This window comes from Rousettus aegyptiacus, unplaced genomic scaffold (genome assembly GCF_014176215.1).
Source record: "Rousettus aegyptiacus isolate mRouAeg1 unplaced genomic scaffold, mRouAeg1.p scaffold_m13_p_10, whole genome shotgun sequence".
In the NCBI taxonomy this organism is placed as follows: domain Eukaryota; kingdom Metazoa; phylum Chordata; class Mammalia; order Chiroptera; family Pteropodidae; genus Rousettus; species Rousettus aegyptiacus.
The window spans coordinates 75774545-76295891 of NW_023416285.1; the positions used below are offsets into that span (position 1 = coordinate 75774545).

The 521347-nt window shown below is 38.7% G+C and overlaps 5 protein-coding genes, 1 long non-coding RNA gene and 2 pseudogenes across 32 annotated transcripts; 3 read left to right on the forward strand and 5 right to left on the reverse strand.

The window, feature by feature from the left end:
- Positions 1 to 23745: 23745 nt before the first annotated feature.
- On the reverse strand, positions 23746 to 24342 carry LOC107518179 (crk-like protein). The gene is given in 1 exon segment (XM_036226584.1): positions 23746 to 24342. A coding segment is annotated over 1 exon segment (597 nt).
- Positions 24343 to 41791: 17449 nt separating this feature from the next.
- ANKRD30A (ankyrin repeat domain 30A) lies at positions 41792 to 97526 on the reverse strand. Its single transcript, XM_036226589.1, is given in 21 exon segments — positions 41792 to 41912; positions 43046 to 43089; positions 49504 to 49729; positions 50943 to 51157; positions 51729 to 51784; positions 51787 to 51933; positions 51936 to 52014; positions 56449 to 56480; positions 56483 to 56521; positions 56524 to 56601; positions 56604 to 57035; positions 57038 to 57259; positions 57262 to 57391; positions 58844 to 58993; positions 59522 to 59588; positions 59590 to 59703; positions 61937 to 62047; positions 63603 to 63814; positions 73370 to 73541; positions 94484 to 94679; positions 97514 to 97526. Coding segments are annotated over 21 exon segments (2856 nt in total).
- Positions 97527 to 98141: 615 nt separating this feature from the next.
- On the forward strand, positions 98142 to 101696 carry LOC107518186. Its single transcript, XR_001598768.2, has 3 exons — positions 98142 to 98294; positions 99924 to 99980; positions 101542 to 101696. It is a non-coding gene; the product is annotated as an uncharacterized LOC107518186 (long non-coding RNA).
- A 13438-nt stretch (positions 101697 to 115134) lies between these two features.
- On the forward strand, positions 115135 to 150438 carry LOC107518177. The gene is made up of 5 exons (XM_036226600.1): positions 115135 to 115344; positions 115475 to 116048; positions 136312 to 136343; positions 144156 to 144291; positions 144973 to 150438. Exons 1-4 carry the CDS (start codon positions 115135 to 115137, stop codon positions 144288 to 144290), a joined length of 951 nt encoding a protein of 316 aa, XP_036082493.1. The 3' UTR covers position 144291; positions 144973 to 150438.
- Positions 148299 to 344159, reverse strand: CCNY (cyclin Y). 5 transcript variants are annotated; one of them, XM_036228040.1, is made up of 11 exons: positions 343591 to 344159; positions 286921 to 287007; positions 213666 to 213740; positions 198602 to 198636; positions 188382 to 188482; positions 182392 to 182427; positions 179908 to 179965; positions 179695 to 179814; positions 164560 to 164726; positions 154775 to 154937; positions 148299 to 150651 (listed from the first exon to the last, which is right to left on the reverse strand). In XM_036228040.1, the coding sequence occupies exons 1-11, from the start codon at positions 343742 to 343744 to the stop codon at positions 150535 to 150537; spliced, it is 1113 nt and encodes a 370-aa protein (XP_036083933.1). In that variant the 5' UTR covers positions 343745 to 344159; the 3' UTR covers positions 148299 to 150534. The 5 variants fall into 5 exon arrangements, with proteins under 5 accessions (XP_036083933.1, XP_036083934.1, XP_016015112.1 ...); XM_036228041.1 differs by lacking the exon at positions 286921 to 287007 and adding an exon at positions 334222 to 334274 and having other exon boundaries at positions 148301 to 150651; positions 343591 to 343713; XM_016159626.2 differs by lacking the exon at positions 286921 to 287007 and having other exon boundaries at positions 148301 to 150651.
- LOC118609007 lies at positions 308847 to 308965 on the forward strand (annotated as a pseudogene).
- Positions 344160 to 402837: 58678 nt separating the features above from the next.
- Positions 402838 to 412396, reverse strand: LOC118608687 (annotated as a pseudogene).
- Positions 412397 to 431913: 19517 nt separating this feature from the next.
- Positions 431914 to 495766, reverse strand: CREM (cAMP responsive element modulator). 23 transcript variants are annotated; one of them, XM_016164863.2, is made up of 10 exons: positions 495640 to 495760; positions 484362 to 484462; positions 476439 to 476562; positions 462198 to 462344; positions 460182 to 460279; positions 459898 to 460040; positions 451421 to 451609; positions 440682 to 440717; positions 436890 to 437046; positions 431914 to 432639 (listed from the first exon to the last, which is right to left on the reverse strand). In XM_016164863.2, the coding sequence occupies exons 2-10, from the start codon at positions 484403 to 484405 to the stop codon at positions 432495 to 432497; spliced, it is 1083 nt and encodes a 360-aa protein (XP_016020349.1). In that variant the 5' UTR covers positions 484406 to 484462; positions 495640 to 495760; the 3' UTR covers positions 431914 to 432494. The 23 variants fall into 23 exon arrangements, with proteins under 23 accessions (XP_016020349.1, XP_016020345.1, XP_016020348.1 ...); XM_016164859.2 differs by having other exon boundaries at positions 431914 to 433045; XM_016164862.2 differs by lacking the exon at positions 495640 to 495760 and adding an exon at positions 488768 to 492148 and having other exon boundaries at positions 431914 to 433045.
- Between the last annotated feature and the right edge of the window lie 25581 nt (positions 495767 to 521347).

Consider the following 521347-nt stretch of genomic DNA (forward strand, 5'->3'; position numbering starts at 1 on the left):
AACAAACAAAAGCCAATTCAGAGCCTCAGATATGAGACCAATATGAATTAGAGACTAAGGGCAGTAGAGGGAGAAGGACATGCATGTAAAGGGGCTCAGCATTTGTGAGAAAGGGACATACAAGGCAGCAGGTGCCAAACAGGCCCATTCAGGTGACAGATGTTAGAGTAGAAGGCAGCACCCATGATATGTTGGTAAGGTGTTAAACCACGTAGTCCCGCCAGGTTTCATTGAGTCCAACAGACAGACTGTGGCCATTTTGTAAGCACCTATCCCTAGTCTGGCATTCTCCTGATGACATTTATCTCACCATGCTGGGAAATTGTTTGCATTAGCTAGGATGGTTTTCCATCCTGTAACAGGGTTACATAGCAGAGGACTATTGAGGTCACCTGAGTGCCGTTGAAAAAGGAGCAACAGTCCTGGTGCCTTAGTGCTTTCTGCGACCATGTCTATTATGTTCCTCCTGTGTTTCAAAAAAGACAATGACTCCAAAAGTATGTGTTTGACACGTGCTGAAAAGTTGGCTTCTCCAAGAGCCAGAAGAGGGACTGGGTATTCCATTCTGGAATAAACAGGGGAGTGAGAAATAGGGAAATGAAAAGAAGGCTGGGACCGTGCAGACACTCAAGATGATTTCTCAATACATTTAGAAAAGTTCAAACTTGGAGAACAATGAACAACCTTGTGAAAAAAAAAGGCTACTTGGGAGCCATTTGTCCTGTTGGCCTCGGGCAAAATAAGTTCTCTTGGAGACCCCTGCCCTGCTGAGGTGATACCCTCATTCTGAAACTCTGTTGTGATTGCTCCCCAGAAAAGATCCGAATCATTAATGGACAGTACAGGATGTGATGCCTTCCTAGAGGCAAATAATGCTCAATGGATCATTGGATCAATTCTTTTTCAGAGAATAAATGAGAATAGGGGTGGGGAGGTGGGGTGAAAGGTGCCTGAGAATCAATTGGTTGGCTGATGGGTGTGGCCAAGACTCACCACAGCTGAGTTTTCTGGAATTCGCACATGATATATCCACCCACTGGAAATGGGGTCATCTCACACACCCATTACAAGGTGACTACTTTCCATATGTAAAGTAGAAAGGGAAGCGAAGGTCCGATTTCACCTTAGAGCTAAGCAGAGGTCCCCTACTCACTGCAAAGGTAAACATCTTAGAGACACCACACAGTCTGCTCCTCAGCAGTCTGGACCTTCGGCCAAGCTGTGGCCTGAGGAGGACTAGGCTTCCCTTGATCCCTTATGGTGAGAATGTCAGCCACCTACTGAGGACAGATCTAGTTCTGACCTGGTTGCTGTCCTGAGCAGTGTGGGCAACCTGATGCTTGTGGGGGATAGCTAATGAAGATCTATCTAATGTATCTGGGCTCAGGTGTGTGGACGGTTGGGGATCTTATCTCATGCATTTCTTTATTTTACTCACACAAAGTGGATGCACAATGCGCCCATGACATTAAACAAACATAAATTTCAAAGAACTCTCATAGACATGTTCAAGCAGGCACAATACGAGGCCACTCACATACTTCCACCTACTTGGATATCACACAACCACATCTCTATCTCACACACATTTAGACACAGACAAACACAGGGACACTGTAAACTCCCAGCCAGAAACCTATTTGAGCTCAGTACTTTACAGAGTTAGGGAGATAGAACAGGTCCACCACACCCAAGCAAGCTGTGACAGGGAGGCAATACATGAAGAACCCTGATGTCAAGGAAGGCCTCTCAGCCGGGCTCTTAAGGCCTCCAGAGGCCTTTCCCTTTGACACCCTTCACAACTGGGCCTAACTTGGCCTCCTTGGCCTTGTGACTTCCTGTCCTTAGGAGGAAAGGGAGTGTGCCTGAAAGAATGTCTGGTGACAGAGACATGGGGTATTACATTCCGAGGTGCTGGCCAGCATAATAACATGCGACCCAAACCTGTGCCCCCAGGACCTGTTCAATGGCTGGCCCAGGAGCAGGATGCTTGCTGGTGGACCAAAGGCCTGTTCTTGACAAGTAGACTCTCCAGAATTAGGGTGGGAAGTGGAGTACGGGCTGCCTGTGTTGGAATAGGGAGGTGAGGATCACTGGTGTGTAGAGGCTGTAAGGAAGGTGGCCATATGGGAGGAGGAAGGGCAGTAGAACTGACAGCAAGAAAGTATGGTTACGTGGAATAGGAAGGGAATGGACTTCTAAAGGCCGAAGAAGGTGGAAGGATCCAGGGAACAGACTTGGATCCTGAGGTTAGAAGTAATATGCAATGAAGCGTCTGGAAAAAAAAAGAGAGGTGGTGCTGAGTCATGGTAAGACAAAGCGGAGGAAAGAAGGAGAACACCAGGCCTGGCCTTAATCAATTTGATGGAAAACAGTCATGGTTAATTGACAGCTAGTCCTGCCTCCAAGGTGCCCTAATTGGGCAACTCACCTCTTCCAATCATGGGGCCTGGAGAATCTGAAGCCCTATTTAGTGGCCCATTCCCACCCATAGCTCACCCTCTGAGGTTTCCAATTGCCTTATGCCCGGCAGTGACTAGTTTCCTGATGAATTTGGTGGAGCGGAGGGAAGACAGAAGCAGACTCAGAGAAGAAGCTCCAGGAAGGAGGAGAGAGAAACAAGTGGCTGGTGTTCACTTCCAAATCGGTCAAGAGGCCTGGTGCAAAAGCATGAATATCAGTGACCCAGAAATTCAGGGAAGGGGTGAGACTGGAAACATGCCTGCCCCTACCCCTCAGACCTTTAGAGATTTACATAGGTGCCATTTCCCAGGTTGAAGGCAGGGCAGTTACTCTCATACCCCATAATTCCATGCCATTTCCAGGTCTGAGGCCTAGGGCATTCAATATAAGATGGCCAAATCTTGTCTTGGGCCTTCCCTGAGATGTGGTTACTTTATACCTACCGCCGTGCTGGCTGTTGAGTGGTGATAACTGCTCTGGCTGAGCCATAGCAGTGGCCTCACTTCGCTGTGAGTGTTCCATTGGTATGTCCTGAACTGAAAATATCGGGGCAGTACTGCTATGTCCATATGAGTTTCTATCAATTGCCAATATCTCCTGAAGCAGCCACGAGTGTGTCTCATCACCTCATCCCCAGCCTCAGTTCAGGGAGGACCACAGGTACTGGGTTCCTACTCTCCGTAGGCCTCAGTGTTCCTGCGGTCCCCTGGAATATCAAGGCTCAGGATGTCTACCCCATCCACTTCCAGGGGGTCAGCTATTAGCTGCCAGCATTAACCTCTTGGCCTCCCTAATTATGTTTTCATCTGTATTCCATTTGCACAAATGTCATAAGTTGTTCCCTTCAGGCCAGTATTTGAGTGTGCCACCAGTGTTTAGGCCAGAGACGGAAGGTTTTCGGAGATCCCTGGGAATTTCGAAGCTGCATTCTGCCTGTGCCAATTAGGAGTTCCTCAGTCACCTGTACATTTTGGGACTGGCCCTTTGGAGCAGTGACCTACCCCATCAAGGGAAGGAAATTATGTAAGACCACAATGGACAGGGCCATTATGATTTTATCCCATGTGGACTTGAAAAGCAGAGCAAAACACCGACAAGAAAACAAACCAACAAAAGCTAATTCAGAGCCTCAGACATGAGACCAGTGTCGATCAGAGACTAAGGGCAGTACAGGTAGAATGACATGTGTGTAGAGGGGCTCAGCATTTGAGAGAAAGGGACACATTAGGCAATGGATGCTGAGCAGTCCATGCAGGCAACAGATGTTGGAGTACAAAGTAGCACCCTTGACATGTTGGTAAAGGTATTAAGCCTAGCAGCTTTATTTGGTTTCACTGAGTCCAGTAGACAGACTGTGGCAGGTTTGCAGGCACAAAACCTTAGTCTTGTATTCTCCTGACAAATGATTACTGGAGACACTAAGACATTGTTTGGATGTGCTGGAATCTTTATCTCTTCTGTCACAGAGCCACCTAACAGAGACTATTGGATTCACCTGAGTGCAATTTGAAACATAGTGTCAGTCCCAGGACACCTGCCCTGTTTGATGCCAGGCACAACACGAGAACACCACATACTTCTACAAGCCTGGATATTGTTACAGATTTTGGTTCATGTACCTGGCAGAACCAAGTGGCACTCAGCAAACTAAGAATCAAAGGAGGTTTATTTATGCCGGCAGGATCAGAGGAGCCACTCTCCAGAGTCTGAGCCCTGAACAAAGGCAGGCAGGTAGACTTATACATTGATTACATTTGCATACTTGGCAGTCTTTTGTTTCCCACAGGTTGGAAAGGTAAGATTCTAGGGAGAAGACATTGGAAAAATTCCTCTGGGACAGGAAAGCTATCTTAGATTTCTTTACATTTCCCATATTAATATGACACAACCACATCTCTATCTCACATACATTTAGATACAGACAAACATATCCACACACACACACACACACACACACACAGACACTGTAAACTCCCAACAAGTAACCTATTTGAGCTCAGTATTTTAGAGAGTGGGGGAGATAGAACAGGTCCACCACACCCAAAGCCGACTGGGAAAGTGAGGCAAGTCGTGGCTGTTTCCCTTTGATACAGACACATGAAGACCCTTGAAGTCAAGGAGGTCTCTCATCCAAGCTCTTAATTTCCAGAAGCCTTTCCCTTTGGTGCCATTCACAACTGGACCTTGCTCGGTCTTCTCAGCCTTGTGATTTCCTGGCCTGAGGAGGAAAGGTAGTGCAACTGAAAGCATGACTGGTGGCCGGGAAGTGGGTATCACATTCTGAGGTGCTGGCCAGATATAATAACATATGACCCAAATTTCTTCTCCCTGGATCCTTTCTGTGGCTGCCCTAGCCTGTATTGCAATGTGCTGGACAGTAGCCAAAGTCCCAGGAGCAAAGTGCTTGCTGGTGGACCAAAGACCTGCTATTGTCAAACAGACTGCCCAGGGTGAGTTTTGGCAGGTTAGAATGGGCTTCCTGTCTTGGAATAGGTAAGTGAGGGTCACAGGTGTGTAGAGGGGGTAGGGAAAGTAGTCAAATGGGAGGAAGGAGGGCAGTAGAACTGGCAGCAAGGGAGTACAGATATGTGGAATAGGAAAGGAATCGGCTGCCACGAGGCTGAAGAAGGCAAAAGGACCCTGGGAGCAGACTTGGATCCTGAGATTAGAAGAAACATGGAATGAGGCATCTGGAAAAGAGAGGTGCTGCTGAGTCATGGGAAGACAAAGCAGAGGAAAAGAGAGAAACCCAGGCCTGACCCTAATCAATTTGATGGATGACAGCCATGATTAATTGGCAGCTAGTCCTGCCTCCAAAGATCACTGTTTGGGCAATTGCCTACACCAATCATGGGTCCTGGAGAATATGAAGCCCTAAAGAGTGAGCCTTTCCTGTCCAGAGCTCCACTCAGGACTTTCAAAGTGCCCTAGGCCTGGCAGTGATTAGTTTACAGAAGAGTCTAGGAAGGACAGAGCCAGAGTCAGAGAAGAAGCTTTGGCAGGGAGTGGAAGGAAGGAACAAATGGCTCATGGTTGCTTCCAAATCACTCAAGAGGCCTGGGGCAAGAGCATGAATATCAGTGACCTAGAAACTCAGGGAAGGTGTGAGACTGGAAGCACCCCTGCCCGCTGCCCCACAGAACTTTAGGGGTTTACGCAGGTGCCATTTCCCAGGGTGGGGGCAGGGCAGTGACTCCCAGACCTCACAGTTCCTAGCCCTACCCAGATCTTGGGACCAGGGCATTCAACATTACAAGGCTGGTTCTTGTCCTGGGCATTCTCTGAAATTTGGGTACTTCATATGTACTGACAAGCTGGCTGGTGGGTGATGATAACTTTCTTGACTGGGCCATGGGCTGTGGCCTTATTTCACTGTGAATGTGCCATTGATGTATCCTGAACTGAAAATGCAGGCAAAGACTGCCATATACATTTGAGGCTCTATCAAAACCTCAAGGAGCAGCCTTGAGTGTGTCTCACCAACTTGCCCCCAGCCTCAGCCCACGGCATACCAGAGGGAATAGCTTTCTACTCTCCACAGGTCTCAGTGGTCCTGGAGTCCACAGGACAAGCAAGGCTCAGGATGCCTGCCGTATCCTCTACAAGGAGGACAGCCATTAGCTGCTGGCATGTTGGGAGGCCTACCTCCACTGCCACACCTTAACCTCTTTGGCCTCCCTAAACACGGTCGCATCTGCATTTTTTTTTTTTTTTTTTGCACAAATGCCATGAACTGTCCCCTTTGGGCTGATTGCCAGGTAAGCCAGAGACAGGAGGTCTCCTAAGAGGCCTGAGAATTTCAGAGCCGTGTTTTTCCTGGATCTCAGGCCTGTGCCACTTAGGAGTCCCTAAACTCACCCGATATTTTTTGACTGGCATATTGGAGTAGTCCACCTCCCCGTCCAGGGTAGGGAAATATGTCAGAATGCAAGGGACAAAGCCCTTATGATTTCACTCCCATGTGGACTTGAAAAGGAAAGTAAGACACTGACAAGCAAACAAACAAAGAAATGAAAGCCAAGTCAGATCCTCAGACATGAAGCAGGTGAGAATCAGAGACAAAGGCCAGTAGAGGGAGCATGACATGTGTGTAAAGGGGATCAGCATTTGGGAGAAAGGGACAACCAGGCAGTGGGTGCTGAGCAGCACACACAGGTGACAGATGTTGGATTAGAAAGCCATGCCCCTGACCTGTTGGAAATAGTGTTAAGCCATGTCGCCTCACTAGGTTTCATTGAGTTTAATGGACAGACCACACCAGGTCTGGATGCACCAAACCCTAGTCTGGTATTCTCCGGACAACTACTTCTGGACACACTGGGACGCTGTTTGTATAAGCAGGTTTCTTTTCCAATCTGTCGCAGAGCCACCTAGCAGAGACGATTGGAGTCACCTGAGTGCTATTTGAAAGGGTAGCAGCAGTCCCGGTGCCTCAGTGTTTCCTGAGACCATGTCCATCACGTTGTTCCTGTGTTTTGAAACCAAGGACAACAAAACGTTGTGTCTGACTCCTCCTGAGAAGTCAGATCCTCCAGAGTAGAAGAGTGGCAGGATAATCCATTCTAGAATAGGGGAGGGAGAAAAAAGGAAATGAAAATAAAGGTGGGATGCTGCTGACCGAGTGACACTCTCGGTGCTTTCCAAATATGTTTAGAAAAGCTCAGCCTTGGAGAACAATGAACAACCTTGTTGAGAACAAAGGGAGCCATTTATTCTATTGGCCTCTGGCTAAATAAGGACTCCCAGAGACCCCAGCAGATGCCAATATTCTCATATTTCTAACCTGTCGAGGTGATTCCCTCTGTCTGAAACGCTATCATGATTCCTCTCCAGAAACAATCTGGATTCCTTATGGGACTGTACAGGAGGTGAGGCCTTCCCCTAGGCAAACAATGCTTAACAGATCATTGAGTCAATTCTTTTTAGGCATCAAATGAGAATGCATTTAAGGAAGGGAGAGAAGTGCCTCAGAATCAATTGCTAGCTGCTAGGTGTAACAAAGAATCTAGCACCACTGCTGAGTTCTCTGGAATTCACACATATATCCACCAATTAGAAAAGGGGATCGCCTCACACATCTTTTTATAAGGTGATAAAAAATTCTATACGTGAAGTAGAAAGGGAAGGTGAAGTCTGAAGTCACCTCAGACCTAATGAGAGATCCCCCACTCACTACAGAAGAAAACATCTGAGAGACACCAGAGCCAGTCCCCTCTTCAGCAGTCTGGACTCTGGCCCGAGCTGTGACCTGAGGAGGACTGGGCTTCCCTTGGTACTCGATGATGAGAGTGTCCGCCACCTCCTGAGAATAGGAGATTCTGGTTTTGACCTGGATGCTGGCCTGAGTAGGCTGTGGGCAACCAGACGGTTGTAGGGAGAGAGATCATAAAGCTCCATCTAATGAATCTGGGCTCAGATGTGTGGGACGTTGCAATCTTATCTGGTGCATTTCTTTATTTTACTCCCACAAAGTGGATACACAATGTGCACATGACATTAATCAATTGTGAATTTTATAGAATTTTCATAGAAATGTTCAATCAAGCACAACACAAGATCTCTTATATAATTCTACCTTCCTGGATATCACACAACCACATCTCTATCTCACACACATTTAGACACAGACAAACACATCCACACATACACTCATTCGCACACACAGGGACCCTGTAAACTCCCAGCCAGTAACCTATTTTATCTCAGTACTTGAGAGAGTGAGGGAGAAAGAACAGGTCCACCACACTCAAAGTCAGCTGGAATAGTGAGGGAAGCCGTGGATGTATCCCTTTGATACAGACACATGAAGATCCCAGAAGTCAAGGAGGCCTTTCAGCCAGGATCTTAAGGCCTCCAGAGGCCTTTACCTTTGACACCCATCGCAACTGGACCTACCACGATCTCATCTGCCTTGTGACTTTCTGGACTGAGAAGGAAAGAGACTGGGCCTAAAAACATTATTGGCAGCACAGATTTGTAGTATCGCATTCTAAAGTGCTCTCCAGACCTAATAAAATATGACCCAAATCTCTGCTCCCAGGACCCAGTCCTTGGCAGCTCCAGCCTGGATGAGCAGTGGGCTTGACAACAGAAAGTCCTAGGAGCAGAGTACTTGCTGGTGGACCAAAGGCCTGCTGTTGCCAAACAGACTGTCCAGGGTGAGGGTACTGGAGGGGAGAATGGGCCACCTGTGTTGGAATAGGTAGTTGAGCATCACTAGTGTGTAGAAGGGTAAGGAATGTGGGCAATGGGAGGAGGGATGGCAGTAGAACTGATAGCAAGGGAGTACAGATATGTTAAGTAGGAAAGGAATGGGATGCCTGGATGCTGAAAAAGTTGGAAGGGCCCTGGGAGTGGACTTGGATCCTGAAATTTGAAGGAATATGGAATGAGGCATCTGGAAAAAGAGTGGTACTACTCAGACAAGGGAAGACCCAGCGAAAAAAGAAGGATGAGTGAACCCCGGAACTGACGCTAATCTATATGATGGACAACATCCATGATTAATTGACGGCTAGTCCTGCCTCCAAGGAGCACTGATTGGGCAACTCGCCTCTGTCAATCATGGAGCCTGGAGAAGCTAAAGCCCTATTCAGTGACCCTTCCTACCCGGAGTTCCCCTCTGGAGTTCTCAAGTGCCCTAGGCCTGGCAGTGACTAGTTTATAGAAGAGTCTAGAGATAACAAAGCCAGACTCATAGTAGAAGCTCCAGGGGGGGAACAAGAGGGAGGAACAATTGGCTATGTTCACTTCTAAATTATTCAAGAGGATTGGGCAAGTGCATGAATTTCGGTGACCCAGATGCTCAGGGCTGGTAAGACTAGAAGCACCCTGCCCACTGCCTCACAGACATTTATGTGTTCACGCAGGTGCCATTTTCCATGGTGGGTATAGTGCAGTTACTCCTAGACCTCCAAATCACAGGCCTTTTCTCAGCCTGGTGTTCAGGGTATTTGACATATCAAGGCCAACTCTTTTACTGGACCATATCTGAGATGTGGTTACTGCATATCTACTACCATGCCGGCTGCTGGGTGGTTATAACAGCCTTGACTAGGCCATGGGAAGTGGCCTCATTTCACTGTGAGTGTGCCATTGGTGTGTCCTGAACTGAAAATGTCAGGCCAAGACTCCTGTGTACATATGAGGCTCTATCAATAGCCGACCCCTCCCACAGTGGCCACGAGTGTGTCTCATGACCTCGTCCCCAGGCTTAGCCCAGAGTTGGCCTGAGGGACTTATTTCTACTCTCCACAGGCCTCAGTCATCCTGGAATCCCAGGAGAAGGAAGGCTCAGGACTCCTGCCTTACCTGCTGCCAGAGAGTCAGCCATTAGCTGCCAGTACGTTGGGAGGCCATCCTCCACTGCCATGCATTAACCTCTTTGGCTTCCCTAATCATGGTTGCAATTGCATTCTATTTGAGCAAATGCCTTAAGCTGACCCCTCTGTGCCTGTGGCCAGGTCTGCCACCAGAGTTTAAGTCAGAGACAGGATTTCCCCGGATTGCCCTGGGAATTTCGGAGCTGTGTTCTTCCTGGATCTCAAGCCTGTGCCACTTGAGCGTTCCTCACCTGGCTTGTACATTTTGTGACTGGCCCTTTTGAGCAGTGTGCCTCCTCATCAAGGGAAAGGAACTATGTCAGACTGCAAGGGATAGGGCTCTTATGATTTTCCTCCCATGTGGACTTGAAAAGGAGAGCAAGACAACAACAAGCAAACAATCAAACAAATGAAACCCAATTCAGAGCCTCAGACATGAGATCGATGTGGATCAGAGAACAAGGGCTATAGAAGGGGAATGACATGTATGTAAAGGGGCTCAGCATTTGGGCTAAAAGGTCACACCAGGCAGTGGGTGCTGGGCAGCCCACACAGGTGACGGATGTTGGAGTAGAGAGCAGCGGCCTTGACGTGTTAGTATTGTATTAAGCCATGTAACCCCACTAGGTTTCATTCAATCCAAAGGACAGACTGCAGCAGGTTTGGAGGCAACAAACCCTAGACTCATGTTATCCTAATGACAGACTTCTGGATACACTGAGATATTGTTTGAATTAGCTGGGATTGTTTTCTGTCATGTCACAGAGCTGCCAAGCATAGACTATTGGAGTCATCTGAGTGCCCTTTGAAACAAAGTGGCAGTCCCAGTGCCTCAGTGTTTCCTGAGATTGTGTCCATCATGTTGCTACTGTATTTTGAATATGAGAAAGACTCCAAAAAATACATTCATCTCTTCCTGAGAAGTGGATCCTTCAGAGCCTGAGGAGAGACAGAGTCATCAGTTCTGGAATAGGGGAGTGAGAAAAAGGAAAATGAAAAGAAGGTCGGAACACTTGGGACACTTTCTCAGGCAAACAATGCTCAATGAATCATTGGGTCAATTATTTTCAGACATCAAATGAGAATGGGGGTGGGGGAGGGTAAAAGGTGCCAGAGAATCAATTGCAGGCTGCTGTGTGTTGCAATGACTCTGGGCCTACCGCTGAGTTTTCTGGAAGTCACACCTGACATGTTGGCCACTGAATTGCTGGTCACTTTGCACACCCTTTTACAAGGTGACAAGAAATTTTAAACGTGAGGTAGAATGGGATGGTGAAGTCTGAGGTTACCTTGGAGCTAATGAAAGGTCCCCTACTCAGTACTGAGAAATATACCCAAGAGACGCCATAGACACAGTCACATCCTCAGTTGTCTGGGCCCTGGGCTGAGCTGTGGCCTGAGGAGGACTGGGCCCTTGGTCCATGATGGTAGTGTGTCAGTCATCGCCTGAGGACAGGAGATTTAAGTTCCGACGTGAATGTTAGCCTGAGCAGGCTACCAGCAACCCGATGATTTTAGGGAGACAGTTCCTGAAGCTCCATCTAATGAATCTGGGCACAGGAGTTTGGGGGTTGGGATCTTATCTGGTGTAGTTTTTTATTTTGCTTCCACAAAGTTGATGTGCAATGTGCCCTTGACATTAAACAAAAGTGTATTTCATAGAACTATCATAGAAATGTTCAAGCAGGCACAACACGAGGCCACTAATATACTTCCACATGCCTGGATATCAGACATTCACATCTGTATCTCATACACATTTAGATGGCGACAAACACACACACACACACACACACACACACACACACACACACACACGTGGACACTGTAAAATGCCAGCCAGAAACCAATTTGAGCTCAGTAGTTTACAGAATGAGGGAGATAGAGCAGGTTCACCACACTTAAATCTGGCTGAAACAGCGTGGGAAGCCATGGCTGTATCCTTCCAGTTTAAGGAGGCCTCTCAGGTAGGCTTTTAAGGACTCCAGAGGCCTTTCTCTTTGACGCCCTTCACAACTGGGCAACTGTGTTTGTGTTCATGTGTGTATGTGTGTATGCACGCATGCGCACGTGGATGTGTTTGTCTGTGACTAAATGTGTGTGAGATAGAGATGTGGTGGCTGATATCCAGGCAGGTGGAAATATGTGAGTGCCTTCGTGTGTGTGCCCACCCAATCATTTCTATGAGAGTTCTATGAAATTCACCTTTGTTTAGTGATGTCAAACATAGTGCATCCACTTTGCGTGAGCCAAGATAAAAAACGCATCCGATAAGATCTCAACACTCAACACACCCAAGCCCAGATTCATTAGAAAAAGCTTCATGCACAGTATCCATACAATCATTGGGGTCCCCGCAGCCTACACAGGCCAGCATCCAGGTTAGGACCAGAATCTCCTATGCTCAGGTGGTGGCTGGCACGCTCACCATGGGGAACCAAGAGATGCCAAGTCCTTCTCAGGCCACAACTCAGTCCAGGGCCTAAGTAACTGAGGAGGGTATTGGCTGTGGTGTCTCTCAGATGCTTTCCTCAGTACTGAGTAGGGAACAACATTTTCTTAGCTCTAAGATGACCTCGGCCTTCACCCTTCCTATTTTTACTTCACGTATGAAATTTCTAGTGACCTTGTAAAAAAAGTGTGCAAAATGACCCAGATTTCCAGTGGTTGGCCATATCGTGTGTAAATTTCAGAGAACTCATAAGCGGGACAAGGGTCTTTGCCACACAAAGCAGCCATCCATTGATTCCCTGGTGCCTTTCTTCGTCCTCCACCCCTATTTTCATTTGATGTCTGAAAAGAAATGACTCAATTATTCATTGTGCAGTGTTCGCTTCGTGGAAGACTTCACATCATGTACCATCTCTTAAGGAATCCTGATTGTTTCTGGGGGAGGAATCCCCATAAAGTTTCAGACAGAGGGAATGACCTCTGCAGGGCTGGAATATGAGAAAGTTGACCTCCAACTGGGTCCCCTGGAGACCTTCTTTTGTCTGAGGCCAACAGAACGAATGGCTCCCATTTGTTCTCAACAGTTTTCTTTGTTCTCCAAGGTTAAACTTTTCTAAACATATTGAGAAAGGGTCCCATGTGTCCCTCTGTGAGCAATGTCCCAGCCATCTTTTCTTTTCCCTATTTCTCACACCCTTATTCCAGAGTGGATTAACCTGTCACTCGTTTGGCTCTAGAGGAGCTGTCTTCTCAGGAAGAGTCAAACACATGCTTTTGGAGTCCTTCTCATTTTCAAAACTCAAAAGAATTGTGGTCTCAGGCAACACCGAGGCACCAGGACTGCCTCTCTGTTTCAAAGGGCACTCAGATGTCCCCAACTGTCTCTGCTAGAACGCTCTGTGACAGGATGGAAAACGCTCCTAGCTAATGCAAACAATGCCCTATTTTGTCCTGAAAACTGTTGTCAGGAGAATGCCAGACTAGGGTTTGGCACCTCAAAACCTACCATGGTCTGTCCATTGAACTCAATGAAATAAAGCAGGGCTACGTGACTTAACAGCCTTCACCAACATGTCAAGGATGCCGCTTTGTACTCCAACATCCATCACCAGCATTGGCGGCTCAGCACCCGCTGCCTGTTGTGTCCCTTTCTTCCAAATGATGAGCCCTTTTACACACATGTTGTTCTCCCCATACTTCCCTTAGTCTCTGATCCACACTGGTCTCTGAACTAGCTTTGGTTTATTTGCTTGTTGGTGTCTTGCTCTGTCTTCAAGTCCACATGGGATTAAAAACCTAACAGCCATATCACTTGCAATCTGATAGGGTTCCCTTCCCTTGATGGGAAGGGGAATTGCTTGAATGGGCCAGTCTCAAATTGAATGGGTGAGTTCAGGAGCTCTTCAGTGGTAGAGGCCTGAATTCCAAACAGATCACAGATTTGATGTTCCCAGGGCTGTATGGGGACTGCTGGTCCCCAGAATAAACACCGGTGCCTAGACTGGCAACTGGTCCAAATTGGACAGCTTTTGGCATCTGGTCGTGGAAGTCCTCACCTGTCTTTTCAGTTCAGGGCACACAAATACCACACTGACAGTGAAATGAGGCCTCTGCCCATGGCTTGGTCAAGGCTGTTATTTGCAGCCACACGCCAGCAGGGCAGCAGGGATGCAGTAACCAAGTTTTGTAGAAGGCCCAGGCTAAGAGCTGGCCTTGTTATTTCAAATGCCCTGCCCACCATGCCTGGAAAGGGCCCAGAATTGGAAGGTCTGTGAGTCACTGCCATGCCCCTACCCTGGGAAATGGCTCCTGCGTAAACCCATAAAAGTCTGCAGGGCAGTGGGCTGGGGTGCCTCTAGTCTCACCCCTGCCATGAATATCCAGGTCACCGATATTCATGCTCTTGCCCCAGGCCTCTTGAATGATTTGGAAGCGAACATGAGCTACTTTTTCCTGCCTCCCTCCACCTCTTGAGCTTTTTTCTGAGCCTGGCTCTGTCGTCCCGAGACTCTTCTGTAAACTAGTCACTGCCAGGGTTAGGGCATTTGGAAATCCCATAGAGGAGCTTGGGAATGTAAGGGGCCAATGGATAGGGCTTCAGCTTCTTCGGCAACATGATTGGCAGGGCTGTGTTACCCAACTAGCATTGCTTGGAGACAGGACTACTTGCAATTAATCACAGCTGGTGTCCATTGAATTGATTAGGGTCAGGCCTGGGGCTCTCTCATCCTTCTTTTTCATATGCTGTGTCTTCCCATGATTCAGCAGCACCACTCTTTTTCAGAGGCCTCATTTTATTTTTTTTTTATCTCAGCTTCCAAGTCCACTTCCAGGGCCCTTCCACCTTCTTTGGCCTCTGGACAGCCTTTTTCCTTCCTACTCCACGTTTCTCTACTCCCTTGCTGCCAATTCTACCGCCCTCCCTCCTCCCATTTGACCATCTACCTTACCCCTTATACACACCCGTGATCCTCACCTACCTATTCCCAAGCATGCTGCCCATTCTCCCCTCCCCAACCCTCACCCTGGACAATCTGTTTGGCCACAGCAGGGCTTTAGAAAACTATCAAGCACCCTGCTCCTGGGTTCTCAGCTGCTATCAAGCCCACTCCCCAGCCAGAACGGGGTGCCAGGGACTGGGTCCTGGTTGCAGTTTTATTAGGCCTGGCCTGCACCTCAGAAGGCGATACCCCACTTACCCTCTGCCTGCCGTGCTGGCAGGCACACTCCCTTTCCTCATGAGGCCAGTAAGTCACAGGCCTGAGGAGACTGAGCTAGGCCCTGTTGTGAAAGGCACCAAAGAGAAAGTCTCTCGGGGCCTTAAGAGCCAGGCTGGGAGGCCTCTTTGATGTCAGGGGTCTTCATGTGTCTGTATTAAAGAAGCACAGCTTTGGCTTGCCTCACTTTCCCAGCTGGCTATGGGTGTGGCGGACCTATTCCATGATTCTGTCTCTCTAAAGAACTGACCTCAAATAGGTTTCTGGCTGGAAGTTTACAGTATCTCTGTGTTTGTTTGTGTTTGTGTGTGTGTTTGTGTGTGTGCGTCTGTGTGTGTGCGCGCATGTGCGTGCATGCATGCGTCTGGATGTGTTTGTCTGTGTCCATTTGTTTGTGAGATAGAGATGTGGTGGGTGATATCCAGGCAGGTGGAAATATGTGAGTGCCCTTGTGTGTGTGTGACTGCCTGAACATTTCTATGAGAGTTCTACGAAATTCACATTTGTTTAATAATGTGGTGCATGGTGCATCCACCTTGTATGAGCCAAGATAAGAAATGCATCTAAAAGATCCCAAACCTCAACACATCCAAGCCCAGATTCATTAGATGGAGCTTCATGTGCTATATCCACATGTCCATTGGGGTGCCCACAGCCTGCTCAGGCCATCATCCAGGTCAGGACCAGAATCTCCTGTGCTCAGGTGGTGGCTGACACACTTGCCATTGGGAGTCAAGGGATACCCAGTCCTTCTCCGGCCACAGTTTAGTCCAGGGCCAAGATAACTTAGGAGGGTATTGGCTGTGGCGTCTCTCAGATGTCTTCTTCAGTACTGAGCAGAGAATATTTCCTTAGCTCCAGGGTTACCTCGGGCTTCACTCTTCCTTTTTTAGGTCATGTATGGATAGTCCAGTGACCTTGGAAAAGGGTCTGCAAAGTGCCCCAGATTTCCAGTGCTGGACATATCATGTGTGAATTTCAGAGAACTCATCAGTGGGCTAAGGGTCTTTGCTACACATAGCAGACATCCATTGATTCTCTGGCACCTTTATGCCTTCTACACCCCAATTTTCATTTTATGTCTGAAATCAATTGACTTAATTATCCATTGTGCAGTGTTTGCCCCATAGAAGGCCTCACATCCTGTACCATCTCTTAAGGAATCCAGATTGTTTCTGGGGAGGAATCCCCATAGAGTTTCAGACAGAATGAATCACCTTGACAACAGGGCTGGAATATGAGAAAGTTGGCATCTGCCTGGGTTCCCTGGAGACCATCTTAACCCCGAGGCTAACAGAACAAATGGCTCCCAAGTACCTTTTGTTTTCGACAAAGTTGGTCTTTGTTCTCCAAGGCTGAACTTTTCTAATCATATTGAGAAAGTGTCCCTTGTGTCCCTCTATCAGCAGCGTCCCAGCCATCATCTCTTCTTTTCCCTGTTTCTTGCTCCCCTGTTTCAGAATGGATTACCCTGTCTTTTTTTTTTTTTTTTTGGCTCCAGAGGAGCTGTCTTCTCTTTTGGAGTCTCATTTTCAAACCTTAAAAGGATCGTGATAGACATGGTCTCAGGCAACACTGAGGCACTGGGACTGCCGCTCTGTTTCAAACGGTACACAGGTGTTTCCAATTGTCTTGACTAGGCCGCTCTGTGACAGGATGGAAAACGATGTCAGCTAATCCAAAGAACGTCCCATTCTGTCCAGGAGAATGCCAGACTAAGGATTGGCACCTCAAAACCTGCCATGGTCTGTCCATTGGACTCAATGACACCTAGCGCAGCTATGTAGCTTAATACCCTTACCAACATATCAAGGGAGCTGCTTGTACTCCAACATCCATCACCATCTTGGGTTGCTAGGCATCCACTGCCTGGTGTGTTACTTTCCCCCAAATGCCGAGCCCCTTTACACACAGGTTGTTCTCACCATATTGCCTTTATTCTCTCATCCATACAGGTCTCAGGTCTGATGCTATAAATTGGCGTTGGTTTGCTTGCTTGTCGGTGTTTTGCTCTCCTTTTCAAGACCACTCTGGGGATAAATCATAAAGCCCTGTCTTTTGCAGTCTGACAGAGTTCCCTTCCCGTGATGAGGACAGCAATAGCTTGAAAGGACTATTCTCAAATTGAATTGGTGTGCTTAGGAGTTCTTCAGTGGCAGAAGCCTGAATTCCAGCTGGATCTTAGATCCAATACTTTCAGGGCTGTCTGGCAACCGCTGGTCTTTGGAATAAACACTGGAGGCCCAAATTGGACAGCGTATGGCATGTGGGCAAATAGAATGCAGATGCAACCATGTTTATCCAGGCCAAGGAGGTCAGTGTGTGGCAGTGGATCCTGGCTTCCCAGCTGGATGTCAGCTAATGTCTGAACCTTGACACAGGACAGTGAAGGAGTCTTGAGCCTTGGTTCTCCTGGTGTGCCAATGAGCACTGCGGCCTGTGGAGAGAGACAGCTAGCTTTTCAGGTCCACCCCTTGCTGAGGCTTGGTAGGAGGTAGTGCAATACACTAGTGGCAACTCCAGGAGGGTTCTGCTATTGATAGAGACCCTGCTATACGTGGCAGTCCTGACCTGCCGTTTTCAGTTCAGGACGCACAAAGGCCACACTGGCAGTGAAATGAAGGCTGTTGTCTTCAGTTACCCACCAGCAAGGTGGTAGGTATGAAGTAACCAAGTTTCATAGAAAGCCCAGGACTAGAGTTGGCCTTGTTGTTTCAAATGTCATGGGCACCAGGCCTGGAAATGGCCAGGAATTGAGTCATCTTGGAGCCACCCCCTTGCTCCCACTCTGGGAAATGGCACCAGCATAAACCCCTATAGGTTGCAGGGCAACAGGCAAGGGTGCTTCCAGTCTCACTTCTACCCTGAGCCTCAGCATCATTGATATTCATGATCTTGCCCTAGGCTTCTTGACCTATTTGGAAGTGAATATGAGCCACATTTTTCGGCATCCTGCTCCCTTCTGGAGCTTCTTCACTAAGTCTGGCACTGTCCTCCCTAGACTCTTCTGTAAACTAGTCACTGCCAGGCCTAGAGAACTTGGATTCATTAAAGGGGAGCTCTGGGTGGGAAGAGGCTACTGGGTAGGGGTTCAGCTTCTATGGACACCATGATTGCAGAAGTGATTTGCCCAATCAGTGCTCCTTGGAGGCAGGACTAGCTGTCAATTAATCACAGCTGTTGTCCATCAAATTGATTAGGGTCAGGCCTAGGGCTCTCTCCTCCTTCTTTTCTCTGCCGCATCTTCCCATGACACAGTAGCCTCACTCTTTTTCAATGCCTCATTCCATTTTCCTTCTAATCTCAGCTTCCAAGTCCGCTCCCAGTGTTGTGGAAAAATCCCAAACCCAATACAGCGAAAACCGAAGCAGTAACTCAGAGTGAAGGAGAACTCAGGTTTATTACTCACTGTCCTAGATGAGCTAGCCTTCGGAAGATCTGGGCAGTGTGCTCAGTGACAACATTTTTATATACGGGTTTTTTACACAAACTTATTGCTTTATTCAAACTTAGACCATCACAAAGCAGAGGCAGTTGCTATGGTTGCAAGTTAGTAACATTGGCTGAAGGGTGGTAGTTCTCATGGGTTACCGGCGGCAACAAGGTGTTACAAATTGTTACAGGTAGTGAGAGCTCCCAGGATACAAAGTGCTACAAGAGGTAGGTCCTGCTAGGGGCAGAAACAGGTACAGTTACATTTGCAGATGGAACAGATTACAAGTGTGCTCTTGTATGCAGTAAGCACTTTAGCAGAAATAAGCATATTTACAGAAGCAGAACAGAATGCTGATTAGTTTTTAATGAAATTCCCCAAATTTCCTCTTCATTCCCCTTTTTTGGTGCCCATTTAAATTCTTTTTAGGGTATCACCTTTTTGATATCCTTCTTGATTTCCCTGGACTAGAGACTACGAATTCTAGTACATAAAGGTCTTTTCTGTAGTTTTTCTTTCTTCTATGGCCATTTGTACATAAAGGATCCTCTCTTTGGCCTTTGCTGTCTTATATTTTACTCCTGATGATGACAGCCTATTCCTTAAATTTATTTATCACACGTGTTTTCTCAAATTCAGGCTGTAATCCGTATTTTCTCCCTCCTCTTCTTTTGTGTACGCTTTTTTTCTGAGGAAGTTTTTTCACCTTACCTCTTTTTTTATTTTTTTACATGTTTTCCTATTCAGGTGACACCTGTCGCGTCCAGCAAGTGGTAAATACTGCCATGTCCAGCGATGCTTTGTAAAATATACCTTTTCGTTGCCTCCAAAAGTAGAGAACTAACCTTCAAAGTGGTTATCAGGGTCCTATCCGTGCCATACTTGCGTGGGCACGTATGCCAGTTTTGTCATTCACTCGAGAAGGTCCTCAACTGCCTGAGTCTAGTCATCTATTTGTATACAACAGTTGATGAGGTTGAATTTTCTACACATGCCTTTCTGCTGCTAAATATAATCTAGTGCCAATCTGTTCTGGTAGATGGCATTTCTTATATGAGTCCGTTGATGTGCAAGGAGAGTTAGGGGTCTCCTAGTCTTATTAGTAATGATTTCTAAAACTGCCTGCAGTCAGATAATTCAGTTTAACATGTAAATGGGGGTACGGTATCCCCAAGATTCATCTTTTGTCAAAGTGGCAGGCCCGTAGTATTGGATTTTTCATTCTGGGGGCCACTCATCATCCTCCCAGTTCCCTATTCGGAGTTCTCTTTTTACCCTTTGCAGGGATTTTGGGACTGGATGATCAAGCTGTTCCCCTGTTTTCAGAGGTAAGAGGAAAAAGGATGGTTTTATCATGCCAATTATACGGCTTCCTTCCCAATTTGTGGGGAGGTAGATATAGGCCATAATTTCATAAGTTCAGTAAATCCTATGTGGGGCTGTCCAGTCTTGGGCCCTGCCTGAGCTACGACAGGTTTTAGTTAGCCCTGGGAATCTGTCCAATGGATGTCTCTCTTTCTGTTTCCCAGCCACGTGCTTTGTCTGGAGGGGGCATTATAATATCGTTGGCCTGAGCAACTGCGTGTTTGAGATTTCCTCCACCTCTGGCCAGGCACTATTGTCCAATAATAATATGGTCTAAAATCCATTGACCATACAATCGTTTGAGGTATATGGGGCCATTATATCTGGCATTGCCTGGTTGGGAACCAATGCAGTAGCTTCCCATGGCCATCTATCTCCCACTAGAGCTCCCCCACATACATAGCAGGAAGTGGCATTCAGGGAGTGAGCTATTCCTTCAGCCATTCTAAGAATTAAGTTTTTGATTGATTGTGGCGATGAGGGTAGGGGTTCAGTAATTTCCTTGTAGAAGGACTTATGAACTTGATAGATTTGGGCTGAATGGGCCTTGACCTTTAATACGAATATGGATTTGAACATAGAGATTTAGCACTGTTCCATCAATGTCAAGTGATAATACTTCTCCAGAACTCCAACAGCGGTTAAAGGGGTTGATTATGATTTACTCTAATGGATTTCACATATGTGTGGCACAACTTGATAAGGCTACCACTTTCCTTCTTGGTGGTGTTTTTCTCCTAAGTAGCCCATAGAACACATGACCAATAGGCACAGCTTGCTCCACATGAGGAACTGTGGGGGCATATATACTTTTCTTCTGTCCTGTAACTCTCTTCCCAGCTGAGAGATCTGCAGGATCTCCCTTCCTCCCTTTGGCCCTGACTCATAGCTGCACAAGCATCATACTTTAGGAATATCTGATTAGTATCTTCTTTCATTCTAGTCTGAGCCAACATGGATCCATCTGTCCATTCTCCCCTGTAATCCCTCAGAGCTACCTTTATTTAGTAAACTATTTCAGCAGAAGGGTTATTTGGGTTATAGCATACATAAGGTTGATTACTTCTTGGGTCACATATTGAATATCGAGTGTGGTTATAGTACCGATCCCTGTCTGAGTTCCCTGACATTCATAATAGATATAGAAAATTAAGGTAGTCTTACCTCCTTCAGTGACATTAATGCATAACTGACAGTCCTCTGCCCTAATTTCCTTCCCTCTTCAATGTCCAATATAAAAGTCCCATGATGAAATTCCTCAGGCTTAGGCCATCCGTGGACCAGCCAGCTTCCAGTTGTGGCTGGAGCAGGGCATGTCATCTTTCTTCTTACAAGAGTTGGTGGAATCCACCTTCCCTGTTCATGATGGAGTTTCTGCGAAGCCAGCAGTTGATCCTCAAGCTTCTGCCTTGTGTAGACTGGCCAGAGCAAGGCCAACGATCTCTGGTGGACTTCTGCTGCCTCTGGAGTGCAACTCGGAGTGGTTGATCAGAAAGAGGTTCTGCAGTCCAAGTCTGCTGACTTTTCAGAGGTGCCGCCCTCTTTACCCGGGTATGGTGGATCCACAGGGTAATACCTGCAACTTTAAGAGCATTACGAGTTGCTAATATAACAGTTTAAGGGCTTGTTCAGCTTGGCTGGAACAGCTTCTTTTTCCAATCTTGAACCCATACTTCATCTCCTGGCTGAAAGGGGTGGACTCAATTCCCTAAAGTGATAGGGGCCCTTTCTAAAGTTTCCTGAGTTATGTGGCAGAGAATCTTCCCTAAGGCCTGAAGGTGTTGGGACATTACTATGTTAGTCATTGATCTAAGGTTTCCTTTTAACTTCCCTATTACCGGGGAGGTTTCTCATAAAGGATTTTGCAGACCCCTTCTAAGATGGGATGACCCCAGAATCCCCTTAGTTAATTATTCTGCCTAATTCTTTTCTATGACCTATGAACCCCCTTGCTATTATATGAATGTTTAGGGACTGGGGGGGTCTCTTCTTTCATATCTGCTTCCTGCTAAGAATGGTCGTAGTCCCTGCCTACTGGGGGTTTCGTGGAGCTCTTTTTTCTTTCTGCCTTAACCCGAGTGGGGTCTTGGGTTTCCTGACAAAACCTAGCTAGAGTAGTTTTGTGGGTCTGGTTCATGCGTTCAACTTTTCCTGAACTCTACAGTCTGTAGGTCATGTGGAGTTTTCATTTGATTCCTAGACCTTTTGAAGAAGTTCTCATTTCCTTTCCTCTTGCCAACAACCCATCTTTTATAACTGGTCCCATGTACATGCAGGATAGCAAAGGCATACCTTGAGTCAGTGTAGACACTGGCCCACCTCCCTTCAGCCTGCCGCAGTGCCCAGACGTGTGCTCATAGTTCAGCCTGCTGTGATGACCAGCCCTGTGGCAGAACCCCAGCTCTGATCACCTCATTGGCAGTCATTGTTTTTTAGCTGCCTGTAAACAATACTAGTTCTGGGTCTTAAAGAGAACATCTGTCTGATCTGGCCTGCTAGAGTAAATTTTGTCCGTGACCTCCTCACAGTTGTAGTTGGGAAGCCTTCTGTAGTGAGGTTTGATTTACTTACAGTTTTGATGCAGACTCATGTACCCTCATAAAGTAGCCCCCAATGATGAGTCATTCCGGTGTCCCAGCATAAGCTTGTCTGCTTCCCCAACCAGGACTACCATGGCAGCAAAGGTCTTGAGACATGGCGGTCATCCCAAAGCTTCTGGATCTAGACGTTTGGACAGATATGCAATTGGGCATCTCCATTGCCTGACTGCTTGTGTGAGGACCCTCCAAAAAGATTAAAGTCCTGTGTCACGTCCAGTATTCTTAATGCTGGAATACTGGTTCAGAATCTCTTTATTTCTTTGAACACTTTGTCTTGTTTAGAGCCCTATTTCCAGAGAGTCTTTTCCAGACCCAGCTGTAGCCCCATATAGTGGCTTGGCATTCTCAGAGAAATCTGGTTTCCAGATTCTACAGAATCCAGCTGCCCCTAAGAACTCATGGACCCCTTTCTTGGTGTTTGGCCGAGGTATTGAGCAAATGGCCAATTTCCTTTTGTGCCCAGTGTCCTTTTGAAATGATGAATCCAAGGTTCCTAAACTGTTGTTTGCATAGCTGAGCCTTTTTCCACAACACCTTGTACCCCATGTTAGAGAGTAGGGCCAGTAAGGCTTCAGTGCCTTTCCAGTAGTCCCTTTGAAGCTAGCCAGCAGCTTTTTTTCCCCAGTGTGTGGGTCCTCCCACTCAAAGGCAAACAAAGGCTGGCTAGCCAGTGAAAAACCAGAGACTTAAGAAGGCATCTTCAAGGTCGAGGCACATAAACCAGCTCGCCTGAGCAGGTAGAAGAAGACTCCGGAAGGTGCACGGGTTCGGGACCACCGGATAGATGGTGATCACTGTATTGTGGATGGCATGGAGGTCCTAGATGGGGTGGTAGTAGTTCCCTCTAGGCCTCCAAACCAGCATGAGTGGAGCACTCCAAAGTCACTGACACTCAACCAGAATTCCGGCATTGTACAAACTCTGGATGTAGTCCCGAATTCCCAGGCATGCATCCTGTGACACTGGATACTGTCTTTGTGTGACAGTAGGCCTGTGGTTTCAGATTTACCACAATGGGTGCATGATTTTTGGCTAGCCCTGGAACCCCCTTTTCTGCTGAGACGGTAGTTCTAGCAAACTGGTTAGATTCATTTGTTTTTCCCTGAAGGATAAAGATACCATTTGTCTTCTCTAGGCAGAGTCACAGCCATCATTAAACCAAGCTGGCACCTCAGTGTGAGACGGGTAGGCTCCCTTAAGGTAAAGGTAATTTGTGCCCCATTGTCCGCCATAAAAGTCATTGATTGGCCCCCTACTTCTATTGAGATCATAGGCACCTGGGGGCCTAGGATGAAGGAGCCCAGTCGCTCCTAGTCTGACTGTTCTTTGACCAGACCTATAAGCTCTTGGACATTCAGGCTTGTATTTTCCTTTATGAGGTTGATTGAACTTCTCTAGCCCTTTAGGCATTCTCCCACAGTGGGGCACTTGTTCTCCCAATGGCCAATTTCTTTGCAGAAGGTGCATTGCTTGTGGCGAAGTGGGGGTCTCACTAGCTTTTTAACAAAGGGGACATGAATCATCCTAACCCGACCATTCCAGTTCCGGGTGCTCTACCACTGTTCATCAGACTTCTCTATTATTACCAGGATCTCACCCTTCTCAAAGAGCAGGTCCTCAGCATGAATCCCAGGAAAGTCATAGAGAGTCTGTACATGTTCTAATGCGCTTAGATATCTGGGTGCAGGCTCCGTCAGGGTGGTGGTGTTAAGGCAGTGAGTTTTGTAAAACTCCAGCAGGGCTGGCAAGCATTCAAATTCTAGGTCCCTGATCTTAAAATGGTGGTTGGAAAGCGAGTTTATAATGTAGTGGAAGACTCTTGCATTATCGGACATGGACAGTACATAGTCCTCAGGACAGGTGGAGTTGCAGACTAGGAACATGCCGTGAAGTCGACCTTGGAGTCCGATTTGTGCCTCCTCACAAGACATTGGCTCCACATACCAAGCAGAGTGATCTGAGGAGTTGAACTTAAACCTGGCAGAGGACATGGCACAAGCCTGGGGCTTAGGGGCAATGGGTGGGGGGCAGTGTAGGCACTGATGGTAGAAGCCTGTCTGAAAACTGTGTAAAGTAGTTTTGCACAGGAACTAACAGACCTGCTGAGATGTATGGTAGTAGGAAGAAAATAGGTTCTTCCTTGGGATCCCCTTAGTGGATTATTTTCACTGGCATCCCCTTGTTCTTTTCTTGAGGTGGTTGGGCCACAACTACCTCATTCTGTCCCTGCCTATTTGCACTAAACCAAACCCAAGGGAGCACCATTATAGCAATCTGCAGCCATGTGTCTATGTACGGCCATTGGTCTGGATATCCAGGGGTCCCTGTCACTACCCTGTCACTACCCTGTGACTGCTCTTACTATGGGGAGAGCTAAGATTTCTTTTGAGAGCCATCTTTCCCTGAATATGGGCCATTCAAGCTCACAAAGAGTTCGAAGCTTTTCTGGGTTCAGCCTGATCCCCTAATTCTCTGAGAAACTTTTCTTAAAAATTTCCAACATACAATCTAAGACAGATGGTTTAGCAGTACCTCCCTCCATATTTGCAGGGGATTTCCTTTGAAAATTGGGCACAGAGGTCAGTGTTAATAAAGTTCCAGAAACCTGGTTAAGACGGCATAAAACACTTAAATTATTTTTACAGAATTCTTGGGTTTTTTTCTTTTTCTCAGAAACCTCTTCATAACTTTAGTGGCAGACCAATAGTCTCAGAAACATTAAACACAGTTCTAATTTTACAATAACTTACTTTTGGCATTCGCATTTCCAACCTTGTTTCGCTTACTTACACAAAATTTCTCCTCAAGATCCCCTCCCGAAATATTTTACACTTTCCTCTCAGGATTTTACACTTTGTTTATTCCTTCAGTTTAATTTCCCCTTGGGATTTCTCTTCACGTACATGAACCTTCTCCTACTTTCTCTTCCCTTCAGTTTGCCACTTTCACTTGTTCAGAAATAATCAACTCTGAGTCAAACACCTTTCCTTCAATTTCCTTCAAAATATGTCTCCAGACCTTACACCTTCTGTTACCAACAACATTTTTCTTTCTACTTACTCGAACCTTATTTGACATGCCTTATTCCTTCATGTAGATCTGAGATACCTCCCACGCCTCCCATAACAGACAACAATCATGTTGCACAACAGAAAAGGGAATATGGTCAGGGAAATTGGAGGAGACACCACTCACTTAACTCATCTCCAGCTGCTTCCGTCGTGGGATGTCAGGTGCCTTTTGGCATTGGTGGGTCAGTATAAACCCACAACCTGGACCACTGGAGTAGACTCCTCATGGAGATCCAGTGAGGCCACCGTAAGCCATATGAGGGGTGCCACGGAACCACAAATAGGGGTTCAACTTTTTCTTCGTAGCAAGACTATGTCTCAGTCATTCAGCATGCACTCTTTTACACACCTCCCACTATTCCTTAACAATCTGATCTAGAGAGAGCAAATAGCTGCTTCCCCTTGACTTGTGGAGAGTGGTTGGTTGCCCTCTGGAGGATGATGGAATTTCCCCCTTTACTTGGTGTTGACCAAACTCTTCCCACCCTGCAACAGTGATGCAAAGACAAACAAGGGTGGTTGCCCCCTCCAAAGAGGAGACCATTCAGATGCTCATCTGGCCACGTCCCCTCGAGGGGAGCTTAGGTGATGCTTAGCCATAGCAGACTCGGCTTTGTGACTTGAGATTGGACACTAGTCCAATGCCACTCCGGACCATATACCATTCACCACTGACCTGCAGAATGAGCCCACATGATCTCTGTGACCTTTAGGGGACCTTAAGGGTGCCCAGCCATGGAGCTACAAACTCATACCTGATCAATCAAACTGACCAAGCCACTCATTCACTCTCACACCCACATATCAGGTTAAAACATTGCCCCTCTCCACCAGTACAAACAACAAGTTTTACCCTCGGCTAGTGAGTGCCTGTCTCAACCTGATGCCTCCCCTACTGGGGAGACTCCTGGGTCTCTGCCGCGCCACCCCCCTTTGGAGATCCTTGATGAACTTGGAAATCATACAACAGGTTCCCTGACCAATATCTTCTTACTGAAGACCAGGAGGCTGCGTTCAGTTCCTCTTCCTTCAGACAGAGGGGACCTGAATGGGGGCTGTCCCAATCCCTTACTCGCTAGCTTACTCTTTTGATCTTACTTTGTGCACTTTCTTGCGGCCGAAGAGGCCAGCGTGGTTGGAATCTCGCTGAGACTTCCAAAAATGTGAAAAAATCCCAAACCTAGTCCAGCATAAAACCAAATAGTAACTTGGAGAGGAGGAGTCAGGTTTATTATGCGTGGTCCCAGAGGAGCTAGTGCTCTGAAGATCTGGGCAGTGTGCTCAGTGGCAACATTTCTTATATATAGGGTTTTTACACTGGCTGATTGGCTGATTCAAACTTAGACTGTTACAAGTGGAGGGAGTTGCTTTGGTTGCAAGGTAACATTGGCAGAAGAGTGGGAGTTGTCATGGGTTACCAGCTGGTACAATGTGTTACAAATTGTTATAGGAAGTGGGAGCTGCCAGGGTACAAAGTGCTACAGGATGTGGGTGCCGCTAGGGGTACAAACAGTTACATTTGTAGAGCAAAAATATAAAGTTGCATTTGCAGATTGAGCAGAATACAAGTGAACCCTTGCAGGCAGCAAGCACTTTTGCAGAAAGCAAGCATATTTACAGAAGCAGAACAGAAAGCAGATTAGTTTTTAATGATATTCCCCAAATTTCCTCTTCACCAGGGCCCTTCTACCTTCTTCAGCCTCCAGGCATCACATTTCCTTCCTACTCCATGTTTCCCTACCCCCTTGACAATTCTCCTACCATCCCTCCTCCCAATTGACCATTTTCCTCACCCCCTCTACACTCCCATAATCCTCAACTACCTATTCCAACACAGGAAGCCCATTCTCTCCTCCTGTGCTGTCATCCTGATCAATCTGTTTGTCCAGCAAGCACCCTGCTCCTGGGACATTGGCTGCTATGAAGCCCATGGCCCAGCCAGGCTGAGGCAGCCTGGGACTGTGTCCTAGGAGCAGAGGTTTAGGTCATATCTTTCAGGCCTGGCGAGCACCTCAGAAGGCAATAGTTCACATCCCCTGCGCATGCCATGCTGGCAGGCACACTCCTTTTCCTCCTGAGGCCAGGAAGTAACAGGGATGAGGAGGCCGAGCTAGGCCTAGTTGTGAAGGGAACCAAAAGGAAAGGCCTCTGGAGGCCTTAAAAGCCCAGCTGGAAGGCCTACTTGACTTCGGGGGTCTTCATGTGTCTTTATCAAAGAGGTACAGCCACAGCTTGCCTCAATTTCCCAGCCAGCTGTGGGTGTGGTGGAACTGTTCTATGCCCCTCACTCTCTAAAGAACTGAGCACAAATAAGTTTCTGGCTGGGAATTTACAGTGTCCGTGTGTGTGTGTGTGTGTGTGTGTGTGTGTGTGTGTGTGTGTGTTGTGTCTCAAAGTGTGTGAGATAGAGATGTGGTTGTGTGATATCCAGGCAGATGCAAATATGTGAGTGCCTTTGTGTATACACCTGCCTGAATATTTCTATGAGACTTCTATGAAATTCACATTTGTTTAATGATGTGGGTGCATTGTGCATTCACTTTGCGTTAATAAGAAAAGAAATGCACCCAATAAGATCCCAAACACCCACACACCTGAGCCCAGATTCATTAGATAGAGCTTCCTGAGCTGTCTCCCCACAACCATTGGGTTGCCCGCAGCCTGCTCAGGCCAGCATCCAGGTCAGGACCAGAAACTCCTGTCCTCAGGTGGTGGCTGACATGCTCGCCGTCGGGAACTAAAGGAGGCCCAATCCTCCTGAGGCCACAGCTTGGTCTGGTGACCAGATGGCTGAGGAGGGGACTGGTTGTGGTGTCTCTCAGATGTTTTCTTCTGTAGTGAGTAGGAAACATTTCATTAGCTCCAAGGTTACCTCGGCCTTTACTCTTCCTTTTCTACTTTAACTATAGAATTTCAACTGACTTTGTAAAAGGGTGTGTGAAGTGACTCACATTTCCAGTGGCCAGCCATATCATGTGTGAATTCCAGAGAACTCAGCAGTGGGCCCAGGTTCTGTAACACACACAGTAGCCACCCATTGAGTCCCTCGCATCGTTCGCCTTTCCCCACCCCCATTCTCATTTGATGTCTGAAAAAGAATTGATTCAATGATCCATTTTGCAGTACTTGCCTCAGAGAAGGCCTCACATCCTGTACAGTAGCTTAAGGAATCCAGAGCAATCCCCATAGAGTTTCAGACATAGGGAATGACCTTGACGTGGTTGGAATATGAGAAAGTTGGCATCGGCCTGGGTTCCCTGGAGACCTTCTTTCGCCTGAGGCCAACAGAACAAATGGCTCCCAAGTATCCTTCTTTCTCAACAAGGTTGTTCATTATTCTCCAACACTGAACTTTTTAAAACATACTGAGAAAGGGTCCCAAGTGTCCCCCTCTGTCAGCAGCACCCCAGCCATCTTTTCTTTATCCTATTTCTCACTTTCCTATTCCAGAATGGATTACCCTGTCCCTCTTCCAGCTCTCAAGGAGACGACTTCTCAGGAAGAGTCGAATGCATCCTTTTGGAGTCCTTCTCATTTTCAAAAATCGGGAGGAACTTGATGGACATGGTCTCAGGAAATGCTGAGGCACCGGGACTGCCACTCCGTTGCAAACGACACTCAGGCGACTCCAATAGTCTCTGCTAGGCAGTTCTGTGACGGGATGGAAAATGATCCCAGCTAATCCAAACAACGTTCCAGTGTGTCCAGAAATCTGTCATCAGGAGAATGATAGTCTAAGATCTGGCACCTCAAAACCTACTGCGGTCTGTCCATTGAACTCAACGAAACCTAGTGAGGCTACGGGACTTAACACCCTTACCAACACGTCAGGGGAGCTGCCTTTTACTTTAACATCCATCACCTGCATGGGCTGATTGGCACCTGCTGCCTGGTGTGTCACTTTCCCCCAAATACTGAATCCCTTTACACACATGTTTTCTCCCCATAATGCCCTTAGTCTCTGATCCACCCCAGTCTCATATCTGACGGTCTGAAGTGGCTTTTGTTTGTTTGCTTGTCAGTGTCTTGATCTCCTTTTTAAGTCCACACTGGAGAAAAATCATAAGGGCCCTGTCCCTTGCGTTGGGACAGAATTTTCTTCCCTTAATGGGAAGGCAAATTGTTTGAAAGGACCAGTCTCAAAATGAATGGGTGAGTTGAAGAGCTCTTCAGTGGCAGAGGCCTGAATTCCAAGAGGAACCTAGCTTCAAAATTCCCAGGGTAGTCTGGCGACCGCTCATCTCTGGATTAAACACCTATGGCTGGACCAGCCACTGGCCCAAAGGAGAAAGCTTATGGCATCTGGGCAAAAAAGAATGTAGATGCAACTATGCTTATGGAGGCCAAAGGGGTCAATATGTAACAGTGGAAACTGGCCTCCCAGCAGGCTGGCAGCTAATGGGTGATCCCCAGCACAGTACAGTGCAGGCATCTTGAGCCTTGTTTTTCCTGGGGTCTCCAGGAGCACTGGAGCCTGTAGAGAGTGGAAAGCCAGTTCCTCTGGTCCACCCTTTGCAGAGGCTAGGCAGGAAGTAGTGCGATACACTGGTGTCGGCTCCGAGAGGGTTCTGCTATTGGTAGAGACCCATGCTGTATGGAGCAGTCCTGATGTGTGTTTTAAGATCAGAACACACAAATGTCACCTTGGCCATGAAATGAGGCTACTGCCCAGGGCCTGGTCAAATCTGTTATTGAAGAGGAATTTTCTACTTAAATGGCTAACATTGTAATCTGTAAACATGCTTGCAGCATAGGGCGAAAGGGTGGGTGACCTCGAGATCATTTGAAGACTCACCCTCCCATTTTCTTGTTCTGTCTAGATAACAGATGTATTGTCTTTGCTTGTTAAGCCCTATAAAAGTAAGTTTACCCCTGAGCTCAGGGCCCAGACCTTCAGAGCACTTGCTCTTTTGGGACTGCAAGCATAATAAACCTGAGTTCTCCAACTTTCCAAGTGGTACTTGGTTTCTCGTCAGTCTCGTTTTACACTTTTCTGCAACATTTCTGGAGACCCCAGGGAGGTTCTGACCATGCCAGCTCTTTGAGCCACTGGACTGGTGACTTGGCTAGGTTGGGGCAGAGGGCCTCTGAGACAAATGAGGAAGCGCACCACCTAATGATATTCCGGGTTCTGTTTTGGACCAGTGCCCTGACCGGACTCATAGGCGGAATGGATCAGCTCACCAGGAATGGTCACAGGATAAGGTAAAGCCCTGGGGCTCAGCCCCTTAGTCAGGTCTCATCTCCGGACAAAAGAGAATCTTGATCACCTCCTGGTCTTCAGTTAGAAGACACAGGTCAGGGTCTTCCAAGGGGGGAAGACATCAGGGTCTTCCTAGGAAAAGACATAGGTCACGCCTTCCAAAAGAGGAGAGGCACTGTTTTAACCTGGTGTGTGAATGAATGAGTGAATGGGAGGCCTGTTAGGCTTGACTTGGTCAGCTACGAATTTGTGGCTCCATGGCTGGGTACCCTTAAGGTCCCCTAAAGGCTATGGAGTCCAGTTGGGCTCATCTGCATCTCTGTAGTATAACAATCATTGAAAAAGACCTCATTCTAACAGCAGCTTGTCAGGAGGTAAATGAAGTCTTTTGCTAGGAACCCCCAGGACCATGCCCCTGGAACAGAGGTAGTACCGTTAGCTGATCCTGATTGAAGTTATAATACCCAAGAGGTATTGGCTAGATGCACCAAATTTCTAGAGACCCTCATAGGGTGGGTTGGGGGAGGGGGAAGAAAGAAAATATAAAAGGAATACAAAAGCCATGAACTATGAGAAGCTTAGAACCATTACTCAAGAAAAATATGAGAACCTGGCCAGCTTTTTAGCCAGCTGAAAGAATCCTTTAGGAGGTATACTAATGTATACCTCTTTCCCTGCAGGGTTAGCTTTGTTAGGCCAGCATTTTATTAGCCAGTCATCCCCTGATATCAGACACAAGCTTCAAAAGCTGCAAATGGGGCAACAGACTAACCAAATGCTATATATGGCCTTCATGGTCTACAACACTTGAGACCTTGAAGAGGGAAAAAGAGAACAGAATAAAGAAAAATGACAAGCCAGGATAATGGCTGTCACAATTGGCTAGGCCCTTGATATCTGACAAGCGTCCCTTAAGAAACCGGGAAATAAGGAGACACTGAGTTCTTGCTTCAGATGCAAGAAAGTAGGATATTGGGCAAAGTACTATACCTAAAAGCCCCTGAGCCCCTCCCACACATACAAATAAACTGGTACTAATCCCTGGTATTGGAGAGTTGACTGTCCATGCTCCCAGAGAGGAGGGCAGCCAGCCAACACCATAGTAGCCCAGGACCGGGAACTGTATGACTGAAGAGGCCCAGGGCCATCCTTGCCGCCCCTGTCCGGGAATGTGGTCATCACTACCAAGGACCCCAGGTAAGTCTGGACTTAATGGGTAAACAAATTCAATTTCTTTTAGATACAAGGGCAACCTATTCTGTTCTCCCTGCATTTGCAAGAAAACCCTCCTCACGAACTACAATGATCATAGGAGTAGAAGTTCCAGGAAGGCAAGGTCAATCATTTTTACTCCACTACTGACCCGCCAGTTTGAAGATCAAAATTTTCAGCAGGAAGTTTTTTAATAGTTCCAAGATGCTCCACTCCCTTGTTAGGACAGGCAGGGTATGTTAGCTAAGTTAGGAGCAATATTACAACTCGGGTGTAGACCCCCAGACTTTTAATGTGTCCAGAATCAGTTAATATACCAGAAAAAGTTGATCAAGTTAATCGAGTGGTTTGGTATAATGGCAAGCCTGGGCAAGCCAGGACTACTGTACCAGTAAAAGTTCACTTCTATACTTCTTCACCAAGATCCAGACTTATTAGCTGGCCTAATGATAGGAGTGCCTTCCAAGAAACCTTAGTAATCAGGAATTTTCTCTCCCTTCACCCTCAGACTCTGAGGGGGAAACGAGTTCTCTTGGGACTCCATCTATTTCATCGTTCCCTGAGGAAACTAGATATGTACCCTCAGGGAAGTTACTGATGATAGGGAAATATGAGTATATGCATGACCTCTGATCTATATTTGTCTGTGGCAGATATAATATGATGGTTCAGTTAAGACTTCTAATTATGATGAAAAGGAAAATATTTTTGGTAACAGAAGGTATTAAGTATGGATATCTATTTTGAAGGGAATTGAAGGAAAGGTGTTTGTCTTAAAGTTGGTTATTTCTGAATTAGTGTGAAGAGGCAAACTGAATGGTAAAGATAAAAATGACGACAATGAAAAACTATAGACCAATACCTCTGATGAATACAGATGCAAAAACCCTGAACAAAATACCAGCAAATCATATATGCAATATAATCAAAATATCACAATCAAGTGCACTCTATTCCAGGAGCACAAGGATGATTTAACACACAAATTGATTAATATAACATACCACAGAAAGAAAATGAAGGGTAAGAATTATATGATCCTATAAGTAGATGCATAAAAATTATTTGATAAGATATTACATCCATTTATGATTAAAACACTTAATAAAATGAGCATACAAGGAAACTATCTCAACATAATAAAGGCCATATATGACAAAACCTCAGCTATCATCATACCTGATGGTGATAAAATGAAAGCCTTCCCTGTAGTTTCAGGAACAAGGCAAGCCTGTCTGCTATCACCAATATTATTCAATATAATGTTGGAAGTCTTAGCTAGAGCAATCAGGCTAGAGAAAGAAATAAAGGGCATTCAAATTGGGAATGAAGAAGTCACATTGTCACTTTTTGTAGATTACATGATTCTCTATAAAGAAAACCCTAAAAACTCCACTGAAAAAAACTATTAGAAACAAAAAACAAAGACAGTAAAGTTTCAGGGTACAAAAATCAATGTACACAAAATTCATAGGATTCCTATGCATTGACAATAAATTTTCAGAAATAGATTCCATTTGTAATTGCAACAAAAAGAGTAAAATACCTAGGAGTAAACCTAATGAAGCATGTGAGGGACCTATATACACTGAAAAGTATAAGACATTATTAAAATAAACTGAAGAAAGCACAAAAAAATGGAAAGATATTTTGTGTTCATGAATTGGAGAAATCATAGTTAAAATGACCTTATTACCCAAAGCAATATGCAGACTTTATGCAGTCTCCATTAAAATCCCATTAACATTTTTTAAAGAAAAATAACAAACAAACATCAGATCTCTAAGGAATTTAAAAAAATACTCCAAATAGCCAAAGCAATCTTGAGAAAAAAGAATGAGGCAGAAGGTACCACTCTGCCTGACTTCTAATTATACCAAATATTGACAAAAGTAAAAATATCATGATATTGGCAGAAAAATAGGCACACAAACCACTGGAACAGAAATGAGAGTCCACAAATAAACCATACACATATATATGTGTATGTATATGTATGTATGTGTGTGTATACATATATGCAAGTAATTTTTTTAATTTATTTTTACTTTTTATTTATTATTTTTGTATTTTTTTTAAAAATTAAATTTATTGGGATAAGATTGGTAAATATAATTATATAATTTTCAGGTGTACATTATCATTTGACATCTATATATTCTATTGTGTGCCTACCACCCAAAGTCTAGTTTACTTCAGCTACCATCTATTTGATCCCCTTTATCCACTTCGCCCTCCTCCTAACCTCCTATATTTGACCCCCTTACCCCGTCTACCGCCCCACTGCTGCCCCACCCCCTACTCTTTGTGGGTAGTCCATTTTTCATGTCCATGAGCCTCTGTTTGTTTGTGCTGTTCATTTGTTGCTTTTAGGTTTATATCACACATATAAGTGATATTATGTGATTTTCAACTTTTTCTGTCTGGCTTATTTCACTTAGCATGATTATTTCGAGGTCCATCCATGTTGTTGCAAATGGAAATATTTCATCTCTTCTTATGGCTGAGTAATATTCCATTATATATATGTACCACTGCTTCTTTAGCCAATCATCTATCATAGGACATTTCAGTTGCTTCCATGTCCTGGTCACTGTGAATAATGCTGCTATGAACATCGATGTGCAAATATCTTTTTGGATATGGGTTTTCAAGTCTTTGGGGTAAATACCCAGTAGAGGGATTGCTGGATCATATAGTAGATCAATTCGTAGTTTTTTGAGGAATCTCCATGCTGTTTTCCATAGTGGCTGTACCAATTTGTAGTCTCACCAGCAGTGTATACGAGTTCTTTTTTCTCCACATCTTCTCCAGCATGTTATTACTTGTCCTGTTGATTATAGCCATTCTAACAGTTATGAGACAGTATCTCACTGTGGTTTTGATTGGCATTTTCCTAATAGCTAGCAATGTCGAACATCGTTTCAAATATTTGTCGCCCATTTGTATATCTTGTAGGGAGAAGTGTCTGTTTAGTTCCTCTGCCCATTTTCTGATTGGATCATTTGATTTTTTGTTGTTATTGAATCGCATGAGTTCTTCGTATATTTTAGATATTAGGGCCTCATTGGAGGCATTGCTTGCAAATATATTTTCCCGTTCAGATGGTTGTCACTTTACCTTGCTAAGGATTTCTTTTGCTTAGCAGAAGCTTTTTAGTTTGATGTAGTCCCATTCGTTTATTTTTGCTTTTCCTTCCCTTTCTTTTGAGGTCAAATTCATGAAATCCTCTTTAAGTCCAAGGTCCTTGAGTTTAGTTTATATGTTTTCTTTTATGCACTTTTCAGGTCTTCTTTTCAGGTCCTTAATCCATTTTGAGTTAATCTTGGTGTGTAGTGATAGACAACAATTTAGTTTCATTCTCTTGCAGGTGGCCTTCCAATTTTCCCAGCACCATTTATTGAAGAGGCTTTCTTTTCTTCATGGTATGTTTTTGGATTTTTAAAAATTTTTGTCAAATATTCTTTGCCCATGTAAGTATGGGTGTTTTTAGACTTTCGATTCTGGTCCCTGTGTCTGTTTTGCTGCCAATACCATGCCATTTTGATTACTGTCACTTTGTAGTATAATTTGAAGTTGGGCAGAGTGACGCCTCCAGTCTTACTCTTTTTTCTCAGGATGGCTTTAGCAATTCAGGGTCTTTTGTGCTTCCATACAAATCTGATGACTTTTTGTTCTATTTCTTTAAAAAATGCCAGTGAGATTTTGATGGAGATTGCATTAAATCTGTATAATGCTTTAGGTAATAAGGTTGTTTTAACTATGTTGATTCTTCCAATCCAAGGACACGGAATATCTTTCCATTTCTTTGTATCTTCTTCAATTTCTTTTAATAGGGTCTTGTAGTATTCATCATATAGGTACTTCACATGTTTTGTTAAATTTATTCCTAGGTGCTTTATCCTTTTTGTTGCACTTGCAAAAGAAATTATTTTTTCTACTTCTTTTTCTGACACTTCGTTGTTAGAATATAGGAACACTATGGATTTTTGAATGTTGATTTTGTATCCAGAAACTTTACTGTATTTGCTTATTGTTTCTAGTGTTCTTGTGGAGTCTTTAGGGTTTTCTATATAGAGAATCATGTCATTCACAAATAGTGACAGTCTGACTTCTTTGTTTCCTATTCGATTAACTTTATATCTTTCTCTTGTCTGATTGCACTTGCTAGGACCTCCAATGTTATATTGAATAACAGTAGTGATAGTAGACATTCTTGCCTTGTTCCTGACCATTTGAAGGAAGGTTTTTAGTTTTTCACCATTAAGTATAATGTCAGCGAAGGGTTTGTCATCTATAGCCTTTATTACATTAGGGTACTTTCCTTCTATATTGATTTTGTTATGTGTTTTGATCATAAATGAATGCTGTATCTTATCTAAAGCTTCTTCTGCATCTATTGATATGATCACATGATTCTTATTTTTTTAATGTGTTTACATGGTGTATCATTAATTGATTTGCGTATGTCGAACCACCCCTGTGCCCATGGGATGAAGACCACTTGAGAGTGGGGTATAATCTTTATAATATAACGCTGTGTTCAGTTCACTAGTATCTTATTTAGGATTTTTGCATCTGTGTTCATGAGAGAGATTGGTGTGCAGTTTTCTTTTTTGCGTTATCTTTACCAGGTTTTGTCATCAGAGTAATATTGGCCTCATAAAATGAGTTGGGAAGTATTGTCTCCTCTTCGACTTTTTGGAAGAGTTTGAGGAGAATGGTATTACATCTTCTTTGAATGTTTGTTAGAATTCACTGGTGAAGCCATCTATCTGGTCCTGGAATTTTACTTTTTGGTAGGGTTTTGATGATTATTTCAATGTCCATACTGCTGATCAGTCTACTTAGATTTTCCAGATCTTCTCGATTCAGTCTAGGAAGGTTGTATTTTTCTAAGTACAGATCCATTTCTTCTAGATTATTAAATTTGGTGTTATATACTTTTTCATAGAATTCTTGCATGATCCTTTGTATTCCTGCGATGTCAGTCATAATTTCCCATCTTTCATCTCTTATTTTGTTTGCGTCTTTTCTCTCTTTTCTTTCATGAGTCTAGGGTTTGTCAATTTTATTAACCTATTCAAAGAACCAGCTCTTTGTTGTGTTTATTTTTTCTATTGTTTTTTTTCTTTGTTTTCAATTTCATTTATTTCTGCCCTAATTTTGATTATATCTTTCCTTCTATTAATTTTAGGCCTCATTTGTTCTTCCTTTTTTTTTTTTAAGATGAAGCATTAGATTGCTTATTTTGGCTCATCCTTGTTTTTGGAAATAGGCTTGTAATGATATGCACTCTCCTCTATGACTGCTTGTGCCATGTCCCAAAAGTTTTGATATATTGTACTATCATTATCATTCATTTCTATGTATCTCTTGATTTCTCTTTTTATTTTTCCCTGACCCAGTTATTCTTCATTAGCATGTTGTTTATCTCCATGTGTTTGTGATTCTTCTTGATTTCTTTTTGCAGTTGATCACTAGTTCCCAAGCATTATGATTAGAGAATATGGTTGGTAAGATTTCAAACCTCTTATATTTGTTGAGGCTGTCTCTTTTTCCCAGTATGTAGTCGATTCTTGAGAATGTTCCATGTGCAGTAGAGAAGAATGTATAAGCAGCTGTTTTGGGATGGAAGGCTCCATATATGTCAATTAAGTCCAGTAGGTGTAATGTTATTTCCTTATTATTTTCTGTTTGGATGATCTGTGCATATCCGACAGTGGGGTATTTAGGTGCCCTACTATGATTGTGTTTTGGTCTGTCTCTCTCTTTAGTTCTGTTAGGAATTGCTTTACGTATTTCGGGGCTCTCTGATTGGGAGCATTGATATTAATAAGTGTCATGTTCTTGGTGCATGATTCCCTTTAACATTATGAAGTGTCCCTCAGTATCTTTCTTTACCTTTTTGATTTTGAAGTCCTTTTTTTTAAAAAAATCTGATATTAGTACCACTATTTCTGCTTTCCTCTGAATGCCATTTGCTTGAAATATTATTTTCCACCCTTTCATTTTGAGCCTATATTTGTCTTTGGAGCTGAGATATGTCTCCTGGAGGTAGAATATGGTTGGGTTTTGTTTTTTGATCCATTCTGGAACTCTGTGTTCTTTTATTGATCCATTTTCATTAGAAGGATTATTGAAATATGGGGTCTTCTTATAGGCATTTTATCTTTTGCTTTCTGGTAGCTTGGTGTTTCCATTGCTTCTTTGTCCGTGTGTTTCTGTTTTCTTTATTTTGGTTGTATTTTGTGGATTTTGCCTCTAATTCTTCTTGTTTTATGTTATATACTTCAATTCTGAATCTTTGGTTATCATTACAAATATAAAAAGGTTAGTTTTTTATATATATAGTTGTCCATTTTCTTCTGTGTGTGCCTTATCTCTATTCACCTTGGTAAATTTGGATCTTTGAATCCTCCCTTTTTCAGTCATTGTTATCTCAATTTGTTCTTATGTATGCTGAATCTTCATTACTATCTTGCTATAGCAATTCCGTTCTTATTTTTTAAGATTATAATGCCCTGTCCTTAGTAAAATTTGCGCTCCTCAGCTTCTATTTGCCTGATAGTCACTTTACTCCTAATTATTATTATTATTTTTTGTCATTTTGTTTTAGGTGAGCTGACTCCTTTCAGTATTTCCTGTAGTGCAGGCCTCGTAGTGGAGAATTCCTTCAATTTTTGTATGCCTGGAAAGGCCTTAATTTCTCCTTCATATCTAAAGGAGAGCTTAGCTGGATATGTTATTCTAGGCTTGTAGTTCCTTTTACTTAATAGCTTAAATATTTGATTCCATTCCTTTCTGGTTTGTAAGGTATGTGCTGAGAAGTCTGATGATAATCTAATGGGTTTTCCTTTATTAGTTACTGTTTTCTTCTCCTGGGCTGCCCTGAGAATTCTTTGTTGTTGATTTTTGATAACTTTAATACAATGTGTCTTGGTGAAAGCTTTTTTGGATTGAGATAATTGGGTGTTCTGTTGACTTCTTGAATTCCAAACTCCAGTTCATTCCTTAGATTTGGGAAATTCTCATCCACTGTCTCTCTGAAAATGCTTTCTAGTCTCTGTTCCTTTTCCTTGCCTTCAATAATGCCCATTATTCTTATGTTTCCTCTCCTGATGGTATCAGCTAGTTCTTGAATTTCTCTTTCATTCTTTGATTTCTCTCTTTTCCTTCTGATTTATGTCTAGATTTATGTCTTTGATATCGCTGACACTTTCCTCTATTTGGTTGACTCTATTTCTCAAGCCTGCTATTTCATTTTTCAACTCTTGCAGTGTGTTCTTCATCTCCAGAAGTTCTATTTGTTCCTTTTGTGGGTTTCAATCTCCTTGCTCTGCTCCTCTAGTTATTTTTTTAATTCCTGAAATTGTTGATTTGAGTTGTTTTTGACCTCATTGTTTTTTCAGAAGTACCATCCTGAATTCTCTGTCATTTACATTGCATATTTCTATGTCTGTAAGCTTATTTTCTGGAGATTTTTCTCTTTCTTTCTGAGATTCCTTGTCACCTTGTTTTTTCATGGTTTAATGGACTATTTTTCCTCCTGGGCATTAATGGAAATGTATTCTGCTGTTTTTACAGAAAGAATTATTTTTATATAAAGTCTCTCTTCAGTCTGCTGCAAAGAAGGCACTTTTCTTTTGGTTTCCAGTAGGTGGTGGAGAAGCCTCTCGGATCCCCGCTTTATATAAAGCCTTAATAATGCCTTTTTAAATTTTCTTATAGATATTTAATCATGCTCACTACTCTCAGTATTATTCCCTGTCAGTGTTAGCAACAGTCTCGGCAGCATTTGCTGAGATTCTCCTGGAGGTTCCACGGTGATCTGTCTTGGAGGGTAAAGGTGCAGAGTCCCTCTAAGTTGGGGTATGATACCTATGGCTCAGCCTCAGTTTTGCAACCAGGGCTGGTAAAAATCAACTGTTGTTTCTCTGTGGTCCCATCCTACTTCTCTGCTTTCTGTCCTGATGACTGGGCCGTGCTGCCTACCACAGCTTTTCCATGCAGGGCTGTTCAGGAACATTGCCACACCTTCACCTCTCTCCCTTCTCCTACAGGTAGCTTTGGTAGCTGTTCAGGGCAGCTTCTTTATTTCTCCCAGTCCATTGCCTGACATCCTAGGTTCTGACCTGTGGTAGCCCTTATATGCAGATCCCATGCTCAGACGTGCTGGTGTGCATTTGGATGTCTTTTGTTCAGTTTTAGATGTTCAGCTTATTGTTGTTTCAAGGGGAGAGATCTGAGGACATCTCTCACAATGCCTTGTTTCCCAGAATCCTCACAAGTAATTATTGACAAAGGAGCCAAAAACGTACAATCGAGAAAGGAAAGCCTCTTCAATAAATGGTGCTAATAAATTGGGAGGTTACATGCAAAAGAATGAAACTAGACTCTCTGCCATCATGCACCAAAATTAACTCAAAATTGACCAAAGTCCTGAATATAATACCTGAAACAATAAATCACATAGAAGCAAACATAGGTACTAAACTAATGGACTTTGGATTTAGGAAAGATTTTATGAATTTGACTTCAAAGGCAAGGGAAGTAAAGCCAAAATAACTGAGTGGGACTATATCAATCTAAAAAAGCATTTGCACAGAAAAAAAATATCAACAAGAAAAAGAAGAAACCTACTAAATGGGAGAATATATTTGCAATTAACATCTCTGGTAAGGGTCTAATGGCCAAAATAGACACAGAACTCATACAAGTCAACAACAACAATAAAAGCAAAGCATCTAATAAAAAAATGGGCAGAGAATCTGAAGAAACACTTCTTTCAAAAAGTCATACAAATGGCCACAGACATATAAAAAGATGCTCAATTTCACTAGCTATTAGAGAAATGCAAATCAAAACAACAATGAGCTATCACCTCACACCTGTTAGAGTGTCAATCATCAACAGGATGAACAATAACAATTTTGGAGAAGTTATGGGAAATTGGAACCCTCATGTACTACTTCTGGGAATGTAAATTGGGACAGCCACTATTGGAAAGAGTATGGAGGTTTCACAGAAATCTAAGAATAGAACTACCCTATGACCCAGCAATCTCTCTTATGGGTATTTATCCCAAAATTTTGAAAACATTCATTCATAAAAATATATGCACCCAAATTTTCCTAGCAGCATTATTCACAGTGGCCAAGACATGGAAACAATTGAGGTGTCCTCCAATAGATGAGTGGATAAGGAAGATGTGGGACATATATAAAATGGAATATCACTCAGCCATGAGAAAAGATGAAATAGTGCCATTTGCAATAACATGGTTGGGTCTTGAGATGATCATGCTAAGCAAGATAAGTCAGACAGAAAACACTGAGAACCACAGTATGTCACTCATAAGTGTGATATAAAACTGAAATCATTAAACAAGAGAAACAAGTAGGGACTCATGGACACAGATGACAGTTTAGTAGTTATCAGAATAGAAAGAGAGAGGGGAGAGGTAGATAAGGGTAACATGGGTCAAATATATGGAGATGGAATAAAACTTTACTTTGGGCAATGAACACACAATGCAATATACGTACGATGTATTATTAAACAGTACTTTTGAAACCTATATACTTTTATTAACCAATGTCACATCAATAATTTTAATAAAAAATTAAAATGTTGAAAAATACAAAAAGAGCTATCATTGAACACCACTAAAGTACTAATGAAAACATGGTCATTTGTGTCTTGCTTAAACAGCTGGTATTTGGGCAGTTTAAGTATATAAAACTCAACAGTGCTCATTTTCATTTACAAAATCTGCTGAAAATTTAGGTAGATGCTAAGAAACAGTTTAAAATACTGCATAAATTTACATCATCAACATATGATACATAAATATTTTCCATTAATAAAGATGTTCACGTGTCATATGGTTAATGGGAAACAATTAAAGTGTTATATAAATAAATCAGTAATTATATTTTTATTATTTATGTTTTAGATCATATAATTTTTCTTCAAAATCTGTATATGTTCTCGTGAGGCTTTCAAAAGTAGATCATCAGTAGAATGTAGAGGAGAAGGTTTATGGGACTCAGATTCAAATTCAGCAGTAGCTGGAAAGAAAATGAAAGAATTGTATTTATTATCTAAAATATGACTAAAAATAAGTGTTAAGAATAATGAAAAATATACAATATGGGGTTACTATTAAATATAATTTGCTCATGGTTGCACACTGAATTAATTGCTTTCTGGCTAAGTGTCAGAGCTTCTGGTTTCTTCATCTTCATTCATTTTTTCAACAACCATGTGCTAAGGTAGTACGACAAGCACTGGAGTTACAAGATGATGATGACACGGTTCACCCCTAAACAATCATATACTATCAACTGAAAAAACAGACGACCAGACAATTTTCATTCAGAGTTATATATGCCATGACAAATATAAATAAGACACTATTGGAACAAACAAGAAACATTCCAGTTTTGTGCCAGCTTTTTGGTAGAGATGATATATAAGTTGATACCTGAAGGATAAGAAATAAGTATGTAAGATAGAGGGAAGAGGTAGATGCAAAGATGAGTGATGAGGAAAAACACTCGTGGGATTAGAAGTAGTCCAGTTTGGCTAGGCACTAGAGCAAAGGGCCAGAATAAGGTAAGGAGCAAGAGATAATAAGGCTGAATTATTAGGGAAGAACTAAATTGATCTTAGTGTTTTTATTCCATGTAAAGGAATTTGGAGTTTCTCTCTTCAGGGAAAAATGTAAACCAAGGACAAAGTCAATGACTGGAGATGGAAATGTCACCCAGCAGGTGATTGCTATAGGACCTGTAATGGCTTGGCTAAGTATTACTTGATGAGTCTGGTTATTGGGCCTTAGCTATCACTAGGAAAAAAAAAAAGAGAGATTGATGAAGCCCAGATCCTGACAGTAGTTTCAGTGTGCAGGTTGACAGTTCCATAGGGATTGTGGAGGAAAGGAAAGGGGGGAGCCAGAAATAAAAAATGATATGTGGACTTTGAGATTTTTAACAAGCTATGGGACATGATAAATAAAAGAGGAATAAGTGTGTTTTTCATTATGAATGTTTATGTTTTCACATTTTCCATTTGCTGCATGGAAGTAAATACTTAATGTAGTATCTATTATTCAAACATGTATGGGATTCCATTTACTATTTATAGCTCATATTAGAAATGAATGATATCGAAACTGAATTGATAACTTTTGGCAACATATCTTCTTTGAATTCTTTAGTTATCATTTTATCCATCTCCTGCCACATCTGAAATAAAGCAAATATTATTAAGTATTTAATTTAAACAGACATTATTGTAGGAATAATATATAAATTATGTATTATGCTCTTTAAATAATACTTTGAGAGTCTAGACCTAACTTGGGGATTACATACATAGAATTATCATGTAAATAAAATAAATTTCTACTTCTTAAATTTTAGATGATAGAGAACATATGTATGTAATGCTATTTAGATTCATCTGAAGAAAGTAAAATTGATATGGTCTATTGAGTAAACATAAGTTTAGAAGGGTGATGTTTCATCTGATTTGTACAAAGAAGCTTAAATAGATGAAGTCTTACTTTACACTGAATGCATTGTTTTGCAATTCTTAGAAATATTGCCCTTTATATGTTTAATTAGTTTTTTCATTTTAATGCAGTTTTCCATAATATAATCTTTGCATCCTTACACTTTTAGAAAATTAAAATCATAAAGCATGTTCTATGCTATTAAATTTTGAAAGTAAAATTATGAAAGTGGTAATGTTATGTTATGTGAAAATTCTACTCACAAAAAAATATGTAAAACTATTTTGCCGTGTGTACTAGAACTGAAACATTTCTTTATTTATATGGAACCAAAGATTCAGAAAATCTGCTTGAGTAAGGGAGACGTAACAGTTAAAGCCAGTTTTCAAACTTACCTTCTGATTGATGACTTTCCAGAGTTAGAAACAACAAAAACAATATATAATCCTTTAATTGCAACTTTGTTTCCTCTCTACAAATTAGGGCCAATTTTTGAAACATTCAGTTAATTGTAGTCATCATTTACTTAATTATGAGATGTGTCAGAATATTTCAAACTATGTTAGAAGTGTCCGCATCTAGAGTATTCTCCTTCGGACCTTTCTTATAAAAGGCATCTTCTCACTAAATGCCCAAAATAGGGTTTAAAATAATATACTGAAGATAATAAATACTGTAGCAACAATGACAATGCCTCTCCCAAGTTTAGATGGGAAGACAAATTTGTTGGCTAATGTGTTTCCCATTATTTTCAGACTGCTTTCCATAACACCATTTTTGACAACGGCACGAAAGGCAGGCTTACAAAATGAATAAGGTGACATCATTACTAGAAAGGCCTTACAAAATCAGGAACTCGATACCAGAAAAATTAGAGGCCTTTATTGAAGCAATTTTGTGTTACCATTTAAAAACAATATATAAAATGGAAATCACATTTTTCATGAATTACATTAAGAAACCACTGATGTAACTTTATTACCTTTTCCCCAAAAAGTGCTCTTCCTCAATATTTATTCTTGTGACCTTTATTTTTACTTCTAGGTAAGGATTTGTGTTCAGATGGTAGAAGGAGCTAGAAGTCCAACATTAATATGGAGGACACATCCACAATTTGATTTATACTTCTCCATTTATCAAAAATATAGAAAGGTGAGAAAATCATATAAAGGAAAACAATTTGTCAGCAATTTTACTTTAAGAAGTTTTACTGAGAGGATTTTCTTACAACTGGTTGTTCTCTATTATGTCCCATAGAAATCTAAGTTTCTGCTGGGGACACGTGCAAGATTACACAGTGTCAGAGTCTCTCCTTTCTTTAGCTAGGCAGCTCCATTTGTCTTTGTTTTATATAATAAAATTTCATGCAAAATTTTTTTTAAAGTTTGAGTATTTGAAAATAATTTTTATTTAAGAATGATATTCCATGATTTAGTCAAAGTCTCTAATTTTACATTAAAGGCAACAAGGTTCAGAGAGATTATAGATTGCTTAAGGTCACAAAGCCTATTAGTGGCAGTCCAGGAAGGGACTTTGGGCCTTCTTAATGAACCTAGAGTTCTATGCCATCTACTTCCCTATATTCAGGAAAATTACATAACAACTATAATTCAGAGAAAATGAATATGTAAAATTTGGTCATGTAGCTCAAAAATGTTTAGGCAGAAGACACAATTAATAGCTTTCTAACTAAATTATAAGTTTTAAAATCATGAATAAAAATAATGGACCAGAAATGAATACTATAACTCCTAGTATATACACCCAATTTATAGAATACACATTTTTTAAACCACAGGAGTGGGAACTTGAAAGGAAATATCTTTTGGTAAATCAAGCAGGCTTAAATTGAGGAATTTGACTCTTTAAAGAACACTTATTTCCCTCCTAAGAGACCTTGCTTTACCAAAATTAATTAACAATTATCTATCTTGTGGGGTATCAATAGCAAACTGCTAAACACAAAGAGACTTCTCTTTACCATCTAGCATACTTCTGTCCAACCTCTCATCATTAATTGGTATGTACAAAGGACATGAGCTTAATTTCAAATGCAGTTCCAGCTCAGTCAGAAATCACAGAAGTACCTCATATCTCAGGCCTCAGTTTTCCACATGAGGACTTATACTCTCTATACCCTCCTCATGAGAGGAGGGAAAATTTTCCAAATGGGTGAATCTGAGAGAAGGAACCTTTAAGAAATGCTTGCTTGGTCTCATATCTCGTCTTTGAAAGGATCTGTTTTCCCACAGTAATGTGTCGTCGAATCTGCAGTAAGCAGACTGCCCCTGAGACAGGTGTCAAGCATTGTTTCTTTGCTGACAACTGTGTGGGGAAGTTCTTGATTTGGGAGTCAGTGTTTGGAAGCCCACTGCGGCCACACATCTAAACCACACCCTCCACATCCCTAGTATGTGCGGGTAACAAATCAAGTAAAGTGATCTCCACCTTCCCAACTCCAACAAAAAAGATAACTACGCAACACATCTAGAAATGTTTTCTTCTTCCTTGACTTTATAATTCATGTACCTTGTTCAAAGCAACTCCTACCTCAAAGAGGGAAAAGTTGAAAGCAACACTAAAAAAAGGAAACAGAGTGAGCCACTAACAATAGCAAAGCACAATAAAATACAAATATATGTTCATTCATTCAACGATAATTTACTGAGTAGCTATCTTTCTATTAGATTTAGACTACAGGTTGAAAAATAATGTTCAATTCTTCTTTTGAAACCTATTCAATAAACACATACATACCACTACACACATACACATTTCCTAAATTAATATATTTTCAGTAACTATTGATACTTTTCAGTTAAAATTTGATTCATTCTTATGGTTAATATTATAAAAATAAATATAATGACATAAAATAAAACAACTTTACCCATATAAATCATTGCAATTCATTATCCATTTGTAAATAGGTTAATGTATGAAGGAAATGCACTTGTCAGTTTGTGTATATTAAAAACATGTATTTTGAGGAAAAATTAGTCGATCAAGGAGCTGAAAAATTGAGTCTAGAGATAATGGATGAATGAAGAATAGGAAGAAGTAGATCAATTATTTGTATCTTTCCAAAGATGAAATGACTGTTGAGCATTTGCTGAAGTGGCAAAATGAAGTATTGACCTATGGAATTGATGGCCCAATTTGTCTACTTCAGATTCTCTAATGTGCATATCTCTCAGAAGTGTTCATGTGTTAGGCTGGAAATCTTCCCTTGGACTATAGTTATTCACCTTGTTGTCATCTCAAAGGGAGAGATCAAGGGAACCCCTCATACCTCCATGCTTCTGATGCCCTAGAGTCTTAATTATTAACTGTTTTAGCCTTGATGTATTTATATAACCGTATTTAGAAAAAGTGTCACTATACTGAATAGACATTTGAAACATAAAAAACCTCACTAGAAAATTTCTCAAAGTGTCAGTGATAGATGAAAAGTCCAAAATCAATCAATGTAAAATTGAATTTTCCTATTTAAAACCTATTTATTGAGTAAATATTGTGGCCATGCATGGCATTAGGCACACAAATACTAAAAAGTCTTGAACATAAAAACTTTTGAAACCAGAGAAATTTTATCTGGAATAAAGGTTCAGTTCTTAGAAAAACATTCTATGTGTAAGAAAAATCTAAATAACCAGTAATATATCACTAGTGATAAAATAACCAGTGATGTATCTGTTCAGGCTAATTTTAACTTTTTTATATATATATATATAACAGTACAATTAAATTACACAATTGAATTAAAATATAAAATTACTTCTGAAATATATGACTAACATTTCTGGATTTAACTAGAATGTGAAAAATGAAGGTTAAAGTTAACAAAACAGATAAGTAGTGACCTGCGCCACCACAATGGCATTGCTTGGGCAAGACTGAACTTCATGCACTGGTGACAGAGGCCATTCACCTAAGTGTTATGAATGTGGAGAAAACTTGCTTTGACTACCAGTACAACTGAAATCACAGACTTAGAGCAATACTTTATTATAATTACTGTCATTAAATTTAGAAATACAATGCTGAATAAGTTAAAACTTCATAGTAGAAAGAGTCCAAAATGTTAAAACCTTGCAAATAAAGGTGACTAATAAACATATTCAATATTAATGCTATTTTTAATATTTTTAATATTCGACTCTCAAGAATCTTAGCTAAAAATTTTCAGGTGTTCGTTTTGTAGTGCTCTATTAAAAAAATCCCACCCTTTTCTATCATATTAGATGGGATGTTACCCCCTCTCTCAGAGTATTATGTTTTCCTAGTAGCATTCATTAAAATACAGGCAACTCTAGAAGACACCTTCTTTCTGTACGTCTAAGAATTCTGTAAAGACCAGCTGTATAAAAGTCCTTCCAGGTGTTCTGTAGTGATGTTGGAGACCTATGTCTGGATATTGACAGAGTGCTGCTTTTTAATCTCTCTGACTAAACCTGACATGATTGGGCAACCAATATTCCTCAAGGGAACTATGTATCTCTTGGAACTACAACATTAAGTTTAAAATAAACTATGTCTTAATTGATCTAGAAATTTAAAAAAAAATTATAAACACATCTTTTTGACCAAAAAATTAAATAAGGAAATATTTCCACAAAAAATCTTCTCTTAAATTGCTTTTACATTTACCTACTCTTTCATCTTCACCTAGTAAAATAATGCTATATCTAATTTTTCTGGTGAGAACTAATGAGAATCTTTTAAGTGTGCATCATGCCTAGCAATTTAGAGAAATATCTGACATTTGTTTTCTTTGGTACCCAGTAGTCCAGTTTCACCACGTAGAACCTATTTGGCCAAAGGTTGTCAAAAAATCCTTAGCTTTGCTCTCCTGTAATTTATTATGATGCAGCCCAATCCAAAAACAGGGCTGAAGTCTCATTTAGCACAGGTCTATGCTACTTTTCTTTGAATTGAGAAGACCCTCAAAACACCATCCAAATCATAAACCAATGGCACTGATTGAAATGGATATTTTAGAAAGTGATATCAGCACCATGGCAATTGAGGCAACCACTTGTACTTCCCTTAAATCTGCAACTAGTCAGACATCTATAACCCAACAAAGGCTCCTCTGCTCAGCACACTATGATGCCTAAAAAATCCACACATCAGGATGTGGGAAGGTGGGTGTATTGGAATGCGTAGGGAGGCAGGATGGGGGAAGGACAGGGACAGGCCCATAACTGCAGTTCCAGGCAGACAAGCCTGAGTTTACCGCCTTATGAAAGGCAATATTGGCAGAGGAGTTGGGGTGCTTCTCCCGCAACACAGCCCACCAGAGGGTCAAAGGGGTGGCCAAGAACCCAGATCCCTCCCCAGTTCCAGTGGTGTTTGCACCACTAGAGAGACTAGTAGCAGTAGCAGAGACAAGTTCCCAGGCTCCAAGCCAGAGCACAGATCTCCCAGAGGCCATAAAGAACCAGGTAGCAGATTATAGGGGCTTATTAACCATCTTCTGTCACCCAGCCCCATCTTCTGTCACCACACCTAGTACTGGTGCCCAGAGACCCTGGGGACCTGGATATAGCAGTGATACCCACCACCCTGGTTACTCAGACCAGGGCTCTCAAGCCTACCGCTAAGCCCCCACACCTGGACCCAGGAGGCTCAGGTAGCACAGGTGAGAGAAAACAAAAACTGGCCTAACCCACCATCCTTTGGAAAACAAAAGAAAGACTATGTATGGTTAAGTGTGTGCTGGTCAATTATTCATTGATGCTTAAGGGTGGAGTACCTGGAGTGCACCATAATTTTAAAATTGTTATAAACCATCACCAAACTAAAATCACTTAGAAAGCAACCCAAAGCATTACCAAGTATTTCTTTTTACTCTATTGTAATTTCTAAAACCAAATATAAAGGTAGCTTTTCATGAAACTGAAAGTGTGTCTGATTAGTTATGTTTGCTGAATAGTTAACGGTAAGTACCTCTTGAACATGAGAGATTCAGAGACTTCAGAAATATTACGAAGTTTCTGTCTCCTTTCTTTATTAGAACACATAATTATGACTTTTACTTAGTGTGTATTCATCAATGAAACAACTCAGAATTTCGCCAAATTAGCAACAAAACATATATCAGAAATCTGAAACCCAAGGGAAAGAAGGTAATATAACCAACCTTGGTAAAGTAAGCATCCATGCTATTATTTGAAGTCCGTGGAGTTGAGGCAGAAGTCACCAAGTTTGCTCTTGGAGCAAGATTTCTATGGCTTTTGAGACTATGATTGAGACTTCCAACACCAGATGGCTCCAGGACTGGCCTTGTAATATCAGTGCAGAGTAAAGATCTGCTCTGCTGTTTCTCTAGGAGTTCAGAACTGATCTCTGCTAGCCTTTCATTTTTCCTGTGAAGATTATAAAAAACGCAGGCTTAGTATTTCATTCTTCCCTAATGACCTGCATTTTTTTTAAGTTGCCATAATAGTAAGTGAAATTTCTTACCTAACAGAATTTTAATACTGAAAATACGTCAGAGCAGACCTACTATATACCAGTATAGGTTCACAATTGTTCTGAAGAAGTACACAGGTTTCTAGGGGGATTACTAACTAATAATCAATTCAAAGTAGGGAGGGAATAATGGCAATCAGTGATGCAGACAGCTTCTCAGGTGATAGTTGGTGCCTTCAGGAATGGCTGTACTTATGAGATTCTTGAGGTTGCCATCAGGCATATGTAATAAACCAGTTTAGAGATTTTTTAAAAATCCCTCTAAGACATTTCCAAATATGCGCTTTCCCCACCCTTGTGCCATATACTCATTATCTTGGAGAAATTAACCATTTGGATTGGACATAATTTAGAGCAACAGCCTCTGGGGGAGACCAGATAGCCTAGTTGATGATCAAATGAACCAAAACAACTCCAGAGGCAATTAGCTTATAACATCTTTACCAAAGAATTGGCGGTGGGATTTGCCCTTTCTGTCTTCTACACGCCCCCTCTCCCCACCTAGGCGGGCCACTTTGTTATTTTTAGTCATTTTGTCAATTATAGGACGCTTTATTCCTGTGTTCATATTTCCCTATTTCATGTGTATGCCTTGAGGTCTGCCAGAAAAACTAGAAAGGATCAGTTGTCTCAAGGCACCCTCTAGTGATAATAACAAAGATCACAATCTTTGTACATTTACCAAGAGCCAGAATGTTCAGAGCACTTAAACCCTTTGGGTTTAAGCTGTTATCTTCCAAAAAATAGTTAAATTTGTTAAGATTGCTACTTAGCAAAATTCAAAAAGAAAATTTTATAATGATATTGCCATCTAAATTATAAAGCTTCAAAAGCACTTAGCCTAAAGATTGATAGATCACATTTACTATATGAAAATCTAAAAGGGGGAGGAAATAATCATGTCAAAACAAAAATGGGGAAGAAATGCAAACTGTATTGAACTAATATTTAAAGGCAAGTTGGTTTTCCGACATCATTTTCCAAAACTATTATATTTAGTTAGCTTTTGCTTTCTACTAACCTTGTGAACTTGGCTTGTTAAAAATTATGCTTTAGAGGCAAATTATGAGCTAAATTTATTTTCTCTGATTCTATGCTTTGACTTACACATTTAGTTTATTTTCCAATGACATTCTAACTTTCAATTCCTCTAGGTAGAGTTGCTTATATGTTTCCAGTTGCATTTTATTAGAATCTTCTTGAGAAGTTTTTACTTTGGAGAGTTTAGATTCCAGATCTTTAATTCTGAGTTCCATTTGACTTCTTATTGTACAATGATTCTCTCTTAACTGCTCTAAGTTTTCTTGAGATACTGCTTGTGCCTAAAGGAAATAAAAAGGACATATTTTTATAATAATTTAACTTGAATAATTATAGTATATTTGTTTCCTTTGATTTTGAGTTGATTCAGAGAAACTAGAAATGGTAAAGAGCCTAAGTTTAAAACATGTACCAACAATGTCAACTGAATTAAATCTGAATTATGAAAATAAAGTCAAATATTCTCCTTTTAGTATCCAGCTCCCTAATAATTCAAAGGATAGCACAGCATCAAATTAAAATGTTAAAAATTGAACAACAATATTTAATAAACAAAGAGAATGGTACAATTTTTAAATCACAAATGTTCTTTTATTTCTAATACTCTTGTTTTATATCAACAGGTCTGAAAAATAAAATAATTCTCCAGGAAGAAACATTCTCAGAGATTAATTTTTTTGGTGAAATGAAGAAAATGAAATATTTAAAGGGTGAAATAAATGTCATCGTTCTTCCAAAAATCTACTAAACAAATTGCTATTGAAGGAAGTAGAGGAAATACATATAGTGTGTGTACCCAAAATGTAATGTGCAGTGAAATGAATTAAACCACATTAAAGGGCAAAAATTAACCTGTAAAAAGAGATTGACTTTTTAAATTTTTTTGACTTTTTCCTGTCTTGCTCTCCAATCTCCTGTTTATACTGTTCGACTTCACTGTATTTTATCATATTCATTTTTATGTGATTCTTGAAGTTGACTAATTCTTGTTTCAACTTCTTGTTTTCATTCTTTAGTTTTTCACATTTCTTTTGTATTTCTTTCATGAATAAAACCGTTGTTGGAGAAACTGATTTTCTTCATCTAGACGTAAACATTTTGAAGATGCAATTTCCAGTTTTGCTAGAAGATCACCAATCTGCATGAATAAGATAATAGAATTTGGTTATGAGACTAACCTAACTCAAAACAAGTATTAACTTATGAAATAAATTCAGTTGCAATAAAATGTGATCTGCATTGTGGTGGAGTCTTAGAACGTGGAACCTTGAATTACGCAGAATCAGAAACAAAGTTAAAACCACCAGGAGTCACAAAAATGCATCCTTTCCTGTCGTTGTCTTTGCCATAAAACATCCACACTTGATTTTCCACAATTTCTTGTCTGACCTTATATTATCTTTCCTCCATAAAATGACTATAAATTACATTTTAGTAGAAAGTCTCTCACCTCTTCCCCCATCCAACTGCCCATAATTTAAAAAGAAGTTTAGGGTTATCATATGGAGTAATTTAGGCCTCAGTCAATAAAAGCCTCTCATGATAAGATTTTTAAAATAAAACTCTAATTAATGAATCTTATAAATACAGATTCTCTGCTACAAGCCATTTACTGAACTACAAATGTTTTGTGCTAATTTGAAATTTGATTCCATAAAGAAATGACTTCCAATATTATGGAATAATCATATTTCCCAGAGTAAAAATTTAGTGGGATGACTCCCACATATTGTTGACCAGAAAAAAATGCCTAAATTCAATAACATTATCTTGTAATCCTTTATTACATTCCACAAAATAAGTGAACATACTAAAGAAAAGTGACAACAACAATCTTGCTATAAATCAGTGATACTGAGTTGAAAAGAACTACTTGTCTTTAGATACAATGCTTATTTTGTAAAAAAAAAAAAAAAAAAAGTGAATGGATGTGGTATTTTTAAAACAAGTCTGCAAATCCTTTGATAACTTACAAAATTCCTTCTATTAAATGTGTGATGGCCTTAGTAAGTAACTGATTTCTAGTGAATAGAATATGGCAGATCTCTGTGTGACTTCTATAGCCGGATTAGAAAATGTGATACAACTTCCATCTGACTTTCTATCTCTAGAGAAGCTCGCCCTGAGAACGTAGCTACCATGTTGTGAAGAATGAAGAAATCCAGGGCACACAGTCAGTCCTCCTGTAGATATTCTGACTGAGATGGCCTCAGCTAACATCCCAGCCAAGAGCCAGCTTCAGGTGCCAAACATGTTCATGACCAGCCTTTAGAGGATTCTAGCCTAGAGGTTAACCTGAGGCTAAGACTAAGTCCTCATCAAAGTACTATAGACGCACCTCAGGCTTTATTTCAGAATTGCTATGGACAATTATGCCTCCCATTTTCCATTTCCAAATGCGAGTCTTTAGCCATTTAGCAGAATATTTGTGTGGGTGGCAGATAACTTGTTTCGTTGGTTCTCAAGCCTTCAGATTGAAAGGAATTGTCCTCAAGGGGCTTTACTTTAGTGACCACACCCCAGGCATCTCATCTCTGTCTGTACCTGATTAAGATGGTAAAATCTGGGACTTGGACCTGAGCCTGACATACGATTTGAACTTTAATAGTTGAGACTTATAGGGGAATTAGGTAGGGATTGGTGTATTTTTTCACATGGGAGGCATAGAAACAATGATGGCCAGTGTTTAGATTAAGCTGGTTGTTAAATGTGTCCATACAGTTTTTGAAATATTCATTCCATACACAGGTAGAATGTGGGTCAACCTTCATGACTTGCTCCTGAAGAACAGAATGTGGTGAAAGTGATACTGTGTGAATTCCTAAGCCAGTTCAGAAAAAGCAACACAGCTTCTGCTTGGCTCTGTATCTCAGGCTGCTTAACCTTGGCATCGAGCCCCCATGTAGTGAGGAACCTTGGGCCAAATGAGAGCCCAGGCGTTCCAGCGTGGGTGTTCGGGCTGTCTTCCCCAGACAAAGTTCCAACCAACCGTCAGCATCAACCACCAGAAAAGTTGGTGAACAAACCTTCAAATAATTTCAGGCACCAGCTGGCTGCCTCAGTTGAAGCTGAGGGGCACAGAGACTGGCCGCACTTACACCTAAGTGTCAATTTGTGAACAAAGTAAATGTTGTTTATTTAAGGCACTAACCTTCGGGCAGTTAGGAAAAAAGCAGATAAACCTTTTCAGGATTAAAAAAGACATACTAAGAAATATAAGTAGAAATTACTGACATATTTTTTTTAAATTGTACTTTCCTTATTGTGCATCACTGAAATTGCATTTCTCTGCCTATTGAATGTGTGTGGCAACCCTGCATCTGGCAAGTCTATTGGAGCCATTTTTCCAACAGGTTAGGGTGATGGTTGGCATTTTTGAGAAGTTGTGTTTTTTAATTAAAGTATGTACATTGTTTTTTAAGACATGATGCTATTGCACACTCAGTAGACTACAGTATAGTGTAAACATAACTTTTATATGCACTGGGCAACAAAAGTTCTTGTGACTGTGCTTTATTGCTTGGGTCTGGAACCACACCTGCAACCTCTCTGAGGTATGTCTGTAGTCCCCTTTAAAGAAGAATCTAATAGATGTTAAGATCAATTTAATAATGATTAACAATGCTAATGAGAAGCAGATAACTAGGACAAAAACATAAAATTTGTTCTTGGGTTCCCTTCAATTACAACAAGGCAAGTGTCATATTTTAAATGATTCCTCTACTTGGGGGATAAGAAAGATTGGCAAGGAGACATACGATTTGAACTTTAATAGTTGAAAAACTATAAGTAGTCAGTTTAATAATGCAAATCTATTTTCATCCCATAATGATGATGATACGATTTTTAGATGACATAAAAACTGCCATTCTCTGGAAGTATTCATTTATGTTTTAATTTCCTCCATTTTATTTAATAGTTTTCTCTTCAAATAAAGTTTAAGTCTTCACTATATTATATAAATACATAACTTTTTCTTGATTCTTATAGCTTTTCTATCATCCTGTTTCTCCCCTTCCATTGGACTCTAATATTCTTAAATGGTCTCATTTACATATTAATATTTATATCACTTACTCTCTTTTACCTGAGTCTGATTTTCAATCCTATAATTGCACTACAAATTCTTTGAGGTCAAATTTTTCTTCATCCTTATCTTGTTTAAGTTCTCAGCAGTAATTGACAGTAATGACCATGCACTCAGCCCCTGCTCTTCTAATCCCGAGTCATTTCTAAACAACAGTCACCTTGATGTTCAGTCCCGGATCCTCTCTATTCCTCCTTCACATTCTCTCAGAGTTCTTTACATCTCAATGCTTCAAATCAGATTCCCTAAACAACATGACCAGCCTTGACCCTGTCATTGAAGTCTTCTATACTTTCTTTCTTCCTTGTAATTCCTCATAAACAATATCCTCAACCATACACTCTTAAATCCTTGCTTGGCGTGGATTAGCTAATCTTATACTTCATGTTGAATTTTATTGGTATTGCTTTGAGTGTAGTGTTATTTTCTGATCATGGGGCCACCTTGCCCCTGAGGAAGTTGACCAGCATACTTTGCCCTGTTTTTCTCTTAGAATGCAAAAGCTTTTCACAGGAGTCAGATTATCAATTACTATCATTACTTTTTATTGAATTATTTTCTATTATTACATAGAGACCTGACCTGACCTATTGAAGTCTTCTTCTCAAGTTCCTTTCAAATGCATATTCAACTACACTGTTTGAAGGCTTGAGTCAACTAGAGATCTCTCTTCTATCTCATCCAGATTCCTCGCCTCAACATTGTGTGGATAAAATACCTTAACTCAGGTAGGATCTGGCCTACAGAGCCATAGATGAGAACATCTAGACCTGTTAGGGCTATTGATTGAACTGGATAAAATCTGTCTCTAAATTTTTTGATTCACAGTGTAGACTTTACAGTGGTTAATAAATCTATGTCATAATCATAACTCCTTTCTATAGGGCTCTACAGAAAATACCTCATTGTTTTTTATGTAAGCTTAATCAGTTTTGGGCATTCTTACTAATTTAAAATTTTTGATATCTTAATAGATTTCTTTATGAAACTCTAAGGTGACAACTCCTGGCTCTCGCAGTCAAGAAAGACTCCTTAGCGACATATTGTCCTAATGGCTGTATGAAAAGTATGCTAACACAATGTGACTAATTTATACGAAGTTTAGAAAAACAATAATCTTTGAAGTTTCTTCAGCAACAAGAAGGGCCATCAACACAATCTTTCATTTTCCTCTTATAGGTATATCTGTAAAATGAAATTGCATGGACCTAGCTACTGTGACTGAAAAGAACTAGTTGGTAGGTGCATCTACCTCAGTGTTCCAACTGTAGGGTTCACAATGCACTCTTCTGACCTTAAATCATTGGTAGTGTCTCCCACAGAGGAGAGTAAGAATGACAGAGGAATCCTGTCCTGCTTAGAAAATACATTTATTGTCTGTATATGTTGAAAATTCAACTAGATTCACCATTTAGACATTATCAAATATTACTTCGAATTTTCTTTCAGAAAATTTGAAAAATATTTGTCTTTCTGGGTAATTACCTCTCTTTGATCATCATTTTCACGCTGATACATTCTTTCAAATGATGCAATTCATTGATTAACTCCTGATTTTTTCTTCTAGCATATGATTTTGTTTTTCGCTTTCGATCTGAAGTCTTTTTATCATATCCTGAAACTGTTTTTGGAAATTTCTGTCTTTTCTTTATTGTTCACTTTGTTGCAAGTATCATCCAGTTGCTGTGGAAGCATCACATTTTTGCTGTGTAGCTGATATAATTTCTTCTCTAAGGATTCCTGCTTTCCAGTGCATTTATTCACTTTATCTTGTTCATGTTGATACGTGTATTCAATTTCCTTCTTCTGACACTGTGTTTGGGTTAGGTCTGTTTGTACACATTCTAAAATTACAGTCCTTTCTCTGAGAGCATCTCTTGTGTGATGGAGCTCAGTTTCTAGCTTATTCAATTTACTTTCAGCTTTAGAAAGTTGTTGAGTAAGAATCTCATTTTTATCTTTCAGGTGAGACATATCAAAATTAATTTTGTCCCAAAAATGAAACCATTCATGTCTTGCTCTCTGGAAAATAAGTTCTAGGTCACTTTTTGACATCTGACTTTGTTCATAATATGTACAGCACTAGCCAGTTTAGAGTGGTAGGATTCAACTTTAGTTTCTAGTCTTTCTTTGTTTTGTTTCTCATTCTTAAGTTGAGAATTTAGCGTAGTATTCTCAGCTGTTTGAACATTAAGTTGTCTATTATATTGAAATATTGTTTTTGTTAGTGTTTTCTCATAAAGTTTTATGGCCTTTCAAAGATGGTCATTCTTTTTTTGCACAATTGCAATGTCCCCCAAATATTTTTTTCCACCTTCTGCTTCTGATTTTTTATTGTGTCTATTTCCAGTCTTAGCATGGCAATTTCATCCTGCAACACATGGTTTTTATGCAACATATCTTTTTCTTTTTCATGAGTATCAGAAACCTAAGAAAAACAAAGAAGACTTGTTACCATCACTCAATGAAATGATATATCATGGTATTCCCTGAAATTAAAAAAGAACCTGTGTATTTATATCATGAAAAGGCTTTAGTATATGGATATATCATTGGGGGGGGGGGGGACTAAATTGGTTCAAAACCTCTAACTTAATATAAGCATAAAATCCTCAAAGTTTAAAAATTTAATATAAGACACTGAATCTATGAATGTAAAAAAGAAAATAGGAGAATTTTTATGTCTCATAATTGAAAAGACAAAAAATCCAGGCCTAAAATAAAAGGTTAATAAATTTGACTACACTTAAAAATGGAGTTTATAGTCTCGATATACAGCTATCCTACAGTAAACATATTATCTCTGCATATATTTGGACAGATCCTATTTCCTAAAAATTTTTTTTCCCTAGGACTATTCTATACACACCCTACTTTTCTAATGCTTTTAGTCAATTATAAAAATCACACCTATTAACAACGGATCAATCTAGGCATTGCACTAAGCACTTCTATATATATTAAAGAACTCAGTTAGTTAGCATAATCTGGAATGGAGAGGTTAAAAAGATAAGACAGTTCAAGATTTTTCCCATGTCTTTTGACTCTACAATTAGTGTTCTTGCATCAACCACAGCTGTTCCTCTAGTGTAAATATTAAGTACAAAGAAGTATATATTTCAAAAAGTTCATGGTGAGTAAGGTAAAATTTATGGAGCTCCTCTCAAAAAATGATGAAATTATCTGCAGCTACAATAAATTTAATTTCCTCTTAATAATATTAAAGTGGTAATAAATGTGAAATAGAGGAAAATACACTGACTTATTTTTTACTACAAATAAAATAGCTATCAATATGTTATCACTAAGAATACATTATGTCATATTATTGTTTTCATAAGCTTCTTGGACTGAAATAGGAATATTACTTCTTAAACTGAAATAGGAATATTGAGCAAATTGTTATTTTCTCAGAAGTAGGAGAATGATATCTAAAATATGGTATCTGAACTGGGTAAACTTTTTTTCCTTATTATCGGTAGAAGTGAAAGCTTGCCTCCCTATTAATATAGCAAGGGAATAAAATCACTGCCCAAACCTAGGACATCTGTTGTTATTATAAATAGTTTGAGATTCTGGAAAGCTCATCAATTTCTATGGAAAATATTAAATACCTCTGCTTTGGATGAGGCCATTGGGAATGTTAACACTTGACTGCTGGAAATAAATGGATTTGAATTATTATATTATTTTATCTAATAGACAAAAAATATCACCCCTTAAAAAAATATGTACACATATATGTTGTATGTGTATATATGATACACACACATATATAGATACATATATATATACATGTGTATGCATTTAAAATCCACTATATTTCCCATATGTACAGTGCTGAGTTTTAAATATATAAACACAAGTATTTGAAAATGACTAAACAAAATATCTTAGAATTCATTTTCTTAAGAGCTATTTCTATTTCCTTTTGTTTGCAAAGGTGATTGGTCAGGATTACGTCTTGTGGTATTCTGGCATTCTGTTCTCGAGAAAGTTGCCTCTGAGTGGTATTTTGCATTTCTACAACCTAGAGATACATGTCATTAGGTTTTTAGTTTCACGCAATTAGAAAAAAGTCAAAAGCTCAAAAGCAGAACATTAAAAAATATTTAAAGAATAAAGCCATTTTAAGCACAAGGACCTTTATCATCCATGAAAAACTCAAATTTGAATTTAAATGACAGCTAGATTTGTCATACAGCAAAAATACAGGCAGCTATAGTATTATGAAATAAAGACTCTTTATGGAAGATTTGACTAGTTCCATCGCAGTCTCAAGGTAAGTTAGTTTGTATGTTATCATTTAAAAAAGCCCAAATTAACATATATGTTAATGATTAAGCTAAATTTATCTTCCATTTTGTTATTTAGAGAACATATACAGAGCCCTTTTGGATGCCAAGAATTACGACAAATTAATCATTTTTTGTTGCAAATGTCACCACTCACATTTTGAATGAGATAACATTTTGGTTTGTTTTAAACAATAGACCTTAAATCAAAAGATATTTAAAATATTGATAAAATATAAAATTTTTACCAAAGATGAATTTACCTGATTGAAATTGTTCCTTACAGTCTTCAATTCAAAGTCTAATGTTCTAAGAGAGATTTCAAGTTGTTTTCATTTCAACTTCTTTATGATATTGCTCTTCTTTTGTTCTTAACTGTTTCCTAATTCTTTTATAGAGCATCTCAGTATTTTTTCCTTTTTCCTTTTCTTGTTGTAAGGTAAATCTGCAGTTAAATACATTTATCTTAAAATTCATTTTGTTAGAAAATAAAAAGTTCATTTCATGATCTGGTTCTATATATATTGGATCATTACCCTAATAAAATTTCTAAGTTCTCAAAGTTTTTTCTGATCTAGAGATCATGTTTTTATTTCTGAATTCAGTCTTTTCCAAGGATATATAATCTGAAAGGTAGCATTGAAAAACATTACTTATTTTTAGTCAATAGTAACTCTGGTAAATATTGTAGAAAAGGAGTTTGAAATTATTCAGGAAAGGTAGTGTGGAAAATTATCTTTGCTTCCACAGTCCTAATTACTTCTATATTAGGACAGATAATTAATTCAGTTACTCATTAAAAAGAGAAGTCATGTTTATAAACAAGTTTATAAATTCACTAGAAATAAAACTTCTATTTTATAAAATATAACAGTTGCCCCTAAAAAATATTTATAGTGTGAGACAACATCTGCAGATGACTTTTACACAACACATCTGTAGATTACTATAATCCAAGACTAGGCTAAGGAGTCTAATAACTGTCATTCTACATTTTTCATGTTTCTTCTTTTGTAACACTTTCAACTTATCTTGTTGATTATCATCTATTTTATAAATGACTTTAAAATCTTTTTTGGAAAAAGACAGAATTCATATTAATTAAGTCAACAGGAAAGTGTAATATGTGCTTTTAACATGGACCTTTGAATTAATTTTATCTATGTGCAAGACAATGCTGAAAAAACTTATCAGTCATTAATTTCCATTTCACTTTCATTCCATTCATATACTAAGATTAGAACTGAATAATTTCTTTAAGGAATTTGTCCTGTCTTGAGAAAAATAGCCATTTCAGACTCTGTTGGTGGGAATGTAAGTGAACTTCAACTTTCTTGAGAACATTTGGAAATATGGATTAAAGACCTTTTTTTTTTAAAGTACATATACTTCAACCAAAAAATACTCTATTAAAGAATTTATTCAAAGTACATAATTAGGAATGTTAAAACAGATTTATTTAAGAGATAGTCCTTGCAACATTAATTATACTATAGAAAAATAACAACCCAAATTCAATTTGTTAAAGAATGAGGTATTTATACAATGGACTTCTATAAGGCCATTTAAATGATGATTTGAGAGAAGACACACAAACTTATTATTAGAAGTATACACTGTTAAAAACTTTATATATTATTTTCAGGAATTTTATATTCCACTATTGTAAAGTTTTCTTCCCTATAAAATCCCAGAAAGCATATTAGCAATTAAAAATCTTCTCTTGTATATCTGTAGTATAGAAGTTAATCTTCAACTTCCAATCAAAATAGGAGAGTAGGTCAATGTTGTACCTGTCTCTTCTCACGATTACATCAAAATTACAACTAAACTACAGAACAAATGTCATTGAGAATCGCTTGAGGTCTAGTTGAACAAAACTCCTACAACTAAGGATATATAAAAGATGCCATGGCAAGACTAGTGGGAGAGTCAGAAATGGCAGACTGGTCCAACGACCATGTGTGGCAGTTCAAATTCAAGAGAGATATCTTGACTGAGGAGGTCTCTGCCGAAGAGCCCTACACTGGGCTCCCTAGCTCAAGGTTCCAGTGTCAGGAAGAGAAGTCCCCACTAATTCTGGCTGTGAAAACCAATGAAGATTGTGCCTGAGTGAAATGGAGGGTTGCTGGAGTTCCAGGTGTTCCTCTTAAAGTGCCAAAGCATGGACTTATGCGCTGACAGACTCACTTGCTTTGAGCTCTAGCACAGAGGTGGCACCCTGAATTATGTCTAGATATTTGGAGAGGAAATAAATGATCTGGATTTAGGCCAAAGACTGGAGGGGAAGATTTCCACAGACAGAAGTGTTGGCAGAAGCCGTTTTTCTTTGTTGAGGCTTCCCCTATCCCAGTCTGGAGACACAGTGGTCACCATATCTGAGTCTCCATTGACCTGGCAAACACTGTTTGCACTGCCCTGGTGATTCCCTGAGACCCTCCCCCACCCAAATTCTGGGCCCACCCAAGTTGCTTCCAGATTTTCCAAAAATCTCTTAAAGGTTTTCAAACCCAAACAAGCAACATTCGCCCTCAACATACCCTGTACCTCTTGTTAAGCAGCCCCAAGCCCAGCACTTGTGTCAGCTGGCCTCTCAACAATGCTTAGCCTATCCCAGGCACCTCCAACCCAAGAATGCATAACAACCATCTGCAGATGACTTTGTAGCTCATACCAACGGGTCCCAAGCAGGGCACAGGAAGTGGCTGATTTTAGCTTGAAACAGTCCCTCACCAAGGGCCTCAGAACCAATCTGTCCGGTGGCCAGCTTCAGACCACACCAGGGCATCCTGCAAAAAGACACACCAAATTAGAAGACTTGGCTGCCACCTGAACCCTGCTAAAATGAATCCTTTTCTGAAGGGTCAGCTCCTGCATAACAGAACCTCTACTGTAGTAGCAGTTAGTTCTCACATACTATCAGACTGAAGATCAATTCTTCTCATTTACATGCAAATAGCAACCAAGGCTTAACAACAATAGGAGGGTGCATTCAGCCCATACAAAGGACACACCTGGAGTACTGGGCTTAGGTCACCACAGAGACTATGCCACTGGTCCCTATAGGAAACCTACTATATTAGATCACATATTGGGAAACACAGAAGCTCTACCTAATACATAGAAACAAAAAAAGGGAGGCAGACAAAAGGAGAGACAAAGAAATATTTCCCTAATGAATGAACAGAACAAACTCCAGAAAAAGAACTCAACAAAAGGGAGAAAGCCATGTACCAGATGCAGGCTCTGAAACACTGATTGTAAGAATGCTCAATGAACGAACCACCGACACAGATTGCGTGAGACAGTATTAATACAGCGGCAGCCTACTTTTCATTGGTATGGCGGCCCTTGAACAGTCACCCTTTGCCAAGAAAACGGAATGGCATAGCTTCTCCCATGTAGTGTCGTTGACAAAGGTGATGAGAAATGTCTCTGGCGAGAAATTGCTTTCAATCAGTACTTCGATACCCGATTTCATACGTGAGCGGATAAGGTGATGAAGAAAGCCTATAGACGTCGAAGGTATCTGGCAAAGACGTTTTCATAAGGAACTGAAATGCCGTTGGCACCTTCAAGCTGGGATCCAGTCGTGCTTAACCAGCATGTGAGTTCACTCTGCGGAATGATGATGGAGGCTATGGCTGTGAAAGGAGCGACTTCCATTCTGGACACTTCTGTTTCACATGGGTTCCAAACGCATCCAAAAGGGCAAGTAGTAGACAGATGATCGGAATGGCTGGCAGTAATGTTCTTCCAGTCAAGTTGACATCTGTAGTTTGTGATGCAAGTGTGAAAACTTTGAACATTTACAAGGTGTGAAAGCAATGTGGGAAAACCCTCCGGTGTCCTGTTGGAAATCCTTTGAAGTGGGTTTGGTCTGCCACACTTTGCATGGTAGCGTATGAGCTAAATAAAAGCCCTCAAACTGTGTCGATCAACAATGTGGTTAGTTGCTTTAATACGGAGCTTTAGTTGTCATGCGAAAGGGTTAGGGAACCAATACCCTTTAGAGACAGTTCGAAGGATATTGCCAGGAAATCAAGTTTTTGAATAAGTCCATTCTGTAATCCAGAAGGGCAGTGAAGTATCTGGAACCAATAGTGGACTATGCTGGCACGTCTTAACTGGCACTCCAGCAATATGCAAGAACGGATTACAGTTCTTAGCTGCAATTTGTGTAATTCATTCACATTGGAGCAATTGCATTCCCCCAATATTCTTGACAGGAGTGGGATTCGACCTGGTCTGACATGACTCTACCTGTGTTTACCATGCCAATTCTTTTCTGTAGCAAAGAGCCAGTTGCAATCTCTTTTTCGGGATCTATGGTCTTGAACTTACCAAGGCACACACTGCCCGAACAGGTAGTAATGTGGTGGGACCTCGCTTGTCCTTTCAGAAAGCGGCTCTTTGACAGCTCTCCTATTACGTGTGCCTTTGTGGAGGAGAATGGAAAGCTGCAGTTTCCGGTGTGTAGAGTCACTGATGAAGGTGATATAAAAGCTCTCTGGTAAGAAGTTGTTTTTTCTGGTTCCTCCACAACGTGGTTGAATCTGTGAGCAGAAATTGTGATGAGGGGAGAATTAGATGTTGTCGGCCAACTTTCCAAGAGGTTCCTAGGGAACTGACATGCAGGAAACACCTTAAAGCAGCAAGTGAGTTCACACTGCAGAATAATGATTGAGGCCATGGCTGTGAGTTTAGCTGCTTCTGTTCCACGAGTTTTGACGCATCCCATATGGCAACGTAGGGACAGATAATTGGAATTACCAGCAGGATTCTTTCAACAGTCGAGTTGACATTTGTACTGTGTGACGCAGTCCTGGAACCTTTGAACATCTACAAAGTGTGAGAGACATTAGGGAAAACTGTCAGTCTTCCTGTTGGAAATTCGTCCAAGGCGGGTTCAGTCTGCCATGCTTCAGGTGGGAGAGTTTACGCTCATAGACCTCCAACTGTTGCGATCAACAATGTGGTTATACTCAATACAAAGAAGTAGGAAGTTATCGCCTGCCTTGTGGCCAAAGAAGGTTTAAAGACCTTGGGAGCAGACTTGGATCCTGAGTTCAGAAGTAATATGCAATGAGGCTTCCGGGAATAGGGTGGTAATGCCTTGTCGTAGGAAGACACATCGGAGGAAAGAATGAGGATAGAACCCCATGCCTGATCCTTATCAATTCGATTGACAATAGCTGTGATTAATTGACAGCTAGTCCTTTCTCCAAGGATCGCCAATTGGGCCCCTCGTCTCTTTCAATCATGGGCCCTCGAAATCCTTAAGCTCTTTTTAGTGGACCCTTCCTGCCCAGGTCCTTCTGTGATTTCCTTGTTCTCCACACCTGGAATTAACTTAATAACAGAGGAATCTAGGGAGGATACAGCCCAACTCAGAGAAGAAGCTCCAAGGGAGAGCAGGAGGGAGGAACAAGCAGCTGCTGTATACTTCCAAATCACTCAAGAGGCCTGGGGCAAGAGCATGAATATCAGTGACCCGGAAGCTCAGGGCATGGATGAAACTGGAAGCACCCCTTCCCGCAGCACCACAGACCAGGGTGGGGGCAGGTCAGTGATATCCAGTGCTCCAATTCCACAGCCTGTTCAAGCCTTGTGCCCAGGGCTTTTAACATTAAAGGCCAGTTCTTGTCCTGGGAATTCTCTGAAATGTGGTTACTGCATACCTACTGCCGTGCTGTCTGCTAGATGGTGATAATAGCCTTGATCGGGCTGTTGGGAGTGGCTTCATTTCACTATGAGTCTGTCATTGGTGTGTTATGAACTGAAAGTGTCATGCAAGGACTGCCTGGTGCATATGAGGCTCCCTCAATGACCAACCCAATTGGAGCTACCTCGAATGTGTCTCACTACCTTGTGCCAACCTTGGCCCAGGGTGAACAAGAAGGACTGGCTTTCTGCTCTCCAAAGGTCTCAGTGTTCTTGGAGTCCCCAGGAAAATCAAGTTGCATGATGCATGCCGTGTATGCTGCCAGGGGGTCAGAAATTAGCTGCCGGCATGTTTGGAGAACAGCCTCCAAAGCCACATTTTAAACATTTTACAGTGCCTAATCATGGTCACATCTGCATTCTATTTGCACAAATGTCATGAGCTGTTCCCCAGAGGCCGGTGGTTGTGTCAGCAACTGGAGTTTAAGCCTGAGATGGGAGGTTTCCAGACAGCTCTGGGAATTTCAGGTCTGCATTCCACCTCGATCTCAGGCCTGTGCCACTTAGAGTTCCTCAATATCTGGTACATCCTGTGACTGGTCATTTCGAGCATTCCCTTCCCTATAAGGGGAAGGGAACTGTGTCAGACCACAAAAGACAGGGCCCTATGACTTTGCTCCTGTGCGGACTTGAAAAGGAGAGCAAGACACCAACAAGCAAATAAACAAGCAACCCAAAGCAAATCCAGGTCCTCAGACATGAGACCGGTGTCATCAGACACTAAGAGCAGTAGATGGAGAACTACATTTGTTTAAAGGAGCTTAGTATTTGGAAGAATGGGACACAACAGGCAACAAGTGCTGAGCAGCCCATGCAGGTGACAGACGTTGGATTAGAAAGCAGCGCCCCTAACATGTTATAAGGGTGTTAAGATACGTATCCCCGCCAAGTTTCATTGTTTCCAAAGTACAGACCAAGGCAGGTTAGGAAGCGCCAACCGTATTATGGTATTCTCCCTACGACAGTCTTCTAGACACACTGGGACACTGTTGGGATTAGCTGGGATCGTTTTTCATCCTGTCACAGAGCTTCCTAGCAGAGACTACTGGAGTCAGCTGAGTGCCACTTGAACCAAGCGACAGTCTGAGTACCTTAGTGTTTCCTGAGACCATGTTGTTCGATCATGTTGTTCCTGTGGTTTGAAAACAAGAAAGACTCCAAAAGGATGCATTCAACTCCTCCTGAGAAGACTGCTCCTCCAGAGCTGGAAGAAGGATGGGGTAATCCATTCTGAAAAAGAAGAGCAAGAAATATGGAAATGAAAAGAAGGCCGGAATGCTGCTGACAGAAGGACACTCGAGATGCTTTGTCCTTATGTTTAGAAAAGTTCGACCTTGGGAAAAAAAGAACAACCTTGTAGAGAACAAAGGGTACTTGGGAGCCATTTGTTCTGATGGTCTCAGAACAAATAAGATCTCCTGGGGACCCACCCCAGCTGATGCCAACTTTCTCATACTCCTGCTTTGTCGGGATGACTCCCTCTGCAACACTGTCGTGATTGCTCCCCAGAAACAATCCAGATTTTGTAAGGGACAGTACAGGATGTGAGGCCTTCCCCAAGCAAATAATTCTCAGTGGATCCTTGGGTCAATTTTTTCAGACATCAAATGAGAATGGGGGTGGGGGAAGGGATAAAGGTGCCAAAGAATCAATTGTAGACTACTGGATGTGGCAAAAACTCTGGGCCCACTGCTGAGTTTTCTTTATTTTACACATATTATATTAGGCCACTGGAAATGTGGGTCATCTCGAACACCCTTTTGCAAGATAACGAGAAATTCCATATGTGAAGGAGAAAGGAAAGGTGAAGTCCGAGGAGGTCACTGTGATAGGTCCCCAACTCACTCCGAGGAAAACATCTCAGGGACACCCACAGCTGGTACCTTCCTCAGCAGTCTGGGCCCTGGGGCATGTTTGGCCTGAGGAGGTCAAGGCCTCCCTTGATCCCCAATGGTGAGAGTGTCAGCCACCTACTGAGGACATGAGGTTCTGGTTCTGACATGAATGATGGCCTAAGCAGGCTGTGGGCAACCTGATGGATGTGGGGAGGCAGCTCATAAAGCTTCATCTAATGTATCTGGGTTCAGGTGTGTAGGGAGTTGGGATGTTATCTGATGAGTTTCCTTATTTAACTCGCACAAAGTAGATGCATAATGTGCCTATGACATTAAAAAATGAAATATCATAGAACCCTTATAGAAATGTTCAAGCATGTACAACAGGAGGCTGCTCACATACTTCCACAAGCCTGGACATCACGCAACCACATTTCTATCTCATACACATTTAGACACACACACACACACACACACACACACACACACAGACATGTTGAACTCTCAGCCAGAAACCTATTTGATCTCAGTACTTTAGAGAGAGAGGGAGACAGAACAGGTCCACCACAAGCAAGACTGACTGCAACAGTGATGGAAGCCATGGCTTTATCCCTTGGATACAGACACATGAAGACACCTGATGTCAAGGAGTCCTCTCAGCTTTGCTCTCAAAGCCTCTGGAGGCCTTTTCCTTTAATGCCCTTCAGAAATGGGTCTAGCTTGGTCTCCACAGCCTTGTGACTTTTTGGCCTCAGGAGGAAAGGGAATGTGCCTGAAAGCATGGCCGGCAGCATGGACGTGGGGTATCATATTTTGAGATTCTGGCTAGGCCTAATAACATATGACCAAACATGTGTCCCCAGGAACAAGGCCCTGGCTCTCCCAGCCTGGCTGGGCAGTGGGCTGACAGCAGCCAAGGTCCCAGCGCAGGGTGCTTGCTGGTGGACCAAAGGCCTGTTGTTGCCAAACAGATTGTACAAGATGATTTTAGGTGAGGAGAGAATGGGCTACTTGTTTTGGAATAGGTAGATTAGGATCACTAGAGTGTAGAGGAGGAAAGAAAGGTGGTGAAATTGGAGGAGGGAGGGCGGTATAACTGTCAGTAAGGTAGTACGGATACCTGGAGTAGGAAGGGAATGCACTGTTTGGAGACCGAAGAAGGTGGAAGGACTCTGGGAGCACACTTGGTCCCTGAGGTTAGAAGGAATATACAATGAGGCGTATGGGAAAAGAGTGGTGCTGCTGAGTCATGGAAAGACACAGCGGAGGAAAGGAGGAGGAGAGAACCCCAGGCCTGACCCTAATGAATTCAAATGATAACAGTGATTAATTGATTAATCGATAGCTAGTACTGCCTCTAAGGAGCACTGATTGGGCAATTCACCTCTACCAATCACGGGGCCTGGAGAAGCTGTAGTGCTATCTATTGCCCACTTCCAGCCCAGAGCCCCCTCTGGAGTTGCCAAGCGCCCCAGGCCTGGCAGTGACTAGTTTACAGAAGAGTCTAGGGAAGAGAGAGTCAGATTCAGAGAAGAATCTTCAAGGGGAGTGGGAAAGAGAAACAAAGGGCTTGTCTTTACTTCTGAATCACTCTAGGGGCCTGGGGCAAGAAGATAAATATTGGTGACCCGGAATCTCAGAGCAGGAATGAGACTGGAAGCATCCCTGTCCTCTGTCCTGCAGACCTTTAGGAGTTTATGCAGGTGCCAAGTGCCATGATAGAGGGAGGGCAGTGACTCTCAGACTTCCCAATTCCAGGCCCTGTCCAGACCTGTTGCACAGGGCACTTGACAACAAGGACAGATCTTTTCCTGGGCCTTCTCTGAGACATGGTTACTTTATATCTACTGACAGGCTGGCTGGTGAGTGGTGATAAGGCAGTGGTGGGCAGTGGTCTCATTTGACTGGGAGTGTGTGATTGGTGTGTCCTGAACTGAAAATGTCAAGCCGGGACTGCAGCATACTTATGAGGCTCTCTCCACAGCCACCTCCTGCTGAAATGGCCATGAGTGTGTCTAAACACCTTGTCCATAGCCTCAGCCCAGAGCGAAACATAAGGACTGGTTTTCTACTCTGCACAGGCCTCAGTGGTCCTGGAGTCCCCCAGTAGCAGCAAGGCTCAGGACTCTTTCCCTGTTCACTGCCAAGGGTCAGACATTAGCTGCTGGCATGTAGGAGGCCAACCTCCACTGCTACACATTAACCTCTTTGGCCTCCCTAATCATTTTTGCAGCTGCATTCAATTTGCACAAATGCCATAAGCTGCCTTTTTGGTCCAATAGATGGGTCAGCCACTTGTTTTTAAGCCGGAGATGGGAGGTCTCCGGACAGCCCTGGAAATTTCAGAGCTGTGTTCCGCCTGGTTCTTAGGCCTGTGCAACTTACGAGTTCCTAAAAACGCCTGTGCATTTTATGACTGGCCCTTTTGAGCAGTACAAGGGAAGTGAACTATGTAAGACCGTAAGGGACAGGGCCCTTGTGATTTCACTCCCATGTGCATTTGAAAAGGAGAGCAAGAAACTGACTTGCAAACAAACAAACCAAAGCCAATTCAGAGCCTTAGACATGAGACCCGTGAGGATCAGAGAATAAGGGCAGTAGAGGGAGAACGACATGTGTGTAAAGGGGCTCAGCATGTGGGAGAAAGGGACACACAAGGCAGAGGGTATCAAGAAGCACAAACAAGTGACAGATGTTGGAATAGAAGGCAGCACCCCTGACATGTTGGTAAGGGTGTTAAGCCTAGCAGCCCCACTGGATTTCACAGAGTCCAGTAGACAGACTGTGGCAGGTTTGCAGGCGCCAAACCTTAGTCTTGTATTCTCCTGACAACTGATTCCTGGAGACGCTAAGACATTGTTTGGATTTGCTGGGATCATTTTCCACCCTGTCACAGAGCCACCTAACAGAGACTATTGGATTCACTTGAATGCAATTTGAAACTGTGTGGCAGTCCCACTGCATTTTTTCCTGAGACCATGTCCATCATATTGCTCCTGTGTTTTGAAAATGAGAAGGACTCCAAAAGGATGCATTCCACTATTTCTGAGGAGTCAGCTCCTCCAGAGCCAGAAGAGGGACAAGGTATTCCATTCTGGAATAGGGTTGAGAAATTAGGGAAATGAAAATAACACCAGGGCACTGCTAGAAGAGGGACACTTGGGAGGCTTTCTCCATATATTTAGAAAAGTTTAACCTTAAGATCAATAAACAATCTTGTTGAGAGCAAAGGGTACTTGGGAGCCATTTCTTCTGTTGGCCTCAGGCTAAAGGTCTCCCAGGGAACCCTGCAGATGCCAAGTTTCTCATATTCCTGCACTGTCTAGGTGATTCCCTCTGTCTGAAACTCTGTTGTGATTGCCCCTCGAAAAAATCTGGATTCCTTGAGGGATACTACAAAATGTGAGTCCTACTGTGATGCCAACAATGCTCAATGGATGTTTGGGTCAATTCTTTTCAGATTCAAATGAGAATGGGGGTTTGGAAGGTGCCAGAAAATCAATTACTGGCTGCTTTGTTTGGCAAGAACTCTGGGCCCGCTGCTGAGTTCAGTGGACTTCACAGATGATATGCCTGGCCACAGGAAGTGTGGGTCACCTCCTATACCCTTTTATAAGCTGATGAGAAATTTTATATGTGAAGTAGATAGGGAAGGTGAAGTCTGAGTTCACCTTGGAGCTAGCAAAAGTTCCCCTACTCATTACCGAGAAAAACGTCTGAGAGACACCACAGCCAGGCCCCTACACAGCTTTCTGGGTCCTGGGCCGAGCTGTGGTCTGAGGAGAACTGGGCCTCCCTTGGTCCACGATGCTGACAGTGTCAGCCACCTCATGAGAACAGGAGATTCTGATTTTGACATGGATGCTGGCTGAACAGGCTGCGAAGAACATGATGGTTGTGGGAAGAAAACTAAGGAAGCTCCATCTAATGAATCTGGGCTAAAAATTTGGGGGGATAGGGATCTTACGTGGTGCATTTCTTTATTTTACTCACACAAGTGGATGCACAATGTGCCCATGACATTAAACAAATGTGCATTTCATAGAACTCTCATAGAAATGTTCAAACACTCACAAAATGAGGCCACAAACATATTTCCACAAGCCTGGAAATCCACAAGCACATGTCTATCTCACACAAATTTAGACAGACACAAACACATCCACACACAAACACACACACACATACACACACATATAGGGACACTGTAAATTCCCAGTAAGAAGCCTATTTCAGCTGAGTACTTTAGGGAGGGAGGGAGACAGATCATGTCTACCACCCACAAAGGCATCTGGGACAGTGAGGGAAGCCGTGGCTGTATCCCTTTGATACAGACACATGAAGATCCCTAAACTTAAGGAGGCCTCTCAGCCAGGCTCTTCAGGCCTCCAGAGGCCTTTCCCTTTGATGCACTTCACAACTGGGCTTAGCTAGGTCTCTTCAGCCTTGTGACTTCCTGGCCTCAGGAGGAAAGGGAGTGGGCCTGAAAGCATGGCTGGCAGCAGGGACGTGGGGTATGGCATTCTGAGGTGCTGGCCAGGCCTAATAACATATGACCCAAAACTCTACCCCTGACTGCCCCAGGCTGGCAGGGCAGTGGACTTGACAGTAGCCAAGGTACCAGGAGCAGGATGCTTGCTGGTGGACCAAAGATCTGCTGTTGAAAAACAGACTTTCCAGGGTGAGGGTGGGGGAAGGAAGAGTGGGCTGCCTGTGATAGAATAGTTAGGTGAGGATCACTGGTGTGTAGAGAGGGTAAGGTAAATAGTCAAATTGGTGGAGGGAAGATAGTAGAACTGACAGCAATGGAGTACAGATTTGTGGAGTAGGAAAGGAATGGGCTGCCTCTAGAACAGAAAATGGAAGGAAAAGTAGATTTGGATCCTGAGGTTAGAAGGAATATGAATGAGGCATCTGGAACAAGATTGATGATTCTGAGTCATGGGTAGACACATTGGAGAAAAGAAGGAGAAGAGAACCCCAGGCCAGACCCTAAACGCTTTGATGGACAACAGCTCTGATTAATTGACAGCTAGTACTGCCACCAAGGAGTGCTGATTGGCAACTCACCTCTGCCAATCATGGGGCCCAGAGAAGCTGAATCCTTTTGTCTTGGCCTCTTCCCACCCCGAACTCCCCTCTGTTGTGTCCAAGTACCCTAGTACTGGCAGTGACTAGTTTACAGAAGAGTCGAGGAAGGACCAAGCCAGACTCAGAGAAGCTCCAAGGAGAGCAAGAGAGAGGAACAAGTGGCTCGTGTTCAATTCTGAATCACTCAAGAGGCCTGGGGCAAGAGTCTGAATATCAGTGACCCAAAAGCTCAGAACTGGGGTGAGACTAGAAGCACCTCTGACCACTGCCCCGCAAACCTTTAAGGGTTTACGCAAGTGCCATTTCCTAGGGTGGCACAGTGTAGTGATTACCAGATTTCTCAATACCAGAGCCTTTCCAGGTCTGGTACCGAGGGCATTCAACAAACAATACCAGCTCTCATCCTGGGCCTTCTCTGAGACATGATTACTTCAGATCTACAGACTTACTGGCTGGTAGGAGGTGATAACGGCTTGACCCTGAGAGGGGCAGTGACCTCATTTCAGTGAGAATGTGCCATTGGTGTGTCCTGAACTAAAAATATCAGGGCAGGACTGCAGCGTATATATGAGTCTCTATTAATACCTGACCCCTCCCGGAGTGGGCACAAGGGTGTTTCTACTTTGTCTCTTCTTCAGCCCAGGGTGGACCAGAGAGACTGGCTTTCTACTCTTCACAGGACTCAGTGGTCCTGGAGTCCCCCGGAGAAGCAAGGATCAGGACGCTGTCCATGTCTGCTGCCAGGAGTTCAGCCATTAACTTCAGGCATGATGGCAGGCCAGACTTCACTGCTACAGAATAACCTCTTTGGCCTCCCTAATCATGGTGGCATCTGCATTCTATTTGTACCCGTGGTCAGTTGATACAATGATGTTTAGGCTGGAGACGTGAGGTCTTTGAACAGCCCTGGGAATTTCAGAGCAGCAATTCAGGTGACTGGCCATTTCCAGCAGTCCCCCACCCCATCAATGGAGGGGAACTATGTCCGACTGCAAGGGACAGGGCCCTTATGACTTCGTCCCATGTGGGCTAGAAAAGGAGAGCAAGACACCGACAAGCAAAGAAACAAACAAACAAACCAATGCCAACTCAGAACCTCAGACATGAGACTGGTGTGAAAAAGAGACTAAGGACAGCAGAGGGAGAACAATGTGTGTGTAAAGAGGCTCAGCATTTGGGAGAAAGGAACACACCAGGCAGCGGATGCTGAGAAGCACACGCAGGTGACGGATGTTGGAGTAGAAGGCAGTGTCCCTGAGATGTTATATGAGTGTTACCCACATAACCCCTCTAGGTTTCATCGAGTCCAATGGACAAACCACGGTAGGTTTAGAGGCACCAAACCCTAGTCTGGTATTCTCCTGACGACAGACTTCTGGACACACTGGGACATTGTTTGGATTAGCTAGGATCGTTTTCCATCCTATCACAGAGCCGCCTAGTGTAGACTATTGGAATCACCTGAGTGCCATTTGAATTGGTGCGGCAATCCATGTGCCTCAGTGTTTCTGAGGCCATGTCCACTTCATTGATCCAGTGTTTCAAAAAACGAGAAGGACTCCAAAAGGATGCATTCGACTCTTCCTGTTTATTCTGAACCTCCAGAGCCAGTAGAATTACAGGGTAATCCATTCTGAGAAAAGGGAGCAAGAAACAGGAAAATGAAAAGGAGGCTTGGGCACCGCTTCCCCAATATGTTTAGAAAAGTTCAACCTTGGAGAACAATGAACAACCTTGTCAAGCACAAAAGGTACTTGGGAACCATTTTTTCTGATGGTCTAGGGCTAAATAAAGTCTCCCAAAAACTCCAGCAGATGCCAACACTCTCATACTCCTGCCGTGTGAAGGTAATTTCCTCTGAAACTCTATCGTGATTGCTACCCAGACACAATCTGCACTCCTTAAGAGACAGTACAAGATACGAGGCCTTCCCCAAGGCAAACAATGCTCAATGGATCCTTGGGTCAATTCTTTTCAGAAATCAAATGAGAATTGAAGTGGGGGAGGAAGGATGGTACCTGAGAATCAATTGCTGGCTGCTGCATGTGGCAAAGACTCTGGGCCCACTGCTGAGTTCTGTGGAATTTACTCATGATATTTCTGCACACCCTTTTACAAGGTGACAAGAAGTTCCATATGTGAAGTAGTAAGGGAAGGTGAAGTCCATGATCATTTTGGCACTAATGAAAGGTCCCCTACTCACTACCAAGGAAAATGTCTGAGAAGCCACAGCCAGTCTCATCCTCAGACCTCTGGGCATTTGTCCGACTTGTGGCCTGAGCAGAACTAGGCCTCCCTTGGTCCCTGATGGTAAAAGCCACTTGCAGAAACAGGAGATTCCAGTTGTGACCTGGATGCTTGTCTGAATGTGGGCACCCCAATGGTTGTGGGGTGACAGCTAATGAAGTTCTATCTAATGAATCTGGGTTTGGGTAGTGGCGGCATGGGATCTTATCTGGTGTATTCTTCACTTTACTCACAAACATGGATACACAATGCATCCATGACATTAACAAAACGTGAATTTCTTAGAACTGTCATAGAAATGTTCACGCAGGCACAACACAACGGCCACCACATTCTTCCATATGCCTGGACATGACACAAACACATCTCTTTCTCACATAGATTTAGACAGAGACAAACACATCCACACGTACACACACACACACACGTACACACACACACACACACACACACACACGCAGAGAAGCTGAAGTTCTGAATGGTGGCCCTTTCCTGCCCAGATTTCTACTCTGCAGTTTCAAAGTGCCCAAGGCCTGACAGTGATTAGTTTACAGAAGAGTCTAGGGAGGACAGAGCTCAGTTCTTTAGAGAGAGAGGGAGACAGAACAGGTCTAACACACCCAAATTTGTCTGGAATAGAGAGTCAAACCATGGCTACACCCCTTTGATACAGACACATGGAGACCCACAAGGTCAATGAGGCCCTTCAGCCAGGATCCTTTCTCTTTGACACTCTTCACAGCTGGGCCCTGCTCAGTCTCCTCAGCCTGAGGAGTAAAAATAGTGGGCCCGAAAGCATGGCTGGCAACAGGGAGGTGGAGTATTGCCTTCTGAGGTGCTGGCCATATCTAATAACATATGACCCAAACCTCTGCTCCCAGGACCCAGTCTCTGGCTGCCCCAGCCCAGTGTGGAAGTGGACTTGACAGCAGCCACGGTCCCAGTAGCTAGGTGCTTGATGGTGAACCAAAGGCCTGCTGTTGCCAAACAGACTGTCCAGGGAGAAGGTGGGGGAGGGGAAGATCAGCTGCCTGTGTTGGAATAGGAGGTGAGGATCACTGGTGTGTAGAGGGGACATGGAAGGTGGTCAAATGGGATGAGGGAAGGTGATAGAACTGGCAGCAAGAGAACATGTATACATTGAGTAGGAAGGGAATGGGCTGCCGGGAGGCTGAAGAAGGCAAAAAGACCTTGGGAGCAGACTTGGATCCTGAAGTTATAAGGAATATGGAATGAGACGTCTAGAAAAAGAGTGGTGATGCTGAATCATGGGAGGACACAGCAGAGGAAAAATGGCATAGAGAACCCCAGGCCTTACCCTCATCAATTCGATGGACAACAGCCATGATAAATTGACAGCTAGTCCTGCCTCCAATGACGGCTGATTTGACAACTCACCTATGCTAATCATGGGGCCTGGAGAAGCTGAAGTTCTGAATGGTGGCCTTTTCCTGCCCAGATTTCTACTCTGCAGTTTCAAAGTGCCCTAGGCCTGACAGTGATTAGTTTACAGAAGAGTCTAGGGAGGACAGAGCCAGATTCAGAGAAGAAGCTTCATCAGGGAGTGGGAGGGAGGACCAAACAGCTTGTGTTCACTTCTGAATCCCTCCAGAGGCCTTGGGCAAGAGCATGAATATCATTGAAAAGCTCAGGGAAGGTGTGATACTGGAAGAACCCATGCCCGCTGCCCCGCAGACCTGTAGGGGTTTATGCAGGTGCCATTTCCCAGGGTGAGGGAGGGCAATGACTCCCAGAACTCCCAATTCCAGGCCCTTTCCAAGCCTGGCACCCAGGGCATTTGACATAACAAGGCTTGTTCTTGTCCTGGGCATTCTCTGAAATGTGGTTATTTTGTATATACTGACAAACTGGCTGGCAGGTAGTGATAACTTCCCTGACCAGGCCATTGGCAGTGGCCTCATTTCATTGTGAATGTGTCATTGGTGTGCTCTGAACTGAAAATGTCAGGCCAGGACTGTCATACATATGTGAGGCTCTATATTACCAACACGTCATGGAGCAGCCTCGAGTGTGTCTCACCACCTTGTCGCCAGCCTCAGCCCAAGTGTACCAGAAGGAATAGCTTTTTACTGTCCACAGGACTAGATGGTTCTGGAGTCCCCAGGAGAAGTAAGACTCAAGACACTTGCCAAATCCTCTACAAGGGGGACAGCCATTAGCTGCTGGCGTGTTGGGAGGCCTGCCTCCACTGCTACGCAATAACCTCTTTGGTCTCCCTATTCATGGTCACATCTGCATTCTATTTGCACAAATGCCATGAACCGTCCCCTTTGGGCCAATTGCCAGGTCAGCAACTGGTGTTTAGGCCGGAGACAGAGGTCTCCTGAGAGTCCTGGGAATTTCAGAACTGTGTTTTTCCTGGATCTCAGGCCTGTGCCACTTAAGAGTACCTAAACTCACCCGTATCTTTTTTGACTAGCATATTGGAGTAGTCTACCTCCTAGTCAAGGGTAGGGAAATATGTCAGAATGCAAGGGACGGGGCCCTTATGATTTCGCTCCCATGTGGCCTTGAAAAGGAGAGCAAGACAATGACAAGCAAACAAACAAACAAACGAAAGCCAATTCAGAGCCTCAGACATGAGACAGGTGAGAATCAGAGCCTAAGGCCAGTAGAGGGAGCATAACATGTGTATAAGGAGCTCAGCATTTGGGAGAAAGGGACAACCAGGCAGTTGGTCACGAGCAGCCCATGCAGGTGATGGATGTTGGAGTAGAAGGCTGTGCCCCTGACCTGTTGGAAAGAATGTTCAGCCATGTATACCTGCTAAGTTTCATTGAGTCAAATGGACAGACACAGCAGATTTGGATGTGCCAAGCCCTACTCTGATATTCTTCTGATGACAGACTTCTGGGCATACTGGGACATTGTTTGTATAAGCAGGTTTGTTTTCCATCCTGTCACAGAGCCGCCTAGCAGAGATGATTGGAGTCATGGTTTGAAAGGGTAGCAGCAGTCCCAGTTCCTCAGTGTTGCCTGAGACCATGTCCATCACGTTGTTCCTGTGTTTTGAAAACAAGAAGGACAAGGAAAGATTGTGTTTTACTCCTCCTGAGAAGTTGGATCCTCCAGAGTGGAAGAGTAACAGGATAATCCATTCTAGAATAGAGGAGGGAGAAGAAGGATAAGAAAATAAGGTTGGGATGCTGCTGACAGAAGGACACTCTGGAGGCTTTCTCATTATGTTTAGAAAAGTTCAACCTTGGAGGACAATAAATAACCTTGTTGAGAGCAAAGAGTACTTGGGAGCTATTTGTTCTGTTGGCCTCTGGCCAAATAATGACTCCCAGAGACCCCAGCAGATGCCAACATTTTCATATGTCTAACCTGTCAAGGTGATTCCCTCTGTCTGAAACGCTATCATGAATCCTCCCCAGAAACAATCCAGATTCCTTATGGGACTGTATAGGATGTGAGGCCTTCCCCTAAGCAAACAATGCTTAATGAATCATTGGGTCAATTCTTTTCAGACATCAAATGAGAATGCATTTAAGGAAGAAAGAAAAGTGCCTCAAAATCAATTGCTGGCTGCTAGGTGTAGCAAAGAATCTAGGACCACTGCTGAGTTCTTTGGAATTCACACATGATATGCCTACCCACTAGAAAAGCAGATCACCTCACACACCTTTTTATAAGGTGACAAGAAATTCTATATGTGAAGTAGAAAGGGAAGGTGAAGTCTGAGGTCACCTCAGACCTATTGAGAGATCCCCACTCAGTTCCCTCCTCAGCAGTCTGGACCCTGGGCCAAGCTGTGGCCTGAGGAGGTTATAACAGCCTGCTGGGTGGTTATAACAGCCTTGACTTGACCTTGGGCAGTGGCCTCATTTCACTGTGTGTGTCATTGGTGTGTCCTGAACAGAAAATGTCAGGTCAAGATTACATATAAGGCTCGATCAATAGCCAACCACCCTTGCAGTGGCCACGAGTGTGTCCCATGACCTCATCCCCAAGCTTAGGCCAGGGTCAACCTGAGGGACTGATTTCTACTCTCCACAGGCCTAAGTCATCCTGGAATCCCCAGGAGAAGCAAGGCTCAGGACTCCTGCCCTATCTGCTGCCAGAGAGTCAGCCATTAGCTGCCAGCATGTTGGGAGGCTGGCCTCCACTGCCAGGAATTAACCTCTTTGGCTTCCCTAATCATGGTCGCAATTGCATTTCATTTGCACAAATGCCTTAAGCTGTCCCTTCTGTGCCTGTGGCCAGGTCTGCCACTGGAGTTTAAGCCAGAGATAGGATTTCTCTGGATTGCCCTGGGAATTTCGGAGCTGTGTTCTACCTGGATCTCACGCCTGTGCCACTTAAGCGTTCCTTACCTGGCTTGTACATTTTGTGACTGGCCCTTTCAAGCAATCTCCCTCCCCATTGAGGGGAGGGAACTATGTCAGACCACAACGGACAGGGCTCTTATGATTTTCTTCCCATGTGGACTTGAAAAGGAGAGCAAGACAATGACAAGCAAACAAACAAATAAACGATAGCCAATTCAGAGCCTCAGACATGAGACCGATGTGGATCAGAGAATAAGGGCCGTAGAGGGAGAATGACATGTATGGAAAGGGACTCAGCATTTGGGCAAAAGGGACACACCAGGCAGCGGGTCCCAGGCAGCCTACACAGGGGACGGATGCTGGAGTAGAAGCCAGCATCCTTGACATGTTAGTAAATGTGTTGAGCCACATAGCCTGGCTAGGTTTCACTGAGTCCATAGGACAGACCACAGCAGGCTTGGAGGCACCAAACCCTAGTCTCATGTTATCTTGATGACAGATTTCTGGACACACTGAAATATTGTTTGGATTAGCTGGGATTGATTTTCATCATGTCACAGAGCCGCTGAACATAGACTATTAGAGTCATCTGAATGCCCTTTGAAATGAAGTGGCAGTCCGGTGCCTCAGTGTTTCCTGAGACCATGTCCATCACGTTCTTTTGAATATGGGAAGGACTCCAAAAAAATGCATTCAACTCTTCCTGAGAAGTCGATCCTTCAGAGCCTGAGGAGAGACAGAGTCACCCGTTCTGGAATAGAGGAGCGAGAAAAAGGGAAATGAAAAGAAGGTCGGGACACTGCTGACAGAGGAACACTCGGGACACTTTCTCAATATGTTTAGAAAAGTTTAACCTTGGAGAACAATGAACCGCCTTGTCAAGAACAAAGGGTATTTGGGAGCCATTTGTTCTGTTGGCATCAGGCTAAATAAAGTCTCCAGGAGACCTGGCGGATGCCAACTTTCTCATATTACTGATTTTCTCTGTCTGAGGTGATTCCCTCTGTCTGAAACTCTATCGTGATTGCACCCTAGAAACAACCTGGATTCCTTATGGGACGATACAGGATGTGAGACTACCACAGTGTTCACACAATGCTCAATTTTTTTTTAGACATCAAATGAGAATGGGAGTGTTGGAGGGAGAAAGGTGCCTGAGAATCAGTTGCTGGCTCCTAGGTGTGGCAAAGACTCTTGGGCCACTGCTGAATTATCTGGCATTCATACATGATAAGTATATCCACTGAAAAGGTGCGTCACCTCACACACTCTTTTACAAGGTGAGAAATTCCATATGTGAGTAGAAAGGGATAGTGAAGTCCATGGTCAACTTGGAGCTAATGAGAGCTCCTCTACTCGCTCTGAGGAAAACATCTGAAAGTCGCCACAACCAGTCCCCTCCTCAGCAGTCTGGGCCCTGGGCGAAGCTCTGGCCTGAGGAGAACTGGTACTCCCTTGGTCCCCGATAGCGAGTGTATCAGCTACATCCCGAGGAAAGGAGACTCTGGTTCTTAATTGGAAGCTGGCATGTTGCGGGCAACCGGATTTTTGCGGGGAGACAGTTAATGAAGCTTCATCTAATAAACCTGGGCTCTGGTGTGTTGGGGGTTGGGTTCTTATCTGGTGCATTTCTTTATTTTATTCCCACAAAGTAGATGCACAATGTGCCCATGACGGTAAACAAACATGAATTTTGTAGAACTCTCCTAGAAATGTTCAAGCAGCCACAACATGAAGCGACTCACATACTTCCACAAACCTGGATATAACAGAACCACATCTCTATCTCACACACATTTAGACACAGACAAACACACACACACACGCGCGCGCACACACACACACACACGCACACACACACACAAGCACAAACACCAGAACAATGTAAACTTCCAGCCAGAAACCTATTTGAGCTCAGTAGTTCACAGTGTGAGGGAGATAGAACAGGTCCACCACACCCAATGCCAGCTGGACAGCAAGGGAAGCCATGGCTCTATCACTTTGATACAGACACATGAGGACCCCCAAAATCAAGGAGGCCTCTCAGCCTAGTTCTTAAGGCCTCCAGAAGCCTTTTCTTTAACCGCATTCACAACTGGACGTAGCTCAGCCTCCTCAGCCTTGTGACTTCCTGGCCTCATGTGAAAAGGGAGTGTGCCTGAAAGCATGCTTGATGGCAGGGACATGAGGTTTCACATTCAGATGTGCTGGTAAGGCCTAATAAATAACATAGGATCCAAACTTCTGCCCCCAGGACACAGTCCCTGGCAGACCCAGCCTTGTTGGGCAGTGGGCTTGACAGCAGGCAAGGTCTTAGGAGTAGGGTGCTTGCTGGTGGACCAAAGGCCTGTTGTTGCCAAACAGATGGTCCAGGGTGAGGACAGGTGAGGGGGGAATTGGCTGCCTGTGTTAGAATTGGTAGGTGAGGATCACTGGTGTGTAGAGGTGATAAAGAAGGTGGTCAAATGGGAAGAGGGAGGGTGATAGAACTGGCTGCAAGGGAGTACGGATACGTGAATTAGGATAGGAATGGGCTGCCCGGAGGCCAAAGAAGGTGGAAGAACCCAGGGAGCTGACTTGGATCCTGAGGTTTGAAGGAATATGGAATGATGCGTTTGGGAATAGATTGCTGCTGCTGAGTCATGGGAAGACACAGAAGAGGATACTAGGAGGATAGAACCCCAGACCTAACCCTAATCAATTCAATGGACAACAGCCATGATTAATTGACAACTAGTCCTGCTTCCAAGGAGCAATGATTGAGCAACTCGCCTCTGTCAATCATGGAGCCTGGAGAAGCTGAAACTCTATCCAGTGGACCCTTCCAGCTCAGAGCTATCCTCTAGGGTTTCCAAGTGCCCTAGTACTAGCAGTGACTAGTTTACAGAAGAGTCTAGGGAAGACAGAGCCAGACTCTGAGAAGGAGCTCCAAGGGGGTGAGGGAGAGAGGAATAATTGACTCATGTTCACTTCTGAATCACCCAAGAGGCCTGAGGCAAGAGCATGAATATCAGTTACCCAGAAGCTCAGGGCTGGAATGATACTGGAAGCACCCCTGCCCACTGCCCCATAGCCATTTAGGGGTTTATGCAGGTGCCATTTCCCAGAGTAGGGGCAGAACAGTGACTCCCAGACCTCTTAATTCCAGGCCCTTTCCAGGCCTGGGCCAAGGAGTTCAACATATCAAGGCCAGTGCTTGTCCTGGGCCTTCTCTAAGATGTGGTTACTTCATACTTACTTCCATGCTGTCTGGTGGGTGGTGATAACAGCCCTAACAGGTCTATGGACAGCATTCTCATTTCACTGTGAGTTTGTCATTGGTATTTCCCAAACTGAAAACAGCAGGCCATGTCTGCTGTTTACATATGGGGCTCTATCAATAGGTGATCCTTTCGAAGCAGCCATGAGTGTGTTTCACCACTTTGTCCCCAGTCTTAGCCCAGGGTGGACCAGATGTTCTGGCTTTCCGCACTCCACAGGTCTCAGTGCTCCTGGAGTTCCCCGGGGAAGCAAGACTCAGGATGTCTGCCCTGTCTGCTGCCAGGAAATCAGTCAGTCATTAGCTGTGGGCATGCTGGGAGGCCAGCCTCCACTGCCACACCTTAACTTCTTTGGCCTCCATAATCATGGTCTCATGTTCGTTCTTTCTTTTTTACTATTTTAAATGCCAGTTTTTTTTTTCATACTATATATACATAATTTTTTTGACATTTTATTTTTTTATATTAGCCTCCCCCTTTCCCCCTACCTTCTGGTAACCACTAGTCCATTGTCTATATCCATGAGTCTCCGTTTGTTTGTCCTGTTCATTCATTGCTTTTAGGTTTATATCCTACATATGCGATATCACGTAACTTTTATCCTTTTCTGTTTGGCTTATTTCACTTAGTATGATTATTTCAAGGTCCATCCATGTTGTTGCAAATGGCAGTACTTCATCTCTTCTTATGGCTGAATTATATTCCATTGTATATGTGCCTCAGCTTCGTTAGCCAATCATCTATCATAGGACACTTTTGTTGCTTCCATGTCATGAACATCGGTGTGCAAATATCTTTTTGAATATGAATTTTTAAGTCTTTGTGGTAAGTACCCAGTATAGGGATTGCTGGATGACATGGTAGGTCAATTCTTAATATTCTGAAGAGCCTCCATTCCACTTTCTATAGTGACTGTACCAATTTGCATTCCCACCAGTATGAAGGCTCCTATTTCTCCACATCCTCTCCAACATTTGTCATTACTCGTCCTGTCGATTGTAGCTATTCAGACAGGCGTGAGATGGTATCTCATTGTGGTTTTGATTTGCATTTCCCTAATAGCTAGAGATGTTGAGCATCTTTTCATATATTTGTTTCTCATTGTATGTCCTCTAGGGAGAAGTATCTGTTCAGGTCCTCTGCCCATTTTTTTATTGCATCATTTGTGGTGGGGGGGGGGGGTTGTTGTTATTGAGTTGCGAGAGTTCTTTGTATATTTTGGATGTTAAACCCTTATCGGAGATGTTGCTTGCAAATGTGTTTTCCCATTTGGTTGATTGTCTCTTTACCTTGTTGACCATTTCTTTTGCTGAGCAAAAGCTTTTTATTGGTTTTACTCCCATTTATTTATTTTTGCTCTTACTTTCCTTGCCTTTGAGGTCAAATTCATAAAATCCTCTTTAAGCCCAAGGTCCTTGAGTTTAGTTCCTATGTTTCCTGCTATGCATTTTTTTGGTTTGTTTCAGTTCCTAAATTGAAGTCCTTAATCCATTTTGAGTCATTTTTGATGTGTGGTGATACACAATAGTCTAGTTTCATTCTTTCGCAGGTGGCCTTCCAGTTTTCCCAGCACCATTTATCAAAGTGGCTTTCCTTTCTCCATTGTATATTTTCGGTATTTTTGTCAAAAATATTTGTCCATAAAAATATAGGTTTATTTCTGGACTTTCAATTCTGTTCCACTTGTCTGTGTGTCTATTTTTCTGCCAACACTATGCCGTTTTGATTACTGTTGCTTTGTAGTATAATTTGAAGTCAGGCAGAATGATGCTTCCAGCCTCATTCTTATTTCTCAGGATGGCTTTAGCAATTGGGGGTCTTTTGTGCTTCTATACAAATCTAATCATGTCTTGTATTTCTTTACAAAATGCCTATGGGATTTTGATGGCGATTGCATTAAATCTGTATAATGCTTTAGGTAACATGGTCATTTTAACTATGTTGATTCTTCCAATCAGGAACACGGAATATCTTTCCATTTTTTTTGTATCTTCTTCAGTTTCTCTTAATAGAGTCTTATTCTTTTTGTTTTATAGGTCAGTCACATATTTCATTAGATTGATTCATAGGTATTTTATTTTATATTTTTGTTGCAATAGCAAAAGGAATTATTTCTTCCACTTTTTTTTCTGACACTTTGTTATTAGAGTATGGGGACGCTATGGATTTTTGAATGTTGATATTGTATCTAGAGACATTACTGTATTTGCTTACTGTTTTTAGTAGTGTTCTTGTGGAGTCTTTAGGGTTTCCTATATAGACAATCATGTCATCTGCAAATAGTGACGTTTGACTTCTTCATTTTCTATTTTGATGCCTTTTAAATCTTTCTCTTGCTTGATTGCAGTAGCTAGGACCTTCAATGTTATATTGAATAAAGTGGTGATAGTAAACAGTCTTGCCTTATTCCTGATCTTAGAGGGAAGGTTTTTAGTTTTTCACCATTAAGTATAATGTTGGCTGAGAGCTCGTAATATATGGCCTTTATAATGTTAAGGTACTTTCCTTCTATACCAATTTAGTTAAGTGTTTTTGATCACAAATGGGTGCTGTATCTTGTCGAAGGCTTTTTCTGCATCTACTAATATGATCATATGATGCTTATTTTTTACTTTACGTGGTGTATCACATTAATTGATTTGCATATGTTGCACCATCTGTGTGCCCCTGGGATGAAGCCAATTTGATTGTGGTGTACAATCTTTTTAATATGTTGATGTATTTGGTTCGCTAGTATCTTATTTAGGATTTTTGCGTCTGTGTTCATGGGCGATATTGGTGTGTAGTTTTCTTCTTTTGTGTTATCTTTACCAGGTTTTGGCATCAAGGTAATATTGGCCTCATAAAATGAGTTGGGATCTATTGCCTCCTCTTTGATGTTTTGGAAGAGTTTGAGGAGAATAAATATTAAGACTTCTCTGGATATTTGTTAGAATTCATTGGTGAAGCCATCTGGTCCAGGACTTTTACTTTTTGGTAGGTTTTTGATGATTGTTTCAATTTCCATATTGCTGATAGCTCTATTTATTTTCCATTTCTTCTTGATTCAGTCTAGGAAGGTTGTATTTTTCTAAGTATTGGTCCATTTCTTCTAGGTTATTCAATTTGGTGTTATATACATTTTCATAGTATTCTTGTATGATGCTTTGTATTTCTGCAGTATCTATTGTAATTCGCCCTCTTGCATCCCTGATTTTGTTTATTTGTGTCCTTTCTCTTTTTTCTTTAGTGAGTCTAGCCAGGGGATTCTCAATTTTATTAAGCTTCTCAAAGAACCAGCTCTTTCTTGCATTTATTTTTTCTATTGTTTGTTGTTGTTGTTGTTGTTAATTTCATTTAATTCTACTCTAATTTTGATGATTTTTTTCTTTGTGTTGACTTTCGGCTTCATTTGTTCTTCCTTTTCTAGTTATTTAAGATGAAGCATTAGGTTGTTTATTGGGACTTGTTCTTGTTTTTGGAGGTAGGCCTTAATGATATGAACTTTCCCATTATGGCCACTTCCAAAAGCTTTGACATGTTGTATTGTCATTATCATTCCTTTCTATGTATCTCTTGATCTCCCTTTGTATTTCTTCTCTGACCCAGTTATTCTTCAGTAGTATGTTGTATAATCTTCATTTATTTGTGATTCTTTGTGCTATCTTTTTACAGTTGATCTCTAGTTTCAAAGCATTATGATCAGAGAATATGGTTGGTATGATTTCAACCCTCTTATGTTTGTTAAGGCTATCTCCATGGCCCAGTATGTGGTCAGTGTTTTGTGTGCACTAGAGAAGAATGTATAAGCAGCTGTTTTGGGATGGAAGGCTCTGTAAATGTCAATGATGTCCAGTTGGTGTAATGTATCATTTAAAAATGTTATTTCCTTATTTATTTCCTGATTGGATGATCTGTCCATATCTGGGGTATTTAGGTCCTCTGCTATGATAGTGTTTTGGTCTGTTTCTCTTTTTAGTTCTGTTAGTAATTGCTTTATATATTTTGAGGCTCCCTGATTGGGAACATAGATATTAATAAGTGTTATGTCTTCTTGGTGCTTGATTCCCTTTATAATTATGAAGTGTCCATTTTTTATTTTAAAGTCTATTTCGTCCGATATTAGTACCACTATTTCCAGTTTTCTCTGAATGCCATTTGCTCGAAACATCATTTTCCACCCTTTTACTTTTAGTCTATATTTGTCTTTGGAACTGAGATGTGTCTCCTGGAGACACATATGGTTGGGTTTTGTTTTTTGGTCCAATCCGCAACTCTGTGCTTTTTTTATTGGTGAGTTCAGTCCATTTACATTTAGGGTGATTATTGAAATATGATGTCTTTTTATATCCATTTTATCTTTTGCTTTCTGGTGGCTCAGTGTTTCCATTGCTTTTTTGTCCTTGTGTTTCTGTTTTCTCTATTTTGGCTGGCTTTTTTTGGGTTTTCCCTCCGGTCCTTGTTGTTTTATGTTATAAAGTTCTGCCTAAATCTTTGGCCTCTGGTTATCATTATGAATAGGAAAAGAAGAGTTATATATATATATATATGTGTGTGTGTGTGTGTGTTTGTGTGTGTGTGCGTGCGCACTTGTGTATACACACACACGCACACACACACACACACACACAGTTGTCTCTTCTTCTGTGTGTGCCTTATCTCCATTCTCTTTTGCAAATTTGAATCTTCAAGTATTCCCTTTTTTTGTCATTGTCTCATTTTGTTCCTATGTATGCTGAACGTTCATTATTATCTTGCTATAGCAAATCTCATTTGAAGCTTATAATGTACTGTTCCTAGTAAGGTTTGCAGTTCTCTACTTTTATCAGCCTGCTAGTCACCTTACTCCTAATTATGCATTTTTAAAATCATTTTCTTTTAGGTGAGCTGAACTTTTTCACTATTTCTTGTAGTGCAGGCCTCATATTGGAGAATTCCCTCAATTTTTGTATGTCTGGAAAGGTCTTTATTTCTCCTTCATATCATACTTTATTCTTGGCTGGTAGTTCCTTTCCGAATAGTTTGAATATTTGATTCCACTCCTTTCTAGCTTGTAATGTTTGTGCTAAGAAGTCCAATGATAATCTAAGGGTTTTCCTTTATAGGTGACCATATTCTTTTCCCTGGCTGCCCTAATATTTCTTTCTTTGATGTTGATTTTTGATAATTTTAATATGATGTGTCTTGTTGAAGGCCTTTTTGGGTTGAGATAATTGCATGTTCTATTGACTTCTTGAATTCCAAGCTCCAGCTCATTCCTTAGATTTGGGAAATTCTCATCAACTATTTGACTGAAAATGCTTTCTAATCTCTGCTCCTTTTTCTCCCATTTGAGAATTCCCATTATTCTTATGTTTTCACCCCTGATGGTATCAGCTACTTCTTATATTTTTCATTCATTATTTTTCATTCTTCAGGTTTTCTCTTCTTCCTTCTGATTTATGTCTAGATTTCTGTCTTTGATATCACTGATCTTGTCCTCTATTTGGTCGACTCTATGTCCCAAGCTTGTTATTTCATTTTTCAACTCTTTGTAGTGTGTTCTCTATCTCCAGAAGGTCAATTTGGTTCTTTTTGAGGGTTTCAATCTACTTGCTAAAGAAGTCATTCTGCTGATCTAGTTGTTTTTTCAGGTCCTGAAATTGTTGATATGATTCCTTTCAGATCCCATTGAGGTTTTTCAGAAGTACCATCCTGAATTCTCTGTCATTTAAGTCACATATTTCTATGCGTGTAAGGTTATTTTCTGGAGATTTTTCTCTTTCTTTCTGAAATGCTTTGTCACCTTGATAGTTCATGGTATTTAATGGACTGTTTCTCAGGCTGGGCATTAATGGAAGTGTGTTCTGCTTTTTGTTTTTCCAGAAAGAAGATTTCTTATGTAATTGTCCCTTGTCTGTTGCAAAAAAAAGCATGTTTTCTTTGGGTTTCCAGTAGGTGGCGTCTAAGCCTCTTGAATCTCTGCTTTATATAAAGTGTTGTTAATGTCTTTTTTTCCCTTGTAGATGTTTAATCATGCTCGCTACCCTCAGTGTCAGTTCCTGTCAGTGTTATTGACAGTTTCGGTAGCATTTGCTCAGATTTCCCTGGGGCTCTGCAGTGTTCCATCTTGGAGGGTATGGGAGGAGTGGTCCTCTGGGTAGGGGTTCGAGGCTGTGGGTCAGCCTCATTTTTACAACTGTGGCTGATAAAAATCAACTCTTGTTTCTGCAGTCCCTGCTTTTCTCTCTCCCTTTTTCTCTGCCTTCTACCCTGATGATTAGGCACTGCCACTGACCACATGGAGCTCACAGCACCTTCAGTCAGGGCAGTTCAGGGAACTCGCTGCTCCATCTCCCCTCTCCCTTCTCCTACAGGGAGCTCCGGATTCAAGAGGCAGCTTCTTTGTTCCTGTCAGTCCATCACCTGACACCCGGAGTTCTGACCTGTGTTAGTTTCATGTGCAGATCCCACGCTCAGATGTCATGGTGTGCAGATTGAGTGTCTTTTATTGAGTTTTGAGTGTTCAGCTTATATCTTGTTCAAGGGGAGAAACTAACGCCGCCATGTTTAATCCAATCTCCCATATCTGCATTCTATTTTCCCAAGTGCCATAAGCTATTCCTTCTGGGCCGGTTGCTGTTTCAGTTTCTGATGTTTATGGGGGACATGGGAGGTCTTTGTAGCGCTCTGAAAATTTCAGGGCTGAGTTTTGCCTGGATCTCAGGCCTATGCGATTAGGAGCTCTTAAAATCTCCCTTTAATTGTGTGACTGGTGCTTTCAAACAGTCTCCCTACCCATCAAGAGAAGGGAACTATGTCAGAATGCAAGATACATGACCCTTATTTTTTCGCTACCCTGTGGACTTGAAAAGGAGAACAAGACACTGACAAACAAATGAAAGCCAATTCAGAGCCTCCTATGTGAGACCAGTGTGGATCAGAGACTAAGGGAAGGAGAGGAAGAATGACATGCATGTAAAGTGGCTCAGCATTTGGGAGAAAAGGATACACCAGGCAATGGGTGCTGAGTGGCCCACGCAGGTGACAAATGTTGAAGCAGAAGGCCACGCCACTGACATATTGGCCTCTGTTATCCAGTTTGATGACGTCACAGCTATGGCAGTGCTGTGTCCACACACTGGAAGGGGGGAGGACTCAACAGGGAACAATGGATACCATCTACACTTTTGTACCAGTCGAGTCTCGCCTCGACCCTCTCTTCAAAAATATATCCCTGTAACTCTCTTGTGCCCCCTGAGTGCAGCCAAATTGGCACTGGTACTCAGAGCAAGCAGGTTCGTCACTGCCAAAATCTTCTTGCTGATACAACTCCTTTAAGAGGCCTCTGCTGCTGCCTCTGCCTCAGCCTCCATCTCCGCTCAGCCACTCGGGACCGGGTCGACCTGTATCCTCACCCTGTCCTACCTTCTGCCATTGCAGAATGCTTTCTTGGATTTCTCTCTAGTTGTATGGCTTGTTCATCTGGATCCCAGGTGATTTTTCTTTGCCGCTGCTCATTGTTTCCATCACAACTTTGATTTGGTTGCCAGAGAAATGAACAGAGCTTCTATCATCTACGCCATTTTGAAGCACTGCCGTACCCTTTTAAAAAGAGGTAAATTGCAATCCTTAACTCACAGCACCAACTCTTTCCCCTAGTAAGAGAGACTAGCATGGAGACCTAGACCCTGGCTCCAAGCCTCAACTTTTCTTTAAGGAACAAGAGAAGAGAGCTCGGCCCACAAAATCAGGCCTTTCCTCTTTTTCCAGGAGGTAGAGTGGAGATCTTGGCCTTGAAGATCTAGCCTGTCTTTTCCTAACCAAACCTTAAGTAGGGGACTTGGTACCTTTGAAAAGGAATTAGTAGAATTCCATGACACAGGGATCAGACCTGTGTCCTGATAAAAATAAGTGGAGTCAAAGCTTGAAAACATGACACCATGCCTGGCCCATTTTAAAGGTGAGTATCACGGCTGTGGAGAAGGGGTAAAAATGCTAGTCAGATGGACAAGGGAGGGTGGTAGAATTGGCAACAAGGGAGTATGAAAATGTGGAGTAGGATGGTAATGGGCTGCCTGAGTGCTGAAGAAGGTAGCAGGGTCCTGAGAATGGAACTGACATCTAATAGTAGAAGGAAAATGGAATGGCACATCTAGAAAAAGAGTAGGGCTGTTGAGTTTTGGGAGACATTGTGGAGTAAAGAAGGAGAGAGCTCTCTGCCTGGCATTAATCGATTTGATGGGCAACAGCTATGATTAATTGACAGCTAGTCCTGCCTCCAAGGATCGTTGATTTGGAAGCTCACCTGTGCCAATCACCGGGCCCAGAGAAGCTAAACCCCTGTCCAGTCACCTGCTTGTGTCAGGAGCTCCTCTCCAGGGTTTTTAAGTGCCCTGGGTTTGGTGTGGACCCATTTACTGATAATCCAAGCGAGGACAGAAAAAGAGACAGAGAAGAAGCTCCAGGGGGGAGTGGGAGGCAGTAAAAAGTGGCTCGTATTCACTTCTGAATCAGTCAAGAGGCCTCAGGCAAGAGCATGAATATCAGTGACCTGAACACTAGAGGCAGCACTCATGTCCTCTGCCCCGCAGACCTTTAGGGGTTTACGCAGGTGTTGCACCCCGGGTTGGGGCAGGGAGATGACTCTCAGACCTCCCAATTCCAGGCCCTTTCTGGGCCTGGCACACAGGACTTGAAGACAACAAGGCCAGCCTTTGTACTGGGCCTTCTCTGAGATGTGGTTACTTCACCCTAATACCATGCTGGTGGTTGGTTGGTGATAACAGCCTCTACCAGGTTTGTGAACTGCAGCCTCATTTCACTGTGAGTGTGTCATTTGTGCATCTTGAACTGAAAATGGCAGGTCAGGACTGCCGTGTACCGCAGGGTCTCTATCAATATCAGAATCATCCCAAAGCTGCCACTCGTGTATCACACCACCTCCTTCTCAGCCTCAGCAAAGGGCTGTTATCCAATCTCCACAGGCCCCAGTGCTCCTGGAGACCCCAGGAGAACCAAGGCTCAGGAAGCCTGCACTGTCTTGTGCCAGGGTTCAGCCATTAGCTGCTGGCCTGCTGGGAGGCCAGCCTCCACTGCCACGCATTGACATCATTTGCCTTTCTAATCATGGTTGCATCTGCATTCTATTGGCCCAAATGACACAGCTGTCCCCTTAGGGCCAGTGGGTGGTCTAGCCACTGGTGTTTAGGCTGGAGATGGGAGGTTGCCAGAGAGCCCTGGGAATTTCAGAGCTGCATTCCACCTGGAATTCAGGTCTCTGCCACAAAGGAGCTCCTAAACTCACCCGTTCATCCTCGTGACTGGGCATTTTGATCTGTCTCCCTCAATATCAAGGGAAGGGAACTCTGTCAGAATGCAAGGGACAGGCCCCTTACGATTTTGTTCCCAGGTAGACTTGAAAAGGAGAGCAAAAAACTGACAAGCAAGCAAACAAACAAACAAAAGCCAACTCAGAGCCTCAGACATGAGACTGGTGTGGGTCAGAGCCTAAGAGTAATAGGGGGAGAACGACATGTTTGTAATGGGGCTCAAAATTTGGGAGATGGTGACACACCAGGCAGTGAGTGCTGAGCACCCCACACAGGTGACTGGTGATCGAGTAAAAGGCAGTGCCCCTGACATGTGGGTAAAGAAGTTAAGCCACATAGCCCCGCTAGGTTTCATTGTGTCAAATGGATAGACTGCAGCAGATTTGGAAATGCTAAACACTAGTCTGGCATTCTTGCGACGACGAATTTCTGTACACACTGGATTGTTGTTTGCATTTGATGGGATCAATTTTCCATCCTGTCACAGAGCCACCTAATAAAGACTTGGAGTCACCTGAGTGCTGTTTGAAATGCAGCAGCAGTCCTGGTGCCTCAGACTGTGTTTCCTGAGACAGTGATTGTCACCTTCCTCCTATGTTTTGAAAATGAGGACTCCAAAAGCATGTGTTTGACTCTTCTTGAGAAGTTGGCTCCTCGAGAACCAGAAGAGGGACAGGATAATCCATTCTGGAACAGGGTAGCGAGAAATAGGTAAATAAAAAAAGGCACTGACGCTGCTGACAGAAGGACACACTGGTCCCTTTCTCAACAGCTTTCACAAGGTTCAACCTTGGAGAACAATGAACAACCCTGTTTAGAACAAAGGGTACTTGAGAGCCATTTGTTTTGTTGGTCTCAGGCTAAAGAAGGTGTCCTGGGGACACAGGCAGATGACAAATTTTTCATATTCCTGCCCTGTCCAGGTGATTCCCTCAGTCTGAAACTGTCATCTTTGCTCTCCAGAAACAATCTGGATTCCTTGAGGCACAGTACATGATGCGAAGCATTCCCGGAAGCAAACCCTGCTCAGTGGATCATTGGGTCAATTTTTTTCAGACATCAAATGAGATGGGGGGTGGGGGAGGGTAAAAGGTGCCAGAATAACAATTAGCGACTGCTGTGTGTGGCAAGGACCCTCTCGGCCCACTGCTGAGTTCTCTGGAATTTACCCATGGGGCAGGGCACTAGAAATGCGGTTCTCCTTGCATACCCTTTTGCACGGTCAGAAGAAATTCCATACGTAAAGCAACAAGGACACGATGAAGTCTGAGGTAACCTTAGAGCAAATGAAAGATTTTCTACTCACTCCCGAGGAAAATATCTGAGAGATGCCACAGCCAGACTTCCTCCTCAGCCATCGGAGCCCTGAACCAAGCTGTGGCCTCAGGTGGACTGGGCCTTTCTTGGCCCCCGATACTGGGTGTGTCAGCCACCTCCTTAGCACAGGAGGCTCTTGTCCTGACCTGGATGCTGGATTGAGCAGGCTGCTGGCCACTCGATGGTTGTAGGGAGGCAGCTCATGAAGCTCCATCCCAGTGGCTCTGGGTTTAGGCGTGTGTGTGAGGGAGATCATATAAGGTGATTTTCATTCCCTTATTTTGTCTCTTTTAAAATTCAGATTCTCTATTGAAGCACAGATGGATTCAAAAGCGATATTGGCTTCAGGGGCATGCCACCTGGCTGCCATAGTTCCATACAAAGTGTTCGCTGCCAGAGTCTAGTAATCATCTGTCACCCAGTAAACAATCCTAATGTGACTGAGAGGGTTCTCCTCCTTTTGGAAACCCGGCCTACATACCCAAGCCCGACCAAATATTGACAGATATCTTTAGGGAACATAATTGACATCCTTACACACTCTACCAGACATTGATATTCCCAAAAGTCTCTTGAGGAACACATGCTGCTTTGCACTCCCACAAAAGTGCACGCACAATGGGCCCACATTACTCAACACAAGTGAAACCATACGCCGACACTCAGAAATGTTCACCCATGCACACACACAAGGGCACTCACATATTTCCTTCACCTGGATATCATACAACCACATCTTTGTCTCTCACACACACATACCAGACACAGATACACACATACAGACATATAGTAACACACACACACACACACACACACACACACACACACTCACATATAGAGGAATACTGTAAACTCCTAGTCAGAAACCTATTTGAATTCAGTTCTTTAAAGATTGAGTGACATAAAACATGTCCACCACACCCATCGCTGCCAGTAAAATGAGACAAGCCATGGATGTGCCTCTTTGATACAGACATATCAAGGCTCCTGACATCAAGGAGACTTCCCAGCTGAGCTCTGAAGGCCTCCAGAGGCCTTTGTCTTCTGCGCACCTCAAGCCGGTGCCTACCTCTGTCTCCTCAGCCCTCTGACTTCCTGGCCACATGAGGAAAGAGACTGTGCCTGGCACCATGGCTGGCAGAGGGGACGTGGAGTCTTGCCCTATGAGGTGCTGGCCAGGCCTAATAAAATATTACTCAACCCTGTGCCCCCTGGACCCAGTCCCTGGCTGCCTGAGCCCGGCTACGCAGTGGCTTGACACAGTCAAGGTCCCAGGAGCAGGGTGCTTGCTGGTGGACCAAAGGCCTGCTGTTGCCAAACAGATTGTCCAGGGTGATGATTGAGAAGGGGAGAATGGGCTGCCTGTGTTAGAATAGGTGAGTGAGGGTCACTGGTGTGTAGAGGGGATAAGGAAGGTGGTAAAATGGGAGGTGGGAGGGCAGTAGATATGGGAGCAAGGGAGTACAGAAATGTGGAGTAGTAAAGGAATGGGCTTCCTAAAGGTGGAAGAATGAAGAAGGACTGTGGGAGCAGACTTGGAATGTGAGATTAGAAGGCAAATGGAATGAGGCATCTGGAAAAAAAGTGCGGCTGCTGTGTCATGGGAAGACACAGCAGAGGAAAGGGGGAGAGAGCCCCAGGCCTGACCCTAATCAATTCGATTGACAATGGCTGTGATTAATTGAAGCTAGTCCTGCCTCCAAGGAGCACTGATTGAACAACTCAGGCCTGGAGAAGCTGAAGCCCTGTCCAGTGGCTCCTTCCCACCAAGAGCTCCCCTCTGTTGTTCCCAACCTAGCCCTGGCATTGACTAGTTTACGGAAGAGCCTAGGGAGGACAGAGCCAGACTCAGAGAAGAAGCTCCAGGGAGTAGCGAGAGGGAGGAAAAACCGGCTCCTGTTCATTCCGGATCCATCAAAGGGCTGGGCAAGAGCATGAATATCGGTGACCTGGAAATTCAGTGTAAGGTTGACACTGGAAGCACCCCTGCCTGCTGCCCTTCAGTCCTGTAGGGGTTTATGCTGGTTTCATTTCCCAAGGTGGGGGAAGGGCCATGACTCCCAGAGCTCCCAATTTCAAGTTCTTTCCAATCTGGCACCCAGGGTATCCAAAATAATGACCCAGTACTTATCCTTGGCCTTCTATGAATCTTGGTTAATTCATACCTACCTCCCCGATGGTGGGTAGCAGGTGATAACAGGCTTGTCCAGACCCTGAACAGTGGCCTCATTTGACTGCCAGTGTTGCATTTGTGTGTCCTGAACTGAAAACGATAGGTCAGGACTGCTGCATACAACATGAGTCTCTATCAATAGCAGAACAATCCCGGAGCTGCCACCAGTGTATTGTACCACCTCCTGCTGAGCTTCAGCAAAGGGTGAAACAGAGGAATTGGCCGCCCACTCTCCACAGGCTCCAGTGTTCCTGGAGACACCAAGGCTCTGGGCGCCTACACTGTCCTGTACCAGGGTTCAGCCATTAGCTGCCGGCCTGCTGGGAAGCCAGTCTCCACTGCCACACATTGACCTCCTTGGCTTGTATAAGCTGGTCGGATCTGCATTCTATTTGCCAAGATGCCATAAGCTGTCCCCTTTGGGCCAGTGGCTTGTCCAGCCACCGGTGTTTAATTCGTAGATGAGCAGTCGCCAGACAGCCTTGGAAATTTTGGAGCTGCTTTCTAACTGGAATTCAGGTTTCTGCCATTGAAGAGCTCCTCAACTCAACCATTCATTTTGAGATAGGCCTTTTCAAGCAATTCCTTTCACCATCAAGGGAAGGGAACTCTGCCACACTGCAAGTGACAGGGCCCTTATGATTTTTCTCCCATGGGGACTTGAAAAGGAGAGTAAAACACTGATAAGAAAACAAACCAAACCCAATTCAGAGTCTCCAACCTGAGAGTGATATAAATGAGAGTGGTATAAATAGCAGTACAGGGAGAACAACATGTGTGTAAAGGAGCTCGGCATTTGGGGAAAAATGACACACCAGGCACTGGGTGCCAAGCAGCCCATGCAGGTGATGGACATTGGAGCAGAAGCAGCTCCCCTAACATATTGGTAAGGATGTTAAGCCACGTAGCCCAACTAGGTTTCATTGAGTCCAACAAACAGAGCAGGGCATGTTTTGAGGCACCAAACCCTGGTCTGGCATTCTCCTGATAACAGTTTTCTGGACAGAATAGGAAGTTGTTTTGATTAGCTGGGATCATTTTCCATCCTGTTACAGAGCCACTGAGCAGAGACTATTGGAGTCACCTGAGTGCTGTTTAAAATGAAGTGGCAGTCCCGCTGCCTCAGTGTTTTCTCAGACTATGTCCATCAAGTTCCTCCTGAGGGTTGAAAATGAAAACAACTTCAAAAGGATGTGTTTGGTTCTTATTAAGAAGTCAGCTCCTCCAGATCTGGAAGAGGGACAGGGTAATACATTCTGGAACAGGGGAGTAAAAATAGGGCATTGAAAAGGTAGCTGGGACATTGCTGACAGAGGGACACTCAGGACCCTTTCTCAGTATGTTGAGAAAGGTCAGCCTTGGAGAACAATGAACAACTTTGTCGAAAACAATGGCTTCTTGGAGGGCACTTGTTCTGTTAGCTTCAGGCTAAAGAAGGTCTCCACGGGAACTGAGCAGATGCCAACTTTCTCATATTCCAGCCCTGTCAAGGTGATTCCCTCTGTCTGTAATTCTATGGGGATTGTTCCCCAGAAACAAGCCAGATTCCTTAAGGGATGGTACTGGATGTGAGGCCTTCTTAGAGGAAAAGGTTACTCAATGGGTCATTGAGTCAATTCGTTTCAGACATCAAATATTAATGAGGGTGGCAGAGGGAGAAAGGTCCCAGGGAATCAGTGGTAGGTGCTGTGTGTGGCTAGGACCCTGGGCCCCGTGCTGAGTTCTCAGGAATTCACACATGAAATGTGGGTCACCACACACACCTTTTACAAAATCACTAGAAAATCCATAGGTGAAGTAAAATAGGAAGGGCGAAGGCCGAGGTAACCTTGGAGGTAATGAGAGGTTCCCTACTCACTACCGAAGAAAACATCTGAGAGATGCCACAGCCAGCACCTTTCCTGGCCATCTGGGCACTGGACCGAGCTGTGGCTTCAGGAAGACTGGGCATCTTTTGGTTCCAGATGGTGAGCGTGTCACCTACCACCTGAGGACAGGAGATTCTGTTCCAGTCCTGGAAGCTGGTCTGAGCAGGCTGTGGGCAACCCAATGATTGTGGGGAGATAGCACATGAAGCTCCATCTAATGAATCTGGGTTTTGGGTGTGTTGAGCAGTTGGGAACTTATCGGGTGCATTTTTTTCTTACTCACACAAAGTAGATGCACAATGCACTCACATCATTAAACAAACGTGAACTTCATAGAACTTTCATAGAAATGTTCAGGCAGGTACATACACAAGGACATTCACATAGTTCCACCACCTGATTATCACACAACCACATCTTTTTTTCACACACATTTAGACATAAACTTACACATCCACACACACACACATACAGACACAGGGACACCAGAAAATCCCAGCCAGAAACCTATTAGAACTCGGTTCTTTAGAGAGTGAGGGACATTAAACAGGTCCACCACACTCAGTCGGCTTGGAAAGTAAGGGAACTCATGGCTGTGCCACTTTGATACAAACTCATGAAGACCCCCGAAGTCATGAAGGAGTTCCAGCCAGATTCTTAAGGTCTCCAGATGCCTTTCCCTTTTGGCCCTTCACAACTAGGCCTAGCTCAGGCTCTTCATCCCTGTAACTTCCTGGCCTCAGGAGGAAAGGGAGTATACCTGGCAGCATGGTCGGCACAGCAGATGTGGCATATTGCCTATTAAGGTGCTAGCCAAGCCTAATAAGATACAACCCAAAACTCTGCCCCTAGGACCCAGTCCCTGTGTGCCTCAGAATTGGCAGCATGAAAGTACAGAAACATAGAGTAGGAAAGGAATTGGATGCCTGAAGGCCTAAAAATGTGTATGGGCCCTGGGAGTGGACTTGAAAGCTGAGATTAGAAGGAAAATGGAATGAGGCATTTAAAAAGAGTGAAGCTGCTGTGTCATGGGAAGATATAGCAGAGGAAAGAAGGAAGAGAGAGCCCCAGGCCTGACCCTAATCAATTCAATGGACAACAGCTGTGATTAACTGACAGCTAGTCCTGCCTCCACGGAGCGCTGATTGGGCAACTCACCTCTGCCAATCATGGTCCCCGGAGAAGCTGAAGCCCTATCCAGTGGCCCCTTCCCACCCAGAGCTACCCTCTGGGATTTACTAGGGCCCAAGGTCTGGCGGTGACTAGTTTACAGAAGAGTCTTGTGAGGACAGAGCCAGACTTAGAGAATAAGCTCCAGAAGATAGCAGGAGGGAATAAAAGTGGTTCGTGTTCATTCCCAAATCAGTCAAGGGGTCTGGGGCAAGAGCATGAATATCGGTGACCCTGAATTGCAGAGAAGGGATGAGACTGGAAGCACCCTTGCCCTCTGTCCTGCAGACCTTTAGGGATTTATGCAGGTGCCATTTTGAGTTTTCTCAAAATACAGTCTCGAAATCTGTCATAGTTGCATATTTTTGTAGTTAAATGTTTATTTTCTGGAAACTTTTCATTTTCTTTCCGAGCTGCTTTGACACCATGGTGTTTGTTGGATTATTGCTTCACCTACGCATTTATGGGAAAGTACCCTGCCTTTAAAATAATATATATATTATTATTTAGAGTGATCTCTCTTTAGCAAGTTGATAAGAAGAGATTTTTTATTTGTTTTCCAACAGGTGGCTCCCTAGCCTCCTGCACTGTGGAGGCCTCCAGGATTTCTTCTTCGTGGTAGAAAAAAAAAAAAAAAAAGAGCCCCTTATTCCCTGAGGAGGCATGTGTCTCTTTTATGTCCCGGTAGCTTCATCCCAGGACTTTATCCCGATGGGAGAATGTGGAAGGAGATGGCGATCCGAGCCTCTGAAGAGCTCCTGAAGTCTTGGTAAGCTGCCCTAACAGCTTGATGCAGTTCTGGGGCCCGCTATCTGTTCTGGGATGGGACAGCGAGATGGTAGGAGGCAGCCAGGCTTTGTGACTCAGCTATTTTTGGCATGGCGGTTGCTAAAACACAGCTGTCGCCTTTCTGTACTTGGTCTCTATCCTGTTCTCTGCCCTGTTCACTGGGCTCCGCTGCGTAGAATATGTTGATCACTCAGGCAGCACTCCTCAGAAGGCTTCAAAGAGTGTAACCCACCTCCTAAGTCCTTCTGCCCCTGCGTCCTGCAGGGAATTCAGGGCTGCGTTCGCAGTACCAGTCTCCAGCGCTGATCTCTTCTCCTGTCCCTTTCCTCTTCCCTTACCCAATTGGTTCTCCTTCAGATGCTCTGATGAGCAGATCTCTCAGGCCTATTTGTTTTCTTTGTATTGTAGCTGTTCGATGTGTTGTAATTTCAAGGGGAGAAATCAAGGGGGATTCTTCCCTCTGTCATGGTTCTGACGTCACTCCCTGGTAATTCTACTCTTAATTTTTTAAAGAAACTTTATACTATTTTTATGACTATATATGAACCTACAGGTTTAGACAGACATCATTTTTATGTCTGCTGCTATGGCTACCATCAGCATTTGGATATATTACAATTGTCATCTTACCATAAAATATATTTTATATGATCCAAAACACTGATTCCTTGATTTTTCCTTAAGGAGAAATAAGATTTGCCTAAGGTTTTTCACCTTTTCTATTGATTGATCGATTGATTGATTTTTTGGAGAATACATTAAAGGAAAACACAAAAAGAGACAGGCAGACGAAGGGAGCTTTTGCTTCCTTGGACTAGCATCGGTGCATTATGAAGTTGTTATCCATCTATGCTGAATAAAAAAGTCAGGAAGCTCAATGTATGCCATTTAAAATGCTGGTCTTTTTCTAGCCTTATGCCTTTTTTATTTTATTGCTGAAAATAATCCTATTCATTTAAGAAATAGCCATAGTAGTTGGTGATGTTTTGCTTTGTTTTTTCCTGTGAAAGCCATCTGTTATGGGCTCGTGTTTGACTAGGGCAGTAGCTATGGCAAAATGAAGCAGAGACAGAAAAGAGGTACAGTTAATAAGATTTAGAGATGATGGAATGTAAGAAGTTAGCAGGGAGAGAGAATCTAAGGTGATTCATAGGTACAGAGGCGATTGAGTAGCATTTCACTTGGACATGAAGAATGAGAAGGACTTGTGAGATGAACAAGGAGAGCAGCAGGCCAACAGGGAAGACAAGGACATTTTTCAGTATACATGTTAAGTTTGATGAGATATCCATGGATTACTCATCTCACAATTTGTATATAATTTTTTTTGTCTTGTTGCCTTGTTTAGTCAACTTCTGTCTTTTAATAGGTGAGTTTTATAAGAAATTGATAAAATATTAGAAACAAAAAGAATAATACCATCATAGCATATTATTATACTACATATGATACTTACACGTTTTCCTCTAGTTATCCCAGAAACTTGTAGAAACTTGTAGAATATATTACCATTAAATTTTTTAAAATGCTGATTAATATTGTAGCTTGTTTCACATTATTCTCTGACATCTTTGTTTTATTTTTCTTGTTTATGTCTTTATTTAAACAGAAACAGAATTACAGGAATCTCCAAAACAAATATCAAGAAAAACAGATTCAAGGACAGGTAATCTGTGAAATCACCTTCTGACTCTAATCATGTATAATATGTCAACATGGATGATAAAAACTTGATCTAATTGAATTTTGTTGAAGATTTATAAAACCGTACCTACTTTTCATTATTCACTAGAAAACTCGACAAGAGTCAGCATATAGTAGTACTCATGTCTGTGATTTATTACAGCGAGAGGGTCAGATTAAAATCAGAAGGAGAAGAGGTGTATGGGATAAAGTCTGGAGGAAACCAGGCTCAAACGTTTAGGAATTCTCTCTTTATGGAGTTCCCAGAATGTGCTTGATTCCTCCCATGTCCAGGTATGATACCACATGTGAGAGGTTGTCTACTAGGACTAGAGTCTCACTGGGCTCAGTGACAGGCATGCTAGTCACATAGGCATCCTCTCCCTAGCATGGACCAAAATTCCAGACTCCCAGAAGGAGAGCAGGTGCTCGGCAGGAACCACCTTGTTTCTACAGACACTTGAGGCCCAGTGAGCCACTCTTGTCAGTTGGGGAATGGTGGATCCCTCCCCCATCCAGGTTCCCAGACACCAACCAAGAGCAAGCCATTTAAGTGGGACTTGCTGAGGATAGCAGTCTTAGGCCAAAAAACGTCTGTTTCCTGTGTTCAGGGAAGTTGATTCATCAACCCGAGACTCCACAATGAACAAATGGCTTACCCCCAATTTGACTTTCAGCCTCCTTCACTCCCAAATCCATCATCCTGTCCATCAGTCTATACTGATAAGTTTCTGAGCAAAATACTGGCATCAATATAGAGATTCAAGTTGGATGAACTCAGAAATCTTCAATATAATTATGTGTTCAGAGAGTCTGATTTACCAAATGTGTTGATGCTAACTGAGGGTTTTCTTATGAAGCCCAGTTAGTCTAAATTAGTCCTGGTATACTTGCCAATTGCAGTGGTAACTAGTACCATCAAAGAGTTTTTAGGGCAGATCTCAGTCAGCTACAGCCACAGAACTGTAGGTTTTACATAAACAAGAACTAATCAGGCAAGTCCTTTTTAGCTATAATGGTGTTTATTCTTCTTGAGGTGAATTAGTACTCTGTAAGTGAAGAATATCTCTGCATAGACCATACTATGTTAATTAAATTCTGCATGTATTTAGAAGCTACTGTCTTCTCAGTCTGTTTTTTGTTTTGTTTTGTTTTTCATTTTGTTTTTGTGTCAGGCTAGTACCTCTGCTTACTTCTGTGAAGTTTTTTTCTCTACAATCTTATTTTCTTATTCTACGAGATTTCTTTTTAATTGTGAGTAATTATTTATTAGTCATGAGTTAATGAAAATGAGTACACATCAACTTTTTTTTATTTATTTGAAAACAAACACCCAACTTCCTGCAAAAGATAACCAAGAAAAGTTATTTTGGCTAAGTAACTTGTCTTTAAGGGAGGAAGTATTTTTATTATCTCTTTGATATTTAGAATAATGCAATTGTGCAGGATCATTTCCCAAATTATTCTTTTCTCAGAAATGATAGCTAGAAAGAAACACTTTGTTTTGTTTTGCCATTGGTCATTTTAGATGTTTTTTCCTTCAGTAGAGTGAATCCTCAATGAAGGGAATTTGCCACGTTGATCTCACTCTTCACCCGCTGTCTTTACCAGTGTGGTTTCGGCTACATCTTTTGGACGAATTCACTGAGCTTCCTGATCCAAAGCCCTTTGATTTAGAGCATGAGTTTCCATCTTTATCTAACAGGTACAGTAAGTAGCTCTCCATTTTTTTTCCAGGAGGACCTAGATGTCCAGGAGCTGCTTGTAGCCCAGTTTCTTGTCCTCGGTCTCGGTTCTGACCTGGTGTGGCTGCTCCTTAAGGGCCCGGATCTGAGCCTGGATCTGGGCTGGCTGTGCACAGTCATTGCCTCGGTCTCTGCCAGGGAGCGTGCCAGGAGGGACTGCAGCGTCATCTCCAGGAGCTGCAGGGTTCGCTTCATTTCTGTCAGCTGCGTCCTGGCTGAGGTGGCTCCATCAGTGTCCTTGGAGATCTGCCGCTGCATCGTAGGACTCTCTCTTTGGATCGGGCCTCGAGTCTTGTTGATTCTGCTTTTGGTTTTTTACCCTCTCTGTTTATCTTGTTTCTTTTTCATTCCGTTATTTTCTCCATTTCTGCCAGCTAAATATTCTTCATTTTTTCTATAGGTAAACTCGAAGGCACATAAATTTTCAGAAATTTAAGGAATCTTAGCAATTAATTAATCAAAACACCCCGTAATACATCAACCTGTGTGTGATGTCCTGGCCAAGTGGTTTTTCACATGGAGAATTCGAAACTCAAAGAGATAAAGTGATTTATTCGGATATAGTAAGTGACGGAAATTAGATTTTAAAACCTCAGGTTTCTAAGCCCAGGATTCTTCTTTCTTTATCATCCTGCAGGTAAGAGTTTTAATATTAGCAAAGTGAGGACAGTAGGTCTAGTGAACACAGTGGAAGAGGGTAGCAACGAATTAGCAGGGAAATCCAAGTTTCCAGAGCAACAGCACTGGGTTAGGATAAGAATAAGGACTTTAGAAAAGAGATCAGAGATCAGATTAGGTAAAAGAGGTCAGAATATTGGGATTTATGACAAGTTAAAGATAAATTACAAGAAGGAAGGACACAGGATGTAGGGAGTGGCCTCTCAAGGCAGACTAAAATAAGGGGTTCAAGGGAGTCCTGAACAGGTTGCTGCTTTTTGGTTTGTGTTTTGAATTGGAGGAAACAGAAAAATTCCAGTTTTTGTTAAAAAAATATTAAAATAATTTGAGATGCTGGCAAAGCTCCTCTTTATAGCACATAGGATTGTGGTATCATCTGCCTGTGTTCCCACTTACAGAGCGGGGCTTAGGTATCCTCAAGCCCTAGGGGATTGGAGGTTGCTGAACTACTTAGATCCATGGACCAAGGCAGGTATCTCCTCACCTCCACCTCTTTCCCAATTCGCTGATGTCCTTCCCATGCACATGAAGGGTTGTGCAGGCCTGGGACTGGCTATCAAATCAGTAATGGAGTTGGGTAGCTGGAAATGTGCTTGTGCAGGGGGTGGATGACTAAGACTCCATTTAGCTTATTTTCCAGGAGGAAGGAAATAGAGAGCTCCTGCTCTTGGTCATTAGAGCCCATCATTTTTTCAGGCGTCTGTGCTTTCAGAGGCTGCAAATTTACAGGTTGGAGACTGCCATGGAGCCCTGAGGAAAAGGGACCTGGGAGCGGGAAGGGTAACTGCATATACAGTTTTTCTTTGACTTTTGTACATTTAACTTTCCACCATTTCAAACATTTCAGAGAACTTCCTCTACTGGTTGAGGGTAAAAGGAAGGAATGGGGTCACCGAAGGTAGTGGTTTCCGTGCTAAAGAACCAAGACTGCCATTTTTGACTAACACAAATTAATCTCTGAATCAGGGAGAAGCAATGGAGAAGGGACCTTGGTGTAGGTCATCCAATTGTTCTAGTTCAGGTTATAAAACTTATGTCAGCCATTGCTTAAATTTTCAATTAAGCCTTCAGGACTTTTGGTGAAAACAATGTAATCTTGGGCTTTGATAATATATTGGATGCCATTTTGTTATGGGAATGAAGAGTGTGTCTTTACCAAATATTTTGTAGGTTGGGAGAGGTGTAGACAGAAATAGATAACTACCCAGAGTCTTTGTATCACATTCTCAAATTTTATATGTTTTAATAGTATAGTTATTTAGATACTTTATTTAAAGCCCCTGTATCACCAGAAGCTACTGGAGGTTAGGAGACATAATCACACATATCCTGGGACCCCTGGAATAAGGTCTTCCACGTGAGAATCATTTTAATATTGTTAAAAGTGAATAAGGAGCAAAAACAAATATCACCCTATGTAATGAAATGCTACAAGTAATATAGTAGGCATAATATATCAAAATTGAATCTATTTGATATGGCTCAAATTTATCTTCTTTTTTAATATTTCCATGAATAAATAATTCATGGATGTATAAGATTGAGTGATGTTGAAGAAATATGTCGTAAATAAGGAAATAAATAAGTGATAAAGTAAGAAAGTAGGTTATAGTATATTTTTTAGTATCCCTTAATCGTGAGCTCAGGATTTTAGGTTAAAAAATTGCAACCTTTTTTTTAGACCTATCACATGACCCATTAAATAGATCTTTTCAAGCCATACAGACTCTTTAGAATTCTGATTACCCATTCTGTCTCCAAGTGGAATGGAGATGTGTTAGGAACATTTCTTCTTCAATTTTTTTCCTCTAGTAATAATGTACAGCTTCCATGTCATCATATAATTACATTCAAGTAATTGAATGACATATTTTACAATGACAAAATTAAATCTTTATTGCAGTAATATTTACAAACAATTATAGAGTAATGCAAATCAGTATTATTAGGGATATACTATGAACAAAAGCTTCTGGTTTATATCATTTCATAAATTTGATATATTCTTACATGTAATATGTACTTATATGTTTTATAAAATTATATATTTATATATGATATATTAAGATATATAATTTATATTTATACATTTTATTAAACTTTTATAGTTTTAATATATAATAAAATATGTAAAAGAGGCTTTTTATAGTACTATTATTTTTAATAATACTGATGTATTACTGATATAAATACGTTTATATGCATACTGAAATTATTTCTCCACATATCTTTTTGTAATTATACTTTTCTCTTTTTGTCTTAAGCTTGTACTTGATTAACTGTCTCTTTTTTCTTTTTCTTCTCCCTCCCCAAGTTTTTATTTTTGATTTATTTCTAGTCTAATTTTTTCTTACAGAAAACATTTCAATGTCTGTATTTTCAGTCCTTCTCTCTCTGTCAACATTGTCAATATATGTGGTCAGGTTTTCTATTTAGTATGTGCATGGCTTTTATTCATGAATCATTGCCCCACAAGTCACTACTCTTTTTTGTTTCTCTCTTTCTTGGAAGGAACTGAATATAAACAATCATTTCTTTTTAGCTGTTTGACAAACAGAATGTTTGCAGTTCCAGCCCGTTGACATAAGGTTCTACTAAACTCTGATATTTTCCCCCCACAACAAATAATTCATGGAAATATAAATCATGCAAACATTTCAAAATATAATAACTAATTTAATTTTTTTAATGTTTGTTTTTTTAGTAGTACTCTAAACAACCTGGGGTAAATTTTATAATCTAATGGTTATCACAGCATTTTAAAAAAATAATCATTTAGGGGTCAGAGAAGTAATATTTTGGGGCTTACTATGTCCTCTCTCATAAGGCTCACCTTATGAGAAGATATCGATTACAAAGTGGCAAAACAGGGATATAAATCAACAACTAAATGATTCCAAAGCCTGTGTTCTTTGTGTGAGACCATATACTAATGATGAATATTATCTTTATTGTTATCAAATTCGACACTTAATGCTGCGAATCTTTTCTAGAATGTCACACAACTGTGCTTAGCAAAGTGAATGGCTGCTTTTCCGCAATCCTAGAAAAACAGTAAGCTATTTGATGACTGTCTGCTCTTGTATGATTCCCTGATTTGAAGTTACAGATATCTTTATGCATTCTTTACGTTGTTTGTACAGTACCGTAGCAGAAGCAAAATATGCCAGAAACTGGCACTTTCTATCAGGACAATAAAGTTCATAATGCAAATGAAGCCATGGCTGAAACCCTTCCCAAGCTATCAACTGCAGTCCAGGGCTGGTCTCACCCTGATGTGCCAGCACCCAAACCTCTTCCCAAATCTTCACTCGTGTCTTTAGCAGTCATTGGTCTTACAAAGGTAAGTCTTTTGTTTTGTTTTAAATGTTTTTCCCCATACTGTTTTACATACCATCCCCCTGATCTTGCTAGTAATGAGAAAGGATCCTAGAAAAAAATAGAAGGCTTCAAGATAATAGAAAACAAGTGTAGTAACAAGAGAGATATATGTTCAGGATTGGGATTTTCATAAAGTTTCATGGGAGTAAACAATTCTTAAGTCTGCCATTATGGAAGGAGAGAATTAGAAAGCAACTGGAAAGAACAGCTAAATGACTCTGAAGATGAGGAGGGGATGAAGGAAAAATTCATTTAATAAGTGTCAGATAAACATCAAGATTTAATGAGAGTGTCAAGATGAGGAGATTATTATAAGGACACAACAGAAATGGGGCAGGAGGCTGGGCAGTTAACTAAGAGCAGGAACTCGCTATATTATAAAATATGATAGGATTTATTTTAAATACAAAATAGCAAAATAAAGCCAGGTAAAGAAAAAAAAATCCAGACTTTTCTCAATTACTGAATTTTATGAAGAACTGAAGGAAAATTCAATTCTCACTTTTTTTCGCTTATTGAATATTTCATTTGAACTCTCTCTTTAATGTTCACTTTTAAGCTTAATTCAGTGACATCTTACATTCATTTTAGCATCAACTTTGTTCATGGATAATGCAAAGTGAAATCTCTTTTAGGCCTTATCAGATTTATTATAAATTATGAATTTTTGTCCCTACTTTTTCATGTGCTTTCTAACTTACTTTACTGTATCACATATATCTAACTTGCTCAATTAACTTATTTTACCATTTGGTGTATTCTTTGTAGGTGTTTTAGATTGGGGTGGTTAAATAAAGATAGAGGAACTAGATAAGAATGTTATTTAGTTTTTTCACTAATTAAAATTCAAGTATATGATTATGTAATGAGGTTCTTAATCTCTATTTATTAAATGAGAAAATCAATTGTAAGCTACAACCCTCTCAAAGAAGAAAACCAGACATTACTTTTTTTTCTGCAGAGATTCTCTTTTTTAAAATTTTTTATTGTATGATTCTTTTTACATGAAACATCAAACTAAGTTAAATTATAGAGACAGAAAGCAGATAAGTGATTGCCTGAGGAGGTGGTTGGGGGAATGGGACGTGACTATTTAATGGGAATGGGATATTTGCGGGGAGGGGCGATGAAAATATTTTGGACCTAGAGGTGATGGTTGCACAACATTGTGACTGTCCTAAATGCTACTGAATTGTTCACTTTGAAATAGTTATTTTATGTTTTGTGAACTTTTTCTCGCTAAAAAAAAAAAGAGAATACTGTCATAACAATAATCAATGAAATTAAGATATTACACATATGAAAACAATCAAATGAACTCTTTTAATACAGGTCTTCACGTCTTGCTTTCTTTACTTAACAATATCTTGTAATATTGTTCTCTAAGGGGCTAATTTGTTCTTTGCAATGGCTGCAGAAATTACCACTGTGTAGAAGTTACATGAGTTATCAAATCGGTCCCCTATGTGTGGACAGACAGCAGTTTTACCATTATACTGATGCAGGGAACATCTCCGAGACTATGGGCAGCTCACATAGCCCCTTGGAGCTAGAGATAACGATTGACCTTTTCCTACTAATACCGCAATTAATAGACAAACACACCCACATCAAGTGAATGAAATTCCAATTTATGATTTTTTCTAATATAAAATACTTGTTACCTTAAAAACATAAGGAAGGAAAGATTACTTACATAGTTTACGAAATTATCTCTGCAAGATGATGTTTTACTTTTTAAAATATCACCACCATTGGCTACATTTCATACTATTTTTTAAAAATTTAATTTTGGTAATCATGATTGTTAACCCCGAGAAGAAAATTCTTTCATACCTAAAAGTCAGACACCTGGGACATCTGAGTTTTTAGCCCTTTTCTTCATTTGCTCCAGCTTGGTAATCATGGAGATGTATTTGAAGAATTTTAAATTTTCAACTGAGATAATCATAGTCTTATAACTTTTTAACTCTAGATTTTTTTCCCTGCCATCTTTATCTACCATGATAAATCAAATAGATGGGAAATTAGAGCTATTATCATGCTGTTCACAGAAGAATAATAACACCACGTGAATTTAAAAATAGAGATTTATATTTCTCTTACACATCACAGTAGTACTCAAAAATGACTCGTAATTCTGTAGTCACATTAGCATCTCCCTTCTAGAATGTAAAACTTGTTTTTTAAAATTAATTTTTAATAAAGTGTCTTTTTATAACATCGTGAATTGGTATTTGACAATTAATGTTTTTCATTAAACTTAAAATGCTTATTACTGTAATATCCCAGAATAAATATTTGCCTAGAGCCTTAAAAGTGTTTTTTAATTGTTGAAACAGAATTTGAAATATATAATGGAACAATCGAATTCCATGTTTTTATTCCCATGTTCTTGTTTTTATTTTTAAAATTTCACATGTTCTGTGTATATTTGCATTATTTAATTACATCGATTTAGTATCCTTTTGCAAACATCTATTTTCTTAACATCATATGCTTTCCCCGAGTAAGGTCACCTAGTCCTACTCCAAATGTATTTTTCTAGATCTTCCTTCTACGTCCCCTGGCTGCCTTCAACGTGACATGTCCCAAACTGAAGACATTGCCTTTCCTTTTGACTGACTCCTGTAAACTGCTCTGTCATCTAGTAAGTCCACCACTGAAACACGGAAGCGTAAAAAATCCTGGTCTCTAAACCTCCCTGAAATCACCATATCCAGTCACTCACTAAGTTTAATGTTTTCTACCCACTTAGGATTTTTTTTATATCTCATCACTGTAGTTCATTTTCTCACCTTTAATTTTTAAATACTCCTTTCTAGTTTCGCTTCTTTTATGTTCATGCTTACGCCGCTGCCTGAGTGATATTTCTAAAGTATATTTGTGGTGATATAACTCCTCTTCTTATTTAGTGGCTCCCTCACACGTGACAGTAAAACTCATATGCCAGCATGACACTTGCCTTGTTTGCTGTGGCTCTGATTCTCCAATTTTCTCTCTCCATTCCATTCCCAGTGTTTCAGTCTTACCACATTACTTTGCTGCCCTCACTTACTGTGCTGTTACACACTTCATGCTTTTGCTCATACTGCTCTTTCTAGCATGCCCTTCACACGCTCTGCACCTATCTCTCAAGATACAGCCCTATCTTTGCAGCATTTTCTGAGCTCCCCAAATAAAACTGGCTTGTTCTTTTTCATGCCTTTACTGTATGTTTTTCACTTCAGTTGTACATGTAACAAATGATACTTTCCTGTTCTTACTGTTTTTTAAAAATTTAAGAGCGGTATCGTTACCGCTCTTAGAATATAAGATAAAATTTTTACTTACTTCCACTTTTCCCAGGTTAGTGCCTATGATTTGACAGATTCAGTAATTGCTTGTTTTTTTCCTGATCGATCAAGTGAGCAAGTCAATGATAATGGTATTTTCTCAAGTTTGGTTTTTGTTTTCTTTTGTTTTCATAGGAAGACGCAACAAACTAGCAATAAGAAACAAAGAAAATGTTATGGATATTAATGAAAGGACTCCACAAGAACAAAGAAATAAAGACAATTTGACTTATGGGATGGAGCACATAAAAATAATCTGAGTGGTAATGTAGTGCCTGTCTATATATTTTTTCTCTTCTTACATGGTGGTGTAAACCAATCTAAAGTGTGATGATTCATTTCCTTTAAGTATATCAAAGGGATCACAACTACAACTGACTTTTTTTCTTGCCAAAGTTTTAACGTCCTGAATTTTTTTCTGCATTTCTTTTATGTTATCAAATATTTATAGAGATAGACTTGTATATGTACCTTAAATTCATAGTAATAAATCACATTATTGTATCTATATCTACGTTTTATTGTTAAAATGTCACCATTAGGAATAGAAGCAGCAGAAGATGTAGAATCACCTTGGGATTCCGAGGTACTGTCTATTATTATTATTTTTTAAATACAATAATACTTCATCAGACAATTCTGCTAATTTGCAAGATTCGTTTAATGAATTCGAGGTAACATAGTATAAGAAACAAAGGATTAAAAGTCTTAAAGAATCAGTTTGAGTTCTGAAGTTAAGTTTATCTAAAAACAAAAGAATTATTCCAGGTCAACCTGTGGCCAAATGTATTATTCTATGATATAATGGTTGTGTAAAAGTCTTAATGAGATTCAGAGAAAAAGAGTTTGGATTATATGTTTTTTTAAATACCTTGGAACATGAAAAGATAATGCATATGATTTTGAAGTTGTATTATATTTGAACTGCCGAGTAGATTCTGCAAAGAACAGCTGTTTTGGAGAGTTAAAAAATCATTCATTGACTACCTTTACGGCAACCATACCTGTAGTCATGTAAATATAAAATAATGAGCTAATCTAAGGTGACAACTATAAAAAGAGATAAGAAGGGTATGATCTCTTAATCATAGACATCTGACACCTAATGGTTCAAACACTGAATCTGAAGTTTATTAATCTGTTGGAAGGTCAGTGACCTCATTCATAAGAAGGATACTAATACTACCTTTCAGGTATATGCAATGAACGAATGTGGTAGAAAATGTGAAATCACTTGGTAAACTGTAAAATGTGCTAGGAAATGTAAAGCACAATGATCACAGTGGTATTTATTGAGAACGCTTTTTGTGAATCTGAAAAAGAATGAAATGGAAGTGATGTCAAGAAAAGAATGGGAAAGTTAGAATGGGCATGTGGATTTCGAATTCTGGGGATGTTAAATTTTAGTAGACAGTTACTCACGATCTCCCGTTAGGAACAGGGCAGCACAACAAGAGATGAGCGGCGGGTTAATGAGCAAAGCTTCATTTGTATTTGCAAGGGCTCTCCAGCACTAGTATCACCACCTCACCTCCACCTCAGATCACCAGGTGTTAGACTCTCATAGGAGCACCGGTCCCTTGGAGCCAAAAATGTTGAGGAGCTCTGTCCTATGGATATGTAGTGCTTTAGTACTTGAAGCCCTTTTAATGAGATCTTAAATGTTTTAATCAGAAGGAAATTTCTGTTATGGAATATCAACTATGCACTGGACAGATAGACACTAAGTCTAGAAGTTGAGGAGTTAGGCTGTAGTGGTAGGAGCAGAAAAACAAGCCGAAAACAATTCATTATAAGTCACTATATAAAGAAAATAAACAATATTAGAGAATATTGGGGCAGTTTATACTTGGAATATGGAACTGGGAGTATAATTTACTTAGTCAGTAAAGATCTTTCTGAATGTGACAAAAACTGCCGAGTGATGTACAAGGAGGAGCCAGTCACGTGAAAGTATAGGAGAAGGACATGCTGGACAGAGAGAACAATGGATCATATCTGTCCCTCTTTTTACCTTAGTATCTTGCAATGACTAGGAAACAGAAAGTGGGGTAGCTACCATCTTACAATTTGGATTATTGTTGTTGTGTGTAAAAAATAAATAAACTTGCATAAATAGTGCCTGGCACAGTTTCATGGTTAATAAATAAATATTGTTATTCTTCCTTTATTAAAGCTTTCTAAATTTTTTGGAAGAGTTGCATAACTATGTAATTTTTTGCTACTATTTAAACATAATTTCAAGAAAAGTTTTACATATTGCTCTGCCATTTTGTTCAATAATTTTTCCTATCAAAAATTAATCAAATAACAGCTTTTACAAGCCCTTCTTTACTAAGCGAAATAGTTCCTACAATGATCTATTATACTCAACATAGCATGCTCCAAGGTTTCTATCATGCCAGTATCTGATTTTAACACTAACAAAATTTTGATATTAGAAATATTTTAAATTTAGACCAAGTACACTTATTAAAGAATTTATTTAAATACACATATTTCAAAATGTTCTTTTATCTTGTCAGGAATGCAAAGTAGAACAGATATTTTGAAGTTAGTTCACTGTTGACGTGTACATATAAAGCAGTATTTTGTCTATGAAAGTATTTACTCCGGCCTTCCACACTTAATTTCCCTGGAGTATCCAAATGAAGACCAAAGATGGACTTGATCTAGAGAGCATAATAATAGTTTTCTATTTAATATTTTGGTTTTCGATACATACTTCTCTTATTTTTAAGTCTAATGGCTTTTAAAGTAGGGAATTTAGATATTGTCTTAGAAAGAACTTAGGAAATGTTAATTCAACTTTTATTGATTAAATTTTAACAATTTCTTTACTAGTCTACCAAAGGAGTACGTTGATCACTTATCTGGAGCTGCAGATCAAAGAGGAAAAAACATATTTAACAGGCAAGTAGGAGATAAGAACTCAATTTTGTAAAAAAAGTAATTGACAGAACGTTGGCTTAAAACATGAATTTTCATATAGTCTAATAGCCAAAGAAAATCACCTATTAAATGCAGAGTAAGGAAGAGAGAAGTGAAAAGCTCAGTTGTATACGTTATCTGGTATCAGCAACAGGTTAAACTGATAGTGCCACTAAAGGATCTACATTATTTGTTCCCCTTCATAATACTTTAAGACCTAGGGAAACTCAGGAAATAAAAAACAGGAAAAGAATAAAAAAAGCAAATGAAGAATAAGAAAGGCAAAAAATATAGAGGGTCAATGAAGGAAAAATTAGATATATGTATTGGAAGTTAGTAAAATAATTCTTGAGAAAATGTCAGAGTAGAGTATTGGAAATGTGGAAAAAATAAAAAGTGAGCTTCCAGCACCAAAACTTGTCAGAAAAGTACAGCAAAATGTCCTCCCTCTTCCTCTTTCTCTCACTATTGGGAAGGCATTACTGATTGAAGCACCTGATTATGTAGAGCTCTATTTTCTTATCTCTGTTTCAGGAAGATGTTACGGATATGAATAAGAAACTGAAAATTTAAAAACATAACCTTTAACTCTAATGTTTCTCTTTTTTTTTTCCTAATACCCTAAATTTCTCAGTTTGGAATCCTTGTACTTATGGATTTCCAGAAGTTAATTATTTGACCCTAATGTTTTTCTGATATTGCTGGTCTTCAGATGGTGCTCTGAATTGACAGGGTATCAACTTCTCTTCAGAGAAAGCGGGAAGAAAAGGCATTGGATAGGTCAAGACATGCAAGGGACAATAAACAGCATCATCTTGTTTTTATTTCTGAGCATGTTTATAGCAAAAGGGAAGCAAGGAGATGAAGCAATAGAAATAATAGATGTCAGATACTGCTGCTAAAAAGAGAGAGAAAAGTGTGCTGGGAACAATCCACAAAAGGAATGGAAAAGGGGAAATATAAAAACCTCAGGTCTAGAAATTATTTTGAAGAGGAAGGTGTATAATGAAAGGAAGAAAGGAGGAAAGGATGGCATTAGCTAGGTAATTTTGGAGTTGACGAGAAAATTTGAGAGACTTCACTTTGGATGGTTTTAGAATACTTGCACTGAAACAGAAGATTAGATCATGGATGCTCCAGACAACACTAGGAGCAAAAGTGCAAGAATTGGAGTATATTGTAGCCACTCACTTATCCTCCTCCTGCTTATCAGGCACCAAAGATATATAATACATTAGCATTTGTTATTCGAAGGAGATTCATTTGAATATAGAAGTGTTGACTTTTATATTAAAGTAGCTAATAATTGAATAAAATAGCTTATTCATACAAATTCTTCAAAGGCCAGCATGATATGCCATCCCGACCAATTCTGGAAACAAAAGAAATTACAGAGTTCATTACCTAAGTGCTAAAACTGTTATTTTCAGAAAATATTATACTGATGTTGAAACATACAAGATTTTAACATCTAAAATGTCTGTGGCCATTTAATTTTTCTTTTAACCCTATTTCAATATTGAAAGCTCATTATGCATTATTTCTTGGATGCGTTTTATGTACCTTTACACATGAGTGAATAAAGTTTAAGAAGGCTAAACTAGAGTATACAAGAAATGTAGACATACCAGTAACCCACATGGGCATGGAAAAAATTCATAACCGTTTCTCAGGTGATACATGACTTATGCATTCGCCTGAACTCTCATGATAACTGTGTACTTGCTAAATTACGGGACCAATTGAAGATCATGATGAATACTTGTAGCATAATGGTATAAATGATTCTGATGTATTGCATGAAATATAGGTTGCTGCATTCTATCATCAGGTTTCACATGGATTCTGATTTGTTCCTCTGATGAAAGATCACTTTTCACCCATCAATTAGCGTGTTAATGTTGGTATATGCGAGGAATGTCTCCTATAAATCTGTTTCTACATTTCCAAATAAGTACTTTTAATAAATTCTTTAATATTGTTTGGTTAAAGTACAAGAACTTTAAACAAATGTCTTTGCTCTGTATTTCTAAATTATTGTCAAGAAAGCTCATATTCCCACTAACAGTCTATAATGGCCATTTTTCTCAAGACAGAATTTGTTTTTATTAACGGACTTTTTTAAAGTTCTCTATTTACAGGGAAGTTGAGCAGACAGTATAGAAAATCTCCCATACCTCTCCCACACTATTTCCTCTATTATTAATATCTTACGTTAGTATGTTTGTTACAATTAATGAACCAATATTCATACTCTATAATTAACTAGTGCCCATCTTTGTTCAGATTTTATCTTTTGACTTTTTTTTTTCTGTTCCGTGATCTAATTCAGGTTAGAACTTACATTCAGTTGCCATGTCACAAATGTAGCCACATCACACTTAGTTGTCATGTCTCCTTAGGCTTCTCTTGGCTGTGACACTAACCTGCATCTTTTAAGTCATGAGCTAGGTTGAGTATCTGCTAAAAGCTATGGATTCTCTCCATAGAAAAATGCACATGCTTCAGACTTCTAATTTCAGAAGCCCTGCTTTAGGAGGAACAAATGATCTTTAAAAATATCCCCTTGCCCACATTTGGGCTCAAGGACAGGCTCTGCCTCTAATTTGTTGTGACCTTTTTGCAAATGTTTTCCTATGTGCCCTCAGTTTCACCATTTGTGAAATGAGGCGTTTGTTTTACATGATGTCTAGATCCTTTCGTAGCAGCACACAAGGTGTCTAACCTAGAGTTGTTAACGTCTGCGAAACAAAGGGTCCTAACAGAAGACCAAGGCAGGTCAAGCCATGGAAATGACGGGCTTATCAGTAAGGAGGTTGCAGTTCAACGGGCAGGAAAAGACAAAACCTAGATTCCACTTTGTTTTTGCGGATTTTGTAAATCATTTCCTTCATCTGAGCCTGTATCCCCATCTGCAAAAACGTGGAGGCCGGCTTCTTGTAATTATGAAACTCCCGCCAGCAACAGCAGAAAATGTACGTAGTAATATATACTGTGATTTATTATGAGAAGATGGAGACGGTGCGTAGGTGCACCGGGGAACAGTAGATCTGAGGAACGTGAGGCAATGCTGAGGGTTCAGGGTAGAGGAAGCCAGCACAGTTTACAGCTGGCGACACTAGTAATTAATGGGTGTGATTGCACCGCCATTCCGGCCCCGCCTCTGCCCACCTTCTGTCCCCTTCCCTCAGGCTGCGACGCGCCAGAGTCCGCGGGGCCGCCACCACTACCCCGCCTCTACCCGCCTTTGGCCTCTCCGGATTGGCTCATTACGCCAGTGACGTATCCACTCCTTCCTTAGGCCACGCCCTCGATGTCTCCAGGCGCCGCACCGCCTCCCGCGTGGATCTGACGCCAGTGGAAACCACGCGTGTGGTGTTCCCTGCTGCCCGGAGATGGGAGAGTAGGCTAAACTAGCAAGGCGCTCGTTGCGGCGCGCGCACACACGCCGCGGCTGGCAGGGCGGCAGTCTCTGTCCCCGGGGTCGCCCAGCGCCGGCTCCAGAGGCGCTCGCGCTTAGCCGGTTGGGATGTGGACGGCGGTTGTGGGAGCAGAGGCGCTGCGTGCGAGGTCTCAGAAGGTCACGGCTCCGCCATCCTTCGCCTCGCAGCCGGGTCTCTGTGCCGGGTGCTGAGAAGGGAAAGGCGCTGGCCTTGGGGACCCTCACCACACTGTGGTTGCTTCCGACACTGCTCTCCTTCCCTTCGAAGCCCCGGGCCTCGCTCCCCTCTCTCGGTGCCAGTCGATACCGCGGGGAGGCGGTGGCGACCGCTGCCTCTGTGTGTGGGGAGCAGCCTTGCTCCTCAGCCTTGCTCCGCTGTCGGACCCCGCAGGGGCCGAGGGAGCTCGACGGCCATCCTTCCTCCCGGCCTTCCCCTCAGCCTGTTGGAGCAGCGTCGGTCCGTGAGGCCTCTGGGCTGAGGCAGCGGCTTCGGGTTTCGGGGAGGAAATTCGAGCTGGCGTTTCCCGGGAAGCAGAGCGGTGAGTGCGCGGCTCCTGCCCCGCCTCCTCTCCCAGCCTTGGTCCTGGCAGTGGGCAGGGCTTCCCGTTCCACCTCCTGCGTGGCCCTTGAGTGGGCGGAGGCTCCCTTGCTGCCTCAAGTTGGTGCTGCTTTCCGCCCCCAGCCCCTGCCCTTTCGCCCCCCCCCCCCACCCCCGCCTCTTCCCGGGATCGCGACCCTTCTTAACCACCCGTTCCTCTTCGTCTTGATGTGTGGGTTGGATTTTTACCCCTTCGTCCCAAACACAAAAAAAATTCTTTAAAATGTATGCAGTTTGTTTACCTTTTAAACTAAATTTATTGGGGTGACATTGCTTAATAAAATTATATCGGTTTCAAGTTAGTTCAATAATATATCATGTGTATACTGCATTGAGTGTTCACCACCCAAAGTTAAAATTTTAGTCTTAGTATATGCATGGAATGAAAAGCAAAACAAAGTGATACTGATTAGTTTAGCATCTTTCTTACACATAGGTAAAATTAATTCAAAGATCTATGCTGAAAGCATGTTATTTTTTATTGTTGACTTAACATGTGTTGTTTTGTTCCAAAAAGAATTTTTAAATGATTTATAAAATAGATAACACGATAAGTTGAAAGTGTTACAAAAGAAGAAACATAAAAAGGATAGAGCAATAAGATATTAGACTCCCTAGCTTAGTCTTGGATTGCACTAGTCTGCAGATACTGCCTTACACCGTAAATCATTTTTAGAGGGTACCTGTCATAGTTCATGAAGCTTAAATTTTATTTCTAAGTGAATTTATTAACTTATAAACAACAACTCTTTTTAATGAGTAATTAAATTATCTGTCCCAATGGAGGAGTAAATATGACTGTGGATTAAAGAATAATTTTCAACTCGTCCTATACTGAATAATTTCAAAATTCCTCTCCTATAAATATTTACCAGAGTTGCTATTGACTAAAACTTGCTAAGTAACAGAATGGTGTTTCATTTGCTACCTTTCAGGTATATATATATCTTTTGAAGGAGACTGAAGTGACAAATAAAAACATAGAGACCTAGGTAGGAAAATAATTTGTGAACACAGAAATTTCATTAGGATGATAAACCAACATATGTAGAACCAGATCATAAAATGAACTTTTAATTTTCTAACCAAATGAATTTTAAGAAAAGTGTATTTAACTGCAGATTTAACTTATAGCAAGGAGACAAGAGGAGATAGGGGTATATTTAAAAAGTAGGGAACAGTTAGAAAAAAAAGAAGAGCAGCTGTAAAGAAGTTGAATGAAACAACTTGAAATCTCCGTAAGTTAATTTGACCCCCTTTATCCTAATCCACTCCCTCCGTTTTCCTTCAGAACCACTAAACTGTTGTCTGTGTCTATGAGATTTGATTTGTTTTGTTCATTTCTTGCTTTCAGTTTATATTCCACCTATGAGTGTAATCATATGGTTCTCAACTTTTTCTGACTTATTTCACTTACCATGATAATCTCAAAATCCATTCATGTTGTTGCAAAGGGCGGTATTTCATCTTTTTTATGGCTGAGTAATGCTCCACATCAACTTTATCCAATCATTGATGAAAGGGCGCTTTGGTTGCTTCCATGCCTTGGCCGCTGTGAACAGTGGTACAGTGAACTTCGGCATGCATCTGTCTTTATGGATGTTTTCAAATTTTTGTCATAGATACCCAGCAGATGGATTACTGGGCCATATAGTAATTCAGGACCTCCATGCTGTTTTCCAATTTACATCTCTACCAGCAGTGTAGGAGGGTTTCTTTTTCCCCACAACTTCTCCAACATTTGTTCATACTTGTCCTCTTCATGACAGATATTCTAATGGGTATCAGGTAATATTTCACTGTGGTTTTGATTTGCATTTCCCTAATAGTGAAGTTGAGCATCTTTTTGTATGTCTTTTGAGCTGCATTGTCATTTGGAAGCTCAAATAGGGAAGAATCTGCTTTGAACCTCATTTAGTTTGTTGGTAGAATTTATTTCCTTGGACTGTGTGACCAGCATTTATTTCCCAATAATTTGCTAGCTCTCAATTGGAGGCTGCCCTCAGGTCCCAGTGGTGGCCTGCAGTTCCTACAAGGCTTTTGTTAGCCTGGTTGGGCTGCTATAACAAAATGTCATAAAGTCAAAAAGAACAGAAATTTATTTCTCACAGTTCTGGAGTCTGGGAAGTCTCAGACCAAGGCAGCAGCAGATTCAGTATTTGGTGATGGCTCACTTCCTGGTTCATAGAGAGTGGTCTTCCTGTGGCACATGGCAGAGAGGCAAGAGGTATGTCTCAGTCCTCTTTTTTGAGGGCACTGGTTCCATTTCTGAGAGCTCCATCCTCGTGCCCTTTTATCTCCTGAAGACCCCACTTCCAAATACTATTACACTAGGTATTAGCATTTAACATATGAATATGGATGAGAGGGAGAAAAGGATTGATCTGTAGCAAGGCCATTCACAGTTCTTGGCCATGTGGGCCCACCCAATACTGTTGCTTGCTTCATGATGCCAGCCAGGAGAATCTCTCACTCCAGGGAGGTCTCAGTCGTCTTTTAAGGATTTTCAACTGATTAAATCAGGCTCACCCAGCATTATCTCCTTTTGATTAACTCAAAATTAACTTAATTAGATCTGCAACCTTCCTTTCCATTTGTCATATTCTAATGGCTAGGGGCAAGTGACAAATCCTGCCCACACTCAAGAGAAAAGGATTATAAAAAGTGAAAACAGCTATAGGCAGATATTACAAGGTTATCCTTGGGTCTGTCTGCTACATTTATGTTAAGAAATTTCCTTTATAATACTGGTTATATGCATTTTATCATGAATGAATGTTAAATTTTACTTGCTTATTTTGCATATTTGAGATGATAAATTTTTTAATTGTTTATGTGAATCATGTTGTTTGCTCTTGTTAAATCAATCTTCAATCTTTCATTTCTTAGATAAACTGAACTTGGTTATGATATTTTCTTGTTGGTTTGTTTTTTACACAGCTATTCTTGGTATGCTAATGCTTTTGTTAGAACTTTTTCATTTCTGTTCATGGATAATGAGAATACAAAACATTTTTCATACTTTAAGTCCATTAACACTTCTCCAAACTTATGTGTATTGTGCTTTCTATTTGTTTTGTATCTTTTGAAATCACTAGGTATGTTTATAACTTTTACATGACACTGTCAATGTTCATTTCAGTGCACCTAGATGTTTAACTCTTTCTTTCTTCTATTTTTTCTTACATCTCAGAACATTCTGTTTGTAGTGTACATTTTTTAGAATTCTCATCAGTGAGAACTGCATGAAAATGAATCTCTGTTTAAAAATATTTTTATTTTTATTTTTATTTCTTTTTATTCTTGGCACATATTTTTACTGCGTACAGCATTCTGGGTCACTAGTTACTGTCTTGATGACATGTAAGACATCGTTTTGGCTGGGAATTGATTCTCCAGCTGTTCTTCTTTTGAACATAATCTATTACCTACCCTGTTCCTCACAATCTTTGGTTTCTTTAAGACATTATTCTTCATTTTAGGTTTATGAATCAGAAGCAGAATAATATTCAAAGACTAGGGCTTTCGTAGAGCCAGGACAGGAGGGTTCGTGACCTTAGAACTTTACAATGGCCTATTTTATACCATATGATTATAGAGACTTTATTTTTTATGTTTTATTTTTAATTTATTCCCTCACGTGACCCCTGACCAATACTTTACATCTCAGACAATGTGAAATTTTGACATTGGTGAATCACTGGGAAGCAGCTGTTATTATACAACCAATGCCAGGGCAAATGCTGGTCCTAAGCTACTTACTGATGTTCAGTCATGGTGCCTGGCAGGGGCTGGCTTTAGAATTTGGATTACTACAGTTTTGCTTTTAATTACACCTGTGTTTAAAATACTTCACAGGATATCTGCAGACAGTGGGCCTCTGGGACCTAAATAACAAGTGCAGTTGAGGCAAGGATTCTTATTTTAAAAAGGGAATCTTAGTTAGGAATAATTATTTACTGCTTTTACATCTAAATTTTCAACCAGGTCTGCAGGCCAGAATTTTATTGGAATAAATTTCATATGTGAGCTTAAGAATTAGTGTGTAAGTAAACTTTAAATATGTGTGTAGGTGTGGGTTAGCCATTCCCATTTTTAAGGTGTTTTAAACTGAATTCACAACCAAGTGAGAAATCTATGGAGGGGCCAACCCGTGGATACACACAGTTTACAGACAAGGTTTTAAGAGTCATTCCCCACTTTGTAGTTTTAAGTTGGCTATGGATTTGTTCCTTTACATGAACTCCAACTTTGGTTTTAGACTTCTGAGACTGAAATTGTAGCTTTGACCTTAGAAGGGTGGCAAAATTAAGAAAACAAAAGCAAAACAAAGAAAAAAAATACCATGACACGTTCATGGGTTGAGGTAGAAAACTGCCTCAGTGAAGCTACAATAGCCCAAAGCCCCCAAATAATTCATCAAGCCTGTGCCAGAAGGGCTTAGTCTCAAGGAATCAGTTTTGCTTAGGAGGGCAAAGAGATACCAGTGTGGTTCGTAAAATGTGCTTTGACCTTGCTATACGAATAAGTGCAATAAAATAATAACAGAATAATGAAATTCAGATTAATTTAGAAGAAGAAGGCAAAAGATTTCCTTATGAGAAAAGTTGAGAGTTTGATGTTAGACTCAAAAGATGTGAAGGGCAGTTGAGCTTCATGAAGTCTGGAGAGACGGATGTGGATGATCAACCTGCTCTTAAGGAGGTGGTCAGAAAACGGGTTGTGTTTTCATTGTTACTAAATCAGAAAGAGTGGGCCCCATACAATTTGAAAAGGAAAAGAGGCAGGATCTCAGCTGACTGGAGGGTGGCTCAGAAAGACACGCCCTACCAGGAGCAAGGAGGAACTTCCAATCAAATATCCAAACAACAAAATGAATTGGTAACAGAGTATCGAAATTGGGTTGCCAGGGGAAGTCAGGGCAGATCAGTGTAAAAACTCAAAAAGTTAGTGACTTTTAAGGTGACCGCTTATTGTAAGCTGTACCCTCATGAAATGATGGTTAGGTTTTATAGGAAGGCACTGAAAAGATGAACTACATTGGATGGAGGAGGGTAGAAGAAAAGACTGTACTATTGACTGATTTTGTACTAGAGGTTGGTCTACTGATGAAAGGATCTCTTCTGGGAGGGATTAGGTAACCCAGGAAAGCTGAATGTGGACAAAATTTGTTTAAACAACAGATGTTTTTTAAATTTGCTGTTGTTACATATCCCACTATGTAAATTGCATAAAACAAAATCTAGAGGAATGAATATATTAGAAAAAAAATATGTGGCAAATACAATGGGAAAGAAAAAGAAAGCCCTCAGATCCCGTAAACATCATGGTCCTATTTGGTAGAGAAGGAAAGAAACTTTTCAGGTAAGTTAAACAACTAAGTCTTCCTGAAAATACTGGTAGAAAAAACTAGAGCAATAGAGGCATATACTCAAAGGATGTAGCAGATAGAAATAATAGACAGGGACGTGCAAAACCACAGGAAACTTTTCTCTTGAGTAGTAATGACACAGAAGGCCACGAGGGGCACAGTTCCTCAAAACCAACTTTATTCTGGAACTTGCTATGATTCTCCAACTAAAACTGTTCTGGATCAAAGCTGTCAGGAGAATGTTCCATCGTGAGTAGCAGCAGCCACTGTAGCTCAGGACCACAAATACTGGTTCAGAAAAGAGAGTGGAAACTGTGTCTCAAGGTGGAGCCACACACAATGCATCATTAGAATTATAGAAAGCGGGCAATGTAGAAGTCAAAACTGAGATACTGAGAAGCATGAAGGAGAAGAGAGAGGTCCTCTTGATTTTTCTCCTTAAAATTTCGACGAAGCGAACAAGTACAATCCAGCAGAAAACACTCAGCCCAACACACAATCATGTCTGAGAGATCTGCGCACCAGAGCATCTGATGGCAAGACAACTGGGCAAACAAGGGAGGAGATACGGGAGAGGAGCAGAGAGACCTGTGCTTCGTCCAGTGCTCCCTGCCGGTCTTGGAGAGAAGGGAGAAATTAGGTGGTGCTGTGCACTTTCTGAGCCCTAAGCATTCCCGCCTGAGTGATCAGCATATACTACACAGCAGAGCCCAGTGATCAGACAGAATACAGAAGGGCAAAAGTTGTGTTTTACTAGATGCCATTGACAGGCAGAAAGCTGAGCGATGAACCCTGGCCACCTCTCCCCACCATGACAGAGCTTTCATCCCTCTCATTGATAACAGCGGGCCCCAGGGAAACTGCAGCAGTAAGTACCTGGGGATGCAAACTGTGTCTGGACCCAGTGACAGAGGTGGAGATATAGAGTCCAGGAAGCTGAAGATTGGTGGCCAGCGTTACTGGAATGTAAACAGGCACATTGAAGGCCTTTCGCACCCCACCCCCACCCATCCAGGCTTACTCTGGAGGGTCACTGGTACAGCATAGCACCGCATCTAACTGCTGGAGCAGCACCAGGACTTCAGGGGCTCTTCAGAAGCTCGGATCCCCATTGCCCATCACACTATCCCATGGGAATGGAGCCCTGGGACTAAAGTGATCTGGTCACAGAGGAGACACAGACCTCCCCAGAGAATAAAGGGGTTTTTTTTGTTGTTTTTTTTTTTCCTGCCACAGTGGGGATGTCTAGGCAGTGCAGGAGGCTTGTGCAGCACCTACAGGAAAACAAAAGAAAAATCTGTTCTTATTCAGCTTTCTGAATAAAAAGAAAAAATTGAAGCAGAGTACATTCCCATAAATGCTTAGGTGGAAAAATAATGCATCGAACACCATGAACAATGAAGGCGACAAGGCAGCACAGAAAGAAAATGAAAAAGCTCCAGAAAATATACTTAAAGATATAGAAATATACGATTTAAATGAAAGAATTCAAGAGAGCACTTTTGAAAAAACTCAACAAGGTGCAAGAAAATTCTGAAGGGAGTTAAATGAACTCAATCAAAATTGATGAACATACAAGGATGCTTTATCAAAGAGATTGAAACTCTAAAAAAAGAACCAAATGAATCTTCTGGAGCTGAAGAACTCAATAAAAGAGATGAAGAATGAAATAGCAAGTTTAGGGCTTAGAGCTGACCAGAGGAGGAATGAATTAAGGATATTGAAGATAGAAATCTGGAAATAATGGAGATAGAAGATGAAAGACTTGAGACTGAAGAAAAATGAAAGAATTTTACAAGAACTTAAACCATCAGAAGAAGCAATGTAAGACTAATGAGTATACAGGGAGTAGAGAAGGAGAAGGGAACAGAGAGCCTATTCGAACAAATACTCGACAAGAATTTCCCAAACCTATGGAGAGAACTGGATCTGTGAATCCAAAAAATAAACAGGACATCTAATTATCTTGATCCAACAAAACCTTCTCCAAGACACATTATAAAAACTGTCTAAATTAATTACAAAGAAAGAATTCTCAAGGCAGCCAGGGAGGGGGGGAAAGACAATAACTTATAAAGGAAAACCCATTAGATTATCACCAGACTTCTCAGTACAAACCTTACAGGTTAGGAGGGAGTAAAATCAAATATTCAAATGAAAGAAAGAAATTAACAGCCAAGAAAAATATATTGAGCCAAGTTCTTCGTTAGCTATGAAGGAGAAATAAGAAATAAGACCTTTTCAGACAAACAAAAACTGAGGAAATCTTCCACAACAAGGCCTGCATTACAGGATATACTGAAGGAGGTAATTCTACATGAAACAAAAGGTCAAAAATATACATAACTATGAGTTAGATGACTCATAGGCAAACAGAAGCAGAAAAATGCAACCCTTATGAAGAACAGGATATTATAAGCTTAAATATTACATAATGGTTAAAGGTTAAAAAAAAAAACCACTCTAAAAAGAGAAGACAACAGCTATTGCAACATACAGCATAAATAAGGATAATTTAAGACAAAAACAGAAAAAGGGAATGAGTAAAGATTCAAAATTGCAAAGGGGGACAGAGATAAGGTGCATGCAGAAGAAAAAGGACTACTGTATAGATAACTTCCCTTTATATAAATTCAATGGTAACCATACACAAAAATAATCAGAACTGAGACACATAACATAAAACGAGGGAAAGAGGAAAAACCATAAAACACCACCAAATTAAAATAACATACAGAAATATAAAGACAAAAAACAAACAAAAAAAAAACAAAAAAAGTTGACATCAAGCTACCACAAAACAAAAGATAAAATGACTTAAGACAACCTCATATTTCAATAATTACCCTAAATGTAAATGGACTGAACTCACCAATAAAAAGGCACAGAGTAGCAAATTGAATCAAAAAACAAAACAAAACTATATGCTGCCATCAAGAGACACAGCTCAGCTGCAAGGACAAATATAGACTCATAGTGAAAGGATCAAAAAACGGTATTCCAAGCAAATGCATCCAGAAAAAAAGGGATGTAGCGGTCCTTATATCTGAAAAAATAGCTTTCAAGATTAAAAGTAACAAGAGACAATGATAAAGACTTCATAATGTTAAAGGGGACCATACATCAAGAAGAAGTAACATTTATCCATATATTGTCCCAATCAGGGAGCACCAAAATATATAAAGCAACTACTAACAGAACACAAGGGAAAAATTGACATAGACATCATTATAATAAGAGACCTAAATACTCCACCAAAAGCTATAAAATGATCATACAAACAGAAAATCAGTAAGGAAATATCATCCTTAAATGACACATTAGACCAATTCGACAATCAACATTAACAGAGACTTTCATCTAAAATATCGGATTATACATTCTTTTCTACAGTCTCAAAAATAGATCATATGTTGGGACACGAAACTAGCATCAACAAATTTAAGAAGTTTGAAATCATACCAAACATATTCTTTGACCATATGGCTTTGAAGCTGGAGATAAACTGTAAAAAGAAAGCAGGAAGAACCACAAATATGTAGAGATTAAACAACATGCTTTAAAAGAATGACTGGGTCATAGAAGAAATAAAAGGAGAGATCAAGAGATACATAGAAATAAAAAAGAATAAAAATACAACATATCAAAGCTTTTGGGATTCAGCAAAAGCAGTAGTAAGTGGAAAGTCCATATCCATATAAGCCTATCTCAAAAACAGGAAAAATCCCAAATAAACAACCTAACAGTTTAAAAACTAGAAAGAAAAAAGAACCGATGAAGCCCAAAGTGAACAGAATGAAGGAAATAATAGAAATTAGAGCAGAATTAAATTGAGAACAAAAAGACAATAGAAAAAATAAATTTAACAAAGAACTGGTTCTTTGAGATTAATAAAATTGCCAAACCCCTGGCTAGACTCACAGAAAGAGAAAGAACACAAATAAGCACAATCAGAAATGAAAGAGGAAAAGGTATGACAGATACCACCAAAATACAAAAAATCATACTAGAATACTATGAAAAATTATATATCACCAAATTTAGTAACCCAGAAGAAATGGACAAGTTCTTAGAATTATACAATCATCTTAGATTAAATCATAAAGAACTGGAAAAACTAAATAGACCAATCAACACTGTGGAAATTAATACAATCATCAAAAACCCCAAACAGTAAAAGTCCAGGACTAGATGGCTTCAGTACCAAATTTTACCAAAGATTTAATACCTGGTCTTCTCAAACTTTTTCCAAAAATTAAAGAAGAGGCCATACTTTCTCACTCATTTTATGAGGCCCTGATACCAAAACTCGATAAAGATAATACAAAAACAAACAAACAAACAAAACTATAGACAAATATCTCTCATGAACACAGATGCAAAAATCCTAAATAAAATACTAGCAAACCAAAGACAAGAACACATTAAAAAGATTATACATAATCAAGTGATGTATAATCAAGTGATTATACATAATCAATTTCATCCCAGGGCACAGGTATGGTTTAACATATGCAAATGGTTTTATGTGATATACCACAAAAACAAAATAAAGGATAAAAATCATATGATCAATAGACACAAAAAGAACATTTGACAAGATACAGCATCCATTTATGAGTAAAACACAATAAAATGGGTGTAGAAGGAAAGTATCTTAACAAAATAAAGGCCATATATAACAAACCCTCAGCTAATATTGTACTTAATGATGAAAAACTAAGTCTTCCTCTAAAATCAGAAACAGGACAAGTCTGTCCACTCACCATTGTTGCAATATAGCGTTGGAAGTTCTGGCTAAAGCAATCAGGCAAGAGAAAGAAATAAAATTTTTCCAGATTGGGAATGAAGAAGTAAAAATGTCACTTTTTGCAGATGAAAACCCTGAAGACTCCCTTAAAAAAAATTATTAGAAACAATAAACAAATACAGTAAAGTTGCAGAATACAAAAATTAATATACAAAAATTCATAGTGTTCCTATACACTAACAATGAATTTCAAAAAAAAAGAATTGTAATTGTAACAAGAAGAATAAAATACCTAACAAATGAAATAAACCTAACAAAGCATGTGAAGGACCTATACACTGAAAACATTAAGACATTATTAAAATAAATTGAAGAAGATACAAAAAAAAAAAATGGAAAGATATTCTGTGTCATGGACTGAAAGAATCAACATAGTTAAAATGGTCATATTATGCAAACCATTATTCAGATTTAATGTAATCCCCATCAAAATTTCAAAGGCATTTTTTAAATGCTTTTTAAAAGTTTTACATATTTTATTTTATTTTATTATTTCAAGTACACAGAACATTGGTAAGACATTTACATAATTCACAAAACAATCTCTCTAACTATATCACCCCTCTGGCTCTACGCATAGCCATTACATTACTGCTCACTACTTCCTCTATTGCCATACTCCCCATCCCCATAACCACATCACAACTACTAATTTGTAGTTGTGCATAGATCCTTACAAATTAATGTTTTGGTTTTCTTTGGATAAATACCCAGAAGTGCAATTACTTGGTCAAAAGGTATTTCTACTTTTAATTTTTTGACGAACTTCTGGACTGTTTTCCATAGTGGCTGTACCAATTTGCAATCCCACCAACAGTGTATGAGGGTTCCTTTTTCCTCACATCTTTGCCAACATGTTTTTTAATTTATTGATGATAGCCATTCTGACAAGTGTGAAGTGATATCTCATTGTGGTTTTCATTTGATTGGTGATCTTAATCATCTTCTCATGTCTATTGGTGATCTGTATTTCCTCTTTGGAAAAATATCTGTTCTGGTCTTCTGCCCATTTTTAAATTCGATTCTTTGGTTTTTTTTTTGTTTTTGTTGAGTTGTATGAGTTCCTTATATTTTTTGAATATTAATCCCTGGTCAGATGTATCACAGGCAAATATTTTCTCTCATTCAGTAGGTCGTATTTTTGCTTTGTTGATGGTTTCCTTTGCTGTGCAAAAACTTTTTAGGTTGGTGTAGTCTTATTTGTTTATTTTTTCTTGATTTCACTTGCCTGGGGAGATATAGCCAAAAAGAAATCACTAGTAGCAACATCAGAGATATTACTGCCTATATTTTCTACTAGAAGTTTTATGTTTTTATGTCTTACATTTAAGTCTTTAATCCATTTTGAGTCTATTCTTGTATATGGTATAAGAAGGTGGCCCAGTTTCATTTTTTTTTTTTTTTTGCATTTCTCTGTACAGATTTCCTAACACCATTTATTCCTGCCTCTTTTGTCATATATTAAATGAGTGTATAAACATGGAATTATTTCTGGGCTCTCTATTCTGTTCCATAGATCTAGGTATCTGTTTTTATGTCAGTACCATGCTGTTTTGATGACTGTAGGCTTGCAGTACAGTTTGATATCAGGTAGTATGATAGCTCCAACTTTGTTCTTCTTTTTCGAGATTGCTGTGGTTATTCGGGGTCTTTTATGGTTCCATATAAATTTTAGAATTATTTGCTCTAGCTCTCTGAAAAATGTCATTGGTATTTTGATAGGGATTGTATTGAATCTACAAATTGCTTTGGGTAGTATGGCCATTTTAATGATGTTAATTCTTCCTACCCATGAGATGGGACATACTTACATTTATTTGTATCTTCTTCAATTTCTTTTCTCAATGACTTATAATTTTCTGAGAACAGGTCTCTTACCTCTTTGGTTAATTTTACTCCCAGATATTTTATTGTTTTTTATTCAATTGTAAATGGGATTGCTTTCTTAATTTTTCTTTCTGAAAGTTCATCATTGGCGTATAAAAATGCCACTGACTTCTATTTTGTATTCTGCTACTTTACGGAATTCATTGATCAGTTCTAACAGTTTTTGGTGTGATCTTTAGGGTTCTCTGTATATAGTATATGTCATCTACAAATAATGACAGTTTTACTTCTTCCTTTCTAATTCAGATGCCTTATTTTTCCTTGTCTGATTGCTATAGGTAGGACTTCCAATACAGTGTTGAACAGGAGTGGTGAAAGTGGGCATCCTTATCTTGTTCCTGATCTCAAGGAAAAGGCTTATAGCCTTTCTCTATTATGATGTTAGCTTTAGGCTTGTCATATATGGCCTTTATTATGTTGAGGTACTTTCCCTCTGTTCCCACTTTGCTGAGAGTGTTTATCATAAATGGATGCTGGATTTTGTTGAATGCTTTTTCTGCATCTATTGATATGATCATATGGTTTTTATCTTTCCATTTATTAATGTGATGTGTCACATTAATTGATTTGTGGATATTGTACTAACCTTGCGTACCAGGAATAAATCCAGCTTAATCACGGTGTATGTATGACATTTTAAATCCAATGCTGAATTTGGTTTGCTAATATTTGGTGGAGGACTTTTACATAAACGTTCATAAGATATATAGGCCTATAGTATTCTATTTTTGTAATTTCTTTGCCTGGTTTTGGAATCAGAGTAATAGTGATCGCATAAAAAGAATTAGGGAGCCTTCCCTCTTGAATTTTTGGAATAGTTCGAGAAGAGTAGGTGTTAATCCTTCTTTGAATGTTTGCTAAATTTCACCTTTGACGCATATGGTCCAGGATTTTTGTTTTGTGGGAGTTATTTGATTATTGATTTGATTTCATTGGTGATAATCAGTTGGTTCAGATTTTCTGTTTTTTCTTGATTCAGTCTGTGTGATTGTATGTTTCTAGGAATGCACCCATTTCTTCCAGATTGTCCAATTTGTTGGTGTATAATTGCTCATAGTATTTCCTATGACCCTTTATATTTCTGTGGGGTCCATAGTTACTTTTCCTCTTTCATTTCTGATTTTATTTATTTGAGTCCTCTCTTTTTTTTCCATGTTGAGTCTGGTTAAGGATTTACAATTTTGTTTATCCTTTCAAAGAACCAACTCTTGGTTTCATTATCTTTTGTATTGTTTTTCTAGATTCTATTTCATTATTTCTGCTCTGATCTTTATTATTTTCTTTCTTCTACTCACTTTGGACTTGTTTGCTGTTCTTTTTCTAGTTCTTTTAAGTGTAAGGTTAGATAGTTTATTTGAGCTTTTTCTTCTTTCTTGAGATAGGCCTATATTGATTGCTATGAATTTCTCTCTTAGGACTGCTATCACTGTGTCCCATAGATTTTGAGTCATTGCCTTTTCATTTTCATTTGTCTCTAGGTGTCTTTTGATTTCTCACTTGATCTCATTGTTAACCCATTCATTGTTTAGTAGCATGTTATTTAGCCTCCATGTGTTTGTGCATTTTCCAGTTTTTTTCTTATAGTTGATTTCTAGCTTCATACCACTGTGATCAGAAAAGACAGTTGATATGATTTCAATCATCTTAAATTTATTGAGACTTGTTTGTGTCCTAACATGTGACCTATCTTGGAAAATATTCCATGTGCACTTAAGAATGCATATTTTGCTGCTTTGGGGTAAAATGTTCCGAAAATATCTATTAAATCCATCTGGTTTAGTGTGTCTTTTAGGCCCATTGCTTCCTTGTTGATTTTTTGCCTGGAAGATCTGTCCATTGGTGTCAATGGGGTGTTAAAGTCCCCTACTATAAGTGTATTAGTGTTGATCTCTCCTTTTATGTCAGTCAATAATTGCTTTATGTATGTAGGTGCTCCTATGTTGGGTGTATACATGTTTACTAGGGCTATGTCCTCTTGATGTATTCATCCCTTTATCATTAGGTAATGCCTTCTTTTGTCTCCTATTATAGCCTTTGTTTTATGGTCTATTTTGTCTGATATAAGTACTGTTACCTTAGCTCTTTTTCTTCATTTTCATTTGCATGAAATGTCTCTTTCCATCCCTTTACTTGCAGTCTGTGTGTGTCATTTGATCTGAAGTGGGTCTCTTGTAGACAGCATATGCATAGGTCTTGTTTTCTTATCCATTCGGCTACCCTGTGTCTTTTGATTGGAAATTTTAATTCTTTTACATTTAAAGTGATTATTGATAGGTATGTAGTTAGTGCCATTTTATTATCCATATTTATTTTTCCCCTTGTTTATTTTTTTTTACAGAAGTCTCTTTAACATTTCTTGTAATACTGCCTTGTTAGTAATGAATTCCTTAAGTTTTTCCCTGTCTGAGGAGCTCTTTATCTCACTTTCCATTTTAATTGAAAGCCTTGCTGGTAGAGTATTTTTGGTTGTAGATTCTTGTTTTTCATAGCTTTGAATATTTTTTGCCAATCCCTTTGGCCTGCAAAGTTTCTGTTGAAAAAATCAATAGATATTTTTGTGGGGTCACACTTGTAACTAGCTGCCTTTCTACCTGGTGTTTTTAAGATTCTCCTTTGTCTTTGACTTTTGGCCTTTTAATATGATGTGTGTAGGTGCAGGTCTGTTTGGGTTCCTCTTATTTGGGACTCTTTGTGCTGAACTTGTATGTTTAATTATCTTGCCAGGTTAGGGAAATTTTCTATCATAATTCTTCAAATAGGTTCTCGATCCCTTACTCTCTTTTCTCCTTCTGGTACTCTTACGATGCAGATATTGTTACACTTCATGTTGTCCAAGAGGTCTCTTAAACTAGTCTCATTTTTTAAAATTCTTTTTTCTTTTTGCAGTGCTGATTGAGTGTTTTCTGCTACCTTATCGTCCAGCTTGCTGATCTGATCTTCTGCTTCATCCAATCTATTGTAGATTCCATCTAGTGTATTCTTCTTTGTTATTGTATTCTTCATTTCTGACTGGTTCTTCTTTATGGTTTCTATGTGTGTTTTTTTTTTTTATGCATACTATCTCTCCATTGAAGTTCTCATTGAGATCATGTATTCTCCCCCTAAGTTCATTGAGCATCTTATAGCCATTATTTTGAACTCTGTCTCTGGTAGGTTGCTTGCCTCCATTTTGTTTAGATTATTTTCTGGATTATTCTCCTGTTGTTTCATTTGTGACCTGTTTCTTTGTTTTCTCATTTTATTTGGCTCTCTATGCTTGTTTCTATATTTTAAGAAGATTCGTATTATCTCTCAGCCTTGGCCAGATGGCCTGATGTGGTAGATGTCCTTTGTGGCCCAGTGGCACAATGTCCTATGCCAGGGCTCTGGACATAATCTTTGTTTGGGTTGTGTGTGTGTTCTTCTGTTGTATCTAAACCTGTATTGCTGTTAACACATCAATGGATGGGATTAATGCTCAGGATTACTTACTGTGGGAATTAGCTATGCCCAGAAGGTATGTGTTGCTGTGTGGGGGCTTTCCCCTCTGAGTGGGATCTGTCCTAACAGGCCTATGTACTTGTTGAGAACACCCTTTGGGTGTACTGCTTATGGGGCTAGTCAGGTGTTGTTCTGTTGCAGTCTAGCACCGGTCTCTGGGTGTGCTAGACTGCAACAGAGCAACACCTTGGGAGGAGCTCCCCAGTAGGCCAAGGTCAGCCACTGCCTTTGCTTGCTCAGGGCTACCTAACAGGAGAAACAAAGCAGTCCGCGGATGGTTGCTGCCTATGCTGGATCTATAGGTAAGTGGAAAAGACAATGCTGTAAGCTGATGTCTGGTTACAACCAGTACCAAGTCTGGGGTGGTTTAGCAAAAAGATCAGTGCTTCTCAAGGCCTGAAGCTGCCTATCAGTACCTATAAGACTCCACAACTGGAAGAGCCTCTGGGTAATATTCAAGTTGGGTGGTGTGGGGACCCAGGGAGTCACCTGGATATATTGAGCAGATTTCCCCCTGCCACTGAAGTGTCAGTTTACATGCCAGCACTGTCTCTGTGGCTCCCTGTATAAGTCTTAGATCACGGCAAGGCCAGCCACTGCCCATTTCAGACCTGTAAACACCTAAGATCTATTCAAGAAATACTGTATCTCGGGGGTGGGGGTTTGTGGCCTGCCACCAAAAGTCTCTCTCAGGATGCATGGGCTTTGCATGGGCTGCATGAACTGAATGCTTTGTTTTCTGCCAAATTCATGTCCCAAAGAAACACAGGATGGGACTGGGTTGCCTGGGAATAAGCTTGCCACAGGTAATTTGTGGGTTTGGTGGGGTGGGGTCTCAGAGAGACACAGGGCCATTGGGCCAGTGCAGCCTCAGTTTTGCTGCAAATTCTGAGTTCACAGGTTCTTGCAAAAGTCACAGGTCAGTCATGGAGAGACCAGCTGCTGTCTGGGGCGGGCCCACAGACTCCTGAAATCTGCCCAAGCAATATTGCAACTCATATAGGAAACAGTGATCCATGCACAACTATTTTTCCTAAAATGTGCGCATAGCACTGGCTGAGGTCTGTTGCCTGCATGGAATGTTCAGCCTCACAAAGGGGCAGGACCAGGGTTTCTGCTAGGCAACATGCCACCCTGGGAAATTTGTGGGTTGAGTAGGCCAGGCCGATCTCACTGGGCCTATTTAGCTTCAGCCTGCTGGAAGAGGGTTCAGTACAAGCAAGCTGGCACCCATCTGCAGATGGCCCTGTAGGGAGCCCCGACTAAGGCACAATGGTGGCAGCTCTTCCAGCCTACACTCCAGCACTACATAATGAAGCTTTTCCCCATATGAGTCTTGCACCTCCCAAGCCTTCACCCAGGGTGTGTGTCCACGGGCAAGAAAGTCTGTGCATAGGCCCTTTAAAGGAGGCATCTGGGATTTCAGTCTTGTTCCATTTTACCTGGATGACCAGAATCTCTACTGATTTTTGCAGTCAAATATTTTAGGAACGCCTCTACCCTGGGCTAAGGAGCCCTCATACGGAGATAGGGCCCCTCTCTACTTCAGTGGGGCTTCTGCAGCTGCACTCTCCTCCCAGTGCTCCACCACACGCAGGTGTGGGCCCAGCCTGTTTCTCACCTTCGCCCCCTCCTATTGGTTTCAACGTGGCTCCTTTATATCATCAGAGGTATATGTTATGATCAACTCAATTTCAGGTTATTCACCACATTGATTATTTTATAATTTGGTTGTAATTTAAGTGCAGTCCTGAAAGGAGTTAAACCCCACTTTTACCTAATCTGCCATCTTGATCCACCTCTTCAGAAACATTTTTTAAAAATAGAACAAAAAAATCAGATTTGTATGGAAGCACCAAAGACCCCCAAATAGTCAAAGCAATCCTGAGGAAAAAGAACAAGCCTGGAGGTATCACTGTGTCTGACATCAAATTATACTACAAGATGACAATAATCAAAACATCATGGTATTGGCAAAAAAACAGACACACTGAGCAGTGAAACAAATTGAGAGTCCAGAATTAAACCCTCATGTATATGGGCAAATAATTTTTTGGCTAAGGGCCAAAAACATACGGTGGAGAAAGTAAAGCCTCTTCAATAAATGGTGTTGGCAAAAGTGGAAAGCCACCTGCAAAAGAGTGAAACTAGGCTATTACCATACACCAAAATGAACTCAAAATGGATCAAAGACCTGAATGTAAGACTTGAAACAATAAATAATATTGAAGAAACTTAGGTTCTAAACTCATGGACCTTGGAATTACAGAGTATTTTATGAATTTGTCCCCAGAATCAAGGTAAGTAAAGCCAAAAAAAAAAAAAAAAAAAAAAAATGAATGAACTATAGGAAACTAAAAAGCTTCTGGACAGAAAGAAAAACTGTCAACAAGGCAAAGAGGCAATCATCCAAACGGGAAAAGGTATTTTCAAGCAATGCCTCTGTTAGGGTCTATTATCTAAAATATATAAAGAATTCATACAATTCAACAATGAAAAAACAATCCAATTAAAAAATGGACAAAGGCCTGAACAAACATTTTTCCCAAGAAGACATACAAATGGCCAACAAATATATGAAGAGTTGCCCAACTTCACTAGCTATTAGAAAAATGCAAATCAAAACCACAATGATACCACCTTATACCTTAGAATAGCAATCATCAACAGGATAAATAATAACAAGTGTTGGAGAAGTTGCGGGGAAAAAGGACCCCTCATACACTGCTGGTATGAATGTAAATTGGTACAGCCACTATAAAAAATAGTATGGAGGTTCCTCAAAAACTAAGAATAAAACTACTATATGACCAGCAATCCCTTTTCTGGGTATTTACCCAAATAACTTGAAAACTTTTATCCTCAAAGATATATGCACCCCAATATTTATATCAGCATTATTCATGGTGGCTAAGACATGGAAACAATAGATGACTAGATGAAGAAGGTGTGGTTCATGAACAATAGAATATTATCAGCCATTAAAAAAAAAGGTGAAATACTTTCTTTTGTTACATGGATAAATCTTGAGATTATCATGCTAAGTGAAATATCTCACATGTGAGATATAAATCTGAAAGAAACAAATGAACAAGACAGAGACTCATGGATACAGCCAACAGTTTTGTGGTTACCAGGAGGAGGAGAGAAGGGGGTAGGTAGATAAAGGTAAAGGGGGTCAAACATATGGTGATGGAAGAAATTTAAATTTAAGTGGTGAACATACAATGCAATATACATATGACATATTAGTGAATTGTATACTGAGAATTTACATAATTTTATAAGTCAATATTTCTCCAATAAATTTAATAAAAATATATTTTAAAATTATAATATTCTTTATTTTTAGAGCAGTTTTAGGTTCACAGAAAAGTTGAGCAAAAAATACAGAGAGTTCCTGTAAACCCCATATCATCATACACACAGTCTCCCTCATTGTTGACAGCCTGCATCAGGGATGTACAGGTATTACAATAGATGAACATTCATTGACTCGTCATCATTACCCACAACCCATAATTTGTATTAAAGTTCACTCTTGGTGTTGCAGAGTCTATGAATTTTGACAAATGTATAATGTCCTGTATCCACCAATACAGAATCATATAGAATAGTTTCACTACCCTAGAAATCCTCTGTGTTCAGCTTGTTCAGTTCTCTATCTAACACGTGGAAACCACTGATCTTTTCACTGTTTCCATAGTTTTGCCTTTTCCGGAATGTCCTATGGTAGGAATTATACAGTAGGTATCTCTTTGAATGTTTAAAATATTGAAAATCCAAGGTAATCAAATGTAGTTATTTAAAATATTCTTTGTCCTTTGTGAGTTTTGTTTTGTTGGTGTTCCTCAGCATAAGATCTGATGATATAGGCCTCACAAGCTGAAAAAGCATGATTTCTATAGATATCTGCCACATAATGTGGGGGCTGAGAAACAAGACATCACTCACTACTGTGCAGCACTGATTGGATCCTCCTGCTCCATGAGGCGGGTTCAGACAGAATCTCTAGCAATGAAAGGAAACCGTCTCAAGAGTTTTTACTTTATAAAACTGGAATCACAAAGTCTTTTGTACTTACCTTGCACCTGGAAATAAGACCAGAAAGCATCTGTTTCCTATGTTTTGCTGTGCTGCAGAGTGTAGTACCTACTGACCACGTTTCCTAGATAGGGTATTTCATCCTAAACTGAACAGTCTTGACTGAAGAGTTAGAGAAGGCACAATGTGTTACAGCGCAATAAGTATACTAACTGCTCTTCATGGCAGAAGTCCAGAGAAATCATGCTACTAAAGTTTGACGTTGTTGTTTATGATACTGATTCTACTAATGATACCATTTTGTCAGTTTGATGGGGTATAGTATGATTATGATTATTATAAATAGGTTGTAGGTATCAAATTTTGAGAAATTGTATTCCTTTTCTTGCATTTGATATATACATATACAGAGAGAGAGAGAGAGAGAGAGAGAGAGAGAAAGTAAACATTCTTAAGGTATTAATTGCCTACCAATATGATCCTCAATATTTCTTCTATTATAGTATTCAGGTGTGGTTCTAAAGGAATAACTCGACACAGCATCAGTCTGATACTTTTATAGGTCTGTATTTTTCTATTCTTGATTTAAAATGTATCTTTTTTCTTTAATAGTGGGTGAGAGTTCTGAAGAAGACTCTAAGCAGGTAAGATTTTAAGGATCTTAAAAATTATATGTCACATAAAGGAATGCAGAGAAAAGAAATTAACTTTGGTTGAGTGTTCTATTCTGGATTAGACACTATATTTCGTGCTTAACGTGTGTTATCTTACTTAGTCATCACAATATCTTTGCAAAGTAGCTGTGCTGTTATAACCTACTCTTTATTAATTAGAAAACTGTGGTTGATCCATTTACCCATGATGCCATAGTAAACAAGTGGCTGACCTGTGATTTGACCTTCACCCTGTCTAGTTCCTTAGCCTATACTGATGAATCCCTATGCAGCACTGAAATCAAGTCAGACCAATTTAGGCAGTCTAATTTCATCATCTGTTAATTTAGACTTAGAGTTTTCCTAAGAAGCCCAGTTAGTCCAAGCACTGTCTTAATATACTTGACAGTTGCAGCAGTAACTAGTAACTTGATTCTTTTTAAAGATATTGCCAGTTTATTTTTATTTATTTGTTTATTTTTTTAACGCCTACAGCACTTGGTATTCTGTTCTTGCCGTGAATTATTTTTCTGTAAGTGAAGAATATCTATGTATAGACTATGCTATGGTAATTAAATTCAGCATGCATTTAGAGGTTATTTCTAATTGATTTCTTTACTTACTGACTTTCCAGTATGATTTTCTCTTCTGGGTAGTACATTTTCCTAGTTTTATAAAGTTTTTTCTTTTTTCTTAGTGTTTTTTTTTTTTGTTGTTGTTGTTCCATGAGTTTCTTTGATTTTTTTTTTTTTTTTTTTACTTTTTTCTTTGCTTTTCCTGGTGTTTCTTAGATTCTGTTCTTTTTTTCACTGTGGCAGCTAAGTATTCTCTATTTTTCCATAAACAGAATCAAAAGCACGTAGAATTTTAGGAGATTCATGAATCTTAATGAATAATTAATCAAAACACCCCCTCGTACTTCAGCCTATGTTTAATATTCTGGCCAAGTTGTTTAAATGGAAATTTGAAACTCAAAGAGATTAAAGTGATTTATTTAGATAAAGTGATGAAAATGAGATTTAAATTCAGGTACTCAATTTTATCATCCTGCATTGAGTGCCTAACTGGGAACCCCTGTCAAGACACCCAACACTATAAACTTATGGAAGAGGGTCATTTCCCTTGCTCTTATTATGGATCAACGTGTTATACTGCTAAGAACTCGAAGCCCACTGCACCTGGAAAAGGAGTTACCTACTGGAATTTGCAATGAGACATCTCATTAGGGTGGGTGAGTTACTTTGTACCTCTGGGTGAGAGGAAATCACTCAGTCCCCACAGATATCCTATTGTCTTGTTGCAAGCTAGACATATGGAAATACATTATACTTGGAACGGAATCTGCACTATTAAAAGAGGAGAGAAGGTGGGGGGCCTGGTCTGTTATAACCCAGCCCCAGTCCATCTCCTGAAGTCTAATAGTGCTACTTTTACCGGCCAACATGTGTGGTATACACAAACAGATCTGAGTCCTAAAGCTGCCCACTGCCCTCTCTTCAAGGCTAGGTGGACACATTCTATTTTCCACTAATACAACCATTTGACTGTCATTTTTGTTCCCTCCATTGGTCTGAAGGACATTATAGCATATATAGAAGTCTTTGTGAAATTTACTCATCAAGCTTTAAATGATAGCTGACAAAGCCTGTCTTTACCAAATACTGAAATTATTTGGTAAAGACAGGCTTTGTCAGCTATCATTACCAAATACTGAGAAGAGCTGTCCTCCAAAATAGAATGACCTTGGCCATTACTTCTACCTAGCAAGGGGAAACCTATGCCATTATCCGAGCAGAATCTTGTGTGTTTGTACCTGATAAGTCTGCAAATGTATCATCTTTATTAAATCTCATGAGAACACAAATAAATGCCCTGAGTGATCTGACCCCCAGCCTAAGGGACTCAAAATATCAGTGGTTCAGATCATGGGGCTCTTGGTAGAAAAATGTGTAATCTATTATAACCTATGTTTATTTATTATTTTTGACATTTCATTTTTTATTTACTTTTATTTTCCCCCTCCCCCCTCTACTCTGGTAACTACTAGTCCATTGTCCATGTCCATGAGTCTCTGTTTGTTTGTCTTATTCATTTGTTGCTTTTAGGTTTACATCCCACATAGGTGATATCATGTGATTTTCAATGTTTTCTGTCTGGCTTATTTCACATTTTCTGTGTAGGTTTGCATTATTTAATTAGATCAGTTTTGTATACTTTTACAAATGTCTGTTTTCTTAACATCATATGCTTTCCCTGAGTAAGGTTACCTAGTCCTACTCCAAATGTATTTTTCTAGATCTTCCTTCTACATCCCCTGGCTGCCTTCAATGTGACATGTCCCAAACTGAAGACATTGCCTTTCCTTTTGATTGACTCCTGTAAACTGCTCTGTCATCTAGTAAGTCCACCACTGAAACACGGAAGCGTAAAAAATCCTGGACTCCAAACCTCTTTGAAATTACCATATCCAGTCACTCACTAAGTTTAATGTTTTCTACCCACTTAGGATTTTTTTATATCTCATTACTGTAATTCATTTTCTCACCTTTAACTTTTAAATACTCCTTTCTAGTTTTGCTTCTTTTATATTCATGCTTATACTGCTGCTAGAGCGATATTTCTAAAATATGCTTGTGGTGATGTAAGTCCTCTTCTTATTTAGTGGCTCCCTAATACATGAGGGTACAATTCATATGCCACCATGACACTTGCCTTGTTTGGCGTGGCTCTGATTTTATCTCTTTATCCCATTCCCAGTGTTCCAGTCTTACCACATTACTTTGGTAAATTTAATATTGTATGTTGTGGTGTATTTCTTGTTTTGCTTATGCTGCCCTTTCTAGAATGTCTTTCATGCCCTCCCTCTGCACGTATCTCAAGATACAGCCCTATCTTTGCAGCATTTCCTGAACTTCCCAGGTACAACCGATTGTTTCTTTTGTGCCCTATGGTACTTTATTCATTTCAGTTATAGAAGTAGCAAATGTACTTTCCTGTTCTTATTGTTTTCACTTATCTCTACCTCTACTAGAATAGAGGACAAAATCTTTTATTTATATTCCATCATCTGCTTAGTGCCTGTGATTTGATACAGTAAATGTTTGTTGTCTTCCTGACTGACCGAGTCAACAAGTCAACAAATATGATATTTTTTGAAGTTGGGTATTTTTGTTTTGTTTTTATAGAAGAAAGCTACAAAGCCCTCAATTGGAAACAAAGAAAATGGTATAGATATTAATGAAGGCATTTCAAAAGAACAAACAAATATGAACAATTTGCTTATGTTGATGGAGCACAGTCACTTCTTAGCTATAGGATCTCAGGAAAACTTGTTTTTAACCTTTTGGTATGTCAGTGACCTCATTCATAATAAGGGTACTAATACATACCTTGCAGGTATGTATGTATAGTGAACAAATGTAATAAATGCGAAACCACTTTGTAAATGGTAAAGGGTGCTATGAAAATGTAAGGCACAATGATCACAGTGGTATTTAATGACTTACTAAATATTGAGAACACTTTATTGTAAACCTGAGACACAAAGACTGGGAAAGTTAGAACAAGCATGTGGATTTCGAATTTGGAGGATGTTCAGTTTCAGTAGATAGTTACTGGATATATCCTGTAGGCATGTAGTGCTTTAGTACTTGAGGCCTTCTTGATGAGATCTTAAATGTTTTAACCAGAAGTAAATTTCTGTTATGGAATACCAACTATGTGCTGGACAGATAGACACAAAATCTAGAAGTTGAGGGGTTAGGCTGCAGCAATAGGAGCAGAAAAACAAGCAAAAAACAATTCAGTATAAGTCACTAAAAGTGCTTCATAAAAAGAAAATAAACAATGTTAGGTTAGAGAATATTGGGGCAGTTTATAGTTGGAATATGGGACTGGAAGTAGAATTTAGGTGGTCAGAAAAGAATGTGACCAAAGCTGAGAAGGAGCCAGTCATGTGAAGGTCTCAGAGAAGGACATGCTGGACAGAGAGAACAATGGACCACATCTGTTCTTCCTTCTACTCTAGTATCTTGGAATGACCAGGAAGCAGGAAGTGTAGTGACCATCATCATACCATTTTTATTATTGATATTACATGTAGAAAAGAAAATATGAATAATAAATACCTGGCACATTTTAGGTGGTTAATAAATGAATATTCTTATTCTTCCTCTATTAAAGCTTACTAAAGAGTTTGAAGGGTTGTATAACTATGTAAAGTAGGTGCTATTATTTAAACATAATTTCAAGAAAAATTTTTTACTGCTTTGCCATTTTATTCAATGATTTTTCCTATCAAAAATGTTATCAAGTAATCATTATCTTTTTCCATGCCCTTATTTACCTAAGTGAAGCAGGTCCTATAATGATGTTTACACTGAATATGGCATACTCCATGGTTTCTATCATGTCAGTATCTGATTTCAACAATAAAAATAAATTATTAGAAATATTTTAAATATAGACCAAGTAGACTTATTAAAGAATGTATTTAAATACATTATTTCAAAATGTTCCTTTATCTTGTGGGGATAGGAAAGTAGAGTATTTTAAAGTTAGTGTGTTGAGTACACTCTCCTGTTGTTGTTGAGCCTTGGTTACTAATTGCATGTCAATGGGAAGGATTGCCCCTCAGGACATGTTGTGAAGACTGGCTGTGACTACAATGGAGGTGCTGTTGTGTAGGGGCTGACATTACAGAGCAGGATTCACTTTAGTAGGGCTCTGGTGCCTGCTGAGTGTACCCTTTGGGTGTGTCTTTTTGTGGAGGTAGTTGTGGGGTGTTCTGGTGTCATCTGAAGCTGGCCACCAGGCATAGTGGTTCTGGAGCCCTTTGAGAGGGACTCTGTTTTAAGCTTAAATCAGCTGCTGCCTGTGTCCTGCTTGTGGCTACTTGGTATGAGCTAGAAAGTGATCTGCAGATGGTTGCCACTTGTATTTGGGTTGGAGGTGCCTGGGATAGGCTAAGTGTCATTGAAAGGCCAGCTGACACAAGTGCTGGGCTTGCGGCTGCTTAACAAGAGGTACAGAGTACGTTGAGGGAAGATGCTGGTTTGACTTGTGAACCTTGGAGAGTTTTTTGGAAATCTGGAGCATGAGCCAAGACAGACCATTTTTATGGAAAAGTCCCTGGAAACAACTTGGTGGGCCCAAAATTTGAGTGGGGTAGGGTCTCAGGGAATCACCAGGGCAAAGCAAACAGTGTTTGCCAAGTTGATGGAGACTCAGATATGGTGGCCACTGTGTCTGCAGGCTGGGAGAGGGGAGGGCTCAACAAAGGAACAACGGCCTCTGCCAGCACTTCTGTCTGGGACAAAGTCACCCCTCCGGCCTTCTCCCTAAAACCAGGCAATTCAATTCCTCCCTGTATGTCCTGGCACCTTTCAAGATGCTACCTCAGCGCCAGAGCTCAAAACAAGTGAGTCTGTCAGCGAGTAAGTCCATTATGGGGACTCCAGCAGCCCTCCATCTCAGGCACAATCTTCACTGGTATTCACAGCTGCAACTAGTGGGGATTTCTTTTCCTGGCTCTGGAACCCTGGGCTGGGGAGCCTGGTGTAGGACTGGGATCCCTTACTCCTCAGCGGAGATCTCCTCAGCCAAGATATTCCTCTTGATTTTGAACTGCCACATGTATGTTGGACCAGTCTGCCCTGTTGACGTGGCTTCTTTTGTATATCTTTAGTTGTAGGTGGTCTGTTCAAGACTTCATTTGATTCTCAATGATGTCCTGTAGTTTAGTTATAATTTTGATGTGAACGTGAGAGGAGGCAATGTTTATCTACTCTGGCGTTTTGATTGGAACTTAACTTTTATACTACAGATATATACACGGGAATTTTCATAATTGCTAACATGCTTTCTGGGATTTTATAGGGAAGAAAAACTTTAGTATTGTAAAATATAAAATTCTTGAAAATAATATAGCAGGTTCTTATACTTCTAGTAATAAGTTCGTGTATATTCTTTCAAATCATCATTCAATGTCCATATAGATGTCCACATATAGACCTCGTAATTTACTTAACAAATTGAATTTTGTTTTTTTTCATTTTTTGGTATAATAATTAATGCTGCAAGAGTTAATTTTATATCATAAAATCTGTTTCAATATTTCTGATTCTGCAGTACTTTAAATTCTTTAATAGACTATTTTTCAGTTGAAGTATAAGAAAAGGTCTAATAGATATTTCCGAAATGTTCTCAAAAGTTCAAATTCACTTACATTCCCACCAAGAGAGTCTGAAATGGCCACTTTTCTTGACAGAAAAAAAATTTCTTAAAGAAACTTATGCAGTTCTAGTCTTAGTATATACATGGAATGAAAAGTGAAACAGAAAATGATTACCAATTAGTTTATTCAGCATGTTCTTATACATAAAATTAATTCAAAGATCTATGTTGAAAGCACATAATACACTTTCCTGTTGACTTAATATGAATTCTGCCTTTTTCCGAAAAGGATTTTAAAGTCATGTATAAAATAGACGGTAATCAACAAGTTAAAAGTGTTACAAATGAAGAAACACAGAGTGTAGAGCAACAGATATTAGACTCCCTTAGTCTCAGATTACAGTAATCAGCAGATGTGCTGTGTAAAAGACATCTGCAGATGCTGTCTTACAGTATAAATCATTTGTAGAGGTACCTGTCATATTTTGTAAAACTGAAATTTTATTTCTAGTGAATTTATAAACTTCTTTATAAACAGAGACTTCTCTTTTTAACAAGTAACTGAATTACCTGTCCTAATAGAGAAGTAATTATGACTGTGGGAAAAAAGATAATTTTCCACTCTACTTTTACTGAATCACTTCAAAATTCCTTTTCTACAATATTTACCAGGGTTACTATTAACTAAAACTTAGTAAGTTGCTAAATGTTTTTTCAATGCTTTCAGATTATGTACATATAATCATAATTATATGTAAAATCTTTTGGAAGAGATTGAAGTGAAAAATAAAAACTTGGTACTTAGATAGGAAAAATATTAAGAACTTAGAAATTTTATTAGGGTAATGATCCAATATATGTAGAACCAGATCATAATATAAACTTATTTTATAACCAAATGAATTTTAAGATGTTTATTTAACTACAGATTTACTGTACAATCAAATGAGGAGAAAACAAGAAATACTGAGATGTTATATAAAAGAGTTAGAGAGCAGTTAAGAACAAAAGAGAAATATTGTAAAGAAATTGAAATGACACTATTTGAAATCGCTCTTAAAACAGTGGCCTTTGAAGACTAAGAAAGAATTTCAATCAAGTAAATTTATCTTTGGTAAAATTTCATATTCCAACAGTATTTTATCAATATTTATAATATCCTTTTGATTCAATGTCTATTATTTAGATTTAAAACAAACCAAAATGTTATCTCATTTAAAATGTGAATGGTGACATTTATAAGAAAAATTAATTTATTACAATTCTTGGCATCAAATAGAGCTCTGTATATGTTTTCTAAATAAAAATATAAAAGAAAAATTGAGCTTAATCATAAACATGTTAATTTGGGCTTTTTAAAATGGTAACATATAGACTAAATTGCCTTAAGACTGTGATGGAACTAGTCAAAATTTTTGATAAAAAATTTTATTTCACAATACTATAGCTGCCTCTATTTTTGCTGTATGACAAATTTAGCTGTCATTTAAATTCGAGTTTTTCATGTAGGATAAAGATCCTTGTGCTTAAAAAGGCTACTTTCTTTTAACATTTTTAAGGTTCAACTTTTGAGCTTTTGATTTTTTTAAATTGTTATGAGACCAAAAACCTAATGACATGTATCTCTAGGTTGTAGAAGAGCTAAATGACACCCAGAGGCAACTTTCTCAGGAACAGAACGCCAGAATATCACAAGATGCAATCCTGACCAATTACCTTTGCAAACAAAAGGAGCTAGAAATAGCTTTTAAGAAAATGAATTGAGGTATGTTGTTTAGTCATTTCCAAATGTATTTGTGTTTATATATTTAAAAACCAGCACTGTAGAAAAGGGAAATATAATTTTAAAAGCATATATATGTATATATACCTGTCTATGTGTTTGTGAATCACATATACACAAACAGCATGTATGTGTACATATATTTATTTTTGGTCCATTGGATAAAACAATATATTCTTAATTCAAATCCATTTATTTCCAGCAGTCTAGTGTTGACATTCCCAATGGCCCTTCCAAAGGGGAGGTTCTTAATATTTCCATAGAAATTGATGAGCTTTCCAGAATTTCCAAACTATTGCTACCATAGTATCCTATTTCAGTCTAACAAGTTTTTGAAAACAGTAATGTTGTTACATATACTTAGTTATAATATATTGATAATTTTTATTCCTAATAAAATGGGTCAGCGTATTTTCTCCTATTTCACATTTATTACTACTTTAAATTTATGAAGGGGAAATTAAAGTTACTGTAGCTGCAGATAATCTCATGATTTTCTAAGAGGAGCTCTATGAATTTTACCTTCTTTACCATGAGTTTTTTGAAGTATACGCTTCTTTTGTATTTACATATTTACACTAGAGAAGCAGCAGTGGTTTGGTGTAAGAGCACTAACTGTAGAGTTAGAAGACCTAAACTGGCTTTTTAACCTTTCCATTCCAGATTTGCTCACATATAAGAGGCCAGTGCTTGGAGCAGGATGCTGCAGACAACAATTTAAGGGAGTTAATGAACACTTGGGATTTGGAATGCTGCATCATAGTTTTTCTCAAGTTCTGCATTTTTTTTTTTTTTTTTTTTAAAGATTGCTGGGGTGAGTAAATTTGTTCTGTCTCAAGACTGGTTCTAGAAAAATCCAGAATGAAGTTATTCACAGAATAATTGACTATTAAGAGTGGAAACACTCTTAATCTAGAGAATGACACATTTCTTTGTTTTAGAGGAGGCAACTCGGAACCCAACAAAGCTGTGAGACTTGCCAGACCAAATGTCCAAGTGTCCTGGTGAGGCCTCGTCCGGTGTGCTGACCCTGCAGAATTGTTTTACCATATGCCGTCCCCCAAATGCTACTCTTCTCTTTGGAGTGGACCTTGACTCTTTGGTCCCCCGAAACACAACTCTTTTAAGTAGACCATGAGAGCTGATGAACAGGGGCAGATTTGGGAAGCCTGCACATGGCTGTTTTCTATTCTCCTGGGCTGATAGGAAGTGCCATACAGAAAGAGCAGAATCCTTCTCTTCCAAGGCTGGGCTTCCAGGGCTTCTGGTTTGTTGTTCTAAGAAGGCTCATCTGGGGATTAACAATGATCAAGCAGCCTTTTCCAAAGATTCACTTTGGGAAGACCCTAACAAACAACTTCACTGTTTTGAGATTTTCTGCATCCATCAATGTGGACAAGAATCCACAAACCAGGTCCAGGAAAACTGAACTAGAGGACGAGCTGGATATTCAGTTACATTAGAACAGAGCCAGGGAGAGGATGGGCAGTAGCTAAAACCTGAACACCCATGCCTTTCACAGCTCTATCTACCCATGGCCACTCTTCTTTAGCGGGGAACTCTGGAAGTGACAACTGATTTCCCCCAGGGAAACTCCAATTAGGCTTGCACTTGTCTTTCACAGCATTCCTACACTCATGCACAGCAGCATCCAACAACTGCGACCTAACCCTGGCTGAGCAGTGTATGCTCAGGAACACAGTAAGGCAGACAGTGAAAACAACCAGCAAGTGTATTTCTGCCAGTCAAGTTCACTGAATGATCCAGGGAGGTGAGGTGATTTGTCCAAGGTCATACAAGTTAACTTTGAAATGAGACTGAAATCCAAGGTTCCATTATCATAAAAACCAATACCAACATAATGTTACATACAAGTTCTAGTTACATTTACTATCTTTGTCCAAAATGGCATTTATTTTGGAATGCCATTCTTATATCCTGCATTTGAAAACATTCATAATAAACAAAAGCTCTTCAAAGGAATAAAGCCCTCTGCCAAATCAAGTCATTAAAGGACACAAGAAAGCTTACTAAGACCTGTAACACCATTCGGTCAGACATTTCTCACAGTAACAGGTTCTTCCAGAATGTATTCTACAAAGACCTGCAAATGGATAGGATAAGATGCCAGGACAAGTCCTCACAGCAATACAGACACACAACTGCCTCCAGTGACTCTTCAACTGAGAGATGAATAAAAGCACATCATTGTGGTGCTACTCACTGAACTCTTTATTGATAAAGTTTCTAACAGAAAGTGACATAGTAGACCTTTAGCAGCGTCACACATACAAACTTGGTAAGAAAACTGGAGAAAAAAATGGAAAGAAATTTGGCTGACCTGGTCAGGTCCAAACTCCATAACCAATTTTGTAGCTTCGAACACTGTGACATTCACTCACCTGTGCTGGGGCCTGTCTGGCACCTGTGGGGATTTGTTTTCAGGTGGGATAATAGCTCTACTAACTTTGCATTCAGTAATAGCAAACCATGATCTTAATGAAGACATGTGTAGGGTTTTTCTTGCAAACCACATAGCTTAAAACATAAATCTCAAATTAATCTTTAAGTATCCTTTTCCCATTTCAGCTCCAAGGCGTTTCCCATTTCCTCTTTTCAACAAGAGTGGGACTCTCTGGTTGGCCTTTGGGAAGATGATCCATGTCTCTAAGATCTATCCAAACTAAGTCTTGAAATACTGACTTCAATGAAGTTAAGGGGATAAAGTGATTAGAGATAAAATAAGGCACTGATATAAATGTGATGAGCTCTAGTAAGTCTTTACCTTGCAACTGCCAGAGGTCTTAATACTTATTTGAGTCACTCAAGGCTTATAAGACTAACACTTTTCCACTGCTCTTGCAAAGATTTGGTCCACTCGGCATCTATAAAACCTGTTGAATTTTATAAAAATATTCAAATAATGTAGCAGGGAGGCAGACACTATTTGTTCTATGTATGTATTTATTTAACACTTATTAAAACCTACAATGAACCAGGAATACTTTATCATTTAAAAAATTCAAAGCTGTAAAATATGGCCCCGGGTGGTGAGAGGTTACCAAAAGCCAGAAAGGACAGAAATTGCTCACTAAAATTCTGCTTTGCCCCTTAGCTGAGGACTAAAATCCCCACAATCAAGAGAAACCCCAAGATGGAGAGGCCCCTGCCAAAGCCCACGGAAGGAGCTCAGGGATTCGGCCCGTGGACGCAGGCAAAGCTCCAGGCTCTGCTCTTGTGCAGTAAGGCATGGAAGCAGGTCCTCGTTCTGGGCAGGATCTCCCAGCTCACCCTCCAATTTGTTTTTAAATTCCCAACTTCTTTCCCTTTTCCCGGTTAAAAGAAAAAAAAAAAAGGTAAAACAAAGTAAAAAAAATTTTTTTTCATTGAGCTATATACTTATTCTCCCAGTGACTTTGTTATTTAAGTCAAATCTAAAATTAAAGTCAACAAATTGTGTGGTTTTCTTCATCCCTCGTTAGTGATGAAAACTGTGCATTTAAAAACTACACTAAGACAATGTATTCCTAAAGAGTAATCCAGCTTTAATTTTAGGGCATTGAATCACCTTGCAAACAAATTACAGTCACTACGATTAACAATAGTACTGTACTTGTACTGTTGTTGGGATTTTTTTTTTTTTTTGGCAAACTTAGAACAAAGCAGAGAACAAAATGTTGTCTTCATCATCATGTAGAAAAATAAAACGAACCTAAAATCTACCTATGTGTCAAGTGATTCATACTGCAAAAGTAAAATCTACACTTACAGCAGTTTTAAAAATCCTTAGTGCAAGAAACATAACCAATTAATACAGATCAATACTTATTAATGAATATGGAAATTTTTCCTATACAGAGGTAGAGTCCAGTGCACAAGGCTAAAACATATTCAACAGTCTAAACAAAGACTGAGCCGGGGTTTATGGGATTCACTTTAAATTTCAAGTTATCAGACTATATGTACATACATACAATAAATAGACTATACAATTTTTTAAAGTAGTTTAATAAACTCCACAAAATAATAGCAGATGCATTGATATATTTACATAATTCAATTTCAAATCTCTCTCATTCAAATAAAAGGGATAAAAATAAGATTTCTGCTTTAAAGGCAGCAGAACCTATTTCCTTGAAATGGACTGGTAAAATACTTTACATGAGAGGAACTAATTTATGCTTGAGAGGTATTCAGATTCAGCTAAGAAAAATATGTCCCTTTGTATGTTATATAGAATAGGGAATATAAAATGATATTTTCTACATTTTTAGATCTCTGAAGTTCTAAATCCAACTCTTACTTGAAGAGAGATGCTGATTTTGGTACCCATACAGAGTATATCCACACAATTACAATGGAAAAATAATGAACTTTTCCTGTTCTGCATGTTTGCTTTTGAAAGTTTAGAAAGAACTTGACAATATTTCTGGCCCAGTTATGTTTACACATGATATAAAATTCAATGCAACCTGACTAGCACTCTTAGAGTGGTGTTCTTGGGGTTTTGACTTTCTGAATTCCTTCCATTCCAAAGCATGTGTCATCAGGAGCAGCATGTACGGGGAGAAGGTATATGATTTTAGGGTGCTCAGGATAAATAATATAAAGTTCCAAAGTTTTCCAAGCTCACATAGGAGAAAGGTGAAACACAGAGTATCTGCTGCTGTTTGCCTCAGAGACTTGAAAAAGGAAAATGCTTAGAACCTGTCATTGTGACCCAAGAAAATATGCAAAAACCCAAAGCATTATATGCTTCACTGACTCCAATTCTTGGACTTAATATCAGATTTACTCTTTGATATTTGATCATTAACCTTTTTATTTTACTTTATAAAAGATTACTATCTAATCCATAAGCAAATTAGGGATAGTCAGAAACAAATGAAGCATAATGAAGCATAAACCTTCACAGTTTGAATTTTGTGTAACTTCTCTAAGCACCCACGATGAAAATGCAAGTTGAGTTTTTTTTTTTTCCTATCATTCTGTGAAAAATATCTCAATAAATAGTAACATTTTGCCCTTTAATGATCTTCCCACTGGAATACCCAAACCTACCCTTTTTATTTTAGGTTTTTAAAAAATTTTATACAAATAACTTTGATTTATACTAACTTCAATTTAAGGTAAACATATAAAAGTTGATAAGAATATTGCTTGCAACACTGGATGTGGAAGTAGAAGAATGAACTGGGCAGGGTGTACAAAGAAATGGCTCCTACTCAATAACTTCAGGACAACACCCAGCGCTCTGGAAAATCTTGGCCAAGGACACACCCTCTACTGCACATCATTTCCTCGGCTCACGACATCTGACTGATTTGTAACTACAACTTCAGGTTAGAACAACAACAAAAAATAAACTGCATGAAAATCGGAAGGCACAAGCACCCATGTTAGAATTTTTAGGGGGCAAGGAATAAAGAGGGAAAGGGATACTTTTGGTTCAGCACTATAGTCAAGTTAATTCTGCCATTGTTGAAGAAAAACTGTATAAAATAAAAGTGTAGAGAAGCGTTAACAAGTGCGTCCCACCTGTGAGGAAGAAAGCTCAGGAGACAGCTCGCCGGGACAGTGCAGAGAGAAACAACTGATACTATTTATTTGGATGTCTGTGCCATGATGAGTACAAACTATATTCTCTGCTCTGTAGGACCAAAACCAAAACAGAATAAAAACCAACAAAAATCCCCCAAATCCCAAAGAAGCTGCCAGAAGGAATGCAAGAAGTCTTATGGAACAGACTGATCCAGACGGAGGTGATAAAGGCAGTACTCTTGTGTTTAATGCACATCCAACTGTGTTAACCTACTGCTGTGTTTTCCGTCATATTCACCTATTGACCAGATAAGGGACTTAAAAAATGGCCATGCCATTTTAACCATTTTCCCTGCCTCTACACGACTTCTCTTTCCCTTTATTTCCTCCTCCAGGATTAGAGTCTTTTTCCTCCATGAAGGAAGTGCTGTTGATGATAGGGAAAGGTGTGAAACAGAATTTCCAGAATACTGATTTTGTTTCCCTCGAAGCCTCGCTGTGTGTGAGCCACATAGCTCAGAGGCGGTCATCAAGGCAGCCTGATGGAGCTATGGATTTAAAAAAAAAAAAAAAAAAAGGAAAGAAAAACCAAAAACAAAACCATCAAACCACCCCAAGTCTGTCTTTTCTCAAACTAAAGGAGAAACTGAGGGATGGTACGGCCTTCAGTGAGGACACCCACAGTTAGGAGATGATGGCTGGGGACCATCTCGGCAGAGTCAGATTGTCAGCGCTTGCTGACCGCTTCCTTGTGGGTCTCCTCAGGTCCTTGTACTTGTCCTCGCAGAGGCGAGAGATGGCCTGGGAGAGAAGAGAGACCATTCAGAATGGAAATGCCCTCCACCTGCTCACTCAACCATAGCCGTGAGCAGCACCATTCTAGGCACTGTGGACACTCGTGAACAAAACCAGTAGGAACCCCTCCCTGCCCTGTGTGGTTCACATCCCATGGCCCAGACCCGTGCTGGTCACAGTGGGGTGTAGGAAGGAAGTGTACATATGGTCCTTGTTTCCAAAGTGCTTACAGCCTAACTGAGAAAACAATCTCAAAATGTGAGGCAACTCTATGACAGTGTTGGGGTCAGCCAGCTCCGGTTCAATGGTGGTTCCCCACCTGTGACCTGGGTATGTGGCCCTTTTGAAGTCCTTGGCATCCTTGTCTGCAAATGGGGTAATAACAGCACCTCACAACGAGGCTGTGATGTATTGCAGCTCCATGGTAGGTGCGTGGGGAGAGCTCAGCTCTGGGCAATGATCATTAATCAGAGACTGAGTTAGAGCAGGTGACTGGTTATTTGAGTCATCTCTATAGCATTGTTGCAGAAGGGAACCAGACGGGACACAGAAACATGGAATACAGAGATAATCAACGTAGTCCTCATTCTGCTGATGAGGGCAATGAGACTCCAAGGGGGAGGGCCACAGCTAAGAGCAGGGTCAGGCCTGCCCTGGGGTCAGAGTGCAGCCACAGCTCTCCCAGGGCTGCCAATGTGCAGGAGAGAGCACATGACAAAAGCTGGACACGCTCGTACCACCCCAGGGAGCTTGTCCCAACCATATTCACCTGCCATCTGTAAGGGGATCTAGAGGCAGGGGTGACAAAAATGATGAAGCAAAGATGAGGTCTTTTATTCCACACAATTAAAGCCAAAGGCCAGGGACTGTACCAGGGCTAGGAAGACAGACGCAGTGCCCATCCACTGGGAAGTCACAGTCAAGGGGAAAAGGTACAAAAGCAGTTGACTTCATGCCATGCCCTGATCAGATCCCACTGGCTCTTGCTGGGATTCCGGAATAATCCTTGCAGCTATTCTCTCTGCTTCCTCTTTCACTCCCTGACCCTTCCCCATGCTTTCCGGTCGTCTCGCCCTCCCTGCTGTCTGACTTCCCTGCTGCTCCCACCACAGGCTCTGCAGCAGCTCCTCCGTCAGCCTGAGGTATCTGCACAGTCAGGTCTTTGTACGAATGTCACGTACTTGATGGGGCTCTGCCTACAGCACCCCTAGCCTGTTCTACTCTTTCTTTAACTAACCTAACATACTAGAAAATACATACTAAAAAAAAAATTGTTTATTGTTTACTCTCTGCATCCTCCCAGCAGAATACGAACTCTGTAAGAGCAGGCTCTATGAGCTTTGCTCAGGACAGTTCCCAGGGCCAAGCTCTAACCGACCTTGGTGTCAGAGCGCCCTGAGTAAATATGTATAAATATGTGTTGAATGGGTATATAAGTTCCAGATGAGATATGCACATAACAGAGGCATGGGCGTACCGATGGCATGACCCAAGTACCGGAAACAGAGGGAGACTGAGCAACTGATTCTATTTTGGGGAACTGCTGAAAGGACACTCATCACTGAGACTGGCCATCAGAACTAGGCTTCAAAAACTATAGTTAGGGGAGAGGAGACTATCATGAGAGATGCGGTATTCTCAGCAGGGCACGAAATCGCAACCGCGTGTGCTGGCCCGGCAAGAGCAGATCGAGCGCACGGCTCAGGGACGGCTACTGCGGGGCAACAGCGGATGGAGAAGCAGAGCTGCCAGGGCCAGGCTGACATGGCTGCCCACAGGCTGGCAATGCAAAAGTGCCAATGACTTTAAGAGTTAACATTCCAAAACCTACGATTGCATTTTAGAAAAACAACTGCACTGGCGCCATGGAGGGTGGATCGAAGGAGACAGGAGTCAAGGCTGTCTTCTTCTAAATGAGAGATGAATGAGGGTTGCCGGTGGGCTAAAACACTGAGAATTCCTTTGAAATATATTTTGTACACATAATATAGGTGGCATATATAAAGAACAGAAAATCAGATTCCTTAAGGGCATTAGAGCAATCATTTTTTTAAAGCAAATTATCTTCATTTAAACTTCCTAACATTACCATCTATTGATTCTCAGCTTATAAACAGTATGAGTCCGAATGCAATATCATAACGAATCAGCAATGTACTACTTTATTCTAGATTTTATTACACAAACTGTTAGCTTTAATCACATTCCCACATGCACAGAGATATACTAATTTATTGTGAAGAGAAATGGCCCTGCTAATGAAAAGGCCACTTTGCATTTGCCCTGGTATTTGGTGCACTCGTTTCCACACCCTGCCCTGTAGCCAGTGTATCAAAACAGCCATTTGGTGGGGCGTGTAAACAAGCACAGAACTTCAGCAAATGGCCACTTCTATGAGGTCTTAGTCCTTGCTTTCCATTATGGGATTCAAGTTTGCTAACCGAATGGACTAACAGGGATGCTATGGTCTGGAAAACAATGAAACCCCATTCCTAAAAAAATCACTACAAAAGGATGTCAACTGCTTCCCCAGTGCTTCTGTCCAGCCCTACAGAGGAGGGCAAGATTTGTGTCTTGGGAGGAGAGAGAGAGAAAACAGTCATGCTGGCTCCTTCTTCCCCAGTGAGCCCCTGGGGACACTTGGCACGGCCACCCTAGGAGCGGGTGCGTACTCGCCTCTTTCCACTCATATAAGGTAATGGAGTTAACAGCTGCCACCGACTCCCCCAGTCTCAGCCAGCCTGTGTGCTCCCCATTTAGCTGACCTGAACCACGAGGTTTCCTTGCTCAGAGAACCACAGACCTACTTTCCTTCAGTGCTGAACGGCTCCCAGGAGCTCCAAGCTCCTGTCCTCAGAGCTGCAGGAGTGACTGGAGCCCATCTCAGTAAACGAGGAGAGGGGGACTGCTGCGCAGCTGAAACGGGGTTCACGCTCACCCTGGCACTGAATTCTATTTCACGTGTATGCTTGCAAAGGTTTGATAGTATTTGCCTTGGAGAAAAGTCCTTCAGAGGAAGGGTTTCCCATGATTTGTGCTTGAATACAGAGAAATGGGAGACTTAGGGAGCAGTTTCACTCTAGTGGCTGGCATACAATGACAGAAAAGAGGCTGAGTTCTAAAAATCTCACTGGATTTTTATTTTAAACCCAGTGCTGTGTATCCAGTCTTTTCTAAACTAAGTTTTACTAAGTTTCCTTCTTGAAACTTTTAAAATTTTTATTTAAAAGTTTTGCTTTCTTGAGCTTGAAATCCATACCAACCCTTTTTCCTCAACTAGCTTTGTTCGTAGCTGTTAAATCTATTAGGCCAGCACTCTAGCCACCCTGATCCTGTTGACCATGGGAGGACAGTTCACTTGGGATGGATAATGGGACAGGCAGCCTAGACTTCTTAGGTCTCACCAAGCTTGGGACATGTCTGTGCCATCTACCACTTTGGTCAAAGGGTCAATGAAATGAGACCAACATGGGCCCAGAGATGAAGGTGCAGAGGGCTTCTAAACACCTGCTCTGGTAGGGGAGGGCGGGCATTTCACCAGTGAGCCTCTTATCACTCTACCGCTTTTCATCCAGCCCAAAAGATGGGAAGAGCTAGGTGCCAATATGATGCTGAGCTCCACAAAAGTATGAGACACAAAAATCATACAGCTTAACAATGAAGGCCCGAAACCCAGACCAAGGCCAGTGGGGCTGGCCCTGGCTCTCACCTAGCTGTGGGGAAAATATTTTGAAAAGTGAAAAGCAGAATCAATCCTTTCTGGATTCCCAATCATTAGGGCCATCTAGTATTTTTCGCCTGATAAAAGCTCATGCTGGGAAATTTTTTTTTTGGCCTTATTTTTAAAAAACAGAAAATTAAAAAAAAAAAATCTTTGATTTAAAAAATAGAATAAATGCACATTAAATAAAAACTGATATTAAGGTTACTGAAAATGTAAGGTTGTAAAATTCTAATCAACTAAATTAATTGGCCAGCTCTAAATCCAGGGTACCCTTCTTTTACACGGTGTCCTTATTTTACAACAACACAGAGTGGAGAAATTGTCATCGTGATCGGACCCTTCCAGTGTACCCAGATAACATATCTGCAGCAGTGCACCAAAAACCAGTATGGTAAAGCACGTTACCTCAAGCTTGTGAGCCCTTTCCCTGCTCAGGGGCTCCAAAGGAAAGCTCAGGTTGTTTGCTTCTGCCAGAGAACGAAGATCAAAATAATACTTGGCATAAACACTGGAAGGAACATTGATGTTGAACTGGAGCAATTCAAGAAACTGTCGCTCTAACTCATTCCTGCAAAGACAAAGATGGCACACAAATTTAGTTGCCACACCAGGCTGCATGGCCTGCCAAGGCAAGCTGATGGACACAAGACTCTGGAAAACTGCATCCTCCAGGGAGAAAAGCCATCTAATTAATTGCCTGGTTGGACACCAGAGTTGCAGCTTAACCACCATCCTGGTATTAAAAGATGAATCCACTCAATCAGATGCCCAGAAGGCTGAGGCTTGATTAACTGGGATAATCTCTTCAGGGTGATTTGTTTCACTGAGACCTAACATACACACAGCAGGATCGGGCAGCAATTCTCAGCAACAGCCATCAGCTCAAGTATGAGGCAGATGAAGCAGTCAATAGCTGTCGAGTGCAGTCATGTGAGGGTCCCAGACAGCTGCCCAGAGAAAAGGCCTCTGCTAGACCTAGAAGATGCCTTTCTTTAATGGCCCTTCTATACTTCCTGGGAGAAGAGTGGCAGAACTGCTGAAGGGACTTCCTTAGGCAAAGCAGGGAGGGAAAAGGTGAATGCAGTCCCAGCCTCTTACAAAGAGAACTCACCAACTCCGAAGATGAGAACAATAGTTCCCAAACTGAGCACCAATTCAATCAACCGGAGGGAAGGCTTGTTAAAACAGACCTCTGAAACTGCGCTCAATCACTGATTCAGCACAGCTGGAAAGGGCCTGAGAATGTACGTGTCTAACAAGCTCCCATGGGATGCTGATACATCTGGTCCTGGCCACACTGAGAACCACCCAACTAAAAGGGTGATCAGTAAAGGAGCCAGCGTAGGTATTAAGACCCATCTGTCCAACCTATTTATATTTTGATGAAAACTAATGATGGGTAGCCAGGTTACATTTTTACTTTGAGAATGTCCTCATATCAGTTATCTTTTAAATCAGATCTATTTCTCAGTAGTTAAAACCTGGGGGGATGAAAAGTCCTTAGAATCTTTTGGTTGAGCACTCAGTTTCAGTGCCACCTCCCCCAGGAAGCACCCTGTGCCCCAACAGCACACCACATAGTCCTATATTTGTCCTTTCTCACACTCCTCTCTGTTGCCTTAAATCAGTCTCCTCTACTTGTCTCCTCATAGCCAGAAACCGTGACATGAGATTTCATATGCCTAGCCCCTAGCATAGTACCTGACATATACAGATGGTGCTCAATGATTGCTTCTAGTGAATGGAGCAGACCAAGCTCAGCGGGTACAGGGATCAGCAAAGGCTTCCCATAGAAGTGAGAGCTAAACTGGGTTTGGCAAGCATGGAGTTCCAGTGGAAAAAACTAGGGTTGGAGCAGGATATTTCCAGCAGTGGTGCCTAAACCACCCCCATGCCCGCAGGAGGACAGGACACATTATCACCATCTCCTTGTAAAAGGAGCTGAAGGCTGACAAGCCCTGTCCCCAGTGCTAGGCCTCACCTCTCCTGATCCAGCCTCCATGATTCTCCTGAACACTGAGTCCCTAGTTATGGCCCCTGCATATAGATCTCTGATGTTTTCAAGCCTCAAACTAATATAGCACCATCCTGTCCCCATGGAGTCTGCTGCTGGTGAGCCACCTCACTAAGCCATCAGAGACTGCAGAGGACTCTGCCCCAGTCTCATGCTACTGTGACAGGAGGAGACAGTAGTGTTAAGGAGGTGGGTAGGGAGGCTGGGATGTGAGCAAGGGTAGGTGGTTTTAGAGAGGCTTCTGAGCAAATGGGAATTAAGAAACTTCAGCAAGTTGCTATGGAAGGTGTGAGTGTTTCAGATGGAAAGACCAAGAGGTCACACTCAGGTCTTTTAATTAGAGAAACAGCTTAAGTTGCATGTTGTTTCTACTCAGCTTAGTGAAAGGATTAACAAGTTCCAAATGTATATACTGCGCTAAATTTTATACTTTTATGGAATTTAAATTACTTTGATTTGGAATAATTTTTACTTTAAATGACTTTCATTTATACTTCATTTAAATGAGATTTAATAAGAGATCATCCTATGAAATACTGGAACTCAGATAAAATTTTAATGAAACAAGAATACCACTAAAGCCAGAAGAGCCCAAACAAATGGACTTATTAGAAGGAACTCTCCCGGGTTAATGTGGGAGCTGCCTGTGGCCAAAAGGTGTCACTGCAGATCTTATTCTCCCAATGCTAAGAAAAACACTTCCCCTTTTTAATTTTACAGGAGAGCTAGTCTGTTAATCCTGCCCCAAATAGTATATAAAATACCAAGGACTCTTGTTGAGGGTATATACATACAATGATTAAAGTCAACAGGAATTTAGTTCTGAGCAAGATGTCATTTTCCCAGGGTTCCTCGGTATATCTTCAAAGACATCTCATCTGACAGCTTGTTATATACTAAATTATCAGAAAACTAACCGTGATGCAGAGAGAATAGGCTTGGTAGATTTACTGCCTTCAACTGGATAACACATGTCGCAGCCTGACAGCTCTAGTGGTTCGTCTCGTAGAGTCCCAGAAGTCCCTGATAGCCTCTTTCATTTGTTCTGTATTTGTCACCTTCAGTTTAAGCTTGCATTTCTGCTGAGATGTTTGATTGGATCCTTGAGTCACACTCTTTATTAAACATTGTCTAGTCATAACCTTAGTGTCCCTTCAGAGAATGCTTTTTTATTTAATTTTTTTTTTTTTTTTTTTTTTGCAATAAATAGGGATAGGCTGAGACTGAGAAGTTAGAGATTTTCCAAATCTTTATAACTTCTGGTCCCTTTCTTGCTTAACAATTCGTTCTTCAATTTATCTCTCTCTCCTCACATTTTATTAATAGCAAGAGGAAAGCAGGCAGCATCTATAACACTTTGCTTAGAAATCTCCTCCGCTGAATATTAAAATTCTTCATTTAAGTTCTACTTCCCACAAAATACTATGACACAATTTGGCCATGTTCTTTGCTACTTTATAACAAAGACTGCCTTTCCTCCAATGTCTGATAGTATGAGACTTCACTTCAGAAGTACCTTTAACATTCCTGTTTCTAGCAACATTCTGTTTGTACATTCTCTAAGATGACAGAAGCTTCCTCTACAGCTCCCATATTTTCTTTCTGAGTCCTAATCAAAATGGCCTTTAATGCCCTATTTCTATCGACAATCTCAAGGCAATCTAGGGTTTTTCTAACATGAGCCTCAAAACTCTGTCATCCTCCACCCAGTCCAAAGCTGCTTCCACACCTTTAGGTATTTATTACAGCAGCACCCCACTTCCCAGTACCAAAATCTTCATTAGTCTCTGGGCTGCCATAATGAAATGCCACAGATTGGATGGCTTGAACAACAGAAATATATTTTCTCACAGTTCTGGAAGCTGAAAGTCCAAGGTCAAGGTGCCAGCAGGTTTATTTGCTTCTGAGGCCTCTTTCCTTGGCTTGCAGATGGCATCTTTTCTCTGTGTCCTCACATGGCTGTTCCTCTGCCTGTGTTGTCTCACTCCAGTCATATTGGATTAGGGCTCACCCTAATGATCCCACTTTAACTTCATTATCTTTTTAAACATCTCCTCTCCAAATGCAGTTATGTTCTGAGGCACCAGGAGTTAGGACTTCCATATATGAATTTTGAGGAAACACAATTCAGCTCAGGAGAACTAGGTATCTGTTACAGGGCTCAGTGGGGCCCTGGTCTTCCTGCTGGGATATGCTTTCCCATTCAGCACACAAAGGCTGTCTCCAAGCTTGCCTAGGAACATGAGCATCAGGAACAGATGTCTAGATCTATAACTTTCACTTCTCTCTCTTAAAACTGACTTGCCAAGAACACACCAAGTATGCAGGTTCTCTTTGTGACTGTTTCTTTCCGTTACTCTTCTCTGACTCTGGAAGGGAGAGGCAGGCCACTCATTCACCCTCACCAAGTTCTCAAGAAGAACCTCTGAGAACCAAGTAAAGGGACTTATTTCAACATTTGGTGTTGAAAAGTAGATGACTAATGACAGGCTAATAACTTACGTCGTTTTCAATTTTTGTTTTTAACAAACTGAAGGAGGAGTTGGTAGGCTTATTTAAACAATTTTTACATATAGATGACTGTGATTTTTGCATAAAACTCTAAAATTATTTAAAAACTCGCCTGAGTTTTATTTCCAATAAAACTTAGAAATTCTTCTACTTACTTATATGGACATGTTCTCTCAACTCTCACGTTAAAGAAAAATGGGAATAAAACTTATGCTGAACTTTGTTTCATTCTATCAAGTAATAATCATACATGAAAATATGAACTAATGGAGCAAAAAGCAACCCTACTGATTTCATTGAGATATATTTCCCATAAAATTTTACTCTTTATATTTAATAATTTATATCAAAATTTGTTTCTATTATTTTGATCAATTGTGTATTAATAACTCAATTGAGATATTTTTAATAAGTTAGAGTCTTATATTGCAGAAAATAACATTTCAGTTAAATATGTGTGTACACTTTTTGTTACATGGAATTTTGAGGAATAAACTGTGAGAGGAAACCAGAAAGAAAATAATGAGTTCAAGAAAAAAAAAGAATATAAAATTTTCGATTTTAAGAAAAGAGATGGTTAAGTATCATATTACTATGGAATTCAGTCTACAATGGACACCTTAAAAATACTATGATTTATTTTTTTGTGTTGCTTTAAGTTGCTAAATTTGCAAATTTTTTATACACATATTTTTTATTTTTCAATTACAGTTGGCATTCAATATTATTTATATTAGTTTCAGGTGTACAGCACAGTGGTTAGACATTGATATAATTTATGAAGTGATCCCCATTAAGTCTAGTACCCATCTGGCACTATATACATTTATTACAATATTATTGGCTCTATTTCCTATGCTGTACTTCACATCCCCACTATTTTGTAATTGCCAATCGGTACTTCTTAATCTTTCCACCTTTTTCACCCAGACCCCCAAGTCCCCTCCCATCCGCAACCATCAATTTGTTCTGTCTCTAAGTCTGTTTCTGTTTTGTTTGTTCATTTATTTTGTTTGTTCGCATATAAGTAAAATCATCTGGTATTTGTCTTTCTTCGTCTAGCATAATACCCTCTAGGTCCATCCATGTAGTTGCAAATGGTAAGATTTTATTCCAAAACATACCACTATTTAAAATACACTGCAATGATATCCTTTGCAACTACTGAACATTTTTTAGATGTTAACTTAAAAATAAATTGAGGGTACACAACTGTCCACAATTCTAGGGATGGGTAGCCCAAATGTGTGAGGGCCTGTGCTGTTGTGGTCACCTGGCTTGTACCTCCAAAACAGATATAGGAGATTCCACTGGGACTGCGCTGATCAGTAACCATAAACATGTGGTATAAGCATGAATATCCTTCTGCCTAATATCCCCAACAAAAGAGAATCCTCTTGCTTCCTTCAAACCTCTGGCAGGGAGGAAATTTGCATATTCCTTCCCAAATTTGTACACATACAATTGTTTGATCAGTTTTTCTTAGAATACACAGGCCCTTATAGTAAGTTAATACATATATCACAACAGATTAAATATCACACTATAAATGGATCACAGTGGCCCTCAAAAAAAAAAAAAAAAAAAAGCGGTAGGATACTCTGAACAAGAATTAAGTCAGCTGTGTTTGTACTTGGGATGACTCAGGGCCTTCAGTCCCCAGAAGTCTGCTAGGAAAAGGGGAAGAGCCCAAGAAATTGCTGGCCCAGGTCCCCTGAGTAGAATCTGTTCTCCAGCCCAGATATGGGGATGAAAAAGGGTAAACTACAGAGTTTCTTCAGAAAAACTGTTTACAATCTGACCTTTTAAGAACAAAAGCTCTTCCTGTATGCATTCTTCCTCTGCTCAGCCACAGGCATTTGAAGGCATTCATCAACTGCCCTATGAATTGCTAAGTCTCAGCCAGTGGCTGGCATGATGATGAGAGCATGATCATCGGTGGCTTCCAATAAAGGAACAGACCAGGCTAAAAAAATGGATGTCGATTTTCTTTGGATAAAATATGGAATAGAGGAAACATAAATTCCTGTTTTGTTACTAGCCAAGTCACCTAGCATCTTACTTATCAGTGCCTCATTTTTATCTGTAAAATGGAGTAATAATTATTATTGTTGTTAATCTCTTACTGTGCCTAATTCATACATTAAACTTTATCATAGGTATGTATGTATGTACAGTATAGGAAAAAGCAGTCCATATAGTTCTATCCTCATTTTTAGGCATCCGCTGGGGGTCTCGAAATATATATGCTGTAGATAAGGGGGAACTATAGTAACTAATAATAAAATAGAACAATTATGACAATGTACAATAATAAAAGTTATGTAAATGTGATCTCCCTCTCTCTGATAACCAATCTGATAACCAAGATGGCTACCGTGAAGTGACTAATGGGCTGGATATATTTCAGTGTGAAGATGCTGGACAAAGGGATAATTCACATCCCAGGTGGGATGGAGCAGTAATACTCAAGATTTCATCATGCTACTCAGAACGGCATGCAATTTAAAAGTTATAAGTTATTTATGGAATTTTTAGAACTCGGTTAACAGCACGTAACTGAAACCTTGGATAAGTGGAGACTATTGTAGCTCATGGGTAACTGTGAGTAGTGAATTAACATATAAAAATTGTTCCTTTGAGGCTAAAAAGTGTTCAATAAAGAATAGATGCCATTATTATCCTCATGACGACTATTACTATTATTATTATATTATAAATATTCTTGGCAAGCTTTCAGTTTTTCCTAAGTTGGTAATTTAAACCTGTAATGAATAGAGCCCAAGTATCTGGAATTCCAAATTACCTGTTATTTTTGTCCTTCTACCTTTTTATTTAAAGAGAAAGCGACAATTTAAAAAATGACTATTTCAGGCATTTAGTTAAAACTATCTCCAGAGAGAGCCTGGGAACAGGTACATGTCATTTCTATTGTTGTCTTCTCTTACCATTGGGACTAAGAAAGCTGGGAACAACCTTCCCCACCTGTTTGTTGTATCACAGCATTACTAAACCTCTCTAAGCCACAGTAGCCAGATCTATAAAGTAGAAATAGTAAGTGCATGTATTATAGGGTTGTTAAGAGGATCAAACTGAGACACTCATGAATTGGACAATGCCTGACTCCTGAAAAATAACCTATAAACATTTCTTTAAGGCTTTACATAAAATAAAAGGATTATCTACTGATCCTACGTCCACATGAAAGTTCATTTTGCTGGCATTTTAGCAAATTAATCGTGGTGGATTAAGAATAATATAGCACAAAAGGACTCTCCTTCCTACCCTGAATGCTCTTTGTTCTTTGTTTTTCTCTGTTCTCTTTAATTTGTGTACTTGTCTCATTTCCTTCCGAAAATAGCTGGGATATAAATGATGAAAAGATCCGAGACCGCCACTGACATCAGGAGGTAGTTTCCTCTGGATTTAAGTAGATACAACAGCTCGTGGTGGGGAAGTCCTTTGCTGTTCTCCCAGAACCTGAGCACTGCCATCCACACCAAGTCACTGGTTGTACATCACTGACTTTATATAAAGGAGAAGGAACAATCCTGATGTCATTTCTGTGGTGTGCAATTCAGTGTCAAATGATATCAGGGAATGGATGAGAGAATAACCCCCAATAAAGGAAACAAGTCAGCATTTCTTAAACCTTGCACCCAAATGTCCTTCTCCTTTATGGTCTGAATGACAATTATTTTAATAGCTATTTTCACTTTGAAATATAAGCAAAATGATTATCTTACTATCAAAAACTTCTTTATACTTTTTGTACTTTTTATAATAAAGAATTACAGACACAGGAAGGAGTTATATAGACCTACAGCAGGGATGGCTCAGCAACAAAAGACCTAAAAACATCAAAGAGTGTGCTTCACAGGTACCATAAAAATGAGGTGCCTAGCAAGTCAGTAACCAGAGGCAAGGGGAGCATCAGGGTGGTGAGAAATAGGAACCAATGTGAGAAATAGGAACCAATGTGACAGTCCCACAAGGTAGTAGTCTCAGGCACCATGAAGATCCTACTAATGTAAGGAGGAGTCACAAGAACTAAAATGTTAATCAAGCCATAATCAGAGACTGCAATATGCTGATAAGCCCTGCAGCCAGGCCATGAGGACACCTGCAGAGCAAGGGAAGATTTCTGCTGGGATTCCAAACAACCCACTTCCCCACACTGTGAAGAAAAAACAGGAAAAACAGAGTCTTTAAGTGGCACCCTACACAAAAATCATTTATTCCCCATGGCTAAAACCATAGGGAAATTATAGATCAAAGGCTAGGGAACTGCCAGCAGATCTTTCACACTACATATTCTTACCTTTTCATGCTACATACTTTTATCCTTCCTCACTGTCCATATCAAAGGAAAATGAGTAAACACAGTCTTTAAACTATAATTCACATAAACTAAAGATTATATACAAACTGAATTCCACGAACACTCAGGGTCCCTCTCAGTGCCTTTACTCTGTCCCTCTAAATATCTCACAGGCTCTCTCACTCTCTTCCTCTGAGAAGAGACCAGGGGTAGTCTTTGGAGTACTACCCCTTCTCCAATAAATTTTTCTTTGACTCTAACTTTGGTGTGTGTTTGAATTCTTTCTTACACTCTGCCAAAAACCCTTTTCTCAGTGCAGGGGTTGAGATCCCCTGACTTGGGGGAATCTGCCCTGTCCTGCATCACTATGTCCCCAGGATTATTGGGTCCAGGGGCATGGATGTTGATTAGGACATAGCTGGCAACCTCCTCTAGCCTAAAGCTTCCCCAAGAAAGCCAAACAAACAATATGAGAAGAATTTTGGCATGAATAGCGTCAGAAGTGCCTATAAGCCACAAAGAACTCTTAAGTTTATCCTGACTGATTTCTAATACAGCTTCTTCCTCCTAAGAGGCTCTAAATCTATTTCCCGCATTCCCAGACACCAGAGATCTCTGACAACAGGCATGCAGGTCTCTGTTAACAGTCCTTACTGACATCTGAGGACAGAATAGTCTGAGAAATACAAAGGCTGCCTGGAGAGCCGTGGGGTGGACAGTGACCCCCCACCCCTGGGATTCAGGAACTGGCACTACCACGGAGCTGTGGGGGCCTAAGCCCAGCTAGGGAGAATATGCTGCCCTAACAGTGAGAAACATGACAGGCCTCAGAGACACAATGCTGATTTTAGCAATTGAACTTATAAAATATGACAAATTGGAAAAAATGTTCTCTCTGAAACAAAAAAGAAACAATATTTTAGCTTTCTGCTTTCGGGCAGGGTGTTGCCCACAAAAGACTGGTGCGTGACATTAACTCTGTTATCAGTCTGCAGTGAGATACAGAGCTGGGATGTAAAAGCAGTAGATACAGGCCGGGAAAGGCACAGGTCTACACCTTTCTAATGAAGGTAAAGGAAGATGTTACTGTAAGAGAGTTTCGGTAAACCAGTTTCACAAAACAAACTGTTACCAGTACCTGTTCATGATCCACAATAAAGATAAATACAGATTTCTGCATATAATATTCCATGGCCACGTCCTTATTGTACATCAGCTCAAAACAGACATTGCGTCACACTCATTAATTCTATACTATACAGAGCATTCAAAAGGGATGTAATTTTCTTCCCAAACAGTTCCCCTGACTATGGGTGCTCACCCCTCCAACATACACATACTCACATGTCCTCCACTGTGATGTCTTTCAGGATCTGGCAGTAATCCACATTCCACACAGCCTGGTCATCCCACACCTTGGAGGCGAGCAGGATTGCTCCAAGAACAATTCGCTTCCAGTTAGCTGGACAGATGTCTATCTCTGCATATGTTAGAAGTCTTTCAAGGTATACCTGGAAAAACATGAAAATGCCAGAGTTAAATAACTTGAGTTGTTTTCTCTCACATATTAACATACATAAAGAAATGATGAATTTGTTTAACTCCATTTCAGTAGCCTTTAAGTAGGGATTTACTACCCAATCGTATTTTTTATTTTTAAAAAGTTGAAGAGCTCAAATAGTCTGAATTACAATGAGCATACTCCATAACTGTGCAGATGGAGCCATATCTTAAAAGACTCTAAGGCAGGAACAAATTTCAGGAGCTACAGGTTAATTTCTTACTCTATCAACTATGATACTGATACAAATTCAATAACCAACAAATGTTCCAACAAGAACAAAGAATGTGAAAGAAATAAACCTATTCTTTTTCTATCTGTAGTATTTTATTAAAATTTTTATTCCTGAGGTATTTGCGGATTTATATGCAGTATTGACAAGCCTATATTTTATTACTGATAAAATATACATATCGAATTTACCATTTAACCATTTTTAAGTGTACTGTACAGTGGCATTAAGTACATTCACATTGTTGTGAAATCATCACTGTCGATCTCTATTTACAGAACTTTTTCATCATCCCAAATTGAAACTTTATATCTAGTAAACAACAATGCCCCATCCCCCTGTCCCCTCTCAGTGCCTGGTAACCATCATTCCACCTCGTATCTATGAAAATGACTATTCTAGGTACCTTATAGAGGTGGGATCATACAGTATTTGCTCTTCCACTTCTGGCTTATTTCAGTTAGCATAATGTCCTAAGGGTTCATCCAGTTTGTAGCATATGTTGGAATTTCCTTCCTTTTTAAGGCTGAATAATAATCCATTGTATGTATAGACCACATTTTGTTTATGCATTTATCTACCCATGGACATTTCAATTGTTTCCGCCTTTTGGCTACTGTGAATAAAGCTGCTGTGAACACTGGTGTACAAATATCTGTTTGAGTCCCTGTCTTTCAGTTCTTTCAGGCATGTATCCAGGTATAATTGCTGGAATATACATGGTAAAATGAGAAAAGGTTATCAAAAGATTACAAAGCAGTCCTAACAGAGAGGACCAGCATTTGAACTGGGGACCTGACAGTGGAGACGGGTGGTCATATTCCAGAGACTCCAACAGCCACAGAAGGTGGGCTGCTGTAGAAGACCACAGACTTCCCGCTCATGCAGCTGGATGGGTAACACCCTCTGAGACAGGGAGCACCAAAGGAAGAGGTTGGTGAAAGACAACTGAGTTTGGCTTTGACATTTCTATCCCAGAGGACGCCACATAGGCAGTGCACATGCAGGTCTGGAGCCCAAAGGAAATAGCACTGAGATAGAAAACTGAGAGTCTGTGACACACAAAAAGAATTAAGCCATTGGCAAGGATCCGATGACCTGGGTAGGGGGTAGAGAGAAACAAGAGAAGGGACCAGGTCTAAGCCTTGAGAGCCTCTCCTGTTTTAACATTTGGTGAGAGGATGAAAGGGCAGCAAAGGAGAGAGAGAAAGAAAATCTGGTGTGTTCTGCTCTTAAGTCTTGCAGTAGTTTGGAGAAGAATCGACAAGGCCAAGTTGGGTGTTTCTGAGTGCCTGAATTAGGCTTATGACATTATACAGGGCATGAGAATAAAATTGAAGTGGTCTCTTTCACAGTAAAAAAGAAAATTAAAAGAGCAGGGCCACTTCAGGCAGTGACGATGTGAGTAGAGAGGGACAGGGAAGGCAGCAGGAATGAGGTATTTAGAAGGGAGAGTGGGGAGATCTGCATAGCTCATATGTTTAAAGCAATAAGAGTCTTAGGGATTTGGGTAAAGATCTGGGGGTAAGAGAGACAGGCAGAGACAGGTAAGAGAAGGGGGAGGAAGGAAGGGAGGGAAGGAGAAATAATCCTAATGGAAGCAAAACTCTGAATAGATTGGGTAGACCATCAGCTAGTAGGTCCTCCATGGAGCCTCCCCTGATTCCTCTGATCTCTAAACCATAGGCAGAAGAGTCAGGCGCTCCCTCCAAAGTGGCAGAAGCAGCCTGCTGTCTGTAAAACAGGAGCAATGGTGAACACCCAGGGAAATCTGGAGAGGGGGCTCAGAACCCTGTCTCTTCCACTGATACAGCAGCTTTGCCAAGATGGGGGCTGGCACTCAACTGTTTGCTGAATGAGTAAATAGACGAACAATGGTTCTTTTACTCAGAAGGGTTACTGTTCTGTTTTCCGTGCTTTATTAAGGAAAAAGCCATTGTTAAATCTTAAAAACCTAGATTCTTAGGGCTAATCTCACATACCAGGCATTCCCCAGAAAGCATCAGAAGAACGATGCTCAAAGATAGTTAAAATCACGAGAACATATTTCAAATCCCAAAGATAAAAAGCCAATACACTATGACAAGAGTTTACTAAAAATTAATGAAACAGAAAACCATTACAGGGCAAGTCCACCCTGACTTCCTGCAACCTTAGTCTGGGTGACCCTCCCACTTTCCCCATTGCTGTGTTTGTCTCAGTGTAGTGCAACTGCCTTCTCATTTGTCTCTTCCCTAGTAAACCACATGTTCTCCGAGGACAGGACCACATCTCACTCATGACTACTGTGAGCTCAGTGTCTAGCAAGATGCCAGAGCAGAACGTGGCCCGAGTGCTTGCTTAATGGACACATCATCTTGCAGAACGAGTCAGAAACATTTACATAGAACTTCTGACTCTGGACTACAGATGCAGGGAGGCAGATTTTTTTGCATGATTTATCTAAGAAAATGGCCACAAATAATGGCATTTGGGAAAGGGAACTACATTTACAAAGGTAGAGTGGAGTTAAAGGTGACACTGACTCTGGTTTGTGAGACAACTGCAATGGTGTACAGTGAGGTTCAGAGGAGAAAGCTCCAGGAGGAAGAGTTCACTCTGCTGTGCCAAGCACAGGAAGTCAAAAAGACCTTCAACTACGCCCCAGGAGGTCAGGTGGCAGGGCACTCTACCTGCACTGTATGGACCTGAGAGCTTCTAAATCTCTCTCACTGAACAGCAATAGCACTGGGTTGTGACAACCGTTGGTGAAAAAGTAGTTCAATCAACTTCTCAATTTCTGGAGATTTTAGTTTTTAACAGCATTTATTATCTTAAATGAGCAGAAAGAGTGAGCTAATGTTTTTTCTTAAATTTTATTTTTAGTTTCAAGTATACAGTACATTGGTTAGACATTTATATACCCCTAATTGCTCCTTCCCTCCTCTGGGTCTCCACCTAGCCAATACATTAATGCTAACTGCATTCCCTGCGCTGCGCTCCCATCCCCATGACCATCTTATCAACTACTGATTTGTACTTCTTTAACCCTTCACCCCTTTCTCCTATCCCCCAAACCCTCCCCCCTTCTGGCTGTCACCAGATTGTCCTCTATATTTGTGTTTGTTCTTTTTGTTCCTTAGATTCTGCATATAAGTGAAATCGTATGATATTTATTTCTGTCTCACTTATTTCACTCTGTATAATAACCTCTAGGTCCATCCATGTCTTTGCAAATGGTAGGATTTCATTTTTTTCAATGGTTGAGTAATATTCTACTGTATATATGAATCATAACTTCTTTTATCCAATCTTCTGTTTATGGGCATTTAGGTTGCTTCCTTATCTTGGCTATTGTAACTTGTGCTGCCATAAACATTGGAGTGCATAGATCTTTACTATTTTCTTTAGATAAAAACCCAGAAGTACAATTGCTGAGTCAAAAGACAGACCCATTTTTAATGTTTTTAGAACTTCCAGACTGTTTTCCATAGTGATTGTACCAATTTGCAATCCCACCAATAGTGTATGAGGGTTCCCTTTTGTTGTTCTTTAATTGATGATAGCCATTCTGACAGGTGTGAGGTGATATCTCATTGTGGTTTTAATTTGCATTTCTTCAATAATTAGTGACCTTGAGCATCTTTTCATATATCTACTGGTCATCTGTAGTCTCTCTTTGGAGAAATATTTGTTCAGGTCTTCTGCACACTTTTAAAATAGGATTCTTTTACTGTTGTTGAGTTGTATGAGTTCTTTATATGTTTTGCATATCAACCTCTTATCAGATGTGTATAAGTGAATATCTTCTCCCATTCAGTTGTCTTTTCGTTTTATTGATGGTTTCCTTTGCTGTGCAAAAACTTTTTAGTTTGATGTAGTCCCCCATTTGTTTATTTCTTCTTTTGTTTTCCTTGCCCGAGGAGATATCTCTGAAAATAAATTATTAGTAGCAATACTGGAGATTACTGCCTATGTTTTCTTCGAGAAGTTTTATGGTTTTAGGTCTTACATTTAAGTCTTTAATCTATTTTGAGTCTATTCTTGTTTGTGGTGTAAGAAGGTGGTCCAGTTTTTTTTTTTTTTTTGCATGTTATCTGTCCAGTGTTCCCAATATCATTTATTGAAGAAACTGTCTTTACCCCATTGTATATTCTTGCCTACTCTGTCATATATTAAGTAAGCATATAGGTGTGCATTTATTTCTGGGCTCTCTATTCTATTCCATTGATCAATGTATCTGTTTTTATGACACTACCATGATATTTTAATGACTCCAGCCTTGTAGTGTAGTTTTGATATCAGGAAGTGTGATACCTTCAACTTTGTTCTCTTTTCTCAAGATTGCCATGGCTATTTGGTGTCTTTTATGATTCCATATAAATTTTAGAATTATCTGTACTAGCTCTCTGAAAATGCCACTGGTATTCTGATACAAATTGTATTAAATCTATAGATTGCTTTGGGTAGTATGGGCATTTTAACGATGTTGATTCTTCCTACCCATGAGCACAGTATATGCTACCATTTATTTGTATCTTCTTCAATTTTTTTTCTCAATGACTTATAATTTTCTGAGAATAGGTTTCTTCCCTCCTTGGTTAATTTTATTGCCAGGTATTTTACTGTTTTTGAAACAATTATAAATGGGATTGTTTTCTTAATTTCCCTTTCCAAAAGTTCATCACTGGCGTATAATAAAAATGGCACTGACTTCTGAATATTAATTTTGTATCCTGCTACTTTACTGAATTCATTGCTAAGTTCTAACAGTTTTTTTGACAGAATCTTTAGGGTTCTCTAGATATAGTATCATGACATCCTCAAATAACAAGAGTTTTACTCTTCCTTTCCAATTTGGATACCCTTTATTTCTCTTTCTTGTCTTACTGCCATGTCTAAGACTTCCAATACTATGTAGAACAGGAGTGGTGAAAGTGGGCATCCTTGTCTTGTTCCTGATCTTAAGGAAAATGCTTCTAGCCTTTCCCCATTGAGTATGATGACTAATGTTTTTGATCATGATTTTTAATTGTGTGAAATCATAATTCTTCAGGCAAAGATCCAGGCCACGCCAAGTAGAATTTCAGCTGGACACTGTACTTGGGGTCCCAGACTGAATATTTTACAAAGGCTGATGATTAACTCTTCTCATGCTCCACCAAGGAGAGAGTCAGAAAATGTATAATAAAAATGTACTAAGAGCAGAAACTGAGGCTGGAATTAACTAAGCCTCCAGATTTTTAAAGAAATAGAAAAAGGAGGTTGTAAAGCAATCTTCATCCAGAACCCTAAGAATTTATTCCTTTATATATACGAGCTATGCAGATCTCTCCAAGAGCCCCACTGAAACAGATTCTCACTAGCTTGGTGCAAAAAGGTGGCTACTTGATTTTCTTTTTCCTTACTTTACACTTTAGTTGATAGATAGTAATAACTATGTTAGATGATATTTAAGATAATATTGAATGTTTGAAAAAAAAAAAAAACCACAAGCATCCACCATGTCTGATAGCCCATTAAGGCTAACTAAAGGAATTAGGTATTATAACATACTCCATTACCAAAAAAAGGCAGTTGTTATGTTGAGAGATAAGGCATTCATAAGAAGCTCCACTTAATAGCATTAATAAAGCAGAATCTGCCAGTAAAGCTATGTTTCTCTAGTAAACTCCCACTTGAGTATTTTAATTCGCTGCCAAGTGACATAACATACGATTGATTCTTCTAAACAATATCCCTAGATCATTGTAACAGGACACACTTGCTCAATTAAATTTTCAGATTTAAGTTCATAAGAAGGACCACCCTAAGGAGTTGCTATAAAATACAGGCTAGTGAGCAATTACAGAGTTACACAGAGCGTCCAGTTGACTGCACCTAACAAAACTGTTCAAAGGCATGGGGGAGGAGTAAAATACAAACTAATGGAATTAAGGAGTATGTAACCAAAATCCCAATGATGCTGAAATTATTCCAATCTGATTTTAAAGAATAATACTAGGTCATTAATCTTAGATTCCCTATCACATAGTTTAGCCAACTGGTGATTTAACCACTGATTCTTACTTCCTAGCAACTGGAGGAGAACATGAAAGAGATATTTAGACTTACCACTAAATAGATGTTATTTGAATAACAGCTCTGAGAGTTCCTTAGAAACTATTAAAGTGACCCAAAAAGGGAGTCTTTGGAGTCAGATCGATAGGTTCTACAGGTCACACTTCATCATCAGAGTACCAGGTTCTGCAGTCTTTTAGGGTGCAATCCAGAGGCTGAGTAGCAGCAATAACTGGACCTTGCCAAAGCCACCCAAGCTGGGACTCAACACAGCTGGGCATGACTGGTATTCCTGATATGATTGGGCTGCACGAGTCACTTCTTTCCAAAGAGTGTAGCACAGAAAGTGGAAAAAAGAGTATCTTTACAGTGGATAAATCTGACAAACATGACCTCGGCCAGGTGATCAAGGTTACTGTCAATAGTGATAAATCATGTTGACAGTATATACCTTTGGTAAGATATGATGAAAATGGAACTTTACCTCTGTAGTTTCCCTCCCTAAGACACACAATCCTACTCTAATTGTGAGAAAAATTGTAGACAAATCCCAACTAAGGGACAGTCTACAAAATTTATGACCAGTAGTCCTCAAAGCTGTCTAGATCATCAAAAACAAGGAAAGTCTGGGAAACTAACACAGCCAAGAGGAGCCTAAGGAGACATAACGACTAAATGTAACGTGGTATCTTGGGTGGAATTCTGAAAAATAAATGGGACAATGGGTAAAAATTAAGGAAATCTGAATAAATTATGAACTTTAGTTAATAATAATGTATCATTATCAGGTCATTAATTATAACAAGTATAAGATGTTAATAACAACACTATAGATGTTATAATACTATATCATATATCATTATATTATATAATAGTGTGTGAGGTATATGGGAACTGTACTATCTTCACAATTTTTCTGCAAATCTAAAATAAAACGTATGGTGATGGAAAGAGACTAGATTTTGGGTGGTGAATGTACAATGGTGTATATAGATGTTGTATTATAAAGTCACACACCTGAAATTTATATAATGTTATTAACCAATGTTATCCCAATAAATCTAATTTTTAAAAAGTTTATTTAAAAAAATTTATGAAAATGAAAACTGCTTAAACTTATGCAATGCAGCTAAAGCTTAGAGGAAAATTTATTACTATAAATTCCTGTATTAAAAAAAGGAGGCTCTCAAATCAATTACCTAATCTTCCACCTTAAACAACTAGAAGAAAAAAAAGAGCAAACTAAATCCAAAGCAAGAAGAAAGGAATTAACACAGTAGAGTGGACATAAAGAAAACAGAAAAGCAGAGAAAATTAATAAACCAAAAACTGATCTGTAGAAAGACCAATAAAAGTGACATTTATCTAGACCAAACAAGAAAAAAGAAATTAGACTCAAATTAGTAGAATCAGAAACAAAACAGGGCATTACAAAAGACTTTACAGAAATACAAAGAATTATAAAGGAATATTATGAATACCTATATGCCAAAAAATTACATGAAATGGACAATTCTTCATAACATACAAACTGACACAAGAACTCAATAATTGGAATAGACCTATAACAAGCAAAGAGACTGACTTGGTACTGTAAAAATTTCCAATAAAGAAAAAACCTAGCCAAGATCGCTTCAGTGGTTAAATAAGAACTAACACCATCCTTCTCAAACTCTTCAGAAAAATAGAAGTGGAAGAAACACTTCCCAATTCATTCTATGAGGCCAGCATCATGTTGATTCTAAAATCAAAGATAACAAAAGAAAAACAAAGAACAATATCCCTTTACAAATATAGATGTAAAAATCCTCAACAAAATACTGGCAAACAAAGTCCCGCAACATATAAAAATAATTATATACCATGACTAAGTGGGATAATTTATTCCGAGAATGCAAGGTTGATTAACATCTCAGTAGAATTAAAAGACAAAAACCTAAATCAATCACAATAGATGCAGAAAAAGGATCTGACAGAATCTAATATTCTTTCAAGATAAAAAAAAAAAAAATACCCCACAAATTAAGAACAGAGGGAATGCCCTCAATTTGACAATGGGCATCTATGAAAAACCCACAGCTAACACCATATTTAATGGAGAAAGATTGAAAGCTTTCCCCCTAAGATCAAGAACAAGACAAAGCACTCTCCCCACTTATATTTAACACCATACTTAGAGGTTCTAGCAAAGGCGATTAGGCCAGGAAAACAAATAAAAAGGCATCCAGATAGGAAAGGAAAAAGTAAAACTATCTGTTTGCAGATAACATGATCTTGTATATATTAAATTCTAAGTTACCTAGCAAAGAACTACTAGACTATTAGAACTAAAATGGGTTGAGTAATATGGAAGGATACAAGATCAATCTGACAAAAAAACAAACAAACAAAAAACAACTGTCTTCCTATACACTACTAATGAAAAAATCTGAAAATAAAGTTAAGAAAACAATTCCACTTAAAGCAGCATTAAATAGAATGAAATATCTTGAAATATATTTAACAAAAAATGTGTAAGGCTTCTACAATGAAAACTATAAAAACAATAAAACAGTTGAAAGAAACTGAAAAAAAATAAATGGAAAGACACCCCATGTTCGTGGATGGAAGACTTAGTATTGCTATGACTATAATACTCCCCAAATTGATCTACATATTCAGTGCAACCCCTATCATCAAAATCCCTGCTGATTTTGTTTCTTTGTTTTGCAGAAACTGACAAGCTGATTTTAAAATTCATAGAAAAATACAAAGGTCACAGGGTAGCCAAAATAATCTTGAAAGAAAAGAACAAAGTTGAAAGAATAATACTTTCTGATTTCAACTACAAAGCTATGGTAGTCAAGACTGTGGTATTGACATAGTGATATATATAGATCAATAGAACAAAATTGGAAGTGCAGAAATAAACTTTCACATTTATGGTCCATTAATTTTTGACAAAGATGACGAGACAATTCAAAGAAGGAAAGACAGTCTCTTCAAGAAATGGTGCTAGAACAACTGTACATCCACATGCAAAAGTATGAATCTGGACCCCTATCTCATAAAAATAGCTCACGACAGTAGACCTAAAAGTAAGAGCTAAAATTACTTAACTCCTAAAGAAGACGTAGGAGTAAATCACATGACTGTGGGTTATGCAATGGTTTCTTAGATACAACACCAAAGCACAAGTGACAAAATAAAATATAAACTGAGCTTCATAATAATGAAAAGCTATGTTGGCAAATTTCACTATTAAGAAAGTAAAACGACACACAGAGAATAGAAGAAAATACTTGTGAGTCATATATGTGACAAGGGACTTGTATCCAGAATACATAACTCATAGAGAATTCAATAATAAAAAGAACTCAATCTAAAAAGAGGCAAAGGATCTGAACAGACATTTCTTCAAAGAAGATATACAAATGCCAAATTAACACATGAAAAGATGCTCGACATCATTAATTATCAGAGTAATGCAAGTCAAAACTACAATGAGCTATCACGATGAGTTATCACTTCGCGCCCACTAGAATGGCTAAAATCAGAAAGACAGTAACAAGTGTTGACAACAATGTGATATGGGGAAAGCGGAGCCCTTAAAACAATGGCAGTGGGAATATAAAATGGTGCAGCAACACTGGAAAACAGTCAGGCTGTTTCTCAAAAAGTTAAAGAGCTACCATCTGACCCAGCAATTCCACTCCTAAATATATTCCAAGAGAAATGAAAACACATGCACCTCAAAAATGTGTACACAAATGTTCACAGCAGCATTATTTGTAATAGCTAAAAAGTAGAAACAACTCGAATATCCATCATATAATAAACACAATGTGGTATATCTATACAATGAACTATTACTTGGCAATAAAAAAGAATAAAATACTATACATGTTACAATGCGGATGAACTTTGAAAACATCATGGTCAGTGAAAAGACGACAGTCACAAAAGACCACATATTATATGAATCCGTTTATATGAAATGTCTAGAATAGGCAAAGCCACAGAGAAAGAAATTAGATTAGCGGTTACCTGGGCCTGGAGTGGGAGTTGGGAATGAAGAATGACTGCTAAAAGGTAAGGATGATGAAAATATTCTGAAATTAGGTTGTGGCAATTGTTGCACCATATACTAAAAAGCACTGAAATGTTCATGTTAAGTAGGTAGACTTTACAGTATGTGAACTATATCTCAATAAAGCCATAAAAAATAGAAAAAAATAATAAAAAGGTAACACATCTCCTCATGTCTGGTAAGTTCTCACTTTGCCACCACTATTTCTTCTCGATTCCCCTTTTCTTTATGCCTGACTCTTCTCCATCAGTTATAAATTCTTTTCTCCCTCCCATCATCCATGACCACAGCTCTCCAGATAGAACCAATCTTGTCAGCAGCACTCAATCAAGGGCCTGGCTGAGTGATGCCCCTACAGCTAAAGATTTTGCCACCCTACCTTCAGAAACCTCGTCTTAATAACATAAGCAGTGAAACAGCAGAATATGAGTTTAAAGTTATAAAACTACTACTGGGAAAGAGGAGGACTATGGCAAGTAGCTACTGCATGTTCCCTGTGTTTCAGACAAAGTATGAGGTATATCAATACCATTTTTATTTACTTCAGCCAGTAGGCAGTAATTACTATGCTTACTTTGCCATTTAATAAATATTTATTGAGCATTAATTATATACTGGAATGTGTTCCAGATGCTGGCCATATTGCAGTAAAGAAATAAAAGACTAAAAGACAGAAAACCATTAATTGTAGAGCTTAAATTACAGACAAAATAAAATAAATGAGTAAAACATAATGTTAATTGGTGATAAGTGCCATGGAGAAAAACAAAACAGGAAATGATGAGAGGGAATGAAGAGGAAGTTTACAATTCAAAATATGATGGCCCCATTGACATTTCCTCTGAGCGAACATTTGGAGGAGGGCAGGGAAAGAGGATTCCAGGTAGCAAGTGTCAAGTGCCAAAGTCCTGAGGCAGCTCTGTGTCTGTGGCCCAGAAGAGTTTGAGCACAGTGACCCAAGTGGGGAGTGATGACAACTGAGGTGAGAAGAAAAGGAGGCTTGATCCTGCTGGGGCCCTACGGGTCACATAAGGGCTTTCTTCTTTCTTTGTGTCTTTCTCTGAGGAAGATGGGGAACTACTAGAAGTTTTGAGCAGAGGAGCCTATAGAGTGAGAAAAATAGTAGCTCAAGGCAAAGCCCTGGGCCCCTTTCTCCTGTCACCTCTGAGTCACAAGTGATTATTCTAAGAGTGGATGTCTCATCCCAAAGGAACTGAGCCCGTCAATCAAAATTCATCTCCTCTGCAAAATCTGAACTAAACACACGAGACTGAATTAGCCGGTGTTGGGCCTTAAATGAAAAAGTGATGTAGAGTCAGGATTGAGATAGCTACTTCCCTGGCATGTTTGACCAGAAGACCCCCCCCCCACCCCCCTAAAGGATAAGGGAGGTATGGGACTCTGGACCTTTCAATAAATCTCCAGCCTTGGCCTCTTTGTGTGAGTTTCTCATTCTTATAATAATCAAAACTCCTGGCTTAGACAGGTAGTGCACAGTATTTTGTCATCCTAGTACCAAATGGGACTAAATTAGGTGGCTGTTCATGGCTCTCAGGATAACTCAGCTCAAATAACTCCTGAAATGATGGGCTGGATGGATGGGCACTTAAATGCTATGGCCTTCCACCCAACTCCATCCATCTTCCCACAACTGGTACTGAGAACATGACAAAGTGCTCCCATGTGAAAACTTACAACTCAGCACAGCACAATTCAATAACCATCACTTTTAATTTCCTCATGTATCAGTTATCAATAGGAAAGCTTCAGCATATCCTGCAAAGCTAAAGAAATATAATTAGTGATATAAAGTTATCGTTACTTTTTAAAAATAAACTTAATTGAGCTGTGAAATATATGCTTTGGGTTAACTGGGTCCTTGCTGTCTGAAGGTCTTGGACATTCTCTTGCACAGGCTGGCTGCAGTCTTATTCCCTTGTGGGCAGCAGAGCCAGAGTTAACTGCTGTCCTTCCCATTCCCCTACCCCACTGCCTGCACCAGGGCAGCATGCCAAGATGCCAAGATGCCAAGAGAATGCACAGGAATAAAGCAGAGATTAACATATCTCTGTCAACTCTAGACAGGACCTGTTCTGAATGGCTACTTCTAACTCCAGGAGAGGCGAGAAAAGGGAAGAGTTTTCATACATAATCTCGCTCAGAGGATGCATGTGTCTGCCTTCTCCTTACATGCAGGGTCCCCAACCCCTGAGCCGCGGACCAGTATCAGTCTGTGGCCCATTAGGAACCAGGCTGCACAGCAGGAGGTAAGTGATGAGCCAGCGAGCAAAGCTTCATCTGTATTTGCAGCCACTTCCCAGCCCTAGCATCACCACCTCAGATCGACCTCAGATCATCAGGCATTAGATTCTCATACGAGCACTGGTCCCTGGTGCCAAAAAGGTTGGGGACTGCTGCTATAGGCGTGCAAGCTGACCCTCAGCCACCGCAAGCAGCAGCTGCCAGAGAATCAGTTTGAAATGCTGTACCCACCAATATGGGACCCCGCAGCTGCTCATCTTTAGGTTGGAATTAACAAGATTCCAAAACAAGCTAACCTACTGTTAAACCACAAGTTTATCTAATGCAACAGATGAACATTTTGATATAGGGAAGAGGCATGAACACTGGATGTTAAACTAAGCTGTATTCAGAGCCCACAACGTGCTGTCAGACCACAGAACCTACAGAACAAAGGAAGATTTTTCCTAGGTTTACTAACAAACAAACTACCCATATTGTGCAGGGAAAACAGAGTCTTTAAGTCATACTCTACACAACATAAAGCCAATCATTCATCCCCTGCAGCCAGATGGGAGGGAACCTATAGAACAAAGACTGGAGGTTACTAGCATGCTTTCAACATTGCATAACCATGTCTTTCACGCTACATTCCCATGCCATCAAAGGAAAACAGGTAAACAAAGTCTTCAAACTATAATTCATAGGAACTAAGAAAGATACATACACTGAACTCCCCAAACAAACACTTAGGGGTCCTCTCAGTCCCTCTCATTCTCTGCCTCTGAGAGGGGACCACACTGTCTGTGGAGCATTATTATTTCTCTAATAAACATTCCTTTGACTCTAACTCTGGCATGCACTTGAATTTTTTCCTGGGTGCAATCAGGACCCTCACCAACTCTCGGTATAGGACCTGAATCCCTACTTGGGTGGATTTGCCCTGTCTTGCAGTAATTTCAGTAGTTATGATGACTGACAAATATGCATTAGTCCTATAGGACTCCAAAAACATGAGCTGCTGATTTACCCCGACACCCTTGGAGACAGGGGCATGCACTTCTGATGACCTCTCAATATCTCTGCAGAAACTTGGGAAGCTACAGGGATTAAAATCTTATCTTCTCTCTAACACATCTAAGCAATGTGGCACTACCAGGTCACAGTCCAGTCATAATTTTCTTAGAAATTAAAGGTAAAAAAATCCCCATCACAGTCCATCTGCAGTAGCTTCAAAATAAATCTTTCTTCATGGCATGAATTTTAGTACTAATTTCATCTATGTTTTCATCTGATTTTCTTACCCTTCTTTTCTCTTCATTGCAATTTCCCTACATAAAAATTTCAACCCTTTTGTGTTGAAATTGAAATCCTTTGTGGGGAACAAACATGAGCAATAAATATGCTTCTCAATTGCAATATAAGAACCTATAATCATCCAAATCGACTGGTGATTTACTTGTTGCGTGTCTATTTTAGCCATTTGGGGAAGGTTCAACAAGAAAAGGAATGAACAAACAAATGGATGAATCAATGAATGAATAAACAAATAGGTTTACTTTTGCATTAGCTGGGGAACAGAGCTCTCAGTGTGGCAGATATACAAAGGGTTCCCCTCAGGTGGTCCAAACACTTTCTATTAGACATTAACATAACCTCTTCTCAGAAGCTCCATGAAATGGCTTTCTGATCCCCTACAGGACAGTTCACTCAGAGGCAAAGTTAACTTCTTATCTGAGTTGCATATCATGTAAAATTTCAGTCAAATCTATATCCCAAATGACACTTGACTTAAACAGTCCCCAAAGTTTTAAGAATCTAAGTAAGGTTACAGAGTTTATCTATTACTTGAGTCTTAAAGTGCAGATAACCTCCATGCTATCTCTGAATATCTTACAGACACATTATTTGCACAAAATCAAAAGAGAAGGTAGCAATATATGCCACTCCTTCCTATATAGGTATTCATGTAGGATGTATGCGTTCATCATATCTTATAAATGTTATTAAAACTTTTGTAGAAAAAAAAACAAAAGGAAAGCTATACTTTCATAGAAAAGAGGCTGTCTTGGTCCTTCTGACCCACCTTTATCCCAATATTTACTTACCTTCATTTAATAATATTTCAACATTTATGGGCTTTGAATTGATTGTACAACTGACATAAGGAGAGGTGTGGAACAGACTTCACATACTCTTTGGGAGACCCACACTCTATTCTCCAAAGAGACCACCTAGAAGGAGAAGCTGTAGTGTCCCTAAGCTCCCTGATGAAAGTCCCTGCTTACACCACTCCATTCAACAGAGGATGGCTGCGGTCAACCTGAGGGCACTCACCAGGGTGACAATGGCACATTCAGCAGTCAGTTGAGCAGCACTGAACAGTGTCCGAACAAACCGGTAAATCTGCTTCTGCTCTGGGTTGTGTTTGTCATAATCTGGTGGCACTTCGGATTTCTGGTGAAGAAAATATTTTCAGATGACAGGCCACCCAAAAAGAGCAAAAGAGAAAGAATTAAACAATATCATGAAACCCAAGGAGGAGATTACCGAAAGAGGGTGAAGGTTTTCATCAAAAATATCTAAGAGCATCCTTCCATCTGGGTCCCTGGTGGAAAAAAATGATAGAAAATGGAGTTTACTTTCTACAAGAATGTTTGTCATTCGAAATAAAACAAAAATATATTTTGATTCAGCTGTTATTTCAAAAAAGAGAAGGCAGTATTAAATGTAAGAGATGGTATTAGTTATTAATGAATAATACTGCTTATTCATTATTCATTATTAGTTATTCAGGAATAATACCTGCTGGATAAACACAATTTCTGTTCTATGAATTTACTGTCTACATAAAAATAAAAGGGAAAGAAAAATCTTAACAGAGCAGCTCAATTTATATTACTATGTTTGCACAAAAGGAATTGTTTTTAAAGCTCTGGGCATTCATATCTGTGCTCATTTTTACTTACCTGCAGGAACACAGGCAACAAAGATTTAGATAAACCCAAGTAAAAGACAGGTTCAACCAGAAAGGACCTGATAGCAGGGTCTGAAAACATAAAGACAGCTCCTTCTGGTGCACCTGGTGACACTTGCAATGACCTAGCAATGAAGAACCAGCCAACCCCTCATCTCACTAACTGCCTCTGCAAAATAACCAAGGTGCTGTGTGAGAGACAAAGCCTGGCCCAGCACCCCATTTCTTTGAACTGTTCAGCCCTGTTCAATTTTTCTGATGAATGAAAGTCCCTAAAAAACTAATGTAGGGAGGAGGCAAGAGGATTCAAATGTAAATCAAGCCACAATCAGAGACTAAAATATGCTGATCAGTCTTGTGGCCAGGCCAGGAGGATACCTTCAAAACAAAGGAATATTTCTAATGGGACTGCTAGCAACCCATTCTCCACACTTGTGAAGGGGAAAGGGCACCAAGAGTCATTCCCTATGGCTAAAACTATGGGGAAATGCAAAACTGGTTGGTTTGAGAAATATATCTGAGTTCCATTAATGGCATTGCATTGTTATTTAAGACTTAAAAGCTTAAAAAATTTGAACTACTATCATAGAAATAAGTAGCAAGACAAAACCTGCACTTTGATGTTATTGTGGTCAAGGTTCAAAGGTCCAATAGCCTGCATTCTGTAAATTTTTGAATCCAAATATTCTCTAGCATCATAAAGAACCATGAATCACATTTACAGTATGGAAGAAGGTCGCTACAGAGAGTACCTTTCCGGGTGTCTACCTCCAGATATTTGCGTTTTCCCACAAGACTTCAGTAAAAGCTCGATTATCTAACCTCCACTTCGCCAACTTATCACAACTCTCCCTTGTCTCTCTGTAAGACAGATCTCACCCAGAGACCCATTCACACCAAGGTGGCCATGCTTGTTCCCAGAAGTGGGTCACATCAGTGTTAAATCTAACTGCAATTTCAGATTTGCCCAGGAGAGGAATTTTAAACCAAAAGGTCTGGAACTTCCTGGTCAGCGCTAGCGAGGTAATCCGCCAGATGAGACCCTCTGCGTTCCTTTTAGAAAAAATGTCTTTGCCTGAAATAATCTATTTTAACTTCTTAGTCTCACCCTCTTTCTGTCTATAAAATTTTCCATTCTGTACAACCCCTGGAGCACCCTTCTAGTTGTTAGTGAGGATGCTGCCCAATTCTTGGATTCACGAATTGCTTAATAAAGCCAATGAGATATTCAAATTTACTTGTTATTAGATTCATATAACATATGTGAATGTTTCATTACTCAATGAAATTAGACTGCAATGAGAATGGCTTTGTTCTTTTGAAAATGAAGAAGGATGCTTTGGAAAGACCCAATAAAAGGGAATCACTAAAAAAAAGTTCATTGTAGATTAGGGGTCATCAAAACCTAAAAGATTCTATGCTCAGATTGTTTTTGCAAGTGCCTTAAGTTTTCTCAATACTGTTCAAAAAAAAAAAAAAAAAAAAGCCCCCTATAGAAAGGGTAAGTTACAGGTGTGGCTTTTAAAAGAAAAACACTGGTACTCTAATCAATGCCCCATGGTCCAAAGTCTTGACTGAATCTGCATAAAAAAACGAATGGATGTACTTTCACATATTTTATGTTGAAATAAAATGTTAACAGTAAATCTTTTAAATTATTTTTCTATGATTCCGTTTTAACTGTTTTTTTTTTTTTAATTAACTGAACTATCTTCAGACTCAGAGAGGGTTTCTACTACATTAATATAGTTTATATCTAAATTTACACCAAAAATTTTATTAATAAAAATTAATAAAGAAGGTGCTGAACATTATCGAGAAGATCTGTTTTGTTTTGCTGGTTTCAAATACAAATACTCATCTGATTCCCTCTGATGAGGAAGCAGTTCAGCACTTATCTGGGAAGTTTTGGTAAATTATACTAACTTTAGAAATTCTATAAAAATGTAAAGGCCAAAGCAACCAGAGCAAAATGGGGGGAAGGAGGGGGGGGGCCGGAAAAACATAATAGGAAATAACATGTGATGTTTTTATTACAAAATTAATCATACACATACCTGTTCTTGATGTGGTAGTATATTGCGAGAGCTACACTGTAAAATAAAATGCAGTTCAATGTTTCACAAGCATATTCAAAATGTTATATATTCTCTGACATCAGTCTCATCATAAATATTTAAGTAAAAGTGAAATGATCCATCCAAACAGTCCTGTTAAATTCAGAATACTGATCAAAAAAGTGCACTCTTTAAAGTAAACCAATCTGGTTCTCATTCCTAACAACTATTAAATCTTTTCCAGAAATACCAAAACTTCAAGTAATATTTACAAATTTATCTTCCAATCTGAAATTTAAGATTTCTTCACTTGTAAAATACAGGCACTATGTAAAGCAAACAAAAAAACAGACGGTACAAATTAAACACCTTTAGAAATCTCTAACTTAGTATCTACTATTTTAGAAAATTAATGGTTTCTTTATAACTACCAGAAAAATGTGAATACACCTATAGTGGTTTGATTTTTTTCCCCTTAAATCAATAACCTCTTGGCGCTCTGCCTGATTTACTCACTCACTTGCTGAAATGGTATTGTAACTCTTATTTGTAACACTACTTAAAATTTTTATTTTACATTTTAAAAGGTCTTAATTTAACGAAGACATTCCCTACCCCTGAATTTTTTCAAACGTTTTTCTGATTATAAAACGCATTATATTCATAATGATAAAAATTTTGGAAAATACAGAAAGTATAAAGAAAAAAATCCTTTTGTTGAAAAATGACTAATATTAGTTTGAGATATATAGATTCTAAAAATTATGTGTATAAAAACAGATTTGTGTCCTACTTTTATCCTCATTAATGTTTTTACCATTTAAATATTCTTTAAAAACACAAATTTAAATGGTGATTTTCCACCATACAGTTGTTAGATAATTAACTATTCCCCTACTGTTGAACATTTTCTAATACTTTGCAATTATAATTAACACCATAATAAATTCCTCAAAGATATAAATATTTGTGCAATCTGTGACTACAATGATTTCCTTAAGAAAGCATCTTGTAATTGGAATTAAAGTCATTAATAACTGTAAAGCTCCCCACATAGAATGCCAAATATCTTTGCAAAAAAACCTTGAAATCTACTAGCATGTTTCACCTTACCCTTGCTGACACTCACTTTGAATGTTTTGATAAAATGTGTACCTGTTTTCTTATTTATTTATTTGTTTGTTTATTTGACGGTTACATTGGTTAATGAAATCCAGTCGCATTTCAGCTGTACATTTTAATAGTAAGGCATACATATATTTACACTGCGTGTTCACCTTCCATAGTTACATTTCTTTCTATCACCACAAATTTGACCCTTTTACCCATCTACCTCCCCCCTCCCCTCTGGTAACAACTAGTCTATGGTCGATGTCCATGAGTCTCTCTGTTTGTTTGTCCTGTTCATTTGTACCTATTTTCAATTTGAGTTTCTTGGATACCTATCAAGTTTGCAGGATTATTCGTGTTGATTGTCCCAATTTTTAAAATTTTCTCTTTTATAAACTGACTAGTTCCTTCCATTATTTTTGTTTTACTTTAAAATTTATTGTGGAAGCCAAAATTCATTTTTTTCAGCTTCTAATAGCATAGCTAAATGGCTGTATCAATAAGTGACTGTGTTCTCAGTCTCAGAGCACAGAAACTGCCACCCAGAGCACCACTATGGAGATGGAGGTCTAGGGCTCAGTACTATACATTTCCCTCACTTGTGTCACCTTGTTAGAGACCTAGGCATGCATTCTGGATTCCAAATAGCTCAGATGTTTACCTATGCCTTAACATGACAACAGCTAATCTCACTGTATCACAAGAAAATTTATATTCCTCCAAATCTCTCTCTTTCCAGATCTACTCATGCAAATGTATTCAGCTGTTAAAAGTATTCATGAGCAAATTGTGATGTATTCTTTCTCTTAACACCCTGAAAAGAATCTAAGCTGATAAAGTAAGTATAACTGGGGTAAAAGAGGTTCAGAATTTTAAAACATAATAATATGATTTTCAAAATGCTCTCACATACATGAACAGCCCTACAATAGAAAATAGTAGGTGTTACTGATTCCATTTTATAAAAGAGAAAATACAGGTTCAGACAGTAGATGCCAGGACTTCTGACTCACATAATAGTGTTGTGCCCTTTCATTCTACCATGTTGCCTCTGGAACAAATGAAGAAATTACTGTTTTATTCATTTAACAGTCATACTGTAAGGGCTGCTTTTCTAATCTAATGTCAGATTTAAAGCTGAACGTTTCATATGTTTGTGTTTGGTGTAGTGATTAGTTTAATCGCTTTGATTGATCAAGGGGGAAAAAAAATGGTTCTTGCTTCCCCCTGAGGGAGTGTGACACTGGAAAAGTATCACTGGACTGGAAGACAAACCAACCTCGGTTCAAACCTGGTTCTGACATTTATCAGAGTTCGTTCAACTGTCAGAGCTTTCATTTCCTCATCTATAAAATTAGGAAATTCAACTTACATAATAGAGTTATAATGATAACCAAATGAAATATGTAAAAGTGTTATCTCAAATATAAAGTTCTAAAACTAAGGTTATTATTATTGTTATTCCCCTACCAATAATTCTATTTCAAGAAGTCTCTGACTTCTGCAGAGACTTAAGTGAAAATCTTCAGGGTCCCAAGGTCACTACCTCCAAAATCTCCAGAGCCAAAAGCAAAATTGGGGATTATCATGACCTCCAAGAAAAATAGAGCCACACTGTAGGACAATTTTGACTCAAGCTCATATGCCAGAAAGTGAGAAAAGCAAGCTGAGGATCTGTGTACAGTCCTGCTCCACAGGACTAATTAACTGGTCATCTTGAAAGAAGTGATTACTGGGGGCAAAGGGCAGTAAATTAAAAACTAAATCAGTCCCTGGCTTCGGGCTTCATTCCAAATGCCCAGCTTGGAGGCCTGGTCAGTTTTGCCACATCCTCAGAAAGTAATGAGTTCTCACCAACAATGGGCTAGGGCCAAACCCTAAGTACATTTGGACCAACGGGTTTGCTCAACTGCTTTTGCCATATAGCTGGGAAGGAAAAAAAATGCTATTTTCTTGACCAGAAAAACAAAACAGATTTGTGATCACTGGCACTGTACTGGTCTTACTTCTTACCTAGGACTAAATCAGCAAAGCATATGATGATCCTAAGACCTCTGAAGATCAAGTCGGGTGGGTCTGGCAGTGCTGAGGCACTGAACCACGGAGATACAGAGGCAGGTGGGTACATAAGTAGTGCTCTCCGACTCTCAGAGGTCGAGGGGCATGGACGATTGGCCAGCTATGTGAATGGAGCTCTACACCACCACCATTTCTTCCTTTGATCATCATTCCTATGCTCCTTACAGGATTTGGGGAAGAGGTCAGTTGCAGAGGCAAGGGGGTGGTTGGTAAATTCTAAATTCATACCTTAGCTGTTGGCATTTAGGGGACGAATGAGAAAATCAAATTCTCAAAGAAGAAATCAAGCCTATGAAAAGAATGAGTATAGAATATGGACCCAAACTTTTCACACTTAAGTCTTTCTTTCACTGTCAGAATAGCACTGAACCCTCCATCCAGCCCCTAACTAAAATTTGTAAATATGTTTGTTCATTTTGGCAATTCTTCAATTACAGAATGGTTTTCTTCTAAAAATTAGCTTAGAAATCAGTTGTTTAGAATTCAGAGCATTTTCTTAAAGAAATAAGGTCATACTTGGTTTTCAGGAAGTAAGTTCAGTCCATGAATGCTCTCCATACCCACAATGAAGCTCAACTACTGTTTCAATGACTGTGGAATCAATTTTAATGTCTAAGAAGAGAGGGTCAATGGTTTCCTTTGACAGGTATAGAATAAGGTTTAGGCAACATTTTAGAACAGGAGGGCACTCAGACTTAGCATCTTTCTACCTCCTTGTATTTTTAGGGAACGAGTCAGATGGAACCACTACCAGTAAAGTCCACCCTGCACAGCTCCAGGGTCCAATGGTACATGTTTAAAAACAGGGCAGTTTTTGAAATAACTAAGCCACTGATCAAAATAAATTCAAATTTGAGTGGTGCAGAGAAAATGTCTTTTGGATCAGGGATGCCACAGTATCCACAATGAATGTTTTGTCTCAATAGCTATCTTAACTGGTCTAGGTTTTCAGTTTCTTTTCCCTCCATATATTAACGTACAATTTATTTAAAACTTTGTATTTAAAACTTTCAAGGAGACTTTGATGGGGAGGGGAGAGCACCTACATCAGGGGTCCTCGATCTTGGCTGCCTATTAGATAATTTCTTAAGAGTGGTTTAAAAATCCAGATACTGGATCTGTAGGGGGAGACGTCAAATATTAGTGTGTTTTTAAGCTCCCAGGTGACTTCAGGTGCAGCTGGGCTGGACCCACTGATTTATACAGATGCCTAATTATAACTTAGGTGCGGTACCTCCCTGACTTGACACTGAAATGTCAAATCGTCACCCAGTTTTCCAACTCAGCTCCTGAGTGTCCGTCACAACCAGTGGCAATTTTAAGTTATCCAAGGGTGAAGTGCTGAGCAACTGAGTCAGATCTGCTTGTAAATCCCAAAAGATCCCACAGGCCCTGAAGGGAGAGGTGCCCTTTGTGCCACTCTGCTTTGCTCCCTGTGAAGAGGATCCCAGGATTAAAGGGGAGTTGGCAGCTTTCACTCTGGGCTCTCCAGAGCTTGAGCAGATGCCAACAGCTATGTGGCGCACAGATCTTCGGGCCTTTCCACTTCTCTCTTCAACTGATAAAGCTTTACTTTAGAAAATGCTGTGCTTCCCATTTCCCAGCAGTAAATCTCAGTCCAAGGGCAGGAAGTGGCTCATTCAAGGCCATCTGTTGTGAAGCTATGATATACACCCTTCTCCTCATATGTAATGGATGACTGTTTGGGTTTATGCCTACTAGTGATTTACCATGCCTTTAAACACCAAGGTACTGTGGGAAGAAGCCACATTTCCTTCTAAAACCCGGAAACATGTAACCCCACAAGAGAGAAGGCAGCTTCCCTTCAAGTGGTCCTAGTTCCATCTTCCCTTTGAAGTACACTATGTCTACAAACCACAGGGACAGTCCCTACTGCCTGAGCCAGAGACTGATTGTCACATGTGGTCACATTTAGAACAGAGCTTCTAAGCCTGAAAGCCTGGTCCATTGCAATACAAGAAGAGCTCCTATTTAGAAATGTAAAGAATTATTTCAAATGCTAACATGAACTGTTGTTAGATGTGTACTTTCTTAAACAAGTATAGAGATAAGATATCCCAGATTTTCAGTTGAGCTGAACACCACAGACCCCAGCTCACCGGGTTCTCTGCGATCTGTTATCAACAATGCTAGAGGGGAACATTACAGGAGAAACCAGTGTTCCTTTCCTCTTCCCTCCTATTTAAAAAAAAAAAAAAAAAAAAAAAAAAAACCAACAACAACAAAAAAAACTGAAGCCCAAAAGGAAAGAATTTCATCCCAAGACTTCCCTTACTCCCTAAACACTATATTTGAAAATAAGACCCCAAAGAAGGGTTTTATATTAAACCCTCCCTGTTGTTGAAAGCCAAGGTCAGAACTCAGATCTCTCCACTCTGGGCAAGGACGTTTTCAACTATGTCAGGCCTGCATTCTACTGTCGCCCTGAGTCTTAAACTGAGAACCCATTTTTTTAATTTTGAAGGTAAATTATGAGCAGAGTAATGCCAGGATGGCTTTAATAAAAAGTGAGAAGGTAGAAAGTATGCACGAATCAAAAATATGCTTTAATCTAGTTAAAATAATTTTAAAATTTGGTCTTTTTATGTAACTGGTAATCTGAATAAATATTTTGAACACCCCACATTTTAACTACCAAAATCACTTTTTAAAAGATTTTTCACAGTCAATGGCCTCCCCTTACCCAAGCTTACCATTCCAAGACCACACAACCAACCAGTTAGCCATTAGATTAAGGAATAGAAAAAAGCATTCAGTTAAGCAAAAATCTGTATACCCACCATTTAATTGTATACTTGAGGTTTGGTTGACTGACTGTGCTATCATCTAGGAAAATAGTGGAGCAGGAGCTGTATTTCCTTGCTATTTGTCCTGGAGGATGCTAGAAAACAACGGCAACAAGAAAATGACAATTAAGCAGGGCTCAAAATTCTTCCAAAGAATTAAATGTGAGACTAGACCACAGAGGAAAAATGTCTTAGCAAGAAATGGAAACATGACCAGCAAAAAAAGTACAAACACACTTTCTTCATATAATGAAATTCCTTGTTCTTCCACATATAAAAGTCACTACCACTGCTCCTAGTCTCAAACCTCCTTCCATCAGGAGAACAGTGCATTCTTGCAATTAAGCATCAAAGAGTGTGGTGCAGAGTCCGAAAAAACCACGTGCCCAGGGGCCTGTGCGAAACAAGAAGTACAATGCTCATTACATCAATGAAAGCTCCTAATTAGGGCAGCATCCTGCTTTTATGAACCAAGATCAAGACAAAAGTCTACTGTACTCATTTTCTCTATTCTTGGGGTAGAGAGTATTTGGGGGACAAGGGAAAATGCAGCCGATGTTAATTTAGAATCCCCTGGTTAATCTGCTTGAACTTCAAGAGTTGAGGTTATAAAAAAAAAGTATTTCTTTGTTAGGTCAAAACACATTTTAAATGGAAGATTATCTGATACTTTAGAAAATACTACCAATAGACGACCTTCAGGAAATGTGCCTGTGTAGTCTTATGACTGGTTCTTTGACAACTGTGCAAATTTTGAGCTCTTTGAAGAACTTGAGAACTGAGAACTACTTCTGAAAGGCGCCGGCAAAGAAAATAGAATTTATACACTGATGACATTTAATTCAATACTAAGTGGACTTTTGGCAACTATATAAGCAAAAGGATTAGAAAACATCAATCTGGATAATCACTGCTCAAAAGCAAGTTAGGAAAAAAATCAAATCATGCAAATGAGTTTCCACTTGCCTCATGATGCTATGTTAACAGTCTAAGTGTCATTTCAGCAACCAAAAAGCTCTTTAGGGATAATTAAATTGCCAACTTCACCTTCCCACCTCCAACAAGCACTCAGTATCCATGGTTTATGAATGTAAAGGAAACCTTAAAGCTAATCAGAAACCAAATGCCCTGCTAGATTCTTTAATATTTCCTTCTTATTTAATAAAGTTTCTTCTGTAATGAAATTACAAAAATATGCAACAGCCTGAGAAATATAAAAACAATGTTATAAACATAATCTCCCCTCAAAATTAAATAATAAATGACAAGTCACTAAAATACATATCCAGTTCCTTAAGTCACAGCTAGAGGGCACTGCACTACTGACATATTATGACTCTCTTGCACCTGGTTTTATATAAATAGCATGTGGGTTAAATCAGAAAATTCAAAAGATAAGGTTCGTTCATGGGTTTTCCTTCTTAAGCACACACTGTTCTGTGCCTGTGTAAGGAAAAGCACGAAGAAAGCTTATGAAGTTCAAGTTACAGCTTGAATGGCAATTTTGACATGGAATTTTCACAAATTAATCACAATATTCTCATTTAAGACAATCCTAGGGCATTAAAAACAATTCTCTCTCTCTTTTAAAGCTCTTGTAACAATCACATTTAAATCACAGAAAACACACTAAAAACTCAGAATCTAATAATAGCTACTCATAGGGGTGGCAAGTTTCAAATCCTTATGAAATTTTCCCCACCTATGCAAAATCTACTTCAAATAAAACCCCAACAGATGTTTAACATAAAAATTCAGTAATTAACTGATGTGTTAATGAATTTTTAGAGATAACTTTGGGAATAATCCCAACAATGAAACAAACATACAATAATAATTAACTTCTATTTCTTGTAGGGTTTCAACTATTTCCTCGGACACAAATTTCTCTAAGATTAAAATGTGATCGGAGTTGAGAAGAGTGATGCACTCAGGTGAGCATACTCTACATCCCTTCACAATTTAAGAAACTACCTTCCTGAGCTCATGGGCAGGAACACCCCTCGGCACACACCCTGGCCTCAGAACGCTGTAGCTTGAGCCTCCAGCATTAAGGGCTGGTATGCCAAAGGATGCCAACTCAGCTTTCAAACTATCTAAGAATTTCTAAATGGAATAAAAACGTAAACATTAGGTAATAAATATTTTTAGTTTCTGGGTGTCTCATCACTCCAAAATACCATTTGGGCATTAAGTCATTTGTTGAATATTAAGACTGCAAGATATTAGAATGAAACTTCTCTTGATCTGAAATCTTTATCACTAAAAAGTAGTGTTCTGGATAGTTTCCATGTATTCATTAACAACTCACAAACACCTAGCAACATGCATTTAATAGACAAGTCAAAGGAAGTCAGAGATATAATGTTTCCAAGGTCAAATGTAAGACACCAGAGCTGAAAGCCACATTTGTCTGACACTAAAGTCCATGTCTTTCTACCTGCGGTCCTTTACTTGTGCCATGTTCTCCCAGATTTTTTCATACAACACCTGAAGGCCCTTTTCCTCAAAATCTTGCCAACAGCCCTTGCTCAGAACTCCTTCCTCCCATCAGAACCATCTGGGCTGAGTGTCGTCTTACGTGCTCTTATGCTCCTGTGTGCGCCCTCCACAGCACTGACCAATCTCCATTGTCGTTTTCAGCTCATTCTTCTCTTCTCTCTAGGGTCTAGACTCTTAGGTGTTTTGGAGGTAGACTGGATAATTTTCTTGAATCAGCAAACAAAGGAATAGCTCTATCCCAGGGACCAGATTGCCTTGTTGACTCAAACCAGAGCCACCAGGCAAGGCAGGCAGCTTGCCTCCATGATGGCAGCTGGGTCTTCTGTGAGCTGATCATGACAGTGCAGCCTCGACAGAAAGGAGGGTCCCACATGTCAACAAGCTGGCAAACAGGACCTCACTGCAAGGGTCCATGCCGCTGGGCAGTGAAATGCTGACATACTTAGGACACACGGCAGTGGGGCAGTGCCTAGCTCGCTCATGGCACTGCTAGGAATTAGCTGATGTAGACAAGATATTCCAGTACGAGATGGGCAAGAGCATGGATGGAGTCAGAAAGTCTAGAGTTCAGGATGTAGCTCCATCACTGATTAGTTGTGTGAAGTTGGGCAAGTTACTTAAGAAGGACGATCACACATCTTGGCTTGCTGGGAACAGTCCTTGTTTGCCCACATTGTCCTGGAGTAACCGATAATAGCACCCTCTTTCATACTCAATAGTGTCCTGATTTTGACAAAAAATTATAAGGTCACCTTTGCTTTACCTCCCCAAGATTCAGTATCTTCATCTGTAAAATACAGAAAGCAGAGCCTACTCCCTACTGTGGTGCTGTGAGAACTACGTGGGATAACACCTGGGATGCTGCACACAGATGTGTTCAACAAGCATTAAGCCGCTTATACTTTAACTTCTCATTTTCAACAGTTGCGCAAAACTGACCTACCACTTCTTACGGTTAAGATCAAATAGAAATAAAGCATTAAAAGTTATGAGATAATAATACTAGAGAAAAAGATGTTAACATTTGTAAAAAAAAAAAAAAGTTACATAAATGAAATCTCTAAAAATGAACACTGAATAATTTTTTTTTAAATCCTAATTCTGAAAAGAGTAAAAGTATGACTCTGACAGATAGGTGAGACTATGTGCAAAGAGAATGAAATCTGCACTAGCATTCCTTTATTAAGAATTAACTGGGGGGTGGTTCCAGAGTATAGCAGTTAGCATGTCTGCTTTACATGCAGAAGATCCTGGGTTAGTGCCCCAGGTGGAGCCATGGACCATATCCCAGGGTGCCAGCGCCCCCGGGTGCGCCAGGCCCCAGGTGCATGCTGCGAACCTGTGGGAGGAGACGCCCCGCCTTCAGAGATCCAGTTCTTAAGGGGAAATGGCAACATCCATAGGTCAATAGTGGAAGTGGGGTGGGGGTAATTAAAGAGGAGGAATAAACAAAACAAAACAACAAAGTGTATTAAGAATTAACTGAAGCCTTGATGTGTGCAAAACATGCAATGAACAAAGCACAGGAAAGTGGAAAAAGAGCACCTCACTGTGCTCAGCCTCACAAAGCCATGAGGTGTGTGGGATATTTCATTTTACAAGCAAGGAAACTGATTAAGAAAGAATCTTTACCCAAGTCACACAGCTAATACGGAGTGGACACAAGGACATCCTGTAGAATTCCTCCGTGCAAACCCAGAGCACTCACAGTTGGGAGGACACACACGGTGCTGGGGCTAGGAGAGAGGACAGCTTCACCACCATCCTTCCAATCCCCACCACAGGCCTCACAACAAAGATAAAAAGGACGAAGCAAAAGAAAAAACAATCTTCTTTGACCACAAGATGCTAAATGAATATTCCATAAAAAGAAAAAGCAAGATAGAACACCTTTTAATAGGATCAGTTTCTTATGGCAGGGTCAGAAGGACAGAAAAAGCAAACAGCCATGGAATTAACAACAAAAGTGGACAAAATCATTATTCTATGAGAGCAGAAAAATATACTGACACTGGGTCTCAAGAACAAACACTAGAAATGCCGATTCTGAGGTAAAATTTTGCTCTACTGTGAGTCATGCATGCTGTCACCATAAGATAATTACATTCATAATTTATTTCAATCCCAGGTCAAATCTTGGCTTCATTATAGCTGTGTGCACTGACTCTGTAATGAGAAGTACTTCTTCTCATAGTTCTGGCTGTGAGGCAAGATCCAGAAATACAATCCTTTAGGACTGGCATCATCCGAGGGAGAGAGGTTTTCCTGAGCAGAGCCATGGTGGGCCTCCCACTCCTACAGGCAGCTTCTCCCACGTGGCAGCCAACACAGAGTTTATTGCTGCCTGAGTTCTTTCTGCAGCTATAAAAGAAAGATGCTCATTTCCAAAATAACATTTTCCCTACTATAACTTCCTTCCTTGAATGCAATGGTCATAAATATTCCATGCTCTAGTTCCAGGGGGGTAGGGGTGGGGGAGTTAGGTGGGGTGAGTAACAAGTTTATTCTAGAATGTTGCGGGAAAGGTAGGGTAGATGTTTAAGACCCAAGCATAGGTCTTAAAATTTTTAATTTGCAGAAAGACTCAAAAATTGGTTACTTTCCCTAGAATGTAAGAAATTCAAGTTTCTTTCCTACTGTTAGAACTCTCTTCTACATAATTAGTAAACTGTCATAGAAATTCAAATATGTCAAGTATTTACACAATGCAAATGTTTAAGGGCCTACACATATCCCATCTCCATTACTATTACTGTCCTGTGAGATGCGGAGGCAAGTGGTACTGTCCTCTTTACAGATGACATACCAAGTGACATAGTAAGTTGGCATCAAAAACAGAGAAGTCTAAGCAACATAATTCAAGCCACCTGACTTCGAATGAAGTGTTCTTGTTATACCACATGTTCTTCAGCAACATCCCTTCAAAATTCCCTGTGAATGCTACTACATTGGTCAACACTTTACTGGTTCTAAAAGGTCATTTCTTCTCCTGGGAAAAGTTTTAAAAAATTAAAAAGCAAAGGAGATAAAGAAAAAGTTGAAAGTTGTACTTTGAAGAAACAAGTATCTTATTATTGATCAATTAAAAAACTGAATTCATAGGACTGCAAATAAAATATTAAAAACCAAAGACCAGCTACTTTGGAAAACATTTTGGCAATTCCTCAAAATGTTAAATATAGAGTGGCCACAGGACCCCGCAATTTTACTCTTAGGAATATGCTCCCTCAAAATGAAAACATATGTTCACACAAAAAAACATGGTCAAAAATGCTCATCACAGCATTATTCATAATAGCCAAAAGGTAGAAACAACCCAAATGTTCACCAACTGATGAATGAATAAACAAAATGTGCATATCTGTACATTTTGAATAAAGTTCTAAATATACTACAACACTGGTGAACCCTGAAAATGTTTGCTAATGGAAAGGAGCCAATTGTAAAAGGCCACATACCCTATCACACTTGTATGAAATGTCTGGAATAGACACATCCATAGAAACAGTAAGTAGAATAGTGGTTGCCAGGGGCTGGGGAAAGGCAGAGAATGGGAAGTGACTGCTAATGGGAATTCAGTTTCTTTTTGGGGAGATGAATGTGTTCTAAAATTGACTGTGATAATAGTTACACAACTCTGTGAATATACTAAAAACCATTAAATGATATACCTTAAAGGGGTGGATTTTTTGGTCTGTAAATTATATTTCGATAAAGTTGTTTTTAAAAGATAAACTTTTCACAGAAGGAAAAAAATATTCAAAGACCAAAAGCAAAAAAGAAAAAAAATCATATGAGATGAACTGAACTAGGAAATTAGGGTATTAGTGAGAATTTATGATTTCTAAAATGTCTATTTCCTGGATATAATGGGCCTAGAAGAAATGACAGCCCAGGAGCAATGAGCACACTAGGAGTCTAGATCTGGGTTTCTAATTCTGTTTGCTACTAAAAGGAATTAGGGCTCCCTGGAGAAAAGGCTGATTCTAGAACTGACCCAGGGACATGCAAGCTGAGCCTGGAATATCTTGTGCCAAAAAGCGGGAGAGTACTCAATCCCCCCAAAATGGGGGGGAGGGGGCGGCGAGGGGAAGGAATGCCATGAGAACACAGTGCCAGTTTGCAAAGACTGCTAAGTAGCCAAACCTAGAACAATGTGAGCACCAAATTAATTAAGTACAGCAATGAACTAAAAATTATTGAAAACAGAAATCCACGAGTCTATATAAAATTAAATGGATGGGAAAAAAAGATCTCCCTTGCAGCAGAATGACAACTGCCAAATGTGGTGAGGGTGGAGGCTGGAAAATCATTATTTGCTAAGAAAATACAATACAAAGATTGGTTCAAGCAAAAATGATCAATAGATACTAAATGTAGGGACAGGAATAAGGAGCAGGATATTTGCATGGTCTTAAAGTGTTTGTTCAAAGACTGCTCATTAGTTGTAAGGTGAAAATCAGTCAATAAACAGTGGAGAATCTGAACAGCACCTTGCCAGGTGATCAAAATCAACATTGCCAACAAGGTCAGGTAGATATTTTGTGTTTCTAGATTTGACACATGGAGAAAGGCAAGGGTGAACTCCATGAAGTGTTCTGGCCGGAAATGCTTACCTGAATCCTTTCAGACAGATTCAAAATGGGAAACATTCCATTAACAAACACCTGGCCCGGTATTCTTCAATACTGTCAAAGTCATGAAATACAGAGGCTGAAGGTTTCTCCAGATTAAAGGAGACCGAGGGGCACACCAACTCAATGCTTAATGTGATCCTGAACTGAAACTGGCATCAGAGAAAAACATGCTGCACAGGACATTATGGGACCCTTTACATAATTGGAATATTAAAAAGAACCGTATCAATGTTGAATTCTTGATTTTGATAACAATATTGTGTTTACACAGAGAATAACCTTGTCTTAGGAAATATACAGTGGAGTGTTCAGAAGTAAGAGGCAGGATGCAAACAACCTACTCCCAAACAAGTCAGAAAAAATGTGTTCAGAGGAATGGGATCAGAGCATGAGTCAAAAGTGATAAAACTGTGGTTTAAAACTGATGAATCTGGAATATATGGAAATTTTCTGTAATATTATTATTGACTATTCTATAAGTTTGCAATTTTTCAAATCAGGAGAGAGAGAGTGTGTGTGTGTTTTATGTGTGAGAACAAACTGTAACAGATGCTATGGTGGAAGCTTCTGCTTAAAGGATAAGGAGAGTCTGTTTCTTAAAGGACTTTTATGACAAAGTACTTGCTCTTTCTCAGACTTCATGTTTTTTCTTTTCTCTCTGCTTCAGAAGTCCCTGAGCAAGTTGAAAACTTGAGGAGTTCAGAGAGCAGTAAAGCAAAAAATAAAATGGCACAGTGAGGAGGCCGAGGTATCACACAGAGCCTGGAATGCCTGTTCAGCTTGTAGGAGGAACAGCCCCTCTACCCTCAGCAAGGAACAATAAAGGAATCGGAAAGTCACAGATGAGGTTAAATCAGAACCATTCCCTCGCAGCCCCACAGTAGTGTCTCACCACTGTGAAAACCAGGCAGCACGGTCAAGAATCTGTACTGGCTGAGTCAGAGATGAGATTCATACCACATATAAAAGACCAGGGCTTCAAATGCAGCAACGCCCACTAAGAACAAGCCATGCATTTTTAGGACAAATCATCACATCAGTTCAATGACCTTCACTTCCATGTCTTAACAAGGACAATGTACTTTCCAAAATGACCTTCTATGGAAATACTAGAGAAGCAAATCCACCTGTCAGCTGTCCTATATTCGTAAGACTATATTTCATTATACTTTATTTGTGCCTCATAACACGAGTGAAGACAGAACGAAGGAAGGGTAACAAGAAAGTTTAAGAAAAGATTAAGTCTTCTATAGACATAACCAGACACTCAAGGAATTGACATTCCACGCAAACTTAACTGTATCGACATCTTTGTGTGTATAGCTCTATCATTTCTAGACATTCTGATAAAAAGAAATAGCATTAAGAGAGAACATAATAAAACATCTCCCCCATGTCAACATCCTGTGTCAAACTGAGTGAGTGGCATGGGAACCAGAGTAGCCACGGTTCCTTAGTGAGGTGTAAAAATCCTATACTCTGTCTTATTGTTGCAACTTCCCTGTATATTTGCATTATTTCAAAATAAAAATTGGATTCTTTAATCTGACTGGATTTTTAAAATCTTACTGAGACTAAAACCTTACTGACACTTCTTTCACACCCTCCAGGCACATTGTATTACTGCTTACATAGCAGTCGCTCAATAAATTTGTGTTCTGTTAAAAGTAAATCTCCCAAAGAGGCGAGAGGTTTAGAATTTTTGAAATTTCAGTTCCTGGATCAAGCTCACTACATTCCTTGACCGATTTGTCTTAACAGGTGAAGAGTATAACTAGAAATGACACTATTTTACAAGAAGTCTGTTCCTATCCCATTCACACCTAGAAGGCAGAAAGCCATTGAGATGGCACTACAGGAAAGAAGCATAAACCCTATAAGGCACGATTCCCAAAAGCAGTAGAACAGAATACACTCCACCCTGGTCTTAATAATTATGAAAAAAATGATATCCATATTCGAAATACTAGAAAGAGTTCATCAGTTTTGATACTGAACTTGGAAAATTAAATAGAATTTATCTATATTCTAATGAGCAATGGCAATAACGTCAACATATTTATATGGTGCTATAGTTAGTTTGCATGGGCCCAGCTTATAAATTTCTTTACAACAGCATTTTGTCTACATTTTCAAAAGGCAGGGAAGACAACATGGCTTTAAGTCTACCACACAGCTTCAGCGCCAAGTACTTCAAGAACTACAAACATTTACGTGCAGACGGCCTAGAAATCCTACTTCATCATTCCATACCTCATGGAGATAGTTTTCTTTCCTAAAGGAAGGAACATACATTTAGAGGGAGATGAAGGGGTAGCTGTAACTTGCCTGGAGCCCACACTCTACACTTGCAGAACTCCACACTGTGTACATAAGGGTGCGAGTCGGGACCTGGGAGGTGGGAGTTATAGGGGGAGGAGTAGAGATGGAGCAGCAAGCTGCAAGTGCTGCACAAGGAAAAAGGATAATTTACCTCTATGAGAAACTTTTTGCCTGGCAAGCAGGGGAGGGAAATACTGCTCAGAACAGCCAAAATACTAGAGCTAAATTTTAAAAATCCCTTTAAAAGTAAAGTGTTGTCAAGTTTATCCTTCCTTTGAGCACCAAAAGAACATGAGGACTCTACTGGACCTATAAACAACAATTAGGAAAAGGAAAGTGTACAGAGGCAGAGAGCCTCAAGGAAAAGAATTGTGTTTATTCAAATAGAGGGAGTTACAGAAAGAAAAAGAGTAATTTGGGGGAGGGCCAGAAGAAGGAAAGAATAAGAAATTTAAAAGAAGTTGCTTTCATTTGGACCTCTGTGGTATTTGCTGTGGTGCTGTCCACACACATCTTCCCATGAACGCCACCAGTCTGGGGCTTCTGGAAAAAACATTTGGAACAGTGGATAAACACAAGCCATGCTTGTCCAACTTCCACCCAAACTGAGCATAAGGACACTGCAACATTCTTCACATTCTTCCAAGAATGGACAAAATACACGAAACATTTTCACCCATCCCAGACATGGTTATTTAACCTCTCCTCCCTGCACAATCACTGTACAGTCCACAGGAAGACAGCTTCACTTACATGGTTAATGAAGAGACTCTTGCGTTTTTCTCTCACTGTGAAAACAAAAGATATAACAGAAATGTTACATACCTGCACACGAACCACTTACAAGTTACCGAGGACTAGGCCTTTGTGTGGTCCCATCCTTCCACCAACCAATGTACCCAGTTGCTCCCTTACCAAATATGAGAATATGTGACCTACACAATGCAGATCTGAACAAACCAGATCTGAATCTGATTAATGGAGCAAAATATATATTCACTTAAACTATGGCGCCCTAACCAAGTAAGTGTAGTTGTAATTAACTGAGGGGTAACGGTTTTCCAACAACTAAACATTAATTAATAAATCTCAGAAAACTTGCATGCATCCATTAATTTAAAATAATTAGCAAATAACAGGACTATTGATTTCTAACCTGAACAGACCCATAAAAGTCCATACTATTGGGTGAAATATAAATATCAACAATACCCATCACAGCATTAAGATACAGGACAAAGTACATCAGAAACATTATTAGCATGGAATTCAATTTCTCTCTATGCTGGGTGCTGCGGGGAAAAAGCCAGGCTTCTCTCTAGGAGGCCTCCTGCAGCACTCTCTCCCTCAGGAAAGCTGATTAAAAAAAAAAACAACAGACCATTGTCTCTCTTTCCATCTCAAAGATACTTGGGCTACAAAAGCAAAAAAGCTGCCTAAGGGTATACTGGTAGGAGAAGGTGCCCACACAAGGCCATTGGATGGATCCATGCACAGGCCTTTGGCATGTACCAACCACACAGTGAGTGTGGGGCTCCTGGCCACTCCCAAGGCCAGGCCAGCAAGCAGGGAGCTCGCCGGAGTGCACAAACAACAGCTATAGACTGTGTCTGCTGAGCATATTGTGGAGGCTGCATATGATGACTTCCAACCTAACTCAAAATAAGTATCCACATGTGAACCATACCAAAACAAAAATGAGGGGCTGGCAGGAAGTAATGAGTTTTAGCTTCCTGGCCCTATACACTTTGTGTGTGCCATGCCTGCAAGTGTATCAGTGAGTATGTGTGTACACGTATTGTTTTCCTTAAATTATTTCAATACTAAATTATTGTACATATTTGCTCTACTACATGGAGGTATGATGATATTTCTGTGGCAATTTCTCATGGGCTAAAGGAATCTGAGGACACTTTATACACAGGTAGTAGGCATGACAAGGTTTTCAGCAAATTCTGTAGGTGACACTTAGCCCTTCCTAGGGCACCCAGCAAAGGGTTGGAGCAAGGCTTTCCATCTCCTAATTAGGGGAATCACCGCTGAGGTCACCTCAACACTCTATGTCGCCCGCCTACAGCAGATAAAAGATATCCATGTGTCTCAAGAAATATCAGGGCTTCTTATATAGGGACTGCTGAAAAGATAAAGAATTACTCAAAAATAGGAGAGAAGGTCATAATATAGAATCATTAATGTTCTGACAGAAAGTTTTAACAAGAAAGCTTTAAAACAAACAAAATCAGAGTCCACAGACAAGTAGAAATATTATAAAAGTGTATGCTATCCTTACACATCTCCTACAAGGATAAATCTCAGGGAAGAATCAGGTCATTTCCATGAACCCCAAGTGGTTCCAATTAGAATTATAAAAAACAAAAGTTCACTAAGTCTGTTACTACAAAATACGTAAGGACAAGGTATCTGAATCTATTACAGAATACCTTTGTCACTCACTGTTTTTATACAAATGAACCGCTGCACACTACTTTTTCCCTCAGAGCAACTGAACCTGTGGAATCTGACCTGAAATCTCGGTTCGAAGGGCTTGAATCAGGTACCACTTTCCTGTATTATTCTGTAATGCTGCCCCTAAGATGGCCTTTGAGAAATCAAGGCTGCACAGTATCTGAGAGGCTATTCTCCGCATGTGTCCCTATGACTGACTTCCTCCTGGAATGTCTCCCGAGTCCCCAAACCAACTTATTGTCCCTAAACAGAAAGAATTTCCAACATCTACGCTCGTCCTAGATGACCCTGCCCATAATTGGCATAGATCCAGGCAAACACTCATTCTTAGCTAGGTTGATTCTCTCTCCTGGGTATTTTGGGGTGCTGCTTCATCACTGCTAGAGCCTTACCCGACGGTATGGGCCAAGGTGGAGTACATCTCCTGCTATGTAAAACAATTAATGTAGCAGGTCTGGCTGCTGTCCCCCAAAAGTCCTGCTTGCAAGGAAGGCCCTTAGCTGGTGCCTGGGAACATGCCTGAACTGTACAAACAATATGATTTATGCTAAGCACCTGATTTCCTCAACAGTCTGCAATTTTGGTCTATACCAGGCAGTGGCTGCCTGCATAACTAATCCTCAAGAAAAATCCTGGGCACTGGGTCTCTAAGGAGCTTCCCTGGCTAACAACATGCCACAAGCCGTTACTGAGGCAATATGGTACATCCTATGTGACTCTACTTGGAAAGGACTGTTGGAAGTCTGTACCTGTCTTCCTCTGGACTTCACCCATATATCTTTTCCTTGTACTGATTTTGCTTCGTATACTTTCTTTTTAGTAAGTCACAGGCATGAGTACCACTATATTATGAATTCTATGATTCTCCTACTGAATCACTGAAACTGGGGGTGGTTCTGAGGACCCCAACACAGTTGACACGCAGAGAAGAATAGAGGGCAGCGGGGTGGAAGGGAGGTAATTGCTAATGGCTCTAGTCTCTAGTTCCAACAACTCATAAGGTTTTCAGATGCCCTGGTGCTCTTTACAATTAATTATTTCTTTCTTCCTAAGGCAGTTGAAGCAGGACTAAGACACTAAAATAGGGAGAAACGTAGTAAGTGGAATCTCTTACAGTGGTATCACTACTACTACTACTACTACTATTACTACTACTAAAAATAATGATAATGAAAATTACCCAATTCTAAATGTTTTTAAAATAAATTTGAAACCACTATGACCATTAATCAGCTCTGAAATCAAATGGCTTTAGCACCATTTTGTTTTATGTAATGGTATAAGCGATATGCCAACTCATTTCTGATGCTAGCTTTAATCATTTTTAGATCTTAATATTTTTGCTTACTAATAACATATCTATCGAAATCTCTGGAGTTCTCAGGTTCCTACATAACTAAGAGCACTAACAGCCATATTTTGCTTTTTTGGGAACACAGGTAATAAATTGATGTGGATTATGAATCTTTCCTGGGAGAATAATAGCTGTCTCCTTTAATCCCACGTATGATGGTTTTGTTAAGAGGATTTTTAATTAGCTAATACAATAGTCCATAATGACTGACACAGAAAATGCACTAGAGGCTTTAAAAATAAGCCATCTGAAATCAACAAAAACACTACCGTTGGCATTAAAAGTCTTCTCCAGATAAAAAGGAGAGTGAGGAGTAAACAGCAGTGTTAGCAATAAGGGATAAACAAACTTCGCTTAGGCTGCCTGAAACACTCTGATGCTTAAAAACACAACTTTCTGAAAAATACTAATGCCTAAATATTGAGAATTTGCTAACAATCTAAGTGCAATTTCAGGTAACCTCTTTTACAGATAGACATTTAAAAAATTACCTTGTCCCATTCTAAAAAAGGCTTTCCAATGGCAAGTATCAGCCACCATTACCTAAGATGTAATCCAATATCTTTTTTTTTGAAAATGAGGAAGCCACCCAGACATGGAGTGACTAGAAAGGGGAAGACAGTATACTGGGCTCCTCAGGCTCCTTTCTCCGTACTACCCTCCCTCCAAGGGCAGTGTCACTGGTGATGGAATCTGAAGGAAATGAGTTCTATTTGACAACAGATAATTAGGATCTGATATGAATAGAACTAAGCTAGTCCACAAAGAAAAATTACTTAGTTTATTAATGACACTGGATGTGAAGGACTGGCAGGCCAGGCAAGAGGCCTTGACAGTAAGGTGTAGAACTATAGAATTTTGTCTTGAGATGTAAAACTGATTATTGGGATAGCAAAGCCAATGGAGACCACAAAAATCTGGTTCAAAAGAAAAGGTTTTACTTTCCTTTCTTTTTTCCTGTAGGCAGCACGGATCAGGCTTTGAACAATCAAAATTTAATATTAATTTTCCTTAAGATGAGTCTGAGATTACCATATAATTCTTAGAGTTTTCAATAATTCAATGAATTCAATTATTCACTTAATTCAAAACACAACTGTTGCACCCAGCGAGGTAAATGCAAAGATGCTCTGAGGTTCCTGCCCTGCTGATCTCACGGCCTGACAAGGAGGTAAGTCGTGACTAGGACACAGATTGGCATTATGGTAGGAACATTCAACCCACGCCTTTGGGCCCTGTACTAGGCATCCAGATGAGGTCACTGCCCCACAAAGCTCACCTCCTGCACGCCAGGAGGCCAGCTCCTCCCAAAAACGCTGGTTTATTCTGCAGTGTTCTAGACCTGTGTTTATTTCTAAACCTAGGCACAGAGGGACAATCTGTATGTTCAAAGTGAAGTCTAAATAAGCACAGTGGATAAAACAAAAATGAAAGGAAAAAATTTCAAAGATGTCTGGGGCAGACCAGTCGTGTAGAGCAGACATTCCAAGGGAGAGAATAGGAGGCAGAGTAGGTAAGAGCATAAGGAGAAATCATTCAAAGAACAAGTATCCATCTAACAAACTGTAAACTAACTTCAGATGTTTCCTGTTTACCAAGTTAAAATCCCAGAACCACAGGATTTCCTCAGAAGCACGGACCTAAATAAAGTGGATTCTTTCAAAAGTTTTTTCTCATGGAAAATACAGAGCAGTATAGAGAAAACTACAAATACAAATTTAAATTTGGGAAATCAGAAAAAGAAAAATATATCATCCAACAACCCAGAGATAACCACTATTAATATTCTGGTATGTAACTTCTCAAAGGGAGTTATTTTTCTATACATATTTATACAGATATTATATGCATTTTTGCAAATTAACATTTATATATAAACATGTGGTTATATATATGCACACACATAAACAGCCAACGGTAATATTGCTCATTTTTCTCCTGGTGTGTTAGCATTTTCACTGGCTGTATAATAATTCCTTAATATGTAAAGGTATTAATTCTTTGTTTTAGGGGAGTCAAAAGTTATATATGGATTTTTGATTGTACAAGGGGTCAGCATCCCTACCTCTTACATTGTTCAAGGGTCAACTGTATGATCATCACAGTTAACCTACAACTAGTTAACCCACCAGAAATCTATTCTGGAACATGGTGGTAAGGTTATCATTTGAGTTTTTAGGTGAAATTCGAACTGCTGTGTATACTTTTATAAAAGACTTCTATCGAATGTGTGGTGCTGACATTTCATATCTGACCTCTTCCTGGTTTGCTTCCAGGGTGTTTGGAAACAACTCTGAAGTGGGAGGGTCAATCTGTTTGTATCAAGGAAATACAGACAGAAAAAGATGAACATGGGCAGAGCAGAGCCCAGGACCTGGGCACAGCAGAGCCAGGAGACCACCTCCATCCTTCCATTCCTTAGTATTCGTCACTTATTCTTCTGCTCAGACTTAGGACTCAACTCCTAAGACAAGCTAAGATGATGGCAGAGACCCAGGTCAGGGAAGAAACTCAATCCAACTGAGCAAATGAGAACCTACACTCCAGAGTAAGAATTGCACTTACTGAGAACTAAAGCTGCCTTGGGTACTGTGCTCACAGCTTTGAGAGATTACACATTTGGTCCACCTGACAATCTCAGAAGGAGATACTAACTGTATGTTACACATGAAAAAAACTATGGTTTAGGAAGACCGTCTGGATCACATGCACAAGATCACATGAACAGTGATGGATTTAAAGCTCGCAGGCTCCAGCAGGTTGATTCCAGAAGGTTGTGCATTTAATCATCACTATCTTCAGGAAATCATTCCAAGATGTTAACTGTTCTTACATGGTGACTTAGGTTATCAATGGAATTCAGCTGCCTCCCCAGAGACGTTACAAGGCAGCTGACCAACTACAACAACCATGAAGGTAGGATATAAACGTAAAAAGCTGTGAAAAGTACAGAAAAGGTTAGCCGGTCATAACTGAAAGGGGCTGGAAGGTCCTCATAGTTCAAAACTGAGAACAGAAAAATAAGTTATTGAAAATAAGACTTTATTGCTACCAACTAATAGGCCAGAAGGTGCTAACAGCAGAACTGTGGTGGAGAGGACATCAAGCTCCACTCCAGCTGTGGTGAAACCTCCCACCCCCACCCCACCACCCCGCCTTGGCCAAGAGTATCTGTTCACTGAGCAATTTCCCGATGACTGAGTCTGGGGAAAGCATAAGTCAAGAGAGGAGATACAGTAAAAGGCATATTGAGAAAAAAATGACATTCTCAGTCTAATTTGATATCAGCGTAGTTTGTACTGTGCAAGCAGTTTTCTCTATACTGGAAGGCCCAAGAGATCAGACATTGGAGCACGGTGATGCTTCCAAGAAATACAAGCCACAAAGCTCCCTCCTTCATCCATTTAACTTACAGGGCTTAGAATGGCCAAGAGACCCTGCACCCATCCCCACCTCATGCACCTTAACAGATGACTGCAGAGCTGGGAATGTGGTCCTGACAGTACGATGGTCATGCAAGGTTCAGAACTGGAAGAGGGAAGTCCAAATACACAGCCCAGCGTAAAAAACCTACATTCCCTTTCTTCCTAAATAATGATGTGCTCTTTCTTAATGAAGTTAGGGAAGGTGAAATAAAGTGATATTGCAGCATAAAACAGAAAGCCACCTAAGGAGGGAGAATGTCACAGTGCCATGGCATATCTGCTAAAGACAGATTATGACTCCCTGCCTTCATTCCTTCATTACTTCATTTATGCAATCCCTTTTCTTTTTAAGGTTGTATGTGCTAGCCTCTGAGCTTGGTGCAGAGGATGCAAAAAGAGGATGACATAGTCTTTATCCTAAAGCAACATGGAATTTAGTGGATAAATATGCCTACTCTTCCTTTATTTACAAACCATAAAAAAGACACCTCCACAATAGAAGAAAAAACAAATTTTACACTGAATTTAATGCCACTGATTTTATGGTACATCTTTATTGTATTTGCCATTAAGAAAGAAAAAAGAAATCCTGCCAATGAACTTTAGATAAGACATGGCCTGTTCTGATTTCAAAAATATTACGGATGGGGAAACATATCTATGGGAATGGAGGAAATGTGGAGTCAGAGTACCCCATAAAGAGGCTGGCTTTGGACTGGCATGACATTGTGGGCAGGGGCTGCTAAGTCAGCTGCAGGGCAACAAAGCAGAGGGACCAGAGCAGCTCAGACAGAACTGGGGACACACAGTGAAGAGGAGAGGATTGGCAGGGAAGGCAGAAAGGGCTGCAGGGGAATGCTGCATGAGCCAGCTGCCTTTCCCCTGTAGGTGAGTATGAACTGATGGAAGACAGTGTGAGTAGGAGGGGCTGAGTGAATCTACATTTTAGATTGCTCTTTCTGGCAGCCGTGTGAAGGAAAAGTAAAGAGAGAGAAAGAGAGAGAGAGAGAGAGAGAGAGAGAGAGAGAGAGAGAGAGAGAGAGAGAGAGAGAGAGAGATGGAGATGGAAGTGGGGAGGCTGGGAAATGGCTGTAGTCATAGTCCAAGGAGGGAGATGTGCTGTTAGTCATGGTGCTGAGGGAAGGAGGAATACAAGGAAGAGATACCCAGGGGTATCTCGGGAACAGATGGGAAGACACTGATCACAGGACTGCTGGGTTGCTAACTGGGGACTTAGACCAACAGAGGGATTTTCCTTAAAAAAAAAAAAAAATAGGTGATGGGGAGAGGAGGCAGGTGAGAGAGGAAAGATGATGGCTTCTAACTTGGACATGACAATGCTCAGAGGTCTGTAGGACTGCCAGATGGGGCATCTATGGGACACTTGGAAATATGCATGAAGAACACATACTCATAGTGCGAAAATGGGGATGGTGTCCCCTTGTCTGAGGTCCTGGGAAAGGATGGCTCAGGGGAGTCCAAGGTGTTAACACTGAGAAACCCAAGTACTTTATTCACAGGCAAAAGAAGAGTAGACACTGAGCACTTACTGTGTGCCCAAGACATCATCATATTGCCTCAGGCCAACAATCTTATGAGGTGACAAGAATGATTACTGTCAACATACAGGAAATTATAACACAGGAGATTACCTGACTATAAGCTAACTAAGGACAGGCAAGAGCCTAAGGTCAGTCCTGGAGCCCTGGTTGCCAAACTGGAGACAAAGGATGATCTTTTGCAGGCCGGAGCTGGCCACAGGCTTAGAGATGGTCACAGTCAGTCTAGCACTTATGCACTACTCTCCACTTCTGATTATTTCTTGAGCATCTACTCCCCCAGACTAGCGGGGGGGGGGGGGGTGCAATAAGGTAAGGCAATAGTAGTTTCTGTAATTCTAACCCTGAAATGATCTGGTCAAAAAATAAGTCAGGGCTAGACTAGAGCAGCTTGTCTTGAAACCAGATGTTCAAAGTCTGGAAAATGATGAGGCATGAGCAGGGGTTCCCTCTTCACCTCCTCTTTCACAAGGACTCTTCTCCTGTTCCACAGAAAAAGGCATTCCAACCCACACTGGACATGCACCCATCTCACATGAAAGAACTCTCCCAGGGCACCTGACAGAGGGACAAGCAGACACAGGAGTGAGGCAGCCGCCTTTACTCCAGGTTCCGTAACCTGCAGCACAGCCTGGAATCTGCCCTGCCTTGTAGACATTTCTACTACGGGCTTTGGGAGGACTCCTGGCTCTGTACCTGCAGGGGTCACACAGTAGTGATGATTTCCATCAGGACTATGCCCCTTCAGTCGTTAGAGTCCCATCAAAGACACAGGCTCCAAGGGAGAGAGGCCCAAGGGAACAGAGCACAGACCGAGCTGGAAGACATAGTAGGCTGGTGGCCAGGCATGTACCACATGACAACCATCTGGCCTGTATCAGGATTAGAAGAGCAATAGTGATCACGGGCATGTGTATTAACATGTTACATGAATAGAAAAAAAAATGAAATCAGACCTTTTTGACAGAAAATACATCAAATATGCCTGGTTTGACCATGATCCCTAGCTTTGCCAACAAGGCCAGATGAAGGATATGTAACATTTTGATAAAAACATTTAAATCAAAAGAAAAGCTAAAAACATTAGTTCAGAGGAAAAGCACAGGTGGAGATCATTCATTCAACATAAACTCGTCTATGAATTAGTCACTGTACATGGATGGCATACAGATATAAAGGTACAAGTAAGACATGCAATAAATCATAACAACACGATGAAGTTCACAGCTCCTACAGAGGGATATGCTGGCTGCAACGGGGTCAAAGAAATCAGAGATGGTGTTCTGAAATGAATAAGAGTCATTTTTCAATGGCTCCTGAGTATGTAGGTTAAAGTAGGTGCCACCAAATGAAAAGAGTAGCAGATATAAATTATTTGTATGTCTGGCAAAGCCCCTTTGGTGTACTTCCTAGAATGTGCAAAAGTGAGAAGCTACTATAACTAGGTGAGAAACTCTTGCAAATCGAGTGGATTCCAATTCCTTACTGTCAACAAAATTGAAGAACAATATTGAACTGTAGCTGGTTATTAGGAATTATTTGAGATGACAAATCCCTTGGAGATTTTATGATGTATAAATAAATTAGACGGAGTAGAAAGAATTTAGGGTATGTATTACTGTACCAAAATTCCTTCTATTCCCTTCTATTTATACATATGAACAAAGTTCCTCAGCACATACATCTATAAGAACAAAAAATTTGATGATGACCAGCACCTCATTCCAGTAATATGTAATAATATTCATCTATAGAAGCATCTCAGTAAGAAGTACTTTTCTAAAAATTATTTTATTTTTCTATTTATTATTCATTCAAATTTTAATGTTTGTATTGTTTTGATCGAATGAGGGCTGATGATAATAATAATGATACCTCAATCGAAAACTTATTTTTAATATTTATTAACATAATTATGAAGAATAAAAATTTAAATTTAGATCCACAATTTCATAAAAAAGAAGTATGATGGTGTGATAAATGCCTTCTAGAAATCAAAATATATTATATTTGGATAAAATGCTATGGAGAAAATGGCATGAGAAAATGGCAAGTTCAAGATGAAAAAGGAATAATATGCAATGTCCAACTGTTAAAGAAGAGTGTGTTCATGCCTTTTTAAATGACTGATAGTGGATTATTGAATCGCTACAGTATTGAGATTTTAACTGAAATGTTTTTTAAAAGAGGGAGAGTTTTATTTCAAAATATCAATGAATACATCAGAAATTACATCCTTTGAAAGGATGAAAATTTTTACAGTCAACATAAAAATGTTTGAATTCATAGTTTTTCGAAATTATTTTCCATGGTGCATAAGCAAAGGAAAGAAAGCATGGTATAAAAGCTTTGAGCTCCTGTGGATTCTTCAGTTTCTAACTGCAAATGTATTCCCTACAGGACTTGATAAGCTATGGGGGAAGCGCACAGAGTGACTGACAGGGAGTGGCGAGGGGCATCCTGGAACAAGCGCACAAGATGGTGATAAAGAACTGGGGAAGTTAAAAAACAGGGATGTGACAACAAGAAAGGTGATCCCAAGCAGGGCACAGGGATGAGCTACTGCTAAATGCCAGATAAAAGGAGTACAAAAAGATTGGTTCTCTCATGATGTACAAGTTCAAAGCTGCCCAGGAACAAAAACATGACCCCAAACAAAGGAAGGCTATAAAACATCTTTTCAATTTCAGTATTTCTGAAAGAATGTGCAAAAACAAACAAACAAACCATGTCTCATATTTTTTATTTTTGAATTTTAATGTTTCTTTTTTGGCTTTAAGTCATTCAAGGGATAGTGGTTTTTATTCCTTCAATTATTTCAAGAAACTCTTGAGACACAGAATTTTAAAGATGAACCTCTAAAAACCATATTAATTAAAATTAAAAAGATGTAGTTTGGCTGCTCTCTCCTGGTACTTAATGGGAGCCTCTCATATCTTTGAAAACAGTGAATTAAAACAGTAAAAAAAAGGAAAATATATTTGGAACAGCAATTCTTCCCCACATGCAAAAATGACAGCATGAACAGCCAAGGTAGGCCAAGTGAACCAATTTTTCTCTTACCTGGCAACTCCACACACCCCTCCCCCCCCGCACCCCATGAGGAACCCTTGGTTCTTTGCTGAATGGCTCTCATACAAAGAAATTCTACAATTACATCCCATTTGTGTAAAAACATGACTGACAGCAGTCACTCTGGATTTGGACAGGACATCCCTAACTTCAGCCAGCTGGGGAAGGTCTAATTAGGCAAATACTCCATTATCATTCTCCTACGTTTCCAGTCTCCTTTTGAACACTGAGAAAAGGTTTCAAGGCCAGCCTAAATCACTTTGATATCAGAGGGAAAGGAATTTAACAGTTAAGAAACTCCTAGTGACTTAATGCAGGTATCATCTAAATCAGAACAACAAACAGTTGGCAGGTGTGAAGCATAGCAGACGGAGCTTGTTTGTGAAACCACTGAGTGCTGGGGAAGAAAGAGGATGAGAGGTCTGCAGAGCAGAGCTATGAAGGTAAGAGTATATGGCTGTGGTCTCAGGCAGCAGCTGCCCTGATGCAGCTGTCATCACCCCAACAGTAGCCTCCTACCCACAAACCTACTCTAAACTGCTGAAGGACCACATCAACCTGAAGAGAGATGACCAGTTTCATAAGAAAGGGACCTCAAAGGAGTTGTGTGCCTTACAACTGCAGATTACAACATTTCTCACAATTAGAAATAAAATGGAGGTGGGACCCACAATTTAGAAATGCTCTGGTATTCTTAGAAGAGGTGAGGGGTCTTCTAATAGAAATATAAGTTTATGCCTTTCCTCTAGGAGATGGTTGCTGACACAGACAAGGAAATAGTTTTAAATACCACAATATGGTTCAGACTATGAAGAGAAAAGCACTCACAAGCTACTATGGGAGCTCACCAAAGGCCTACTTAACCTAGCCTAAGGGGTCAAGAATACATTTGAGGAAGAAGTGATAACAGGAATGAACCTTGAAGATGCAAGAAATGAGATGTATGAAGACAGAAGGGGAACCTGGGTGACTGCAGAAGAACATGAGAGCAAGCAGCAGGCCGGGGAAATGCACATGATGAGATCACCAAGGGTCCTGTATATCACGCTAAGACATCTGGAATTGAATTCTAAAGCAACTGGGAGCCATTAAAAATGTTTAAGCAAGCAAGTGACATAATCAGCTCTAATCTGCAGAAAGTTTTCTTCACCTAGCAGCAGCACAGACATAGGAATGGAAAGGGATATGGTCAAAAGGAAGTCCAGAGACTGCTGTGGTAACCCAAGTGAGAAATTATGAGTCTGAACTAAAGTGGCAGCAATGGGACTAGGGAAGAACAGTCAGATTGAAGGGATTATTAAGAAGTAAAAATTAATATACCGTTAATCACCTGGATGCAATGGTGTGCTGCCTTTAAAAGAAAGAAAGAAAGAAAGAAAGAAAGAAAGAAAGAAAGAAAGAAAGAAAGAAAGAAAGAAAGAAAAAAAGAAAGAAAGAAAGAATTCCCTGACTTGTAGTATTTGTCAATTTTTATGGTGTCAAAGCTCCCATGATGGCTATTTCAAACTCCCAATGTAAGTCACTGAATTTGGAGACTGGAAGAAATGTGCACAATCAGCTCCCACAACCCAGTGTGAATCAGCTCCAGCACCATTGCCAAATGTGAAAACTGAGAAGAGGGAAGAGTTCAGGAAAATTCTAGGCCATCCCTGGATTGGGGACCTGGTCAAGGTGGGAAATGCAGGAGGTTAACTATAGTTCTTAAGTTCTGTTTGGGATACAGTGAGTAAGAAAAACTTACAAAGAACTTTCATTGTAGAGATGTCTAGTAGGCAACTGGATCTATGGGTTCTGAACACTGCAGAGAAAACTCTGGCTACACTACAGATGGCATGGAAACTGGGAGAAACTGTGCAGACCCAAAAGATAAGAGAGTAAAGCAGAGAACCCTAGAAAATACTAACATTAAAGGGATGAATAGAGAAAAGATTGAGTAAGATATCTGAGAAGGACCTTAAATAAAAGAGTATCTCAGGACAAATTTCCCAAACAGCCAATTCTCTGACAATCAGTTCACCAAAGAATTAACTCGGTAAAGTTACTGAATTTGCCTACTTTTAAAACCTATTTCTTTTAATTATTTCTAAAGATGAGATGGGCTTATTTTCAACAAATTGGCCTGGCTGAAGACAGGAAGCCAAAAGAGAAGGAATAATCAATGGCACCAAGCAACACATAAGAGGTCAAGAGCTAAGAGAGGACAAAGGTTCCCAGGCAACTCTACCACAGTCTCCATAGAAAAGTGGTGTTGGAAGATTTCAGTGCAATAGTGAATGGAAAGAGAAGTAGAGAAGGTACAGGAGCTTCTGTTCAACAGAGGAGAGAAGAGAACAACACCTCAGGGAGAAGATGATGGTTATTTTTTTCTTTTCTTGTGTTTAACCTGTGAGACTTAAGTAGGTTTACATATTGAATGGAAAGCTCCAGCATTTAAAAAGAAACAAGCAACAAGCAGAAGGGTCAGAGTAACCGATACCCTAATATTCCAGTAAAGGAAGTGGGAATGAGGTTTGGAGTAGAGGTGAAGGGGAAGATGTATACTTCCTTCCCCCTTTCTAGAGCAATCTTTGTCAGGTCGGGCAATCCCTGAGTTTCTTTTTACCATGACAATCAAGGTATGTGTCATCTACTTAGAGACTCTAATGCAATTCCATGTGAATCTCATTAGAAAATTTTCAGAATGTTGGTTAAATTTACTGGAACCAAGAACCAAACCTGGAAATATGCTAACCTTGTAACTTGTTTTCATAGCCCTATCATTAAGTGCAAAAAATGTTTTTCTCATTTTTCATTGTCCTAAACCCTTATCCTCACTGTCACTTTCCTTCTTTTGCAATATCCTACACCTCCCAACGGTTTCTCACTTCACCAGGCCAAGAAGAACATGTTTTGTTTTTACTCAATACATTTAAAACATACTTTACAAGTATTTAAAGCCTACAATGATTTGTTCTTACACTTGAAACACTGATTTTGTATAAATGCACCAAATTCTCACAATTCAAGTCAGTGGCCTACTTAAAGATCACCAATATTATATCTGTATTATACCATGTCAAAATTGTTACCTAACCATTATTGAGGAGCTATCAGTTCTTATTATAAACTTACTTTCTTAATATGCTGAATTATGTTCTAGTCGACTGAGGCTCTTCCCTAAATTAGAGCTTAGCAATTTGCCAAAGGAGTCAGGAATAAAATCATATAGGACTCTAGCATGGTAATACAACATCCTGGTCACTATATCATCATTTAACACATTTCTCCTGCTATTTTTTTCTCAGGAATCCAACTGAGAAGGTTCACATTCACTGTACTGTATAAGTTTTATCTCTCCTTTGTAGTCAAAGGCCAGGGAACAGTGAAATAAGCCAGGTCCTGAAAAGAGAGAAAAAAACCCAGGAGAAATGCCACACACTCCTGGGACAAAACACAAAAATTGCAGAATAAACTGGTTAGTCAAAGCTTGACAAAAGGAAAGGTCTACTGCAGTGTACAGGTTCAATTCTGCTCTCAAATGATACAACAGAGATAATGATGCTTTTATTTAAGGATTATATTTGCTTTTTTTACATACTGTTTAAAAAAACAAATACTTCTGGTCTTTAGAAAATTTTTATAAATATCAATTCTCAAAGGAAACTTTCTGATTCTCAGGCTAGAAACTATTGCTACGTAATGGGCATAGCTGTGTGGCAAAATGAGGATAATTGCTTCAAACAGGAAATTCTAAAAACAACAACACAAAAGAAAAACCCAGAGAACCACCATTAAACAATATATTTGGAGGTTATTAAAGGGGATTCTAATTTTACCTTAAGAAACATATCTAGTGGAAAATCAAGATTTAGGCTAGTTACCAACATGGGCATTCTCTTCTTCTTCGTCGTCGTCATCTTTTTTTTTTTTTTTTTTTTAAGGGAAACAAATCAGTAACCTACCGTCCGTCTGAGATTTACTGAGGAATATTGTGCTGGCCCGAGGATGGTCTGAAGGATTGAATTCCATGTTCAAATCTTTAAAGAAAAAAAAAGAAAATACATGAATCTGATAACTGAGCAGAGTCAAAATTCATTTTCAATTTTTTCAACCTTAAATTGCTAATATATTCAAAGAGTCTTGGGGGGGGGCGGGGGGAGGAAGCCTACAGTTATTGTGTTAATAGATTCTAGGCTCAACTGGGAACACTGATATTCAGAAATCTGAGAAAATCATACATCAAAATTAGATGCTTGGCTGGAGATCTATCAGCCTAAAACTACATTTTCTTTTTAAAAGTCTGCTCTGCACCCAGCATACTACAAACTAGCAGAACTAAGTTATAACACACAATTAAGGAGAGTTCTATGCTATAACTGATTCATCTAAACTCTAGTTTAGTGATAGTTCCTTTTTAAAGGTAAGGAAAAATAATATAGCTCAGCTTTAAGCAGAATCAGCATCCACACACTCTGCTTCATTGTTATTTTTTGAAAAAGCAAACCTTACCCTTTAGAGCAAGGGCCGCCAATTGGCTATCTGTGGGCATAATCTGGGCTGTGGATGTACTTTGTTTGATCCATACGTTTTCTTTTTAAATTTATCTATTTGAGGCAACATATAATAACTTTTATGCATCATATATATGCCAACAGGGGAAAAAAAATCCATACTTCCAGCTTCTTGTGAGAAATCAGATCATTTGGCAACACTATGCCTCCATTCCAATTGGCCACAATCCACTGGAGCACTGCCAGACCCTTCAGGTGGGACCTAAGGCTCCGGTCCCCAGTGTCAACCCTATCACTTTGCTGACAGTCATCAGGTGCTGCTCCTCCCTTTTGAACATTCCTACCTCCATGGGCATCTGCTTTTGTAATCCCTGCCTTAGAACAATCTCCAAGGGCTAGAGGCTTGTCAGTAAAATATATAAACAATTAAGAATCCCATAATAGATGTTTTCCAGTTAAAAATTGATTCATAGGGAATGAGAGACTGGGTAAGAAAAACAAAAGAATTAAGTTAGGGAGGATTTAGGTCAAGATGGCAGACTAGGTAGACATTATGCTTGTATCATCATCTAACGACCACATCAAAATTACAACTAAACTACAGAACAACCAATATTGAAAATCTCATAAAGTCTGGCTGAACAGAAGTCCTACAAATAGATATATAGGAGTAGCCACCTTGAGACTGGTAGGAGGGGTGGGAGACATGCAATGGGCTGGTCTCACATGTGGTAGTTAAAAATCAGGAGGAATATCCTGTCTGAGGAGGTTTCCCAGAGGAACAAGGTGTCCCAGCCCTACAATGGACTCCTCGACCCAGGTTCTAGTGCTGGGAAGAGAAGGTCCCACAAAATCTGGATGTGAAAATCAGTGGAGATTGTGGCTGAATGAGATAGGAAGACTGCAGGAGTTCCCAGTGTGCCTCTGAAAGGGCCGCAGCATGGATTTACCCACTGACAAACTCACTCTGAGCTCCAGCACTGGGGGCAGCAGCTCAAAAAGTGCCAGGGATGTTTGGGGAGGAACTGAATTGTCGGTTTCAGGGCAAGGGCTGGAGGGACAGCTTTCTGCCAGACAGAAGCGAAAGCTACTGTTCTTTAGTTGAGCCCTCTATCCCCCTAGTTTGCAGACTCAGGAAGCCCCCATCTGAATCTCCATCAACCTAATACTAGTCACCCCACCCTAATGTTTCCCTGAAACCCCACCCCTCCTAACTTGCAGGTCCACTCAAATTGCCTCTATTGGCTTTTCCATACAAACAGCCTGTCTTGGTACATGCTGTGGGCCAATGTTCACAAAACCTAAACAACCAGCAACTGGCCTCAGCATGCCCTGTACCTCTTGCTGAGCAACCTTGAGCCTGGCATTAGTGGTATCTGGCCTTGGTTCGTGGCTTGACCTCTCAAGGCACCTCTCTAAGCCCACTGTGGGTGGTGACCATCTGTGGACTGGTTGGTAGCTCATAAGAAGTGGCCCTGGGCAGGACACCAGCTGTGGCTGAACTTGGCCTACAGAAGGACACCTCCTCCTGCATGCCCTGTGGCCAGCTTCAGGCTGCGCAGGAGCAGCACACTGGGGCCACATCCAAGGACAACACACCTAAAGAACAGGCTGGGTAGGCACCACAGCCCTGCTAAAGCGCATCCTGCTCAGTAGGGTGAGACCCTGAATAACAGCTCCTCCACTGTAGTCACCAGCCAGTCCTTATAACCAATCAGCCCGAGGGGCACTCTCTCCCACTGACATGCAAACAGCAACCAAGGATCAACTACAATAGCAGGGCACGCAAATACATAAAAGGGACACATCTAAAGCACCTGACTCAGGTGACCAGAGAGATTGTACCACTGAGCACCAGAAGGATACTAACTACATGAGGCCACTCTACCAAGATCAGGAAACATAGCTGTCCTACTTATTACACAGAAACAAACAAAGGGAGGCAGCCAAAATGGGGAGACAAAGAAATATGTCCTGAATGTAAGAACAGGAAAAAGCTCCAGAAAAAGAATGAAACAAAATGGAGACAATCAAAATACTGATTATAATGACGCTCAGTGAAATTAGGAGAAGAGCAGATGAACTCAGAACTTTAACAAAGAAACAGAAAACACAAAAATGGAAATAGAAAACATAAAAAAGAACCAGTTAGAAATAAAGAATACAATAACTGAAATGAAGAATACAGTAGAAGGACTCAACAGCAGATTGGATGAAGCAGAGGATCAAATCAGCAATTTAGAAGATAAGGTAGCAGTAAACATCCAATCAGAACAGCAACAAGAAAAATGAATCCAAAAAAATGATGGTTTAAGGGGCCTTTGGGACAACATCAAGCACACCAACATTCGCGTCATAGGGACACCAGGAGAAGAAAGCGAGCAAGGGATTGAAAACTTATTTCAAAAAATAATGACAGCAAACTTCTCTAACCTGGCAAAGGAGAGAGACATATAAGCCCAAGAAGTCCAGATCCCACAAGATGAACTCAAAAAGGCCCACACCAAGACACATCATAATTACAATGTCAAAGGTTAAAGACATTCTTAAAAGCAGCAAGAGAAAAACTAGTTACCTACAAGAGAGCTCCCAGAAGACTGTCAGCTGATTTCTCAATAGAAACTTTGTATGCCAGAAGAGATTCACACAAAATATTCAAAGTGATGAAAAACAAGGACCTATAACTAAGATTACCTAGCAATGCTATAATTTGGAATCAAAGGACAGATAAAGAGCTTCCCAGAGAAGAAAAAGCTAAAGGAGTTAATCACCACCAAGCCGGTATTACAAGAAATGTTGGAGGGACTTTTTTAAGAAGAAAAGTCGAAAATATGAATAATAAAGTGGCAATAATTACACAGCAACAATTACTTTGTAAATGAATTAGGTGTTCCAATAAAAACAAAGCATGGCTAAAAGGATAAGAAAACAAGACCCTTACATATGCTGCCTGCCTACAAGAGATTCACTTCAGATCAAAAGATGCACACAGACTGAAAGTAAAGGGATGGAAAAAGATATTTCATAAAAATGGAAACAAAAAGAAAAAAAGCTGGGGTACCAATAATTATAACAAAGTCAACTTTAAAACAAAGGCTCTAACAAAAGACAGAGAAAAAACCCAGTTATCCCACTTTTGGGTATTTATCCAAAGAAACCCAAAACACTACTTTAAAGGGACATAAGAACATATATTTGCAGCAGGATTATTTACAATAGTCAAGATATGGAGACTTCCTGGGTATCCATCAATGGGTGAATGGATGAAGAAGAGGTGGTACATATGTGTAATGGAATATTACTCAGCTATAAAAAAGGAATGAAATCTTGCCGTCTATAACAACATGGCTGGACTTAAGAGGGTATTGTGCTGAGTGGAGTAAGACAGAGAAAGACAAATGTCAAATGATCTCATTTATATGTGGAATCTAAAGAACAAAATAAACAAAACAGAAACAAACTCATAGATACAGAGAACATTTTGATGGTTGCCAGATGGGAGGCAGGATGGGTGAAAAAGGTGAAGGGCTTAAAGAGTATAAATTAGTAGTTTAAAAATACTTATGGGGGTATAAAAGCATAGCATAGGGAATATAGTCAATAATGTTGTAATAATTGTGTATGATGTCAGATGGATACTTGATTTATCAGGATGATCACTTCATAAGATATATAAATGTCTAATCACTATGGTGTATACCTGAAACTAACATAATATTGTATGACAACTGAAATTGAAAAACAAAAAAAAAATAATTTAAAAAGACAAAAAAGAATTAAGTTAGGGAAGGGAAGAGAGAACACTAAAATTAAAAACTCAGAATGTTCTTCAAATCAGCTTCTAGCTTCAAAATGAAAACTATTTTGAGTTCAATTATTTCAATAAATTTGCAAAGAAACTCAATTGGCACCCATAAAAACAGACAGTATCTAACCTTAGCCTTAATAGGTAATCAAAGATAAAAGGAAAAAAAAAAGACAAGTATGGCCATACATATATATACCAAAGGCAACACTTAATCACTTATCCAGAGACTTATTCAACAAGCCTTTCAAGGGAGGCAATTTTTCCTACATCAGCCAATGGCTTACTGGACTATATAGCTTCCTGACCTCTCACTGGGTCCTTCATTAAAGAAATGCCTATTGAATCTTAAATGCTATTTCAATTATCTGGCCCTCCTTCTACCACAAATACTAAAACTATATGGAGTACAGTATAGTCTCACAGTTAAAAGGCACTGGTGTTTTGATGGAAGGAGAAAAATAAGCAAGAGAGACAATTTTTCAAACTTGCCACAATTTGAACTAGAAAAGGTTAGGCCAGAAATTTTCTGGTGAAAATGAGTCTTTATGAGGGAGTTCCCTGCTCAACTAGGATTTTGTTATAATAAAGGTAAATAAAAAATGTGCTACTAAGTTATTGTTTTGTGGTTTTTTTGAGCATTTATGGAATCCCAACCACGATGGATACTGTTAACATCTAAAAATCCTCTCATCATCCCCACAATTATCAGTGAAAACCAATATGCAAGTAGTATTTCCTGCTGGAGGCAGGGCAATGCCAAGAACTCAGTTCCCTAGCCTTGGACAGTGTCAGCACTCCACTCTTACCTTGCTGCTCTCGTAATATCCAATTTGGACATGTCTACCAGACCAGTTGCTCTTCTGTTTACAGCCAATAGTGGAGCCAAAATAAGATAAGTTTGCCATTTCTTAGGGAATTGAGATCCTGGTACTTTTAAATTCGTGAAAGTCCTGAGGACAATCCCTGACTCCTTGAAGATTAGGATTTGGTGCTATGATGTTCGCAGGCTCTAGAAATTGCTAATGGAGAATTTACAGATTCTGAGGGCTTCCAATAATAGGGCATTTGTTATAGTAAATAATAGTACATCTAGATGGTGGAATGTGATGCCCCTATTGAAATATCATGTGAAAAATATTTTATTCACATTAGGTGAAGAAAGCATCATGACATTGTTTTGGGAGGGAAATATACATAGTCACAGAAAACACACTAAAAGAATATACACTAACATTTGGTTACCTATGAATAATGCAATTGTGTGGTTTCTTTTTTTGTGTGTTTTCTAACACACAATGCAGTTTCCTGCATTGAGCATATTTTTATTAATTTGCTTTTTTTTACTTTTGTAATTTAAAATACTTATTTTTAAAAACCTGCAAAAACTGATTTGAGCCCTTATTATCTTCTAGGCAACTGGACTATTATTTCTCCAGTACATGCTGATGCTTCTAGGAGATGCCCGAGCTCTCTTGGTTGTGGCTGTTGGACCCCCTCCCAGAAGTCAGGGAGACACACACTCAGCCACTAAGATGAGTCTCTCTGCCAGAACTGCCTACTTGCTGTAGGAACTCATGATGAAAAGTTATTGGCACAGAGAAACCTCGGAGTGGAGGTGCCCTCATTCTGCCAGCAGCCACTGTGTCTCTCCTCTGTACACTTTCTGGTCAAAACGGAGCCATGGGAAAAAGGGATGACTGCTTGTTCTAACACGCAGGACCCAAGCAGCAGGAATCATGTTTCCCTGCATCCCTATCAAGTCTGACACGATGGAGATATTTTCATGCTTCCTTTATGACCAAGTCATAATTCTAGGTCTGATCCTAACGCTCCTTGTGTCACAAATGGTTTCCTGTGTGGCTGACAGGCCAGGTATCATCCTTACCCAGTTCAGTGACACAGAGCAAGTCATAAAGAGTTCAGAAGAGCCTTCAAGATCAGGATTTGACATGATACTCACAGATGAAGTGAGTGAGGCCAAGACAGGTGTCTAGCTGGGTGATAAGAGAAGCAGACTGGTACTCTGGTCTCCAAGCTGGAATTCTAGAGTCCAGAGCTTTTCCCACAATCCCTGCTAGGCCAGACCTTAACTCAGATCCCAAAAGCCCTAGAAAAACTGGAGTCTGAAATAAGAGGAAGGCAAAGGAAAATCCAGAGGAAAATCCAGATGCCCCTAAATTGGATTCATAACTTTCTCAAGTTCTTCCTAGAATTTAAATTTTGGGATCTCAATCCTGGATGAGATAACTAGGAAGTTTACACACACACAAAAAAATTCAAGAAAATCTCTTCCCTAGATACAACAGTATGCAATGCTGCTGAGGAAAAGGGAGATTATTGGCTAATTCTGATTTGAAAGCATACCTAAATGTTTATACAGTTTAGGGGGCAACATTCGTGAGCTGCCAGGACATTGGTTAGAAAAAACCATTTAACAACATGCTGGTATGCATTTTCTTCAATCGTAACCCAGATTTATGTTCCATAACTGTAGAGTGCAAAGTAATAAAACTCTTATGCCAGGTGCGAGCTGACATGCTAACTTTAACTTTGACAGATTTCTCTGAGTAACCCTGAATTCAGGGCCACCACAGAACCCAGGTGATCTAGCACTGATTTAAATATCAAATGGCAGGGTACAAAGGTACAAGGAATTACCAGGTATTTCCTACAATTCAAGTTTAAGAGAACAGCCCCAGATCTTGAGTAGAAATATAATAATTACAGCATGTATTTTGGCAAGGAAGCTCAAATTTTCAGGTAACAAAAATATGGAAAAAGGCAGCATTCTTACAAGCAAAATAAGCCTGCCATATCACTCAAATTTACCCCCTGAAGTCAAGCGTGACAAAACTGCTTCCTTAGCCATAAAGGAAAAAAAAACAAACCCCTCACTGCAGTTAGGAAAAATGCCCCTAATGAGTCAGAACACAGATGGAAGAGTACAGTGGTCTCAGTTTGGCTCAGTTATGTTTCTGAAAGGCAAGAATTAAAAGCAAGACATTCATGGGATATTAAGCTTAAAATCAGAGATTACAAACGAAATAAACTTCACCGCTAAAATCAGTTCTAAACAACAGTGTTCTACCTATTTTAAAGCACAATTATTTATTTCATCTGTAAGCTCTAATTTTAAGCTTTAATTGTTCATCTAACCCTCCCCCAATCCACCACCATGTTAAATACTTCTCTCCTCTCCTCCAGGCCTCTCTTGGAAATCCCCACAGCATCAGAACTCCCTCGGACCCACCTTCCCAGGGCTGACACATTGACTTTTCCCACCAGCCCCCTTCTGAAGTACCTAATGTACTAATTTAGCCAGAAAAAAAGTACAAATTTGTAAGATTTAAAATATTGACTTGGCTGGATGCCATTTAGGTATCATTTTAGCAGACTACTACCCTTACTGAAAAGAGTGAAGCCCCACTGCAGTATTTCCATCCCTGAGGAGAGACTGGCAGAGATGAGTTGGCTAGTGACACCACATAGGGGCCAACAGCTCTGCAGCGAGGAAGATCAGCACCTGGTCAGCCATTGGGAAGGGCACAGAGAAAGGTGACATGCAGTTCATCCTACTTGAACTTACAATTTAGTCAGCAAGGTCAGATGAAGTACATGCCACCATCAGAGCACAGGACCAGCAAGTGAATAACAAAGAAAAAAATATCTGACCACAATCTATGAGACGGAGGAACAGTGTACTTAAAATCGCTTAAGGCACTGGACTCTTTCCTAGAGTCAAAAATTTATGCTACTTTTCTTTTTTTCTCCTTTTTTTTTTCCTGGCAAGACTAGTCAATTGAATTCAGTTAGGTTGAACAAACATGCACTGAGTTGCTACTATATGCCAGGTATTCTGTTCAGTCCTGTTGATATCAAAAGATTACTCTGGGTTGGTAATCACATTTGTGTCTTTCCTATTATCTATGTGAACTATTTCATGGTCATAAAGAATGCATTCTTGGTATTCAAAAGGCTATAGTCAGTTAACGGTGAGACAAAACATGTATTTAGAGTACTCCCAAATGCATCATGCTATTTTTATTACATATTTTCTAGTCCATATAGAGTCTTAGCTAGAAATTGATGCTTAAAACTTCAGTGTTCCTGATGTGGATTCACCTACCTCTTAAAACAAAAGACAAAATGATCCATAATGACAAGAAGAATGGGCCTCTGAGGCAGGGATATTTTGAGAGAAGAGCAGTTTTAAGAAATGCTATTTTAAAAAAAAAAGAAAGAAAGAAATGTTATGGAATCTTTTGAGATGACCTTTACCTAGTACCAAGAAAGCAGAGTTTGAATCACTGCTTCTTTACAATGATGACTAAGACACACAGTCAAATAAAAATATTAATAGAAGGGTCACTCTAAGAGTCTTCTGGCAGACTTTCAAGTGATAACGGAAAAATAGTCATGCTGCTTTCGTTTTAAGCCATGTTTCACACAGTCCATGTTTCAGCTTCACACAAGGTCTGACAGGATTGCTTTATTCAAAACTGAAAAACACCGAAGAGCATGTGTGCTAGCCAGCGTAATTTAGAATTATTCTCCTATGCTAGGTAAACTAATTTTCTTCTGCCCTTTCACAGACTTCACAGTATCAAACATCCACAACTGCTCATCTTGGCTTTTAAACTTGTGCTAGTGTCATAAAGAATCTATGCAATAAAATAACGCCTAGTATAAATGGACGTCATTATGGTCTAGAAAACTAGTAAGAAGGAAAACAAATAAGTTTGGCAATGCCTAAAATGTGCTGGGTGAACAGAATAGCAGACACAAAAGATAATCCTCACAAAACAGAAACTTCCCACCTTCTACTTCCTTGCCCTGCCCTGTTTGGCCCCAGGTACATCAGTTTCTTATTTTTAGAAGAATATTTGACATGGTCAAAATCTCAAACCTTTAATTTCAATTTTTGATAGTCACATTTCTATATCTGGCTATGACCTGCAAGGCAATGAAGAAATAAACAAATAAAGCCTGTTAATTTTAAATCAGATTGGTTTATTCTTATTTGTTAGTTACTATTGTTGTGCTACCTGAAAATCAGTGATTATATCTCCATTAATTAGATCAATGAGATCAAAATCAAGAGCTTGATCCCACTGGTTTGCTCCATGCAGTTGCCACCAGCAAGCCCCACTCCTTGCACAACCACTGTTGCTGTGGAAGCCAACTGCTGGTAATACTCTTTCGGTTCATTCTAAAGCCATCTTTTCTATTCCCACTGATTTCAGGTTTATTCTTTACAATTATGTTAACACACTTGGATTTGGTTGTTTTCTATTTTCACTCTGTACTTTTGGCTGCCTATGCCCCTGAGGATGATACATGTGTATGGCTTTATGAGTGCGTGTCTCTGGGTCCACACATTATCTGTGCCAGGCCTCCTGGTCTGAGTCTGTGCCCGATGTATGTGTGTTTGTGTGCATCTCTCCATGCATATGTCTGACTTATTCATATGGTCAGTGTCTCTATATCCATCAAAATATCTCTCTGACTCTCCATTCTGTCTGTCTTTCCAACCTTTCATTCCCTCTTCTATTTACTCTTCTCCTCTCCCCATATCTGTTTGCTCTTTCCCTCCTCCCTAGACCCTCTCACCAGTCCTTCCACTGTCTTTTTCTAATATTCTATCTTAAGATGAACCAAAGGAGATAGAGAAAGATTCTAATGTTAAGGCAAAAGACAGACTGTTCTGCCACTGTGGCAGACTAGATAACCTAAAAGTTCTCACTATGAGTACATAGAAATGTGAGATAAAATGTAAGACATCCTTTTAAATGCCTCCAAGAGTGTGGCAAGAAAGTAAGGGTAACGACCTTAGGCCCTAACCTAAGAGAGAGAATCAGCAGGACAGGGGCTAGCCAGCAGTGTGATCTGGATCTTGGGTTTCAACCGAGGTGACCATACATCCTGGCTTACACCTATCATCCTGGCATAATTATTAATTCTAACCTCCTTTACTTAAAAGTGTCTTGGAAGTCACTTTATTTTAACATCCTACAGGACAGGAAATAAGCTCTTGAGTGGAAAGAAAGTAGAACTGCTGCTTTTACATACATCTGGAACCCTCAAAGGACAACGATCTCAACAAAAACTGAACTGGAAAAATAAAGTTATGAAAACAGAGCCTTGGCCTGGGAGAGGGAAATGTCTCCTAGTCCCCCAGTAAGTGGTAACCATTGGTCTGTCTGCATCTCTATTGTGGTTTTGGGAGTTCTACACTACTCTATGTATGTGTAGTTCAGGAAATCCCTAGATAAGAAAATTATACCAAATTGGTCATATGCCAGCGATATCCCCAGGTACTGGCAGAAGTAACTGTACAGTCTTCCTTCAGTACCCACAGATTGGTTCCAGGACCCCCGGATACCAAAATCCTCAGATGTTCAAGTTCCTTATATAAAATAACATAGTATTTGCATGTAACTGTGAGGTTAATTCAAACATAGCCCCTCCACATACAAAGAAGACAAAAAAGACAGTTTGGTCAGCACCCTCAAGGAAGACAGTGAATAGAGAGTTCCCCAGGCTGTGCCTGTCCCCAAGACACTTCTCACTGTACCCATGAGCACTATCTGCCCATGGACATTATCTGCCCACTGGTCCTCCCTAACACTAGCTAGGCAGCATATCCTATTTTTATCTGTGGGGGAAAGACCCTTGTTCTCCTGGATGAAGCAACCCCCTCCCCTTTGCTCGCATATAAAACAATGCTTGCTCTTGGCCAGATGCCTTTTCCTATAGCTCTAACCTACCAAGTGCTGAAGCCTCACTGTATTATGAGTAATAAATGGCATGTCTCACTCCTCTGGACCTCCTGGTGGTTTTTTCAGAATATCCAAGGCCCAGGTGCAGGTTCCTGACCTGGAGCTCTTGCCTTACAATAACCTATGCTCATCCTCTCATATACTTGAAATCATCTCTAGATGATTTATAGTAATAATACAATGTAAATGCTATGTTAATCATTGTTATACTGTGTTGTTTAGGGTATAATGACAAAAATAAAAAAGTCTACACATGTTTAGTTCAGATGCCTCTTATCATAGGCCTGACTACGCAGTACTTGTCAGCAACAAAGTAACAATTTTTTTCTAACATTTTCTAACCATAGTGGGTTGAATCCCCAGATGTAGAACCCATGGATACAGGACCCATAGATACAAAGGGCCAACTGCAGACCACCACCAGATTATGCATGCTAAAGACAGGCTCATCATCCAAAAGGGTAAGACAAAGAAGGAAACAATCCATTACAAGCAGAGTCAGGAGATAAACAGCAAGATTAGGCCCTCAAGAACTTGGGATAAGAAAAACAGAATAGAGATCATAAAATAAATATGTGTACAATTTTATGTGCTAATTAAACACATAAAATAATAAAACATATGGTAAAAAATAAAAAAGAGGTTTAGAAAAAAGCTGTGTCTGTATGTGTTCATATGTATGTATACACATGTAAACACATGCATATTCTAGAAATAAAAAAGTCATGACAGAGTTCCAGTCAAGATGGCAAAGTAATAATCATTATGCTAACCTCTCACATCAAAATTAAAACTAAATTACAGAATAGCCACCCTTGAGAAGTACCTGAAGACCAGCTGAACAGAATTCCTATAACTACGGATATAAAGAAAAACCCACTTTGAGACTTGTAGGAAACTTGAAATGGGCTCTGGTTCCACACCCAGGGGTGGCAATTGAGAGTCAGATATCTCGGTCGTGGAGGGCCCGTCCCCCTGAAGAGCTAGGGGCCCTGGCCCAACACCAAGCTCACTAGCCTGGAGCACCAGTGCCGGGAAGAGAAGTACCTACAATAGCTCACTGTGAAAATCTTCAAAGATTCTACCCTGGCCAAACAGAGGGCTGCTGGAAACCCAGACATCCCCTTAAAGGGCCCAAGCACAGACTCGCTCACTTACACTCAATCACCCTAAGCTCCAGAAAAGGGACAGAAGCTTGAAAAACACCAGGAACATATGGAGAGGAACTGAATTATCTAGTTTCAGGGTGAGGGCTGAAGGGGTAAATTTTTCCCAGACAGAAGTGCAAGCAGGCGCCATTATTCCTTTCTTAAGCTCTCCCCCCACACAGACTGCATATGGAAGTACTGGCAGAAGCTGATGTTCTTTTGTTGAACTTTCCAACTACACAGCCGGCAGGTCCAGGTAGGAGCTATATCTGAGTCTCCATCAACCTGGCTAACACCACTCACACCCCACCCTGGTGATTCTTTAAGATCCCACCACAACCAATTTATGCTCCCTTCCCAAACCTCTTTCAGAGGCTATTCCACACAAGTGGCTGGCTAGGCTCATGCTACAGACTTGCCTAAAAATCTCTCAAAGGTCCACGAACCCAAAACAAGCAGTGGCTGGCTTCAGCAATCCCTGTACCTCTTGCTAAGTGGCTCCAAGCCCAGCACTAGTGGCAACCCACCTCAATTCACCTCCTAGATACCTCCAAACCCAGCCTATGTGGCAACTATCTGCAGATCACTCTGTATCTACCAGGTGGCCCCCAGGCACAGGCTGAATGAACTTGGACTACACTGGAGCCCCTCCAAAGAGTCCCAGAACCAATAAACCCAGTGGCCAGTTTCAGAACACACCATAGCACCACTCGATTAGCTCCACAAACAACACATCCAAAGGGTGAATTTAGCAGGCCGCAGAGCCCCACTAAAGTGAATACTGCTCCACAGGGTCAACACCTCTTTGTACAGTTCACCTGCTGCAGTCAGAGTTAGTCTTCACAGTCAGTCAGCCTGAGGGTCAATCCCACCCACTGTCACGCAAACAAAAATCAAGGTTCAACTACAACAGGAAAGTGCGCACACAAGAGACACACCTGGATCATCGGCTCAGGTAAGAGTGCACCACTGGGCCCCACAGAACACCTACTACATAAGGCCACTCAGGCAAGACTGGGAGGCACAGCAGATCAACATAAAAACAAACACAGAGAGGCAGCCAAAATTGAGGAGACAAAGAAACATGTCTCAGATGAAAGAATAGGACAAACTCCAGAAAAAAGAACTAAACAAAACAGAGGCAAGTAATGTACGAGATGCAGAGTTCAAAACACTGTTTATAACTATGCTAAATGAACTTAGGGAAAGGATAGATGATCTGAGAACTTCAACAAAGAGATAGAAAATATAAAAAAGGAGATAGAAAACATAAAAAAGAACCAGTCAGGAATAAATAATGCAATAACTGATATGAAAATTACATTAGGGGAATCAACATCAAACATTAGAGGATTGAATTAGCAATTTAAGACTAGTTAACAGAAAACACCTAATCAGAGAAGCAACAAAAAAAATAATCTTAAAAAAAATTGGGGTCGGTTTAATGGACCTCTGGGAAAACAAGCATAACAACATTTGATTCAGAGGGTTACCAGAAGGAGAGAAAAGAGAGCAAGGAATTGAAAATTTATTTGAATAAGTAATGACTGAAAACTTCCCTAACCTGGTGAAAGAAAAAGACACACAAGCCTAGGAAGTGCAGAGAATCTCCAGCAAGATGAACCCAAAGAGGTCCGCACCAAGACATGTCATAATTAAAATGTCAAAGATTAAATAAAGACAAAGGGAGACTCATAAAAGCAGGAAGAGAAAAGCAACTAGTTACCTACAAGGGAACTCCCATAAGACTGTTAGCTGATTTCTCAACAGAAACTTTGTATGCTGGAAGAGATTCACACGAAATAGTCAAGAAATATTCAAAGCGATGAAAAGTAAGAACCCGCAACCAAGATTACTCTACCCAGCAAGGCTACCACTTAGAGTCAAAGGAGAAATAAAGAGCTTCCTAGATAAGAAAAATCTAAAAGAATTCATCACCAGCAAACCAGTATTATAAAAAAATGTTAATGGGAGTTCTTTAAAAAGAAGAAAAAAAATTAACATATGAGAAAATATCACAAAGAAAGAAAAATTCTCACTGAAAAAGGCAAAAATAATATAAGCAGATCAAGCAACACTAAAACTAGTAAAAAGGTTAAAAAGCAAAAGTAGGAAGATCATGTGTAATTAGAACAGTAAATTAAGGGATGCATACAAACATACACAAAAGAAGTAAAAAAAAAAAACATGACGAAAACATAAACATGGAGGGGGTGAGTAAAAATGGTAGTGATTTTAGAATGTGTTTGAACTTAAGGGACCATTAATTTAAAATACACTGCTATAAACATAGGTATATATAACACATACGGTAACCACAAACCAAAAATCTACAAGAGATATACAAGAAATAAAGAGAAATGATTCCAAAGACAGCACTAGAGAAGGTAATCAAGATATAAGAGAGCAAGAGAATAAGGAACAGAACTACAAAAAGAATCAGAAAATAAAATGGCAATAACTGTATACCTTTCAATAATTATTTTAAATATAATAGATTAAATGCTCTAATCAATTTAAAAAAAAAGAAAAAAGAATGAAATCTTACCATTTGCAACAACATGGACGGTATTATGCTAAGTGAAATAAATCAGACAAAGAAAGACAAATACTATATAATTTCACTTTTATGTACAATCTCAAAAACAAAATAAAGAAAACAGAAACACAGGTACAGAGAACAAACTTATGGTTGTCAGATGGGAGGGAAGTTGGGGGACTGGGTTAAGGGATTAAGAAGTACAAATTAGCAGTTACAAAATAATATGGGGATGTAAAGTACAGCAAAGGCAATATAGTAAATAATGCTGTAATAATAACTATGGTGTCAGGTGGGTACAGACCTAGAGGGAGGATCACTTCTTAAAGTATATAAATGTCTAACCACAATGTTATACACTTGAAACTAATATAATATTGAATGCCAACTGTATTTGAAGATTTTTTTAATTAAAAAAAGTCAGAAATCTAAAACTTCATAGATTGGTTAAACTGCAGATTAGACACATCTGAACAGAGATCTGGTACCCTGAAAATCAGATCTGAGGAAATTATTTAAAATGAACCACAGAGAGATAAAGAGTTACAATGTAAAGAATGAAAAACTCAGGATAAAAAAAGACTCTTAGCAAAACCCCTTTAATCTGATTTAGGCTATCTTGATAAAGACTATCTGCTAAAACCCTACAGCAATCCTCATACTTAAGGATAAAACATCAGGTGCATTCGCCTTACGTTAGAAATTAGGCTGAGATTCAGCTACCTTCGATTCAACATTGTACAGAAACAAGAAAAACATAAAAGGAATTTATTGGATTGGAAAGAAACAAAAGTGTTATTTGCATATAATTGTCTATATAGAAAATATAAGGGGCTTTACAAATCTTTTGGCACTAAATATGTAACAGTGTAAAAAAAAATGCATTTCAATAACATCTTCCTTGTTCACATCTCCCCTCTTTATTCCGGCCCTTACTACTTTGGAAAATATGTCATTATAGTTATTGGTATCGATTCCTCAGTAAGTCAGACCCAAGGACAGGGCAGAGAGTGATATCTCCAGGTGCCAGCTGCCTAGGAGAAAATAGCGCCAAGGCTCCCAAGAAGAAAAATAAAACAATATTGCCACTGGAGTACAGATAACATAGCTGTCCACCGGAAACCATATTTCTTCGTGCTAGACGCTAACAGCTAACTTTTACTTTTGTAATCTGCTTGCTTGCTTGACCAAGGCCAACCAGAACGTAGTTTTGGGCTTTATAAGCTGCCTCCTCTGGAGGCTCGGGACTGACTCTCTAGTGGGAAGGTCAGTCGCTGGCTGGCTAATGAAGGCTGATTCTCTAGTGGGGAGAATCAGTCGCCGGCTGGCTAATAAAGGCTCGTAATTAATCTAAATTGGCTCCATGGGTCTTAGATTTGAATGCGCCACAACAAAAACAATGCAAATTAATATATAGAAATCAATTTCATTCCTTTATCTTCATATCAGTACTCAACTAAAGGAACAACACCATCTCCTTTACCCAAGGGGTATTTGGATATGTGTGGACACTTGTCTGTTACCACATACCACACGATGAGGAACTGTAACCACATGCCAACAAGGTAGTCACTGAGAAACACTGTGGCCTAGAGCAATAAACAATTATCTAATGTAATAATGATAATATAAAAAAGACCCAATTTACTACACAAGAAAAGTATCATTAAATTTAACAAAAGATGTGCAAGATCTTATACAGAAAATTATAAAATTTTATAAAAAGCTAAAATAAACGTATTTGTATATGTATTGATATTCTACACAAACACATTACACATATACACATACAATTATTCACATGCACACATGTCCTTATTCGTCATCACACCTACCCTGTTGTCAGACTCTGTGCTGCATGGTGAACTGCAAAGACAGCAATGAACATGACAAGCAAGGTCCCTGCCCACAGAATTATCAGTGTGTTTGAAAGTTTAAAGATTATCACTCTGTCTAGTCATAGTTCACATTACAAACTAATGTCTTGCATTTTAAAACGGAAGATTCGGTGGTGGCTTTTCCAGGATACTTATTCATCGTAACATTGCTCCCCTGTGAGCATGTTGCTAATTACTACTAGAGGTCAGGAAGGCAAGGAAGGGCATTTAAAGGTATGAACAGTCAATGTGATGCAGCAGAGGGCAGAAGGCAGTAAGAGTCGTAACATCAGTGCTAATCCCTGCTCACTTCCATATTAGATTTAACAGAAGTACAAGGTGACACATCCAACAATATCATATCCACGGCACTGAGGACACACACACTCCTGCTGGCTTAGGTGTTTAGTCCTCATTCCTTTGCACAACTGGCCGGCCTTGTTTCCATTTCCCTGCCTTATACTTTGTGTTCCACCACACAATATTCCTTCAGTTTTTCATGGGCTAGACCATCCTCTTGGGCAGGAACAACCTTCTTAAGGTTGGCCTATCTGGTCACTCCTGCTCCCATCTCAAGTTCAAGCTGAAGCTTATGGTCCCTAGAACAACTGACTCATCTAGGTCACTCACTTGCCCTTCTCCACTCCCACCAGGCTTAGTACATGTCTGTGATGTCCCCATAACCATTGGTTTGAATGTGTGTTCCCAACTATGTACTAACTACATAAAGGTGAGTCAATGCATTCAAATGTCTTCTACATGTCACCATGGATTAACAAAGATATTTTAGAAACATTTCCCCACCACCAAGGAGCTTCTACCCACTGGCAAGGGTGCACACACGCGCGCGCGCGCACACACACACACACACACACACACACACACACTTAAGCAATGCAGAATGTAGTCAGAATGACAAAATGCAGTCAGGGTGACCCTGGTGGGAAGTGCTCCAGGCTCCACTGGTAAAGCAGAGGTGACTTGCTAGAACAGATGAGATTTTGGTGAGCCTGACAGCTGGATTTTTTGAGTAAAGCTGTTGTGAGGAACATGCACTGCAACCAGAAGGAAGAGAATGGGCCAAGGCACACGGACAGAAAGGAGATAAGCATGGCCAGCCTAGATGGTTCAGAAAGAAAAGCCAAAGGTAAGGAAAGCAGGAAAGGCATATTTGGTCAAACTATCTCTCTGCTCTGAGGGCTAGAAAAAGAGGCTGTATTTTTCCTGTGAACAAAGAGGGATAAGCTACTGATGATGTTTCTGCTGATATTTACATTTAGAAAGATATCCACTGCAAAAAAAGAAAAAGAAAAAGAAATTGAAGGTGAAGTGACAAGTTTAAATTAAAAAAAAAAAAAAAGAACAGAAAAATCATGCAACAGATAAATTCTTTGGACAATACCTGATTTGCCCTGTCATCAGATTATTAAACATATGTTGCAGTGCTTAAGGTCCAGCAGAAAACAAGATAAAAAACGTGGAATTAAAAGCTAAAAAACTGAATTCTAGTGTCTCCCTTGTCACTTGAGAAAATCACGTTATTTTTCTGAGTCTTAATAAAATAAGAATAATTATACTCTGATGACCTTATTAGGTCTTATGACAATCAGGAACAACGCAGGTTAAAGCCAGTGAGATTCGTGGGCCCCACATAAAGGCTGAGTGTGTCCTCATCCACTGGAGTCAGTACCACTATAGGACAGGGACCATGTGTACAAAGTTCAAATGTTCAACAATAATTAACAAATGAGCTGAATAATGAGAATAACATAAAAGAACAATCAAGTGAAGTAGCTCTTCTCAATAATTTAAGGAAAGGAAAAAAGAAAGAAAAACTGGCAAGGATCAACCATTAATTCAAATATAGACTAATTTAAAGAGAAAGAATCTCCTAGCAACCAGTCTCTCCTGAGAGGCATGAATTAGCACTTTCACTGAAATATGAAAACCACCACTTGGATCATTGATATTTTAATACCAGGCAGATAACTAGGTCTTTTAAGTATAGGCACTATTGATAAAATCTACAATTGTATACAACTAAAAAGTATCTGAAATGACACCCTGACAGCCAGTAAAGACACATTTAAGTCCCCTATCATTACTCAATTCAACAAATTTTTTATTGTCAATCAACTCATGTAGGCACTGTGGTGCATGACCCTATGGCCCTCCAGAGTTTAAAGTCTGGGATGGGGTGTGAAGCAGGTAAGTCAGCTGACATTAACAAGTATTTTACTAGGGGTAAATGCTATGAGAGAATCAAGTGGAGAGCTGAGGCTTGCTAGAAGAGCAGGTTAGCTAATCTAAAAGGGAGGAGAGGAAGGGTATTTAAAGTAAAAGAGCCAGAATATCAATGACACAAAGTTGGAGGGGAGGGGGGAGGGGTGGGCAGTAGTACAACTCACACCAGACATTTAAGACACAAAAGTGGTAAGAAAAGAGTCGTGGAAGAGTTGGGATTTCATCTCAAGGGTGCCAGTGGGTTATTGAAAGAGTGGAATTACATCATCAAACACACACTTAAGAAAAATCATTATGGTTGCATGGGGGGAAAAGTGAACTAAAGGAGGACAAGACTAGAGGACAGGTTACCAGGAAGAAAGCTGTGGCCACAACCCAGGTAGGAAGAAAGATGGCTGAGAGAAGTGGATGAACCAGAAGACATTATGCTAAGTGATGAAATTATACTCGGTGAAGGCAGACAAGGATAACAACCAGTGGTTGGCAATGTGGCCATGCACAGAGAATAGGTACAGAAGAAGGCAGAAGCAGGGAAGACTCCAGACATGCTGCTGGTTTAACCTACCTCATTTTAATTCAGTTATACCACATATACTTACAGCTGTGCCAATGCCTTAAAGTGCTTGCTTTCCCATTTCCTAGTATTCTTCACTCCAGTCAAAACAAGATAATCTGTTATCATCCAGCACACTAGAAGCACACCCAGCCAGGAAAGCAGTACCTGCACCTGCTCTGCTCAGATTATGCCGAACCTTCAATGATGGTCAGTGTGCCACTTATAACCTTCCATAGTGTATTTTCTTTGCTGATGATCAGGGAAAAGAAGGTCAATAACATGGATTTACTTCCCACATCAGGCTTACAATTGCTTATCTTTGAGCAAACAATGGAAAATTTCAGCTCTAAAGGTGTTTATCATTTGCTTATATCCATAAATTCCCAAAGAAGCTTTTGATTTTTTTTTTTTGCCTTTCTTTTCTCTCCAAGTTAAGGATGTGCTGCCAAATGGAATGGTTTTAACTATCAGAATTAATCTTTTTAAAAGTTCTGCTTGACATGTACTTCCTGAGGTCTTGGCAGATGATGTCATTTGTTTTAAATTGTAACCTTGTAGCTTCACTGATTGTTCTTTCTAAACTTGGTACTGCTAGGGTGTGACTGTTCATTATCCTCTACTAGCTTCTGCCTATCACTGAAAAGTCATTGGTTTAGCCCTCTGTATGATTCAATAACACAAAATCCTAGCTTGAACTCCTCTAGTGAAAGAAGTCACTTAGAAGCCAAGATGACCTAGAACCTCCATCTGCCAAAAAATAGGCAAATCTTCCCTTTCAGTGTGTAGAAATCTGGAAATCCGAGCTTTTAACATAATTGCTTTTTTTTGTACCTATTTCCCCAAACATCCCTACTTGATAATATAGCTGATACACAAAAGAATAGAGGAATGCCAAAAATAGCTCTCTTCTTCTTCCTTCCCTAAGGGAAGCAGCAAGGCAAAGCGGAGGCACCTGGGAAAAGGACCCCTCCTGACACAGCACACAACATTGTGATCTCCCACACCACCTGTGTAGGTGGTCTCTAACTTGTGGGCTGCTGGTGTGGGGAATAGCTGGTGTTTCTGACTTGAGCAGGTGGGTGGCTTTTCAATCCAACAGCTCTATTCCAAAAAGATCCCCCCCTACATACACACACATACACACACTCCCCTTGAAAAGTTGCCACAGAGAGCAGCTGCAGCTGATACAAGTGTGCCACAAACAGCAGGCAGTAAAGACTATGGCAGAAAGGGGCCTCATCCTCTACATCATTGAAAGTTAATTTGCTTCCTGTTAGGTTCAGAATAAGCCTCATCCTGGTTCCCAACTTCAGTCTCCAGAATGAGCTTCATCCTAGTTCCCAACTTCAGTTTTCCTGGATTCTTGGAAAGCCCTTTCCTAAGGACCCTGTCAGATCACAATGGCAAAGCAACAGCCAAGGGCCAAGAGCAGGGATGAGAAACAGCTAACTGGAGATCTTAAGGGGTAAAAATGTGGGAGAAAGGCAGTGAAAAAAAGTACCCAGTCACAAAATGGGAAACCTTCTGTTGCTGATTAAACTAGCTCTAATGCCACTCCACAACAAGTGTGTAAAAAAAGCTCCACTTGACTACTTGAAAAAGCATTCTTTAGTTCTAAAAATGCCAGATTGTTGTTAGTTTAGTGAAAAATGTCAGTTTTATTACTTTATAATAACATTCATATTCAATCATAAAAATCCCTATTTAATCTACTTCTGGAGGCTTATGGCTGAAATGTAAAGACTTGATTTTCGAGAGTTAGGAGCAAACTACAGTATTCAGTTCCTTCAAGTCTAGCCACCACTCAAGCCAATGCCTTGAGTTTGGAGGACCCTGTGAAGAAAACTTACATCTGTGTGAAGTAAGAGGGAAAGGGACTGAGGTGTGCTGAGGATAAAAACAAAGGCACCAAGAAAAGCTAGTCCACAAAAATATTTATACATTTCAGAAGCAGGCCAGATTGTATAACACTGGGGATGAGTGAAGTTACAAACACTGAGACAGCCCAATAACAAATGAGACATTATTTCCACTTTCAAACACAAAACCCCTGATAGCACACACTTGCCACAAAGAATATACAACACAAGGTGCAATAAGAGATCTTCAGATCAAATTCTCATCAGTGGTCCTGTTGTATAAAAGATCCAAAATTAGACTGGCAAGAAACCAAGCAGGACTCAGAGAGTCAGAAAACTTAGGTTTATTATGCCTGCGGCAGCCCCAGAGGAGCTAACGCTCTGAAGATCAGGGCTCAGTTGCAAAATCTCTTATATAGACCCTTTCTGGAAAGGGCTGATTAATTTGTCCTCAGACTGTTACAAAGCAGAGGGAGTTGCTATGGTTGCAGGTAGTTACATTGTGTTACAAAGGGCAAGAGTTGCTAGGGGGTACAGTTACATTTGTTGCTTAGATCATACAAAAGGGAAGGTGAGTCTTTAGTCAATTTTGAAAAAGCCCATGAAGCAAGCATATTTACAGAAGCAGACAGAGCTGATCAGTCTTTTGAATGAAAATTCCTCTTCAGTCTTACGTATCCTCCCAAAGTGCTTCTTCACTGTCAACCATCATCCAAACCTCAAACACAGGATGTAAAAGGAGTTGTCTTTCAGATCTCTCCCTGTTTCCATTACTAGGAGATCAGTAGCTAGGCCCTCTGGTGGGCCTGGGAACTGTCCAGGTCCTAAGTAAGGGTTTCAGGTTGGCTCAGTCCATACTCAGCACCACCCACCTGCCCCACTATTCCCCACTTCTCACTTTCCTTCCTCCATTTATGATAACTGGATATCTGAGCTCAACCTCCACATATATCCTCAGATAAATACTGTATCCTGTTCATCTTAATACATCTTAAAGTGCTTAGCAAAAAGCTTCCTCAGTATGCTCCATAAATAATTAAATAACAAATCAAGAGAACCAGATCTGGTGAAATGAGGAAGTAGCTAAATAAGGAGTATTATGATACTTTACGATGTTATGTTACTGCAAGGCCATATTCATGATACTTTAGAAAACTTTATATGATAGAGCAGAAAAACAATATGTTCCCCAAACATTTCATGCTGATTATTTCTTCTGAGCTTCTGATAAAGGTATTCTTTTCTTTTTCTCTTCCATTTGCTCAAATCATATTTATAACAGCTTGATACTGAGTATATGCCTTGTTCCACACATTTCACCTACATGAACTCCAATTCTCCAAAATAACCTTGATAGTTATTATAATTATCCTTGCTATAAATATGTTTTTAAATGAAGCTTGGAAAAGTTAAAGAATAGCCCTGAGCTCACACGGCTAGTGATGGATAGATTCTAGGCCTAGGAGATCAGGGAGATCTGAAGGCAAAGGCATTCTTTTCCAATGCTATCTCACCCATGAAGCTCTTCTGGCACGAGAAGATTCTATGCTAATGTCCCTACTGCTCCACAAGCATGCAACAGTAGACCAAAAGCTAAGGGGACATAAGTCTTTATAGCTTTTCTGTTTCCATTTCCAGGCAGTCAGATAGTTTAAGGCTGTTTCAATAAATTGACCTCAATCAGAAATCCCTCTGTTCTTACCATCCTTTCTTTTAATCCTTTAGTAACTTGGAGATAAGTTAACCACATTTATTAAACCTAGTGTGAAGTATTCACCACCCCTCCACAGTATGCAGTATAACATGAGCCCACGTAGGTGCTCACACAGTACACGTCTGATTAATAACGAGGATACTGTATAACTTCCCATCTCTCAGCTTCCAGGCAAGTCATGATGGGCTAAGCTGGGGTAGGAGCTAGAGAGGGCACAGCACCACCTTTCGAGGTCCTGGGAGTAGTTCCAACAAAACACTGAATCTTCTACAATATTACTTTCTATAAACCCTAGAAAACATGGCCCTGCCTTCCTAGTAAGATGCCATCGTCCACCCCCCCCCCCCCCCCGCAGTAGTTTCTGCGGCCTCTGCTCATAGCAGTGCCCTAGAAGCCTCCCTCAGCTCAGCTGTCACGGTGTCTGCATCTCTCTACAGGAAAATGAGGAATCTCATCTGAGCAAATTCCATCTAATTTTACCCTTTTCTAAACAAAAACTTAAATAATCAGTTAGAATAAAACATCTTTTTTTATAGTATGTGATGAACCAAACAGAATTTGTTCTCTTCCAAGTGGTTCAGCCTTGAGGTCACTAAGTGACTTGAAGCAGTTTCTACTTCTCAGTTTGTTTGACTTTTCTGTCTCCTCCCCCACTGTCTGAGCAGCATCACTCTTGCCTCTCCATTTTCTGTGTTTAATCACCAAGAGCTGAGAAAGGAAGCTATTTCACTCGTTTAGAACTGGATGCAATGGGAGTGCATGAGGGGTCCCCACCCAGGTCCACCCAAGGCGCTGAGTCACTAAAGGTAAAAATTCCTTGTGAACAAAACCATGGCCAGGCTGGGGAGCACTGGGTCAGAATTTTAGACTTTAGGACTGGCTCCGGTACACTCCCCACATATCTCCTTGCATTCTAGACGGTGGAGGCTACATACAGGGAAGATGAGTAAGAGGACAGCACTTTGCTTTGTTGTCTGCCTTAACCTCTCACCCCTCAACTAGAATGTAACTTTGATGGAAGACATCTTCTGTCTAGTTCACTGCAAAATCTCAGGGTCTGAGGCGCCCAACACAGAGTAGGCATTCGACAAATACCTGCTGAATGAGAAAGGAATAAATAACATACCTAATGACAACTCCTCTTCCATAATTAATCCACAATTCAGAACCATTCATAAACTCTATATGAGCTGGAACAAATAAATGCAGGAAGGAAAATTCCAACAAACTGTGGCAGCAGAAGAATGGTGAGATTCTCTTCAACCTTAAAAGAGAGGAGAAGGGCTATTTCATCGAAGTAACGAGTCATAAGTGTGCAGCCACCAGACCCAACAAATTCAAGGTGTGCCGGCTGGGACCTTTCAGCATACTGACATGCTCCTTTTCCAAAGGTTCACGTCCTCTGCAGACAGCAAGGACAAGTTTACAGAAATTGCCCGTTAGCAAAATACAAAACATCACTCTTTCCCTTGTAGGGAAGAAGGTACTCCTGCCAATTTTTTTATTTTTTAAAAAAAGAACACATATATATATATCATTTCCTACTCAGTATCCATCTACCCCGGGGCGGGGGGCAAAAGAAAAGGAAAAAGAGAAACCAAAAAATAACAGTTGGAAAAAATTTTAGAGAGACTCCAACTTATATTGTACATTTATGATTTCCCTATAAGAGAGCTAAAAAATAAAATATGGATTTGATTACAGTAAAATAAATGTGCAGGATCCAATATGAAAATGAAATATAAATGTTCTATGATCCAATTACTACTAAATTCTAACAAGGCATATCGTCCATCAGAAAAAACTGAAAACAGTAAGGGGCACAACCTCCTGTTCTGAGTCTTGTCCCCTTCCCCTCCAAAGAACAGGAAGGGAGTCCTTGCAACAGAGACCTGTAGACAAAATGACCAGGAGATCCTAGATACCAAGAGACAAGAAAGGGAACACTGATTATACACCAGACTGAAGTAAGGCAGTCACCACCAGATTTCAATGAGGGGCAACATCCAGACCAGATAGAAAAAATGCTAAAAACTGAAATCATGGCTATATAATCAGAAATTATCTGAAAACACATAAAGAAACTAAATAAACCAAATTAAAAAATAAATAAATAAAAATATAAAAGAATATCACAGAAAAACAGAACATAAATTAGGACAAATACAGTGGAATCAACATGTAAACACACCTGGCTGGACAACTACAATAGAATATAAGTACTAAGGTATATCCCCAGGATTTTCAGAGAGGAAAGGGACAAGAACCATATGATTTCACTCATATACTAACAAACGAAATAAAAAAAAAATTCATAGATACAAACAATGGAATAGTGGTTAACAGAGGGGAAAGGGTAAGGGAGAGTGAAGAGGGTAAAGGGGGTCAAACACATGAAGACAGGAGACTAAGCTTTGGGTGGTGAACATACATTAGAGTATATAATATAGGTGTTATATATATAAAGTTGTATACCTGAAATTTATTTAATGTTATTGACCAATATTATCCCAATAACTATAATTTTTTTTTAAAAAAAGGAGCTGGCTTACCACTTCGATCAGATCGCATAATATTAACAGATGAGAGAAAGCAGAAAAGCTGAACCTCTTTTTACAGACATTTATATCCCATAGAATCTGAAGATTATTTTTTCAGTCCCTAAATATCATTTTAGAACACTTTTATGATTCTTGGCAGTCAGAGTTATGTCTGTAAATGAGATAAATCACCTATTAGTATTTTACTAACTTTCAGACCTGATATATAACATATTTTAAGAAAAAAGAAAGTTAAATCTAGAATTTACCTCCTACCATAATCTGTAACTGCAACCTGCCTTTTAAACATTCTGACTCTGGGACAAGTAGAAACGAAACACCATGGCACAATGAAACATGGTGTAACTAATGATAAAATCTGAGATGCAACTACCAAGGCAGAGCTGTTATGAATTTAATCAAGTCTGTTCAGAAGGATGGATAATAGGCAGCCAGATGGACAAGACTGGCATTCAGAAAAGCTACACTGGAAGATCCAAATCAATGTGCCTCAGGATCCTGCCATCAAAGAGCTGCTGCTGGTTTAATAAAACTTGAATTAAAACAAAACAAAAAAAATGTTTAAACAATCCATTTCATTTCTAAAGCTGAATCAATAATAAGGCAATTAGCCTAGCAAATAGAAGCGCAGTCCTAATTCTGTTACATCTGAGTGCTCAAGCACTGTTGCCAGCATCAGCCTCTGATCCAGGCTGCACCAAGAGATACAGAGACAGGAAGAACGAGAACACATGAATCATCTCTTCTCCATAACTGGATGGTGAGTGGTTAATGCAATTTTACAATCTTGAACAAATGTGAGCATATTATATACACACTGGTGCATACAATCAAGAGACTGAGGCATGGGGGCAAACATTAGAGAACAGCAGACTGTAACTTACAGCAAAGTACCTAAAATTTGCCATTTTAAGTCATTGTGACTATAAAAGAAAAATAAAGCCAGATTTTACTGGGGCCTTTAAAAGGTCACTCAGGTTTCCTGGTTTGTTAATCCAGTAAACAGTGTTCAATAAAATAAACTGAAGCCATCGGCACAGCACTAGTCCTGGCTCACCTTCTTTCAGGACACAGTGAGAGAGCCAGAGTTCCGGTGGGGAGCTGATGACTACCAGCTGAGCCCTAGGCATGCTGGATGAATAGGTGATCTCCTAGATGTCAAGGTCACATTGTGCACCCGCTGCAGTTCCCAAGACCAGTAGTGGAGGAGCCAAGATTCAGAAGCAACCCAGGCATACTGAGCCCCACTGCTGGCTTAGTTCACAGCACCCTCCTGGAAAGCATTTTCTTCCAAAAGTCTGATGGCAAGTAGAAGCAGTGTTGATTCCCTATGCAGGAGAAATTCACATTTATTCCATTTATCTAGTATAATCCGCCAGGTTTGGTGAAATTTGATTTTTAGTGCAAAATTTTTTTCAGCATTCCAAGAAATCCAAGATCAACAATATATCTTTATTTTCTATTTTTAAATTTTGGTCAATCAATGTTATGACTACGTTAAAAACAGGAAATGTTACTTGTTTGCATAATATAATGAACTGCTCTTTAAGAAGAGAAAAATATTACCAGGGATTAGCTTTGATTTCAGTGATGCCTCCACCTCCTGGGGGAGAAGAGGTATTTTCTTCCATTATTAGAATGTCCAAGTGGGTTCATAAAATGTAACCAGCTATTCAATGGTTACTATGTCCAGAACAAGTATATATTTAATTCAGAAATAATTTTCAGTTATATCAAGACCTTCTGAAAACTGGGTAAAACTTCTCTTTGCACATGCTATTCTCAGCTGGCCACCCACATCATCCTTTTGAGAAGTGAAAGTGATCCAAGGTTTTGTTGTAAGTTATTGCCAGCCTCCTCCACAAGGCACACTGGCCTTACTCTTATCCTGGCAAGATCATTTTGTTAAGGAGGATGATTCAACAACAAAGACAAAAATAAAATATATATATGACTACACAGAGCGCCTGGACTTGGCATATAGACTCTGCACAAGTGTGTCTGGGCACAGTGCACACACCTCCTCCAGGCACACCTTATACAGAGCATTGCTGCCCAGTGAAGACAACGGGCCAAGGGAAGTCACTGAGGTCGAGAAGGGCCAGGAGACATGATCGGATTTGTATTTTTAACTGATCCTCCAGGCTGCTATAAAGATCTTCCTCCACTAACCAAAACCTTGTTTCCTGCTTCTAACGTTCCCCCCCACCCCCATTCATGATTGGGGTCACCCAGTTTTTCAAACAGCAAACTCCAGAGTGGAAGTCATGGTTCGCCATAGTTTACTGCTGCTTGTGGTGCCATAGGTCCCAGGGAGTTCACAGTCTTTTCAAGGGCAACAGCCACTTGTTAAACCTGTACTTAACCAGCTTCGCCAAGTCTTTCCTACAGACTTTGTGTGGTTTTCTGGTGGATATACAACATAAGCCAGAATGACTTCCATGCTGGAAGATGTAAAAGCTCCTGATTGCTAGACTGTAAAACATGGGGCTAAGACCTTGGACATGGGAGCCTCCCAGAACTGGATCATGCCCAAGCCTGACCACTAACAGTTGTGTGACCTTGGGCAAGATACTTAACTTCCTTATGTCTCAGATGTTGCCAGGAAAAAAGAATGCAGGATTCCCACCCACACATAGAAAAAGTAAAGGCAGTCAAAAAAAATCAAGTGTCACTGAATTTACTACCTGCTATGTAGTACAGTATAGTGTTTTTCAAATTGTGAGTTGTACCCCCTAGGAGATTATAAAATCAACTTAAGAGGATCATGACTCACTTTTTTTTTTTTTAAGAAAACAGAAAAGTTCAGAACATAATAAACAATATGGAATGCATAAGAATATTGTTTCCAGTGTATTTATGAACATGTAGATTTGAATTCAGAAGTGAAATTTTTTTTCTTAGAGTAGGTCATAGTCAAAAACCTGAAAAGCCATAAGTACATCAGTAAAACATCAAAAGAGTGATTACTAGAGAGAATGCCCAACTGCAAAGAGCCTTAAATATATTATCCTATTTTCTTTCACCTTTTCTATATTTTCCAACTTTTCTCTAATAAGCATATTGAACATTCAAAATGGAGAGTGACATAACAAACTTCTCTTTTTAAGTATACCAATGCCACAAAATTTTTAAAACTTACCATTAAATTTCTAACCTCGAAGAACAAAGAAATTTGTTCTAAAATGGCCGAAACTTCAGCAGTCTCTTAGATGGGAAGGAAAAAGGATTAGTAAGATCTACATACCATGATATGGAAAGACAAACATTAAAAATTAAACATGTAAAGGTTAAGTTTATCTCTGAATAGGAATATTGTTTCATTATAAGATAAGCAGAGTTATGCTTGGTTTAGAGCAGACTAGCCCCAAATTTTATTACTGATATGATATAAACTAAAAAGCTATTTTGATGTCTGAGTAGGAGGGAAAAGTCCGTATTTCATTTCTCATTTTTGTAGCCTTTAAACTAAAGGTATATAAAGATGAACAAATAGTCTCAGTCATAGAACAAATAATCACAGAACTCACATCACTCAACACCTAAAAATGTAGAATTCAATACCAAGTGTCATAGGAGGACGTTTTCAACATCATTGCCCAAAGCTGCATCTTCCAAATGTTAAATTATTATCTACCATCTTTTCTCTCACACTCAACAGGACAAGTTCTACCCTATTCCTTCCTTTTCTTGCCCCCTACATAAATTAACACACATAGGAACACAGAGAAAATTATTACACAAACAAGCCAAAATATTAGTCTGATTTTGGCATACACTACCATTCCAACTATTAACAAATAAAAAGGGGAAGACAGTGTCTTACTAAATATTGCACTGTAATACAACACTGAAATGAAATAATGAGTGAAAGGGATTGGCAGAGGGCACCACTAGGCCTGATGTCACTGTCATTCTAGTTACCGTAGAATGGACATGGGTACTCCACAGGGCAATTCCTGTTGCTGTCTTGGGGTGATAGTGGAAAGGAGAAGGTGTGCACTGACCACTTCTCCTAGCCCAGGCCATTCTCTGCAGCGAGTTATTAACCACCCAAGCAGTCGATAATCTTGCACTGAGCAGCAGTGTTGTTAGGGATAAAAGACAAGAGCCCCAAGCTCTCTCACAGATAACAGGTCCAGACCCTGGCTGACCCAAGGACCACGAGGGTCCAGCCTGAGGAGCTCCTGGGTGTGTCTGTGTCTGTTCTTCACCTACGCAGAAAATTTCATTTGTCAAATCTAAGCATCCCTTTTGAGTGTCTTACAGAATTGATCCTCAGCGAGAAGACCGAAAAAAGAAAAAGAAAAGAAAAAGAAAAAGAAACAAATCAAACAAAACTTGCATGGAAAAAGTACTCTGGTTTCATTTGTTCAGCATAGCCTTCAGTCTGACTATACAGTGATATCAAAAAAGCCTTCTGATTTCCTCGTATTTGAAAAAATGGAAAGTTACCAACTCATTCTGAGTCTGAGGCACTTGGTAACATTTACAATCTCCTAAGTACACACACAAAAACTAAAAATACAGCCAGTTCTGAGTCTACCAAGCAAAACAACTACACCCAGGCAACTAATCAATTTGTGACAGAAAATCAATTTTCTTCTACTTTCCTCTGGATTTCTAATTTATTTTTGTAGACTGAAGAAGTAGGGGAGATTATTTCACAATTTATATAAACACATATGCTTAAAGAGTCTTCTTTAAGTCCTTATCAATAGTACCTCCTATGCAGGAAAATACATGTTTATTCTGCATAACACTCTTAAAAAAATACTAATTTGCATGAAGTATAAAATTTGTTATTTGGTGTAAATATGCAATGAAAAGTAAACTTAAAAAAATAACAAAGAAATTGGAGATCGTAATTGCAGAAGCATTTTTAATAAATGAATGCAATAGGGTTTAATTGTAAAACCAAAGGATTATATAGCTGAACCACCCCTGCCCCACACCTTTTTTTCAACAAAGGAAGAGTCCCAATGAAAGTAATCTCACAAAGGTCACAGGCAGTGATGACTAAAATGCAGGTCCTGTAGCCCCCAGCCCACTGTTATATCACCTCAGGCTACTGCTTTAGATAAGAAATTTAGATAAGAAATACAATCTACTTTAGATGATAAATTTGACCCCATGCATTTTAGTAATGTCATTCTCCAAAACAGAAGAGAAAATGAAAAAATTAAGTTAAAAAAAAAACCCTCCTATTGTATTTAAGTGTATATCTCTTAAGAAATACTGATTTACAAAATGCAAAAATAAAACAAACAATAAACCTCCCAGTAAAACCACCCTCCATTGACTGCTTCACCTCCAATATTCAGAATTTAAAGCAGCAGTTCTAGAACTTTGTTATCCTGACAAGATGCCCTCCCCAAAATCCCAAGGGCCCCCCTACACCAAGATCTTTCACAGAATAATCCCTTTATCCCTGTTTATCTCAGTCAACTCAGGAAGTCTAGAACTCTCAGGCTGTTCCTTATCATGCCAGTTCTCAGCCCCAGAAGGTTCCACATAACTTCTAACGTCACCTGATTCCTAAACCCTTCCTTCTGAAACCCATAGCCATCCTCAGCACAACGACGTAACATCCTCTACACTCAGCATGCCCGCACCTCCCTACTCTGCGACACCACTTCCCTACACTGCCTGGTGCTTTTCTCTCAAACCTCACTACTAGGCTCATAGTCGACTCCTGCTTCCCAGCCTTGTCCTTCAACACTCTCTCCCATGCTACTTTGTCATAATTCTTAGTGATTTAAACATTTAGGTAACTGATCCTTGTACTTCTTTGACCTATTGTCCTCCATGACCATGTCCTCAACCTACCCTAGTCTCCTGTCCCCAAGGTCACAAATCCCAAGAGTCACCAATAACAAATTCCCCTGATCTTAAAGCCAAGCAGTCCTCCTCCAACCATCATCTCTTACCTTCCCAGCTCTCTCCCTCTGGTATCCCCACCCCAAGAATTCTCAACCCATCAAGAATGATACACTGATTGTACTATCTTTTGCTGTCTCTCATTCCTCTATGTCACTTCCTTCTTCATCCAACTCAGAGTTGATGACTCATAATTATAATGGTTCCCTGGTATACCTGGAGCCACTATGCACCTCCATCCATCTACAAAACTCTCTGGTAAACCCCAGGGCAGGTTAAATTCAACCCTTCACCTCCTCTACCTTGGCCCCGTAGCTGTACCCAGTGGAGGAAAATGCAGGCAGCTGATGGTCCCACTTTGAACCCTTGACATGCCCCTCAGGTGGACGCTTGGTGCTGGGAGCAGCTCTTCTCTAATTGTGAAGTCCATGCCCTCTTTCTCCTCCAACTTCCATTACCTCTTTCACTCTCAACTTGCTGCCTATCCAGCCAGGAAGATAGACCCGGGGCGGGCAGGAAGATACTACCCACTCCCACTTCCACTTTGCCCACCGATCTGCCTCTGTCCCCAAACGCCTTTGCACTCTGGTTCCTACTAACATACACTCTATGCCCCTTCCCAAGCCAAACGCCCCACTCAGCAATCCAACTTCTCTCTCCAGCATCAGACATTTTCCTCTCAATATGGGCCATTCCCACCAGCACAGACACACTGTGATCAGTCATTTCAAAACAAAATACAACACAGCTCTCAACCTAGTCTCCCTTCTGCAGCCTCCTCTTTATTTCTGTGCATCCCTTTGGGGTGAGGCTCCTTTAATGCTCGCATTCCCTCACCCTCAGACTCTATGGAATCCTGTCCAGCCTTTTGCCTCCACCATTCCACTAAACCAGCTCTTTTCAAGACACTGAGTCCTCATCTTACTACAGATGTTCACACCCTCTTTCTTCCAGCACTTCCCATACCTGGCTGCCAGGAAAGACACACACATATGCACGCGCGCGTGCACACACACACGCACACACACACGCACGCACAGACACAGACACATACACCCCTATCTATCCATATCTATCTCTATTCCCACTCCTCACCTTCTCTCTTGCCCTCTCTCAGCTTCTGCTACCACAATGGCAGTGCTTTTCATTCTCCCTTACTCCTTCTTGTTCTCCTCAACCCAGGACTCAAGACTTGGTCCTCACACCACAAGCCTTTCCCTCTCCACCAGTAATAGCCAACTTGGTGATCTCCACCACAAGACTCTACAAACTCTCAATGTAGAATGACTCCCACATTGTGGTCTGCAGCACTGCCCTCTGTCCTGAACTCCCACGCTGCCCATCCTACTAATACAGAAATCAGAATCCACATGTTCAATACCTGCTCCTTCCAGTCTTTCCCAGGTCTCCAAAGGCCACTCCACTCCTCAGGAGACTCCGGCCTGGACTTCTGCTCCACTCCTGGCTATCTCCTAAGCCCACACATCCAACACATTAGTAAATCCTATCAGCTCTACCCAGTATCTGACTGCTACTTACCACTCATCATCTCTTCTTGCCTCGTGCCTGCTCTGGACTCCTCTATTGTCCATCCTCTCCACAGTCAGAGGTATACCCAGTCGAAACCGAATCTGGGGCAGAGGGGCGGAGGGATTCAAGATGGCGCAGAAGGTAGTGGATGTGCACGCGTCCTCTAGCAACCACATTAAAATTATAACAAAACTACAGAGCAACCAATACACAGAGTCACCAGAGGTCTGGCTAAACAGAAGCCCTACAACTAGGTCACCTCAAATAACAAATCACTTAAAAACAGCAGGAGGGGCAGAGATGCAAAACAGCCTGGTCCCACAACCACATGTGGCAACTGAGAATCAAGAGGGCTATCTTGGCTGCAGAGTCACTTCCCCTCCCTGAGGAGCGAGGGGTCCTGGACGTACACTGGGCTCCCCAGTCCAGAGTGCCAGTGCCGGGAAGAGAAGTCCCCATAACCTCTGGCTGTGAAAACCCAGAACCTACAAACCGAGATTACTTACCCAGCAAAGTTATCATTTAGAATCAAAGGACAGATAAAGAGCTTCCCAGACAAGAAAAAGCTAAAGGAGTTCATCACCACCAAACCAGTATTGCAGGAAATGTTGGAGGCATTTCCTTGAGAAAAAGAAAAAAAATACATATAAAAAGTTTTAAAAAAGAATGGCAACAACTATAAAAAATAATTTTTAAAAAGCTGAATCTGGAGTTTGTCCACTCAAACCTTGCTATGGCACCTGTCACTGTATTATTCCAAAAGTCCTCACAATGGCTGCGACAGAGGACAAGCTCTGTCTTTCCAACCTCACTTCTCAGGGCTCCCCTCGTTTCCTCTGCTCCTGCCACAAAGGCTGCCACTAGGCCTGGAAGGTTCTTTCCCCAGATAGCCACATGGCTGATTCCCTCACATCCTTCATGTCTCTGCTCAAATGTCACCTCGTGTAAGAATAACATAATAATAATAATATCACTTTATATAAGCATTACCACACTAACACCTAAGAGAGAGTGGTTATAAGTTAGACACAGGTCTACGAACTTTATTTATGTTAAATTATTAAAGGAGTTAAATTATAACTCCTTTAATAACATTATTATACTCATTTTACCAATAAGGAAACAGACACGGAGAAGTTAAAAAGCTTGCCCAAAGTTCACAGCTAGTAAGTGATGGAGTCCGCATTCCAACTGGATAGTCTGGCTCCAAAGATGGGCTACCATTCACACTTCCTTTATCCCTACTCGTAATTTCTTACCTCTCCTGCTTTGTTTTTGGAGGTGACATCTCCTTCACCTGTCTGCTTTCTCCCCAATGATCATGTAAGCTCTGTAAACGCAGGGACTTGCCTGCTTGATCACAGACACCCCTGAGCCCCGGGCAGTGTCTAAACTGGAGCAGGTACTTCGCAATTACTTGTTGAATGAAGAATAGAATGATTCAATCACACTGAGTCACCTGTTTTCCCTCCAAAGCTTTCATCAAATGTGCTAACTACACTTGAGAAAGCTTATCACAAAGAAAATGAGGTCCACTTGTTTCCCCTGGTGGCAAAAGTGCTCTCCTTCACTGGCTGGCGGAGGGGGCAACAACCTAGAGGTGAGCTGAGCAAAGGAGCACACACTTGGAACAGTGGCCTTTCTGGGTGTAGAACACAAGTTGGTACACCAGTGGCAGCCAAGCACACCACACAGACATTTCCATCAAATGAAATCCAGGGATAAAACTTCACATTTTGGTTAAAAGCATATCATTTGTTTCTTGCCTGTTATTTCTTTATGAAACTGTCTATGGTTATAGCTTTATTTTCTAATCAAATCAGAGACCAAGCACAAATAGCCAACCTTTGCTAAATAGGTTGAGCAGCCAGTGAACAGAAATCACAAGAAGCCCAAAAAATCTCCGAAGTGTCAGACATGCTCATTATTTCTGGTATTTCATGGTAGAAACACTACACCGGGGTTATTATTTTAAATCTTTCAAGTCACTATAATAAAACTGCAACTAAATAATACCTCATACCTCTGAAAACCTTACATATTAAGGTTTGAAATTATTTTTAGTCATCATATTCTTCTTAAGAAATGGAAATGCTTAGGTCAAAATCCAGTAGTGTTAGAAACCATCATCATAGTCATCAACATCTCAGGACCAGACTGATGTTTCCTATCATCTGCTTTTAATATAACTAAGAATATCTTTCTGGATTACTATGTTTTCACTAATAAAACTTCCTGTCTTTCTGAAACATCACTGTATTTTAAAGCCTTGATTGCAAAGCCGCATGTTATTCTTAATTTTTCTAAAATCCAAACTAAACTACCTTTTTAAAAACTTAGGTGGTAACCTATATGTTTTTCAAAATCTGTGTCTTCAAATTTATGCAAGAATTGTATTAGAAATTAAAAGATACGGTTTTTTTTTTTTAAGTTTAGAACTTATTTAAGATGCACTTTTGAAACCGTGCAGAAATGAACAGACTACTTACACACAAACACCAGTCTTCATCTCTCACCAGCAGAGAAGAGAACCACGAACAGCCCTGCGGTACTACTACCAGAGGAGTCTTCAGCAAGTTCCCACTACCGTCAGCCTTACAGATCCCAGAGAGGCCAGGGCAGAGGCAGAAGGACCAGCCCAGCACTGTCAGTCCCTGTCTCTCACTGGCTCCAGAAAGCTGGTGCCAAGGGGACTGGATACAAAGAGATTGCTACTCTATCATCAAAGATCTTGGGGCATAGAAGGGAAGCACTCATGAAAGACAATTCGATAAGAAAGCTTATTACAATTCCTGTTCACGAGTTTTATGTTCAAAATATATACCATACGTGGCCAAAATATACTACTAGGCTTTTACTAAAAGCAGGAAAAGGACAAAGGAATGACTTCTTACACACAAATGTGTTCTGAAGGTTAATTTACGGCAATTAAGTACTTTAAACGAACTAAAAGATTCTCTATTTAGGGGAGAAATCCACATTTTCCACTGCACATGTCTGACCAGGCTAAATCAGGGATAACATATTTTAGGTATTTATTTGACATGTAAGTATTTTGAAAAAAAGACTTTGGAACCTCACTGATCTGTCATCACTTCTCAGACAATAAATAACAAAGTATTGTACTGTGAAATCAAACATTTACTATTATTTGAAAAAGATCCAAATAGCCATCATTTCCCTCTCTTTTCTGCTGATCAGCTACCAATCAACAGAGATCAACATCTTTTTTAAAATTGTATTTTAGAAATCTACAGTATAGTCTAAGTCCCAAATTTTCTGTGTTTAAGCCTCCTATTAGACAAATAACCATAGAATATTTTAAGAGGTAGTGGGGTCTTCCCAGTTATTTCTGAATAGTGCTTACCAAAGACCTTTTTATTATGAGAGTAAAGGATGCTTAATAAACTCATAAAACATGAACTACTTAGAAGTAAAAGTGACCAATATTCTTTAACTTATTCTCATATGGTTCAAGTAAAAAAACAGTAAATAAGAAAAAATAATAAAGCAAATGCAGCAAAACATTAACAACTGGTGACCATAGATGAAGTCAGTTCTTCTATTTTAACTTTCAGGTTTAAAAGTTTACAAATAAAACATTAAAGAACATGTATCAGCAGGTTTACCACACAAAAGCAAAGTTAATTTAAGATATGAACTATTTCCTACACAGTATCCACCTTTTCTTCCCTCTGGTTTCCGCCTTAACTACCTCTTTTCCCAATCAAACATCTAGGAAGAGAAGTCTTTCCCTTCGAGTAGCCTCAAACATAGCTTCTGTCTTCTCTCAGGTAAAACCGTTCTCACCAAAGTCATCAATGACTTCCTAGTTCCCCAATGTGCCAACACACTTTAGCTCTAACCATACTCCATTTTTCAGGCAGGTATGTAGATTCATCTCTCCTGGTTCCATGCACAATTTTGTTCCTCCACATTTTGCTCTACCTCCTGTGAATTCATGGTGCACACACTTGAGAAGCATCCTGACGATCTATGGATTCAGTGATAGAGAGTGGTGATAACTTAGCAATGTCTTCCATGAGTGGAAAGGGAGAAGCAGAAGTGGAGAAGAGCAGAATTCCTAGAATCTAACATCCTATCCTCCCTATTCTACTTGGAATGTGACTCTCTGCTGCAGACGTACCTCTTAGCTACCTCTAATAGTTCCTTATTGATTTTTACTATCTATATATCCATATCTTCCACTTGCACAAAGTTCATGCACATAATCAGGAATCATCCTCAAGTGGTCGGCAAACTTTCCCTATAAAAGTATTTTGGGCTTTGTGGACCATTCACTCTCCACCAACAACTACTCAACTCTACATCTTAGAGCAAAAGCAGCCACACACTATGTAACTGATGGGTGTGGCTTTGTTCCAATAAAATTTTATATATAAAGACAAGCCTCCAGCAGCACAGTCTGCTTTACTCTAATTTCTACCTCAAGTTTGTTCCCACTATTCATCTAGCCTGGAAAGCCTTCCTTCTCTCTTTTGCATACCTGCCAGAGTTCTATTCTGCTTACATCCAACTCTGATCTAGTGTCTTGACTCAAAGAAACCTTACAGGGTGCTTCTTCCTCTACATGTCCTCATCACTTAATCTAAACAATCATTTGACATTAAGCCTCTAACTCTGAACATAAGAACCACTCCACCAATTTACCACTGTAAGCCCTGACTTCAGGGTTGGCACCCTAGCATGTGACCCTGTTACACTCTCTCTGCCAGTCATGTGTTATGCCCAGTGGTACACTTTCACTATTGCTTTTTCAGACTTTTAAACTATTATTCAAAATCTACTTTTTAAATTATTTCACCATTTTATATATTTTTTAATTATTTCATCATTTTATATATTTCTCATCAAAAACTTTAAATGGAAACTTTCCTTTTCATATGTTCCTTTATAAGGTTGGATAGTCTCTTAAGTATAATCATAAATTCTAAAATTAAATTTTTTCCCAGAGAAACACATTTTCTTTTACTTTATGAGTCAAAAGGTAAAAAAAAAAAAAAAAAAGGTAAAAAGCTTTATCAACTGAAATTAACTTTATTAAAGGAATTTACACTTTAAAATAAGATAAACCAGTATTAGGTTTTATGCCACTTACTGCTTTTTTCCATTTAGATGTCCGATTTCTAAGCTAAAGTCATATTAGCAGAGCACTATAATTAAGAAAACAAGAAGTATACACAATGTGGATACAAAAGAGAAAACTGTGTCACTAAGGTCACAAACATATATCATCTGGGAAAGTTCTTATTCCTCCTGACACTGTCCCTTCTAAAGTGAAAGTAATTTCAAAAAAGACTTTCTTCTTCTTTGCTAACAATAGTTTAAAGCCAACTTGTTTTCCACTTATAATGGCTCCATTCTGCAACATGGTAAAACAGTCCATATTCAGAAGAAAGAGGCCAAAACACCTGTCAGTGCCTCACAATCTCCCCCACTCCCACGCCATCCCACCCTCAAACCACAATACACCCTATAGGAAAGTGCACACAAAGAGGCTCCGAGAACAAAACCCCATCTTCTAAAGTATGGGATTTTATGGAATAGCACTTTTTCTTAGACTATTTTATAATTATAGCACTTAGAATTAAGTTCCTATAATTAAGTTCCTCAACTACTAGATTTTATGTCCCTACAGTATAAGGAGAACTTTTTATGAAATTGACATTTTGGGGAATTTTCTATTTTAAGCAATTTAAGTCAGTATAATTTTAACATATCGCTTTAATAAATAAAGCTAGAGAGTAATTCCCCTTCTCGTCATGAACATTTAATCTCAAGTAAATCATCTATATGAATATTATTCATTCTATCCTAGTTCCTTAAAAGACTACACCTCTATATTTCTGGCAAAAGGGATCTTGTCAGGGAAGTGCTGCTAACAATACAGAATGAACTCTGGATTGGCAAGCACAATGCCTTTGGCTAGAGGAGAATCCTGTTTTTTTCTCAATGTCTCAATTCTAGAGTTATATAATAAAATTAAGAGCACCCAGCCTTAAACAAATTCATGGAAACACAAATCAAAATTGTGTGTAAAAAGAAATGTCTCTTAAAACAAAGGCTATAAAAAGAACATTTCATATACAATAGCCAAGATATGGAAGCAACCTACGTATACATCAATAAACAACTAGATAAAAAAGATGATACATACATACAGTGGAGTATCTGGCCATATTTTGGTGCAAATCTTACCATTTGCAACAACATGGATGGACCTAGAGTGTTTATCATGCTAAGTGAAATATGTCAGACAGAGAAAGACAAATGCCACATGATTTCGTTTATATGTGGAATCTAAAAAAGCCAAATAAACAAAACAGGAACAACCTCATAGATATAGAAAACAAACCAATGGTTGCCAGATGAAAGGGGAGTTAGGAGGCTGGGTGAAGGAATTAAAAAGCACAAACTGGCTTAGGGAATATACTCAATAATATTGTAACAACTATGAATGGTGCCGGGTGGACAGGCACCAGACTTATTGTGAGGATCACTTTGTAAGTTACATAGCTGTCCAACCACTATGCTGTTTACCTGAAACTAATATAATATTAAATGTCAACTATAATTTTAAAAATGCCTTAAACACTGATGCTACATGAAAATCTAGACATAATTCAGCTTAATTTATAAATTAGAAGCTCTAATAGCATAATTAACAAGTGCTAGTAACAAATGTATGTGCATGAATTTTTTTTGAAGCAGATATTTAGGTTATACAAATGCCTTTCAAACTAATGTTTATCAGAAGTAAAGATAACTAGGGACTAAAGTTTATATGGGCTCAATTATATGTCATTCTACCTTGGGATCTGCTTCAGGCTCCACCATTTCTGCTGCCAAGGGTCTCTGAATTTCCAAAAGCTAGAACATCTCTTTTTCTCTCTCTTTTTGAAGTCTTTTTATTTTCTTCTCATAGGCAACTGTCACTAATAGAGATGTTTCAAGGTTCAAATCTTCAAAAACTGGATGTCATGAATGGAGGTCTAGCACACTGGTAACCTCAAAGCTTGTTCTGGGATATTTAGGAAAGAAACCTCTATAGGAGGCATGGGAAGTAAGGGTCTAGAGAGCAGGGATGGGCAAACCCAGCCTCAAGATATGTTTGTAAATAAAGTTTTATTGGCACCCAGACAGGCCTGTTCATTTCCATCCTGTCTATGGTTGCTTCTGCGATACTGTGACAGCACTGAGTAGCTGAGACAGACCATATGGCCCTTTCCAGAAAAACTCTGCTGACCCCTGGTCCAGAGCTAAAGAAGGCGGCCAAAGGTAGATATATATGTTCGGAAATCATCTGGAAACAGAGAATGCAGATGTCATTCCCCAGGAAAATCAGAATGTCTAAGGTAAAATTAAGTTTTAAACTGTGTACAGGAAAGGGGAAGCAGAGGCCACCACATGTGCTTCTAGAATAGTCCCAAAATTCTTTTCTTACTACTGACCCCCAATATTACCCTTCCATAGCCTCTCTCTTCTAAATAAAAAGTACATTAGTGCTTATATACAGGTGGTAATAAATACTACACACACACATCCCCACAAAAATAAAGAACACAGCTTTTTGAAAACAGTTCTTTAGGAAAAAAAAAGAAAGGCAACACTATTCAATTCTTTTTATTCACATATGGAAGAAATACAGGGATATTTTATTCAACAATTTCTTGCCCTGCGATGCTAATTCTCTCAAAAAAAAAAAAAAATGTCAAACACTCAAAAGTGTTTGAAAGGCATTTATATAACCTAAATATCTGCTTTAAAAAAATTCATGCACTTTGCTCATATCAAAATGTTTTTTGTCCTCACTCCCTACCATTTATTTACCTTTCGTCTGCACACAAATATAACACAGGCAAGATATGTGTTGACCTGTTTTGTGTATGATAGAAATTACTAAAGTTCTAATGCAGGTAGTTAAAGCAATCCTATAAAGACAAGTATTTTTACCTCACTTTACAAATGGGAACTGTGGTTTAGAGAGGTGAAATGTCCAAAGTCATCAGACACAATGGTCTTTGCCTAAAAACGCAGGGCCAACAGGACATGGTATCCCCATGCATTTCCATTCCATACACTTTGGCATTTCAAACCCAGTTCCATCAAGTCACACTTTTAAAACTTTAAAAACTTTAAAAATGGACATTTTAAATTATGAACCTATAAACAAGGTCACTGACAGGGAAGGAAAAAAATGAAAAAACAAGTAACTCATTTTAAGCTTTCTGAAAATTCCCTTTTCATCATATGGACAGATATCAAAACTTGCGGAAGTTCTAAAAAGGTCACATTTATCTAAGGATCTCTAAAACATGAGGAAAATAGCAATATGTGGGTGAAAGCAAGGGCTTCTTCTTCAGGTGTTTTTTAGTGCTGCCTTCTTGCCCTGTGTCATGAAAAAGACAAAGCTGGTATTTTAAGTTCAACACGAGCAATATCAGATCATCACACTTCTCCTTGGAGCAAAGCCAAAGCTGAGTCAGGGTAAGTGCTGATCTACAACGAGTGCAATGAAGCCAGATTTCCTCACAGTCACGGCGTGCAGACACCTGGAAACCCTTAAGCCAAGTTTGGAGGTAAAGTGAGAAATGGTAGCAGTGGAAACCCAGCATTGACGAGGCCATGAAGAACTGAGAATCAGGGCCAAGAGCTGGGTGACACCAGAGCTGGGTTCTGACCACAGGAAGGGAAGGGGAACACCAGACTCTGTAGGGTGGCCATCCTTTGTGGCCCCAGCCAGTCTCCCTAGATACATGTTGAAGAGTATGGGGGCCATGTGAGAAATGACTTATCTTGAAAAGTTACTTTGTGAGTAAAGCATCCCACCACCGTGCTCATCTTCTAAAGCCCTGCATCCCCAAATCCCCTGCCTGGAACTAAGGCCCTGCACACTTGAGCCTCTACAAAAACTCCACCCCACTACACCCCTCCCTGGATACCTCATGCTCCTCCTCCCTTAAGCCAGGTTATGTGCTGACCCTGCTGCTCCCACCTCTCCAGTTCCCATCTCTGCATTTCTCTCTTTACCTGATTTGGCCTTTCATCTCTTATCCAAGTTATACCCTTCTTTCATAAGCCAACTTTCATCTCCCTCACTTTTTAGAACTCTTGCTGACTACCTCCACCTATAATGAACTTTTTGCTTCGGAACTCCAAGAGGAACTACACATCATTACTACCACATTAACAGGAGAAGGAACTTAAGCACTGTATCAACTATTATGTGCCAGCTGTTCTCACTTGATCCTCACCAAAACCAATAATTTGATACCCACAGAGAGGAAACTGAGATGCAGGAAGGTTTAGTGAGGGCATTTGAGTACTAAGTCCACTAATAACTAAAAACAAAAGCTTTTGGCTATACTAACAGTTCTCCAGGTCTGTCACTGAAATATTCTTGAACAAAGTAAGCAAAGAAGTAACCTGGGAAAGAAATAGAGATGTAACGGCAGCTTGACTGTGTCGTGTTTTACCTTTAAAATAAAGGTGAATGCTGTTTTCTAAAATGCAATGTGTGCGTGATTATTTTAGTATATTTATATACTATTTCACCTTACCCTCAGGCAGAACCAGGCCTCCATAGAGATGGACCACACTGTCCACAAGATACCTAGTCTGAGATCCACTATAGACCACACTGCTTCCCCAGGGTACAGCAGCTTTATTCTGCACGTTGCGTATGACTCTTGGCTGGGGCCTTTGTATACTTTATTTCACCCTCACCCTAAGCCTGTGAATAGCTTAAGATGAATAGTAATTTCCATATTTTACAAATGAGGAAACTAATGCCCAGGGAGGTGAGGGCTTTATCTAAGGGTCCTGTAGCTACTGAATGCCCTGGTAGAGACAGGACTTCTGACTCCTATTCCTGTAACATTTTTTTCCAACTATCCTCCATTTACTGGCCCTCAACAGACTCTGCCCCAGTCTCCTCTATGCTCTATGAGTGATGATGTCTCATTTCCCCAGGCACCTACAGCCTCTGAGGCAGGAGCATTGGACTTCCTCCTTTGCCTCCTCTCCTGCTGGCTCTCCTTCACAATTCTGCATGGCTTACTATAGATAATTCTGTTAATTTACATTCTAAAATTAAGTTATAAGGGCACAAAAGCAGAAGATAAAACAGTAAGAGGCAGAAAAGGAGAGTAAGGAATGTGATGAAAAGAGAAACAGAACCAATAAATAACTGAGATAACCGAGATGTAGTAGCTATAGTTGAGAATGGTAATTTTCCTAGACTTAGATAAAAAGTACAATCATTCTCAAAATTGTGATATGAAGAAGGGAAACAGGAATAATCATTCTGAAAACAGCCATGTATTTGTTTCATTCAAAGAAAGTAATACTTCACAAGAAAAAAAGGGATTGTTTTTAAATTCAAGGAAAAAAAAATATTTGACAAAGGGTCACATAAGGCCAAAGTATAAATATACTATAAGAAAATAAAGTTCAATAGTAGTCAATCTATCTTTGATGACTTTTTTAAAAAACACCAAATAGTGCAAGCCCCTAAACCTTTACACTCATATTAGCAGTTCTAATTCTACAGATAAGAATAGGACAAAACTCTTCCATCAACAGCCAGTCTCCTTCCACATCAAGGACACCCTACCCAACAGTCTGCCCAGTTGGGCCTCCACTGAGGGCTGTGGGGGTCATAACTAACTCATGAGGATAGAAAAATTACACAGGCATGGCTTTCCTCTGAACTCACTACACCCAAATCCCCTTTTCAGACTAAGGGAAATGACAATAACTCATACATTGGGTCAGCCTTTTCAAGACTTGCCTTTGAAAGGGAAAAACGCAAACCCATAATGAGAGCCCATATCAGAATCACATTATTGACTTGGGCTGCATCTGCCTCAACTCACGACACTTTTTAAAAAATAGTCTAAAGAGGATGAATTAACAGTAGTTTATTTTCCAGCAAAGAAAGTTCAGAGGCAGGCTCTTGTTCTGCTTCCCTCTGTCACATGAGTGTGAATATGACTGATGATAATGCAGCACACTCTAGTTTACTGTCAAGAAAATACTGATAATACCAGTTAAATTTTTAGGGTAAAAGGCATCAGTTTCAATAAAAATAACTATTTCTTAAGACAACAGAGCCAAGACAAACATATATATACATACATACATACATACATACACACACACACATACATACATACACACATACACACACACACACACACACACACACACGTATTCGTGTGTTTGTTTCTATCATTTTGTCCGTAACAGTTAACAAAGCTGCTTAATTACTCTATTTTTGGTCAAAGAACATTATTTTTTTACTTCTTTGATAATAGATGTGTTTCACTATTTGACAAAAACCTGCCAAAATTAATTACATAGATGTGAATTTTTTTTATACTATTAAAAGTTAAAAAGAAATAAGAAAGTCTCTTTATTAACTAAGTAAAAAACAGAAGCCTGAAAAAAGTAATTTTAAAAGCTGAGAAAAGAATACAAAAGAAAAAATATTTTATTTCATTAAAAAAATTTTACAATAGAAGGGGGAAGAAGATAATTGGGATGGGAGGGTATAGAACTCACTTTGGTTGACATGTTATCTTAAAAGAGTTAATCTCGTACCCACAGGCCACATTTTTTCCTCATTCAGCTGATAAAACCAGTGTGTGCATGACACTGATACATGAGTCCAAATCAAAAGATTTAGTAATGTTTTACCACTTCCAAATACTTAAGGTTCAAATAAAAAGGCACTCAAAACTGACAAGCAGATGAACACACCAAGTCCCAAAATGTTCTTTGCAAAAAAAAAAAAAAAAAAGTCACTCATGCGAGACTCTTGATGCTGACATCACAGCTCGGCTCTGCCACTGTGACTCCTTCTGAGTACCAATTTTCTCAGCTCTGAAACTAGAGGATTAAAGTAAATGTTAAGTTACCTTCTAGTTCTAAAATCCCACGTGGTGAAGAAAATGTTAAAGAAAAAAACGAGAGAGATAACAAGAAATCTATTTGGGTTCTTGCCCTTTCTTACACTATGTCATCAAAAGATTTGTTTTGTCTTTCACATTCTAATATTGAATTTTTCTTAGGGAGAACTGATAAATTCCTTTCCAGAAAACATTTTAATTTCTAAACTTAAGCATAATTAAATTTCTAAAACCCAAAATTTGAATGTTTTTGTTTCCATATTAAAGAGATTTTCATTTTGTGATCCTAAGATTTCACTTAAAGGAACAGATTATTTCTCTTATAACCAGATATCTTATTAGGAAAAAACAGATGAGGAAGAAGTGTTTAAAATAAACTCAAACAAAAGTATTCTTAAGTGATATGAAAAATATGTAACAGAATGACTGAAATTCAAAGTTGCAGTCAAAGGTAAGCAGTTGGACAGAAATATTAATTTACTTATAAAATTTAGAGAATTCCCATTTACTAGGGTTTATTGTGCATCAGGTATTCTTGGGTTCTTTCTAATTTAACCATTCCAATAGTCTTCTAAGATAGATATTATTATTCCCATTTTATGAATAAGGACACTGAGGCTGAGAAAAAACAAAAATATCTGTCCAAAGTAAAATAGCGAATACTGGAACCCAAATTTCAACCCAGCTCTTCTAACTCATATCTAATCTTCTTTCCACTATGAACTCATATCAATAAAAATGTGTCGTATGACTCAAATATTTAAATCGCTGTTATTCCAAGAAGGTTGACACACTGACATTCTCTCCACAATCTGATCTCCTATCTGTGCCTGTGCTATTCCTCAACAAAAGAAAACGCACCATAATTTTTCCCAGACACTACATTAAATACCTCATACACCTCAAATCCAGCAAACCCTTGGTGTAGATATTACTTTCTCCACTTTACAAATGTGAAAATAGAGGATCATAATAAAAATAACCCACATAAGGCTGACGACCTTATAATTGGTAGAGCCAGGGGCCTAAGCAGCCTATATAAGAGGTTGTAATCCTGAGCCTGGGGACCACATACTCAGAACATGGCTTTGCTGGATTCTGCTATAAGAATACAGGACTGTTTCTGTCTCTCTCTGTCTCTCTGTCTCTCAATGTGTGTGTGTGTGTGTGTGTCTGTGTCTGCCTCTCTCCTCTCTCCTCTCTCTCTCTCTCTCTCTCTCTCTCTCTCTCTCTCTCTCTCTCTCTCTCTCTCTCTCTCTCTCTCTCTCATACTCACACACCCAGAGGGGGGAGAGAGGAAGAAAGACGGGGAGGGGGAGAGAAAACTCTTAAATATGAGTGATTCCATTTACATGATCAAAGACAGGACAGGAAAAAAAGCTGCAACAAATTATGAAAAGACAGTAATGGAACAATTCAAATTATGCTTCACTGCAATTAGCAGGCTTAGTATACAAACACATTCATTAGAAAGATTTATCTAAATGACCATAGATTAATTTAAGTATTAAATTTTCATTATCTCAGAAGCTAAGCAGGGTCAGGCCTGCTTAGTACTTGGATGGGAGACCACCACCTAGAAATAGAAAGACCAGGTGCTGTAGGTGTAAAAAATAAGGGATTGTAAACTGACAAGGTCTTTGCAATCTGTAAGGCCAACCAAGGGTTGCCTTGCCTAAAAAAATAAATAAATAAATAAATTCAATTCTATATACCTAACTTTTTTGGAAAGCTACTACACAAAATTATATTCACTTACATAGTTACGCTAGTGATACAACTATGAGTAAAGAAATCCTTTTGTTTCTTAAGTTGGGCTGAAACTTCAAAATATCATTATCCTCAATTCTGATGGGCTTTTAGATAAGTTAATCTTTAAACTCTTATTGTCACCTCTCAATCCACTTCTCTGTTGAGCAGTTAATACTCTGCACTAAGAATGCTATTACGTGGCTGGTCTATTCCTAAAGTGGGAAAAAAAAAATTCCTGTGCAATTCAAATGGTTATTTCCTAATTTATCTATTTGATAACTTCTGATTTTTAGTCATGAGATCATCTCATCCACATCCCTGTATCATTTCCCACTCCTTCCCTTCATCTATGTCTTTAAAAAAACAAAAACAAAAAACAAAAACAAAACTACAGTTGACCCTTGAACAGCACAAGTTTGAACTGCATGAGTCCACTAATACACGGATAATTTTCAATAAATACAGTAAATGTATTTTCCTTAGGGTTTTCTTAAAATTTTCTTTTCTCTAGCCTACTTTATTGTAAGAATACAGTATATAATACATATAATGTATAAAATACATGTTGACTGTTTATCAGTTAGGCTTCAGGTCAACGGTAGGCTATGAATAGTTAAGTTTTGGAGAGATCAAAAGTTATAGGGAAATTGTCAACGTGTGGAGGTCAGCACCTCTAACCCCGCATTGTACAGGAATCAACTGTACTATGAAATTCATTATGGCTTGAACTTAAAACTCAATGGTAGGATTTCAGCATCTCATCACATTTTTTTAAATGATGAAACTGAGAAGCAGGGACTCAGCTAAGGTCACAGAACTCATATGTGGCAGAGCCAGAAATAGGACAAGTGAGAGATGCAAAATCTTTTCTGTTCCAAAGATATTTTTTAATTTTATGTTAAAACTGCTAGTGATGGACCCTCTCACTATTGAACTGTCAATCGAATACTCAAGGTTAGTTCCTGAATAATCAAGGATTATTTCAAAAGTACTCTCTAGGAATTTTCTGATTAACTTGTTTAACAGGCATTTATGAAACACCTGCTCCAGCAATAACAGAGATTTTGTATATTTCTCTCATAATATACACGTATCTAAGAGCACTTACACTGTGACTGAAATGACCCCAATAACAGTAACAGCAGATGGAGCTATATCTATTTATCAGTTATTAAATACCAGGAACTGAGCTAGATGACTTAATAGAGATTATCTCCATACACATAGCAACCCCATTTTCTTCCCATTTTGAAGATACGTAAATGGAGTTAAGAGTTTAAATAACTTATCTAGTATCACACAGCCAGGGAGGACCTACATCAGCTTTCTTCAAACTCTTGGTTCTCGGGACCCTTTTATAACGCTTAAAGTTATTGAACCCCAAAGAGCTGTAGTGTGTGTGTTATGGTTATTAATATTTATCATATTGGAAATTAAAACTGAGACATTTTTTAAAAATTATTCATTTTAAATAAAAATAAGTCTTTATGTTACAATTAACCTATTTCAATGAAAAATAACTATATTACTCAAAGCACAAACATGAATGAGGCTACCTTACATCTTTGCAAATCCTTCTAACATGTGGCTTAAGAGAGCTACCTCTTCCTATTTTCTTTTTCATATAATATGTGGCAATGAATGCTTTGGTTAAACTTTATCAAGAAAATCTGGCCTCAAACATACATGAGGTTGAAAAAAGTAAAGAGTTTTTTAACAGCCTTTTCAGTTAATTATATTCTCTGACACCATGCCAAAACTTAACAAGTTAGTTTCTTAAAGGTGAGCTGCAAATTTAGAATCTGAAATCATGCAACAAACCTTTTTGTAAACTACATTAAATCCACTGGTCTATCTTGTACTTTGTTTGGATTTGGTTTAAGTTTTTGCCTCCTTTTAGTCATACTTTCAATTATGGTTGAGAACCATTATTATTTTATATTAGTTTCAAACATAATGTATAGTGCTTAGGCACTTATATAATTTACAAAAAGATCCCCCAATTAGTCTAGTACCCACGGGGCACTACATGGTTATTAAAATATTACTGACTAGATTCCCTATGTTGTACTTTACATTCCCGTGACTATTCTGTACTGCTAATGTGTATTTCTGACCCCTTCACCATTTTTACCCAACACCCCCAACTCTTCTCCTGTCCAGCAACCATAAGTTTATTCTCTGTATCTATGAGCCTGCTTCTGTTTTGTTTCTTCATTTATTTTGTTTGCTAGATTCCACCTATAAGTGAGATCATAAGGTATCTGTGTTTCTCTATCTGGCTTATTTCACTTACATAATACTCTAGGTTCATCTATGTTGTTGCCAATGGCAAGGTTTCACTTTTTTTTATGGCCAAGGAATATGTCATTGTATATATGTGACACTTTTTCTTTACCCAATCATCTATGATGGGCATTTAGGTTGGTTCCACATCTTGCACATTGTAAATAACACTGCAATGAACATAGGAATGCATATATCTTTTCAAATTTGTGTTTTGGATTTCTTTAGATAAATACCTAGAAGATTTCTGGGTCATACAGTAGATCTATTTTTAATTTTTTGAGGAAACTCCATATTGTTTTCCATAGTAGCTGCACCAGTTTGCAATGCCATCAACAGTGCACAAGGGTTCCCTTTTCTCCACATCCTCACTAAAACTTGTTGTTTGTTGATTTCTTGATGATCACCATTCTGACATGTGCGACGTGATAGTTCATTGTGGTTTTAATTTGCACTTCTCTGATGATTAGTGACATTGACCATCTTTTCTTTCATATGTCTATTTGAACAACTGTATGTCCTCTTTGGAGAAATGTCTGTTCAGGTCTTCTGTTCAATTTTTAACTAGATTGTTTGTTCTTTTGGTGTTGAGTTGTATGAGTTCTTCATAGATTTTGGAATTAAACTGCTTACTGGATGTATCACTGGCAAATATCTTCTCCCATTCAACAGGTTGTCTTCTCCATTCACTGGGTTGCCTTAGTTTTGTTGATGGTTTCCTTTACTGGGCAAAAACTTTTTAGTTTGATGTACTCCCATTTGTTTATTTTTTCTTTTGTTTCTCATGCCCGAAGAGATACAGCAGAAAAAAAATATTATAAAAGCAATGTCAGAGAGTTTACTGCCTATGTTTTCTTCTAAGTCTTTAATCCATTTTGAGTTTATTCTAACATATGGTGCAAGAAGGTGACCTAGTTTCATTTTTTGCATGTATCTGTCCAGTTTTCCTAACACCATTTATTCAATACACTGTCTTTATCCCATAGTATATTCTTGCCTCCTTTGTCATAGATTAATTGACCATATTAGTGTGGGTTTATCTCTGGGCTCCCTATTTTGTTCCATTGACCTATGTGTCTGTTCTTGTGCTAGTACCATGCTGTTTTGATTGCTATAGCTTTGATTTGTTTAACATTAGTTAGTGTGATAACTTTATCTTTCTAAGGACTGCTTTGACTCTTCAGAGACTTTTGTGGTTCCATATAAATTTTAGGATCATTTGTTCTAGTTCTGTGAAAAACGCTATTGGTATTTTGAATAAGGATAGAACTAAATCTATAGATTGCTTGGGGTAGCATGGACATTGTAAGGACGTTAATTCTTCCTGTCCATGAGCATAGTATATGCTGCCATTTATTTGTAACTTCTACAATTTATTTCTTCAATGTTTTATACTTTTCCAAGTACAAATCTTCTACCTCCTTGGTTAAATTTATTCCTATGTATGTATGTATGTATTTTGCTTCAGCTGTAAATGGGATTGTTTTCTTAATTTCTCTGATCGTTAATGGTGTATAATGGTATATAAAAATAAGAATAATTTCTGAATATTAATCTTGTATCCTGCTACTTAACTAAATTCATTTATTAATTCTAAAACTTTTTTAGTGGAATCTTAAGGGTTCTCTACATATATCATCACCATGTCATCTGCAAATAATGACAGTTTGACTTCCTCTTTTCCAACCTGAATGCCTTTTATTTCTATTTCTTGTCTGATTGCTGTGTCTAGGCTTTCCAATACTATTCTGAATAAGTGATGTAAACAGACCTTCTTGTCTTGTTCCTGATCTTAAGAAAATGCTTTAGCTTTTCATTGTTGAATATGATATTAGTTGTGAATTTGTCATGTATGGCCTTTACTGTGTTGAGGTATGTTCTCCCTTTTTCCCACTTTTCTGAGAGTTTTTATCATAAATAGATGCTGGATTTTGTCAAAGACAGTTACTTTATTTTTAGGAAAATGTCTACCTGAATAACTTCAGTCAACTGTTCTTTCAGCTAAAAATGGTTTTCCATTAAAAAAAAAAAAAAAAAAGCTAGTTGCAACTCAGTAATTGAATGGGTGCTTTTTTTGGAGACAACCATTGTACCATGAACACAGAGTGCTCCATACATACTCCCCATTTCATCACAGAATATAAAAATATATATGTATATTCAAGAGGCAAGCTGTAATAAAATTAATATTTTTATTACTTTGTTGAGAATACTCAGGTAAAACTTTTTTTCCTTTTCCTGCAAGTGTGTGACATTAGAGAATGTAACTAGTAGAGTCTGCCGCCATTGCCTTAATGTGTTCTAAGAAGCAACAGTTTTACCCACCAATGCCTCTGCAGCATTAGTGCAAGGTCAACATTGTGAAAACACAAATGCGTGTTATTATTATTTTGAAAGTATTTTTGACCTCATGAAGTACCCCGCTGCAAGGACCAAGGACTGCATGTTGAAAGCTGCTGACCTACATATTTGATACAGCTAGAAAATAACATACCTAGTATGAGAGTAATAAAAATGTTGTAAAGCATTTATTGAGCACTTACTACATACTTGGTATTAAGCTAATTTTTTATGTGCATAATCTCATTTAATTCCCACACTGAACTATGAGATAATACCATTAGTATATCCAGAAGAAACTGAGGGATAGGAAGGATTAAATAATTGGCCCACCCAATACACAAACCTAATCACTTGACCCCACAATTTATAGACCATTTTAATTTCCTGCAGATCTAATCATAATAAACACAACATGTTGGAGAAGCAAAAAGGTACTTTCATGCAGAGCTGCCTCTGGGGTCTGGTGAATAAGGACAATTTCCCAAGAATCTCTTCATAGACTAAGAAAAGTCAAGACCCAGGAAATGCATTATTTAGGAGAGGTGATGGCAATTTTTTGGTACACTGAACCAATCCCCAAATCTACTACCCCGGAGGCCCAAGCAAATAGAGCTGCTGCTTCATACAAGCTTCTGGCTACACAGTGTCCTGTGGTAAATTAATATTCCCCTCCAGGACAGTCATATATGTGTTCATTTAACCAGTTAAGTATCGCTACTTTGATTGAAAAATAGGAGAGATATCTGAATGTGTTCCAGTGAGACTACCTTACTGAACTCTGGGCTCAGGATGGGAAGTACCTGAAAAAAAAACAAATTTCCCGGCCCAAGATGACCCTTCCTATTAAGCCCTGGTACTTCTCAATAAAAATAAAAACAAACATGAGGCTCTTCCCCAACAACTTAAAGAACCAAAGTAACTTAAAAGAGGAAGTAAACTTGCACATTTCACGTCATCTCAAGTTTCAGGTTCCACAGTAGCCTGTCTGATCTACAAACTATGAACCTGTGGCACTGTCTTCAGGAAGATTAGAAACAAAAACAAAACAAAACACAGTAACAGCTTCCTCCTTTAACTCCCATTATGCTCCATCTCTCACCAGTCTCACTCCTTTCACCTTAGTACTAGATGAAAATTCATAGAGCGCCAACACTACACTGCATTTTAAATGAAATTTAAATGGAAATGCTAGTTGAAAGATAATATAAAGGACTTTCTGACAAAAAAAAATATTTGCCAACGAGTTTTTAAATTTTGTTTTGCTATATAAATTCTTTCAGAGGCCACCCCACACCACTCTCTCTTCACTCTCTTATTCCAGCCAAACTGGTTTCCTGCAGTTCCTTGATGTCAACAATTCAGATGCTTTCTCCACTCTATTTCAAAAGCCCCACACCCACCACTGTGTACTCAACCCATCCTTCAAATCTCAGCTCAACCATCACGTCTTCAGCAGAATTTTCTCCAGAGCCCAGGTAACATCAGGTTCTCTTGGTTCTGGGCTCTCATGGAATGTACCTGGAATATATTCGGCACTCATCGTGGTGGTCTAACCTGACTATTGTTCACTCACCCAGGTGACCATAAGAACAGTGACAGAACCTATTTCTGTTCAAAATGTTAACCCAATGCCTGGTATATAATAAGTACATATTAAATTAGTATAATATAATCAGACAGAATGTACTTAAACAAGTATAGAAAGAATGAGTCAATCAAGAGAAGTAGTCTAATTTATGCTCCCACAAACTGTCAAAGCGACTTCCCCCCACCTTCAGTACTAGGTGTTAACAGGTATGTATCTAAAATATGTATATATATCAAAAAATATTACTATATTCACACATACATATTCATTACTATTTATAGAGCACTTATTATGTTCCAGGCATAATACTAAAGGTTTTTATCTGCATTATTTCAGTGAATTCTTACTACCAAGGCTTTTAGGAAGATTCTATTATCATACCTATTTTAAAAATGAGAAAATTAAGGGTGAGAAGGGATATATAACTTGGCCAAGGTGGCAAGGTGGCATGTGGCAGAGTGGGCACTCAGAGCCAGTCTGTCTGGCTCCAAACCAATGTTCTCCATCTCACTGCCTCCATCAATTCTTCTCCCCAATATATTCTTTAGTTAACTTTACAATTCTTTTGCCAAATGACAGCCAACCATCAGGAGCTCATCAGGAGTGTGAAAAGAAGAATGCTGGTTTTTTTGTTTTTTTTTTTTTAAGAGAAAAAAGTACTGCCCTTAGCTTAGTCTTTCTATGCCACAGCTGGTCCTTGCCACACACTGAGCAAGAGCAATGGATTTGTTGAGACACATCTCCAGCACAGAGTGAATTTTCCAGCCAGACCTAACCACATTCAATCATATGCATCAAAGAAATGGAGGAGGGGTCTATAAAGAGTACTACAATTTATTTTCTAAGTTTTCTGAAATTAGCTCTTCCGATGCACCCTTGCTGGCCTGCATGGCAAACTATAACATGCACTTAGAAAGCAACCGTTTTAAGCACAGAAAAAACAATCGAGTCCCTCCGCAGAAAAATGCTCATAACATGCAAACTCCAGGTACATAGCAACACTTGCACCCTCTGTACACACCTTGTACTACTCCTTGTCCACTTTTATCCCTTGACTACTTTTTTAAAATCAGCTTTACTGAAGTAGCAATGGGCCCATTTTGAGTATGTATTCCAATGAGTCTTGATAAATGTATATATTCATGTGACCATCATGATTCAAAATATAGAATATTTTCATAACCTCGAAAAATGCCCTTGCCCTTCCCAAACAATGTATCTACCCTCGCTCCTGCCCAAAGGCCAGCCTTGATCTGTTTCTGTCATTCAAAGTGTTCTGTCTTTTCTAGGTTCTCATATAAAGAGATGTAATATAGTATCTTCTCTTGTTCACTCTTCACTTATGCATCTTATTCATTAATGGCACTGTTTGTAAATGTTGACATTTAATGTATTCCAGCTGTTCTGTATGATTCAGGAATGATTTATTCCAGTGATTCACAAGGGGTGGTGAGTCTGGTTTCAAACCGCACTCACACATCTGGGAGCACATGGTATGAAAACTCTAAAGTCCTAGCACAGCACTCCTCCTAGAGCATGTTCTAGCCAGCCCTAGTGCCCCCAGGGCTGAAGGGAGCAAAGCCTGAGAACCACTGATTTTGCTATGAAACCAAGATTTCCCTTAGACATTGGCTTCTACAAAACAAAACCAAAGTCAAAGACCCTTAGGTCTCTCTGTAATTAGGGTAAGCCTCATTTCTGTCTCATTTTATGTTTTGTTTGTTTTCCATTTTCTTTCCATTTTTAATTTACTCTATCCTTTATTTTACGTGTGTATGTACCAAAGAGAATAAGCTATGCTTGTTTCCTCAAATTGACATGAGGACAGGAAGGTAAGAATGTGACTTAAACATTGTGCACGCAGTCTGCCTCATCCACCAGAAGGCTCTTCGCCACACCAAATAAAATAGTCACTAATCCAACCTGAGTGTAGCATTTTTCAACCCTGGCTGCACATCAGATTCACCTCAGAAATTTAAATGCTGATGCCTGGCACCTAAAAAACTTCAGATTCAGTAGGTCTGGGAAAAGACTCAGACCTGAACATTTTAAGTCACCTGGGATTCCACTGGGCACTGCCCTGGAGTTGGCCTCCAGGCAGGGCACCACACCCAGCTATGCCTATTATAAAAGACTCAGAGAGGCCGCAATTGCTGATACCTGTCACAGTTCTTCATTCCAGTATTTAATGCCTCAATCCATCCAGGTACTATGTCATATGATAAGATTCACTGCATGTGGCCTGTCCTAGTACTGCAGCTAAAGCAGTGGATTTTTCTATGATGCTTAATATTTTTGTGATGGGATATGCTGTATTTAATTACTAATTTAAAGACCCCAATATTAAAAGAAGTTATTTCTGCTCTGTGTAAGACACAAAGAGACTTCTGAAGAGTACACCAATGTATCTTAGAAATTGGTTCTAAGAATGTGGGTCCATCTAGCTGAGCCAAGACAGGAAGCCCCAGAGGCACAATGGCTTCTCCACATTATAATTCAATCCAATAATAATGACTGAACCGCAAAGCCTGTTGTGATACACAAGTGGGTAGAAATTTGGCTCCTTCCTCAGAAAAAAAATTTCATGTTTTTTTCTGCCAGAGTGCTTGCCCATGCAGAAATGAGAATTCAAATACTGCACCCGGGTGGAAGAGTTTCCAGAAAGATTCTGGCCTCTAGTTAACATTTTTGAGAGACAGTTCCAGGAAGATGGATGTTGGCTTTAAAGTCAGTGACACCACTGGTTCAGCATCAGAAAATTCCCAGATAACTGACACTTTAACATATCATACATACTGTTAAAGAAATTTTAGTATTTTTAAAACTGGATTGCGCAAATCCCGCCTTCCTAAACAGTGTTTTAAACATTTTGCCTGTTCTTGATGCCTGTCCAAAGTCATCAATATAGTATCAACACAGTGGGGTAACCTGAGGTATTTGCAGCAATACTAAATGGAGTTTGAATTATGTTTTTCTGACACCTCGGATAATATTTCTATGGTTATTCTGTCACAGAAGTTGCATGTGTGCATTTGTGTGTAGAGGTGTGGGTGGGTGGGTGTGTATAGAGAAGTGTGGGTGTGAATGTGTAAAGAGGTGTAGGTGGGTGTGCGCGTGCACACGTGCATCTGTGTGTGTGTGTGTGTGTGTGTGTGTGTCTGTAGAGGGGTGGGTGGGTGTGCATGGGGCTGTGAAAGGGAAAGAGGAGCCAGGGTTTAATTGAACGAAGACTCTGACATGAGAAGACTGAGCAGGTTTCATGGACCTGTTGGGTGATCCCAGGGCTACGAGGCTCCTTAAGGAACAGAAGCAAGTTGCAGGACCTCCTAAAACCTCTCAGAACATAGAGAGGAGAAAGGGCCCTCCCAAACGAGAACCAGGTTTAATTAAGGCTGGTAATGGGCACTGGCTGAGTCACTGACAACTTATATGTTGTTGGTTTGTTTTTAGTTTTTCTTGACCGCAAAGCAATACATATAACTGAACATTTACACAATACAGAAATGTAAAAGTTTATTAAGTGGAAACTCTTCTATGATAAAGTTATACTGCTCTCATGCAGGTATACTACTGCTCTGAACTATTATAACTATTTTCCAAATCCAATCGCTTCTTCCTCAGCGATATCTTGCTCTCTCTATATATAATGTTATAAACAAACATTGCATCATTCTTACCTTACTGTGTTTCAGTGAGCCATTCTTACTTATTTGGGGTACCTTTTCATGTTAGTACTTAAAAAAACTCATTTTAAAACATATGTAATATTCCATTCTAGGAATGTACCATATCTTATTTAACTAATCTCCAATAAAGAGTTATTAAAAACAATGTTCTGGTGACCTCCCTAGTTCTTTGCAAACATGTACAAGTATGTCTAGGATAAATTCCTTTAAGTGGAAATCTCTGGGTCAAGGGCATGAATAAATGTAAACCATCATTTGCCCAGTTGCCTTCCAATCAGGTTGTACCAACTTACAATTTTTAATCTAATACAATAACAATGTAATAATCTTAAGGCCTATCCAAGGTTCTTGGCCAAAACAGGGGAGAAAATAATAAAGAATAATGAATAAATGGGTTGTTTCACTATGTGCTATGGGAACCGTGATCCTATTTGGAGGGAGCCCCTCTTGCACAGCCTGGCGATCTGGAGCAGAGGAATGGTGCGAGCCTCCCTGTGTGCCTAGGAGGCACACAGCATCTGGACCTCTTCAGAACCAGAAGAAAACCCCAGATGCTGAGATCCCAGCCAGTTTACTCAGGCAGAAAAAGGTATTAGTGGCTGAAACCACGGTTCTGTTGTTATAACGTTTTTCTTGACATATTTTTATACTTCCCAAACTGGTGTAGCTAGAGGACAAGGATAAGTACGGATTAGACATTTCTCTAGAATTGTACCTAAAAATAAATGTTCTCAACAAAAGGACTTTCTAAAATCATGCGATGACAAGTTTTAAAGCATTAATTTTGTAACCTTTATGTGCCTACTCGGGCACATTTCGGTTCACCTTGGTACCTCTTGGTTCTCAGTTGAACTCCTATGAGATACAAGACTGGGCTCTGGTAGCACCATTTGGGAGCTGGGCAACCCTGGGCTAGCACTCAGTAATAACAAACAAACCTCCTTGAGATGATTCTGTGAGCATCAAATGAGATAACAAGTGAGAAAATACTCTATGAGCCACAAAGCACTGGGGAAATGCAAAGGGTAATGTACAATTATTACATAATAACTAACATTTGAGAGCTTAAGGTGGGCTGTTCCTAATGCTCTACGTGTATTAATTTGTTCAATCCTCATAACTATTCTGAAGGAGGCAAGGTTACTTCCCACTCTGGGCAGAGGAGGAAGCTAAGGCCCTGAGAGTCTAAGCAACTTCTCCACGTCCCCAACTCTTTCAGGGTCTGGGCAGAATGTGAAAGAAGCCCTGTTGGTCTGACTGCAAACCCAGACTCTCTCCCTCTCAGCCCTGGCACCTAATGACTAGTATGATTACTTCCTCTGTCTTCGGTTTTCTCATGTCTACACTGAAGGGCCAACTTAGACACCATCTGAAGGGCCTGCCTTTAATCCAAATGTTCTACTCTTTTGACTTATATTAGGTGACCAAAAAGTGATCTTTGGATAAGCACAGATTTACTGGAGTTCATAACAAGAAAATTTGAAAAAATTCAAAAGACCTTGTCTATGAAAGAGTTCTGCTATTTTTAATCATTTACCTAATCTGGCTATAGTCAGTATCTCGAGAATTAAGGCAGACCAAAATTCTTCTAGTACAAAAGGTTTCCTTGCATGGTTCTCTAAAAAGATTCAGTCATTGAAATAAAACAGACATCTGTCATCATTCAACAAACTTAGGAGGAAAAATTCCTTAATAAAGTGTTATTTTACAGTGCATGAAAATAATCTGCTGCTTATAACAAACACCTTCAATGCACATGCTCCCTTCCCCAAAAAAAGCCTCTCAGTAGAAAATTATTAAATAAATGAAAGACTATCTTTAGAAAGCTGAACAGAATTAAAGGCAAACATCACACAGATGACATGCTATCTGAGAGGACCAGTCATCTTATTTAGGAGACAGAGGGAGGTGGAGAGTTCAGCATACAAAACATGCTTGAAATAAAGATTCACAAATCAAGTGACTTTTCAGCCCCATTAATTAAGGCACTAACTGTGGATAATTTAGTACCACCTAACAAAAGTGGAAGTCAGTTTCAAAGACTATGATTAAATGAAAGCAAATACTATTTTACTGTGCTTTTAGGGAAATTTTATAAGGGCCTTTACTCTAGCCAGACAAACAAGTCAATATTTTTTAGAGATAAAGTAACTAGGAAAAATGTGCAAAAAATAAATCAATATCTTCATACTTAACTAGATGTTAAAAATATTGTTTTAAATGGCAAAATTATCTCTATCCCTCCAGCTCTTACATCACACACACACACACACAAAAATCCTTGCTTTCTCCAAAACTAAATGAAAATTAAGAAAAATCTTCTTGCCCTCATCCATTATAAAGCAGAACTGATATAAAATAGCATATTTCTGAAGTTATTAAGAGTTCTCAACCTTTTTTTTTAATAATAAAAATAACTGTCATTTTCTGAACATATATAATGGGCCAAGCACCCTGCTACTTACTCACATTTAATCCTCTCAAATGACTATAAGTTAAGTCATACCACCACAAAGAAACCAAGGTCAGAGGTTAGAAAGCTTGTCCAAGTCACTCAATCAGGCAAGTGCTGAAACTAAGACCCCAGATCTAATTCTAAGCCCAATTTTTTTTCCAAAACATCACAACTGCATATATAAAACTGTAGCTGAATATCATATGAATGGGCTGACCCATCCTGGGGACCACTAAGCCAGATATAAAGAAGATTCCAGAGAGTCGAAGTACCACGAATAAGGCAGTGATTAAGAGAACAGAGCAGTGGTTAAGAGAACATGCTCCAGAGACAGGCTGTCTAAGTTCAAATCCTGGTTTCTCTACTTAGCAACCTGAAGTAGTCACCCTCTCTAAAAGGAAGGCACTATGACTTGATTCAAATCTAACAGGTTATGATATGAACAAGAAAAGAAATCAGAAAAGAAGTCATAGAAAAGAGGATGAGCTGTAAAAAATGGCATCCTGAATGAAAATGACGGAAGAGGCTGACCATAACACCAGGAAAAGTTCATTCCAGATTCCAGGTTAAAGGAACCTGGTTAGGAGAACTCAGTAGCAACTGAATAAGACTAGCGGGGCAGTTTTGGGGAAAAAGCCAAAAGGACATGAAACTGAATCCCTGACAAAAACAACCTGATTCTCCTAAACTGCAAGAGGAGTTGAAAGAAAATTATGAGGCCTTAGACTGGGGACGAGAAAATGAAGGCAGACTAGCAAGCTCTGGGTTGTTCATGGTTAGGAGATCCATAATAACCCAGGAAAGGGGCACCTGTATAAGGCTAGAAGGCAACGGTTGGTAAAACTGCATTCACCACGCTGAGCAATGGGAGACAAGAGTTGGGATTTACTGCAATTAAAGAGAGAAGCATGAAGCACCATGTTGTGTTAAAGATTAACCATGCCTTTGTTCTCTTCTACAGTGTGGAGACATTAACTTCTAGAGAAAAGAAAGTAATAAAGTCAATGAAATCAAGAATGCCATCCTAAAGGTGAAATTTTCTCTCCTTTTACACTTGGCTTGAGAAAGCATGTGAATGGGTTTCTCTGGAGGTGGCCCATTGGACACCTGTGTAGCTGCAACCTCTGTCCTCACCTAGGTCCTCTGGACTTCGTACTACACTCAAGATCCAGCCTCAAAGCAAAGGAGGCATCAGCACAAGGGCACACAACCTGTTTTCAGTCAGACAACAGGCCTATATCAGTTAGGTTGGCTGTGTTATTAAGAAATAAATGAAAATATGCAAATTTCTACTTGACCAAGATATGCTCGAATTTGGCTTAAAATGCTACCAAGTATTTTTCTGAATTAGTAAACAATGACACATTTTTCACCTCAGTCAGCCAAAGTTAGAGTTCAAATAAGATTCTGAAATGAGAATTCAGACTCCTTCCCATCTAGATGCCAAACAGTTAAGAATTTTTCTCTACTCACATTCAGCCCTGGTTTGACAAGTAAAACTGCCAAAAGTAAGCATCTGTTTTTGCAGCTTGAGAGCTATTTTTTTTTTTTTTAAGTTTACTTAGCATTCAGTTTCTATTATTTAGGTGAGACTTTTTATTTTCAAATGAAATTTTGAGTTAAGATAGTGATTTTCTTCATGACTTGATTATCGAGAACTGGATAAGGTGATCCTGGATCCCATACTCCACTCTCCAGAATCCCCATCACAAGTGTCAAGTTTTACATCATTCAAACTGCACTGTGGCCATTTTTATATTTTTTTGGACCTCAAATTGAAGATATACAGTAAGAACAGTTGTAAAGTCACCAAAAAGATATCTGTGCCAAGTCAGATGATAAAAACATCATCACAGCAGCTTCACACCTCAAGAAACAAAATGAGACCAGCAAGAAAGACCCAGAATATCCAGGAGGGCCTAGTTTCTTGAGCTGGCTCCAACCTACCCACTAGAGCCACTGAAACCAGGTTCCACAACTGGCCCTCACTGCATACAAGGCAAGTAATTCTAGAATTTTACCAAACACTCTTGCCACAGAGCAGGACATGAATCACTTAGGCACTGCCATCTACATGCCTACTTACAAACAAAAGATAAAGCACGATGCAGATTTCTCTAAGGAGCAAAGTAGTTTCAGTGAAAATTTCGGGAATTTACGTACACGACGAAAGGTATTTCTACTATTTTATCTGTAAGAGACAGTACAGAAAAAATCAGGAAACAGAGGCATAGGACGACAATTAACAACAATAGAAAATTAAGACCAGGAGTCATCAAGATTTCATGCAGTGAAAATTTGGATGAGGAAGAAATTACTTGCAGGACCAAATTTAACTGTGCTTAATAAAATATGACAGCCTCATTTCCTTCTTCTTTTAATTATAAAGTTTATCTAGGAATTGGTAATCAGTCAACCTATTTCCTAATTTCAGCAAGGTGAAGACAATCTCAGTGCTATATCAATGATCTCAAAGCATCAAAACCTAAATATATTTATATAAAATATTTTAAGTGTCTTATGAGATAAAGTACTCAAGATCAATTCATAGGACTTAAGATGAAACTAATATTAGTGGTACCTCTATGGGGGTCTAGTTTTGGACAGTCTCCAAATTATCCAGTCACTCTCTCAGCCTATAATTTAGCACCATTAACACCCTCCACTCCTTGAAGAAAGGAGAAGTCCGATGTAATCCAGCTCTTCTTTAACGTTCCCACTGCTACCACCCCAATGCATGCCCTGAAACACCTGTGTTAATTATTACGACAGGTTCCCATTCTTCCTTCTACCAACCTATTTCTACCTTGGCTCCATCCTGGACCACACTGCCAATGTTCCAGTATCTCTAAAAAACTTTCTTCAAGCCATTTCTTTGCTTAAAAATTTTAAGACTTACAGGACAAAGTCCAAATCCTTTAGCATCACATCACATTAGAATATACCTCAATCTACTTTTATTAACTTTTCTTTAAGAATTACCAAGTTATAGTAAAAGTACAATTGAGCACTCAAGTATGTCAAGACAGTATCCTAAGTACTTTATATGCACTAACTCACAAACAAGTATTTTGTTGGCCCCGAGAAGAGTATACCTGCCAAAAAGGATTCCTCGTGGGTAATTGGGCTCAAATTCACAACCAGAGTCTAGCAGCCATTGTTCGCGAAGGTCCCTTGTGTACACTGCATTTTGGAGGCCACAGACTAGGCTGCCAAGCCTCCTGTACTATGCTGTGCCTTCCAAGTTGACCCTTATAAGAGAGCTCCTAGGCTTAAAATTTGACCAATAAGACTGAGACTTCCCCATCTAATCAGAGCTGTTTAGCTATATCTTAATTTACATCTTTACCACCAATCAGAGCAGCACCATTCCAACCAACCAGGATGGTCCTATTTGGACCAAACTGAGGATCTGGAGTTCTTATTTGCATAGAAATGTACCAACCAGGGGCAGGAACACATCGCTATATAAGCCAGCTTCACTTGTGCCTCAATGGAGCGCACTTTCACTTTTCATCGAAGACTCTGTTTCCCTAGCCAAAGCGTAATACCAGAGCTGGAGCTATAACCCTGGAGGGAGCCGTGTAGCCTGGGCTGCCACACCTGAGTCACATAGACTGAGCTGCCTTGTCTCATAGCACAGCCAAGCTGTTTCACAACTGAACTGTATTTACTAAAAAGTCTCTCACACCCTCACCACACCTCAAACTGGCAACTCTTATTGGCACTGAATTGGTGACAATGACCTCCCGGTGACAACTTTATGACACATATGACACAAATACAATTATTATCCTCGTTCTGTAGAGAAGGAAACTGAGTACAATGAAATAACATGCCTATATTTAGTCTTACGTGAGTTAACAGTAGGTAGAGGATTCACATCAGTTGGTCAGACTCCAAAGCCATACTCAGGACCACTACCATCCATTGTCCTCAGACACACCTCATATGCTTGCATTCTCTCTACTCTCGAGTTCTAATGGCATATTTTCAATTATTACTCAACTCACTTGTCATTTTTCTATGTAGGACCATGACCACACCACACCTGGATGTGTGGTAAAATGCCTAATGAAGAGAGTTATCTTATATAAAATTCTGCCCATAGTACATGTGTCTCAGAGTTTGATATATGAAAACTGGCTGACCAATTCCTCAGGAGGTTAAACACAGGCATGTCTATGCATTATTCTCTCCAGTCTCTCCCTCCTAGGCAGAGAGAGCTTTGTGGCACAGTTGGATTCCTTGAAAAGAAGTGATCAAGCAAGGAGGGTTGCCAAGCCCCATCACTCCTCCATCCCTGACTGGCAGCAGATACAGGTACATGCTGGGAATGAGACAATCTCATTTAACACTCCACCCACACCACAAAAGAAAGTTTCTTACTTCCCTGCTCCCAGCCATTAAAATTTGCAAGCCCCAATATAAAAGAGAATGCTCAGCTGTTACATAAACTCTCAGCCCTTCCCTAAAACTGAGCAAAATGATTCAGTTTCTACCGAGGAGCACAAAATCCATTTTACACTTAGCCTCAGCCTCAAGTTTTACTGATGATTTTTCCTAAAGGAGACACATTCCAAAAAGCCATGAGTTTAGAGCATTTTTAGACTGACTGTGAATGCTATCAGTGTCACAAAGCATCATGCGGGAAGACTTTTTGGAAACAGCTGATGAGAAAAGAGAACGGATTACTGGAAAGGTGAACTATTCCTAGGGACTTCCTCTTCCCTCTACTAGTTCTGCCAATCCAGAGACATGTCAAGAGACCCTTGAAGCATGTAGTGAAATCTCTTAAAATTCTCTGGAGCATAGATAAATCAGCTTGGATACCTGTCTCATTCATTACTACTGTAGCATGCAAGTTAAATTAACATAATTAAAAGATGCAGATCTGATTCCCTTGAACGCCCATGAGAAGCCACAGAAGGCAAACACCAGAGGATTAAAACTGTGCACAACCAAAACCTCTACAAAGCATCCAGTGCTAACAATGGCATTGAGGGACTGAGTTCTAACCTTCCCCTTTCATTAAGACAAAGAAGAACATGCTCAAACATTTTAACTGAAACTGGCCATCATCAACTTTTCTTTTCCCCACAGATAAAATTATAAATAGAAATTGAGATAACCTAGTTCTTGACATACTCAATACATGCAAAGAGGCAATGATCTTGCTGACACAGAAAGAGGATTGCTGTTGAAGGCTGACAATGACAAAGATGATGACGCTGGTGAGTATTTACTACATACTAGGCAACATTCTAAACTTTAATCATTTAATAATCATTTCTTATTTACAACTGTCCAGTGACCCCATTTTACTGATGAAGAAACGGAGGCAAAGAAGTTAAATAATTTGTCCATAGTCACACAGTTAAATGATAGACAAAGAATTCAGACTGATGCTGGATCCCACAGTCTGAATCACAATGCTCCACTGCCTATGGGATCAGTCCTTTCCATTACTCCCTGAAACACACTATAGAAAAACACCTTTAGTACAAACCACGAAGATAACTGATTCTAACGTACTTCCTTGACAGAAAAGCCGTTATGTCAGCGCAGTGCAGGAGATGTAATAAAGACTCTCATTCCATATGCTTGGCTGCATTTCTCAGTCACCTCTTCGATTGGCTGTAGCCATGTGACAGGCTCAGGTCAATGGACTATGAGGAGAAGTGATGTTTCTCACTTCCAAAGTAAAGCATTTCAGTGTATTTTTTCCATGTCTCTCCTCTTGCTGAAGTGACCCCAGTGGACAGGGAGATGGGTCACCTAGCCTGCATGTAATTTTAAGCAATAACTAAGCTTTTGTTGTATTAAACCCTGCAAATTGAAGATTGACAAGTTCTAAAAGCTAGCATTAATAATTCTGGCTAATAGAAGAGGCATAAGAACATGTTGGACTTGAATTTCCTTCCTGTTGTGCTTAAGCTGGACTCTTCCTTCCTTAGTGTTCTCTAGACTAGAGTTTGGTCCCACTGCCACCATTTGTCTGAATGAGGCCACACACAGTCATTACCCTGGGGTAATCTCCAGGGTAACAGACCACGAAAACAGGTGGTTTCAGGCCTTCCTTCCAGCTGGGCCCCATTCCAACCCATGTGTTAAACACTGTATGTTTAGAACAGAACAATAACAAATTAAACAAATCACTGCCACGTAGTTTTATATAATAAAAAGGCCCAGGAGGCAGTAGGGAATCATATTCTTGCTCTGTGGTATCTTCACTACCATTTTCTCAGGTAAATTCAGGAAATAATTTGGTAACTACATAGCATGGTGCTTTTCCAAATTTGTGACCTGTTTTCTGACTCTTACCCAAAATAAGATTCCAACCTATCAATCAAAAGGATTCCCCATTCTTATGGACAATGAATGATGTGAAGAGCATCACAGGGCCTCCCTGGTAATTCTTGATATCCTTGGGAAATAAATGTTCTAAGTCAATGCTAAAAGGAGCAGGAACCAAATTAAGAGTGCTATGTGCCTAACTGAATACCACATCTGCAGAAATCCACAATGTCAGCTTCATCAAAGTGAACAGTGGGTGGCCAAGGAGAGAGGTAATGCCTACACAAAGCCTAACACAAATACATAACTAAGTATCAGAAGATTCCAATTTGTGTCACACAACACTGACCAGTATACAATGTTCACTAGTGTCATTACCAGCCACAGATGCCAAATTCTCTTCCTTTTGAAAATCAGGTGCTAAAATGGTGTAAAGCTGTTCTTCGAAGAAATATGGGAGGGGAAAAAAAAAGAAAACAAAATAAACCGTTTCTTCATGACATCCAATATGCCAACACCACAGCTTGAAAAGACGTCTTTTTAAAAATCACTAGCTTTTATACATAAAAACTATTTCTCATCAGCTATTTAGTCAGAGTTGGCAATGCTCTTTGCCTAAGCCCACGGAATGACTGAGCTCCCATATTTGAAAGGTATGACAGGAGGGAGCTGGCCTGCAGAGTTCATAGAAGTGGGCAGTCCAGATTTCCTGTGTGGGGCTCCACATTCCTCTCATCCCAAACCTGAGCCCCTGCCCAGACTTCTCTGGAGGAGACTGATGTCAGTGGGTATAATTTCCTAGGATTGCTTTCACCCTTTCCTGTCTCCTACCAACATCAAATGAGGCCGATGCAAACGGCAAAAATATCGTCCCTACAGCAGGCTGAAATAACCTGTTCTGAAACACAAATCTAATCATATCACTCTTCTCTATTTTTAAAGCCCCTGTCTATCTAAAAGACTAAGCCCCACTTATTCTGAAGGCATAACTACCCTTCCAACTGTATTTTCCCTCATGACCTTCTGTGTACCTTAAGATCCAACTATAAAACGGCTAACTTCCCCAAAATACACCACACCTTGTCAAGTTCCAGTGTCCCTGTTCCTGCTGTTTTTTTCTGCCTGGGATGGCCAGCTTGATCCTGGTTCCTCATCCCCTCTTGGCTGGACAAAATTTGTGCATCATTCAGAGAAGTGCCAGTCTCAAGGTATGACTTGAGGAGGCTTTAAGCTCTACCTCCCAAATTGTGCTTGTTGTGTATCCTCATTCCAATCAGACTGTCACCCTATCCCTAAGTCCCTCTTATATATGTAAATTTGGGAGCTATGACTTCAAAATTTAGATCGATCTCCTCTTCACAGTGAAAATGTTTTCTGACAGTGAAATGAATTACTTTGCTTCTACTACAGACCTCAACATACTATTTTGTGGCAGGTAGTCTCTAAGAGTCTCTCCCATGCAACAATTCCTATCTCTTGGCATTCACTCCTTGGAGTAATCCTTCAGGTGGGTAGAACTTGTGATTTGCTTTTAATCAACAGAATATAGCGAAGGTGATAGTTTCAAGAGACAATGACTTCCATCTTCTATCCTTGTCATGGAGTTTGATAAAGTAGCTACCATGGTGTAGATGACTACACAGGACTGAACTGAGGGCAGCCTCCAGCCAACAGTCAGCAAGAAACTGAGGCCCTCAGCCCAACCTGCAAAAAGCTGAATGCTTCCAGCAACCAGGTTCTGTGAGTGAGCTTAGAAGTAGACATTTCTCCAGCCAAGTCTTCAGATGAGACCCCAGCCACAGCAAGTCACCTTAAGTGTAGAGACCATGAGACACAGGACCCAGCTAAGCCAAACCTAGACTCACAACCCAATAAACTATTTAATTTCTTATTAAATTTATTCAAGCTTTTTATAAACGTATTGTTTTTAAGCTGCTACATTTGTGGTAATTTGTAATACAGCGATGGAGAACACAAGTTAAAAAGGAACAAGTTAGCTGGAAATCTTTGGCCTAAAAGATCAATATCTGCAACTCCACTCTTTGAAAGAAGCTCAATGGCAGAAGGGGACTTCAAGTTCAGCCTCCACTGGCTCTGCATGCCCCCTTTATGAAAGAGGAAGAGAGTTAAGTATCATAATTCCCTATTGCTATACTTTTCTCAGTCAAATTGTGCATAGCAGGTCCTCCAAATTTCTACCTCATCTCCCATTTGAGTACCACTGGAGTTTTCTTCCTTACTAAACTCCTGAAGTTCCAATGGTAACAGTCACATGCTCAGCTCTTAGTCTACTGGAGCATTTGACAGCTAGCTTCTCCCTTCTTAACACTCTCTTCCCAAAAAGAAAGACATTGCCTTTCCTGGTTCTCCCACTCATAAAAACATTCCCCTTAAACCTTCAAATGGCTTCCTCTGCTGCCCATGTCAGAATGTATGTCCCACAGCTTCTGCCCTAACCATTTTTCAAACTTAAGTCTTACTGGACAATCTCATTCATTCTTATGGTATAATTACCATAGACTAATTAAGCTCAAATATACATTTTTAGGGCAAAACCACTTATATCCAATGACCTACTGGACATCTTCATTTAAATGTCTTGCAGTCACCTCAAACTCTACACATAACCAAAAAATCAATCACCATTATATCATTTGACCTTATTTTTGCTCTTCTTTCTTTAATATTCTTAACCTTGGTGGTTTTACCAACAACATCTACCTAGTCTCCTCTAGATTTATCCTACATTCCCTCCTCTTTGCCCCCCCCTCCATTTAATCATCCACTGAGCCCTACCAATTCCATCCCCTGAATCTCTCTTGAATCATCCTTTCCTACCTTCAGACCTTCCCCACTGCTCTCCTGCAACTCATCTCTCCCCTTCAGTCCTGGCCTCTTCTGATCCCCAAAAATCACATGAAAAATTACATTAAAATCACCTCTTGGTGTCCACTCCTCTCGCCTGTCCTTCCTTAATCCTCCAACACAGCACCAAGACTTGAGAGATCATTCATTCAATGCACTCTGCTGTAGCTACAAAAGATTCAGCAAGTGAACAAATCAGTCTTCACTTCCATGAAATAGCCTGCTGTTTTATGCCTCTGGCTTCACTTATCCTTTTCTTAACCAACAACCCAACCCCCATTCTTGCCTACCTAGCAAATTCTTAACTCAATCCTTAAAACCCCAGTTAGATGTCCCTCCCTCTGGAAATCTATTATATCCCCCAAACCCCACAGACACTCCTTCCCATTTCTGCTACCTGGCAATACTGCTATTTTTGTATTTATCAAGTAACATAGTAATTTATTTTATTATAACTCCTTCTTGCCCTTCTAGATTGAGTTCCTCGAGGAACTGTTTCTAGTGATCTCTGAATCCTCCATGCCTTAGCACAATGCCTGATTTTTTTTGTAAGTAATAAATAAATGCTGAAGTAACTGAATCTCCATCTGTGGTAGACTGGATTATCATTTCCAATTATCTTCTCCCTCCCTGTAACACAGTTATAACTCTTACCGCCCTCACTGCCGCCCCCCAACCTCCCCCAGTTATGCCCACTCCTTTGTACCCAGTGGGAGTTCACTTCTCCACCTCACTGACATTGGCCTGTGGCACCCTTAGCCGATGGAATGGAGGTAAAGTTGATGTCTTCCCTATCCCTGCAGAAGCTGTAAATACAACTTCAAGGTTTGGCTGAGATTCTCCTACACTTCTGCCCTCCCCCATAAGAACAGCATATGGCACACAGGAGCTGCTCCTTTAGTCCAGGTCCTGAAACAGAACCCTTGAGCCAAATAGAGTCCTGCAGAGAATCAGCTCACCTGCAGCCCTCATATAATATGAGCAAAAAACAAAAGTGTGTGACTGTAAGCCAATGAGATCCTGCTAGTATTACTGTAGTAAAGCTACCCCAGATTTATAGATCAATCCAAATAGAAAGTCACCAAATTTAGGGAGAGCTCATGGCTTTTTAAATTACACTGCATCATTATAACATGTTCCTTAATATTGATGCAAAATTTATATCCCACTATTTTTTCAGCCTTGGATCTACTTTTCAACTACAAATATTACATGAAACACATATAACACCCTCTTATTTGTAGACAACTATAACGATGTTTTAAATAGCCTGGAGGTGAAGTATGCTATGTTCCTACAACCATTTCAGGTAACCTCTTGTTAATAAATACCCCTTTAAATATTTTGATCTCTTCCTAGGAAATATACTGTCACTTTTGCCAAAATCTTAAAATGTGGTGCTAGAACTACACAAACTACTCTCGATATGGCCTGACCCTGGAAGAAATCCCTTAGTAGAACATAGAACTTACCTTGGCCTTTCCTTTTCCCATATCGGCATGGAGGGGAATACAGGTTACAAGATGAGAAAGATACAGTCCACCATAAACTTGTTTCAGATAATACTGTTGTCAACTCAGATTCCTAACTCTTAATCCTTTAATGTGTTTTCAAGCCTCCTGTATTTACATAACTGCAGACATTTTACATGTATTACTGCTAAATATTATTTTGTTTTACTTATCAGAATTCCAACATACCAAGATCATTTAAAATCTCATTCAGGTATTCAACATTATTAGTTATCCTTCCCAATATTTTGGTGCTTCAAATTTGAGAAATATACTTTTATATCTTAGTGCCTGATGAAATTACTTAAGGTAAAGGAAAAGATCAGAGTACTTTGACAAAACACTAAAGAAATCTGTTCCAGTTAAAATGGTATTAACAAAGTGGTATATAGTTGTTTAATGTCGGAAGCTCCCCACCTGCCACTGACTATCAACCATTAATATTTCCAACCAACATATTTATCTACATTCTCCAAAAGTTATTTCTTCCTCCAAATCCAGCAACAGTAAATATATAAACAGTAGGTCTCTAGATCAGCAGCAGCATCGTTGCCTGGAACTCTAGAAATGCAAATTCTTGGGCCCCACTCCAGACCAACTGTGTCAGAAAGAGGCCCACAGGCAACTCGCATGCAGCTTCAGGAGGGCATCAAGCTCCAGAGGACACCTCTGACTGTCCTGTCCAGCAACTCCCCCAAAGGTGAATATGACCATCCTTGTGCTATCTCTCCTGTTTGAACCTAAGCCTGTTCTAAGCACTTCTTTATTCTCTAAATATCCAAAAGCTATTCTTCTAAATCTGCCTTTCTAACATGTTCGCCTGGAAGCAGTCAAGCTCTCCAATCAATAGTGCACAAAAGCTGTCTTTTCTCCCTTTTAGGAAAATGAGGACATTATCTGCCTTATCTTACAAAACTTCTTTCTCATTGTTGATGATTTCTCAAAAATTATCTACGATGCTGTTATGATCACATGTGCTTAGTCCCTTGAGCCTGAGAAAGAATTTTTTTTTTTCAGTCTCTCTTAATAATTGTCCTCCTACCAGGGTTTTCAAACTGCGAGGCTGGTATGCAACCACAGCAGGGTGAATGTCAGAGAGAACCCAGTTGTTTGTTTTATGTCTTCCACTTAGTGAGCATGTCTCTTTCTTGGTCCTGCTCAAGATGTAAGACTGTTTTGTTTTGTCTTCACCATCTGTGTAAGCCTCAGCTTATTCTGGGCTTTGGCATTGTTCTGAAAAGTCAGTCCTTCTCATGCATCTATAGTTTCTTTCTTCTAAGATGACAGGACAAGGTTGATTTTTGTATTTCCTTTGCTTTTCTGTACCATCCAAGTTGTATGAAAGAATTATAGATAACTTTTTTCACACAGGGGCAAAAATCTCTATCGATATATTTCATTTATTTTAATTTTCATTCTATTTTAATGCAAGTTCTTGGAAGTGTTCTCTATACTATGTCTTTCTTCTCTGGGAATCATCTGTACATTAGTTTAAATTAAGATAATTTTTTTTTAATTTAGAATTACATTTTTCTGTTCCCCATCCTCTCATTACTCTGAACCACCCTCCAAAAAGCAAGAAACCAGCCTTTTTTCTGTCCACAGCTGTTATTTCCCAGCTGCCTACAGTTACTTCACAGTGACTCAAACTTCTTGAATTGTGCTGCCCAGTTGCCCTGCCTTCAGCTGTCCCACCTCAGACACCCAGACAACAACTGTGATGGCAGAATGCCCACAGCCACACCCATGTCTGTCTTAGTGTGGCAGACTCTCCCAGGCAAAGGATCTGAAAAAAAAAAAAAAAAAAAAAAACAATGAAGGCATTAAAGCTATCATTGTTATGACCTGGGCGCACCATGGCAAGTTCATTAGGATCATCATAGTGCATGCCAGACTGACCCCCTGAAGGCGGCTGCCTACACAGGTCACAGGTCCAACCTGGATTTGGATCAGAAGCTTGATGACTCCTAGTTATAAGACATAGCAAAACCCTGAATCTACCTTATGAAGGAAAACATAGCGTTCTTACTGTAGTTTGTTTCTTTGCCTAATAAGAAGTTATAGCATGGGGTAAATTCAATTTCCACTTTCATCTCTGTGCCTGCATCAAGGTAAAAGTCTAATACTTTTTTATTTTCTCCATAAGTAGAAAATGAGAACAAAAATTAAGCAGGGTGATGAAGGAAAGAACGTAAGTGAAACAATGTTGTTACTTTGTTTTAATCCATTTCAAATGTCAGTTCTGTAGGCTCCTGTTCAGTCTACCTTCAACATCCTTGAGTAAAACTGGATGTTTTTGTTTCTTTTGTCTCCTGAAAATAAATTTTCTTCAACCCATAGTACCACTATTTTGAGCAAGGAACAAACAAACAAACAAACAAAAACCCCAACAACTTCAGAGTAAGAAAAGAAGATGCCTTTGCCTGAAATTAGCTACTCCCAGCTCACTGCCCCCCACCCCAAAAAATACTTTGGGATATTTAAAATTGATCCTGCTCCTGGCAAAAGAAATTTTTGCTGTAGCTGTTCAAGGAGAAGATTGGAAGATAATCATTTAATTTGGAAATAACAAAGCTGGAAGGAATTAGTGTTTGTGATCCTCTTCGGAATCCTGGGTTTCAATATCACCCCACGAGCAATGAGGATTTACCTAGACATCAAACACGATGATCACAAAAGAACACATCTGTAGCTTTCTTCCCTCAGGTGAGCAAATATCCTTATACACAGACCTTTATACTTGCTTCTGCCCCTCAGCCCCCTTATTCTACTCGTATTGAACCTGAAAAGGGACTAGCACAAGGGCAGTTGCAGTCCAAGGATTCTAAGCACATGGCACTCAGGACGCAGACACAGCAATACACAGCCACCACTCGGCTGGGGCTGGTCATCAGCTGCACCCAACTGTGGATAATTCTCCAGAGCAGTTTATTTCAGTTAGTGTCCCATAAAATACACATTCAAAAGCCTCTTTTCTTCTCTACCATCTTCTCCTTCTTTCAAAAGAAAGAAAGAAAGTGCAAATTAAACTTATAGATCAATGCCACACTATGCCTACTATTAAAAAGAAAAACACAACAGTCTGAAAATTCATGCTAAGGTTTCCACAGCAACTATTCCTCAGCTCCGCTTGTAACATTAACCATTCCATTACCAAATGCTTTAGAGACTCCAGAAAAGAAAAGGGGTGGGGGTGTCAAATTACAGTCCTGGAAGGAGGAGAAACACTTCCTTGTTTTCATGAACTAGAATTCTCCCCATATAAAATACCGTTTAAGTAAATAATGCGCCATTAATATTCCTACTCCCAATTATCTAACTGTAGGTAATTCTGCAAAAATCTACTGATAGTTCTTTTGGTTAGGGTGGTGAGAAGGCTACTGGTCAGCAAAAACTGTTGATTTTTTAGAACAGGCATATGCTTCTCAACAAAGCATATTCTTAGGCATAAGAAGTTATTTTAAGTAATCCAATCAGGTCAGCAAGGGTCCATACCATGATGCAGTGTCTTCTTCCTCCATGAACTGGTGAATTCAAAGGAATCAACTGAAAAGCCCGGGCCATTCATTTCCAAAGTGGGGGCTGGGAACGAGAAAGAGGTAACTGCAGCCTCCCCTCTAAGAAGGAAAACAAAAATCCAATTCTGTACCAGAAAGGTTCTGAATAAAATGCCTATTTGTCAAACTACCAGGATGAGTTTTTACTATTTCACAAAATTGCTCACATCAAATATGTGTTGCTGGAAGGTAACCTAACTATGAAGGAAAGCTATCCCCGTAGCTGAAATCAAGCAAAAGAGATTGGGGGACAAATCCAAGAGGCCTCAGTGACACTCCAGCGCCACACAGTTTCTGAGTGCCCCTAATTAGAACAATACTCCTGGCTTCCATTTCAAAATAACCTTATCTCTACTCTTGAGCATGTGCCCTCAAACACCAGTTTGAAGTTTGATCCAGTGATTCAGCAAAAACGTTCCCAATCTGTAGGAGAAAGCTTCTTAAGGGTCTCAGAGTTCTGATGTTGCATTGAAGGGAGCATCACTAGGATCTGCTAAAGGGGGAATCGGTTATATATTTCCTTGTCACCACTCTGCAAATAAAAGATCTACTGTAGAAGAGATATGACCTCTTTTCAACTGAAGAAAACAAAACAAACAATAAAATAGCTCATGTTTCCTTTGCAATAAGATACTTGTCCCTAAATTTAAAAACACACTTCTTAGGTTGATCCATATACCTGGCAGGCTTCAATCTGAGGTCATGTCACCATGCTCTCACCACTTCTGATAATCTAGTGTCCAAATTCAGTGGTGAGGAAGGAGGCAGGCTTCCAGGAGAGTTGGTAGGGAAGCCCAAGGTATGAGGCCCCCAACCCCTCAAAAAAACCCTGAGCTAGGAAAGCATTCCTGAGCATGGACAAGCACTCTTGAGCACAGTAAAGCATTCCTGATGATGAAAATGCATTCCTGAGCAGGAACAAGCATTCCTGAATATGGGCAAGCATCTCTGGGCATGGACAAGCACCCCTGAGCAAACAAAAGGTACCCTAGAAAGTTAAGCTGAGAGTCAGCAGCCAGACATGGGTTCAAAGCCTTCAAAGCATGTTAGGGAATTACAAATTTACCACAGTAGAGAGGAATATTCAAGGACTCAAGATGTTCTTAGTTGCCTTATGATCAAGCACCCATGGCTATAAATCTAAAGCAGGGACTTTATAAAATATGAAAAGAAACGAAGAAAAAAAAATGGGAGCAACCTAGTCAGCCCACAAAGTTCTCAAAGTATATTTGCACATTTGATTGGAATTCAAAACGCATTTCCACAGCAAGTCAGTTATCAGCCTAGGTCATTATGGACTGAAGGACAAAACTAAAGGACCAGGGAACCCACATACTGTATGTGTATGTTCCCACACAGAAGCAGCTCTGTCAAGAAATCACGTCCTCATACCTGCCTAGGCCACATCGGCCATGGTCTCTGGCTAAACATCTGCCGAGACAGCTTGAGTACCTCAATCTACAAACATACATTAAACAGTAAAAATTAAGTGCCTTTTAAACTGTTTTAAGTGAAGAAACATGTACTGAGACATTTCATCTTCTAATTTACTTAACTGGATATTTTCAGATTTTTTTAGACAAAATATACTACACATTTGGTAAACTACAAAATTTCCACTTCAAGAGCAGTTATCAAAATTTACGGTGGTAAAAGTCTGAATTACAGACTGACATTTAGAGAATTGGATGGCAAAAATGATTTCAACCACTGAGAACTTGGCAATAACCTAATCACACAGCGCTGTTGGCTCCAGCTGTCAGAACACAGGAACTAAACAAGATCAACTAAAAACACAAATGACCAAACAACAAGGCTCCACAACCATATAAATACATGGTAAGAGTGAGAACAGGGCAGCAACCCTGAATCTACCTTATGCACGAAGACTTGAGGAATGCAGCTTGGATCATCTAGTGCAGAGGTCCTCAAACCCTGTTAAGAACTGGACCGCACAGCAGAAGGTGAGCGGCGGGCCAGAGAGTGAAGCTTCATCTGCATTTGCAGCCGCTCCCCAGCACTAGCATCACCACCTCAGCTCTACCTCCTGATCATCAGGCATTATTAGATTCCCATAGGAGCACTGGTCCCTGGTTCCAAAAAGGTTGGGAACCCTGATCTAAAGGACGTCCACTCAGTGTCTTGCTGGCTTCTCAGCCACTTCTCTTCTCTGGCAAAATGTATCCAGCCAACAGACATAGGGTATCAAGATCACATCTGTCTCTATACTCACTGCAAAGAAAGGCAGCTCCCCAGAGCCCTGGGCTCCACCAGGTGCGCCTCAATCAGGTGCTTTTGCTCTTGGCTTCCGCAGGCCCCAGAAAAGTTACTCTTCTCCCCACTGCCACCGTCTGGATGAGGGTGTTTCTCCTAGACCACTGCTCAGAGAACAGAACACAGTCTCACTGCTTTTCCACTTCCCTCTTGCCCTGGAAGTAAGCACACAGCCAAAGGCAGTGATTCCTAACTACTCTGGGCCATCACTCCCTCTGAGAATCTTAACCCAAAGTTAAAAACTGACAGAACTTAAAGTCTTCTCTGGTGCTCCCTTCCCTTATCTCCTTTCAGTCAGCACCATGTTTGAGAGCAAAACTCAAGTAAAATATATGTCTATTTCAAAGGTGGATCTAGAAGACACTCATTATCCTAGGTACTACAGTCAGAGATAAGCATGACAAGCCTGCAAAAGCGGATCCTGAGCCTGGAGGACTTACCCCTGACATCTGACAGTAACATCACTCTCTAGAGCAGTCTCCACTCACATGTGGATCAACATGAGAAGCTGAAAGGAAAGCAGGAGGGCAAGGACACATATAAATAGTGGGAGGGAAAGCAGGAGCCAACATCCACTGAGGCAGTTTCTGTATCTCTCCATAAGTAAGGAGTCTCCTGGGAGTGTAGGGATGTAACACAGGCACTGTGGCATTACTGTTTCAGCCCCAGTTCTCACGTGCTGGTCCTCGGAACACAGCTCATTCAGTGCTCTGCACACAAGGCTGAACTGAGAAGTTTATTTTGATTCCCTCCCACCGCGAATTCTCTTTCTCCTTCACCTCCTAGAACAACTCCTCCCCAATCCAGGTTCAAAAAGTCAAATGGTGTTCCTGGCCTCAAAGTATCTGAGTGCTCCTAACTTCTGATACAATCAATCAAAAATTTTCTTTAGTCTGAAGATCTCCACTACATAGCCAGATAGTCTATGAACTAAAATGAGTAGAAATAAGTGACAGCCCCTTGGCATCCCAGAGGTGCAATATTATTCTTAGGTAAGAATAATAACACTTGCTGACTTAGTAGGCAGAATTCCAAGCAATGAAGCTATATATATATACTTATGTGGGATGAGGGGATCTGAAGGGTAGAGGCTACCAGAGACATCGTTGCTGCCTGCGCACAGGTCCAGGTACTGTACAGCTCCCCTGGACTGTCTTTCCTTCTGAATATAATAATTTCCTATGAACTTCAAGTTTGTTTTGCCCTATTTGTTTGTTTTCCACAAGATTTCACACAGCAATGGCAGAGGGACTCCAACCCTAGGCGGGAACAGGGCTGGTGCTGTGAAAAGTGGGATCAAATGTGTCTCTGGGGCTCCCATGTAAGCATTACTTTGAACAACCTCACTTTAAGCCCAATACTGTAACTGTAATAAGCAGAAAAAATGATCTAACTCTATTGTTTCCAATGTTCCCTACCCTACCAGAACTGTGATTACAATCCTTTAAAACTGGGAATCCAAGAAACACAGAGCTTACAGGTATCTTGCAAAGGGCCACTTACCCCCAAGAAAAACAATGCTGCATGAAGAGGCTACAGCAGAGGCAATGATTCCTGCTCAGTGAGCTTTGTAACAAAAGAGCCATCAGAGGACTACGAGAATAACCCAACACCCCGCCTTGGAGGCTAGAAAACCTCCAGGATCACCCAGATGGTTGCACATGAGAGGTGACTCATGCCCAGAAAGAGGAATCCTATTTTTTCATGCAAGTGCCCAGCAACAAGATCAAACTGTCTTGAGTTCCCCTAACCCTACAGAGGAGTGAGGTAAATAAGGGAAATGAAACACCAGTTTGTGTGATAAGGGGTTTGGGAAGGAGTGAGAATGAAACTACTAATCAAAAAAGAAAAAAAAAAGCTTTAGAATAATTACAGATTTCTATATTCCAGGCTCTTTCTACTGGTTTCCAAATTCCATGATTCCTCTGATACCATTACCATGAATTACAAAGAGATAGGTCTCATTGTCATAAAAAGACATTCACTGTTTCATGTACTATTTATTGAGCACTTGCTATATGCAAAACACTGTGCTGGAGACAAAGGATATGAAAGAACTTATGGAGATCCCGGCCCTCTGGGAGATCATGGCTTACAAGAGAAGGCCAACAGTGAAAGAGCCAACTGTTCAGTCATATAATCGTATAAGAGTTATGATGGACCAAAATCCTCTCTTAGGTGCAACCCCAGGACATCCACACATTGGTCTACCTAATAACAGCTTTGAAATTTCTTCAAAGGATGTGAGCACTTCCCAAGGAGCCCCCAGAGAGGCTCTCACCATAAATGGAGTCTGAGAAACAATAGGACAGGTAAAGATAAGTCTTCTTCCTTTCAATTAAAAGGGTGGGAGAGGGGCGGCGAGAGAGGGGGGAGGGGAACACCATAGGAACTAAAAGTAACACACAGTCAGACAATACACAGTTGTTCTCAGAAAGCCATAACTATACCTACCATGGATTTAACACACTCTCTATCAAAATCCCAATAACATCTTTTGCAAAACTGGGAAAACCCATCCTAAAAGTCATATGAAATCCCAAGGGACCCCAAGCAGCCAAAACTTCTTTAAAAAGAACAAAACTGGAGGACTTATATGTCCTGGATTTTAAAACTTACTATAAAGCTACAGTAATCAAAACATGTAGACATGTAGACCAATGGAATCAAGAGACCAGAAAGTAACTCTCACAAATATGGCCAAGTGATTTTTGACAAGATGCTAAAGCTATTCAATGGAAAAAGGACAGTCTTTTCAACAATGGTGTATGGAAAACAATATCCATACACAAAAGAAAAAAGTTGGACCCTGACCTAACACCATATACAAAAAAAACTCAAAATGGATAAAAAACCTAAACAATAAAACTTAGAAGATAGAACAAAAGCTTCATAACATTGAATCTCTTAGATATGACACAAAGACATAGATAACGAAAGAAAGAACAGACCAATTGAACTTCATGAAAATTAAAACATCTTGTTCATTAAAAGACACTAACCATAGAGTAAAAAGGCAACCTACAAAATGGGAGAAAATATTTGCAAATCAGACATCTGATAAGGGATTAATACTAAGCCTATACAGAGAACTTCTAAAACTCAATGACAAAAAAAAAAAAAAAATGGTCAAAGGACTTGAACAGAATTTCTCCCAAGAAGATATACAAATGCCCAAGAACCACATGGAAAGATGCTCAAATTCACAATTATTTAGGAAATGCAAATCAAAACCACAATGAGATACTACCTCACACCCACTAGGATGGCAGAGATGCAGAGAATTTGGAACCCTTGTACACTATTGGTAAGACTATAAAATGGTATAGCCACTGTAGAAAACAGTATGGGGGCTCCTCAAAAAATTAAAAATAGAATTACAATGGAATCCAGCAATTCTTCTAGAAATATAACCAAAAAAATTAAAAGCTGGATCTCAAAGAGATATTTGTACACCCATGTTCACAGCAGCATTATTCACAATAGCTAAAACATGGAAGAAACTCAGGTGTCCATCAACAGAGGAATGAACGAGCAAATGTAGTCTATACATACAATGGAATATGATTCAGCCCTAAAAAGGAAGGAAATTCTACAGTATGCTATACCATGGATGAACCTTAAGGAGATATGCTGAGTGAAATAAGCCAGTTACAAAAAGATATATACTGTATAATTCCACTTATAAAAACAGAATGTATAATAGTGGCTGCCAGTTTTTTTTTTTTGGGGGGGGGGTGCGAGTGGGAGCAGAGAATGGGAAATTATTGTTTCCTGGGTATAGGGAAGAGGCATGAGAACTAAATAATAAACTAAATTGTATCAGGGCCTGCTATGTGCTTCTAGATAGGGAACCCGGCTGATCAGCATATGCCAGACCACAGAGAAGCTACAGGAAGATTCCTGCTGAAATTACCAACTACTTCCCCATGCCCTTAATGCTGCATACCCATTTAAACTGAATTTAACAGATTTAAACTGAATTCCTTGAACATTGAGGGTTCTTTCTCATTTTCTCTGTCTCAGAGAAGAGGTCCTGTCTCTGTGGAGCTTTATTCCTTCTCTAATAAACTTTTGTCTCTAACTCTGGAATGTGCTTGAATTCTTTCCTGTGCTCAATCTAGAACCCTCAAGAACTCTCTTGTGGTGCAGGATTTGAGACCTGACTTGAAGGAGATTTTCCCTGTCCTGCATCAAAATGAAAAAAGTTATAGGGACATGAAACTGAGGGCACTCACAATTTTGATTCAATTTGTGACTACGGTTTTAGAATTCTTTTTTTTTTTCTTCTCCACACCCCTCACAGATTTAGCTTTACCCCTGGATAGTCAGTAAGCTCCCAGGCAGCAGAAGACAATAACGCTGACCAGACTAATGGTAGGCTCAAGATAACATCTTGACCTAAATCATATTTTAGCTCCTGAGGTCTAAGGTGGACCCACCTCTCTGTTACTTTTCCAGGAAACCAGACAGAAGGACACCAGAGCAGATCTCAGAGCTGTCCTCAAGACCTAAAGAAATGGTTTAGTACCCTTACCTCACCTCTGACCAATCAGCTCTCAACATGACCGCAAACTTCTAACCCACAGTGTTTTGTGATATTGCCCTATATAATCTGTAACCTGCACACCATAGGGGAGTTGGGTCTTTTAGAGCATGAGCTCCCAGCACTCTGAGTGGCCAATTCTATATCAAATTACTTCCTTTCCAAGCTGCACTTGTGCTCAAACACTTTTTCAGACAGTGCCCACAGGCAATGGACTCAAATACTGGGGTTCAGTAACAGATGTATGATGGTGATGATTTGCACAACAAATGTGAATATATTTAAAACTGCTTAACTGTAAAATGTGTAGTTTACCACAATTTAAAGAGAGAGGGAAGGCCTCATGGAGTGAGCTTACAGAATATTGTGTTTAGTTTTCTAAGGCACAGAATCATAGTGTTTAGTATGAGAGAATATATTATGGCTCTGCCATTTTATACAGAGCACTGTGGTCAGGAGACCTTTCAAAACTAAAGCTAAGTCAGAAATAAAAACCTTGCCCTAAAAACAAAACAGACAACAATACTGGACTAAAAGGTGCAAGAGGTCACAGATACTTCAAATATTAACAAGGTAGTCCCACTGAGAACCGACAGCAGTGACTGGCATGTGGCGAAGTGATTCTGTATATTTCAATTAAGGTTTTGATTCTTAAACCAATGACACTTAAAAAGGCCACACGCCCCCCACAATGATTTTTCTTATTTTAGAAAATGTAAGCTCCTTAAATCTGCAATGAAATGAATATTTTTGTTAAACAATTTAAATTAAAATTACTAGGGTTTCACAGTGTGAAATTCTTTTAGAGACAGAAAATGCAAATGTTAATTTAATCAAGGCAGTTAGAATAAATCCCTGTATTTCAGCATTCTCGTCATTAACCTATCCTTATAAATTACTCCCATATGGCTTTTCAAAGTAGAGAAAATTAACAAACCAAAACTTTAAATTAGTGGCAGAGAAATCAGAAAACATGCTGATGGGTCTCTAAGAGGAAGAATCAGGAATTACCACAACCCTGAAGGTCATTTCTAAAGAGAGCTTCACACCTCTTGGAGAAAATAGGAGATGCACCTACTATCATAAGTCATCTATGTCCCAGAACTGATTAAAGAAGATACTACAAAGTCATACTGAGCACTGGAGAGTGAAGTAACCAGTTCAGTGAACCAAAATTTTGCCCCAGAAATGGAGGGGGGTGGGGAGAGCTCAACTCGCTCATTCTGCCCATCCGGAGGTCGTATCTCTGCCTCAGGACAAACTGCTTTCTTATACGTCAACAAGCACATCAATTACCACTTCTCCTCTGACTTTACTTACCAAATGAAGCCTTTACAACACACTCAAGAGGCTGGAAAAATGGCCTGGAAGTTTAATAAATGCAAACAAGCAGTAAAGCCTGAGCTCACCTGGTCATTTGCCTCACAGAATGGCTTGAAAAAAAGAAGAGGTGTAAGAAAAACATCAAGGAGACATAAACTAGCTGCATGAGGCCTTCATGTCAACACCACTCTTAATAAAAATTCTCCTGAAACAACTTATAAGCAATGGAGATGTTCCTATGATATGGGTGCAATGAAAGTGGATGGTAAATGAAAAGAAAAAATGAAAGGCAGCCAGCGGAGGTGGGAGGTGCTAAATAGCGCCAATTCACACTAACTGGTACAGACATGCCTCCCCAAGGAGCGAGGCCATGATTTCTCTATGAATCAATAAAAGGCACAGGACACTACTAATAAAAAGCCCAGGACAGCAGGAAGAAAATACTGCTCTTTGATCATCCCCTCTTCTTGCCACAAGCCAATATGCTGTGCATTTAATAGAGCATGCCCCTACAAGGCCTGTATCAAATAAACAAAATTACTCTGACACATGTTAAAACAGTACAAAAGACTTTATTCAGGACCATTGTGATAGGTGTCAAGACTACTGTAACAAGGGAGAGAGATGGAACTCAACTCCAAATACCTGGGCTAGGTTCTGTGGTGGCCATAACAAAAGTCTCCCTGGTCTCTCTGTCCCACACTTCTCCATCAGTCACATCACGTGGTCATCTTGCTTCTCCACTCACGAATCTGCAATGACTCTAAGATCAGTTGGGATTCCAGGTCTTCCTCATCCCCTCTGCTCTTCTACAAAGACCCACCTCAACACTCCTTGTACGTTTCTTCCCCCTCACCATTCCTCTATCCATTCCCCCACCAGAATGTGCAGCTCCCCTTGACATCTATCAAAATCTTAACTCCCTTCAAGATCTGGCTCTAATCTCAATATCTCCATGCCTTTGAAGCTTTCCCAGACAGCCAGATGGACCTAAATTCCTCAGCCTGGATGAGTCCACAGGACATTCTAGCTGTAGCACCTCCAAGATTATTTTTAAACATTTAGTCCCAACTGGACTGTAAACTCCTTAAAGACAGGAATCCTGTCTTGGGACACTTTACTTCCTTCACAACACCTAGAACAGTGCCTTCCCCTGTAATTTTAAGGGAGATACCTTTTACTCCTTTACCGCAAAAAATCAAAATTTCTTTCAGATTAGCTAATAAAACACCACGGACTTAAAACTAATAGGGCTTATCTATTGGAAAGTATGATTAAGTATGAAGTAGGTGTTTCCCACTATGTTTACACATCAGGAAGAGAAAAAAATGTAAAAAGAGCTCCTATTTTGAAAGATCTTATGTTTACTTTTTTCTACACTTATATACTTTCTAAATTTTATGCAATAAACGTTACTTTTATAAATATGAAAAATGTCATTTTGAAAATATTTTAATGGAACATATAATAAATGTTATAGGAATTTTAAAGAAGGCTGATATATTCATGTGCCTAGGAACAAGCGGTAAGGTAATCATGGGGAAAACGGGCCAGTACTAGCTAGGCCATGAAGGACTGACTGGTAGATGAAAACAAAACTAAGAAGGGAGGGGAAGGAGAGAGAAAGATGGGGCAGAAACGGGACAGCAGCAAGATGGAGGAAGGGGTTAGAAGGAGAATCTCAAAGGCAATAACTGAGGCTACCATTTACTGAGAACCTGCTAGATCCCAGGTTTTGTACAAGCAAAATCTCATCCTTGTAACTACCCAGTGAGGTAAGCATTGCTATTCCCATCTTAAAGATGACAAAACTTAAAACTAAGGTGACCTGCCAGAAGTCACATATCTACTCAGAGATGGAGTCTGTGCTCTTTCCACTCTGCTAGCAATTTTTCAGCTGGGTTCTATACTACTAGAGGGATCTGTGCATACCTGGGCTCAGGCTCCAGCCCTGAGCAGGGAAAGCTCTGGTTTCCCATTCAGAATCAACCCAAGCAGTCTCACTTTAACCCATTTTATGTATCTTGTTAATCTGTGTGAGACATCGTTTTAAAAAATACAGGTATTTCAACACCTAAAAACATAAACAAAAGTTTGGAACCACCAGCCTGTGCCATATTGCCACTATGAAGATCCTGAGCGGCTGAGATATAGTTGGTAGGCATGCTACATTGGGGAACACAGAAGTAGCAGCCAGCCCGGGGCATGTATAAGAAGCAGACAGAAATGAAACTGAAACACGAGAGCCCAGAAAATTTCAACAGCTTTGAAGTAAAGCAGACGTGAGGTAAGGGAGCCCTTTCATTAGATGACAACTGTCCTTTGGCTCACATCAAAACCAAATGTGCATGCACATCCTCCAAGCAACCAGAATTTTAATAAAAAAAAAATTAGGAAAGTTGTTTTTTCATTAGGGCTGGTTTTGGTACAAATAATTTCAAATACCAAAACAAATGGCAACTGTGCAATTCTATTTTAAAACCACCTGAATGTGTGCCTTGCAAAAGTAAATAGGTTTTTTAAAGCATTCCTTCTCCTAAGGTGGGGACACTGTCTGCTGGCTGGCTCATCAGGCATCCCAGGCAAGTTTTGGGGGGTGTTTCTCCATCCTAGGTTTGCCTCCTACTAACTAATCACTGAAAAGCAGCACAAAGGGCATTTAGACAGAATCAAAATTGACAAGAATTTATTTAAATTCAGTCATAAGATAAACCGAGAACAAATTATGTTCTTTGGCTGATTTCATTTATATGCTATATTTTGCACAAACAGAATCTAATAGTTCTCACAGTTTCAAAGTATAACCCTTAAAAGCAAGCCAATGAATTTTTGGTATGAGATTTTCCTCATTTCCCATTTTCTAAATGCTGAACTGACTTATTACTAAGCAATATTTTGTTTAGAGGAGAGTGGTCTGCAGGTCTATAAGCCATAATTCATTTTGTTCACTTGGTTTCACAACCATGACCACTGTCAGATAATGCCTTTATGAGAGACAGTTGGCACCAATATCTTCTTACCGTATTTTTACACAAGTTTTCTGAGCCTTGCATTTTAATGGCTTTATGGAAATCAAAAAATAAAAGGGTTTTTGAGTTCTCTGCTTTGCTATAAAAGTCACAATTCTCTAGCTCTTAGTTTGTTCGCAAATAAAATCAGAGGGCTAAAACTATTCTATTTAGCTTGGCAAACAATGAGCACACTATCTGTGCAATAGGTGCTATGGTAATGCGGGAATTCAAAGATGAAACAGACACAGTACCTGCCCTTGGGAAGTTTGTAACATTTAGTAGGAGTGAAATAAACATAGAGATGACTTCTATAAAGAGCCTATGACTGGCAAAATAATGGCCACTAAGATGTCCACATCCTAATCCCTGTGAATATGTTACCTTATATGGCAAAGGAAAATTAAGTTTGCAGATGGAATTAAAGTTGCAAGCCACTAACTTTAAAATAAGAAAACTGTCCTGGATCATGTGATGTAATCCACTTAAAAGTGGAAAAGAGAGGCAGAAGAGAGAAGGATATGATGATAGAAGCTGAGTCAAGGGATGCCCAGTTGCTGGCTTTGCAGATGGAGAAGCGGGCCATGAGCCAAGGAATGTAACTAGAAAAAGTAAGGAAATAGGATTCTCCCCTAGAGCCTCCATAAAGGACTGCCAACGCCTTAATTTTACCCTAGTGGTACACATGTCATACTTCTGAACTGAAGAACTGTAAGGTAAAACATTTTAATTGTTTTAAGCCACTATGTCTACAGTAATTTGATATGGCAGCAACAGAAAATAAGAACTTTTCAATTAGAAAATACAATATTCATATATGAAAAGAGAACATAACATTCTTCCCAATGCTTCATCAGCCATGCTCAAAGCGAAAGCAAAGCCACCGGACCCTTAAAGCTTGAACCAGAAAAGCAAATGCCAAGTTGTACACACTCATGTTATAAGAAGTTTTCAGTGCCTGTGCCTAAAAGTCCTTCATAGATTCACTAGCCAAGAGAGTTGTGATTTGGGAGGCAAAACTACATCATCAATACAAGGCCACACCGATTCTGCCAATACTACCACTTTGAACACTTAAGTGCAAGACAGACAAATGCTCACATGGGCATTCTGAATGTCTGCTATTAGTCTATTTTGTTTTAGCATTAGTCAACCAGGATACTATAAATATAGCTTACTATGGAGCACAACGTTTAAATGTGATACCAAGAAAAGCTGCACAATCATCTTCCAAACACTTGTCTGGGGCCAAAGTATGCTCCCCTCGAACTGCTGTCCAGAGGAGTCAAAAATAGCCCCAAAGTTACCTTCCAGGACACATTCTGAAATACTACAGGAACAGGAAAAGCACAAGGGGCTGGGTATCAGCCTGGCATTTTAATTTTTTGCTCACTTGTGATGCATTAGGGGAGCGCAGCCTCAGCTGGACTGAGGCCAGAAGGTAAGGGCCACACCTAATTTGGTTATGTTCAGAAAAGCCAGGCTTGGACACTGACTTCTACAACTGTATTCAGAATCCCTCAACAAATCAATCTGTGGCTTTAAATATTATCTTGTGAATCCTGGCAGCAAGTTTACTCAGGAAGAAAATGTTTAATTCTATGGGCTATACATTAACTACTAGATTTACTACAAAAAAAAAAAAAAAAAAAAAAAAAAAACACACCAATATTTTGTCTTTTAAAGAAAAAAAAACTTAAAAAACAACTCTGGGGGTCAGGAACCAGTCTCTCCACAATGTGCCAGCCTGGCATGCAGATTACATCGAGTTAAAAACAATTAAAGAAAGCCCAATAAACTCAAGAAGACTTTTTTACCTCCCCGTTTCCTTCTTAAAGAGATTCATATAGAAAAACTTGCCTCAGGAAGGGTATGTTAGCATTTTCACTTTAGCACATGTGAATTAAGTGTGGTAGATAGGAATGATCCATGCAAAAATCTGTTCACTAGATTACCCTCTGTTCAACTATTTCTCAGTTACCTTGCAAGAATTTGTTTGCCACTTTATTGGCTGTGTGAATTTCCTACTTCCTTTTTGAAATCCCAGATCCTTTCTCCCTTCCCTTTTCTCCTTTTCCAAAATGACATACATACTTCCATTTTGCCTGTCTTTGGAATTTTCATGCTTACGTGAATTCCCTGCATGCATGTATTATAATTTGATTTTCTCCTGTTAATCTGTTGATTTACTATCCCAGCTAGAAGAATTTAGAAGACAGGAGGAAAAATATTTTTACACCCCCACACTGCCCACAATAAGTTTTTAAATAACTGGCAAACTATATGGATTTAATCACTTTAAAAAACTTGTATATGTGTATACTTACCTCCTCCCCTTTCCTGATTTCTTTCTTTTCACTATCTACTCATCTCTTCTTAGAATTAACATCTGACATCCCATTTTGCATATTTGAGCAACAAATTGATTAAAGTCATTCCTCTTCCTACCATTTTTGTCCCAAATCTGCACCAAACAGAACACTGAGCAAATAGGGTTTGCTGTTATCTTAGCTTGGAGCAGCCTCCTCTTCATTTCTATCCTCCCCTGGTGCACAGAAGAACTATAGCCAATCATTCCAATTTTATGTTTTCTTATGGGAGCTCTCCCAAACCCTTAGTACACTAAAGGGAAAAAAGAAATATACGACCACAACAAACACAGCTCTCACCGATAAGACCTCCAAGAGGAAAAAAGTTAATGTGCTTTACTGGGGATTACTTTCCACCCCCCCCCCCCACCTGCCTTTTCTCTAACACAAAGGTTAATAGGAGCTAAAGATTATAAGTCCCCCTGCCCCCCCCCCACAGACTCTTACATAACACAAAGATAAAGAAAAGCTCACAGAATGTGAGGAGAGTGATTCTCAATCAGTCAACATCAAGTTAAGAATCCCCAGGTCACCAGCTCTCTTCTTTCACAGGAACATGACAGATTTTCACCTAAATCTAATGGAATTACACATCCAGAGGTCCAAAAGCACAACCAATTCCTATTCCTCTATTTCACATTTTAATTAGATGGTTGGAAACAAATTTATAAGCAAAGATTCTTAAATCAAGAAACACTACTACAGATATGTAGTCATGTTTAGAACTCACACATATTTATGCTAAATTATGTCTTTGTGTTCACTGAAATTGAAAGTTATCATGCTAACCTTTTTTCTTTCAAATAGCCTCCCAAAGGAACACTGTCACTCCAAATTAAATACCTCAACATCACAATCTTGGGAGGAGAGACCCCAATTTTCTCATTCTTGGAAGGAGAGACCACTATTGATGATAAATTGCAAAGTGCCACTGGGTTTTTTTTTAACTTTCTATTCTACTATTGGGAGGATCATAGTGAAACTAAATTCACTTGTTTAAAAAGAAATATCAGGTGTTGGTGGAAATACAGAATAACTGGAATTCTCAAACCTCACTGTTGGGAATATATACTTCCACTTTAGAAAACTGTTCAAAAATATTTCATGTGTGAACTAAAACTTGCAGGTACCAAACAAGAAGATTACACCTCAAATTGTTTCACTGTTTAAGTTTTAAACACAAATAAAAACTCCAGTGGTCACATGGAATGACAGAATTATAACCATGTTGCTATAATTGCTTACTTAAAAGCACTGTTTAGCACAGTAGTACCATAGGGGTTGGAGACACAAACTATGCCCAAAGTAAGCTCAAGATTACAATCATTATGAACTTTCTTTCACAACTAATGTCTACACATGTATGAAGGCAACTATATATTATTTATCCTCCATGTAAAACAGAATGTTTATTAAAGTAAAAAGCCTCAACAGCAAATATCTGGAACCTAAACCAACAAAAGATTTGGAAAGGAAGACTATATTATCACTGACATTCTTTAGAATAATAGGCACAAGGCAATGTAAAAAAAAAAAAAAAAAAAAAAAAGTAGGCTGACTTTTAGTCAGTTTTATCGTTGTTGTTTTTTTTTTTAATTCTCTTACAATGGACCCTGTGATTGCCTACAGAATGAGATGGGGAGCCAGATCGCTTCTACCTCCTTACTCTTGGTTTATCACAGTCTGTCAATTAGAGTTTTAAAAGATATATAATAAAAGTTTACATATCCAGTACTCTCTCCTTAGCCATGGTTTGTTAACCGCAGTCAATCTTTGTCCGAAAATATAAAATTCCAGAAATACACAATTAATAAGTTTTAAACACACACTATTCTGAGTAGTGTGATGAAATCTCACACCCATCCCGAACCACCCCTTTGTCCAGCATATCCAGACTGTACAGATGCTACCCACCTATTAATGACTCGAGTAGCCTTTTAGGTGATCAGATAGGTTATGAAAGAGACCACATTCATATAACTTTTATTATAGTATATTGTTATAATTGTTTTATTCTTAGTTATTGTTGTTAATGTCTTATTGTGCCTAATATCTACACTTTATCATAGGTATGTCTGCATAGGGAAAAAACATAGTATATAAGGGTTCAGTACTATCTGCGGTTCCAGACATTCACAGGGGGTCTTAGAATATATCTCTCTTACGTAAGAGGGGACTACTGTATTTTACAAATATTTGAAATTTCTTCCATTTCTAATTATATATCCTGTAAAAACATGAACACATGTGCCTCAAGAGACATGTACAAAATGTTCATAGTATCAGTATTGAGGGTTAGAAAGAAATAGAAAAGCTAAATAAAATGAGGTATAAAGATACAATTGAATATTGTATAGCAATTAAAAGGAATAAATTACAGCGCTAGGTGTTATTTATAATACTCCAAATTTTAAATTCACATACTTGTATAATCCAAATATAATATTTTCAAATTACAATAATGAAAGATATAAATTACCAGATTATTACCCACCACCAATTCTCAGCAGGCCTATAACTGTATATACTTGGGTCTCTGCTACTATCTTGTTGCCACAATCACTGTAAAATATAGAATAGCTCAAACCACATGTTGGGATCAAAGGCCTATGGACCTGACTTTGTACGTTAATGTAAGTTCCTAGAGATGAGTGCCCTTAGCTGAAGTGGTGGCCCAAAAGGAATTATCTGTCTAGCAGGCACTTCCTAAAACAAACATGGGTGTGGACTGAGGGGAGAAATCTGATAACCCTCTCAAGGCATCACCCTGGGAGCTGGGGAAGGGGGGAAAGGGTGGGCAGGCAGGGGGCAGGACTGCTGCCATCATAAGCCCACAGAAGCACTTCCTAAGGAAAGCTTCTCTCCCAAACCCAAATTGAGAGTGCCCAGGCCAACCCTATGTACAGGACTGGCCTCAAGCCATCACAGTGCATGAGTGTGCAGACCAGAACAGACTCCATTTGTGCTCAAGTTATACTCCAGCTGAGTCTTGATCTGCATCAACCTCATTTCCTCCACTGCGGGTCCCTCCCATCTGCTTATCTTTCAGGATATTACGAACTCAAGTAGCTATCCTGCTAAAACACTAGCAGGAAACTCTTTTAACTGGAATTTGGAGAGTAAACTATTATATATAATTCGTTGTTTCTGAAGGTGTTGTCTGTGGAACATCATGCTGCTGTAAACTTATCAGAAAGAGGATTCTATAGTTAATTAAGTTTGGATAATGTTGTCTAATATATATATTCTTAATCCCGCTCCCCACAATGCATAACACAATTTATCATATTAAAGGCTCAGCAAAGTGCTGTAGGAAAGAAATCTGCTTTACTCTAAGCCAGGGTTTCCGAAACTTATTTGACAAACTTTTTTCCTACCTAAAAGGATTGTTTCCCATCCTTGCTTGATCCTAAGAATCACCAAGAATAAGTGTTAAAGCTAAGAACTCCCAGGCCCCACTCTAACGTCTTGATTAAAATCTTCAAGGGAGGGGTCAGGTCATTTAACAAGCACCCCAGGTGACTTTTCAGACCAGTTTGGAAAATACGGACAAACTAGCACTAAGCCAGAAACACTATTTTCCATTTAAAATGTTCCTAAGTTGTTTCCAGTTCAACTTCCTGATTCAAGGACATTATTTTAAGTATTATTACACATGTAAAGTACTAAGGATACAGAGTATAGTATTTCTGCTGTTCCTGAGTACATCATAGCAGAAGTTTTCATCCTTTGGGTTTTTCCACTAGGTTAATCATAATCATTATAACAACTGAATTCTTTAATATATTATCTCCCATAGTTTTTCACAACAACCTTATGAGAAAAGTACTATTATTTATTTTCCTTATTTTGAGGAAATGAGGAAGCAAGCTAAGAAAATTTAAGTGATTTGCCCTAAGTCAGATTTTCTCAACCTCAGCACTATTGAGATTTTGGGCTGGATAATTTTTTTGTCATGAGAGTGGGAGGCTGTCCTATGCACTGCAGGTGCGTTAGCAGCATCCCTGCCTCTACTCACTACCCACTAGATACCAATAGCACTGCCCCTCCAATTGTAGCAACTAAAAATGTCTCCGAACCTTGCCAAATGTCCCCTTGGGGCAAAATCAGTTATGAACCACTGCCCTAAGTGATAGTGAAAGAGCAGAGGAGTCCAAACTCTAATCAGTTCAAAGTCTCCGTCAGACCTCCCCAATAGTAGTCTTACCCTCTAAGCACTTGGCTCTCTGAGTGCTTATAAGCTGAGAAGCCCAGCAGGCCCTGCTGGAGCTGTCACTGCTCTGTCTCACAGCCTGTCAGCAACGAAGAAAGGACTGGAAAATGCTCATCAAGTAAAAAAGTGTGATAAAGGTATACCAAGTGCTAGCAATCTCTGGCACAGAGTAATCCCTCAATACAAGTACTGTGTGTCTTTCTGCCTGTCCTGCCAAAGTTTCCAGCTGCACATATGAAAGAGTCTCTTCACTTAAAAATGAATCAGAAAAAGAATCCTGCCTAAAATGGCATACCCTAGTGTAGTTAACACCCAGGGAGGATCATTTAATATGCTCTCCTCGTTATGAAATTTTTTTTTCAAAAGTGTTTTTATATAAAAATCAATAACTATCAATTTCTTGATTTGTTCTTTAGTATTAGATCAATTAATTTTAACTTGATAAATTTCAACTTTACAGATGTAATGCAAATTTAGTAAAACATATCATGTATGAACCAAAATTTGTACTTACAAAACAAAAACATTACATCTCAATGTTTGCACTGTTCCACCATTTCAATTTTTAAGCGGAAACAAAAACCCAACTATTCACATAGAATGACAGAATTATAAATCTCAATAATACTATCATTGTTCATTTTAAATCTGTTTAAATGCAGCAATATGTAGTACCACGGGGGTTAAATGCACAAAGATTTACAAAGCAAGCTTGAACAATTCCAAACTCATAAAAATCTTCTCTCAAAATGAATGCATGTAGCTGAGTCCCCATGTTTTGGGGCCAACTGTATGATTAAGAGTCTCTGATTTAACTGTCATGTAGTATGCAATGTCTATTAAAAGATAAGTAATCAAAAAGCCCTCATTTGAAGCTTACATATATATTATTAAAACTCAAGTTACCATAACAATTATTTAGAACACACACCAGCATAGAATTTTTCTTGAAGGAAAAATCGTTATCACTGACAATGTTTAGAATTGCAGGCACAATTCCAGACTTTATATGTTGGAGATGGAACTTTTGGATTGTTTATTAGTGCTATTACATTCCCTAGAGACACTGAACCTCTTATCACCTGCACTGGAACTGAATAATCCCACCACCAATCCTTGGTATACTACAGTCTCCCTAGCAGCGTTAAATGGTATGCCAATGTTTCAAGTCCATAAAGTATTTGGGTACAAAAGAATGATGGAAAGAAAAGTCAGAAGAAAACCATCATTAAAGAAACAAAAAAGTTGTCAGATCTCCTGATCTGATTTCTAGTCAAACTCTAGCTCACCATGTGTATCAGACAAGCTGAACTGTTGCAGGCAGAGCAGTGGAGAGGACACAAGCTTTGAATGCTGGCTGCAGAGGATGTGACCCCGGGCAGGTTACTTCGCCTCTCCAGGCCAGTCAGTTTTCTCATATTCAAGATGGAGGTATAATACTATCTGCCCCAACATAACAGTTAGCTGTACTTAGGCAATATCTTGAAATTATTGAATCCAGTTGATGGATATATACGGATTTATTATACTATTCTCTTTAATTTTGAATATTTAAAAATGTTTCAAAATAAATCTTTGAACTGAGTTGTCAGTATCAGCTTCCTCATATATATAAAACACAAAAGAAATAAGGACCTCTTAAGTATTGTTGGACTCTAACACCCCATTATGTATCTCAGGCTGAAAAGGGAGCTCAATTCCCAGGTGTTGGAAGTCATGCTGAAGGAGAATATTACAGGAATAAGTTCTGAACACTAGTCATCTCCAAGAATGATCATTGCATAGTCGATGCCTCACACATAAACAAACGACTCTAAGCATTCATTACAAAATACAAACCAAAATTAGGCCAGTACTTCTAGATCTAAGTCCTTAATATTCTGAGACTGGTGCCTGGTCCAGGAAATAACCTTTCCACTTTTCATGGATCGGAGATCAGCAAAAGACATGACAACGATGAGGACTGTTCCTAAAAGAGGGAAATACCCCAAAAATGCTGTATGAATTAAATGATACATACCACAAATGACTTCTAAGGCTTTCTAAGGGAATTTTACATTCAAATAATGGTAGAATGGGCATTCATAATTGTTTGCTGACTGTACAAATAAGTGAATGAGTAAAATGTCACAGCAAAACTTACAGAATCTATTCTAAACTAGAGAAAACACCTATGACCAGACAAATATCCATGGAGCTGGAATAGAATATCAGTCTAAATGTACATAGCATGTATAGTTACATAAAATTTTATAGACAGTAGAAGTAGTTCAGCCAGACCAAAAACAAGAACAAAACATTCCGGTACCCTAGAAAATGGCATAATTTGACCTGAGAAAACATCATAAGAATCATAAGCACATGTTTCTGACAGACTACACTGTGTTAGGACAAACCCAGATCTCTTCTCAAGCTCCAAGGGACCCTCAGAGCAGCATCTTCCTCTGTAAAGGAACATAGAAATAAAAGCATGTTTTAAAAGCTAGAACAGATACCTCGAATTTGATACCATCCAATGTTATAATTCCTTAATATGAAAAACATATGACTACATAGTAGTCTGTTAACAGCTCATGTCCTACTGTCTTCCAAAAACCATCTTCCAAGTACAATCTAATCAATAACTGAAGACAGTTCTCCAAGTTCAAAAAGTCCTATCACAAAAGTAGTCCCCCACCCCCACCCCTGCTACAACCTACTGGCTCATTCGCATTTCTTTACTCTGTGCGACCTGCTTCATGGGACAGCTTCAGCTTAATGAGTACCAAAATATCTGGAGGGGACAGCTATGATTGATTCCCTTTCTTGTATGGTGAAATGGGATTTCTAATCTTCTGACAGAGGGTTCTACTGACTGCTGGCCCAAGTTAACTTTCGTCCTAACAATTCCCACAGTAAAATAGGACTGGGATGAACAACAGAGATAAGAGAGTTCTCAATAAAATAAAGCAATATCCTGCATTCATAGCCTTTTCCCACCGTTTTCTCATCTTTTCCTACACACTTCCCTTTGTTCCCAAGAGTCTAACACTCTAAATCAGCTTAAATGCATAACTTTAACATGGGGGAAGAATATGTAGAGCTGAGATGGTACAGGGTTATAATCATAATCCACAAATCTTTCCATCAGTTCACTTAATCCCTCTCCTAGAACCAAAATGCTAGTTGCCAGGTTCCTACAGAAAGATGTCTTTTCCTGTAATATAGTTTGGCTCCATTTTTGATGTTTGACTGCTGACAGCACTCAAGCCCTACCACTTCCTATCTTCCCTTTCTATCCCCCATTTAGGCAAGCTGGCAATAAAGCCCAGGGCCCCTTCCTTTGGCACATGCAGGAATTCCAAACCACCCAAGCCCAGGTAAGTAGGCAAGGAAGTTCTGAGCCAATCTCACTCTCTAAACACTATAAAAGCCAAACCAGTCTCCTTACCCTGGTCTCTCAAGATACTTTCCATCTGCTTGAGAGCCTGCCCTGTGTTCCTCCAAAAGCTTCATTATGTGACCAAGAAGAATTTTTATACTCTCTTGGTGTGCATGTGGCCTCATCAGCCTTTGACATACAAACGAAACTCTGGGTGGGGTCAATCCCACTAAAGGAGAGTGGCCACAGCATTTCCAAGTGAAAGACCCTATCTACCCTTTCTGACTTCAATCCACATCTGAGCTAAGGGAGCCACTTAGCACACTGGCCCCTCCAATGTCTGTCCTGACTGTGGCCATGAGAATCCTCTCTCACTAATAAAGCAAGCCTTACAGGCCTTACAGTGGTTACAAACATACGCATTACACACATATCCATCAGAACACAGGAGGCCTGAGGACTGGTGCCCATCCTCCACTGTATATGACTTTAGATTGACACTGATGAATCTCATTTTCCACTTCTCCTTGTCTAACTAGTAAGATCATGGTGAGCATCAAAAGGGGCGGGATATAGGACAGCACACTGAAAACTGTAATGGCAACACATACGATCCTGTTTCCTGAGGTGGCAGCCCATCTCCCTCCCCCAACACTCAGCTCTGCTCTTTTAGTCTCCCTCTGGCTCCCTTTCTGTCTCTGCCCTAAAGGCTTTTGTGGGGAGCTACTATAATTCACTAAAACAAAACAAATCAACCAAAAAACCCTCCTGTCTACAGCCATGCTACCCTGAACAAGCCCAATCCCATCTGATCTCAGAAACTAAGCAGGGTCAGGCCTGGTTAGTACTTGGATGGAAGGCCACCTAGGAAGACCAGGTGCCATAGGCATTAAAAAAATAATAATAAAAAATAAAAAATAAAAAAATAAAATAAGGGATTGTAAACTGTACCTTAACAAATTTTAAACAATATTACTCAATACTTAGAATACTGAAAAAGTGACCCCTTAGAAATACAATAACAGAATTCAGAATGTGCTTTAAAAGCCACACAATCTAAAATCAAATTTTCTTTATATAAATTTTAACTGGAATATTAGTATAAAGAAACGGCATATTTTATGTGCTAGACAGAACAACGAGCCCTCCCCCCCCAAATTCCCTATATGTTATCCTTCGTGGAAATAGGGAAGTAAGGTAGCAAATAGCTTTAAGGTTGCTAATCAGCTGACTTTAAAATAAGGAGATTATCCTAGATGTTCCAGGGAGGTACAGTGTAATCACGAAGATCCTTAAAAGTGAAGAGGGAGGCAGAAAAGAAAAGTCAGAATAACGTGATGTGAAAAGGAGTAAACTCACTGTTGCTGGCTTTAAAGATGAGGGAAGGAGCCTAGAGCCAAGGAATGTGAGCAACTTCCAGAAGCAGGAAGAGGCAAAAAAAAAAGGGGGGGGGCGGGAGTTCTCCCCTAGACTCTCCAAAAAGGAACACAGCCCTACTGAAAGCCTGATTTTTGCATACTGAGACCCATGGCCAACTTCTAACCTATAGTACTGTAAAGTAATAAATTTGTGTTTACCACACAAATTACCACACAAAAAATTACCACAAGCCACTAAGTTTGTGGTAATCTGTTATGGCAGCAATATAAAAATATAAGTTTAAATCTTTTTTTCCTCAGAAACTCTACTTTTAAGATTCTTGCCTTCCTCCACTCATAGCACCCACCCCATTCCTTAAGACACACTGACCTATCTACACTCTTCCCCCTGAGTTGTTCCACTTCCTTACAGTTTGACCCTAATAAGTCCTTTTTCCTGTCAAATTATAAGCATCAGAGTCCTGCTTAGCACCACTTTATAAAAAATGTTGACAATATGCTTCTGTCTCCTTTGTATCCTGGTTTTAACAATCTAAATCCCTTCCATGGGCAAAGACATCACTTTTTTCCCCTTTGTCAGCATTACCTTTGGCATATTTGCCTATTTTTCAGAGACACATATATTAGGACTTATAGTATGCTATGAATATAAAATATTTCCAAATGTATATCTGACAAAATGAGAAACAGTTTACAAAGATCAAAGTTACATCCTTTTGATTGGCTCAATTGCCAAATAGCACCCCACCTGCCATGCAAAACATCTCAACACAATCTCTTGGTTGAAAGTGTCATTTGTCACTAATCTTGTCATAAGACATATTTTACAATACTAAAAATTAATGTACACTCATTTGTCACAAAAGATAGATGAGATAAAACCCCATGACTGGCTATGGAGATGAATAGAGTACTCTTTTAAAATATGTATATTGGTGTGTCAAGTTCTCATAAAGCAAGCTTCATTTCCTATTTCTCTGTTAAAGACATCTGTAATCTTACTACAAAACTAGAAGAATCAGCTACCCAGCAACAATGTCAAATAAATTAAAAATTAATAAAAAACTTAACCCTATGGTAATATTACTTCTCAGATGTGATAAGCTGTGTACATTTCACACTGTTGCCCTACTAGAAACTTTTAAGCTTCAGCATTTGTTCTGAGAAGAAGGCTAAAATATAAACCATTCAATATGCCCTGAGTTCTGTGGACAAAAACAAAGCTGATGGATTTTAATTGGGAAAACTTTAATTTTATAAGCTGTGCCTCTTGCTATAAATGTAATAAACATCTAATTATGTGCTATTTCCAATTAGTTGCCAATCAAAGAACATACTGTGCAAAATGACACTATCAACCACATGGACACTACTTTCCTAGATTAAATACTCACTTCTATGAATCATAATGAAAAAACTGAAACTATTAGTTGCATAGGGCACTTTGGAAAATAAGTTAATATAATCACAAAGAGGAATTCACTCTTCTTTACTATATGCATTATACTATACACACAGATACTGTAATAGAAGCACAAAACAGAATACGCCAGCTTTGCACTCAATATAACTGGGGAAAAGTGGAGCACACTAACTCACTCTTCTTGTCCCTTCATGATCCATCTGGATTCTCAACTAAACATTGTTGGGAAGCAAGAAATTCATTATTAATAACCATAGTGAGGTCTACTGAGCACTTACTATGTGCCAGGCCTGAGTCCCATATTCCTAAAAGGAACGTTTCATTATGCCCATTTTGTAAATTACAGCGGCATGATGTAACCAGTTCAAACCACACCTAGTATAAGCAGAATCAGGATTCAAACTCAAATAAGCCCAACTCAGGCTTGTCCTCTGAGACTTACATAAATTTTCTTATCATATTTTATTATATTTAAAATTATTCCTGTTTAAAACCCCCTTTTAGTTTTCAGTCTAGCAGAGGAAAGAAAAGCATGAATAAAAATAACTATAATTTTAAGCAGTGTGTTTCAATACTCTCTGAGATGAGATATACAGTTAACTAACACATAATGAGACCCAGAGGAGGAAAGCGGAGCAGGAATTGGGTACTTCATAGCAAAAGCATAGCTGGCATGAGCAAAGGAACACTGGCAAATAAGCCAGGGAATGAATGTTCAGAGAATGACAGATTGAACAGAGTCTGCAAAGGCACACAGGGAGAGAAATGGCCAGAAAAATGGATTGGAACCATATGTCATGACCATAGCAGGTCATGGCCTTGTACACTGTGAAAGGCACTGGACTTATGCCAGACTCACAGTGAGTCATCTCAGGTTTTCAAGAGAAGGTGACACAACACAGACTTTAGAAAATTAATCTTTGTAGAATCAAGTTAAGCTACCCCATGCACATTGCTAACAAGTGAAATTTCTCTTCCACCTGACAGAAGAAAATGAACTGATCTGAATGAGGTGGCTTCCTCCTGCCTCCATCCTTTCCTTCCTCATGTCAGAGTCAGCAGGATCCCTAAGAGGACCCCATCCTCTCTCCCACCTCCAGGTCGGCTCTGTAAATTATTTTGAATTTTTCTTTCTATACTGGCTCCATCCTCTGAGCCTTCAAAACACACAAACATCTGGCATTTGGGAAAAACAAACAAACATGGCTTTTCACTTTCAAATTTCAAAAAGAGCAATTGTCATACCTTGAATGCAGCAATTTAGCTTATGTTTCCATTGAAATCTTTAAGGAACACGCCAAACTGCCATCAATAACTCACCAAACGCAATGGAATCTCCCCAGCCTTCAACATGCCTAAATATTCGATACTATTGGTCATCCTCTTCATCTTAAAGCTCTTTCTACCTTTGACTTTTGCAGCTGCTTCTCCTGCTTCCTGTCCTAACTCACCATCGTTATCTATTTTGCTGCAAATCTCCTGATCCTTCTCCACACAGGTACTGCATTCCCAAGTCCTGTCCTTGGCCTCCACCCTGTGTTCCAACTGCCAGTGCCATGGGAATAATTACATCTCTAGAATAATTACTGTCCTGAGCGTCCTAAGCTTGAGCCCCACATTTAAAACTGTGGGGAAATTGAAAACAGCTGTCATCCACTGGTACATAGTTGGCTTGAGCCGTTTAGAAAGGCAGGTAGAAGTGAGATTGTGGAAGGCCTCACAAGCCAGGGCGGGTCCGTAAAAGTCACTGAGGAGGAAGGACTTGTTCAAAGTAGTGTTTGCAGAAGGTCAGCCTGACAAGGCTGTGAAGGATGGATCTAAAAGCAGAGATGGAGGCAAGACCAGTTAGTCCAGCCCTCGGAAATAAAGGCAGGAACTAGTGTGTAAATAGGAAGGAAAGGGAGATTTGTGTGTCTGGGTTGAATAAACAAGTGTTAGCTGCTCAGGTCTCCTCTCATCAATCAGCCAGTCACTAACCAAGTATCATGTTCCTCCTGTAACCCCGTACTGACCTGGGCAGTCCTATTACCAACATCATTCATATACAGTTCCTGCTTTGAAGAGATGCATAGGTAATACAGGGAAGACAGGAAAAGAATTCAGGCTTTTTTTTTTTTTTTTAACTTCATAGACAAGAAAGTGAATCAACAATGAACAGTGTTTAAGAGCTTCTACTCAAGATTAGAGAGGAAATAGTTGAGCAAAGGAAAAATCTTGTAATAGGGAAAGTATGAAGTACTTGACATTATCTGGCCATGTCTCTGGAATAACTGCACAGCAATAAAAACAGCAGAAGATTCCTAATCATTATTATCCAAGGTCTATAATTAGCTAAGTTTATAATTACAATGTTCAATGTATGCTTCATATCCACTCCACTTCCAGGCACACAGCAAATATACATAAATGTCCAAAGAATATGTGTGGGGTAACAGACAAAATTCACATCCCCTCACTGAGCTATACCCTCACCAGTGAAATCCTGTGGTGGTTGTGAGATCTGTATGAGCTAAGGCTTTAGGGCAAATCACCTGGGCAACTTACTAAAAATGCATGTTCCCCAGTGAACCCCTGCAAGTTCCGATTTAAAAATATGTATTTTCAAATAGCCATCCAGGTAATTCTGAGGCAGTTAAGCATATAGTTCATACTTGTAAAAGTTCTAAAGAGTGTTCTGCAGAGTTGAGAGCTACACACGTCAGAATTCAAACGTCCTTTATTAAAATATTTGGTCACCTCTAATCTAATAAAAATATTGGTTTGTCTGAGGTCCTATTATGAAATACGCACATGTGATAATGTGCAGAAGCAGAATATTCAATTACACATTAGTAGGCTTAATATCAGAGATATATTTCAATTGCAAATTGAAATTTTTTAAGTGTCAAGTATATGTTTATTGTACCATAGAGAGTCACATTATACTTAAAATTCCAGAAGGTGTTTTTCAAAGATAGAACCAAAAGGGAATGGAGGATATACAGATAAAAGACCACCAGGAGTCTCAGAAATTACTTACACTTTTTTCTTAAAACACTATCTAAATTTATGGGCAGATATGCATGCCCATATATACAAAAATGCTAGAATGATGAAAAAAGCAAAATTCAGACAATTTCATGGCTGTTTGTTTAGAAATTCTATTGTACCTTTACCTGGCGTATTTTTTTTGTTTTAAATGCTCCAGGAAAAATCATATGCATAGATTCTATGGGACTATGAGCTTCTCCTTAAATCAACTGCAAATTTTTATCTATCATTAGCTCACCTAAGTATTGGTTCAGCACACTAACAAAAATTCTGTGAAAATTTCAGGCAAGATAAACTTAAGAGGGGAAAGCCCAATGGATCAATTTTCTCAAGAGGGTATATTAAGCCAAGAACTTGTTCTCTTGACTTAAATATTCATAACTCTTTCTGTAAAGAATTGACTGAAATTTCTTGTGTGTTTTCTGAAAGCAAGAATCAGGAGTTACAGAAGTGGTTCTGTACAAAGTTTTCCCAGAGACTAAAACTTCCCTAAACTCCGTTGAGCCTTTTACCCTTAACTTTGCAAATGTGATTAACAACAAACCTACCCCTGAAACCAAACAATGTACCCTTAATAGTCTGGCTGATGCCTCTGGTGGTATGAAACTGAGTCCAAGGTCACAGGCAGTATATCTGTCAAGGATCACTCGTCCTGCTCTGTCGCTCTATCCCACCGACACAGTCATCAGCACCTCATATACTCTTAACTAATCTTGTCCACAGTATTTGGCAAGGTCGTTTCTGTCTGAAATCTTATTAGTCCAGACTGCTTTTTATATGTTTGGCAGTGAACTACTTCCATGAAACATGCTAGATAGATTTCCATGATGTTTGAGCCACAGAAAGTTCCTCAAGATAACAGGCAGGCTATTGTTGCTCCTTCCTATATACCAGAGAAGTAAAGAACACTGAACGATTATGAAACTTAAACATGAGAAAATCTAAGAATTCAGTAGTAAAAAGTACACCAGCTTAGAGTGTGGAGATCTGCTCCCTCAGCCCAGCTTATTAGCCTTTCACCAGCCTTGCAACCTTGGTTACAGAGACTCAAGTAAGATGATCCCCAAGGCCCCTCTGAGGATCTTAAATCCATGATTATGAAACCCTTTCCATCAAAAATCCTCTTTAACCCCAACTCAGAAGGGTACTCCTCATGCCCACAGCAGGCCTCTCTGACACAGAGAACCAGGCTGTGGTAAGCATTCCAAAAACACCATGAAATGAGGATGTGGACAGTTCAACCGCAAAACTGAGAATGGTTTTACTAGCAGAGATATGCCTATGACAGCTGAAGAGCATGAAATGACAACCACGGTCCACCACATCTGTGAAAATAACAAGTACATATATGTATATGAACATTTGGCAGTAGATGAAGAGAAGCAAAAAAGTTGAAGAATTTTATGTAAAACTCAGAACAAAGAAAAGTTTATCAACTCTAAGATCTTTTTTCTTCTTTTTTTTTTTTTTTTTTTTTTTTGCAATTTAGGAAAAGACTATGATTATTCCATTTTGGTGGCAATGTCTGTAAATGAAAATTACTGGGACACGGTCTACAAATCAATCACAGAGATGAGGTTAAAAACCTAAAGCCCAGAAAATGTACAAGACTTACCCAAGGTCATGAAGCTAAAGACTGTTTTTCACTACAGAGCTGCCTTCTCAAATAAGCAGTTCTCATCTCTGTTGTAATGATCTCTAGGCAAAAAGACTCCATAGACTCATTTCTAATCAATTCCAGATTCCATCCTTTCTTACTATCAAGAGTCTCTTTAGCATGTGCACCTAAAGCACTTTTATGATAATCTTACCTATTTCCTTGGGTAGATAGTTAATGGCCTTCTGTCTAAGTATTAACCAAGCATTTTAAACCAGCATCTGTACTCCAAAGTTTTTAAAAGGAGTATGAGAGACGGGGGATATGTGTGTGACTACTTTTTGTACTTCATTACTTGAGAGACTGGGTAAAATCTGAGGTCTCCTGAGTAGGTTTTGTTAAAAAAATCTTTTATGTCTGGTAATTAAAACATGCTTTGTTCTGGTTGAGGAAAATCACTTTCAAACTGCAGACCTGTGACGTCCAAGGAAAAGAGCTACGTTTACACAGGCGTGCCCTGACAACCCTGCCCATCTCCAGACTACAGTGCTCCAAGGGAAAAGGGAAGATGCATTCCAACCATGTGACTTTAGTTGAAGAGGCTACCTCTGGATGCCAACTCTTTCCGAATTGCATTTGGGAGATGTGGAAACTGTCCCATGTTTTAAAGTGTCTGCCTTATTCCATAAAATCCATGAGACTTGAGCCCATTTCACACACACACACACACACACACACACACACACACACACACACAATGACCTTTATTAGTAACATTATTAATAACTAATATTTACTGAGTACTTATTTTGTACCAAGCCCTTTATCTTTTTATTTCATTTTCTTCCCAAAACAATCCTATGAAGTAGATATTCTTATTATCCCATTTTACAGAAAATAAAATTAAGGCTAAAGAAAGTTGAACAACCAGGCTCAGGCTCAGCCCTGGGCCCTTGCCTTTCAATGATAACTTTAAGGGTTAAGCCAATGACACTGGGAAATATCTCTTGTCTTCCAGGTAGAAATTCTGATTTCCCTACTTTTTACCACTCCCTCAAATATATGCTACATGCTACTAATACCCAAAAAAGCACCTAAAAACTCTAACTTAATCAGATCATCACCTTTCTGAGAAACCTTCCTCATTGCCTAAGAAAGCAGCTCAAAACTCTTAGCCTTCCACATGGCCTAAGTCACTTCTCCAGTCCTCTCTTCACTCCTACATGAACCTTTCCATAAGCCAGAATTACTCTCTAAAATACTTCAAATTCAACTAAGAAATAGTTTCTGAATGCCTACTACATGTCACTTACTATTTGTTGAGCATCTACTAGTACCTGCACTGTGCTAGAAGACTAGGATCCTATGGTAAACAAGATGAACTTGGCCTTTGCCTCAAAAAACTGAGAGGCAAGCCTTATTCATACCACACTCCGTGCCTGGAATTCTTATCCTCTCCTCTTCATCAAAATTCCACTTAGGCTCCAAGGTTCAGCTCAAGCCCTCCCTCTCCTACTCATTCTGCCCATGGTCCTTCTCCTCCAACATGGGTCATGTGGCCTACACCACTCATGACACTTCCAGTGGTGCCCAACATTCTTCTATGGCTCTATTAACTCAGTAATGGACTTAAGCATGGTACAGTGCTAAGCACTCATCAAGTACTCAATTAAACATTAATCTATTTGCCTCTTCCACACTTTCTTATATAGTTAATAAATATTTCTGGTTTTGTAATTTTTCTTTGTATATCTTGTTTCCCACATAATTCTCCATTCTCTGATAAGCAAGTACTGTGATTCTCATCCATATACTGCACTACATATTGTACATGTTCAGTATTTGTTGAAAGCAAAACCCTTTCACCATCTATTCTAAAGTCTGGGGATCTTGCCTCCTTGGCGGGGGATGTTGATAACAGGGAAGGCTCTATATGTGTGAGGGCAAGAGGTACATGAGAAACTGTACTTTCAATTTTGTGTAGACCTAAAATTGCTCTAAAAAAATTGTTTTTAAAAATAATAAAATTAAATAACTGCAGGCCACTTTCTTTTGAGAAGTCTCTGAACTTGAGACTTTTCTCAAAACTAGCATTCTAACAAAAGTATGAAAGAAAAAAAGCCTCCCTTTTGTCCCAAATGTAAAATAAGTACCTATTCTCAATGTCAGACTGCAAGCACTGACCACAGAGAGATGCCTAAATCCAGCAGATCACCTGCCCTTGTGAACAACACACCACTGTGCTTAGACGGGGCCTTCAGTGTCAGAGGCCAGCAGCACTGATGCCCAGGGCAAGAACACAGCAACCCCTGTTCCTCAGCCCATGAAGAGAGAGCTGAAGGGCTCCAGACTTGCAGTCCCAGGAACCGGGTTTCTCTATTAAGTAACACAACAGGCAGTATGTGCAAAACCACAGGCAGAGAAAATGTTGGAGAGAGCTCCCAAGAGACGTGCCAAATGAGCCTCAACCCCACTCCATGGAGGCACCTTTAAGACATCATCCCCAATGTCAAATACACCATATTCAGGGTCACTTTATTTTTGCCCTGAACAGAGCAGAATAGACAAAAGATTTATGAATGTGCAGGTGCTACTTTTGTATAAGCATACAACCTCTAAAACATTTCTCACTCTGATAAACTTTCACAAATGCCAATTTAGAAGGTAAACTCACAAAACCTGGGAAGAGAGGGAAGCAGGGGGTACTTTAGCATATATTAAACAAAATTCTAAATATATATGTACTTTTTGACTTGTAAATTATAATCTTAGAAACTTCCTAAAGAACAAAGCAAAGATATACTCTCAAAATATATGTACATGATTGGCCTTCTAAGAATTGTATGTAATATTAAAAAAGGATAAATAGATTGTGTAAGTAAATGATGACGGAGCCATAAAACAGACTACTACAATAGTGATTAAAAATGAGACAGAAGTATGTTTATTAACATGGAAAACTTATGTGAAAAAAAATTACATTTTAAAATAGTACCCAAAAGGTACTTCTCACATAAGGTAACCCTAAGAGCAAAGAATCAACATGGCAACATTGTTCCCATGTTGCTGTAATGAAGATTTTATACTGAACAATGGACAATTCGATTACCCTCTGAATGGGTGTCCATTTCCTTCTTTTACACTTAAAAAAACATTCAAGGTAGATCAATCAAGGGAACTAGCAATGGCAGCCCTAGATCTGTGCTGTCCAATAACAGTAGCCACTAACCATATGTGGTTATCTACATTTAAATTATTTAAAATTAAATAAAATTTAAAATTCAGTTCTTCAGTCTCATTAACCACATTGCAAGTGCTCAACAGCCATATACGGCTGGTGACTACCATACTGGACAGCACAGATATGGAACATTTTCATAATCACAGAAACCTCTATCAGACAGCACTATCCTAGAATGAAAACGGTAGTCTCAAAGAGGATAAAATGGGTTTTAACTAATAAATAATACAAGTGCAGCCCAAGCCTCCAGGTTAGTGTCCACACTAAGCTATAGCATAGCTTAAGCTGAAATCTACAATGTTAAACTTAGCAAAGTGATATGGCCACTGCATAAACTTCTGTGCTATTCTTTAGAAATGAATTCAAAGCCAGTTATTTCAAAAAGAAATCTCATTTCTTAAATTTAGATCCACGTCACTATTAAAGTGATCACTCAACATACATATGAAGCCCCAAATCACATGCTGCTTTTTACGAAATAAAAGAATCTAATTCTCAAAATACAAATTATTGCCACTATTCCATCAAAAAATAAAATAAAATAGGTAATGAGCTAAAATGAAATTCTGTAATATTTTTAGAAAGCCAGTATCCTCTCTTGAGATGCACTTAGTGCAGGTATACATGCAAATTGGTATCTGTGCATGTTACCTACAGATACAGACAGTTAACACAGAAAGAACAATTCTGCATTCACTAAACACACTCTAACACAGCATCTTCATCCTTATGAGATGTATCAACTCTCAATGTCTTCAGTTTAATGAACATGAATAAGGAATTCAGCCAGCCAAATAGAAGAGAATCTCTGCCCATTCCCTATTCTATCTGGTTTTCTAATGCACTAATAGTTTCATAGCTGATAAACTAGTCTGATCATTTTAACTCCTTATTTTGAAATAATTTTGACATTACAGAAGAATTGTAAAAATACTTCAGAGAGTTCTCATGCATCTTTCATCCAGCTTCCCCTATATAGCCATACTACAATTTCCAAAACTGAGAAACTAACCTTGGTAAAATACTTTTAAATAAAGGTTTGATTTAATTAATAATCATTTTCTTTTTACCTAATAGTATACTAAATTGGCAATTTCTAAGTATGCAAAGACTAATAGGAGCAAAAGAGAACTGACAACCTCAAATCATGAAAACATATCAATTTGCAACAGGTAAATCAATAGCAGGTTATCTTGACAATAACATACAAATGAGGAAGAATTTTAGCTCTGGTTATTTATTCTGTGGCTTTTTACTTTTTAAGTTCAGCATTTTTTCAACTGATAGTAGGAAGCACAAATGTCTTCTGATATTACTAAGCATAGAAGAAATAAATCTAGGTTTTGCTTTCACTTAACGATGCTAAGGCTACAGTAAAAAAGGTAACCCCTCTTTGCTACTTTATGCCATGAAAACAAGTTAAACATTAATATGTGTGTATATATAGCTGAATGTCAAATTTGTGTTACTCTTGCTTTCAATTTCAAATGTCCTCCAGGAAAGATAATCAATGTTCTCCAGGAAAGATAACCTATCTTATTTATACTCCATAAACCTTACCTGTTCAATAAACATTACCAGGTAAGTTTGAGATAGAACTGGTAAGTACAAAAGCCCAGTTATAAAAACATTTCACCTGCACTTGAAATTTTCCATCTTCCATCTTTCCACTAATGTCCAAAGTTCAACATGATGCAAATTTAAGTTGACTGATTATTAAGCATATCCTAATTAGCGAGTTTCAAAAGCATAGACTTAAAAGAGCACTAGGAGAACTCACAATATAAAATTTCCATACTTTGCCAATAAGGGTCCAATTCTCATTAAAAATCATTCCCCAAATAAGATTTATACAGTCCTTGTTTTGGTAAACACCTCAATTTGTAAAAGATGATGATTTTTGAAACTGCAATAATTGTAAGAGTTAACAGACTAATCTATAAAGAACACAAATTTTTAAAAACAAAAAAATACTAAAACAGTAGCTGGAAAAAATTATGTATAAAAACATACAATTCACAGAAGTGAAATGCCTGATAAGCATGCCAATGTAGGTAATGTTCCTATTAAACCTGACTTACACATAAAAATTAAAAACTCTTTAGAAATATGTCTTCTCTTAATATTTTATACTACTATGCACATATACTCATAGATCATCCTAATGGTATATCTTACCTTTCCACCACAACATATTCTGAAATTAGTTAAATGCATAAGATTATTTTGAATCAATTTAAAAATGTTATCTAGTGGTCGGAAAGCAAACTTTTGATATGTCTAATTACATGTGGGACAAAGAAACTGTAAAATTCAGTCAACTTTCTGTCATTGATTTTGATGTAGAACAATGCTAGCTTGAATAACTTGAAAGAATAATCAAAAAAAAAAAAAAAAACCTCTCATTAAATCTGAGTACTTGAATTTCACCCCGCTTGCTTTTTGTCTTCAGATGGATGGTGAATTATGCGTGAAAGGGCTAAAGGACCAGAAGTCTTATGAGGAATAAGATAAAAGGATCCCAAAACACTGAGAGTTGCTGTAAACACACATTCTCATCAAGAAAACTGACTGAAAATCTGAATCCTTCCATCATTTCTTTGACACCAATCTGAAGATGAGAACATTTAGATCATTTCACATTACTAGAAAATTACATTCTTAACAGTAAAATTACATTCTTTACAGAAATATATTAAAATGAATTTTGGAAAAATTATCACTTAATATCGAGAAATATTGTAACTTTCTACACCTCAAAATTTTACCCTCTCTCTCATCAGAGCCAATTCTTCGTCCTCATTTCTCCAATTTCTATTCTCTAACATAGCATTCATTCAGGCTCCAAAGACTCGGGGTCAACTGGAAATGGAATCCTCCCTCACTCCTACACCTTCAGGCACAAAATAATATTGCTACTTCACTCATTCTTTCAACAGTGATTTCGTAACTACTCAGTTTCAGGTGGGCGGGGAACACAAAGCCTTTTAAAAGCCTTTGCTCTGAGTGACAGTCTCAGTATATTCGTGAAGTTGAGTAGGGGGAGGGGAGTGTGGCACAGCAGGTTGGCTTCTATAATTTCCTCTCCAATCTGACTATCCCCAGACTTCCCAGCTGAATGTATGCAACTGTTTCCACTGGCTCCAGTCTTTTCCCAGTCCCATCTAGTTTCCAAATCTTCAACAAATTAACCTTCCTGATCAGGCAATCCTATTACCCCCAAACCTGACACTCCTTATCTTGGCATTCAGAGCCCTACATCACACAACCTCATTTGGCTGCAATAGGCCAAGACTTGTCCAGACTATTATTCTAGCCTTCTTTTCTACACAAACTGATTCCATTCACCACAATCCAAATAAATCTTGTACCTTCCCACCTCTAAGCCTTTCCTTCTGTCACTCTCCCTTTGCCTGAAAAGCTCTCAATGTTCTATTCACAAGAACTACTCACCCATCTAATCCATAAAACCATCCCAGATTAACTCAGGCCAAAAGCCACCTCTTCCACCTCAGACATCTGACCGCACATTCTCTTTTTGGTTTGATTTCATCACCTGCTTTATAACCATTAACATGGTACTTATCTCATGCTGCCTTAAATGACAATGTGTATACTTCTCATCTTCGCAATTAGAATTTACTTATCTAGCAGTCAGAGGCCATGTCTTGTATATCTGTGTAATACCTATGTAGTACTTAACATAATATTGTGGTTTTCAGTAGATGCTAAATTTTTTTTAGTGAATTAATGAAGATTTCAGAGAGCAGAATAATTCTCAAATCTATATTACAAGTTACTCACATCTATCTGAAATATAACATCCAGAATTTTTTTAATTCCTGCCTACTTAACATGTATCAAAAGTTTCATCCCTTTGTCTCAAAAAGTTGACTTTTAGAAATCTATTCTAAGGAAATTACCTCCAAAGACATCCCACAACAAAATATTTTTATTTATGAAAGTAAAAAAAAAAAAGGAAAAACCTAAAAGAAAAAAAACTTAAATCTAAGGACTCAATTAAGGGCAGTATAATTAATTGTACTGTCATGATTAAATAAATTATAGAACTGATATACCTTTTAACCTACAGTAAGTAACAATCAAGTTAGATTATTTAGAAGTATTAATTTTATTAATAAGAGGAAAAGAAAATTACAGTCATAGTTATAGCATGATCCCTACTATGTAAGAAATATACAAACACATGTATGTATATAAATACATATATTCTGAGAGAAAATGAATCGGTGAACAAATGGATGTATAAATACCTGTATTTAGGTAATTATCTGCCACATTAGCTTACATTCTGATACAGAGACATGTTTTTTAATTTTTTAAAGGTATACATTATATATATCTAACCATACTAACAGGGTACTCTTGTTTATGTTCATATTAATAAAAAATGAATGTAAAATATTAAAAACAAGCATTGCTCTCTCTGCATGTTGGAAGTATAGGCAATTTTTTTCTACATGCTTTTGCTAAATTTTCTATAACAAATATATTGTTTATGTAATCAAGGAAGGAAACAAATATTGCCTTTAAAAATAAAGTCAATCATTTTGGCTTCATAAGGGAAATACGACATGGCAATGTAGCTTCTTCGGTAATTTTATTCACGTCATATTTAAGATCATGCGACAACACAGATTCCCCAAAAATTAAGTTTCAAAAGACAACCATCCTTCCAGTAATCCCACTTCTGGCTATATACCCAAAAGAACTAAAAGTAAGGACTCAAACAGATGTTTATACACCAATATTCGTAGCGGCGTTACTAACAACAGCAAATACATGGAAGGAACCCAACTGTACATCAATAGATGAATGGATAAACAAAATGTGGTATAAACATACAATGGAATATTATTCAACCCTAAAATGAAATGAAATTCTGCTAAATGCTATAACATAGATCAGCAGTTCCCAACGTTTTTGGCACCAAGGAGGTGCTCCTATGAGAATCTAATGCCTGATGATCTCAGGTGGAGCTGAGGTGGTGATGCTAGCACTGGGGAGTGGCTGCAAACACAGATGAAGCTTTGCTGACTCGCCTGCCACTCACCTCCCATTGTGTGACCCAGTTCCTAACAGACCACAGACCAATTGGTACCACAGCCCAGGAACTGGGGACCCCTGACATAGATGAACCCTGAAGACATTATGCTATGTGAAATAAGCTACACAAAAAACAAATATTGTATGATTTCACTTACCTATGCATTACCTAGTCTAATCCATAGAGATAAAAAGCAGAAAAGTGGTTGTCAGAGGCTGGTGGAGCAGAGAATGGGGAATTATTAATTAGTAAGTACAGAATTTCAGTTTGGGAAGTTGGAAAAGTTTTGTAGATGTAGATAGATGGTAGTGATGGCTGCACAACAGTGTGAATATGCCTAATGGCTCTAATCTGTACACTTAAAACAGTCAATTTTATATTATGTAGATTTACCACAATTTAAAACACACACACATACCTGTCTACAATGACACAATGTTTGCAGAATTCCAGCGCTCTGGATGTATCAAAGACAACCTGACCTAGAATTCTCAAACAGATGACATCTACAACTGTAGGTTGAATATAAAGAGTAGGGTAGACAGAAAAAAGGCCCAAGAACAACTGATTCACATGATAGTTAATTATATAACAGAGCTACAGACAGGTGGGACAGGACAACGGAAAGCAGAATAGCTAGGTAAGTGACAGTCAAAAGCAATGTGATCATTTGTGTGTGGAGGTGTCAATCATATGACAAAGTACAGGGTTGCAGGATCCAGTGACCCTGTATTTATCCAAACAGGCCATGGAGACAAAGCCTAAGCCACAGCTTAGGAACATAAGAGGGGCCTGAGGACCTGTCAAGAGGTTGTATTAGTCCATTTGGGCTGCTAAAACAAAATACCACAGGCTGAGTGGCTTATAAAAACAGAAATTTTTTTCTCACAGTTCTAGAGGCTGGAAGTCCAAGATCAAAGTGCCAGCATGGTGGGATGAGGGCTCTCTTCTGGGTTGCACACTTATCGTGTCCTCACATAATAAAAGGGACTAGGCATCTCTTGGGAGTCTTTATAAAATACTAATCCCATTCGTGAGATCACTACCCTCATAACTTAAAAAACTCCAAAAGGCCCTACCTTCTAATATCATCACATTGGGCATTAGGATTTCAACATAGGAATGGGCGGGGGGGCGGGGGGGGGGGCGGGACACAGACACACACACACACACACACACACAAACACTAAAACCACAGCAGAAGTCATCTCTCATTCTCCTCCTTATCTCTCTGGTGGCTGTCATGACAGATTCTCATTGCTTCCTGGGTTATGATGATGTATGGATGGGGCTTTCTGCATACTCCTCTACATTGCTCAGACTAGAGTTCTAGAATATAAACCCACTTAGCCACAGCCTAGATCTCACTTCTTGGCCTCTTTTATTTCAGTGTCACCCTTTTTGGTGTGTTGGACAAGGATTATGAGAAGCTGGTACCTTTGGCTTATTCTTTTCTGTCTGATAGGTATCCACCATCTGAATCTAAAAGTGGTTTGCTTTATCTTTACAGGTCAAATCAGTCAAGACTTGGCCTTGTCTTGTATGCATGAGCTCAACAAGAACTAGTCATAAATGATACCAAGAGACTGCCAACTGCTACAAACCAAATGGTAACCTTTAGATGTGAGCAGGATAAAGAAGACTGTTCATTACCAAAAATTCACCTTTTCGACTTCACATGTTCTTACATGCAATACAATCTTGTCTTCCTTTACTAAACCCACCATCCTGGAGAGCAGAGATGAGATGTGCTCTCTTCTACTTTCCTGTATAATTTTTCCAGCTCCAGGTAGAATTCTTCATGCACTGGCAGTACTTAATATTCTGTCAACCATTTCACACAATGTTATTTTGTCCCTGAGCTACAAGCAGATAAGCTGCTGCTCTTTGATTTCCAGAAACAGTAAGCAAAATCACATGAGTTTAAAAAAAAGAGAGAGACTTGCTAAAGGTCACATTTTCAGTCATAAAGATAGGCTACTGTGATGTTCTGTAATGGAAAATATTAAAACAATATTTCTTAAGGGGGAAGAAGAAAGCACTTTTTCCAAACCATGAGAAAAATTATTTCTATAAAGCAAAATTATTTCTAAAAGGAATATCAAGGCTCTGAGACAAGGATAAGCTTGGTAGTCTTGCTAGAAATTAAGAATGATGAGGACATATCAAAAGAATACAGCTTGAAAATGAACCAATTTGCAATTTGAAAAGGCTCCCTCCAACCAAATCTGAGACAATTTGAGCAACAAAAACAAAAAAGAACATACTTCAACTCAGTGAATAAAATAAGAATCCATGACTCCATACAAGAAATATGTAAATAGGGAGAAAGAAGAGCTCTTCTTTCAATGAAATGCCTACCAAAATATATAGAAATAGCTAAAAAGTCATGAATAGATACTATACTATAATCAGTAAGTGAAAAATTGACAATTGAGATATTTACATAGTCTCTCAACCTCCCCATAAATTATTTCTGCAGTATCCCTGCAAAAATGTATAGCCTGAATGTAATCAAGAGAAAATATCAGCCAAACCCAAACTGAGAAGTGTTTTACAAAATAACTGGCCTGTGCTCTTTAAAAATGTCAAGGTCAAGAAACACAAAGAACTGGTTATTAGATGTTAAATGAATGCAGTATCTCTATTTGTTCAAATATGTACTGAGCACCGACTAGGGCCAAGCACTGTTCTAGGTAATGGGGAGATCATGGTAGGCAGGACAGCACAGATCTTATCCTCACAGAGTTGATATTCTGGTGGGGGGTTGTGGGGATGACATACAACAAAAATGCAAAAAAGGCAAAGTCATGTCGGAAGGGTTCCTCTCTCTGGATTGTATTCCTAGGAAAAGACCCCATGAGGAGGTGACACAGGATGCCCAGGAGCCAGCAGATAATCATCTTTGGGAAGAGTGCAAGGAGGAAGGAATATCAAGACTCTGAGACAAGGATAAGCTTGGTAGTTTGAGGCCTGGGTGTCTGGAGTCACTAGATAAGAAAAGAGACTAATGTGGCAGGCAGGGGACAAGCACTGACTGGGAGTGTGGGAAGGAGTCTATGTTTTGCCCTAAGCACAGCAAGAGCCAAGCATGGGTGACATGATCAACTCTACATTTGTTAAGGGGAGAGAGACAGGATTATAAGAAAGAACAGAATGTAAAAGGATGGACCATAAGAAACAACTAATAATAAGCTAGAAAAACCTGATGCATCTTCCCAGAGATCTCTGCAACTGCAGTAGTCTTCTTCCCTTACCAGATTCTAACAGGAAACAGCAGCATTATTATCAAATCTGAATCTACAATAATGAAGCACTGTGAGTAATACATTAGGGTAAAAAAAAGGGAGTCGATTTTTCCAAAGGAATACCATCCAGCAAATCTTGCTGACATCAGTGGGCCTGCCACAGTCAAAAGTATTCTTCTGGTCTTCACATCTGTTCCGCCCCAACCCACATGCCTTGCTTCCCCTACCCATATGTACCACACCACCAGTGTCCCCTACAGTGACCTGGGAGGGCCATAATGGAGCTATCCACCACATGGCAATTCCCAGAAATCAACTTTTAATCAATAAAGCAGTATCTTTACATTTTAAACTGTCTTTACATTTTAAACTACTTTAATTGCTGCTACTACTATTGGACTGCGCAACTCAAACTCCAAGAAAAAAAACTCAAAACTAACCAACTAACATCTACAAAGCAAAAAGAAAACTATCTCTAGGAAAGGCTTTCAAGTGTCTATCTTTACAATACAAAGTTTCTTATAGCTAACTCAAAGTGTGCATCATTTAAAAATGCTATGGAAGTAAACAAGCATGCAAAAATGTTAATCACGACCTTTTCTGCATATTTATAATTTACTGAAATTAAAGCCGAAAGCATAGCATCTATTTAGACACCAAACAGACAGTTTTAGAACAGAACAAAACTTCTAATTTCACTTCAAATTACATAGGCTGCTAAAAAAAATAATCTAAGACTGGAAAGCTGACATGTTCACAGCATAAGAACATTTTTTAAAAGTGGATAAACCTGGAACTTCTAAGGCGCAAGTTCAGAAAATGAGAGAAAGAGAAACAGCAATTTTAACAAGCAATAAGTTTTCCAACTTTCAAGTTAACAAAACTCTCAGACATTTCAAAAAATTTCTTAATATAGATAACCATGTTTTTCCACTAAGGTTCCTCTTTTCAAAAGTGTTTGCAAACTTATCCCCAACTTAAATTTTACTGAATTTAATTCATTTTAGATCTACTATTCTTGGGAATTCCTTAGGAAAACTGAAATATAGCTTTTAAAAATACATGACAAATTATTTCCTTCTCTGAAATTTACTTCCCCTAACCATTCACTAACGCTTCCAATCTCATCTCTTTAATTCATCCCTATAATCGTGTTTAAGTCTTCTACAGTCATGTCCAAACTCCTAAACTTGACCTTCACTCTGCCACAGGGGAGCCATCCCATAATCTGGTGTAAGTGAACTCAATCCTTTCTCCTGGGAAACTAAAACACCAAGATTCCAGTCAGGCTTCTGTGGTCCTAGAATTGAGGACACTGGGATGGCCATTTGCCACCATGTAGAAAGACAGATGAAAGAAAGAGGGGAGGGGGAGGAAAGGAGAGCAAGCTATTTTATAAAGAGAATAAAGACTCACAAAAAAATTAACTTGTGACAGAGAAAGATAATACCAAGACAATTTAAAAGTGAAATACTGAAGGAGATAGCTGTTTCATTCCTACAGGCTAACTCTCAACTCCCATTCCTGGAGACTCGCCATTGCTTTCCATTGAATATTGTGTACTTCAAATAACTCTTCCTTCCCCCACTCTCTACCCAACTGCTCGAGAGTTTTAATGAACTTCTGTATATAACCACCAAAACAATCTTAATTAATGCTTGCGGTAGGTAGCCTCCAAGATAGCCCCAAAGTATCTCCAAGTATTCACACTCTTGTATAACACCATCCCCTCCAGTGTGGGTTGTTTTACTGACTTGATTTAATAAAAAGCAATGATGAAACAGCATTTCCATCTTTGGGTTACAAAAAGGCTGTGGCTACCATGGTGGTCTTGTTCTCTCTTAGAGCTGCCATGTTATGAGCTACCCTATGTAAAAGCAACAACCAGCCAACAACAGCCATGTGAGTGCATCTGGAGGAGATTCTTTCCAAGTTGAGCCTTGAGAGGCCCACAGCCCCAGGTGACAGCTGCACTGCAATCTCCTGACAGACTCCAAGCCAGAGGCTCCCAGCTAAGTTGTGTCAGGACTACTGACCCATAGGAAATTAGAAATAATAAATACTGTTGTTCTAAGCTACTAAATGTTGGGGTAGTTTGTTATACAGCTTAATAACTGACACAATTCTCTAAGACATAATTCTTACTCAGATTAACCTCGTGTAAAAAAATAACATTAAGATGGGTTAAAATTAATTTTTCTTGGGAATATTTAACCTCGCTACGAGCACTGGTATGCAGCAGTGAAAACGTTCTGACTCCCACAGCAGGAGACTTGCTCTCAGACTTCGAACTGCCATAAATGAGCTGTGTGATGCAAAGGAACAACCTCTTGTAGAAACTTCATTGTTCATCTGTAAAGTGAGAATATTCTGTGATTCTATAAAGGCTATTTTCTCATGCTCAACAAAAAGAGCATATTGTTCTTACAATTCTGAAGAAATCTATTCTGTCTTCCACATTACAATTTTGAATAATCGTTTTCCAGAATCCAGAGTACATGCAAAAATATATAAAAAACTGCTCTCCAATGCTCATCCATCCACTATAAAATTTTTAGAACAAATGTCCTCCTAATGAGCATAATTCATTAAAATAAGATATTTGGGGACTAAGCCACCAACAAGTTCAACACTACCTACCGATTTCAAAACAAATCTATATCGCAATCCACCTAGGACCTTTAAGAAACATAATTTCTCTGCCTGTGGCACCCTTTCCAGCCTCATACCCACTCCCACTCCTCTTGCCCTTGCCATCAGACTGTCTTTGCAAAGCCTTCTTTGACCACATGCCCTCACAACCCAGGGCAGAGGGAATCATTCCAGCCTCCCTTCTACCTTGGTATATGGTATGTGGTACTATAATCATTTACTTGCTTATCAGTCTCCCTTACTAAATTATTAGGTCCTTTAGGGTAAGGTCCAAGTTATGTTGCTCTTTGCATTCCTAGCATCCAGAGGGAAGCCTGGAACTTAGTACCTGGATTGACCAATGTTTGCTGACCTACTGAAGAACTGAACCTTAAACACCTAAGAGGCATCAAATTCCTACACTTGTAGAAAATACCCCCTGCCTCAGAGCCATGGCTCTAAGCCTGGTCATCACAAGCATCACTAATTCCCTGCTAAAGTGATGGATAGAGAACAGATATCTCTCGGCCAACACATGCCTACTAAATTCCATTTTCTCTCCAACCTCTTCCCTGTGATTGAAGAAAACACATTCTAGAAACACTTCCATATAGAGAATTTACCACTTAACAGAAATGTTAGTTTAAAAGGAAAGGAACTTCTCAGCTTGTCTAGTCCCTTATGGTATTAGCATTCTGCTTATATGGCCTCTTTAACTATAGTGAAAATTCCAAACTAAAGAACTGTCACCATTTCTGAATTCTGAAAATAATAATAAGCTTTGTGGTCAGCTTTGCAACCATAGTCACCCCCAGACTGATCCCACCGTCAGCATTAAGTCATTTTCAAATAAAAATGGTAACAAGAGATATGTATTTTAGATAGACTTCAATGGAATAAAACAAGTGTAATGAAAGTCAAAATATCATATACCAAGTATCTTACAATAATACCACAAAATTAGATAAATTACACATTCTGTGCTTGCTTCGGCAGCACATATACTAAAAAATATTTACAAATTCAGAAGCAAACGAAACAACATGGCTAACTTAGATCTCGGTGATTGCGCCCACCACGGAATGGCTAAACAGAACCACCAAACTGTATAATGAGAAATGGCTCATTTGTTAGGCAGAAACATTCAAAACAAGCACTGCTCTTTATTAAGACAATGTAATTTCAGGTTCATTAAAAATCTCCAAATAATCTGTAAATAATACCCTAATAATTAGCTAGTTACCTCTCCCCTAAAGGAGATTCTATAAGAGCACCTAGTAAAAAGCGCTTTTGCTCTTTTTGTTCTAATGGTTCTATATGCTTAAAATGAAAATACTTAAAATATTCTATAATCATTTTCTGTCAAAAATTACATTCTTGGTCCCTACAATCTGCTAAGCACCTCCTATATAAGTAGTAAAAACTATACATTGCCATATTTTCATTCTGTGCAAACAGACTTTTGATATTGTTTTCATTTCAAAAGCATCTGAAAGCCCAAGAATACATTTGACTTGGGTAAGGCTAGACCTTCTCTGAGAGACCGCTTATTTCATGGAAACAACCATACACTAGGGTTGGTTAAATTTTAGATTCACTCTAAAAATAATACTTAAGGTCACTTTGGAGGACCTCAGAGTACAAGAATAGACAGACAATAACCAAAGTCTGGCTGCTTCTGCCTGGTCTGCCTTGATCTGAAGAGTTCATCTTCCATGTCACTTTCAGATGTGCCATATGAATAAAGAGCAGCTCATTCTCCTATCTCCAAATAATGGCTACTAAATGGTTCTGTATACGCAGATTGATAGCCCCAGCAATAGTCACAGCCCCTATTACTTGGTCTTCCCATATTTCTACTGCGGGCCTTTTTAATCCTGTAATGGCCCAGGCAGCCCAGTTTCCCTCTATGTTCTTTAACTTGGGTGTTGAAAACCACCTCTCTAATGAATGGGTAACTTTTATGATGATAACATTTCCTAACAAGTATGTTCTACATGGGCATAAAGAGTCCATAACACACTTTTAAACCTCGGGCTTTTGGAAAACATCTTCAACTTCAAGTATTACTTCCATTTGTATCTTCATAAATACTTTTATATCTAAGGAACTGACATCTTTGGTTCAAATATACTTAGAGGCAATGTTTAACTGTCAGGAAAACAACACATTTTTTTGGAGCTTTCTTCACCTAAGCAAGCTACAAATCAAGACATGAATTTCTAAACCTATTTCCAGAAACCCACATTGTCAAATCCTTATCCCAGGAGCAGTGTGCTCAAGTAAAGAAAATGACTCTCAAAATCAAATAATTTAAATGGGTTCACCCTTAAATATTTTTTTTCTTAAGACTATAACAATGCAACACAGTTTTTTCTACCCCAAAGGTGTCTAATGAAGATGTCCAAGAATACCAGACTCTTGAATCAAACATCCATTTGGTTCATTCACTGCCTGCCTTAGGAGGCTGGGTCCTCTAAATGAGGTTGATATTTTAAAAAGTTCACAAAAATATAAAATTTCATTAAGCACACAAAGCAAGTCAAAGCTATATTCAGAAAACACAGTCAGATCAGACTCTAGCAGGCATTCCATTTTTATATTCCTCATCAGGAAAGACTCTGAAAAGGAAAGTCCACTGTGAGCACTAATAAAATGTGAAACACCCACGAACAAACTAGCTGATTTGAAAATTGAAGTAAAAAATGAAAAATAAAACTGGTGGTTAAAAGAAAAAAATTTTACCATGCCGGTCAGTATATTATACAAAAAATGAAAAAGGAAAAGATGCGAGGTAAGAAAATTAATTGGTTTTTGAATATGAGTAAAGAAATTACACAACTTCCTGGTGCAAATAGAAAATTACAATCCATTGTCAGAATTGTGGGCAATGTTTGTCAATAACGCCATTAGGAGCACCATCTTAGAACGTGATACTAATTCTAGTGAGTTCAAATGAACACAACAACCCTATGCACAGGTCGTGGATGGGGACTGAGCATCACTCACATTAAGTCTGAAGCTAAAGGCACCCTCTGAAGCTGTGCAGCTTAGAGTCTGTGATGTCCTACCCTGAGGCCTTGAGTGTGTGAAAGTGACAAAGGTACCAGAACCATTGAGCAGAACCATTGAGAAGTTACTCCTAAGGTTTTCTTTCACCTTGAATCCTAGAGCCAGTAAATAAGTAGCTCAATGGTTCACAAGAGGAATAAAGAGTTGCCTCCCTGAGGAAATTATATTTGGCAATGTCTAGAGACATTTTTGACTGTCATGACTGTGATGGGGACATGCTACTGACATCTAAACATCCTACAATAGACAGGGCAGCCTCCACCACCACCGACAAAGAATTATCCTGCCCAAAATGTCAATAATGCTGAGGTTGAGAAATCCTGTTATAGCTTCATTAAAGACACCTGTTTTATTCAAAGTGTCCCTAAATTTCATATCAAGAAGCTAGGCTCCATAGACATATACTTTCACATGTGACTCTGGCTGATGAGGACAAAAACCCATTTACTAAAAGTAGTTCAGGGAACAGAAAATAAAACGTATAGTCAACTTACATACAGACTTTCCTTCTCTACTAGATGTCAATATTGTAGTTTAACACCATGTTTCAAACCATATAAATTAAAGTCAGACACGGATGGCAAGGGAGAAAGTACTCATTTGATGCCCTGTCAATCTTCCACGTCCAAAGAGAACACACAAATCTAGCCTATGGTCACAGGAGACTGGGTGTCAAGAATAAGGCTGCACTGAGCCATGCCCAAGTAGAGAGAGCTGGCTGTCATCTAGCAGGCTGCCATCCAAGCTCACCCATCTACACGATCTCTTCCCTCTGACTTTTACTTCAGCCAAACACTCCTTTCCACGATCTCCTTTGTTCTTTCCTACTATTCCTGTCACAATGCCATCTTATAAATACTCAGACACTAGAATAAATTTCATTTTAAAAAAACCCAAATTCGGCTTCAATAACTGTTCCTCTCCAAATATTAGTTAAATGAGAAAATTCTGTCCAGCTATCCAGTTCCCTGGTTTCAGATGAGAAATCCACAGAGCCTCTCTCAGACCATCCCCATCAACTCTGAAAATCACTGCCATACTTACTGTCCAGTCCAAATCATTGTCAAGAATGCAGAGGTGCCCAAACATCACCAAAGATAATAGTAGCCAATCCACTTCTCAACATTTTTTTTTACCTCTTGAGGCCTTGCCTGGCTTTCATAATGTGTGCCATCCTGCATTTGAGGCCTCCCTGATTCATCCCACCCTACTAGTGCTGCCACAGCTCCTCCTCACCCACAATATTCACATCCTCCCCTTTCAACACCCAGAGGCTGCCAATATATTGTTCCATAACATGAACTACCATTCAGCATTCCTTCTGCTGCAGAAGAGAACACTACAAACAGCCAAAGGTGCTCACAGAGCATGCACAGTGCTTACGATATGTGGCTCATCAAAAATGACGACCTTCCACAGAAGTAAATGGTTTGCATAGTAAGAATGTGTTCCCTACCCCTTAAACTTATCCCTGTATGAACCGGCTTTGCTAGGCTTCCTCCAGACTTCCTACAAAATATAAGAAATGGAAAATCAGGCATTAGAGTTATTTTACAGAAAAGAGTCAAATATATGTTAAAATTTATAAACAACATATCTCTTCAGACCCATCGACTTTAGCTTTCAGAAGACAGAAGACAATCTCTAATGCTCTATAAACTCTATTCACCAATGCTTTTCAAACAAAGGGATAACAAGAACTAGACATTAAAGTAATGGCCCATCACTTATACACAGCTTGAGGGAAAAAAGGCTGTGGAAAAATAACATTATCCCTATAAACTGACAAAAGTAATACTCGCTGTATATGAACAGAAAATCCTTGATGAATTTGAGTTTGAAATTTTTGAAACTTGACTACACACAACATCATGGCTTCATTTCTCATCCTATATGTTGGCAGGGTACACAGAAAGCCTTAAAATCTGGACTTGTAAGTGACCAAAGTCTAGATCCACATGGAAAAACCAGACATAGTTTAAAGGATGAATTATTATTACACTTAATGAAATAACTGTAATCAACTATGTACCCTGAAAGAGACATAGGTTCATTAATGGACAGAATTCTAAGTCTGGAGTGAAATCTCTTCTTGAGACGCAAAGGACAGACCTCTTAATGCGCAATTTGTAGAGTAAGACAAGAAGCTTACCAAAGATAATCAAAATATATTTAATAACATCTTTTCCCCTTTTTGCTCACTAAGAATAGAAGCATCCAAACACAGGAAAGAACTTACTTGTAAAATGTTTTTAACCCAACATTCACAGTTTTGCAAAATATTGCTATATTACATATCTAGATCCCAAGAAAAAATGATTGATTTGATGTGAACCCTGAGAAAAAAATTTATCTGCTGAGAAGGAATCCCCATGGTCAACCAAGGGCCCAAATTTTATAAATAATAAAACTTAGCAGCCATTTGCCGACAAGAGATCCTCACATGCTCTGTGTATGGTGAAGAACCTCAGACTGAACTCTGGGCTTCCCACACCTTGCCCACTTGTTAATATCATCTGAGCCAATCACTGAAGGGAAACCCTAGTTTCCTCTTTCCACCAATAGACTGAGACCTGTTCTGTTCAATCAGAACTGCGCAATTTGATTACCTCATTTATATAAAATGGACCTAATTAAAAACCTGGAACTTTCTCTACAAAAAGCAGCCTCCCGTTTACCTCAGTGTAACACAGTTTAAGCCACTATCTAAAGTGTCTCCCAGGCTGCAGCTCCTTCTGTTGAAATAAATGCTTATTATTCTTTATCACAGTCTAAAATTAATTTCGGTTTACACATATAAACTCCCAATGCAGAGTATTTCCTATTCTTCCTCAGTCAGAAGGTCTATAATCAGAGGTGTCTAAAATAGAAGTGACTTGCATTTAACCATCCAACTAAGATTTCTGCAAGGCTCACAAAGCAAACTGGCAAAGATATAATTGTAGTTGCTAACAATTATCTTTAATGTACTCCAGCTGTATTTCTCTCTGTACCAGGAGCCAGCTAACGGGTCTACAGATGCTGATACATTTTCACCAAGCACAGCACTCACATCTATTGTACCAATGAAGCCTCACTATATATACCAAATAGAAGATAAAGATCACAAAACAACGACCCAGGAGTTAAAAGTTTATATCCTAAGTAATGAGTCAACAGAGTAATGAAATCAGGTTAAAATAATTTTTTAGCATAGTAGTATAACCAGGAGAAATTAAACACTTGGCCCAGAGATGTTACTAAAGGGCACCAAAGTCTGTCACCCCAAAATACACCTCTGGGATATTATTTCAGGCTGGTAACTTTCAAGAACTATCAAACCAAACAGAAGCTCCAAAAACCCAGCAGAGCTTAGCCTTTGTAAAAAGACATTTACATTTGTAAGGCAAATTTCCATCTGTAAGAGTTTTCCCTTACAGTACCAGGCCAACCTTCACTATCAATAGAGGACTGTGGGCTTAAATCTGCATAACACTTATCCTTGTTTTCTGTGCTTTTCCTGGTAACCTCCCATAACTGACTCTCTACCCCCAACATCATCTTTTGTCCTTCCTTCCCGACATTATTAAACCCTTTAGAACTCCCTTGTTAGTATAGCCTTTCAAGTTCAATTTTTGAGCCATACTAAAAAAAAAAAAAAATCAAAAACAAAATGAAAGTGTCTTTACAAAATCAAAACTAATGTATAGAATAACAAAGGTGAAGAAAAAAAGATTTTAAGATTTTCCACTCCACTATTTAAAAGCAATCTTCAAGAGATCCCAGAGTAAAGTAGCTGGGGGCTGACCAACCAGAGATGATCTCTGATCTCAGCATCCCCAACAGTCTTTCTGGGCAAAATCTTGCTTATCTGAGGAATCTGCCAACTTGTGTGTTGTCAGGTTGATAACTCAATTTCAGCTTTAGCACACCCCTTTTCTCCAAACAAGCAAGAGCAAAAGAAGCCCCAAGAAGCAGTAAGGGAGGAGAGCCACAGGAAATAGCTAAAAGTAGCACAGCAGCTGAGAAAGAGAAAGAAGGAGGTTAGTATTTTCTGACAAAGATTGACTGGGACTTAAACGATCAATCAGAAGGGTCTGGAAGGAGCTAGGGCTTATAGGAGGAGTTCTCCATCCTTTTTGGTAACAAAACACCTTGTTGACATTGCTTTTCAATAGACACCTACCAGCTCTCTGCAACTGTGGATCTAGTCAGTTAAGACTCCTTGAAACAAATGGGCTCAAAGGCTCAAACAGGCCCCAATAACTTGTTTAAGGTTGCTTGAGTTCATTTTTCAATCCATTGATTCCCCTTTATTTAAAGTAGTATTTTAATATAATAAAGCACATTTATTCATGCCTCAAAAACTTATACTTTGAAGAATTTCTTTTTAAGCCCTGGCTTCAGTCTCCACGGAAGGGTACGTGTAACATCTTGAGGAATGCGGCTCCCGTAACACACTCAGTAGACTACCTGGAAGAATCTGTTATTTCCAGGAGCCAGGACCATCTTTTTCAAATACTCATCCCACTACTCACTATGCAACATCACAGTGTGACTTTGGAAAGACGCAACCCAGAAGAGCAATAAATGCTAAAAAGAGGAACAGTATTTCTATTCTGAATTCTGCTGCCAGCAAGCTTCCTATTCGAAGGCCAGACAGCTCTGTAGAACCTCATACAACCCATCTTCAGAATTCCAGTTATCCTCTAGTACTATCTTGAATACTTGATGTCTTTGCTAGGATGAACCCTTCAGGTTGCTGGCTACTATAGACAACATATTTCATTTTTAATACAAGAAAATCAACACAAGTGCTATGTTCATATTGACATATGTTCACCTAGTACTTTCTGGTTTATTAAGTATTTTAGTCTTCATTTTGATCCTCATTTTAGGTACCTCGGGGCATAAGACAAGGCACTATTTTTAAGCACATTTTTTTTAAGCAAAGGGGAAAGTGAGGCGCAGAGAGACAAAGGTCCCACAGTCGTAAAAGGTGGAGACACACCTGGAATACAGATATCCTGATTACAGGACTCCAGCTCTTTGCCCTCCCAACCTCACAGCGCTAGAAGCACATTTTGTAAATCCTCTAGGATGAGCTCCTTCCTCATTCTTCAGAGCACAGAGAGGAAATGGTCTCTTGACCAAGACTCCCAGCAACAAACTACTTAACATTTCAAGATGACACAAAATGCTGCAGGGAAAGTGAACTTTCTCCTCCTTCCAGCTACAAACTGAAGGGACACTGAAAATGTAAAAAGGGCTGACACCAACGGTTAGTGTCGTGGACTTACCCTAGCTGCCTAAATGTTTAATAACAAAAGGATTTGAACTCTGAAATATCTCAAGTGTGATATTGTCAATAGCTTTCTTGTGAAAAATGCCAAACCCTGCTTCCATAAAGTAAGTTCAGCATGGCACCCATGGAGCTAAATCTCTGACTGTGTATGATTAAAACAGAATTTTAAAGCTACTCATACGTCTTGCCTCTTGTTATTTTTTTCTTTTTGTTGTCACCCTTTCCTGAATAGGGGTGGATTTGATCTTTGTGTTAGTTTCATCTAGCCAGAAATGTGAAAGCAATTCATCTCCTTAAGATGATAAGAGACAAAAAGCTTTGTAGAAAAGGGTAAAAAAAATCTACCATGCCACAAAATTATTTAACCTTATCTGTAAAATGAGAGTATGAAGCAAATGACTCCCTGATTCTAAATTTAAGAAGATGACAAGTAAGTGGGGTGGAGGGTCATGAAGTCATCATCATGCTTTGAAAAACAGCTCTCTAAGCAAACCCTCTCTACACTGCTAACATGGAATCAGTCCATGCTTGATCAGTGTCTTCACAAAATCTTGCAGGCGGCATGGCTAATAAATCTTAGTCTGTAATGAAAATCCACAGGTATGGTTTTTCCTATGAGACCAAAAAACATTAAAGAGGGACTGATACTCAAGAAAAAGAACGCTAAAGAGATGAGGTTAAATCAGTTGATGATACCAAAGAAACCAAGAGCAGTAATTAAAGTAAATACTACAAAAGGCACTTCAATCTTAAATTGCTCCTTTGTCTCTCCATTCTTATAACTGCACTTTTTCTGGTTGTGCTTCACAGACCCCGGATAAGCCCCACAAGCTTCTAGCTTCTCTGGATATGAGAAGTTCAAAACACCATTTGCTGAATAAACACATTTCATGCTTAATACAAGAAAAGCAACATGAGTTAGTATGTTCATATTCATATGTTCATCTAAGACTTTTTGACTTATTAAGTATTTTAGCCTCTGATCCTTAAGGATATAAGGTCACAGCTAAAGCCATTCATCTGAAGAGACAAGGGAAAATGTTTCAACACAGAACACCGTTAAAACAGATTTCCATTAGCCTCAGTTTCCTTTCTGTTTGGGTGGGCTTTTTCCCCCCCATTTATTATACTTTAAAATCTTTCTCCAGTTTCATCTTTACGACTTCATTTTATCTGCTACCTCTCAGGATAAAATGCAAACAAAACCAAAAAGTTTCACATCCACTCTACTTTCAATATTGCAAGTCTTGTTCATGCTCTACTTCTACCAGCTTCCTCTCACTCGATAAATACAAATGATGCTCTCTGATGTTCTTAAGTAGCTGGCTTCACTCATTCATTCAACAAATATTTTGAAGAGTGTCTTCAAAACATCAGGCATAATTCTAGGCATATGGGTTATATCAATGAACACAAAAAAATGTCCTATTGGACATTCCATGCTAGTAAGTAGAAAGTTATTATTAAATATATATACAGTGTGTTGTTATAGGTGATGAGGAATAAAGAAACAGTAGTGTAGAGAATGTATACTAGGAATGCTATGAGGTAGCAGGAGGGATGTTAAATGGGGTGATCAGGAACGCCTTACTGAAAAGGTGAGAATTGAACCAAGACTGAAGACCATAAGGAATTAGCCAAGAGAATACACAAAGAGCGTTCCAAGCAGAGGGACAGCGCAAAAGTCCTGTCTGGTATGTTCAAGGAACCACACCGAAAGGAAGCCAGTGTTGGTAGACTAAGAGAATGAGGAGGGTAGGCAGATCACAAAGGGCCTTGTAATCCACTGTAAAGGTCCATTGTAAGGCTTTAACTCCATGTGAAATAAGGAATTATGGTAGTTTTTGAACTGAGAAGTGATGTGTTAAATTTTAAAAAGGATCTCACTGTAGAGTATAGCATGGGGAATATGGTTAACAATGTTGTAATAAATATGTAAGGGAACAGAGGGGTACTAGATTTAGTGGGGTGATCACTTCGTGAGTTATGTGTATCTCCGATCACTATGAAAGTGGTATATTATTGTATATCAACTATAATTGGAAAAAACCTCATTGAATTGTACAATGTAAATATAAGTAATTAATTGCCTGTTATTTTTCAATAAATACCAAAAAAAAAACTTTAAAAAAGTTAACAACATGGAGCAAAAAAAAAAAAAAAAAAAGATCTCACTACAGCTGCTGTGTTGACAACAAATTGTAGTGGGCAAGGGTAGAAAAGCAAGGAGACCAGTTAAGCTGACCAAGATGATGGCTGCTTAGACCAGAAGAGCAGCAGGAAAGGTTTTAAGACATGGTCAGATTCTAGACATCTTTTAAAGGTAGAGTCATGCTTTCCTAGCAGATTGGATATGGGATGAGAAGAGACAGTGGACTATCAAGGAGAACAGCTGACCTACAAAGGATGAAGTTGCTATCCATCATTCTGAGGCCTAACTCCCCAACTGACACTAGGGTACAGATGTTACAGGTATCCTGATTTACTTGGTCTGAATTTTAAATTCTCTTTACCCCTTTTCCTCATCCCACAGAAATAATCTACCCAGGGAGTCCAATCTGTTGCAAAGATTGAGTTCCTTCACAGAGAAACTATGAATAGGACTACAATGACAGACAGCCTACCCCAGAAGGCAACCCTAGACTAGTTAATGTTTGACGGCTAGCCTAGCTGTACTGGAAGGTTTCTATTGGTCATTTGTTGGCTGTATGACTTTGGACACATCATTTCTCCTCACTCTGCCTCATTTCTTTATCTTAAAGTAAGGATAACATTACCCATAGGGTTATTGTTAGTACTAAACAATGAACAGATGTCAAGCACTTACAGCAGGACCTGGCACAGAGTAAACAATATATAAGGGCTGCAATTATTAGTATCATTGTTAAGTGTTTTTGTTATCTCTCTATCTCAGGATAATTTTATGAGAAATAATACCTGGGGAATGATGAATCTAATATAAATTCCAAAAACACGAATAACCTAACATAAAGGTAAAGACGTTATAAGTAGTTATAAGTACTGAATACGAAGATAGGGCAAGTTGCAAGTAGGTCTCATAGAAGCCTAACTGCCCTACCTCAGTCACTAAACAGAACAAACATTACCCATTGTGTGTTTGGGCAGGGAAAGCAGGTACATACCTCATTTCTCTGTGGTTTAAAGAAACTAACCTTCCACAGAAGCCCCACAAACTGCTCTGAACCTTTCCGTTCTAGCTGTCTGGAATGTCTTTCAGGATATAAGAAAGATGGCACTTGAGCACTTCAATTTTTCTTATATACTGTTTCTAGAATTAAGAATTGAGATGTGCTTTTAAAATGTTTACTAATCATCTAACAACAACACAACTCACTGTTGTCTTCTGAATTTCAACAGAAAATGCTCCTGAACAGCAGGAATTCTTAACCCTGATTGCATCTTAAAATTACCTGAAGAGCTTTAAACACAACCAATGCTAAGGCCCAGTCCTAGATTTCTGGGCTAACTGAAACCAACATTGGGAACTGCTGGATTGGTATACCCTAGAAGTATTATTTATTGAATTTAGGAAACAGAGAGAACATTGTTTAAATATTTCTGGGTTTAAACTAGCTAGCATCATCATATGAACTGGGTTCTGGTGTGAGATGACAATACAGCCTGGATTAGAAATCCTCTTAACCTGACCTAGTTTCTTATACTATCTTGAAATTTAAACAAGAGTTGGTATTCCAAATATTTTCTAAACAGTGAATGATGACCAAATTTAGATTTCTTTCAAATGAAAGAACACACAATACTATTCTATTTTTCTCTAGCAAAAATCCTCCTAAACCTTATTGCAAAATAGCTGGTTACAATTGCCTTTTTTCCCCCTTTTTCCCTACTATAATCAATAACGGTATGCAGCCTAGCTCTATGAAATGACTCTTCTGTTTATTTTTTTAATCCACTATTGACACATAAAGCTTCTACCCGGTATTCATACACAACCTAAAGGAAAAATAATTGTCAAATGTTTTTGCCTGTCAACATTGTGTAGGGCTGGGTAATGGCTTTCTATAATAAACTCACTCACTCGTTTGTTCCTTTAAAATACAATACTTATTAAGTTTTTATACATGCTAGAGATACTTCTTTCAGGTGCCTGGGACCACAGCAGTGATCAAGACATACTTGGCCTTAATATCCTTTCAGATGCCTTTATGCATAAATTTAATAATAAAGTATGGCTGTAGTTTAAAGATATCCAAAGAGTAGGTTTTAAGATCATGGAAGTTAAAATAACAACACTTAGAAATGTCACAAGGAACCCTAATTTACTAAGCACCTACTTATAAACCAAATGTTGTATTATTAGTCTCTTTTTGTGTGGTACTCATTTAATAAAGTTGTTCTAAAGAAATGAAATTACTACTTGAAAGAAATTAAAGAAAGTCAAACAATGAGAAAATTCTTTCCTTTAATAGAGTTTAAATTTGGCTTTCTACACTAGAGGGAATGCTCCGTTCTAAAGTTAACAAGAATGAATTATGACAGAGTTATGTCAATTTATTCATACAAGAAATTTTTTCAGATTAGTTCAACCACATCAACTGTGAGATTCCTTAGTTGTAAAAAAAAAGAAAAAGAAAAATCAAGTTGTCTTAAAAATATATTTCAAATTTCTTAAAGTTGAAAATTTATAAACTGTATTTCAAGCAGGATGCATAAACTACCCATCTGTAGATACGAAGCCACGCAGTCAGTACATTGACAAAATAGTACTAATAAAGATATTAATAAAGACACCAACATAATACCCATTACTAGATGTAATGATCAGTCTTTTAACTTCCTTTACAAACATTAGTCCAAACCAAAAGTCACTCAAATCAATCAGAAATTCATAGAAGTGTAATTCAGACCCAAACAAAACCCAAAGCTGTTTCCAAACCATTCTAATGATACTCTAACATTTTTAAGCATTTAGGTGAAGCTATTTGACTCCAATCCCTCAAACACCAACCCCCTCCCCATCCTTTGTTTTGGTTTTGGTTTTGGTTTTAGTTTATAAAGGCAATGTTGGTGGGAGACAGCAAAGTGGGGTCAAGGTCAGTATGTAAGTTTCCAGGGAGATGACACAGGCCAACTCTGTGATTCCAAAATGAGAATTCACTCCTCAGTTATGCCAAAGACCGTCCATTCTCTTCGTATCTTAAAGGACGAGTGAGCTCAGTCTTGTTATGCATAACTTGGTTGTGACTACAACCAGACCGTGCCTGGAACACCGGGCTCTAGGCCGCCCATGCCCAGCGCTGCCCCTTCCCATCTGGTGACAAGGGCCAGCTCCTGTCACCTGGCCACCTGCACCCCTGTGCCCGCTGTACCCTAACCCCGACCGCGAGAGTCCCCGCCGCTCCCTCGCGGGACAGCCCAGGGGGCCTCGAGCGCCCAGGTTCCAGAGCAGGGATGAGAGAGCCAAGCAGCCCGGCGACAGACGCCAGTGCGCAGTCCCGGCCCCGCTGACTGGAGCCGCGTGTGGAGTGCGGGTCCCCGCCCCGGGCCCACCGTGCTCACCATCGATGTTCTCCCGGTCGCTGATGTGCTGCAGGTTGCAGCCGGTGTCCTCGCGGCTCAGGTCCGTGTCGGGACGATAGGACTCCAGCCGGGAATGAGCATTCCTCCGGAGCTTAGGGCTGGACGACACGCAGCACGAGGTAGTGTTCCCCATCTTCGGCGGCCCGACTACCGCGGCGCTCGCCTGGCTCCCGGGGCCGGGCGCGGCGTGGAGCGGAGGCCCGCCCGCCGCCGGGGACAGACAGAAGCGTGGCCCGCCCGGTCAGCAGCCGCGGCGGCGGCGGGGCCTCGCCATGAGCGGCGGGCGGGGCTGCGACGAGCGGGCGGCGGGCAGCTCCCTCGGCCTCCACGCCGCCCTGGCCCGGGGGCCCTGTCCACAGCGGAGGAGCGCACGGTCCGTGCGAATGCAGCCGCCGCGCCTACCTCACCCCGCCGCGGCCATGGCGGGCGCCGCGCAGGCCGCTTCCCGGCGCTTCCCAGTTGGCGCCCGGGTCCTGGCGGCGGCCTCGGCAAGAGGTTCCGGTTCAAGCAGCGGAGACGACTGTCCGCTCGTGCGGCGGGAGTGAGCGACGGGGCGACGGAGCGGCGGGAGTGGGCGGGCGCGGCCCGCGGCCAGACACCCAGCGGCGCGGTACGGCCCGGAGGATGCTCGGCGCCCGCCCCGCCCCGTCACCGCCCCTTCCCCCTGCCCTGGAAGCAGATCGCCGCTAGGAGGGCGGTCTGGGCCCGCGCTGCGCGCGTGTGCGGTCGGCGCCGCGGGCGCGCCTCACGCGGGCGTGGGAGCTGCGACGTGGTGGGCGCCCCGCGTCCGGATCCCCTTCCTGTCTGGTCTCCGTCCTCACCCACCTGAGCCCGACGCTGGGACGAGAGGTCTGTGTAGCGGACCGGTCCCCGGGACTGCTAGGCGGAGGAGGGTGGACGCAGCCCAGGGGTGCCCGAGACTGCGCTGGCCACTCCCAGCAGGCGGGAGCAGGAGGCCTTTTTTCTATCTTTATTCCTTTTCTAAAAAAAAAAAAAACAAAACAAACAAAACAAAACAAAACTTTTAAAAGGAAGCTGGACCTTTATTTGGGAGTTCTCTCTTCTATTTTGAGCTTTGCGAAGGGCTTGATGGTGACCTTGTTTTAACCCCTGAAATAAATCTTGGGGGCCCTGGGCTGTTTTAATGTCGAATTAGCTGCAGTGTTTTGAGTTCCTTCGAGGTTAATGTGAGGTAAAGATAGGTAACTTAATATCAGCTGTGTAGGTAGCAGAAATAACCTTACCACGCTTTTCCAAATAATCAGTGAAAGAGTTATGAGGTGAGATTGTGGCAAAAAAAGTTTTTGAACAAGAAAAAAACTTGATACAACCCTCTTAATTTTCAATATAAGAGGAAACTTAGACCCAGAAAAATGAAGTGCCTGCCTTAGGTCTCAGTACTAGTTAGTAACAGGTACTAAAAGGGAAGAAAAGAAGTACTGGAAATAATATTTATCTGGTATCAGCAGTGTGTGTACACATCTTACAAAAGGCTTTATAAACATTATTTCATTTAGTTCTTGAAGTCTAGCCTTTTTTATATAACCTGTACTGTCCCTCTGTTTCACAGTAATGTTTACGTCTTAGGCCATATTTTTTAAAAGATCCTTGACCCAAGCTATATCAATGCCAGTTGTGATAAGTGGTGGATTGTCCTTGGGGCGAGGGGGTGGGGGGGATGGCAGCAAAGTGCTGATGCTGACTAGATGAGAAAGGAAATGGAAAAGGGAAGTTCTGAATAGTTGCAGCCAGGAAGAAAAGGGGAGAGAGCAACAAGACAAAATAATGCTCTTAAGGCAGTTCTGAACCTCTTGTCTCCCAGGAAAGCTTGACTGGGACATAACTGCAAGTCAGTGAGTGTTTATATTCAGATTTCCAGGGCTACAATGTGTGACTGAGTAAGATGGGAGAGGGGTTACTGTACTGTCTGTTCTGATCGCCGTTCTGTAATTTAGGTGCCGTAAGCACCCAATTAACTGAACCGTATCTGTATAGCATATTTACTTAGACACATTAAATAACTTATTTAATCATAAAATGTAATACTTATATTAATGATAGGGTTTAAGACGGGAGACAAAAATCACTAGGAAACAAGCTTCCTGTTCTGGAGAGTCATTGGGCAGTGTTGACTGGGAATAGCATCTGGAAGCAGGGGAAAACATGACTGGGAATCAGACTAGCCACAGACTCTTGCTCGCTGCTGGTTTGCAGGGACTTTTCTGCCCCCACACTACCCCTACCCACTCTTCAACGTTCCCACTGTAGTCTCCTTAGGAATACACCTGTTGTGCTTATTCAGAAGTATGACTTTTGGTTAGCAGGCCTGGGGCGGAAAGAGAAATGCTAAAGCCTCGTCAGTGATTTACCTGAGTACCAGTCACCACACACTTCTACCACTACTACCACCCACACACACACATATTCACACACACTTCACATTCACACTCCTCCTGACATAGATGCCTGACACACAGTAACACTTTAGGAGAAGTTGGGGAAGCCAGACGATGCCAAGATGATGATGAAAAGTGTCATGTACTGAGTACCTGCTAAAAGTTAGGCATCGTACTAAGGATTTTTTACATCTAAGCCTATGCCGTTATCCCCCATTTTACAAAGAAAGACACTTTAATTCTGACAATTAAACCTAAGGTAAGAATACTGAGAAATGGGGGTTTGCACCATGGTTCTGATTACAGAATCCATGAGGTCCCCTCTCAGTTGCATCCAGCCCAACCCCTTTCCCCCAACTCAAGGTGTCAGTGAACAGACAGGAGCAGGAAAACAGATTGGAATAATGAGAGAAGAAAAGTTTTGAATGAAAAGGAAACTCTAGTGTTGCTACTCTTTTCTGTTCTCTTGTTGAACAAAGCTGGGAGTGAATGCTTAAAACTAGTTCTAGGCTTGAAGAAGAGGAAAGAGAGGGGAGCCTTACTATTTCTGTGAGGCCCAGACCTTCTGACCAGAGTAAGTAGACAGTCAACAATGTTGGGGAGAAGCACTATAAAGAAATTTAGCCACACCATCTCTGACATTCTATCACTTGGGAATCTAAATGTTGGGACACTTCCTCAGTAGGTGGATCTGGCCCAGGATTGGAGCTGGAGAGGGAGAGGTGAGCTCTACAACCCAAGGCCCTGTCCTCAAAGTATCCAGCCTTCTGAGAAAACATCAACCTGGGTCTAATCAAGACCAACCCTGCTTTCTGAGCAGAAGGAATTATTTGGCAATTCTTTTCCTTCATCTTTCTCCATTGCCAGTGTTTAAGAATTTGGTTGTTATAAAGAGGTAAATAGGGAACTTGGGTGCTCTTCACATTTTTTTAGTAGTAGCTTTTTTTTCCAACAAAATTTTCAATGGAACCACAATATTTAAAATATATAAATGATAATATTAACCTAAATCATTTATAAGGTCCACTTATTAAAACCAATCAGTAAGAATACGCTACCTTAATTGAATCAGTTAGAGCATAAGTACAGTCTTACTTCAGCTATGCCCACATCCATGAAATATGAATCTGCCATTTGCACAACTTCCTCAATCACCTCCTAGAACACAGAAAACACTGAGCCAAATTAATCTAGGACCTGGACCTTTAGTAAAAAGAAGAAAAATGGCTAGATTCTCAGAAAACAAACAAAAAAAAACCTGCTCAGACTGTATCTTCCCTTCCCTTGAAGAGGAATTTTCCACTCTAATGGCTAACTTGTAATTAGCTCTTTGTTTTGCTTCTGTAGATATGCTTACCACATAGGCCAAAGGGCAGGGTGACCTCAAAGTCAGCTGAAAACTCATCCTCCCCTCTGCTTGTTCTGTCTAGATAACAGATGTATTGCCTACAGTCCTGTCTGAAAATCTCATGCTCTGTAACTGCCCATAGCCAATAGCAACTCCCATGGTCTGTAACCACCTGAGGACGAATTAGCCTATTGGCCCATGACAACTGTAACTGTGCGGATAAGCCCTATAAAAGTAAGGTTACCCTGAGCTCAGGCCCAGATCTTCAGAGTGCTAGCTCTTCTGAGAGTGCTGGTGTAATAAACCTGAGTTCTCCAACTCTCCAACTTGCGCTTGCGTTCTCGCTGGTCTGATTTTTTTGCAACATTTCTGGAGGCCTCAGCGAGATTTCAACCATACAAGCCTTTTTAGCTGCCGGACGGGTGGCTGCTGCAGGGGCCCTGAGACAAACAAGGAGGCGCACCACCTGACAATATTCCGGGTTCTTGTTCGGACCAGCGCTCCGACTCTCCACATGGCCAATCCCTAACTGGGCTCAAAGGAGGGATGGACTAACTCACCAGGAATGGCCACAGGATAAGGTAAGACCCTGGTGCTCAGCACCCCAGTCAGGTCCCATCTTTGGACAGAAGAGAGCTTGTTCACCTAAAGTCTTCAGTTAGAAGACACAGGTCAGGTTCTTCCCAATAGGGGAAGACATCAGGGTCTTTCCAGTGGGAGAAGATAAAGGTCAGGGCTTTCCAAAAAGTGGGGAGGCAATGTTTTAACCTCTGGTGTGTGAATTTGTGAGTAAATGAGCGAACTGGCTGGTTTGACTCAGGTACAAATTTGTGGCTCCACGGCCGAACACCCATAAGGTCCCCTAAAAGCTATAGAGTCTGAGTGGGCTTGTCTGCAATTCTGTGATGCATAGTATATGGTCCACAGCGGCAACGGACTAGTGTCCCATCATAAGTCACAAAGCTGAGTCCGCTACAGCCAAGTGTCACCTAAGGTCTTTCAGGACTTGGCCGGATGAGCACCTGAGTGGTTTCCTCTTTGGAGGAGACACCCACCCTTATTTGTCTTTTTGTCTCCAACACAGGGTGAGATATACAGAGAGGGGGCACAATTGATTACTGATTCAGCTTAAGAATTGTCTATCTCCAAATGGCCTTTTGACATAGTGGCCCTCAGACAAATTATTTTCTTGAAATTTTAAGGTCTATTTTCCCCTCCACTAGGAAGCTCCGTAAGGCAATATGGGTGGTGATTTCTCTAAGCCAATTGTCTTAAATTGTATGTTAAAAAATTATAAGAAAGGTTTCCCAGGGGATTATGGGGTCAAGTTGACCCAGGAAAACCTCATATACTCTTTGTGAGCTTGAGTGGCCCATCTTCAGGGTAGGGTGGCCTTCAGAAGGGACCCTGGACCTCCCCTTTGTTAGAGCCGTACCAGGTAGTGACAGGGAACCCTGAACATCCAGACCAGTTTCCATGCATAGACTCATTGTTGCAAATCATTACTGTAATGCCCCCTTGGGCCCAGTTCTGTGCAAATAGGCAGGGACAGAATAAGGTACTTGTGGCCCAACCAACCCAGGAAAAGGACAAGGAAGAGCCAGCAGGAGCCATCCACCAAGGGGACCCTGAGGAAGAACCTTTCTTCCTACTGCCGTATATTCCAACAGCTCTGCCAGTCCCTGCACAGACACTCTACCCCCAATTACTGGCGCCACCCCAACAGCCTAAGCGGCCGCCCAGCCCAAATCCACAGCTTCTTTGCTCAGCCACACAGCCAGCCCAACAGCCTGCAGCCCTCCAGATGCCTCTCTGAAAAATGCAAGACCCTCTTGAGATTAGCAAAAACGACACATTTCAGTGGGCCGCCTTGTCCTCTGCTATCAGTCTTTCAGCACAACCAATCTCCTCAGCTGGAAGCAGCACACCCCATCCTATTTGGAGAAACCCTAGTTAATGATTGAGCTGCTCATGTCCCTCTTCCAAACTCATCAGCCTACCTGGGATGACTGTCACCAACTCCTCCTAACTCTCTTTAACACCAAAGAATGATGCCAAATTCTGTCAGAAGCATGAGGGTGGCTCCAAGGACAAGCACTGGATGGTGCACTAGACCCCACAGCATGAGTCTTGGGGACTGCACTTGATGCCAGGCCCAATTGGGACTTCAACATCTCAAATGGAAAAGAGTCTCTCAACAGGTATCAGCAGGCCATACTGTAAGGGATGAAAGTTGGGGCCAGAAAGCCAACAAACATGTCGAAAATGACAGAAGTACTCCAGAAGCCAGATGAGTCACCCACAGAGTTCTATGAGAGACTATGCGAGGTGTTCCAAGTGTATACCCCTTTTGACCCCGAAGCACAAGAAAACCAACGTATGGTCAGGGTAGTATTTGTGGTTCAATCTTACACTGGCTTCCAACGCAATCTTTAGAAATTAGAGGGCTTTGCTGGAATAAACACCACCCAGTTGCAGGAAGTCGCAAACAAGGTGTTTGTGAACCACGACTGGGAGACCCAAAAGATAGCTGATAAATGGATGAAACAAAAGGTGTCCCTGATGGCAATTGCTTTATTGAACCCAAGTCCATGGAAGGGAGAGACCAAAAGGAGACCACCACTACGCCACAACCAATGCGCTTACTGCAAAGAGACCGCCCATTAGAAAAACGAATGCCCCCACTGTGGGAGGATGTCTGAAGGATCAAAGAAGTTCAATCAACCCCGTAAAGGAAAATAACAGCCTGAGCTAGTCATCCAAGACTTTATCGGCCTGGCCGGAGCAGAGTCAGACTAGGGGCGACTAGGCTCCCTGATCCTGGGTCCCTGGGAGCCTATGGTTGCAATAGAAGTAGGGGGCCAATCAGTGGCCTTTATGGTAGACACTGGGGCTGAACACTCTATGGTGATCACACCTGTGGCTCCTCTCACAGACAGAACAACAACTATTGTTGGGGCAATGGGGGACCAAGCTGCCCACTAGTTCTGCAAAACCCACTCATGCCAGTTAGGGGGCCACCTGCTGCCTTATGAGTTCTTGTACCTACCAGAGTGCCCCATCCCGCTTTTGGGTAGATACTTACTAACCAAGCTTGGAGCACAGATCACCTTTGCCCCCAGAAAGCCCACCAGTCTTACCTTGGGGAACCAACCTGCTCTAATGATGGCTGTGACTATACCCAGGGAAGATGAATGGCACCTCTATTCTCCAGAAAGAAAACAAACAAATCCAACCAGCCTGCTAGAAGAGTTCCCTAATGTTTGGTCAGGAAAGGGGCCCCCAGGTCTAGCCAAAAATCACGTACCCATTGTGGTGGACCTGAGGCCAGGAGCCACTCCTGTCACACAAAGGTAATGTCCAGTGCCACAGGAAGTATGCTTAGGAATTTAGAACCACATCCAGTGTTTGCTTGATACTGGAGTTCAGTTGAGTGTCAGTCACCTTGGAACACACTGCTCTTACTTACTGGTCAAGAAGCCTAGAGAGAACGACTACCACCCCGGACTCCACGCCGTCAACAATGCAGTGGGCATCATCCATCCTGTAGTCCCGAAGCTGTACACCCTCCTGAGCCTCTTACCTGCCCAAGCAAACTGGTTCACCTGCCTCAATCTCAAGAATGCCTTCTTCTGCCTCCAGGTACCACCGGCCAGCCAGCCTTTGCTTGCTTTTGAATGTGAAGACCACACACTGGGAGAAAGGCACAACTGACTTGGACTCGACTGCCACAGGGCTTCAAGAACTCACCCACCCTGTTTGGCAAAGTGCTGGCCACAGATCTTGCTGCCTTCCCCAGAGAAACTTTGAACTGCCCTCTGCTCTAGTATGTAAATGACCTGTTGCTGGCTAGCCCCACCCAAAAAGACTGTTGACCCTACTCTCTACCGTGGGATACAAGGTGTCATGGAAGAAGGCTCAAATCTGCAAGCAGAAGGTCAGATACTTTGGGTTCATCATCTCAGAAAGACATAAGGCACTTGGACATGAAAGAATACCTCGGCCAAACACTCAGAAAGCAATCATGAATTCCTAGGGGCTGCCAGATTCTGCTGGATCTGGATACCAGGTTTCTCTGAAATTGTCAAGCCACTGTATGAAGCCACAGCTGGGTCAGGTAAAGACCCCCTGGAATGGGGCTCTAGACAAGAAAAGGCCTTCAGAGAAATAAAGAGACTTTTGACCAGTGCCCCAGCATTACGACTAATGGACATGTCATGGGATTTTAACCTCTTCATACATGAGAAGAATCATACTGCACTGGGGGTCCTCACACAGTGGGACCATGGCAGTGCCCAATTGCATACCTGTCCAAACAGCTAAATCCAGTGGCCACGGGAATGCCACCATGCCTCTGGACCTTACCTGCCACGGTAGTCTGGTCAGAGAAGTGGACAAGCTCACACTGGTACAGAATATAAATGTAAAGTTCCCCCATACTGTTACTGCATTAATGAATAATCAGGGACACAAGTGGCTGACCAACACCAGGATAACTTATCAGGGACCACTTTGCGAAAATCCATGTGTCTGCCTCAAGACTGTGGACATTGAACCCTGCTACTTTTCTGCTAACTGAGGAGGGGCCTCCCGACCATGAATGTGAAGAGGTCACAGATAAAGTTTCCTCAAGCAGGCCGGACCTGACTGACGTTCCTTTTCAGAACCCAGAACTGGTATTGCTCACTGATGGGAACAGCTTCATCCACAAAGGACGGTGCAAAGCCGGCTACGCAATAAGCACAGATTAGGTGATCAGAGCTAAGACTCTGCCACAGGGCTGGTCGGCACAGCGAGCCAAACTATGGCCATTCAGGCGCTGCATCAGACTCAAGGGAAATGGACCAATATCTGTACTGACTCAAGGTACACCTTTGTTTCTTTGCACGTACATGGAGCCGTTTATAAAGAGAAGGGACTACTGATGGCAGGAGGAAAAGAAATCAAGAACAAAAAAGAAATCCTTCAACTGTTAGAAACAATCTGGAAGCCTCCTCAGGTGGTGGTCATTCACTGCAAAGGCCGCCAGAGAGGAATCGACCCTGTCAGTAGGGGAAACCAACTGGCAGACCAAGCAGCTAAGGAGGCTGCCAACCAACCAAGTGCCACAGCACGTCCTGAGCCAGTCTCCAAGGTTCTGCTAGTACCAGAATTGCCTCTGTCCCCGAAATACACCAAGGAAGAAGAACAACATGCCTTAAGTGAAGGGGGAAGCAAGAGAAAGGAGGGCTTGTGGGAGCTTCCAGTTCAAAGACTCTTTATTCCCACTGTGATGGCAGCTCAGCTGGTAGTGCAACACCATGAGTTGACTTACCTAGGGAAGGCTACTTTAGAAAGCCTGTTAGGCTACTACTATTTCATACCCAAGCTCCCAACCCTGTGTGCCTAAATCAGTGTTAGATGTGTAACGCACACGAAACAACACCAGCCAAAGGCCAAAATCCAATCCAGGGGTGCAAACAATTTAGACTATGCCTCCTAAAGACCTAGAAGTAGACTTTACTGAGGTCAAGCCCTGCCAATGCCACCTATACTTGATTTGCACCTACTCCAGATAGGCTGAAGCTTTCTGTACATGCACTGAACGGGCACAAGAAGTAACTAGAGCCTTGTTGAGGGAAATTGTTCCAAGATACAGGCTGCCCTCTCTATAGGATCTGACGATGGACCTGCCTTTGTGTCTGAGATAGTCCAGACTCTGTCCAAAGCTCTGGGAATCAAATAGAAGCTCCACATGGCCTACAGGGCACAAAGTTTAAGGAAAGTTGAACACATGAACCAGACCCTCAAGACCACTCTAGCTAAGCTTTGTCAGGAAACCCAGTTACCTTGGATTGACTTGCTGCCTTTGGCTCTGCTCTGTGCACTGTGTACCCCAAGGCCTTCAGGCTACTCCCCTTTTGAAATCCTTTATGGGAGACCTCTCCCAGTGATAGGGAAGCTAAAAGGAGACTCTCAACTGATAGCTGACATAGAACTGTCCCAATACCTTCAGGCCCTAGGGAGGATCCTCTGCCACATCACCCAAGAAACCCTAGAAAGAACCCCTTTTCCCTTAGGAAATTGGCTTCATCCCTATCAGCCAGGAGAAGAGGTATGGGTTAAAGATTGGAAGAAGGAGCCACTCCAGCTGATCTGGACTGGCCCTCACACTATTATATTAGCAATTTCCACTGCTGTTTAGGTTGCAGACATCACCGTGTGGATCTACCACACTTGGGTAAAGAGGAGAGACGGGAAAATGGAAAAACGGGAGACGGACTGCAGAGCCTCTTCCTGATCAGCCCCTCTGAGTCACATTCTGGAGGCAGTAGAAGTCCACTTGAGATCTTTAGCCCTGCTCTGGCCAGCCCCGGAAGCTGGCCAGTCTACACACAGCAGTAGCTTGAGGATCAGCCATCCAGACTGTCCAGATGTATTGTTATCATCCTTTAGCCCTAATCCTCTTTAGTGTACTTATCCTGCTGTTTGCTTCAGGGTTGGCCTCAGTAACACCCGCTGACTAGACCCTGAGTCAAAGAGTCACTTTAGCCCTCACCTATTTAGCCTATATTGGGATCCTCTTGGTTCTTGCATATTCAAGCTAAACCCCTCTTCAATACATTTCTAGATGCTTTATCTAATTGCCATTGGTTGTTTCAACTCTATATTATGATGAGGAAAATCCTCTGCTTACAAATCTATATAACTAATTAAAAAGTATTTGAAATGCATTAATAAATATTCATAGATGCTGAGTTATTTAGGCAAAATATGCTACAAAGTACCATTTACTTTATAATAGTGAAAAATTAAATAGAAGCTAAAAGTCCATGAAGCGATGAGTAGTTAAGTTCTGCTACATAGCATGCAATTCTATGAAGTCATAAAAATAAAGATATATATACATCTATACTTATTATGCAAAGCCACAAAAAAAATAGTTGAGAGAAAAAAACATATTCCTATTTATTAAAAAACTGTACATATCCTTATGACTCTACATGCAAAGAGATGTCTTTAGGGATATTCAAAAACAGACTGCTTTTCTCTCTCCCCTAGTCTTTGGCTAAACAATAGTGATTTGCTACAATAAGCAAGGATTGTGAAGTAGAATCCATGTTCATGATAGAAAAGAGTTCATGGCTGTAAGACCATGATACAAATGGAAGCAGTGGTTCTAAAGCAGGAAAGTGCAACCTGGAAATTTGGCATTCTGTTCAGAATTCTAGCTCTGAGACTAAATGGCATCAACTGGTACAATTTCTTGCCTTTGGGCACTGAACATGTTATTCTCCATTTCATTTAAGTTACTGTAAAATTATATTAGCTATGCTGCTACTTAAGCTGAGAGACCTCTGTCCAGTCACTTAGTTTCTGATTTTTTGTGGGTTATGCCACCTTGCGGCCCCTTCCTGCTCCCTTCTCCCCAGGGCAGTATCCTGAGTAACTGAGCATTATGTTTCATCTACCAGTGCATTTTAGTTATTAAAACATCTTAAAAGGTAAATCTCCAAAGTGCAGACCATTGTCTCCTCCACTGAAAAGTATTTTCCAAAGGTCTAAACTTGAAGATAACAAAAATTAAATATATTTTGTGTACAAAGGAAAAGTGAAAAAAATAAACATCAAACCTAGCAAACCAGGCTCAATTCCTTTAAGCAGCCTCTACTTAGAGGACCCCAGCTTGCAGAGCTCAGAGCCTTGTCCTAAATGAGGTTATTAGAGACTCACAGTACCTGCTTCGTAAAACCAGATCCAGCCCTGTTACTGCCAACTCCAGAATCCAGATCTCTGGCTTCTCTGCTAATGCCTTCTCCTCCATCCACTCTTGTGGAAATTACAGCAGCTGAGTTCTGTGAATTAAACGGCATGATCGATCAACGCTAATGTGAGTACTTAACATTTCTACGGAATTACTAAACATTAAGCTTATTTTGATTTGTAATGAAAGCCCAGTATAACAAAGTAGTTGAATTGATCCCTTAACTCAAATAATCAATTCAGCAAAATGAAATCAACACATATTTGGTATCTACTATAGGCGCAAAGATCTGAAGAACCAGTTGGAAAGAGGGTTTGTAAATGTGGAAGACTTAAATTGCCAAATAAGCAGTACACCCAGTAATTGGTCTAAGAGGTGAGAGAGGGAACCATCACTTTAGGCTCCAGTGGTCTAGGTAGACTTAATGGGAAACTCATATTTATTTAGCCTCAAAAGTCAAAAGACCTGTAAGGGATTTTTCTTTTAATGATAGAGTGCTATTTTTATGACTAAAAAAACATGAGGTTGTGAAGTAGGTCTGAGGAACAAAAGAAACGTTGAACTATATTTAGCAATGGTCTTCATAAAGAATATTTTGTTACCATTATAATTCACTGAATAATAGTGTTCTGAAGGCTATGATGAGAACATCCACTATCACCACAGTCCCACTCACAGAACTACTAGGAGAGATTTAAAATTCTAAATGTCAACATACTATAAAAATGTAAAAAATTAAGTAGCTGCATAAATAATATAAATTATCTATAAAAGTTTTATTTGGAAATACGAAGTTGACAATTTTGGCTATCCCAGTTCCATCAGGATGACCACAACAATCTTGGAGGTGAACTAGAATTTGTTTTGATTTTAACTAAAAAACTTAGACCAGATCATGTTGGTAATTCTTCTTATTTCCCTTTTATTTTTTAAAAATCAATTTTATTGAAGTATAGCAGCGGTCCCCAAACTTTTTGGCACCAGGGACCAATACTTCTATAAGAATCTAGTGCCTGATAATCTGAGGTGGAGCTGACAACCGGCTGCAAATACAGCTGAAGCTTCGCTCCCTTAACAGCTGCCCACCTCCTGCTGTGCAGCCCAGTTACTAACAGGCCATAGACTGATAACGATTTACATCCTGGGGTTTGGGGACCCCTGAGGTATAGTTCACATAAAACAAAACAGTCCCATTTTAATTATCAAAACATTTTGATGAGTTTAAGAATTTAATGTATTGGTCTAACCACCACCACAATAAAGATGAACATTTCATTATCCCCAAAATTCCTTTGTGCCTATTCAGGTCAATATTCTCCAACCCCAGGCAACCCCTGACCCGTTTTCTGTCACTTGTGGATCATATATGTCATTTCTAAGGTTTCATAAAAATGTAATACAACATATATAATACTCTTTTGGTAAGGCTTCGTTTGCTCCACATGTTTTGAGATTCATCCATGTTGTATGTATCATAGTTTACTTGTGTTTATCACTGAATAGTTTTCCAATGTATGGATATACCACAATTTGTTTACATACCACAAATGTTGATGGACATTTAAGTTGTTTCTAGTTTTTATCTATTATAAATAAAGTCATCATGAACATTCATATACAAGTCTTTGTGTGACTATATGTTTTCTTTTGGGTAAATTACTAGGATAAGACTGCTGGGTGGTATGGTAAGTGTAAGTTTATAAGAAAAAAACAAACTATTTTCCAAAAATACTGATACCATGTTACATTTTCACCAGCAAGGTATGAGAGTTGTAGTGTCTATTCAATTTTTTTGCCCAATTTAATTGGGTTGTTTGACTTACTGAGTTGTGATAGTTCTTTGTATATCTAGACACTACTCCTTTGTCAGATATGTGTTTTGTGATTTTCTCCCAGTCGCTGGCTTGTCTTTTTCTTTTTCTTTTTTTTTTCCAGTGTCTTTGATGATCATAAGCTTTAGCTTTGTAAAAGTCTAATTTATTAGTATCTTCTTTTACAGCTTTTGTTTTTTCTGTCCTAAGAAATTATCTATTACCTTCAGGTAGATTGGGTTTAAATATTATCATTTTGCTCTTTGTTTTCTATTTATTGTAAATCTTTTTCCTGTTTCTTTACGTACCTTCTTTTGGGTTATTTTTTAGAATTGTATTTCAACTATTGGTTTATGAGCTACTTCTCTTCGTTTTAATTATTAATGATTGCTCAAAGATTTATAGTATGGCCTTTTATCCAATGTATATTCAAGTAATATACCGTCTCTTGTATAAGACTCTTACAACATAATGCTTACACGTTTTCTCTCTTGTCCTTTGAGCATTTGCCATACATTTTACTTTTACATATATTATGAACACTATAACACATTGTGCTTTGTTTTTGTTTTTGTTTTGCTGTGCACAATCACTATTTAACAAAATGTATACAAAAATTATATTTATCTACATATTGACCATTTCTGGTGATCTTCATTCATAGTTTCACATCTGTTAGCATTTTCCTTTCCCTGAAGAACTTCCTTTAACATTTCTTATAGTATAAGTCTGCAGGTAACAAATTCCACTTTTGTTCGTCTGGAAGGTTGCTTTTGTTGTAAAGAATATTTTCACTGGATATATTACAGAATTTTAGCTTGACTTTTTCTAGTATTTTGTAGAGTCATTTTTTTCTTTCCTGCATTTGTGGTGAGGAGTCTGGTATAATTTTTACCTATGTTCCTCTGTACGTAATTTGTTCCTCCCTCTTCTGGCCACTCCATCTAATATAGGGTGACATCATTTCCTCTGTTTTCCTGATTTCCCATGACGATCTAAACCAATCACTTTCCCTTTGCAACCTCTTTCCCCCATTTGGGCCCCTAAAGTGCATCTTCAGGTCTCATATTCTTATGGCACCCCCATATGTACAACATAATAAATTTGGGACATTTTCTCCCGTTAATCTGTCTCATGTCAGTTTGATTATTAGCCCAACTAGAAGAACTTAGAAGGTGGGAGGGGAATATTTTTTGGATTCCCACAGTAGTAATGCTGCATGTATGTCGACTTAACAGCCTTTCAGCTCTCACATAATTTTCTGCCACTATTAATATTACCTGACCACAAAGACACTGAAATATTTTTTTTAACTCCCATGATACATGTACTGTTACACTTAAAACCAGGCTCTCTTTTGTAACTCATGTGTGTTGTCTCATCTCCCTAACTAGTTTCTAAGTTCCTTGAGGGCAGGGAGTCATATTATTACAGCTGACATTTATTGTGGACTGTGGGTTAGCACTTTACATTTATAAACTCATTTAGCCCTCATAGCATCCCAATGACAGCTTGTCGTTGTCATCATTGTGTTATGAATCAAGGAACAAAGCCTAGGATCCATTATATTTACCCAAGGGCACAAGGTTAGTGAGACTGCAGCCTGGCCCAGACACTACAGGCTGCTGCTTCTAAGGGTATGGGATTCCACCCAATCATGTAGGAATGAGATTGCTCAGTAGTTGTCAATTCATGAACCAGTGTAAACCCTCTTCTTTTGTAGCTAGTTTTCATATAAGCAAAGGGCAGACATCCCAGACATGTCACTTTAAGACTGAGAGAGCACTACTGCCACCTTCCTCTCCCCTGAAGAATAAAATGTTCCTTACAGAGCGTCCTAAAAACAATCAGAATTACATACAAAAGCCAAGATTACGTCTGTCAGATGCTTTGCTGCTTGACAGTTGTTATGTCCTATAGGAAATTGCTGCGGTCTGAATGTTTGCATTCCCCCAACTTTCATAAGTTAAATCCTAATGCCTAAAATATTAGGAAATGGGGCTTTAGGAGGTGATTAGGTCTTGAGAGCAGAGACTTCATAAATGGGATTAGTGCTACTGTAAAAGAAACCCAAGAGAGCTCCCTAGCCCTTTATACCATGTGGGGATACAATAAGGCTGACCTGAAGAGGACCCTTATCCTACTATGCTGGCACCCTGAGTTTGGACTTCTAGCCTCTGGAACTGTGAGAAGATATACTTCTGTTGTCTATAAGCCATCCAGTCTGTGGTATTTTGTTATAGCAGACCGAAGAGACTAAGACAGAAATGAAGGAAGAAAGGATAAAAATAGAAAAGAGAGAAGAGAAAAAGGAGACCCATGCACATGGGAAGAGTGAGAATGGAGAACAGAAAAGGAGACACCAGAAGCCAGATCTTCCCAAATAGTCTCCACTGTGATGGTGTCCTACTCTAAGTGACTGACAGCCTTACGTGTTGGTTTTCATTTGCCCTTTCTTGGTTCCTCCAAACAGGGGAAGAGTTCTACTTTGAGAAGTAGGAGTGGTCCTGAAAGCTAGAGAAGAGGATGATGTAAACCCAGAACAGAGGCCAGCAGTATTAATGGTCCACCAGGGAGACCTCTCCTTGACCCTGTGACATTAAAATATTGCATAAGGAAGTAAGATGCTAGGTGTGGACTTTTACACTGTGCCTGATGGCAAATTCAAGATTGTATATAAAGTATGGACTTAAAACACAAAATTATGCATGTTTTACAACACTGGAAACAAACTGAAAAATAGTCGATTTCATACACCTCATATCAACCAGTTTATGACAGAAGTAAAACACAGTCTAAATGATCACAAGCATATCCGTGGACTTTTAAAAGGGGCCAAACTGGCACCATTGTCCCAAGGGTCATACAACTCTAATGATTGTGGTATCAAGAGCCAGATCCCAACCAGGGAATTCTCCTGTTATCAGTGTGAAAGGCACCAACCTAATATCTTTTCCAAATAGGCGTATGCCTAGGAGTATCCACATATCCCAATTATCAGTACTCAAAGATAGGAATATATTATGACTTTTTTATTTCTCACAAGGATAGAAAATGAGGAAGAATAAGAAAATGAAGCATGGCAACAAACCATAGGCAGCCCAAACTACACCTTTTTCAACTAGATAAATAGCTGTTACATTTATATGCCATCAGATGCTATGGCAACATTAGCTGGTTACATCGAATTCACTATTAGCTGATATCACTGAAATAAACAACAAATGTGCAGATTTTTCAAAACCAAGTTGTTTGCATCTGTTATATATTTCATGTTTCTGCTCCCAGAAAGCCTCTTATTGAAACTGATTTGATATGCCATCCTCGGGAATTTAAGGAATGTTGCTCCACATCTCAAGAGGTAACAGCATGGATTTTTACAACATACTCCTTAGCAAGATGAAATTACAACATAGGCTATAGGAAAATTTCCACTTGAACAATAAACTGAAAGCTTTCTAAATATAAAATGGCAACTTGCATTAAAAGATGCATGTTTAATTTTGGTATTTCCAGTTATATAACAGGTAAAACATTCAGGCAGAACGACAACTGGCCATAACCTTTTCCTGATAACTCCGGCTATGGTTTTCTCCAAGCAGTGTCAGGTTTCCTTTTTTTCCAGAGGAGACAAAAGGGAATGTTAGATTTAGTTCAATACCACACACACGTCTGTACGAGGCTCCTATACTACATGTAATTGGAATAACAACACTAATAAGAGTCACTACCCTTAGATAGAATTACACTTCATTAATGTCTCTTCCATCCACTCCTGTTTTGTGGATACTCTTCCTCTGATCTGAGCATCTGATCTTCCTAACCTCTATCATCACTACTCCCTCTAACAGCCCAGTGATTTTTCAAATGGATCAATATGGTAATATTTAGAGGCATTTAGTAATGTCTGGAGACATTTTTGCTCATTGCACCTAGAGGGTGCTACTGCTGTCCAATGTGTACAGGATTTTTGCTAAATGTCCTACATTGCACAGGACAGCCCCCCAACAACAGAAAAAATTACCCAGCCCCAAATGTCAATAGGCAGATGGCTGTGTGCTGAGTTTTCTCTACTCCTTCCTATAGGCCTGCTTGTGGATTTGTAGGGTAGCCAACAAGGGCAAAAGGTGTGTGTACTTTGGTAGTGGAATACTGCAAATCATTACCTTGGGAATTCAGATGAATATATTTAAACCTATATCATTAAACTTTGATTGGTCAGATTCAAAATCCCCAGGAAGAAATACAACATATATGTAAATCCAATATGCATCTGTTACATGGAGTGGAAAATATAGAACATAAACTCATGGTTTCCCTTTTCTTATTCCCCTTGTCTTTATAATTCCTAGTAAATTAATCTTTTGGTTATATGAATAAGTTTATAGTACATATAAGAAGCATTTCTCCTTGCACTTCTCAAAATTCAATATGCTGCTCAGCCTTGATTATCTTTCCATGTACGTGATCACTGCTCTTACGGCTAATTGAGAAATTAATATTGTTGGCAATGGCCATGATCTAGATTGAATTTGTCAACCATAAATTGTTCATTCTGAGATGCCTTTGGATGCCTGCAAATTGTTTTTCTTAGGTTGAAAATTTTCTTCTTTATTTTAAAATATTAATGTGTCAAATTATTAACTTGCTTTGATAGAAAGATAGCAATGAAAACTTGCTTCTGGACAAAAGAAGAGAAGACTGTTTATCTGTCAGGCTCACATATCTCAGAAGTTGAAGTAATGAGAAGAGATAGTCAATGCATAAGAACTCTGTCCAGCCAAGAATATCTGCAAAATGATTATTACAGTTTGCCAGAGACTATGTGGAAGAGAAGGTACTTCATTTTACCTTCATTCTCCTTGGTAGATATTTAAATGATTCTGCTACAGGATATTTCCAAGAAAGTCTTTATACCCTCTTTCAGACAACCTTTTTGTGTTAATGAAAACAGATACATATCTCAGTCCATACTCATACTTGCATCTTCCATCATGCTTAAGTGTAGTGGCCATCAATCTGTTAAACAAGCTATATTATGGTATGTTCAGGCAAAAATATTATTCTAAATGCTAATGTAGTGTCATAATCAAGATCTTAGCTCTGATGCCTGATCGAGTTTGAATCTTGATCCTGCCACCTACTAGCTATGTGACCTCTCAAAGCCACCTTTCTTCCTACTTGAATGAGGATAATAATAGGATCTATTTCAGGTGGTTGTTGAAGGTGTTAAATAAGTTAATATGTGTAAAGCACATAGAATGGGCAGGCACAAAATAAACAAACATGAATAAAGACGAAAATAAAAGTCTTCTCTAACCCTACCCCTTAAGAATAACCACTGTTAAGAGCTTGGTATAGATGTTTTCAGACATTTTTATACACTTGCCCATACACATACACACACACTTAAGCATTCACACATATGTATATGAGTTAATCTTTTTTCCTCTCAGGTTTCTGGCTTTGGTTTATTCTCCTATAATATTATGAACGTAGAAGTCAAGTCAAGATAGAGGAGTAGATAAACACTGTGCTTGCCTCCTCCCATGACCACATTAAAATTATAACTAAATTACAGAACAGTCAACCTAGAATAACAGCCAAAGACTGTCCTTAGACTAATTAAGAATATAAAGAAGCCACATCAAGACTGATAGGAGGGGCAGAGTTGCCAAACCAGCTGGCCCCACACCCACATGTGGCAAATGAAAATTAGGAGGACTATCTCAGCTGTAGAGAGTCCCCCGGAGAAGTGAAGGGTCCCAGCCCCACACCTAGCTCCTCATCCCAAAGCACCAATACTGAGAAGAGGAGTCCCCACAACATCTGGCAGAGAAAATTAGTGGGACATGCATCCATCCAGGTGAGATGGAAGGCTGCCGGTAAGCCAGGTATCCTCTTAAGCCCACACATGGACTCATTCCCTCCCAGGCACTCACCCTGGGCTCTGAGGGACAGACAGCAGCTCAGGAAACACAAGAGACAGGCAGGGAGAGACAGTTGTGTGGGTGCAGGGCAAGGGTTGGAGGGACAACTGCCATTGTCCCTGTGTTGAGCCCTCCTCCCGTACAGCTGGCGGCAGGGCCTCATCTTTCCTGTATTGAGCCCTCCCCACAAGATGGCTAAATCTGAATTTTCATTAGCTCAGTGAGCTCTGCTCACTCCACCCTGGTGACTTGCCAGTGGGGACTGTGTTCCACCAAACTTGCACATCACCAGAGGCTTTTTTGTGGCTGGCAGGTAGCTGAAGTTGACTGGTGCTGCAGTGTTTCCTGGGCAACTCTCCAGGTTCTTTGGGACCCAGATGGGCGGTGGCTGGTCTCAGTGTGCCCTGAGCCTTTGCCGAGTGGCCCCAGGCTCAGCACTGGCTCTAAACCTGAATCTACATTAACCTTGTGAACACAACTTGCCCACCCTGCTGATTCCCTAAAACTTCACATTACCCAACTCAGGTACTGCCTGAGCCTCTTCCAGGCCTTGGGGTGCCTTGGACCTTTTGCTGAGCTTCCCCAGGCCTGGTACTGGTGGCAGCCAACCATGGTTCTCACAGCATGGCCTCTCCCACATGCCTCCAGGTTCAGCACAGTCAGTGACCTATCTCAGATGACTTTGTAGCTCCTACCAGGAAACCCCAGGCTGGTCACAGGCAGCAGCTGACATTGGCCTGCACAGGAACTCTTCCTAAGAAGCCCCAGAACCAATACTATTGGAGGTGAGCTTCGGACCACAATAGAGCACCACTCGATTCCCACAAGAGGCACACCCAAAGTGTGGTCTTGGCAGACACCAGAGCCCACTGGGCAGATCTCACTTTATGAGGTCAGCCCCACATAGCAGCTAGTATGCTGTGGTTGTGACCAATCCTAGCAGCCAGTCAGCCTGAGAGTCAGTCCCACCCACTGATGTGCCAATAGCAACCAAGGCTCAACTACAATAGGAGGGTGCACACAACCTACACAAGGGATACTCCTGGAGCACCTGATACAGGTGATCAGGGAGACTGTGTCACTGAGACCCCAGGGCACCTACTACATTAAGGCCACCTGGCCAAGACTGGGACATATAGCAGATCTACTAAATACATAGAAACAAACACAGAGAGGCAGCCAAGATCAGAAAACAAAACATTTTTCAAATGAAAGAACTGGAGAAAACTCCAGAAAAAGAACTAAACATAATGGAGACAAACAACCTACCGATAGAGTTCAAAACATTGGTAATAACGATGCTCAGTGAACTAGAGGGAGAATAGATGATCTCAGTGAGGACTTCAACAGAGAGATAGTTAAGCATAATAAAGGACATAGAACCCATAAAAAAGAACGAGTCAATTTTGAACAATACGATAACTGAAATGAAGAATACATTAGAAGGAATCTAATGAAGGAGAGGATTGAATAAGTGATTTGAAAGACAAAGTAGCAGAAAAAAATCCATTCAGAACACCAAAAAGAAAAAATAATTCGAAAAACTGAGGATAGTTTAAAGGACCTCCAGGAAAACATCAAGTGTAACAACATTCACATCATAGAAGTACCAGAAGGAGAAGAAAGAGAGCAATGAATTGAAAACCTATTTGAAGAAATCATGACTGAAAACTTCCGTCATCTGGCGAAAGAAATAGACATACAAGTCCAGGAAGCTCAGAAAGTCCCAAACAAGATGAACCCAAAGAGGCCCATACCAAGACACATCATAAAATGGCAAAAGTTAAAGACAAAAAGAGAATCCTAAAAGCAGCAAGAGAAAGCCAATTAATTTCTTACAAGGGAGCTTCTGTCAGCTAATTTCTCAACAGAAACTTTTCAGGCCAGAAGAGATTTGCATGAAATATTCAAAGCAATGAAAAGTAGGGTTCTATAACCAAAACTACTCCTCTCAGCAAGGTTATCATTTAAAATTGAAAGAGAGATAAAGAGCTTCCCAGACAAGAAAAAGCTAAAGGAATTCATCATTATTAAGGCAGTATTTAAAAAAATGTTAATGATACTCTTTAAGAAAAAGGAGAGGGGGCAGAAGGGAGGGGACAGGACATAAATATGAATGATAAAATGACAATAACTACATTTCTATCAATAATCACTTTGAATGTAAGTGGATTAAATACTCCAAACAAAAGATATAAGGTAGTTGAATGGATAAGAAAATAAGACCCATATATATGTTGTCCACAAGAGACCTGCTTCATATTGAAAAACACAGACAAACTAAAAGTAAAGGGATGGAAAAAGATATTTTGTGGAAATGGAAATGGAAGAAAAGCTTGGGCAGTAATACTTGTATCAGAAAAAATAGACTTGTAAACAAAGACTATAAGAAGAGATAAAGCACATTTCATAATGATAAAAGGATTAATCCAACAAGAGGATATAATCCTTGTAAACATTTATTCATCCAACATAGGAGCACCTAAATACATAAAGGAAATATTGACCAACATAGAGAGGGAGATTGACAGTAATATAGGGGAATTTTAACATCCCATTGATATCAATGAATAGATCTTCCAGACAGAAAATCAACAAGGAAACAGTAGCCTTAAATGACAGATTAAATCAGATGATTAAATTGATATTTTTAGAACATTTCACCCCAAAGCAGCAAAATGTACATTCATCTCAAGTGCACATAGAATATTTTTCAGGAAAGACCACATGTTAGGACATAAAACAATTTTCAATAAATTTAAGAAGATTGAAATCATATCAATCAATCATCTCCAATCACAATGGTATGAAACTAGAAATCAATTACAAGAAAACTGAAAAACACAAACACAAGGAAGAGAAATTATATGCTATTAAACAATGAGTATGTTAACAATGAGATCAAGGAATAAATCAAAACATACCTTGAGACAAACAAAAATGACAACACAATGACCCAAAATCTATAGGACACAGTGAAAGCAGTTCTAAGAGGGAAAGTCATAGCAATGCGGGCCTACCTCAAGAAACAAGAAACATCTCAAATAAATAATCCAAACTTACACCTAGGGGAACTAGGAAAAGAATAGCAAACAAAGCCCAAAGTGAATAGAAGGAAGGAAATAATGAAAATCAGAGTGGAAATAAACAAAATAGAGTTTAAATAAACAATAGAAAGATCAATGAAACCGAGAACTGACTCTTTGAAAAAATAACCAAAACCAGTAAATCTTTAGGGACTCATCAAGAAAAAAAGAGGGCAGACCCAACTAAAATCAGAAATGAAAGAGGAAAAGTAACATCCGACACCACAGAAATACAAAGGATTATAAGAAAATACTATGAACAATTATATGCCATTAAATTGACAATCTGAAAGAAATGGATAAATTTCCAGAAACATATAATCTTGCAAGACTGAATCAAGAAGAAACAGAAAATCTAATCAGATCGAAGACTACTAATGATATCAAAACAGTAATCAAAATCTCTCAATAAACGAAAGTCCTGAATCAGATGGTTTCACAGATAAATTTTACCAACATTCAAAGAATTAACACCTATTTTCCAACTATTTAAAAAAATTTAAGAGGGAAGCCTCCCAAGATCATTTTACAAGGCCACCATTACCCTGATGCCAAAACCAGATGCCTTGGTACCATATTATTTTAATTATAGTGGTTTTATAATATATTTTGATATTTGTTATAGTAATCTCCTAGTGATTCTTAGGAAAATGGTAGTTATTTCTAATTTCACAAATAATAGATTTAACTGAGGCAGGAAAAACAAAGATTTAACTGAGGCAGAAAAAACAAAGAGTCAAGTGCTCAAGGAGAATTATATAAACTACTTTAATCTATAAGAATAGAATCTCATTGTTACCAGCAATACCTGAGGAAAGGGTTTTTTTTAATATTAAGTATATTTTTAATATAAAATAGTGTAATAGGTATTTGTTGCTTCCTACTATGTGAAACATACCATTGCTTTACTAATTCAAAATGAGCAGATAAATCTGTTAAATTTTAGTTTCCAATAAGAATAGAAACCAGAACATAAATTTACACTATAAGGGAACAAATTTAGGGTAAATTTATATTGGAATTTTCTGGTTATGAAGAGAACATACATAAAACATGCTCTTTTTATTGGAAATTTTAAAGAACGGCTTATCTCACTAGTGCCATGGAGGTAGCATGCATCTAGTTCTTTTCCACAACAGAAAACAAGCTTTCAAACTTTTCTCCAAAACTTAAGTCACTCTGAGACTGATTTTTCGGTACTTTGTAGTCATGTTTTTATTTAAGAGCTGACAAATAAAATTGTATATACCACATGCTAATTAATAATAAAAATGCAAGATAAACCACATGAGCCCTAAAACAAACTTTAACAAACTTGAAAGAATTGAAACAATATATTTTCTAAACATAATGAAATTAAACTAGAACTCAGTAAGAGAAAAATAGGAAAATCCCAAATTCTTGGAAACTAACTCACTTCTAAGTTGTTTATAGGTCAAAGAGGCAGTCTCAAGGAAATTACAAATGAAAATAGAACATATTACAATGTGTGAGTTGTACCTAAAGCAATAATTTGAGGGAAATTGATAGCTTTCAGTGCTCAAAGCAGTGTCTAAGCTTCCACTTCAAGAAACTAGAAAAAGAGCAGCAAAATAAACCTAACACTAGTAGAAGGAAAGAAATATCAGAGTAAGAATCACCAATATTGAAAACAAAAATAGGGGAAAATCAATGCTGATCCTTTGAAAAGATCAATAAAATTGATAAACCTCTAGAAAGACTGACCAAAAAAAGAGAAAAGACACAAATTACCAATATCAGGAATGAAAAGGGGGCTAGCACTGCAGACTGAAGGCATTACAAGGGTAATAAGCAAATACTATGAACAACTCCAGAAACATAAATTGGAAGTGAGCAGGAGGGAGAGGAATCTGTGGAGATGGTAGACATGTTCATTTTCATGATTACGGTGATAGTTTTACAGATGTATACATACATGAAAACTATTAAACACTTTAAATACGTACAGTTTATTTATGTAAAGCATACCTGAATGAAACTATTTTTTAAAGAAAACCTTTTGGTTTGGAGATCATTAGAGCCTTCACTGCATCCCTCACCCATGTCATGGCTGTCCCAACCCCTACACAGGTAGCTTTTGTTGTTCTTCCACCATCAACTTTCTCAAGTCACAATAACAGTCCTTAACTAATATTTCTAATGTGTACAATAACATATATTCTACCCACGTCCATCTTATCCTCTATGAACTGAATTCTAAAACTGAAAGATGTTAGTGGATATTGCTGCTTGATTCACTTAAATAAAAAATAGTTTTTTGTCATCTCCTATCATCACTTATAGTAGACTGAAATTATTCAGAAGTATGTCACCAGCAGAGTTCCTAAAAGTATGTGATTCAAAAGCCAGTTTGGGCCTCCACTGCCTTCATTAAGACTACAGACTTAAGGCTAGAGAACTTTAAATGATCCCAATGGGATGGTGAAACCAAAGTAATGTTCATTCAATGTGCAGCACATCTTGACACTAAAGAAATACAACCTGGAAACATATTATAGCATGTAATTACAAGCTAGAATTATTTTAGGCATACTATGCTTGAGCACGGTGAGGTTTATCTCTTCGCTGTCATTTTTCCTTAATCAGCAATATGCAATTTTTGTGTCCTAACAGCTCAGCAGTAGCTTCTTCACTGGAGTCCAGAACAATATACACCGTCAACATACTACTGCATCCCTCATTTTCAATGTGCAGCAAACACTCGATGTCGGGAGGCTAGAGAATAGAAAACATGCACTAAGTGAGCCTCCTTCTAGGTGGGAGTTTTGATTCCCTCATTTCTTTGGAGTTTCCTCCTCCTGCCCTCCCCCTCCAATTTATTATTTTCCCATTACCTACCTCTCCTATCTTATCCTCTCTGTTACTAGTTTCCAGCATGTTCTCCTGTCTCTTTTGTTCCTTTTAAAATTGGAGACATAAACACTTGCTGTTGTATAGTAGGTGGCTGTTGTGCAGATTTTAAAAACCGTACCCCCCCCTACACGCACACACACACATAGAGGGCAAACACTAGCACTGTGTCCTGGCATCTAACAGGAACTCAAAAAATATGAATTCACTTCATTTTCACCATCTTTCTAAGACCAAAATAGAAGCTGTAGCAGTAAAGAAGAAAATGTGCAGAACCAGGAATGGTGAAATGGAAGAGAAATCATACTAAATGTCTATTTTCTCAGAACATAGTTTTTGCTCAAAATTATTGTTCTCTAGCATAGCTGTCTGTTCTATAGCAATATGACTGGTTCAGAGAGAAGAGTCACCCAGATGGCCCGGCTTCTAACACACCCTTTATGCTCCTTCTTACCTTTGCTTCAAACCACCACTCAGTAATTGGTCACTTATTCAGAATATCCTGAATATTCAGCCTACTCCTTTGCGGCTACTACCCAGCATTATTGAAACATACCAAGACTACCTTTTTAAAGCATTCCTATCCCTAACCCTGTTCTCTCTCATTTGCAAATGCCTGATTTCTTGCCTCCTCTTCCTTAACCAGACTCTGTAAAAACATTTTTCCACTTCTTACCTGACTTTACACCTCAATCTATTGCAACCCGGCTTTTGCCCAAATCAACAAATCTTTTATTCTATAACTATTTAAAGTACACCGCTGTCTGCTAGACACTTCTAGGTGCAAGGAGGCCAGTGGGATTGGATAGAATGAGGAAAAGAGAAAGTAGCAGGGGGTAAGAGGGTAGTCATAAGCCAGATCCTGGAGGACCTTGTGACCCATGATAAAGATTTGGATTTTCCTTGGGGTGAGGTGGGAAGCTGTTGGGGGATTTTAAAAGAAAGATATGACAGGGTCTAATCATATTTTGCCAAGATCACTCTGGTTGCTATGTGGAGAGCTGACAGAAGCAAGGGGTGGGGGCAAGAGTCAAAACAGACCAGTCAGTGATACTGAAATGATCCGGGTGAGAGATGATGGTATCTTGCCCCAGCCTATAGTGTTGAAAGGAAGGAAGGGAGAGAGGGAGAGAGGGAAGGATGGAGGAAGGGAGGGAGGGAGGAAGGGAGGGAGGGAGGGAGGGAGGGAGGAAGGAAGGAGGAAGGAAGGAAGGAAGGAAGGAAAGCAGTACCCTCCCCTTGCTTAAAGAGTTTTCAGAGACCTCAAATGAAAAGGTGCTTTGCAAGATAATGCTCACAGCCCACAGGATCACTGCTTCTTCCTCTCCTGGCAACCAGACCAGTAACAGGGGTCAAGTCCCAGCACAGCCTAATTGAGGACGCCCCGGGCCTGCTGAGGTAGGAGAGACTCTATTCCGAAGGAGCTGCAAAACCTGATTAATCCATGCCAGCAGGAGCAGGGAGAAAATGCATGGAATAGGGTCCCATGGGTGCTAGATCAAGCAGCTCGACATCCAGTTGGATAACCGAGAGTTTACCAATTTGACAGTACTCTCCTTTGGTGCAGGATTTAATACTCTGACAGGTATTAAGACTGTGAGGATGGCTCTTGGAAGCTTGAAAAAGGTAATGGATCACACTAAATGAAAGCATATCACACAAAGCCAGAGCACCCATGAGCTATGTTCTACGTGAGGGCACAGAAGACACTTCTTGCTTGCATGGTTTCTGAGGAGAAATCAGATATAAGTCTTATCATTTCTTTTTTTTAAGTAAGATATATGTTTCCTGTGTAAGGTATGTTTTTGCTATATTTTTCAAGATTCTTCATTTTTGATTTTCTGTACTTTGAATATAGTCCACGTAGGTACAGTCATTTTTGTCTTTATCTTTCGGTATTTATCTTACTTGGTGTTCTCTGAGCTTCCTGGATCTGTGATTTAGTGTCTGACATTAATTTGAGGGAAATTCTCAGTCATTATTGCTTCAAACATTGCTTCTTTTCCTTTATTTCTTCTCCTCTGATATTCCTATTAAATGTATGTACATCTTTTGTAGTTGTCTCACAATTCTTGGATATTTAGTTCCAGATTTTTTGTTTTACCAGTTTTTTTTCTTTTTTCTTTTTCTTTTTCAGTTTTGGGAGTTTCTTTCATCATATCCTCATGTTCAGACATTCTTTCCTCAGCTGTTTCCAGTCTGCTAATGAGCCCATCAAAAGCATTTTTTATTTTTATTATAGTATTTTTAATCTCTATCATTTCCTTGATTCTTTCTTAGAATTTCTCTCTTTCTGCTTATATCATATATCTGTTCTTGCATGCTTTTCCATTTAAGCCCTTAGCATATTAAAAAATAGTAATAAGCCCTTAGCATATTAATTATAGTTTAAAAAAATCCTTTGATACTTTTAACATTTCTATCATATTTGACTCAGGTTCTGATACTTGTTTAGTCTTTTTAAACTACGTTTTTTGCCTTTAGAATGTCCTCCTGGATATGGAAATAAAGATTTCAGCCTCATCTTGCATCCTTCCAGACTTGACTGCCTCAAATGTAATGAGTAGCCTGTTCAGGACCACAGGCATGCCCACTTAAAAACCTGGTTTGTGGCATGCCAACAATTGTGACTCAATTAAAATTTCAGATTTTTTCACTTTTTCAGCTCCAAAAACCACTTTAACTTTGTAAATGAATTTTTTATCCTGCTACTCAGCTATTTACCTGACATTGCTCAGCTCAGTCAGGTATATATAAGATAGCGAAAAGACCACACTCATGCCTGAACTGGACTTTTTTCATTAGTTTCTTTGGTCTTCATTCTGGAAGTCAATACTTGGCATCTTCTTCTATTACAAATGAGAGCAGCAGGAGCCCCACCATACCTACATCTTCAAAGAAACTTCTGTAGCTTTCTGCCAAACTCAGACCAAATCCACTTTCACTCTCCACTTCCCGGATACTCTGGACCTTTAGTTGTTTATCTCAGCAGAACTCACCGCTACCCACATGATGATAGCTATCTCCTACAATGGGCTATTTAGCCCATTCCTCATTTGACAGACGTAGAAATAGATAACCTTGGAATCTTTGAATATATAGGTAGAACCCACACAGGGAGGGACTTCCCAATGGTTGACACAGAAGTCCTGGGGTGAGGCTGGAATGACTCTCTTCTGGCAATGGCTCTCATTACTCACAGAATGTCATCTTTTAAGGAAAGCCTTAGAAAGTGGAATGAATTCAATTCACATCAAATCAACAAGTACTTATTAATTCACAAGCAGAATATAAGAATCCTGAATAAAATATTTCCTGATGCCAGTGATTTTCCACTCACCACCTGCTGTAGGGACTATCTCTGTGACTGAGTATCCATTAGGGCTCTTGTTCCATTCTTTTCTGGTCATTTAATGTCACTGGGAAGTACTTTTAGTGCTGCACAAGAGGATCGTCTATATGGGGAAATGATAAAACAAGTGTTATCTGTGCTTGTGTCCATGCATGAGAGAGTGAGTTTTAAATCAACCCAATACATAGAATCCTTCCACAGAGCAGTCAAGAAAAGCATGCTAAAGTTCTCCTTAAGAAATTATCTGGGATAAGATAAAGCCTCTTCTGCCATCTTTTCTTCTTCATAAACACCGAAAATAGCTTACATCATTTATAATTTTAAAAATAATTACACTTGTAAAATGTGAAGTGTGGGACTGACTTCAATGGTGTGACTCACAGCCTTTCTTGCAGGTGGTTTGCAGGTGTGTCCCTGACAGTGTGGGGATGAAGTGAGCATGTCAATGCATGCTTCCAAGCTGCATGTAGACCTCGACCTTGATCAACTCAGCGGACCTATTCTGTGCTCCAGATTCTTAGAAGCTATATGCTTTGGAACACCATTCCCTGAAAAGTTCCACTTTTTCCTTAGCTACTGTGGAAAATTATCTAAATTAAGGCAACCATATGCTCCACCCTAGTGAGATGATGCCTTTATACATCTTCAAATCTTCATCTAAAGCCAGGTCTGGGAGCAGTACCTTGAGTCCTTTGGCATTATCCTTTCAATGTTCTGTTCCAATACTTTTCAACTCTGGCTGCACAAGAGTCAAGATTCAGTACACACTGGAGTCCCTACAGACAAATATTTCTAAGGAAATAAATTCTTTAAGCAAAAACTTGAAAACCAAGTTTAATAAGTAACAATAGAAATGACCCGGAGATCTATAACCAAAACTATTGTAGAAACCCCAATTGACAGTTTCTTTTCCATTTATTTAACTTATTCCCTTTTGTCAAGGAAATAAACAGGTTAATTAATACACATTATGCCCCAAAGTTATTCTTGATGCTATTATCTTCATTGTCATATATCTCCAATCTACTAATATTCTCAATAGATTCCTAGTCCTTCAGATGTTTATTGAGAACAGTTCCCAAGCATATCATCAATATTCCTAAAAGCAGAGACACAAGGCTTCTCACACCATCCACTTTATTTAAAAAGTAAAACAAAATTTGAGTGTGATGCATATCACTATTACATGACATTTTATTATTTTTTTACTACCAGTGCACTACCATCATATCAAGACCAAAGAAAAATGAAGAGGAAAATAAACTTCAGATATTACACTTTCAAGATATAATGGCATAATTAGATGACAAAGAATTGTGTTTATTATGAAATGGCATAGCTGTGCTAAAAATACAATATATGTCAGTATTACTGGACTAAGCACTCAAAACAATATTCAACTCACAGAAAAGCAATAGTCAAAAAATTAGAAAGTTTAAGAAAGAATACTTCAACACGGCAAATTTTTTTCAAGCAAAAACAATTTTTATTGATGCTGCAACCAAAGTAAGTTAACAAATGGCTCATTTGTTAGACAAGGAAAGACATTTACCAATAGTGAATAAATTAAATCATATTTGATTCTGGTAGCCAGAGAAAAGCACTCAAAGAAAATAAACCGCTTTAGGACTATAAATTATTGGGCAAAAACAGTTACTCAGAATTGAGGACATTGGAAGCAACTTCAAGAGTTAATTTTAAAACAACGCGAATGATTTTAAATGGTTTTCCCTGGCTTTTAACAAGTCAACAGGTAGTTCTTTTTTTAAATTAAATTTATTGGGGTGACATTGGTTAATAAAATCATATAGGTTTTAAATACATAATTTGATAATACATCATATGTATATTGCATTGTGTGTTCACCCCCCAAAGTTAAATTGTCTTTTATTGCCATATATTTGACCCCTTTACCCTTATCTATTTCACTCCTCCCCTTCTTCCCCCGGTAACCACTGAATTGTAGTCTGTGTTCATAAGTCTCTGTCTCTTTGTCATGTTTTTTGTTGCTTTCAGTTTTATATCCCACATATAAGTGAAATCATATAGTTCTTAACTTTTTCTGTCTGACTTATTTCACTCAGCATGATAATCTCAAGATTCATCCATGTTGTTTCAAATGGCAGTATTTCATCTTTTCTTATGACTCATATTCCACTGTATATATGTACCATATATTCTTTATCCAATCATCTATCAAAGGACACTTCAGTTGTTTCCATATCTTGGCTACAGTGAATAATGTTGCTATGGGTGTCCATTTATCTTTATGGGTAAATGTTTTCAAATTTTTGAGTTGTATATTCAGAAGAGGGATTACTTGGTCTTAATGGTAGTTCTATTCTTAATTTTTTGAGGAACCTTTATATTGTTTCCTATGGCAGCTGATCCAATTTACAATCCCACCAGCAGCATACAAGTGTTCCTTTTTTCCCACACAACCTCTCCAACACTACTTATTATTTGTCTTGTTGATAACAGCCATTCTAACAGTTGTAAGATAATATTTCATTGTAGTTTTGATTTGCGTTTACCTACTACCTAGTGAAGTTGAGCATCTTTTCATAAGTGTTGGCCATTTGTTTGTCTTCTTGGGAGAATTGTCTGTTTAGGTCTTCTGCCCATTTTTTAATCGATTTGTTCTTTTTTATTGATGAGTTTATGAGTTCTTTGTATATTTTGGATATTAAGCCCTTATCGGAGGCATCGTATGCAAATATTCTCTCACATTCAAATGGTTGCTTGTTAGTTTTGTCGATAGTTTCTTTTACTGTACAGAAGTTTTTTAGTTTGATACAGTCTCGTTTGTTTATTTTTGTTTTTACTGCCCTTTTTTTAAAAAAATTAAGTTTATTAGAGTAACATTGGTTAATACAATTATATAATTTTCAGGCGTCCATTGTAATTTGACACTGTACATTCTATTGTATGTTTTAACACTCAAAGTCCAGTTTCCTTCAGCTACCATATATTTGATCTCTTTTACCCACTTCACCCTCCCCCTACACTCCTATATTTGACCCCCTTAAACCATCTACCTACCCTCTCCCCTCCTCTTACATCCCCTACCCTCTGATAACCACTAGTCTATAGTCCATGTCCATGAGTCTCTGTTTGTTTGTATTTTTCATTTGTTGCGTTTAGGTGTATATCCCACATATAAGTGATATCATGTGGTTTTCAACTTTTTCTGTCTGGCTTATTTCACTTAACATGATTATCTTGAGGTAAATTCATGTTGTTGCAAATGGCAGTATTTCATCTCTTCTTATGGCTGAGTAATATTCCATTGTATGTATGTACCACAGCTTCTTTAGCCAGTCATCTATCACAGGACACTTTTTTTGCTTCCATGTCCTGGCCACTGTGAATAATGCTGCTATGAACATCAGTGTGCAAATATCTTTTCAGATATGGGTTTTCAAGTCTTTGAGGTAAATACCCAGTAGAGGGATTGCTGGATCATATGGTAAATTAATTCTTAGTTTTTTGGGGAAACTCCATACTGTTTTCTATAGTAGTTGTACCAATTTGCAGTCCCACTAGCAGTGTATGAGGGTTCCTATTTCTCTGCATCCTCTCCAAATTTGTTATTACTTGTCCTGTTGATTTTAACTATTCTAACAGGTGTGAGATTATATCTCATTGTGGTTTTGATTTGCTAATAGCTAGCAATATTGAGCATCTTTTCAAATATTTGTTGGCTATTTGTATGTCCTCTAAGGAGAAGTGTCTGTTCAGATCCTCTGCCTATTTTTTAATTGGGATGGTTTGATATTTTATTGTTATTAAGTCATACGAATTCTTTGTATATTTTGGATATTAGGCACTTATCGGAAGCATTGCTTACAAATATATATTCCCATGCAGATGGTTGTCTCTTTACCTTGTTGATGAGCAGAAGCTTTGTAATTTGATGTAATCTCATTCATTTATTTTGGCTTTTACTTCCCTTGCTTTTAAGGTCAAATTCACAAAATCCTCTTTAAGTCCAAGGTCCTTGAGTTTAGTTCTTATGTTTTCTTCTATGCAATTTATTGTTTCAAGTCTTATATTCAGGTCCTTAATCCATTTTGAGTTGATTTTGGTGTGTGGTGATAGATAACAGACTAGTTTCATTCTTCTGCAGGTGGCTTTCCAGTTTTCCCAGCACCATTGATTGAAGAGGCTTTCCTTTCTCCACTGTTATGTTTTCGGCTTTTTTGTCAAAAATTATTTGCCCATATAAATATGTGTTTACTTCTGCACTCTCAATTTTGTTCCACTAGTCCACGTGTCTGTATTGCTGCCAATACCATGCCATTTTGATTACTGTTGCGTTGTAGTACAATTTGAAGTCAGGAAGAGCGATGCCTCAAACCTCATTCTATTGATTCCTTTGGCTATTTGGGGTATTTGTGCTTCCATATTTATATTTCTTTTAAAAATGCTATTTTAATGGAGATTGCATTAAACTTGTATATTGCTTTGGGTGCTAAGGTCATTTTAACTATGTTGATTCTACCAATCCATGAACACAGAATATCTTTCCATTTCTTTGTGTCTTCTTCAATTTCGTTGAATAATGTCTTATACTTTCCAGTGCATATAGGTTTTTCTCATGCTTTGTTAGGTTTATTCCTAGGTATTTTATTCTTTTTATTGCAATTACAGAAGGAATTGGGGGTTTTTTTCCATTTCTTTTTCTGAAATTTTATTGCTAGTGTATAGGAACACTATGGATTTTTGTACATTGATTTTGTATCCTGAAACTTTACTGTATTTATCATTTCTAATAGTTTTTCGGTGGAGTCTCCAGGGTTTTCTATGTAGAGAATCATGTCATCTGCAAAAAGTGACAATTCGACTTCTTCATTCTCAATTTGAATGCCTCTTATTCTTTCTCTTGCCTGATTGCTCTACCTAGAACTTCCAACACTATATTAAATAAGAATGGTGATAGCAGACAATCTTGTCTTGTTTCTGATCTTACAGGGAAGGTTTTTAGTTTTTCATCATTAAGTATGATGAGGCTTTTCTTCTTGGCCTTTATTATGTTGAGGTATTTTCCCTCTAAGACATTTTATTAAATGCCTTAATTGTAAATGAATGCTATATCTTGTCAAATGCTTTCTCTGCATCTATTGATATGATCATATGATTTTTATTTTTTATTTTGTTTTTGTGGTGTATCACATTAATTGACTTACGTGTTAAACCATTCCTATGCTGCTAAAATGAAGCCCGCTTGATCATGATGTGTAATCTTTATAATGTATTGTTGTATTCAATTTTATAGTACTTTAAAAAATATTTTTGCATCTGTATTCATCAGAGATATTGGTCTATTGTTTTCTTTTTTGTGTGTTATCTTTACCAGGTTTTGGTATCAGGGTAATGTTGACCTCATAAAATATTGTTGACCTCATAAAAGCATTGCCTCTTCAATTTTTGGAAAAGTTTGAGAAGAACAGGTATTAAATCATCTTTGAATGTTTGGTATAATTTACTAGTGAAGCCATCTCGTCCTCGACTTTTACTTTTTGAAAGGTTTTTGATGATTAATTTCCTTACTGTTGATCAGTCTATTTGGATTTTCAGCTTCTTTGTGATTCAGTCTAAGAAGGTTGTATATTTCTAAGAACTTACCCATTTCTTCTAGTTTATGGAATTCGGTGGCATAACACCTTCCTTAATATTTTTGTATGTGATCCTTTGTATTTAGGTGATATCTGTCCTAAATTCTCCTCTTTTATTTCTGATTTTGTTTGTGTCATTTCTCTTTTTTAATTTAGTGAGTGTAGCTGAGGAGGACGTCTTTTTTATTAATCTACTTAAAGAACCAGCTTTTTGTTGCATTAATGATTTCTATTGTCTTTTTGTTTTCAATTTCATGTAATTCTGCTTAAATTGTATTATTTCCTTCCTTCTACTGGCTTTGGGCTTCATTCATTCTTTTTTTTCTAGTTTTTTAAGTTGTCATATTAGGTTGATTATTTGAGATTTTTCTTGTTCCTTGAGATAGGCCTGTCTGTAATGATGTGAACTTTCCACTTACTATTGCTTTTTCTGTTTCCCAAAAGCTTTGATACGTTGTATTTCTAGTCTTGTTTATTTCTATGTATCTCTTGATCTCTCCTTTTATTTTTTCTATGACCCATACCTTCTTTACTAGCATTTTGTATTATCCACATATCTGGCTTTTTCCCACTTGCTTTTTGCAGTTGATCTTCAGTTTCAAAACATTATTGTCGGTGAATGTGCTTGGTATGATTTCAATTTTCTTAAATTTGTAGAGGCTAGTTTTGTATACCAACCTATGTCTGTTCTTGAGAATGTTCACTAGAAAACATTCTATCCACTTGCACTAGAGGAGAATGTATAATTCGGTGCTTTAGGATGAAAGGCTCTGTAAATGTTGATTATGTCCAATCGTTCTAATGTGTCATTTAAGGTTGATATTTCCTTATTGATTTTTTGTTTGGATGATCTATTCATAGATCTATTTATATTTCTTTACATAGGTTTGGGAAATTCTTGTCTACTATTTGAACATGCTCTCTGTTCCATTCTCCCTCTCTTTTCTTTCTGGTATACCCCTTATTCTTATGTTGCTTTTTCTGATGGAGTCAGATAATTCTTATAGAGTTTTTTCATTTTTTTAGCTCTCAAGTCTCTCTCTTCTTCCATCTGCATCATTTCCAGATTTCTGTCTTTGATGTCACTAGTTATTCCTCCATCTAGTCAACTCTGCTTCCTAAACTTGCTATGTCATTTTTTATCTCTCTTATTGAGTTCTTCGACTCCAGAGATTCTATTTTGTTCTCTTCTAGAGTTTCAGTCCCTTTGGTAAAGTATTCTTGTTTATTGATTTTTGTTTCTGAGTTCATTGAATTGTAAATCAGAACATTTATTGCATCTCATTGAGTTTTTCAAGAATGCAATCTTGAATTTTCCATCATTTAAATCATATTTCTAAATCTTTAAGTTTATTTGGGGGAATTTATTTATTTATTGATCCATTGATTGATTGATTGATTGAGCTGCCTTGTCACCTTGGTTGTTCATGGTGTTTGATGAATTATTTCTCCACCTAGAAATTAATGGTAGTGTACTCTTCTTTCTTTTCTTTTTTTAAGAATTTTGTTATTAAGAGTGATCTCTCTTTAGCAGGTTGTTTTTCAGTAGGTGACACATAAGCCTCTTGCACTGCCGAAGCCACCTGGAACTCTGCTTTATGGCTAAAAATGCCCTTTATTCCCTAGGGAGGTGTATATCTCCTCTGTGACCAGATCACCTTGGTCCCAGGGCTCTAAGGGAGAATACAAAGGGCGATAAGTGTCCAAGCTTCTGAAGAGCCCCTGAATTTCTGGTGCTTCCCCAACAGCTAGATGTGGTGCTGTGCTACTCCCTTCTGAATCAGCCTGGATGGATGGGGGTGGTTTGTGTTGGGAGAGGTCAGCGGTATGTCTGTGGTTGTTTTCTTCCAGTAATGATGGCTGCCAAGCTTCCATTGCCTTGCTTTTATATCTCCACTCCTCACTGGGAGCAGCTGCAATGTGTGTCTCAATTCTAGCTGCTGCAGTTTCACCTAGGCCCCACTGCTAGTTCTGAGGTTACATGGTGGCACACTATGGGAGGGCGAGTGGAGGCAGCCAGGCTCCATGACTCAGCCTTCTGCCTGGCAATGTCAGTTGCTTAACACAGCTGTCCTTCCCTCTGTATTTGTTCTTTGTCCTGTTCTCTGCCCTGTTCACTGGCTTCTGCTGCGTGGAGTATGCTGATCACTCAGCCAAGACTGGTCAGGGGGCTTCAAAGAGTGTAACCCACAGCCTAATTCCTTCCTTCTTGTGTCCTACAGGGAGTTCAGGGCTGTGTCTGCAGCACTTATTTCTGATCCTCTCTATTTCCTCCTCCCTACTCACCCACTTTCAGATGTTCTGATGCATAGATCTCTCAGACATGTGTGCTAGGCCGGGTGTTATCTGTTGGATTATAGTTGTTTAGTTTGTTGTAATTTCAAGAGGAGAAGTCAGGGGAGACCCCTCACACTGCCATCCTTCTGACGTCCAACAGATACTTCTGATACTATTCAGTTGTTTTTTATTCAAGAAGTCAGTCTAAATTTGAAATCGCTAAGATTCATCTCTATGAATGGTCTATGTGGAACAATTATAATTGAGAATATTTTCAAAGTTGAGAAAACACTAATTCAGTACAACCTGAATCTGCTAAAATATATTATAACTGAGGATGATAAAAATGTATGTGGGGAAGAAAAAGGCTTAATTGGAAAAATTTACGAAGTTTTGAAATTTAAAGTGTTTGAAGACCTCATTGTATGTATTAACTGTATTATCCATCAGCAGTTACTGAGTAAAATATCTGAGTCTCATGTGTTTTTGAACTAGTAGTGTTACTAGTGAACTGTTCTCATGGATACAATAATCTTCAGTCTCATAAGTTTTGTCATAAATAAGGCAAATCCTTATTTGCTTTACCCCACAATAGTTCAATGTTTAGCAGTGGTAACATTTTATTAAGATTTATTTTAGTTCAAGATTGAAATTTTTCTGAATGAGGACTTTTCTCAACTGCTATTATTGAACTGTGATAGCAGATTAGCTTTTGCTGCAGACCTGGCAATTTTTTAAATGAATTGAACCTAAAACTATGGGGTAAAAATGGCCTTATATACAAAACTTATACTGAAATAAAGTCATTTTGATGGCAACTATTGTTGTTTGAATCACAGTAATATTAAACTGTTTTCTTCACTTCCTTTGCCATCAAAAATTATAAGAAGTGAGATCTCCATCCTACATAAATTCACAGGGAATATATTTTCTGAGATCAACCTGTAGTTTCAGAAGTATTTTTTGGACCTCAATGCACATGCAAAGGAAAACCCCATATTTCAAAATCTATCTAATTGTGCAGTCGAGGAGCTTCCACTTAACCTTCAAATAAAGTGATTAATCTACAGGGTAATGACTTGTTAAACAGCAAATATCAAGGAAATAATATAATATAATTATATATGTAATTTATAAATGCCTCATGATTAATATTCTCAATTAAAATCATATGCTTATGATCAATATCAGTATTTGGCAGTACCTATTTGTGTGACAAGTCATTTTCTTATTATATAAGTACCTACATAATATCTTCAGTTTTGCCTCTTAGCCTACAAAGCCTCAAGATTTAACATCTAGCTCTTCACAAAAAAAAAAAAAAAAAAAGCTCCTGATCTAGAGTACTGTGAGTGTTTGAAAGTTGCAAGGAAACTTCATTAAAAATGGAATTGAAGGATTGCTCACTAGGGAAAGTTTGGTTAATTACTATGATGATTTAGCAAACACAACCTTGTCTGCAGTCATCTTGTCTAATTAAAAATAGAATTGGATGTGAATTACATCTTGCTGCTATAAGCTTAACATGCACAATTTAGTTTCAGCAAACACCACCATCTGTCTCACATCAATGTTGCATAACTGAATTTTTATTATTTTTATAGTTTCATTTGTATTTCATTTGTATACCTTGCTTTGACTTAAGATATTAATCAGATTTATCCTCACAAGTAGTTTATATCTAATATTATATTTGCTTATATGCATAACATTGTAAAAAAAAATCTTGTCACAACTCCAAGGTCTACTTTTTTTCTTTAAAATGGTCCAGTTTGAGAAACACTGCCTTATCAAATGTCCCTATTATTAGAACAACTGTCTCAGTCAGGTATTAGATGTCAACATAGATGAGAACCTCTTAATCCTCCCAGATGCATTTTTACTTATTGAAAAGGAACGCAACAAATACATGTAAATCTGTCACTTTGGGAAGTGTTAAAAAATTAAGTGGAATATTTTCAGCAAGTGTTCGTGGAAATGAAAAAGTATCCAGAAGAGGCTGTCTTAGGCAGAATTGATCCTGACAAAAATCTGGTCTTACCTCTTCAAATGCAGTGGTTCTCAAATGTAATGTGCACGGATTCACCTGGAGCACTTATTTAACATGCAGATTCCAAAACTTTCCCCAGGTTTTCACTCAGTAGTTCTGGAATGAGGCTCAGGAATATTCCCTCCTAACAAAAATCTCAGAACATTCTGATCAGATGACACAATGACCACCGTATTTTGAGAAATAGGTCTTAATGGCTTTATTCTGTCCTTCACTTCAGGACCAAGAAGATTTTTCATAAAGCTCCAAGGTTATTTTTTCTATGGAAACTCTCTACCATAAGAAGTAAGACAAGAAGTTTCAGCCAATTTTACTTTGGTGTTTTATTTACTGTTATTATAAATCTTAAACGATATTTGCAAAACATTCTAGAATTAGCAGTGCCTTGAGCTATTTTGTTTATAACTAACTACAAGTAACTCATATTTAAAGATACAACTGCCAAATAAGGGAACTTTCAGTTGAAAAATAAAATGTAACCAAGACTCATTCTCTATCATCTAGTTATTTTTTCAAAAGACTTAAACAATATTAACGATCTCAATAGTCTTATATCTTAGCCATTTTTTTGAAATTTCCTCTGAAAGTTCAAACATACATGAAAAAAGCCCTTTTTCATTGCCTACAAAACAGACGAATGCTTTTATTTTACATAAAAATCATTAGTCCAGCACATCAGTTTTCATGGTTAATATAGAATCTGTACTTCTGAATGGAAGCCTCACTGTAAGGCACAAAATACCAGTCTCTGTAAATAGAACTTTAAATAACCAAGTCACCTAAAATAGGCCACTTCCTAAACTGACATTGCTGAAGAAACTAGAGCATTAGCCTGTGATTTTTAATGAATATGTTTGTACAATTTACACTCCAGTCCCCACAACCCAATGCCCATTAAAACATAATGCCTTATTAGAAGCAAAAGTTTTTTCTAGGAAGGAAAATATTTTTAGCACTGGAAAATTACAGGATCAAGGCTCACCTGGTAGCAAAAAAGCTCCAGGGAAGTAAATTCCAATCCCAGCTCAGGTTTTGATGTTGATGTGACTGAGGGGGGCTTGGGTTCACTGCCCAGTTTCCTCACCCGTGAATCTGGAAAACAACACATCTACTTTACAAAGGAAACAGGAGGCGTAGCAAACCAGTGACGGCAGCATTTTCCCAACTCAAGATATGAAATTAGCATTTTCCCAACTCATTGTTTGTGATATTCCCCACACACCCTTCAACGACTCGCTGCTATTTTAATTATTAATCGCTTGTTCATTCTCAGTTTCCATACCTTCTAATTAAATCACTTTGCACTCCCTAACCTTGATCTCTCTGGCTTCACTCTCTGTTGGCAAACCCCCAACCAAGCTTTCTGATAGGCATTATTCCTGACTTCCAGACCACCCTCCCTTCCTAGTGACTTCTGGCTCCAAATGTAGTGCTCACCGCCATGCCTCTGCACGTGCCTGCAGGCCAGCCAGCTATCAATGGGGTGGCTGCAGTGGCTCCTGCATGGGGCGGAGTGCACATCTCTCCTTGACTCCCACCTCTCCATGCCATGTACAGCTCTACACACACTGTAATAATGCCCTTTGTGTGTCATATCTATGTCACAACCCTCCTTAGGACATGTGTCACCTCCTAACTTCTTTTTGATTCCCAGTGCTCTATACATAAGACAGTTCAATAAATGCCCCCCAAAACAGTAAATAATTTTTAGACTTGTCATTCTTCAAGGGTTTGGTTAGTAAATTTGAATTGAAGAAATATGAGATGAGAGGGAAAAGAAAGCAAATTCAGAAATCCTATAGTGTCCTGAAAACAGATTTTTTTTCCCACCTTCAAGTATCCTATTTGACAGACATCTTATTCAACTCCACAAGACTTTTCTTGCTAAATGGATTCCCTCTCCCTAATTTAGTTAATAAACATGTCACATCTGCACAAATGCCATTAACTGAAAATATTATTTTAGCTTAGTGTTTGCCTTATTACATCATGATTTATATTTGGAAAGGCATGTGTATGATTAGTCATTATATATGGAAATAGTAATGTTCCACTAATGTGGCTTTGCAGGAATTGGATTGAGTCTATATAAATGAAATGTCTAAATAAATGAAAATTACCTCTTTAAAGCCAGTCCTCTGAAGAATTTCACCATTGTTAATGGAACTCATAGTTTTTGAAATAATAATAAACTTCAATACTTACATAAGTGATTATCGATGGATGTTTTTCTAAAGTAATATAGATTCCTGCCTCCTTATATGGAAATTAAAGGTAACTTAACTTTTTCATTACATCTCCAGAGCATCATTAAGAGTATCCATTATTGAATATTGTAATAATCCAGTACTAATTTTGCATCTTAGAATTCTTTTTATTCAAGATTTCCAGACGATATTTCCTGCTATTATTTTACCTACTAATTTTTTCTTTCTTTCTTTCTTTCTTTCTTTCTTTCTTTCTTTCTTTCTTTCTTTCTTTCTTTCTGTCTGTCTTTCTTTCTCTCTCTCTCTCTCTCTCTCTCTCTCTCTCTCTCTCTCTCTCTCTTTCTTTCTTTCTTTTTCTCCTTCCTTCCTTCCTTCCTTCCATTATTATTATTTTTATGGTGACATCGGTTAACAAAATCCAGTAAGCTTCAGCTGTACATTTAATAGTAACTCATATATATTTACACTCTGGGTTCATCTCCCACGGTTAGATTTCTTTCTGTCACCACATATTTGATATCCTTTACACCGTCTACCTTCTGCATCCCCCACCCCCTACCCACTGGTAACCACAGTCTATTTATAGTCCATGTCCATGAGTCTCTGTACTTTTCATTTGTTGTCTTTAGGTGTATATCCCACATATAAGCGGTATCATGTGATTTTCAACTTTTTCTGTCTGGCTTATTTCACTTAGCATGGTTATCTCGAGGTACATCCATGTTTTAGCACATGGCAGTATTTTTTCTCTTCTTATGGCTGAGTAATATTCCATTGTATATATGTACCACGGCTTCTTTAGCCAATCATATATTGGAGGACACTTCATTTTGCTTCCATGTCCTGGCCACTGTGAATAATGCTGCTATGAACATCAGTGTGCAAATATCTTTTTAGATATGGGATTTCGAGTCTTTGAGATACCCAGTAGAGGGATTGCTGGATCATATGGTAAATTAATTCTTAGTTTTTTAAGGAAACTCCATACTGTTTTCCATAGTGGCTGTACCAATTTATAGTCCCACCAGCAGTGTATGAGGACTGCTATTTTTCCTCATCCTCTCCAGCATTTGTTATTACTTGTCATGTTGATTATAGCTATTCTAACAGGTGTGAGATGGTATCTCATTGTGGTTTGAATTTACATTTCCCTAATAGCTAGCAATATTGAGCATCTTTTCAAATATTTCTTGGCTGTTTGTATGTCCCCAAGAAAGAAGTGTCTGTTCTGAACCTCTGCCCATTTTTGATTGGATTGTTTATGGGATTTTTGTTGTTTTTATTTAGTTGTATGAGTTCTTTGTATATTTTGGATATTAGGCACTTATTGGAAGCATTGCTTGCAAATATATTTTTCCGTTCAGATGGTTGTCTCTTTACCTAGTTGACAATTTCTTTTGCTGAGCAGAAGTGTTTTAGATTGATGTAGTCCCACTCATTTATTTTGGCTTTTACTTCCCTTGCTTTTAAGGTCAAATTCACAAAATCCTCTTTAAGTCCAAGGTCCTTGAGTTTAGTTCCTGTGTTTTCTTCCATGCAATTTATTGTTTCAAGTCTTATATTCAGGTCCTTAATCCATTTTGAGTTGATTTTGGTGTGTAGTGATAGATGACAGATTAGTTTCATTGTTCTGCAGGTGGCTTTCCAGTTTTCCCAGCACCATTGATTGAAGAGGCTTTCCTTTCTCCACTGTTATGTTTTTGGCTTTTTCGTCAAAAATTATTTGCTCTTATAAATATGGGTTTACTTATAGACTCTAAATTCTGTTCCACTGGTCCAAGTGTCTGTTTTTCTGCCAATACCATGACATTTTGATTACTGTTGCTTTGCAGTATAATTTGAAGTCAGGCAGAGTGATGCCTCGAGCCTCATTTGTTTTTTTCTCAGGATGGCTTTGGTAATTCAGGGTCTTTTGTGCTTCCATACAAATCTGATCATTTCTTGTTCTATTTTTTTAAAAAATGCCGATGGTATTTTGATGGGGATTGCATTAAATCTGTATAATACCTTAGGTAATAAGGTCATTTTAACTATGTTGATTCTTCCAATCCAAGAACACAGGATATCTTTCTATTTCTTTGTATCTTCTTCGGTTTCTTTTAACAGGGTCTTATACTTTTCATTATATAGGTCCTTCACATGTTTTGTTAGATTTATTCCTAGGTATTTTATTATTTTTGTTGTGATTGCAAAAGAAATTATTTTTTCCACTTTTTCTGACACTTTGTTATTAGAGTATAGGAACATTATCGATTTTTGAACGTTGATTTTGTATTCAGAAACTTTATTTGTTTATTGTTTCTATTAGTGTTCTTGTGCAGTCTTTAGGGTACACTATATAGAGAATCATGTAATCTGCTAATAGTGACAGTTTGACTGCTTCGTTTCCTATTTGGATGCCTTTTATATCTTTCTCTTGTCTGATTGCATTCACTAGGGACCTCCAATGTTGTATTGAATGACAGTGGTGATAGTGGACAGCCTTGTTTTGTTTCTGATCTTAGAGGGAAGGTTTTTAGTTCTTCACCGTTAAGTATAATGTTGGCTGGAGGTTTGTCATAATGGCCTTTATTATATTAAGGTACTTTCCTTCTATACCAATTTTGTTGAGTGTTTTGATCATAACAGAGTGCTGTATCTTGTCAAAGGCTTTTTCTGCATCTATTGATATGATTATATGATTCTTATTCTTAAATTTTTTTATGTGATGTATCACATTAATTGATTAGCATTGTTGAAACTTTCCGGACTCTGGAATGAAGCCCAGTTGATCATGGTGTATAATCCTTTTAATATGTTACTATATTCGGTTCGCTAGTATCTTATTTATGATTTTTGCAGCCGTGTTCATGAGAGATATTGCTCTATGGTTTTCTTCTTTGTGTGTTATCTTTACCAGGTTTTGGTATCAGAGTAAAATTGGCCTCATAAAGTGAGTTGGGAAGTATTGCCTCCACTTCGATTGTTTGGAAGAGTCTGAGGAGAATAGGTATTAAATCTTCTTTGAATGTTTAGTAGAATTCACTGGCGAAGTCATCTGGTCCTGGACTTTTACTTTTTGGTAGGTTTTTGGTAATTGTTTCAATTTCCATACTGCTGATCGGTCTAATTAGATTTTCCAGTTCTTCTTGATTCAGTCTTGGAAGGTTGTATCTTTCTAAGTATGGGTCCATTTCTTCTAGGTTATTAGATTTGATGTTACATACTTTGTCGTCGTATTCTTGTATGATCCTTTGTATTTCTGTGGTGTCTGCCATAATTTCTCCTCTTTCATCCCTGATTTTGTTTATTTGTGTCTTTTCTCTTTTTTCTTCAGTGAGTCTAGCCATCTGTTTGTCAGTTTTATTAACCTTCTCAAAGAACCAGCTCTCTGTTGCATTTATTTTTTCTATTATTTTTTGTTTGCTTTGTTTTCAATTTCACTTATTTCTGCTGTAATTTTGATTCTGTCTTTTCTGCTGCTGACTTCAGGCCTCATTTGTTCTTCCTTTTCTAGTTTTTAAGATGAAGTGTTAAGTTGTTTATTTGGGCTCGTTCTTGTTTTGGGGCATAGATCTGTAATGACATGAACTTTCCTCTTATGACGGCTTTTGCCGTGTCCGAAAAGTTTTGATATGTTGTGCTATCATTATCATTTGTTTCTATGTATTTATTGAGCTCTCTTTTTATTTCTTCTCTGACCCAGTTATTCTTCAGTAGCATGTTGTTTAATCTGCATGTACTCGTGGTTCTTCCTGCTTTCTTTTTGCAGTTGATCTCCAGCTTCAAAGCACTATGATCAGAGAATATGGTTGGCATGATTTCAACCTTCTTATATTTGTTGAGGCTATCTTGCATTCCAGTATGTGGTCGATTCTTGAGAATGTTCCATGTGTACTAGAGAAGAATGTATAAGCAGCTGTTTTGGGACAGAAGGCTCTGTATATGTCAATTATGTCCAGTTGGTCTAATGTGTCATTCAACATGCCTTTTTCTGAATGCCATTTTCTTGGAATATCATTTCCCACCCTTTCACTTTGAGTCTACTTGGCTTTGGGACTGAGGTGTGTGTCCTGGAGGCAGTGTATAATTCAGTTTTGTTTTTTTATCCATTCTGTAGCTCCATGCCTTTTTATTGTTGAGTTCAGTCCATTTACGTTTTGTGTGATTATTAAAATATGACATTTTCCTATAGCCATTTTATCTTTTGCTTTCTGGTAGCTTGGTGTTTCCTTTGCTTTTGTGTTTCCATTTTTTGTTGTTATTTATTTATTTATTTTTTAAATTTTGGTTGGTTTTGTGTGTTTTCCCTCTGGTCTTTTTTGTTTTATGTTATATACTTCCGTTCTGAATCTTCAGTGTGTGGTTACCATTACATATATGTAGAAGAGATATATATTATATATATTAGTCCATTTCTTCTGCATGTGCCTTATCTCCATTCCCCTTTGCGAATCTGGATCTTTGAATTCTCTCCTTTTACGTTATTGTTGTCTCAGTTTGTCCCTATATGCTCAATATTCCATACTATTTTGCAACAACAAATCTCTTCTTATTGTTTAAGCTTTTAATGCCTGTTCTTAATAACAGCTGCACTCATCTACTTCTATCTGTCCGCTAGTCACCTTACTCATAGTTATGTATTTTTTTGTCATTTTGTTTTGGGTGAACTGACCCCTTTCAGTATTTCCTGTAATGCAAGCCTTGTAGTAAAGAATTCCCTCAAATTTTGTATGTCTGGAAAGGTCTTTATTTCTCCTTCATATCGAAAGAAGAGCTTTGCTGGATACATTATTCTTGGCTGGTAGTTCCTTTCATTTAATAGTCTGAATATTTGATTCCACTCTTCTTTTGCTTATAAGGTTTGTGCTGAGAAGTCCAATGATAATCTAATGAGTTTTCCTTATAGGTTACAGTCTTCTTTTCCCTGTCTTCCCTGAGAATTCTTTCTTTGTCATTGATTTTTGATAATTTTAACATAATATGTCTTGGAGAAGGCCTTTTTGGGCTGAGATAATTGGGTGTTCTGTTGACTACTTGAATTCCGAACTCCAGTTCATTCCTTAGATTTGGGAAACTCTCATGTCTGAAAATGCTTTCTAATCCCTGCTCCTTTTCCTCCTCTTTGAGAATACCTATTATTCTCATGTTTCCTTTGCTGATGTTATCAGCTAGTTTTTGTATTTCATCTTCATTGTTTTTCATTCTTTAGTTTCTCTCTTCTTCCTTCTGATTTATTTCTAAATATCTGTCTTCGATATTACTAATCCTTTCCTCCATTTGGTTGACTCTAGTTTGCAAGCTTGTTATTTTATTTTTCATCTGTTTTAGTGTGTTCTTCATCTCCAGAAGTTCTTTTTGAGGGTTTCAATCTCCTTGCTAAAACATTCATTCCGCTGATCTATTCATTTGTTCAATTCTTGGAATCGTTGATATGAATTATTTTGGATCTCATTGAGTTTTTTTCAGAAGTATCATCCTGAATTCTCTGTCATTTAAGTCACATATTTCTATGTCTTTACGCTTATTTTCTGGAGATTTTTCTTTTTCTTTCTGAGATGTGTTGTCATTTTGGTTGTTCATAGAGTGTAATAGACTATTTCTCCACCTGGACATTAAAGGAAGTGTATTCTGTCTTTTTCTAGAAAGATGATTTATTATATTAAAGGTCTCTCTTAAGCCTGTTGCAAAGGTGTTTTTCTTTTGGTTTCCAGTAGGTGGAGTCTAAGCCTCTTGGATCCCTGTTTTATATGAAGTCTTAATAATGCCTTTTCTTTTTCTTATAAATATTCAATTTTGCTTGCTACTCTCAGTTTCAATCCCTGTCAGTGTTAGCGACAGTTTTGGTAGCGTTTGCTCAGATACCCCTGGGGATCCCCAGTCTTCAGTCTTAGAGAATATGGGGGGGGGCCCTCTGGATGGTGGATGGGAGCTACAGCTCAGCATCACGTTTGCTATCATGACTGGTAATAATCAACTGTTGCTTGTCTGCCATTCCCACTTTTCTGCCTTCCCCATTTCTCTGCTTTCTGTCCGGATCCCTGGTCACTACTGCTGCGCAGAGCTCAAAGTTCTCCCAGGCAGAGCTGTTCAGGGAACCTGCTACACCTTCTCCCCTCTCTGTTCCTTTCCCTCCTCCTTCAGGGAGCTCCATCTGTGAGAGGCAGCTTTTTTGTTTCTCCCATTCTACCACCTGACTCCCTGGGTTCTGACATGTGGTAGCTCTTATTCACAATTCTCTCACTCAGATGTGTTTGTGTGCAGATTGGGTGTTTTTATTGAGTTTTAGATGTTCAGCTTATTGTTGTTTCAAGGGGAAGAGATCTGGTGACATCTCTCACTCCACCATGTTTCTTGATGTCACTCAAGAAACTCAAGTGGATTTATTTTTATAGTTATTTTGCTAAGATTGATGCACACTAAAGGGAAAATACTTAATAATCTGGTTAAAAATATTTTTGTTAAAATAATACACTAATTTTATAGACTAGTCCAAAAATATAGTTAGTATCGATGCAGGACAGGGCAAATTTCCCTGAGTGGAGGGGAATTCAAACCCTACACTGAGAGAGAAGAGGATTCTTGACAGAGTGTAAGAAAGAATTGAAACACACACCAAAGTTAGAGTCAAAAGGAAAGTTTATTGGAGAAAGGGTAATACTCCACAGATAGAATGTGGGCTCCTCTCAGTTTTAGTATATGAGCTGCCTAAGCGAGCACGTGGTCTCCTCTTAGAAGCAAAGAGAGAGCCTATGAGACTCAGAGGGACAGAGACAACAGAGAGAGATGGAGACAGTGAGGGAGGCAGAGAAGGACACTGAGAGAGATCCCGAGTATTTGGGAAATTCAGTTTATATGTCATTCTTTAGATCCTGTGAGTTACAGTTTAAAGGCTTTGTTTACTCATTTTCCTTTGATATGGCCATACACTGAAAAAGGGAAGAGTATGTAGCGTGAAAATGTAAGAATATGTACCATGAAAGGTCTGCTGACAGTTCACAGCTTTTGATCCATGGGTTCCCCATGGTTTTAGCCATAGAGGACGAATGATTTTATTTTGCGTAGGGTGCCACTTAAAGACTCTGTTCTCCTGTCTTCCCTTCCTGATGTGGAGAAATGGGTCATTAGCAATCCCAGCAGAAATCTTCCTTTGTTCTGCAGGTTTCCTCATGGTCTGGCTGTGGGACTGATCAGCATTTTGCAGTCTCTAATATAGCTTAACATTTTAGTTTTCTTGCCTCCTCCCTACATTAATATAATGATACTAATTTGTTTTTAAGAAGAATATAAACCAATTACAGTAGTTCCCCTTTATCCATAGAGGACACATTCCAAAACTCCCAGTGGATACCTGAAACTATGGATGGTACCTACCCCTATGTACACTCTTTTTTCCCAGACACACATACTTATGAAAAAGTTTAATTTATAAATTAAGCACAGTAAGAGATTAATAGCAATAACTAAGAAGAAAATAGAACAGTTATAATAGACTGTAATAAAAGTTATGTAAATATGGCCTCTCCCAAAATCTTACTGTAATCACACTTCTTGTCAGATGGTATACCATGGCTATGAGATGAGATAAAGTGAGATACTCAAAATGATGCAAAATATTAAACTTATGAATGGCTTATTTCTAGAATTTTCCATTTAATATTTTTGGACTGTGGTTCACAGACTGTACTAAAACCATGTGAAGTGAGGCTACTGTACTTAAAAGCCCTATGGAAAGCACCATGGAAAGGTAGAACATTGGACTTCATTAATCGCATCCATCATATGAATTAATTTACCACAAAGAATTAATGGGAATGCTTTATAAAAGCTAATGAGAGAAAAGATGAATAACTTGATTTACAGAAACAGGCAGTGGCAGGATTTGACCTACACACCCTAGCTTGCCAGCCCCAACTATAGAGATGAGAATGGTATTTTCATGTTGAAGTGATTGAGAAAATCAAAAGAATGATAATATGTCATGATACATGAATACTATAAAATTCTAATTTAAGTGCTAATAAATAAAGTTTATTGGGACTCGGCCATGCCTGTTCATCTATGTGTCATCCATGGCTGCTTTTGTTCTACAACTGCAGAGGTGATGGAGACAATTTGGACCGCAAAACCTGAAATATTTACTATCTGGTTGTTTACAGAAAACACTTGGCATTCTCTGCTCTAGAGCAGTAGTTCTCAATTTTGGAACCATCTGGGAAACTTTAATGATATTTATTTAATTGGTCTGTGGTGAACCTGGGCGTTAGGATTGCTACACCCGTGGTCTTAAGACACAGCCAAGGTTGAGAAGCTCTGCCCTGAAACCAGCTTAGGCAAAGATTCATTTAGGACTGGTTCTCACTTCTGTCTGCCCTGTAGAATCACCTGGAGAACTTTCAAAAAATAGCGAGGCTGAGTTCCATGTTCATCCAATTAAATTAGAATGGGAGATAGTAAGGGGGTATAAGGTGGGCATTGGTGTGTTTTACAAACACCCATGTGATTGTTATATGCAGCAGAGTTGACAATCTGGGGCCAACTATGAGTTAAATCATAGCTTCCCACTTTGTAGATGTGTGATCTCAAACAGGTAACTCTAAGCCTTAATCCCTTACCTGTGATACACAGGTCAACAATGTCCATGTGGGAGATTCAGTAAGATATAAAAAGTGTCCCGGGGCCTTGCACATGGATCAATACACATTAGATCATTTCATCTAGTCATGTTAAAAGAAACACATCTCAGGATCCTTGGAGCTCAAAATCAAGTGTTATATGATCAGACCTCTAGTCTGATTTCTTTTGGAAGTGAAAAGGAGCAGAGTTTGCCACACCCAAATATATCTCTTTGGGATATTGATTATTTGAAGAAACGAAAGACTCAGGAAGAAACTATGACTTTGCCCCTAACTGCCTAAAAGAATTTAGATAGAGGACCTGCTCCAGGAAGGATAGATAACTGTAGTTTAATATGAACTAGGTGTGATACACAAGGAGGAACCTAGCAAGACCCATTGATCAAGTCCTCTTTGTGTCCCATTGTTAAAGATGACCCAAAAAACATTTGTTTATCAAACATTTGCTTTTTCATCTCCATGTGAACTACCCTCCTGTCCTTTGCAGTCTGAACACAACTCCCACTTCCCTTTAGCTCAAGGTGACATATAAGCCTTAATTGCCTAATTTGTCCTTGGTCCCCAGATTCTTGTGGAAACCCTGTATGTATGTACATATGTAATTAAATTTTGTTATTTTCTCCTGTTAATCTTTCTTATGTTATTTTAATTATTTGGCCAGCCAAAAGAATAAAGAGGGAAAAAAGGGACATTTTCTCCTCTCTCACAGGAACATAGAGGGAAACTTCTCATAAAAATACAAGGACAAGCCATAGGAAAATGGGAAAAACAGTTTGGAGCTGGAAGTTTTGGTCCTCAGAGTCCTCATTTGTTAAGCAAGATGTAAAATAGAGCTGCCAGATTAATGTTTTTGGAACCTACTTATACTAAAAAATTATTTGTTTTTACCTGAAATTTAAATTTTATTGGAAATCTTGTATTTTTATTTGCTAAATATGTCAACCGTATATACAAACTTTAGTAATTTTTCAAAAAATAACTAAATATGATCTTTTCTGAAGTATATTTTATTCACAATTTCATTCAATTATTTTCCCCATATCCTTTGTGTTTTAAAAAAGGGCCAAGAATGTATAATTAGAATCTACTAAAATTTGCAAACTGATCGGTAGAGGGAGCCAAACTGATGAAGAAACCGAAATGACCTATGCTGAGCTGATTAGTCAATCCACAGATTCAAAAAGAGCCTTTATATGAGAATGAATCACTTTTCCAAAATGTATGTTTTTTAATTTCCTTGAAATAGCATAACAAACATATTCTATGCGTAGAAAAGGTAATAGACAGTATGTGGTTTTCCACAAAAGGATCCTTTGCTTTAAACATTTTCTTTTTTCTCATGGATGGAGGCAGGAATAGAATGGGGAGTGGGGTACAGACTTGCAGGAAATACTTGAATAATGAGTTCTAAGATTAATTATATACTTTTGAAATTAAAGTTATAAACAATAATGTAATTTGATGATTTAGTGAGTTTCTGGGGAAAATAGCAGAAAATTAGTGTAGGAAACCTCCAAAATCTCTCCTCTTGATCCATGAGATGTCACCCTCTGCAGTAGTTCCCTGACTGGAGGAGAAAAGTGAGGACATTTACCCCTGCTGCTTCTTCCCAGACCTAGAAGAGAAGGGATTTTTAAAATTTTCTCTTCCTGTTTCAGGGGTCTCCCTTACACTTTGGTTTAATGCAAAATTGTTTTAAAATTTTTAAATGATTATCCATGGTTACAAAAATTATGTCCTGGTAATGATCTATAAACTAGCCAGATTTACCCCTGAAAATATAAAGAGGGAGCATTTGGAATTTTAAAAACCCTTTCTCTTTGAAACCTGTTTTAAGTCTGTGATCTGAAAAATTCTCAAAAGTAGACCAGTCTGAAAACAACATTTTCCCTTTGTCTTCCTGCTATAAGAATCAGTCCTGCCTGAGACAAATGGATGCTGCCAACAGAATAGGGGGAGGTCATATACATTGGTGGTACAGGGAGAAAAGCACATCATGTATTTTAAAAATAATATCCATTACGATGATTATTCAGCACCACAGTGAACCCAGTTCTATTAAGTACTTTTTACGATTGATGTTTCGCCACTTGAATTCAGATCCAAGCAAATAGAAATAGTTCCTAATCTCTTGCATGTACATTCTTAAGTAAAATGTACAAATGTCCCTATTATTTAGAGGTTATCTTTTGAGGTCACTCCAATCTTCTACAAACATTAGAACAAACAAAAACATAAAATATTCCTCGGTGTCTGAAATAACTGTCACAGGAGATTAACTAGAAGTCTAAAAGGCAAAAGAATTGTTCTAAAAGAATTTTTCAAATGATCATCCATTGTAAAAAATTATGCCATTATAATAATGAAAGAACTATATGGTCCAGAACTATCTGATCACATGGTGATCATGCTATCTGTTGGATGACTGGTTAGAGCTGTGACAACCCAGTGTGAGAGGGAGAGGTGGTAATAGGTAAGGACAGTGATCGTGCTAGTAATCCAATAGTTGTAAGAGTTCCCATAGTTTTTTACATTTTGGTAGTCATTAACTTTTTTAAGAGACTGAATAGCAATTTGCAGTTATATAGTAAATATCTGTGGAAATAAGTGAAGATCACTGAAATGAGAAAAGCAAAAGCTATTTAATCTGAGTTTGCCATAGTAAGGGAGTCAGCCACCATCCCCTGTGTTTTGGCAGATACTCAAAGGCAGGCAGAGGAGTGGGAAAGCTTTATATAGTCTGGGAAAGGAAAGCTTCAGGGTCACCCTGATTGGAGACTGTTGTCTGGGGAAGTTGGAGGCAGGCAAATTAGAAGCTGGGCATTCTGTGTGATTGGTTAGGAGTGCTTTGTGATTTGGCTGTCTCTGGTTGGTCCTAAGTTGGAAGCAGGGACAAAAATTAGGAAAGCTGTCAGTTATTAATTGAGTCCTTGCCATTTTGGCTGATTTTTACAGAAGTAATGGTTTAACTTTTTGGATTGTCACTAGAGATAGCAGCCTTGCTTCCTGTGAGTCTGACTTATAGCAGGCTGGTTTACTGGGTTGTTCATTGTAGGTCAGGGGTTGGTTTCCTAGGTAGGTTGCTACAGATTGTGTGTCGAAGTTTTATTTCTATATGTGATCTGGCTGCTATCCATTTGTATATTCAATATGTCATATCCTTAATCTATATAATAGAAAGAAAATCTAAGCAAACATACCTAAAAGATGGTGGAAATAGATACATTCCTAAATTTTAATCATTATGCTCTTTTGAATTAAGATATTTAAAATTCAAATATATTCTTCAATTATAAGTAGGTCAGGTTGCAGATATTCTGGATAAATCATTTATTTTATGAAAACCAATGTCTTAAAATTATGTACTTTATTAGATAGACTGCAAAGGTATAGATGTTATTATATACTATACATTAGAATGTAAATTCCATGAAGGAGCTTTGTTTTGTTCAGCTGCTTATTCCTGGCACTAAGAATGGAGTAGAATACATAGTAGGCACACACAAAAATATTTATTAAATTAAGTAATGCATGTTTCTAACAATTTTTAAAATTTATTTTTAATTGTGGTAAAATACACATAAAATTTACCATTTTAACCATTTTTAAAGTGTATAGTTGAGTTGCATTAAGTACATTCACATTGTTGTGCAACCAATCTTCTGAACTCTTCTTCTTGCATAATTGAAACTCTGTACCCATTAAACAACTCTCCATTTTCCCCTGTCTCTATGAATTTGACTATTCATACCTCATATAAGTAGAATCATATCATATTTGTCTTTTTGCAATGAGCTCATTTCACTTTGTGTAATGTTCTCAAAGCTCATCCATGTTATGCATGTGTCAGAATTTTCTTCCTTTTTAAGGCTGAATGATATTCCATTGTTTGGATATACCACATTTTATTTATCCATTCATCTGTCCATGAACACTTAGGTTGCTTCCACCTTTTGGTTCTTATAAATAATGCTGCTTTAAAAATGAGTGTACAAATATCTTTTGAGAACCTGCTTTCAATTCTTTGGGGTATTGAAAGGTAGAGTTACTAAATCATGTCTTAATTCTTTTGTAATTTTGGGGGAACCACTATACTATTTTCCATAAAAGCTGCATCATTTTATATTCCCATCAAGAGTGCACAAGCATGTTTCTAACTTATAAATTTATTACCTGGTTTGCTGGTCTGGAGTAGATTAAAAGCAATAAATTAGAAAAAGTGAGGAGTTTTGGAGAAACATGGAGGAGTGAGAGACATCCCCAGATCTCTCCCCTTGAAACAACAAGCTGAATATCTAACTCTCAACAAAAACCACCCAAACTGTACACTAGCACGTATGAGCATGGGATCTACGCATAAGAGCTATCACAGGTCAGAACTCCAGGTGTTGGGAGAAATAAAGAAGCTGCTTCTCACAGCTATCGGAGATCACTGTAGGAGGAGGGGAAGGGAGAAGGTTCTGTGAGTTCCCTGAACAGCCCTGCCAGGGAGTGGTGTCAGTTCCATGAGGCCAGGGGCAGGGCCCAGTCATCAGAGCAGAGAGCAGAGAAGCAGGACGGCAGAGAAACAACAGTTGATTTTTACCAGCTGCAGTTGCAAAACCGAGGCCGAGCTGCATCCCCAAACCCCCAACCCAGAGGGCCCCTACCACCATATACCCGAGACCATACACTGCGGAGCAACAGGGGAATCTGAGCAAATGCTATCAAAACTGTCACTAACACTGACAGAGACTGACTGAGGGTACCGAGTGTGATTAAACATCTACAAAAAACAAAAACAAAAACAAAAACAAAAAGGGCTTATTAAGGCTTACACGCCACCTACTGGAAACCAAAAGAAAAGCTCCTTTGCGGCAGGCTAAACAGAGACCTTTGTATAATAAATCTTCTGGAAAAAAGCCAGTATATTTCCATTAATGCCTAGGAAGAGAAATAGTCCATTAAACACCATGAACAACCAAGATGACAAGACAGCTCAGAAAAAAAAAAAGAGAAAAATCTCCAGAAAATAAGCTTACAGACAGAAATATACAACTTAAATGACAGAGAATTCAGGATGATACTTCTGAAAAAACTCAGTGAATTCCAAAACAAATCACATCACATTTCAGGAAATGAAGAAACAATGAGATGAGCAGAATGAATTCTTTAACAAGGAGGTGAAACCCTCAAAAAGAACAGAATAGATCTTCTGGAAATAAAAAACACACTACAAGAGTTAAAAAATGAAATGGCAAGCTTGAGAAATACAGTCGACAAAATGGAAAAAAGACAGAAATTTAGAAATAAATCAGAAGGAAGAACACAGAAACCAAAGAATGAAAAATAATGAAAAAGAGATATGGGAACTAGCTGACACCATCAGGAGAGGAAACATAAGAATAATGGGCTTTATTGAAGGCAAAGAAAAGGAGCAGGGACTAGAAAGCATTTTCAGACAAATAGCTGATGAGAATTTTCCAAATCTAAGGAATGAGCTGAAGCTTGGAATTCAAGAAGTCAACAGAACACCCAATTATCTCAACCCAAAAGGCCTTCAACAAGACAAACTGTATTAAAATCATCAAAAATCAATGACAAAGATAGGATTCTCAAGCAGCCATGGATAAGAAGACAGTAAAGTATAAGGAAAACTTATTAATCATCAGACTACATAGCACAAACCTTACAAACCAGAAAGGAATGGAATCAAATATTTAAACTATTAAGTGAAAGAAAATACCAGCCTAGAATAATGTATCCAGCTAAGCTGTCCTTTAGATAGGAAGGAGAAATAAAACCTTTCCAGATATACAAAAATTAAGGAAATTCTCCACTACGAGGCCTGCACTACAGGAAATACTGAAAGGGGATAGATCACCTAAAACAAAATAACAACAATAACAACATAATACATAATTAGGAATAAGGTGACTATCAGGCAAATAGAAGCAGAAAAGTGCAACCCTTGCTAAGAACAGGGTATTATAAGCTTAAATAATAAGAAGAGAATTTGTTATAACAAGATAGTAATGAACATTTAGCATACATAGGGAGAAATTGAGATAACAATGACGGAAAAGGGGAGATTTCAAAGATCCAAATTCACAAAGGGGAATGGAGATAAGGTACATGCAGAAGAAAATGGACAACTATCCTTTTCATATATGTAATGGTAACCACACATCAAAGATTCAGAACTGAAGTGTATAAAATAAAACAAGAAGAACCAGAGGGAAAACCTACAAAAGCCAACCAAAATAAAGAAAACAGATACACAAGGACAGGGAAGCAGTGGAAACACCGAGCTACCAGAAAGCAAAAGATAAAATGGCTATAAGAAGTTCTCGTATTTCAATAATCACCCTCAATGTAAATGGACTGAACTCACCAGTACAAAGACACAGTGTTACAGAACGGATCAAAAACAAAACCCAACCATATGCTGCCTCCAGGAGACACATCTCAGCTCCAAAGACTCAAAGTGACAGGGTGGGAAATGATATTTCAAGCAAATGATATTCAGAGAAAAGCAGGAGTAGCAGTACTAATATGGGAAAAAATAGACCAAAATAAAAAAGATAAAGAAAGATACTGAGGGATACTTCATAATGATAAAGGGAATCATGCATCAAGAATACATAACACTTAATATCTATGCTCCCTATCAGGGAGCCCCGAAATATGTAAAGCAATTACTAACAGAACTAAAGGGAGAAATAGATCAAAACACTATCTATCATAGTAGGGGACCTAAATACCCCACTGTTGGATATGCACAGATCCTCCAAACAGAAAATCAATAAGGAAGTAACATCTTTAAATGACACACTAGACCAACTGGACATAATTGACATATACAGAGCCTTCCGTCCCAAAACAGCTGCTTATACATTCTTCTCTAGTACACATGGAACATTCTCAAGAATCGACCACATACTGGAATGCAAGATAGCCTCAACAAATATAAGAAAGTTGAAATCATGCCAACCATATTCTCTGATCATAGTGCTTTGAAGCTGGAGATCAACTGCAAAAAGAAAGCAGGAAGAACCACGAGTACATGCAGATTAAACAACATGCTACTGAAGAATAACTGGGTCAGAGAAGAAATAAAAAGAGAGCTCAATAAATACATAGAAACAAATGATAATGATAGCACAACATATCAAAACTTTTCGGACACGGCAAAAGCCGTCATAAGAGGAAAGTTCATGTCATTACAGATCTATGCCCCAAAACAAGAACGAGCCCAAATAAACAACTTAACACTTCATCTTAAAAACTAGAAAAGGAAGAACAAATGCGGCCTGAAGTCAGCAGCAGAAAAGACAGAATCAAAATTACAGCAGAAATAAGTGAAATTGAAAACAAAGCAAACAAAAAATAATAGAAAAAATAAATGCAACAGAGAGCTGGTTCTTTGAGAAGGTTAATAAAACTGACAAACAGATGGCTAGACTCACTGAAGAAAAAAGAGAAAAGACACAAATAAACAAAATCAGGGATGAAAGAGGAGAAATTATGGCAGACACCACAGAAATACAAAGGATCATACAAGAATACGACGACAAAGTATGTAACATCAAATCTAATAACCTAGAAGAAATGGACCCATACTTAGAAAGATACAACCTTCCAAGACTGAATCAAGAAGAACTGGAAAATCTAATTAGACCGATCAGCAGTATGGAAATTGAAACAATTACCAAAAACCTACCAAAAAGTAAAAGTCCAGGACCAGATGACTTCGCCAGTGAATTCTACTAAACATTCAAAGAAGATTTAATACCTATTCTCCTCAGACTCTTCCAAACAATCGAAGTGGAGGCAATACTTCCCAACTCACTTTATGAGGCCAATTTTACTCTGATACCAAAACCTGGTAAAGATAACACACAAAGAAGAAAACCATAGAGCAATATCTCTCATGAACACGGCTGCAAAAATCATAAATAAGATACTAGAGACCTTGTTAAAAGAAATCAAGAAGATACAAAGAAATGGAAAGATATTCCATGTTATTGGATTGGAAGAATCAACATAGTTAAAATGACATTATTGCTTAAAGCATGATACAAATTTAATGCAATCCCCATCAAAATTCCATCATCATTTTTTAAAGAAAAAGAAAAAGAAATCATCGGATTTGTATGGAAGCGCAAAAGACCCCAATTGCCATAGCTATCCTCAGAAAAAAGAATGAGGCTGGCATTACTCTGCCTGACTTCAAATTATACTACAAAGCGACAGTAATCAAAATGGCATGGTATTGGCAGCAAAACAGACACATGGACCAATGGAACAGAATCGATGGTCTAGAAGTAAATCCATATTTATATGGGCAAATTAATTTTGACAAAAAATTACAAAGATAACACAGTGAAGAAACGAAAGCCTCTTTAATAAATGGTTCTGGGAAAACTGGAAAGCCACCTGCAGAAGAATGAAACTAGACTGTTGTCTATTACCACACACTCCAATTAACTCAAAATGGATTAAAAACGTGAATATAAGATCTAAAACAATAAATTGCATAGAAGGAAACATAGGAACTAAACTCAAGGACCTTGGACTTAAAGAGGATTTTGTGAATTTGACCTCAAAGGCAAGGGAAGTAAAAGCTAAAATAAATGAATGGGACTATATCAAACTAAAAAGCTTCTGCTTGACAAAAGAAACTGTCAACAAGGTAAAGAGACAGCCATCTGAATGGGAAAATATATTTGCAAGCAATGCTTCCAGTAAGGGCCTAATATCCAAAATATACAAAGAACTCATACGACTCAATAACAACAAAAAAACAATCCAATCAAAAACTGAACCTGAACAGACTCTTCTCCCAAGAAGAAATACAAATCGCCAACAAACATATGAAAAGATGCTCAACATCACTAGGGAAATGCAAATCAAAACCACAATGAGATACCATCTCATACCTTTTAAAATAGCTATAATCAACAGGACAAGTAATAACAAATGTTGGAGAGGATGCAGAGAAAAAGGAACCCTCATACATTGCTGGTGGGACTGCAAATTGGCATAGCCACTATGGAAAACAGTATGGAGGTTCCTCAAAAAACTAAGATTTGATCTACCATATAATTCAGCAATCCATCTACTGGGTATTTACCCCAAAGACTTGAAAACTCATATCCGAAAAGATATTTGCACACCGATGTTCATAGCAGCATTATTCAAGGTGGTCAGGATGTGGAAGAAACCTATGATAGATGATGAAATAAAGAAGCTGTGGTACATATACAATGGAATATTACTCAGCACTAAGAGACAAAATACTGCCATTTTCGACAACATGGATGGACCGAGAGATAATCATATTAAGTGAAATGAGGCAAACAGAAAACGTTGAAAACCACGTGATATCACTTATATGTGGGATATAGACCTAAAAGCAACAAACAAACAAACGGGACAAACAGAGACTCATAGACATGGACAATAGACTAGTGGTTACCAGAGGGCAGGGACTTAGAGGGGAGAAGGGAGGTAGATGAGATAAAAGGAGTCAAACATGTAGTGACAGAAAGAAATCTAACTATGGACAGTGAACATACAGTGCAATATATATATATATATATATACACACACATACATATTTTTTTGTATATATGTATACACACATACACACATATATCTTACTGTTGAATCGTGCACCTGAAACTTACTGGATTTTATTAACCAATGTCCCATTAAAAAATATATATATAAAAAATAAAGAAAGAAAGAATTTAGCTTCCAGGGTCATATTAGCTTACACTGTACTCCCCATGGCTGATCATTCTGCTGTCAGATCTTGTTCCCAGAAAACTCCTGATACTGTCTCCTCTCCTTCCTCCTCCTGGACTTAGCCTCCCGAACAGCTAGAATTGGAGCCTCTGCTTCCTCAGTAATGCTCCACTCCCCTGGCAACGTGGCTCCTATACAGCTTGATTTCATAGACTGCTCCCAGTCACTTTGTCTATCCTGTGCTTGCAGCACAAATCTCTCTGGTTTAGCACATATGCAGAGGTCTTGCCTCCTTCTGTCAGTCTGTGTTTGAAATCTGACATGATTCCTGACAACACTTCTCATTGTTGAGGCCCCATCTGAATGTTTTTGGGCATTCTGCCATGGGAAACAGGGGGCTAACAGCTCTAAATTCATTTAATTCTGAAAGTGTGACTTCATAAATTCTCTCTTAAGTCTATTTTGCTTCTCTGCCTCTGAGGCTCCCATTCCCACTCCATGTGGCAAGTTCTGAAGATGGCCAAAAAGACCCCTCTGCAGTTCCTGTCCTGAAGTCCCCACTAATAAACCTGGTTTCTAGTATCTTCTCTCCTCAGATAGGAGCTTCCATGCTTGCCTGATATCAGGCTCATAGTAGGACAACAGGCTCCAGGGGTCCTCATTTTATAGATGAAACAAAATAGTCAATCCAAATATGCCTGTCAGGATCTTCCACACCCTGCTCCCTGCCCCACCCCATCCTGCTCTACGAAAGTTGTCAATTTCTTTTCTTTTCTTCTTTTTTAAAAATTTGCGTCTATTCTAGACCTCAGGGTAAAATGGAGAAAGAATCCAGAAGAATTCTCTTTCCCAAAAATTAACAACAAAAAGGGGGGGGGGGATTAAAAAGCTGCAAAACAATGCAGTAGCAGTAAAAAAAAAGGGTGTGTATAGAGGGTGGGGTTTGTCTCACATCATAATCTTTAAAAATCCCCATCAAGGAAAGAAAAAGGCAGAAGATTCCCACTATCCTCTTGACTGAGCCAGGTTCTAGATGATTTTAACTCGTCTCAGTCCCTATTCCCAGAAGCAGCATACGAGGAAGAAGTGAATGGGGGAAATCCATGGAAAATCACCCTAATATACCCAACAAGAAAGAGACAAGTCAGTCACTAGATGAAGGAGCTCTTTCAGCTGAGGTGGTCCCTGACGGTTCTGTGGGGACAGTCCTCCCAGCAGTTAGGTCTTCAGTTCCTTCAGTAATGGGGAAGGTGGGTGGCATGCCACAGTATTCACCGCTGTCTACTCCCTCGAGCTGCTCAGATTCATATACATATGGGAGCAGCGACTCTGAGTCTGAAGGGCCTCTTCTGGGGGAAGTTTAGAGGAAGAAGGTTAGTGGGACAAATTGTAGTCTCTATCACAGCAGCTGGGCTGAGGGCTGCAATCAATACCCCTTCCTCCACTATCCATTCTAGATTCCTCCATTTCTCAGCCAGCACATTTGCTAGCCTTAGTGGCCACCTGGTGGTGTCTGAGTCATTGATCATTATGCCTTTTTCAGGCTGGGGGTACTGTACTTGGGTGCTAAACACATTCTTCCTGTCTGCAGTGTGAAACAGAAGCCCTTCCTCCTCCATGAGTGCTACCAGAAGAGCGACTCCTCTTCCTGCTGTGGGCACCTTGGCACAAGAAGCCTGAGTACCAGGTGGCACTTTTCCTGATTGAAGTGTCTCCTGGGAGCCAGGACATTTAGCCCTGCAGAGCCCAGACTTGTGGAGGTGGGAAACACCAATTCTTTTCCCAGTGGGTTCCGGGGAATGACAGAAGCAGGGCCTCTTGGTCCCCAGGCCTGTATAGTCTTCCTGTTGTGTACACAGCACTGCGTAAAGATCTTTATATTTAAACTGAAGACTGTGTCCTAGAGGATGGCACCTCATTCTTCTAAAGTAGTGCCCTGGAGCAGGTTGTTCTGCTGTGCCTTTAACAGCCTGTTCCAACACCTTAGCAGGTTAGCTGCTTCTGGGTTCTGTGATTCAACCAGGGGATCTTTGATCATGGGCCCACTTACACACCCGTCGTTTGCTGTGAAGTGGGTCCCAGGCCCGATGCGATGTTAGGAAGCATCTGGGCCGGTGGATCAAACATCCTGGAAGGCCTGGGTAGTGCTGCTGAGGCTCTCTAGACAGGAAAGGTGAACCCATATCTGGACTATGTGCCTATTGCTGTTGGAATATACCTCTCTTCTTCCTGAATGGAAGGGAGTCCTCCGTGGTAAGCAGACTTGTCTCCTAGTGGCTGGTTGGTCTCTTCAGGGAATAATGTCAATCAGGCGACACAGTATTGGGCTCTGTTGGCAAACTGGATATTCAGTTGCATAGATTGCTGGATCAGTCCTAGCAAGTGAGTGTATTCATTATCTACTGCTGTATAACAAATAACCCCAAAACTCTGTGGCTTAAAACACCAGTTATTATCTCACAGTTTCTGTGGATCAGGAGTCCAACCCTGGCTTATCTGGGCCCTCTTAGTCTCTCACAAGCATACCATCAGATATTAAGACTGTAGCCAACTCTCTGGGAGAGACTTGCTTCCAGTCTCACTCACTGAAGCAGTATTTTCTGAGACCCAACTGCTGCCTCATGAATTACGAGTGTTTTCCAAGTTTGCTGTTGGAAACACAAACCATTCCTGGCTCTGTGTGAGCTGAGAACTGTTCCACCTGCTCCTTTCTCTGGTTTTTCCTATAGGCTGAGGGAAGAGTATGAGCCTGCTTGTTAGTGTTCATTGAAAAGAAGCCCCTGTAGGTCTGGGCCACCTTTCTGTGCAGCTCTCTTCTCTGTGAACTCTGGCTGCTTGGGCACCACAAACCCTCAACTTAAGGGAGACCTCTGGGCTTCTTGGTTCCTTCCGTGAACAATAGCCTTAGAAACTTGTTCCAGACAGTGCACTGAGCAATTGCAGAGTTCAGCTCAATCTTGTTCTTTCTCTCAGGGATCCCTGTCCTGTGTTGCTGAAAAACAGAGATTCATTTTATTTTGTTTTCATTTGTCTAAGGTGGAAAGGTAAATCTGGTCCCTGTTACTCCATCATGGCCAGAAGGGGAAGTCTCCTGTATCCTTTAACATTCTGTATTGCCAGCCTTCTTAATTTACCAATCTAATCATTGCTAAATGATCTCTCATTATCTTAAGTTGTATTTCCTTCATAACTAGAGGTAAAACAGCTTTTCATGTGTTTACTGACCATAAAATACTCTTCTACAAAATACTTATGTCTATGTCTCCTATTAATTTTCCTTTAGATTAACTTTTTTTTTTTTTTAATATATAGGAGTTCTCTATATGTTTTGGATATTCCTCTTAATTATATATACTGCAAAAATTAGGACTGCATTTGTGTTGTAAATTTTCACTTAAAAATAGAAATTCTTAATTTTAATGTAGTCAAATTTATGTTCTTTTTTATGGCTCGTTTGTTCCTGTTTAAAGAAACATTCACTACTTCAAGGTCAAAAAGATATCTTCTTATATGCTGTTCTGATAGTTTTGCTTCTCATGGTTAGGTCCTAGTCCATCAGAAATTGATCCACGGATATATTATGAGGTAAACAATTCATTTCCCCATGTAAATAACAAACCACAGATTGCCTTTTATGAGGAATGCCTCCTTTCCTCGCTGATCTAAACGGCACTTCTGCAGCCTGGAGGTGTGAACGTTGTTTCTGCTCTGGCACTGGCTAGTCTTTGCATGTGTTTTGGTGATCTTTGTGGAATCTTTGATCCTGGAGCCCTCCAGGTATGAATTAGGGAAGCTTCCATCCAGAGATGATTTGCTTCTCCCCTGCAGTTCTCCTTAATGCCCCCCTCGACCCAGAACCCAAACCTGGCATCCTCACCCCACCCTGGCCAAGAGTAAGTGTTCCAACAGCAATACCACTGCAGGCCTCCTCCTATCCAAAGAAATCCTACCCTTCAGGTGCCACCTGCCCCACCCAACTTGCATTTTTTCCCCAGGGCGTGGCTCTTGGAGAGTGTAGGGGTGGACATCTCCAGAGTCTAGTTGAATTATAGTGGGGGGTTTCTCTCAGAGCACCTAATAAAAGTGCAGTCTAGCCCATTTTCTATAAGCTCGTATACTTATAGTTTATCCCTAAATATTGTATTCTTTATGTTGCAATTGAAATGAAATTGTTTTATTGATTTCTTTTCTGATATTTCATTGTAATTATAGAGGAAAACAACAAATTTTTGTATACTATGTATCCTGCAACTTTACTGTATTTTTTTCTAATAGTCTTTTGGTAGAGTCTTTAGCATGTCAGTGGATGGGATTGACTCTCAAGCTAACTGGCTGTGGGGATTAGCCATGTCCGTAAGGTATGAGCTGCTGTGTATGAGCTGATCCCTCAGAGTAGGATTTGCCCAACAGGCTCATATACCTGATAAGACCACCCTTTGGGTGTGCCGGTTATAGGGCTAGTCCGATGGTACTCTGTTGTGGTCCAATGCCAGACTGCGGTGTGTTGGTTCTGTGACCCTTGAGAGGGGTTCCCATGTAGACCAAGGTCAGCCCCTGCCTTTGATTGCTCGGGGCTACCTCGTAGAAGCTACAAAGTGGTCTGTGGATGGTTGCTGCCTATGCTGTATCTGGAGGCAAGTGGAAGAGACCACATTACGAGCCAAGGTCTTGTTGCCCTCAGTACTGAGCCTGGGGCGGCTTATCAAAAGGACCAATGCACCTCAAGGCCTGAGGCTGCCTGTCAGCTGCCTGTAAGACTCCACAGCTAGAAGAGACTTTGGGTTGTATGCGAGTTGGGTGGGGCACAGACCCAAGGAGTCACCAGGGTAAAGCGAGCAGATTTCATCTGGCCAATGCAGAGTCGAGTTTTGTGCCAGTGCTGAATATGTGGCTTCCTGTGAAAGTCTCATCGCAGCAAAGCCATCCACTGCCCACCTCAGGCCCGCAAATGCCCAAGATCTGTTCAAGAAATTCTGTAGCTCTTCTAGGATACATGGGCCACTTGCAGGCCGCATGAGCTGATGGTTGTTGTTTGCTGTCAAATTCATGGCCCAAGGAAGGCATAGGGTGGGGCTGGCTGCCTGGGAACAGGGTTGCAGTGGGTGATTTGTGGGTTGGGTGCTGCAGGGTCTCAGGGGGACATGGGGTGGAGCAAGCTGATCTCATCAGGCCAGTACAGAATCAGAATTATTGCCCGTGCTGAAGTCACAGATCACGGTGAGGCCAGCTGGTGGTCCTATCGGGCCTGCAAGAGCCCTGCATATGCCCAAGAGACACTATAGCTCTTGCTGGTGCTAGTGGCCTGCCACCAGAAGTCTCCCCTGAAACTTGTGTGAGCCACACGTGAGCCACCTGAGCAGAGGGCTGTTGCCTATGACAAATGCATGGGCCAGGAAGGCACAGGTTGAGGCCCACTGCCTGGGGCAATTTGTGGGTTGGATGGGGTGAGGTCTCAGGGAGACCTGGGATGGAGACGGCCAATCTCTCCAGGCCAATGCAAATTCAGAATTGGCTGTGTGGAGGAGTGATCAACACAAGCAAGATGGTGCCCATTTATAGGCTGGCCTGGAGTGGGGTTTGACAAAGGAGCAATGGCAACTGTTCCTTTAGCCTTTGCTCCGGTACCACACCACTCTGTCTTTGCAAGTATGTCTCTTGTACCTCCTGAGCTGCTGACCCTCTGCCAGCACCTAGGGTGAGTGTCTGTGAGTCTGTGCATGGGACCTTTATTCCTTAAACGTCTGGGTTTTGAGGTTCCTTTTGCCTCACCCAGACAACCAGAATCCCCACTGATTTTTACAGTGAGATTTTGTGGGAACTCCTCTTCCTGGGACTGGAATCCTGAGCTAGGGAGCCACTGTGCGGGACTAGAGCCCCTCGTTCTCTCAGGGAAGGCCTCTGCAGCCGTCCTCTCCTTCCCGGTGCTCAACTACCACGTGTGGCTGTGGGCCCAGCCTGCTTGGCGTCTCCGCCCCTCCATGTGGCTTTTCCTTTATATCCTGAGGTGTATGTTTTATGATTAGCTAGACTTCAGGTGGTTCTCCAATTTTGTTGTTTTATAATTTGGTTGTAATTTTAACGTGGTCATGGGAAGAGGCAATCCCGCTTTTACCTAGCCATCTTGACCCCTTTCCTAGTGTGTCGTTTAAGGTCGATATTTCCTTGTTGATTTTCTGTTCGGATGATCTATCTATTGCTGTAAATAGAATATTCAGGTTCCCTGTTATAATTGTATTTTTTGTCAGTTTCTCCCTTTATGTCTATTAGTAATTGTTTTACACATTTTGGTGCTCCCATATTGTGTGCATATATATCGATGTGTTATGTCTTCTTGATGAATTGTCCCCTTTATCATTATAAAATATCTATCTTTGTCTCTTTTTACCTTTTTTATTTTGAAATCTATTTTGTCTAATATAAGGTATGGCTATACTCACTTTTCTCTGGAGGTCAATTACTTGGAGTATCAACTTCTACTACACTTTGAGTCTGTTTGTCTTTGTTGCTGAGATGGCCTAGAGGCAGCATATAGTTGGGTCTTGGTTTTTAATCCATCTTGCTACTACTCTGTCCCTTTTGATTGGTAAATTCAGTCCATTTACATTTAGGGTGATTCTTGATATATGAGAACTTACTACAGCCATTTTGTTTTTTGTTTTCTGGTTGCTCTGTAGCTCCTTTGTATTTGTCTGCAATTTTAGTTTGGTGGTTTTCTATGATTTTCTCCAGTTTCCTCTTTTTTATGTTACATGTATTAGTTTTTGATTTTTGTTTTGTGGTTATCATTAGGTTTATATAAAGAAAAGTTTCATACATCACAACAGTCCTTTTTCTACTGATTGTATCTTATCTGCATTCACCTGTGCAAGCCCAATCCTTTCTCCCCTCCCCATTTATGTTTTTGTTGTCGCAAATTATCCCTTTTTATGTTGTGCATGTTTCCAAATTGCTGAAGCTATAGCCTTTTTAAAAATGCTTTCCCCCTTTACCTCTATGTTATAATTAGCGTTTAATACCTTATTCTGAAATAGAGTTGGAGTTTTTTACTTATGTCTGTCATCTTACAGGTTTTATCTTTTTATCTTTTTGTTTCAGGTAGAAGAGCTCCTTTCAACATATCTTTTTTTTCTTTAACAAACATGTAATTTTTATTCTGGCATATTTCATATTTTTAAGAAAGCAATTAGTAATTATTTGACATTGGGTAAGAACTGGAAGATTGTGGGTGACTTATAAATTATGTAAAATATCAGAAGGGGAAACCTCTAATTTTCCATTCAAAATTCTGATAATTTTAAGTACATTCCAAAAATAGAGACAATTTTCATTGGTTTAAATAATGGATGTAGAAATGAATAAAAGACTATCTCTAAATAACTGACACATTTAGGTTGTAATAAAGTAAATATAGTTTTTTACAACTATTTCTTTTTGGTTTTCTTTCTTTTATGGCGGGGGTGGTGACTCAAAGAGGGAAAAAATTAAATTGTATTGCTCTAAGTCAGAAAGAAGCACTTTCAGAGTTTTCTTCATATTTATTCTGTTCTACATAACTGAAAAGTGGCACAGGGCCTGCCTCAGCTTTTCTGCTATCATTTCATTGAACTGCACTTTCTGCTCCAGGTACAGGCAGATGACACTGTTATAGTCATGGGTATAAAAGTGACTCATCTCAGCTCCTAACGCACAGGACATTGTACTGACACATTTCACCATATTCTGTTTGTCCTGTGGGGTAATTTTACTAGTTGCAACCAGTTTATTACTTTCACTTTTTCTATTGTTCCCTTGTGGACACCAATAATATCAGGGAAGCAGCCAAGGAAACCTTTATATTTATGATTACATTCTACTAGTAAATCGAGATCTTTCTTTGATTGTTCTGCTATGAGACTGACAATTTTTTCATGTCTTTCCTGCTTCTGGTATTGCAACACTGAGATGTATTTCACCTTGATAACCATTAGCACTGAATACTGTTGCTAAACTCTGCGAGGCCTTTCCTACTTACCTTCTGATATTTCTTGGGTAGTGGTCCTGTGAATTGCTTCCAGTGCTCTTGCCCCATGGTCAGCAGCAATTTCACGCTGTCACCCATGGCTTTGGTGGATATATCAACAGCATCGCACTTCTCTTCTATTTCTAGTAAGTCCAAGTCAGCTGGTTCCATGGTGGCAAATATCATAACTCCCATTAGCTAATCTTTCTTAGCCTCCTTCTTCCCAGTTTTCCTTTCCTTTTCATCCTGGAAATTTAGAATTTGCTGGAAAATCTCACTCTGAAATTACTGGATAAAGTCACATCCTGGTCATTCATGCCTTAAGTCTCTCCATGCAGATTTTGATAAAACCTTCTTCAAAGTGGCTTGTGCCTTGCTTATCCAGAAGAGAAGGTATTAGAATGGGTGACCCAAACTTAACCAGGAGACACTCATATAACCAGTCAAAGTGCTTATATTTGTGGTTTACAAATTGATTAGTGTTAGTGTTTGCTGTTGCTTGGCCAACAAATACTGTTCCATTCCAGGTTTTACCATTCCAGGAAATTTGTTAAGAAGCAGCTTCAGGGAAGAGGCACCAGCACAACTATTTTCGTGCTAAGAACCTCTGCTTTGGCAGACTATGGATCCTTGAAGTAGGGAGGTTACTTGGGGTCGTTCCAGTCTTCATCCCAGTCATCATTGTCACAAGTTGCTGGTTTTTGGTGAGCCTGGGGATGACCAAAGGCCCCAGTTACCGGAAGTGTTTTCTTGGGCTGTAGACCACTGTGGCTCAGTTCCCTAGTTATCTGTGCTGTCCCAGTTTCCAGATTTGGAAGAACTCCAGGCTGACCAGGAGCCATTGCAACTGTTGACCTATTCTTACTGTTGGCAGCTGATGAATTGGCTTGAGCTGTATTTGCCAAGAGGGAATCGAGGAAGGCTTGGTCACCACTGAATTTCCACAAGAAAACGGATCTTTTCCATCACTGGTCAATATTTCAACATAGTCTGTGGGACCAAGACCTCATTCTCCTTTGTTATTTCTTTCTACTAGCTATCCTCCATCAACATCCAGATTTGTAATTGTGATGAGTTAACCATTAATCATCAGTTAATTTCCAGGTTTAGCAGGAAAATCATTCATAACCAGAGCCTTGGTGGCCATGGTGGTGGATTTCCTGCCCAGAACAGCTGAGGCTGTCAGCCTGAGGCAGGCAGGTGAGGGTAGCTATGACTGGGCCCTGGCGTAGCTACAGTGGCAGCGGCTCCACCTTGGTCCTGAGCCTGGGTGTTCAGTGACTCCAGCTGACACCTGCTCCTCCCTCAACATTTTCTGTAATGTATATCTTATGGTGGCAAATTCCCTCAGCTTTTGTCTGTCTGGAAAGCCTTTATTTCTCCTTCATATCTAAAGGATAACTTTGCTAGATATATTTTCTTGGCTGATGATTTCTCCCTTTCAATATTTTGGATATTTGATTCTACTCTCTCTTAGCTTGTAAGGTTTCTACTAAAAAATCCAGTTATAACCTAATGAGGTTTTCTTTTTAGATTATAGTCTTTTTCTCCCAGGCTGCCTTGAGAATTCTGTCATTAACTTTTGACAGTTTAATATAGTGTGTCTTGGAGAAGGTCTTTTTGCATTGAGATAATTAGGTGTCCTGTTAGTTTCTTGAATTTTCCATAGGTATAGGAAATTATTACTTCCTAAAGTTATTGTTATTTCCCAGTATATAATTATATTATTATTATTATTTAGGCTCTTTATTCCCCTCTCCCTCTCTTATTCTTCTGGTGTACCCATTATTCTTTTTTTTAAAATTAAGCTTATTGGGGTAACATTGGTTAATACAATTATATAATTTTCAGTTGTACATTATAATTTGACATCTATATATTCTGTTGTGTGATTACCAACCAAAGTCCATTTTCCTTCAGCTACTGTATATTTGATCCCCTTTACCCACTTCACCCTCCCCCTACATTCCATATTTGTCCCCCTTTAACCATCTACTTACCCCCTCCTCCCACACCTCCTACCATCTGTAACCACCAGTCCATTGTCCATGTCCCTGAGTCTCTGTTTGTTTGTCTTGTTCATTTGTTGCTTTTAGGTTTATATCCCACACATAAGTAATATCATGTGATTTTCAATTTTTTCTGTCTGGTTTATTTCACTTATAATGTTTATCTCAAGGTACATCCAAGTTGTCAGTATTTCATCTCTTCTTATGGCTAAGTAACATTCCATTGTATATATGTACCGCAGCTTCTTTAGCCAGTCATCTGTTGTAGAAACTCCGGTTGCTTCCATGTCCTGGCCACTGCGAATAATGCTGCTATGAACATCAGTGTGCAAATATCTTTACGAATATGAGTTTTCAAGTCTTTGGGGTAAGTTACCCAGTAGAGAGATTGTTTGATCATATGGTAGGGCAAATCTTAGTTTTTTGAGGAATTTCCATACTGTTTTCCATAGTGGCTGTGCCAGTTTGCAGTCCCACCAGCAGTGTACGAGGGTTCCTTTACCCCGCATTCTCTCCATTTGTTATTACTTGTCCTGTTGATTATATAGCTATTGTAATAGGTGTGAGATGGTATCTCATTGTGGTTTTGATTTGCGTTTTTCTAGCAAGCCATGTTGATCATCTTTTCATATATTTATTGGCCATTTGTATGTTCTCCAGAAGAAGTATCTGTTCAGGACCTCTGCCCATTTTTGATTGGATCATTTGGGGTTTTTTTTTGTTGTTGTTGTTATTGAGTTGTATAAGTTCTTTGTATATTTTGGATATTAGGCCCTTATTGGAAGCATTGCTTGCAAATATATTTTCCCATTCAGATGGTTGTCTCTTGACCTTGTTGATAGTTTCTTTTGCTGAGCAGCTTTTTAGTTTGATGTAGTCTCATTCATTTATTTTAGCTTTTACTTCCCTTGCTTTTGAAGTCAAATTCACAAAATTCTCTTTAAGTCCAAGGTCTTTGAGTTTAGTTCCCACGTTTTCTTCTATGCATTTTATTGTTTTAGGCCTTATACTCAGGTCCTTAGTCCATTTGGAGTTGATTTGGGTGTGTGGTAATAAACGATAGACTAGTTTCATTCTTTTGCAGGTGGACTCCAATTTTCCCAGAACCATTTTTTGAAGAGGCTTTCCTTTCTCTTCTGTATATTTTAGGCTTTTTTGTCAAAAATTATTTGCCCATATAAATATGGGTTTATTTCTGGACCGTCAGTTCTGTTCCACTGGTCCGTGTGTCTGTTTTGCTGCCAATGCCATGCCATTTTGATTACTGTCGCTTTGTAGTATAATTTGAAATTTGAAAGTGTGATGCCTTCAGCTTCATTTTTTTTTCTCAGGATGGCTTTGGCAATTCGGGGTCTTTTGTGCTTCCATACAAATCTGATGATTTCTTGTTTTATTTTTTTTAAAAAAAATGCCAATGAGATTTTGATGGAGATTGCACTAAATCTGTATAATGCTTTAGGTAAAAAGGTGATTTTAACTATGTTGATATTCCAATCCAAGAATACAGAATATCTTTCCATTTCTTTATATATTATTTGATTGCTTTTAATAGGGTCTTATAGTTTTCATTATATAGGTCCTTCACATGTTTCGTTAGATTTATTCCTTGGTATTTTATTCTTTATGTTGTAATTGCAAAAGGAATTCTTTTTTCGACTTCTTTTTCTGTCGCTTCATTATTAGAATATAGGAACACTATGGCTTTTTGAATGTTGATTTTGTATCCAGAAACTTTACTGTATTAGCTTATTGTTTCTCTTAATGTTCTTGTGGAGTCTTTAGGGTTTTCTATACAGAGAATCATGTCATCCGCGAATAGTGACAGTTTGACTTCTTCGTTTCCTATTTGGATGTCTTTTAGATCTTTCTCTTGCCTGATTGCACTCATTAGGACCTCTAATGTTGTATTGAATAAGAGTGGTGATAGTGGACAGCCTTGCCTTGTTCCTGATCTTAGAGGGAAGGTTTTTAGTTTTTCATTAAGTATAATGTTGGCTGAGGGTTTGTCATAATGGCCTTTATTATATTAAGGTACTTTCCTTCTATACCAATTTCGTTGAGTGTTTTGGTCATAACAGGGTGCTGTATCTTGTTGAAGGCTTTTTATGCATCTATTGATATGATTGCATGATTCTTATTTTTTAATTTGTTTATGTAGTATATCACATTAATCGATTTGCGTATGTCGAACCATCCCTGTGCCTCTGGGATGAAGCCCACTTGATTGTGGCGTATAATCCTTTTAGTATATTACTGTATTCGGTTTGCTAGCATCTTAGTTCTGATTTTTGCATCTGTGTTCATGAAAGATATCGGTCTGTAGTTTTCTTTTATGTGTGTTGTCTTTACCAGGTTTTGGTATTGGGGTGATACTGGCCTCATAAAATGATTGGGAAATATTGCCTCCACTTCGATTTTTTGGAAGAGGAGAATAAGTGTTAAATCTTTAAACATTTGGTAGAATTCACTGGTGAAGCCATCTGGTCCTGGACTTTCACTTTTTGGTAGGTTTTTGATTATTATTTCAATTTCCATACTACTGATCAGTCTATTTAGATTTTCCAGATCTTCTTGATTCAGTCTAGGAAGGTTGTATTTTTCTAAGTACTGGTCCATTTCTTCTAGATTATTAAGTTTGTTATTATATAATTTTTCATAATATTTTTCTATGGTCCTTTGTATTTCTGTGATGTCAGTTGCAATTTCTCCACTTCCATCCCTGATTTTGTTTATATATATATATCTTTTCTCTTTTTTGTTTAGTGAGTCTAGGTAGGGGTTTGTCAGTTTTATTAACCTTCTCAAAGAACCTGCTCTCTGTTGTATTTATTTTTTCTATTGTTTTGCTTTGTTTTCAATTTCATTTATTTCTGCTCTAATTTTGATTACATCTTTTCTTCTGATGACTTCAGGCCTCATTTGTTCTTCCTTGTCTAGTTTTTTAAGGTGAAGTGTTAGGTTGTTTATTTGGGCTCGTTCTTATTTTTGGAGATAGGCCTGTAATGATATGAACTTTTCTCTTATGACCGCCATTTGCCATGTCCAAAAAGTTTTGATATGTTGTACTATCATTATCATTTGTTTCTATGTATTTATTGATCTCTCTTTTAATTTCTTTGCTGACAGTTATTCTTCAGTAGCATGTTGTTTAATCTCCATGTATTTGTGGTTCTTCCTGCTTTCTTTTTGCAGTTGATCTCCAGCTTCAAAGCATTATGATCAGAGAATATGGTTGGCATGATTTCAACCCTCTTATATTTGTTGAGGCTGCCTCTGCGTCCCAGTATGTGGTCAATTCTTGAGAATGTTCCATGTGTACTAGAGAAGAATGTATAAGCAGCTGTTTTGGGATGGAAGGCTCTGCATATGTCAAATATGTCCAGTTGGGCTAGTGTGTCATTTAAAGATGTTACTTCCTTATTGATTTTCTGTTTGGATGATCTGTGCATATCCAACAGTGGGATATTTGGATAGTGTTTTGATCTATTTCTCCCTTTAGTTCTGTTAGTAATTGCTTTACATATTTTGGGGCTCCCTGATTGGGATCTTAGATATTAATAAGTGTTATGTCTTCTTGATGCATGATTCCCTTTATCATTATGAAGTGTCCCTGTGTTTCTGTTTTCTTTATTTTGGTTGGCTTTTGTAGGTTTTCCCTCTGGTTCTTCTTGTTTTATTTTATACACTTCAGTTCTGAATCTTCGGCGTGTGGTTACCATTACAAATATGAAAAGGATAGTTATATATATATATATATATATATATATATATATATATATATAGTAGTCCATTTTCTTCTGTGTATTCCTTATCTCCATTCCCCTTTGTGAATTTGGATCTTTGAATTCTCCCCTTTTCAGACATCGTTATCTCAATTTCTCCCTATGTATGCTGAACGTTCATTATTATCTTGTTATAACAAATTCTCTTCTTATTATTTAAGCTTATAATGCCCTGTTCTTAGTAAGGGTTGTACTTTTCTGCTTCTATTTGCCTGACAGTCATTTTACTCCTAATTATGTATTTTTGTTGTCGTTGTTGTTTTGTTTTGGTGAGCTCACCCCTTTCAATATTTCTTGTAGTACAGGCCTCATAGTGGAGCATTCCCTCAATTTTTGTATGTCTGGAAAGGTCTTAATTTCTCCTTCGTATCTAAAGGACAGCTTAGCTGGATACGTTATTCTAGGCTAGTAGTTTCTTTCACTTAATAGTTTAAATATTTGATTCCATTTCTTTCTGGCTTCTAAGATCTGTGCTGAGAAGTTCAATGATAATCAAATGGGTTTTCCTTTATAATTTACCCTGGCTGCCCTGTGACTTTTAATTTTGTCATTGATTTTTGATAACTTTAATACAATGTGTCTTGATGAAGGCCTTTTGGGTTGAGATAATTGGGTGTTCTGTTGACTTCTTGAATTCCAAGCTCCAGCTCATTCCTTAGATTTGAGAAATTCTCATCACCTATTTGTCTGAAAATGCTTTCTAGTCCCTGCTCCTTTTCCTCACCTTCGATAATGCCCATTATTCTTATGTTTCCTCTCCTGATAGTATCAGCTACTTCTTGAATTTCACATTCACTATTTTTCATTCTTCGGTTTCTCTCTTCTTCCTTCTGATTTATTTCTAGATTTCTGTTTTTGATATCATTGATCCTTTCCTCCTTTTGGTCGACTCTATTTCCTAAGCTTGCTATTTTATTTTTCAACTCTTTCAGTATGTTTTTAACCTCTAGAAGATCTATTCTATTCTTCTTGAAGGTTTCAGTCTCCTTGCTCTGCTCATCTAGTTGTTTTTTCAATTTCTGAAATTGTTGATATAACTCGTTTTGGAACTCAGTGAGTGTTTTCAGAAGTACCATCCCGAGTTCTCTGTCATTTAAGTTGCATATTTCTATGTCTGTAAGCTTATTTTCTGGAGATGTTTCTCTTTCTTTCTGAGATGGCTTATCACCTTGGTTGTTCATGGTGTTTAATGGACTATTTCTCCACCCGGGCATTAATGGAAGGGTATTCTGCTGTTTTTCCAGAAAGAAGATTTTTTATATTAAGGTCTCTTTTTAGCCTGCTGCAAAGAAGTCACTTTTCTTTTGGTTTCCAGTAGGTGGCGTCTAAGCCTCTTGGATCCCTACTGTATCTAAAGCCTAAATAATGTTTTTTTTTTTTTTATTTTCTTGTAGAAATTTAATCACTCTGGCTACTCTGTTTTAGTCCCTGTCAGTGTTCGCAAACAGTTTCAGTAGTGTTTGCTCAGATTCCCCTGGGCTCCATGGTAATTGGTGTCAGGGGCGGGCGGTTGGGTTCTCTGGACTGGGGAATGGGGCCTGTGGCTCAGCCACGGCTTCGCAATCAGGACTAGTAAAAATCGACTTGTTTCTCTGTGGCCCTGTCCCACTTCTCTGTTTTCTGCCCTGAAGACTGGGCCCTGCTGCCAGCATAGAAGTCCCAGCACTTCCAGGCAGGCCGATCAGGGAAATCACCGCACCTTCATCCCTCCCGTTCCTCCTATAGAGAGCTCTGGGGGCTGCGAGAGGCAGCTTCTTTGTTCCTCTCAATCCACCGCCCAACACCAGGAGGTCTGACCTGTGATGTGATAATTCTTATACACAGATCCCACACTGGTGTGCAGTTTGGATGATTTTTGTTCAGTTTTAGATGTTCAGCTTATGGTTGTTTCTAGCAGAGAGATCTGAGGACTTCTCTCACTCTGCCGTGTTTCCCCATTATTCTTATACTGCTCTTTCTAATGGAATCGGACAGTTCTCACTGCATTTTCTTTTTTTGTTTAACTCTCAATTCTCTCTCTTCTTCCACCTGAGTCATTAGATTTCTTTCTTTAATCACTAATTCTCTCTTCCATGTGGTTTGCTATATTTCCTAAGTTCACTCATTCATTCTTCATCTCATTTATTGAGTTTTTCAGCTTCAGAATTTCTGTTCGGTTCTTTATTATAGTTTTAATCTTTTTAGTAGAATACTCCTTTTGTTCATTGACTTTATTCCTGAGCTCATTGAACCGTTTTTCTGAACTTTCTTGTTTCTCACTACATTTTTTAAAAACTGCAAACTTCAACTCTCTGTCATTTAAATCACAGTCTTCTATGTCTTTGACTTTGGTCTGGAGACTCTTCTGAGATTTTCCTTCAGAAGTACCTTCTTATTCTTGGTACATGATCAATTATTTCACTGCCTGGGCATTTGAGGTATTGAACTCTTCTTTTTTAGGTACTGTTTTGCTATTAACTGTTCAACAGGTTGATTAGTAGAAGTCTTTTTTTTCTCCAGTAGATGGTGCTATAGTGCAAATTTTTGCTTTTTCTTATCTGCACTACTGGAACTTCTTGTTGGGGTGGTGTTGCCTCAGCCCTGGAAAATGCCCTGTATTCCCTGAAGAGGTGGGCATCCTCTCTGTGACTAGGTCCCTGTGGTGGGATTTGGTGGGCAATGGGGCTGTAGGCCTGTGAGTTCCTGGAGCTGCCTTCTTGTAAGCAGGGGCTGCCAGCCACACTGTACTATCTAAGGTGTCCCAGCTAACTGACTCTACCAGGTCCCTCTGGGTTCTGCCATGATGGGTGGGGGAGAAGTGGGAGGGGGTGAGGGTGGAAGTTAATTCATGTATCTGTGGCTTTGTTTTCTCCCTGGTAATGGCAGCTGCTAGACTGCAGCTACCACATCTCTGTGCCACCGTCCCTGCCTCTATTACTGGGTTCCGCTGCAAAGGGCACTAGCCGCTCAGGCCAGTATGTTGTTTCTTTCTGCTCCTCTGGCTCTCCAGGCTGCTGAATGCGGGCTGCATCCTAACACCTCCACAGCTCCTGTGTCACCCGAGGCCATGGCCAGTGTACGACTGGTCTGTAGCTCTTGTCCCTGTCCTCCTTGTTCTGCCTCACATGCCCACCTTCAGATGTCTTATTGCATGGATCGCTCATATGTGGTTGTGTGTTGAACAGAGAATCTTTTGTGGAATTATAATTGCACTACTTATTGTAACTTTAAGGGGAAAAACGGCAGAGTGAGAGAAGTCCTCAGATCTCTCCACTGCTTACAAACCTCTGTCATCATGCTGATGTCATTCTTATAAATTTTTTAACTTACCATGTGTTAAGGTACTTTAGAGTCCATTGCAGGTAAGGGGACCAGAGGATGAGGGTTGTTGTTGGATTTTTAGTTTATTGTTCTATTTTATTAATAGAAAGTAAGCTTCTCAAGACCAGATCGACAGAAGTGACAACTGGCCTGGACATGGAGTAAAGTCCTTTGATTTAGATAAGTCTCACTTATGATCAAATCCTTGATTAGTAAGTATGATATGAACAGAGTCATAATGCTTTTTTAAAATGGATGTCTGATCCCCAAATAGGCTTAATCACAATGGAGATTTTAATTTCTGCATGTAGTCTTCCTTCCCTAGCACCTGATTTGTGTCAAATGTACTCAACCAATCAAAGATTTAATGGTTTTGATTTTTTTCTTTAAGTGTGATTCACTAAGTGTAGATGCCTTGTAAAGAAAATCAATAACAAAAAACAAACAGATCCACTCCCCCCCCAAAAAAAACTTCAAGAATGTATTTGTTTCCTAGTTATTATGAAATTTCCAGGCACTTTAAGGTAAAAAGATTTACTTTACCATTCTTTGTATTACAGCAAGCAAAATAAAACCAAATTAGTTAGCTATAAATAGACATGAACAATCTTATTGGAGTGGTGGAAGTATCCTAAATCTGGACTGTCGTGGCAATTGCACAATTTGATAAATTTGCTAAAAATTATTGTACACTTAAAATAGGTGAATTTTATGGTATGAAAATTAGATCTCCATATAGTTACACACATCAAGTTATTTGCAGTCCTTCCTATGACCGTGGAGTTTTTGCAAAGGCAGCTATGAAGGAATTTTCCATTCATCTGATTTTCCAAAAAGAATGCCACTAACCACTAGTTGTAGCTTCCTTCCACTGCAGAAATTCCTTATTTCTGGGTCTCAGGTACTTAAGTTATCAAATACTAAGTCAGGTATCAGAAATAAAATACTTAAAAATATTGGCTTATGCAAATCCACAATGATAGAACCTATCAAATAGTTTTTTTCCATGGCCTAAACAATAATTTAAAAATCTCACACTCTAATAATTTTCAATAAGCAAGCTAGAAATTCATTCCTATTGAAAAGACTTAAATCTTTTAAAACTAGTTTTAGACTAGTTATACATTCTAGTAAATATGTTATATAATTTTGATTATGACTATTGTATTTTACATTTTAAAAAATGTACATTTTAAAGTACAATTTTAAAATTTCCAATCTAATTCCATTTCGGTTTGAGAAAAGGTAATCAATAAAACTTTTCAAATAACTAGTTAAAATGGAGAAATATTCTAAAGAGTGTAATCTTTCTCATTACTTCTTTATTTCTTTCAAGAACATTAAATATAATCAATCAGATTATGGGAAGGTAAACCTTCTAATACACACCGAAAACTACAACCATTTCTGGACTGATGATACTATTTCTTATTCAGCACAGCCCTTTTAAGAAGGGCAGAGGAAACTAGTGTGCTAGAAAATTTTCAGTCACATATTGAGCATATTTAGAAATAACTGTAAGTAAAATAGTTTGTTCAAATAAATAATTATTCTGTCAAAATCTTAACCAAGTTACCCAAAACCTAAATAGACACCCCTGCCTTAATCATTGAGGTCAGCTTCAGTCTAAGGCCTTTTTGCTTTTGAATTCTAGTTAGTATCAAAGGCAATCTAAATGATTAAGGACTTAATTAAGGATTTGAGTACCGAGAATCGAGAAACTGTGCTCACAGGGATAAGAAAAGATAGGGTCTGATGAACTCTTACTTATATTAACTCTTCACAATATCACCAAATGTCAAGGTCAAAGTAGAGGAAACAGAGGTTCAGGCAGGTTCAGTTGCCTGCCGAAAGTGACGTGGGAAGTTAATGGAAGAACCAGGAATAAAACCCATGCCTTCTGACTCTTAGCCATGAGTTCTCAATTAAAAGAGGCATCCCTTATTCATTATATACTTTGTATCATCTGTAATATGGGTTTTTATTTTGTTTCTCTAGCTCTTTTTATCCAGGGTGATTTTAAAAAATAGATAACCACTGCTGATTCAAACGCTTTAAAATCAAAGTTATGAGACAGTGATGTTTAGAATGCTAAATGCTCTGGAAGAGGTATTCAAGTAATTAGTTATGGTGAAAATGCCTCATGACTGAAAAACTACACAGTGAATCCTGATGTGCTTTGGCGAATGAAGTCTATGCAGGTTGTGGAAGTGTCCCCCTTGCTGTCCTGCAAAGCCTCCACAGCAACCCATGCTTCTTCACTCTCTATCATCATGCTGGGTGCTCTGGCTACTAAACACTGGTGGCAAACTTTCCCCTTCCCCAAAACTGCACCATCCTATATTTCTGGAGCAGGAGTAACCAGGCATTTAATGATGTCAGTCACATTTCTTGACTAGTAAGACTAATGGGTAAGTCATTTTATGTATCCTTGATAAAGTAGATTTGTTTTCTACCCTTCAAGGTCTAAACTCCAATAAACTCCAGCTTGGATTATACCAATTGGGTTATACTAGTTCGGCCATCTCAATAAAAGGATAAACGAAACCATGTAAATAATACAGATCTATACATGCCTACAAAAAAAATCATACTGCCTAAAAGCTGCAATCTTCATGGCATCAAATGTATTTCAACACTGACTGGTTAGGTGAGTAAAAATTCTGGCTGGCTAAGTAGTATGTATTTCTGTGTATTTATTTTTAAACAAATTAATATTGAAATGGATTAACATTCTAAAACTTGGATTAACATTTTCTCATTCATAATTTCACATGTCATAAAATTTTAATTTAAATTGTTCAGAGGTATATGATCTAATTATCATTACTCTAAGCAATCACCAAATACCCTCAGTGCCTTAATTGCCAATAATCTTTCAAACTAAGACAAGACAAATGCTGGCCTTGGTATCTAGGATAAAATACTTTTTAAAAATCTATGAAAATATCACTGCTCTCTCACAATGAATAAAACACTTATCTTCCCAGTATTGTCAATAACTTGTGGTGACGTGATCATGCTCATCTGATCCTCATGAGGCCAATGGTCTGATCACAGGTTAAGATAAGAACTAAAATGGCAGTTCTAGTCAAGATGGCAAAAGTAGGTACATGCTATGCTTGCCTCCTCTAACGACCACATCAAAATTGAACTACCATCATTGAGAATCACCTGGAATCTAGCTGAGCAGAAGTCCTACAACCAAGGATATAAAGAAGAAGTCACATCAAGACTGATAAGAGGGGTGAAGATGTGGAACGAGCCAGTCCTACACCATGTGCGGTGGTTAAAACTCAGGAGGGGTATCTCAGCTCTGAAAATTTCCCAGGAGGAGTGAGTGGTCTCAGCCTCACACCAGGTTCCTTAGCAGAGAGTCCCAAATAAGTTGGGAAGAGAAGTCCCCGTACCATAATTTCTGGCTGTAAAGACCAATGGAGACTGTGGCTGAGTAAGATGGAGGGCTGCTGGAGTAGTAGGCTTTCCTCTTAAAAGGGCCTGCACACAGATTTTCTCTCTGATGGACTCACTCATTCTGAGCTCCAGCACTGGGGCAGGAGCTAGAAATGTGCCAGTAACATATGGAAAGGAGCTGGATTGTTTGGCTTAGGGGTGAGAGCTGGAAGGGCAGCTTTCTCCTTGACAGAAGTGCTGGAGCCCTCCCCCTACTCAGTGCGCAGATGCAGGCAACCACCATATCTGAGTCTCCATCAATTTGGCTCACACAAGTTGCCGAGCCCTGGTAATTCTGAGACTGCCCCATCTAATTTGTAGGTCCACCCAAGCCGCTTCCAGTGGCTTCTCCATACAAAGGGCTTATCTCAACTCATGCTGTGGAATTTCCTAAAATCTCTCAAAGGTTCACAAATCCCAAACAAGCAGCATCTGACATCAGTGTACCCTGTACTCCTTGCTGAACAGCCCCAAGCCCGGCACTAGTGGCAACCAACCTCAGTTCACAGCTTAGCCTATTCAAGGTATCTCCAAGCCCAGCACAAGTGGAAATCATCTCTAGATCACTTTGTATCTCATACCAAGTGGCCCCAGGCATGACACAAGCAGTGGCTGACTCTGGCCTGCACTAGAGACCCCGCTAGGAGATCCCCAACCAGTATATTCCATAGCCAGCTTTAGACCATACCAGAGCACTACCCAACCATCTCCACAAACAACACACCCAAAGGGTAGATTTGGCAGGCACCAGAGGCCTGCTAAAGCAAATCCTGCTCTACAGGGTCAGCCCCTGCACAACAGCTCCTCCACTGTAGTCATAGCTAGTCCTTACAACCAAATAAGCCTTCAGGTCAATCCCTCCCACTGATATGAAAACAGCAACCAAGGCTCAACTACAACAGAAGAGCAACCCACATAAGGGATACACCTGGGGCACCTGGTTCAGGTGACCAGGGAGACTGCACCACTGGGCCCCACAGGACACCTGCTACATACGGCCACTCTACCAAGACTGGGAGACATAGCAGCTATATGTAATACATAGAAGCAAACACAAGGATGCAGCCAAAATAGGAAGAGAAGAAAATATGTCCCAAATGAAAACAAAAACAAAAAACAAAGCTTCAAAAAAAGAACTAAAGAAATGGAGACAATGTGCCACATGCAGAGTTCAAAACACTGTTTATAAGGATGCTCAATGATCTCAGTGAGAACTTCAACAAAGAGATAGGAGACATAAAAAAGGAGATAGAAAATATTAAAAAGAACCAGTCAGAAATGAAGAATACGATAACTGAAATAAAAAAATACAGTAAAAAGAATCAACAGTAGAGTAAATGAAGCAGAGGATCCAATCATTGATTTGAAAGAGGAGGCAGCAAAAAATACACAATCGGAACAGGAAAAAGAAAAAAAAATGAGGATAGTTTAAGGGTCTCTAGGACAACATCAAGTGTATCAACATTTGCATCATAGGGGTACCAGAAGAAAAGAGAAAGCAAGAGCCCATTTGAAGAAATAATCATGGAAAACTTCCTTAAACTGGTGAAGGAAATAGACATACCAACCCAGGAAAAGCAGAAAGTCCCAAATAAGATGAACCCAAAGAGACCCACACCAAGACACGTCTTAATTAAAATGCCAAATGTTAAAGACAAATGGAGTATCTTAAAAGCAGCAAGAGAAAAGCAGTTAGTTTCCTACAAGGGAGCTCCCATAAGACTGCCACTGATTTCTCAACAGAAACATTGCAGGCCAGAGGGCTTCCATGAAATATTCAAAGTGATGAGAAGCAAGAACCTATAGCCAAGATTACTCTACCTGGCAAAGCTATCATTTAGAATCAAAGGAAGAGATAAAAAGCTTCCCGGACAAGAAAAAACTAAAGGAGTTCATTGCCACCAAACTAGTATTACAAGAAATATTAGAAGGACTTCTTTATGAAGAAGAAAAAAAAGATTTTAAAAATATGAATAATAAAATGGAAACAACTATATGTTAATCAACAATTACTTTAAATGTAAATGGGTTAAATGCTCCAATCAAAAGACATAAGGTGGCTGAATAAACAAGAAAACAAAACCCTTTACATACGCTGCCTATAAGAGATTTACCTCAAATTGAAAGACACACACAGACTGAAAGTAAAGGGATAGAAAAAGATATTTCATGAAAATGGAAACAAACAAAAAAAGCTGGAGCGGTAGTACTATACCAGACAAAATAGACTTTAAAACAAAAGCTTTAGCAAAAGGCAAAGAAGGACGCAGTAATCCCACTTCTGGGCATTTATCTAAAGAAGTCAAAAACACTACTCCAAAGGGACATGTGAATCCATATGTTCACTGCAGCATTATTTACAGTCAGACACAGAGGCAACCTGGATGTCCATTAGTGAATGGGTAAATGAAGAAAAAGTGGTACATACATACAGTGGAATATTACTCAGCCATAAAAAAGAATGAAATTGTGCCATCTGCAACAACATGGGCCTAGAGAGTATTGTGCTGAATGGAGTAAATCAGAGAAAGACAAATGTCACATGATCTCACTTATACGTGGACTCTAGAGAACAGGTTAAATGAACAAACAAAACAGAAATAAGCTCATAGAGATACTGAGAGAATTTTGATGGTTGCCAGATGGGAGGCACTGAGGGGATGGGTAAAGCGAGGAAGAGATTAAGAGGTACAAATTGGTAGTTTCAAGATAGATGTAGAGTATAGCATAGGAAATATAGCAGTATTGTAAGAACTATGTATGGTGTCAGATGGGTACTAGATTTACCAGGTGCACTACAAAAAAAAAGTGAGCACTACAAAGTGCTCACTTTGTAGGTTATATGTCTAATCACTGTGTTGTACACCTGAAACCAATATAATGCTGTCTGTCAACTGTAATAAAAAAAATATATTTTAAAATAAGAACAAATGTCATGCATGGCCAGGACAGAGTGACACCCACAGTTAGTATAGTGGGCAAAACTCCTCAACTTTGATCTCATTTTCCATTATGTTCTAGCCACCTAAGTAAGAATAAATAATTAAAGTAAAATTGGCAGTTCTACTGTGAAATGATTAATTTTAAAGTCCCTTATTTGCTAAAAATATATGACCTGGGAATAATTAATAAGGTTCCTGTATAAAATAACTCATTCTATTGGCAAGTAACTGTGTACCAGAGGGGCAAATAGTCATAGGATTTCTGAATCTTTTCAAATTGTAATAGTTTAATAGTTTACCAGAGACTTCTCAGAGTTATTATGAACATAATTTACTAAACTAGATCGGTGAAAACTGCTTTTACTCCCTATTCTCATGGGCCTTTGGCTTAACTTGGAGTCTGTGGCAGAACATACCACCCAACTGTTTTGAAGTCTTCATAGGCTAAGGAGGTTTCAAGGAAAATAAAGAATTATACAAATAGCATATATGTTATGTAGGGCTATGGCTGTGACATTTATTGAGTCTTGTGTGGTCAATAAATACAGAATATGTGCAGCCATTCAAGAGTATGCATGACTTAGGGGAAAATTGGGTGAGGCCCGAGCCAAGACCACTGGCTTAGTGTTCTCCAACATTTGTGTGCTTCAGAAACAAACATGGAACTGGTTAAAAACAGGAATACTCAGACTTAGTGAGTCAAAATTCTAGGTATACGGAATGCCAACTAGAATAAACTTATGAGTTCCCTCATGTTCTCCACTAAGTCAAAAAGCCCATTTTCATTAAGAACATCTTTATTTCAGTTGCTTACTTCCTTCAAAAGTATACCAAGAATTACTCTTTTAGAAGAATTTAAAAATCCATTCTTAAGTCATGCCTGACACTGGTCTGCCATAAGGCAGTGCTTCTGAGAGGTCACCAAATGCTAAAAGCAAGACCAATCATAAGCCTTGTTAAGAGCCATTTGTTCTAGAAACCATCATTCCATATATTAAATATCTTCATAAAGTGGTAGGCTATGGTGGATCTGGCAGGGTTCCTGTGTCCTCCCATTGTTTCAAGGAGACCAGATGGGAGTTTTGTACAGTGATAGGGTTTTCCTTCCAGGGTTTCCATCTATTCAGGCCACAAGGAAAATAAATGGTTGCTCAGAAAGCTATGCTTTCACCAAAAGCTGGTTGAAATCCAGTTTGTAGAAAAATAGAACCATCACAGTAATATAAAGATTACTACACTAGTGGTAAGAGGTCTGAGTATTTCTAGTCTCTCTATTGCCAATAAATATCAATATTTAAGTAAATTAACCTGGTATTTGGTTTCCTTGTATATAAAATTAAAGGAGTAAATTATACCTTTGTGACTTCTTTTAGCTTGAAGATTCTGTTTCAATGTGTACAACTGTAGCTTTGACATTCCAATAGCCATTTCTTCAATTGTGATTATTTTCTCCTGATCAGTATCAGAGATTTTAAAAAACAGAGAAACTAACACACGATGTTTATTAGAACAGGAAAGGCTTGGGTATTCCTCAACCTAACCACTTGGAACCACAGAACTATCTGTCTGTCAGTAGCCACACCTATTTGCCCATGGCCAGCATACACTTCACTGGTCACATTCCTGCCTGTGAGTCCCTGGCTGGGTGAGAGCCACCAGGACAGAAGCATTGTGCTCCCTGCCAAGTTGTACTCTGGGTCCTCAGCTCTAAAAGCTCTTTGACCTTGGGCAAGTTGCTTAACCTTTCCGAGCCTGTTTCCTCCTTTGCAAAATGGGGGCGATAATGAAAGCACCAACACTTGTTGGGTTCTTATGAGAATTAAATGTGGTAAGTTCCGTACGGCACATAGTATGTTGCCTGGCACAGACTAGGTAAACGGCAGGAATTTTTTTTGATTGCCACCCTGCGCAGCTATAACACCCATATAACTTAGTACCTAATTGAACAAAGTCCTCGAAGGTGCTGGTCATCACAGTGTGGCCACAGCCCCTAGTCCTCACCTTCTGGACTGATTCTTGCTAATGTAATATCACTTGCTGACCTGAAGGAATGAACGAACATGCTGACTTCCTATGTCTCTCTCTAGAGACTCTACATCACACAGCCCTGAAGATGGGACAGTAATATGAGGAAACAGGTAGCATAATCAATTAACTAAAGCTATCTCTTTCACGAAAAAGAAACTATTAACATTGGCTGCCCTGAGGGCAACTAGGTGGCTTGGCATCCAGGAAGAGAGATTGACTTTTCAATGTATATCATTTTGTCTTTTCAATTTTAAACATCAATTATGTCTTAAACATATTTTTAACATTAATTTTTGAAATGTTAAAAGACACGATTTGTTTTTTTAAAAAAGTTATGCTTCCCTATGAGGGTTGAGGATCTCCCGTGAGAGTGTTTGAATGTCTTTCACTGCTTTCACCCATGCACCCCAAAACTGGAAGAGTGTGGGAAGGGACCATGGGAGGCCAGAAAAGAAGGGAGGGAAATATCTCTTTGGTTCAGGATTATTCAGATTTTGACTGGTTTCTGCACTAAGAAACCAAAGGAATTCCCATTGTAGATATGGAGCAGAGGACTTCATCTACAATTCTAATCTACTGCCCAGGGAAGGTAAAAGCCCAAATTAAAAGAACAAAGGACGAATGCAGAGTGCGCGCATGTGTGTGTGTGTGGGGGGGGGGGGGTAATAATTTTTAATAAAGAAAGAGCTGAAACACTCTGCAACCTCTTGAAAATTAAGACTGGTCTAGAAATAACAAAGGTTGCATTTTATTTGAGGAAGTGCAATCTAGTATAACAAAGTACAAATTTTTTCTCCTCTTTATCATTTTCCATCCCTGATGGAATTATGTGTGAGCATGTGACGAGAATGGCCCTGAAAGGAAATATCTTAAATCTCGTCATAAATAAGCCTTTACATAGTAGCCCATGGCAAAATGGGTTTTTGAAGAACACTGTGTTAAAAATACATTTGGAATTCTATGATATGAATAATATGAATAAATATGAAACACTTATGAGAAAATGGATTTATATAGAAAAAACTACACAGAAACCATAAAGATTAAAATATACCATGCCTAAGTAGTTCAGAATCAGGTCTGTGTCTTTAGGATGACCTTAGAAAAGACGAGGCACATTTAAGTTTCTGAGAACCTTGGTCCACCATGATGAGAGAGTAGTCGTGACATCATGGTCAGCCAACTGGCAATGTCTCTGCTTGTCTCAAATATGTCCAAATGCCTTAATTATTTTTACTATAGTATAGAAAAACATTGGGTTGGTTTCACAAGTCCTCATTATATATTTTAAAGGTATACTTTAGGCACACAAGAAACAGCATGCGCTGGACATAAGAGTATATGAAGAAAACCGAAAGGTATGGTTGCTGATGCGAATGTCCTGTTTCAGGCAAGCACAGAGCTCACATTCCTTTAAATACACAGCAGGAGTTCATTTCCTTTACTTTCCCACTTCAAATAATTTAACATCATGAACTACCTAGTTTGATTTGACAAGGTAATGCCATCTCATGATCCAGGATCAGTAATTTCTATATCCAAAAGTCCAGATTGTGAAACTTTTAGGTTTAAAACCCTGCAGATGCAGCCACAGCTCTGGATTTTGTGCAGCACTGTTGTACAAGATGTACAGCGTGTGTGCAGCTTCAGCTTGTGCTGTCTGGATTCAGTGGGCGTTTGTAGGCAATATCTGTTAGAGGCTGAAGGGAGAGCCCTACAATTATGCTACTTTAGTACCAAAAGCTTTGGTTTCAGGGACAAATTAGATGAGGAAGAACTGAGTTCCTGTGCGCCTTTGAGAGCTTAGTTGAAGTCCCAACTCTTACAAGTTTTTCCTAACTTCCCAAGCAGATGAAGTGCTCACGCATCATCTGGATGGCAGCCACATGTCAGCTGCCTAAACACCATTCTTCCAGAACTTGTTTTATTTAATTTTGATGGCCATATGCTTCACCTGGAAACCTGCAACCCTCCTAACCCCAGGGGTTGAATTTTCACTAGTAATCTGGTGCTTTTAATTCCATTCTCTTTGCTGGTGACTGGTTATGATGAATCTAGTGAGACTCAGAGGGGATCTGCTGCTAAAGGTCCTCTGTGCAAATTGTCCTTGTTCTTAAAACAGGACAAAAGAAAGATCTACTGCCTGTCCCCTCTGGTGCCTGCAACTTTAGCAGCAATATTAGGATCAGGGGGACCAGCCTAAACAGTGAACAGGAAAGGAAGGAAGAATCTAGTTGTGATGCCATCAAGTCACTAAATTAAGCAACCCTTGGATTTCCTACCTCTGGACTTATTTTGCGAGGTAGGAAAAAGTGTCCTTATTATTTAAAGCACTGGGGAGATGAGGGGACATCTGCTATTTTTGGCCCCAGGTAATCCAATGCAGTCCTCTTCCTCTGAAATAACCACCTATTTTATAGATTGTAGTATACACATGCACACCCTTTTTAAAACTAATTCTTGTGTGAGTACTAATTTTACCTCTCCCAGCTCCTAAATTCAAACTCCTTGGAATAGAGTGCGCACTCTGGATTCTCTGTCTGGAGGACCCTTCTCCCTGGCACTAGCACTTCCTTCAAGGTCCAGTTCGAAATCTGACTCCTACAGGAATAGTTTCTTATAGAATCCCTGCCTACATCTTTTTCTAATTCTAACATATTGCATTTACTGCCTTTCACTTTTTACATTTTGCCTGCTGATTCTTGTGTTTCCTTCTCAGTGTCTACCACTGAGCACACATTTGATTTAGTGACTAACCGAATAAATGATGGCGTGCAAAGCACAATTTTCCTACACCTGAAATTTGGAGCTTTCTTTTCCTCTTTTTTTCTCCCTTCATCTTGCTTTTCTGCAGAAGACGACAAAAATTGAGATAAAGGAAATTCAGAGCTCAGACTCTGAAGGAAGAATAAATATTTCTAAAGAAAGCCCAAAATGGCATGCCCTGCTTTCTGGGAGTTGCAGAAAAGTGACAGAATTATGACAATATGGAGGCGACCTCAGTTAGATGTCATATAAATGACATGTTTCTGTACCTCTCTATATGCATCGACCAGTTCTACTACTGAAACTAGAAGTGGGATGGGGGCATCCTTAACAAATCAGGAGTTACAGCAGAAAATACAGCAGAGTTTAGCACATAGTAGACCTTGAATGGAGGTCTCATGAGAGGATGAGAGATGACATAACATCCTATGGTTATGGCTTTGGGCTTACATCTTGAAGCTTATTATTATAAACAGAATGAAATGCCGATACTGCTGTCTCAATATAATGAACTTCACCTGAATGTGCTGACATAAAATGTTTGAGATGGAAATGTTTTGAGACGGAAAATAAAATCTTGGGTTGTTTTTGTATTACTTCAAAACTCTTAATGATTGTTAGCTAAAACTCAAAATAGAGGGCCATCAGGAGATTTCAAGATCACATGCAGAAAGCCCTACTCCATCACACAAGCTGTAATAGCTGCTCTTCCGTACAAAAGTTCCGGGGCCAGCCTTCTGATGAGACAGCAGAAAGAGCATCTGCTGAGATCACCACCCAGTGTGGAAATTTGCTCCCAAACCCCTGAAGGTATGCAAATACAGTTCTAACACTAACTTTTAACTCATTTCAGATATTAACAATTTGTCGTAACTTTCACTAGGTAATATCAAACTGACACTAAGAGCTTCTGCAAGACCTTTTATATTACACAATAGAGTAAAAGCTGTAGGAAATGTTTAGATAGTTAAATGACCACCAAACACTACATGTGTAACCAACATGGTTCTATTAAAAATGCTCTCCAACTACGGCATTCAAAAACAGCAATACAATATTTTCTTTACAAAGCAACTAATATAAAAATCTGCAAATGTCATAAATTCATTTAAAGGCTATTATTTTCATATAGGCATGTCATTAGATTCTTTCACTTCTTTCCTGAGGTATTTTTTGTGGTTTACTTTTATTGTACTGCTGGATGTGTTATCTTTGATCATCCTTTCCTAAAATGATTTTTAAAAGACCTGCAAAAATTTTTATTGCATAGGACACTATTCAGGACAACGAGATTGGGAATTGCAAATATGTGGCATTGGAACAAATCTTACAAATATTGCATTTTAAAAATTTGTTACATACATTTTTTTTAGTTTGTCTCTTTTAAAAAATTGAAGTTATAGCTAAGAGTGAACTACGTACAGTGAAGCATTTTAGGAATGTTAGAGATTAGAAAATATGATGAATAATACAAAGGAAAAAAGCCATAATTCTTGCCGGCTATATATTGTATTGCCTTCAAAAGCAACTGTACATGTTGTAATCAGTTCATAGTTAAATATTTCTACTAATCTGTTTTAGGAGAGCAAATGTCTTTCAAGGTTTCAAGTTCCTCTATAAGCTTCTTGTTCTGAACTTCCAGCACTGCAACTCGACTCTCCAGACATTTTACATATTCTTTCTTTCGACGTCGACATTCTTTAGCGGCTTCCCTGAAAAAAGTAGAAGCAAAAGGGCAAACAAAACAATTTTGTATGCTATTGCAAACAGACTGAAGTAAGCTTGGTATATGTGATCATGGTTGCATTCCAAATCTTGGAACAACATTCCCAATTCAATTTCAAACACTAAGCCAAACTGGATTCTTAAGGGTCACGAATGTCCCTTCCATAGTCCACATGGCAGTTAGTAGGATTGCTGCATCTCCTGCCTTGATTAGAGTTCACAGTAAACAAGGTCCATGTCAAAGACAGTTACTCTGCTTTATGGCAATAAAGATCTTTGAGGGCCTTGAGTTCCTCAATGAGAGTCTTGTTTTGGTTTTCAAGCACAGCCACACGATTTTCAAGACATTTGACATATTCTTTCTTCTTCCTGCGACACTCCCGGGCAGCTTCCCTGGAACCAACACAAGGCAAATGACTCAGGAACAACCTCCCAGCACAATCCAGAGGGGCTTGGTGAACTTCGGGCCCCCAAACTCAACAGCCAATCAAGTCTAGGTAAGGTCTGTACAAAGCCACACAACAAATGCACCCAAGCACATGCCTTTTTAGAAGGTGACTCTAAGAAAACAGGAATAACCCAAAAGCAGTCACTTTGCACAAACAGCATTCATCGTAAATGGTGTGTTCTTAGGGCACACATTGCATGATAACAGTTACCACAACGGTTTTCAGTAACCTAAACCAACAGGACCACATCCCTATGTGGAATTTCTACAAAAACATTTACAGATCCTTTCAATTCTCGTAGTTATTTTTGTCCACTGTAAGCTACATATTCCATCACAATGACCTGACTTTATTTGAGCGAAAGTGATTAGAAAAATTCCCAGAGATCTTAAATGTCAATATTAGAGGTTTTAATTCTTAAGACTAAATCTCAGCAAAATAAATAAGATCAATCATGACTGCAAGAAACAGTTTATTGGCTAGAAAACAACATGGATAAAAACAATAATAAATAAATCATAAATCACGCATATTTTCATAAACCAAAATGAAATGGACTCTGCTCATGAAAATTAAAGAAAGAAAGAAGGGAGGGTACATAATACAATACTCAACATTTCAGATGTTTAAATCCAGGAATGTGAGAACATCACAATTAAAATTATGAAAAGGAAGCTACAGAATAACTCAAAAGTGTACTTCGAGACTGTTTTCCCATAAATGCATTTACTATCCAATATACTGAATTTTAAAGAGCTGTAGCCACGCACAAAGTTAAGACTAGACAAGCAGCCAAAGCAACAAACACAAATACGTACACAAGTTATGGTCATTCTCATGCTTAACCCCACCAAAACAAACAAACAAACAAACAAACAATGAACACAGTCAACGCTTTCTCTATTTTTTTCAATGTGGAAGGGAGTGGCAACTACATCACTTAATTCCTCTATAGAATGCACCCTCTGATAACAACTTTATTTTGGAGTATTCAGTTTGGAATAACTGCCTTTGGGGTACCGATTACATCAAAAAAGCCTACATTGAAAGATGATTAAAATACATTTTCACAAAAGTTTTGTTGAATGTCTAAACACCATTTACTGTAATGCCAATTAGCATTGCTGCAATTCTGAACTAGGAGTGATATGTACAACAGATTTGGCCATTTGTTTTATTTTTAGGATAATTGACTCTTACCAACAACTGGTTACCTGTGTTTTCTCTGTGGGAAGCAAGAGTCAGTAGAAAATGAACTGCAGGAAAAGATCAACCCCTACTTCCTAGCCAAGAACAAAGCACTCACCCTGTGAACTCGTAAAGTTCTCAGACTTCTCAAAACTGGTTAACAAAAAAGTAACAAATGTACAAGTGACTTGAATCTGATAAATACAGATTAATTTAATATAAATGATGCACAGGGACAAGTTAAGAATAAATCCGAGCACACTTATAAATTTGCCCACTTAAAAAGTTTGGGAATACAATTCAACTCTCTTCCACAAAGGAACTAATATACATTTGTGAATACCAAAGTTTTCATGAGTAAATCATTATATTAAATTCTAGTTCCAAAAAGAAGACAGTCATTTTACAAAGCAAGTTACCATTAAAATTTTAATTTTTAATAACAGTGTTATGAGATGTTTAATTTTTAAAGTTTTATTTACAAAGGTGTACTATTTATTATAAATATTCACACTTCATATTTCATATTTGTGTGTGCATATGTTACTGGCATGAATGTTCCAAGCACAAAGCTTTAAATGATCTCACTAGTGGATGGCACATTCCTAAGTACTTCTCAGCTATGGAAAACACCTGTTTCTTCTATTAATAGCTCTGTTTTCAGGCCTTTCCTTTGTCTGGATATATCCTCAGCATGAAAAGAAAGTACATGGCAAAGAAAAAAAGCTGACAAGGCTGTAAAGAAATAAAAACTGTTGCTGGATTGGTAGAAATATAATTAAATATCTATTATAAATGCCAGCCAAAGAATCAAGAGAAAATGTATAAAAGTAATAAGTAAAACCTAAATCCTTTCTATGAAGTTAAATCTGAAACTTACACTGAGGTCTTTTTGGGGTGACTGTGCTGTTAGTGCAGTGAACAGACTCTGGAATAAAGACTGCCTGATTGCATATCCAGGTTCTGTCCAGCTTGCGTTATGTGATATTAACCAACTTGTTATGTAAACTCTCTGAACCTCAGTTCTTCATCTGTAAAGTAAGGATAGTTACCAGACCTCTTCCCATGTGAAAGTTATGTGAAAGTTAAGAAAATAGGAGAAATAAAGCACTTAAAACTTGCATATGGTATTTACTCAATAGATATTAAACCACCTAAATAGCCAGAAAATAGCTTTTCTCTTGTCTTGCTCTGAAATTGAATTTGGGAAGCTAAAATAGACCCTTCTCAGAATCCCTTGCTGCTAGGAATTCTATTAGGTCTTTCTAGTCAATGAAACATGGATAAAAGCTGCTCTCAGGATATTCCAGGAAAAGTTTTCACAAGGGTCGGACTCAACCAGCCTCTATTTTTTGGTTCCAGCCCTTCTCCCTTCTTCTCGACTGTTGAAATGCCTGGAGGTGTGGCAGTCATGTTGTGATCACAGAAGCGAACGTCAGGCACTGAAGATGGCAGAGCAGGGGGCCTGGATCCTTGATGACACGGCTGGGCCTTTGCTCTGGCTGCACGTACCTCTTGACCAGTAACAAAAGATCAAAATACCACCTAAAAGGGTAAGTCTCCATTCCCCTTGGTTATTCAGGGCCTACACACAAATGCTCTCCAATAGCTATTATTAACTAATAATTTTTAAAAAACCCAAATTTATGACTTTTTTTTTCTTCCTTAGGCAGATCTCATATGTATGTGTAGGCAGCTGTGGGGCATGTTTATTTGGAACCCATTGCCTAATATTTATTTCATTTTGGTAGTTCTGACAACATGTTTTAATTTAAAACTAAAGATATAAAATGACAAAAGGGAAATAAGAAGGCCACCTTCCTAGTCTTTTCTTTTTATTTTCTTTGTGAAAATAAGACATTGATGAATAATTTTACAGTTTGCATTATCATCATACTTTATGTTTCTAAACTGAACTTCATAATATACATTCTATGACGAGAGGGGCAATTATATTCAGTGCAGTGTTAAAGTATCCATATTTCTCCAAAAGATCAAAGTTAGGAATATTTGATAACAAGACCTCCATAAAACAACTATGATACTGTGTGAGCCCCACACATTCAGCTCCTTCAGAATTTCTGAGTAAAATGCTGATGATGCAAAATGTGAATCCAGCATGACTTGGTAAACCAGTATAATAAAGAAAAAAAAAAACGAAGTTACGAAATAGATAAAAGGAAACTACATGTAAAAAACTTAGAAAATTTTAAACACACTTAAATTTATTTTGCTCATAAAGAAGCTAGAGAATTATACTTATCACCTAACTTTGCAAAGTAAATACCAAGTAAAAAATGTCTCTATTTGTAATTAGGTCCTTCCATCATCATTAAAAAATTAATATATCTTTTAGACATTACCCTTATGGAAATAAAACATAGGAATGTACCTCCCGATGATGAAATAGTTTCATGGTTAGGAACTCTGACTAGCAGAGAATCTAATTATCATCACATGCAGAACATATACCCACATAAAATGCCACATGAAACTGAACTTGGGAGAAATAGCTCAGAAAAAGCCACTTTTTAAAAAGCCCCTCAGTAACAAATTATGTGTTCTATAAGTGGTTGCTGATTTCTAGTGAACCATCTTACCTGTTTTTCATTAGCCTCAGCTCTCGTTTACGTGTGGCTTCTTCTGCGAGTTGCTGGGGGCTGTGCAAACTTCCTGGTGAGGCAGCCATCACTACTCCCTGTGGCAAAGCAGTAGTAGGAGCTCGGATCTGGTAAGTTGGCATGTCACCAGTGGCAGCTGCAATGAAACAAAATATTAAATGCTTACATAAACGATTTACAACTTGATATTTTTATAGAAAATTGACCTGGAAATAACATACTTCTTTTTACATGGCATAAGAGGTGATCATGCTAATGTTTAAGATGATTATTCTGAGGATTATGAAAATCTTAGATATCAAAGATCTTCAGCACTTGGAAAACTGATATTTAGCATGCTCTACACATTTAAGGTAGAAAAGCGTCCTAATGCGTTTTAGATAAGTTTTTTATCAAAGGCTAAAGTAGAGACACTTTTCAACTGAGAGTTCGTTGAGTCTGAAGTCAGTGGTGTGCTTATACAATGTTTAACAACCAGCTCTCTGGGGGAAAAAAGCCCTGATCTGTCGACTCCCATGATATAAATGCTTTCAACATGGACAATTCCAAGCTACCAATGTGATTTCACTGAATGTAGACTTGAGAGGATATACACAGCAAGTAGCACAATATACAGGTAAAACTGATGTAAATAACCTCAAGAGCATAGATAAAAAATTAGAAATAATGAGCTTTGAGTATTTATTAATATCGTTTTTAATGTAACTTATTAGTTAAGTGTGTACAGATATTTAAATTAATAGCTTTTTTAATCAACCAGCTCACAAAAATCTTAAAACTTTAACAATCAGCTCTAGCTGAATCAGTAGGAGCTGGCTCTAGCACACCACTGCAAAAATTTTAATAAAGGGATTTTCCTATACCCTATATCATGCCTAAAACAGTCACTGTATGTCTTTAGGTGCAAGTCCTATTATCAGAAGATGACAGAGGTACTAGAAGGAAAATAGTAGATTATTATATTTTCATTTAAAAACAAAAAATAAGAAACAAAACAGCAAAGCTCTACTTAACATTGCTTTCTCTGGGGAATGGTAATTTTTGTCTGTTTTAGGTTTCTTAGGATAATTATACATTTCTAAAGATTCATTTTTTTAAAAAGCACTTTCTAATTATAATCATATAACAGACAATATTTATTTAGTATTTGGATTGAATACTTAAAAGTCCCTCAGAGTATCCTAATTTATATTCAAAATGTGTATATCTACAATATACAATATACAAGTTACTGCAATAAACAGTTTCCTAGGAAAGACAGATAGATTTAAGTGATCAAACACATTTCTACCACCAGCATTTCAAATTTGAGAACATATGGTCCAAAGTTAATCTGTCATTTTGATGAGATATTACAAAACACATGCTCTCTTAAAACTAAATGCAATAGTTTTAAAAATTATTATAATTGGTCTAAACCAAATGCCAATCAAAATATGAAACACATCACTTCTATATTTCATTAAAATGTATTATGCCCATTGAGTAAGAACTGAAATTCTACTCAAAAGGGAGACGAAGACTTTTTTCATGTAAATGGAATATTATCACTGAAAATAGCCAAGCAATTTAAAAGGTTAATCAAAAACTGATCTATGTGCTTCTTCTGGGGTAAATGCCAGGTTCCCCTCTATCCCCCTAGGCTCAAGGATTAGGTGAGAGAATAAAACACTAAAAATATGGCTTTGGGGAAGATCACTTAAAGGGGTCTCCATAAGATTAACATAAATGTCATTTGTAAGGTTGTACTGCTTCTTCCCTCTATAATTTAAGAAACAATGGTGATAAGTAGTAACTGTGGTAAATATAATGATCACTAACAAAATCTCTATTAATAAACTTGGGGAAAATCCTAAATTCGTGACTATTTAAAAACCCAAATACACAGATGTCTCATTATATGTCACAGAAAATTTTATAGCTTTGAAATATTTAGAAAGAATTTTAAAGTCAGTGATAAACTGTTAACTTACTAAAAATTAAAAAAATATATTTTAATCACATTATCAGAGGAGATAGAATGGAGCAAAGAATAAGAGCTCTCTCCTCTTTTTTCTTTACCCACGTCCAGGGAAGAAGGTTATGGGCTAATAAAACAATAAAGGTTGAAACAATGGAACAGCTGGAAGCTACATGGGCTTTCTAAAATTGGAACAATAGTCAGTGACGAAGGAGTTGTTTCTGTGTCATCACGTTGACATTTGCAGGCAGCAGGGATGCAGACCTTGGTCTAGGGTTGTTCTTGCCAAAATCTGCTTACAAATAAGTGCAATAAAATTAATAGAAAGGTACAGAAGGGTTTATTATGCTCTCTCTCTAGTTTTGTATTCATCTGCTTTTTTTTTCTGTACTTAAAGTTAGAGCAGGATGTTTATATGATATACAAGTTAGTTTAAGAGTATTCATTTTTTTAAAAAAAGGCTAGAATATTTCACAGATGAAAAAGATATTTCAATTGGTCTTAGAATCAGAAATGGTTCTAAGATTTTGCCTGTTTCCAAAAGCTGAAGCCACTTTCAAAGGACCAAATTTGGCACCATGAAGAATAATAGAGATTCCAAAAGAAGCATTCTTAAAATATTTTGAGCAACAGCTCAGAGAAAATATCGCTTTAAAATGGTAAGTTAGAAGGGATGCTATATTTGGATGTATTAGTTCTTGAATGTTAGCTAACAGAGTTTTATCTCCAGTAAAACTGAATTAGAGCTCATTAGTTCAAGCCAGAAAAATGAATCAGTATAAATTAGCAGGAATTAGTATAAATTTCTGTAATAGCCCCAAGACTCTATATGATGGTACAGTTTTAATGGTCACTGAATAAATATCAATAGACAAATTCTACATATCCAAGATATGGGCAAAGAGAAGCTTGTGTTTTCAGGAAATCCAAAGGTCAAAAAGTTTTATTTTTGAAACATTACAAAAAAGTTTATATATAAGAGTTAGCTTCAGTTTCCGATATTGTGAACTCAGTGGTAATTCAAAACAAATTAGATACCTAGGATCACAGTTCAAAGAAACATCCTACATTTTTTGATGGTATGTTCTTATCTCTGTACTCTTACAAAGGCCAGTTCCTGTTCCATCTGACCATTAAAAGTGCCTAAATTTTCATTCTAGCATTTCACTGTATAAATTATTTCTGAAAATAAATGGGTCATCAGTGGGGGTTTGAACTCATGATTAAAGGAAGGTATTTATAAAAAAAGATACATTATTTAATTTTATGCTAAGGCAGAAAAATCTTTAGACAAGTTAGGGTATCTTTTTGAACCTTGGCATCCCTGAGAATCTTGCACAGAACTTGGCATATAATGGGTACGATAAGTTTATTTGTATTATGAAGTAAATTTTGAACTTCCCAGGGTTTTGCGCAAGCCCACTGTCATTTGTAATTTTTCAAATAAGCAGTCTTCTTATAAGATTATTATCTATTATTATAGCTATGTTTTTAACACTAAGACATGGAAAGCCCTAAAAGATATGTATTTATTCAAACTGGTCCTTCTTGATACTAGATACTAGTCTTCTAACGTGGCATTTTAGAAGCAGAGGAATTCTAGTTATGGTGCTGTTTCCAACCATCTAATAATTCCTGACATGAAAAAAATGTTTTAGGTTTCATATCAAATATTTCATGGGGAGATAAAATTCCTAGAACTCTTAATTCTGGTCATTAACTTCATACCTCTCTTTGTAAGCTTTAAACACGGTACAGCAGAAAAAGCATGGGATTTGGAGTCTGGGTTCTAGTTCAGCTCTGCCACTTACCAGCCATGTGACTTGGGGCAAGTTCAGTTTCCTCATCTGTAAAATGGGGATACATTATCTCATTTAATACTCACAATAAACCCTGTAACATATGTCAAAGTGTCTAGCACAGTGCCTGGCACATGGTAGGCATTCAGCAAATGTTAGTTCCCTTCCTCTTCCCTTCCTTAAGTTCTGAAAGACAATGTTCCAAATTATGCTTATACTGTATTAGTTAAAAGGCATGTAACATCCATAAATATATTTTCCAACGGAGTTTCCCTCCTTACAAACCTGAGTAATAGTATGATTGAAATGTATGGCTCTTACTCCTTATTTTGTTTGAAAATATGCCTATTAAAAAACTTTTATAATTTATGCTATATTTTATTGAATCCCTTTAGAGAATAAATTATTAAAAGATAATATTATAAAATAACCTTTTCGATGTATATAATCATTTAAAATAGAACTGCAAAGGTAGAGAGAATCACAAATAACCAAATGATACGATCTCATCAGACAGGTAACAAGAAAATGGAAAAATCCCACAAGTCAAGGAGGTGTTTGTTTCTTCCTAACAAAGAAAGAAAATAAGAAACCCGGCCAAATGATATCTTGATAGCTTCCAAAGTGAAAGTTTATCGACATGTCCAGATGGTGGTTTTATTTGTTTGTTCATTTAATTACTGAGAGCTCTGCAGTAGATATGTTAATAGAACATTTTTATGTATGGCGCGCCTACCTTAATGTCATTTCACTTATCCCAACTACATCTAAGTGATAAGCTATACAAGTAACTTAGAAGTCTTACTTAAAAGCAGGGAGCTCCAGGAGGCTGATGACATTTTTACTGTTCTGTTTTGGTTCTCTCCCTCCCTACCTCCACACCAGTGCTCCTAACGCCAAATTAGGCTTGTCCTTGCCTGGTGTCTCACACTCTCAAAACCTTTCCTTCCTCCATTGCTCCACTTTTTCCCAGAAAATTAAGCCCTCCATAAACATGACTATTTATGCACTGCTGATCATTTCAAATTTGTTACCAACTACCATATAACACATAGATCACATAGAATTAATTCACTTAATAGTTTTTACTTTAAGTTACACATAAAGGACCTTCCTGAGTTATTTATTAAGTGAAAATCTTAGTGTAAAAAGTCTCTAAAAATGAGAAATTATGAATATTGAAATTTAAAGTTCTATATAATACAACCAAATGCTCTATTGCCCTATGATAGTAATAATAAATACTTAAGGGAAAAAAATCCACTTTTACTACTTGAAATAATGCTAACTTCATTTTGTATGTTTAAAGCAGTGTGTAGCATGCTCCTGTAACTCATCTAACATTAGCGTTAGCTTATCAGTGTCAGGTGAATTTTGAGGAGCGATGTAATAGGTATGAACCAGATAAGGGTCTGGAGAGCCAAACTGGTTCACCACTTACTAGCTCTGTAAACTTGGAAGAGTCGTTCACCCACTCTGGTCCCATGTTCAGTTATATGCAAAGTGACTGTAATAATATCTGCCTTGAGTGCTTCAGGGAGAGTGCACAGATAGTGCTTTTCCTTGTGGATATTTAGCTATGGTTTCCTTAGTGAGGCCTATATCCTATGGGTCTCTCAAAATCTGATAGTTTCTTTGACAGCACTTATAACATTTGTATTTTATTTGTAATATTAAGTGATTTTTTAAATTTTAGTTTACATAAATGCAAAGTATTATTTTATTAGGCAATATAGTCATATAGGCAAATAAAACTGGGCAAAGTAAAACAATTACCCCAAATTATTTTCATTAATTTTTTTTTTTAAAATAGTGGGAAATTAGCATAACAGCAATTTCATACAGACTTGGAGTTTTATTGACACTTAAGGTAGATAAGTGACTCCTATGTTTTCACATCCAGTATGACCCTAACATGTTTTCTACCAATTTTATCCAAACTATTCTTTTATGTTACAATTTCCAAACAAAAACCTTTTAAGTAGTCTCCTTTCATAAAGGTTAATTAAATGTACTGTTATTGTACGTCAAATATTAACTAAGATACTATTTTCCAAATCTGAATAAGTTGGAATGTTTTTAACAATTCAGATATCCAGGCTGAATACAATTTATTAGAGTTTAGACTCAGAGACTAAAAGATAGTTAGGCTCCTAACAGTTTATAAACAAAGCCAAAACTGATTTATAATAAAAATTTAATCTATCTCCAACAGAATCAATAATATAATTCTATAAACTATAAATATTCACTTTTCATACACAATTCCAGGACCCTATAGATAAATGTTCCTGAAACCTTTTCCAGGCCGGTCATCATTGTTAGCAGCCTGATTTTAGTCTAGAGCAGTTTTTCAAAATGGAATTTGTAGACCATTGGAGGGTCATAAAATCAAATCCATGAGGAAAGGACAGCATTTCTAAAATAGAAATAGAAAAGTACAAATACATTATGTATACTAAGGATGAGCATTATTTTTGAAATTAGTTTTCTATAAATGTCAGGTATACAAAGACACAGGCCTACTGCATCATGATTTAAATGTGGGTCATGATCAAAAACTATGTGAGCCAATGATCTATATCAACCCACCTCAAGAAAAAAAAAAAGGAAATAAAATGTCTTTTCCATTTTCAAGTAGAATTGATTTTGTGAGAACTGACTAGATTTCCAAAAACAATGATTTCCAAAAGCACAACGAGATCTTGTATAAATTTGACATTTTAAAGCTTCAGCATTTAGAAAATTTTAAATTGGAAAGAGTAGAATCATGTATAAGCATTATGGTTAAAATGGAAAAAAAATTTCAAGTATAGTATTTTATTCTGTAAACATAAATGTATAAAAATATCCATTTATTTACAAGCAATGGTTAAAAATTTATGAAAAAGTTTACCTTCAACGTTCACTTTTAAATATATTCTGAGTATTTTCATTTTATTTTTTGTTATGATTCTCAGTCTTGCTTAGACAAATCAAATGGTGATGTGGAATTAAAGGCTTAGTAAAAAAAGATATAAACCAACTAATCATTTTAAGAAAATAAATATAGGAACAAAAATGCAGTTTGGTTCTAACAATCATTTGACATGCAGTATTTGGGATTATTTAAGTCCATCTATCTCTTATTAATTTGTCATTTGAGAGCTTCTACAATCTCTAGCATCTCTAAAACTTCACAAAAACTTTGAGAAAAACAGTAGCGCCTCAAGATAATTTAAAAAAAACAATTTAATACAAGTGCTCAAGACAATGCAATGTTCCCACCTAGGAAGAGGACTGAGACCTATGCTCTGAAGAGGTAGATTGTGGCAAGTTATTTACAATTATCCATTCTTCATGAATTCAGTTGCAAATCGGTACTGGGCTAGAAATCAGATGCCAGTCAATAAACACAGCTGCAAACGCATAAGGGCCATTAGCGACTAAGTCAAAACTATTACTTGTAACTAAGAAAACCAAACCACGGAAATAATTACGAGGCTTAAATAATGCTGCTTGGGGGCGATTTTCAGACAAGCGCTTCCCTAACTGAGCACAAGAGGGCGCTATGAGTCGCAGACCATGCAGAACGATTAGGGTGAGGGCACACTGGCCCCCGAGCCCACCTCTTCCAGAACGTGCGGGCCTAGGAGGGGCACAGCCCAAACACGCAGGCTCCGGGCATCCGCCCACACACGCGGTACCGGCTCCCTAAAGCAGATACTTACCTGCAGAGAAATGTCAAAGTGAGGCTTAAAAGTCAGGCTACTCAATCCAAGAGCGATCTTGGAGACAGAGGCAAGCGGGGAGCTAGTTAACAACTTCAAGCTGTCAGCAGCACTTGACAGAGCAGAAAGGATCTGACTCAATCACAGCCTGACTGGGGCTGACGTCAATGTGCAGCCCGCTTGGAGTTTAACTTTTCCACTTCCCCACCGAACCACGATTCCAGGAAATGCAATGACGTCAGCCCTTTGAACTCCATTAGAGGAACAGACCATTTTAGACATCGAGCAAAGAAACAAGTAGGCGCACAAACATCCCGACACATTGGTCTGCTTTGGAGCTACATTTGTACACAGCAATAAAATCGGAAGCTTAATTTTTTACAACTTGAACAGTATGTATGTTTAACTTGTAGCTGAACTGGATATGCAACAGGTTGCAGAAGAAGTAACAGCTTATTTTAGGAAGAGGGAGTAAGAGAGAGGGGGAGGGAGGAGACTGGGAGGAAGGTGGGGAGAGAGGGAGAGAGCAAGGAAGGGAGGGAGGGCAGGGGAGAGAGAATTACTACCCTGATCAAGTAAGCAATACTGAACAAAGAAGCAATTACACTTAGATGCCTTAACAAAGCATACTGACTATATAGATAATACTTATTACTCCTCAGCTACTAGAAAATTAATACTGTTAAAAATACTCAGGTGTGTAAAATAATTTTTCTAAATTTCAAAAATAGTTTTGCAGAATTTAAATCCCTCTCTCAAGTTCTTACCTGTTTCATCTCCAGTTACTGCCATGATGGGCTTCTGCATGCAGAACTACCTTGTTTGCCCTATCACAGGTCAACATAAAGTGTTCCAACTAGCAAGCAAGTGCAGTTATGATAAGTGGCAGTATTGACATCACAATGACATCACTAGCCTATCACTGCCATCAATTTGCTTTGTCACAGACCAGCTCACTGAAACCAAAGCCCTGTAAAAACCTTTCCTGTAATAAACTATCGAATGCTCTTGTTTCTCATTTTTACATAAAAACCTGTTGAGATGGGCACTGGCAAAAAACCCAAAGTCTCATTAGCATTAAGTTACTTGTTTCTTATGGGGCTACTTCTTTATTATTGTTCTGTCCAAGGTTTCTAGGTAAACAAAGAGGTCATGAGCCCTATAGATTTTTCATAACTCGGAGAAAAAAATACTGGCAATTTAAAAAATAAAAAAGTGACAACCAGCCCAGAGAGATACTGTGAAATACACAGAAATGTTTTTCACAGTCACTTTTAAATTCACCAAAAAATACCCAGCCACTTTTGTTCACTTAACACATTTCTATTTGCTATACCATAAAATCCAGCTGTTCCTAAGGATATGTTAAATTTTACTTGAAGGGAGTAGATACTGAAAATTTTTAGTTCACTGTGCCAAATGTAGCAAGTTTTATATAACACTTTTCCATACATATGAGATTGAACCATATAAACTTGCTGATATTTGACCTTTTTAGCCTACAAAAACATCAATTTCATCAGCTCAATCTATTATTTTACTAAATTAAAATCCCTTGAAAAGAATTGTGATTTTAAAAACTTCTTAAATAAATAACAATTACTATTTTTAAATTTAAGCAAATATGTCCAATTTTATTTGGATCGCCTAATGAAGGTTCAGCACATGAAGAGCTGGATCACTGTAGAAAATATAACAATTGCAAGGTTAGACAAAAATTGGCAATGTTCAGTGGCATAGCAGACCACAGCCTGGGGGGTGGGGGGGGAGGATTTGCATCTCTATTGCACAAAAGTAAGTGACATGTCACTGAGACCTTTTACTTTTATCAGTAGGCTATCCAAAGCCCAGTCCCTTGTATGATTAGAATTCAAGCTGACTTTAGGTTAATGAGAGGACATCCCACTATATTTTTGCCTTATTCCAAGAAGCACCTTGTGGTAAAAGCAGGGACTTTACACTCAGATGCTCAGGAGGTGAAACATCTGGGTCTTCAGTGTTTTAGTGATTCTCCAGAGCACATGAATTGTAGCTAAACTGAAGACATCCTAAGAAAAGTCTAGGGATCATACATACTTCCATCAGAGGCTCCTTGAAGGACTTTCTTTTTCTTTTTTTTTTTTTTAATCCCAGCCACATCTAAGAATTTGGATCTGAGAGTACTAGTCAATTTTCTTACAAAGTTCAGAAAATTCAAATTGATTTTATTCTCATCAACTTTTTTAAATTGGCATTTAGATGCTCAATAAATATTAGTGTAAAGGAAAAAGGGAGGTTGGTTGTATGACTGCTTTTCATCAGTAAAGTCTTAATAAATTCCTTGTCAGATAAACTCAGTTAATCTGCACAGAGAACTAACAACATTTTCATAGAGAAAGAGTATTTCGCTTTCATTCAGTAAATGGTTAACAAACATTTATTACATGCCAGGGACTGTGCAAGGGACTAAGGATCCCTGTCCAAACAGGAGTTACCATCTAGGCAGGACACCAAGCGTCACAATACAGTGATCTGTACCCTGAGATCACAGGAGGTGATCTCAGCCATATGTGGAGGTCAGAGGCGGCTTGCTGGGGAAGTGCTATCCAAGATGAAACCTGAACAATGCATGTAATTGGGGAAAGTGTTCCTGTCAGAGCAAATGGCTGTGTGAAGGCCCTGGAGAGACATGGCATTTCACAGCAAATGAAAGACATGCAGCATAAGAGAGAGAAGTTGAGAGGGGGGAGGCTGGTAAAGGAACAAGGCCTAGATTAAGCAAAGATTTGGGCCACATTAAGGATTTTGACTTTGTCAGACAAGTAATAAGCATTCATTGATGGGTTATGAGCAGGAGGCTGACATAATTAGATGTGAATTTTAGAAGTACCACTCTGAACTGTAGAATCGCAAATATAATGGAGAAAGGGAAATGCTGGAGTTTTGCTTTTAAAAAAATATTAGCTCCTAGAATCATTGGGAGGGATGAACAAAAGAGAACCTAGCTGAACTTGCAGGAACAAAATTCCCAAAAACTGGGCCAAGAAGGGGGCTGTTGCTTCCAACATAATAGGAAAATCAGGATGCTGCTCCACCGCTACCAGCTTCAGGCCAGCCACCTGGCACACAGACAGAGCCTGCCGTGGGAATCCAGGTCAGAGGGGATAGCAGCCAAACTGGGATTATGACAGTGGGGGTGGAGAAGAGTGAAGAGACCTGTGATTTAGCTAGGAGGAAGAACAATGGAGAAGGGGAAGGAGAATAAGGCATGACAACCAGGTTTCTGGATTGAAGCAACAGAATGGACAATATCCATTACTGAAATAGGGCAAGCAAAAGAAGTGGACTGGTTGGAATGAATGTGGCATTTTGGATTTAAGGTGTTGGAGATGGGTGATGGACAGTAAGTAGTAGTCAGCTGGAGTCTGGGGCATAGTCACGGTGAACTGAAGTGATGGGAAGAAAGTTGTTCATCAAGGGCCAGTACCCAAGTCAGTCAGAAGAATATAATCCTGAGAAACACCACTAACATTCAGGAGATGGGCAGAGTAAGATTAAACCAACAAAGGAGACTGAAAGAGAGGTAGGAAAGAAAGAAGAAAAAATGGTAAGAATGCAGTATCCGGGAAGTGAAACAAGCAGAAGTCAACAGTGTTAAATACTGCAAAGGGATCAATCAAGATAAGAACTGAGATCTCAAAAAGAAATTGCTGTGACCTTTCAATGAGATGATAGGTGGAAGGTAGGTAGAAAGACAAGAATGCCCACCAACCTGCTATGTTTAATATAGAACTGGAACTCCTGGCCATCATTATTTTTAAAAAGAAAGATAAAAGGAAAGGAAAAGAGGAGGCAAAGCCAAGGAAAAAAAGAAGAATAAAGAGGAGAAGGGAAGAAACAAAACATCTTATTTGTATTTCATATAAACATTCACATAGTATCACAGATGGATTCACGAAGAATCAGCATATTATTAGAAGTACCTAGAGTTTAGCAAGGTTAATAGATAGAAGATAAACTTTTTAAAAAATCAATATTTCTCTAAACCAGCAAGAGCTAGAAAATGTAATAGAAAGGTACCATTCAAAATAGCAACAAAACCCATGAAACATTTAGGAACCAAACAAAGCATGTAAAAGACTCTGTGAAGAATATCATCAAATGTTAACAGAAGTTAAAATAAGTTCTAAATAAATAAGACATTCTATGCTTTGGAATATGTCAACATTATAAAGATGGTAGTCCTGCCTAATCCTTATGTGCTGTTAGTGGGATTGCAGCCACTAGGGAAAACAGTATGAAGTTTCCTCAAAAAGTTAAAAATAGAACTACCATATGATCCAGCAATTCCACTTCTGGTTATTTACCCAAAGAAAATGAAAACACTAACTCAAAAAGATATCTGCACCCACATGTTCATTGCAGCTGTTACTTAAAATAGCCAAATATGGAAAGCCTGTGTCCATCAATGGATGAATGGATAAAGAAACTGTGGTAATAGACTATTGGTTAGCCATAAAAAGGATGAAATTTTGCCATTAGTGATCACTTGGATGGACCTTAATTTAAGGGCATTATGCTAAGTGAAATAAGTCAGACAGAGAAAGACAAATACCATATGATCTCATTTACATGTGGAATTTTAAAATACAACAACCAACCAAACTCATAGATACAATGAACAGATTGGGGGTTGCCAGAGGTTGAGAGTAGGGGGAAGGGAAATGGGTGAAGATGGTCAAAAGGTATAAACTTCCAGGTATAAAATAAATAAATCCTGGGGATGTGATATACAGCATGGTGTATATTTCAAAGTTGCTAAGAGAGTAGATCTTAAAAATACTCATCACACACAAAAAAAGAAATTGTAACTGTTTGGGGATGAATGTTAACTAGATCAATTGTGGTGATCACTTACTGTGACTTAGACAATGTTGAATCATTATATTGTACACCTGAAACTAGTATAATGTTTTATGTCAATTGTATCTCAATAAAAAAAGACTTCAGTTCTCCTTTAATCTATAAAATAAAAAAAGACTTCAGTTCTCCCTATTCCATAAATTAAATGAAATATCATCATTGGTTTTATTATATTACTATTATTTGGAAACTCAAACTTATTCTAAATGCATATGAAAAAATAATGGTTTAAGAAAGCTAAATCAGCACTAAAAAAAAAAAAAAGAACAACTTGATCTGTGAGATAACAAACCAGCATAGTACTAGCATACAGAAAAAGAGACTCACAGTACAAAATAGAGAGTTCTGAGACAGATCCCAATATCATGAGAACCTCCTGTTCCATAATACTGCTCCACAAATTAATGGGGAAAGGACCAAAACCATCAGTAAGAGAAAACTGGTTCTATACGTGGAGAAAAAATGAAAATAGATTCCTGCCTAACACTATATTCAGAGGTGGACCTCAGGTGAATTAAGGACCTAAATGTGAAAAGCAAAACTATGAAGCTAATAGAATTTATGTAAGAAAATATCTGTCACTTACGGAAGAAAAAGAGTTCTTAAACTCTAAAAGCACAAAACTTGTGTATTATCGATGAAAAATATAAAACAATTAAAAACTCTCATTTTTAAAGTTTGTGGTGAATTTCCTACATTTAAAAATTAGAAGAAATTATTATTTATGATCATATATTTAGATATATAGAGTTTATGAGTATTGGAGAAATAACAGACAGTTCTCCAACTTGCGATGGTTCAACTTAAAAATTTTTAACTTTACGATGGTAACGAAAGCTATCTGCATTTAAGAGAAACCGTACTTTGAATTGTGTTATTTTCCGGGGTTAGTAGTATGAGGCATGATACTCTCTTGTGATGCTGGGCAGGTACAGGGAGCCGCAGTTCCCCAGTTGGCCACACCATCACGAGGGTAAACAGCTGATATTCTACAGTATGTTCATTGTATGACACGATTTTAACCAGCTGTAGGCTAATGTAAGTGGTCTGACCACATTAAGGTAGGCTAAGCTAAGCTCTGATGTTCAGTAGGTTAAGTGTATTAAATGCAATTCGGATACTGTATTTTCAACTCATGATGGGTTTATCAGGATGTAATCCCATCACAAGCAGAGGAGCTTTTATAATGAGTGGCTTTAATATACCTTTAAAAGAAAACATTAAAGTATTGGGTAAGTAGTATGAGTATTTTTTATACTCCATAAGTGCCACCACTTCAGTTCTTCATATACCTTTATTACAGTCCATGAGAACCTCCAAAATACCTAGGAGTAAAGCTAATTTACAAGAGTTTCATCAGTTATAATCTGTTTTTTTCCCTCATACTTAGAAGACTTTCAAACTAAAATAACTGATATTACTCCCCTTAAAATTAGTGCTATATTTTAAGTTATAAGTAAACAGAGCAAGAGGAATAGAATTAAACTAGAAAAGCAGGATTCTGAAAGTTGTATTAAACACACTGTAGTTATTATAAGCACAACTGAATGAAATTAAAATAATGCACAACTCAAATTTAACTGAAATCTTAGGTAACCCTAAAAGATTAAGGCTCTATCCCAACTGCTTTATTTCACTACTATCAGCTTCTAGAAGACAAAGAATGAGTACTTCAGAATTCAAATATACTAAGAATGGTCTAAAGAAAGAACAAAATCAGCAAATGTTTTGAAATGAAATGTCTACAAATTAGACTGAGTGTAACAGCTGGGGAAAGACCGGAATTCAGCACAACATGGGTTAGATACTTAAATCTTAATAGATTAATAAAAATAAATTAGGTACAATATTTATAACCCTCAAAATAAGGATATTTATTTAAAAAAATCATTCATGTTTCCGACTCTCTATTTCCATCATGCTACTCTGAATTTAATCTTTCTTTAGAGCCAATAAAACCTGATAAAAATTGAAAATCATAGAATTTAGCGTGTTAATAAACTATTTCTTCTTTGAGCCTAAGTGTTCCCCCACCCCAATCTACCTCCTGTATATTTCAGAAAACTGTAAAATCACCACTAAGTGGTGGGATATAGTAATCCATAGATATTCTAAATGTATTAGATTAATATAATATACCTTGAACAACAACCTGGCTGCCTGGGACAAAGAACTGCTGTGTGCCATCAGCTGACTGTGCTGCATACTGTACAATTGTAGCACCTGGTGGAGGAGCTCCTGAATTTGTCATTGTTAATGCCTGTAGTCCCTGAACACCATCAGATCCTGGGTTAGAAATCTGGATTGCTCCACCTTGGGCTATAGCAACTTAACAGAAAAAGAAAAGAAAGATTAGAAAATTTCAAGATTCATTTTTAATAATCCCATATTGGAAGAAAAATATACTCTGGGTCTATTTATTACCAATATGTCTCATTCTCAGGTTACCCTTATGTCTCTAAGTTGAATTAATGAGATCCTCCTTCACAGGAAAACACTAAAAAAAAAAAAAAAATCAACATTTGAAAATATCTTATATTCATAACTGTTTGAAATACACAGAGCCCATGGAGTTATCCTCCTCCCTGGTACCATCCAATTCATTATTTGAGAGGAAGAGTGGAGATGTAGACAGGAAGAAAGTCCAGCTTCTTGATTTTCTGCATTCTTTCAAAATTTTTAAGATATGAACAGTATTCTTTTAACTTTTAAGAAATGGTCAGTGAAATTGCATTGAGCATTATAATTATAATAAATTTTACCTTCACTTAGCTAACTACTTTTCTAATTTATCATTGAAAGAAAGTAGCTTTTAATGAAATACATATTATATATTTTGGTTTTTAAAGCTCAAGTCTATAAAACTGTAGCCTTTACCACCCATTTTGAAGTCAGGAGAATCCTGAAACATAAAATGTTAAGTTGGAAAGGACTTTAAAAGGTAACTGCATTGAAACAATTTGTGCTACAATATTTACCTCTACCAAGTGTCTTGAATAACTAACTAAGCTAATGGCAACAAATAGGATTTCCTCTAAATACTGAGACTTGCCAGTCATGTTTAAAAATTAACATATTAACTGAAAGTTTCAAAAACATAATTGACCAAGTGTTCTGTTTTTAAATTTCACTCTAATAGACAAGTCTAAATATCTGAGAGTTCTGTATACTTTAACATAAAGGTTATGACTTTATGTTTTAGCTTAAACATTAGAGATTAGGTAGAACCAAGGACTATCTTAAAAAAAAATCACATATAAACTGGCTAATTAGATTTATAATGAAGATAAAAATAACATATCATCAGAATAACACAACACCAATAAATTAATGTAAATGCCTTACAGGAATGTTACAGTAGTATCTAAAATATACCCTAAACATTTCCAGGTCATTCCCTAATATTTTAACAGTATCTAAGCAAAGGACTACTTAGGTGATGAACTGATCCTATAAACCTGTCAGAACTATTGCAAAGGGTTGCAAAAATGAATCCTCAATTCTTCGACCTAAGTTCCTAGGGCCTAACACAAAAAGATGGGTCAACATTTTTTCAGAGTTCAACATAGATATGTCCTCTGCATTTTAGTTCATTGACAAGCCAATATTAGAATAAGATTGATAGAAACCAAATAATCAGTTACAAAATGTCAACAGAGCTGAAGTTGAGAAACTCTGATGTAATACCACTTTATCTGGCTCATCTAGAGCATTATATACACACATTTTAAAAACAAAATTTCACCACAACTCTCCAAAGATTTCAAGGATCTCAGGATTCAACTCTTACAATAAAAGAGTTTGAGAGAGATCTAACTTTATCTAGCTTCTTAAAAGAGAAAAAAAAGAAGAGATAATGCTTCTTTAAATCTTTATGGCTGATCATGTATAAATTTCATGTTATCATATATTTGAATGTGTATTTGCAAAGGATAACTAGTGTGAAGTCATAGAAACAGTGCTTTGGAAAGAGTAAGCACAGGCAGTGTAACCACAATGTGTAAGAAGCACGAAGTCTAGTGTTAACTTAAAATTAAAAAACCAACATGAGAGACAACAAGCGTTTATTTGGGATCAAAGAATTGTAATTTGGTGAGCAGAGATTCAGACAGAAACTCAAATAGTGTCCCAATTACAGGGTGAAAGTAGAGGGTTTTATAAGGAAAAAGAAAGGAATAATTATATGAAAAGAAGAAAAAATTCCTATTGGTGCTGATAAGCTGAGGTACTACGGGCTATACATGATTGCTTACTGACTCTATCTTCAGATAGAAGATCCACACAATCATCAGTCCTTGTTATCAGAACGTCCCTGTTCCTGCAGACTTTACAAACAATTGTTCATAAAACAGTTCTGGTTTGGCCAAGTCTAAAGTTTCAAGAAACTGGAAGAGCAAGGCCGGGGCGGGGGGTGGGGGCGGGTGATGCGGTTCTTCTTGAATGGGCGCTCCACTTTGAAACAATTCTATTCATGTCATTTTCATGCATTTTTTTTACATATATCATACACTCAAAAAATGTAAATAGTTATCATTTCCTCAAGACAGACTATATTACTCAACTTATGCCACTTATGAATCTAGAAGAGTTAAATGAAGTATGGTTTCAAAAAGTAGAGACTAATTTTGAATGCCAATACAATCACCAAGCTAGTAAAATATGATGTGAGAATAGTTGCTTTCAAGAATAGGAACCATGAAATAGATAACAAAGATCTTTGCTTTCTTTTTTCTTATTTTTCCTTTTTTTTTTCCCCATGTTTCTCCATAGTTGTAACAAAACTTATTTGCTTTCACAGTATGATATAATGATATATTAAGAATCTGTTCTTCTCATCACTTTATTTCCTGGTTAAGTCATATAATTAGATGTGAAAAACAAAAGTTAAATACACACACTAGCTGGCTCTAGGGGGAAAATATTTCTAAAGAGAAGTCTCGTACTTTAGCCTAGCTTTTATTTTTTTATAACAAAGGTGCTCTTGATTTTGGCATTATCAAATGACAGAGAACCTGACCTCCCCATTCCAAATGTTACCTCACGTCTGACAATAAACGAGATCTCACAATGCTTCAGGATACTGGAAATAGCCTGTGTGTGTGCATAAGTGTATTCAAAAGGTTTGAGAAAACTTTTTTTAGGTTACAAAATGTTCAAGGATAGTAATAATATGTGTTTTCAGCAAGTATGCATCAAAATAAATAGTAGGAAAACTGATGAAAAGCTGAGATGAAATCAACTAAATGAGTTTAGTCACATCTTTTGTTTTAGCTTTTTTTTTAAACTTCAGAATTTTCTAGTAGACATAAAACTAGAAAGAATTTTGTGTCATCATTTCCCCTATCACTCATCCAAACTTTTTTGTGTCTGGAGTATTTCAAAACAAATTCCAGACATTACGTCTGGCTAATCATTTTTAAATAAAATGTTTGGCCCATATCAAGGCCATTAGTAATCAATAAAAATAAAATTACATTTCCCAATAATTTTACTTTGGAGACCAAGACTTTATTAATGCTTTCTTGGGCTGCCACATGCCCATATTGTTATTAACAAAGTAGAGTCCACACTCTATGAATATTAGGACTCAAGCAGAAGTAAAACTGTATTTTAGACTATATCTCTCTCTTTTAAGTAATGCTTAAAAACAATTTCATATCTAAACTGAACTAAAATTGAATAGCTGGATTATATAATCAACTAAATTCTACTCCAATGTCCATTATTAATTGATTTAAGCCTGCTAGTATGTTATCTGCTCGTAGTACTGGTGGATAGAGGTTAGGTAGGCTCTGCTGTCCTTGTTGCTCTGGGAGGTACCTAACTTCTGCCCTCCTACCCCGCCCCTGCCCCCAAGTCTCAGGTGAGCTAAACCACGTTATTGTGTAGGTCACTCTATATGCTGAATGTTGGACACACTAACTTTACATTAAGAAAGCATTTGTCTAAAATTAGTAGTTGATAGATGGTCACGGGGATGGAAGCGCAGCACAGGGAATGCAGTTAGCATTAATGTATTGGCTAGGTGGAGACCCAGAGGAGGGAAAGAACAATTATGGGTATATAAATGTCTCACCAATGTACTGTATACTTGAAACTAATAAAATAAAATTAAAAAAGAAAGCATTCATTTAGATAAGAGTGTAATTCATTAATTTACTAAGTATTTTTCTATCGCGTGAGTTTTCATGGGTACACAAATGTTTTTATATGTATATCTTTATACAGTCATGATAGTTAGTTTCAAAGCAGTATAACCCAAGTATGCTTTCTCCGTCACCAACTTATCCTGGTTACCATAGTAACCGGGATGCTATCATATCGACTATTCTAGGCAATGAATTCTTTAAAAATTCCTAGTATACAAAACTGTAAAAAAAAAAAAAAAAAAAAAAAAACCTGCTACTTCCACTATTCAAAGCACTTCTCTCTTAAAACTATTAATAATATTGAAGGAAAATATTTCTTACAGAATGAGAACTCAAGTATTTTGGTAAAATAATTTGTAATTAAGAAATATTTTAAAGTCTTGTATACTCACTAAAGGAAAAAAGAAAGATAAATAAGGGTAGAAAACCAAAAAAAAAAAGTTTATGACTAAACAAAAGAGTAGCATTTAAGATTTCATCTGACCTTTTTACTTGATGCTAACATCTTTTTAATCCTAAAACTGTATATATGAGCTACTTCGAAAACATAAACATGTAAATGTTTAATTATAATTTAAAACTATCTTTATTCCAAACTGAAATAAAATGATTCCTAAATTTTCATTGAATTAATTTTAAAAAGAACAGACTTCATTCCAGTGAATTCTCAGATTTAAATTCAAAAATTGAGCACAAAACAGAACCTGTGAGTACTCCTGCCGTAAAAGCAGAAGAAACACTTAAACATCCTCCAGCCAGAACAACAGCAACACCAAGGTTAAAAAGCCATATTTATATTAAATAGATACATTTTATGTTTGCTTTGAAAGTTACCTTGGGGGAATGTAAGCAAAGTCATTACTAATGTAATAAATGCAACTGCATTTACTTTAGAATGTATAAGCCTACCATGTGCAAATTCCTTTATGAAGAATTGGAACCAGTGTTTATTCATATGAGCCTTCTGAGAATTCTGAATTCTTTAGCAGTCCACATAGTTCATATATATCTTTTTGATAACTAATGGATTTTATATTGACCCACTTACCTTTAGTGGTCTAAATTCCAGTAGAGATAAGTTAATAGAGACTCATTCTAACAAGGTTCCCAGTAAAATAAAGTAGGAGCAGGCCAAGAGAGGTGACATTATAAAAATAATAATTTGAAGACTTGGGTGATTGTCCTTAATGGGTAAGTGAAGAGGTCAGATCAGGTATAGTAGAGTGAAGGATTAAAAAACAAAACAAAACAAAACTGTCTTTAGAGAAAATTCAATAAATTAAACTCATTTTAATTTCTTTAGTTGCTTTTACTATGCATTTATATGAATTCACTCATTTAATGCATGTCTTATGCAGCAAATAACCTTTGCTAATTCTAAACCATCTTTAAAAAAATATTATTCTGAGACAGGATAGATATTTTTTGACCAGAATGATTTAATTGGCATACAGCAGACTTATCACTAAGATCTGTCCTTCCAGTAAAGATTTTGCAAGTGTAGCTCATTTTCTTGGTGTTGCAATAAATCCCTGCCCATTTAAAATTATTTTTCCCTACCCGCCCCTGCAAAGGAGTAGCCTATTCTAACTTTCACTTCTTAGTGTTTGTGATTCAAAGACAGGTTGAAAAGATAAGGCAAATTTCTATTAAATATTGAACTTGCATCTATTAAAAATGTAACAGCTTGTTTATGGGGAAACCTGAGTATACTTATTTTTATTTTATTCAACTTCAACACACAAAGGTCTTTTTGTTTTCAACTTTAACTCATTATACACCAAATTAAAAATAAATAATCTAAATTAATAATCTTTGGAAAAAAGACACGAAACGAAGTTTGGGGGAAAGCCATCCATGGATAAAAGTTGAATAAAGAATAAAACTTAAAAAAAATTATTTTTACAATAAAAGATTATAAAAGGATCTCAAAAAACAGGTACATGAAATATCTCCAGAAATTCTACTAAAATAAACTCCTCCATTCTAAAATCCAAAGGATACCAGACTGATTCTATTCTAGATATTTAGGAACAACATTAAAGCATTAGTATCTGTTGTTATTCCTAGTAAGAAATGCGACTAATGAAAATGGATCTTGTATATGTGTAAGTGTACATTTACCCTCTCATTAAAGTAAATGTCTCCTAAAAAATTGAAATAGTAGTATTTACTCTTCAAATGAAATAATTAGTGACAGAAACAAGTGTCACTAAATGTTTAAGAAACACATTTTTAACAAAGACAATATCGCTTTTCATGGACCAATAAATGCCAATTTTTACTTTTGGACTACCACAACTTTTCATTAAAATTACTGCCAGGATCAATATTGTATGGGTCCAAGTTAAGAAACCTAAGTAAGAGGTAGTCCATGACCTCTAATATGACAAATAGATAAATGTCTAACTTCTAAACATTGGATTTTCTACTTCTCAACCAGAGCTCCTAACTAAACACCCCCACCCCCCACCCACAATGATGTTAAATGAGCCCTCTGCTCCTAGCTGTACTAAGAGTATAATAAATAAAGGCTTTGGCACTGGCAACTGGGAATGAGACATCACCACGGCTAGCTTACATTTCTATTTTATATCAAAGTAGCATGTCTCTTCGCCCTCTCTTACCTGTTATCTCCTAACCCGAGTCTGGCAATTTAGTATTACTCTTGCTTCAAAGACTAAAAACCTGAGATTTTAAAATAAGGCTTCTCGTTTGAATCCAGTTAGCGAAATGGCAGGACCAGGGTGTCTCCCCCATATCATCTCTACCTTCAATATTGTCTCAACCTAATGTTTTCACGATTTCAAATTTTCAGCTAATAACCTAAACAAATTAACGCACAAGATCCCTGTTTATACCACCTTGTAAAGAGATGACAGCTTTTATCAATTCCTAAGCAGCATTAGTATATGCCAGAGAAATGTTCACGATAACAGCATTCTACATAGTCCCCCAAACTTTAAGTTGTCTGAGCATTATTTCAGCAGTAATTTCCAACCTTTTTCCTGTCATGACACAAATTGAAAATAATATGTGAAGAGCCCACTACTTAAGCCTAGAGCTGACCAGTCAGGAGGTTCCAGTAGCACTATGCAAGCCATGCACTGCCATTCTGGGGACAGAGGGCAAGACAGAGGAGCTCAGCGCTCCTGTGACCTGTGTGCTGTACTGTAGAGGCACATGGCTGGCAAACTCTGATTTTCAGTTCTAAAATTACCATCATAAGTTCACAGTGGGCCAGACACAAAGGAATATAAATCAGAGAAGTAACAAAAGAGAAATGATAGTGAAAGCCTCCGACTCTTACAGATAGTGGGAAATTTTGCTTTCCTAACATTGACTTTGGACATGTCCACTATGTCCTGTAGAGGCTGTGAACAAATTATACCCCAGTTCTGCCAGGTATCATGTAGGAGGATCTGGAACTACAAAAGGAGAAAGTTTAATGCTGCTAATCTACTATAAGAAAAACCCTAGAAAAAAAAGAAACAAAAAAACCCAAATGATTCTATAAGGTCTTCCCATAGATTAAAAAATATTATAAGCTTGTTGTAACAGCCAAGTCTTACATTAAGATTTGAGACTTTTTCTAGTTATTACTGCTTTTTAAAGGGAAACAGAAAACATCTAAAATCTTAACACTGTTTTTGGACCAACACATATTTAATATCACATATATTCCAGTACCTGAGCAGCTTTTCTTTTTTAATTTTTTTCCTGTCTCCTCCCATCTTTTTCTTCCTAGCTCTTATTTTTACTGAAGTATTTTTATGTATAAAATGGTCTTGATTTGGGAAAAAAACTAGTGCTTTAATTGCAGCAAAAAGCACAGAATTAACAGCCCATTGAAATGCACAAGACTAAATGTGAGTGTATCTGTTTATTTAGAGCTTTTGGTGCTTAAAATTTCAAATAAAATGATTTGTCCAATTACTGTAGTTTTTAAAAATAAATTATTTTTCCATTCTCATCTAGAAAAACTGCAGCACAAATGAACACAGTATAGTGAAAACAGAATTACATTTAAAACATAATTTAGAAAACATATTTACCTCTTTGAAATTAGTAAGTATAAAATGTAATTGTTGGTAAAAGCCAACAAGAATGAAATACAGACATTTATCTTATGTTTGCATGCATCATAAAAGCAACAAAACAGTAATTTAAAAAATTTTACTAAACATGAAGATAAACATAAAATTAAGAAAAAAACTTCCCTTTATTTTCATCCCCAAATTTTCTTCTATATTCAGTAAAAAAATTTTTACTTTTCAAAAGTGTATGACAGCTATCAGTACAAATCTCTGCTCCTTTAACATATACTTTTCATTCTATGATACACAATTTAGGTATTATGATGCATTTTAAAATGAAACAGTTTAATGTCAAAACCCAAGTTGCTTCAATGCAATGAGAGAAGACTTAAAGCTAGCACCGTATCATATCGAATTGCAGCATACATACTGTATTGCCCCGTGCTAGTCTGATATATGCTAGTCGGTACTGCCATGGTAGCGATGTTAGGTGGTGTTCCTTCTTCCTCTGATTTTTCTTCTTCAATCTTGGGAACACCATGCACATCAGAAGAAAGTTCATTCAGTATTTTTCTAAAATATAATTTAACAAAACAAGTAATTAAGATACATGAATGAGATTTAAAATAGAAACTATAATTGAAGGATTAGCTTAAAGTGTAATTACTCTTTTTGAAAAAAGTATCATCACAGTAGGAAATTTAATTAACTTACCGATAAGAGGGTCTTCGTGAAAGGATTTCTCTACGTTTATGAGAATCAATTACACCTTCTGATTCTGCAGACTCATCTGTCTCTGCAATTGTTGCTACCTACAATACAAGAGTTTCTGAAATGCATCATAAAACATATGACCATCTTCATTCAAAAAAGCGCAATTAAGGGTCTTTATGTGCAAGCCCTAAGCCAGGCTGGGGAAGCGCCCAGCAATAGAACACACTGAGCCCACACTAATGGAGTTCGTTCCTGGCTTAGGAAAAGAAGCACAGACACAAACATTTTAGTTGCAGAACAAATGTGTATGGAAAGGAATGGTAGAAATAATAACTACTACTACAGAAATGCAAATAAAAGACTGGTTGGAATGTCAAGTGAAGCTTCACAGGAAAGGCCTAAATATAAGGTACATAAGATCTAAGATCTCAACTCTGGAAGTACTTGAAAAATTTCCAGCAGTAGGTGAGTGAACAAGTGACAGAGGGAGAAAAAAAATTTCAATTTCACTGCCCTCTTCACAATACCAGCTGACTTGAACTGGGTCTTCAAATTAGACATTAGATAGATTCAAAGAAGAAAGAATATTTAAGCAGGTAAACAAGTGAGTAAATAAGCCTGGTAGAAGCTATAAAGTAGGTTGGGACTTAATAATAGTAGGTCTTGAAGGTCAAAATAAGGAATTTCTCCTTAAAAGATCAGAGTTTTAGGCATGATTTCATTTTTTTCAAGTAATAATAATATGACTATTAAACAAAGTCGGAAAACTAAAATAATAAATCTCTCTACAACATGATTGCTCTCATGATATTCAGCCATTTAGCATTCAGGGCTTAGGATAGTTCTGAGTTTACAAAATTCACTTTACTTAATATTACAATTATATGGGAATTTGATTTGGACAATATTTAGAAATGTTTGTACCCCAATAAAAGTCATATTACAAAAGAAAGAGTGAAAAGACTTTCTTGTTTTATAATTAGGGTCAGAGTCAGGAAATCTTGGAATCAAGAGTCATCACAGGGAGAAAAAAAAGATAATGTGAGAATTATTCTTAAACTTTTGAACGCAGGAAAAGGCACTTGGTGCTGCAAAGATAACCAAACTTTTAATGCATGTGGATTTATTAGTTCAAATATGTTACAACCCTCTTCCTTATTCTGCAATAAACTGTACTCAAATATGCAGAAAAAAAACAAGACTAAGTATGTGCATCAATGTTTTTTTCAAAGACCTTTTAGTCATCAATTAGATTCAAATAATTTAAAGGATGACAAACTGACCTAAAAAAAAAGAGAGAAATTCAGTAAACAAGAAAAGTATACTTTTAAAAATGCACACTTAATAATTTACAACTATTGATGCAAAAAAAATGTTTTAGCTTCAAGAAATGTTAAAGATTTATGCTAACCTTGATAATAATAAAAACACATTCTGGATCACAACCACAATGATAATTAAATCTACAAAACTAAGGTTTAATGTGAGAGGGATATATGATGTAAAACATAAGACAAAGTTAGACATTAATATCATTATTTCCAATGGATTACACATATTGAATTGAAAATAAACTTAAATTTCTACCTAACTACTAATGTGAATATTCATGAAAACATCAGTACTATAATTTTTCTATTACTGTGTTCATCAGACATCTTCTCCAAAGAATCCTCAAAATATTTTTAAGCACCACTGGAGAACTTTGCTAAATAAATCTGAGTTTGAGCACAGAACAATTTGAAGTCTCACTCATGTGGCAATTACTCATCCTGCAAATTAAGAGCTAACAACAAAATGATAACTCTTAAGTTAAATCTATGTATCTAGCAGAGCACAATACACTTTACACGTAAAAGGAAATTCCTCCAAATGTCTAATAAAATGATTTGAACATAAAAGCTATACAAGGAAAAGAGGATAACTGAATTAGCTTAAAAAAAAAAGAAAGAAAGAAAAGAAAAGTAAATCAAAGTAAGTTAAGTCAAAGACAAATCATCAGGGAAGGAAGCTAACCTGAACAGTTTGTATTTGTGGTGACTGAATAACCGATGGCTGTGGTGTCTGAATTACTCCCTGGACATGTACAGTCTGGCCTGAAGGTAACTGTACTAGAGTTACAGCTGGGGAGCCTCTTCCGGTGCCTGATCCAGCTACAGAAACCTGCAAAAATGATTATCATTAAGGATTAAGACTGGACATTTTATTGTTCCTTTCGGTTTTCTGAAAAGAAATACCACTCACTATGATGACTGGCCTATTTTTCCTCCTTTTAAGAAATGACAAGCAAGCTGAGGTACTTACCATTAGGAGGTGATCACTGTCCTGGAACAGTCATTCTCTGATGTGATAGTAAAGAACCCATGCTCCTCACTTTCAGTTCCCATGCTTCGGTGGCTAAGAATGTTCCAAGCACAAAGTTCTAAAGCAGTTAAACTACCTCACTACGACCTCACGACTATTAACAGTGAAGCCTCATTTAGGCCAGAGTACAAACTACCCTTTCTAACTTCTTAAGACAAATTGCAGAAAGAAATTTACTATGGTGAATTATCTTTCAATAAATGAAACATTTCAACATATGATATTCTAGTATTACTCCAAATGCAATTTACTGATGAAAATCAATTACTTTTGCCCTCATAATCACATCCACAAAAAGTACAGGCCAAAGAAATCCCAGGACCACTCAATCCCAGGACCGCCCTTAGTGTCTCTGACCCGAAGAAAGCTCATGCTTTGGAGTGTGTGTGTCCCTCTCACTTTTTCTCTCCCCTAGTTTGAGCACCCAGCTAAAGAGGGCCAGAACCATCATGTAGCTTGCACAGAGAGAAGGGTACTCCTACTGGGTCATCTCCTAACCACCTTGAGTGCTTTCGACAGAGGTCTCTACTGGCAAAACACAATAATACCTCCAAGCCTCTGGACTCGACACCTGCAAAGTATTCTGATTGGTAAACCACTCAGTCCTATAGGCCAGTGTAATCTTAAAACCACCTCATTTTACTAAGTTCCTCTATCCCTTATGACTTACTCAAAATAGTCAAAGGCTTCTACCATCATAGAAACCTATGATGAATGGTAGTAGAATCATACGAATTTTGCAGAAATCTGTGGGACCTTACTTTAAGGAAAACCAATGATTTCCAATCTACTTATACTAATACTGTAAGAGAATTATTAAAAACTGAGTTTATAACAAATAAGGTTTATTTAAAATATCATTTCCTTAGAAGGTAAACTTCTCTGGCAATCCAAGAACAAAATCTTTTATCCATGCATGAGAACCTATGCAGTGAGCATTGTACAAGGTTGCACGAGGGTCAAAAGTAGGATTGCTAAAACTAACACCTAAGAAACAATAGCCTACTAAACAGTTTAGGACTAATTGCTCTATTGTGCAGGCCACGAAAGTCACTGGAGTACATAAAAGAAAGAGCAGTATGAGCCTAAAAAAGAAGTGAAGCTTTGTGTAGAAGCCGTAGCTTGAGTTGGACCTTGATATGAGCGTGGATAACACTGGGACAGGAAAGTGAGAAACTAAGGCAGAGACAAGTATCCTAAGGGAAAATTCATCCTACTTGCCCCTAGAGTATTGTTGTCTACCTTAGATTTTAAGGCAAAGAAAAAAGTTATCCCATAATAGAACCAGTAGATTTAACAACTAGACGTTAAAAAAAAAAAAAAAAAACTGGGGAGGATTTAGTCTACAAATGTTTCCAGAACAAAAAGGCAGTTTCGTATGAATTATAAAAAGGTACCCAAATCTGCGTGAACCAATTACTAAAAGGTACTCCTTTTGCCACAACTTTTTAGTCTTAGCACACCTTGACATTCTTAAAAATTAATGATGATCTCAAAGAGCTTTGGTTTATGTAATTTATATCCAGTAGGGTGCTGTAAATGTTTAACAAACAGCTTCTGGGAAGGGAGATCCCTGATTTGTAACTTCTGCCAATTTCTGTAATGTAAATACTCCTAACTATGACAGATTTCGAGCTCCCAAAGAATGACACTGAATGCAAAATTGGAAAAAAGATGTGTACATCAGGTCTCAGAAGCCAGCGCCAGAACAACACTGGGTATATGTATTGATATTTATCATATTGGGAATTAAAATGGAGAAGTTTAAAAAATACTTAGTAACTCATTTTAAAAAATAATTCTATTACCTGCTAACATAACACTTTATGAAATTATATTTTTCTAAAAACTTACTAATAAATATATCAATGTTTTGTTTTTACAAGTTCTTTTAATGTCTAGTTTAACTGAAAACAGCTAGATTTTTATACCTACTTCTGCACTTAATCTGTTGCAATATATTATTTTAGTTGGTATATAAAGAAAATCTGAACCTTACACAGACATATGATTAAAAAAGAGTATTTTAATAGCTATTAAAAAATGTGGATATTCTTTGATACTACACTAAAATTCGACAAGTGATTGTTTCTTAAGGATTAGTTGCAATGTGGAATCTGAAACCACATTTGTTACATTAAAATCCACTGCCAGATCTCGTACCTTGGATGGACCTTTGCCCATGCACAATTTGGTAACGCGCAGTTATGTGGAAAACATTGGTTCACTGAGTTAAGTGGATCTCTCAAATACTAACACACTTCATAATACACTATCAGAAAAGCATGTTCATTAAAATACCATCAATCTCATCAGAAACTATAAATACTTGGAAGCTATCAAGCTCAGAATGGCAGATGCAGGTTTTCCAAAATTCAAAACTTCAGCCTAAAAGCTGGAATTTTATCAATAACAATGAACACTGCCAATTGTTTTCCTTAAAATGACAAGCTCAGTTCATTTGCTTCTGAGAAAATGCTTCTCAAACATTCAATTTTGAATAGCCACAGTTTGGTTACTAAGCATTCTTTTGACATAAATGTCCTGTGAAAAAAACCCAGCTAGATCATCCTGCTGCTCAAAAAAATAACTCACGGTGTTGATTTTTCCCCCCAAGAACACCATTGGTCTTAAGTGCACAGCAGAAATGCCTTCAGTGATTGTCCCAATTTCATAACAGAATATTAAAACAACATGTACTCAAGGGTCAAGACTTAATATAATTGGTAGTATTTACTGCTTCATTAAGGATATTCTTAATGAAACTGACTTTTTCACTGCAAGTGAACGGCAATGAAGAAAACAATGACAATTATACATTTTGGCGCCGCTGACTTGATTCCTGATAAGGCACCAACAGTTTTACCCCTGGCCACTTGTTTTTGTATCATCAGTGCAAATGGCAATACAAAGAAAAAGGAAAACAGATCTTAGCATTATTGTGAAAATAGTCTTGACCTCCTAAACCTCCTTTAAGAGGCCTCAGAGTCTCCCCCAAGGTTGTGTGTACAATACTTTGAAAAATACTGCTCTATCTCAGTGTAGCCCCCGAGGCTCTGGCTCACAGTCTGAAGGGCAGAGTGCTGAGGCAGGCTGTGATTTCAGCTTCACGGCCAAAACAATCATATCCAGTAACCTTGGTAGAGTTTTCATATGTCAGAGACTGAGCAAAATATATTAATTATATCCAAGAGTACTACAAGTATTTTTACAGACTAGACCTGTGGATTAAAATGGTAGATAGTGCCCACATTCACCTTCTGTGGGGAAATACCCCAGCTTCAAAGAATGTATTTTGAAGAAATCACAACTCAAGAAAAAGTCATGGGGTTTTGATAAGTATAAATCATGCTTTCAGTTGCTCTAATTATCTTTCCAAGTATAATTTTCAGGATTTTAATTTATTAAACAATCATGCTAACAAAATGGCTTGTCAAGAATACCTGCTGGAGAAGGAGCTATACCCACCAATACAAAACTATATTCCTAGAATTCTAGAGATGAGTTATATGAATTCTGTAACCACAATGAAACTCCTCTATGTCCAAATTCTAGGCAGTGCAAAAGCTCATGAGAACTCTTTCATTAAACTGCTGGAATAAAGGCTGAGAACCAGCACAAGTGACATACCCTGGAGTTAGAATTCAGACGTATCCTTAAAAACAAACAAACAAAACCTTAACATCTAGAGAACCTGTCAGACATTCTATAGTCTCACTGGTTTTGCTAAAACTGGTGACTAGTATTAAGCCGATAACTGTATTGGTAGAAATTTAATAAGCTAAATTTCACTATTCATTAATTAATTTCATTATTCATTAAAAAAAATTCACATGGCTCCCTTTTAACATTTTATTTTTATACTGATCACAGGGGTCATGAATATATGGTATCCTTGAAGTATAGTACACAGATGGCATAAAAGGAACAAATGCAGTGACTCAAAGATCATCATGGTGCCCCAAAGGCAAAAATGGGTAAATAAAGGAGCATCTGTTTGGGGTAAGGAGGTAGATTTAGTTTCAGGTAGTCTAGGTTGAAAGCAATGCTAAAACCACCAGGTGGAAATATATAATAGGCAACTATGGAACTTATGCTTGGGTTAGAGCTTAGACAGGAAATAAAGATCTGAAAAATACTGACAAGAGTAATCTATAAGAGTATTATAGATTACTTTATTCATAATACACAAAAAGAATTCTAAAGCAGCTCTGGAGAGAGGAGGAAATTAAGATCTTCCTAAAAGATACTACTGTTACAGAGACATAAACTTTAGTTCACTTGAACTAAAATGTGCATACTATAGGCAGAAATTGGGAAATCTTTTTTATCAGTATTTATAAATATTCATTCTAAGACTTTTTAATCAATCAAAAATCTCACAGAAACAAGTCTTACTTATGAACTAACTCATTATTTTATTCACTCAACAAATATTTATTGTGAACCATGTGGACTAGGATATACAGGGGTAGGTATATAGCAGTGAACAAGAAAAGTCTCCACTCTCCTAGATGAAGAAAAATACATAATTTTGGGTGGGGCTAAATTCTTAAAAGAAAAATAAAGCAGGGTAAATGATCGGAGAGTGACAAGGGAGCGTGGAAAGAGGCTACTTAGGATATACCTATGATAAGGAAAATTTCTCAGAGGAGAGAACATTTGCGTGAATGAAGACAAGCAGAAAGTCACAGGAAGATCTATGAATATATTCATCACATTCCAACAATCAAGTAGGTACCTGCTCAAAAACCAAAAACATAAAATGGATGTATTTTATATTTCATAGTTTTGTACCTCTTTATACGAGGCTCTAAAAATGTGTAGAATGAACTCATAGTAGACATAATTTACCTTTTTTTCCAGCTCCCCTGAAGAATAATCCTCTTCTACAGGATGCCTGAAACATAGATTATGCTGATGCCACCACATCCACCGAAAACCCCACTATAGACAGTAATCTGAAGGAATAAGTTAAGATGATGCAATTGACAGCCTTACTTGGCTTTGCAATTTTAAAAAATCCTAATAAAGACACCTGTAACTGAGAAAACCTCACAATTCGTAACACAGCATTTGATTAGCACCTAGTAGAGTAGCTCTAATCTGTAGCCAGGTTCCCTTATGATGGGGGTTTATGATGTCACAGTGCAGATACAAATGTCACAAAGCTACTGGGCCCGCATTCAAGATAGTTGATAAAGGATTAAAAAAATGGGAATTTACAATATAACAGATTTTGCTATCAACTCTGCTGCCTGAGAAATCAAACCTACATACTATTACCTATTTTAATTTCAAGAACTACAATAAAAATCCACTAACATTCCGAGCAAGATGTTGGAAAACGATCCTGATTTCTGTGTATTAAGACAAGATTCTCAAAAGAGTGTTTCTTCTACAGAAAAAAAAAAGTGTTTAAAGACTATTTCAAACATTTTAAGATTACAAACATAAAAATAAGTGTGAATACTTGAATAAGATGAAAAATATTTTGCTTTATTTTTTTAAAGTCCTATTTAATTGTGCTAAAAAGACAAAGTGAAAATTGCAGCACTCTTATTTTAACGTCTTCAGTGACTCTCTTTCCCACTGCATTTTTTTTTTAAACACTGTGGCTAGCAAACTGCAAAATCAATGGAGTTAAACTCTACTTAATTTTACCTTGAGAGTATTAATTAAAAATATTTATTTATAACAGAGTTAGCCACATATAACTGGTATTTTTATATTTGTTCCAATTCTAAAGAGAATTACGTGGGATGTTCCTGCCTCAAGTTCTCTGTGTGTGTGTAGAGCATAAATATAATCTGAAATCTATTATCTATAATAAAACAAAAAGAGCAAGTCGATCACTTTTTCTGCCATTTTAACTATAAAAAGCTGAATATTATATCTTTTTAAAACTCCTCTTGAAAGCAGAGCAAATATCAGAATCAAGTCATTTTTGATTAGAGTCTATTTTTATAATACTTCCAATAAGTAGTACTAATCATTTGAGGTCAAATAAAAATTAGGGGTTCTTTATGCTTTCGAAAACAATACTCAAGCTAACTTTTCCCCCTAGCTAATCTTATAGTATTTTGAATTTGCTATTTTTAGTAGATGGAGCATCATTTTATATTCTAACTACCATTTATCATAATACATTTAAAAATACTATGAAAACAAACATGATCTGTATGCAAGTCAAAATTCTTTTAGCTCAAGAATTTTTAAAAATCAATCTTACATTTGGTTTCAGTAAACTGTAACTAAAACTGATCATAATTCACTACCTAAATTTATTTCAAAGTAATAAATACACAAAGTAAGTTGTAATGAGATCCTGAACCAAAAATGGCATTTACCCAGCAGGTCTTACAAGGGCAAACAGTGGCTATTAAAACTTCTCTTAACAATAATACAGATCATTTCTAATAATGAATAAGAAATGTTCATGCCAAAAGCCAGAAACCACTGAACGAATGCCTAAAACCACTTATTTAAACTTTACGTTAATCTTTATTTCTGACCGAAATTAACTCTTTTAAAAACATCTATGAAGCAAAATGCAATTCACTTGAATTATTCTATCATTTCTTCTAACAAGTACTGGGTATGATTCCTGAAGATTAATGACCTGGCAAAACAAAATGTGGTATGTTCCAACAAAGGAACATTATTCAGCCTTAAAAACAAACAAAATTGTATCACATGCTACAACATGGATGAACCTTGGGGATATTATACTAAGTGAAATAAGCTAGTCCCCCAAAGACAAATATTGATGATTCCACTTCTATGAAGTATCTAAAAGTAATCAAACTCATAGAAACAGAAGGTAGAATGTTGGTTAACAGGGGCTGAAGAGAGGAGTATTAAGGGAGTTGTTTAATGGGTATAGAGTTTTAGATTTGCAAGATGAAGTTCTGGAGATCTGTTTCACAACAATGGGAAAATATTTAACAGTACTAAGATTGAAGATTTTATTCATTTTTTTTTTACCACAAAGAATAGTAATAACTATGGCCCCAAATTTGATATGATATGATAATTAACCGGCTTCTCTCCAGGAAAACAATAAATTGATTTTACCAAAGGCAATGGGACTGATTTCCTCATCATCTCATAGACATAATTCTAAAGATCTATGTGATCTCATACGCTTGGCCCTAGAATTACAGTTCAACACATAGAATAGCTATTGGTGCCAGGAATATATGGTAACATTTACTAATACATCAACATGAATAAAATTTAAATTTTGTATTCTCTACACACACCCAAAGTTAAAAGCTGAGTTGGGATCTTATATGAAACTATCTTATTTGCTATTGAATAATGGTGGAACAGTATAGAGTATATGTACATATACAATAGTTACACATAGTACTAGGTATATATATAACATGCACATGTACAGTTCTATACAGTAACTATATATATATACATATATATATGTAGCATATATTATTACTACCTGCACTATGGATTTCCCAAGGTAATATCTTTGGAAATGGTCTGGTTCAACACTGAGCTCCTATTTATTACAAGTAATAAAGAGTGCTTAGTGAAATCTAAAGCCTGATTGCCTGGGTACTAACCTTGGCTCTGTCTTTTATTTGCTGTGAGACCTAACTTAAGTTATTCAGCTTCTCTGTACCTCAATTTCCTCAACTGTCAAGGAGAATGAAAATAGTTTCTGTCAAGGAGAATGAAAATAGTTTCTTTCTATAAAGTTGCTGTGAAGACCGAGTCAATGTGTGTAAAGTACTTAGAAAAGTACCTGGAAAATAGTGAATATTCAATAAATGCCCACTTTTGTCATTGTTTAATTTAATTTAATTTAATCATAGATTAAATTATAACATTTATTTCATCGAATCTGCCAAAATGGAGATCTACTGCTGTACAGAACATACCTATTTAAAAGTAAACTATTTCTGCTTGCAACATCTTCATCTGATTTTGTCCCATGCTGTCTTGGAGCACTAGAGTTTCATCTCTGATATGGCTCAGAAACTCACATTTATGAGAGCACTTAAGATGTCATCACAATTAATGAAGTGAAAATTTCCCAAAGCCTCTGTTTTCCAAATGTAATTCCTTTAACGATATGGGATTTACAAAGGTTGTAGTAACAAAAATTAAAATAAGGCAAAGCAAATAATTTCTGAATCTTATCAAAGAAACTATAAAAATGAATATTTCCCCCTTTCAAATTTCAATGTCTAGTCTATTCTTTCGTTGCTTTTTTTTGTGGTAAAAAAATATATAATATAAAATTTATCATTTTAACCAGTTTTAAGTGTACAGTTCAGTAGTAAGTATATTCACACTGTTGTGAAACAGACCTCCAGAACATTTTTATCTTGAAAATCTGAAACTCTATACCCCTGCAGCAACATTTCTGCTTGCAATATCCCCCCAAACTACATTTACTAGAAAATATCAGAGAAAAGGGTAAAATAAATTGCATTTATACTCAGTTATTTCTCCATTACTGCTAGTAACAAACTATCTGTTACTAAAACTGAGAATGTTACACTAAACAAGAAGTACCTAAACCTCATAAGAAATCATTATAAATGACAAAATCTTTACCTCTCAAACACTAAAACAAATTTGGGTGAATTTTTTGGTATGTGATTATAAAAAATATAAAAACAAAATCTTTTCCTGAAATTTGACTTTGATTTATACCTGCTGAAATTACCTTTGAAACATCATTTTATTCAAAGTATTACTACCTTGAATACCCTGGAATGAAAATACAGAGTGCTTTCTAAAGCCCAAAACTAACCTTTAAAGAAAGCTACTATTATACATAAAATTATCAAAATATGAGTATAAGTAAATAACAAATTCTTATTCAAATAGTCACTTACATTAACAGTTCATAATTACTTTTACTTATGTCCCTCAAACTTTGAATTACCTTCAAAACTGAGTTACATTTGAAAGCAGTATATTTTCCTGAATTAGTTGATTAAGGAACAACATATAATGTGGATTTAACATTTATTGAAAAAAATGAAATGTTTTATTTTTTCTTCCAACTTTTGTTCATTTTTAGAAATAATTCTAAGTGAAAACAAACATCACATTAAAAAAAAATAAATAAATAAGAGCAATGAAAAAGTGCCAGGGAGAGGAATAATACAAATAGAGAGCAATAGAAAGTCAACAGTAAAATGTAAATTTTTACTTAAAAATCTTAAAAGGACCATTTTCACCTTCAGTAAGAGTCCCTCGAGTAAGGGAATTAGTATATTGAAGTCTAACAACAAGATGCAGTTAAACACTGAGCTTAAACTAAATCTACTTAGGTGACGGTAAATACACCAAGTCAACCTAACACAATGTAGACTATCTTTAATATACAAATATGATGCTGCTGACTCATTATCAACAGCAAATGTTGCTTAGGTTCATTTGATTTTCTGATAGCCATCCACCCACATCTTTTCTGGTCCTATTTAGGACCAAGAACGTGGATTTTTGACATGGCTGGCCACAACAATAAAATATACTATTTCAATTTTCCAGCGGATTGAATAAGAAAACACACAACTCATACATTAAAATATATCCCTTGTTAAACTGTCCCTACTTTAATCCTCCACTGCATGTTAAGTCTGCTTTATTCTGAGGTATTTCTTTACATGTGTCTGCATTTAGAACAGAGAGGATAAGAAATGAGACTAGCAGAATATAATACCTGAACCACATTCCCTAGTGGTTTTCTCTGCTCCCCAGAGTCCCTTATTTCCAAAAATACAGAGGTCTTCATAAAGGTTAAATGTCATATTAGACTCTGATGATCTGCAGTCTTCTTCCAGTTCTATGACTCGTGATTCTGCTCTTTTCATCTTTCCTTTTTATCTTTGCTGAAACCTTGAAAACTGGTCATTTACAAATGATTAAGCTTTCAGAGTTGAGGTGAGGTGACACCCAGGCCCATAGGCTCCATCAGGAGTTACAAGGAATGAAGCTCCCGAACGCTAATTTTAAAGTACATCCATTTCCATGGCTCCATCTGGATCACCTCGCCTACCTGGAGCCTCATGGCAGCATTATCAGTTCCCAAGAGTCTTGGAATGAAAAAAGTTCAGGATGTCATCACAGTTGCTTTGAGAATAGATTACACATTTGTGAGATAAATGGAGACATGTAAATATGGAGTGTGTATTAAGTCAAAGAATTATGCTTTATTTTATTAGGTATGATCATGATATTTGGTTATATAACAAAATGTCCATATTTTAAGAGTTGCATACCCAGAAGGAGTGAAATGACATGACGTCAAGATCTGCAAAGCTGCTTAAAATACTTCAACAAAAAGAAAAAAAGATAGATGAGGCAAATGCTACAAAATCTTAAAAATTATTATGAGAGAGCATTATTCTACTTTGTACATGTTTGAAATCTTTCGTCACAATTTTTAACTTCCCATTACCCATTTAAAGATTATATTATTTCCAGAAGATGTGAACATGACTATTTTAAAACTACTTATATATATATATAGTAATTTTGCTTTTCACCATTTTGGCTTTTGGAAAGGGTTTCCTCCTTGTTTGGTTATTTAAAATAGACTCTCCAACTTATTACTAAGAGTTTTTGCAGATGAGAGGAGGGATGGAATCTGGTCTTATACATCAACATAGACACTTAACAAACAAGATACACTTAACCAAACAACTCCTTTTTATACAGCTTCGACTAAAATTAAATCAACATTAAAAAAAAAAAAAAACTCAGGAAAGAAAGCCAAATCACAATATTTAACCTCAACTACTTGTCACCCATTGGTTTATGGCAACTCCTGCTTTCAGCTCGTTGACACTGTCAACAAGGTGACTTCTATTTACTTTTGAATACAGATAGAAGGGAAAGGCTCCATTTATATCTAAGAAGTTATAAAATAGAAAAACTGGAAACTGAAAACTCGAGCTTCCCTTGGTACACTCCTGCCTCCATTAGTCAGTCAGTAGAACAGAGGCCAGAGGGCCAAGAGCAAGCTCAAGTTTTCAGATCTTTGTAAATGGGATGATTTTCAAAGTACACTTGGCTACCAGTTGCTTTGGAAAGATCAGGAAATTCAAAACTACTGCTGTCAAATGACTGGATGCAATGGATCAAAATGACCAAATCTTTTGGTCACACCTTTTTCCCCACACTATTTAATGATAATTGGACCATGTAAAAAGTAAAGTATCATAAATTCCTCTTTATAAAAAACGGAATTAAGTCTAAAACATTGTGAATTTACAGTCTTCTAGTTTGAAGAAAATAAAACTAGTGATAAGTAAATACAATGACATCATAAATTATTCAGGTCAATCACTTTTACTACATGATACATTTAATACAGATTTCAGCTTGATGCCCAATCCTTCTATGATATAATATTGCATAACAATAATGAATACTCATAAATATACAGCTTCAGGCACCACAAAAATCTAAAGTAGTAATTACATTTAGAAAATTCTGACTGCTGAGAACTGCGTCCTAATTCTTCGAAAAATCATGATCCAACAAGGCATAGAGGACAAACTCTTAGTGGACTGAAATAACCAATGACTCTGAATACAGATTATTTCTTAATCTCTTAAGAGTCCTAGTATGTGAAAGATAAAAACCATAGTTGATTTTTAGGAAATATTTTAAAAATATAAGAGATAGAATATAGCAAGTCCATGAACTTGCTATCCATATTTAATAAATATCAACATTAGATATATTTGAGATTTTGGAAGAAGCAAGCATTATAAATGTAAACCACAGGTTTTTTCTAGTTCTATGATTCGGTTGTCACACAAGTCTTCTATTCTCCCTTTCTATTTTATTCAAAACTCTCCCAAATTTCCCACACCCCAAGTTGTCACTTCTTTGTCTCATGGACCCATCTTACTCAATAACTTCACAGAAAAATTTCTTAAAGAAATCTATACTTTCAATTTCCACTTCCTCTCCCTCTTATTCTCTAACCTACTAAAACCTAATTTCTTGACTCCTATTCAATTCCAGAACCTCATAAATCCAAGGCTATTTTTCAAACTACATATTATTTGACCTCAGAGGCCAATCCAGGCTGAAAATCTTCAGAATTGCAAATTATCATCTTTAGACAACGAAGAGCTATTGTTTTGACTGTGCAGGCCCAGAAGGCTATGGGGAAAGGAATGTATGAAGGTGAGTGAGTCAGTAAAGGGAGAGAAGTGGAGGCAGAAGGAAGATTTTTTTTAGACTACCACTTCAGTGAAGAAGGGCAGAATTACAGACCAGGAATCATAGTCATGAAAACTCTAGAAGATGCCAAATTCAGGAAGAAAATATATGTGCATTTCATTTATTCACACAGACAAAAAGACTGAAGGATATACACCAAAATGCTAACAATGATTATATTTCTCCAGGTTAAGAAGATGGATAGTTTTTATTTTCTTCTTTATAATAATATATGTTTAATTTTCTACAATGAACATGCATATTTTTAAATTTATTTATTTATATTAGTTTCAAGTATACAGTGCATTGGTTAGACATCTTCATGCATTTAAGAAAAAGGCTGCCTTTTTTTCATCCCCTTAAACAGCAAAGGTCTGCACGCCTGTCTTTGAGTAACAAAGGAGGATGTTGCCAGGGAGATGCAGCTCCACAGAATACTTGGGAAGAGAAAATCCCCGGGGAGCAAGTGGGTGTCAAGAGCTTGAAAGAGGAAAGAAAAGCAGACTGGGTGCATGGGGTTCACTCGGTCTTGGGAAAGAAGAGACCTCATGGGAACTAGTCTGGCCTGAGACAACCCAGGAAGCGCCTGGCATGCCCCCGGGCCTTCTAGTCAGCCATCTGGCCCTTTTAACCCTCCCTATAGGGTACCAGGGAAATCACCCTGCTGCTCTTTCTCCACACTACCATGCTTCCACCAAATGGTTTCCCCACTATCAGCTCACTGAATTCCAATCCAACGTCCATGCAGCTCCTAGTGCTCTAAACACAGGAAAATACTTCACGAATATTTAGAATACAGGATACTTTATACTCTCAAAATTATGCAATCCTCTGCTGACCTTGACCAGTTCCACTTCCCGGCCCTACCAGTAGGCTCCAATAGCCTTGACACCTGTACTTCTCTGCACACATTCTTCCCTGGCATAAAATTTTCTTGCCTATCCCTACCTATTTGGTAAACTCCCACATACCTTTATGTCCAGCTCAAATGTTAAATCCTCGGCAAAGCACTCCTAGTCAACTGGTTGCTCCCTCCTCTGTACAACTTAGTTGTTTTGCACATTTTACAGTACTTCTTACTCGGTTGGAATTATCATTCAAATACCTGTCTACCCCACTACACCATGAGATGTTTAAGGCCAGGAATCACTATGAGTGGCTACATAGTGTAGTGGTTAGCACGTCTTCTCTATGCGCAGAAAGTCCTGGGTTCATGCCCCAGGAGGAGCCACGGACCATAGGGTGCACCAGGCCCCCCAAGTGCGCCAGGGATGCCAGGCCCCAGGGTGAAAGCCATGAGCATGTGGAAGGAGACGCCCTACCTTCAGAGATCCAGTTCTGAGGAAACAGTAAGACTTCTGCCGTATTTACAGCTATGAGTATAAAACTATAATAATTTAGAATTACCAACATACCAAATAGTAATTTTAGGATTACATATTGTGGAGAGATTTTTAGCTTTCCCTTGCATAGTGGTGGAGGGAGCACTGCAAAGTGTTACAACGCAAAAGTAATTCAAATATGGAGATTCTCTTTGAAATCAAATCATTAAGAATGTCTGATAACTAAAGAACAAGGGAAACATAAGATCAAGAAAATAGAATTTACACATAATTCTCATTTCCATATACTTTAACTTTCATCATGCCTGCCTATTGCCTACATTGAATTTACCTGAGCTAAAGTAGGAATTGAATTTTGACCAGTCTGGGTCTGCATATGAGCAGATTCGCTCTCTGCCACAGAATCTGTTATACTTCCATCCTGCTGAGATTCAATTGTTTCCATGGTCATTTGTCTGAAAAGACAATAAAAAGGAAGAAATATTAAGGTCCTATCTGAAACATTTCTGTTTTTACCTATCTTTCTGATATTCATTTCTCTCATCCAAATATACTTATTTTTTTTTTCAAGAAATAGGTTCAGTGGCAGATTTCTAACTCTCCAAACTTAAGGCACCTTCTCTGCTCACTGGATATGAACATTATTACCAAAGGACCACTGCAAAATGTTTGATGGAATTAGTTTATTAAAATTTTTTGAATCTTATTAATAAAATCTCCTTGATAATTAAGCCCTGTAGTATAAATGATAAAAATGAGGTTTTCTATTTTATGTGAAGTATAAATAGTCTATGATTCTCAAAGCCTAATATAAAGCAGATGCTTTATAACATGATGTAATAAGAAAGAATTTTCCCACTGTCTAAATAAAATGCATTATAACATAAAGGTATGTCTACCTTTGTAAGCACTAAGTAGTTTCTGATAAGCCTCTCAAAGTGAATCACTGAGCTGACCATTTGTTCTGAAGCTCCTCAGTTAAAGAGGAGAATCTAAATTTTCCAGGAAAAACTTCTGACTTGATTTTTTGCCTATGATTTCAACTTAAGTTAATTATTTCTATATGAAGTCTTTTCGGATAGAAGGTAAACCTTATAATAATAAATTTTACCCTACTAGGAGAAAATATAAAACACCAGCAAAATAAAATCAAATTTTAAAACTCATAGGAACTACTCCCTGCTGTTGTCTATCTTTTCAATTGTCAATAATATGTGTTTTTCCCCCTACAGATCAGACCCTACAGATCTTCAGCTACAGTCTTTCACTTAATACCTTCTTTTGCATTTCAGCAACCACTACCTACCTTCCAAGCATTCCAATCTCAAACCTATGGGCCATAATCTACACTACGCCTAGAGTTACTTCTCACTATTCAAAGTCATTTTAAAACTTATGATCATGACAATTTAGAGTAATTATAAATAATAAAAATCTATAGTCTATTATAAAAAAATTTATTTCCCTCAACATCCCCAAATTCCTTTACCTCTATTCTTATTTCCCAGCAGGGCCTCTCCAGCTGTAGGTAAGTATAGGTTACCAACCTGCATAAACTGCCCAATTCCCATAAGCAGTTCCCAAAGATAATACCTCAGAACATTAGTTCCACAGGATATGAAAAGGTATTATCTAAGAAAAAGGGTAGGGGGAATGCTTACTCAAAAAATTTTAAATATCCAAGATTAAAAGATTTTGTAGAACTTCTCAGAAGCTTGAACATGCTAGTCTGCCTTGAGAAGGGTTGAGGTTGCAGATCCAACAGGCGGTATTTTCCAAAACTACCTGACCTCTTTACACAAAGCATGTCCTAGCAGTAGTGTTCTGGAAACAACTTGAGAAATGCTGTCTTATGCTATTTCTTATAACTTTATTAAAAACTCTCTTAAGGCTTGGCCAAAAATTTGAGTGTCTACTCCAATATTAAATACTGAAAAGCCTTTCTCACTAAACTACTCATTTCAGAAATATTCATTTATAGCACAATCTACATGACAGGCCCTGAAAATATAAAAGTGGGTTACAACCCTTGCCCTGATGGAATTCTCTCACTAGTTGGTCCTTAGTTTCTCAAAGTATGGTCCTTGGATAACCTATATCAGAATTAACTAATGTACTTGTAAAAAAGAAAATAATAATAAAAACAAAGATTCCCAAGCTAAACCCCAAATCTACTGTACTGAACTTTCTGGGGATCTAATTTTTTTAGATCAAAGAGATTCCAATGTACATTAAAATTTGAAAAAAAACTTAGGTTATTGGAAAATTCCATCAAGTAGACCAGTAATGAATACAAGTAAAGTAACTTTTTAAATTGTGTGAAGGATGTTATATACGAAATGCTTTGGGAAACGATTTAGTTTGTCTGAGGATGGGCCACATGAGTTTTATTTTGAAGGAAGAGAAGAATTTCCTTCACCAGGTAGAAAAGAAAAGGAAGACTGAGAGGAAGAAATTATAGAATATGTTTAGAAAACATTATAGCTGACTGTAACAGAGAATCTGGGTGACGGGAGCCTATTTAGATTTAGTGGGGAGAAAGAGTAAGATGGTTAGAAGTAGGGCTGGTAAGGTTGGATGGAACTAGATGAAGAATAGCTTTCAATACTCCGGAGATTAAAAAAAGAAATCTACCTCAAATGCCTCATCTGTTCTAGGCCCTTCAGTATCTATGAAACCAACCAATATTTACAAAGTTTCAACTATTTGATATCTACACAGAATTCAGTCAAGAACCAAAGAACCAAACAATAAGCTTAACAGGCAAAACAAATGGCCCAAAGTCCATATGTTAAAACTCCTGAATGAAGAGAACCTCTCCTGGTCCATACTTTAAACCCATTCATTTTTATTTAACACACAATCCTCATTTATCTAAATACACTGGATATAAGAAGATACAGTTCACAATGGTGAAACTATAGAGAATATAACAAACATTTCAAGAATTCCAAGTGTGTGGCAATTTGAGTCCATACAGGATAAAGCCGTCTAGTTCTTTATAGTAAAGAAATTAAAGCATTTATTAATTAAAAACTCAATAAGTGATATTTACAATAACTATCCTGAGTCATCAAGAAAATGTTAACTATACTTGTATATTTTAAGGAAAGAGGAGTACACATAATAGAAATCAGGAAGACTCCCATTAAAAAAAGCTCTAATGCTTAATTAAAAAGGTAAACCTAAACCACTCAGGACTAATTTTTAGAGAGATAATAAAAGACTTCATAAGTTATTTAATATTTTTAAATGTTTACACATGAAAGTGATTTTATATACATTATCTGATGCTATCACATTAATAGTTGCCTTTTTTTCCTGGGTATTTCCCAGAGTTCAATCTTTCACCCTTCTCCTTTTTGCAATCTATGTATTATGGCTTCTTCAATTCTATATGCAGGTAACTCCCAAATCTGTATTTATGCACACCCCTCCTACTGAGCATCTCAGCCTAGAGTTTTCACAGACACCTGTTCCTTCCTTTATATTCCTTCTTTCAGTCAAGAGCATTATTGTCCATTTAAGCTCCAAAGCTAGAATCATGTTTCTATACGTGAGTAACAGAACAGCTACAAAAAACCCACAGTTTAATATTAGCCAAATCAGACCCTGAGCCTCCTAATAAAGAAAGGCAGAAATGGCTTTCTTGCTACACTTGGTTATTTACTATAAGCTCCTGTCCCAACACTGGACCAGCAGCTCAGCTGCTGCTCCTCACAAATGCTGCTCTAAAGACCACATACGACAGACCATGGGCTTCCCTGGAAGCCATGACTGAACTCTGATGCCCCTGCATACATGGTAGAATTACATTAATACCTTACATCCCTATTTCTCCAGTCACTGTCAAAGCTATAAACTCCTTTCGTATTTCATTTTCGCCTCATAGCTACTGCTTCCTTTCCCCCTAGAATACAAATGCTCACTCCTATTCTCCTTGCAAGCCTTAGCAATATGCTGTCTGAAACTCCTAAAGTCCCCGTAATTCCTCACAAGAGAGAGCTGCTTGTCTTCCCAACTTCATCAAGATCAAATGTTGACTTGGCATCCTCTTTGATTCTCCACTACTATTTCCCAGCTGTTCCTCCTCTGCTCCTTCACAAAATCCTTTATTCCCTTGAGGTGCAAGGTAATTTGGTGTACCACCCTATACACATCCATGTGATAATCATCATCTTCTACTCACATCCAGGATGCAAACTGAAGATTTTAACACCTGACTCAAAAGCCTTCTTCTACAAGTAATAACAAATGTTGGAGAGGATGCGGAGAAAAAGAAACCCTCATACACTGCTGGTGGGACTGCAAATTGGTACAACCACTATGGAAAACAGTATGGAGGTTTCTCAAAAAACTAAGACGTGATCTACCATATGATCCAGCAATCCCTCTACTGGGTATTTACCCCAAAGTCTTGAAAACCCATATCTGAAAAGATATTTGCACACTGACATTCATAGCAGCATTATTCACAGTGGTCGGGACGTGGAAGCATCCGAAGTGTCCTACAATAGAAAATTGGCTAAAGAAGCTGTGGTACATATATACAATGGAATATTACTCAGCCATAAGAAAAGATGAAATACTGACAACTTGGATGTACCTCGAGATAATCATTCTAAGTGAAATAAGCCAGACAGAAAAAGTTGAAAATCACATATCACTTATATGTGGGACATAAACCTAAAAGCAACAAATGAGCAGGACAAACAGACTCATAGACATGGACTATAAGTGGTTACTAGTGGGGAGTGGGGGTGGGGGAGGTAGATGAGGTAAAAGGGGTTAAACATAGGGGGGTAGTAGGAGGGTAAAGTGGATAAAGGGGATCAAATATATGGTAGCTGAAGGATACATATAGATGTCAAATGATAACGTACACCTGAAAATTATATCTTGATGTCATGATTGTGCATTTTCCGCTGTCATCTGATTCACTAACAATTCCTCTTTTGCCAATTCCTTCTCTTACTGGATGTTAACCTTCAACATTGTTACATCTTCAAGGCTCTGTTTAAACTTCTCGCCTTCATTCTCAAATCTCCCCGCTGTGTAATATCATCTAGATTCTCTATATTCAAGCTTTTAGCTTATGACTCTCAAATCTAGATCTCTATTCCAGAGGTCTCTCTTGGACTCTAAAATCATGTGTTCCAAATGCTAACCTAACATATCCAGATGAATCTCCTTTGGGTACCTCCAACTATATGGGTCCACAATTAAACTCCTTTTCTTCTTCCACAAACACATTTCTTCTCTGAGTTTCTCATTTCAGGAAATGGGGCCCCACCATCCATCCAGTTGCTCAAGTGGAAACCTGGGTGTAATCCCTGAAACCCTCAATTTTTCATTCCCTACAGCATCATCACCAGGTGTGATGATTCTACCTTCTTAAGAACAATTTAGTCCCCTTCTCTGCCACTAGTGTATCTCCTTAATCTAATCCATGCCCAGAGTTACCTCCCTAAAACATATATTTATGCTTAAAACACTTCTCTGCTCAAAACTCTCCAGATAGCTCCCTATTGATTATAGGATAAAATTAAACTTCATAACTATAACTACCATTTGTTGAATGCTTACCATGTGGTAAATGCCTATTAGTTTTAATCTTTAACAACTTTATAAGGTCAGTATATTTAGTGTTTCTTTCAGAGATAGAGAAAAGGAGACATAAGAGGTTAAGAATTTGATCTTACCACAAAGATACTGAGTGGCATAGTCAGGTTTTGAAATAAGGCCTTTTTCCAAAGTCCATATTCTCAGTTACCAAACCAAATGGCCATTCAATCTCTTTCACAATGTGGTCCCATTTCACTTTTACAGCCTCATCTCCAGCCACTCTATTCCTCCCCACACTCTGCATTTTGGCCTCCTTATAAGCCCCCTTTTTTTTTCAAAAACACATTGGTCAGATGTTACTAAAAATGATTAGGAAAAAAAACAAGGTTCAGAGAAATTAAGTGACTTTCTATAGGGCACATAATCAATAGCATGAGGGAGGGTGAAAGAGCTCTGGGACTATGATTCCAGGGTTTGTTTCATACCCAGTTTAGACATTTTACAATGATATGCTTTGGAATATGCTGCAATTGTTGTTACAATCTTCATTCAGATATGCTTAATCTTTCGCACTAGGAAGCAGAGACTAATTTTATCCCAATTGAATTCTTCTGGAGTGCTTTGTATATTTCCCAGTAGATGTCATTCAGTAAAAGTTTGATACTAAAATCAATTTATTTGAAGGTAAAAATTATCTACAGAAGACTAAGGTCAATACTATCAATTTAAAATATGTGCCCTATCATTTTCAAGCAAGTTTATTCTGCTGATTTACATCCAGGAGCTCTCTAGCACAACCCCCTAAACCTCCTAAAAAACAACTCCAGGGCAGGACTTAGGGCAAATGATTCAACTAACATTCAAGTGCTTAACATGGGTCACATACTGTATGGGGCATTTTCAAACACTACCTCAGCAGGACATACTAGATCCAGAACTCAGCTGTAAATGATGTATACATAACATTAACATCTGTAAGCCAGTGCCAGCTAGTCCAGACAGAATTTATTTATAAAGTGTAAAAGAAAGATCCATTATAATCCTGTACTGTTCACCATGTATTTGATAGCTAAAACTGAAGAGATGTATCATAGAATATTTTCTTACAAATCTCATTTTCTATAATAATCAAATGTTAAACGGTGTACTAAAATTAACAGACTACACTATGAATTAAGTAATTATATAATATTTTAATCTTAAATAATCATTAGAGAAAAAAGACCAATTAGTAATTATAAATTACAGAACATCTAAAAATGAAAACATGTAAGATGAAACAGTAAAAAATTAAAACAAAAAAGTCCATTAAGCACTGTAAACTAATAGCAAGCAAAATACTGGCAAATATTCAGTTCCACAATTCCAAAGAACAGATTTGCAACAATGGGTACATTTAAACTTATGATTAATAGTAGTAGCAATATTCTTTTCTTATGAAGTTAAGTATTTCATCTGAAGTCTTCTTTGATAGAAAAGTAAACATTATCTCAATACGTTCTGAATATATCGGGTTTCAGCTGAGCAAAATGTTAATATATTGTTTTTAATGAAAAGGTGCCACCCATCAGCACAATTTTCAAAGACTTCTCAGGTGAACTACTTTTGGGGGGTAGCACTGTATTTGTCTGCTTATTGTTATTTTCTAGGATGTTAACAGAACATTCACATCATACCGCAATTACGCCCCAAAATACTGAAGTACAACGGTACTTACTGTTGGTACAGCACAACACTAACAATAGGTAGACAATCAATAACATACTTTTAAGAAATGAATAAAAAGAAAAATATTCATAAAAATTAGATTTACAATTTTAGAACTATTCACGTAATTAATGACCAAAGTTATTTAGGCATACTTATGTAACAAGAACACACAAGATACATAAATAGAAGGCAAAATGAGAAGAAAAAGGAAAAACCTTTTGAAGAAATTCTATCATAGGTACCCAGGGAAGTGTTCTTAAAAGATAAGATAGGAACAAAGAACAGAAAAAGAAATACAGGCCAAAAATATCTAAATGACAAATAAGACAATGGCAGTTTCCTATTTATAATTAACTGTTCAATTAACTAATAAACTTCTAAAATCTTAGTTGTATGTACTTTGCAAAGACAAATTACACTACAGACCCCTACTCTCGTAAAAAATTTTTCACCTTTTAAAAACAGAATCCAGCTGGAAAAGGAAAATTATTAAAGTTGTGTCTATTCTCTATTTTTAAATAATTTTATCAAAAATGTCATAGAAAATTTATTTTCTTTTTAAAGCTAGAGCCAACTAATGAACCAGAATATCTCTGAAAGCAACTGAATTGAAAAATTCTATTTGGATTTCTGTAAAACACTGGTAGAGACTTTCTTGTTTTACAACTGTTGGGTATAAGGAGGAGGAAAAGGAAAACTGTTCACGTCCTTAGTCTCCTATCTAACTGAAAAGGCCAGCGCGCTTAGCGTAAGATGAACGTGCATGTCCACTTATCCCCTATAGAGCCTAGCACAGTACAGAGTAGAAGATGAATTACTTAATTGAATGGTTGAATAATTTGAGTACATTTTATTATTATAATACATGTGCACAGGTATATGTATGTGTACATATCTACATTATTAATTTATTCCATCATTTTAACTTTAAGCTCTCCAAGGAGAATTTTCAAAAAACTGGAAAAACATATCCACCTACCTTAGATTTGTCTTAATATATCTTTTCCTGCCACACTTGCTCATTATTAAGACATTTGTAATCAATGCTTTGCTCCTTTTCTGTTTTCTTCTTTAGTTATCCTGCAGTAAAATTATAATGTTGAATTGGGAGATCATAACATTTTATTTTTTTCCTAAATTTATTTAGTTTCAAGTATACAGTACATTAGACAACTATATAGTTTGTAGAATGATCCCCATAATTGCTCCCTCTCTCCCAACCCTCCACTTAGCCAATGTATTAATGCTAATTGCATTCCCTATGCCGTGCTTCCCATCCCTGTGACCATCCATCAAGCTACTAATTTTTACTTCTTTAACCCTTCACCCCGCCCCCCCAAACCCTCTCCCCTCTGTCCGTCACCAAATTGTCCACTATATTTCTGAGTCTGTTTTTGATTCGTTGGTTCTTTTCATTCCTTAGATTCTGCATATAAGTGAAATCATATAGTGTTTATTTTTCTCTGACTTAAATACCTTCTAGGTCAAAGCAATATTGTTTTCCATCCCCTTCCTTTTAGTCTGCGTGTCTTTTAATCTTAAGTGAGTCTCTTATTAGCAACATGTAGGGGTCAAATTTTGTTATCCATTCATCCATTCTATCTTTTAGTTGGAGCACTTAATTCTTTTCCATTTGAGGAACTTATTGATAGGAATGTAGTTGTTACCATTCTTTATTCCTGTTTTTGATACGTTTTTCTTCTAAAGAAGTCCCTCCAACATTTCCTGTAATACTGGCTTGGTGGTGATAAATTCCTTTAGTTTATTTTTGTCTGGGAAGCTCTTTAACTGTCTGTCAACTCTAAATGATAGCTTTGCTGGATTAATTATTCTTGATTGTAGATCCTGGGTCTTTATCCTGTCGAATATTTTTTGCCAAGCCCTTCTGTCCTGCAGTTGTTTTTTTTTTTTGTTTTTGGTTTTTTTTTTGAGATATCAGCTCCCAATCTTATAGGCTCTCCCTTATAAGTAACTGTTTTTCTCTTGCTTTTAATATTCTTTCTTTGTCATTTTCTTTGGCATTTTAATTATCACGTGTCTTGGTGTGGGCCTCTTTGGATCCCTGATTTTTGGAATTCTCTGAGTTTCCTGGGGTTTTACGTCCATTTCCTTCAGGTTAGGGAAGTTTTCCATCATTATTTCTTCAAACAGCTGTTCAACATCTTAATTTTCTTCAGTTATGCAGATCAGCTATTTGGACCCTTAATAGTGTCCCATATGCTCCTTAAATTATTTTTATAGTCTTGGCATCCCATCTCTTGCCATTCTGATTGTGTGTCCTTGGCTTTCCCATCTTCTAGATAGAGCATTAGATCCTTTTCTTTATTCATTTTTTTTATTTCTTTGTTTATTCCATTTACTATACTTCTCATCTCAAATAATGTGTTCTTCATTGCAGACTGGTTCCCTTTTATAATTTCCATTTCCATTTTTATGTTTTTTAATGATGTTCTCACTGAATTGATCTATACTTCTGAAAAGTTCATTGACTATCTTTATAACCAGAGTTTTAAACTCTGGATGTTAGATTACTTGACTCCATTATATCTGGATCTCTGTTCTGTTCCCTCATATGGTTTCTGCTTCTTTGTCTTCTCATTTTGGCTGCCTTTCTGTGTCTGTTTCTATGTACTAAGCAAAGCTCCTAAGTCTCCCGGTCTTATTAGTGTGGATTTGTGAAGTAGGTTTACAGTGGCACAGTCCTGAGAGGGGTTCAGCTGCAGGCCAAATTTAGCTCAAGCCTCTACCCCTTTGGGGCCACCTGTTATTATTCAGCAAGGAATCCACAAGTGTTGTGCTTACCATTGCCTCCAAAGGCAACACCAGAAACCAAGGCCAGCTGCCCCCAGTGTGAGTCTAGGCACTGCTCAGCAAGGAGCACCTGACTTGCTGAGGATATACCTGGATGAAGCTTGGGTGGGGCCCAAGCTGGGAGAGGCGGAGTTTCAGGGGATCCTCTGGGAGGAGGGACCTCAGTTATCCAGTTTGATCATGTCACAGCTATGGCTGCGCTGTGGCTGTGCTCTGGGAGGGGGTAAGACTCAAAAAGGAACAATGGATACTGGTGTCACTTCTGTACCAAGCAAGGCTTGCTTCGCCCCTCATTCTGACAATGTCTCCCTGTAATTCCCTGGTGCCACTGCATTGCAGCCGAATTGGCACTGGTGCTCAGAGTGAGCAGGTCCATCATGACGAAAATCTGCTCGCGGATGCAGCCCCTTTAAGAGGCTTCTGCTGCTGCTACTGCTGCAGCCTCCGTCTCATTCATCTATTCAAGATGGGGCAGCCTCGCGTCCTTGCCCTATCCTACCTTCTGCCATTGCAGGGTGACTTCTTAGATTTCTCCCTAGTTGTATGGCTTGTTCATCTAGATCCCAGGCATTTTTCCTTGCTCCTGCTCCTTGTTTCCATCACAAGTATGATTTGGTCACCAGAGGGATAAACAGAGCCTCTATCACCTACACCATTATTTTCCTCTGTAACATTTTATTTTTAAAAAATTAAAATCTCTCAAAACTATATCAGAAAAATACTCTAATTTCTATAAAATTTTAAAAAAGACTAGAAAGCTGAAAACAATTCCATATTTTTCAATTTTATTTCTATTCAATTTTATTATCTTCCTAGAAAAAATTTTTTAAAACTTAAATCATGTGCTATTTCTCAGATTCTTCTCTACTGAAGAGAAAGTGGTGCTGTCTAAACCACTTAATATACATTAGACATTGCTCATAGGTATCGACTCTATTTTAAAATGATAATAATCAATAAACTGAATTTGTCATTTTCTTAAATTTCAATTCTTTGCAACAAATCTGTCGACCATTTTTCATTTACCTTAAGTTTGAAACTGAGTTTTGCCAAAGAATTTTAACTCTGAAAAATATATTAATAGTTTGTTTAAAATCTCCTATCAACAGTCTTCAACCTATTACAAAAAGCTGTTTTAGACATTCATGTTTTTACTAATATCTTTTAAAAATATGCATTTGGCATGCTAAAGTAAAAGTGGCAAAGACAAAGAAAAAAATATATCTGGGAGACCTTATTTCAGAGTTGCAAAGGACGAATGTGCACATCTAGAAGTACCTTCTACATGCACCCAGCAATAGCAACATTTAACCACAGACATATAGCCTTCGGGGTTCCCTTCTAAGTGGTTCCCTCTAAAATGGTGCCACACCATCCCAGTCAATTTTGAAACTGAGTTTGCCACACCATACTAAGGGCACTAAACCAATGGTTATTGCTGCTACCACCTGCCTACCGCCCCACTCCTGCACAGAGACAACAAGAGATGGTAGGGCATTTGAACCAGGCTACCTACAACATGAATAAAAAGCAAGGACACTGGGACAGTGCTACACCTTCAGATTATACCTTATTCTGTTACATTAATCTGTCATTTTCCATGGGGACATATTATTTTCCATAAAAAGTGTAACCAAGAAGGGCAAGACCATTTATTTAAGAGTGACAGGCACCCAAAATATGCCAGGCCCTTGTGTTAGGTACGGGAGATACAGATAATAAAATGTCCCTGCTCTCCAGGAGCATGGCAGTCTAATGAGACAGATGTTTAAACAAAGAATAATGACAACATTACTTGAGTAATAATGATTATGGCACCATATAAGAAGTAACCACTAATTTCTATAGTTCTCTTGGAAATATCATTTTCTTTAATTTTTGAATAAGTAACACATTCTTATGGTTCAGAATTCAAAAAGTAGAAAAAGATATTCAGTAAAGTCCAGAACAGCTACCTACTTCTTATTCCCAGAGGCAAGCAGCACTGAAGTACCAGCCTTCTGCCACCACAGCCATAGGATGGCAAAAAAGACAACTAGACTCACATCAGAATAACAACCATCAGGTAAAGCTGATCCTGACTCAGGGTCCTCAGAATTATTTCAAGTACCAGGACGTTATCACTGAGTGGATTACCTGCTCACCAAATCACAAGGCTTTTCAGTCCTGATCTTCCTTAAGAGTCCTACAGCATTTCCTATTCTTCATATTTCATCTGCCTTGAGCTTAGTGAGTCCACTTTCATGCTTTTCTTCCAAATTATCCTGTCCTTCGTTCTGTGTTCTTTAGTCCATTCTTTAAAAGGTTGGTAATCCCAGGCTTCCAGTCTCAAAAATCTCCTTCACATTTTCCCTAGGCTATTTCACCCTTACCTAAATCTCAAATCTCATCTCTAGCACTGACCTCTCTTCTGAGCTCTAGCCCTTTCGTCAGTTGGTTAGATGTCTTTTAATGGCTGGCTCACAGGTCTTCACGCTCAAAATTTTCAAAACTAACCTCAACTCTCTTGTTCTGCATCTCTCCTCTTGCTGTACTCTTATCTCAGTGACTGGCATCACCACTGACTCAGCCTACCTGGGAATCCACGTTTTCCTCATTCCTCACTTTTCTTGCCTCCAACTCCTAAGAAGGTAAAGTGGTTTGTCTAGTGATGGTGGCAGAGTAGTGTGTTGTATAAAAAGCACTGGTGCTGGAACTTGATCTGAGTGCTAACTTGAGTTCTATCACTTCTTAGTTGTGTAAGCTCAAACGATTATTTAATTTCTCCAGGCATCTTTTCCTATATGCCAAAAAAAAAAAAAAATGACATCGATCTTGTTTTGAGGAAATATAATAACGAATGCAAAATGTTCAACTGTGCTTGGAATATAGGCAAGGACCACTAGCTTGCTTAACCTCAATGATTTTATTTCCTAAATATCTCGACTACTGTTTTCTCTATTCTCATTGCTACTTTATTAGTTCTGAAACTGATCATTTCTTGACATTATTAAATTAGTAACAGCCTCCCTATAAGCAATGTTTCTCCCTATAATTATTTCACCTCACTCAAACCTAATTGCAATCCACTGTAATGCCCACTCCATTAGAACACAACACTCTATCCAAAATGCAAATCTAAACATGCTATTTCCTCATTTAAAACCCTCCAATGGTTCCCCCTTGCCTTATTAATAGCTATCCGAAGTTTGGAGCATTATAATTTGAGGTACTGGGCAACTGCCTGATAAAATTTGTTGCAAAAGCATTCGGATTTTAAGGTATGCCATTTTTTTTCTATTACACAAATTTCCCAGGTTCAAAATTACTTTGTGTGGATATGTAAAGCAGGGGGTCCCACATTAATACAGTATAAACTATGGACACTTCGAAAACTCAACTGCTTTTTAAAATATTAATCTCGTCCCAAATCTGGTTTTAATGTTCTAGAACATGCTCTTAAGGGGTAGATAAGGATTGAATCTAGCATCCCCCATCTGCACATACATAAACACCTGAATGGTTAAGAAGAGCTCAAATGTCCTAACATGGCCTTAATACTTAAATATTCTATTTAGTCTAAAACATACCCGTTGAATTTGTCATCATGTTGCAAGACACAGTATGAAGTTATAATTTTTAAGCTGATCTCCTTATGCCTAAAGTCAAAGGATACTGATATCATGTCCTGAATACTGCTGATATTCTTCAAAAAATAATTTAGTCTTATCTGCCAAGGAAGCTTTATCTTTTAGAGTAGAAAGGTATATTTTAGACTAGTTTATTGCAGGCAAATAATACTTTATATAGAAAGAAAATGAGTTTAAAAAATCTTTTGTGCACATTTGGATTTCTGTGCTGTATTTGGAAGACATTTATCACACTGATAAAAACTTTCTGTTGTATATTATTTTTGACTACAAAAGTAACATTTGGCTTTCACCTTACTCTTCACCAGTGTCTTGTTCTATTCACTCTCTGGCACAACAGCTTCAATTTCAATGCCATTAAATATCCCTTAATGTAACAGCTCCCTGTATATTAATATTTAAAATATGCTGATTAAAGTTGGCACTTATAGTTGAACTTACAAAATTCTAAACATCTACTCTGCTGTGCTTAATTGCATTACCATCTTAACTTTCTGGAAAAATTAGGTAATTATAAGAATCAAACTTCTTGGGCGACTTTACAAGGATATAAAAGCTTACTTAAACCAACTTCCACCTCATAGACCAACTCACTGTATTAAGTATGTTCTCCATCCATTCTGTAAAAACCTTCTGTTTAGCTAATGCCCACTGCAGTTTTCTCTAGTGTGCCCAAACACTTCTGCTCCTATCAGCTGGGGTATATGCTTACCAAGATTTAGTTGTATTTATTACCAAACTTGATTACTCCAGCCATATTTACAGTTGCAATTTGGAATTCTGTTAAACATTAGATAAAATTATTAAATAGAGAAAACAATTTAAAGAGATAACTGTTTCTATAAAACTAAGCTGAATGCTTTGGAAATACAATGAAAGCAGGTTGCTTTCAAAACTCCTGCTTTTGGAGTAGATATTACAGTTTAAGAGCACTATAAAATATTGGAGAAATATGACATAAATGTAGAGTTCTTTATGAAGACAATTGTAAAACAACCTAAGTTCTTCTTTCACTTTCAAAAATCCCAAAATGGAAATTACAAATTATGGATTGAGTTTTTTTTTCGCAAGGCCAAAAAACAAAAACAGAAACAAAAACAAAACACATCCAACCAACCGAACAAAAATCAGTGCAAACAGCATTAGTCAAATTAAAAAGAATGTGGAATGAAAGGCAGAATGCCTCTTATGGCAGCAGAAAGAGAACACAGAAAAGGATAATCTGTTTCTTTGGTTTTGGGATAAAGCACAGGTTTAGTTCTTTGGGAAAGTAGATCTCCATAGGTCAACCATGATTTAAGTAGCAACGGCAAATAAGGTTTGAAAGATAAAGGAAGTATATGAAGCTCATATTGTAAAGCTGGTCCCCTCTCAACTAAGTTGATTGGAAAGTTGGGAGAAGCAGGGCTAGCAAGAAGAGAGAATTCATTTCAAAGAGCCATACACCTGAAGTTGACGGAAATGAGCCTATGGTTATTATGCATTTTCAGCAAGGAGATGAGCACAAGAAACACAAAGGGAGGCAGTAACGACAGGAAATTACAGCACTTTTAAAGTACTATAATTTTTGTGAAGCAAAAAATTAGCATTACAAGTAACAATGTGCACTTAAGAGTAGAATTGAAGAAGCCAGGAGCAATACTTGTAAAGTTATCTGAAACACTTATGAGGCAGGACACGCGGCCTGGAGACGTACCCTACCTCTCCAGGATGTGGCTCCGGGCTCTTTTCAGACCCTTCCCTGTCTCAGTCCAGGTAGGACACAAACCAAAACCAGTTCTATTCAGTCTGGCTGCCATCTTTGACTGAGATCTGACCTAATAATCTCATCAGCATTGCGGTAATCCTGGCTCACATGCATCTAATGCCATGACAGTTCCAGAAACATTAAATAAGAAAGCAGAAAACTGAGCTCCCTGCCCACTGTGAGGAGACAAACAAGGAAGGCTACGTCAGTCAGTACATCTCCAGCCTCAGGCCTCAAGAAGAAAAGCCCACTATCCAGAAATTCTCAGTGACTAGATCTCTGAGTTTGCCTGCTGGTCCCTCTTGAGTGTGTACTTTCCCTTCAATAAACCTTGTGCTTTCCTGTTTGATATTCATCTTATCCGTGAATTCTTTCTCATGACATAAGACAAGGACCTGATCACCGGAGTTGTGGGTCGCTTGTAAGTAATGTCTTTAATATTTTGAACATGTGTCATACATACAATCAGGTGGCTTTCTAGTACAGATTCAAGGCCACTCCAACTTAATTGTTTGAGATATTTGCCATTATTTAAGAAATCTTAACTCCTAAAGTCACAGAAAGATTAACTATTCAAGCCTCTCTTTTATAATTCATCACCCACCTGGTGCCTGCTTTTGGCTATTTCACAATGACCAGTAGAATGAGATGCTAAGGAGGAAATGAAAAATAAATTCAAATAATCATGGCCTATCTCCACCTCTCCAAGCACCTACCACACCTTCCACACTACCAGCATCTGCCACCCCCTCCCCCACCCCCCGCCGCCGCCACTACCACCACTGCTTCATGAAGGGAAACAAACTTTAAAATCTTTCGGGGAAGTTATCTGCTGGACTAGAGTCACTGTAGGATTTTGCTTTTCAATAGTATGTTTTGTTACTACACTTTAAGTACAACTACATTGACTACTAATTTATAAACCTGGAAAAGTAGATTAGCTAAAGTCAAATTTCAAAGTTGTTATACTTACCTAGATTGGTCCTACCTTGTGTATTTTAACAAAACTTATTTTTCTAGGTGCAAACATACCTAAATAAATTAAATTTAACTCCTCCATCAATTTTGAGTAGCAAATGCATCCTATGGATCTATATACGGTAACATAGGTCTTTATGCATGACATAGTTGCCCTAATTCCAAAGTTGGAAGCTTTCAGCATTAATCAATGCTGGCATAAAAATTTTAGCTTAAAATATTTCTAAGCAAAAAAAATCATTTTTGTGCTATCAATGAAAAAAACTGAGGCTATTTGAGATTATGAAGAAAAATGTATGACATCTGACATTCTCAGTTAGGATGGTTCTAATTTTAAGTCTGCTGAGTTAAAAAAAAAAAAAAAAAGCTTCACTAAACCAACTTTGAAGAAACTCAAGTTTATTTTGTGAACATCTCAAAGTAAAGTATTAGACTCACAAGAGCCCCACTGTTAAAATTTCACAGGATTTTTATATTTAATTGGTCTGGTTGTACATTGTTCAGAAAATATACCTGATAATGATTCCTATTTTAGAAGAACTGGGAGGTTTCAAAGGAGCCTCACACCACAGTTGATAGTAACACTTCGTTGGAGACAAGCATCTTTCCTCTCCATTTATTTAGTCTTTAAGCAAAACTCCCATAATTTTCTAGCCTACACTTTTCCTCGAAATTGTTTCACGTACATCTTGCCAGTAACCTCCTGGTATGCCATTTAAGAGATGTGCAAAATATCTTATTTTTTAAGCTTTCTTATAACTGAGTTATACCAATAAGACTCAAGGTATCCTCATGAGTAATAGCTATATAAATTCCCACTAATGTTATCCTTCGGTTTTCTTCTTCATTCTCCCTTATTCTCTACAGGATATCCTAGAGCATTAGAAAAAAGAAAACCTATGAATGAAAGTATTTACTCTTAACAGCAGCACACTCTTCATTGTGAAGTTCCTATGGTAAAAGTATTTTAAATATCTTATGTATTCTTTAAAAGGAAAATAATGAAATGATTTTAAATTTATGTCTGCCTATGTGAAACAGGTAAGAAACACTTTCCCTGAAATGCTTTTATACTCTATATATGTATTGGTATTAAAATCACATCCAATATACAATATCTCTTCTCAAAGTTGACTTTTACCTACAGAATCCACCAGTTCAGTAAAGGAGAAATACTTAACAGAATTCAAAGACATTTCAGGCTTATTTCCTTAATGACCAATTTGACTGTAAATCAAAATATCAATGGTTCAGCTGTTAAGTGTTTGCATTTCTTAGTTTCACTTGGCTTTGTTTTTAAATATTCTTTCTAAATAGAACAGGACATTTGAGTGCTTTACAATTTACTATCCACTTCAATAATAAACCTGGTCTAATTTTCTGGCCCAATACTTATTTGTAAAGAATATAAAGTTGGGGAAAACAGGATCCGAAATATATCCACACTAGTAAAGATTCAGTCAGGACTCCTTATATTAATAATCTAAAACTCTTCCCTACTTTCCATGACATAATCATAATTCTAAATAAGATTTCATATTTTAATAATGCAATGATATGGCTGAGTAGGATTCTAGTCTATGGAGTCTGTCTGGAGTTTGTTAAATTCATCAGAAGTAAATTTCATTAACCTGTTGGGACAGTGCAAAAACAAGACTAAAGAGCTCTTCTGTGTTTATATATCCAATAAAAATTTATTCATATACTTACAAAACATGGACACACACAAAAAAATCAGTGTAATTACAACTTCACACTCACCAAAACAATTCCAGTTGACCAGCCAAGTCATTGGGAAAGCATTCACTTACACTGACCTATTTACAAATTCACCATAAACGTTTTGAGCGAACGTTTTGAGCAAATTATCAACATTTTATATGACAATGCTTTCAGTGTTTGTTTATTCATTCAGGATCAAAACATTTAAATGTCTTACTAAAAGTTATGTTTGAATCAATAAATAGTTCCTTAAACATCATTTTCTTCTACTTCTCATTCACAGGCCAAAACAAATTGCAATTTGCTTTCCTTTGGGGCGGGGGGAATTACTTCAAGTTCAAAGATTTAAATACTCTGATATATGAAAGAAAAACAGCTTGTTATTCAAAAAAAAGGATCAAGACTAGGAGAAAATTTGGTACCCAAAGAAAAAAAACAGAAAACATAAATTATTAACATATCCAATACAATATTCATACTGCACCTCTCTCATTGTGCATCTAGATTTATATTTATCTCATGAAAGGTGGTTGCACTCCCATCAGTCCGACAAATTAAGCAGAAAAGGAAGAAATTTTATGCAAGTCACGTTGGTAAGCCGCACTGTTGAAAGGGGCTCTTTCGGTTTTAGTCGGACTTGCAGGCAAAATTTTTGAAATTTTGATCGCAAACTGACAGAAGCATTACAGACCACAGTTCAGGAAACAGCTAAGTGATTTCAAACAGGGCTCCGGTATACTTGAAATAAGCAGGAAGATAAAGAACTATGTGGAAAATGTGTTTATTCCCATGTTCTGGGAACCTTGCTAGAGGACCCTAAAAAGGCAAAAATCGAAAAAACGCGATTCGTTCCTTCTTTGCACTACCTCATCAAGCTCTATCGTGTCTGGGGCTAAAATGAGTCAACGGCGACGTCCTTCAGACTCATGTTTCGGAGAAGAAATGGGTTAACGTTAATTCACATCCCAACTGAGTAATAAAACTGGGACAAAGGTGCTACTAATTGTCGGCTGTGGTGAATAAAACCAACATCCTTACTTCTTGCTTCCCTTTTCTTTGCATAGTAAGGACACACTCATCAGAGCAAGAAGGCTTTTTCAGAAAGACTTCTCCAAGTATACCAAGTTCAAAAGAGTCAAGAAGGCCAAGAGCACAGACGAGCAGCCCGGCCAACACGGAGGCGACCCTGAGCCGACGAGGGGGAGCGGACGGGAAGGCCGCCGGAGAGGCCCCGCCACCCCGGTCCCGCCAGCCCCGCGCCCTCGCAGGGGCCCCGACCAGCTGCCCGGGATCCGCTCCGCCTCCTGCTTCCGCCTCCTGCGCCGCGTCCCTGCTCCTGGGTCTCTGCTCCGGGCCGGCGCGCCACTTACCCGCCGCGAAGGGATTTACGTAGCGGTCCTCGTCACTGCTTACGGACGCGAGGAGGTGGGGACGGCAAGCCGACCGTCGCTGAGGAGCGGCGCCGCCGCCCAGCAACCCGGCGCGGCGCCGGCTGCGGCCTCACGTTGCCCACGTCAGCTCTGATGCGGCAGCCGCGGCCTCTGCGCCGAGCCCCAACCAAAAGTAGCGCCGCAGCGGACCGAACCGCGTCCGTGCGCCCTGTCCTCCCCTCCCCCACTCCGCGACCAACTCTGGGGGGGACTCCCGGCGGAAAAATCCAAGCTCGAACTCCGCCCCCTGCCGGCCGCCAGCGGGAGTGCGGCGCCGACAATCCAACAATTAAATGGAACGGGGGGGGCGGTGAGGAAGAGGGTCAGGGGGCGGGGCTTCAGAGAGGAGGGGCGGACCGGGCCAGGGGGCGTGGCCGGGAGGAGAAAAGCCTGAGATTGAGGCGGGAAACCGAGGTTGGGGCGGGGCCTAAGGAGCCGCCGGAAACCGGAAGCTGCTTACCACGCGTGCGCGCGAAAGAAAGGGGCTCCAAAACAAAAGCTAACGGTGGTTATTGTCTCCAAGCCACAGGCCCCGAGCCTTGTGCGTATCTCCTGGCTGGGGGTGCATCCTGCGGAACCTCAAGAGCCTGCCTAATCCCACGCCTCTGCTGTGTCCTACATCCTGTGAAACACCCTTGGGTTCGGGGTTCCTGGCTGGACGTGAGACCTCAGAAGCCCCGACTGGCCGGCCTAATTCCCAGCCTGCTGCTACGTCCCCGGTGACTGTGCGTCAGTGTCGCGGAGAAACTGCGATAGGTTCTAACTAGAGATGCGATAGAGGAGATGAAACCTTTTTGGTAACAAGCAAACCCCTGCCTATAAAAGGGGGCGAGTTTAACTTTCATCCAACTGAAAACCCGGGGCTTCCCAGTAAGAGGAACGTTTCTGGCCTGTAAAGCAGTCACCTATTGTAAGTTAGGATCCCATTTATATGTATTCAGAACATACTGTGATCGTAAGGCGGAGTAGTCCTTTAGAAAGGCAGGGCTTTTAGCCTGAGATTAAACCTCTTTACGTTCAGGAAAAACGAAATCCAAACAATGATCTTTCATCTTACTTGGGAATGTATCACACTGGAAACTGCTGTCAAGGATACTATTTGAAAAGTTGCTGAGAAAAGAAAAAAACATCAACGTAGTAAAGGTTGAGGAGGAAAACTTTGGGAAATACTAGTGTCCCAGTAGAGTGGGAGAAAATCCTGAACTCTTCAGTGCTAGATTTTGGCCAACCCAAGCTACTTCGAGTTGTAATGCATACTGGCAGAGATAAGAAAATTAAAACCTGGCAAGTTCACTTCCCCTTTTTGACACAGGCAGTATTCCTAAGTTCCTCCTTCGAGTGTAATACAAGATGACGCTTGTCTTTATCTTATAAAAATTAATTCTTAACAAAGAACATTACCAAATAAAACATTAACCAAGTCCTTTTGGTGTGTGTAATTAGAGAAGGCTGGCACAGAATATTCATAAGTAGTCAGTGCAGCTCATTTTATCTCGGGGGGAAAAAAGGGGTCATCAGAAGGAAAGAAAAAAAGAAGAGATTTCTAAGCCTTGAAAAATCATACCATTCATTGTGGTCAGGGTTGATCATGCGCTGAATAAATAGATGTTTAGCTGCAAGTGATTGAGAGGAAACTGATGACTCTTGCCAAAACTGCCGCTTGCTTGTTTATTCCAAAATTTCTTTAACAGTAAACATTCTTTACATAGAATCTATTAGACATTTAGAGGGCATAAAATAGCAAGTATTGGTGGTAAATCAACATGTACTAAGATGTAAATGGAATCCTTGAGAGCAGGGGAAGAGTAACTGTTCTTTTTGAGAACAGGAGGTAGAGTGCCTGGGACCTGAAGGGAAAGGGCAGGAGATAGCAGAAAGGTACGCTAGTTTCCTATTGCCGCTATGACTATGACAAACAATAGTTTAAAACGACACAAATTTATTATCTAACAGTTCCATAGAATGAAAGTCAGATAATACATCTCAATGAGCTAAAATCAGGGCATCCACTCCAGGGAACAGTCCATTTCCTTGCCTTTTCTGGCTTCTCAGTGCCACCCACATTACTTAGCTTGTTGCCATTTCCTTCATCTTCAAAGCCAGTGACAGCTGGTTGAGTTATGTAGCCATCTCTCATTCTCTTTCTCGCCTCTTTCACTTATAAGAACACTTCTGATTACATTGAGTGCATCATGATAATTCAGGATAATCTCCCTGTCTCAAAATTAGCTGATTAGTAACCTTAATTCCACCTGCAACCTTAATTTTCACAGGTTACAGGGATTGGATGTAAACATTTTGGGGGCGAGGGGCATTACAGTAAAGGATTCCAAAAGAAGCTTGAGCGCCTGAGACAAATCACCTGCCTCTCAGAGTCATCTCTTCCAAATAATTCAAACACTTGATTAGAAATGCCAATAACAGATTTTCCATTTTCTCATATTTATACCTAATGTGAAGTTTATAGTAAATTTTAAAATGAGATACTAGGGATAAAGAAGAGCAGCATAGTTATAGACTATTCTCATTTGTATGATCAGCCACTTAAACAAACTCTAAATTAGAGTCTGGAGGCTTTGCTAGAAATAAATGATAAAAATCTATTTAAAGGTCTTGGAATTCAAAAACTGGAAACACAGGCCAAAACACTTCAGTGTTCCAAAGAAGAAGGAAAAGTTAAAGGGTTCTTATTGTTAAAAAATGCATTCCTGAGAATAATCAGTCCTGCATTCTTAGCCTTAGGATTGGGTCCAGATGGTTATCAGTCATATGTCAGGCAGTCTTGATGGTGGATGCCAAGTTGTCTGAAAGATAGGTGCCAGGAAGTCTGGTCACATCCATTGGTCTGGAGAGTAGATGTTACATGGATGTCAAGTGATCTGGTTATATGAGTTCTTCAGTGGGTAATCAGAGGGTTATTTGGAGATCTGATGTATATCCAGGTATTGACACACAAAGAACTGATATATCCAGGCAATGGTGCAGGACTGGAAAATTTAAAAGTTAAAGTTCCCAGGCTAGTTAGAACAAAAATAGAATTGTTTCCTCATGACTCAGCCTTCATAATGTTAATTTTAGCAGCTCTGTTAAAGCGATTCTATTTTATATATTTCCCATCTTTACTCTTTCCTCATACCGTAGTATCAGTGTCTTCATAATTTGCACTGAATAGGTCCTACTCTAAGTCCAAGCTTTATGAAAACATAATTTTCATAGATCACTTCAAGGGGAATTGTATCCATAAGAATTGTCTTTACCATAGAATAGGAATACTCAGGCCAAAAGCATTTCCACTTTTACCAGTCTGATTGAAGTCATCCTTGCCTCCTATATAATCCTATGTATTTCTGTCTTGTTTATTTTCCCCATGCAAAATCTTATGATGTAATTTTTCTTTTTAAAAATCTAGAATGACTAAGAGGGACTGAGGCTTAAGTAGGTAGAAAAGAGAATGAATTCCTTTTGGTGGCTTCTTGAATTTTGTTCTTCATATATGTATTACATATTCTAAAAACATAAAATTTTAATTAAAGCAGAAAACTTTAGTCATATCTTAAAGCAGAAAACTTTAGTTATATCTTATTGGCTAAAAAGTCCAAATATCTTAGTTTGGCAAAAAGCCCTTTAATGATCTGGGTATAACTTAAGTTTACAGTCCTATTCCATATTGGACACTTTTTGTTTTCTACCACACTGGTTACACGTACCTTTCTGCACATCAGAATCACCTGAAGAGCTTAGGCCCTACATGCTGACCCACTGAATCAGACTCTTCAAAGAAAGGGCCTGCAAATCTACCTCTTTTAAGATTTCAGTGTCAGCCCAATGAGATACAAGAATATTACTTTGCAGCATTTTAGCCAAACCTTAGCATTTACTATTCCACATGATTATCTTACACTTTACAATCATTTTTGCCTTTATGCACTCTATTTCCTCACCAGTTCTCTAACCTGCCTGTTAAAATCTTACCAATCTTTTAAGACCCAGGTTAAATACCAACTCCTTTACCAATCCTCTTTAAAAATAATCTCTCTCTTCTTTGCTTGTAATTAACGATTATTGTCTAGACTTCAGAGACAGAATTCTGAGTTAAAATTCCATTTTTGATACTTGACTAGTGCAAATGTTGGGCAAGTTCCTAAACACCTCTGGGCCTCACTTTCCTGTAAACTGGGAATGATATTAGTACCTCCCTCAGAGGTGGTTGTGAGAATTAATTCATGTAAAGTATGTAGAACTTCGTGCCTGGCCCAAAGTAAGCACTAAATAAGTGTTAGCTATAATTAATGCTTTATGACTTGCCCCAGTTTCTTCACTGATTTTTGTGGAATCTGCGAGCTAGAAAGAGCCTTAAAAATCTAAACCAACACCTTCGTTCTATAAATTAGAAGTGGGATTTTGGCTAATAAATAGTAATATGAGGACTAAAATTCAGGATTTGTGACTTTTCATCCTGTATCACTTCCTCTACACCACAAGATCTTGCATTTGGCATTGTTTAAAAGACTATACTCCTATTGTTTATTTTGCTGACTTACTGCAAGAGAATATTAGAAAATGGTTTCACTTTAAAGTATTTTATATGGGCCATTTTTATTCAAGCTTAGGATTTGCAACTCTAATACAGATAGTGTGTCAATTTAAATATTTGAGGAAGATAAAATAAGTCAGTATAATATATACTCGATTTATAATGTCTCCAATTTGCTGTTTGACAAGAATGTTTTATTCTACTAGATAGTTAACAATTCTATGTTCCAACATAGGAAATATCTTTTTTTATATGATATGTGTACTTTGTTTTTGAGTTTGGTAAATTTAACTTCCAAATCTAATATGATCTGAACTCAGCAGAATATTTAGAACTATAGTTAAAGGATAGATATTATAATAAAAACTCAGTGAATTATTTAAAATATGAAATTGCAGTCATTAAACTATTGTCTAATTATTAAAATTATAAAAGTATTATGAAATTTACTTTCAGATGTTTTTCTACATATTTTTAATTGACAACAAATTTAGTTGCCTGTCAGATTTACTGTTTCCATATAGAATTATATAGTAGTTATTGTCAGAAAGAACTGTAAAGACTGGAAAACTATGGAAGTTGGCTAGAATTGACTTCTATTCAACCTTGAGAATTTCAGGATTTGATAAAATTAATGTAGAGACTTGGTTCTGTTCTCTGAATATTTTTTGGTATAATAATTGTAGTAATTAGTAATTTTTTTATTTTTGTATTTTAAAATGTGTAGATGAGATGCCAGAAAAATACCAGTATAGTAAAGACATAAATGATAATTCATAGAGCATATGAACTGCTTTTTAGGTACTTTATTAATCATTTTAATTATTAAAAAGAATGCTTAAACTAGTCCCAAAATAAGAGCCAATGACTATTTTATAAAACCTTTTAAAAGAATTGAGCCCATTTTATTAGAGGATTAAAGAGTTCATGGATTAAAATAAAATAGCACCTCCAGTGACAAAGAGGGCTCATTCCAACAGGGACTAAATTCCGAAGACCAAATTCCATTACATTAAAATGGCAGCGGTCAAAACTCAGGTGTACACATGGTTGTCATTAAAAGGAAAAATCAAGGTGAGCAAAACTGAAAATGTATCAAGATCTAGCAAGAGCTGTATAAAAAGCATCAGGTTGGATTGGTTCACATGGTGGGATGGGCAACTGATCAGACCAAAAAGAGGGAACCCAAGACTAGGTTAACATAGGGAAGGCAGTATCAGTGCTATAACCTGGAGTAGGTTGCTCTGGAATGCTAAATCAGAATGTCAGCAAAGAAGATTAGGGATGGAGAGAAGAGAATGAGAGGGAAAAATAAGACTAGAAGGCTGTTTATATATATCCCCTACCCACTTCAAGCACTTAAGAACTAGAGCAAGGATTGACCAAGCATGGGGAAAAGGGAGAGATTGTCACTATTAATAAATTTTATATTTAAAAAGGGTTCTATGCCACATTTTTGCTTCATGCCCTTAACTCCTCTGTCAGCCTACTTTTCAATAGCTGTAGAAGAAGGAATATAATACTGACTCCATAGGGTATTTGTGAAGAAGAAATTAACTAATAAATAATGTAAGACTTTAATATAGTACATATCACACAGTGAGTGCTCAATAACAGCTATCATTAATATAGTCAGTTAATATCACATTTGTAACATAGTAGAAGAGGTAGTAGAGACATTTAGAAACAATCTAGTAAAGTTTAATCTCGATACATGTACTTATTACATTTTGAACTTAACAACATGTGAAAATCATATCCATAAGACCAGCTGGTTTTATATTGCCGAATCTTCTTACCATGCTTTTGTCTGACAAAGATTCTGTCCTTGACCAAACTCTAGCCAGGCTTCTCTATGCCCTTTTCTCAACTAGGCCTCAACCTTGACCTATAAAGACTTGAACAAAATGCAAAAATAGTTTCTAACAACTCTAGACCACATCCTATGTAGACTCTTAAAGTGCCTGCCTTAGAAAACAAAGCTGCCAAAAAAAAGTACATACAGCTTGTTCCAGCCAACATAGACTGGGTCCCTGTCTCCTAGTTTCTGTGAGTGGGTGGAGCTTCAATAAGCACCAGTTAACAAACCCAAATAGGTTTCACATGCCCTAACCCCACCTTCCTGTTTTTTATAGTTTATTACTTTTCTTACTACTGAGCCCCATTCGCTCCCTTACTATTCATTCATTATCACTTTAAAAGGCCCAATCTCTCTACAGATCGAAGTTTAGTTCATGCTGGACTCTTCCCTATTGCAATACTATATATTTGATTAAAATCTGTCCTTACCACTTTCACTAGTGACTGGCTTTATTTAAGACAAATCATAGTAAGCCATTAAATATCCTGGAGTGCTTACTACCTAGACGGGCAGGGAAATGGTCATATCTACCACCCTTTTCTTCATTGAAGAGATATTTTTAATACCTGCCATACTCCTATTTGCCTTTGTGTGTTCACTTTACAGTTAAGCTCACTACAGGCTATAGTGCTCTCTCTCTCTCTGATTCAGGATGCTGTGCTTTCCTCTTTTTTAAAATTTATTTTTCTATTACAGCTGACGCTCAATATTATTAGTGTCAAATATACAACATAATGATTAGACATTTATATGCTTTTGAAGTGATCACCCGATAAGTCTAGTACCCACCTGGCACCATGCAGTTATAACAATATTACTAACTATATTCCTTATGCTGTACTTCCATCCTCATGAACTGGCAATTTGTACTTCTTAATCCCTTTCACCCATCACCCCAACCCTCCTGATATGTGGTAACCATCAATTTGTTTTCTGTATCTATGAATTTGTTTCTGTTTTGTCATACATTTTTTTTTTTTTAGATATCCCATATAATTGAAATCATATGGTATTTGTCTTTGAGTTATTTTACTAAGCATAGTACCCTCTAGATCCATATATGTTGTCACAAATGGCAAGAATTCATTCTTTTTTATGGCTCAGTAATGCTTCATTCTATATAAATACCACTTGTTTATCCAACTGTCTATTGATGGACACTTAGGTTGCTTCTTTATCTTGACTATTGTAAATAGTGCTGCAGTGAAAACAGAGGTGAAGGTTTATTTTCAAATTAGTGTTTTAGGTATCCTTAGATAAATACAGAGATGTGGAATTGGTAGATCATATGGTAGTTCTATTTTTATTTTTTTGTGGAACCTCCAAACTTTTTGATAGTGGCTGCACCAATTTACAATACCACCAACAGTTTATGGGGGTTCTCTTTTCTCCACATCCTCACCAACATTTATTGTTTGTTGATTTATTTTATTGATGGTAGCCATCAATAAAATGTGTGAGGTGATATCATGGTTTTAATTTGCATTTCCCTGACAATTAGTGATTTCGAGCATCCTTTCATATGTCTATTGGCTATCTGTATGTTCTCTTTGTAGAAATGTCTATTCAGGTTCTCTGCCCATTTTTTAATAATATTGTTTGTTTTTTTGGTGTTAACTTGTATGAGTTCCTTATGTATTTTGGATATTAACCCCTTCTCAGATGTATCATTAGCAAATATCTTCTTCCATTCAGTAGGTTGTATTTTCATTTGTTAATGATTTTCTTTGGTATGCAAAAACTTTTTGGTTTGATATACTCCCATTTATTTTTCTTTTGTTTTCCTTGCCTGAGGAGACATGTCCAAATGAATATTGCTAAGAATAATGTTAAAGAGGTTACTGCCTATATTTTCTTCTAAGATTTTATTGTTTTAGGTCTTATATTTAAGTCTTTAATCTGTTTTGAATTTATTTTTGTATATAGTGTAAGAAAGTGGTCTAGCTTCATTTTTGCATGTATTTGTCCAAGTTTCCTAACCCCATTTATTAAAGAGACTGTCTTTACCCCAGTGTATATTATTGCCTTCTTTGCCATAGATTAATTGACTTTATAGGCATGAGTTTATTTCTGGGCCCTCTATTCATTGATCTAAGTAAGTGTCTATTTTCATGCCAGCACCATGCTGTTTTGATTGCCACAGACTTACAGTTTAGTTTGATATTTGCTGGTACGATACTTTTAATTACATTCTTTCCAAGGATTACTTTGGCTGTTCAGGGTCTTTGGTAGTTCCATACAAAATTTTAAGATTATTTGTTTTAGTTCTGTGAAAAATGTCATTGGCATATTGATAGGGATTGCATCGAGTCTGTAGATCACTTTGGGCAGTATAGGTATTTTTAATGATGTTAATTTTTCCTATCCATTAGTATGGTATATACTATTATTTATTTACATCTTCTTCAGTTGCTTTCTTCATGGTCTTACAGTTTTCTAAGTACAGGTGTTTTGGTTAGATTTATTTCCAGGTATTTTATTCTTTTTAATGCAATTGTAAATTGGATTTTTTTTCTAATTCCTCTTTCTGATAATTTGTTACTGGTATGTAAAAATGCAACCAATTTCTGAATATTAATTTTGTATCCTACTTTACTGAATTCATTTATTAGTTTTAATAGGTTTTTTGGTTGGGTCTTTAGAGTTCTCCTCTGTATGTATATCATGTCATCTGCAAATAATGACAGTTTTATTCCTTCATTTCTAATATGAATGCCTTTTGTTTTTCTTGTCTTATAGCTGTGGTTAGGACTTCCAATACTATGTTCAATAGAAGTAGGGAAAGTAGACATCCTTGTATTATTCCTGATCTTAAAGAAAAGCTTTTAGCTTTTCACTGTTATTACGTTAGCTGTGGTTTTGTCATACATGGCCTTTATTATGTTGAGATGTTTTCTCTGAGATATGTTTCCCACTTTGCTGAGGGTGTTTTTTAATCATTAAGTGGATGTTGGATTTTGTCAGATGTTTTGCTGCATCTATTGATATGAGCATATGATTTTTATCCTTCGTTTTGTTTATGTGGTATATTATGTTAATTGATTTGTAGATATTAAATCAATCTCGTATCCCAGGAATAAATCTCATTTGATCATGGTATATGATCTTTTTAATATATTGCTGAATTTGGTTTGAGCAATATATTGTTGAGAATTTTTGCATCTGTCTTCATCAGGGAATTGGACTATAATTTTTTTGTCTTGACTTGTGAAAATTAAGATAAGATAGATTTTTTATGCTCTCAGTTTCTGAAACATGCTACCTCAGGCCATCTGCACATGCATGTCATTCCCTCTGACTATAATGCTTTTTCCTTTCTTTGCCTAGTTAATTTCTATTACCCTTTGGAGCTTGACTCATAATCTCTTCTTCAATGAAACTTCCCTGTATTTGGCAGACATGCTTTCATTTTACTTGGACTTCTCTTTTGTAATCATGACTTGGTCTTTCTGGTGACCAGCCCCCATCCTGAAGCTCTCTAGGAAGCCACCAAGAGTTGCCTCATTAGACCAAATGATGCTTCTATCACTCAAGAAATTCCAAGGTATGTAGGAGATCTGTCTCAGGAATAAAGACCATATGTTAGAACAAAAGATACTCTAGCACTCCTATCACTCACAAAATTACAGGAAGTTAAGGAGCTATGTGTCAGGAATCATGGTCAGAGACCAAATACACACACACACACACACACACACACACACACACGTCACAATTAGTCATTCTGTAAGTTTGTATCTTGACAGAGAAATTTAAGTTCAGTGTATTTTCATGTGCTTATTTTCTCTGTATCTTATTTGATAAAGTGTCTTTGCCTATTTTTAATTGTTTTTTTTTCTTGTTTTTGACTTGAGAATTATTTACACATTTTGGATAAAATTTCTTATTATAGAGGTGTTTTGCAAATACTTTCTCCCTTTTTCAGCTTGTCTCTTTATTATCCTAATGAGAACTTTTGAAGAGGAGATGTTTTTAACTCTGATAGAACCCACTCTATCAATTTGTTATTTTATGGATCAAGCCTTTGATATCATACCTATGAAATCTTTACCTAAAGAACAAAGACTTTTCTTATACATTTTCTTTTAGAAGAATAATTTCAGATTTTACTGATCAGTTTTCTTTATTTTCTTTATTTATGATTATAAGGCTGTGAAAAATAAATCAGGGGCAAAGTCTTCTATGCCATGCTTTGAAAAGGCAATAGTAAAAAATGGATATTAATGTAAAGAATCATCAGAATCACCCAAGAATGGCTCAGGAAGGCAATATAAACTAAGGAAGTGTTACAAAAAAGTAAACTCCCTGAAAATCCTAGTGACTCTAAATGCGACTACCAAAATGTTTGTGTAAAAGGATAGGTGCACTAACTTTCTTGGAAACCTAACAGTTAGTGAATCCCCTAAGTGTTAAAATGTGGTAAAAGTATATGGTTCAAGCAACTCCAAAATACAGATATGTACCCACAGAAATATAGAATTGAAAGAATCTTTTGAATTTTTCTGTTTTTAAGCTGTGTTTAGCAGTTTAACTCCTTTTTAAGGCAAATAACTGAACCAATAAACATAAGCACTTTGAAGCTGAGACTAGCCTTACCTCCTCCAAAGAGAATGTGGTTGAAAATGTCTTAAATTTCCCAATGAGAAGATCAGTTAACAAACATTAAATGTTACTTTGTGCAGACACTCTGTGTAGACAATGAAAATGTGAATCAGGGAGCCCCTGCCCCATGTTAGAGAACAGGAATGTGCAAGGAGGATTGGAAACTATCGACTTTTTAGGTACGTGTAGAAAAAAAAAGGAACCAGTAAAGACATTCAGAAGTGTAGTCTGTGAGATGTGGGCAGAGTGCAGTGTATATAGATCAGCTTACCTGCACCTGAGCTCCTGTCCTCTCTATTATCCTACTAGTTACAGTGACTAGAGTGGAAGGATGATGAGATATGCTGGAGAATAGATGATGCCTAAAGTGGGGAAATAGTGAATAATTAAGTCAGATCACTCACTACCCTAGAAGCACTTAAACATGAAATGTACATTTTTCCAAGTCCTAATCTCCTCCAGAGCAGCACAAAACAGCATCTAGGCTTTTCTCCCTTTCCTTCTGGTAGATATTACTAGCCAAGGCAGATGATGGTCCTAAGAAATAAATAAAAGCACAAGGGGAAACTTATGAAACATCTGAGGAGCAAGATAAGTATTAAAGTAAAACAATCATAGAACTACTATATCAGAGAAAGTCAAACTAATGGATCAAACATAATAATAATTTAAAATTCACATAATAAAGAACTTCAGAGAAAGAAGGAAGAATATTGGAAATATGGCACATAAACAAGCATTCATAATTGGATATTAGGTATGACAAATATTAATGAAATAAAGAACTCAATGTATGGGTTAACTATCAGAACAATATAGCTGGAGAGATATTTCATACACTGAAAGTCATCAGATCAAGGAAAGGATTATGAAATAGAAAGTTAGGAAATATGGAAGGTAAATGTATAAATATTTTTCTAATGGAAATCCTGGAATTAAAAAAAAAGTAATAAAATGATGGAATTACTGCTGAGAATTACCCAGAAATCTTGGAATACATAAAATACATAAAATTAAATGCAGTTATGTGATTTAAGTTCACATTTCTGTAAAGTTTATTTTTTTCCATGCCTACTTGTTTTGTTGTCCACACAGAATAAGCCTCCAGCAAGGTAGAACTTCACATGTAGTGTAAGGACCTTTTAACAGTAAATTCTCATTCTTCCCTTCCATTCACTGTGCTATAGTTGTCATACATTTCACTTTTTTTCCTTTTTTTTGCTCTCATACATTTCACTTTTACATATGCTCTAAACATGCGAAATCTTGCACTCTTTTTTGCTTTTGATAGTTATCCATTAGAGCTGGGGTCCTCAACACCCAGGCTGCAGAATGGTGTTGGTCCATGGCGTGTTAGAAATTGTGCCAAACAGCAGCAAGTGAGTAGCAGGCTGTTGAGCAAAGCTTCATCTGTATTTGCAGCCACTTCCCAGCACTAGCATCACTGCCCAAGCTCCACCTCAGATCATCAGGCATTAGATTCTCATAGGAGCACTGGTCCTTGGTATCAAAAAAGGTTGGGGACTGCTGTTTTAGATAAATTAAAATAAGGAAAAATTTATTTTACTCGTACATATTCATTATTCATTTCTTTGTGTAGATCCAGGTTTCAACTTTTCAACCAAATATTGTAATTCATCCTCATGAAGAACTTTTAAAATTTGTTGTGGAATAGGTCTGGTGGTGATGAATTCTCTCTTTTTGTATGAGAAAATCTTGATTTCTCCTTCATTTTCGAAAGATATTGTAACTTGGTATAGATATCTAGGTTGACTGTTTTTTTTAAAACAACATTTTAAAGATTCAACTGTATTGTCTTTTGGTTTGCTTGGTTTCTAAAAAAAGTGTGCCGTAATTCTTATCTTCTGTCCTCCGTATATAATTCTCCCCTCTCTGGATGCTTTAAAATTTTCTACTTGTATTTTGTTTTTAGCAGTTTAAATATGATATTCCAGTTTGTGTCTAGTATGTGTGTTTGTGTGTATAGTATGTTTTAATTTATCTTGGTGTTTTCTGAATTTTTTGGACCTATGGTTTGGTATCTACCATTAATTTTGGAAATTTCTCAACCATTAATTACTCAAATATTTTTTTCTGCTCTTCTCTTTCTGGGATCGATATTTCACAGTGATTGTATTTTCAATTCTGTTTCATTTTACTTTTATTTACTTTTATTTTATTTCTCTTTGTGTTTCAGTTTGGGTAATTTTTGTCTACTGTCTTCAACCACACACATTAGATTTTATTATGTGTGTTGATTCTAAATTATGTTTATTGAAATATGTGGCTTAGTAGAATAGAATTTATTATTTTAAATATTGAATAATTTTTAAATAATTTTACTGGAGTTTTTTACTTCACAATTAGAAGTTGAATTCACATATGTATAATAATCTGTAATCTATCTATATATGTATATAATCTTTATATTTTTTCCACACATTGATTCGGTCATTCTTTCATCCATCCATTCATCCTACAAATATTATGTACCAATGTTCTAGAAACTGGGTACCCAATAATAAAGAAGAAAATGTTGTTACCCTAATGGAGCTAACAATGTTGAAAGAAATAGCAAATATTCATTTATTTGAACTCTCATAGGATTTACACATATAATAGCACTTGACATTTACTAAGTACTGTACATATTAATATTTGACAGAGTCAAATTCTCACAATAGTCAGTCCTGTATCATAAATAAAGATAATTTTAGTTCGAAAGGTTTCAAAGAGTGCTAAACAAGAGATAAAGAAAAAGTCACATTATTGTGAAATTAAAGACAATCAAAATAGAAACATAGTAGATTGGAGGTCTCCAAAAGTTGGGGGTGGTTGGATGGGGGGGGATGGGAAGCCATAATAAAGAGTACAAAATTCCAGTTATAAGATGAATAAATTCTAGGGATTTGATGTGCAGCTTGGTGACTATAGTCCTTTTTTTATTAAGTTTATTGGGGTAACATTAATTAATACAATTATATAATTTTCAGGTGTACATTATCATTTGACATCTGTATATTCTATTGTATGTTTACCACCTGAAGTCCAGTTTCCTTCAGCTAACACATATTTGATCCTCTTTACCCACTTCACCTTCCCTAAACACCCCTATATTTGACCCCCCTATACCCCATTTACCTCCCGTCTCATCCCCCACCCTAGACCCTCTGGTAACCACTAATCTATAGTCTATGTCCATGAGTCTCTGTTTGTTTGTCCTGTTCATTTGTTGCTTTTAGGTTTATATCCCACATATAAGTGATATCATGTGATTTTCAACTTTGTCTGGCTTATTTTGCTTAGCATAATTATCTCGAGGTACATCCATGTTTTACCAAATGGCAGTATTTCATCTCTTCTTATGGCTGAGAAATATTCCATTGTATATATGTACCACAGCTTCTTTAGCCAATCATCTATCAAAGGACACTTCCATTGCTTCCCTTTCCTGACCATTGTGAATAATGCTACTATGAACATCGGTGTGCAAATACATTTTTAAATATGAGTTTTCAAGTCTTTGGGGTAAATACCCAGTAGAAGGATTGCAGGATCATTTGGTAAATTAATTCTTAGTTTTTTGAAGAACCTCCATACTGTTTTCCATAGTGGCTGTACCAATTTACAGTCCCACCAGCAGTATATGAAGGTTCCTACTTCTCTGCATCCTCTCCAACATTTGTTATTACTTGTCCTGTTGATTATAGCTATTCTAACATGGGTAAGATGGTATCTCATTGAGGTTTTGACTTGCATTTCCCTAATAGCTAGTGACATTGAGCATCTTTTCAAATATCTGTTGGGTATTTATATGTCCTCTAAGGAGAAGTGTCTGTTCAGGTACTCTGTCCATTTTTTGAATGGATCATTTGATTTTTTTGTTGTTATTGAGTCATGTGAGTTCATTGTATATTTTAGATATTAAGCCCTTATCAGAGGTGTTGCTTGCAAATATATTTTCCCATTCAGATGATTTGTTCTATTTCTTTAAAAAAGGCCAATGGGATTTTGATGGGGATTGCATTAAACATGTATAATGCTTTAGGTAATAAGATCATTTTAACTATGTTGATTCTTCCAATCCAAGAACACGGAATATCTTTCCATTTCTTTGTATCATTTTCAATTTCTTTTAATAGGGTCTTGTAGTTTTCATTATATAGGTCCTACACATGTTTCGTTAGATTTATTCTTAGGTATTTTATTCTTTTTGTTGCACTTGCAAAAGGAATTATTTTTTCCACTTCTTTTTCTGACACTTCATTATTAGAATATAGGAACGCTATGGATTTTTGATTTTGTATCCAGAGACTTCACTGTATGTGCTTATTGTTTTAGTAGTGTTCTTGTGGAGTCTTTGGTTTTCTATATAGAGAATTCTGTCATCTCTAAATAGTGGTGGTTTTACTTCTTTGTTTCCTATTTGTATGCCTTTTATATCTTTCTCTTACCTGGCTGCACTCACTAGGACCTCCAGTGTTATATTAAATAACAGTGGAGATAGCAGACAGCCTGATCTTAGAGGGAAGGTATTTAGTTTTTCACTATTAAGTATAATGTTGGCTGAGGATTTGTTATAGATGGCTTTTATTATGTTAAGGTACTTTCCTTCTATACTGATTTTGTTTTGATCCTAACAGGGTGCTTTATTTAGTTGAAGGCTTTTTCTCCATCTATTGATATGATCATATGATTCTTATTTTTTAATTTGTTTATGTGGTGTATCACATTAATCAATATTCAAATATTGAACCATTCTGTGCCCCTGGGATGAATCTCACTTGATCAGTGGTTATAGTTTTTTTTTTTTTTTTGATATGTTGCTATATTCGGTTCGCTAGTATCTTATTTAGGATTTTTGCATGTGTTCATGAGAGATATTGGTCTGTAGTTTTCTTTTATTGTGTTATCTTTACCATTTTTGGTATCAGAGTAATATTGGCCTCATAAAATGAATTGGGAAGTATTGCCTCCACTTCAATTTTTTGGAAGAGTTTGAGGAGAATAGGTATTAAATCTTTGAATGTTTGGTAGAATTCACTAGTGAAGCCATATGGTCTTGGGCTTTACTTTTTGGTAGGTTTTTGATGATTGTTTCAATTTCCATACTACTGATCAGTCTATTTAGATTTTTCAATTTTCTTGATTCAGTCTAGGAAGATTGTATTTTTGTAAGTACTGGTCCATTTTTCCTAGGTTCTTAAATTTGATGTTAATACTTTTTCATAGTATTCTTGTATGATCCCGTGTATTTCTGCAATGTCAGTTGTAATTTCCCTCTTTCATCCCTGATTTTGTTTATTTGTGTCCTTTCTCTTTTTTCTTTAATGAGTCTAACCAGGGGTTTGTCAATTTTATTAACCTTCTCAAAGAACCATTTATTTTTTCCATTTTTTTGTTTTGTTTTCAATTTCTGCTCTAATTTTGATTATTTCTTTCCTTCTGCTGACTTTAGGCTTCATTTGTTTTTCCTTTTCTAGTTTTTTAAGATGAAGCATTAGGTTGTTTATTTGGGCTCATTCTTTTTTTTGGAGATAGGCTTTTAATGATATGAACTTTCCTCTTATTGGTGCTTTTGCTGTGTCCCAAAAGTTTTGATATGTTGTATTATCATTATCATTCATTCCTATGTATTTCTTGATCTCTCTTTTCATTTCTTCCCAGTTACGCTTCAGTAGTTGTTTAATCTCCATGTATTTGTGATTCTTCCTGCTTTCTTTTTGCAGTTGATCTCTAGTTTCAAAGCATTATGATCAGAGAATATGGTTGGTCTGATTTAACCCTCTTATATTAGTTGAGGCTATCTCTGTGTCCCAGTGTGTGGTCAATTCTTGAGAATGTTCCATATGCACTAGAGATGAATGTAGGATGGAAGTTTCTGTAAATGTCTATTATGTCAAGTTGGTCTAATGAGTCATTTAAGAATGTTATTTCGTTATTAATTTTCTGTTTGGATGATCTGTCCATATCTGACAGTGAGGTATTTAGGTCCCCTATTATGATCATGTTTTGGTCTCTCTCTTTTTAGTTCTGCTAGTAATTGTTTTACACATTTCAAGGCTCCCTGATTGGACGCATAGATATTAATAAGTGTTATGTCTTCTTGGTGCATGATTCCCTTTATCATTATGAAGTATCCCTCAGTATCTTTCTTAAGCTTTTTTCTTTTGAAGTCTATTTTGTATGATATTAGCACTGCTACTCCTGCTTTTCTCAATGCCATCTGCTTGGAATATCATTTTCCACCCTTTCACTTTGAGTCTATATTTGTCTTTGAAGCTGAGATGTGTTTCCTGGAGGCAGCACATGATTGGGTTTTGTTTTTTGATCCATTCTACAACTCCATGCCTTTTTATTGGTGAGTTCAGTGCATTTACATTTAGGGTGATTATTGACATACAAGGTCTTCTTATAGGCATTTTATCTTTTGCTTTCTGGTAGCTCTATGTTTCCATTGCTTCATTGTTCTTGTGTTTCTGTTTTCTTTATTTTGGTTGGCTTTTGTGGGTTTTCCCTCTGATTCTTCTTGTTTTATGTTATATACTTCAGTTTTGAATCTTCTGTGTGTGGTTACCATTACAAATATATAAAGAATAGTTGTGTATGTATAATCATCCATTTTCTTCTGTGCATACCTTATCTCCATTCCCCTTTGTGAATTTGGATATTTGAATTCTCCCCTTTTCTGTCACTGTTATCTCAATTTGTCCCTATGTATGATGAACGTTCATTACTATCTTGCTTTAGCAATTCTCTTCTTATTATTTAAGCTTATCGTGCCCTGTTCTTAGTAAGGGTTGCACTCTTTGGCTTCTTTTTGTCTGATAGTCATTTTACTTTTAATTATGGGGTTTTTTTTTTTGTCATTTTGTTTTAGGTGAACTGACCCCTTTCAGTATTTCCTGTAGGGCTGGCCTCATAGTGGAGAATTCCCTAAATTTTTGTATGTCTGGAAAGGTCTTAATTTCTCCTTTATATCTAAAGGAGAGCTTAGCCGGATACATTATTATTCTAGGCTGGTAGTTCCTTTCACTTAATAGTTTAAATATTTGATTCTATTCCTTTCTGGCTTGTAAGGTTTGTGCTGAGAAGTCTGAGGATAATCTAATGGGTTTTCCTTTATAATTTACCATTTTCTTCTCTCTGACTGTCCTTAGAATTCTGTCTTTGTTGTTGATTTTTGATAATTTTAATACAATGTGTTTTGGTGAAGGCCTTTTGGGGTTGAGATAATTGGATATTCTGTTGACTTCTTGAATTCCAAGCTCCAGCTCATTCCTTAGATTTGAGAAATTCTCATCACCTATTTGTCTGAAAATGCTTTCTAGTCTCTGCTCCTTTTCCTCACCTTCGATAATGCCCATTGTTCTTATGTTTCCTCTCCTGGTGGTATCAGCTAGTTCTTGTATTTCTCTTTCATTATTATTTATTCTTTGGTTTTTCCTTCCTTCTGATTTATTTCTAGATTTCTGTCTCAGTATCACTGATCCTGTCCTCCATTTGGTCGTTCTATTTCTCAAGTTTGCTATTTTAATTTTCAACTCTTGCAGTATGGTTTTTTTTTTTTATATCCAGAAGATTTATTCTGTTCTTTTTGTGGGTTTCAGTCACCTTGCTCTGCTCATCTAGGTGTTTTTTTAACTCCTGAAATTATCAATATGACTTATTTTGGAATTCACTGAATTTTTTCAGAAGTACTATCCTGATTTCTCATTTAAAGCACATATTTCTATGTCTGTCAGCTTATTGTTTGGAGATTTTTCTTTCTTTCTGAGATGCCTTGTCACCTTGGTTGTTCATGGTGTTTAATGGACTATTTCTCCACCTGGGCATTAATGGGAGTGTATTCTGTTGTTTTTTCAGAGAGAAGTTTCATTATCTAAAGGTCTCTCTTTAGCTTGTTGCAAAGAAGATACTTTTCTTTTGGGTTCTGGTAGGTGGCATCTAAGCTTCTTGGATCCCTGCTTTGTATGAAGCCTTAAAAATGCCTTTTTATTTTCTTATAGATATTTAATCAATCTCGCTACCCTCAGTTTCAGTTCCTGTCAGTGTTAGCAACAGTTTTGATAGCTTTGCTCAGATTCTCCTGGGACTCCGTGGTGTTCAGTCTTGGAGGTTATGAGGGAAGGGGGCTCTCTGGGTTGGGGTATGGAGGCTGCTGCTCAGCCTCAGTTTTGCAACCATATCCAGTAAAAATCAACCATTGTTTTTCTGCCGTCCTTCTTTTCAGCCTTCTGCCCTGATGACTGGGCCTTGCCACTGGAACTCACAACTCTCCCAGGCAGGGCTGTTCAGAGAACTCACCACAGGATCTCGCTATACCTTCTTCCCACCCCTTCCTCCTAGAGGTAGTTCTGGCAGCTCTGAGAGGCAGCTTCTTTATTTCTCCCAGTCTACTGTCTGACACCCGGGGCTTCTGACCTGTGTTAGTGCTTATGTGCAGATCCCATGCTCAGACATGCTGGTGTGCAGTTTGGGTTTTTTTTTTTTTGTTAAGTGTTAGTTGTTCAGCTTATTGTTGTTTCAAGGAAAGAGATCTGGGGATGTCTCTTACTCTGCCATGTTTCTGAAAATCTCCGGTGACTATAGTTAATAAACTTGAAAGTATACAATGCTTAAAGAGTAAATCTTAAATGTTTTCACCACACACACATACATACAGATAACTATGTGCAGTGATGAATGTGTTAACTAATCTTATTGTGGTATATTATTTTGCAATATACACAAATGTCAAATCATCAACTTGTACACCCAAAACTTACACAGTGTTCTATGTCAATTATATCTCAATAAAGAGGGAAAAATAGACTATAAGGGACAAAAATAAATACAGATCTTTTCAGATTATTCTTTCTTGAGTAAACTTTGGTAGTTTGTACCTTTAAAGAATTTGTCTGTTTCACCTAAATTGTCAAATTTATTGGCATAATATTGTTCAAAGTATTCCCTTATTCTTTATGTCTGTAGAATCTATAGTTACAACCTCTCTTTCAAACTTGATATTGGTCACTCTTTCCACACTTTCCTTTAGTCTTTATCTATTTGTTGCTCTTTTAAAACAATTGGCATTTGGATTTATTGATCTTTCTCTTTTTGTTTTCTATTTCATTAATTTTTGCTCTTATTTTTATTATCTTTTCCACTTTCTTTGAGGTTAATTTGCCCTGTCCTCCCATTTTCTTAAGGTGGAAACTTAGAACATTGGTCTGAAACCTTTCTTCTTTTCTAGTAAAAACATTAATGTCATATTTTTACCTCTAAACACTGCTACAGCAGCATCTTACAAATTTACATATGTTGCATTTTAATTTTCATTCAGTTCAAGATATTCCCTAATTTCTTTTTTTTTTCTTTTTTGCCCCTTACATTAAAATGTGCCATTTATGTTGGTGACAAATTCTTTCAGCTTTTATTTTTCTGAAAAAGTCTTTATTTTGCTCTCAATTTTGAAATTTTTTTTCTTGGATAAGGAATTTCTGGATAAGCATTTTTTTTTTCAGCGTTTCAAAGATGCCTCTCCCTATTTTTCTGATTTTCGTATCTTTCGATAAAAAGTATGTTTTAATTCTTATTTTTGTTTCTCTCTGTGTAAGTATTCTTTATCTCTGGCTTCTTTTAAGATGTCATCTCTCTCACCAGTGTTCAACGATTTGATTATGATGTGCCTTGTAATGGTTTTCTTTATGTATATTCTGCTTGTGGTTCTTTGAACTCTTCAATCTGTTTGTTTTTTATCAAATTTGAAAGATGTTTGGCTAATTTTTCTTCCTTCCTTCCTTCCTTCCTTCCTTCCTTCCTTCCTTCCTTCCTTCCTTCCTTCCTTCCTTCCTTTATTCCTTTCTTTCTTTTGTGGTTTGCTTTTTCTAGACTCCAATTACATGTTAGACTATTTCATGTTATCCCAAAGATAATCGATGTTCTATATTCTATTTGTTTTTCTTTGTGCTTCATTTGGATAGTTTTTATTGTTGTGCATTCAAATTCACTGATCTTTTCTCTGCAGTGTCCGGTATACTTCTAATCCTACATAATATATATTTTTTTCATTTAAGACACTGTATTTTCATTTCAAGAATTTCTATTTGGGGATTTTTTATACATTTCTCATCTCTCCTTACCATGGTCATGTTTTCCTCTATCTCTATGAACATATGTTATATATCTATAAGATTCTTTTTAATGAATTCGTCAGCTAGATCCATAATGTCTGTTATAACTAGGTTTGTTTCTATTGTTTGATACTTCTATTTTACTCCTAGTTACAGATCTTATTTTCTTGTTTCTTTGTGTACTTAGTTATTTTTTTTATCAGAAATTGTGAATTTCACATTTTGGTTACTAGATTTTGTTGTGCTTGAAATCATTTATATTCTTTTGTAATTTTATTTTAAGTTTATTAATGTAGGTGAAAAACAGCTTTTATACTTGGCCTATTTTAATCTCATACTTAAGGCAATAATCTTCTGAGGAAGATTATTGCCTATCTCATGCCATATAGGTCTCTGCACTGGGGCTCATGGGACTATAAATTATTCTCTTTGTACAGTCTAGGAATTTCTCTGTATACTACTTTTCAGAGGTTATTTTCTTGGCCCCAGTTATATTCTTCTCATGAATGAACTGTCCCAAACTCAGCCAAAGATACTTCTGTCTTTATAACTTTCTCTATAGAGCTGTGTCCTCTCAAGTATTCTGTCCTGAAAATTCTAGTGACTTTGGTCTTCCTTACCTCTGGTTTCTATCCTTAACTCAGCCAAAGAGCCAGACTCTGTGTTTCCTTTACTATTCTGCAGCCTAGAAACTGCCTACAGGAAATAAGCCAGTTCAACTATAGGACTCACCCGTCTCTCAGGGGTCAGTCCCACACAGCCTGTTATCCATTGTATGAAAAATGTTGTTTTACATATTTTGTTTGGTTTTCTTATTGTTTTGGTCAGAAGGATAAATACAGTTCTAGTTTTTTCACATTGGCTAAAGCGGAGTTCCAGCAAATGAGATTTCAACAAATTTTTGTAAGACTGAAAGAATATAAGAGTGATAGCTAATAGTAGACAGCTGCAGAGGGGAATACTAATGAGAAATAATTTGACTCAGGTACTTCATAAGATAGGGGCTGAAAGTAGGACTTGTTTGAGAGTTTGTAGAAGGATCAGGTAAGTCTTCGATTTCCTCTTTACACATAGGTTTTTGTGCAGTTCGGAGATTGGCTCCTTTTCTACTATACTCTCATGTTCTAGATAGGAGACTGGTAGTTTGTAATCTAGAAAAACTGAATCAGAGAACAAGAAAAGTTTTTTGGGAATTAATAGTATGATATCTGAAACACAGATGATTCCCAAATGAACTGATATATCACTGTTCTTCCCTGAGCTTCAGGTGTACATTTATAACTTTCTATTTAACATCTCTATTTGGATGCCTAATAGATATTAGATGTACTAATGTTCAAAACAGAAGTATTGAATCTTGTTTCCCTGCAAATTTCTTCTTCCCCAGCCTACTCTATCTCAATATATGACAATACACTTTTGCTCAGGTCAAAAACCTGATAAAATTCCTGCATACATAGTACATATGTATTTTCTTTTATGGATTTTATTGTTTCAGGTTTTATATTTAGATCTTTAATCATTTTTGAGTTATTTTTTTGTGAATGGTGTCAAATAGCAGTTTGGTTTCATTCTTTTGCATCTGCAGTTTTTTCCACACTATTTATTAAAGAGGCATTCTTTTCTCCAGTGTATGTTTCTTGACTCCTTTGTTGAAAATTAGTTGCCCCTATACATTTAGGTTTATTTCTGGGCTCTCAATTCTGTTCCATTGGTCTGTACGTCTATCTCTGCCAATGCCACACTGTTTTGTAGTTAATTTGAAGTTAGAGAGCGTGATACCTCAAGCTTTGTTCTTTTTTCTCTGAATTGCTTTGGCTGTTTGGGGGTCACTCATGGTTCTATAAAATTTGAGGATTTTTTTGGTTCTATTTTTGTGAAAAATACTATTGGAATTTTGATGCCATTTTTTAAATCCGTAGATTGCTTTAGGTAATGTGGCCATAGTAACTATGTTGAATCTTCTAATCCATGAACATGGAATATCTTTCCATTTCTTTGTGTCTTCGATTTCTTTCAATAATGTCTAGAAGTTTTCAGTGTATAGGTCTTTCACTTTTTTGTTAAGTTTATTCCTAGGTATTGTATCCTTTTTGTTGCAATTGAAATGGAATTTTCTTCATTTCTTTTTCTGATAGTTTGCTGTTATACAGGGACACAATGAACTTTTGTATATTGATTGTGTATCCTGCAACTTTACTGTATTCGTTTATTGTTTCTAATAGTCTTTTGGTGGAGTCTTTTGGATTTTCTCTATGTAGAACTATGTCATCTGAAAAAAGTGATGATTTTATGTCTTCATTCCCAATTTGGATGCCTTTTATTTCTTTCTCTTGCATGATTGCTTTGGCTAGGGCTTCCAGTAATATGTTGAATAACTGTGGTGAAGGTGGACATTCTTGTCTTGTTTCTGATCTTAGAGGAAAAGCTTTCAGTTTTTCACCATTGATTATAATATTAACTGAGGGTTTGTCATACGTGGCTTTTATTATGTTAAGATACTTTTCTTCTATATTCATTTTATTGAGTTTTTATAGTATATCGATGTTGTATATTGTCAAATGCTCTTTCTGCATCTATCGATATGATCACATAATTTTTATCTTTTATTTTGTTAATGTGGTGTATCACACTGATTGAATTGCATATGTTGAATTATCTATGTATTCTTGGAATGAACCCCTACTTGATTGTGATGTACTACTTTTTAACATAATGTCGTATTCGATTTGCTGGTATTTTATTTAGAGTTTTTGCATCTACAGTCATCAGAGATATTTGTCTGTATTTTTCTCATTTTATGTTGTCCTTTCCAAGTTTTGACATAAGGATTTTGTTGATCTCATAAAATGAGTTCAAATTTTTGGAAGAGTTTCAGAAGGATAGCATTAAAACTTTGAATGTTTGGTTGAATTCATAGTGAAGCTATCTTGTCCTGAACTCTTAGTTTTTTGGAGATTTTTCATGACTGTTCAATTTCCTTACTGTTGCTTAGTCTATTTAGATTTTTCTGATTCTTCATGATTCAGTGTAATAAGGTTATATATTTTTAAGAACTTGTCCATTTCTTTTAGGTTACTGAATTTGGTGGTATATAGTCTTTCATAGTTTTTGTGTAGTCCTTTGTATTTCTATTGCGTCTGTTGTAACTTCTCATTCATTTTTGATATTGTTTGAGTCTTCCCTTTTTTCCTAGTGACTTTAGCGAAAGGTTTGTCAACTTCATTTATATTTTCAAGGAACTAGCTCTTTGTTGCACTATATTTTCTGTTGTCTTTTTGTTATCTATTTCATTTACTTCTGCTCTAATTTTCATTGTGTTCTTCCTTCTACTGACTTTAGGCTTTGTTTGTTCTTTTTCTAGTTCTTTAAGGTGAAATATTTGGCTGTTTTTTTGAAAATTTTCTTGTTTTTTGAGGTAGGCCTATAATGCTATAAAATTCCCTTAATACCACTTTTGTTATAGCCCCCAAATTTTGATGTGTCCCATTATCATTTTTATTTGTCTTTATTTATCTCTTGATTTCTTTTTTTATTTTTTCTTTGACCTAGTTATCATTTAGTAGCATGTTGTTTAATTTCTTCATATTCGTGGTTCTTTTTCAGCTTCTTTTTTTTTCAGTTTATTTCCATTTTCAAAGCATTGTAGTCAGAGAATATGCTTAGTTTGATTTCAGTCTTCTTAAATTTGTTGAGGCTAGTTTTGTGCTCCAACGTAGTGCATATTTCATGTGCACTAGAAAAGAATGTATTTTCTGGTGTTCTGGGATGAAAAGCTCTGTAAATGTTGATTGTACCCATTTGGTCTAATGTGTCATTAAATGTGCCTATATTTTTAAATTAATTTTCTGTTTGGATGACCTATCCATTGCTGTCAATGGGGTATTTAGGTCCCCTACTATAATTACATTTTGTCAGTTTTTCCCTTTAGTTCTCTTATTAGTTGCCATATAAGTATATGTATGTATGTGTATACGTGTGTGTGTGTGTGTGTGTGTGTGTGTGTGTGTGTGTGTGTATTTTGTGCTTTCAGGTTGGATGCATCTATATTATTATGTCATCTTGATGTATTGTCTCCTTTATCATTATAAAATGTCCATCTTTGTCTCATTAACTTTTTTATACTGATATCTACTTTGTCTCATATAAGTATGACTACACCTGTTTTTCTCTGGAGACTATTTGCTTGGAGTTTCATCTTCCACTCATTCACTTTGAGTCTGTATTTGTCTTATCAGCTGCTAAGTGTCTCCTAAAGGCAGCATATTATTGGGTTTTGTTTTTTAATTAATCCTGCTACTCCATGCCTTTTAATTGATGAGTTCAGTCAATTTCCTTTTTTGATAATTACTGATATATCAGGATTTAGTATAGTCATTTTATCCTTTATTTTCTGGTTTCTCAATGTCTCTTTTATTTATTTTCTCTTGTGTTTCTGTCTTATTTTAGTTTGATGGCATTCTATAATTTTTTCCTCCATTTCCTCTTTTTTAATATTATGTCTCAGTTCTAAATTTTTGTTTTGTGATTACTATT

Excerpts from the sequence above, each read along its gene's own strand:
- CCNY (XM_036228040.1), bottom strand. The coding sequence starts at position 343,744 with ATGGGGAACACTACCTCGTGCTGCGTGTCGTCCAGCCCTAAGCTCCGG. Across the intron at positions 213,741-286,920 it reads GAAGAAGACACTGCATCATG|ATTTGAACATGGAATTCAAT; the intron begins GTATGGACCCTT and ends TTTTCTTTAAAG. Across the intron at positions 154,938-164,559 it reads GACATCACAGTGGAGGACAT|GAATGAGTTAGAGCGACAGT; the intron begins GTGAGTATGTGT and ends TTGTCTTTGCAG.
- CREM (XM_016164863.2), bottom strand. The coding sequence starts at position 484,405 with ATGAGCAAGTGTGGCAGGAAAAGATATATTAAGACAAATCTAAG. Across the intron at positions 476,563-484,361 it reads TATATTAAGACAAATCTAAG|ACAAATGACCATGGAAACAA; the intron begins GTAGGTGGATAT and ends TTGTCTTTTCAG. Across the intron at positions 437,047-440,681 it reads TGCCCCAAGTCACATGGCTG|CTGCCACTGGTGACATGCCA; the intron begins GTAAGTGGCAGA and ends GTTTCATTGCAG.
- LOC107518177 (XM_036226600.1), top strand. The coding sequence starts at position 115,135 with ATGCTGAGGGTTCAGGGTAGAGGAAGCCAGCACAGTTTACAGCTGGCG. Across the intron at positions 115,345-115,474 it reads CGGATTGGCTCATTACGCCA|GCTAAACTAGCAAGGCGCTC; the intron begins GTGACGTATCCA and ends ATGGGAGAGTAG. Across the intron at positions 136,344-144,155 it reads CTGAAGAAGACTCTAAGCAG|GTTGTAGAAGAGCTAAATGA; the intron begins GTAAGATTTTAA and ends ATGTATCTCTAG.